The sequence below is a fragment of the Hyperolius riggenbachi genome, chromosome 1 (genome assembly GCF_040937935.1).
Source record: "Hyperolius riggenbachi isolate aHypRig1 chromosome 1, aHypRig1.pri, whole genome shotgun sequence".
NCBI classification, from domain to species: domain Eukaryota; kingdom Metazoa; phylum Chordata; class Amphibia; order Anura; family Hyperoliidae; genus Hyperolius; species Hyperolius riggenbachi.
Window position 1 is genome coordinate 471359793 of NC_090646.1, and position 576716 is coordinate 471936508.

General features: G+C 44.5%; 7 protein-coding genes and 3 long non-coding RNA genes across 23 annotated transcripts in view; 5 read left to right on the forward strand and 5 right to left on the reverse strand.

Annotated features, from left to right (window-relative positions):
* Positions 1–2792: 2792 nt before the first annotated feature.
* Positions 2793–97773, reverse strand: PES1 (pescadillo ribosomal biogenesis factor 1). The gene is made up of 15 exons (XM_068240569.1): positions 97661–97773; positions 95021–95100; positions 83365–83518; positions 80336–80445; positions 78270–78441; positions 50295–50384; positions 40176–40292; positions 37594–37671; positions 37321–37413; positions 22585–22715; positions 22153–22278; positions 19172–19356; positions 17457–17602; positions 17198–17365; positions 2793–3776 (listed from the first exon to the last, which is right to left on the reverse strand). The coding sequence occupies exons 1-15, from the start codon at positions 97682–97684 to the stop codon at positions 3693–3695; spliced, it is 1758 nt and encodes a 585-aa protein (XP_068096670.1). The 5' UTR covers positions 97685–97773; the 3' UTR covers positions 2793–3692.
* Positions 78876–170271, forward strand: LOC137521407 (uncharacterized). Its single transcript, XR_011022118.1, has 2 exons — positions 78876–78984; positions 169816–170271. It is a non-coding gene; the product is annotated as an uncharacterized lncRNA (long non-coding RNA).
* LOC137521385 (uncharacterized) lies at positions 126145–133027 on the forward strand. 2 transcript variants are annotated; one of them, XR_011022116.1, is made up of 3 exons: positions 126145–126742; positions 128462–128577; positions 130661–133027. It is a non-coding gene; the product is annotated as an uncharacterized lncRNA (long non-coding RNA). The 2 variants fall into 2 exon arrangements; XR_011022115.1 differs by having other exon boundaries at positions 126145–128577.
* On the reverse strand, positions 152117–179802 carry PXMP2 (peroxisomal membrane protein 2). Of its 2 annotated transcripts, none has more exons than XM_068240580.1 (5): positions 179635–179802; positions 173211–173327; positions 170031–170193; positions 160806–160925; positions 152117–152738 (listed from the first exon to the last, which is right to left on the reverse strand). In XM_068240580.1, the coding sequence occupies exons 1-5, from the start codon at positions 179751–179753 to the stop codon at positions 152670–152672; spliced, it is 588 nt and encodes a 195-aa protein (XP_068096681.1). In that variant the 5' UTR covers positions 179754–179802; the 3' UTR covers positions 152117–152669. The 2 variants fall into 2 exon arrangements, with proteins under 2 accessions (XP_068096681.1, XP_068096688.1); XM_068240587.1 differs by lacking the exon at positions 160806–160925 and adding an exon at positions 160715–160805 and having other exon boundaries at positions 152656–152738.
* Positions 179803–180180: 378 nt separating this feature from the next.
* POLE (DNA polymerase epsilon, catalytic subunit) lies at positions 180181–298965 on the forward strand. The gene is made up of 49 exons (XM_068240609.1): positions 180181–180288; positions 184624–184759; positions 191841–191921; positions 192057–192101; positions 197344–197436; positions 199407–199561; positions 201544–201685; positions 202187–202267; positions 202389–202496; positions 202640–202750; positions 208178–208263; positions 208347–208466; positions 213799–213931; positions 214821–214934; positions 215048–215260; positions 224726–224833; positions 224913–225041; positions 225145–225247; positions 237045–237191; positions 237299–237444; positions 237993–238141; positions 238329–238421; positions 238985–239129; positions 239216–239373; positions 240866–241061; positions 249866–250080; positions 259358–259460; positions 259582–259662; positions 260705–260827; positions 265150–265362; positions 266955–267167; positions 267248–267391; positions 267666–267806; positions 269258–269411; positions 276130–276236; positions 277251–277427; positions 277514–277737; positions 278442–278662; positions 278781–278982; positions 280807–280980; positions 285133–285258; positions 286113–286245; positions 287871–288072; positions 288197–288331; positions 292738–292931; positions 295557–295757; positions 295849–295974; positions 298533–298622; positions 298712–298965. The coding sequence occupies exons 1-49, from the start codon at positions 180227–180229 to the stop codon at positions 298823–298825; spliced, it is 6867 nt and encodes a 2288-aa protein (XP_068096710.1). The 5' UTR covers positions 180181–180226; the 3' UTR covers positions 298826–298965.
* Positions 269192–302989, reverse strand: LOC137521433 (uncharacterized). The gene is made up of 3 exons (XR_011022122.1): positions 302914–302989; positions 292030–292156; positions 269192–269333 (listed from the first exon to the last, which is right to left on the reverse strand). It is a non-coding gene; the product is annotated as an uncharacterized lncRNA (long non-coding RNA).
* On the forward strand, positions 299824–336418 carry LOC137521416 (telomerase protein component 1-like). Of its 5 annotated transcripts, none has more exons than XM_068240632.1 (15): positions 299824–299963; positions 306675–306839; positions 310175–310359; positions 312489–312813; positions 314890–314996; positions 317557–317791; positions 318454–318562; positions 318766–318902; positions 320164–320367; positions 321351–321563; positions 321871–322071; positions 328868–329089; positions 335205–335300; positions 335384–335472; positions 336230–336418. In XM_068240632.1, the coding sequence occupies exons 1-15, from the start codon at positions 299910–299912 to the stop codon at positions 336348–336350; spliced, it is 2463 nt and encodes an 820-aa protein (XP_068096733.1). In that variant the 5' UTR covers positions 299824–299909; the 3' UTR covers positions 336351–336418. The 5 variants fall into 5 exon arrangements, with proteins under 5 accessions (XP_068096733.1, XP_068096724.1, XP_068096762.1 ...); XM_068240623.1 differs by lacking the exon at positions 299824–299963 and adding an exon at positions 303030–303131; XM_068240643.1 differs by lacking the exon at positions 299824–299963 and adding an exon at positions 303211–303262.
* Positions 336419–389094: 52676 nt separating this feature from the next.
* Positions 389095–536178, reverse strand: P2RX2 (purinergic receptor P2X 2). Of its 7 annotated transcripts, XM_068240691.1 has the most exons (16): positions 536110–536178; positions 534451–534551; positions 521074–521205; positions 513250–513418; positions 490119–490344; positions 489758–489908; positions 489042–489113; positions 479873–479948; positions 477744–477840; positions 427876–427956; positions 425569–425698; positions 418588–418715; positions 409853–409943; positions 397404–397469; positions 393589–393666; positions 389095–389755 (listed from the first exon to the last, which is right to left on the reverse strand). In XM_068240691.1, exons 5-16 carry the CDS (start codon positions 490259–490261, stop codon positions 389555–389557), a joined length of 1314 nt encoding a protein of 437 aa, XP_068096792.1. In that variant the 5' UTR covers positions 490262–490344; positions 513250–513418; positions 521074–521205; positions 534451–534551; positions 536110–536178; the 3' UTR covers positions 389095–389554. The 7 variants fall into 7 exon arrangements, with proteins under 7 accessions (XP_068096792.1, XP_068096783.1, XP_068096799.1 ...); XM_068240682.1 differs by lacking the exon at positions 521074–521205; XM_068240698.1 differs by lacking the exons at positions 513250–513418; positions 521074–521205.
* PLA2G3 (phospholipase A2 group III) lies at positions 523503–536589 on the forward strand. Its single transcript, XM_068240749.1, has 4 exons — positions 523503–523890; positions 525820–525952; positions 534113–534247; positions 534353–536589. The coding sequence occupies exons 1-4, from the start codon at positions 523713–523715 to the stop codon at positions 534828–534830; spliced, it is 924 nt and encodes a 307-aa protein (XP_068096850.1). The 5' UTR covers positions 523503–523712; the 3' UTR covers positions 534831–536589.
* Positions 536590–547052: 10463 nt separating this feature from the next.
* The window catches only part of INPP5J (inositol polyphosphate-5-phosphatase J), a 60297-nt gene continuing 30633 nt past the window's right edge, over positions 547053–576716 (reverse strand). For both annotated transcript variants that reach the window (XM_068240773.1, XM_068240763.1), the window contains exons 5-13: positions 572287–572403; positions 570226–570401; positions 560279–560390; positions 556099–556208; positions 555316–555514; positions 554251–554388; positions 550880–550966; positions 550663–550767; positions 547053–548746 (exon numbers count right to left, since the gene is read on the reverse strand). In XM_068240773.1, the coding sequence (XP_068096874.1) occupies positions 548297–548746; positions 550663–550767; positions 550880–550966; positions 554251–554388; positions 555316–555514; positions 556099–556208; positions 560279–560390; positions 570226–570401; positions 572287–572403 (1494 nt within the window). In that variant the 3' untranslated portion in view covers positions 547053–548296. The remainder of the gene's footprint in view (positions 548747–550662; positions 550768–550879; positions 550967–554250; positions 554389–555315; positions 555515–556098; positions 556209–560278; positions 560391–570225; positions 570402–572286; positions 572404–576716) is intronic.

The following is a 576716-nucleotide window of genomic DNA, read 5'->3' on the forward strand; positions in this document are numbered from 1 at the left end:
TATGTGTTGATCTCAATTTCACCAACACGCTACTAGGATTACCCCAGTAACCTATTTTTCATTATAGTGCCCCAAAAAGTACAGTGGTTGACAAATATAGAAGAATGGACACCTTTATGAAGGTTTTTCCAGCCCCCTCCCACTGACCATGTGAACTTCCCCCATCCTTCTGCAACATTCCTATCCTCTATTGGCCAAGCTTAGCAACTACAGACTATGCAAGTGAGAATGACCAATGAGCCCACATGTTGGAGAAAGTGCAAGGTAAGTATAGTTGAAGCAGTAGGATACCTAAAACAAGCAGGATACGGAGGCTGCCATATCTCTTTCCTTGGAAACAACACAAGTTACCTTGCTGTCCTGCTGTCCTTTGCCTCTTTTCATAGAGCCTAATAAAGAATCGTGCAGATCTGGTGTTTCTGACAGTATTGTCAGATCTGACAAGATTAGCTGTATACTTGTTTCTGGTGTGATGCAGACACTACTGCAGCTAAAAAGATCAGAACGGCTGCCAGGCAACTGACATTGCTTTAAAAAAAAAAAAAAAACAACTAAATATGGCAGCCTTCATGTTTTTGTTGTTTCAGGTTTCTTTTCAATTGTTTAAAAAGATTTAAAGAGACACTGAAGGCACTTAAAAAACGGCTTTTTACCTTTAATTTATGTTAGGCATGTTTGCCCCTGTTAGAACGCCGCTATCCTGTGGCAGAACGAGTATTTTTTACCCACCAAATCCCCTGTGCAAAATCCACAACTTTCTAGGTCGTGGATTTTGCTGCCCAGGGAGGCAGAGCTACAGCAGAAATCTGTGCGTCAATCAGCGCTGATCACCACCTCTCCCCAGCCTGTCTCAGTGAAAGAAGACAGAGGGGCGGGGAGAGGCGGCAATCCGTGCTGATGGACATGAGTAGAGGCAGAGTTGAAGCCAAAAGCTCTGCCTCTCACAATAGCGCTCCCCGCAATGTGCCCCAGGGGATTTGGGGGTAAAAAAAAAACCCTCGTTCTGTCGCGGGATAGTGGCGTTTTAAAAGGGGAAAACATGCCTAACATAAATAAAAGGTAAAAAGCCGTTTTTAAATTGCCTTCAGAGTCTCTTTAAAGGACTTACGAGGCCAGACAGTCAAAAATAGATCAGTACCGGTCAAGCCTTTTATTCCATAGAGGACGCCATCCTCTCCCCGTGTTTTGCCATTATAATCCTTGTACTGGCCCCAGGTCGGGTACCGACCCCACCATACGGGTCGTCTTATCACTCCCCTCCTAAGATGGCTGCCGAGCTGAGCTGCGGCTGCGCAGGTCTCAGCCCTCCTCCAGGAGGAGGCGGGGAGCAAGTACGTGGCTGGAGGAGGGCGGAGAGCTGTTTGCAGGTTTTGAAAAGTACAATAATTTTGACATGGTTGGAACAATAGTCTGGAATTCCAGGACACTATTTCGATCTGTAAATACCAGGCTGTACATAAACAGCATTATTTTATAAACTGGCTAACACCTCCTATAATTATAGGAGTCATTTGTTATATGGGTTCTCTAAATTTGAGCCCGTAAGGGTGCATCTGTCTTGGTAATAATTTGTGTATGCTTTACACCAGGGGTCTCAAACTCAATTTACCTGGGGGGCCGCTGGAGGCAAAGTCAGATTGAGGCTGGGCCGCATAAGGAATTTCACAATCACGGCGCATCGCCGCCTCTGCCCGCCCCTCTCACTCTTCCTTCTCAGAGAGGGGCGGGGAGAGGCGGCGATCCGTGCGGCGATTGAAGTCAGGAGGGGCAGAGCTGGAGCTGAAAGCTCTGCCCCTTCCAGGAAATGCCGGCAGATTGCCCCCCCCGGGCGATTTTGGGGCTCTGCAGCCCTCGTTTAGCGGCGGGGACACGGCGGATTACTTGGGAGCACTGAAGCGAATTATAAGGAAGCTTTTGCCGGCGAGGGCAACAAAATATTGTATCAAGGGCTGCAAATGGCCCGCGGGCCGCGAGTTTGAGACCCCTGCTTTACACTCAGTCTTGTTTTGAAAAACATTTCTGTATATTGAAAAAGGTGTAGGCAGCGCTTCCAAATACAGAAAGCTGCACCTGAATTGATTAAGCTGCAGAGTAGTGCAGAGCTCCAATGGACCATATTACACAACATGCATTCAAACAGGTACAGCAATGGAGGGCGTTAGCTTCAGCAAATACTATGTGCACAAATCATTTCCTACTAGACTTCCCCCCGGCGTTGACGTGCCCCCTTTTCTGTATATTACCTACCAATTTATGATTGGCGCTTACAAAATAAATGTAGGCTAGTATATTCCTATTCGCAAGACTCGGCACCAAAACAGCCCTATGTATCAGCATGATTCACATCACTGACCTAATGTGCAAATGTGAATGCGGCAGTCACACACAGCAACAAGTGAAATTCGGGATGGAGGAAGGGGAATGAGAAAGGTGTGGGTCCAGGAGCTAGCAGCCCCTGCATAGATGGTATGCAAGTACAGACTATTGGTAAACAGGAAACAGGTTCTCTTTAGGGTGGCAAAATTCAGTTACACATTCTTGCTAAATGGCAAAATGAGAGCTCAATTAAAAGAATATAATTAGTATCACACAAGCAGCCATTTTCCAATTAATATATTGCAAAGAAGTAGGCAGAACAAGCATGGTTATTGGAGAAACTGTGGGAAGAAAACAAAGCTGTTGGGTAAGGAAAGAGCATTTAGGAAAGAGCATTTTTTAGACAAAACTGGATTTCTGGAAACTGGTTAGATTTCTCAGGTTTTAATCAGTTACAAACACTCGTACAGCCAAAGTGAAAAAATTTCACCGTTTATTAAAATTACAGATGCAGGCATGAAAACATTGCACCTATTTTCTGCTTAGGATAGACTGGTGGCTGGGCTGACGCTTTTGGAATAGACTGGTGGCTGGGCTGACGCTTTTGGAATAGACTGGTGGCTGGGCTGACGCTTTTGGAATAGACTGGTGGCTGGGCTGACGCTTTTGGAATAGACTGGTGGCTGGGCTGACGCTTTTGGAATAGACTGGTGGCTGGGCTGACGCTTTTGGAATAGACTGGTGGCTGGGCTGACGCTTTTGGAATAGACTGGTGGCTGGGCTGACGCTTTTGGAATAGACTGGTGGCTGGGCTGACGCTTTTGGAATAGACTGGTGGCTGGGCTGACGCTTTTGGAATAGACTGGTGGCTGGGCTGACGCTTTTGGAATAGACTGGTGGCTGGGCTGACGCTTTTGGAATAGACTGGTGGCTGGGCTGACGCTTTTGGAATAGACTGGTGGCTGGGCTGACGCTTTTGGAATAGACTGGTGGCTGGGCTGACTCTTTTGGAATAGACTGGTGGCTGGGCTGACTCTTTTGGAATAGACTGGTGGCTGGGCTGAGGCTTTTGGAATAGACTGGTGGCTGGGCTGAGGCTTTTTGAGTATATTACAGATCAGGTAAGAAACGGTCAGTCATGTATTTGTTATATGTCCAAGAACCTTAATGTTTGAAGCACGTAGTCCATATGCAGTGGTTTCAAACAGGACACTGCCTTCCCGTGACCATTCAACACAATCTTCAGTGGAGATTTATGTGACACATGGATAAAAGGCCAAAGAAGATGCAGACAGACCTTGGTTGCCAAACAAGAGGCAACACTAGATAGTTTTTCAGCAAAGGTTTTAAATTATGGCGATTTGTTTAGGTGATAATCACTTCTTTTTTGTCTTCTTGCCCTTGCGTTCAGCTTTTTCAGCTTCGTCGTGAGCTTTCCTCTTCATTGCCAGCTTGTTAGCCTGTGAGAGAGATCACATTAGTCAGCAAAGTGTTCCTGATCTTTAATACTTCATATTGTTGTTACATAATATTGCTTTGGAGATAAACCATCACTTTTTAGGAAGACAAAGAGCTGCTACATGGTATAGTGTTGCTATAGTCTTGGAATAACTTAAAGGAATACTGTAAGGGTCGGGGGAAAATGAGTTGAACTTACCCGGGCCTTCTAATGGTCCCCTGCAGACATCCTGTGCCCGCACAGCCACTCACCAATGTTCCAGCCCTGCCTCCGGTTCACTTCTGGAATTTCAGACTTTAAAGTCTGAAAACCACTGTACCTGCGTTGCCGTGTCCTCGCTCCCACTGATGTCACCAGGATCATACTGGGCCTGCACAGTACGCTCCTGGTGACATCAGCGGGAGCAAGGACACGGCAATGCAGGCGCAGTGGTTTTCAGACTTTAAAGTCTGAAATTTCAGAAGTGAACCGGAGGCGGGGCTGGAACATTGGTGAGTGGCTGCGCGGGCACAGGATGTCTGCAGGGGACCATTAGAAGCCCCGGGTAAGTTCAACTTATTTTCCCCAGATCCCCCTACAGTATTCCTTTAAAGCCATGCTAAAGATGATCACATAACAGGCTACAGTTCGGTAAGGCTGCTACAACTCCTGCCAAATATATGAATTTGCCCCTTGTGGTTGCCTGTTATGTCATAACCTGGCCCCCACTCCTGTGCAGTGGCCAAGCAGCTAACAGGTGGATGGAATTCGTCCCATAGCAGAATTCTCATCTGACTATGAAGACTCACTAGTATTCATATGAGCCCCTCAAGTGACAGCAACTTGTGCTGGTGAGCTGCTAAGGATACCATAGTATGCAGCTTTATCATCCGTTAGTAAGAAAATGTAAGGAAAACACATTTAACCACTTGAGGACCGCAGTGTTAAACCCCCCTAAAGACCAAGCCATTTTTCATTAAATTGGCTAAGGCCAAGCTGCAGGGCCACATGACAGCACACAAGTGATCCCCCCCCCCCCTTTTCTCCCCACCAACAGAGCTCTCTGTTGGTGGGGTCTGCTCCCCTTTCCAGAAGTTTGTTTGTTCATTTTTGTTTATGTGTGTTTTTTAAATAAATTTTTTTAAGCCATTATACACCCCCTCTCCCTCCCTCCCCCCGCCAGCCAATCTCCGTGATCAGCTGTCATAGGCTTCACCTCTGTGCCTCTGGAGGGGACAGCCATGTTAAACGGCTGTTCCCAGTACAGTGCTGCTGTAGATCGCAGCACTGCACAGGTAATTAGACATTTAACAGTCTCCCGATCACTGCTCAGAGACTGAAGGCGGAGCTCCGATCACCAAAAAAAACTGAAATCACCTTCACCGCCTACTGCTTCGCAGCCAGAAGTGAAACGGTGCGCACACAAAAAAAGGCGTTCTAGTAAAATACTGCCAAAATCTATTTGGCTTAAACATCAAAAGGTATATCTGGCAGAAAACTAATACACCCCCACTCCACATGCACAGTAGACCCCAGTGCTCCCACCACCAGGAGAATAACCCACAACTGCCACAGAATTCCCCTGGGGGTGGGAGCAATGGGGTCCGTCTGCGCTGCCCCACTTGGTGTTGCATGTGGAGTGGGGGTCCAAGGTGGTGGCAGAGCCCGGGGCCCTCGCCTCTCATTTGCTCCATGTGAAGTAAATCTTGTTTGCTTAAATATCCTCAGCGCGCCCAGCTGGGCTGCAGCTCTCTTAAAGGGAACCAGAGACGAAGCATCTCATGTATTTTACCATATATATCAATGGGAACATGACAGTAAACACCTACTCTGCTCTCTGCTTCATTCTTCTCTGCTAAATCTGCTTGTAATCAGCCCTGATAAGAATCCCCGACTGAGCATTCAGTCTGGCTTTCACCGGAATGATTATAGCTGAGTCAGTCTTCTGTGATGTCTTTTCAAGCCCAAGTCTGCCCCCTTGTGGCTCTGGTTTCCTGCTATTTATCCTTGAAGCAGCAAAGCAGAGCCACAAGAGGGCAGGCTTGGGCTTGAAAAGACATCACAGAAGACTGACTCCGCTATAATAATTCCTGGAAAAGCTAGACTGAATGCTCAGGTGGGGATTCTTATCAAGTCTGATAACAGGCAGATTTAGCGGAGAAGAATGAAACAGAGAGCAGGGTAGGTGTTTACTGTCATGTTCCCATTGATATATATGGTAAAATACATGAGGGTGCTTCGTCTCTGGTTCTCTTTAAGCTGCTCCAGACCTTGTCTCAGATTTCTACATCTTTAAACGTACTTGTGCTGAAACTGAACCCAAAATACAGAGGAATCCCACCCACCACAACGAAGGCTACAACTACAACCAACCAGAACAATTGGATTACTTTGGATGGCAGAGATTTAAACTGGACTGAAATCCTCCATGAGCCTACCATTGCTGAACACACCAAGCCTACTAATAGCTGACCTGAAACTAGACCTTCAACCTCTCTGTGATTGCCCTCTCTCCACCATGTGAGTAATCCTTTATCCATTATCCAAGGCATATGCACCAAGTGACTATTTTCCACATTTATTTTATCATTCATCAACTAACTCTAATGCTGGGCATACACGGAGCGTTTGCTCCTTATCAATCGAGCCGCTGATGGCTCGATTGATAATATCCGACAGGTCCGATGACCCGCCGGATAGATTCCCCACTCGACCTCCGCGGGCGGACAATAGCGGGGAATCGAGCGGAAGATAAAGAATGCCCGCGGGGACAAGCGGGGATCGATACAGGCGCCAGCGGAGACGCGCTGGGATCGAGCCAGCGGCTCGATCCAGCGCATAATTGCATCCGTGTATGCCCAGCATAAAACAAGGAACTTTACTTAAAATAAATCTATGATCTGACTCTGTGTAGGAAGAAAGCATTTTGCACAGATCCTCTGATCTCAGCATGATTCCAAAAGTAAAAGCTAACTAAACAAGTCTGTTGTCTCGAATGTCAACATACAAATACTCATCAAAGGATCTTCTCTCTGCCTGCCCTCCCAAGAAACAATTACAAATTAACACCTCACTAGCTCTCCTCTTATGGCTCATACACACGGGGCACAACTGTCGCTACAAACACGTGGCACGCGCATGTCTGAGCGACAGTTGCCCCGTGTGTATAAGGCTCGCACCCCGAACTGTCGCCGGAGACAGCAGCTGCCGTGCGATTGAAAAGTTCAATCGCCGGCAACCTACGTCTCCGCAACTGTCGATAGTCCGCCACGCGTACTGCGTGTGTATGTGCGGACTAGCAACAGCTACCCACAGCCAGAAGGGAGCTTCCGACGGGGGTACAAGACTTTTGGCGACAGCTTCCTGTCTCTGCCTGTCGTGTAGACAGCTGTCGCTCAGGCGGAGCTGTCGCCGAGCTGTTGCGCATACATCTCCTGTGTGCTAGCAACAGCAACAATGGTAGCCCATGTGTATGAGGCTTTAAAATCCTTTGGGATACTCAGGAAAAGCAGGAGGGGGCGGAGAGGCAGTGGGTCTGAAAACACCAGGGAAGAAAAACCAGGCAAAGGGTAACAGCTTTGACAATGAAGTCTAAACAACATAGCTGTCCCCAAGAAAGCTCCATCACAGCCACACTTTGCAATGCCAGATCAATAAATAATAAAACAGCAACTATACATGACCTAATACAGCTCTCTAACAAGACCGTTTTGACGGAGACCTGGCTTGGGGAAACATGCAGTCCCCACTCTTAAAGCGGCTGTACCGGTAAATTTTGCAGTCTTGCACTGTGAGAGGCAAGACCACAAGGGAGGGGGGTTGCCATATGCTTCAGATCCTCTTTGAACATAAGGTCCCGGACCATAGGCCCCAATGAATCCTTTGAATGCTTGGCTGCCTAACTCTTAGATGAGAAAAATATCAACATATTGTTCATATACCGCACCCCAGGTAATGGCTCAGCCTTTCTTAAAGGATACCCAAAGTGACATGTGGGTAGAGCAGTTCTTTGTTGAAGTGCGTGTTACCGTGAGAGCATCCCCAGGCACACGTGCCTGCAAGAGCCGGCCAGCCGCTCAGCCAGGGCTGGGCCGAGGCAGAGGCGGAGAGAGACTCAAGCCTCAGGGCTCCGTGTAGGAGGGGGCGCACAACTCACTCAGCTATCATTCCCCTATTGAGATTGAAGCAGAAATAAGAAAAGGGAATACATAACAGTGACTGCAAGACTGCAAGCAAGATAACTAGACATTAAGGTGTTGGGGACCCTGGGGTCCCTCTTAGTCCAATAGCAATCATTGTGTGATGGCTCGGGTGGGAGGGACGGGGGCGCACTTTGGTGTCTCAGCCTTGGGTGCTGGAGGATCTTGTCCCGGCTCTGCACTCAGCTGTGACAAAGATAGCCAGAGCAGATCGGAGCTCACACAAGATTTGTTGCTGGGAAGGGGGGGGTTAATGAACTTAGCACAACTGATTTTACTTCAAGGGAACAGAGAGGGAAACCTTGCTGCTCTTTATGGCACTTATTGCTCAAGGTTGTCAGAGCAAATGTTAACTAGAGCTAGGTGAAACTAGTAGCCCCCTTGCGAATGCTGGGTTTGTACTAATTAACCATGGCACTGACCAGCCCTGCAAGTGTGTTCCCTGCTAGGTAAACAAAATCACAGGACATAGTCTCACAGATCTGCCTTTGCAAGAAGTTTTGCATCTGCTCTGCCTTTGTGATTCAAGTTCAGATCACCTCACTTGACCTGCAGGTAGCCACAAAATCTATCCGGAAGCCATGATCTTTAAAATGTTTGTTTTTATTATAGTGTATATAAACCACGCTCCTGTTTCTATGTGTCACAAACTATGGGTAAAAATTGAAGTGCCGGTGGTTAAAGGCAACTGAGCTCGTGTAGCCCTCCATCCCTGTGATGGTCCCCATCCTGCCACCCTGTCTGCAGCCAGCCGCACTTCAAAGGACCCGCGTCTGAACTTCGCTCCTGGCAGCAATGCATGCTGGAAGCTTTATGCAGTAATTATTATTATTTATATAGCGTTGACATCTTCCGCATCGCTGTACAGAGTATATTGTTTTGTCACTGTCCCTCACAGGGGCTCACAATCTAATCCCTACCATAGTATGTATGTGGATGTATAGTGTAGTGTATGTATCATAGGCTAGGGCCAATTTTCAGGGGGAATCCAATTAACTTATCTGTATGTTTTTGGGATGTGGGAGGAAACCAGTGTGCCCGGAGAAAACCCATAGGGAGAACAATTAACTTCTTGCAGATGTTGACCTGGCTGGGATAGAACCCGGGCACCCAGCGTTGCAAGGCAAGAGCGCTAATCACTACCCCATCGTGCTGCCCATAATGCATGCTGGGAGCTGGTGTTTGTAGATGTCCTGCCTGGGAGATGTACATACTACAGCTCCGTGCATGTATTGCAGACGGGAGCAAGCTTCAGACGTGGGTCCTTTGAAGTGCGGCCAGCTGCGGACAAGATGGCGACCATCACAGGGATGGGGTGGCTACATGAGGAGCCCTCAGTAGGTAGCCAATTGTGCCCTTCCTAAACCACCCTCTGACATCTTTAGCTGCAGCACTTTACAGAGTACATAGTCATGGACTGTCCTCAGAGGACCACAGAATAATCCCTACCATAGTCATATGTCCTACCATATTTGTATTATTATTATTATTATTTATTTATATAGTTTAGATATCTTCTGCAGCACATTACAGAGTATATTGTCATGTCACTGACTGTCCTCAGAGGAGCTCACAGTATATTTCCTGTCATAGCGTAATGTTCTACCATATTACATTGTCTGTGCTCAGAGGAGCTCACAATCTAATCTTACCATAGTCTAATGTCCTACCATATTATGTATTTATATTGCACTGACATCTCCTGCAGCACTTTACAGAGTACAGTCATGTCACTGACTGTTCTCAGTGAAGCTCACAATCTAATCCCTACTATAGTCATAGTCTAAAGTCCTACCATATTATTATGTACTAGTGACCTAAGCCCATTTAAAAACGGGCCCAAGGTCTGTCACGCGCGTCCCATCCTGCGTCCTGTCCCCAACGGCTGTGTCAGAGCAGGACATGGGCAATAGCGCAAAAGCACTGACACAGGGACATGGGACGCCGGGACACTTGTACATTATTCGGTAGGATTTGTATAGCACTGACATATTTTGCAGCATTTAACGGAGTATATAGTCATGCCACGCACTGGCGTAATAGGGGAAGCAGCCCCTGGGGCCCGCTCATGGTTGTTTTGGGGGGGGGGGGGGGGCAGGAGGGGTTGCAGCATGAGGGGAGAGCTTAGTAGCACGTCGCTCTCCCCACCGACATGCTACCAAGCTCTCCCCTCATGCTGCAACCCCTCCTGCTCCCCTAAAACGGGCATGAGCGGGCCCCAGGGTGTGTGTGTGTGTGGGGGGGGCCCGCCTGCCCAAATTCTTGCAGGGGGGCCCGGGGACTTCTAGTTACGCCCCTGATGCCAGGCACTATTTCTGCCATTAATCTAAAGTCCAAATGCAATCACCAGAGAGGGGGATGCTAGAGTCAACAAGACTATAAAGAAGCATTGCCCCTGTAACAGTCAAAGTAGCTACCTACAAAATATCAACAACAACAAACAACATTTGTAAAGCGCTTTTCTCTGGTAGGACTCAAAGCGTGTAAAACGCTCCAAACGATCTGCACCATCCAATTGATATCTTTATTATAGCTCAGTTAAAACATAGTAAACAAGTTTAAAAGTCCATCTGTGGGTCTGTGCAAAGTGATGACGCACAGGCGTTTCGGGCCATAGCAGATCCTTTTTCAAATCATGACTGGCCCACAATTGATCCAGAGGTGATTATAGCACATCCTGGCTTTACCATTGGTGCAGTGGCATTCACAACTACAGGAGTCAAAGCGTGTAAGCATGGCTCAGACCAATAATTGGTTTATTGGTTGATCCATATCAAATGGATTACAGTACCTGATCTGTAAATGCTGGCTCCCCACCTCTCCCCTTCTCTGTGACAGGACCAGGACCCACAGGGAAATGTCTGTGTTTCTGCAGGGATTGCCACTGTTTACACATACCACAGCTAATGAACCTTCACACTTGGGGAAGGACAGACTTCTGTGACACAGACCTGCAAGAATGGGCTGTGTATACCCAATTGATCCTTTCTTTGTAATGTGAGATACAAGATGGCATCACTTTGCCATGGAGACTGTCCCCCCCTCCTGCACAGACAAGATTACAGGCACATGAGGAGGATCATGGGAAGAGCAGGGGAATCATCATATGTCGCTACCCCTGCTTCTAGGAAAAAACATGGCAGCCCCCTGCTCTGCTGCTGAGCATAGTAATAGATGCAGTTATAAGAGAAAAGGTGACAGTCTACTGCTCTGGACTTTCAATCAATATTTGGAAATATACTATCCTTTTACACTTATTTTTTATAAATACACTTTTTATATGCTCAGTTCCCTTTAAGGAAATCTCTGAACTCTTATCCTGCCTAACAGTGGAACACCCTAGATGGATCATACTGGGAGACTTTAATGTATGGGTGGATGATCACGACTCACACCTAGGAAGTGAACTACTTCTCACAATGAGCGAACTGGGCTTCTCCCAGGCTGTCAACCTCCTTACCCACACGAAAGGGCACACCCTAGATCCTATATTCCATTCCGGACTTTTAATATCACACACGGAAATAAACCCAGTGGTATGGTCAGACCACCACACCATCCACTTCTCTCTGACAGCACCAGCGATAAAACACAGAGGGAAAGAACTCATAAAATACCGCTCTTTGAAAGATGTCTCACCCCAGCACATTCAGAACATCCTCAACTTCGACGGACTAACCAATCAATGCGCAGACCCAGACTCGATGGTCCTGATGTAAAACCATGCTGAGTCATCTGCTTTTGACGCCCTTGCTCCAGTTCGCATTTAACGGTCTACACCACTTCACCATGCACAGTGGTTTCATAGCGCATTAAAGGACCTAAAGAAAAAAGTGCGCAGACTAGAAAGAAAATGGCGAAAGTCTCATAATTCAAAAGATCCTCGTCTCCCACCTGGGAAGCTACCAAAATGCGATCACTAAGAAAAAATCCTCCTACCTATTACAGATCGCAAAGGCTGCAAACAGGCCAGCCAAATTAATCAGCACAGTTGATAGCCTCTGTAATCCATCCGGTCAAAATCCTACTATACAGGATCTTCTCAAAAAATTAGCATATTGTGATACAGTTCATTATTTTCTGTAATGTACTGATAAACATTAGACTTTCATATATTTTCGATTCAAATACACACAACTGAAGTAGTTCAAGCCTTTTATTGTTTTAATATTGATGATTTTGGCATACAGTTCATGAAAACCCAAATTTCCTATCTCAAAATATTAGCATATTTCATCCGACCAATAAAAGAAAAGTGTTTTTAAAACAAAAAAAGTCAACCTTCAAATAATTAAGTTCATTTATGCACTCAATACTTGGTCGGGAATCCTTTAGCAGAAATGACTGCTTCAATGCGGCGTGGCATGGAGGCAATCAGCCTGTGGCACTGCTCAGGTGTTATGGAGGCCCAGGATGCTTCGATAGCGGCCTTAAGCTCATCCAGAGTGTTGGGTCTTGCGACTCTCAACCTTCTCTTCACAATATCCCACAGATTCTCTATGGGGTTTAGGTCAGGAGAGTTGGCAGGCCAATTGAGCACAGTAATACCATGGTCAGTAAACCATTTACCAGTGGTTTTAGCACTGTGAGCAGGTGCCAGGTCGTGCTGAAAAATCTTCATCTCCATAAAGCTTTTCAGCAGATGGAAGCATGAACCCACTTTTGAACCAGAAACAGCGGCAGAATCGCCTGAGCCGGGCTACAGAGAAGCAGCACTGGACTGTTGCTCAGTGGTCCAAAGTACTTTTTTCGGATGAAAGCAACTTTTATATGTCATTGGGAAATCAAGGTGCCAGAGTCTGGAGGAAGACTGGGGAGAGGGAAATGCCCAAATGCCTGAAGTCCAGTGTCAAGTACCCACAGTCAGTGATGGTCTGGGGTGCCATGTCAGCTGCTGGTGTTGGTCCACTGTGTTTTATCAAGGGCAGAGTCAATGTAGCTAGCTATCAGGAGATTTTCGAGCACGTCATGCTTCCATTTGCTGAAAAGCTTTATGGAGATGAAGATTACATTTTTCAGCACGACCTGACACCTGCTCACAGTGCCAAAACCACTGGTAAATGGTTTACTGACCATGGTATTACTGTGCTCAATTGGCCTGCCAACTCTCCTGACCTGAACCCCATAGAGAATCTGTGGGATATTGTGAAGAGAAAGTTGAGAGACGCAAGACCCAACACTCTGGATGAGCTTAAGGCCACTATCGAAGCATCCTGGGCCTCCATAACACCTGAGCAGTGCCACAGGCTGATTGCCTCCATGCCACGCCGCATTGAAGCAGTCATTTCTGCAAAAGGATTCTCGACCAAGTATTGAGTGCATAACTGAACATAATTATTTGAAGGTTGACTTTTTTTGTTTTAAAAACACTTTTCTTTTATTGGTCGGATGAAATATGCTAATTTTTTGAGATAGGAAATTTGGGTTTTCATGAGCTGTATGCCAAAATCATCAATAAGAAAAACAATAAAAGGCTTGAACTACTTCAGTTGTGTGTATTTGAATCGAAAATATATGAAAGTCTAATGTTTATCAGTACATTACAGAAAATAATGAACTTTATCACAATATGCTAATTTTTTGAGAAGATCCTGTAAATACCTCAAAGGAGCTATGTGAGAAATTTGCTTGCTACTTTTCTGACAGTATCCTCTATTCGGTCTCTCATTCAGTCCACAGCACCTAAGACTTATTCAACTCCTGTTAATAGTTGCAAGAACAACCTAACACCCTGGACTGACTTCAAAAGCATTAGTGAAGAAGAGATCTCATACATCCTACGTCGCCTCCGCCAGACAACCTGTGACCTGGACCCACTAAGCATATGCTGAAATGCCCTGACCCGTTTGGCCCAGCATTTCACAAAAAAGTACCGTATCTTTCGGACTATAAGACGCTCCTGACCATAAGACGCACCTAGGTTTGGAGGACAAAATCCAGGGGGAAAAAAATAAATATATCTATCTATCTATATCTCTATCTCTCTATATCTATATCTATCTCTCTATATCTATATCTATCTCTATCTCTCTATCTATCTACTAAACCTGGTGCACCCATGGTGAAGTGGCATCTTGTGGATGCCACTTCTCCCTGTGTCCTCCTTGTGTCCCCCCATGTTTCTACCTCTGTCCCCCGTGGGTCCTCTATGTCCTTTTGTGTCCCCCCGTGTCCTCTTCTGCATGGGCATAGTGCAGGGAGTCCCCGACATTGCGGCGGGTTGGAGGTTCGTACTGGCAGGCATTCACAAATCAGAAACTCCCTGAATTTGGATTATAAGACGCAGTGACTTTTTTTCCACCACTTTTGGGGGAGAAAAAGTGAGTCTTATAGTCCAAAAAATACAGTAAATTGCTCCCTGCAAGCAGGGAGGTTTCCTACCTCTCTAAAGGGGCCCATACACCTAACGGGGGACAGAGGGAAATGCTCCATCCTAATCCTGCTGGATCTCTCAGCAGCTTTTGATAGAGTTGACCACGAAATCCTGCTCAACAGACTGCAGGAGTACAGTTGCATCAATGGATCAGTCCTCCTCCAGTGGTTCAGATCATTCCTGACTGAGAGAACACAGAGAGTATCCCTAGGACCCATCATGTCCAACCCCGCACCTCTAAAATTTGGAGTGCCACAAGGATCAATCCTATCGCCTCTGTGGTTTGCAATCTACATGTTACCACTCGGTACAATTATCCAACAACATGGGCTGACGTACCACTGCCATGCCGATGACACGCAGCAATACCTGTCTTTCAAGCCTGGTGGAACAGGCGCTACTCCAAAAATAAATTCTTGCTTGGCTGAGCTACAGGCGTGGATGAATGATAACTGGTTAAAACTGAATGCTGACAAAACTGAGGTCGTTGTTGTCCAAAGCCAGCGCTCGCCATCAAAACAGTTCTATCCTAAATCAACACCAATTCGGATAGGGAATTCAGACATTAAAAGCTCCAACCTTGTGCGCAGCCTTGGTGTGCTACTCGATGGCGTATTGAGTTTCAGATAGATATATATATATATATATATATATATATATATATATATATATATATATATATATATGTGTGTATGCGTGTGTGTGTATGCATGTGTGTGTATGCATGCATGTATGCATGCGTGCGTGCATATGTATATGTGTGTATATGTATATGTGTGTGTGTGTATGTGTGTGTGTGTGTGTATATATATATGTGTGTGTGTATGCGTGTGTGTGTATGTATATATATATATGTGTGTGTGTGTATGTATATATATATGTGTGTGTGTGTATGTATATGTGTGTGTGTGTGTGTGTGTGTGTGTGTGTGTGTGTGTGTGTGTGTGTGTGTGTGTGTGTGTATGTATATATATATATATATATATATATATATATATATATATGTATGTGTGTGTGTGTGTGTGTGTGCGTGTATGTATATATATATATATGTGTGTGTGTGTGTGCGCGTGTATGTATATATATATATATACGTGCGTGCGTGCGTGCGTGTGTATATACATACATATATACTCACACATACATACATACATACACATTCAAACACACTGTACTTACAAACTATTCACACACTACATACACACTGTAAATACCCACCCAGCACACAAACATCCTGTACATGAAATCTATACACACACACTGCATATACCCACAAAAACATGCACAAATACTCACACACTACTGGAGACCCATCATGCACAATTAGATGAAAGGGGATCCACAGCCTGGAGCCCTGCACAGCAGGTAAACTTATTTTTGGTGGAGAGGGTCTGGATCTACGTAGTGACACCTCCCCATCCACACTCAGTCCTGGCTCGGGGCTCAGAAGGCTGACGTCAAAGAAAGCCACTGGTGCTGCCTGGGAGAGAGAGAGTCTGCCTACTGGCTGTTGCAGGCTCTGTAAAGATTCTGATGAATGCATTCATAGCCAGCAGCTGCCCCTGCCAGCTACATACACATAAGCTCAGAAAGGCAGACTGAGCAATGGGGGCAGCTGCGGACTTGCACAGCATGCGAGCAGCTATCAGATATGGATGGGGACAGGTGCAGACCAGTCAACCTGTCACCCAGCCACAGCAACATCAGGATCTTTAAATTGCATCCTGCTTCTCCCCATCAGCCCTAGCAAGTCTGCGCTCCATTCAAACCATGCTTGGAGGCAGAGATTCAGCATGGCCACATTGTCATTGAGGTGACAGGGTAAAGGGGCGGAGCGGCTTGACACTATGCATACCCTGGCCACTGCGCTGCAGGGAGGGGGAGCAGAGAGCGGTGGTGTCATAGCAACAGACGCTGCTGCTTCGGTGTACAACGATGGGCACTATGTGCCCTGAGGTTCAGGGCGCAGTGGGCAGAGATCCGGAGCACGTGCACCAACGACGCACCTGGTAGGAAGAATAAGTGGCTGGATAAGGGACCTGACATAAGAGACATGGGTTCAAATCCTGGCACTTCCTGTTCTTTAAGCGAGCACCTATTCAGTAGGAGTTCCTGGCCAAGACTCCCTAACACTGCTATTGCCTACTGAGTGCATTCTAGTGGCTGCATCACACGCGCTTTGAGTCCGACAGGAAAAAAGCACAATACAAATATCAGATTTATTATTTAGAAAGTTCACCTAACAAGACAAAGAACCGAAACAGACGCCGCAGTGGCTGAAGAAAAAGGTGAATGTCCTATGCTTTTGCCTTGACACAGGAACCTGAAGTGAGAGATATATGGTGGCTACCATATTTATTTCCTATTAAACAATACTAGTTGCCAGGCAGCCCTGATGATTACTTTTGGCTGCAGTAGTATCTTATACACACACACCCCTGCAACAAGCATGTGGCTGATCCAGTCAGACTTCAGTCAGAGGACCTGCTCTGCAGGCTTGTTCATGGCTAAAAAACACTTTTAGTAAGGCTCGCTAAAACGTACAAACATTATGTTTCGTACATGTCACATGGTTCTTTGCCATGATCACCTTTGCTAAGAATCTAGCATGTGTTTAGCAGCCCTGATGTGTCGGTAAGAGATCCGTATAGCTGGATCAACTCATCAGAACACACAGTTCTCGTCCTCAATCTCTCTTGGCCTGTGCCGCTCCGTCGTGTACTGTGCCTCCAGGCTAGTGACATGTCTGTACAGCCCTTGGCCTTAACTGTTGTCCACGGCATTGAGGCCTGATCCCTGCAGGCAACAGTCTTCATATGTATGACAAGACTTCTATTTTGCACTATTATGGAATGCTAGACACCAGCTTACCTCTCTGACTTTACGTTTTTTGCCAAACATGATCTTGTTGTAAAGATATTTTTCCTTTTTCTTCATCATCATGATGGCGAGACGTTTTTCCTCGCTCTTCTCACGCTCCGCTGCACGTGCTTTGTCCTCTACCTTTAAGGTCCCTGCCGTCACCTTTACATTTAACTTCTGAGGAAGTCAAGGAAAAAAAAAAACACTCTGTAGATAATGTAAAACTAAAAGATTTTTTTTGTAGAAGTTTTAAACAGGGTTACATTACCTTCCCCTTAAACTGCTTATCTTCTCGTTCTCTCAACTTGGTATCACTCTCTTCATCCTCTTCCTCCTCTACTTCCTCCTCCTCCTCTTCATCATCTTCCTCTTCTGAATCTTCATCCTCATCTTCCTCCTCCTCTTCTTCCTCACCTGGTGGTGAAAAATGATTAGAGTACAGACATCACTCAGATGATTTCAGGCATAACAAAGCTTTGTCAGTCCACTAGGAATTTTGAAAAAGGACAGTAATCTCAAATTGAACTAAACTGCACACTTAACTCCTGCACTCTATTTGGAGACCATCTAGAAACTCAACTCCCATCTTGTGGCAATAGTAATGAGCTGCACAGGGCAAAAGGATTTGTTAATATATTACTTTTTTATATGTTATAATGCTCAATTAGGGCATATAACGATATAAAAAAAAAATCCCATACATTTAACCACTCTGTGAGCACCTAACACCGATGGGCGACCGCAGAGTGACTCCCCCAGGACCGCCTAATCCCGATTGGTGTCAGGTCCTGGAGGCGGAGATTAGCAGGGAACGCGCATGTTCCCTGCTTGTAAATAGAGCGGGGACCAGTGATCAGCCTGCCAGCCGCAATCGGAGCTGGCAGGCTGTAAAAAAAAAAAAAAAAAGGAAACAAACATTTGTACAGCGCTACAATCTAGTGCAATGCTGTACTGGGAACAGCACTGTCACTTGGCTGCCCCCCTGGTTGGCTCACAATCTAATCCCTCCTAGGCTGATGCCTATAAGAGGATATTATATGTATTGATTGTAGTGTAGGGCCAATTTAGAGGGGGGGGGGGGGGGATTAAAAACAAAAAACATGCTCTTTATTTTTTAATAATAATAAAAAAACACATGGCAAGCAGCAATCAGAGACCACCAACAGAAAGCTCTGTTGATTCAAATGTAAAAGAGAAACAAGACACTGGCACTAAATGCAGCAAGGATGGATTCTACCACACTGGGCTTACCTGCAGCATGCTCCAGTAGAAGGCCACAAATTCCAATCAGAGAAAAGGAGAGATGGGCACAGCTGCTTAAAATACCCTTTATTGTGGCTGGGTAGACACAAAAAGTTACAGCAGTGGGGGAAAGACAAAGTCTGATAGCTGTTTCGCAGGGACTAGCCCTGTTTCATCAGTGACTGTCTTTCCCCCACTGCTGTAACTTTTTGTGTCTACACAGCCACAATAAAGGGTATTTTAAGCAGCTGTGCCCATCTCTCCTTTCCTCTGATGAGAAAGCTCTGTTGGTGGGAAGAAAAGGGGATAAGATTCATTTGGGTGCTAAGTTCTATAACTGCGCAATAAACAGTTAAAACTGCACAGTACGTAATTGTAAAAAAAATCACCTGGTTACCAGGGGGGTGTAAGCATGTGGTCCTAGAGTGGTTAAAAAAATGTCTTATTCAAAGTCCAGTATAATAAACGTGTGTGATTAACTTTCATATATTTTCTATGTAGAAGTCAACTGCAGGTTTAACAATGCAGTTTTCTAAACTGGAATAAAAAATATGTATCATTTTTTCAATAGTTTGGAAGGGCTGAAAAGGATTTTCTTTGTGCACCAAAAGAGGATGTATTACCCTTACTTCTTCTCTTGCAACACCTATCATCAAGAATAAAAATGAGAAACTTCTCCCTATACAAGGCACTGAACAAAAACTAGTCATAAGTTTGAACACAAAAAGGTTATAAAGTTACCAAGTGTCTCTCCTCTTTGCAGTGCCAGTAGCCTCTGCTTCTCTGGTGGGATGTAATCGCCTTCCTTTTCTACCACAAATGGTGAGAGATGGGGAGGTAGCAGCACTCCTGGAAAGTAATCTTCAACTGGCAACAGAATGCGTGCATTTACACAGTCAAACACCCACTGCGGCTGAACGTAATACCTGCAGAAAACATGGAACAAGGTTTTGTCAAGGTTTTCCTCTACAAAACCAGTACACAACACATTTTTGGGGGAGTTCTCATAAAAGTATTTTCTTGTTGAAGTCACTTGGGGAAATCGCAGACCCATATTGAACGAATCGCTTAATTTGGAAGCGGCAGCTCTCCTCACGCATCTATACTACCGTAGGCTATGGGACACCGAGGTGTTTCAGTGCAATGGCAATGACGAAGATTCGTAAGCATACCATAGCAGTTGGAAGGTTACTCATAGGTTTAGCAGGATAAGAGTTGGTGTGCGTTCAGTGTAACGGTAGTAGGAGGGTTAGTAAGAACAGATGGGAGAGTGACTTGAGCTTTTACTGTGTGTGTGTGTGTGTGTGTGTGTGTGTGTGTGTGTGTGTGTGTGTGTGTGTGTGTGTGTGTGTGTGTGTGTGTGTGTGTGTGTGTGTGTGTGTGTGTGTGTGTGTGTGTGTGTGTGTGTGTGTGTGTGTGTGTGTGTGTGTGTGTGTGTGTGTGTGTGTGTGTGTGTGTGTGTGTGTGTGTGTGTGTGTGTGTGTGTGTGTGTGTGTGTGTGTATGTATACAGGTGCCTTACCACCTGGGAAGATATGTTCTGGGGGTCTCGCGCCCCCCTGCACACTTGGGCAGAACCAACAATAGCCAATCACATTTCACCCATTCATGTCAATGGAAAAAAATTTAAAGGACTGCCATTCGCACAGTAATAAAGCCAGAGTCCCCAAACTTAGCACAGTTGGTCACTTGGTGAGCGATTTGAAAAATTCAGTTAAGTCAATTCATTTTCAATGGAAAAAAAATGTAAACTGCAGCCATTCTTATTCGCAGGGTTCTCAAACTTGGCACAGTGGGTTACTGGGATTAATATTCATGAAAGTGGGTGGAGCCTACAACAATCAAAATTCTCCTATAGATTGTCAAGGGTAATATTTCAATTGCTCCCATTCTTACGCTGTAAAATTAGAGGCCTCAAACCTGGTACAGAGGGTCATTGAGTGACTAGTTCAAATTCAGAAAAGGAGGCGGAACCAGACACAGCCAGATTTGTTTAATTGATTTCAATGGGAAAATTTCAACTGCTTCTATTCTCAATGCCAAAGCAAGCAAATCTCACTAACTTTGTCATTGAGTGACTGTGTTAATGTTAGAAAAAGTGGCCGGACCCAACAAAAACCCAGTAGTCACTAAAATACATTCAATTCTATCAGTACCCACCTGCCATTGGGTACAGAAATAGAACTGGCCCCTTTAAAATGTTTTGATATTTTTTTCATTGCTGCTTGAGATAAAGATGCAAACAAAAAATTATTTTCCAGCTGTGTCTACTCAATGCAGCTCTTAACAGCCAAGTGAAGGATACAGTATAAGATTAGATTGAATATATTTATTAAATCTTTATAAATAAGCGATACAGTCATTGGGTATTGTACATAGTTCTCTTAGGAGGTAATTTACTCAGAGAAATATAAAGTGAATAGCAATGTCTTGACATCTATTTCACCATATCATTAGTATCCAACCTCTTACAAGCAGAAATAAATCACAGGGCAGTTCTGTCTCTCAGGTATTGATGAGGGGAAAAAGCTTACAGAAATTACCTTTATAAAAAGGTGTCCAATAATAATTCAATCTTAACCACTTCACCACTGAGGGGTTTTACCCCCTGACCACCAGAGCAATTTTCACCTTTCAGCGCTCCTTCCATTCATCTATAACTTTATTACTTATCCCTATGAAATGAACTATATCTTGTTTTTTTTCGCCACCAATTAGGCTTTCTTTAGGTGGGACATTATGCCAAGAATTATTTTATTCTAAACGTGTTTTAATGGGGAAATAGGAAAAAATGTGGGAAAAAATTATTATTTTTCAGTTTTCGGCCATTATAGTTTTTAAATAAAGCATGCTACTGTAATTAAAACCCATGAAATGTATTAACCCATTTGTCCCGGTTATAAAACCATTTAAATTATGTCCCTATCACAATGTTTGGCGACAATATTTTATTTGGAAATAAAGGTGCATTTTTTTCAGTTTTGCATCCATCCCTAATTACAAGCCCGCAGTTTATAAAGCAACAGTGTTATACCCTCTTGACATAAATATTTAAAAAGTTCAGTCCCTAAGGAAACTATTTATGTTTTTTTTTTATTGTATTTTTTTTTTTTAATTACAAAAAAAAATAAAAAAATTGGGGAGTGTGGGAGGTAATGAGTTAATTTATTGTGTAAATGTAATGTTTGTATATGTAAAATGCTGTTAGGGTGTAGTTTACTATTTGGCCACAAGATGGCCACAGAGTGTTTGTTTACATGCGACCTGTAAGCGTCCGGAAGGACGCTTACAGGAAGCAGTAGGAGGCTGGGAGACTTACAATGATCTCGCTGTTTCTGAAAGAAGCAGCAGATCATTGCGGGGGCTAGATCAACGAACGGGAATGGATTTTCCCGTTCATTGATCTCCGGGCGAGCGAGCGGCGGCGCGCACGAGCGGTGGGAGCGCGGACAGCGGCGGTAGCGCGGAAGGTACGGATTTCTCCGTCCGTGGTTTTTTAGGGGGGAAAAAAGGGACGGAGAAATTCGTACCGCCAGGGGTAAAGTGGTTAATTGTACAATCTTACCACTGCTATATAATATGAGGGACTACCCAAAAAAATATCAATTCAGTATATTCAGTCAGTTTTGCCTTCCTCTACATAGATTTGGTCATACTTTATAATAAATGGTCACCTTCAAATGTGTCACACAAGACTACACCGCAGCAGCCACACAGTGTTACCTGTTGATGATCTGAGTCTGCAGGTTTGGCCGGTCCACGATATGATGGGTGATGGTGGCATCAGAGCTGTCATACGTTGCTCCAATACAGAGTGTGCTGTCCCATGACACTTCTCCCCCAAAGCTCCTGTCGGGACACAGCAAAATAATATGAGCCATACGTTCCTCTTACATATATGTGGCAGAAATAAGATAAGCAACAATACATGTATAATTGTATGCCAACTCCTCACCATTAATACCATTTCATTTGTGAGCCAAGTCTAGAATTTAGCGATTAAATGAGGCTTACTAATGACTATAATTTTTTTTTTTTAATTACGAGTAAATTAAAGACAGCAGGTAACTGTCCGCAGATATTGACCACATTAGGATCTTCGCAACAGTCACTGATATAAATTCACAGTTAATGGTCAGATATTTTTTGCCTTACCTAATTACAAAGGCAAGTGCCTCTCTGGGTACCTCCCGATTCAAGAAGAATTTAAGTCCGACAAATAATGACTTGTGCTTCTCCTCCTCCTGCTGCTTCTTTCTCTGTTCCTCCTCAAGGCTGGCATTCTCCTGCACCAATCAAAGTTTAAAATAAAACAAATCATATAACCAGTAGATGCAACATTTCAAGCAACCTGATCATCTTCCACTGCAGACTGGCTTATCTCACACAACAGAGATTATGGTAATCCCCACCCTGTCCAGCAGTTAAACTATGTACACATAATTAGAGATTTTCTTTACCTAAAGCAATTGTTCATGATCACTTCAGGTGACAATCTAGCATGCCTACAGGTGTACCTTTATGCTGGCGACCTCCTTTCCAGCAAAGTAAGTAAATCCTCCACCATCTACTACTTTAACCCCCTACCCCTCTCCACAGACAAATTGTACTACTTTGGCTGTGAGATGATCAGTCAATCAGACTCTCATGGGTAAATAGTCCCCAAAGAGATCACAGGTGAGTTTCTGGCAGTACATATCAACTTTAGGAAACACACCTCTTGATGTACCAGACAGTTCGGCATGTACTAACTGGAAAACTCGGTAGTCAACGAAAAAATCAGGTAAAGGAATGTAAAAAAGGTTTGACAGTAAAAGGCGTGTGCGCCTGCAGACAAGACAGAAACTTACACCAATGGGTGTGTGCCGGCAGACACAAAGGAAGCAGACACTTATACCTATGGGCCAACAGAAGTCACTACAAAGAGTAGCTAAAAAATCTTTCACTCGGTTCACTTACATAAATTCATAACTTGTAACAAGCATGAGTCTTAGATTTGAAAGTAAAAGTTTATACAAAAAATATGAATAGCAGAGAGGGAAAAAAATCAAGGTGTTGGGAAATGATAGGCACGTATTGTTAAAGGCGCACTTTGGCGAAAAAAATTGTAAAATTTAAAATATGTGCAAACAAATAAGAAGTATGTTTTTTTCCCCAGAGTAAAATGAGCCATAAATTACTTTTCTCTTATGTTGCTGTCACTTACAGTAGGTAGTAGAAATTTGACAGACGCGACAGGTTTTGGACTAGTCCATTTCTTCATGGGGGGATTCTCAGGGATTTATTTATTTTCAAAAGCACTTAGCGAATGGCAGTTGCTCTGTCCAACTGCCAAAAAAACTGTAGCGAGCAGGGAGGCTGGCCAGCATCATTGTTTAAATCCTTTTTAGGGAATATCCTTATAAAGAATAAAAGCCTTGCTGAGAATCCCCCGTGAAGAGATGGACTAGTCCAAAACCTGTCGCTTCTGTCAGAACTGAACTGTATAGAGAAATGGAGGGGGCCATTACACAACAGGGAACTTTGTAATGGAGGGAGGTGGTCACTGGACATTGAGGTTGGCCCGCAACTTGATCCCAGATCAATTCCGGCCCTCTTTTTATTTGGGTTTGACACCCGTGCTCTAAAGTCATGTAAACACTACCAACTGGTGTTACCTGTCTCCTAATCATTTGGGCCACATCGCTGGGCCAGCCTGCACACAGACGTGTTGCTATGCGGGGAACAATGATTAGCATGAACAATTGGATCGGTGTTGCTGTGGATGAGTATATGAGCCGGGTGAGCAGCTGCCGTACACACCCCTGATTATCAGCAATGACCGCCTCAGCCGACTTAAAGGGAAGGTTCAGGGACAGTTGGTAAAAAATAAAAATCCGAATCCACTTACCTGGGGCTTCCTCCAGCCCGTGGCAGGCAGGAGGTGCCCTCGGCGCCGCTCCGCAGGCTCCCGGTGGTCTCCGGTGGCCGACCTGGCCAGGCCTCTTCTGCGCTCCATTGTGCGTTCCACGCCGGCGCGCTGACGTCATCGGACGTCCTCCGGGCTGTACTGCGCAGGCTCAGTAGTTCTGAGCCTGCGCAGTACAGCCCGGAGGACGTCCGATGACATCAGCGCGCCGGCGTGGAACGCACAATGGAGCGCAGAAGAGGCCCGACCTGGCCGCTGGCCTGGCCAGGTCGGCCACCGGAGACCACCGGGAGCCTGCGGAGCGGCGCCGAGGGCACCTCCTGCCTGCCACGGGCTGGAGGAAGCCCCAGGTAAGTGGATTCGGATTTTTATTTTTTACCAACTGTCCCTGAACCTTCCCTTTAAGTAAGGTGTGTACGGGCCTAAAAGGATACATCTGGCGATTAAAGAAAAAAAAAATCAGATTTACTTACCTGGAGCTTCCTCCGGCCCCTGGAAACCTGTGTGTCCCTCACTGCAGCTGCGCATGCGCAGAAGTCGCTGACCTGCCCAAGTTGACGGCTGATACGGAGGTGACCCCGGGAGACTGCCTGAGAACGGAGCTGGGGCGAGGGACACTACTTCCAGGGGCTGGAGGAAGCCGCAGATAAGTCAATCCGTTTTGTTTTTCTAATTCCCAGATGTATCCTTTAAAAGGGTACCTATATATACATCGATTTTCCTGTTCGATTTCCAGTTGATTTAATTACTCTGGTTGACTCTGCCAGAAATCTATTTACTCAACATGTCTGAACAATCTAATCTTTATCGATTTTGACTTAATTATGACCTAAAATTTAAACCATTAATCGGACAAGACAGAAATTTTCCGCTGATCAAGGGCACAGTGCGGAAGGAGCAGTGGTTGAATGATGGGTCATAGCAGCACTGCATCGACCATTGTAACGCTAAAGTAAGATTGGTTTTAAATGGATTCCCTGCTGAATTCCAATGACCAGTGATGAACTGCCTCTGGTACTAAGAATACATATCAATCGAATCAAATTCTGATTATATCTAGGAAACAAATATGCGTGTACGGCAAGTTGGAATTCTTGAGCTAGATTGGTGTTCTGGAATCTTATCTGCACTCTCTACATATACTCCTACCCAGGGCTAGTTTTGGATTATGATCAAAGAAATTTCTCCACACACCTTCCATAGAGTAAAAACAGTCCTTTTTATTAAATCATCTTAGAAAAATAGCAAAAATGGCATGCAAGCTGACGCGTTTTTGACCCTACCGGGTCCTTAGTCGTAGCTAATGTGATACATCACAAGGGATCTTAAATACCTGGAGGCTACACCCTCTAACCACACCTGCACAAGTGACTAACATGTTTAAAGGGGAATACCCCTTGTGGGAGAGGAGTGGGCTCCAGCATATTGTACAAAAACATACATACATTAAAATTACCATGATAATAGTGGGGCTAACCTACAATTTCTTAATTAACTTAACCCCCAGAACAGGGGGGGGGGGGGGGGAGGTACAAATGAGCAAAATGCAAACATAGTATCTTTAATATTTAGAGAACAAAAATAAATATAGATTTGGATAAATTTGAAAAGATCAGAAAGACTAGTTATAAACTATAACAAGTACCAGAGAGACCTGTCCTTGGACATCACACCAGAGCCCCTGATGGCGTTCACACAAACAGATTCACATCCCATCTGTAATTCAGCCCCCTGGGCTCCCTAGTGCCCAAATTAAAGATCCATCTCACTTAATGTTCCAATAATTTTTTCTCAAAATCACCTCCCCTGCTATCCAAATGGACCCTCTCCAACCCCTGAAAAGAAAAAGGAGTTAAATCACCACCGTGACACGAACGAAAATGTCTGGTCACAGAGAGGTTCAAGCAATTGACGTTTGCAGCCCCACAATCATGCTCCGCAATCCTGGCCCTTAGCGCTCTCGTAGTGCATCCAACATATTGCTTTCTACATGCATTACAATGAATAAAGTACACCACCCCCTTTATACCGCAGTTAATATATTGTTTGAGACTAAAAGTCTTTCTATTACGAAAGGACACAGCGGTATTACCAGTGGCTTGCACCTTACAATATCTGCACGTTCTCACTCCACACTTGTAGGATCCCTGATACCTCAGCCATGTTGCCCCCTGTCCAGGACTTGGGTCCTCATATAGACTGGGGGACAGTACATCCCCCAGTGTGGGTGCTCGTTTGCTAACAAACCAACAATTGCCTTCCACTTTTGGTGCCATCTCTGGATCCGCGAATAGAATGGGTAAATGGGTTGTTAGAATCTTCACCACAGAGGAATGCTCCATGCTAAACGCTGTAGAAAATGTAATGGCATTGCCACCAACACCACCTCCTGTCCACACTCTATTGGCCAGAAGTGCAGGCCTTCCCTTGGCCAACACCTTAGCTTTGGACCTCTCAACATATTTCTGGGGATACCCCCGCTGAGAGAGTCTCACCTCGGTTTTCCAAATTTCATTGTTCAACCGATCTGGATTAGAACAATTTCTTACTATTCTTGTGATCTCCCCAATGGGGATACCACGAATAGTATGATTGGGATGGCAACTGCTGGCCAACAGGGTAGAATTCCCATTGCAAGACTTACGGTGGGTGGTGGTGGTAACTACCACATGAGCCCTCTAGTTGGAAGATCCAAAAACACCATAGAAGTGGGATGTATGGAAGAAGTGAAATGGAGATTGATATTATGGTTTAGATAAGAAACAAACTGGTCAAACTCTGCAGTATGGCCTGTCCAGATTAACACCAAATCATCGATATAGCGACTGTACCAACGTATATGCTTTGAAAACATATTCTCAGCCAGTGTATCACTCCGGCCAGAAGCCTCATCTCCCGAGAAGACAGATGCAGCTGAAGATTGCCGATCGCCCAAAATGCCCGAAGCATCTGACGCCTCGAGAGAACTGAACAACACCTGTCTACCACCCACAAGCTGGCGGGGATGTTGACGTTTCAAAATTGGTCTCGGGGTACGACTAGATCTAGTAGACCACCTCCCCGACTCAAACCGTTTCGGTCTTATAGTCCTCAAGATCTCTCTGGTACTTGATTTTCTTAATTTCCATAATTGATTGCTCCAACTTGACCAGGCTCTCCCTTGTTCGTTTGGTAAGCTCATCATAAAGCTCAGTGGACTCAAAATTCTGAATACTAGACTTGATGTCTGAGATTTTCAACTCAATGTCCAACAATTTTTGTTCCTCATAGCTAATGATAAGTCTCATAAGACTAATTGAGTTTTGGATTATATGTAACTGCTATTCTATGGCTACGTCCTAAGTTTAATTATTTATAACATAAGTTGTTTGAGGTTTAGGATTCATGCATAGTGGAATTTTTTAAAGTGGACCTGAACTCTTGAATAGGACACAAAGAAAACAGAGAGAAATGTAATTTGATCTCTCAGTTGCGTCAGCGCAGACATTTGGCAGTTCTCGGCAGACGCAGTTAATATGATGTTAACACTTTGCTTGCTTCCATGAAAGCAGGAAGCAGACACACTGTAGGAGCTCTGTAAGCTGTAACAAATAAATGTTTCCCTTTAAAGATTATACTGTTGCTTAACTTGAAGTTGAAGAGCAGGCATGAAGTTCTGAGTTTAAAGGGATACTTAAGTGATTTAAAAAATTCCAGTTTTACTTACTTGGGGCTTCTACTGGCCCCCTGAAGTCGCACGGTGCCCACGCCAGTAGTCCACAATCTTTCGTTCCCCCGCTGCAACTCAGTTTTGTTTTCGGCGACTGAGCATGTTGCCGGCCACTGTGCCTGCGTGGCTCTGGCTGTGCACGTCCTCATGCGCGCTCCCGTCAGCGGAAGCATCTTGTGCAGGACGAGAAAATCTCTACTGTGCCTGGGCAGGAAGCAAATAAGGACATGCGCAGCCAGGGCTGCACAGGTGCAGTGGCCAACTTTCAATGTGCAATCATTAAGTGACATGGGCTGCAGTGCACAGTTTTGTCTACATCCTCAGCAAACTGCCCTGCGAAGACTGAGATTATTATAAAAGTATACCCAGTACCATTCAATACTTGTGCATATATCTTATGTTTGCTGTTTTATTTGCTCTTACCAGTTACCACTGTTGCCATATGAGGTTTAAAAAAAAGTATAACTTCTTATCTACTATATGTGACATTTGTGCTAAGTCACCTCTAATGTCATGCAACCAATTAAGACAAATATATGACCTTCTAAACATGGACTTCTGCTTTTTAAAAAGTTAAGCCATGCTTTTCCTACTTTTTCCCAAGCAAATACTCGATGTGCACCTGAGATCTACAGATCATAAAGAGCCAACTCTCTCCCTGACGTGCGATAAAGTGCATTCCTAGTCACAGCTGGATTTACTGAGATGTAAGGTATGAACTCTTTGTGCAGAAATCGCTTTCTTTCTTATACACAAGTTGTGGAATCGTGATAGGAGGAAAAAGTCCCAAATTAACTTGCTTATGTTGGCCACAGGTGCACTAGGTTTTCCTTAAATGTGTGGATTGTGAGTTTGTGTCTAGCATACATCTAGCTGGAGAACTGCTATAGCTACCACATGTTCTTTTGTGATTTTCAGAAGTGACTGTATACAGTGTTCTCAGTAACGCTGGGAACACACAATGCAATTTCCCATCTGATCTAAGGGTAATCTGACAGAAGTTATATCATGTGTACAGGTCCAAACTCCTTATCGATAAAGGGATCGATTTGAATTAACTTTGCAAAATCGTTCCCTTCATCGTTCAGAAATAGATTAGGCAGGTCAGAAATAATCGTCCGTTTCACAATGATCGGACCAGAAGTGGGGAGGGGGGTGGGGACAGTGTAAAGAGTAAGGAGGTTGGTAAAACTTCAAGTAGCCCATTTCATGTAAACAAAATTGGTAAGTGTGGTGGTAAAAATATAAAGTGCATGGTAACCAATGATAGGAGCCTTGCAAATAAAATAGACGAACTAGAGTCTGATTGACAAAGGCTATGACATTGTGGGAATAACCGAGACCTGGATGGATGAAAGCCATGACTGGATAGCTAATTTAGAGGGATACAATGTGTTTAGGAAGGATAGAACAGGGAAAAAAGGTGGAGGGGTTTGTCGCTTTGTTAAGAATTCTTTTTCAGCTGTCCTGAACGAGGAGATGGAGGAAGATTGTGAAGATGTGGAGTCCGTTTGGGTAAATATTCATGGTGGAAATAAAGGTTGCCAATTGCTTATTGGGGTATGCTACAGGCCACCAGATATTCTTGAAGCTGCAGAACTGCAGTTACTATAGCAGATTGAAAAAGCTGCAAGTAAAAATGAGGTCATAGTTATGGGTGACTTCAACTTTCCAGACATAGACTGGGGTAGTGGGGCTACCCATTCTGGTAAAAGCAGCAGATTTCTGGCATCACTACAGGACAATTACTTGACTCAAATGGTAACTGAACCAACTAGGGGGAATGCGTTACTGGATCTGATCATTTCTAATAGACCAGATAATGTATCAAATGTGCAGGTTCAAGAACATTTGGGAAATAGTGATCACAACATAACGTTTGATCTGGTGACTGATAGGCCACGGGGCAGCGGGACCACTAAAACTATGAATTTTAGAAAAGCAAAGTTCGATCAACTCAGGCAGGCACGAAGCCTGGTGAACTGGTATAATCTACTACAAGGGGAAGACACTGAGGGAAATGGCATGCTTTTAAACTTATTCTCAATCAATATTGTAGTATGCATATCCCATATGGAAACAAAATGTCTAGGAATAAAAAAAAAAAAAAAGGCCTCTATGGATGAATAGAAAGGTTAGAGATAAAATGAAGAGGAAAAAGAATGCCTATAAGGTCCCAAAACAAGAGGGGACCAAGACTGCATTAAGCAATTATAAGGAGTGCAATAAAAATCATAAAAAAAAATTAGGCTGGCAAAGACTGAAGCTGAAAATCAAATCGCTAGGGATATTAAATCTAACCCAAAAAAGTTTTACAAGTACATCATCTCTAAAAAAAAGAAAGGTTGACTGTATTGGACTCCTAAAGGATGAGGGTGGGAACTCAATGGTGGATGACCAAGGTAAGGTTATTAAATGCTTTCTTTGCTTCTGTCTTCACAAGGGAAACATCACTGTTGCAAATTACAGAGGCAGAAGAGTCTTAATGTTCTCCTAAAGCCGCATCTACACACGTAGATGCGGCGGCGATGCTCCTTATCAAGCGGCTCGATTGATGAGATCCGACAGGACGGATCTCCGCACCGCCGATCCCCTGCTCGCTCCCCGCGGGGGGACAATGGCAGGGAATCGAGCGGAATATAAGCGGCGCCGGCGGGGACGAGCGGGGAATCGAATCCGGCGCACGCGCGGCGAGCGAGGACACGGAAGAGGCGATCCGGCGGCTAATTGAGCCGCCGGATCGCCGCCTCATCTACCCGTGTAGATGAGGCTTAACCTCCCTGGCGGTTTATTTATTTTGCCAGGGAGGCTGCAATGTGGTTTTTTTTTTAATAAAAAAAAAAATATTTCATGCAGCCAACTGAAAGTTGGCTGCATGAAAGCCCACTAGAGGGCGCTCCTGATCCGTACTTTCGATCGCCTCCGGCAATCGAAAGTAACAAGATAGGCCGCAATGAGCGGCCTATCTTGTTTCGCTTTCCTCGTCGCCATGGCGACGAGCGGAGTGACGTCATGGACGTCAGTCGACGTCCTGACGTCAGAGCCGCCCGATCCAGCCCCTAGCGCCGGCCGGAACTGTTTGTTCCGGCTGCGCTGGGCTCGGGCGGCTGGGGGGACCCTCTTTCGCCGCTGCACGCGGCGGATCGCCACGGAGCGGCGGCGATCGGGCAGCACACGCGGCTGGCAAAGTGCCAGCTGCGTGTGCTGCTTTTTTCAGAACTGAAATCGGCCCAGCAGGGCCTGAGCGGCGACCTCCGGCGGCATACCCCGAGCTCAGCTCGGGATTACCGCCAAGGAGGTTAAGGGAATTAAGTTCAGTTATAGGTAAACCCCTTTATCTTATCTTTTGTGACTCTCTTTCAACTGGCAGAGTCCCAGTGGATTGGCGTAGAGCCCACGATTTTCCATTATATAAGAAGGGCAAAAAATCAGATCCACGAAATTATAGACCTGTAAGTTTAACATCAGTTGTATGCAAACAATTTGAGAGGTTACTAAGAGATACTATACATGACTTCTTGGTAGAAAATAATCTTATTTCTCAGCATCAACATGGGTTTACTAAAGACAGGTCCTGTTTGACTAACATGCTCAGCTTTTATGAGGTAGTGAACGCTAATGTGGATATTGGGAATGCTGTAGATGTGATATACCTGGACTTTGCACTTTCGACACTGTTCTCCACAAAAGTCTGGTGCAAAAGTTGAGGATGCAAGGACTGGGGAAGAGTCTGTGTGCATGGATAGGGAACTGGCTAATGGACAGAAAACAAAGAGTTGTGGTCAATGGATCATACTCAAAATGGGAGATCGTTAGCAGTGGGGTCCCACAGGGGTCTGTACTGGGTCCAGCACTCTTCAATTTATTTATTAATGACCTAGTTGATGCAGTAGTGAGCAATGTTGCTATTTTTGCAACTGCTGCAGCTAAAGCAAACAACATTTTGGGATGCATTAAAAGGGAAATAAAAACTTGAGATGCTAGCATAATATTGCCCCTGTTTAAAGTGACCCTAAAGTCAGGAATAAAAAAATGAGTTTTAAGCAGCCCATACACTCAGCCGATTTTCTGGCCGACCGATCGATCGCGATCGATCGATCGATCGATCGCAAATCGGTTGGCCAATCGACCGATCGACGGCCGATTTCGATCGATTTCGATGGATTTCCATCGAACTAGCAGGGTGGAAAATTTAGGTCGATCTGATGTGATTGCTTATCAGTTTGCATTGGCCTTAATGGAAATCTGATGGCAAAAAAATGCCATCAGATCGAATTTCAACAGATTTCAAACTGAAATCTATTGGAATTCTATCCTGGTAAAAAATGTTCTAAAAACGCATCAGATAGATCATCAGATGCATTTCTTATCTGTCTGCTGCCAATCTGACGAGTGTATGGGCACCTTAACTCACCTGGGGCTTCCCTCAGCCCCCTGAAGCTGATCGGTGCCCACGCTGACTCCATCCCTGGACCGGCTGGCGGCGGCTATTGCAGCACAGGGAGGCCGCAATAGCAGCATAGGGGGCGCTATTCTGGCTGGGAACGCGAAGAATCACTGGCGTTCCCAGCCTGTCGGCCGGTGACGGCGAAACCGGAAGTCGCCGCCGGCCGGTCCAGGGACATCTGATGGAGTCAGCGTGGGCACCGATCAGCTTCAGGGGGCTGAGGGAAGCCCCAGGTGAGTTAAACTCAGTTTTTATTCCTGACTTTAACTCTCTAGTAAGGCCACATCTGGAATATGGAATTCAGTTCTGGGCACCACATTACAGGAAAGATATTGCAGTCTTAGAGCAGGTGCAGAGACGAGCAACAAAATTGATACGTGGGATGGAAGGTCTCACTTATTAAGAAAGGTTAGCTAAACTGGGTTTATTTAGTCTAGAAAAAAAGACGCCTTAGAGGGGATCTAATTAACATGTATAAATACATCAGAGGGCAATATAAAAGCTTAGCGGATGAGCTTTTTGTCCCTAGGCCTTCTCAAAGGACTAGAGGACATGATCTGCGCATGGAGGAAAAAATGTTTTAGCCATTTATTTAGGAAAGGGTTCTTTACAGTAAGAGTGATTAAGATGTGGAATGCATTGCCACAGGAAGTAGTTATGGCAAACTCTATACCTGCATTTAAAGGGGGCTTAGATGCTTTCCTTGCGTTGAAAGACATCTATGGCTACAATTACTAGGTAATGCCTAATGATGTTGATGCAGGGATTTTATCTGATTGCCATCTGGAGTCGGGAAGGAATTTTTTTCCCCTTTTTGGGGCTAATTGGACCACGCCTTGTAAGGGTTTTTTCACCTTCCTCTGGATCAACAGGGATATGTGAGGGAGTAGGCTGGTGTTGGTGTTGTACTTTGTTCTCTGGTTGAACTTGTTGGGCGCATGTATTTTTTCAACCCAAATAACTATGTAACTGTGTAAGTTGCACCGTGTGTTCACAGCATAACATGATCTGTGAAGGTTACAAAGGGAGGATTATGGCAGCTAGTATTCACTGGCTAGATAGTAAAAAGCCTGAGGATTTAACTACTTGCTGCATGCCATGCAGTATATTCACGGCCCTGCAAAATTGACCGGATGCACCAGGGCCGCTCCCATTCGCCCGCGCACCGCCGTTACCGCCGCTTAGAGGTGGAGTTGATAAATGGGACCGCAAGTCCTGGATTCAATGAATACCAGTGTCTACGAGACGCCGGTATTTATTGTATCTTTCTGTTGTCACACTGCTATGCATTACTTCCGATTCACGTGCATATGTAGGTGAATCGGAAATGACTGAGGACATCTTGTGGCCAAATAGTATATTGCACCAAATTTAATTTTTGCTTAAAGAGGAGCTGTTAGGTATAAGGTCTCAGAGAAAATAAACACATATATCAGTAGCTAAAGATTGGCTGTACTTACATTACATATGCATTTCACTGTCCACGTTTGTACTTCACTGAATTTTTATATAGTATATGCAGAGATTGATGCTCCTGACAGCTCATGGCAGGTTCCATGTTTTTCTGTCAAATGTGTCGTCATGTCCTGCCTGCTTCCTGATCACAGAAAAGCTCGTACTGAATAACACAGTGTGCAGTGAATATTAATGAGCCATGTGGCTAGGAACAATAGCTCACTCCTGCAGTGTACTCTGCCCGGAGATTTATCAGTGCTACTCGCTGGACTGATTACAAGCTGCTGTAACGTCTCATTAGCAGCCGAGGGGAGGGCCCCAGAATGCTTTGCAGTATAGTATGCGGCTTGCGTCCTCTTAGGTCTAACAGCTTTTCTGATAAGCACACATCAAAGGTAAGAGAGATTTTTATCTTCACTAATGCCTTTTTGGCTTTCTTCTAAACTGTTTAACACAGGAGAATAGAGGTTTAAATTAGCTTCTGCAGCCTGACAGTTACTCTTTAACAAAAATCCCCACACTGACTGTTAAAATTAACTATTTCCCTCCCACACCCTCCCATAGTACCCAAACTTTTTTTTATTTATTTATAAAGAGGGGGGGGGGGGGGGGTTACATAAAAAATATATATAAGTAGTTACCTTAGGGATTGAACTTTTTAAAAATTTATGTCAAGGCGGTATATTACTATTAATTTTTAATTTATGGGCTTGTAAGAAGTGATGGATGCAAAACTGAAAAAAATGCACCTTTATTTCCAAATAAAATATTGGCGCCATACATCGTACTAGGGAAATGTTTTAACCGTTGCAATAACCGGGACAAACAGGCAAATAAAATGTGTAGGTTTTATCCACAGTAGAATGTTTTATTTTAACACTATAATGGCCAAAAATGCATTCAGGATAGAATTATTCTTGGCATACTGTAACTCCCAAAGAAAGCCTAATTGGTGGCGAGAAAAACAAGATATAGATCATTACGCTGTGATCAGTAGTAATTAAGTTATTGACGAAAGAAAGGGAGGAGCGCTGACAGGTGAAAATTGCTTTGGTCCACAAAGGGGAAAAACCCTCAGTCATCAAGTGGTTAAAGGACACCTGACATGAAAGGGATATGGCGCCTGCAATATTTATTTCCTTTTAAAGAATACCAGCTTCCTGGATGTCCTGCTGATCATCTGGCTTTCATACTCTTAGCCATAGACCGTGAACAAGCAGATGTTCCTGACTGAAGTCTGACTTGAATCAAGCTGCATGCTTGATTCAGGTGTGTGATTCAGACATTACTGCAGCCAAAAAGATCAGCAGGCAACTGGTGTTTAAAAGGGTATAAATATGGCAGCCTCCATACCATTTTATTGCTATCAATGGAAAAAAAAAATTTCAGCAATCTACCTTATAAAGACTCACAACCTCTTTCAAACTTCTGCAATTAACAAAACAAAACAAAAAAAAATGTACATTTATCAAAGACTCCATTGTGTTTGGGAACCCTAAATATCACATGCTTCTTCACTGACTGTAAGAAGCATAATATATTATTCAGGAAACCCAATTTTATGTACCGTAAATGATCCTGGGTCCAGCATAAGAAACAGTTCCTGTAGCTATACATTGCTGTATGTTGATAGGTAACCCCTCCCCCTCAGTGTTGTTTAGCCTAAGCCATTTAGTTATGCAGCCTTCTGTCCCAGTGCACTCTGGGGAACCATGTGTTTCTGCTCATTTCAAACACAACATAAATACATTTTGCAGTGAGGCACCTTGGCAGCAATAGATGTCGCCACACATGTTAAATTTAAAGTAAACAGAACAACATACCTGACGCTTTCTCCAGCCTTATCGCTCCTGCGCCGTACTCCTCCTCATTTGTCTGCTATTGGTCCCAGAAAATCCTCCGCTCTGGGGCCAACTGCGCACGCGCTCCCGTCATTTGGAGCATCTGTGCCTGCACAGGTGCAGAGTGCTACCGGCAATGGGAGCGAGCTTAGCTGGACTAGACCAGCACCGACTGGACCATTTACCGGGACAGGTTGCGGACAAGTGACGAGGCAGAGGATGACGGCATGGGAGCGTAAAGCCTGGAGGGGGCTGGAGGAAGCCCCAGGTATGTTTTTTTTTTATTATTATTATTAAGTCCCCATCTCAGGTACACTTTAAGAATGTAATTAAGAAAGAAGAAGGATTTCACAATGGGCACACATTTGACAATACATTTTAAAGTAATATAAAATATAAGAAATGTTAATGATAACTACTGTCCGCTACCATTGTAAGCTAACTGATACACAAAACTTTTGACTTTCATATTGGTGTGCTATCCTACTCAGACTTTTCTATATGGCATTTGGTAGCACGGCTGACCACCTTGGTTATGCACCCATGAACCTTGTGAAAGGTGTGCCACTTTGATCCATTCACCTGCAAGTTACATTCAATGCTGTTTCTCTTTAAAGTAGACCTGAACTCTTGCACAGGACATAAAGAAAACAGATAAATGCACCCTGTATGTATTTAGAGAGTTTAGCCTGTCTAATTCCCCCCTCATTTGTGTCTAATCACAAGTTGTAATTTGATCTCTCCCCTGTCACATGAATGCCATGGCAGATAAGCTCATTTAAAAGCACACAATGTTAATATGTCTGCTTCCATGAATCAGGAAGTAAGAACACTGGAGATTTGTTTTAGGATTTGTTTCAGCTGTAACACAGAAATGTTTTGTTTTTTTTAAAGAGACTCTGAAGCCACTATAAAAATCAGTTTTTACCTTTTATTTCGTTTAAGGATCATTGGCAGACCTAAATCGCCGCTATCCCGCGGCAGAACGAGGGTTTTCTCACCCTCAAATCCTAGGGCAAAAATCCACGATTTTCTGGTTGTGGATTTTGCTGCACAGGGAGGCAGAGCTTTGAGCTGCAGCTCTGCCTCCATTCGCATCAGGAAGACTGAGAGGGGCGGGCAGAGGCGGCAATCAGCAGGGATTGATGCGACGAGAGGCAGAGCTACAGCCCTAAGCTTTGCCTCAATCAGGAAGCGCTCCCCGCAATGTGCCCCGGGATTTGGCGGTGATAGAACCCTCATTCTGCCGCGGGATAGCAGCATTTTAGGTCTGGCAATGATCCTTAAATGAAATAAAAGGTCATTATGCTGCTGTATATCTTTTAGAGCAGAGAGGACGTTCTAAGTTCAGGTCTGCTTTTACCGAAAGCATTGCTCGCCCATTCCATTACCCCTCAGTCTGTCATCTACCCTCCCATTCACTTTTTACATTTCTTCTGGCTATCTTTTTTCCGTTTTTTTGTTGTTGTTGTTATATAAGAAAAGCTGGTGACCGTTTCATACGTTAACTGCCAAACAATATCTTACTTACTGAATCTGCAGGGAATTCATCAACCTCTGCTTCCGGGTCTTCAGGCTCAGATGGGATCACTCGGGACAGGCTGGCACTGAGAGCTGCCAATTTCTGAAACAGGGAGCAGAATCAATGGAGCATACGGACTGCCAAGCAGCCTTCAGAAACAATGAGATATATATAGCAGGAGAGGAAAATTACAAAGTACAACCATAGAAATAAGTGCAAAGAGAGAAGAATACGTTCAGCTAGATTGCCAGCTTCATGGTAATACTAGTTCCAGAAACATACCTCCATGTAGGCCTCAGACTCCAGAGCGTATCTGTCTTCATCATCCATCTTCAGCTCTGCCTCTGAACGAGAATCCAGCTGATGGATAAAATAATAGATTACAATGTTAATATAAAGATGGGAAATGTACAGTAACTAAGCCACAAACACAAAATACAACAACACCAAGAACTGAATGAGTTCTCATGTAAGGTCAGTTTGCATTTCAAGTTCTTCCACCTGTAACAAATGTTTTCACATCTATTCTCTGGCATACAACACACTAAACATCAAAACCTATATAATTAGACCACAGGTAAAAAAAAAACAAAAAAAAAACATGTAAATTGTTGGTTCAAAGCAGGTGCTGTGGCAGTTTCCAATCTTGTGTGTAGGTAGGTGTGTAGGTGTGTGTGTAGGTGTGTGTGTGTGTAGGTGTGTGTGTGTGTAGGTGTGTGTGTGTGTAGGTGTGTGTGTGTGTAGGTGTGTGTGTGTGTAGGTGTGTGTGTGTGTAGGTGTAGGTGTGTGTGTAGGTGTGTGTGTGTGTGTAGGTGTGTGTGTGTGTAGGTGTGTGTGTGTGTGTAGGTGTAGGTGTAGGTGTGTGTGTGTAGGTGTAGGTGTGTGTGTGTGTGTGTGTGTGTGTGTGTGTGTGTGTGTGTGTGTGTGTGTGTGTGTGTGTGTGTGTTTACGTAGAGGGACATTTACTGAAGAATTTACTGATGCAGAAGAAGAAAAAAGTATATAAAAGTGTTTAATTCAGATAAGTGCCTTTAATTCAAAATTCATTCCTCCACATACAATCTATCAGCAACATAAAATAAGTGCCACAAAAAAAGGATAAGTCGGCCAAAACATCTTATTTACAGTACAATTCTTCTAAAACTTTAGTGGGTAAAACAGTGAAAATGTTTGTTTTTTAATTCTTTTCACATATTCACACTACGAAATCTCAATTAGGTGTCAGAAGTAGTAATTAAAGGGGCACTGTGGCGAAACATTGTAAAACTTAAAATATGTAAAAACATAGTCAAATAAGAAGTACGGTTTTTCCAGAGTAAAATGAGCCATAAATTACTTTTCTGCTATGTTGCTGTCACTTACAGCAGGTAATAGAAATCTGACACAAGTGACAGGTTTTGAACTAATCTGTCTCTTCATAGGGGATTTTCAGCAAGGCTTTTATTCTTTATGAAGATATTCCCTAAAAAGGATTTAAACATTGATGCTGGCCAGCTTTCCCTGCTCGCTACACAGTTTTTTGGCAGTTGGACAGAGCAACTGCCATTCACCAAGTGCGTTGAAAATAAATAAATCCCTGAGAATCCCCTATGAAGAGATGGGCTAGTCCAAAACCTGTTGCTTCTGTCAGATTTCTACTACCTACTGTAAATGACAGCAACATAGGAGAAAAGTAATTTATGGCTCATTTTACTCTGGAAAAATGTACTTATTTGTATAGGTTTGCACATATTTAAAATTTTTAAATTTTTCGCCATAGTGCCCCTTTAAGCGAATAGAGACCCAAAAGGAAGCTGGCTAGCATGTGAAAACTACTTTTGTCCCTAAAGTGATGACAACCTCTTTAACCCCCTTGCCAGTCCAATTCCCACGGCAAGGGGGCAGCGCAGCACTTTTTTTTTTTTTTAATCACGTAGCGAGCCCAGGGCTCGCTACATGATAGCCGCTGAGCAGCGGCATCCCCCCACCCACTCCTATCGCCTCCGGCAATCAGAGTAAGCAGGAAATCCCGTTCAGAACGGGATTTCCTGCTGGGCTTCCCCGGTCGCCATGGCGACGGGGCGGGATGACGTCACGGACGTCGGGACGTCAGAGGGAATCCCGATCCACCCCTCAGCGCTGCCTGGCCATGATTGGCCAAGGGGTCTGGATTGCGGCATGGCGGGTAGCGGCGAATCGGCGGCGAGCGTAGTATGCACGCAGCTAGCAAAGCAATAAAAAAAAATTATGCAAATCGGCCCAGCTGGGCCTGAGAAATCCTGCTGAGCTCGGGATAACCGGCAAGGTGGTTAAAGAGACTTTGAAGCGAGATTAAAAATCGCATTTTACCTTATATTCAACATGGGCATGTTTGCCCCTGCTAAAACGCCGCTATCCCGCGGCAGGATGAGGGGTCTGTACCCCCAAATCCCCCCCCCCCCCCGCAAGATCCACGACTTTCTTGGTCGTGGATTTTGCTGCTCATGGAGGCAGAGCTATGAGCCGCAGCTCTACCTCCATGCGCCTCTTTCAGCCGGCGGATCTCCACCTCTTCCCGCCCCTCTCAGTGAATGAAGACTGAAAGGGGCGGGGAGAGGTGGAGATACGTGCTGATAGACGCGCTGAGAGGCAGGGCTACAGCCATTAGCTCTGCCTGAACAGGAAGCACTCCCCGGGCACCACGGAGGGAATTTGGGGGTAAAGACCCCTCGTTCTGCCGCGGGATAGCGGTATTTTAGCAGGGGCAAACATGCCCATGTTGAATATAAGGTAAAGAGCGATTTTTAATCTCGCTTCAGAGTCTCTTTAAGAGAAAAGGTTAATAGATAATTTAAGAAAAAAACGCTCATCAAAAATGAGACACAAACTTGTCAGAGATCCCTTACCTTGGGAGGATACTGCAGGTTGAGTGTTTGGTAGAGGCGAAAGTTGACAAATCCCAGGAGAGTGGTATAAAATTCTGTGAATGTTGCCATAACTCTGTAGTCCACATCTGTGGGGTGCTGCAAACAGGGCAACATAGCAGTATTATTGGTAGGATTAAAAAGAAGCATTTGGTTTATGACAGCATGGTTTGAATCAGGCTTTCTCAACATTTTTATCCTGGAGGAACCCTGAAAATATTTTTTGGATCTCAAGGAACCCCTGACATGGTCTGTAAAAGCTGATGTAGCTGTTTATGCCACTTCCCACTGCTGATCGCCGCCTCTCCCCGCCCCTCTCAGTCTTCCTGATGCGAATGGAGGCAGAGCTGCAGCTCAAAGCTCTGCCTCCCTGTGCAGCAAAATACAATGCCCTTTATTACAAATTCTAGTGCTTTTTATGAATGTTCTCATTATTATTCTGACCCCCACAATTTAGTGCTTCTTTTAACAGTACCCCCTATTATAGAGTGCTCTATCATACTTCTCCTAACCCCCACGATGGGAAAAAATGCCAAGGAACCCCTGCAGAGTACTCAAGGAACCCCGAGGTTCCAGGAAACCCTGGTTGAAAAAGCCTGGTCTGAATGGATCATCACCAACTGGCCACATTGGTGAATGCCAAACACCAGAAATGCTGGTTTGAGGTTTACAGCAAGAAGGAAGCCCTACTAAGTGCCACTGTATGATGATCAGCAGTTGAGCCATCACATATTCCAATCACTGGGTCTAAGTGGCTTCTCTATTTTACTATTGTTCTCTTTATTAAATATGTTTTTGATTTCATAACTTAAAGAGAACCTGCACTGAGTAAAAATATTTAAAATAAACACATGAGGTAACTTCAAATGAACATTACATAGTTACCTTGCCATCAGTTCCTCTCAGAAGCCCACCATTTTCTTCTGACAATAATCCCTTAAAGTTCTGACAATATTTTGTCAGATCTGAAATATATCAGTTGCTGTCAGTAAAATATCAGTTGCTGTCAGTTATAGCTGAGAGGAAAACTGATGTACCAGGTAATGTCTATGTTTCCCTATGGCTCAAGTGGGCGATGTTACAGTTTAACTGTGTGCTGACCAGGAAGCTGTTATGGATAATGGCCATTTTCAAAATGGAGGACAGAAAATTCCCTTGATCACAGTGAACAAACAGGGCGCGGGACAGGAGAAAGACACTGAGGACTAGACTACATGAAAGGTAAGTATGACTTGTGTATGCTTATTTTGACTTTTAATGTTCAGTTCAGGTTTTCTTTAAGCTGGCCATACACTTGATTTCCACCTAAGGTTCCAAAGTTATTGATTCGTTTGTGAAAAGAATCTGTTCAGAATGAATCAATTCCTAACACACACGTAGTGCTGGGCTCACAGGATCAGCAGGAGAGTCGGGCAACTGGTATTATTTTAAAGGAAAAATCCATATTCTCAGTTTAGGTTACCTTTAAGGTGCTCATACATGTATCAAATTTTCCCATTCAATTCCCTGCAGATTGGATTTATTTGCTGGGAATTGATTCCCCAAAATGTCAGATCGACATTGAGAAAGACAGATTTTTCCTTTAAAATAATACCAGTTGCCTGACCCTCCTGCTGATCCTGTGTCTCTAATGCTGGGCATACACGGCGCGATAGTTCTTATCAACCGAGCCGCTGATGGCTCGATTGATAATATCAGACGTGTCCGATCACCGCGACGGATCGATACTGCGCTCCAACAATATAGAAAACGAAGCGCTGATAAGGAAGCGCCCGCGGGGACGAGCGGGAATCGATCTGCACGGACAAGCGGCGAGCCGCTGGCTCAATTCCGGCGCATTATCTCACCGTGTACGCCCAGCATTATACTTTTAGCCACATCCCCTCAACAAGCATGCAGATCAGGTGTTCTGAAGTCAGACTGGATTAGCTGCATGCTTGTTTCAGGTGTGTGATTTAGCCACTACTGCAGCCAAAGAGATCAGCAGGACTGACAAGCAACTGGTATGGTTTAAAAGGAAACATCCATATCCCTCTCAGTTAAGGGTCCCTTTAACACAGGAAAACACAACATGAATCCAAGAGCATATACTTTTACAGGTTAACTGGTATTCCTGGCGAGTATCTCTAATTTTCTTCAAAACGCATAATAAAATCATGGCATTGTGCCCATTCCATCAGTCTTCTGGCTGCACGGTTGGGAAGAATGGTGGATTCTGAGCCACAGATTGGAAGGATCCATCCATGACTGCATCTCAGCACCACTTATAAATGATCTTGCAATAGGAATGTTTTATACAGTGACAAAGTGAAAACAGAGAAAGCTGAAATAAAAGTACTAATAGATCAATATGCTTAATTTTTCTTTTAGTTGTCTGCAAAAATGCAAATACAACAGTCAAATAAAACTCCTCAGAATCAGCACATCCATTCATCTATATGTAGAAAATACAACTTTTTCAGACTGACTTGAAGTGAGCAGGGAAACCTTCTATAAAGGTTATAGCAGGTAGCATTCATCTTTATTTTACACATACAGTGATGTGAAAAACTATTTGCCCCCTTCCTGATTTCGTATTCTTTTGCATGTTTGTCACACTTAAATGTTTCTGCTCATCAAAAACCGTTAACTATTAGTCAAAGATAACATAATTGAACACAAAATGCAGTTTTAAATGATGGTTTTTATTATTTAGTGAGAAAAAAAAACTCCAAATCTACATGGCCCTGTGTGAAAAAGTGATTGCCTCCGTTGTTAAAAAATAACTTAAAGAGAAACTCCGACCAAGAATTGAACTTTATCCCAATCAGTAGCTGATACCCACTTTTACATGAAAAATATAATGATTTTCACAAACCGACCATCAGGGGGCGCTGTATGACTGATTTTGTGCTGAAACCCCTCCCACAAGAGGCTCTGGTACCGTACGGTACTCTGGGCAAACTGCCACAATGTAACAATGACACATACAGGAAATGGCTGTTTATAGCTGTCTGTTAAAGCCAGAACAGCTACATAATCTGCCCACAGTAACAATGTCACCATGTAATACATGTCAGAATGTGAATCTGGGAGAGGAAAGATTTTACAATGAGCAAACTCTGACTAAATCATGTATACATAATTATTGTAAAAATTAAGCACTTTTTTTATTAAATTATTTTCACTGGAGTTCCTCTTTAACTGTGGTTTATCACACCTGAGTTCAATTTCTGTAGTCACCCCCAGGCCTGATTACTGCCACACCTGTTTCAATCAATAAATCACTTAAATAAGAGCTATCTGACACAGAGAAGTAGACCAAAAGCACCTCAAAAGCTAGACATCATGCCAAGATCCAAAGAAATTCAGGAACAAATGAGAACAAAAGTAATTGAGATCTATCAGTCTGGTAAAGGTTATAAAGCCATTTCTAAAGCTTTGGGACTCCAGCGAACCACAGTGAGAGCCATTATCCACAAATGGCAAAAACATGGAACAGTGATGAACCTTCCCAGGAGTGGCCGGCCAACCAAAATTACCCCAAGAGCGCAGAGAAAACTCATCCGAGAGGCCACAAAAGACCCCAGGACAACATCTAAAGAACTGCAGGCCTCACTTGCCTCAATTAAGGTCTGTGTTCACGACTCCACCATAAGAAAGACTGGGCAAAAACGGCCTGCATGGTAGATATCCAAGGCGCAAACCACTTTTAAGCAAAAAGAACATTAAGGCTCGTCTCAATTTTGCTAAAAAACATCTCAATGATTGCCAAGACTTTTGGGAAAATACCTTGTGGGCCGACGAGACAAATGTTGAACTTTTTGGAAGGTGCGTGTCCTGTTACATCTGGCGTAGAAGTAAGTAACACAGCATTTCAGCAAAAGAACATCATACCAACAGTAAAATATGGTGGTGGTAGTGTGATGGTCTGGGGTTGTTTTGCTGCTTCAGGACCTGGAAGGCTTGCTGTGATAGATGGAACCATGAATTCTACTGTCTACCAAAAAATCCTGAAGGAGAATGTCCGACCATCTGTTCGTCAACTCAAGCTGAAGTGATCTTGTGCGCTGCAGCAGGACAATGACCCAAAACACACCAGCAAATCCACCTCTGAATGGCTGAAGAAAAACAAAATGAAGACTTTGGAGTGGCCTAGTCAAAGTCCTGACCGGAATCCTATTGAGATGTTGTGGCATGACCTTAAAAAGGCGGTTCATGCTAGAAAACCCTCAAATAAAGCTGAATTACAACAATTCTGCAAACATGAGTGGGCCAAAATTCCTCCAGAGCGCTGTAAAAGACTAGTTGCAAGTTATCGCAAACGCTTGATTGCAGTTATTGCTGCCAAGGGTGGCCCAACCAGTTATTAGGTTCAGGGGGCAATTTCTTTTTCACACAGGGCCATGTAGGTTTTGAGTTTTTTTTCTCACTGAATAATACAAACCATCATTTAAAACTGCATTTTGTGTTCAATTATGTTATCTTTTACTAATAGTTGGTTTTTGATGAGCAGAAACATTTAAGTGTGACAAACATGCAAAAGAATAAGAAATCAGGAAGGGGGCAAATAGTTTTTCACATCACTGTATTTAATTTTTTCACTTTTATAATGCATAATTTATTTAAAAATAATGTTCTTTTAGATGCAAAGAAAAGTTGTAGCAAATACAGTTCCGGGGTTGCACATGGCCTGAGTTACATACAATCCGCCAATAAGAACAGCACGCCCATTTTTGTGGTGTCACTTCCGTGCCGAAGGAAACTATGGGAAGCGCAGAGAGCTGGTCGGAGCAGCGTGGGACCTTTACGGGGATAAGTAAACTAAAAGTGGCCATGCACTTATAGATTTGTAACAGATTCGACCATCAGATAGATTTCTGGCAGATGCCTGTCAAGTACAATCTGACAGGAATCTATCTGATGTGTGCCACACACTAGAAACAGATTTCAGAATGAAATCTATTGGAAATCGATCTAAATGCATTATTGGACCATTAGATCCAATGCAACTCTATGGGCCATGGATCTTTCATCCTGTCAGATAGATCAAATCAACCCAAATCGATCAAAATTGGCCACAAATCGATCGAATGGGGAATTTGATAGAATCGATTTCTGATCAATCGATTCTATAGAATTGATCGATGGCTGAAATCGACCAGTGTATGGGCCCCTTTAGAGGGGGACAATGGTGGTACAATGGAGGGGGGGGGCAGTGGGGACACAAATGGAGGTCACTTGTGGCTGGAGGAGTCACAGATGGGAACACTGGTGGTGCACAGGGAGGCACAAGAGGACAAAGGAGGACACTGGAGGCACAGGGGCAGAGGGACACAGTGCCTCCATACAAATTCAACTCAAGCACACACCTACAAGTCCACATCTCTTTTTTTAACCGGGATTACCTGTGCAGTAAATCTACACTTGATTAAAAAAAAACTTGGTGCACATTAAAGCAAATATGAAGCAAAAAATAAAATAAAAGGCTTTGGATCCCATAGAGCCTTCCCAGTCCTCTGTCTGTGCCCTCAGTTCACCGCTATCCCCCATTGAAACTCCACAGTTCATTGGGGATGACAGCAGAAGGCCGAGCACAGAGGACTGGGAAGGCTCTATGGGGTCCAGAACCTTTCCTCTCTGTAGGTATCTTAAAAAAAAATTTAAGTTTCGCTTTAGTTTAACTTTAAAGATGAAAAGGGTAGGATTGGCCACCTGTACAGCGTCATGGAAGATGTTGGCGCTATATAGATCAATACTAATAAATGAGATGCTAATAATCCTCGCTTGTATGCAAATTGCTTTGGACCAATCAAAATTAGCAGGAAGTACATTTAATTGGCCCAGGTGCATAAAGTTTGCTTAAATCTGCATGCAAACATGTAAATCTCAGCAATTCACTGACCCTCTCTAGTCACCTGCTACAAAACCCCACTATTTTCTTCCCTTTCTCTGCACTGACGTAGTAGTAGAGTATTGTACCATGTCAGCCATCAGTAGAGGCAAAACTTTTTGCTTCTCTGCTAACAAGACATTTGTACTTCTACTTAGGGAAAGGAAATTACTTCTTAAAATACACAAGGAAATGTAATGTTTATATGCATCTAGAATGGTTTACAGCCAAGGAAGAGGAAATATACAACTAATGTGGAAGCTAAACAGTAAAATCAAGCTACAAATATAGTACTTTAAAGAAGCATCAGATGATCACTGTATAATACTCCATAAACTAGAACAGATAGGTACGAAAAAGGTTTATGGGGAGAAAGAAGACAGGAGAACATAGGTCACTGACAAATCTGCTTAAAGAAAACTGGTAGGGAAAAAACTGCCCCTGGGGGGGTCCTTACCTCAGGAGGGGGGAAGCCTCTAGATCCTTATGAGGTTTCCCGTCCTTTTCAGCAGCCCCCAACCAGCGCTTGCTCCCCCACAGAAATGACCACCACAATACTGTGCGCCTCCCACAGGCATAATAGCTGCTTGCTGCTCGGGCTAAAGCAGAAATAGCCAAGCTCAATAAGGTCTGCTCTACTGCGCAGACACGAGTTGACCCAATCAGCTTTAGCTACTGCACGAGGTGCACACTTTGGGGAACCTGGCGGTAGAAGCTGTAGTAGTGTGCCTGCGCAAATCGCCAAAAATCTAATCGGTGGTCTGTCTTGGGGGGGGGGGGGGGGGGGGGGGAGGAAGCACTGGATAGAGGGAAGCCTCATTGGGATCCAGAGTCTTCCCCCTCCCAAGGTAAGCACTTTTTTTCACTACATATATATAATATATTATCGATTTCTAGTTGTATTCATCAAGGTTTTTCCGTATTCGGTGTGAATTCGATAAAATATCGATAACAATGCGGTAACCATTCGGTAACGTGTCGATATTTCCATTTTACAGCGGTAATTTAACATAAGGCCATAAGATTCCCATGGAATTGTGGGTAAAAGGCAGTCCTTTGAACACTACGTAGCAATATTTTGAATAGGGCTTAACACCTAGACCAGGACTCTGGAAGTGGCTTGGGACAATCCCACAATTTTGACAGCTGTGGCTTGATAGGAGCCTTTTCTAAAAAAAAAATATAGTGCAGCTTTCAAATTAGTTAACCCTGGCACTGCCTGTGTTCTCTTACATGATTCAAGAGAAATGCCGATGTCCTGGTCTAGCAAATAAATCCATTTTCTTGCAAATTGATATGGTTCTAGACCTTATTCTTGCCCTTCTGCACCTTTAAATCACTCTTAGCTGATACATAACCACTTCAAATGGCTCCATCTTCTCTGTCAGCAATGATCTGACAGGAATAACGACAGAGCAGTGAAGGAAATAACTAATCCTAAATGTAACGCTAAACCACGCCCACATTCATTTTCATGAATTGCTCTTTATTTCGTTTTAACGCATCATTACCGAATGCTCGCTAACAGCTGTAGATAAATGTGATGAATCCTGAAATCAACTTAACGAATTCGGTATTTTACCGAACTGTCGGTAACCAATTTGATAAGTCTTGATGAATCGAGGCCATGATCCTGTAGATTGCACTAGGGAAAGGAGGAACCTGCCAGAGGCTTACAATCTAAATAATCTAAATCTAAATAAGCCCAATTTATGTAACCTTTCCTTAGACCTTCCATCCCTTCGATTTTGTCACTTGTCTCTGCACCTGCTCCAATATCTCTCTTGTAAAGCTGTTCCCGGAACGGTGTTCCATATTCCAGATGCATCCTTATGTTAGGTACACACCATACAATTTTCCTTCAGATTTACATGCCAGATCAACAGAAAATTGGATGGTGTGTACCTAGCATTACAGGAGAGCTAAACAGGCAGTATTATGCTAACATCACACGTTTTTGTTTCCCTTTTGGTGCATCCCAAAATTGTATTTGCTTTAGCTGCAACTGCTTGGCATGGAATAAGATTATTTAACTTGTTATCAACCAGTACTCTGAAGTACCTGTCCAAGAGAGACTTCTAATCTGCAGCTGGTAGATTGATAAAAACCTAGGAATTTGCATTTATTGTATAGTTAAAATATTGCCTTGACCCTTTAATTGGTTAAAAACAGGTGCTCAGATTGGGAACTCTTTCCGCTGTCCTAAAGCTTTTTCCGAAGACATAACAGCTTTTTACATACCTTAGATTAAACTCAGCCAGGGTGGCCAATAACATGGCTTTGCAGACACTTTAGTATATGTACACCTGATCCCCCTCAGCATGCAATCCAAATTCGGATCCATCTGAATGAGTGCAGGATGAGGGCACCAATCTTAGCACTCACCCCAACCAATTTGTGACACTCCTGTAACGATTGCGGAATAGTTTTCGTGGTCAGCGCACAAGATGCGTACTGACACAACGAAAACCCTCCACAAGCGTATGAAGGGGGGAACCCAGCTTTGGTGCAAGCACCAGTAGAGGGCAATTCCCACCGGCAGATGGCGCTGTGGAGTGCAGACGAGTACAACCGCTGCACGGCCACAGATGCCAAAGGGGGATTGTACAGATCAAGACAATGCGGGGCTGAACAGCCCTTAAAGAGAAAGAGCACAGGTACAGGATGAATGTGTGTTCACCAATCTAGTCGCGACCCTGCGACGGTGAACACACATCAGCAGAAACAAAAGTAGGAACGCAATCGTGAGAGAGGCGATTGCCAGAGGTGACACAAGGTTTAAGCAAGACAGGGCACGAGAGTAGCAAAGGCACAGCAAACGACAATGAGAAGTAACGAAAATAACAAACGCTAACTAAACGCAAACACCGCACTCATTCGCAACAGCGAACGCGTTTACAGCACGGTCTCCGCGTGTTAAGCACAACAGAGACAAGCACGCCTAATTAACCACCGACAGGCAAACCCGAAACAAAGAACGCGAGCGCTTGCTTAGCGGTTTCCTCACCGAGCCTACAGCAAGCGTTCGTATCAGACAAGACAGACAAACGGAAAACAGGAATACGAGAGGAAAAAACCACTGCTCTTTCCGTCAGAGCGAGTGCGATCTAAGCTCAGGAACAAGAAAACAGATCAGAAGGATCCACAGCGCTAGCGCAAGGCTAGTGCGATCAAGACAAGACAGAACAGAAGGATCCACAGCACTAGCGCAAGGTTAGTGCGATCCAGACAAGACAGAACAGAAGGATCCACAGCACTACCGCTAGAGGCTAGTGCGATCCAGGAAGACAGAACAGAAGGATCCACTGCCACTACCGCTAGAGGCTAGTGCGATCCAAGCAAGACCGATCAGAAGGGGCTACCAGTAACAACCGCTGTTCCGGTTAGCACCCAGACAAACAGAACGATTTCCTGTCGACCACCGCTGGGACAGGACAATCGCAACAGACAGACAAAACAAATATACAATCTAACTGCACTAGGGAAACTGCCTAGTGCAGTCCCAGGAATTACTCTAAGATAACTTTGACAAGATATAGCATGGCTGACACTCTAGGAGTGTTTCAACAAACCCTGAAGGAATGACCAGCAAAGGACTCTGGGAAACATAGCTTCTTATACTGCCAGCCCTCAAAGGTGACAGCTGGGCAATTTGCATGTATGCAAATCCCTCAGAAAAGCAACTCCGAAAGTTGCAAGATGAAGCCTGGTCTCCTTTCCAGAGACCTGCATCCCTCAAACATAAGGAATGGTCATACAGCTGTCTGCCTGTGCAGCCAGCTGAGCGGATCCTTACAACTCCATGGTTAAATCGCTCTGCTGGACCCCCAGAATGCATCGCTACCATGTAGACTAGCTACAACGACTCTGTACAGCCTTGGCCCCACACACTGTAGGCCCAGGGATTGAGCCTCAATCCCTGCCAGCCCATAGTCTAGCTGGTGAGCAGAGATACTCCACGGGATGCAAATAATTGTCTTGCATGCAAATTTCACACTAATTGAAAATGGGCCAAATGCAATTCCTGACATCTTTGACTGCCCAATCCCAAGCTAAATGCAATTTGCATGTAATAAATTTTCACACTATACACAAAATTGTACCATTTTCTTCAACGGATGAACAGATGTGTCAATGGATGCAATGTTATCCATTTCCTCCATCGCAGCAGCGGAACGTAGACCTCTTCGAGCATATCACACACATAAAAACGTCAATAATACACTTACATCATGTGAAAATGCATATGGGGTAATCCACGTTACAGTCTGTCCCATTACATCTGCTTGGTAGTAAATTCCTTTGATGGACAGGAAAACCTAGCAAGAGAATTAATACACTATAAGAAACAAGGAAAAATTACTATGCGAAAAAGTACCATCCATACAGTAATTGGTTGGTTCGCTGGCATATTTGACTTGCAGTTTTAGGGTCCTAAGAGCCACTAAGGACATTATCTGCATAAGGGTTATACATTCTCCTAAGTCTGCACACACAGGAAAGATATGAAGCATTCCACATAATATAGGTCAGCATATGCAAATACTCCAAATAATAAATTGGCTATCAAAAAATACATTACCGTACCTGAAAAACATCCTGCAAGCACATTAGTACCTGAAAAACTAGTTCATGCAAGCACATCAGATTGGCAGTAAAAAAAAAAGAGTTAGAAACTACTGCAGAGTTTGAGAGCCTAGCTAATCAGTTAAAATCCATTAATACTGCCCTTAGTTTGTTGGAAGCTTACAGTAGAATAGGTAACATTCTGAAGTCCAGATGCAGGAAAAGTGGAATGAAATATGGGAATATGAATCATTCTTGTGCTTTAATTGAAACCAAACCAAATTACCAACAGAAATACACAAGACCCTACCACCTAGTGGACAACACACGTGATTTCCCATTAGGTTGTACACTGCTGTGTGATGAGAAAGGCATGTACCAAAACTTGTTCACAACTCACATGAATGGACTTAAACTATTTTATAAATAAAGTTGAAAACTAAACCCACTTAAAGAGACTCTGAAGCGAGTCTAAATTCACTATTTTAACATGCAGCAATGCAAAGAACTATAACCCCAGCTAAAACGCCGCTATCCCGCTGCAAAACGAGGAGTTAATACTCCACAAATCCCCCCCCCCCCCCTTCCTTGGTCGTGGATTTTGCTCTTCCTGGAGGCAGAGCTATGAGCTGTAGCTCTGCCTCCATGCGCGTCAATCGCCGCGCGGATCTCCGCCTCTCCCCGCCCCTCACTGTGAAGGAAGACAGAGGGGTGGGGAGAGGCGGCGATCAGCAGGGATTGACACACAGAGGCAGAGCTACAGGGCTTAGCTCTGCCTCTTCAGGAAGCGCTCCCCAGGCACCACGGAGGGGATTTCGGGGTATTAACCCCTCGTTTTGCTACGGGATAGCGGCGTTTTAGCTGGAGTTATAGTTCTTTACATGGCTGCATGTTAAAAAAGTAAATGTAGACTCGCTTCAGAGTCTCTAACTGCCCGGCGATTAACGCACACCTGAGCTAAAATAAACGAATGAGATAAGTAATTGTATGTCTTACGAATGGTAAATAGAACATTAGTAACATACAATTCGGATGCATTTTTAAAGGGAACCTTAACTGAGAGTGATATGGATGTTTCCTGTAAACAATACCAGTTGCCTGGCAGTCCAGCTGATCTTTGTGACTGCAATAGTGGCTGAATCACACCCTGAAACAAGCATGCAGCTAATCCAGTCTGACTTCAGTCAGAGCACCTGATCTGCATGCTTGTTCAGGGGCTGTGGCTAAAAGTATTAGAGACACAGGATCAGCAGGCGATTCAGGCAACTGGTATTATTTTAAAAGGAAAGATCCATATCCTTCTCCGTTTAGGTTCCCTTTAAGCATGAATTCAAAACAGCAGCCATGACAGCTGATGTAAAATCTGCATCATTAAGCTGCAAAACAAACATTAAAAAATGGCACTTTTAAGTTTTAGTACTAAAATGCCATCAGCATTCTGTTCTCAACCAGATAAAGGTGTTTCACTTATGTTTATTTTTCAATATAGGGGTTGAATTTGTCAGGCGGGAAATTGCATTGCGTCTACCATCATGTTTATTCAGCTCCAATAAAGAGTAATGATGGCCTTTTGAACTTTTTATCTGTTCAGTGCTCTCAGAAGTGTTTATGTAAGCTGTGATATGCTTGTGAATGCTATGTATGCCTCTGCAATCAGTCCATTGCAGGTCTTGTTTGCAGCTTACATAACAGAGAGCTCGGGACAGATTAAAAAAAAAAAGTTCAAAAGGCCATCATTACTCTAGGCTGTGTTTATATAATTGAAAAGACATGTTAAACAATATGTCTTCTTAAATATTTCTGCTGAAATCTTTATAATACTACAAAGATACTGTACATTTGGAATAAACTAAATCTGTGTACTGCTTCTCACATTTTATCTCAACATAAACATGAAGTTTATGCCTACTAGGGCAACAACCAGATAAGGTGCAGGAAGTCTTCTCTGGTGTTTGTGGCACTCAACATTTTTTGACATGTTCTTGTGTGTGGCTGCGGGCTTTTTTACTATACTCCTTTTTTTACTATTTCTGGTACAGCAAGGGCAACTGTAATGCCTAGTACACAGCATACAATTTTCTGTAAGATTTTCTGTTATGCTGGGAATACACGGTACATTTTTGGTAAGAATCGTTCCGACAGATGCCTTCGATGATAAAATTCCGACATGTTCGATGTTCCGCTCGATTCTTTTCCGCACCATTTCTCATAGAAGTGAATGGAAAAAAAGAAGAAAAACGAGTGGAAGATAAGAGAATCGAGCAGAAAATCGAATGGCTAATAGATCTTGCGCCAAACCGAACGCACAAAACGTAAACATGTATTCCCAGCATTATGCTGGGGATACACGGTACGTTTCTGTACCGTGCATCAAGCAGCTGATCCGGCCAGCTGATAATATTCAGCTGGTCCGATCACACTGCTCGACCCCCGCCCGCTCGATTCCCGCCTGCGGACAATGGCAGGGAATCGAGCGGCTGATAAGGAGCGCCGGCGGTGACGAGCGGTAATCGATCCGCGTGCACACTGGGACACGGCGGGAGTAGTTACGCAAGCCTCCAGTGGAAGCCGGAAGTCCGGCGAAACCGATAGGGGACGCATGTGCTGCGTCCTGGCCTCCACCCGCCTCCCTTGGGGTTCTCCCTTGCCTCTCCGCTCTGGCCTGGACACTTCCATCTGGCCACATGTAGCAGGAACCAGCCAGCCATCTCACAGCAGGACACCAATGGAGCACGTAAGCTAGCCCCACGGGCAGAGACTGTTGCTACACATCTGCTCTTATACCAACATGTGTTTTGCCTGCTTACTGCTCTATCAGCTGGTACCATTTTTCTCTGCATGAGGCTAATTAATATTGAAGCACTCAATGCTATTAATCTCTGCTGTTCATTAAGCCTTGCTTATGCAGAAGCTGGACATATCATGCCTGCTGGACATATCATGCCTGCTGGACTGTCTATACTGCAATGTGCTGTGCTTCACAATTTAAAATGTGCCATGTGTCTTGCCTGGAATGATCGTGAATACATGCTTCTCCAGTGTACTCTGTTCAGCCTATCAAGACAATGGTTTGAGGAACTCACTGGGATCCTTTTTTTGCTTCATTTGAATCACTTTGCTGTGTATAACAGGCCTGTTGCAATACAATATTGAGGACCTCTCACTTGCTGGCTGCAGCCGTCAGTCTCTTTTACAAGCATTTACTGTGATCTTTATGGAACTTTTTGGGCTATGCTCATTGGTGTAATAGGTCCCTCAGATCTATTGACTTGCTGAAGTATATGGATTGCTGCATTATACGGATTAGCGGAGATTTGGGAGGCTTGTTTGGGGTTCCCTTGTTCTGGGGGGGTCTGGGAGGGGGTGCGGGGTAGGCACATTTTTATTGGCTACTTTTTAGGATGTGTGATACAATTTTTTGATTAATAAAATAAACTGTTTTTGTATTGATTATCTTATGTGATTTGTGCTCAACCGGGTCATACCTGCTTTTCTACCCATCTCGCCTTTTTTTGATAGTTTGTTTATAATGATTGAAGTCCTCTACAGCAGTGCTCTTTCTCCAGCACCTTTCTGCCACCCTGGAGCGCCTTTTCAGCTGTTTGATTAGTTCAGTGAGCCAGGGCTGCCGGTTAGTTTGGCGGGGGCAGGTGGTGGTGAGCAGAGCAGCAGAATTCATGGCAGAGGAGACTACACTAAATAAGTAACTGGATGCTGCCTCAGGGTCAGTGTAGGAAGACAAGAGTACTTAGAGGTTGCAAGGCCTCAGTCAGGGAATTCACTTCAGATCCAGGTTGCGGTAATTCCTGAACGTGACTGTATGGTGTAGTGTTTGAGGAGTTGACGGTAGAGAATAATTGATTGAGAAGGTAAGAAGGTTGTGGTCCGAGAGGGGAAGCGGAGTGTTATGGAAGCTCGAAATAGAACAGAGGCGGGTAAAGACAAGGTCAAGAGTGTGGCCGTCTTTGTGGGTGGAAGTGGAGGACCATTGGGCGAGGTCAAACGAGGAGGTGAGAGAGCAGTTTTGTGGCAGTAGGGCAATTAGTATCGATGGGTATATTTGTTATAATTTAAGTAGGCCTCAGTTATTTGGACTGAGTTAGTCAAAAAGGCTTGGGGAGCAGACCTGCCCTTTAAGGGGATTTTCTCTTAGAGAGAAAATCTTCAGTTCTGTCAGAACTAGAACATACCAAGAAGCTGTTCTATGGACAAGGCCACAGGTCTCCCTGACCTGTGCATGTACACCACTAGAACAATAAACATCAGCCATATGTACTAAATACCAGAATTCTTGTATGTATGTCAAAAGCCGCATTGAATATTAATCGAGTAGGTGTGTATGATGACACCACGAGTGGGTCCACCAATAGTCTGATCTAGGGGATGGCGAAGATGATGTCATATTTAACTCTTTTCTAGTCGGTATTAAAGCCCGAGTGAGCGATGGGAGCTCACTCTGCTTCTTACTTTCACACTAGCTCTCAATGCTGACTGGAACCTCTAAGTAGTTTTCATTCTATATGTAATCTGATATAATGTATGCTGTACATAGGTAGTCTAGTGTAACGTAGGTTAGAAAGAAGGTACCTGATTGACTTCAGCAGGAAGTTTAATCAAGAAGCTTGTAACGCAACATGAAGATTGGCGTGGCTAGGATATGATGAACTGTATCTATCTGTATTTCTGTTTCCTGAATAAATAAACGTGAATATTGAAGAAGCCTGAGAAGGTCTATCTCCTGCTTGCTGTGTTGAGAGTCAAGTTATCTCACAGTCCGTGAGACACAACTATAAGAAGTTGCTGGTGCCAGAAAAAGGTGATTAGAACAGTTTATAACAATATTAAAATCTCCAATGATGATAGAGGGTATATCAGTGGAGAGGAACTGGAGAAGCCATGCTGAAAAGTGATTAATGAAAGTAGAGGCACAACCGGGCAGGCAGTAGATAACAGCAAAGGATGAGAGAGAGAGTGCGGGCAGTGGTGTGAGTGGTTTAAAGGAACAGTGTTCAGAGAGGAGGATCCCCACCCGCCTCCATGTTTGTGGCCAGGTCTAGGGGCATGACTAAATTTTAGACCACCATATAATAGAGCAGCTGGAGACACCGTGTCTGATGGAGTTAGCCAGTGAGCCCCAGGAAGGTGAAAGTGTTGGAGATAAACATGTCATGAATGAAGGCCTGTTTATTACAAATGGAGCGGGAGTTCCATTGAGCCCCAGATATAGGGAGGGTAGAGCTGGGAAGAAGGGGGATGTCAACAAGGTTGTAGGTGTTCTGGGAGGGGAGGTGGTGAGGTTTGTTATTGGTGGAATGAGTTGTAGTCTGGAGGTCTAGGAGTGGGCCCTGGGTTTGGTGATATGTCCCAAGAAGCCAGGAGGAGTAGGCAGAGCAGAGAGATGTGAGGGTGGGACTTGTGTGTATGCAAGTTAGGTTTAGTGAGCGCAGAGGAGGGGTAGTGTGAGCAGAGAAATAGGAATAGTTTGTGGCTAGAGAGAAGTAGAGACGATAGCAGAGAGGGAGCAATGTGTATGGTGTTGCTGACAGTGGGAGCATGAAGGGACATGTGAGTTTTCAGGAACTGAAGGCAAAAAGAAGTGGTTGAGACATTTTAAACATTCTGAAGTGGTCTATAGGGAGATCGATAGCTGACAGCAGGAGGGTGGAGTGTGTTTAGATACAGGAATTGCAGAAACAAGCAAGCATATGGTGAAACAGATAAAAAAAAGGTAAGTAGCAAACCATGTGACTGAAGTGGAGAGTATCCTGCCAGTTCCCTCTGTTCCCTTCTGGATAAATTTTGGTCTAATTCAGGTCTTTTGCTGTGCACTTTAAATTATGCACTTAAGACCACGTCATACCTGACTTAGAAACTAGATTAAATAGACAGCAGAAGGGATGGAGATGTGTGCTGGAATGAGGATCAGGTGTAAATGGACAGGCATGGGCTGTGGGAGGCTGGGTCAGTCTACAGACATGCAAATTATGACTAATGAATTAAGCACACATTGCAGCATAAGGCCTGGCACCAGGAAATAGTCACAATTATGTATGCGTACCATAAAGTTAAAAGCAATGCAGGTAAAAGTTGAACACAAGCGAGAATTGTTTGATTGCAGAGAGAAATTGCATGAAGACAGATATGAAATCAGATGCAAATGCAGATCATATGCGTATCATAAAGTTAAAAGCAATGCAGGTAAAAGTGTAACACAAGCGAGAATTGTTTGATTGCAGAGAGTGTAGGATAGATATTTACTTCATGTATAGACCCAAGCATTTTTTTCAATCTTTTTTTCATAATTTGTCATGATTTTTGAAATGTTACAATCAGAAAATGTATTGCAATTCTTGAATGGAAAATATATTTAAACAACAAAAACTGTATGGTGTGTGGCCACTTTTGGGATGTGAAAGTTTAAAGTGGACCTGAACTACACAGCACAGAAGCAAACCATAGAAATGCACCCTGTAGGTATTTAGAGAGTTTAGCCTGTCCGGTTCCCCCTCAGCTGTGACTAAGCACAAGTTGTAATTTGATCCCTCAACTGCCTGCCACGGCAGAGAAGTAATTGGTAAACACAGGATGTTAATGTCGGCTTTCATGAAAGTAGGAAGCAGAAACACTGCAGAGGTATTGCAGGACTTGTGACAGCTGTAAGGCTAGGTCCACACTTGTCTGCTTGCACATCGGATCAGTTTCTCTAATGATTTGTTTCTCCCCATTTTGGCATTTTTGCAGCATACGTTTCCAGTCCGTGGAAACGTATGCCCAGTCCTGGCTGAGTGAAGAAGGCCGCTATTTTTAACATTGGTATCCGTGGCTCAGGTTTTGGTCCGGGCCCAAAAAACGGAGCCACAGATACGTTTTAAACTACAAGTGTGAATCTACTCTAACAAATAAATATTTTTCTTAATAGGTTATAATGCGTATCTTATAGAGCAGAAAGGAAGTTCTGAGTTCAGGTTGTTTTAAAAGGTATATGTTAGCAAGTTAAATGGAGGCAGAGGAAAGAGGGAAGGGGCTCGGTTCCCACTTGGTGCCGGACCACATGCAGCCAGCGGAAGTGGACAGTGTAGAGTCCTCTCCGATGGTCCGCCGTTGTCCAGCTGGAGCTTGGGATGGATGCTTTTCCCTTTGGCTATATAGGGGAATTGCTCCGCCTGCCCGGATCTGCTGCAGCGTGACAAGTGTGAACGGCTCCTATTTATAAAATGACGATGAGTGGAGAACCGCAAAAAATGTCCATTCTCCGCTCTAGTGGGAAGGGAACCTAACATGAAAAGGGGAGATTGGGTTTCAGCCATCAGGAAAAGGAATTGAAGGGACTGGTTAAAGGACAACTGAAGTGAGAAGAATATGGAGACAGGCATATTTATTTCTGTATAACCATTTCAGGACCACAGTGCTAAACCCCCCTAAAGACCAGGCTATTTTGTTTAAAATAGGCCACTGCAGCTATAACGCCAAGCTGCAGGGCCGCAGAACTCAGTACACTGGTGATTCCTCCCCACCAACAGAGCTCTCTGTTGGTGCGGTCTGATCGCCCCCCCCCCCCCCCCCCCCCCCCCCTAGTGTTTATTTTATTTTTTTTTTATAATTATTTGTCATGATTTTATTAATATTTTTTACTGTTTATTTTTTTCAAACCCCTCCCTCCAGCCAGCCAATCCTGGCGATCAGCTGTCATAGGCTTTTGCCTATGAGAGCCGGTCGCTCTCTAGTGACTCAGGGGGAAAGCCTTGTCACACGGCTGTCCCCAGTACAGCGCTGCTGCAGATCGCAGCGCTGTACTTAGTAAAAAGACAGCAGTTTTGCCGTCTAACAGTCTCACGAGCGGAGATCGCCGTTTGGAGACTGAAGCCGGGGCGGAGCTCTGCCTCCCAAGCAAAAGATGCGATCTCCTGCAGTAGCCAGCCCCAGGACTTCATGCCAATTGGCGTGATGCGGTCTTGAGGTAGTTAAACAATACCAGTTGCCTGGTAGCCCTGCTGATCTATTTGGCTGTAGTAGTGTCTGAATCACACCAGAAACAAGCATGCAGCTAATCTTGTCAGATCTGACAATAATGTCAGAAACCTCTGATCTGCTGCATGCTTGTTCAGGGTGTATGGTTAAACGTATTAAGAGGCAGAGAGTCAGCAGGGTTGCCAGGCAACTGGTATTGCTTACAGGGAAATAATTATGGCAGCCTCCATATGCCTCTTGCTTCTGTTGTCCTTTAAGCACTTCAGGATTCTCGGTGCGTATATGTACGCCCCTGAATCCTGAAGTGTATTCCATACGAGCGGCCGTTCCATGTCAGTTCACGAAGGGTGTCTCCGTGAACACCCTGCGAGCCGATCGGCGGCTCGCAGGGTAAATGTAAACACACGGGGAAGATCTTCCCCGGTGTTTACATGTATACGGCGCTGCTGCGCAGCAGCGCCGTTGAGGAGATCGGCGATCCCCGGCCTCTGATTGGCCGGGGATCGCCGGCATCTGATAGGCTAAAGCCTATCCCATCAGGCGCAGGACGGAACTCCGTCCTGCGCCGCTCACAGGGGGAGGGAGAGGGAGGGAAGGAGGCCAGGAAGCGCTGTGGAGGGGGGCTTTGAAGAGCCCCCACAAGCGCAAGCAGCCGGCGGCGATCAGACCCCCCCCCAGCAGGACATCCCCCTAGTGGGGAAAAAAGGGGGGGGGGGAAGTCTGATCGGCCTGGCTGCTATCTGATCGGTGCTGCGGGCTTGAGAGCCCACGCAGCACCGATCAGCAAAAAATAGCGTGTTACAGAAGTGGTTAAACCACCCTGGAGTTCTATTGTTTGCGCCAGGGTGGATGCGCAGCACTATTTTTTTTTTTTTTTTTTAAATCATGTAGCTATCCTAGTGCTGATTGGCCGCGGCGGGTAGCGGCGCATCGGCGGTGACGATCGTCCCCAACACGCAGCAAGCAAATTGCTTGCTGCGTGTTTAAAAAAAAAAAATTATGAAAATCGGCCCAGCGGGGCCTGAGCGGTGCCCTCCGGTGGTCATGGACGAGTTGAGCTCGTCCATACCGCCAAAGAGGTTAAAGAGAACCCGAGGTGTGTTTGAAGAATATGATCTGCATACAGAGGCTTGATCTGCCTATACAGCCCAGCCTCTGTTGGTTTTCCAAACCCCGCTAATGTCCCCCTGCACTCTGCAATCAGACATAGATCACAGCCGCGCTGTGCGTCCTGTGTTTACATCTGTAGTGTCATTCTTGGCTGCTCCCCCGCCTCCTGCAGAGCTCCGGCCCCTGTCCCTTTCCCTTCCCTCTAATCAGCGGGGAGGGAAGGGAGGCAGGCGGGGACCGGAGTTCTGCAAGAGGCGGGGAGAGCAGCAGACTGACACTATAGAGAAAAACACAGCTGTGTGTCGACAGCACGGCTGTGATTTATGAGGGATTGCAGAGTGCAGGGGGACCTTAGGGGGGTTTGGGATACCAACAGAGGCTGGGCTGTATAGGCAGATCCAGCCTCTATGCAGATCACATTCTTCAAACCCACCTCGGGTTCTCTTTAAGTTATCAATGAGGAAGATATGCAAAAGTCACGTATTGGCAGTTACATTGCACTGGCACTAAATCCACATATACGATGAAGGAGAGGCCCATATAAATGTCATAGCTTACATGGAACGCTGCTTTTAGCAAACAACAATTCTAAGTACAGTTTTCTTTGCACAATCATTCAATAGATGAAGCTCTGGCCAAGATGCAAGTCCAAAAAATTCGAAACACAATAGCAATCTGTAGATGTTACAGATGAGATCTGATTTAACTATTGGTATAAACAATGTGTATTTGAGAAGAACTTTTCATGTGTATAAAGTAACTAGAGCAACAAACCGATAGAAACAAAAGATGGAGCGAAACCGCACAACAAATCAACCGAAAATAAAAATGAATTAAACAGACCTTTCAACACTTTTTTTTTAAACGTGTTTGTGATGATCCGCTCGGCTGCCTGCGCAGGCAGGCAGCTTTTTGACCACTGTTCAGGTCTGCATTCTGCAGGTCTCTGGAAGAGAGACCTTTTGTCAATTTTGCAGCTTGCTGCTGCTGGGGAATTTGCATACGTTGGTCATGCAAATTTCCTAGCCACATCCTCTGGAGGTTTGTACTATAAATACCATGTGATATCACAGACCTGCGTTGGTCATAAGGGTTTGTCCTGTGAAACACTCCTGGAGTGTCAGCCTTGCTTATTGTTTGAAGATTAGCCTAGAGTAATTCCTGGGACTGCACTAGGCAGGTTCGCTAGTGCAGTTAGGATTGCATATCTGTTTTGTTTGTCAGTTGCAATTGTCTTGTCCCAGCGGTGGTCGACAGGAAGTCGTTCTGATCTTTGTTCTTGGAGTATAGATGGAGCAGCGGTTGCTACCAGCTATTTCATCTAATCTGTCTTGCCTGGATCGCACTCGCTCTGGCGGAAAGAGCAGTGAATCGTATCTATCACTTATTCCTGTTTTCGTGTATCTGTCTTGTCTGCTACAAACGCTTGCTGGAGGCTCGGTGAGGTAACCGTTAAGCAAGCGCTCGCGTCCTCTGTTTCATGTTTGTCTGTCGGTGGTTAGTTAGGCGTGCTTGTCTCTGTTGTGCTTATCAAGCGGAGACCGCGCAGAAAACGCGTTCGCTGTTGTGAATGAGTGCGGTGTTCGCGTTTAGTTAGCGGTTGTTATTTTCCTTATCTCCTCATTGTATGATTTGCTGTGCCTTTGCTACTCTCGTGCTCTGCCTTGCTGTAGTCTTGTGTCACCTCTGGCAATCGCCTCTCTCGCGATTGCGTTCCTACTTCATATCTGCTGTTGTATGTGCACCGTCGCGGGTTGATGACTAGATTGGGGCACATACATACATTCTGTCCCTGTGCTCATTCTCTTTCGCAGTAGCTTCTCTTGCGATTGTGTTCTCACTTGGTTTCTTCTGTTGTGTGTCCACCGTCGCAGGTTGGCGGCTAGATTGGTGGACATACATACATTCCTCATCTGTGCTTATTCGGTCTTGTGTCGCTGTTAGCAATCGCCATCTCTGGCGATTGCCTTCTCACTTTATCTTCCTGGTTGTGTGTTCATTGTCGCAGGGTGGCGACTAGATTGGTGGACGCACATTTCCTCTGTCGCTTTGATCTCTCTCTTTCAGGGCTATCTTTCCCTGCGTTTCTTCCCTTCGTGCAATTCCTGTCTGGCGTCTGTGGCAGGGCAGAGGAGCTGTTCCTCTGCACTCCACAGCTCCACCTGCCGACAGGAATTTCCCTCTACAGGTGCATTGAACCTTTTGCTGGGTTCCCTCAAATTATACGCTTGTGGAGGATTTCCGCAGTGTCAGCGCACGTCTTGTGCGCTGATCACGGAGAGAATTCCACAATCGTTACAGTGTTTTTATTAAATTTCAAAAACATATTATTCCACATTTGACCATAATATTTCAGGTAACTGTTAAAGGGAAGGTTCAGGCAGCGCTTAAAAAAAATAAATATCCAAATCCACTTACCCGGGGCTTCCTCCAGCCCGTGGCAGCCAGGCTGTGCCCTCGGCGCCGCTCCACAGGCTCCCGGTGGTCTCCGGTGGCGAGCCCGACCTGGCCAGGCCGGCTGCCAGGTCGGGCTTCTTCTGCGCTCCACAATGCGTGTCATGACAGGCGCAGAACTCCGGAGGACGTCAGATGATGTCAGCGCGCACCAATGACACGCATTGTGGAGCGCAGAAGAAGCCCGACCTGGCAGCCGGCCTGGCTAGTTCGGGCTCGCCACCGGAGACCACCGGGAGCCTGCGGAGCGGCGCCGAGGGCACAGCCTGGCTGCCACGGGCTGGAGGAAGCCCCAGGTAAGTGGGTTTGGATATTTATTTATTTTTTAAGCGCTGCCTGAACCTTCCCTTTAACAGTGCAACAGAGTCCAGCATAAGGCCTCTTGCACACTGCACGCGATTCGGATTCAGATTCCGCTTTTTAATCAGTTTTTACATCAGATTCAGATTCTGATTTGCAGTTTGCTGGCCTAAAAGGTTTCCACTTCTTAAAAAATTTCTTGGTGCCTTTTTCTTTGTGGAGGCTAGCATCCAGTTTTTCCAATGACATTAAATGTCTTAGCTCCTCCTGTAGTTCCCAGACGGTCGGACAGGTGTGAGAAATCCATCTATTGTATATTACTTTTCTAGCTGCTATAAATATAACATGTAATAGTGTAGAGAGTTTAACCGCATCATTCTCTTTTGCAATAGAATTGAATAATAAGATCATAGGATCTCTTGGTATTTTAGTTTTACCAATTTTATTAGCATAACCCAAGACCTTGTCCCAATAATTTTGTAATACTGGGCAATTCCAGATGCAATGAAACATATCAGCCTGGCTTAATTTACATTTTGGACAATAATCTATATATCCTCGTCTAGGAGACTGAAATCTAATATTAAATGCATATTTAGCATGAAAGATCATTAGTAAATGTGACTCTCTCCACTTCTCACTGACAATTGCCTGTCTGACACAATTATTACCATCCAATATTCTCTGCTCTAGATCTGGAATCGTGAGGAATTTGCTCCATTTTGACATATTTCTTATGGCCAACTTTTGTGCCCCTAAACTTGATAATTCTTTTTGTATGGCTGATAATGATTTTTTTCCTCCCTCTGGTCTCAGAAATTTGTCAAAAGGGTGGATGCGAACTATAGTGGATATTTCCCTCAGTTGAGCCCCCACGAAAGATTTAACTTGCCCATAAGCTAAAAAGTCTGACTTTGGGATATCATATTGCGGAGTCACTTCATTAAATGTTAACCATTTATGCGTTCTTAAAGAGACACTGAAGCGAAAAAAATATATGATATAATGAATTGGTTGTGTACTATGAATAATTACTAGAAGATTAGCAGCAAAGAAAATATTCTCATATTTTTATTTTCAGGTAGTGTTTTTTCTAACATTGCATCATTCTATAATATGTGCAGATTACACAACACTCAGCATTCAAAATGATTCTTTCAGAGCAGTCTGTGAACTAATGACCTCTCCTCTGTCAGAGAAAAAGGAATTTGTTTAGTAACAGTTGAGATAATAAAAGTCAGATAACAGCCCTCTCCACAACTTTGAAAGTGGTAGAGCTTAGGGGCTTTTTTCCATAGAGATAACAACTGGAGTTACTTAACTCTTCCTGCACTGGAAACAATTAGACTGATGTATCTGATCTTAAGCCTCATCTACATGGGTAGATGAGGCTGCGATCCGGCGGCTCGATTAGCCGCTGGATCGCCTCTTCCGCGTGCCCGCCGCGTCCCTGCCGCATTCGATTCCCTGCTCGTGCCCGCTCGTCCCCGCTTATCTTCCGCTCGATTCCCTGCCATCGTTCCCTCGCGGGGAGCGAGCAGGGAATCGGCGGTGCGGAGATCCGTCCTGTCGGATCTTATCCATCGAGCCGCATCAGCGGCTCAATTGATAAGGAGCATCGCGGCCGCATCTACACGAGTAGAACTTCTGCGTCCCACGCCGGCGCTCTGACGTCATCGGACGTCCTCCGGGCTCTACTGCGCTTGCGCAGAACTACTGCGCATGCGCAGTAGAGCACGGAGGACGTCCGGTGACATCAGAGCGCCTGCGGAGCGGCGGCGAGGGCACCTCCTGCCTGCCACGGGCTGGAGGAAGCCCCAGGTAAGTGGAATTTGATTTTTATTTTTTACCCACCCTCCCTGAACCTTCCCTTTAAGCGTGTGGTAACCGGTTCATTTGAAAAAATATAGTCTATTCGCGACAGAGATCCATGTGCCGCCGAATAAAATGAAAATTCCTGATCATATGGGTGTAGATAACGCCAGGTGTCTGTCAGCTGCAGAGTGACACAAAAACGTGCCAAATTTGTATTTTTGGTACCCTCTTGTCAGGAAATATTCCCTGAGCTACCAGACCTGTCTTCACTTAATTGCATAACATTCCAATCTCCTCCTACTATCAGCGGTTGTGAGGAGTATTTGGACAGCTGCCATTGAAGACCCTCTAAGAATTTGTTATTTTCTGTATTTGGCCCATATACATTATATAGCACCAGCGATTAGCGTAATGACTCCCGCCTTTCTTTCTACAGCTGGTGAAGCAAAGAATGAGGTCACCCAACTTTTCTGCAAAAATGTAAATTCCTCTGCTTTTAGGTGCGTTTCCTGTAACATGGCGATATTCCCCTTTAGTTTTTTTAAATGGCGTAAGACCCGCGATCGTTTATTTGGTGAATGTAAACCTTTTACGGTCCATGTTACTATTTTAAGAGTCATGTTACTCCTCTTGTATGGTTTAATGGCAGATGACTGAGCATTTCAATAGCACATGGAACCTGCTATAGCTATGTGTACAGATAAAAACAGCACAAAATATAATTGCAACCTAAATGATTCCCGATCAGAGTGGCCCCTCCCCCATTTGCCCCCCATCCCATGGCTAGACCAATTGTTGGGCTGGGGGAGCCTACTAAGGGTCCCAAGGATGATCCATATTAGCCCCATGGTCCAGTCTCTTACCCGCTCGGACTTCACTTCTTCCCTACATAGATCAGACTCCACCTCCATCTTTCTTCAAAGAAAGGTCTCCGTTTGGCCAGTGCATGTCCAAAGTATGAACTTGAACTTTTTAAAGAAGTAAAACTATAGCAACCTCTGAACCGTGAACAGAAAAAATAGAAAGGGATCCTTCCAACATAGTCAGGTTCCATTTTAGATTAATCGTTCGTGGCCGTTTAGCCTCACCTTAGGTATCCGGGCCTCGCGGGCTAGTTGGGCTACTTTCATGGTGCTTAGGGCTGCCTTCAATGCCCGGTCATTGAAGGAATCTCTCGGCGCCTTCAGGGCATTTGTAGATGAAGATCTCCCCGTTTTTGCAGGTTATGTGCAGCGTGGCAGGGTATAAGAGAGCAAACCCGATATTTTTAGTCACCAGCTCTGAGCACACGTAGTTGAAAGCTTGGCATCTTTTCGTAATGGCTAATGGAGTAGTCGTTAAACAGCATTATTTTCCGGTCCTCATGCATCAGTGCTTCTTTGCGGGCTTTGAACGCCATGAGCAGCTTCTGTTTATCTTTGTAGTCCAAATAGCGTTACATGACCATACGTGGTGGCCTTTTATCCCCCTCTCTCTGTGCGGGGCCTACTCGGTGCGCTCTTTCCGCTTTGCATGGGCCTGGTATCCCCAGCAATTTCAGGCAAGGTTAGTTCACAAAAGACATCAATATCTGCCATCTGAACGGTCTCTGCAGGGCCCACTATGCGTAGATTGTTACGGCGTGATCTGTTCTCGAGATCCTCTAGCCGGTCATAGAATGCTGCATCATGCCTGCGTGATTCATCTAGTTGTATATTTGCGTCTTCCAGATCAGCTTCTGCCCGCTGTAGACGTCGCTCGGCCTCCTTTAATCTACTGCTGTGCTCCTGTAGTTGCTTGTTAATATGCCCCATAGACTTCCTCACTGCTCCCTCTACTATGGATTGTAAATCCGGTGCGATTAGCTTCCCAACCTCTCTAGCCAGAGCCGTGAGATCTGTTCCCCTCATACCTCTGAAGCTCTCCTCTTCCACACTGTCTGTCTCCCATGTGCGTGTTGGAGAAGGCTGGTCTTGCCGTTGAGGGGCCGAGCAGGGTTTGCCCGCCGCCATCTTGGCTGCTCTTGCTCCCTGCGTGCCGCCCGGGTGAGGTAACTGTCCATCCGATTTCTCCCTGGCTTGAGGATGCCTGTCTGTACCTGGTCAGCGGTTTCGCCGGGTTTATTTGAGGCTGCAATGTGCGATTTTGGGTGGCTGGCAGGGAGCGCCTGTTCACCGCCGTCCGACCATGTAGGCGCCGGAAACGGAAGTCCTTTCAGCACTTCTAAAGAAAGTGAGCAGTGTGGGATTCTGATTTCATTCGGTTTTCAGTCTGACTGTGATTTATGTATTTTTTTAGTCGATTAAAAGCATAAAGGAAAGCTTAAAAAGCTCCTAAACACAATTATGGAGTACTCCTAATTACTGGTGTATATGAATCGAGGGACACCTGAGATGATATTACCCACCACAGGAGACACTTGGCATATTTTCAAACAAATGAAAGCAACTTATCAATACTGTAGTGTAATCATCAGAAATAGCTACTATAAGGACAAGCTTAAAAAACTGAGTATTCCTAGAATGTTGCTAAGGCTATACCATGCAGTCAGTCAATGAAGTTACCATTTATCTATTTTCTCAGTCATGGTAAATTATCTGTACGTTTATAGCAAAGATAAAGGTTTTATATATCAAGAGTTGGGATGTAATCATTTAGAGCCAGCTGCACTGACAACACCCCCCTCCCCCCAAACAAAACAAAACATACAAAAAACAAAACAAAAAAAAACTGAAGATGAAGTTTGAAAAATTACAGCCCCACATAAAAAGCTTCAAGACTGCTCACAGTGTAAGCATAAAATATGAAAGACTGGTTAATTTCCTCTGTGAGCCTTTTGCAGTTAAATCACTAGTTCAGAGCACAGAACTCTATACTTTGGGATTTGGGTGGTCACCAGTAACCATGGCTTAAAGAGACACTGGAGCAAAAAAACAATTATGATATGATTTGTATGTGTAGTACAGTAAAGAAACAAAACAGAGCCGAAACATAAGTCTAATATTGTTTCCAGCACAGGAAGCGTTAAACTCCAGTTATCTATGCAAAAGGGCCACTGAGCTGCACGACTTTCAAAGTCGCAGAGAGCTCTGTCTTCTGAAGCTAATTTTCTCAAGTGTCACTGTATTGTTTTTTTTTTCCTGCAGGAGGACAGTTCAGAAGTTCACTAGCCTGCTCTGTAAAATCATTTAGAATGCTGAGTAGTGTGTAAACTGCAAATATTAGAGAATTATGCAAGGTTATAAAATAAAAAACTATATAACTGAAAATAAAAATGAGAATATTTTCTTTGCTACCGATGTTCTAGTAATTATCCGTACTACACAACCAATCCATTATATTATAATTTTTTTCGCTTCAGTGTCTCTTTAAGGGCTGGTTTACAGTCATTGTGCTGCGTCAGAGCACCAGTTGCTACCTGATATGGAGCTAAAACAAGGCAATGGCAATGCATCCATTGCAGTGCACAATGAACTGCTGCATGCATTTTCATTGCACAGTGGGTCCATTGCCATTACACTGGGAAAGGCACAGACTTTGCCTGCCAATGGATGCCCTAGCAGGGCGCATTCACTGTAAACTGAAAACAAAAAAGACATACTGAAGCCTTGAACACACACTAGATTAAACTCTGCAGACGCAGGCTTTAGGGGGCTGACCCAGAGCAGAATTTAGCATGTGTACAGCTGCCCCAATAAACTGTAGTGATGAACAAAGGCATTGTTCACCTCCTTATCTCACCCCTCAAGCAGTCGTCCCTCCTTCCCACCCCATAGCAACCGTACGTATTGCTTGTTAGTAGCCTAGCGATGCATCTGCAGAGTATAGATCCCTACAGGCAACAGCTATTGCGAGAGTTTAAAAGGAACCTAAACTGAGAAGGACATGGACATTTCCTTTGAAAATATTACCAGTTGCCTGACCCTCCTGCTGATCCTGTGTCTCTAATACTTTTAGTGGCCTTTAACAAGCATGCAGATCAGGTGCTCTGACTGAAGTCAGACTGGATTAGCTGCATGCTTGTTTTAGGTGTGTGATTCAGCCACTACTGCAGACAGAGATCAGCAGGACTGCCAAGCAACTGGTACTGTTTAAAAGATAACATCCATATCCCTCTCAGTTAAGGTGCTTTACTCATAAATAACATTTTCTAAATATTGCACACTGAAACCTTGTTCTGCAGAACTCCTTTAATGTAAAATCTAAGAACAGCATTTAGATCTGCATTAAAGAGACACTGAAGCGAAAAAAAAATGATATAATGAATTGGATGTGTACTATGAATAATTACTAGAAGATTAGCGGCAAAGAAAATATTCTCATATTTTTATTTTCAAGTATATCGTGTTTTTTCTAACATTGCATCATTCTCTAATATGTGCAGATTACACAACACTCAGCATTCAAAATGATTCTTTCAGAGCAGTCTGAACTAATGACCTCTCCTCTGGCAGAGGAAAAGAAAACAGTTGAGATAATAAAAGTCAGATAACAGCCCTCTCCACAACTTTGAAAGTCTGTACAGCTTAATGGCTTTTTTGCATAGAGATAACAACTGGAGTGTAACGATTGTGGAATTCTCTCCGTGATCAGCGCACAAGACGTGCGCTGACACTGCGGAAATCCTCCACAAGCGTATAATTTGAGGGAACCCAGCAAAAGGTGCAATACACCTGTAGAGGGAAATTCCTGTCGACAGGTGGAGCTGTGGAGTGCAGAGGAACAGCTCCTCTGCCCTGCCACAGACGCCAGACAGGAATTGTACGAAGGGACGAAACGCAGGGCAAGATAGCCCTGAAAGAGAGAGATCAAAGCGACAGAGGGTATGTGTGTCCACCAATCTAGTCGCCACCCTGCGACGAACACACAACCATGAAGATAAAGTGAGAAGGCAATCGCCAGAGATGGCGATTGCTAACAGCGACACAAGACCGAATAAGCACAGATGAGGAATGTATGTCCACCAATCTAGCCGCCAACCTGCGACGGTGGACACACAGAGGAAACCAAGTGAGAATGCAATCGCAAGAGAAGCGATTGCGAAAGAGAATGAGCACAGGGATAGAATGTATGTATGTGCCCCAATCTAGTCGCCAACCCGCGACGGTGCACACACAACAGCAGCTATGAAGCAGGAACGCAATCGCGAGAGAGGCGATTGCCAGAGGTGACACAAGGCTACAGCAAGGCAGAGCACGAGAGTAGCAAAGGCACAGCAAATCATAAAATGAGAAGATAAGGAAAATAACAAACGCTAACTAAACGCGAACACCGCACTCATTCGCAACAGTGCACGCGTTTATGCGCGGTCTCCGCGTGTTAAGCACAACTGAGACAAGCACGCCTAACTAACAACCGACAGACAAACATGAAACAGAGGACGCGAGCGATTGCTTAACGGTTACCTCACCGAGCCTCCAGCAAGCGTTCGTAGCAGACAAGACAGATACACGAAAACAGGAATAAGTGAGAGATACGATCCACTGCTCTTTCCGCCAGAGCGAGTGCGATCCAAGTATAGAAACAGAGCGAGCTGGATCCACTGCTCTTTCCGCCAGAGCAAGTGCGATCCAAGTACAGCAAGAGAGATGGAGATCAGATGGATCCACAGCACTAGCGCAAGGCGAGTGCGATCCAGACAAGACAGATCAGATGAGATAGCTGGTAGCAACCGCTGCTCCAGCTATACTCCATGAACAAAGATCAGAACGACTTCCTGTCGACCACCGCTGGGACAGGACAACCGCAACAGACAAACAAAACAGATATGCAATTCTAACTGCACTAGGGAACCTGCCTAGTGCAGTCCCAGGAATTACTCTAGGCTAATCTTCAAACAATACGCAAGGCTGACACTCCAGGAGTGTTTCACAGGACTAACCCTTATGACCAGCACAGGTCTGTGATATCACATGGTATATATTGAGCAAGCCTACAAAGGATGTGGCTAGGCAATCTGCATGACAAACGTATGCAAATTCCTCAGCAGCAAGCTGCAAAACTGACAAAAGGTCTCTCTTCCAGAGACCTGCAGAATGCAGACCTGAACAGTGGTCAAAAAGCTGCCTGCCTGCGCAGGCAGCCGAGCGGATTCTCACATGGAGTTTAACTCTTCCTGTACTAAAAACAATTAGACTGATGTGTCTGATCTTAAGGTTTTATTTCTTAGCTGTACTACACACACAAATCATAATATCATATTTTTTTTTTTTCGCTTCAGTGTCTCTTTAATAGAGAAACACAATCTTTAGTGAAAACAACTCAATTTTAAAAGCCTATTGTACTATGAAATGTATTCAGGATCCAGAGGTAATCTGCTAATGTCAATACAATATAGTGGAAACAGTTTAAAAAAGTGGTAAACAATGGTTATAATAGTAACTTAGTAGTAAATTGTGCTTCTGTGTGCTTAGTATTGGCAAAAAGGTCATTATAGTGCATGTCTCTCCACAGTATTCCATCAGTGCCACCTAGTGTCTAAAGTGCTCAACTGCTTATGTAATACGTTTTCAATCACCTTTGTATTCCATCCACGCCACCTAGTGCTTAAAATGTACAATTGCGTATGTAAAATATTTCAAAATCTTGTACTAAGCACCTATACATTGCTTTGCTGGCCAACAAGAGAGGCTCCAAAAAAGCATGTTATTACTTAGTATTCCGGATACTATAATGCACAGCTGATTAAAATGAAGCAGATTTAATTGTCGCTACCGTGACTCCCTGCATAGACAAGTTTGTTGGTAATAAACAACCATTCATTCTAAATTGTCTTAACCATATGTCGGTGCTGCTCAAGCCTTTTCAGATTTTTTAATGATTAACCTCCCTGGTGGTGCATTTCTGTCTGGAATTATGAGTCAAAAGTGGTACATTGTTTTTTAAGTCATAACACACCAAAATATGCCAGAATAAAAGCCTGGTAGACTTTCTGCATATGAATAAAAGACGAACACAAATTTGTTGAACTAAATGTATGCAGAGACTTAAATTGTGAAACTGTACAAAAAGCCAGGCTGAGAGTAGTGAAAATCCAGGCAGATATTAGTGCAGGCAGAAGAATTAATGTATATATTTATTACACAATACACTCACCTAAAGGATTATTGGGAACACCATACTAATGCGGTGTTTGACCCCCCCTTCGCCTTCTGAACTGCCTTAATTCTGCGTGGCATTGATTCAACAAGGTGCTGAAGGCATTCTTTAGAAATGTTGGCCCATATTAATAGGATAGCATCTTGCAGTTGGAGATTTGTGCGATGCACAACCAGGGCACGAAGCTCCTGTTCCATTACATCCCAAAATGGTCTATTGAGTTGAGATCTGGTGAGTGTGGGGGCCATTTTAGTACAGTGAACGCATTGTCATGTTCAAGAAACCAATTTAAAATTATTTGAGCTTTGTGACATGGTGCATTACCCTGCTGGAAGTAGCCAGGTGGTGGTCATGAAGGGATGGACATGGTCAGAAACAATGCTCAGGTAGCCCGTGGCATTTAAACGATGCCCAATTGGCAGTAAGGGGCCTAAAGTGTGCCAAGAACAGGGGCAAACCCAGGATTTTCAAGGGAGGATTCCTGAAAGGTCTCCTTCAGCCACACACAATACAGTATAATAATATAGTAGGACATTATGCAATTTCCCATCCGACTGACGGGATCTGACATTTCCTGCTCCCAATCGACAACGGGATCGATCAGGAGCAGTTTGGATACAGATAATAATGAGGACAGACAACATTGCTAATGAAGGGGATTGTGAAGCATTCACACAGCAGGGGCACAGGGCTGTGCTCATACCTAATTCTGTTAAGTTCCCCAAGGGGGCAGTGCTGTGAGCTGCAGGATACCTGCTGATATTCTGGTGTCTCAACTTGTGCCTGTCCCCAGACACTGCAGCAACCCTGGTCTGAGGGGGGATTCTGGGCAGCTGTAATCCCCCCTGCGTTTGCTTATTAAAGAAAACATCCCCCACACCATTACACCATTGACTATCGAGACTCATCAGACCAGGCAACATTTTTACAGTCTTCAAATGACCAATTTTGGTGAGCTTGTGCAAATTGTAGCCTCTTTTTCCTATTTGTAGTGGAGATGAGTGGTACCCGGTGGGGTCTTCTGCTGTTGTAGCCCATCCGCCTCAAGGTTGTGCGTGTTGTGGCTTCACAAATACCTCGGTTGCAACGAGTGATTATTTCAGTCAACGTTTCTCTTCTATCAGCTTGAATCAATCGGCCCATTCTCCTCTGACCTCTAGCATCGACAAGGCATTTTCGCCCACAGGACTGCAGCATACAGTTTTTCCCTTTTCACACCATTCTTTATAAACCCTAGAAATGGTTGTGCATGAAAATCCCAGTAACTGAACAGATTGTGAAATACTCAAACCAGCCCATCTGGCACCAACAACCATTCCACGCTCATAATTGCTTATAGCACCTTTTTTCCATCCTGACATTCAGTTTGGAGTTCAGGAGATTGTCTTGACCAGGATCACACCCCTAAATGCATTGAAGCAACTGCCATGTGATTGGTTGATTAGATAATTGCATTAATGAGAAATTGAGCAGGTGTTCCTAATAATCCTTTAGGCGAGTGTACATACGGCTCACTTCTCCCCCAAAAGTCCAGGCTTTAAAAATAAGTCCCCCCCCCCCCACCACCGACGTCACGCCACCACCACCGCTCTGATTGGGTCCCCGGAATAAGAGTGGGTATGTGGAGATCCCAGCGGCCAGAATAGGCTGCAGATAGCCGGGGACAGAAGCTGGAGTGCTGCTGCGCAGCGCCGATCACGCGCGGGACTCCCATTTTTTTTCTGTTTTGAATTCCCTTACCCCGACCAGAGCTCGGGCTTACCGCTGGGGAGGTTAAACATATATATTTACATTTACATTTGCAGCAAGCTAAGGGTTTTTTTTTTTTTTTTTAAAAGGACAGCACATTAGGGCTCAGCCACACTATAAGCGCTTTTCTGAGCGATTGTAATTGATAAGCGTTTTCTGAGTGCTTTTTAAAAATCGCTCCCATTCCCTTTTAATTAAAAATCGCAGTAAAAAGCGACACGATCGCGGAAGTGTGCGCTGTTTGTGTATCTCTCCAGCAACCGCTAGAGAGATACGTAGAAGGCGCACTTCTCTTGCGTAGACTGGAGCCTACTGACGTAAGTGAAGGGACCCGGTTCCCGAAGCTGTGTGCAGCGGAGGACGGCGGCGTGGGAGTGATCTGAGCGGATGGGGTGGGAGGAAGCCCCAGGTATGTATAAATTTTTTTACTATTTTCAGCTCTGAGTCCCTGAGTGGAGTGTGTTCATCTCAGTCAAAAGTGGAATCTCTCTTTAAACTGACTGCGAGCTTTAAAAAGGAATCTGAAGTTAAAATAAACTTGATATAATGATGTTAGGATCCCTCCTGTCGGCTGCAACCAAGCAGTTTTGATTTCTCTGCCTGCATTTGGTTGCTTGGTTTTGATTGCATTTGCAATGAGAGTCATTGCTATTTGCAATCACTCTGCAGTTCAGATTAGCTCAGGATGTTGTCATGAATCCGCCTATGGCTTGCTGTAATTGAACTGCAGCCAGACAGCTGTGGATTTCTTACATGCAAGTGGTTGCATAATCTGGCATGCATTGGTCATGAGAATCCTGCCCCTTTCAGGAAATGCCGGCGGATTGCCCGCCGGGCGATTTGGGGGCTCCGCAGCCCTCGTTGAGCGGCGGGGATGCGGCGGATTACTTGGGAGCACTGAAGCTAACTATAAGGAAGCTTTTGCCAGCGAGGGCCACAAAATATTGTATCGAGGGCCGCAAATGGCCCGCGAGTTTGAGACCCCTGCACTATCCAATATCACCCAGCTGCATAGTCTTGTTTGTTCTGGTGGTACTCTGGCTTTCTTAGCCTCAGCTCCTATACCTTGCGTCTCCAAGGCCTGGGTGTAACCAAAGTCGGGCAGGTGTTATTTCCTCACCTCCCGTTCAAGCAGGGATGTGCCACATAGGTTGAAGAAGGTGGTGATAGATTGGGGTAAAGTGGCTGAAAATAAGCAGGAGATCTGCCAGGCACTACAAATGATTTTTGTGTAGTACAGCTAAACGCTGATTCACACAGCAACAGCTTTTTAAGTGCTGGTGATTTTAACAGCTCTTGCCAATGCAATGCTATGGGGAATTTTTACAAAATCACATTGCTCCAGTGAGGACACACACATAGAATCACATTAGCAAGATCTTTTAAAATAACAAACCACTTCAGACACTACCTATTCAATTAAAACATAAAGATGTTATTCGACTGGAATCAGCTTTTCCAAAGTTTTTATGGAAGTCAGGGAAACCCAGAATAGCTTTAATAAAACTAAAAGCAACCATTTCACATTTAGGACTCAATTTCCCGGACATTCGTTCATATAACCTTTCAGCATTATTTAGACATATTAGAGATTGGATGGGTGATACCTCTTTTTATACACCTACAAAATTGGAAAATGAGATATTGATCCCATTTTCATTCTTAGGAACACTCCACACGTCTCAGTGTCAATTGCCTCAACGGATTAAGAATAATGTTTTGATAAGAGACACACTTATAACATGGAGGGAAGTTAGAAAACATTCTGATCTTTCTGCCTATCTCTCTCCCTTAGAGAACAACTGACACCCATGCTAACCTAAAAATAAAAAACACAAATATAAGTAGATAAATACTACTTCTACTTACATAACAGATGTATTGTGCTATCCATGTAACGAATCCTGTGAATTTTACAAAGGGAAAAGCAGAAAATCCTATTCTAAGCAGTGGCCATTTTGCCAAGCTAATGCTGACATCATAGCCTCCCTGACTCTTGTTTTCCTCCCTCCCTCCTCTTGCTCTTTGCGTATTAATTAGCTGCCCTCCTCCCAGAGTCTTCAGACACTCCCACTGAGGTGTATACTAGCAACTTCACTGTCTTTTTGTTTACACATCCAATCACTGACTCACCTCAGCCTTGCTTGTAAACACAAGTAATCAGAGGGAGTTTCTGATAAGCAGCAAGGCAGGGAAATAAATGGAGGAGGAGATATATATATATATATATATATATACACACACATATACATATATAGATTTACATAGATAGATACATAGAGAGAGAGAGAGAGAGAGAGAGAGAGAGAGAGAGAGAGAGAGAGAGAGAGGTGTGTGTGTGTGTGTGTTTGGCATTAGGGCCAGTGCTCCTAAAGTATGTCATAACTCCAAACCATAAAAGCAGAAAAAGTTTTGCAAGTTTTGAATGCAGGATTAGCATCTTTATCACTTAATACACTCAGACCAGTTGCTGTTGAAATTAGATTTTTATGGTGACAATACCGCTTTAACGCCTCTTAAAGGAAACCCTGGATTCCCACCTGGTGACATGCATGGGGCCTATGAACAGTGGGCAAATATGGGAATCCACTCAGTGGGGGACTTTCTGTATCAAGAAGGCAGGGTGCTCGCCTGGGAAAAAGCTCTCTCATCCAAAGAAATACTCACAAATCACGCCTTTTACTTTACTCAATTGAGAAGTTATATAACGGCGAAATCTGGAGGCACGGGGGTGATTAAATCACATGTAGGTTTCAGCAATTTGATAGGCAATCTAAAATACAAACAGTACCAATCATGGATTTATACCCAACTTAGAGAAACTCAACCTAAAAAGAAAAACTACTTCCAACAACTTTATAAATGGGCAGAATTGATGGAGATCCCTAAAGATATGTTAGATCTCGGTTAGCAGTTAGGTCAGCTATGGTGGGAGAAGATTGGAGGGAAATGTACCTTAAAACTGTATTTAGGGCTTATATTCCCATTAAAGGTCCATATCGCCATAATGGATTAGACTTGTCAGCCTTATGCCCTAAATGTGGCACCCTTCACCTAATTTGAACCACATGTTGTGGCAATTAAGAGATGCATTAGCTTTTTCCCAGGAGATCTCTCGGAAAGCAAGGACAGTAGAGCCTGTTTTCTTTTTGTTCCATACTATGGATAGATCGTCTAGTGACATGGCTCCCCCAATCACAAAATGGGAACACTTTCTTTTGGCAGCCAAAAAGGCTGTTATGAAGAAATGGCTAGAACCCACAGCACCTTCTTTAGGGGATTTAAGATCAATTCTTACCCATATCCTTCACTTTGAGAGGTTGTGAATGGAAATGATAAAACCAAAAATAATTCCGAAGTTTTTCAAGACTTGGCAGCCATTTATTGAGCACTCATTTACGAGAAATCAAATAGTCACTTTAATGAAAACTTTTGAAGATACTTCATGGTACTTGAAAGGCAAAATTGGGGGATACCTGGGTCGTCTGGAGATATAATCAGAGAGAGGAGTATAATTAACATACTCCACACATTAAATAAGACTTCTTTTATCTGGGGTGAGGGATCAAGGGGAGGAGAGAGCGGAACTTTATTTTATTTTACTTTTTTTTGCTATGGTTTACTATTATATACTATGTTTTAGGTCATGTGTTTTTGGCCCTGGTCTACGTCATGATGGATAGTTAAATTAGATTATGACAGCAAGGAAATATCTTCTAGACCGGTTATGATGCCCCATCCTATTGGGGGACCTGTCTATATTCGGATAATATTCTATGTGTTGTAATTATTCTTCTGTAAAATGATACATTCTTTGCAACTATATGAATATGTCTTGTACATCTGATAAGGATACCTATAATGTAATCTGCATATTAGTTACTTTGACTGTTGCAATTCAGTTGCTTTGATACCTTTACTGGGCTTCTGTATCTCCCTTGCTGTTCTAAATAAAGAGAAGTAAAAAAAAAAAAAAAAAAAAACACAAACCACTGAGAAAGGCTATCGTAGCGTGAATCAGCCCTAAGAAATAAAACATTAGTAGCACAGATAGGAGTCTCATATTGTTTAAGTACAGGAAGAGTGAAAGGGCAACTGAAGTGAGAAGAGTATGGAGGCTGCCATGTTTATTTCATTTTAAACAATAGCAGTTGCCTGGCAGCCCTGCTGGTCTGTATGGCTGCAGAAGTGTCTGAATAACACCAGAAACAAGCATGCAGATAATCTGTCAGATCTGACAATGTCAGAAACACCTGATCTGCTGCATGCTTGTTCAGGGTCTATGGCTGAAAGTATTAGAGGCAGAGAGTCAGCAGGGCTACCAGGCAACTGGTATTGTTTAAAAGTAAATAAACATGGCAGCCTCCCTATACCTCTCTCTTCAGTTGTCCTTTAAGAAACTTCACTTCTCTGAGCTCTGCTATAGTCCTGTTTTCTGAAGCACTTAGCTCAACCTGCCTCATCGTTTCTTGTTTGATCCAGGTTTTACTGCAGGAAAGTTCAAAGGGTCATTAGCTCTGCTTCATAGTATAAAATACAAGGTAGGTTTCTAAACTGCAAATGACAGTGCAATGCAATATATATATATATATATATATATATATATATATATATATATATATATATATATATATATATATATATATATATATATATATATATATATATATATATATACATACATATACATACACACACATACATACACATACATACATACATACACACATATACATACATACAAGAAAATATGAGACTTTTCTTTGCTACTAATGTTCTATGAACTGGCTGTACTACACATACAATCTATCATAAGTTTTTTTTTTTCCCCCACTTTTAGTGTCACTTTCCGAACCACATTAGCCCATCACTAGTTTAACACCTGCAGACCACATGCACAGTAATGTTTGTAAAATTCTCGCAACATGTAAATCTTTACTGATCCAGAAAGGAAAAGTAATCTCGCGATTTAGAAAATAATCTGCTCAGCACAGAGGTTCATAGTAAAGAACAAAACTATGTATTGCTGCATGTGGTATATTTGAAGCACTCAGCTGCAAACACATATCTAAACTGCAGAGTTGTAATGCAAAATTACTTATATAACAGTGACCATGTGTAAATGACCCTTGCAATACAAAACAGCTCTGCTGGCCAAAACTCACCTTGCGCAGCGAGCGAGAGGTAATGACATAATTCATGAATTCTACAGAAAGCCTACGGCACAGCTGTATGGTCTGAACATGGCATTTTCCAGTCCTCCGGAAGGTGGAGAAGAGAAAGCTCATGGAGAGAGCATCGTCTACATCTCTTAGAGCATCAATAAAGGTTGGATACCTTGAAGACAAAACGGTAGATGGCATTAATGCATTCCAAATTCTAATTCCGGATCTTAAGACATTTTATTCTTGGTTTGCAGCTATAAATTTCCCATACACAGCAGATTATTATTATTTAGCATTTATATAGAGCCGACATATTGCGCAGCGCTGTAGAGTATATTGTCACTTATCACTAACTGTTCCACATAGGGGTTCACAATCTAGTCCTTACCATAGTCATGTTTATGTATGTATCTTGTAGTGCATGTATCATAGTCTAGAGGAAATTTAGGGAGAAGCCAATTAACTTATCTGTATGTTTTTGGGATGTGGGAGTAGCAAAAAAGTTTCTGTACCGTGTTAGCCAACACTGGCTCCAGCCTGCTGATCACCTGACACCTAACGGATAAACAGTAACCAGCACAACTGTCATCTTCGTGTTTACCATTTATCTGCATCAGTGTTTTACTTCAGCTTACATCTGGAAATATGCCTGAAGACTGAAGAAGTGGACTAGATCCCAGAAAGCTTGCATCATTTAACTATTAGCCATTAAAAGGTATTATTTTTTTACAATATGTTGTTTTTTTTCTACCTATAGAATATGGGATGTGGGAGGAAACTAGAGTGTCCGGAGAAAACCCACAAAGACACAGGGAGAACATACAAACGCCATGTAAGGCCAGTGCACACCAAAAACCTTGAGCAGATCTGCAAAACGCTAGAGGTTTTTGAAGCAGATTTCAGAGCGATTCTAGGGATGTTTAGAGCGGTTTCTAAACATGCCTACTGTTTTTTGGAGCGTTTTTTGTGTAGCAGATTACAAATATTGTTACAGTAAAAGCTGTTACTGAACAGCTTCTGTAACAAAAACGCCTGGAAAACCGCTTTGATCTAGCGTTTTCAGAGCGGTTTTCCACTTTCCTATAATTTAACATTGAGGCAGGAACGCCTCAGAAATCTAAAAAATGCTGCAGTCCTAGAGTTTGCGTTTGTGGAAAAAAACTAACCGCTCTGGTGTGCACCATCCCATTCACTTTCATTAGCCAAGCGGTTTTCCCCCTGCAAGCGTTTAAAAAAAAAAAAAACGCTCCAGAACCGCTCTGGTGTGCATCAGCCCGTAGATTTTGTCCCGGCTGTGATTCAAACCCAGCACAGAGACCCAGCACTGCAAGGCAAGAGTGCTAAATACTGTGTGCTTCCTGGCAACCAACAATACAGTGGTGAACTGCACCCCCAAAGCATTTTCACAGCCTGCTTTTAAACACACACAGTCTTTACAAACTCCATGCAGAAAGTGCCCTGGCTGAGATTGCTAGCACTGCAAGGCAAGAGTGCTATATACTACACAACCGTGTTGTCCATCTAGAGGCAAGTTTGTGACCCTTCATGGATTCGTGGAGATTTAAACGTTGCTCATTATAAATAATATTGGGTATTTAAAGCCTTGTCCCCACTTGTGCATTGCTGATCACGTTTACAGCTAAACACAGTGTATGCAACACGCAAGGACACCAGAAACACATAGACTGCACTGTCTGATGTTTCCATCCATGCGTTGTGATTCAGTACAGTATCACAACACATGGTTGCATGCAACTTTGTCTGAGAGCAATGCAAGTGCCTTGTATGTTACATGCAACGCACAGCCACCTGCGAAGCAAACCAGGCACAAGTGGGGTCAAAGCTTTAGGAGCTGAGCCTGGAGATTTACACAACACAGTGCAATTTTATACCATAAGCAATCTTTAATCTTATGTCAAGTGTCATGAAACATACAAGGATTGGATACTCCTCCTGCACATTGAACAGAAACTATATTCAGTATACACCACAGCGAAAAACCTGTAATGCAAACCACTTAATTTAATTCCCAAATATTTGATTTAGAGCTGAAGAAAATAACTTACCGCTCTTTTATGATATGATCCAGTTTATATGCAGGCTTGTTCTCTCGAATTCTGTCTACTGCATCCCATTCCTGTTTCCCATAAGCTTTACGAAGACGGCGTACAAATACCTTTAAAAAATAGTTTAACTGTTACTAACATGCCATGTAATGCGCATCATCTGAATAGACAGTGAATTTTGAGAATTGTACCAGTATACACTTTGTTTCTGCACTGTGCTTCAGCATGTATTAGCAGACGCTCAGAGCATATATCGGTGGTAGGGAATTTTGATGCCATGTGACTTGTCTGGAAGCAGATCAATTTGGTGGGCACCAGCTTCAACTTTTTATAGCCAGACAATGGAGCCGGAGCCAGTGATTAGGAGGGTTAAGATTAGGGGTTAGGCTAGGTTTACAACTAGGGATCAGAAAGGTGAAAACGGGGTGGGGTGGGGGATTACCTATAGACCTGGCTAGCTATTCTGGGGACACCTATAGACCTGGCTAGCTATTCTGGGGACACCTAAAGACCTGGCTAGCTATTCTGGGGACACCTAAAGACCTGGCTAGCTATTCTGGGGACACCTATAGACCTGGCTAGCTATTCTGGGGACACCTATAGACCTGGCTAGCTATTCTGGGGACACCTATAGACCTGGCTATTTATACTGGGGACACCTATAGACCTGGCTATTTATACTGGGGACACCTATAGACCTGGCTATTTATACTGGGGACACCTATAGACCTGGCTATTTATACTGGGGACACCTATAGACCTGGCTATTTATACTGGGGACACCTATAGACCTGGCTATCTAAACTGGGGAAACCTATAGACCTGGCTATCTAAACTGGGGAAACCTATAGACCTGGCTATCTAAACTGGGGAAACCTATAGACCTGGCTATCTAAACTGGGGAAACCTATAGACCTGGCTATCTAAACTGGGGAAACCTATAGACCTGGCTACTTATACTGGAGATACCTATAGACCTGGCTATCTATACTGGGGGCACATTTTTTGGGAGAACTGCTGCCACATTATCTGTATCTTTGGGGAACCACTGTTGTCAGATTAAGTATTTTGGGGAGCCGCTGCCAGATTATGTGTATGTTTGGGGAATCGCTGCTGCCAGATTACATCTATTTTTAGGGAACCACTAATGATGGGAAATTGCATCTAATGCAATTTCCCATCAGATAGATAGGTCGTAATTTCCAACAGATCCGATAGACTTTCTGCTCATTTTTCGGATCGATTTTATCACTTCTATGCAAATCGTTCAGAAAAATGATCGGAAATCAGATTGGACCTGTCGGGAATTATCTATTTGCCCCATCTATCGGATGGGAAATTGCATGGTGCGTACCAGGCTTTAGATTTAGATGTCAGGGAGAGACTAATGCTGGGCATACACGGCATTTTTTTTTCTTATCGAGCTGCTGATGGCTCGATTGATAATTTCCGACAGGTCCGATCAGCAAGGCGCTCGATTCCCCGCTCGATATCCGTGGGCGGACAATGCGGCTCGATCCGGCACATAAATTTAACCGTGTATGTCAAGCATTATGCTAGGTTTAGATTATCAGCTAGTCATCAGTTATCTTCTACTCAGAATTAGTGCTAGAGTGGCCTATAATTCCACATGGCAATACAGAACAAAGTCTTTGTTACAACAACTAGTAAATGTGGGTGCCACCAGTGAAATATTCCCCAGAGTTCGGGGAACACTGTCAATATCACATTTGTTCAAACACATCATACAGTGAAAGAACCCCATTTACTACTTAACCTTTAATTGACAATTCTCACAGTTCGAGTCACTGTCCACAGTCACAGATTTTCACACTAACCACTCGCTAGAGTCATAGAAGTCAAAGATAAATACCAACAACTAGCTAGATAAATACCAACAACTAGCTGGAGGTGGCGAGAATGGGAAAACAAAACAAAAAAAAACAAAAAAAAGGACCAACAGACATCATGAGACCAATACGAATACCTTAGAAATTAAAAAGTATACCTGAGACAGGGGGATATCAAAAATTAATACATACCTGGGGCTTTCTGCAGCTCCCTCTGGCCAGATCGCTCCCATGCCGCCATCCTTCAGCCGAGGCCAGTCGGCACAGGCGCAGTCAGGCTGTTCGCATTCCCTCGTCTCACTCCCGTGGCTGGCAGCGTTCTGAGTCTGCACAGTACTTTCACGCAGGCGCAGAACGCTCCCTGCCACGGAAGCGCTCACAGCCAGCCTACGCAGTATGCCCTGGACCAGAGGACTTCAGGGGGCAATTTACGGAAGTTTCAGGCAGCGGAGGATGGTGGCGTGGGAGTGATCTGGCCGGAGGAAGCCCCAGATACGTATACATTTTTTTATATCGCCCCCGTCTCTGCTTTCCTCTAAGGTTTTTAACATGATACAACTATTAAGACTATACTTATGTTATAGGGAGAAGGGGGTTTGTGTGAAAACTTAAGAACGTTGACAGGGGCTTTAAATATTCAAGAAGCAAACCTTATAATTCTCTGAATTGCTATTTCTAACCCAGGACTAAACAGACAGTTTACTGGACAGGGTACAAGGATCTTTCAGAACCCCTTGCACTACAGGATTCTTTGGCATGTATTGAAAAATCACTGCAGCAAAGTAGAAGTACCCAGCCGCACTCCTCTGATCGCAACTGAGGTGCAACGGTCTAGCCACGCAGGTGTATAATGTAAAACTTTCCATATAATACAATTCATGTTCAACAAGGACCAGTAGATAGGCGTCAGATACCCACAGTCCATAAAATGCCTGCTGGCCACCTTGTATAGCAAGTCCGTGAGGGAGCAGAGTCCAAAGTCCACAATCCGCATGTGTCTCAAATCATGGCGACAAAGACACTGGCCTAATGCTGTTTCGGGCATTTGCCCGTCTACAAGCCAATAAATGTGCACTCCATGTGCTGATCTTTCTGGAATATTGAAAATCACTGCACACAAACTATATGGATAATTTTTATACATTTTTAGAAAAAGTACTACACATTTCTCATACTCACCTTATATTCTCTGAATTTTGTTACAATTGGTTCATGCAGCAGAAACTTGATGTCCTTCAAGAGATAGAATGTACGAGGGGCTGTAGATCCTTTGTTGACTTTTTTCTTATGTTTGGGCTCATGAGGATAGATGCCCTTTAGAATACAGAGCCGCCTAAGGAAAGGATAAAAAAAAAAAAAAAAAAAAAAAAAAAAAAAAAAAATCAAATGCAGCAGCTCTCTTCACAACAGTGAAAGGGCAACAGCAAACTTTGTATTCAATGCAAAAAAAAAAAAAAAAAAGGATTCAAGGCTGACTAATTCCAAAACTGAACAAGCACAAATTTGAAAGCAATCATGTTGATTGGTGTATCGTAAATTGTAGTAATAATTCATAATTCCAGTATTTGTATAGCGCTTTTCTTTTGTCAGACTCTAAAAAACTTGCAAGGCAAGCAATCGCTGGACTTAAATGGAAATTCAGCTCAACTCTCTTACACATTAAAGACAGACTTATACTGACTCTTTATAAACATATCTTTAAATTTTTATTAATATGTTACATATTTTCTTGTAATAATATGTTGTGTACTATACAGTAGGTACTGGCACATAAACCAAAATTTTACCCAATTATTTTCTTTATTTGGGTTGATGCAGCATGCTGAGCAGACCACAAAAATGTGGCATGCCTAATCTCAAGCCTCTGTTAGTCCTTTATGACAAAACAGCTGAGCCAGCCAGCATTGGGCCCTGCCAACTGGACAACACCACATAGTCCATGACATTTGGGGCTTTTCGAGAGGGCAGAAAGTTTTCCTGCAAAACCCCCCATCTATGTCCATGTCAAAACAACGTGCTCATTTCCACCCAATGTTCCACACTTGTGGGGATAAAGTTACAGTGGAATCTGGAAGCCCATTTAAGGCTCATACACACATCAGACCATAGTCTTTGGAAAATGAAAGATCACAGACCAATTTTACCCCCTTCCATGTAGTAGGAGAGCCATACCTACACAGTCTATTCTATGGAGCTCAACTCCCCATCAGACAGAAATCTTTGCAAGATGCTGCACACAAAGATGCTGTGTAGACATTCAAAAGATCAGTATCTGCAAAAGATCTGTTCCTGCAAAAGATCCGTTCCTGCAAAATGCATTCATAGTCTATCTGCAGATCATCATACACACCTTGTTTAACAGACATTCATCTGCAGATCAGATCCACCAGGATAGATTTTCAGATCTGCAGAGGATTGTCTGATCTGCAGATGAATGTCAGTTAAACAAGGTGTGTATGATGATCTGCAGATCTCATAGACTACGAATGCAATTTGCAGGAACGGATCTTTGGCAGGAAAAGATATTTTGCAGATACTGATCTTTTGTGTCTGTACAGCATCTGTGTGTGCAGCATCTTGCAAAGATTTTTTTTCTGATGGGGAGTTCAGCTCCATAGAAAAGACTGTGAAGGTATGGCTCTCATACTACATGGAAGGGGGTAAAATTGGTCTGTGATCTTTCATTTTCAAAAGACTATGGTCTGATGTGTGTATGTGGCCTTAGAGTGGATCCGAGACAAACTTTTGCTGCCTTAATTTTTCTGCCCCTTACATATAGTGTATTGGGTATTCCTCCCCCAAAATGCTTTTTTAAATTTTATTTATTACCTAATTGCATGTAAATGAATGTATCCACGCCCCCAACTCCTCCAGCGCCTAGGCATTCTGAGTCCCATGCTGCAAGTGCATGGGAGCTCAGCCTGGGAAGGAGGAGGTTTTTGCTGAAGCATGCTCGAAATTTCAGAGGCATGGGGACGGCGAGGGGAGGAGAGGGGAGTGGAGTTTTCACAGGCTGAGGGGTGGAGATGCAGAGCAGCTTGGCTGTGTAATAATGACAAGCAGAATATGGCTGCTCTCATTCTTTCACAGGAAGAAATAATCATGTACTGTTAGATTCACTGTGTAAACCAGCTAAACTTTAGATAAGATATATACAGTGGGTTGCAAAAGTCTTCATCCCCCTTGAAGTTTTTCACATTTTGTCACATTACTGCCACAAACATGAATTCCACGTGAAAGACCAATACAAAATAGTGTACACGTAAGTAGAACGAAAATCATACATGATTCCAAATATTTTTAAAAAATAAATAACTTCAAAGTAGGGTGTGCATAATTATTATGCCCCCTGAGTCAATACTTTGTAGAACCACCTTTTGCTGCAATTACAGCTGCCAGTCTTTTAGGGTATGTCTCTACCAGCTTTGTACATCTAGAGACTGAAATCCTTGTCCATTCTTCTTTTATCCTCCATGAATACACCTGGCTTTATTGAATAGTTTTATAAATTATCACGTTGCAATATATATATATATATATATATATATATATATATATATATATATATATATATATATATATATATATATATATATAATTATATGTGGGATTGATTCTTCAATTGTATACTGAGAACTTATGGTTATCCTCTGATGTATTTTTATTTGTATGAAATATTAGGAGTGTGAGGACATTCTGAAATTTTGTTGACTATTTCTTATAATATCATTATTATTGACATTATGGTTACCGCTGCTATCACCCTGTGGTGATTTTTATCATTGTTTTTATTATGGTAGTTTTTTCATTAATAAAGATTTTTGTAATTTGATTATAATTGGAGTGGTCTGGTGCTGTTTATTGGGTACTTTTCTCTATCTTGTGAATACATTCTTCTTTGCAAAACAGCTCCAGCTCAGTCAGATTAGATAGACAGCGTTTGTGAACAGCAGTTTTCAGATCTTGCCACAGATTCTCGATTGGATTTAGATCTGGACTTTGACTGGGCCATTCTAACACATGGATATGTTTGGTTTTAAACCATTCCATTGTTGCCCTGGCTTTATGTTTAGGGTCGTTGTCCTGCTGGCCTGGAAGGTGAACCTCCACCCCAGTCTCAAGTCTTTTGCAGACTCCAAGAGGTTTTCTGCCAAGATTGCCCTGTATTTGGCTTCATCCATCTTCCCAATCAACTCTGACCAGCTTCCCTGTCCCTGCTGAAGAGAAGCACCCCCAGAGCATAATGCTGCCACCACCATATTTGACAGTGGGGATGGTGTGTTCAGAGTGATGTGCAGTGTTAGCTTTCCGCCACACATAGCGTTTTGCATTTTGGCCAAAAAGTTCAATTTTGGTCTCATCTGACCAGAGCACCTTCTTCCACATGTTTGCTGTGTCCCCCACATGGCTTGTGGCAAACTGCAAACGGGACTTCTTATGCTTTTCTGTTAACAATGGCTTTCTTCTTGCCACTCTTCCATAAAGGCCAACTTTGTGCAGTGCATGACTATAGTTGTCCTATGGATAGATTCCCCCACCTGAGCTGTAGATCTCTGCAGCTTGTCCAGAGTCACCATGGGCCTCTTGACTGCATTTCTAATCAGCGCTCTCCTTGTTCGGCCTGTGGGTTTAGGTGGATGGCTTTGTCTTGGTAGGTTTACGGTTGTGCCATACTCCTTCCATTTCTGAATGATCGCTTGAACAGTGCTCCGTGGAAGTTCAAGGCTTTGGAAATCTTTCTGTAGCCTAAGCCTGCTTTAAATTTCTCAATAACTTTAACCCTGACCTGTCTGGTGTGTTCTTTGGACTTCATGGTGTTGTTGCTTCCAATATTCTCTTAGACAACCTCTGAGGCTGTCACAGAGCAGCTGTATTTGTACTGACATTAGATTACACACCGGTGCACTCTATTTAGTCATTAGCACTCATCAGGCAATGTCTATGGGCAACTGACTGCACTCAGACCAAAGGGGTCTGAATAATTACGCACACCTCACTTTGCAGTTATTTAAAAAAAAAAAAAATGAAATAAAAAAAATGTTTGGAATCATGTATGATTTTCGTTCCACTTCTCACGTGTACACCACTTTGTATTGGTTTTTCTTTTTTTCAAACAATTTTTATTGATAACAAAGTAGGGCATCCAACCTACAATCACATTGCATCATGATCAAACATTGAGCATAGTACAAAATGCAATATACATCTCATAGACCTTCTTATTAGAGTCTTAGTCTGGCTGTTTGCTTGTTCGAAACAGAAACAAAGAAAGGAAAAAAACATATCGAATGATGCATTGCAGAACTCATAAAGAGTAACATTTTCTTCATAATGCATGTGAGCGGAGAAGATATTATAAGGAGGTCATTGATGCCAGGTTCATATCTTATATCTGGAGTCAAAAAGTTCAAGACAGGTAGGTAGATAGGTAGATGGGGTTGCCAGTTATATGAAACATAACACTTTATAGCCTTATACACAGAAAGGGAGAAAATAACAGGAGTCACTTTCTAAAATGGTGGTTAAGTAGGAGATGTGTAAGTCCCAGGAGGATCCATACTAGTGTTGACGGGAGGAGTAGGCCGTATAGGTGAGGGCATAACAATGGATTGATAGGTATCACTTTCCTGGAAAGCAAACCACTGTGTCCACATGATAAAGAATTTCTCTGAGTTCTCCTCTTTGGAGTGCATCAGCTCCTCCATTTTGGCAATATATTCGATTTTCTGGAACCAGAGGGAGAGTGAGGGTGGATCAGGATCTTTCCATTTCAGAGGGATACATGCTTTAGCGGCGTTTAATAAATGTTTAACCAAGGATTTTTTGTAAGATCGGAGACTTTCTTTAGATAAATGTAAAAGAAACACTTCTGGTTTCCAATCAAGACATTCAGAGGCAATTTCCTTGATGAGGGCATGTATCTGTCTCCAAAATGGAATGATTTTCCGACATTGCCACCAAATGTGAAGCAGATCACCTTTTAGTTCACCACATCTCCAACGGAGATCTGATATTGAGGGGAAGAACCGGTGTAAAAGAGCTGGTGTCCTATACCAATGGGATAGTAGTTTGAAATTCGTTTCCTGTATTAATACACTACGGGAGCTTTTATGTGTCATGATACATACTTTCTCCCAGTCCTCATCCTTAATCGTAATCTGTAACCTAGTCTCCCATTCATCTTTAAAAAGTACAGTTTGTCCATGGGATAAGTCTAGGAGTAGACGGTACATTTCTGAAACTACATGAGTAAGCTGTGATTGGTGAACGATTATTTGTTCAAAGTCTGTCAAATTCCTGTTTAGAATAGATGATTTACTCAGGGAGAGGAGAAAACTTTTGAGTTGCAGATATTGCCAAAATGGGGGACGCCGTGAGGAGTCTTGAGATAGTGTATCATACCCTATCACTCTATTATTAACCCACAAATCCTTTATCAAGAGATCCTGTAGGTTTTGGATATTATGGAGGAAATTCGAATCATTCCCCGGTGGAAAAGCTTTCCTAAACCTTATGGAGGAAAGAGGGCCAGTCACAGAGGAAAGATTAGTTTCTTTACAACACCTTCCAAACCCAGAGAGGGGTGTGTTTTGAGATCAAGATAATAGGAAGCTGATCTGTCTAGATCTGAGTTCCAGGGTAACCAAGAGATGTCATATGTAAAGAATTGTTTCTCCATTGTCACCCAGTCCTTGTTAGCTTCATTACAATGCCAGTCAATTATTCTAGTCAAGTGAATTGCTTGGTAATATCTCCAAAAATCTGGAAGACCTGCTCCCCCACTATTTTTGGGGTATGTCAGCTTAGTTCTTTTGAGCCGAGGAGGTTTACTTCCCCATATGAACTTGGATACAAGGCCCTGGAGGGAAAGGAACCATTTTTTGGGAATGTAGATTGGTAAAGTAGCTAGGTAGTAGAGTACCCGAGGAAGTATGGTCATTTTAATACTGGCCATTCGGCCAAACCAGGAGAGGGGTTTATCCACCCAATGTTCCAGGGTGTGTTTCGTAGAACGTATGAGTTTCTCAAAGTTTAGTCGGAATACCTCTGAAAATTTGGAGGGGATCTGAATTCCCAAATATGTAAAGCTCTCTGATGCCCATTTAAAGGGGAAATTTTGCTGGCAAAGGGAGTAGACATTCTGAGGAAGGGTGATGTCCAGTCCAAAAGACTTAGTAAAGTAAATTTTTAAGTTTGAGATGACCGCAAAGTCTGCAAACTATCAATAGATTAGGTAGTGAGATTAAGGGTTGAGTGATGAAAAATATATCATCAGCAAAAGCTGCAGTCTTATATTCTTTTCTCCCAATGAGTACTCCATGAATGGAAGGATTGGCTCTTATTGCATTTAAAAAAGGCTCTAGAGAAAGAATAAAAATGAGGGGGGACAGGGGACATCCCTGCCTTGTCCCATTTTTAAGACTGAATCTCTCTGAGAGGGTACAATTGACTTTGACCTGGGCAGAGGGATCACTATATAATAGAACAATCCAACTTCGCATGTTTAAGCCCAGGCCCAGATCAGCTAAAAGGCTAGAAATGTAGTCCCATGATACACGGTCAAAGGCCTTCTCAGCGTCGGTGGAGAGAAACATCCCCTCCATCCGACGCCGAGAAAGCCAATGTTGGACATTTAAGACTTTAATAGTGTTGTCCCTTGCTTCGCGCCCAGGGACAAAACCAACCTGGTCTACTGTAATCAAGGATGGTATATGAGGAAGTAATCTGTTGGCCAGTATTTTTGCAAACAACTTGATGTCAATGTCTAGCAGAGATATTGGCCTGTAACTTTCACATGCTAAAGGATCCTTTCCCTCTTTGGGTATTACCGTGATATGGGCAGCTAAAAGTTCTGGGGAATGCTTCTTATCCTTGGTAATGTTATTAAAAGTGCCAATAAAGTGGGGAGCTAGGATTCCTTGGAAGGTCTTGTAATATTGTGTCGTGAATCCATCTGGACCCGGGCTTTTCCCTGTAGCTGTTTGCTTCAGGGCGATTAAGAATTCGTCAGTTGTCAGCTGGTCTTCTAACAGTCTGATGTCTTCTGACTCCAATTTATGCAGTCCAAACTTAGTCAGGAATTGACGTATTTTCTCCTGCCTAACTATGTGAGAGATGGGGGATGGCAGGTTATATAGATTAGAGAAGAATTCTGCAAATCTTTGGGCCATCTCAGATAATTTATAGGTCTTGGTCTGGTCTTTTTTTCTTAATGAGTGGACTTGTAGTTCAGTCTTTCTATTTCTCAGAAGCCTGGCAAGTAGTCTGCCAGGTTTGTTTCCTTCCTGATAGAGAGTCTTTTTCCCCATCAGGAACATATGTTGGGCTCTATGGTACAATAATTTTAAGAGGTGTTCTCTTGCTTTCTTCAGTTCCTCCAAGTCAGTAAAAAGCATGGTCTGTTTGTGTTTTTCCTCTAAGGTTTTAATCTTTCCCATCTGAAGGTTGATCCCCTCTTCCCTTTCCTTTTTGAGTCTAGCCCCCATCTTTACCAGGACCCCTCTAATGACTGGTTTGGGGCTTCCCATACCATCATTGGATTACTATCCTCTGTTGCGTTTTCCTCAAAATACTTTAAGATAGTGTCTTTGATCTTAGATCTCCTAGCTTCGTCCGAGAGCAAAAATGGGTTCAGCCTCCAGAGCCATTGTGTATGTGGAGAGAGGCCCCATCGCAATCTAGTATGTACTGGGGCATGGTCAGATAGTGTTTGCAGTCCGATTTCAGCGTCAAGAAGTCTCTCTAAATCCCTTTGCATGATCATTATATAATCAATACTAGTGTATTTGCGGTGTAGATTTGAAAAATATGTGTAATCTTTCCCCGAGGGGTTTAACAGTCTCCAGGAATCAAGTAGTTGAAGGGATCGAAGACGCCCTTTAATTCTCTTGAGGGTTTGGAAGGGTAAAGAGGAAGTACCATTTGATGAGTCTAAAAATGGTTCTAACGGGACATTAAGGTCTCCGCCTAGAATCAATCTGCCTTCCATAAATCCCTTTAGTAAGAAAAAGGTCTGATCCAGAAAACAGCACTGTCGCGTGTTGGGGGCATAGATATTTACAATTGTGACTAATTCACCCAGGATTTTCCCCTTTAAAAAAAGGAATCTTCCTTCCTCATCTTTCAGTGTGTCTAAAAGTTCAAAAATTAATCTCTTATGTAATAATATCGACACTCCCTTGGTTTTCCCAGATGAGTTAGTAGAGTGGTATATCTGAGTATAAGCCTTATGTTTGAAGGATGGGATTTTATCACGTACAAAGTGTGTCTCCTGGATCAGGGCCTATATCTGTGTGGAATCTATGTAATTCATTCAGGAGCGAAGTCCTTTTTTCTGGAATGTTAAGTCCTTTAATGTTATATGATGTTACTTTGAGGATCATTTCTGGTCCACGTACTGACATCTTGTGCTTCTTCTGGCAACCCCGATCTAATCTATGTTATCAAAAAGTTCCTAAAAGGTAAAACTGCGTCAAATTGAGACACAATCAGAAAGGAGAAAATATACCGGGCTTCCTATTATATGTTAGGAATGCCGTAGAGTTTGTGGGATAAGAGTTGGGGAGAAGAGATAATACGTTTGAAAACAATATGAACCTTATGCTATAGTTAGACAGGAGTCTGGATGGTATAAAGATTCTCTCCCCTGGTGGGAACTGTGGGCACCACACAACAAAAATGGATGCAAGGAGGAGCTATTGGTTTACCTAGTAAGGGATAAACAGTATATTTCGTACGTCTACCAAAAAGAGGAAAAGAGTAATAAAAAGGAGAAGAAAAATCCCAAAACTAGAAATAGCTCAAAACCAAATTCCAAGAGCTCCTCCTCCACCTCTAATAAATTCTTAACAAAAGGAAAAACAGCTTCTATGACTCCCCTTAACTTAAGAGTATTAACTTATTGCCCTTATGTAGACGAACAGAGAGCCATATGAGGAGACCCGCTTCCTTTTCCCATATGATCATTACATTTTCCAATTTGAAGTATCAAAAGTTATTATTAGGTAAATTTATCTAAAACCAAGAGAACAGAAGGTGGATAGTTGAGAATAGTTATCTCTCTCATTTGCCTAGTCACAAAAAGAATTCTTCTAGTTGCTACTGAACATTCTCATAGTTGATTTATATCATGTAACTGGGGTTATTACTGGCACTAAGTATGAAGAGAAAGGAAGAAGGTAACTCACAGTAGGTCTCACCTCAAGTACAATAATGCGTCTTCAGTAAAGTAACATATGTTATTAGCTACCTGCCTTATCCTGATCAAGCACCAGCGAAAAGGGGGGGGGGGGGAGGGGGGAAAGAGGGGGGGGGTAGGGAAAGAGGGTGGGTAGGTGGGGGTAGGTATGAGGGAAGGGGAGGGAGAAGGGAACCGGCTATATTCAAAGGTTATCTATGGTCTCAAAATCTGTAAGGAAAAGGGTTAATCCACATAAGCATCGTTTTAGGAGAGCAGGAAGTATTACTAATAAAGTCTCATAGTCCTATAAGAAAAGGGTATTAGTCAACATAAGCATTGATCAGAGAAAGCATAAAAGATCAATAGCAATCTGAAAGAGATAATGATAATATAGATCAAGACACGGCTGGCAGTAGTAAAAGATAAGTTATCTATGATACTTCCAGTATCCAATCAAAAATATAGCTACAAGCGCTTCGTAGCTTAAAGGGGAACTGAAGAGAGAGGTATATGGAGGCTGTCATGTTTATTTCCTTTTAGACAATACCAGTTGCCTGGCAGCCCTGCTGATCCTCTGCCTCTAATACTATTAGCCATAGCCCCTGAACAAGCATGCAGCAGATCAGGTGTTTCAGTGGTTCAGACTTATAGTCTGATCTGACAAGACTAGCTGCATGCTTGTTTCTGGTTTTAATCAGATACTACTGCAGAGAAATAGACCAGCAGGGCTGCCAGGCAACTGGTATTGATTAAAAGGAAATACACATGACAGCCTCCATATACCTCTCTCTTCAGTTCCCCTTTAAGTCAAACTAAGAGATAGGTGAACCAGTAAACTGTGAGGCCTCCCAGCATAAAAAAAAGAACCAAGGGATAAGGCACCGTAAACCTGCAACTTTAACGAGTAGCATTCGAACGTTTCTGTAGTAAGGTTAGTCACCCGTGTCATCAGAGGAAGCCTCCCTGCTTCTTCGTCTGGGGGACCGATCTCTCCGTTGAGAAGTGACCGCTTTGTAGCGATTGTCCTTACGGTCAGGGGTGTTGCGCCTGCGACGCGGAGGCAAGTTAGGCCACAGACCGTTAACCGGGTGATTGCTCCTGCGTAGTACATGCGGTGAAGAACTACCGGTAGTCTGAATTCTCCATAGAACTCTGGCACATCGATGTATGTCATTTGAAAAGTGTCATAGAAGCGTTGCAGGTCTTCCGGATATTGTAACAAGGCCGCAGTGCTGTCTCGGGTCGCAAGTAACCCAAATGGGAACCGCCATTTATAAGTAATCCCCAGTTTACGGCGTTCTGTTAGCACGGGTTTAAGCGCACGTCTGTTCTTCAAAGTTATTAAGGAAAGGTCCTGGAAAAGCTTGATTTCGGTGTCAATAAACATAATAGCCTCCTGATCTCTTGCCTTGTGCATTATATTTTCTTTGAGGGAGAAGTTTGTGACGCAGCAAATAATGTCTCTCGGCGTCTCCGAGGTAGCTCCTCGTGGCTTGAGAGCACGATGTGCTCTATCAAGTTCAATCGGGGTGTCTATAGGGCGCTCCAGTAAGCTATTAAAGATAGATAGCAGGGCTGAGTTAATATCAGCAGCCTGGACCGATTCAGGGACCCCTTTTAGACGAATATTATTCCGTCTTCCTCTATTATCAAGGTCCTCAAGGTGTCTGTTAACCTCTATTAGGTAAAGATTATGTGTTACTGAGGCTTGCTGTAATTCTTCAATGGCCGCATCCCTATTATCCCCAGCTTTCTCTACATCGTCTATGCGCTTTACCAGGCTTTGCAGATCCTCTCTAAAGTCCTGTAAAGCTCCCACCATGCTGCTTTTAATATCAGAGGCCAGCGAAGTCATGTCTAACATTGTGGGGAGCTGCTTCATGTAAGAGAACATCTCCTAGGCACTCACCGGAGTATCTTGAGATGTTTTGCCCGCTTGAGTGGGGTCTGCGGCCTGTGCTGAGGATTGGGCCGGCGCCATCTTAGATGGATCACGAGTCGTGTCCTCCGGCTTCTGATTGCGGAACATAGCGGGGATACTGCGACCAGGTTGTGAGTTTGAGTCGCCCTGGGATCCCTGGACGTGTCCAGACTTATTTCCTTTAGTTGCCATTGGAAGGGGAGTCTGTTCGGCAAGGCGGAAGAGGAGTCTCTATCGGAGCTCTGTCCTCAGGCAGCCATCTTGATCGCGCGGTAGTCACGCCCCTCTGTATTGGTTTTTCACGTGGAATTCCAATAAAATTGATTCATGTTTGTGGCAGTAATGTGACAAAATGTGGAAAACTTCAAGGGGGCCGAATACTTTTGTAAGCCACTGTAGACAAGGTACTTGCTATAGTTAGTTTTTAATCTCGTATCTGCTAAAAAAAAAAAGTGTGCTTCTGGATATCTGATGCCCCACCTACCCAGAGGTTTGAAATAAACGTAATGCTGGGCATACAAGGCGCGATAGTTGTTATCAATCGAGCCGCGGATGGCTCGATTGATAATATTCAACCTGTCCGATCCCCACGGCGGATCGATTCCGCGCTCGATCCCCGCGGGCGGACAATGGAAGAAACAATGTATGCCCAGCATAAGAATGCCTCAGCACCCCTTACCCATTCCTTACCCTTACCCAACACTTTGTCCTAAAGGACATGCAGTGTCACAAACCTGAAATCTGGTAAGCTCAACTGAAGCTTCTTTCGCGCTTTATTCCTTGTGATGTAGTTAGTAGCAGCACCACGCTCATACTGCAACAAAGAGAAGCAATGCATTAGCACAAATCACATGACTATAGAAAGTATTTTTTTCATCAAATTATTTTACTAATATTAGAATGGAGATCTATAAAAACAGCATATAGACTGCATGAACGTCTATGAGCAAAGAGACAAAGCTTCCTAAGGTAAGCACAGAGGTATGTCCATGCTGGATCCACATACCTCTGTGTGTTGTCTGTTCTCCTCATTCCCCCGGTCTCTGTAATTAGGGCTGGTGCACACTACAAGGGCTTTTCTAAGCGCTTGTGATTTTAAAAGCTCTTGCTAATGTAATCCTATGTGTGTGTTCTCACTGGAGCGATGTAATTTTGTAAAAATTCCCACAAAGTCTTACATTAGCAACAGCTTTTCAAATCACTAGCTTAAAAAGCTCTTGCAATGTGAACCAGCCCTCACTCAAAAATTTGACTTTTGGCTTAACTCCAGTTTTCATACAGGAAGATAAAGGCTTGAAGTAAAGTTCCCACCTATAAACCTCTCATTCCCTTGTCTTCTCTGCCCACCAAGGGGAGGGAACATCACCGCAAGGCTGCCTCTTCCTGGCTGAAAATTATACTTTAGCTATCTTTTCAAGGATTGATTATGGGAACCAGTGGGTAACGTAAGCGATGTCACACATTGGCTGTAGTGAGTACAATGCTCTTTGCCAGATCCATCCGCCGAGCTGATCACTGGTCAAGCAATCAGGAGACACTGGGGCTCCTGTAAACATGCTAGATTCTTGGTAGAGGTGATTGGTATCAGCCTCCTAAGGTGAGTTTTATCTAGCACAGGGCTCTTGGGCAAACTTTCGCGGCACGGGCCGTATGCTGTGGATCGTATTCCTTAGCTTCCTCTCCTCCCGATCCCTCCCTGCATCACATGTCACGCCATTAGGACGTGCCAGCATATAATATGCTGGTACATCCTGATGGCATGTCATGTGATGCATGGTTGCCAAGGAGACACAACGCTGGAATCAGCATTAAGATGAGCTTTGGAGAGGAGGGTAATGAGAAGAATCCAGACACCTGTTGGCTGGCCGTAGTTGCAGCGCACGGATGCAGCCCACTGTAGTTTGTCCAGCGCTGATTTAGCATGTGAACGAAGCTTAAAGGGCACCTTGTGTCAAAATATAAACCTCAGTAGAAGTAAGCCTCTGGATAACCTGGATGCTTACTCCACCCCCCTCCACTTCACCATTAACTGCTGGTTACCCAAGGTAACCCAAGGCTCCCATGTAAGAACGAGGGCAGAAGCACTGTGCAGGCACAGGAAGCATCTTGCCTGTGCAGTAGCATGGAGTAAATCACACTGGGCTTTATCCAGGCGAGCTCCTTGCGTCTACGCACTGACAGGAGCATGTGAACGTCCGGAGGCTCCAGCTGTGGTCAGGAGGTGTATGTGGGAAGAACCTTTGGATAATCTTGTGCTTCCCTCTAACAATGTAAGTATTTACATTTCTTTCCCATTAAAAACAAAAGTTTGCTTTCCTAAAACAGAAAAAATTTGCGATAATTCAGGTTGGAGTGAGCTCGAGATGTCTCCCAGGCACCACTGCTGAATATATGCAAATTAACCATTGTAACCAACATCTTAGTAAGGGGGCTTTTAGGACCATTGTAGTCCCTTACACACCCCAATGAGTTCTGGGTCACCATGAGCTTGCTGGTTAGTCTTTCCCATTAAAGGGATACTGTAGGGGGGGGGGGTCGGGGGGGAAAATGAGCTGAACTTACCCGGGGCTTCTAATGGTCCCCCGCAGACATTCTGTGTTGGCGCAGCCACTCCCCAATGCTCCGGCCCCGCCTCCGGTTCACTTCTGGAATTTCTGACTTTAAAGTCAGAAAACCACTGCGCCTGCGTTGCTGTGTCCTCGCTCCCGCTGATGTCACCAGGAGTGTACTGCGCAGACACAGACCATACTGGGCCTGCTCTGTGCGCTCTTGATGACATCAGCGGGATCGAGGACACGGCAACGCAGGCGCAGTGTTTTTCTGACTTTAAAGTCAGAAATTCCAGAAGTGAACCGGAGGCGGGGCCGGAGCATCGGTGAGCGGCTGCGCGGGCACAGGATGTCTGCGGGGGACCATTAGAAGCCCCGGGTAAGTTCAGCTCATTTTCCCCCGACCCCCTACAGTCTCCCTTTAATGTTACATGTTTACACTATGGAATTGTATCCACTACCTTTCAGATAAAGAAATTATGCTAATTGCTCCCAGTTCAATGCAGAAGCAGAGAATAAAACACAAAACACGTTACCAGACTGATCAAGACTACTAAACTATTTTTATCCAAACTACACTTTAAGCTTGTGCTATTTGCATTTAAACTTCTCCAGAAGTAACCAAACTTTCCGACATTAGCAATCATGTGCTCACAGAAATGTTACTGTTTCTACTTCCCACGTGTGACTACCAATCTCTCCAGTGACAGTGTGCAGGCCGTGTAATGTATAGCAGCACAACCATAATACGCTCATCTATCATAGCTAGATTTGTAACTACTGCTATTAAATAGTACATAATCAGATCAAGTGCGTCTCAAATACCTTCTTTTTCTCCAAGCCACCCATCGCGTCCTCTTGATTACGGCCGTCCGGAAGACACGTGTAAACTGCACACTACAACAAGGACCCCGCAGCTGCTCTACGCAATGCCTATTGAAAATTCAAAGCAGGCATATGGATAGTCAGCGATGGAGGGGCTTTCCTCACTTGTATGACGTCTAGAGTTGCTATAGCGAGTAGGAACAGTTCTAGAGTTTAGAAGTCTTCGATACCAATATATGTTGGACCGGAAGTCCATCTCCAGGCACATAAATAAGTCTTCGCGAGTCCGCGACAGTGTAGTAATTAGAGTTCCCATTTGTTTCTGTAGTGAAAGGCACTCTGGGATTTCATGTTTTGTTTTACTGAATATAATGGTACAAATGTGTTCTTGACTTGAGGCTTCTTGCAGATCGCAATTCTGATTTTGTGATTTTCACCAAATGCTACCAACACAAGGAGAAAAACGCAGAAACAATGCAGCATTCAGCAGGGGCGTTCCTAGGGTCCTTGGAGATGGGGGGGGGGGGGGGGGGGAACCTGTGGGCACTAGGCGGGGGGAAGGGGGGGGGGTGTATGCAGCGCGCACATCGGGAAAAATAGGCATGGCCATGCAGTGAGTGGGCATGGTCATGGGTGGGGCCAAATGTACATGAACTTAGCAGCGACGGGCCTGCCCATCAACCTATTGGATGGAGCCCCCTGTCAGATAATTTACAATCAGTATAGGCATAAAAGATCAAAGATGTATACGCACATACAATTTTCATTGGTCAATCACCTACCAATTTTACCACCCCCATGCAGTAAGTGGGCCAACAGACAATGCATTTGATGAACAGAGCTAAATTGGCTAATCAAAATTGTATGTGTGTACTAGGCTTTACAGCTACTGTACATACTGAAAGTAGCAGGGATCAGAATACAATACAGCTGGTTTAAAATCAGTAAAGGCACAGAGTAACACCTTATACTGTACACACTGGAGGTAGATCAGCACGCAGTGCAGGCACTAGAGAACAGCTTATACTGTACATACTGTAGGCAGCAGAGATCAGCACACTGAAACTAGCGCGCCCAAAAATATGAGGGTTACGTTGTGCCATGTGCTACGCGCGCCCGACGAAAAATGGGTGTGGCCATGGACCAGAATGTGGGTGTGGTCACGGGTGGAGACAAATTTACATGAACCTAGCAATGGTGGGACATTAGATTAGGACAGTGGTGGCGAACCTTTTGGAGGCCAAGTGCCCAAACTGCAACCCAAAAGTCACTTATCTATCGCAAAGTGGCAACAGCAATTTAACCACTTCCATACCATGAAATTGTGTGCTGATCTGTGCTGAGTGGGCTCTCCAGCCCACAGCACAGATCAGCTAGCAGCCAGGGCGATCAGACTTCCCCCCTTTTTTCCCCACTAGGGGGATGTCCTGCTGGGGGGGGGTCTGATCGCCGCCGGCTGCTTGCGCTTGCGGGGGGGGGCTCTTCAAAGCCCCCCTCCGCAGCGCTTCCTGGCCTCCTTCCCCTTCCCTCCCACTCCCTGTGAGCGGCGCAGGACGGATTTCCGTCCTGCACATGATGGGATAGGCTTTAGCCTATCAGATGCCGGCGATCCCCGGCCAATCAGAGGCCGGGGATCGCCGATCTCCTCTACGGCGCTGCTGCGCAGCAGCGCCGTATACATGTAAACACCGGGGAAGATCTTCCCCGTGTGTTTACATTTACCCTGCGAGCCGCCGATCGGCCCGCAGGGTGTTCACGGAGACACCCTCCGTGAACTGACATGGATGGTATACACTTCAGGATTCAGGGGCGTATATATACGCACCGAGAATCCGGAAGTGGTTAAACTAAATACTGTACAAACGTTTTAAAGAGAATCTGTATTGTTAAAATCGCACAAGAGTAAACATACCAGTGTGTTAGGGGACATCTCCTATTCCCCTCTGTCACAATTTTGCCGCTTCCTGCTGTATTAAAAGTAGTCAAAAACAGTTTTAAAAGGTTTGTTTATAAACAAACAAAATGGCCACCAAAACCGGAAGTAGGTTGATGTACAGTATGTCCACACATAAAAAATACATCCATACACAAGCAGGCTGTATACAGCCTTCCTTTTGAATCTCAAGAGATCATTTGTGTGTTTACCTTCCCCCTGCAGCTATCATCCACTGAACAGTGACAGGCTGATTGTTTCTTCCTGCAGATAGCTCCGCGATGTCTGTAATTCCTCATGTGACAGCCAAGCTCCTTTCACAGCAAAACCGAGGACGATTTATCCAGCTTACTGTGATGAAACGCGGAAAAGCCGCTGTCTCTCAAAGTGAGGCGGCAGTTTCCGCGTCCAGCAGGGCATCACAACGCGGAAAAACTGCCGCATGCCGCTTAGGCAGAGCGGCGGAATCCGCATTGAAAACGGCGGAATCCGCATTGGAAGCGGCCCCCACACGCGGTGCTCAAGATACATTGCAAGACAGTACTGGTGTGGCTGGGACTGATAGTCCACCAAGATTCAGACTTACAAGCGCGCGAGCACAGAGGCAGAGTTTAAATAGCAGTTAGAAGGGAGTCGTCTGACCAGCTGGGTCAGCTGAGAAATTCCACTGCTCCCATTGGACCAGCAATTAGGGAGGTCCTGGAAAGGTCCTAGAGTATATATACTGCTGGTTGTTCACTTGCTCTTTGTCTGGCATGCGATCACACATGTGGGAGCACCCAGATCCGTAAGTGTGCCGGGACCAGCTGGAGCTGTAATCCTACACTTAGCTAGATTCTGTTGATAGCTAAAGTACTAGTTTGATTGTGATTATCTGTTATGACTTCCTGCTTGCCTGACAATCCTCCTGAACTCTGATCTTGTACCTCGATATTTCTGATACTCTGTTGCCGAACCCCGGCTCGTCCTTAGACTCTGCTTCTGCCTCCTGATCTAGTACCTCGATATTTCTGATACCCTGTTGCCGAACTCTGCCTGTACCTAGACTCTGCCTCTGCCTTATGATCTTGTACTTTGTCTGTCCGTGTGTGTACGACCTGGCTTGTCCGACCTCGAGAACCGACCTTACGCTTGGAGGCGGTTCCTCGTCCTGTCAGTGACATCTCCTCCTGAGTGTCACTCTCAGACTATCCTTCCTACTGTCAGTCTGACTCCTCCCGTCTTGGAGAGCTCAGGTCTGCGGAAGGAATCTGTGCAGTACTCCTTGCTGCACTGAGGCCTAGTCCTCTAAGTGTTACTGTTACACCAAACACCACACTCTACTCAGGTGAACAGAGGTTAGCGAGTATATTGGATTATCGGTGAGACTGCAGATCACTTATAATCTGGTATACGTCTGTATTCCCCGTGATACTGCAGATCACCGGTAATCAGACCTCTCTGTGCTTCACCGTTCGTTACAGAACGCCAGACCAATAAACTGATGGACGCACGCGCTGACCCTCTGACCGTGCTTGCCACTATGGTGGATACTATCCATCAAGCACTGGGCCAGCACAAAGCTTTGATTGATGCCCTAACAGGCTCTGTGCAAACCCTTCAGACGTCAGTTGATTCGGTGCGATCCCCTCCTAGTGATGACATACGTATGCCCGTACCTGATAAGTTTTCCGGCCACAAGTCTGACTTCCGGAATTTTAGGAGTAGAGTGTTGTCGTACTTCGAATTGAGACCCCGATCCTTGGGGACTGAGACCCAACGGGTCATTTTTATTAAAACATTGTTAACCGGTGACTCCCAGACCTGGGCATACAATCTGCCTCCCACCGATACTGCTCTGACCTCGGTAGAGGAATTTTTTAAGACTATGGCCGTGATATACGACGACCCTGACCTTGCGGCAACCTCTGAGCGGAAGCTCAAACTTTTGTGGCAAGGCAGAGGGTCGGTCGAGGATTACGCGGCAGAGTTTCGTAGGTGGTCTATTACCGCCAGATTTGACAACTTTGCTCTGATGGACTATTTCTTGTCTGGGTTGTCGGAGGAGGTCTCAGATTTGATGTTAACCTTACCCGAGTCCAAGACAGTCGATGAGGCCATATCATCGGCCATCCGAGTCGATCGTCGACTTCGCCATCAGAGGCAGGCTAGGGGCAGTCACCGTGTCAGGGTGACTTCATATGCGGTACCTTCTGCTGCATCCTCAGTTACGGCATCCCCGCCTGTTTCACCCTCTCCGGCCTTGCCTCCACCCGAGCCAATGCAAATTGGTCGATCAAAACTGACCCAGGTGGAGCGGAGGCGGAGAATGACAGAACGTCTGTGCCTGTACTGTGCAGAGGCAGGACATAGGGTGCGAAATTGCCCTAACAAGTCGGGAAACGAGTTTGCCTAGGAGTAGTGGGGGGTGACACCCTAGGCACACAATTTTCACCCCTTAAAGAGAAAAAATTGCTTCTCCCCTGTACGATTACATGGGAGAATAAGTCAGTAGCCACTGAAGCGTTTGTCGATTCAGGCTCAGCGGCTAATTTTATAAACCTTGAATTTGCTCAGGAATTGGGTATTCCCCTCATTCCAGTGAGTCCCCCCATTCAGGTCACGGCAGTGGACGATTCCCCTCTGCAACGGGAGCGCCCACTGTCACAGACCCCGGAGGTAAAAGTCGCCATAGGGGTACTGCATGGGGAACAGTTACGGTTTTATGTGTTACGTATGTCCACCTCCACTATTATCCTAGGCATGCCATGGTTGCAAACTCATTCACCTCAAATAGACTGGGCCACGGGTCAGTTAACTACCTGGTCACCTCATTGTTTCCGACGGTGCTTGGGAAAGTTGACATTGGGGCAAACCAGTGTTCAGGTGGGAGGTGTGCCAGATCAGTACTCTGAATTTTCTGATGTATTCTGTCCCAAGGCAGCTGACAAACTACCCCACATCGCCCTTTCGACTGTCCCATCGATCTCCGTTCAGGTTGTGTACCTCCCCGGGGACATTTGTACAATTTGTCGGGGCCCGAGAAATTGGCCATGCAGGATTATATCCGTGAGAATTTGGCCAAGGGCTTCATTCGGCCGTCCCGGTCACCCGCTGGGGCAGGTTTCTTTTTTGTTAAGAAAAAAGATGGGGGCTTACTGCCATGTATCGATTATCGGGGGCTTAATAAAATCACTGTGAAGAATCGCTACCCGCTGCCATTAATAGATGACCTATTCACACAGGTCACGGAGGCTAGGATATTCTCGAAACTAGATTTACGAGGGGCATACAACCTGGTGCGCATCAGAGAAGGCGACGAATGGAAAACGGCCTTCAATACTCCGGACGGGCATTACGAGTACCTGGTAATGCCCTTTGGGTTATGTAATGCCCCGGCCGTTTTCCAGGAACTCATTAATGAGGTCTTTAGGGAGGTGTTGGGGAAGTTCGTTTTAGTTTACCTTGACGACATCCTTATCTTTTCTAACAACCTCTCTGATCACAGAACTCATGTCAGATGGGTTTTGAACAAACTGAGGCAGAATTTGTTATATGCTAAACTGGAAAAGCGCATTTTTGAGGTCACGTCAGTGGCTTTTCTGGGATATATAATCTCCACCTCGGGCCTATCTATGGACCCTGCCAAGGTCTCTGCGGTCTTGGAGTGGCCGCAGCCGGTGGGGTTAAAGTCCTTACAACGCTTCTTGGGTTTTGCAAACTACTATAGAAGGTTTATTAAGGGATACTCCACAGTAATTGCACCCCTTACCAGTCTTACAGAAAAAGGGGCAGACACCACTCTTTGGCCTCCCGAGGCCTTACAGGCATTCGCTACTTTAAAGGGGTTGTTCTGCTCAGCGCCCATATTGAGGCACGTGGACACTTCTCTCCCGTTCATAGTTGAGGTAGACGCCTCAGAGATTGGAGTGGGGGCTGTGCTGCCTCAACGTTCAGGTCTTCAGGGGAGATTACACCCGTGTGCCTATTTTTCACGAAGGTTCTCTCCGGCAGAGAGAAACTACGATATAGGCAACAGGGAGCTCCTAGCCATCAAACTAGCCTTCGAAGAGTGGCGTCATTGGCTGGAAGGAGCGGAGCACACGATCACGGTTTATACCGACCACAAGAATCTCGAGTACATCGAGGGGGCTAAAAGGTTAAGCCCTCGGCAGGCTCGATGGTCGTTATTTTTTTCGAGGTTCACATTCTTAATTACGTACACTCCAGGTAGTAAGAATACCAAGGCGGATGCACTCTCTAGGTGTTTCGAGCCAGAGACAGCACAGCCCTCTGTTCCTGAGACCATTGTTCCACGAAAGTTGGTGTTAGCCGCTACCGAGACTTGGAAGGACTGGAGGGAAACTTTGGGTCCTTTCCAGCAGGATGTCCCGGAAGGGAAACCTGAGGGGGTTTTGTTTATCCCGTTGCCCTTCCGTCTCCAGATCTTGGAGATGGTCCACTCACACAAGAATGCGGGACATCCTGGGGCGTCTAGAACGCAGGATTTAGTGGCCAGGTGTGCGTGGTGGCCTTCCCTACCAGCTGACTGCAAAGAGTTTGTCAGGGAATGTGCGGTGTGCGCAAAAAGCAAGCCCTCCCGGCTGGCATCTGTAGGTACTCTGCAGCCTTTGCCCACCCCGAGCGAACCATGGACCCACTTGTCCATGGATTTTGTGGGGGAGCTTCCTAGGTCGGAGGGCATGTCGGTCATCTGGGTGGTAGTCGACCGCTTTAGTAAAATGGCCCATTTCGTGCCCTTGAAAGGACTCCCCTCGGCCCAGGAATTGGCCGACCTATTCATCACCCATATCTTCCGGCTGCATGGCATTCCGGAAGACATAGTATCCGATCGGGGAGTCCAGTTTGTCTCAAAATTTTAGAGGGCATTCTGTCACCAAATGGGCATGGGACTGTCATTTTCTTCGGGCTACCACCCACAGACAAATGGCCAAACGGAGAGGGTCAACCAATCATTAAAGCAATTTTTAAGATGTTACGTTGCTGAAGCGCAGAGTGATTGGGTCAAATTTTTACCGTACGCAGAATTTGCGCACAATAACTTAAAGAGTTCTTCCTCGGGTTTCTGTCCATTTCAGATAGTGACCGGGAGATTACCTAAATTCTCTCCGTTACCGATTGCGTCCAACCCATTCCCAGCCTTGGAGGCCTGGCAGAGGTCATTTAGGGACATGTGGTGGACCATAAAAGATAATCTAGTGAAAGCATTTCAGAGTCAGAAAGGTCAAGCGGACAAGAGACGCTCTTTAGAGTGGAGGTTTCAACCAGGAGACTTGGTCTGGGTGTCCACCCGCCACTTGACCTTGAGACAGCCCTCAGCCAAGTTGGGGCCCAGATTCGTGGGCCCATTCCGGGTAGCAAAGAAAATCAACAATGTCACATATGCCATTGATCTCCCTACGAGCATGCGTGGCGTTAGGTCCTTCCATGTATCCCTACTGAAACCTGCAGTTCATGTGGGTCTCAATCCTCCTCCTCCGGTAATAATTGATGATCGACCGGAATATGAAGTCGAGAAGATTTTAGATTCTCGGGTAGTACAAAATTCTACGCAGTATCTGGTACATTGGAAAGGGTATGGCATTGAAGAGAGGCAATGGGTACCTGGGAACCGCATGCATGCGGATGAGTTAGTGAGGGAATTTCATGTCTTACACCCCGAGAAACCTGGTAGGAGTTGTCCGGAGTCCACTCCTCGGGGGGGGGTACTGTGATGAAACGCGGAAAAGCCGCTGTCTCTCAAAGTGAGGCGGCTGTTTCCGCGTCCAGCAGGGCATCACAACGCGGAAAAACCGCCGCATGCCGCTTAGGCAGAGCGGCGGAATCCGCATTGGGAACGGCGGAATCCGCATTGAAAACGGCGGAATCCGCATTGGAAGCGGCCCCCACACGCGGTGCTCAAGATACATTGCAAGACAGTACTGGTGTGGCTGGGACTGATAGTCCACCAAGATTCAGACTTACACGCGCGCGAGCACAGAGGCAGAGTTTAAATAGCAGTTAGAAGGGAGTCGGCTGACCAGCTGGGTCAGCTGACAAATTCCACTGCTCCCATTGGACCAGCAATTAGGGAGGTCCTGGAAAGGTCCTAGAGTATATATACTGCTGGTTGTTCACTTGCTCTTTGTCTGGCGTGCGATCACACATGTGGGAGCACCCAGATCCGTAGTCAGATCCGGGACCAGCTGGAGCTGTAATCCTACACTTAGCTAGATTCTGTTGATAGCTAAAGTACTAGTTTGATTGTGATTATCTGTTATGACTTCCTGCTTGCCTGACAATCCTCCTGAACTCTGATCTTGTACCTCGATATTTCTGATACTCTGTTGCCGAACCCCTGCTCGTCCTTAGACTCTGCTTCTGCCTCCTGATCTAGTACCTCGATATTTCTGATACCCTGTTGCCGAACTCTGCCTGTACCTAGACTCCGCCTCTGCCTTATGATCTTGTACTTTGTCTGTCCGTGTGTGTACGACCTGGCTTGTCCGACCTCGAGAACCGACCTTACGCTTGGAGGCGGTTCCTCGTCCTGTCAGTGACATCTCCTCCTGAGTGTCACTCTCAGACTATCCTTCCTACTGTCAGTCTGACTCCTCCCGTCTTGGAGAGCTCAGGTCTGCAGAAGGAATCTGTGCAGTACTCCTTGCTGCACTGAGGCCTAGTCCTCTAAGTGTTACTGTTACACCAAACACCACACTCTACTCAGGTGAACAGAGGTTAGCGAGTATATTGGATTATCAGTGAGACTGCAGATCACTTATAATCTGGTATACGTCTGTATTCCCCGTGATACTGCAGATCACCGGTAATCAGACCTCTCTGTGCTTCACCGATCGTTACACTTGTAAGGCAGGCAGCTCTCTTCTCTCACTGACAAGAGAGCAGAGACAGCTGCCTAATCTAAATAACACACACGGGAGTGTGCATAGAGGGGGCCTGGAGGGGGGGGGGGGGCGTGCATAACAGATCAACAACACTGAAGAGTTGGCAGCCTTCCAGACACGGCGACAAATCCGATAGGGGAAATATAAGTTGATTTATTACAGAGAGGGTGACAGAAAGTGCTGCAGTAAGCCAGAGCACAATAGAATAGGTTTAGGAACTTGTAGGAAAGTAGAAAAAAGGATGACATTTTTGTTACAGAGTCTCTTTAAAGTGTAACTGTCAGGCATACCATCAAAAATCTATTTTTTATTTTTATCTGGTGAACAAGTAATAGGGATGCTAAACAGGCAATCCAAAAGTTAAAATCTCTATTACTTTACTTGTTGATGAATGATCATTCCCCAGTTTACCTGACTTATTTGGTACACACAAAATTTGGTACGCAAAAGGAAGTTACAGGGCATGCTGGGTTGTCATCTTTTGCTTCTCTACTTCTACTTCTCTACTAGAGAAGCAAAAAAGGACAACCCAGCATGCCCTGCAACTTCCTTTTTGTGTACCAAATTTTGTGTGTGCCAAGCCAAATAAGAGTCAGATAAACTGGGGAATGATCATTCATCAACAAGAAAAGTAATAGTGATTTTAACTTTTGGATTGCCTGGCTAGCATCCTTATTACTTGTTTACCAGATAAAAATAAATCGTTTTCTGATTTTATGCCCGACAGTTACACTTTAACTCATACATGAACGTTATGGAAACACCAAGTTGAAAATAAACTGTGAAGATAAACAATTTCATCCATCCTATTCCTGGAAAAATGTATTCATTTTTTTTAGAACCTCACAATTTTATTTTCTGTTTTAAAAAGCTAAAAAAAAGTAGGTTTAATGCTATTGGCCTCAATTCACTAAGATCATGCTGGAGATAAGGCAAGTGTAAACTTGCCACCGCACAGTGAGAGAGTTATCTTATCTCTTCATTCCTTACGTTACCTCCTCTGTAGTTAAATTACCTCCTCTGTAGTTAAGTTACCTCCTCTGTAGTTATTTTCACATGCAGTTAATTAACAGCCTGTCTAGAATTCTGGAGTTATTTTAAGGATTGAAGAGTTAACTTAAAGACAGAAGAGTTAACTTTAGGTTTTCCTGAGGTAAAATGTTTCCTGAATGCTACATGCCGCATCACCATGGTGATAACTATAGAAATGTTATTAAAGATAGGAGATAAGCTTAGTGAATTGAGGCCAATCTCATATGATGATGATTCAGCTTTTCCCATAGTCTCGCAGTTAGCAATCATGTGACCCCCAACAAGACAAATTCAGCAATCATGAGGCCCCCAACATGACAAATTTAGCAATCGTGAGGCCCCCAACAAGACAAATTCAGCAATCTTGAGGCCTCCAACAAATCATGAGGCCCCCAACAAGACAAATTCAGAAATCATGAGGCCCCCAACAAGACAAATTCAGCAGTCATGAGGCACCCAACAAGACAAATTCAGCAGTCATGAGGCCCCCAACAAGACAAATTTAGTAGTCATGAGGCACATAAATAGACAGCATTTCACATAAATAGGCAGAATGCCTCCTTAATATGGTAGACACCTTTCACCTGGCTTCTGCATTCTCCTCTACTGGCTGCTGTGCCTGGCAATACTGTTTTTGGCTGGATTGGGGATGATGTGTGGGCTTAAAGACCTGGCAGTGATGCTGTGGCCGGGTTGGCTGGCGGTGATGCTGTGGCCGATGCTGTGGCTGGCGGTGATGCTGTGACCTGGCTGGCGGTAATGCTAGGCTGTGCTTGGCTGGTTGAAGTAAATGCTGGCCTGACTGGTGGTGATGCTGTGGCCTTTTTGACAGAGATTATGGGCTGGTTGGCTGGTGGTGACGCTGGGCTGGCTGGCCTGGATAGTTTAGGTAGTGACAGGTGCCCCCTAGTTAAGGTAGCGCCAGGAGTCCCCCAGTTTAGGTAGTGACAGGAGCCCCCCAGCTCATTTAGTGATAGGAGCCCCCCAGTGTATGTAGTGACAGGTGCCCCCCAGTTCAGGTAGTGACAGGGATCCCCCAGTGTATGTAGTGACAGGGGCCCCCAGTTTATGTAGTGAGTGACAGGGACCCCCAGGTTAGTTAGTGAGTGACAGGCGCCCCCCATTACCTTGACAGCAAGCGTCAGACCCAGCCAGGGGCGTAACTAGGAATCGCCGCCTCTCCTGCAGAAATTCTGAGCCCCCTCCCCCTGGCCCACTCACGGCCGTTTTGGGGGGCTGGAGGGGTCGCATCATGAGGGGAGAGCTTGGTAGCACGTCGGTGGGGAGGGGGGACGGTCTCCCCTTCCTCACCTCGGGCTCTCCTCTCTGTGCTCCCCTCCAGCATTGAATAGTGGGTATGCAGGTGGCGGGGCATCGGCAGATACATACCTTCCTTGCGTTCCACGGATGTTCCTCTCTCTAGCTTCTGACACGACTTCCTGTATAAACAGGAAGTAGCGTCAGACACTAGAGGGAGAAACATCCGCGCTGGAACGCAAGGAAGGTATGTATCTGCCACTGCCCCGCAGTGCCACAGAGGGAAGCGGGCAGGAGCTCAGGTGAAACTGAAAAAGAAAGGGCTGCGGTCACCCATTCCATCCATCCTCCTTGCCAACGTCCGCTCCCTTCCAAATAAGCTAGATGAAATTCAGTTACTGAGCCACAAGCCCTCGATCGAAAAGAGCACCCCTGTTCTGTGCTTTACAGAGACGTGGCTAAATGTCAGCATCCCGGATGATTCTCTGCACCTGCCAGGCTTCAACCTCCTTCGTGCGGACAGAGACCCCACCTCATCTGGTAAAAAGAGGGGTGGAGGGGTCTGCTTCTATATCAGCTTCAAGTGGTGTCGAGACTTGACCATCCTGACCAAAAGCTGCTCTCCAGACATTGAAGTCCTCCTAATCAACTGCAGACCATACTACCCACCGAGGGAATTTGCCTCTTTCGTACTCGCCGGGGTCTACATCCCCCCCGACGCAGACGTCACGTGTGCCACACGTACCCTAAGTGACATCATCGCGAAATGGGAAACGACCCTGCCAGACTCCCTCTTCATCATCATGGGGGACTTTAACCAAGCCAACCTCCACTCAGAGATGCCATGCTACGTTCAGCACATCACATGCCCAACCAGGAACCAGAACACTCTGGATCATTGCTATACCATCCTCAGGGGCGCTTACAAGGCTGTCTCTCGAGCAGCCCTCGGCAACTCGGACCATTGCCTCATCCAACTGATTCCTACCTACAAAAGGCGACTTGAGAACTCAAAACCAGCCCTTAAAGAGAACCTGTACTGAGTAAAAATATTTAAAATAAACACATGAGGTAACTTCAAATGAACATTACAGAGTTACCTTGCCATCAGTTCCTCTCAGAAGCTCACCATTTTCTTCTGACAATAATCCCATCCAGTTCTGACAATATTTTGTCAGATCTGAAATTTATCAGTTGCTGTCAGTAAAATATCAGTTGCTGTCAGTTATAGCTGAGAGGAAAACGGATGTACCAGGTAATGTTCATGTTTCCCTATGGCTCAAGTGGGCGATGTTACAGTTTAACTGTGTGCTGACCAGAAAGCGGTTATGGGGTAATGGCTATTTTCAAAATGGAGGACCGAAAATTCCCTTGATCATAGTGAACAAATAGGACGCGGGACAGGAGAAAGACACTGAGGAGTAGACTACATGGAAGGTAAGTATGACTTGTGTATGCTTATTTTGACTTTTATTTTCAGTACAGGTTTTCTTTAAGTCAACCAAGAAATGGACGACGGAAGCAAAGCTAAAACTACAGGCCTGCTTTGACTGCACTGACTGGTAAGCCCTTGCCCCTCCGAACGGCGACCTGGATGAATGGGCAGATAGCGTCACATCTTATATCAATTTCTGCGAGGACATGTGCATCCCGTCAAGGTCCTACAGGGTGTACCCCAACAATAAACCCTGGTTCAACAACAAGCTTCGCCTGCTACGAAGAGCCAAGGAGGGAGCCCACAAGAGTGGCAACCTTGAGGAGTTCAGTAAGGCCAAAAACACCCTCAACAAAGAACTGAGAGCGGAAAAAAGAAGGTTCTCGGATAAACTGCGGCTGAGTCTCTGCTCAAACAACTCGCGCGAAGTCTGGAAAGGTCTCAAGGTGGCCACAAACTTCAAGACCCCCCCTCACCACATGACTCCCAGCGCTAAGCTAGCGGAAGATCTGAATGGGTTTTACTGTAGATTTGAAGACTCCAAAGAAGATGTACCCCACGACCAGGTGCCACCGGTCATGACCTCCCAGGTCCATACTAGCCCAGGCCCCCCAGCCGCACTGATGGTTTCAGAGGCCGAGGTTCTGAGATACCTCAAGCTACTCAATCCTCGGAAAGCTTCGGGCCCAGACGGTGTGTCAAACCTCTGCCTAAAAACCTGTGCAGACCAACTGGCCCCAGTCCTCACTTCTCTGTTCTCACAATCCATAAAGGAACACAGGGTTCCCTCTTGCCTAAAAATCTCCACAATCATCCCCATCCCAAAGAAATCAGGCGCCACTGACCTAAATAATTTCAGACCGGTCGCACTAACTTCAAACATCATGAAGGTCTTCGAGAGGCTGGTCCTTTCCCACAAGAAACACACCACCAAGGAGTTGATGGATCCCTATCAGTTCGCCTACAGGGCCAACAGGTCCGTGGAGGATGCCATCAATATCAGCCTGGAGCACGTTCTGAGCCACCTAGACAGACCAAACACCTATGTCAGGATCCTCCTCTTGGACTTCAGCTCCGCCTTCAATACTATCAGCCCCGACATCCTCTCGGACAGGCTAGCTCTCCTCAATGTGCATCCCAGCCTCTGTCGCTGGCTGAAGGACTTTCTCTCAAACAGGACTCAGACAGTCAAGCTGGGCACCTTCTCCTCGCAGATGCGAGTCACCAACACGGGTGCCCCCCAGGGCTGCGTCCTGTCCCCCATGCTGTTCTCGCTGTACACAAACTTCTGCATCTCAACAAACAGCTCGGTCCAGGTCATCAAGTTTGCAGATGATACCACCATCCTTGGTCTTATAGAAGGGAGCGATGAACGAGCCTATCGCCAACAGATTGCGGATATCTGCAACTGGTGCAAGGCAAACAAGCTTGTACTGAACACAGCTAAAACCGCAGAACTGATCATTGATTTCAGAAAAGGCCGTTCCGAACTCCCCCCGGTCCTCATTGAAGGCACTGAGGTGGCCACGGTCCCGCACGCACGTTTCCTAGGCACCACCATATCCAGCAATCTAAGGTGGGAGGCAAACGTCACAATGGTACAGAAGAAAGCGCAACAACGGTTGTTTTTCCTACGACAGCTGAAAAAGTTTGGAATGTCACAAGACATTATGACCTGCTTCTACACTGCTGCCATTGAGTCAATAATTGGCTCTTCCATCATCGTGTGGTATGCAGGGGCCTCTGTGAGCGACAGGTACAGGCTACAAAGAGTCATAAAGTCTGCCGAAAGGATCATCGGTACTCCCCTCCCACCACTCAACTTTCTCTACTCGTCCAGACTACGCTCAAGGGCCGCTAGGATAGCAAGTGACCCCACCCACCCTGGCAACCGCTATTTCAGTCTCCTCCCCTTATGCCGCCGCTACAGGTCCTTACCCACCAGGACCACTAGACACAGAAACACCTTCTTTCCACAAGCCATCGACCTCCTCAACGGTCCCCCCCAAGCGCACTCCCTAGCTCCAGCGCTTACAACCGGGAAGTAGCCCGCCCATGGTACATCCCCTTAACTATCCTAGAGCTATTCAACTATGCTACTGCCCTCCTGTACTAATACTGTATAATTGTATATCTGTTTATGGTAAATGTATATCTGTATTACTTGTCTTGTGTATGACTCGAGCCTGCCTGTGCCAACCCCTGCACTTGGCCAATAAACTTGATTCTGATTCTGAGCCTGCATACCCACTATTCAATGCTGGAGGGGAGCGCAGAGCCCGAGGTGAGGGAGGGGGGGGACCGTCCCCCCTCCACTCTGACGTGCCACCAAGCTTTCCCCTCATGCTGCGACCCCTCCAGATCCTAGCGGCGGGGCACCCCTGTAAATAGATTGCCCCCACCCCAGGGCATGTTGGGGGCACGGGCCCCCCTAAAATAGGGCTAGCGACGCCCATGCATGGGACAAAGGTCCCAAGAAGTGGTGGGTTCTGTGGTGACAAAAATGGCCCCTGTGCTTTCTTCATCCAGTGTCACCAGTCAACATCACCACCAGTCAACTACAGAGGTGTTTGGTGGCCAGGTGGAGGGTCCAGAAAGTCACTTATGGGTTCCAGTTCTTTTGTTGAACTGGGCATTTTGTATGATGAGGCAGCTGATCCAACGTGGTTGCCATCTGGTGTGTTAGCTACTAGCAGGCGTGAGCAGCTTGTACAGAGCAGACGGTTTGCCAACAGCCTGAAAGTGCTTTGCAGTCTGTCAGTACGCGCCACCAGTCCAATGCTGAGCATCGAGATGCTAGAACAGGTCGCACCACTGCTGGACGTGCACGCACGTCCCCTGCATGGAATTATTTTACTGTTCTGGAAGAGGATGAATCCAGGGCAGTCTGTTCTGTGTGCTGTAAATCGGTGAGCAGAGGCAAATCGGGCACTGGGTTCGGCACTTCAGGGCTGATAAGCCATCTGCACAACCACCACAGACGGGAGTTTGAATATGTAAAAGATGGGTGGAGGAAAAGCAGCAGCAACAAGCCCCTCCACTTTTTTTTTCTACTTGTGCTGTCCCTATGCAACCTGCTCAGTCCCATTACACTTCAAATCCCTCTGCATGTCACTCTGGAAGAGGGCTCCAGACCTTAGCAAGCACCTCGTCATCACCCTTGTTGGTTTCCACTGAATCACCAGTGTTCCAGCGTCAGGTCTCTGTGCCAGAAATGTTGCAGAGGAAGCAATAAATATAAATAATGCGCTCCTGGCAAGGCTGTTGGGCCAACAGCTGCTGCCTTACCAGTTTGTGGACTGTGCCCCCTTCTGCTGATGAACAGTGTTGCTCCACAATGGCGGATCCCCAGCCGCAATTATTTTGCCAGGAATGCTATCCCTGCCCTTCACCAGCACATTGTGGAGTGTGTCGGCCGGTCTATGGATCACGCTGTCGGTGGCAAGGTGCACTTCACTATGGATGGCTGGAGCAGCAGGCAAGGGCAGGGAAAGTACCTTACTTTTACCGCCCATTGGGTCACCCTACATGGTGCTGCTGAGAAGGGTGCAAGATCTGGAGCATCTCAGCTGGTTTGTCCTGCCACATGGGTTAAAGGAGAGGCCTGTTCCACTTCCCTCTGCTACCTGTTCTGTCCAAGGCCAGTCTGCCATTGCTGAGCCTCCCAGCAAGTGGTCCCACTCCTACACTAGTCTGCAGCACCATTAATGCCAAGCAGTGCTGAAAATGGAATAAATGGACGAATACAGGCAAACCGGATCTGTAATCCTTGCAGCCTTACACGATCAGATTCGGCAGTGGCTGACCCCCCGAAAACTGGAAACAGGTGTGGTGGTGTCTGATAATGGTGCCAACATGCTGGCTGCCATTTCGGAAGGTGGCTATACCCACTTACCTTGCTTGGCCCACGTTAGTGTTGGGCGAACAGTGTTCGCCACTGTTCGGGTTCTGCAGAACATCACCCTGTTCGGGTGATGTTCGAGCTCGGCCGAACACCTGATGGTGTTCGGCCAAACTGTTCGGCCATATGGCCGAACTAAGAGCGCATGGCCGAACGTTACCAGAACGTTCGGCCAGCGCTGTGATTGGCCGAACGGGTCACGTAGTTCGGACCCGAACGCGCTCTGATTGGCCGAACGGGTCACGTGGTTCGGGTAAATAAATACCCGATCCACGTCATTTCTCCGCCATTTGTCTGTGGGTTTAGCTTTGGGTAGGCAGGCAGGGTAGTTCTCTCTCCAGCCAGGCTAGCCAGGGTCCCCCGGTCATTGTGTCGCTGCTGGGAATAGTAGTACACCGCTCACCCACACTATATAGCATTGTGTTTACTGCCACTCTGTGTGTCTGCTGGGAACAGTAGTACACCGCTCACCCTGTATAGCATTGTGCTCTGTGTCGCTGCTGGGAATAGTAGTACACCGCTCACCCACACTATATAGCATTGTGTTTACTGCCACTCTGTGTGTCTGCTGGGAACAGTAGTACACCGCTCACCCTGTATAGCATTGTGCTCTGTGTCGCTGCTGGGAATAGTAGTACACCGCTCACCCACACTATATAGCATTGTGATTACTGCCACTCTGTGTGTCTGCTGGGAACAGTAGTACACCGCTCACCCACCACTGTATAGCATTGTACTCTGTGTCACTGCTGGGAACAGTAGTACACCGCTCAGCCACACTATATAGCATTGTGTTTACTGCCACTCTGTGTCTCTGCTGGGAACAGTAGTACACCGTTCACCCACCACTGTATAGCATTGTGCTCTGTGTCGCTGCTGGAAACAGTAGTACACCGCTCAGCCACCACTGTATAGCATTGTGTTTACTGCCACTCTGTGTCTCTGCTGGGAACAGTAGTACACCGCTCACCCACCACTGTATAGCATTGTGCTCTGTGTCGCTGCTGGGACCAGTAGTACACCGCTCAGCCACCACTGTATAGCATTGTGTTTACTGCCACTCTGTGTCTCTGCTGGGAACAGTAGTACACCGCTCACCCACCACTGTATAGCATTGTGTTTACTGCCACTCTGTGTCTCTGCTGGGAACAGTAGTACACCGCTCACCCACCACTGTATAGCATTGTGCTCTGTGTCGCTGCTGGGAATAGTAGTACACAGCTCACCCACACTATATAGCATTGTGTTTACTGCCACTCTGTGTCTCTGCTGGGAACAGTAGTACACCGCTCATCCACCACTGTAAAGCATTGTACTCTGTGTCGCTGCTGGGAACAGTAGTACACCGCTCAGCCACACTATATAGCATTGTGTTTACTGCCACTCTGTGTCTCTGCTGGGAACAGTAGTACACCGCTCACCCACCACTGTATAGCATTGTGCTCTGTGACGCTGCTGGGAACAGTAGTACACCGCTCAGCCACCACTGTATAGCATTGTGTTTACTGCCACTCTGTGTCTCTGCTGGGAACAGTAGTACACCGCTCACCCACCACTGTATAGCATTGTGCTCTGTGTCGCTGCTGGGAACAGTAGTACACCGCTCAGCCACCACTGTATAGCATTGTGTTTACTGCCACTCTGTGTCTCTGCTGGGAACAGTAGTACACCGCTCAGCCACACTATATAGCATTGTGTTTACTGCCACTCTGTGTCTCTGCTGGGAACAGTAGTACACCGCTCACCCACCACTGTATAGCATTGTGCTCTGTGACGCTGCTGGGAACAGTAGTACACCGCTCAGCCACCACTGTATAGCATTGTGTTTACTGCCACTCTGTGTCTCTGCTGGGAACAGTAGTACACCGCTCACCCACCACTGTATAGCATTGTGCTCTGTGTCGCTGCTGGGAACAGTAGTACACCGCTCAGCCACCACTGTATAGCATTGTGTTTACTGCCACTCTGTGTCTCTGCTGGGAACAGTAGTACACCGCTCAGCCACACTATATAGCATTGTGTTTACTGCCACTCTGTGTCTCTGCTGGGAACAGTAGTACACCGCTCACCCACCACTGTATAGCATTGTGCTCTGTGACGCTGCTGGGAACAGTAGTACACCGCTCAGCCACCACTGTATAGCATTGTGTTTACTGCCACTCTGTGTCTCTGCTGGGAACAGTAGTACACCGCTCACCCACCACTGTATAGCATTGTGCTCTGTGTCGCTGCTGGGAACAGTAGTACACCGCTCAGCCACCACTGTATAGCATTGTGTTTACTGCCACTCTGTGTCTCTGCTGGGAACAGTAGTACACCGCTCACCCACCACTGTATAGCATTGTGCTCTGTGTCGCTGCTGGGAATAGTAGTACACCGCTCACCCACCACTGTATAGCATTGTGCTCTGTGTCGCTGCTGGGAATAGTAGTACACCGCTCACCCGCCACTGTATAGCATTTCTGTACTGCCACTGTACTGCTGCCAGTCAGCGTGTACTTTAAGGATAAGTGAAATGAAGAAGAAATCCTGTGAAAGAGGGAGGGGCAAGGGAAGAGGTGTTTCCCCTGACGGTTCACATACAGGCCACAGTGGAGCACCGAAGAAAACCCACTCAATACCGCCCATGTTGTCCAGGAAATCAACCCTCACAAATCCAAAAGAACAGGACCAGATAATTAATTGGATGACCTCTCAAGCGTCCAGCAGTGGGTTAAGCAGCACCAGCACATCACGCACGAGGTCCGAGTCCTCAGCCAGTTACAAGGAGCCAGTGGGCACAAAGCTGACACAACCGGCAGCAACACCACGCACACAACTGCCAAATAACCAGTCCGAAGAATTTCCTCAGGACACAATTAGGTATTCGCAGGAGCTATTCCCAGCCCAACAAACTTCCACCTTTCAAAGGTCAATGGAACAGCCAGAAATTTTGTGCCCGGATTCACAACCATTGACTGTGGGAAATGCACCGCGCACTGAAATGCAAGGCGAGTCCGAGGAGGACTTTGCAACCCAAATCCCAGAGCAAGTTGGGCAGGAGGGGTTTCAATTGCAGGAGGTCGGCCGAGAAGATCTTGAAGACGACGTTGGAGTGTGCTGCGCAGAGGTTGTTGTGGGGAGCTCTACTCCACGGCGGCGGCCCACAATCACATATGACGAGTTTGAGGAGATGGAAGAGGAGGAGGGTATGGACAATGTTGACAGAGACCCAGATTTTGTATGTGAAGGAGAACATCGCCGTCGTAGCAGCACAGATGAGTCTGTTGAAGAACCCACTGCTGCACGAGTTCGCCTTGTGCCACAAGGTAGGCAGCGCGAAATTTCAGGCACCACAAGCGTGGAAGTTCAAGTGAGACGCAAAAGAGGCACAAACAGAAATCGCCAGCAAGGCAGGTGCTCCAAAGTCTGGCCTTTCTTTGAAGACTGCAGTGAGGATGGTACCATGGTGATTTGCAAGGTGTGCAAGACCCGCCTGAGCAGGGGGAAACATATTAACAACCTCTCCACCACCAGCATGACCCGCCACATGGTATCCAAACATCCCACTCTGTGGCCGCCAGGACAGGGTACCAGCAACACTGCCTCCCTTGGGGTCACCAGACTCACCACCAGACCCTCCTCAGCAGCAGCAGTAGCCCAGCCATTGCGTGGTTCACAACAACATTCACAAACATCAGACGACGCTGACACTGTCACTTTCCGGAATAGTGCTCTTGAGGTCTCCCAGTCATCAAACACAACAACCAACAGCCGTTCAGTGTGCAGCCCTACGGTTCAGTTGTCTGTCTCGGAGATGCTTGAGCGCAAGAGGAAATTGCCAGCAAATGACTCCCAGGCCGTGGCACTAACAGCCAGCATAGCCAAGCTTCTGGCCTGCGAAATGCTGCCATATCGAGTGGTGGAGACAAACAGCTTCAAGGGCATGATGTCAGTGGCCATCCCATGTTACATGGTTCCCAGCCGCTACCACTTTGCGCGCTCTGCAGTGCCTGAGTTGCATGAGCACGTGGTCAGCAAAATAACCCGAAGCTTGAAGAATGCCGTTACCTGCAAGGTTCACCTCACCACTGACACCTGGACGAGTGCGTTCGGCCAGGGTCGATACATCTCCCTTACCGCGCACTGGGTGAACCTTGTGGAGCCTGGCAGCGATTCCTCACCTGCTACGGCGCGGGTGTTGCCCACGCCGCAAACAGCTGCACCGCCGTCCCTCCCACTGGATAACAACAACAGCACCTACCTCTCTGACTCCTTCTCCTCCAACGCATCTCAAAGCTGTACCTCATCCGGAAACGCTAACCCAGCAGCAGTAGGATCGTGGAAGCAGTGCAGCACAGCTGTTAGCATGCGTCAGCAAGCGTTGCTGAAGCTGATCTGCCTTGGGGATAAGCAGCACACAGGGGAGGAAATTTGGAGGGGAATAAAGGAACAGACGAATTTGTGGCTGGCACCGCTGGACCTGAAACCGGGCATGGTTGTGTGTGATAATGGGAGTAATCTCATTCGCGCTTTAAGGTTGGCTAAGCTGACACACATCCCTTGCCTGGCGCACGTGATGAACCTAGTAGTTCAGCGGTTCCTGAGGACATACCCAGGCGTGGCCGATCTTCTGTTAAAGGGGCGACGAGTGGCCAAACATTGTAGAAATTCCAGTACTGCTTCGGGGGCACTCGCCAAGATGCAGGAGCGCTTCAATCTCCCCCACCATCGCTTGCTGTGTGATGTCCCTACGCGCTGGAATTCTACGCTGCACATGCTAGCCCGCTTTTGCTAGCAGAAGAGTGTAGTGGTCCAGTACATGACGACGCAGTACCGAGGCGCATCCGGACAGCTGCCAAGCTTCTGTGGATCCGATTGGGCCAACATGTTGGACCTCTGCCAAGTCCTCCAAAATTTTGAGCAATGCACGTTGCTTGTGAGCAGTGACAACTCTTCAGTCAGCATTACCATACCACTGCTGTGTTTACTGAAGAAGTCAATGTTGAAAATCAAGGAAACAGCTGTCATGATGCAACTGGGGGAATCTAAAGGAGAAAACGATCAGCGTGATGGTACCAACATCAGGCCATCCGCCTCAGGAAACGCTGGCCCCAGCAGCTATGACGAAGAAGAGGAGGAGGAACAGCTGGAGTTGGAGCAGGAATTTCATGCCACCACTGACGAGGGCCAGAGCGGTGCACGTTGGACTTCCACAATTCAGCGCGAATGGTCAGCAGAAGCAGACCAGGAAGAAGGTGACGACTATGATGCATCACTACAACTATCACAACGCTCACAAGAGGATGATGAGGATTCTGGCAGGACTCTGGCACACATGGCTCAATTCATGCTAGACTGCATTGAACGCGACCCACGCATTGTGCGCATTCTGGACAACACCAATTACTGGGTTTATACCCTTCTGGATCCACGGTACAAACACAATGTTCCAAAACTGCTTGAAGAAAGAGTCAGACAGGTCAAAATGGAAGAATACCAGCAGGCCCTTGTGGAGACTTTAGAGAGGAGATTGACATCCTCCCCCTCCTCTAGCCAGTTGTACGCCGACAGACTGACTTCCGCAAACCCAGGACGACCAGGAGGGCAGCAAACAACACAAGCCGCAGCTAGTGCCCAAAAGGGAATGGTATCGGCAGTGTCCTTGGAGTGGGAAAATTTTCTGACACCCATGCAGCAGCCCACAGAACAGCAAGCGTGCAGATCCACCTCCAACACCGATCGCCTGGAGAAGATGGTCAAGGACTACATGTCAGATGGCGTAGCTGTGCTGAACAATCCATCTGCACCCTTCAACTATTGGGTATCGAAGCTAGACACCTGGCACGAACTGGCAATGTACGCAATAGAGGTGCTGGCTTGCCCGGCAGCCAGCGTTATGTCGGAACGCTGTTTCAGTGCTGCCGGAGGCATCGTCACAGATCGGCGTATCCGCCTCTCCACAGAAAATGCAGACCGTCTGACTCAAATTAAAATGAATCAATCCTGGATTGGAAACGACTATGCAACACTCCTGGACCCCAACCAAGTAACATGAACAATGACCATCTGTGATGGGTTAGCGTTTCCGGTCCCTGTTTATTGAACCTCTTATCTGTATTACATTTATGACTGCATGGCGGCAAAAAGCATGCTATCTGCACGCTTCTTGTCCTCATGCAAGGCCTGGGTTGCTGTGTCTGAAAGCGTGGCCTTCTCCTCCTGCGCCTCCTCCTGTTCCATCACGTGTGCTGCTGCTGGGTTAGCGTTGCCGGTCCCTGTTTATGGAACCTCTTATCTTTATTACATTTATGACTGCATGGCAGTAAAAAGCATGCTATCCGCACGCTTCTTGTCCTCATGCAAGGCCTGGGTTGTTGTGTCTGAAAGCGTGACCTTCTCCTCCTGCGCCTCCTCCTGTTCCATCACGTGTGCTGCTGCTGGGTTAGCGTTGCCGGTCCCTGTTTATGAAACCTCTTATCTTTATTACATTTATGACTGCATGGCAGTAAAAAGCATGCTATCCGCACGCTTCTTGTCCTCATGCAAGGCCTGGGTTGTTGTGTCTCAAAGCGTGGCCTTCTCCTCCTGCGCCTCCTCCTGTTCCATCACGTGTGCTGCTGCTGGGTTAGCGTTGCCGGTCCCTGTTTATGGAACCTCTTATCTTTATTGCATTTATGACTGCATGGCGGCAAAATGCATGCTATCCGCACGCTTCTTGTCCTCATGCAAGGCCTGGGTTGTTGTGTCTCAAAGCGTGGCCTTCTCCTCCTGCGCCTCCTCCTGTTCCATCACGTGTGCTGCTGCTGGGTTAGAGTTTCCGGTCCCTGTTTATTGAACCTCTTATCTGTATTACATTTATGACTGCATGGCAGCAAAAAGCATGCTATCCGCACGCTTCTTGTCCTCATGCAAGGCCTGGGTTGTTGTGTCTCAAAGCGTGGCCTTCTCCTCCTGCGCCTACTCCTGTTCCATCACGTGTGCTGCTGCTGGGTTAGCGTTGCCGGTCCCTGTTTATGGAACCTCTTATATGTATTACATTTATGACTGCATGGCGGCAAAAAGCATGTTACCTGTGCAAAGAAAACAGACATTTCCCGCATTTAAAAGACAGTTTTCCCTTTGAAACTTTAAAATCGATTTTCTCAAAAACCATAAGCTCTTTTTGCTACATTTATTTTCCTCTTGTACCCACTCCCAAGGTGCACATACCCTGTAAATTTGGGGTATGTAGCATGTAAGGAGGCTTTACAAAGCACGAAAGTTCGGGTCCCCATTGACTTCCATTATGTTCGGAGTTCGGCGCGAACACCCGAACATCGCGGCCATGTTCGGCGAACGTTCGCGAACCCGAACATCCAGGTGTTCGCCTAACACTAGCCCACGTCTTCAACCTTGTAGTCCAGAAGTTTTTACTGACTTTTGAGGGGTTGAAGGACACTGTGGCCTCAGCACAAAAAGTGTCAGCCCACATCCGTCGCTCCGCAACTGCCACCGCGGCCTTGAAACTGCTGCAGCGCCGCCATAGCCTGCTGCAGCACAGGCTTATTTCTGATTGTCTGACGCAGTGGAACTCCACCCTCCACATGCTGGAGAGGTTGTGGGAGCAGCGCATGGCGGTCAGGCTATACCTGTCTGAGACATCTTCCACCAGAACAGGGCCACTGGACTACATTACTGGGGACCAGTGGCAGCTGATTGGACAGGTGTGCAAAGTGTTGGAGCCATTTGAGCAGGCAACAAAAGTGGTCAGTGAGGAGCACTGCAGCATATCAGAAGTGCTCCCTCTTGTCTTCATGCTGGACAAGGCTCTTGACAAACTGCTCGAACAGGGGGAGGAAGCCCTACTGAACAGTGGGGGAGTGAGATAGCATGCTCAAGTCCGGGATGAGGAGGCAGAGATTGTGGATGCAGAAGAGCCCATAGTCCGGGGGTGGGATTCTGATGATGAGCTGGAGCTTGATGACAGTTCTGACAGCCAGGAAGAGGTGATGAATGATACACATCTCTTCCCTGTGGCTGTGCATATGCTCCAGTGCCTCCGTAAGGACCCCCGGATTAAAAGATTGAAATCAAGGCTCGACATGTGGGTGGCCACCATCTTAGATCCCCGGTGCAAGGGGAAAATACGCCAGTTCATACCCCCATCCCAAGGAAACGACAGGATGAGCCAGATCCGGGATGCCCTTCTTCGTTGGGTAGAAGATGCGTTTCCTGCACCTGTATCCCGGGCCCAAGCTACCAAGCCTTATCACACTCAGCAAAGATCTAGTGGTCCCACTCCCAGTAGAAGCACCAATAGCCAATCTGTGAACCTGCTGAGTATGCTGAAGGAATTTTACCAGCCAATGCCAGATACTCCTAGCAGCAGCACCACCATCGAAGAAAGTGGTCAGCGACCAGCGGCTGGCCCGTATGGTGAATGATTACTTGGGGTCTGGCAGTGCTCCAGACAATATGGAGAGTAATGATGACCCCATGGAGTACTGGACAAAACAACTGGATACCCGGACTGAACTCGCTCAGTATGCACTGGAGGTTCTTGCATGCCACGCCGTCAGTGTTCTTTCTGAGCGAGTATTTAGCGCTGCAGGTGGGGTGGTCACCAACCAACAGACCCGTCTGTCCACAGACAATGTGGACATACTAACGTTCATAAAGATGAACGAGTCAAGGCTCAATGACAATTACAAGGCCCCTCTTGTCACAGACGGCAAGGCCGGTCTGCGGGTGAGGTCAATCGATCAGAGTCAGAAATCCTCTCACACTGTCATTTTTCTCATCACGAAGCGTAACCCGACTTCACAATTTGATGAACTGACTCGCGGAGGGAGCGTTCTGACGCCAAAGGATTCACCACACACATACAATTCAAAGATCTGCCACCAAGTGGGTTACACCGCCCGCTAATGTAATCATGCTAATACTTCGAGACGCTCTGTTAACCCTTTGCAGTATGCAGGAACCTGGGTCAAATCTTTATATCTGGGCCGGGTTCTCGCATACGGGTTATACAAGTACACTTCTATTAAACACAGGGTAGCGGTTTCAGGAGAATAGGTAGGATTGTGTATATTCAGAACAGATTGTAACCATAACGATTTTTAAAACGTTTTTATAACTAAGTTGCATTACATACATTTACACAGATGAACACCTAGACACAAAGCTTAAAATAAAAGGGATAAAATCAGAAAGTTCTTACTGTAGTTATGGCTGATCAGTCCATTTGGAGAATGAAGAAAACAAAGTCCAGTTAAAGTAGGCATTAATGTTAAGAGTCCTTGAATCACAGCATGAGTTCAGTCCTTCTTGAACACATGCTCCAAGCTCTTCTTTAGCACATGAAATGAGGAAGGACAGAGGCGGGCTCTGCTGGCCCCATATTTATACAATCTTAGAATTGGGGCTGGGTTACCTTCAAACTAGGTGGAGGGAAGGCGGGGTTATCTCCTGGCAGCAAGGTTGCCACCCCCAGACGCAGAGCAAGAAAATGTAACCTTTATTAATAATCAGTGTGACTCCTCCCCAGAGTGGTGCATCGCAAATCCGAGGCTATATTTATAAGCGGCCTGCGACCCTGTATCAGATGAGGCTACACATGCCTATTCTATCGCATTCGCTCTACGCAGGTTGCATAAAGCAGCTTCCTGACTGACCCCTGACAGTTGGGAAACTTTAATTCGGATGAATGATAGAACTGCTTTATGGGTATCAGAATATGTATTTTTTGTCTTTCCGAGACAAGCCTATTTTGAAATACAAATATATTAAAGTTTCCTTTGTCTGAGTGTAAGGTTTTGGAGGGAGCTCTTATCTGGCCAGTTCGATCTGGCTTTTGGGAGAGAGGGCTGTGGCAGATAGAGGTCCTCCCCGGGAGGTCGGACTACGTGTGAAATTCTTTGCTGACCTAAGCAGGACATGGGGGGGGGGGGGGGGGGGAAGTTACTGTACTCTGCAATGCTCTCAGAGAGAAAGGAAAGACATTTGTGTCATGATCGCTGCTGCAGCAGGTATTGCTGGAAGTAGTAGTGCTGCAGCTCAGGCAGTTCTGATCTCTTTCCATGCAAGCTGCATAGCTTTGTCTGCCTTTCCCTGCTGTCAGCTTGTGACTGATTATCATTCACCTGTGTGGGAATCTGCATGTCTGCTCCCATTGGATGACCTCAGTATAAAGATCTGCTTCCTGCAGGACTCAGTTTAAGCCTGTCTTGCTGTTGCTTCAGCCCCCGATCGTGTTTCTTGTTCTAAAGATACTTTGCTGGTCTTTGCATCATATATTGGTTCATTGCCAATATATATGCATACCAGCACGTTTATTATTTTCCTTGTATTCGTGTTACGTTGATACATCAGTGTCGCTGATGTATACGTACACGAACTGTTTATATCCTGTGTGCAGTTAGTCAGCTTTCCAGCAAGTTTTTGTTAGGTTGCGCGTATCCTGATCACCCGTGCTGAGTTAGTTACCCTGCTCCTGGTTCTGTTTGTGGATTGCGTTCATTTCTGCGAAGAGATAACGAATCCTTCTGAATCCTGTTCCCTGTATTGCTCCAGTCTTAGTCAGTGTTCCTGCTTATGTCATATATCGGTTTATTGCCGATATATACATATGTTAGTCAGACGTTACAAATAGTTTCATTGATAGCTGTAATTGTAATACGCTAGGAAAACATACTTATTGTATATCTGTCTGTGTTACGTTCATCTATCTTGATCCTGCTATTTCCTGACGATCCTGTCCTGTCTTTGTGAGGCACGCCATCGCTGCAACGCATTGGCTGCCTCATTCCAGTCTGTCTTGTTGTGGACGCTTGCTGTCACTAAGTAGCGGCTAGCTAGCAAGCGTTCATTCTGTCTACCTGTCCTGATCTCCTCAGTTCTGGTTTATGCGCTCAGCGCTACTTTGCGCTGAGACGTTATAGCGAAAGCATTGTTTGTGGCTGTCGGATCTGCACCGGCTCTGTGCGCCACAATCTCCTTTTGGAGTCAGTCCTCCCCTCCACTATACTAGGGATAGCCTGTTTCCTTGTGCTAGTGTGTGTACCTCCTCCACGTCAGCTCATGCGTTGCATGCTGACTGTGGAGAATACACCACCAAGCCTACATCCATGGCTACAATTACTAGGTAATGCCAATGATGTTGATCCAGGGATTTTATCTGATTGCCATCTGGAGTCGGGAAGGAATTTTTACCTTGTAAGGGTTTTTTCGCCTTCCTCTGGATCAACAGGGATATGTGAGGGAGCAGGGTGGAGTTGTACTTTGTACTGGTTGAACTCGATGGACGTATGTCTTTTTTCAACCAATGTAACTATGTAACTATGTAACTATGTAACTATGTAAGCCTCACATTATGAAAACCCCATTACCAATCCCCATTGTGGGGGGGATTCCCAGAAAGTATGACACTGTTAATTATGGTTCCTGTTCCTTTAAGAAATTTGAAGAACTTAGCTCTGAAACAGAAAATGAGTTTTTCTCTGAATGTGCCAGGTTCCTGGCCAATCCTGATCTCCAAGCGACTCCTGTTTCAACCTGGGCACTCCAGCTAGTTTATATTTTGTTTAAAGGGCAATTGTTTCAGTGGGCATTTGATGTTCTCAATCATTCCGATTTGAATGAGAGACCGCTGGAATTTCTAGCGTTTGTGATCTATAACTGGTTGCGCATAGATCCATTGCCTTTTCCTCTAAATAAACTCCTGGCAGCAGGCCAATCAGCTGCTCCTTCAATTGTTTGCAAAAATGATCAGCAAGCAGAGAGTGTTTCTGATAATTTTCCTGCAGCTTTGAATAAATCACCAAAGGCAGCAGGGTCTAAGGCAAAACGCAAACGTTCTAAGAAACGTGTCCGATCTGCAGAGTCGTTATCCTTAGCGACTGAGACCTATAATGAGATTCTGCCATTAACAGATAATGAAATGCAATTGTCTTTCAGGGGAGTTAAATGGACTTATTAAACTACTAATGAACTTTCATCACTGGCTAGGGAAAATAAAGATTTTTGTTTAAAAGAATTATCTGAGTATGATTATGAGGAGATATTACAGAGTATTTGTGATACAAGTCTGAAGAGTCTGTGTGAATGACTGGCTGTTAGGTAAGAAACACATTAGCAAGCTAGTCAGTAGGTAGAGAGGACATATTTTGCATCTTTTAGTAGTGATGGACCATTCTCCATAGAAAATCATTGGCAAGAACACAAGGTTACTGCAAGTTATAAAAACATACGGCTGTGCGCTGCGGTCACGCAGTGGGCATGAGGGATGAATCATACTTCCAAGTTGTGGATAGGCTGATGGTCGACTATACCCTCTGCAAACAAGTACTGAGCATGCGTGGCACGTGATATGGTTATATAACATTGTGTTGCAATAAGCGCGTAACCCTGAATTAACTGTTTCAGGGAATGCGCAACTTAACTAGAACTAGTTACGTTTATGAAAATATTGACTATAAGTCATCCAACCGTAGTGAAGCTCATGCCTGTGCATCCCCAGGATGCAATAGGGAAAATGGGTGGAGCTATGAGTATAAGAAAGAGAGATTTCCCTTGCTCTGATGGGACTCTCCACTACTGACGAGTTGTGTGATGTTGTGTATGCGCTGCCTCCTGACGATCGCTGGTCCCCCGATACGGAGTGATGATGCAATATCCGGTAATGTATTGATTCTTTACTCTATTACTTATCCATGATTCACTGCTATACCTGTAAATAATGTAAATAATTGAATAAATATCCTAATACAGTGTGAAGTCGTAAGCTATGTATTTACCTAGTCTGTGTGCTAGTGTGAGTCGAGTGTGAGGCCTTAGCAACGCCAAAAACATAGCATTACATAAATGGCGACGAGGATGACTTTTGACCTCTGAAATATATTGCCTATGATTCTGTGGGTCTCTGGGTGTAATTTTGCAAAATTTGGCATTTTGCCAGTTAGTGGGGCAATTAATCTAAATCTTTGTAAAATTGCCCCTGTATGGTATATTGACTTGATACTTGGTATATATATATTTTAGGACAGATTACAGGTGTGGGCAAAGTTTGGAGTCGATAGCTCCTCCCACTTAGTTTCAAGTCAAGATATCTTTTGAATTAAGCAAAATTTATCTGTGGGAAGTTTGACCATTGGTGTCTAGAAGTTGAGGGGCACCTCTGGTCAAAACCACGCCCAGTTGGCAGTGTGCCAAAAGTAAGGCAATATGTTTAAGAAAAAGGCCAAATGCCCAAAAGAACCTGCGGAGATCCCCGGCTGGACCGAGTCTCCGTATAATATTATAGAAGTGGAATTAGCTAGCCATGGGTTGGCAGAATCGTGGGATAAGCAGTTGAAAGAATCAGAACCGGTTGATTTAGTTCAAGTACTTGAGAAACTCCCTGCCAAGGTAGGTGATGCAGTTACCCCAGCTAGAAGTAGCTGGGTGTTGGCCTCTGTATATCGTGGTGTGCACAAGCGATTGCAGAAGGCGTTCCAGGATCAAGAAAAGGCGGAACAGGCTCAACTTAAGGTTGAGGGACGCTGCCTGATGCTGGAATATAGTGGTTCCCTGTTAAAGCGGGTGATGTTGTTGCTCTCTCTAGATGTAGATAAAACTCTAGGGGGGGTTCCCCGTTAAAGCGGGTGATGTTGTTGCTCTCTCTAGATGTAGATAAGACTCTAGGGGGGGTTCCCCGTTGAAGCGGGTGATGTTGTTGCTCTCTCTAGATGTAGATAAGACTCTAGAGGGGGGCCCTGTTAAGGCGGGGCATGATGTCGCTCTCGGGCGGCATAGTGGAATGTTGTTGACAGCTTATAGAAAGCTTCAACAAAGATTGTGTAAGTTGAAAGAATCAGAATCCCTCAATGTTGTTACTTTACTTGAGGGTATTCCTGTTGGGAAAAGGGTAGTCCTGTTAGAAAAAGGAACTAGAGTAGGATGACAGAGTGATAGTTGCACAAGTGTCATCACAGGCAGCTGCAGATAAATACCAACATGTAACAGAATCTGCAGCTGGTAAAATAAATGTACTGGAGGAAGTAGCTGGGGAAGAGGCTCCTGTGATGACACATTTTGGATTGTTATCAGTGGAGCAGGGAGCTTCTGTAAATAAAAGGAAGCCAAACTCTGCCACTGATCATTGCACAAGAAATAGGACAATGTGCATTGAACTGGAATTGGAAGTGTTTAGCACAAATGTATTTTGTTCCATTTGAAAAGATTAGGAATAGCTGGGAACTTTCTTTAGGTTGTTACTGCTGTTTTTGTCCCTCTTAAGGAAAACCCCATATTTTTAATGATAAAATATGGATGGGAAAAAGGGGCAGAGAGTAACCTGACAGTGAATCTCAGCTTTTACTACTACGGTTTTTAATACAGTCTGTGTCTTTGTTGGTAGATTTCGGAGTATAATCTTGGAGTGCTGGGTTTAAACTTGTAAAGCAAATTCCTTAAAGTGACAGTATCTGACTGCACTGGCAGAGTTGAAATGGTAATATAATCTGGACAAGACAGGTGGGTTAACATTGTTGTTTCTAGTGAATGTTTTATATGGTGAATCCGTTATAGCGAGTCCTGATTAATCATGTATTCATATGTCTGGTTTTTGTTTAATTGAATGCATAGAGGAATGTTTTAAAAAAAATGCATTTGTGCACGGGCGGTGAGGGCTCCTAAGGAATGTGTGCGAGCCAGTGAGTGCTTGAGATGCTGCTCTCCTCAGCTGGGGGTGCTTGGCAAGCATTATTTTTTCATTCAGGAGTACATGCTGTAAAAAAAAAATATTGACCTTTAACTCTTACTTCATGGGACATGCATCTTGTTTGATAAAATAAATGGTTAAAGAGGTGAGAAATAGTAAAGCAACTTTCTTGTGTGCGTTGTGTGTTTGGTGCAGCACTGTGTGTTGTGCTGGGTTTTGCTAGAACTTCCAAATCCCTGCAAATGCTCACTTTTTATTTACAGGGTTAAATGTGATTATGATGTCACGGGGACATCTGCCAGCAAATTTTTCCCTTGGTTTCTAGCTATAATTGTGCAGGAGTGAAATTGTTTACCTGTTGAGCTAAGAAAGCTAGATTAGATGAGACTGTGTGAAAGAAATAGAATTGTGAAGTCTATTATGGCAATGTAGCATGAAAATATTGCGTAATTAGACCGAAAAACCTTTTTATATAATATGCCTGTGTCTCGCGTCTATTCAGAGTTTTGTTTTGGTTTTTTTTGCACTGCACATGTGCAGGGAGGGGCGCAGAAACACTGGGGAAAAGTTGAGGGGGGATAGGGCCAGAGGCGGCCGGCGTGTGCGCAACGGTGTATGAGGGCACGCGCGTGGCGGGTGCATGTACACAGCGGGCACATGCATGCGCAGCGAAAGGCCTAGCTTTTTTTTTTTAAACGGGCCAAGGTCATTAGTTACTAAATGAGATTTGTTTGTCTTGCAGAGAAATGCCTGGTTTCTCTAGGGTTGAATGTTGTACTGACTAGCTGAATGGCATGAAGTGGCAGAATGTGTTGATAATGAAGTGTGAATTGAGTTGTTTCTAATGAATTGTATGAAGTTTGCTTTGAGACCTTACTGATATAGAGTGTATTATATGTTCAAGAATACCTCTGTTAAAGATGCTAGAATGTATGCATATGCTAGTTTAGAATAATACAAACAAACTGTGAATATAACAGATTTTTGTTTATACCAGAAACTAGCTGGTGGGGCGGTTAAAGTAGAAACGATTTCTTATTGAAAAATGCATAAGGGTAGCTCCATATAGGGGAAAACCTGTATCAGCTGGGTTGGATTTGCATGCTTTAGAAGTTGTTATCATTAACCCCTCACAGGTTACAACCATTCCCACAGGTATAGGATGTAAAATACCTGACTAACATTATGGGCAAATAGCTACTCAATCCAGTTTTGCTCAGAAAGGAGTTATAGGGATAGGAGGAATAATTGACTCCGACTATCAAGAATAAATTAAAGTGATCATGATTAACCTGGGAAATAGTGAGTTAATTATTGGAAAAGGAGAGAGGATGGGTTAAAGTTTTTAGGGGAGGACACTGTGTATACACAGGCCAAAGAGTTGTATAGCCCAGGTTCTCCTGAGGGCCCTTTTACACTTAATGCGTTGGTATGCATTAGTACGCATACAATTTTGTTGTTTGTTTTTGTTTTTCTTGTTTTTTGTTGTTTTTTCCCCAATGGCGATGCATTGTGAATAGACTTCAATGTTTTTTCAGTGTATAGTGTGAAAGAGGCCATAGGGGGACACAGATGCTGGACTGTACATCAGTTGTTATTTTGATTACAGTTAACAGCAGCTGATTAAGTGTAAAGGGACCCTAATTCCTTTATTTGTAGAGAGGAAAGCCATCAGTAAAGGGTGATGAATATTTTGGTTCTACTAATACAGTAAATGTTGGAGCTAAAATGTGGGTCAGAATCCCCAAGGACCGCCTCCTCCAGCAGATGTGATTGCAGTAAGCAAGGACCGAACTCTGCTGGTAATGAGGCCAGAACAGGAAAAGTGGGAATATATCCCACAGGAAAAATGTTATTTGCAAGAATAAGTCACACTTGTTTGGGTTTTTTTTGCAGATTGATCTCCATGTCTATGGCATTGTCCTTGGAATCCTTGGTATCGTGTGGTTGGAAAGCTGTGGCGTTAATGCATGGACTTCAGGTATTCGAGTAACCGATACAGGCGATCCACAGTGACTTTCGTGTGGGGAAATAAAACCAAGGGTTGTCTACAGAGAAACTTTACCTGTAATGCTAGGCAAGCATGTGACGTTCTCAATGCTACTTTCAATGGAACATGTCTCGGTGGGGCCTACTTTGATATTTGTGGATATGATGGATGCTAAAGTGGACCCTGGGCATATAAAGAGACTACCTTCCACTTGTGCAAAGGTGGGGCAACATGCCTAAAGGACTGTGATTCATGCACGTTTCCAGCTGCCATAAACTGTTCTAAACCACACTAAATATGGAGAGAGTGGTATGACACTTTGTTAGGAGGATATGGGACATTGACTGGAACTCTTAATAGTCTTGATATTGAAACATTAGCAAATAAATTGCATAACGCTGGAAGTAAAATAAATGATGTCTTAACTTTACAAGCTAAATAGATGCCAACTATATGGGCGCCATTTAAAATTACAAGCTAAAATAGATGATGATTTGCTTGACTTAATTAACGCAAGTGCCTCTGTTATGTATGAAACAGATGTTGATATAACTAGAATTGGTAAACTGGACTATCTGTTCCATGCAAACCTTACAACATCAACAACAGAAAGGGTTATTTCAAACTATGTTGTTGACTGGATGTGAGGAGGTTTGGAGGACCGTGTTCAGTTCCATGATAAGAACTGATCACTGGATAGATATCAAAGCACCTAAAGTGATGTGCAATGATACACTTTGCATGGGACAATTAACACTTTACAATGTTACTAAAAGTAGTATAATATGTAAGTATGTTATTTTGCCATTATTAATTGGGCCAGAAGGTGATCAGCACTTCTGGGTACCTACGTTTTATGGACAGGTTATTGATGACAGCAACAGAACACATGATTTGACTTTTTGTGATAATACTTTAAACAGTAAAATATGTAAGTTACAGTCTACTGTATATGAACCTTGTTTGTTACAGAACACTGTAAACAAATGTGGGTGGACCATAATGCCTATAACATACCGCCGGATGGTGGAAATAACACCTCAAGTGGTATGTATAGTGACAGATCGTCAGGTGGTCCCTAAAATGAGGGTGCCTTTTGCAGGATGCATACACAATATCACTGTATTCCAATGGGAAAATGAAACTTTTATGTTGATGCCCGATATAGCGTTAACTACAAAGGTTTCCTGGCAAGGCCAAGGTTTGGAAGTTCCCAATTGGGATCTAAACCTGACTAAACTAAAGCGGATTGTTGAAAAATCTAACGGAAGTGAAAAAGTGCTATTAAAAAGTTGAATAGAAGTATAATCGTACACCAGCTCAGTACTACCGTGATTGCAAACAAAATTGTTAAAGTGGGCTCTGCCATAGCAGATGCCACCTCTCACCACTGGTGGGATGTATTTATGGGTTATTCGCCATCAGCAGAAACAATGATGAAGTGGATAGTTCATCCTATTTTTGATTGTAATGATTGTTATAGTTATCCTATCCAGATGGAACTGGTATGTGGCATATGGGATCTGTTGTAAGGGAAAAAAGTTGTCATGGTTAATGGTCATCACTAAGGACCGAATGTGATACAAGTCTGAAGAGTCTGTGTGAATGACTGGCTGTTAGGTAAGAAACACATTAGCAAGCTAGTCAGTAGGTAGAGAGGACATATTTTGCATCTTTTAGTAGTGATGGACCATTCTCCATAGAAAATCATTGGCAAGAACACAAGGTTACTGCAAGTTATAAAAACATACGGCTGTGCGCTGCGGTCACGCAGTGGGCATGAGGGATGAATCATACTTCCAAGTTGTGGATAGGCTGATGGTCGACTATACCCTCTGCAAACAAGTACTGAGCATGCGTGGCACGTGATATGGTTATATAACATTGTGTTGCAATAAGCGCGTAACCCTGAATTAACTGTTTCAGGGAATGCGCAACTTAACTAGAACTAGTTACGTTTATGAAAATATTGACTATAAGTCATCCAACCGTAGTGAAGCTCATGCCTGTGCATCCCCAGGATGCAATAGGGAAAATGGGTGGAGCTATGAGTATAAGAAAGAGAGATTTCCCTTGCTCTGATGGGACTCTCCACTACTGACGAGTTGTGTGATGTTGTGTATGCGCTGCCTCCTGACGATCGCTGGTCCCCCGATACGGAGTGATGATGCAATATCCGGTAATGTATTGATTCTTTACTCTATTACTTATCCATGATTCACTGCTATACCTGTAAATAATGTAAATAATTGAATAAATATCCTAATACAGTGTGAAGTCGTAAGCTATGTATTTACCTAGTCTGTGTGCTAGTGTGAGTCGAGTGTGAGGCCTTAGCAACGCCAAAAACATAGCATTACAGTATTGAACAAATCAACTTATTTGTGAAGCAAGGAAAGTTTGCATACACTACAGTTCAACACTTGCTACAGGTATTGGAGATTCTTAAGAATAAGGAATCTGCCAATCACCTGCTAATTAACCCAATATATGTCCCTGCCACAATCATATCTGCAAACTGTGATCAGCCTGAATGTTTAGCTAAGTATGCATGGGATCCCCCATTCAAGAAGGGAGAGATGGAAGCCCTGGTCTGTGAATGGAAGAATGATTCAAGTTCATTTTGTCAATTTTACAGTGCAAAAAGTGAATTAGTATTGAATGCATGCATTAAGTCTGCCTATAACCTAATAAAAACTGGTGTGTGTGGGTATGACTTTGTGGCTCCATTGATCGATGTGTGGAAAATGATTTTGGACAATTTTTATGCGATTCAATCAGTTGATACCAGGGAAGACACACTGTCAATTGGAGACTGTCCCACTTCTCCAGTTACTGAGTCCCTGCCATGTCTTGTGAATGTTCCTGTAACTCCACCCTGTACCATGGATAACTCAGTGTTACTTCCCAGTAAAACAGAAGCCACTGATACTTTCTTAACTTTGCCCTGCACAAATTTCTCAGCAGAGAATCCAGAGGTCCTGTTGACTTCTGAGTCCAGCCTAGCCAGTACTCATGAGTCTTTGTTCAGTGAAACAGACACCAGAAAAATCTTGCCTGTCTCTGCAAACACTTTTGCAGAAATTACCTGTGTTGATAAAGTTCAACTCCTGTCTGATCCAGCAGATGCCAATAGATGCACTACATCAGTTTCCGAGTCCCAGCAATCCTGTCCAGAAACCTCAGAACCCCAGCATCTGAATTTTCCAATTTTACAATTGAATGGTGATTCAGATGCGCAAACATTGTGTTTTGATCTTCCTGTTTCTACACCTCACTCTAGTTTTGTGAATAACTCAGAGCGTCTGCTATGTGAATCCGAAATCGCAGAATTATTACCGTGTTCAGAAAATGTTCCAGTAAATTTGCCCTGTACCATGAATTGTGCAGTAGATCTCTCCAATGAAACTCAGGTCACAGAATCATTATGCTGTCCAGCAGGTGCTTCCATGGTTTTGCCCTGCAATATGGACTGTTCAGTGATCCTGTCCAGTGAAGCTGTGGTCGCAGAGTCTTATGCTTCACCCAGTATTTTGGATACTTCAAACCCTCTAGCAGAGGAGTCTGAGGCACTGGTTACCTCAGTTGGTGTTGCAGTAATATTCACTTGTCTAGCAGCTGTTTTGGAATTACAGTCTGCTCTAATAAAACTTGATGAATTTCTGCCCAGCGAAGCAGAAGCCATTGAAATATTGTCCTCGTCAGCAAGTGTGCTAGATACCTTGCCCTGTACACAGTCTGATTTAACCAATGTTGTTGAGTCCCTCTCCAGTGTTGTAACAGCAGAGGAACTCCAGCCCTGTCCTCTGAATGTTTCAGAAGTCTTGCCCTGTAACATGGATAATTCTGATTCTCTGGTCAAAATAATAGAAATCTCAGAATTTCAGTCCGGTCTGATGAGTGTTCCTGAAACCCAGCCCTGTATCCTGAAAGATTCTGGTTCTCTGGCCGCTGTGGCAGAGGTTCCAGAGTCCCCTTCCTGTCCAGGGAATTCCTCAGTTTTGCCTAGTCCAGTGGGGGCTGCTGCAATACTGACTTGTTCTGCAGCCCCTCATGAGCTCCAATCCAGTGTATTAGATGAGTCTCTGTCCAGCCCAGAGGTAGTTGTGGAGTCCCTATCTGGTTCAGTGCATACATCAGAAGTTTTGTCCTGTCTTGTTAGTGCCCCTGAATCTGATTTGTTACTGACTTTGCTGGAATCAGCGACATCTAAGTCTGATCCTGCATTCTTGTGTGAAAGTCCAGTAGTTGCGAAGTCTAGTCATGATGATTTTTTTTTGCCCGGTCCTGGTTTTGGTCCTGTCTTGGCTGACCCTGAGGCTCACAGTTCCTTGACGTGCCCAGAGGTTTCTCTTGTGCCAGTGTGCCCAGATGTTCTTTGTGTGCCAGAATGCCCAAGTGTGTCTAAGGTGTTAGCCTGCTCTGATGCTTCCTTAGTGGGAACATGTTTTGATGTTGCCAGTCTGCCTGCATGCCCAGAGATGGTTCTGGTCCCTGAAAGCCCTGATCTTGATGTTTGTCCTTGTGGCCCTGACTCGGGAATTGCCCTAGGTTCCATAGGGGTTCTTGATGGTTCTCCATGTGAGCCTAAGGGGCGTTCTGACCTATGGGGATCTCTTTGGAGCTTCAAGGTGTTCTGGGAAATCTCTGAGGAAACTTGTCCTGGTGCCTTGGACTGGTTCAACAGTGGGTTTTGTATTGGTAAAGACAGTCCCGGTGGGCATTGCAAAGGCTTTGGCGTTTTTGAACGGTTCCTGGAAGGCGGTGGGTATCGCTCAGGGAGTTTCGGAGGGCTTTCTTCTGGAAATCATGGTTCTGATGGGTGTCACACTGGGGCTTGTAGTGCTGATGGGCATGGTTCTGTGGGTTCTGGTTCTGATGGGTCCAGTCTTGTGGGGACTGATTCTGAAATTTGGTCTTGCCGGGCTCTCCCGGTCATCATGAATTATCAGTCAGACTGTTTTGTTGGGAATTTTAGTTTTGAAAAGCGTCTGGAATCCGCTTTTATGGGCGGGGGTACTGTCATGATCGCTGCTGCAGCAGGTATTGCTGGAAGTAGTAGTGCTGCAGCTCAGGCAGTTCTGATCTCTTTCCATGCAAGCTGCATAGCTTTGTCTGCCTTTCCCTGCTGTCAGCTTGTGACTGATTATCATTCACCTGTGTGGGAATCTGCATGTCTGCTCCCATTGGATGACCTCAGTATAAAGATCTGCTTCCTGCAGGACTCCTCGGGTTTTCATAGCTTCAGTTTAAGCCTGTCTTGCTGTTGCTTCAGCCCCCGATCGTGTTTCTTGTTCTAAAGATACTTTGCTGGTCTTTGCATCATATATTGGTTCATTGCCAATATATATGCATACCAGCACGTTTATTATTTTCCTTGTATTCGTGTTACGTTGATACATCAGTGTCGCTGATGTATACGTACACGAACTGTTTATATCCTGTGTGCAGTTAGTCAGCTTTCCAGCACGTTTTGGTAGGTTGCGCGTATCGTGATCACCCGTGCTGAGTTAGTTACCCTGCTCCTGGTTCTGTTTGTGGATTGCGTTCATCTCTGCGAAGAGATAACGAATCCTTCTGAATCCTGTTCTGTTACCGTTTGTGGATTGCGTTCATCTCTGCAAAGAGATAGCGAATCCTTCTGAGTCCTGTTCCCTGTATTGCTCCAGTCTTAGTCAGTGTTCCTGCTTATGTCATATATCGGTTCATTGCCGATATATACATATGTTAGTCAGACGTTACAAATAGTTTCATTGATAGCTGTAATTGTAATACGCTAGGAAAACATACTTATTGTATATTTGTCTGTGTTACGTTCATCTATCTTGATCCTGCTATTTCCTGACGATCCTGTCCTGTCTTTGTGAGGCACGCCATCGCTGCAACGCATTGGCTGCCTCATTCCAGTCTGTCTTGTTGTGGACGCTTGCTGTCACTAAGTAGCGGCTAGCTAGCAAGCGTTCATTCTGTCTACCTGTCCTGATCTCCTCAGTTCTGGTTTATGCGCTCAGCGCTACTTTGCGCTGAGACGTTATAGCGAAAGCATTGTTTGTGGCTGTCGGATCTGCACCGGCTCTGTGCGCCACAATCTCCTTTGGGAGTCAGTCCTCCCCTCCACTATACTAGGGATAGCCTGTTTCCTTGTGCTAGTGTGTGTACCTCCTCCACGTCAGCTCATGCGTTGCATGCTGACTGTGGAGAATACACCACCAAGCCTCACAATTTGGTTGTACATTTACATAGGACTGACAGTAATGGTGCTGGACCATATGAAAATCGCTGGCGATTACGCACGACTTTCCATAATGTTCACCACACCTCTCACTGATTCATAAGATAATGAGTCCAATATAATATTAAGATGACTACAATAATTGGCCTAGAACAACTCCTGCTGCTTCTCAAAAAGTTTTTATGACTGCCGTGGAACCGCCTCTAGGTTCCATGGCCTACAACTTCTCCTGCTGCTCCTAAAAATTTTTTAATGACTGCTGTGAAACCACCTCTAGGTTCCATGGCCTACAACTTCTCCTGCTGCTCCAAAAAAAAATGACTGCCGTGGAACCACCTCTAGGTCCCATTGTCTATGACAACTCCTGCTGCTCAAAAAAAATAAATAAAAAAAAAAGACCGGTGGAACAGCGACTAGGTCCCATGGCCTACGATGTTTCAAAAGCGAGGTTTCAAATGAGATTACTGAAATTGTACCGCTGGAACGCAGAATTTCGCGAAATACCGCCGGAATATAACGGTTACGGAATTTCGTTCTGATGGAATTCCGGATTTCCGTGGAATCGGAAATCGCCCTTTCCGATCATCCCTAATTATGACCACCTAAACCCCCATCTCCTATCCCTCTCCATAATTTACTCCCGATGGCTCCGAAGTCAGACATTGCATGGTGCAATCGCCAAAGCATCCTTAGTTGCACCGGAAGAAGACTGAAGGACTGGCAGTGGTTGCTATGGAAACAAGGAGGCTCATGGGACAGAAGACATGCTGTCAGTCTATCTGCTACTTCCGGGTTTGCAGTCAGCTTTTTCTCTGCTGGGCACAGTGTAGTGCCTGCATGTATCCTATCGGCCACCAGATGGATCCAGGATGGATGGAAGCATTCAAGGACCAATGACAATGGCCTCAATTCACTAAGATCATGCTGGAGATAATAAGGCAAGAGAAAACTTACCTCCACATAAGAGAGAGTTATCTTATCTCTTCATTCCTTAAGTTACCTCCTCTGTAGTTAATTTACCTCCTCTGTAGTTATTTTACCTCCTCTGTAGTTATTTTACCTCCTCTGTAGTTATTTTCACACGCAGTTAATAAAGCCTGTCTTTAACTCTGGAGTTATTTTAAGGATTGAAGAGTTAACTTAAAGACAGAAGAGTTAACTTTAGGCTTGCCTGAGGTAAAATGTTTCCTGAATACTTCATGCCTTATCACCATGGTAACAACTCTAGAAGAGTTATTAAAGACAGGAGATAAGCTTTGTGAATTGAGGCCAATGTGTGTTCAGACTTTTTAACCCCCTCTCTTCTGGGGTGGAGATTGTAATGAGAGATGGGCAGATTCTGCCATCTGATCCAGTTCCTCCCCTCTCAATAGAGGAAGAAAGAGATATGTAATACTTCTGTGGCAATACATCAGACAGTGATGATCATAACAATTATGGATTCCTCAGGTTCTCTGGTGTTCATGGAAACCAAACACTAATAAGTTAGTATTTTTCATATCTCAGAAATTAATAACTCGGGATTAGAACAACCCATGATTTGGATTTTCATCTCTAAACATCTATTTTCCTTTGAATACCTCACTCTCTGAGTGGTAACACATTGGCATAAACAGAAATAAAAAATATAAAAAAAACTGTAAAAAAAAAACAAAAAAAACTATAGTAAATCCATATCTGAGGTGACCTGAGGTTCAGTCCCCCTCTCCACTCCTTTTTTGTTTTACTGGCTTTTTAGATGTTGCCAGGAGGGAGAGCTTTACAGCTCCCTGGTCTGCAACCCTTATGAGCTTTTCTGTGAAAATTCTGTTAAGGATCTAAGAATATGTGTCTGTAGGTTAGTGATGGGCTCACGAGAAGTTACGAGTAGTTATATACTCGAATTCGTGATTCAAATGAGGCTTAATTGCCTCAGCTGTACGGCTGGGAGAGAGGGGATTACTTACCCATAAGTCCGTCGTCTTCTATGCGTACCAAACTTCCTGCACGCATCCTATGGGACGCGTTGCAAGACTCACTACTGCACTTCCTCCTACCGGCTTGGAGGAAGTGCGCGGTATTGAGTCTTGCAACGCGTCCCATAGGCCACGTGCAAGACGTTTGAGACACAGAAGACGGCGGACTTTTGGGTAATTAACCCTCCCCATCTCCCATGCACACAGCTGAGGCAATTAAGCCTCATTTGAAACACGAATTTGAGTAGGTAACTGCTCATGAGCCCATCACTACTGTAGGTCTGCTAGGAAGAGGCACTTTTATTGCACGTCTGATAACAGGACAGTTCCTGTAGAAAGCTCTGAAATATCATTCCTGAATCCTGACAGAAACACTTCCTTTCTAAGCAAAACTCAGACTAGGGCCCTCCCCCCCCCCCCCCCCCGATCCATGCTCCATGCAGTTCCGCCGGGTCCCCGCAGTGTGATAGCCCCCCGTGCCGCTCTCGACCCCACAGACGGGGTCGGGCTCCCCTTCCTCTCCTAAGATGGCCGCCGGAGCTGGCTCGAGGGGGGGGAGGCCCTAGAGCTGCTCAGCCGCACTAACGTGTATGCAGACTGCGCAGCCGCGGCCAGCTCCGGCGGCCATCTTAGGAGAGGAAGGGGAGCCCGACCCCGTCTGTGGGGTCGGGAGCGGCACGGGGGGCTCTTTAACCCCTTGTCCCCCATGCAGGCTGGGATAGCCAGAATGCGGAGCACCGGCCGCGTGGGGCTCCGCACCCTGACTATACCAGCCCGCATGGTCCATGGATTGGGGGGTCTCAAAAGGGGAGGGGCATCCAAGCTTTCCCCTCCCCCTCCGAGCCCTTGTCCAATCCAAGGACAAGGGGCTCTTCTCCACCTCCGATGGGCGGTGGAGGTGGAGGCCGCGATTTCCTGGGTGGGGGGGGTTCATGGTGGAATCTGGGAGTCCCCTTTAAAAAGGGGTCCCCCAGATGCCCACCCCCCCTCCCAGGAGAAATGAGTATAGAGGTACTTGTACCCCTTACCCATTTCCTTTAAGAGTTAAAAGTAAATAAACACACAAACACATAGAAAAAGTATTTTAATTGAACAAAAAACATAACCACGAAAAAAGTCCTTTAATATTCTTAATTAACCATTAATACTTACCTGTCCCTTTAAATAAATGATCCCACGCAATATCCTCGGAAATGTTCTATCAGTTACAATGTAACAAAGTTATTACAATGTAACAACTTTGTTACATTGTAACTACGCCGCACCCGACGTCACTCGCCGCTCACCCGCTGCACGGACCCGACAGAGCTCTGAGCTATATAGCTCAGAGCTCTCTAAGCATCTTTGTATTTGAGCTCCAAGGAGCCCCATTGGTCCTTAGTAGACCAATGGGGTTCCTTCTGATTTGAAGGAACCCCATTGGTCTGCTAAGGACCAATGGGGCTCCTTGGAGCCAAAATACAAAGATGCTTCTCAGAGCTCTGAGCTATATAGCTCAGAGCTCTGTCGGGTCCGTGCAGGACGCTAAGTCCCCGCCGGCTCCGCTGCCCTCCCCGCCTCTCCCACATGTCACCCACATGTGGGTGACATGTGGGTGACAGATGTGGGCGGGGTGGACAGCGGGAGCCGGCGGGGACTTAGCGTCCTGCAAGGACGCGTAAGTGTATGCGGCGGGTGAGCGGCGAGTGACGTCGGGTGCGGCGTAGTTACAATGTAACAAAGTTGTTACATTGTAATAACTTTGTTACATTGTAACTGATAGAACATTTCCGAGGATATTTTTCGAGGGATCATTTATTTAAAGGGACAGGTAAGTATTAATGGTTAATTAAGAATATTAAAGGACTTTTTTCGTGGTTATGTTTTTTGTTCAATTAAAATACTTTTTCTATGTGTTTGTGTGTTTATTTACTTTTAACTCTTAAAGGAAATGGGTAAGGGGTACAAGTACCTCTATACTCATTTCTCCTGGGAGGGGGGGTGGGCATCTGGGGGACCCCTTTTTAAAGGGGACTCCCAGATTCCACCATGAACCCCCCACCCAGGAAATCGCGGCCTCCACCTCCACCGCCCATCGGAGGTGGAGAAGAGCCCCTTGTCCTTGGATTGGACAAGGGCTCGGAGGGGGAGGGGAAAGCTTGGCTGCCCCTCCCCTTCCGAGACCCCCCAATCCATGGACCATGCGGGCTGGTATAGTCAGGGTACGGAGCCCCACGCGGCCGGTGCTCCGCATTCTGGCTATCCCAGCCTGCATGGGGGACAAGGGGTTAAAGAGGTCTGGAAGGGGGGACCCCACGTCGTTTTTTTTTTATATTTCCCACACTCAGAACGAAGTAAGTAAAACTCTTCCCACTTGGGGGAATCTACGAAAATAATACACTATTGTTACCTGTGCAAAAAAAACTGACATTTTCCGCATTTAAAAGACATTTTTGTCCTTGAAACTTAAAAATCGATTTTCTCAAAAACTATAAGGTCTTTTTGAAAAAAATTTTTTCCTCTTATTCCCACTGATCCCCTTAATATACCCTAGGAATTTGGTGTTCCTAAACTTTAACCAGGCTTTGCTATTAACCGTTAAAGTCGGCGGGTTTTTAAATGTATACATTTTTACTTTGAAACTTTAACATCGATTTTCTCAAAAACTATAAGGTCTTTTTGAAAAAAAATTTGTTCCTCTTATTCCTCCTGATCTCCTTAATATATTCTCCAAATTTGAGGCTCTTAGCATTTAAGGGGGCTTTGCTATTAACCCTTAAAGTCGGCGGCTTTTTTATATTATACGGAGCGTTACGGTTTAACGCGAAATTACGATAGCGTTTAATGCGAAATTACGGCATGAACAAATAACCATTGTAATGCGAAAATTACGCGAAAATTACGCTTACGCGAAATTTCGCGAAATCCTTCTTCATTACGATTATGTACTTACGGCCATAATCGTAATTACACTAATTACGCGAAATTTCGCGAAATCGTAATTAGGTCATTACGCTCATCTCTAGGCACAGCTGTTGCCTCTCGCAGCCGAATCCCTCTAGCCGTGCTATGCACGGCTATGGAATTCGGACAGCTACGGACGAAATTATGCTGCAGGGTCTCAGATTTTTCCTCGGCCACAAATTCGGATGGCTCTCATAGACTTCTATAGGCTGCTGAAATCCATCCGAATTCGTGGGCGGGGAATCGGCCTGGATTCGCAGCAGTGGAAACCCGGCCTAAGACATCACAATTTCAGAATCATCTTGTGAATAATTACCCTGACTTTTATTCTGTGTATCCTTGCTAAAGCTACTTAGTCCTGATCTTTTGCCACCTTTAAAAGTTAATGGGTATGAAGTCAGTCACTTAGCTGCTATGCAGAACAGAAAAAGCATCCACTAATTACATAGAAGGGACCAGAGCCAGAAGAACAGTCTTAGGAACCAGCTTTTAATGCATTCAACTTGATATCAAGGGCTTCATTCACAAAAGGGTGCTAACTTACTTAGCACGCCTAAAAGCCCCTTAGCACGCCTAAAACCCTTTAGCACGCGCAAAGTTTAGCGCTGCACAGTGCGTGCAAAACTGCGCACCGGGTGCGACTAGAGCATCACACCAGGTGCCCCTAAAACGTCGCACAAGGTGCGCCCGAACTGGCACACGGTGCAATGTTTCGGACACACCCGGAGCAACGTTTTAGCGGCACCCGATGTGACGTTTCGCACTCAGCGCTAAACTTTACGCGCGATCAATAAAAACTTTCTATGTGATAACTGCTTAGCACCCTAGTCAGCACTCCCAAAGCTTTTAGGCGTGCTAACTGAGTTAGCACCCTTTTGTGAATTGAGCCTCAAGACTTTATCAAAACCATTCTGAAAAGCCCATCCATGCTGGCATCCAGAAGCTCGTGGTCATTAAGTAAACTCAGCTCAATCCCAGGTTCAATGGTTAAAACTTGCTGCAGTGGCACATGTGGTGTGTGGGCATGTGCTTAACTTCATTTACCAGTGCAGTTTTTTGGGCACAAGTTTGAGCCTTTTATCATGTACTCCCCAGTTTTGCCTAAACAGCCTGATTAAACCTGACTTTTTATTGAGCCAAGTGCAGTCTGCTTCATCTTATTTCCATGGTCCTGACCTACTCGTGCCAACTCTTGCTTGCCTAAAGGTCCCCATACATCAGATCTCTTTCTGATCTGAGAGAGATCTGTTGCCTGCTCATACACATACTGACCAATTCCTGAGAGATTTCAGCATGAAATCTTTTGGGAATCGGCCTTGCGACTTATCTGTTGCCTCCCTCTGATGTAAATGTGCCCACTGCACATGCATTTATTACTTTACCTGTCTGCTCTCTCCAGCCATGGTCCCCATTCATCTTTTCCATTGTGGGCGGGCTTCCATGGCACGCCTGCTTTAAGGATGAACTTCAGCCTAAACAAACATACTGTCATTAAGTTATATTAATCATGTTAATTAAAATAGATAGATAATACATCTCTTAGCCACCCTGTTTTAAAAGAACAGGCAAATGTTTGTGATTTCATGAGGGCAGCCATCTTTTTGGCTGAAAGGTGACAGGGCGCATGAGACAGTTCCAACTGTCGTGTCCTGATCACCCCTCCCAGTTGCTAGGCAATGAGAACAACAACTTCAGAAATCCAATCATGCTTTGCACAGTATCAGGGGAAAAGTTTTCTTTGATGGGGCGGAGCTTAGCTTCTGTGCAGCCAAAAATGAGGCTTGGATAAGAAAAAGTTCTGATGCTGTGAAAATGTTAAAGAAACACCAAACCTTTTTAGTGCTGCCGAGTAGATTTTTAGTCTGGAGGTTCACTTTAAGGAAGACCAGCGACAATGCGGACAAACATGTGAACCACCACGGGGGACAGGTTAATTATTAAATGCACAGACAGGGGGTACAGTCAGATTAGGGGAAATTGCTGCAAAAAAAATTCAGCAGGACTGTCAGGCAACTGGTAGTGTTTTGAAACAAGGGTCACACTTGGCAAAAATCTCAAAGAAGAAACGCACATAATGCTTGCCAATGCACAATGGCAGTGCACTGGGAGCATTGTACGGTTTTCTGTAGCAGGGGAATATAAAGCTGACACTGTTGGTTTATCACACAACGCGTACTACTCCCCTTTGCTGACAGTCAGCTGTTCTCAGCTGGGTGCCAGCAAAGAATGAGATTAGGCCTATGGCCTCAATTCACTAAGCTTATCTCCTGTCTTTAATAACTCTTCTAGAGTTGTTACCATGGTGATAAGGCATGTAGTATTCAGGAAACATTTTACCTCAGGCAAGCCTAAAGTTAACTCTTCTGTCTTTAAATTAACTCTCCAAACCTTAAAATAACTCCAGAGTTAAAGACAGGCTGTTAATTAACTGCGTGTGAAAATAACTACAGAGGAGGTAAATTAACTACAGGAGAGGTAAATTAACTACAGGAGAGGTAACTTAAGGAATGAAGAGGTAAGATAACTCTCTCACGTGTGGAGGCAAGTTTTCTCTTGCTTTATTATCTCTAGCATGATCTTAGTGAATTGAGCCCTATGTCTTGTGACAACAAGATTTGTACACACTCCAGGTGGAGAGAAGGTATGACTAACTACTGATGCTGCAGGAGACTGCTGAAAGGCAAATCTTCCAGTGCACAAATATTCAGACTTTTGCCTCAGGGCCCTTTTAAAACTGTAGTGCATCACTACATACCCCAAATACCATATCCAGTTGCAGAAACAAAAGCACTTAACGTGGTGTGTCATGGGGTGGCTGGTCTCTGCATGGTAACACAGTGCAGGCAATGCATTACCAGCCAACTTCTGCGAATATTGATTGTAAGCTCACAACTAAGCAGAACTCTCTCACCCTTTTGTGTCTTGGTATTTGTTACACCTTTATTCATATTAATTTTTTCACTATAATGACCAATTCTGTATTTTGTACCAATTCTGTATTTTGTATATTGGTGAATACCAGTATCTGTATTATTTTGTACCCCATATTTGTTTCTTACTTTGTACAGCACCACAGAATATGTTGGCTCTTTATAAATCAATAATTAATAAAATATTCCGGACGTGAGACATACTTTCAATGGAAAGTATGCGTCACTGTTTCTTTTCATCTGCGGTGCAATCGTACAAAAATCCCAATGCACCAAGTGTAAAAGGACCCTTAAAAGTACCCCTGAATTGGGGGGGGGGGGGGTTGGGGGTTGTGGCACACATACTTAATGAAGCCCATAGTTGGCTAGATTATGACCTACTGAATCTTTTGATGCTGCTAGTTGTCCTCTGGGTCCCTCCAGTTCCCAATCTTCTCACCCCAACCTGGGATTAATTCAATACTATAAAGTACAACTGTAGTGAGATGTATATGGAGGCTGCCATATTTATTTCCTTTTAACCACTTGAGGACCGCAGTGCTAAACCCCCCAAAGACCAGGCCATATTTGTTAAATGGGCCACTGCAGCTTTAAGGCCTAGCTGCAAGGCCGCACAACTCAGCACACAAGTATTCCCCCCCCCCCTCCCTTTTCTCCCCACCAACAGAGCTCTCTGGCAGTGGGGTCTGATCACTCCAAGGTTTTTTTTTTCTGAAAATATTTGTGTGTTTATTTTTCTAATACATTTCTCTTTTTTTTTTCCTCCCTAAACCCACCCTTCTTCCCCCTGCCAGCCAATCACTGTAATCAGCGGTCATAGGCTTCAGCCTATGACAGCCAATCACCCCCGAGCCTCTGGAGCGGACAGCCATGTCACACGGCTGTCCCCAGTACAGAGCTGCCTTAGATCGCAGCGCTGTACAGCCTAATTAGACGGTGGTTATGCCGTCTAACAGCCTCAGAGCGGCTGGGAGACTTAGCTCCGCCTACCAAGCGGAGATGCGCATGCAATCTCCTGCAAAAACCAGCACCAGGACTTGATGCCAATTGGCATTAGGCGGTCCTGGGGCTGCCGCCGCTGTCATGACGCGGTCTTTAGGTAGTTAATACCAGTCGCCTTGCAGCTCTACTGGTCTACTTGGCTGCAGTATTATCTGGACCACACCAAAAACAAGCATGCAGCTAGTCTTGTCAGATCTGACAATGTCAGAAACACCTGATCTTCTGCATGCTTGCTCAGGGTCTATGGCTAAAAGTATTAAGGTAGAGGATCAGTAGGTCAGCCAGGCAACTAGTATTGCCTAAAAAGGAAATAAATATGGCAGCCTCCATATACCTCTCACTTAAGTTGTCTTTTAATATATTTTTTTGCTTAGATTACACTCAAAATGAATCAACTTTTGTCACAATATATTTCAGCAGTGTGCCGCTTATTTTATGCACACAAAGCCATGAGTGCATAGCCATCTCAGCACCAGCAAGAATATTTTTTTTTGTTTTTAATAATGCTTGGTAGAGTCACACATTTTGATGAATGCCCTTGGTGGTTCAATGGGTAGCACCCCTGGCCTGCAGTACTAGAGCCCCAGGTGTGAATCTTGGTTAGGACACTGTAGTGTTTGTGTCCTCCCTTTGTGTGGGTTTCCTCTGAGAGCTCCAGTTTTTTTTTTTTTTAATTTCCTTTCACATTCCACAAAAATACTGTTCCCCCCTCCCATAAACTAAGAAAGTCAAATAAACTTTGATTAGAAATTACACAATGCTATTTAAAATTCAAACAGTTAAATCTATTAAAATGACAAAACATTACACAGTCTTTAGCGTTCTAGATTAATACATTTGGCAAATTGGTTGTGGCATAATTATACAGAATAGATTAGAGGTTTCTAACTTTTTTTTTTTGCAAACATATCGCAACACTGGGTTGCCAGTGGTCAGTTGCATAACACACATTATAAAGAGTGTGAACTGCAATGGAGACTGGACATAGATGTTAATACAAAGCCTGAACGCGAGTGAGTTAAAATACCGGTTCCAATGCAGCACTGTGAACAGGCCCATAAAAATGTATGGGTAGTGAGTTGACATGCAGGATTATTCTGCAACGCAACTGAGCACTGTGAACCTCGCCTGACAGCTTATACATTTCAATTTTCAGCACACGGAAAGACTCTAGTAATCAGTGTATGCAACGGCCACTTGCTACACGCGATACGGAGGTACAGTATATATGTGCCTGCTGGGTAGAGCTATGTAGTTCTAGAAAGTGGTTCATTGTCACCAAGTTGAGGCACTTAAAGGGAACCTGAGGTGAGAGTGATATGGATGCTGCCATATTTATTTCCTTGTAGACAATCCAGTTTCCTGGCAGTCCTGATGATCTGGCATACGAAGTACCCGAGTCAAAACCCTGGAACTAGCATATGGCTAATCCAGTAAAACCTGAATCAGCTAAGTCAGAGTACCTGATCTGCACATGCTTGCTCAGGGTCTATGGCTGAAAGTATTAGACACAGGATCAAGAGGACTGCCAGGCAACTGGTATTGTTTAAAAGGGAATAAACATGGCAGCCTCCATCTCCCTCTTGCCTCAGGTTCCCTTTAACCCAGTAATAATATTTTCAATGAATTATTAAGGACCATGGACACAAGTCCATAAAAACAAAAATCTGACAACTGTTTAAGGTGCCCACTAATGATCCAATCTTTTTTCATCCAAATCTATCTAATATATCTGGTAAACTGAGTGAATATATTGAATGGATAATTTAGGCAGTAACCTGATATTACATAGCAATGGTAAGATTGGATGAAAGATTGGATTGTTAGTGGCCACCATTAGTTAACTCACAGTCCATTCAGCTAGTGCTGAAGAAGTAGAGGTATGGAACTGAAAAGGGGACAGATTGTTCAGTCCATAGCTTGATTGTAGCAGGAGTGGAATCTAGTCTTTATGTGGAGAGTTAAGTGAATTTTGGCAGATCCCATCACTAAGTTTCAACATTTAGACTGACAGTGTTGTCCAGCACATTAGAACTTGCAACACCCCATATGTAGAACCTATGGCAGTGAAGTGGTTGGTCATCCTGAATGCTGCTGTAAAAGAGCTTACAGGAAGTAAAGACAGAATAGTACACAAACTGTATTTAATCATTCTGTATAGAATTGGAATTTGGATGAATTTTTTTTTTAAATATAGATTTGCATGGTGTTTAGTTTAAAGGTCCGTACACACGCCAGACTGCAGGCAACGATGGGTTCGTCGTCACCTCCCGCTGGGTGGGCGTTCCAGCGACAGTCCGGCGTATGTACAGTCTGTCTGCAGACTGTTACGGCTGTTTCTGAGCGATCTGTCGGGCGGATCGCTCAGAAACAGCCGTATCAGTCTGCAGACAGACTGTACACACGCCAGACTGTCGCTGGAACGCCCACCCAGCGGGAGGGGACGACGGACCCGTCGTTGCCTGCAGTCCGGCGTGTGTACAGACCTTTAACATCCTCAAACTGTAGTGCAGCAGATTTCTTAAACTGTTTAATTGCTGGTCTCTATCAAAAACAAAAGTCTCAGTAAAATGAGTCCAGCTGTCTAGTTATTCTAGGAGGCACAATATCTTCGATGAGAGTTAAATGTACACAAAAGGACATGCAAGGTTTCACAATGGCTTAGCTTTATGTGAAGAGAGATACAAACTCATTTGGCACCAAGTGTTTATGAGCTTGGATTGACAAGGTTTTGCTGAGCTGGAGAGCACTTAAAGGATATCCGAAGTGACATGTGACATGATGACACTAATAAGAAATTCCAACTATAAAACACTTTCCTAGCAGAAAATGGCTTCTGAGAGCAAGAAAGAGATAAAAAGGGGAATTTCTTATCAGTGAGGCTTACACTGTAGTCACGTCAGGACTGAGTCAGCAACTTACATACCTGATATTTAACTCTTTCAGGCAGAGAAAGAAAAAAGGAACATAGCCTAGTTATTTGTGTGTCTGGCACTATGCATACACATGTCTATCTCATCAGGTCACTTCGGGTATCCTTTAACTATACAAGTAAAGCTGAAACATGGCCTTGATTTATTAAAGTAGTGTGGAAATTGTATACATACCTTGCCTTGGTCAAATCAGATCACAAAACGGTTGCTGATGGGAATTAGTGGTTGTGCAACTGCAGCTATATAAAATCCATATGTACTAGATTTATTAAGAAAAAAAATGTTGCTAAAAGACACGCAAGTGACATAATCTGCAAATGTATTAATCCTTAAAGGAATACTGTGTGTGTGTGTGTGTGTGTGTGTGTGTGTGTGTGTGTGTGTGTGTGTGTGTGTGTGTGTGTGTGTGTGTGTGTGTGTGTGTGTGTGTGTGTGTGTGTGTGTGTGTGTGTGTGTGTGGGGGGGGGGGGGGGGGGGGGTCAGGGGAAAATGAGTTGCACTTACCCAGGGCTTCTAATGGTCCCCTGCAGACATCTTGTGCCCGCGCAGCCACTCACCGATGCTCCGGTCCCGCCTCCGGTTCACTTCTGGAATTTCAGACTTTAAAGTCTGAAAAGCACTGCACCTGCGTTGCCGTGTCCTCGCTCCTGCTGATGTCACCAGGAGCGTACTGTGCAGGCCCCGTATGGTCTGTACCTGCACAGTACGCTCCTGGTGACATCAGAGGGAGCGAGAACACGGAAACGCAGGTGCAGTGGTTTTCAGACTTTAAAGTCTGAAATTCCAGAAGTGAACCGGAGGCGGGGCCGGAGCATCGGTGAGTGGCTGCGCAGGCACAAGAAATCTGCGGGGGACCATTAGAAGCCCCAGGTAAGTTCAACTCATTTTCCCCTGACCCCCCTACAGTATTCCTTTAAAAGATACTTCCACTAAAACTAACATTTTAGTATTTACTCAAATAACATTTGAAAGCATTCCCACACATTATGTGTATGTAAAAACCTTTATTTACACTATGAGAGCAGGAAAAGCTTGCTTATCTCTGGTCATCAGCAAATGTAATCATTGCTGGCTGAAGTTCTGAGGAATGTCTCTTCACTCTGCTCCCCTCCTTTTCTGCTGAAGTGACTCAGCTATTTTCAGGGCAATGTACTTTTTCAGCAGAAAGTGCCTCTTCAGCAGAGGAGAAGACATATTCCTCAGAGACCTTCAGCCGGCAAAGATTACATTTGCCTTTGCCAATGACTAGAGATAAGCAAGCATCTCCTGCTATATTGCAGGTTTTTACAGAGAATGTGTTTATGTAACAGAGTAGTAACTGAAATTTTAGTTTTGGAAGTATAATACCGTTTTAAAGGAATACTGTAGAGGGGTCGGGGGAAAATGAGTTGAAGTTACCCGGGGCTTTTAATGGTCCCCTGCAGACATCCTGTGCCTACGCAGCCACTCACCGATGCTCCGGCCCCGCCTCCGGTTCACTTCTGGAATTTCAATCTTTATAGTCTAAAAACCACTGCACCTGCGTTGCCGTGTCCTCGCTCCCGCTGATGTCACCAGGAGCGTACTGCACAGGCACAGACCATACTGGGCCTGCGCAGTACGCTCCTGGTGACATTAGTGGGAGTGAGGACACGGCAATGCAGGTGCAGTGGTTTTCAGACTATAAAGATTGAAATTCCAGAAGTGAACCGGAGGCGGGGCCGGAGCATCGGTGAGTGGCTGCGTAGGCACATGAAGTCTGCAGGGGACCATTAAAAGCCCCGGGTAAGTTCAACTCATTTTCCCCTGACCCCCCCAACAGTATTCCTTTTAAGGTATCCTCATTAAAGAGACTCCGTAACAAAAATTGCATCCTGTTTTTTATCATCCTACAAGTTCCAAAAGCTATTCTAATGTGTTCTGGCTTACTGCAGCACGTTCTACTATCACCATCTCTGTAATAAATCAACTTATCTCTCTCTTGTCAGACTTGTCAGCCTGTGTCTGGAAGGCTGCCAAGTTCTTCAGTGTTGTGGTTCTGTGATGCATCTCCCCCATCCAGGCCCCTCTCTGCACACTGCCTGTGTATTATTTAGATTAGAGCAGCTTCTCTCTTCTCTCATCTTTTTTACAAGCTGGATAAATCCTCCTCTGAGCTGGCTGGGCTTTCACATACTGAGGAATTACATACAGGCAGATCTGTCTGCACTCTGCAGGAAGAAACAGCCTGACACTTCAGTGGGTGATAGCTGCAGGGGGAAAGAAACACACAAATGATCTCTTGAGATTCAAAAGGAAGGCTGTATACAGCCTGCTTGTGTATGGATGTATTTTCTATGTGTGGACATACAGTACATCAACCTACTTCCTGTTTTGGTGGCCATTTTGTTTGTTTATAAACAAACTTTTTAAAACTGTTTTTAACCACTTTTAATGCGGTGAGGAGCGGCAAAATTGTGACAGAGGGTAATAGGAGAGCTCCCCTAACGCACTGGTATGATTACTTTTGTGCGATTTTAACAATACAGATTCTCTTTAAAGTCTGATGTGTTTACGGTTAGGCCCGGTTCACATTGGCGGTCGCCGTCCGGAATCGCCGTGCCGGAGCCGGACCGCATGCGGAACGGACGGAACGGACGCATGGCATAGCAATGAAAGTCCATGCGTCCGTTCACATGCGTCCGTTTCGTCCGGACCGGAGCCGGACCGGATCCGGACTCCGGCGTAAGACCCAACATGCGCTATTTTTTGGTCCGGCTCCTCCGGCTGACGTATCCGGAGCGGAGCCGGACTGTTGCATCCGGCCAATAGAAACCAATGAGAAACGGAGAGCGCACAACACACTGGCTATAAAAACCGGACGTTCTACCCCACTTCCTATGCGTATTGTAGCGGCGATTTTGGATGGGGACACATGGGCAAGCATTTTGGAGTGGAGCAGCAGTGACTTTAAACGTGCTGGAGATGTTGGCAGTATGTCGGAGGTGGAGGTGAGTTCTAAACAGCGGAGGGCCTGATTCCACAGGTCCACCTTCTGCTAACCTCCCAGACCCCAACATTTTTATTTTATTTCTACTCTCTTTTGCCAAACGGATCCGGATCGCATCCTGATGTACACCTGATGCAAACTGACCGGATCCGGATCAGAACCGTACGGTTCTGATCCGGATCCGGTCAGGTCATCCGGTCCGTTTGGCAGAGAACCGCAAGTGTGAACCGGGCCTTAGGGTTACAAATTCTTACAACCTATCAGACAATTTCTTATACTTCCACACCAGATCAGTAAATATTGTAAACTATTTTGTTCAGTGATTTTCAGCTTGGAGAAGCCTAGTAAAATCAAGCCCTGTTGCCTAAGGATTTAGGAGGTGTAAAAATCCGAGGCACGTCAGCAGACATTTCCTTTTTATCAGCAGGATTTTCCCTCACACTATTACAGGTTTCTATATTATTGACACAATGAGGTACTACTAGGAAATTATTACGGTGTACACAATGAGGCAGCATTTAAAGTCAATTCCACTCATGACTGGTATCTCAGTCTAATTCCTTCTATTTCTTGATGCGGCCAGTAATGAGATGAGATACCTCCACCAAACTTCCCAGTTCTGTCCCATCGCGTGGCACTGCAAGGATGGTATCATACTGCCCCGGGGAGTGTCATTCAAAAGCAGAAGGATACGCTAATTTGTTTTGCAGAACTGGTTCAGTGCAACCTTGTCACAGGAGGTGAAGAGAAACTATAGCAGAGAAAACTAGCCTTTGAGAATTTCATCATGAAATATAGAAAACCACCAAGTCATTCAGTTCTAAATTTAAAGTCAATCCTAAGGTTTTAAGCTTGGTTTGGGTTAGCCTTCAAAGCTGGTACAGAAGTTTAGTAATATCAGGTGCTGCCATTGTGCGTTCAAAATCTTCAGGCGTGAAGTCGTATTTGCGGATCATTTCCTGATTGTAGACAAGTATGTATACCAGAAGAAGGCCACCAGATTGGCAAATAATACTCGAAACTGGAAAGATTGTTAAAAGGAGAACCAATGTTAAATAGAAATAGGTAGCCCAGCATATATGCAAGTTAACAATGTGAATATGGCTCTTTAGCCAGCGTTCATAAGAGTGCTAGTAAGAACCTTATCACCTGATCAAGGATCTGTCTCATATGGACGGGCACAATAGCCTCTACTGGGTTCAAAATTTAACCACTTGAGGCCAGAGCCTTTTTCTCCATTCAGACCACTGCAGCTTTCACGGTTTATTGCTCGGTCATACAACCTACCACCTAAATGAATTTTACCTCCTTTTCTTGTCACTAATACAGCTTTCTTTTGGTGCTATTTGATTGCTGCTGCGAGTTTTACTTTTTATTATATTCATCAAAAAAGACATGAATTTTGTCAAAAAAAATGACTTTTTTAGCTTTCTGTGCTGACATTTTTCAAATAAAGTAAAATTTCCTATACATTTGAGCGCGAAAGTTATTCTGCTACATGTCTTTGATTAAAAAAAAACCATTCAGTGTATATTTATTGGATTGGGTAAAAGTTATAGCGTTTACAAACTATGGTGCCAAAAGTGAATTTTCCTATTTTCAAGCATCTCTGACTATTCTGACCCCCTGTCATGATTCATGAGGTGCTAAAATTCCAGGATAGTATAAATACCCCCCAAATGACCCCATTTTGGAAAGAAGACATCCCAAAGTATTCACTGAGAGGCATGGTGAGTTCATAGAAGATTTTATTTTTTGTCACAAGTAAGCGGAAAATGACACTTTTAGACAAAAAAAAAAAAAAGTTTCCATTTCTTCTAACTTGCGACAAAAAAAAATGAAATCTGCCACGGACTCACTATGCTCCTCTCTGAATACCTTGAAGTGTCTTCTTTCCAAAATGGGGTCATTTGTGGGGTGTGTTCACTGTCCTGGCATTTTGGGGGGTGCCTAATTGTAAGCACCCCTGTAAAGCCGAAAGATGCTCATTGAACTTTGGGCCCCTTAGCGCAGTTAGGCTGCAAAAAAGTGCCACACATGTGGTATTGCCGTACTCAGGAGAAGTAGTGTAATGTGTTTTGGGGTGTATTTTTACACATACCCATGCTGGGTGGGAGAAATATCTCCGTAAATGACAATTTTTTGATTTTTTTTTTTTTTTTTACACACAATTGTCTATTTACAGAGATATTTCTCCCACTCAGCATGGGTATGTGTACAAATACACCCCAAAACACATTATACTACTTCTTCTGAGTACGGCGATACCACATGTGTGGCACTTTTTTGCACCCTAACTGCGCTAAGGGGCCCAAAGTCCAATGAGTACCTTTAGGATTTCACAGGTCATTTTGCGACATTTGGTTTCAAGACTACTCCTCACGGTTTAGGGCCCCTAAAATGCCAGGGCAGTAAATGACCCCATTTTAGAAAGAAGACACCCCAAGGTATTCCGTTAGGAGTATGGTGAGTTCATAGAAGATTTTATTTTTTGTCACAAGTTAGCGGAAAATGACACTTTGTGAAAAAACACAATTAAAATCAATTTCCGCTAAGTGTCATTTTCCGCTAACTTGTGACAAAAAATAAAATCTTCTATGAACTCACCATACTCCTAACGGAATACCTTGGGGTGTCTTCTTTCTAAAATGGGGTCATTTGTGGGGTTCCTATACTGCCCTGGCATTTTAGGGGCCCTAAACCGTGAGGAGTAGTCTTGAAACCAAATGTCACAAAATGACCTGTGAAATCCTAAAGGTACTCATTGGACTTTGGGCCCCTTAGCGCACTCAGGGTGCAAAACAAATGCCACACATGTGGTACCGCCGTACTCAGGAGAAGTAGTATAATGTGTTTTGTGGTGTATTTTTACACATACCCATGCTGAGTGGGAGAAATATCTCTGTAAATGACAATTGTTTGATATTTTTTTTTACACACAATTGTCCATTTACAGAGAGATTTCTCCCACCCAGCATGGGTATGTATAAAAATACACCCCAAAACACATTATACTACTTCTCCTGAGTACGGTGATACCACATGTGTGACACTTTTTTGCACCCTAACTGCGCTAAGGGGCCCAAAGTCCAATGAGTACCTTTAGGATTTCAAGGGTCATTTTGCGGCATTTGGTTTCCAGACTACTCCTCACGGTTTAGGGCCCCTAAAATGCCAGGGCAGTATAGGAACCCTACAAGTGACCCCATTTTAGAAAGAAGACACCCCAAGGTATTCTGTTAGGAGTATGGTGAGTTCATAGAAGATTTTTTTTTTTGTTACAAGTTAGCGGAAAATGACACTTTGTGAAAAAAAAATTACAAATCAATTTCCGCTAACTTGTGACAAAAAATAAAATCTTCTATGAACTCATCATACACCTAACAGAATACCTTGGGGTGTCTTCTTTCTAAAATGGGGTCACTTGTGGGGTTCCTATACTGCCCTGGCATTTTAGGGGCCCTAAACCGTGAGGAGTAGTCTGGGAACCAAATGCCGCAAAATGACCCTTGAAATCCTAAAGGTACTCATTGGACTTTGGGCCCCTTAGCGCAGTTAGGGTGCAAAAAAGTGTCACACATGTGGTATCACCGTACTCAGGAGAAGTAGTATAATGTGTTTTGGGGTGTATTTTTACATATAACCATGCTGGGTGGGAGAAATATCTCTGTAAATGACACATTTTTGATTTTTTTTAAACACAATTGTCCATTTACCGAGAGATTTCTCCCACCCAGCATGGGTATGTGTAAAAATACACCACAAAACACATTATACTACTTCTCCTGAGTACGGCGATACCACATGTGTGACACTTTTTTGCAGCCTAGGTGCGCTAAGGGGCCCAACGTCCTATTCACAGGTCATTTTGAGGCATTTGTTTTCTAGACTACTCCTCATGGTTTAGGGCCCCTACAATGCCAGGGCAGTATAGGAACCCCACAAGTGACCCCATTTTAGAAAGAAGACACCCCAAGGTAATCAGTTAGGTGTATGGTGAGTTCATAGAAGATTTTATTTTTTGTCACAAGTTAGTGAAAAATGACACTTTGTGAAAAAAACAATAAAAATTGATTTCCGCTAACTGTTAACAAAAAAAATAAAATCTTCTATGAACTCGTCATACACCTAACAGAATACCTTGGGGTGTCTTTTTTCTAAAATGGGGTCACTTGTGGGGTTCCTATACTGCCCTGGTATTTTACGGGCCCAAAACCGCGAGTAGTCGGGAAACCAAATTTCTCAAAATGACTGTTCAGGGGTATAAGCATCTGCAAATTTTGATGACAGGTGGTCTATGAAGGGGCAAATTTTGTGGAACCGGTCATAATCAGGGTGGCCTCTTAGATGACAGGTTGTATTGGGCCTGATCTGATGGATAGGAGTGCTAGGGGGGTGACAGGAGGTGATTGATGGGTGTCTCAGGGGGTGGTTAGAGGGGAAAATAGATACAATCAATGCACTGGGGAGGTGATCGGGAAGGGGGTCTGAGGGTTTGGCCGAGTGATCAAGAGCCCACACGGGGCAAATTAGGGCCTGATCTGATGGGTAGGTGTGCTAGGGGGTGACAGGTGGTGACAGGAGGTGATTGATGGGTGTCTCAAGGTGTGATTAGAGGGGGGAAATAGATGCAAGCAATGCACTGGCGAGGTGATCAGGGCTGGGGTCTAAGGGCGTTGTGAGGGGGTTCGCGGGTGATTGGGTGCCCCAGGGGCAGATTAGGGTCTAATCTGATGGATATCAGTGACAGGGGGTGATTGATGGGTAATTAGTTGGTGTTTAGAGGAGAGAACAGAAGTAAACACTGCACTTGGGAGGTGATCTGACATCGGATCTGCGGGCGATCTATTGGTGTGGGTGGGTGATCAGATTGCCCGCAAGGGGCAGGTTAGGGGCTGATTGATGGGTGGCAGTGACAGGGGGTGATTGATGGGTGGCAGTGACAGGGGGTAACTGATGGGTGATTGATAGGTGATTGACAGGTGATCAGTGGGTTATTACAGGGAAGAAGAGATGTAAATATTGCACTGGCGAATTGATAAGGGGGTGTCTGAGGGCAATCTGAGCGTGTAGGCGGGTGATTGGGTGCCCACAAGGGGCAGATTAGGGTCTGATCTGATGGGTAACAGTGACAGGTGGTGATAGGGGGTAATTGATGGGTGATTGATGGGTAATTAGTGGGTGTTTAGAGGAGAGAATAGATGTAAACACTGCACTTGGGAGGTGATCTGACGTCGGATCTGCGGGCGATCTATTGGTGTGGGTGGGTGATCAGATTGCCCGCAAGGGGCAGGTTAGGGGCTGATTGATGGGTGGCAGTGACAGGGGGTGATTGATGGGTGATTGACAGGTGATCAGGGGGGATAGATGCATACAGTACACGGGGGGGGGGTTGTTCAGGAGGGAGCAGGGGGCGGTTTAGGGTTAAAAAAAAAAAATAGCGTTTTTAGATAGTGACAGGGAGTGATTGATGGGTGATTAGGGGGGTGATTGGGTGCAAACAGGGGTCTGGGGGGTGGGCAGGGGGGGTCTGAGGGGTGCTATGGGCGATCAGGGGGCAGGGGGGGGAGAAATCAGTGTGCTTGGTGCAGACTAGGGTGGCTGCAGCCTGCCCTGGTGGTCCCTCGGACACTGGGACCACCAGGGCAGGAGGCAGCAAGTATAATAGGCTTTGTATACATTACAAAGCCTATTATACTGTTTACATGCGGCGATCCGGGTGCTAGTAACCCGCCGGCGCTTCCGAACGGCCGGCGGGTTACAGCGTGAGGGGGGCGGAGCCAGTCGCCGGCGGCTGATCGCGTCACTAATGACACGATCGCCGCATAACCACGCCTGCCGCCGCCTCCGCCGATGGGCGTATTGCGGTCGTTTGGGCCCAGTCTTTGCCGCCGCCCATCGGCTGGGGGCGGTCGGCAAGTGGTTAAAAACATGGATAAAGCTATTCTGCCACATTTTTATGACTCCATGACTTATGGACAACTACTATTAACACAAGACACTTTTCAACCTTTTTCCCTAGTCTGTCCTAACTTTGTCACTCAGAATGAAAAGTGCTATTCCACATAAGCGACTAGGCACCAGTTTTCCAGTGATTTTCCCACTGTGGCACAATATTCTATGAGACCATCAAGGAGTGCACACAAGTGGTTGATAGCAGCATTTATGGACTCCAAGTTACCAAGCTGTTAAAAATGGTCACAAGCAAAGTCATAAAAGGGGCACTATGGTGAAAGGATTATGTACAATAATCAATTTCCAAGTGTCTATACATGCGCACCCCCAAACCCCCTCCCCCCCACCCGTGATTGGTTGTGGCACTAACTGGATGGCGTGCAGTGAGCGTGACATCCAGAGAAATGGCACTCTTGCTCCTGCCCGCACAGTGTAGCACGTGCTACCAGCTAGTTTTTTTTAAATTATGTGTAGTGTATGCGATCATCATGAAACAACATTTAGAAATACAATTTAAACATGATTTTTATTTACCTATTTTTATACCCTCCTTTCTATCCTGTTTTGAAACTGCCCACAGACCTGCAGCACAGTTTATGCTCGAAGACGTGTGCAGTAAAGAGCACTTAGAATGGACGCACGAAGCTGCGGCTCAGCCTGTTAGTGTTTTGTGAGGGACATGAATATGCTATGTTGTTGTAAGAGCAGGGATGCTAGCTGAAGAAAAATACCCACTGGCTGAGGTACCCATGTGGAAGTCACTGGACTAGACCTACTCTGCTTCCACAGCCTCATAGAGAGTTCTTTAGCATAACATCAAACTTGGAGAAGGACTTAGGAGTACTCATTGACAACAAGTTAAATAATCGTACTCAATGCCAAGCAGCTGCAGCTAAAGCTAACAAAATTTGGGGATGCATTAAAAGGGAAATAAAAACTTGAGATGCTAGCATAATATTGCCCCTGTTTAACTCTCTAGTAAGGCCACATCTGGAATATGGAATTCAGTTCTGGGCACCACATTACAAAAAAGATATTGCAGTTTTAGAGCAGGTACAGAGACGAGCAACAAAATTGATACGTGGGATGGAAGGTCTCACTTATCAAGAAAAGGTTAGATAAACTGGGTTTATTTAGTCTAGAGAAAAGACGCCTTAGAGGGGATCTAATTAACATGTATAAATACATCAGAGGGCAATATAATAGCTTGGCAGATGAGCTTTTTGTCCCTAGGCCTTCTCAAAGGACTAGAGGACATGATCTGCGCATGGAGGAAAAACGTTTTAGCCATTTATTTAGGTAAGGGTTCTTTACAGTAAGAGTGATTAAGATGTGGAATGCATTGCCACAGGAAGTCGTTACGGCAAACTCTATACCTGCATTTAAAGGGGGCTTAGATGCTTTCCTTGCGTTGAAAGACATCCATGGCTACAATTACTAGGTAATGCCTAATGATGTTGATCCAGGGATTTTATCTGATTGCCATCTGGAGTCGGGAAGGAATTTTTCCCTTTAGGGGCTAATTGGACCATGCCTTGTAAGGGTTTTTTCGCCTTCCTCTAGATCAACAGGGATATGTGAGGGAGCAGGCTGGTGTTGTACTTTATACTGGTTGAACTCGATGGACGGATGTCTTTTTTCTAACAAAATAACTATGTAACTATAAAGGTGCCCATACACTCGTCAGATTAGCAGCAGATCATCAGATGGATTTCTTATCTGATGTGTTTTTAGAACATTTTTTACTAGAACAGAATTCCAATAGATTTCAGTTTGAAATCGATTGAAATTCGATCTGATGGCATTTTTTTGCCATCAGATTTCCATTAGGGCCAATGCAAAATGATAAGCAATCTCATCAGATCGACCTAGATTTTCCACCCTGCCAGTTCAATGGAAATTCATCGAAATCGGCCGATCGGTCGATTGGCCAACCGATTTGCAAGCGATCGATCGATCGGCCAGAAAATCGGCTGAGTGTATGGGCCCCTTTAGGATGGCTGCATTTAGACCCCCACCAACACTCCTTCCCCCACCCCCCCGTTTAGAGAATAGACTATGCCGCAGGTCCAAGCCAGAGCCAGACAGAAATGAGGGAACGGAGATAAGGTTATTACAGATAAAAAGAAGAAAAAAAAAAAAAGTTCTAAAAACAGTATTTTTCTTTGCTTGAAAACAATTAAGGCATTTATGTACATTAGACATATGTAAAATAAAAAATCATTTTGTCATAGCGCCCCTTTAAAGGGGAACTGAAGAGAGAGGTATATGGAGGCTGTCATGTTTATTTCCTTTTAATCAATACCAGTTGCCTGGCAGCCCTGCTGGTCTATTTCTCTGCAGTAGTATCTGATTAAAACCAGAAACAAGCATGCAGCTAGTCTTGTCAGATCAGACTTATAAGTCTGAACCACTGAAACACCTGATCTGCTGCATGCTTGTTCAGGGGCTATGGCTAATAGTATTAGAGGCAGAGGATCAGCAGGGCTGCCAGGCAACTGGTATTGTCTAAAAGGAAATAAACATGACAGCCTCCATATACCTCTCTCTTCAGTTCCCCTTTAAAGGGAACCCAAGGTGGCAATGATATGGAGGTTGATATATATTTTAAGTTAGCGGTAGTCAGGCTCGGGAGGGAAATCCGCAGCTCAGAGAGGTAGTCCCATGCCTGAGTAAGTTATATGCAGGAGCTGCTGCAGATCTCTCTTTAGTAGTTTGTTTGTTTTTAGGGTCTAAAAGCTTGTGGAAAAAAAATTGCATGGCTTTTCAGGCATGGGATCTCATTTATTATACTGGGGGGCACAAACTGGCAAAACCTCCTGAGTGGCGTAACGCTCAGGAGGTTAAAACACAATAATTCGGCTTACAGCAACTGCTGGAAGCCGAATTATTTCATTTCACACCATCCGTTGCGGCCTGGAGGGGGAATAGTATTTAACACGGCCGGGAACGTGTGCAGCAGCAGGATCAGCCATATACCGGCTGTATCCTGCGCCCAAGTCTCTAGCGCCGATTCCTCTCATATGCCCATAGTATTCTCACCTCCAATTCACTTTTGCATCTTTTCAAGGAAATAATTGTTTGGCAGTTCTGTGGTGGAATGATTGATGGCCATCCAGCAGATGCTTCTTACCTGCACAGGAACATAGGTCACGTTAATAAACTGAAAAGGTGTCCAGACTTTCCAGTTCATTTTCAGGGCTGTCCAGTAACTGGCTTTCAGTTTCTTATTTAGTGCATTCAGGTCTCTGCCCTAAAGGACATAATAAAAATATTAGCATCACTATGTACACATAGCTATAGCACCCGTCATGACTAAATTGTTATGGCAAAAATGTGCATTGATTCTTGTGACCAGAGATGGCGCTCCAAGCTCATCTTTCATTAACTTGTTATATGAATATTTGACACTAGGGGCATTTCGATTATGTTCTTATTAATTATAGCCCACAGTGAATAATTCAATGATGTAATATAATTCCCTGTTCTACGGAAGCTGATTTTAATTGGATCACTGGTTATTATTTAGTATACAGTAACTGTTTTTCCCATAATCAAGATAGATCCAATATTATCTGAAAATTATAGTGGCATATTTAAAATTGCAATGGATATTTCTTTATAAAATTATATTAGAGTTTTATATATATATATATATATATATATATATATAGATCTCCATCCATTAATATGATTGTGTATAACAGGTAAATGTATGTTTTTTTTTTACATAACATTCTGAAGACATTTGTTCATAGAATTTGGATACTAATATACCTAAAATGAAACCTACAAAAAACGGGCTTATACAGATTCTTATTGAAACCTGTTTGTTTGTAATATATACAAGAGGTCTAAGTCTTTAGGACACATAACTAGCCTAGTATAGCATGTCTAGTTATAAAGGAACAGAGGTAATATATAAAGCCATAACATTTTCGATATCCCTCATTCTTAATTGATATGCAAATATATACAGTGGCTTGCAAAAGTATTCAGCCCCCTTGAAGTTTTCCACATTTTGTCACATTACTGCCACAAACATGAATCAATTTTATTGGAATTACACGTGAAAGACCAATACAAAGTGGTGTACACGTGAGAAGTGGAACGAAAATCATACATGATTCCAAACATTTTTTTTTACAAATCAATAACTGCAAAGTGGGGTGTGCATAATTATTCAGCCCCCTTTGGTCTGAGTGCAGTCAGTTGCCCATATACATTGCCTGATGAGTGCTAATGACTAAATAGAATGCACCTGTGTGTAATCTAATGTCAGTACAAATACAGCTGCTCTGTGATGGCCTCAGAGGTTGTCTAAGAGAATATTGGGAGCAACAACACCATGAAGTCCAAAGAACACACCAGACAGGTCAGGGATAAAGTTATTGAGAAATTTAAAGCAGGCTTAGGTTACAAAAAGATTTCCAAAGCCTTGAACATCCCATGGAGCACTTTTCAAGCGCTCATTCAGAAATGGAAGGAGTATGGCACAACCGTAAACCTACCAAGACAAGGCCGTCCACCTAAACTCACAGGTCGAACAAGGAGAGTGCTGATCAGAAATGCAGTCAAGAGGCCTATGGTGATTCTGCACTAGCTGCAGAGATCTACAGCTCAGGTGGGGAGCTCTGTCCATAGGACAACTATTAGTCATGCACTGCACAAAGTTGGCCTTTATGCAGTGGCGTAGCTAAGGAGCAGTGGGCCCGGATGCAAGTTTTACAATGGGGCCCCCCAAGCACTTTATACATAACAATTGATACGGCGCACCAAAACCTGCCAATGGCAACTACAGTGTCAGAGGTGCAAGAAGGGGATGGGGAACAGCTTGTTAATGATTATCACTATTCAAAGTATCTATAGAAGTGATTATTATGAGCACAGGACCCATAGAGAGCTAATACTGTAATTGAGGCAGGGCCCTTCGGGGCCCCTCTGGCCCAAGGGCCCCGATGCGGTCGCTACCTCTGCAACCCCTATTGCTACGCCCCTGCCTTTATGGAAGAGTGGCAAGAAGAAAGCCATTGTTAACAGAAAAGCAGAAGAAGTCCCATTTGCAGTTTGCCACAAGCCATGTGGGGGACACAGCAAACATGTAGAAGAAGGTGCTCTGGTCAGATGAGACCAAAATGGAACTTTTTGGCCAAAATGCAAAACGCTATGGCTATCATTCATAAAAGCAGTGCGGTAAAAAAAAAATCTGAGCGGGAAAATACCACATTCGGTAGTTTATACTGCTGTGTGCTCATTCATAAAAATGTTTACAGTTGCGATACAAGTTCGGTATTTTCCCCTGACTAGGCAGGCGGTAGGCTGGCGGTATGTTTGTGTAACATGAGAAGCTGCCTGAGTTGATACATTTTCTCCTCCAGAGACAGCGTTACTATAGAAGAGGCAGCCCCAGCATCCCTTTACACGTGCATTTTTTAAAAACAGCCTCTCCTTGCCCTGAATCTGTCGGAATCTGTCTATTAGTCTTTCTAAACAATCTATTTAATTGCCACAACTTAGAGGAAGTTCAAAACATTTTTACACATGCAGGCTTTCTGATGTGAAATATATCTGAAAACAGGTACCCAAGGGGTTCATAAAACACAGCCTTTGTATTCCAATGCCTTTTTTTGCTCTGCTCTCACTGCAGTTGCTGCCTGGGAGGTCTGTCTACCGTATATACTCGCAAGCAAGCCGAATTTTTGACCCCCCAAAAGTGGGCCAAAAGTTGGGGGGGGGGGGGGGGGGTCGGCTTGCTTGTTTGCGAGTCTCGTGTGTCGTAGGCCGCCCCTCCCCACCCCCCGCCCCTGCTATTAGCTTACTGTGCGGCTTCCAATAGTCCCCTCTCCGTCTCCCGCATGTAAATAGCTCACAGCAGCTCGCTCCACGGCGGCTGCTGTGTGATTGCAGGAAGCTGTAGGCAGAGCCTTTTCCATAGTAATGGCGATACACATCGCCGTTACAGGAAACCGCTCTGCCTACAGCTTCCTGCCATCACACAGCAGCCGCCGTGGAGCGAGCTGCTGTGAGCTATTTACATGCGGGAGACGGAGAGGGGACTATTGGAAGCCGCACAGTAAGCTAATAGCAGCGGCGGCCGCAGGGGGGGGGGGGTTGTTTGGGTGAGCACTATACCGAGCATGATACTATCTATACATGGGCACTAAACTAGCTATACCGAGCACTATGCTAGCTATACTTGGGCACTATACTAGCTATACTGAGCACTATGCTAGCTATACTTGGGCACTATACTAGCTATACTGAGCACTATACTAGCTATACCTGGCACTATACTGAGCACTATACTAGCTATACTGAGCACTATACTAGCTATACTGAGCACTATACTAGCTATACTGAGCACTATACTAGCTATACTGAGCACTATACTAGCTATACCTGGCACTATACTGAGCACTATACTAGCTATACTGGGCACTATACTAGCTATACTTGGGCACTATACTAGCTATACTGAGCACTACAGGGAGTGCAGAATTATTAGGCAAGTTGTATTTTTGAGGGAAAATTTTATTATTGAACAACAACCATGTTCTCAATGAACCCAAAAAACTCATTAATATCGAAGCTGAATATCTTTGAAAGTAGTTTTTAGTTTGTTTTTAGTTTTAGCTATTTTAGTGTGATATCTGTGTGTGCAGGTGTCTATTACTGTGCATAATTATTAGGCAACTTAACAAAAAACAAATATATACCCATTTCAATTATTTATTTTTACCAGTGAAACCAATATAACATCTCAACATTCACAAATATACATTTCTGACATTCAAAAACAAAACAAAAACAAATCAGTGACCAATATAGTTACCTTTCTTTGCAAGGACACTCAAAAGCCTGCCATCCATGGATTCTTCAGTGTTTGATCTGTTCACCATCAACATTGCGTGCAGCAGCAACCACAGCCTCCCAGACACTGTTCAGAGAGGTGTACTTTTTTCCCTCCTTGTAAATCTCACATTTTATGATGGACCACATGTTCTCAATGGGGTTCAGATCAGGTGAACGAGGAGGCCATGTCATTCGTTTTTCTTCTTTTATACCCTTTCTTGCCAGCCACGCTGTGGAGTACTTGGACGCGTGTGATGGAGCATTGTCCTGCATGAAAATCATGTTTTTCTTGAAGGATGCAGACTTCTTCCTGTACCACTGCTTGAAGAAGGTGTCTTCCAGAAACTAGAAGTAGGACTGGGAGTTAAGCTCAACTCCATCCTCAACCCGAAAAGGCCCCACAAGCTCATCTTTGATGATACCAGCCCAAACCAGTACTCCACCTCCACCTTGCTGGCGTCTGAGTCGGACTAGAGCTCTCTGCCCTTTACCAATCCAGCCACGGGCCCATCCATCTGGCCCATCAAGACTCACTCTCATTTCATCAGTCCATAAAACCTTAGAAAAATCAGTCTTGAGATGTTTCTTGGCCCAGTCTTGCCATTTCAGCTTGTGTGTCTTGTTCAGTGGTGGTCGTCTTTCAGCCTTTCTTACCTTGGCCATGTCTCTGAGTATTGCACACCTTGTGCTTTTGGGCACTCCAGTGATGTTGCAGCTCTGAAATATGGCCAAACTGGTGGCAAGTGGCATCTTGGCAGCTGCACGCTTGACTTTTCTCAGTTCATGGGCAGTTATTTTGTGCCTTGGTTTTTCCACACGCTTCTTGCGACCCTGTTGACTATTTTGAATGAAACGCTTGATTGTTCGATGATCACGCTTCAGAAGCTTTGCAATTTTAAGAGTGCTACATCCCTCTGCAAGATATCTCACTATTTTTTACTTTTCTGAGCCTGTCAAGTCCTTCTTTTGACCCATTTTGCCAAAGGAAAGGAAGTTGCCTAATAATTATGCACACCTGATATAGGGTGTTGATGTCATTAGACCGCACCCCTTCTCATTACAGAGATGCACATCACCTAATATGCTTCATTGGTAGTAGGCTTTCGAGCCTATACCGCTTGGAGTAAGACAACATGCATAAGGAGGATGATGTGGTCAAAATACTAATTTGCCTAATAATTCTGCACTCCCTGTATACCAGCTATACTTGGGCACTTCACTAGCTATACTTGGGCACTTCACTAGCTATACTTGGGCACTTCACTAGCTATACCCGGGCACTTCACTAGCTATACCCGGGCACTTCACTAGCTATACCCGGGCACTTCACTAGCTATACCGGGCACTTCACTAGCTATACCGGGCACTTCACTAGCTATACCGGGACACACTGGGGGGGGGGGGGGGAGAAATCACACGGCCAGCATTTCCTACCCCCGGCTTATATGAGGGTCAATAATTTTTTCCCGGAAAGAAAAAAGTTGGGGGGGGGGGGGTCGGCTTATATGCGGGTCGGCTTGCTTGCGAGTATATACGGTAATTAGCTTAGCTGTTCTCTGCATGGTTATCCCTACTTCAAAGGGAGCGGTAATCTCCATGCTGACACCGCTTGCTCTAATCTTTATGAATTGACATATGGTGACATTTGTTAACAATCACCGCACGACGGTAATTTATCGCTCTGCTCAGGAATGTCAGCTTTTCATGCGGAAACAGCCTTTATGAATAAACACTTTGCTAATTGCTCGGTAAATTCAGCCGTTTTCAGCATTTCCGCATGCGGGAATGCTTTATGAATGATAGCCTATGGGTGGTGGAAAACTAACACTGCACATCACTCAGAATGCACCATCTCCATTGTCAAATATGGTGGTGGCAGCATCATGCTCTGGGGGTGCTTCTCTTCAGTAGGGACAGGGAAGCTGGTCAGAGTTGATGGGAAGATGGATGGAGCCAAATACAGGACAATCTTGGAAGAAAACCTCTTGGAGTCTGCAAAAGACTTGAGACTGGGGCGGAGGTTCACCTTCCAGCAGGACAACGACCCTAAACATAAAGCCAGGGCAACAATGGAATGGTTTAAAACTAAACATATTCATGTGTTAGAATGGCCCAGTCAAAGTCCAGATCTAAATTCAATCGAGATCTGTGGCAAGATCTGAAAACTGCTGTTCACAAACTGTCTATCTAATCTGACTGAGCTGGAGCTGTTTTGCAAAGAAGAATGGGCAAGGATTTCAGTCTCTAGATGTGCAAAGCTGGTAGAGACATACCCTAAAAGACTGGCAGCTGTAACTGCAGCAAAAGGTGGTTCTACAAAGTATTGACTCAGGGGGCTGAATAATTATGCACACCCCATTTGCAGTTATTTGTAAAAAAAATGTTTGGAATCATGTATGATTTTGTTCCACTTCTCACGTGTACACCACTTTGTATTGGTCTTTCACGTGTAATTCCAATAAAATTGATTCATGTTTGTGGCAGTAATGTGACAAAATGTGGAAAACTTCAAGGGGGCCAAATTCTTTTGCTTGCATACATACATACATACATACATACATACATACATACATACATACACACACAGACAGTCTTTTCCAATTTGTACCTTGTACCTAGATTCAGGGATGCATGTGTCACGTGTTTAGCTGTGTCTACACCTTGTTTGCTATGCTACCAAGTGTCTTGGTCTAAAACAATAGTTAATCTCTAAAATATACAAGCCTTAAAGGGGAACTGAAGTAAGAGGTATACGGAGGCTGCCATATTTATTTCCTTTTAATCAATACCAGTTGCCTGGCAGCCCTGCTGATCTATTTCTCTGCAGTAGTATCTGAATAACACCAGAAACAAGCATGCAGCTAGTCTTGTCAGATCTGACTTTAAAGTCTGAAACACCTGATCTGCTGCATGCTTTTTCAGGGTCTATGGCTAATAGTATTAGAGGCAGAGGATCAGCAGGGCTGCCAGGCAACTGGTATTGCTTAAAAGGAAATAAACATGGCAGCCTCCATATATCTCTCTTCAGTTCCCCTTTAAGCCCCATCTACACGATACGATTCTTTGTACGATCCGATTAAATCAGACATGCCCAATCAGGATTTGATTCAATTCGATTTGCCATTGTTTCCTAATGGGAAATTGAATTAAATCCCGATCGGACAGGTCGGGATTTACAGTAACTGGATTGTAAATAGTATGAAAAGAGAAGAACCGAGAGCCAGATATAGTGTAGTAGGTTATGGTATTGGGTTAAATGAAAAAGAGTACAAACGATATACTCACAAACCAGGGTTACCTCCAGGCAACCACTATATAGGCAGGTGAGGAGATTAGCCTGTCCTCACTCAGGATTAAGAAGTCGCTCTCTGTAGATAGGAAGAAGATGGGGTATCCCCCTCCACCAAGGGTGGATATTAAGTATAACGTAACGAGAACAGAGGCGCCAAAAGAGTAAAAGCAGTAGTTAAAAGGTTAAAAAATGCTTAGGAGGCAGTGGTGGACTTACCTCCTGCAAGCAGACACAACAAGCTGTGTATTCAGAACAAAATACATTTATTTTGTTCTGAATTATTTTTTATTATTATTATTATTATTTAGTATTTATATAGCGCCGACATATTACGCAGCGCTGTACAGTGTATATATATATATATATATATCTTGTCACTAACTGTCCCTCAAAGGAGCTCACAATCTAATCCCTACCATTGCCATATGTCTATATTATGTAGTGTAAGTACAGTGGTCTAGGGCCAATTTTTTTAGGGGGAGCCAATTAACTTATCCGTATGTTTTTGGAATGTGGGAGGAAACCGGAGTGCCCGGAGGAAACCCACGCAGACACGGAGAGAACATACAAACTCTTTGCAGATCGTGCCCTGGCTGGGATTCGAACCAGGGACCCAGCGCTGCAAGGCGAGAGAGCTAACCACTACGCCACCGTGCTGCCCACTACAGCTTGTTGTGTCTGCTTGCAGGAGGTAAGTCCACCACTGCCTCCTAAGCATTTTTTAACCTTTTAACTACTGCTTTTACTCTTTTGGCGCCTCTGTTCTCGTTATGGATTGTAAATAGAATCGTAATCGAATCGCACAAAGATTGGGCTGTAGGCATTGTATACAGAGGTTGATCTACCCAGCACATATATCTGCCTCTGAGACGTCTCTGTTCATGGTTTCTCAATCTTCTGTTGATTGGCAAAGCAAGGTAACTGCGTTAAATATTAGGCAGATTGTGGTCTCCAAGTCAGTAGACTAGGTGTTGTGAAACTTTCCTGGGGTGAAATGCCTGATTCATTACATTTCTATATTACATAGGCTATTCACTTCTTAATAAAAAGGAAAATCATATACATTATTAATCAATACAGCTACATAAAACCATAATAATTATACATCAAAAGTCTTTGTCTTCTGTACCTAAAGAAAGGAAAATATTAGGCTTATTTTTATTTAATCATACACAATTTGATTAATCTCTAAATTGCCATATTGGAAATCCTGACAGCAACAGGCTCCCATCTGCATTTTGATTGGGAGAGGCGGCAAGTTGCAGATTGGGCTATGCCTCCCCTGCCCTCCCAAAAGACTGAAGGGTAAGGGGGCCTCTGACCTAAGAAATTTTAGAGAACAGTAGTTATCACACAACCACTGCTGAGCACACAACAAATACGTTTTTTCGTGGGATTTTTACAGTGTTACAGTATAGTTAGGAGGAAAAAAGACATCCAGACAAAATGCAAGTTTGACTGGACAGCAGCTTCAAATTAACATAGTGGGGCCCGGATCCAATTCACTTTTTTTTTTCCAAATTTTTTCTCCTAGGTGATATTTTTACATCTTACAAATAAAATATCTTTAAAAACTTAACTGGTTTGAAACAACATGTAGTTAAAACTATGCCACACTTGTGGCTGCCTAAGCCTAACTTGGTGTTTTAACGCTGCCCTAAAGACAACGGAGGTTCGTAACTTGGTCAGGAGCAGTTTTCATTGACATCAAAATGAAAAAAAGAGAGACGGCACACTAATGGCTGCAAATAACTTGCTGTGTATTAGCGAAAAAGACACTACATGTTACGGAGGACTAACCTCCTTCATCAGGTGTTAGTAGTAGAGGACGACCTGGAGGTCGTCCTGCGCACCATCGGGAATGGAGGCCAGCAGAGCTGCAGCAAATGACATAGCGGCTGCCAGGGACTGGAGGAAGCCCTGCGTAAATAGTACTATGGGTAGCAGAAGTTGCTTGAGGACTCCTTTAACAGTATTTTTTTCCACTTTTCAATTGCAGAGTACTGAAAAATTATTTTAAAAAAGAAGATGAAAAATTATCTCCTAGAAGAAAACGGAGGAGAAAAAGTGAATTGGATCCAGCCCAGTATAGTTCTTTTTCACCACTGCATTGAAGCAAATAGCATCAGCAACTAAATAGCTATATATTAGGACATGCGCATTATGAATGCAGTAGTCTGAACAGGCTCTTACAACAAAAGCAGCAGCACTCACTTCTAGAATGTTCATCACAAAGAAAAAGAGGAGCAGAAAAGCTGGAGCAATTATTAACCGCTCTAACAGGAGCCGCCGCAGTCCCGCCATTGGCAAAGAAGAAGGGACTCCCTTTTCCAGGAATAGGTAGAAGTAGTGTGACAGAGGACCTGTAAAAAAGAATCTGAGAGACGCACATCAATTTGAAAATGAGTAGGATACAGAATAAATTGTAAACAAATAATCTGGTACAGCAAAACAAGTGCAACAAAAGACAATGGCCTCGATTCATAGAGCTGTGTGCGGTGAATGTAAAATGCTCGTTAAATCACAGCATTCGGTATTTTAGACTTTGCTATGCTGATGCATAAAAATGTTCAGAGGTGTAATTGAAGTGTGGTAATTTACCACTTCAATAGAGAAATCTCCATGCAGTGAGGGCATTACAATGCATCCCGACAGCCCTTTAGAAGTGCATACTGTGCTATACTGTTTGTTATACTGCCTCTGCTCGGCTCTGAATCTGCCTATTAGTCTCTCTTAACATTTTATTTAATTGCCACAGCTTAAATGAACTTTTAGGAGACATTACACATGCCCTGCTTTGAAGATAAGCAACTAGTGCATGCGCACTTTGCCAGACTGGCTCAAGTACCTGGACTCATAGCAGAAGATCCAGGTGGTGGAGGTGGATAGCGAGGGACTGATTAGCCTGAAGGGGACTGGAGGAAGCCCCAGGTATATATAAAACTTTAATTTCATCTCTCAGGTTTCCTTTGTTACACAGTAGTACTATACTCTACATATGCACTCTCCACAGAGCTGCAGGGAATCCACTGAGAATGCTGTGCACATTGAACACAGAGGTGTTGTCTGTCACCCATAAACCTGGTTCAGATTGTGCATGAAGAATGTGTAATAGAGGAAGAATCTCCTTATTCCTCTGCAGAGTACCTGCACATCATTCTTACATGTACCCACAGTTACATTGCCTAGAGCCTGATAGATGTTTTTGTTTTTTGTTTTTCCGGCCTGTACCTTTTACAAATACTCTTACCAAGGACTAGTTTTAGTCTAAAGGGAATAAATATGGCAGTCTACATATCCTTCTCACTTCAGTTGTCTTTTAAAATTCCTAAGCGTTGGCAGTTAAGAGACGAATTTCATGTTACATACTTTCAATCAACAAGATTGTAATATGCAAATTAAAGGAGTCGAAGTCGGTGGAATCCTAAACTGAGGAGTCAGAGGATTTTTGTACCGACTCCACAGCCCTGGTGTGAATTGTTAAATAAGTGTTGCCTTCAAAAGTGACTGTCAATATTATGCAACAGTTTAAGATTAAAATTATCCAATAGTAACACAACATGACTGCAAAAACATATCTAGGTTCAAAGCATTCAAGCATTTTCATGTTAAACCTCGTGTTAAAGAGGGATTGTCAGCCACAAAATCAAATTCCATTTACCCACTGCTCTGTAATTATTATACATCCTGCAGCCTTACCCTGCATCGCAAACACTCCAATCTACTCAGAAATATTTCTGCTGTAATAAATCTTATCTCAGTCAGCCTGGCCACTGCTGACAGAGGGAAGCTTGTCATCTCCCCGCCCACATTCCTTCTTTTCACTTATTGGCTGAGGGCAGTTCAGTTAGCTGTTGATCTATGCTGTGCTCACATGTGTTTACAAAGCAAGCTAGCTATGACAGTGCAGTTTCTAGGAGAAAAAAAAAGTAAGGGAGGAAATTACATCAGGATTGGCTTCAGTCAGAGGGAATTTAAAATGTCAAATGCCAGGAACAGAATTCTCTTTATTTACTATAGAAGATTCACTGAAATTAAAATGTGGGACATTACAATACACATGTTATGTAAGTAGTACAAGTAGTTATCTACTTATATGTGTGTTTTTTCCCTGGGATAATATGGCTGTCCCTGCGGCTTTAAGAATTAAAGTAACATTAGACATTTGGAATATGCTACCAAATTGTGAGCTCTGAGCTGGCCATCTTCATGTAGCATTTCAACTTACTGAAAGTGTGAAAAAGCATGCATGAAATCAGTAACATTTCCTACATTCTTAACACATTGATTTTAAATGGCAGTACAAAGTAGCAGTACAAAGTAACAGCTAACATGAAGTACGATCTGAGGTCAGACAAGATGACCGCTTATCTTTCTGGTTCTGGTCTGGCTTAACATTAATTTTCAACCACAGACGACTATGTGGAATCTCTTGGCATTAAAATGAAATACTGTATTGGCCATTTGTGGTGCCTTATGGGAGCTGGACAACAGTATTGAAAGGGTTAAGGTCCATTTGACCAACCAAGAAGGGCTTTTTTTTTTCTTAAACCACAAATGATGCTGAGGAAAGACCAATGTTATTTTTGGCTTTTAATGCTTGCCTATTCATATGTGCCACATGTCTATGGAAATGGCCCAATTACGAATGGACTGTTTCTATCCCTTATTGCATCATCCCATTGATAGCTTGTTGTACCATGCAATTATTGGCAGGCAGTGGACTGTTAATGGCCTTTCCTTGGCATACCTGTTTTATGACAATGGGTGCTACAAGAATGGCAATGGTTTATTAGGAGCAAATACTAACCATATCTCATCCATTCTATATAGTATGAGCTTTAAAGGGCATTAATTGCTCATCTCTGCACTCACACTGGTTGGCTAAGGCGAAAAAGCTAAGACATGCAAACTTCAGAGGTTCTATTGCTCTGTGCACATGTATGTAGCTAACATATGTAGTCTCTTTTGAAGACAAGCCAAAATATTTTCAAACGACAGTTAATCCAGTTTACATTTTTTTCATCCTGGCATGCAGTAGCTTCATGAAACCATGCCAGAGTTATACAGGTTACGTGTATTTGCTTTAACCATACAAAGCAAAGTAAAACTAAGTCCACTCGCTCTCAAAATAACCTGCAAGCTAGCATGATGTTGTAATTTATGCAGGGAGGAAGAGTCAGTTAATTCCTACTCCATATTAAAAAAAAAAAAAAAATCCAAGGAGGCAATATTTCCTTTCATTCAAGTAGTAACCTGCAACACTAAACATCCTATCAGAATTTGGGCAATTACAAATCAACTGCAATGAGTTGATTGGTTTTGTTCAAGTAATGCATATTTACCAATATATTACCTCCAGATCAGTGCTTTACATTTCAATAGCTTGCTCACCCATATGCAGCAAAGCGAAGAGGCGCGGCAAGGTCAACATTTCCTCCTGAAGAGTTAGATTTGCGCCTTCGCTCGATGGTCTGTGACAGCAGGTTTCCCAAAGCAGACAGAATTGCGCTACACAAGTAACAAATACATATCAGTCAACTTGCACTGTAAAATAAAAATCAGATTTTGTGTTTCAAGGTTGATCAAAATTCACAAAAAAACAATAGAGAAAATATTTAAACAAATATTTTCAGGAAAACCAAAGGAAGCATTTTGCCTCTATTACCACCGACTCAGAAATAAACACCCTTGTGCTAATTTCCAGGTTCGGATTGCTTTTTATCAGCTGTTAGTCCAGGGTCACACTCGAGAAAACCCACAGTGTTTTGGCTGCATACGGAAAAAGCATGCAGAATCGCATGTAATGCTAGTCTATGGTGGTGCTGCGTTTTACAGATGCATATGCGATTTCGCATAACATTCAAAAGGATATACAACATGCACTTTTCATTGAAATCAATGGCTGTTGTAAAATGCACCCCAAAGACATGCAAAAACTTTTGCGGGGAATCATCTGTGATTCCCGCAGACTTAAATGACAACTGAAGAGAGAGGTATATGGAGGCTGCCATGTTTATTTCCTTTCAAGCAATACCAGTTGCCTGGCAGCCCTGCTGACCCTCTGCCTCTAATACTCTCAGCCATAGACCCTGAACAAGCATGCAGCAGATGAGGTGTTTATGACATTATTGTTTCTGGTGTTATTCAGACACTACTGTAGCCATACAGACCAGCAGGGCTGCCAGGCAACTGGTATTGTTTAGAAGTAAATAAACATGGCAGCCTCCATAGTCTTCTAACTTCAGTTGTCCTTTAAGTGTGATCCCTCCCTTACCTGCTCGTAAAGTAAGGAAATAGTGGATTTAAAAGTGGCTGAATAGGGTACTGGTTAAGGGCTCTGTCTCTGACACAGAATACCTGGGTTCAAATCTCGGCTCTTCCTGCTCAATAAGACAGCATCATCATCCATAAGGATATCTTGGGAAAGACTCCCTAACACAGCTACTGCCTTGAGAGCTCTGTTGGACTAAGTGAAATTGTTCTCAACCTGCACCTCCTGAACCTCTCCACACTGCTGTACCCAAGGCTAGCACCTTTCCTGCCTCTGAAATGTTCCAAACCTGGGTCTTTGTACCTCCAAATGGGCACATAATGATACAAAATAGTTACTGAGTCGACAATAAGAGCAGTTCTTGGGTTGGTCAAGAGGTAACACTTGTTATGATCATTCTGCTGATAACACTCCTTGCATACACAGAAATCATATCACAGCCATGGTCCTGATGTAGATTTTAAACTAAACAATACTCAAGAGAACACTTTTATTACTTTTTATGTGATAATCTGCAAAACTGAGCTTTGAATAACTGTGTTACGCAAGACAGATTAAACAATGGGTCTATAAAGAGCCAGCTATTAGTGGTGTAATGCACGAACGTGATCAAGGTAAATTGCCATATTTTGTTTTGGGACCACTCTGAAGCTAAAATGCTCTATGAAATGGAATGGAATAAAAATGATGATGAACTAAGACTTTATAGTCTCACTCAACCTCCACATTTTTAATGCAGTTGATGATGAAGTCAAATATTCCCACCGCTGTAACACAATGCTGTTGGCAGTGGCGACTGCTAATTGATGGCTGTTATTCTTGTTGGCACAGTGGCGCCTGCTAGCCAGTGTCTGTTACTGCTGTTGGCACATTGGTGGCTGCTAACCAGTGGCAATTACTGCTGCTAGAATAGTGGTGCTTGCTAATGAGTGACTGCTACTGACATAGTGCTGGCTGATAATCACTGGCTACTGCTGCTATACATGTGCAGAGAGGTGCTTCTCTCTGCACTTCAGGAAAATGTCTGCCAAAGTAAGCAGCACCATTTCTATATAAAGGGCATGGACTTCACTCACCATGCACTCTGCAGTTGTACTCTCCTGGATCTGGACTCCTGTGGCCATTTTCCGTAATGCTATAGTAGTAACTGCAGGACTACAGAAGTTGGCCGGCAGAGTCCGTGTTCGTGGCATGAGGAAGGTGAAGCTTATTCTATTTCACACAACATAATCCTCAGTGTAAAGAAAATAATAGCCATCACTTATTTAAAATGCATACCTGTGTATTGCTATACCATTGTTATAAACAGTATACAGTTGTTTTGTGTAACGGTACACTGTCACACTGTGTTTTGTTGATATTTCCACTCAATTTGAGGTGGTGTTTGATATATACTTTCTCTTTTGCTTCAATTAAAAAAAAAAAAAAAAAGATTTTAATAAAAAAAAACAAAAAAAACCAAAACACAAACCTGTACTAGTGCTTTAATTTTAAGTATGCTTTAATGTCTTATAATGAAACTGATTAATTATTAAACTTCCATTATCTTTAACCTCATTTTAAAATGCAAGCATGTGAAGTCCAGTGTTTACATCCCAAACGGACCCTTGGCTAGCTTGTACTCTGCCCTCAGTAGCTGCAGTGTGTTCTGAACTTCAGGTTAGGTTAATGATCTGCACATAATCACCGAGTGCAGAGGGATACTTTACAGTTACAAACAGTGGGATGATTTACATTTTTTTTTTTTTTTACAAGCACCTATACACACACATTGCAGATAAATATTAGCACAGACCCAAATAACCAGAATTTACTAAACATACTGGGAAATTGCATACCAGTATAAAATGGGGTGCTAGTCTACTTTACGGAGCTCAGCGGGAAACCTTATAGGAAACAGTTTTCCAACCACAGCACCCTCTGCAGCATGAAGGGTTATGATTGGCCAAATAGTGTTAGTGTAGGCATATTTTACTACAACCTATCTGAAACCTAGCGGTTTGAGTAAGGTGCTGTCTACCCAATCACATTAGTGGAGTTTCCCTATGAGGTTTCCTGCTGGGTTCCCTAAACTACTGCCTAAAATAATGGTTAATAATGCAGCACTGTACTACACTTTAAAGCCCAGACAAGAATTATATTAAGTGGATCCTTCTGTTCACCTAACTGCCAACTGGAGGCACATCTGGCTATGTGGAGGGGAACTGCAAACTAAGAGCACAACTGGCTTTGAGGGTGGGGCTGCCCACAGTAGGCACATCTGGCTATGGGGAGGATGGCTGCCTAATACCATGAGGACATCTTGCTATGGGGATGGGGGCTCTCTAATACCGTGGGGTGCAGTTCTCAAAGATTCCAGTATCTAGGAGTCAAGCTTTTTTTTTGCCACCATTTAACATAAATGGTATCACTGACTTTTTATAAGGTGGTGAGCTTGAATCTATTATTTCTGAACTGTTAGTAATGGCATTGGGCACAAGTGTGTGGTTATTCTTGAATTAAATTTCAATGTAAAGCACTCACTGAGGGAAAAAAAATTGAAAGCAGCATTTTTTATTTTTTTTTTGCAAATTCCATTTGTCCCATAGTATAAATGAGCCAGTGGGATTCAGCTGTAGTGCATATGCGTTAACAAAACACTTGCACTCCTAAAGAACATCGCCGCTACAGGGAGATGCTCTTGTAACTATTTGTGTCAGCAAGAAACAGAGTTCTGATTATTAGGTGATCTGCAGAATCACCTATAATGCAGGTATATCAGACAGCTGATGTGACAACAATAGCAAGTATAGTGATTGGTGCAACAGTAGTACTGATAGGTTTAGCTATACCTCACCAGAGGAGCTGGTGGGTACTAACAGTACAGTGCCCCTCACCAGAGTCAAGGGCCCTCTGATAAGAGTAGAGTGGTCAGACTAATCGGGTTGGCAACAGACAGATGCAGTACAAAATCAGAAGGCAGAGACAAGAAGGTTTAACAGGCAGAGTCGGCAGCAAGATCAGATGGGCAGAGGTACAGAATCACTGAGCAGAAGAGTAGTCAGAACGAGCCAGAGTCATGCACAGATAATAACACAGTAATGAATAATCTTTATAGCTATCAAACAATTCCTATCTTGTGTGAAATCCCCGGTTTCCTCCTGGATCAAAGCACACCGGAACTAAGGTCTGAGCGCTAACACCAAGTATTCGCAACAGCAGACAAGTTGCGAGTGATTCAGCTTGGCTTATGAAGAAGAGGAGACCCCCTCCGTCACGCCTACTCCTCTCAGCCAATGAGGAGCGGCGAGTGTCTCCTCCGACGTCAGCTGACCGGCCGGTCAGCTGACGTGCCTCCTCCCCTCATAAAGGTCCTCAACAAGGAGGAAAGCTGGCACATCCAAAATCAATCTTTATTAGTTTCATGTAAAAATATGGCCAACGTTTCGGAGCCGCGTAGGGCCCCTTTGTCAAGGCAATATTTGCTCTGAGGCAAAGATCTGTTTGTTGCTGCAAAAAATTCTACATAGGAATTCGGGAGTCTGGCTCCTCTAAAACACTTGCTATCAGCGATGTGTATCTGTCTGGGGCAGCAGCTGCCCCAGACAGATACACATCGCTGATAGCGAGTGTTTTAGAGGCGCCAGACTCCCGAATTCCTATGTAGAATTTTTTGCAGCAACAAACAGATCTTTGCCTCAGAGCAAATATTGCCTTGACAAAGGGGCCCTGCGCGGCTCCGAAACGTTGGCCATATTTTTACATGAAACTAATAGATTGATTTTGGATGTGCCAGCTTTCCTCCTTGTTGAATACTGCATAGAGGGCGTCATCCCTCTTTTTAGCTGTTGCACTCCCCTTAAAGACTATGGGTTTGATCGATTAGTGAGTGCGAGACAATACTTCCAATGACTCATAAAGGTACTGTCTGAGTGCACGCGATAAGGCGACTTTATGCGCAGCTGACAAACCCGTCCTCGGCGTGCTAGACGCCCGAGGCACGGATAGATTGCTAGGCAGAGAGTTGGAGGCAGCTGCGGTGGTAGCGCTGTTCACCGCAACTGCTTCTCCAACGTTTGTTACAGCTCTCCTGCTTCCTGACTACTCAGCAGCCGCGAGATGCGCTGCTGTGAGAATATGATGCACGCACGGAGGAGAGGGGTGGCGGGGACTGTGGAGGAAGCGGCTGCTAGCTTATAAGGTAATGGGAGCAGGCAGCTGCAGGGTGGAGGGTAGAGCACGCACTGGGGCAACTATGCTAACTATACAGGATATACAGAAAATAGGTGCCAAGTGAATGCCCGATCGACGTTTAACTGGTTGGACATGCTGCAAAAATGTCAGGCCGTTGGGTTTGGTCAGGTGGGGGGCAGTAACGGCGAGCGATATCAGGACAAGAGATGAAACCATGACGCTGTCCCCCCTAATGTGCGCTTCCTCCCCCCCCCCCCCCCGTGTCCAGTGCACTATACATTACTTGTCCGCATCCGCCGATGGTTTCGGGATCCAGCCTTTATCCATACACTTGCTGGCATCCACATAGGTGTGTATGTGATGTCACACATGCCCTCTTTATTCCGGAAACCACGTGGGGCACGTCGGGGGAGGCCGGAGGCAGAGGCAAACAGGGACAGATAATGTATAGTGCACTGGGCAAATTGCACATTGGGGGGGGGGGGGGGGAGCGTTGGACCAGCACAGCAGCAGATGTGGTGTCACAAGACCAATTCCAGATCAATTTCAACATGAAATTGATCAGGAATTGGCCTGTGGTGTATGGGCAGGAAGATTTGATCAGAGAGAGAGATCTGTCTCTTTGTTGATCTGCCCATAAATTGTCTGTATAGGCACCTTTTTACAATAAACATCAGTATAGACCAGTGTTTCTCAAACCTGTCCTCGTGACTTGCTAACAGTGCATGTTTTGCAGGCAACCTCACCTATACCCAGGTGGGGTAATTAGTGTCTCAGCTACATGGAATCCACCTAGCTGAGACACCACATCTGCTGCTGTGCTAGACATCAAACAACATCATCATTCAGTAATCTTCTGGTTTGTGTTTGGCTCAGCCTTCCCCTGGTCTGCATACAACAGAAAAGGCTGATATAGCTAAGCAGCTTGTCTGCACAGAGCGCTTTCCGAATACAGACAGAATACCCAGATGGCTCATGGCAACCCAGAGCCACTAGAAAAGCATATAAGGCTAAAAGAGACCAAAAACCCCTCCTACTAAAAAACAAAACAAACAAAAAAAACAAAACACAGTGGTTAGCCATAAAGACAAAACAGCTGCCAACAATAGCTTTGGGTGAATTATTCCACCTCACTATGCACCTTTGGAAGTGCAACATTTTAGCAACTTACACTATAAAAAACTGATAACCATCTAACAGCACAGTTATCGGACAATACACTCTTGGTATAAAACCACAAGACTCAGCATGTCTTATTGGGGGTTATCATTAATCCAGGTTATGGTATTTCCAAAACATCCTTGTGTCTAGTGGAGCTGACAGGCATTGCATGCTTCACTTGCAGGGAGCAGCCCTTATTGTTCAGGTTACCTGGTGAGCGCCTTGGTGAGCACAGGTCGGCTGTGCAGAAGCCTCAGGTAGGCCAGCAGCAGCACTATGTGCAGCGGCCCATTACTGGGCTCCGAGACAGGTTTAGACAGCACAGGCATCTCTAGCAATCACTGCAGCGTACACCTGCTGCAACTACTGTAGCGAAAGAGGAGGAGACCGCACAGAACTCGGCTCCTCCCACACTGGCCGTGCCCCTGACACGCCCATTATTCTTCAGCCTGTTTATTTTTGGGACTGCTTAGATGCGCTAAACTCGCTGTTACATGCTTTAATTGTAACGAATGTGTTACTAATATAACTTTAAGTTGTCAATTGACATTTGCATACCAGGACTTAACTTTGAAGACTGAGACAGGACCATACTGTAATTGGTTGGAGTTATTAGCTGGGAAGTCGCTCTAAACATCGCGATAAGCAGCTGTATAGGGGCAGAGACTCTCTCTCTATTGGTTGGCTGCATGGTGTACAGCTCAGTGGAAGTGATTGGCGGGTGTCAGGGGGCGGGCGGAGTGGAGTTAGGGAGAAGTGCTGGCGGGAGTTCGGTGGCGCGGGAAGAGGACAGAGTATAAGGATGGTGCTGCAGAACAGCGGGAAGCTGCGAGCCGAGTCCCGGGGGGACGGTGACAACCAGCAGTACGTACACTTAGCAGGCTGTAGCCGGGACACTCTATAATGTCTATGCATGTGTCCGTCCTCTCTGCTTATAGTTGTGTTTGTACAGGGATATAGTCGTCATGGCCTGGGCTAGCTCACTGCACGTATATCTAATTTGTATCAGTTATGGTGACCATACATGGTACTTTTTTTTTTCATCCAATCTTACCATTTCTATGTAATATAAGGGAACTGCCTAAATTATCATCTCAATATATTCACTTAATTTACCCTTCTACTACATAGAAATGGTATGATTGGATGAAAAAATGTGTACCGTGTATGGCCACCATTAGTGTGACCTGCCAGATGTGTAGTGGCATCCATAGTGTTTGGGCGTCCTAAAAACAAGACACTCCGGTCCAGATCAGTGGCATTGTTAAGAACCTGTGGGCCCCAGTGCAAGTTTTGCATTGGGGCCCCCCCATACATAATTGATATGGCACACCAAAACCAATCAAGGGCAACCACAGTGTCAGAGGTGTAATGCTGGGGATACACGGTACAGAAAGATGCACAGTACGTTTCTGTACCGTGTATCGACCAGCTGATCCGGCCAGCTGATAATTTTCAGCTGGCCCGACCCATGCCCGCTCGACCCGTGCCCGCTCAATTCCCGCCGGCGGACAATGGCGGGGAATCGAGCGGTGATAAGGAAGAGCCGGCGGGGACGAGCAGCAATCGATTTGCGGGGATGCGGCTGGGGTCGATCAGGCGGTTAATCGGCTGCTGGATCGACTCGTGTATTCCCAGCATAAGAAGTGGATCGGGAACACTGTTAATGACCACTACCATTCAAGCATCTATAGAAGTTAGAAGTATCAACGCAGGACAAATAATGAGCTAATACTGTGGTTTAGGATGGGCCCCAAGACGTACTGGCTTGAGCTAGGATTTAAACCCTGGTCAAAGGCTCAAACCATATATCAAATATAACAAGCCTAAGGGCTGGTTCAGACGGACGCTTGCAGAGCGTTTACAGCCAGCGTTCAGGGCTTGGTGTTAAACGCTCCCATTCAAGTGAATGGGAGCGTTTGTACCAAGCTTTCAAGCGCGTTTACACAAACGCGGCGTTTGGGTCCCGATTTTCCCTGGCGTTCAAGGAGCCCCTGGAAGCTACATGTAGCTTCCAGGGGAGGTTAACCGCGACGGCTAATGTCCCCCTAGGGGAAGAAAAAACGCGACCGCATCCAAACGCACACGAACGCTGCTGAACGCGACGCCAGCAAACGCAACGCCTCCAAACGTCCGTCTGAACCAGCCCTTACTTGTACACTATCCAGCTGACAAAACTCTGCAATACATCAACTACTTCAACAACAAATATGATACAATTGTGGAAAGGGGTCTTTCCACAAATTTAAGAGAGCTTTTAACCCAGGATTAAACTTCATGTTAATCGGTAGCTGATAACCCCCTTTCTCACGAGAAATCTTTACCTTTTGTCAAGATCTCAGGAACATCTGCATGGCTGATACTATGCAGAAACCCCTCCCACAGTCATGTCAGGGCCATGGCCTTGACAGTTTGTGGTCTGTAAACCTCATTGTATTGTTGGAAATAATGTCAGCTTCCAACTGGCAAGCTAGCAGTATCTCCCTCTGTGCATAGAGCTCTCAGTAAACAAACATTCCACAGAGGTCACCTGGCAGGACTTAAGATGTCACCACCTGTAATACATTTCAGAATGTAAATTGGGGAAAGGAAAGGTTTAACAATGGGCAAAAACTCAATGCATTTATACATATAGTAAAAAAAAAATATTCTTTTTCATTCTTATTTTCACTACAGTTACTCTTTAACGTCCAAATTCGATGTTGTCCTACTTTTTGTTGCGTTCCCTGTAAAAACAGTATTGCAACAGAGGGTAAAAGTGTTTTCATGTTCTTTTCAAGATATTTATGGATAATTTTTATTAGATCCGGTTTCTGACGTATTCTTATATATTCAGTGATGTTCTTGTTCAATAAAACGAGTTTAAAACAAAAAAAGTGGTTTCATGTAATGCATGAGGTGACATACAGTGAAGTATACAGTACAAAGTATGCTTTGCTACAACTGTTTAAGGACAACTGAAGTGAGAAGAACATTTAGACTGCCATATTTATTTCTTTTAAACAGTACCAGTTGCCTGGCAGCCCTGCTGGTCCATTTGACTGCAGTAGTATCTGAATCACACCAGAAACAAGCATGCAACTAATCTTGTCAGATCTGACAATGCCAGAAACACCTGATATGCTGCATGCTTGTTCAGGGTCTATGACTAATTATTAGAGGCAGAGGATCAGCAGGATAGCCAGGCAACTAGTATTGCTTAAAAGGAAATAAATATGGCAGCCTCCATATCCCTCTCACCAGGGCTGTGGAGCTGGTACAAAAATCATCTGACTCCTCAGTTTATGACCGACCACCGACTCCAGGTACCCAAAATTGCTCTGACTCCTCGACTTAGACTCCACAGTCCTGCCTCTGACTTCAGTTGTTCTTTGAAGCGGACCTGAACAGAACAGGATAGAAGGAAAACAGAGAGAAATACACCTTGTATGTATTTAGAGAAAAGAGCCCGTCTAATTCCCCCTCAGCTGTGACTAATCGCAACTAATTTGATCTCTCAGCTGTGTCAGCTCAGGAATCTCCTCCTGCCACAGCAGAACAGCTAATTTGTAAACACAGGATGTTAACAATATGCCTGCTTCCATGAAAGCAGGAGGTAGACACACTGCCAATTATTACAGGATTTGCATGGGCTGTAACAAAGAAATGTTTTTCATTCGGGGTAGAAACACGGTAGGCAGAAACGCTAACGTTACAGAAAACGCACATATTGCAAGTCAATGGTCCGCATGGAAAAACGCATAGGTTTACGTTCTGCAATGTGCATTTTTTTTTTAAACGCAGGACTTGCTGCATATTTTTCCAAAGCGCATCGAAAACTTACATAATGAATGTCAATGGTGATGCAGAGGTATTGCGCTTTAGTGCTTTTTTTTTTTTTAAGTTTGATGTATTTCTGCTTCCTGTTGACGTCCTAGTGATTAGCATAAAATGCATATCAAAAACGCATATGCGATTTATATATGCGAACCGCAAATGCATTAAAACACAAGAAAAACACATGCTGCTCCTACCCTAAGGGCTCTTTCACACCAAGACGTTGCGTTAGATGCGTCTCAAAATGTGCCCCTAACGCAACGCATGTGAGCTTTGAAGTTGGACGTTACATTGGGCACTGTGAACAGCCCATTGATTTATCATTGCTGTGAGTTGGGCTGCGATACAGGCTGCTGTAACGTGGGACTTTAACGTCCCACTGTGAAAGCAGCCTAAAGGTTATTATGCTGTTGCGTATCTTTTAGAGCAGAGAGGAAGTTCTGAGTTAAGGTGTGCTTTAATGCGCATCGCTCTGCATGCATCGCGTTATGCCGACGGGTCCCTTGCACCACACTGCAAACCCGCTAATTAGAATGTAACATTACTTAATTAGAAGCCAGAGTGCATCTCTTGAATTACCTGGTACCCTTTTCGCTGCACTCAACACCACTTCCTCATCCTCAGAGGTGCAAGGTCAAGAAATTTTGTCTTCATAATGTTTATAGTTACTAGTTGAGAAAAACAAGTTTTATACTTACCTTGGCACCCACATTGGTATTGGAAAGCCTTTGGATGTTCCCAGGTCCTTCTATATGCCACTGTTCTGGCATTGAGTCTCTCTTTATCTTCTGGCCATGAGTGTGTCCTTAGACAAACATAACTGCACTGGGCAAGCACGTGTATGGTCTGTGTAATCCCAGTAGAGGGAAGCACTCGTGCGTGGATGGACCCAGAGCTGGATCAGTGGCAGGAAGAAGGACCCAAAAATCATAACCGAGCAAAGCAGCGCTGAGAAATTTGGGCGATTAATGTGCCACCATAGGCTTGTAATGAAGTAAGGCTATAGCAGTGTTAAGACAGTAATTTGGGCACCGTCAAGACGGAGCCCAAATTACTTTAAAAACAACTTAATTCGTCCACCAGCAATGGCTGTCAGCCAAATTACGTCTCTCCCCCAGAGTTAATGGCAGCCCAGAGGGGGAATGGTAATAACGCAGTCAGGACTTTTGCAGGAGCAGGGTGAACTGTTTTTTTGCTTTTTTTTTTTTTTTTCCTCCTCCAGTCTCTTTGGGGCTTTTCAGCTTTTTCAGCCGTTTGTCAGCTTTTATTTTTTTCTCCAGTCTCTTCAGGCTTATTGTGAGAATTCTAAACAGTGGTAAAGAAATGAGTGATATTTTAATACATTTTCTAACATTTATGTGCATTTTGTTTGTTTTCTTTTAGAGAAGATGCTTCAGCTAGCTCAGCTGCCAAGAGACTTGAACGCAGTCAGTGGACAGATAAGATTGATACTCAGTATGGCTTTGAAAGGATTCGAGAGCCTGGAGAAAAAACAGGCTGGTTACTCAACATGCACCCTGTAAGTGAATCCCATTCAAAGTATTAATCTACCGTATATACTCAAGCATAATCCGACCCCCCCCCCCCCCCAGCTTTTCCCTAAAAATAAAAAAAGTGGGAAAAATTATTGACCCGTGTATAAGCCGAGGATAGGAAATGCTCCAGCTACTGACCCAACTGAGTGCCCCCTCCCCCCACCATAGCCACAACTGAGCAGTGGGGGGCACAGTGGTGATAGCTGTGTGGGCTTTGTGCCATGCTGCCCCCCTCCGTGGCAGAGTGCATGCTAATTGCCCCCCCTTCTGAGTGCCCCTCCCTCCACTACCATAGGCACAATACAGAGCAGTAGGGGTACAGTGGTGTTACTGTACGAGCTTTGTGCCGTGCTGCCCCCTCCATGGCAGAGTGCATGCTAACTGGCCCCCTCTGAGTGCCACCTCCCCCCACCATAGCCACAACAGAGCAGTGGGGGCACAGTGGCGATAGCTGTGTGTCCGTACTGCCCCCTCTTCCTGACTGAGTGCATGCTAATTTGCATAGTAAGGAGAGGACTATTGCGCTGCTCTCACCTCCTGTCCGGGCCTCTTTCCACTTCTCCAGTAGTCTCTGCTTCAGCTCTTTTATCCCCTTATGCCGCTTGTTCTTGCTGTCAGCAGCATGGAGCTCCGGTCTCTTCAGGGCAGTGTGCAGCCAGGGACGCTCATAGTCTCATTGCTATGATGCCATCTAGTGACGCCTCCCACAATGTGCTGCTTGCATCATAGCAATGAGACTATGGGCGTTCTTGGCTGTGCACTGTGTCCCGACGAGACTGGAGCTCCGTGCTGCTGACAGTGAGAACGAGCGGCATAAGGGGATGGAAGAGCTGCGGCAGAGAAACTACTAAAGAAGCAGAAAGAGGCCTGGACAGGAGGTGAGAGCAGCGCATTAGGCCTCACCTTACTATGCAAATTAGCATGCGCTCAGTCAGGAAGAGGGGGCAGCACGGGCGCACAGCTGTTCCCGCTGTCCCCACACGGCTCCGCTATGCCTATGGGGGGGAGGTGGCGGAGGGAAGGGGCACTCAGAGGGAGGGTCACAGTGATTTGGTACTAGAGTATAAGCCGAGACCCCCACTTTTGGGTACTTTTTTGGGCCCAAAATCTCGGCTTATACTCGAGTATATACGGTACTTGCCAAAAGTGGCAAATAATGGTTATAACTGAAGAAAATATAATTAGCTTTGTAATGGCCTATACTGCCACTTCATATGTATGTTTGTATATCAGTACTGTAGTACAGTAAAACATATATACACACAGTCAGGTGGGATTAAGAATTATCTGAGGGCACTCTGTCTGAGAATGGGGCCTTGCTGTGAGGCCATGTTCACAGTGACCATTGCCATGCGTTCCCTGTGACAGCAGGAACGCTACTCAGTGGATCGGAAAAGTTGCGCCACACATTACCTGCATGTTGTGTTACATAAAGTGAAGCATACAGTCAAATAAAAGTATGCTTCCCCATAATCTGTAATGCACACGTTTTGCATTACCATGCCACACTACATTACACCACAGTGCACCCGCCGTACTTAATGTCCCATAGGTGGTGCATTGCAGTGCGATAAGCAGTGTTACAAAAATGCCATTACAACACACCACTGTGAACGTGGCCTCATACTGTCGGGTACTGCAGTTGCAATTAGTGGGGCAATGAGGTGAATTTACTAAAGGCTGGAGAAGAGACGTTATTTAGCAAACTTGCACTGACGTTTTAAATGTTGTCAGGAGGCAAACATTTGCAACCTTCACATGGGTCATATTGGAACATGGTGAGTTTTATTTTTTACACAATAAAAATGAGTAAATCTAATGCAATAATTTTTTTCAGCAACCCTACTATGTTCTAGTCCAGGGATGTCAAACCGGTCTTGCGAGGGCCGAGGTCCTCACACATTTTTGACACAGCTCAAATGAATTGCTGGGTCTAAATCAGGATAGGTGTGGTTCATCAGGTAGAACACATTCCTCTCTTTCTCAGTCCATCCTAAACACTGGCATGGATCTGGCCCTCCAGGCCTGGAGTTCAACACCTGTGTTCTAGTCAGACACAAGGGTTGTAAACTTTTGAACTGTTCAGTTCAAGTTAAAGTGGTCTAACACCCAGCATTTCAACTTTGCTTTAAAAGATTGCTTACAGCTTATAAACTATTATGCCAGATTTTTTTTTAGCAGAAATTCACTGAATGGATTAAACATGACATTTTAGTGCTGCATTTAGCTAGAAATGCTCCTCCTGCTTGCTTGTTTAGTTACAAATGTATCTATCTACAATGTAACAAACAAACACTGCTCTGAGAGAACAAAGAGGGCTTCCCCAGCAGGCTTTTCAAAGGTCGATTTGTATACCAAATAAAGATACATTTCTAACTACAGATAAGAACTGATGCGGATTCCTAGTTAAATCCAACACTAAAATGTCATGTTTAACCCATTCAGTGAATTTCTGCTTAAAAAAAATCTGGCATAATAGTTTGTAAGCTGTAAGCAATCTTTTAAAGCAAAGTTGTAATGCTGGGTGTTAAACCGCTTTAATTAGACCACTTTGGTTCTAGAACAATAGAAAACAAATTCCTTGACTTCATATTTGTGTTGCAGTAGCATACACACACCCATAATGAAATCCTCTTGTAATAAACCCTGAACTACCTGGACAAACTATATATAAAAAATTGTAATGCATTTTCTGCATGTGACTATAATTGCAGGTATTTCACTCACCTTTTAGTAGTCCTCATGATAATTTGACAGGACACATCAGGTTTGCAATTTTTTGTAAACTAATAGCAGATCGTTTATAATAGCATCCAGTAGAGGCTTTCTCTTATTAGTCTAAATGGCCAATTTTACTATTCCCATGTACAGTCCTGGCCAAAAGTTTTGAGACTGTCAAAAATATTGGAAATTAGAAAAGTTGGTGCTTACGTTTTTATAATAGCAATTTGTATATACTCCAGAATGTTATGAAGAGTGTTCAGATGACTTACATAGTCCTTCTTTTCCATGAAAATTAACTGAATCCCCAAAAAAACCCCTTTCCACTGCATTTCATTGCTGTCATTAAAGGACCTGCTGAGATCATTTCAGTAATCGTCTTGTTAACTCAAGTGAGAGTGTTGACAAGCACAAGGCTGGAGATCATTATGTCAGGCTGATTGGGTTAGAATGGCAGACTTGACATGTTAAAAGGTGGGTGATGCTTGAAATCATTGATCTTTCATTGTTAATCATGGTGACCAGCAAAGAAACGCATGCAGCCATCATGAATATAAATGGCTTCACAGGCAAGGATATTGTGGCTACTAAGATTGCACCTAAATCAGCAATTTAAGAACTTCAAGGAAAGAGGTTCAATTCTTGTTAAGAAGGTTTCAGGGCGTCCAAGAAAGTCCAGCAAGCGCCAGGATCGTTCAGGATTCAGCTGCGGGATTGGATTGCAACCAGTGCAGTCGTTGCTCAGGAATGGCAACAGGCAGGTGTGAGCGCATCTGCACGCACAGTGAGGCGAAGACTTTTGGAAGATGGCCTGGTGTCAAGAAGGGCAGCAAAGAAGCCACTTCTCTCCCAAAAAACATCAGGGACAGATTGATCTTCTGCAGAAAGTGTGGTGAATGGATTGCTGAGGACTGGGGCAAAGTCATATTCTCAGATGAAGCACCTTTCCGATTGTTTGGGGCATCTGGAAAAAGGCTTGTCAGGAGAAGAAAAGGTGAGCACTACCATCAATTTTTGGCAAAATTGTGAGCGAGCCCATTTCCCTGGATGAGAAGCAACCCCACACGTGTGGGGTTGCTTCTCATCCAGGGAAATGGGCTCGCTCACAATTTTGCCAAAAAACACAGCCATGAATAAAGAATGGTACCAAAACACCCTCCAACAGCAACTTCTTCCAACAACAGTTTGGTGAAGAACAATGCATTTTCCAGCACGATGGAGCACCGTGTCATAAGGCAAAAGTGATAACTAAGTGGCTCGGGGACCAAAACGTTAAAAGTTTGGGCCTGTGGCCTGGAAACTCCCCAGATCTTAATCCCATTGTGAACTTGTGGTCATTCCTCAAGAGGCGGGCGGACAAACAAAAACCAACTAATTCTGAGAAACTCAAAAGCCTCGTCTACACGAGGCGATCCGGTGCCTCGATTAGCCGCCGGATCGCCTCTTCCGCATCCCCGCTCGCCCGCGTCGGATTCTATTCCCCGCTCGTCCCCCGCCGGCACCGCTTATCTTCTGCTCAATTTCCTGCCATTGTCCCCTCGCGGGGAACAAGCAGGGAATCGGCGGTAGCAAGATCCGACCTGTCGGATCTTATCAATCGAGCCGCATCAGCGGCTCGATTGATAAGTGTCATCGGCAAGTGTAGACGTAGCTTTAGAAGTGATTATGAAAGAATGGGTTACTATCAGTCAGGAGTTGCCCCAGAAGTTGATTGAGAGCATGCCCAGTCGAATTGCAGAGGTCCTGAAAAAGAAGGGTCAACACTGCAAATACTGACTTGTCAATAAAAGCCTTTGAAACGTATGAAGTGCTTATAATTGTATTTCAGTACATCACATAAACAACTGAAACAAAGATCTAAAAGCAGTTTAGCAGCAAACTTTGTGAAAACTAATATTTTTGACAGTCTCTCAAAACTTTTGGCCAGGACTGTACTATGCTGGTCCACAGATTGTGCATACTATAAAAAGTTTGGGCTCTATTCACAACAAGCACGAGCAGCACGGTGGCGTAGTGGGTAGCACTCTCGCCTTGCAATGCTGGGTCCCCAGTTCGAATCCCAGCCAGGTCAACATCTGCAAGGAGTTTGTATGTTCTCCCCGTGTCTGTGTGGGTTTCCTCCGGGTACTCCGTTTTCCTCCCACAAACATACAGATAAGTTAATTGTCTTCCCCCTAAATTGGCCCTAGACTATGATACATACACTACACAATACATAGACATAGGACTATGGTAGGGATTAGATTGTGAGCTCCTCAGAGGGACAGTTAAGTGACAAGACAATATACTCTGTACATCGCTGCGGAAGATGTCGGTGCTATATAAATACTAAATAATAATAATAATAATAAGCAGTTTGGTAAAAAGCATTTTGAACGGTAAAATACCTCCTGCGGTATTGTGCACTTTTTTTTTTTCCAAATTCACAAAAGTTCTCCCCCATGAGGCAGAAGTTTGGTAATTTACGGAACAAACATGCCTCAATTCACTAAGCCCTGCACGGTAAGTGTCACTTACCAACCTTCTAGCAGGGCAACAGGCAGGTAGCTGTGTGTGTGACTCAGAGGTTTTCCGGACTGTGCATACGGTTATCCCTTTAGATGTGCTGCAGCCACCAGGGGTAGCGCTTCTGTGTGCTATAATACAATTATGCACATCTAAAGGGATGCCAGCAGAATTGTCAGCTTCTTTTGCTTTGATACACTGAAAGGCCCACCAGCATCCCTGTTGCATCCGATCACAGTGAGAAGCAGGCTGTGTGGCTCTTCCTATTGGCTGCCTGGCTCTCCCCAAAGGCTGTCTGTCAAATTCACCGCACAGAGACAGCACGGGGAGAGCGAGTTATCGGCTGCTGTGAGCTAGAGAAAATTACTTTACACTTTTGGCCAGTAAATGACATGTGGAAATCTTTGTGATTTGACATTTCTTGACATCTCCCGAGGTAATTACTGTACAAGTCGGTAATTTACCCCACTAGTCGGGAACTGTGATTTTCTGTGCAGTGATGGGTTTAGTGAATTGTAACTTGGGCAGGTGATCTGTAAAGTCAGCTGTTTTTGGCTTTAGCGAATGTGAATAGAGCCCATAGTGTAGATAAGCTCTCATACTACATGGAAGTAGTAACCTTTGCTAAAAATTGCTTAAAATTGGATGTTTGTACACACCCTTATGAAAGTGGTGCTCAACTTAAATAATGTTTACATAGTGGCAATGCGATTACCTCTTTGTAGATCATTCTGTGGTAAACGAACTAGGCTTCAATTTAGCAGAATGGAGAAGAGTGGTGTGAAGTAACCTGTGTCTGCAACAGAACTGGCTGTACTGTTTAACAGATACATTTTATTGATTTTCGTTTACTAAAGGCATTTATTGATTTTATGCATGGTACACTTAATCCCAACACCTTCCCTCCCTTTTCATCACCTTTCCTGAGCCGTCCATCTTTCCACCCACCTTTCAGATACTTCAAAGTTCTATACCATTCTCCTTTAAATACTCTAACTAAGGACCACAGATATTTTTACTAATTTTTGCAGGTAGTTTAGCAGGTTGGCAAATAACAGAAGGGAGGCTCTTAATGGTTCTAGTCCTGAGTTTACACTGTAGGGGACTGTTGCTGTATCCATTTTAGAATTATATCTATAGCACAGTGTTCTCCCCAGGCTGTTTTAGCCCGGTGCTGCACCCGGCTAGTTTTGGTGAGCACATGGCTGTCATCAGCTCACCTCCTCCTATGCTTTAAGCAGAGTTGCACACAGAAGCACCAGCCCTGATTCTCTCATCACGCCCCACCCGGCTGTAAAAAAAAAATTCTGGGGAGAACACTGTAGCATAAAGTCATGGCATCCCCATCAGAAGTATCTCACTCCTCTGAGCAACCACCTCCTCAGCAACTCTCCAAAACGGCGTGATCTGTGGGTCCATGGGTGTAGGTTAAAAAAAAAAAAAGAGTGCTTTTTCAGGGATAATTTCTACCCTCTGCCAGTACACCAGCTCTGGTAGGTGCACGCACACACACACACACACACACACACACACACACACACACACACACACACACACACACACACACACACACACACACACACACACACACACACACACACACACACACACACACACACACACACACTACTACACCTACCTCTAATATACACTTATTAGTGTTGGCCTGATGCAAACCAACTGGATTTCCTGAAGTGAGTCACACAAATCTCCCTATTTCCTTCCAGTATCACTGTACATCCCTAATGACAATCACTTGCCTAATCATTTACAGTGAAGTGTATTCTGAACTTGGCAACCATCTTTAATTCTTCTTCTGACTCTAACTGTTCTATTCAGACAGAAATACTGGATGAGGATAAACGTCTAGTAAGTGCTGTGGACTACTACTTCATTCAAGAAGATGGAAGCAGATTTAAGGTGATCTCTCAAATACTACTGAAACTGCACTTTTCAACCAAAGTATTGCTGTAAATAAACACCTTCTGTCCATTTTTTTGTGTGTTCTGGTTGATAGCTGTGAAAAAGTTCTAAATCCATATTGCTTTCTTGCAGGTTGCCTTGCCATACAAACCTTATTTCTATGTGGCCACAAAGAAGGTAAACCAGATTCAGTCTAGTGTTGTGGAACCTAAAGCCATATTGTTTTGTTATTGCTGATTGGACTCAGGGTCATGGGGTTTATTTATTAGTGATCAGGATAACACACCCTCTAAAATGAGGCTAATGAGCCAGGAGTATAACTACAAACTATTCGACTCCCAGCAAAACGTTAATGAGGCCCTCCTATTTCCCTTGGTCACCATCACAGCCTGGGGGCACAGCTCTGGTTGCAGGAGCTGCTCCCCTATGGTTGGGCACATAAAATGAGCTGTCCTAAAGTATACACTTTCTCACAGCTTTTCCAACTCCTGTGTGAACTGTGTAATGAGCTTATGTGAGAGGAAAAATGCATATATATCGTGATCTTAAATTCAGAATAACTGAATTAAGAGCCCAGAAGGATTCCTGTCTGGTAGGGTACTCAGTTGTCTCTTCTCTCCACATTTAAGGATAAAGCACAGAAGAAGGGAAAAAAACCTAAATTGTCCTGTTTCAATTCACGCCTACAGTCTTTATGAGGAAAATGTTCATGCTGGTTTACATCTCTCAATTAAGTTGTTTTTATTTGTTTGTTTTTTGAAAGCTATTTTTCAAGTGAATACAAAAACCTGTCAGTTGACATAAATGATGTTCTCCTCTTCCCTGTAAACATCTATGGTGGTAGGTCTTACAATGTCTGTCTCTGATTCTGCTAACTGCTGCTGGCTGCCATGTAGAGATAATTCAAACTGATGGCTGGCACTCTACAATTTTCTACAACTGTTATGTTAATTTAATTTATTCTACAGAAATGGAGAATATGTGAAGAAAACTGTAATCTGTTTGATCAAGTGACTGATTTGCATGCGCCTAACTCAGTGTAAAGGTGGCCATACATGTTTTTTGCCCAATGTGGCAAATAGATCGATTCCTCTCTAACCTGATCAGAGAGGGATCGGTTACCCCCCCCCCCCCCATACATGGCAAACATATTTTTCAGGAGGTGCAATTTTTCACTGTTCAATACTGTGCAATGCTATGGGCCGTTGATCTACAGCCGATCCCTGAAGCGTCTGACCAAAATTTTCCTTACTATCCAATCTTACTGTATTCTCAACCGATTTTTGTATTTCAAAGATTTTATTGGGATTTTTATTTTTTTGTTAAGAACAATGCAGTGAAAAAAATCCAACAGAGCCATAACAAAGATTTGAAATTTAAACTGTATTCACAGCATTCAAAGGCGTCAAAAAGTAAACAAACTATCAATGTGAAACTGTGATCAACTGGGGTAGTGCATGTTTATAATCACTTTAAATATGCCCCAGAGGACTATACCTAACTTTTCTGGGGCATGCTTTAAGGTGGGAAAGGGAAAAGGTCCTACCAAGCTAGGGACCAGTAAGGAATGTGACTCTGAATGTCCATCGTCCAGCGATAGACAGACAACCTAGAAGAGGAAGGCTCACTACTGTTGGCCCAACAGGTGAATTAGGAGAAAAAGAGGAAAGAAGGAGAAGAAAGGATAAGATAAGAGAGAGAAAGTGGGGAGGAGGGGGGGTATCCCGCCCCATCTCATCCCATCCCATCTCTTCTCATCTCACAGCCTTGTAATCAGGGAATTCTCTATTGAAGAATGTTCGAGCTGAATCCAAGGATCCCAAATCCTTTCAAACTGCTTATGGGTGTCCAGGATACTAGTTAAATTTTCGTTAAAGAGTTTATCTTGGATTTTACTTCGTTAATGTTGATAGAGGGTTTCTTCCAGTTTCGCGCTATAGTCATGGTTGCCGCTGAGAAGATCATAGAAGCCATTTGTTTTGTGACTTGGTCAATGACTATTCTCTTGTGCAGGAGTGCCTGTCATGGATCTCTAAAAAAATTTTGTGGAATAGGGAGGAAAGCAGTTTGTACACTTGACACCAGAATCTGGTGAGACGGGAGCAGGTCCACCAAGTATGTAGCAAATCGCCTGGTGCTCTACAACCACGGAAGCAAAAGGGGTTGGCAGAGGGAAACGCCTTGGCTCTTGCTCGGACTAAGTACCAGGGGGTCATGATCTTGTAAGCTACCTCCACTGTGTGTAAGTTACATGAACAGCTGTAGATCCTACTCCAAATGTCTATCCAGTCTTTCCTGTTTTTAGAACAAGAAAGATCTGTTTCCCATCTGGAAGCTTGTGCGTATGAAACAGGATGCTCTGGCCGTGTGAGAAAGGTGTAGACCGTGGTAATTAGCCCCTCAGTGTTAGGGCAGTGGAGGCAAATGCTTTTGTATGCTTTAACTTTGAGGAAGGTTTTTTTTCCGAATTAGGGACGTTCTCCACGGTTTTATTTGTGAGTAGTGGTAGAATTCTTTTGGGGGATCCTGAAATTTCTCCTGTAGTTCGGGCCAAGTGTAAAGTCCTCTAGAGGTGAGGAAATGTGTCACCGTAAGAAGGCCTTTGTCTCCCCACCAAGAAAATGCTGCTGGGTTATCGTTGCCTGGGGGAAATGGGGTTATTGATAACGGTCAGCAAGGGTATATGAGTAGATTGTAGGTAGGCTGAGTATCGAATTGAGTTCCAAACCTGAATGCTATGAAGCATGGGAGGACTGAGAGAGGAGGGCCTCATCTTAAAGAGACACTGAAGCGAAAAAAAAAATATGATATAATGAATTGGTTGTGTACTATGAATAATTACTAGAAGATTAGCAGCAAAGAAAATATTCTCATACTTTTATTTTCAGGTATATAGTGTTTTTTCTAACATTGCATTATTCTATAATTTGTGCAGAATACACAACACTCAGCATTCAAAATGAGTCTTTCAGAGCAGTCTGTGAAGTAATGAACTCTCCTCTGGCAGAGGAAAAGTAAACAGTTCAATTACAGTTGAGATAATAAAAGTTAGATAACAGCCCTCTCCACGACTAACTTAGTCGGAGAGCTTAATGGCTTGTTTGCATAGAGATAACAACTGGAGTTTCTCAACTCTTCCTGTACTGGAAACAATTAGACTGATGTATCTGATCTTAATGTTTTATTTTTAAGCTGTACTACACATACAAATCATAATATCATAATTTTTTTTTCGCTTCAGTGTCTCTTTAAGTGGTAGCCAAGGAAGAGTGCTAGGTAACTTGGGGGCACAGTCAGGCATCTCAAGTAAGACCCAGAGAAGGGTTTCCAGAGTTTAAAATAAATGGGTTAGCTGGGCGATAGTCACCGCTTGGAAGTATGAGCAGATCTGAGGGACCCCCAGGCCTCCATCAAATGTATGAGCGAATAAGGTTGATTTGTGGACCCTAGGGCATTTACGACACCAGATAAGTGACAGTATTTTGCTTTGAAAAATATGTAAATAATGATTGGGCACATTAACTGGATGGTTGCAGAAGTAGTAAAGCAGTTTGGGTAGGAAAGACATTTTAATAAAATAAATTCTACCTAGCCAGGACAATGGGACCATCTGTCAGAGCTGAAAGGGATTTTAGCAACTGAGGGTAGTTGACTGCAAAAAGGGAAGCGTAATTGGGATTTAGAGTAATACCCAGGTAGGGTAGGGACTGGACCAACTTAAAGGAGCAAGATTCCTTAAAGAGAGCCCGAAGTGGGCTCAAAAAATGACAAAAAAAGTAGGCTACCTGATCTGCAGGGCTGAGCGGATCAGGTAGCTGCAAAAACCGCCGCTCCCGTGGGCTGCATTGGCCCACTTACACTTTGGTGACCTATAGGTCACGATGCTGCGCTGAGGGACTGTGGGCCATATGCAATTCACTTTTTCACCTAGGAGATAATTTTTCATCTTCTATTTAAAATAACTTTCCAGCACTTTTCAACTAAAAAAGTACCAAAAAGTAGGTGAAAAGGTACTATCAAAATTATTTTGAGAATTTTAGTGCTTTCTGGTGGCTTAAAAGGCATTTTATTGACGAGTTTAAAATTATCAACTTGGAGAAAACTAAAGAGAAAAAGTGAATTGCATATGGGCCTGTGTGTCTCTCATAGCATCAGGGCCGGACTTGTACTCTTTACTGCCCAAGGCCTCTGTCACCAGACGCTCTCCTTCAGTATAGGTAGCCAGATGACCCCTTCCCTCTAGTATAGTTAACTTGATGACCCCCCTCCAGTATAGGTAGTTAGATGACCTCTTCCCCCCCCCCCCCCCTTCCTTACCCTCCAGTGGAAAGATGACTCCCTTAATCCCTCCTTTTTTCACTTCCCCCTTTCAGTATAGGTAGCCCGCTTGCCTTCACACCACAGCAGCCAGCAGTGTGACTCATTTCTCAGCTCGCCTCCAGTGCAGTAACTTCCACTTCCCCTCTGTCTCCAATGCTGCCCAAGTCCATACCCGCCCGCTACAATGCAAATGTGCACCGAGAGCATGGTGGCCACTGCACAGGCCGCTGGCAGCAGAGTACCATGGTCAGGCGCTCACCTGATTTCCCTGCATTGCAAGCTTGCAAATGCTGCATAAGTTTTTAGCCTGTGCTTTGGTGCCTTTGCTCCTATGGTACCCTAGGGCATGGCCTAAATCCGGGCCATGCATAGCATGCAGGGGAGCGGCAGGAGGCACAGCCAGGGGAGAGAGCTGCCCAATGGCAGCTCAGGAAACCCTGCAGGAACGCCCCTAGCGAGCGTTTTGAACAGGGAATTTCTCTCCCCTGTGTTTACCTCCGAGTTAGCGGCAAATCTTGTCGCTAAACTCGGGTGGGGGAGGGGGGGCTATATCGCAGCAGTGGGAGGGCACAGAGCCATGTCATTAGACAGAGGACATGCCTCCGTGTCGAATCTGCCCCCCATCCCCCCCCCCCCCCCCCCGAAGATCTACCTCTGGTTCTCTTTAGCTGTACAGAAAGTTGCAAAGTTAAGGAGATGCCTAAACCTCTAGACTTTGCTATATTAATATTCAATCTAGAGATGTGGGCAAAGTGCTCAAAAGTTAATCTCAATCGATTTTTGCTGAGAATTTATCAAAATAACGATTGACGCGGCTTGCTGCGTGGCAGATGAGATCAAATCTGCTAGTAAAAATCAATACGTGACCATTTCTGTCTTCTGCCTCCTGTGTAGGATCGAATTTTTGGTGAAATCGGTCACATTCTTCTTCATAGCTTCTATTGTTTCTATCTATAAATTGATCATTTCTAACATCAAACGACCTTGAGATTATTGGGTTTACCAGGAAGGAGGTTAGCATATTCTATTCTCACTTGACAGGATTTGCCTCAAGCATTTTCACACTGCCGTTCATACTAACTTTATTTTACTCTGTTAGGGTTGTGAGAGGGAAGTTTCTTCATTTCTGTCTAAGAAGTTCCAGGGAAAGTTGGCAAAAATGGAAACCATTGCCAAGGAAGATCTGGATCTGGTTCGTAAAATATTTCTATTCCTTATTCTTCTTTTTAAATAAAGCACACCTATGCATTTAAAAATAAAATGAAGGCATCAGCTTGTGTTTGTTTGTGGACTTTGTTACAGTTGCACATAAAGCAAATCATGTGTTTTTGCTGAAATCCATTATTATTGCCTTATAAAGTGCCAACATATTCCGTAGCGCCAAGAAACAAACATTGAGTACAAACTAATACAGACAATGGTTTATACCAATATACCAAATACAGAATTGGCACAAAATACAGAACTGGTAATTACAGTGACCAAAGTAACAGTGCAAGACACAAAATGAGTTATAAATTCCAAGACACAAAAGGGTGAGAGAGCCCTGACCTTGCGATCTTACAATGTAAAGGAATGGGGGGAACGAGGTGGGTTAGTATGCAGTATTCATGCAGGCAGTATGTGTTTAGGTTATCTAGTAGGAGTACAACTTAGCCAGAGAGGTCAAAGGGGGAATGGCCTAAGTTGGTGTGCACTTAAAGCGGAACTGAAAACATATTTTAAAAAAATAAGAGTTTTACTTACCTGGGTCTTCTGCCAGCCCCCCTGCAGCCGACCTATTGCCACGCAGCCACTCGCCGATGCTCTGGTCTCACGTCGCGGCTCTCTTTCACGTCACGCAGTTCAGGGGAAATGCACCTGTGCGCCCCTGGCCGTGCACCTCCTGGTTCACGTACCTGTAGCCGGACGCGTACTGTGCAGGCGCAGTAGAGATTTTCTCGTAAGGCGCCTGCGCAGAGCGCTCCTGGCTTCAGAAACGTGTACTAGAATATGCGTGGCCAGGGTGCAATGGAGATCGACTTAGAAGTCGACCTCCATTACGGGGGAAAAAGTGAGCCGCAGCAGAACAGTGGATTGGTCCAGGACTGCGAGGGGACAGGTTGGCTGCTGGGCACTGGCAGAAGCACCAGGTAAGTGAAACTCCTTTATTTTTTTTATTTTTTTTTTAAATCAGTTTTCAGTTCTGCTTTAATGGCTTATGGCTTTATGACCCACACGGCATGTCCAGTAATCCTGATGTCAGCTTTGCCAATCCTCCACCCCCCCATCTCCATCCTAACAGCCTGATGCTAGCTTCCTCCAGTCACACACCCGACAGGGGTCGAAATGTCCTCATCTCTCCCCATGGAAAGGGGAGGGGTTAAGTTGTCAACGTCTGTTTCTAGGTAGTTCCATACACAGTAGTTCTTGAAAGTTTGTGAACCCTTTAACATTTTCCATCGATGTTCCCCCGAAAAAAACTGACTTTCAGATCAGTCCTGAAAACCTAGTTGAGGCTTCTTTTACACTGTAAATCACAATTTACAATTTTCAATGGATGCTGGCAAGATGGGACAAAAATGCAGCATGCAGGACTGCATCAAAAATCTGAATCACATCAAAATTGGAATCTGAATTGCATGCTAGGCCTGAACGATTTTAGGAAAAAAATTGAATTGAGCGATTTCTGTCTGAAATTGCGATTTCGATTCGATGCACTGTTTCCTTCCAATCAAGCTTTGATCCCCCTCTTTGCCTAGTTGTTCCCTCCTCTGTCTCTCTTTGTGCCCCCTTTGCCTCTTTATGCCTCCTCTGGGTCTCTCTCTTGCCCCCTTTGTGTCTGTGCCCGCTCTTTCTCTCTGTGTACCTCTGTGCCTCCTCTGTCCCCCAAGCTGCATCAGTTCTGGACATAGCTTCTAATGCATGGAATACTTCCTGTATGTCATGTGACATACAGGAACCCGGAGTTTTGCCAAGCACACTTCTTCAAACTTCCCTCATGTGAAAATGACGTGATCGCGATAATTGCCGCTTTGACGATTCCGAAATTGTAATCTTGGTGATCACGATTTCGATTTAAATTCGATTTATCTTTCAGGCCTATTGCATGCAGTGTAAAAGAGCCCTGAACATGTTTCATAACATGGGGATGCTGACCTTAGATGTTTACTGTCTTTGCAGCCAAATCACCTGGTAGGATTGAAAAGAAACTATATCAAGTTATCATTTCATTCTGTTGATGATCTGATAAAAGTCAGAAAAGATATCTCGCCTGCTGTGAGGAAGAACAAAGAGCGGGATAATGCCAGTGACACATACACGTCTATGCTGTCCAGGTAAATGCATGATTATTCTGTCTGCCACAAATTTCTCTGATTCTTATAGCACACAAGAAATATGGATAATGGGGTATTTTTTTCCCCCACCCTCCCTTTCGTGTGTGTGCGTGCGTGCGTGTGTGTGTGCGTGCGTGTGTGTGCGTGCGTGCGTGTGCGCCTTCTGGTAGAACCCTGCACTCAGATTGTACATATTGGTATGGACATTGAACTTTTATTTGTCAAGCACCTATAGCCAGTTTAACATGTACAGATGTCTTCTATAGCCATTGCGGATTGAACACCTAGCGAGGTTTGGCAGCATGGATGGAGCAGAGTGCAGATATGCAATGCATACTCCTCTGTCAGGTTGCTGCTGTTGGATCAAGGATCCTAATGCCAAATTGAAGCCAAGAAGGGCAGCCCTTCCTGACTTGAATAAAAAATGGGCATTATTGCTTTCCATACAGCCAGGCTGAAATCAAATAGCCTATAAGCAATTGTATTCATAATATTGTTAAACTTTTATGCACAGATTTACTGTGTATGAGTGTCCTTTATCTTTTTCTGTCTGACCAGCATTTTTTTTCTTTCTTTTAACCTCCTTTTGGGCTGAGTCACACAAATACATTTCTAAACTTACATCTAATGCCTGGTACACACAATGCAATTTCCCATCAGATCGATGGGTTGAAACAACTTTTTCAGACAGGTCTGATCTGATTTCTGATCGATTTTTCGATCACTATACTAATTCGAACAGAAATCAGATCGGACCTGTCGGAAATGATCAATTTGACCGGTTGATCTGATGGGAAATTGCAAGGTGTTTATCAGGCATAAGTGTCTTTTCAAGTCTGATTGCTTCTCATGATATGAGTCTGATAGATTCTCAGTATCTGTTCCTGAAATTTAGTCAATAAATTAAGCTGGAATGAACAGCTAGTAATAGTGAAGATGGATGGATAAAACTCAGATCACTCTTGCTTCAGTTTACTAGTAGCAGTAGCATTTTATGGCATTTAATCTGATGAAGGCTTTTTCTTTTAAGTTGGCCAATAAATGTATCATCCTAATTCAAAACTTCTTGCTTCAGTTAACCTTAAAGGGAAGGACCAGGCTCAAAAAAACAAAACAAAATTCACTTACCTGGGGCTTCCTCCAGCCCCTGGCAGCCGTCCTGTGCTTTTGCCGCAGCTCCGGTGGCACCCGGTCTTCTACGCTGCAGAAGCCGACCTTGCCGGGTCCGCTTTTTCTGCACTCCACCGCGCGGGTCACATAGTCCGGCCGACGTTATCTGCATTTTACTGCGCAGGCACAGTAGTTCTGCGCCTGCGGAGTACAATCCTGATGACGTCAGCCGGAACACGTGACCCACACCGTGGAACGCAGAAGCAGCCTACCCGGAACCCGACCTGGCAAGGTCCGCTTCTGCAGCGGAGAAGACCGGGAGCTGCGGCGAGGCCACAGGACAGCTGCCAGGGGCTGGAGGAAGCCCTAGGTAAGTGGATTTTTTAGATTTTTTTTTTTTTTTTTTTTTTTTTTTTTTTTGGAGCCTGGATGTATCCTTTAAGATCATGTTGGGGATGAGTAACAGGAAATCTTACTAGTAGTATTTTTGTGCTGTGCTTAAATTTTAATAGTTAGGATGGGGGAGGCGGAGATCTGTAAATCAGAAGTAGACAAAATTTGCAAACCACCCATACACTTCAAGAAGTCAGAGTATTATTTCACTTGTTTAAGCATTTGTATTTTATAATGTGCTCTATTATGTTGGCAGTTTTTTTTTTCTTTTTATATCTTTTCTGTAATGTACTGTCTTTGTATGCAGGGTGAGACAGGGACAACCACTGTAAGCAGGTTTTTACTTGTTTTACTTGAAACTTCATGTTTTTAGTTATTTTATATAGCACCTGCCCATTCTCTCTCTCTCTCTCTCTCTCTCTCTCTCTCTCTTACTCTCTCTCTCTCTCTCTCTCTCTCTCTCTCTCGTTCCTTTACAGTGCTTTGACTGGCAACAATTTGGCACCTGAGGAGGAAGGGCCATCGAAGAAGATATCTGATCAGATGGAGAACATAATTGATATGCGGGAATATGATGTCCCATACCATGTGCGCCTTTCAATTGATCTGAAAATTCATGTGGTAAGAAAGCAGCTACCAAATACCATATGTTTGATCTGCTAATTACCAAATGCCAGTGGTATACAGCTGGGCAGCGTCATCTTCAAGTTGTCAACATTATTACAGCATGCCCTCCTTTTTAACTACAGTGCCTACAGTGTTCCCCCTGTTGTGGGTCAGGCATTTTTAGTAGCAAGCTCTACGAATAGCAGCCAGAGAGCCAGCTGTATTTTGTTTATTACAATTGGTCACCCAGCTGCTGGGGTCTATACAGACTTCTTCTAACTTTGTCTTGCCATCTTTTTGTAGGGTAGACATTGCTCTTGTACCTCATGGTGTGTCAGCTTGTGAACATGCTTGCAAAGACCAAGTGGCAGCTGGGCCTTTTAGGCATTTTCTGAAAAGGCACAATGCAGTGTGTAATTAGACCCCAGTTTATTACCAAGATTTACATGATCCTATTCTGCAGCTTATGCTGTATATCACAGTATCTATTGTATCCGTTCACTTTCTTTTCTCCAGGCTCATTGGTACAATATACGGTATCGTGGAAGCACAGCACCTCCTGAGATCACAAGGCGGGATGATCTTGTAGAAAGACCGGTACGTTTTTGTGAGCGATATAGTTCTTTATTCCCTTCCCCTGCTCCCCTAAAGTAAAAGATTTGCATGGAAAAAATTGCATGTTTTAGGAATCCCATAATATATTTGTGTCTTATTTTAGGATCCCGTAGTCATGGCATTTGACATTGAAACCACAAAGCTACCTCTCAAGTTTCCTGATGCTGAAAGTGATCAGATTATGATGATCTCCTATATGATTGATGGGCAGGTGTGTCTTAATTGAGTTTACTTTGCCGTGGTTATGGACTAGGGCAATAAGTATTTTTACTCCCTTACCCCCACCCCCTACACTAGAAACTATAACATGTAAATATAGTTGGTATTTTAACAGCTTTTTATACTCTTATCTAGGGGTATCTAATAACAAACAGGGAGATTGTATCTGAAGATATCGAAGACTTTGAATTCACACCAAAACCAGAATATGAGGGTCCATTCTGTATCTTCAATGAGCCTGATGAGGTAGCTTTCTTCTGTTAAGTTTTTTTTTTTTGTTTTTTTTGTTTTTTTTTTCTTCCAGATAAATGTACGTAATGTGCATATATGAAATAGGTGATCAAACTGTAGAGCATTGTAAACTCAACTAAGCATCAGTTGGCCTAAAGGGCTATTACATGGATTCTCAGCCTCTGTCATACCAGCTAACCGGAGACTGTGGAGTCAGTACAAAAATCATCCGACTCAGTCTCCTCAGTTTATGAAACCACCGACTCCGAGGACCCAAAATTGCTCTGACTCCTTAGTCTAATATTTACAAAGGCTATGGATTTGGTTCAAAAATCATCTGACTAAAGCTGAGTACACACGTACGATAACGATCGTTCAAAAACGAACGATAACGACAATTGGGCCGATAATCGTGCGCTCCAAATTTTCCAACGATCGTTTTTTGGGACGATAACGACCGTTATCGTTCAATCCAACTGATCCAACCCGGCGGATTTTTTCGAAAGATAATCGTTCAATCGTTGCAGTGTGTACAGAGATCATCCGATAACGCATGTTCTTATTGCCTGTCATAACGTCACTTCCGTTTGCGCACGCATTTTTTAATCGTTCGTCGTTCAGTACTTTATACTTATATCGTTCACGTGTGTACACAATCGTTCATTACGAACGATCTTTTACGTCTAATTTGAATATCATGTAAACGTCACGAATCGTTCGTAACGAACGATCTTTATCGTACGTCTATACGAACCCTTAGTCTCCTCAGTTTATTGAAACCGCCGACTCCAGGTACCCAAAATTGCTCTACAGCCCTGCCAGCTAAATGTATTTGTAGTTTTGCAAATACTGTATCCCTAATGAAACAACTCGAGTCTTAAACCAGAATACTTTGTATAAAATGGTAGTAGCAGTAGGGTATTGTACCGTGTTAGCCATCAGTAAAAGCAAGAAGTTTTAAATCAGGATGATACCATTTATTGGCTAACTAAAAATAAATAAAATAAGCAAGCTTTCGGCCTTGCAGCCTTCGTCTGGCTTATATCCTGTTAGTTTGCAAACTGGTGGTACAGACAGCTTATATACATGCAACATCAAAAGGGAAAACAGATATTTTTTTCAAGCATAAATACATGTCATTAAGATGCCTTAATTCACACAGACCATCGACCTGGGGTTAGAGGTTGTAAGCCAAGATAAGAATCCTTGTTTAAGCTGGCCATACACTGGCCCGATTTGCCGCCATTTCGACAGCAGATTCGATCACTGGGATCGAATCTGCTGCCAATCGTTCGCGCTACACGCCGAATTTCGATCTATTTCGTCCGATCCCGTCGATCGCTCCGTGCGGAAAATTACCGTCGATCGCCCGCGGGTGGGGAGCGCGTCGCTAGCGGCGTTCGATTGACCGACGCAATAGAGCGGCAATACATTACCTGCTCCGCCGGCGCGACTACCCCCGGTCAACGTTGCTCCGTGTCCGCGCTGGTCTCCGGCATGCTTCAGTTCCTCCTGCCCGGCAGGAAGTTTAAACAGTAGAGGGCGCTCTGCTGTTTAAACTTCCTGCCGGGCAGGAAGAAGCAAAGCATGCCGGACCTGGAGACCAGAGCGCAGACAGAGCAGCGGTGACCGGGAGGACTCGCGCCGGCGGAGCAGGTAATGTATGAGGGCATGCGGGCGGGGGGAGCGGCGGCGGCAGCAGCACCACCACCACCTCAACAGATTGTGAATGGTTTCAGGCTGAAATCGGTTCACAATCTGTTTGCAGTAAAGGTAGCCATACGATCCCTCTCTGATCAGATTCGATCAGAGAGGGATCTATCTGTTGGTCGAATCTGATGGCAAATCGGCCAGTGTATGGCTACCTTTACTCCCTGCTCACATACCTGGGAGTTGGACTGACACAGAGGTATCGTAAATTCTTAGTTCACAAGTTCAGCTATAATGGCTGAGAAAAGTTCAAATGTCATCAGTCTCATACCAATATAGAAAGTTGTTGTCCTTATTCAAACCCTTCTGCACAGCTTTGAACCAATTTATAAATTTTGTTTCTGCTATTAATTGATCATTTGACGTTTTGAAGCCACCCTTTAGGGCAGTGACACGAAGATCATCCATGCTGTGTCCGTTGGACCGAAAGTGTGTAGCAACTGGGAGCCCAGATTTGGTATCTTTAATAGTGTGCCTGTGTCCATTCATACGTTTGCGCAGAGTTTGTCCAGTTTCTCCCACGTACATAACATTGGGGCATTTAGCACACATGATCAGATACACCAGATTGGTGGAACCACAGGAAAATGTACCTTGTAATCTGTACTCCTGTTGTGAACCTGGTATCGTTACCCTGTCAGTGGAGTAAATGTGTCCGCAGGTCCCACATATTTTTTGTCGGCAGGGTCATGTTCCGTTTTGTTGAGGGCCTATTCAAAGAACTCCTGACAATCATCTGTTTTAGATTGTGTGGTTGCCGATATGACAAGAGTGGAGGTTTAGGGAATATCGTTCTCAGTCTGTGATCCTTGTGTAAAAGGGGATGTAGTTCCTTAGCAATCCTCCTTAAGATTTCCAGGTGTGGGTTGTAGGTGACAACCAAAGGGACACGTTCCTCTTTCTGGTTTTGCTTATATTTCAGGAGTTCAGTCCTGGGGATGTTGCTGGCTTTCCTGATTTGGGCCTCAGCCATAGGAGGACTGTAACCTTGTAACATTCCCCATGATGATGGTATTGCGGCCTGCCGTAAATATCTTCAGGGTCAGGGCATACCTGTAAAGCCTATTGCTGGACTGATCAAATTCATTCTCACTCATAATTATTTCACTTTTGGACAGGACCTCTATTTACAGCAGATGGGCGTGGCTATGGGTTCGCGATTCGCACCACAGTTTGCAAATCTCTTCATGGCCAAAATCGAAGAGGAATACCTCAATGCATGTGGCATAAAACCCTTGGCCTACTTCCGCTTCATTGATGATATTTTAATCATCCGGTCCGCAAGTGAGGATGATCTTCTCCAGTTCCACAGGAACTTCAATGCCTTCCATCCTACAATCAAATTGAAACTTACCTACTCTCACACAGAGATTAACTTTCTGGACACCACCATATACATCAGGGGTAACAACATACAAACCTCTGTGTATCGCAAACCTACAGACCGTCCCACATACCTAAGATATGACAGTTTTCATCCTAAGCACATTAAGAACTCTATAATTTACAGCCAAGCAATAAGGTACAACCGGATTTGTTCTGACAGGATGGACAGAGACAAGCACCTGGATCGCCTTAAGAACACTTTCATTAAACAAGGTTACAGTCCTCCCATGGCTGAGGCCCAAATCAGGAAAGCCAGCAACATCCCCAGGACTGAACTCCTGAAATATAAGCAAAACCAGAAAGAGGAACGTGTCCCTTTGGTTGTCACCTACAACCCACACCTGGAAATCTTAAGGAGGATTGCTAAGGAACTACATCCCATATTACACAAGGATCACAGACTGAGAACGATATTCCCTAAACCTCCACTCTTGTCATATCGGCAACAACACAATCTAAAACAGATGATTGTCAGGAGTTCTTTGAATAGGCCTCAACAAGACGGAACATCACCCTGCCGACAAAAAATATGTGGGACCTGCGGACACATTTACTCCACTGACAGGGTAACGATACCAGGTTCACAACAGGAGTATAGAGTACAAGGTACATTTTCCTGTGGTTCCACCAATCTGGTGTATCTGATCATGTGTGCTAAATGCCCCAATGTTATGTACGTGGGAGAAACTGGACAAACTCTGCGCAAACGTATGAATGGACACAGGCACACTATTAAAGATACCAAATCTGGGCTCCCAGTTGCTACACACTTTCGGTCCAACGGACACAGCATGGATGATCTTCGTGTCACTGCCCTAAAGGGTGGCTTCAAAACGTCAAATGATCAATTAATAGCAGAAACAAAATTTATAAATTGGTTCAAAGCTGTGCAGAAGGGTTTGAATAAGGACAACAACTTTCTATATTGGTATGAGACTGATGACATTTGAACTTTTCTCAGCCATTATAGCTGAACTTGTGAACTAAGAATTTACGATACCTCTGTGTCAGTCCAACTCCCAGGTATGTGAGCAGGGAGTAAACAAGGATTCTTATCTTGGCTTACAACCTCTAACCCCAGGTCGATGGTCTGTGTGAATTAAGGCATCTTAATGACATATGCTTGAAAAAAATATCTGTTTTCCCTTTTGATGTTGAATGTATATAAGCTGTCTGTACCACCAGTTTGCAAACTAACAGGATATAAGCCAGACGAAGGCTGCAAGGCCGAAAGCTTGCTTATTTTATTTATTTTTAGTTAGCCAATAAATGGTATCATCCTGATTTAAAACTTCTTGCTTTGTATAAAATGTGTTCTTGTAGTTGTATACAAATAATATTCAACAATTACATAAAATGGACTTATAATCCACATTCAAATGAAAAAGTATGTAACATAGGTCAGATATACTGTATATGTGTACTCTGCTTTTTTGAATCTAAACTTGTGCACAGATATTTGGCATACATTGGATATTCCCGTGAGCCTGTCCTCCTGCTGTAGATGCACTTGTCATTGACTTCTAGATCTACCCCCACACCCAATATTGAGTGCATGAGTTGCACTTACAATTCACTTATGTAAAACTATATCTATAATGTGTCCAGGTGAATAAACATGTGTATCTTGAATGGCCAAGTCAGACTGACAAGTAATATAACAAGAAAGCAGGTTTAGAGTAGTTTAAGGTATTTGTTGGTTTTGGCTTGCTAGATGGCCACTGCATTTCCTTTCATTAATTTGTTTCACAGAATATTCCTGTGTACCACAATGTTCTTTTTGCATAAAGGTACATAGTAATGTAGGACCCTGCACTGAAAACAGGCCTGGCAGTGACATTTTACCTGGTTGTTTTGTGTGTGTTCTCTGAGAGTAGAAAAAAGTTTGGCTCATTAATGATACAGACTAACCAGCAAGCTTATGATGAAACACACCCATAAAACTGTCAAACTTTACATATGCTGAAACTGGGTGTCGATACCTGTCTAATCTTGCATGACTGGAAATGAACTGAGTAGTAGAAATAGTAGTAGAAATTGAAGTATAAACTTGCCCTACCGTATCACTTTATCTTTGTTGTTAACATACAGTAAATATGATCTAGAGCTTACTTAACCTGCTACTTCTGCTCTGTATCGCTCGACTATAAAGCTGTGTGCCCATCGATAGTTTGCCCCTCCTCCTCCTGACTACTCAATTTCAAGGAAAAACTACCACTATACTGACTTCTGAAGGACATAATCTTCAGGGTCACATGACCCCATTGTTTCTGATCTTAACTTGATAAACCATACTGATTCAGAGAACACTGAAATTTAGATTTTAATAGGTCTAATCTCTTCCAGGCACATCTGATACAGCGCTGGTTTGAGCACATTCAGGAAACAAAGCCAAGTATAATTGTAACTTACAATGGAGACTTCTTTGACTGGTAAATCTGCTTTTTTCTTTCCGTTTTGTATCTTGAGTGCAGTTTCTTTTTCTTCAGTGGCTGTGTGTTGTACTTTCTTACAGGCCTTTTGTGGAAACTCGAGCTACAGTTCATGGGATGAGCATGCATCAAGAGACAGGATTCCAGAAAGATAATCAGGGGGAGTACAAGTCCCCATCATGTATCCACATGGATTGTCTAAGGTATAGCAAATCCTGACTCAGATTTTACATTTTTATTAGGAGAGTCTTTAACCACTTCAGCCTACAGTGTTGTTCATTTTATGCATCTGAGCAACTATCACCTCCCATTCATTCGCCAATAACTTCATCACTACTTATCACACTGAAATAATCTATGTCTTGTTTTTCCGCCACCATTTAGGCTTTCTTTGGGTGGTACAGTTTGCTAAGAATTATTTTTATCCTAAATCCATTTTAACAGAAAGTTTAAGAAATAAATGAAAACCATGTATTTTATTTGCCCATTTGTCCCGGTTATTACACCTTTTAAATTATGTCCCTATCACAATTTATGGCGCGATATTTAATTTGGAAATAAAGGTACATTTTTACAATTTGCGTCCATCACTATTTACAAGCTTATAATTTAAAAAAATATATAGTGGTATACTCTCTTGACATGCATATTCAAAAAGTTCAGACCCTTAGGTTTATTTATGTTTGTTTTTTTAATTCTAATTTTTTTATTATTTTTTTAAATAAAAAATTTATTAGGGTATTTTTTTGGTGTGGGAGGTAAACAGTTAATTTTAAATGTAATACATTTTTTATTAAATGATTATATGTGGGTGTAGTTTTACTATTTGGCCACAAGATGGCCACAGTCAAAAAGTCCTGGAAGCGAACGATCTCGCTTCCAGGAAGAAATAGGAGGGCGAGAAACTCTTTTTTTTTTTTTTTTTTTTAATGTAGAAAGACCGCAGCATCTGATGAGGCCGTCCGGTTTTTCTGCCGGGGATATAGATCAATGAATGGGAACTATATTGCCATTCATTGATCTAGGGGCTCATGGCAAGCAGCGGGATCGCGCGTCGCCGCAGCAGCAGCACAGTCTATCTGGACGGATATATGGTTAATAAGCCGCTTAACCTCCCGGGCGTTATTATTTCCAGATTTAGGGTCTAACAGCCGTGCAATTTTTTTTCTTCCACGAGATTTTAGACCCTAAAAACAAGAAAAAATAAACACCTACCACAGAGAGCGCTGAGCAGCTCCTGCATGTAGCTCACTCAGGCATGCGATTACCTCGCTGAGCTGCAGATCTCCGTCCCGAGCCTGACTAAAGGTGGCCACACACCATACAATTTTTTAAATATCTGTTCAATTTAAGAATTGCAATCAATTTTTCTGACTGATTGTAACATTTCAAAAATATGACCAATGTACCACACACCTATGTTCAATTTTTCCCCATTTATGATAAAAAATGATTGGAAACTCTGACAAAATTGCTAGGGTGTGTATAATTAATAAATTGACAATCTAACACACACCATACAATCTTTAGAAAGATTGAAGAAAAATATCTGGCATTCCGGATCGATAAAAATCGAAGAAAACGGGAAATCCGATCGGATTTTTCAGTTGAATGGAAAAAAAAAGCTTTCCATTTTTTCGGGAGATACGATCGTTTTTATCGAATTTCCGTAAAATTGGATCATTTTATTGTATCGTGTGTGGCCACCTTCAGGATTGCCCCTAAGGAGGTAAAAGTGGGATTAAACTGTGACATAAAAAAAGTGTTTTCCTACAATTTGTTACCCAGATAGTTTGCTTTTGTCTGTTTACAAATTACAAGTTCCCAAAGTACTGGTTATCTGTTCTGAAAGCTGCCATTGTAATTTATTGCATAGCTGCTGTATTTATATATTACAGTGTAATGTATCCAGAAAGAATTTGTCTTGTTTCACTGCCTGCTTGTGTTGAGCAGAAGCACTGCCAGGAATGTTTACTAATAGTGAGTGATAAGTAAATCTAAACAAGATAATGTAATCCTTTTCTCAACTTCGGGTATAAGTTTCCGCTTCGGATCTAAGCTTCCCACTGTATAAGAAATTGCTGTGTTTAACTATTTGAATTGTGTTCTGCTACTATTTTTTTCTGGTAGTAGGTTTTATGCTATAAAGAATCTTTTAGTGCAAAGAAATGCTGAGTTACCTACCACTTTGAAGTAAACTTACCCAAGGCAAAGCTTACCTAGGGTATGCACAGAGGTATATTCAAGCTGGATCCATATTACCTATCAGTGTTGTACAGTCCTCTCCTTGTTCCTTAAAGGGCAACTGTAGTGAGAGGAATATGGAGGCTGTCATATTTATTTCCTTTTAAACAATACTAGTTGCCTGGCAGTCCTGCTGATCTATTTGGTTGCAGTAGTGTCTGAATTACACCAGAAAAAAAACATGCAGCTAATCTTTTTCAAATCTGACCATAATGACTGCATATGCTTGTTCAGGGTCTATGGCTAAAAGTATTAGAGGCAGAGGATCAGCAGGATAGCCAGGCAACTGGTATTGCTTAACCTCCCTGGCGGTAAGCCCATGCTGAGCACGGGCTATGCCGCGCTGGAGGATTTCTTAGGCCCTGCTGGGCCGATTTGCATAATTTTTTTTTTTTTTTTTTGTACACGCAGCCTGGCCTATAAGTGCCATGCAGCGCTGAGGGGTGGATCGGGACTCCCGATGACATCACGGCGTCGGTGACGTCCATGACGATCGTCGGCATGGCAACGGGGGAAGCCAAACAGGAAATCCCGTTCTGAAAGGGATTTCCTGTTTGCGCTGCCCCCTGGTGGTTTTAATAGACCGCCAGGGTGGTTAAAGGAGTTATCGGCCAAAAATAAAAAAAATTAGCATTACTCACCTTGGGCTTTCTCCAACCCCTTGCTGCCGACTGTCCCACGCCGACCTCTCCGCCGCCGTCCCGGGCTCGCCGCATGGTGCAGAGGCCGGCCGCGGGGTCGGCCTTACTGCGCTTGCGCGAACCGCTGCTGTCAATCATCGCCACGTGGTCCGTGGCGCTCTCTAGTTCTGCGCCTGCGCAATGTGCTGCGGATCATGTGGCGATGATTGACAGCGGCAATTCGCACAGGCGCAGTAAGGCCGACCCCGCGGTGGGCAGAGAGGTTGGCGTGGGACAGTCCGCAGCAAGGGGCTGGAAAAAGCCCAAGGTGAGTAATGCTAATTTTTTTTATTTTTGGCCGATAACTCCTTTAAAGGAAATAAATATCTTTGTTGTCCTTTAACCTCCTTAGCGGTAACCCCGAGTTGGACACGGGGTAACCCGCCAGAGGGGGTACCCCCTCAGGCCCCGCTGGGCCGATTTGCATCATTTCTTTTTTCAAACACGCAGCTAGCACTTTGCTAGCTGCGTGTTTGTTGCGATCGCCGCCGATGCGCCGCTACCCGCCGCGATACTACCCCCCCGCATACCCCTTGCGCAGCCCGGCCAATTGCCGCCAGGCTGCACTATGGGGTGGATCGGGATTCCCTGTGACGTCACGACGTCGATGACGGCACTCCGTTCGTCGCCGTGGCAACGGGGGAAGCCCTCAAGGAAATCCTGTTCAGAACGGGATTTCCTTATGGGCAAGCGGCGCCGGCGGCGATCTGAAGGTACGTGGGGACGCCGCAGGGAGGGGGGAAGTGTGTAGCTAGCGCTAGGCTAGCTTCATGCTAAAAAAAAAAGAAAAGGTGAGAAAAACCATCCTGCGGCCGCGCAGCCGCATGATTCATAACGCCAGGGAGGTTAAGGAGAGTTAGTGGGGAAGCGGAGGGTGAGAGGAGGGAACATCGCTCAAGCCTGCCTCATTACTGTCTGAAAAGTAGACTTTAGCCAAAAGTCAACATTTTCAAGGAGTGACTATGAGGATCGGGGAGAACGAGAAGAGGAACGAATGCACTGTGGTACAGTAAAACCCCCATTATCCTTCACAGGAATTGGCTGTTGCTGGGTAAGGGTAGTTTCTGCTTGCTTGAGGGTCAATGTTAAAAATAGGCCTAGCTAAAAAATAGTACCATATCCCACGCTGCATACTTGCCATAACTCTGTATTTATGTTGAACTAGAATAAAAACAAATTGAGACAAAGGTTAGACTAAGGGCCCGTTTCCACTACTGTGGCAAGAGTTCGATGGGAAAATCGTGGCAACGAATCCGCATGCCGTTGGTGTTTCTATACGGATTTTCAGGTGGAATTGCTCGCGGTTTGCGCAACGCGATTTTAACCATGTCAATGCCAGCATGCATTGACATGGGTTTTTAAGCGAAAACGCACGCGGAAACGCCGGGAAAACCGCAAGACTAAAATGCTTGCGGTTTTCCTATTTAGTTACATTACCGACGATTCGCGTGCGGTGTGCGAATTCTGATGGGTCTGTCGTGCAGATTTTTTTCTGCCCAACAAACCGCACAGAATCCCGCACAAGTGGAAACGGGCCCATCCACTTCTATTGCTTGTGCGAATCTGCATGCATAAAACGCATGCAGATTCGCTGTAGTGGAAACGAGCCCTTAAAGAGAAACTCCGACCAAGAATTTAACTTTATCCCAATCAGTAGCTGATACCCTCTTTTACATGAGAAATCTATTCCTTTTCACAAACAGACCATCCCCCTTTCACCACAATGTCAGCTCTGTATGGCTGATATTGTGGTGAAACCCCTCCCACAAGAAATTCTGAGTATGTACTCCTGGCAGTTTCCTGTCTGTGAACCTTGCTGCATTGTGGGAAAGAGCTGTTTACAGCTGTTTTCAACTGCCAAAAAAGCATGCAGCAGCTACATCACCTGCCAACAGTAAAAATGTCACCATGTAATAAATGTCAGAATGTAAATCAGGGATTTAAAAGATTTTACAATGGGCAAACACTGACTAAATCATTTATACGTAATTATTGTAAAAATGAAGCACTTTTTTATTACATTATTTTCACTGGAGTTCCTCTTTAATGTAACAAACATTTATTACTGTAAAAGGAAGTGTCAAAGTAGATATATACACCCCGCAAGGCCAGGATTTTTTTTTCTGATTGCTTGAGAATTCTTTTTAACTGAGTTCCGAATAGCGGGGATTTTGCTGTATGTGGATCCAGCATGATCATACCTCTGGGCTTACCATAGGTAGCACTGTCTCTGGTCAGGTGTCCTTTTAAACCAAGAAAATTTTCCCCTCTCTAATGCATACTTTATACAATGTCTTCTAATTATTTTTGTCATGAAGGATCAAGGACGAGAGGCATTATTCTGTTATCAGTTTACCTTTTACTCATTTTGTTCTGGAATATCTTCAGTAATACAATAGCAGAAATGTAGAATAAAGTCAGGCATAGTTTTGTGCTTTTAACACGTTGGGCACAGTTTTACTGTAGCGGTACTACCTTGTTTTTCTGTAGCAGTGACGGTTAGTGTTGCTGATAATGTTTTATACAACCACACTGTACAACACAGAGCGGACATTATTCAGAAGGGGAAATCATTTTGTGGCTTTTTTATTTAAAATATTTGTCCTCATAGGTGGGTGAAAAGAGACAGTTACCTGCCGGTTGGAAGTCATAATCTAAAGGCAGCTGCCAAAGCAAAGTTGGGCTATGATCCAGTTGAACTGGACCCAGAGGAGATGTGTCGAATGGCAACAGAGGAGCCACAGGTATTTTTATTTATTTATTTATTTTTTTATGCGTACTAAGTGAAATTTGTCCCAGTAATGCGCTATTGTTTGTGTAAAAAGCTATAACTACCCTTTTAAAAAGGCACTATAACCCTGGATTGAACTTTATCCCAATGATTAGCTGATACCTCTTTCTCATGAGAAATCTTTTTTTTTTTTTCTTTTTTTTTTTTTTTTTCTTGAATAGATCATGATGGGGGTCAGTGTGGCTAAAATAGTGGTGAAACCCCTCCCACAGTGTGATGTCAGGACCTAGGTTCTGACAGTTTCCGGTCTGTGAACCTTGTTGTATTGTGGGAAATAACAGCTGTTTCCAACTGCCAAGAAAGCAGTGTCTCCCTCTGTGCATCTGTATAGCTTAAAAAAAAAAACAAAAAAAAAAAAAACCTTTTAGCTTATCACGGTATTAATGGGTGTGGTTATAAACAATAGCAGTTGGTGCTGTCTATTTTTTTTGTATTGCCTAAGGGCCTGTTTCCACTACACGCAGATTGGATGCAGAATGGATGCAGAAAAACTGACTCCAATGAAAGCCTATGGGCCTGTTTCCACTTAACGTGATTTTTCTGATGCAGATTTTCCCAGAGGCATTCATTGGAGTCAGTTTTTCTGCATCCAATCTGCATCAAATCTGCGTGTAGTGGAAAAAGGCCCTAACAGTTGTAAAGATGATGATGTGCAGGCAGATTGTGGATTGAACAATATGAATAGATTGCATGGTGAATATCAATAATTTCTTGATCTCCTGTCTTTTAACTTCTCGCTTTTCAATGTATTGATTTATTTATTTTTTACCCTTTTTCCATATTGAGATAGCTGTCTGATTAAGTAACTTTAAAACTAACTGAAATTATTCTTATTTTTTTAGGTGTTGGCTACATACTCTGTATCCGATGCTGTTGCCACATATTACATGTACATGAAATATGTCCATCCATTTATCTTTGCTTTATGTACCATTATTCCAATGGAGCCTGATGAGGTTTGTGCTTGCATCTGTGTCCATTTTACTGTGTGGTCTTTATGTAACAAGACTATGCACTGGGTGCTAAGCATTAGGAAAACAGAGCAAGACTTTGATATCTTTTCCCACAGGTGCTGAGGAAGGGTTCCGGAACCCTCTGTGAAGCATTGCTGATGGTGCAGGCTTACCATGCCAACATTATCTTCCCTAACAAACAAGAGTCTGTATTCAATAAGCTGACCAGTGACGGCCATGTTTTAGACTCTGAAACCTACGTGGGTGGCCATGTGGAGGCTCTTGAGTCTGGAGTATTCCGCAGTGACATTCCATGTCGATTTAAAATGGTAAATACATCCTTTATTTATGCATGGGTGTTGCCTGCCATAACAAAATATACAAACCTAGAGTTCATTAGATAGGCGTGTTCTTGGTTTTTTAACTTAACCTGTTGCCTCCAAAAACTGAAAACTCCACTTCAGGTTTGTGTTCTGTTGATGCATATTATGTGGAACAGGTCAATGGGTGGGGGAGTGTGGAGGAGAGGAAGCTGTAGGGGAAGGCTTGATAAAGGGAAGCTGAAGGGTTGAGTGTAGGCCTGCTATATCTGGGGACAGCAGTCACAACTGTATCACAGGACTGGTCAACCTAAGCTTGGTTTGCACGTTCTAAAGGAAAAAAATAAAATCTAGTATAAAAAAAAAAAATTAAGGTTACTGTTGTGGAAAATGTACAAATCGGTTGTTTACAAAAATGTCCACAAGATGGCACTGCAGATCTACTGAACACCTTCACACACCCACAAAAGAGTGTACCACCATCCCCTGCTTACAACTGTCAATAAGTATCAAATGCAATGATTAGTCCACTAATGCAAATTACTTCTTTAATTCAAAAGGACAACATTCATAATTACAAGCCCACTTCATAAACCTGGAAAATAATTTATACAGATTTATTATTCCATTGACTTTTCCTATAAATCCATCTATATGCCCTCTAGCTCCACACCAGTCAGTCATAAACCCCACACCATTTCATTTTAAAATGCCTCTTCTCCTTGAACTTGGTCACACTTCAATCCTACTGTCTTCAAAAGTGTATTCCAGGTTCTCTATTCTTGGGTAGGAAATTCTCTCAATATGCCACACAGTTTATCAGCTGGCAGGGTAAACTGCCAAAGTTCTCGGGATTCAGTACAATTGATTTTAACCCTTTCTGGACCAGCACCCTCTGCCCCCTTAAGGACCAGAGGGTGCTGGTCCAGCAAACTGTCGCAAGTTACCGTCGCTCCGTCCCCGCCGCAGGCTGCTCTCTCTGCCGTCGCTATGACGGCAGAGCGCTGTGCGCCGGTCAGGAGCAGCTTTCATTGGCTCCTGACCCTGTCACTCCATGTAAGCCAATGGGAACGGCTTACATGAATGACAGGGCCAGGAGCCAATGAAAACGGCTCCTGCCCGGCTCACAGTGCTCTGCCGTCAGAGGCGGCAGGGCATCACATTGCGGCGGGGGCAGAGTGGACCGAGCGAGCGGGGACACGCAGTCAATGGGACGTAGAGCTTACGTCGGGTCAGGACCGTAGCGCCCCCTGCCCGCCGTAGATTTCTACTCGCTCGGTCCGCAGGTAGTTAAAATGACACTTTTATATACAAACACACTGCACAAAAGTCAACAAATGAATATAAGCACTCTTAAATTGCACCACCCGTGCCAGTGAGAATATAGTGCCACTCTTGGTAAAATGCCAAATGTCACAGACCGCTAGGCCGGTCTGCGGGTGGGTCAGTCGATCAGCGTCAGAAATCCTCTCACACGGTCATTTGTTCATCACGAAGGGTAACCCGCGTTCGCAATTTGATGAACTGACTCGCGAAGGGAGCGTGCTGATACCAACCGACTCACCACACACATATACAATTCAAAGATCTGCCACCAAGCGAGTTACACAGCCTGCTACTGTAATTATACTAGGATTTGGAGAACGCTCTATTAACCCTTAGCAGTATGCAGGAACCTGGGTCAGATCTGACTATCTGAGCCGGATTCACGCATACGGGTTATAAAGGCACACTTCTATTAAACACAGGGTAGCGAGTTCAGGAGAATAGGTACGATTGTGTATGTTCAGCAACAGGTCATAACCGCTAAACGATTTTTAAACGTTTAATAACACAAATGCATTACATACAGTTATATACACCTATTAACATATAAAACACAGAGCTTAAAAATAAAAAGGAATAAAATCAGAAAATTCTTACTTAGTTAGCTGAGCAGTCCATTTGAAGAATGAAGAAAATAGTCCAGTTTAAAGGTAGGCATTCAGGTTAAAAGTCCTTTGTACACAACATGCGCCCGGTTCTCTGTGAGCACATGTCTAGACTTCCCTGCTCGATGGAAATTGAAGAACTGAGGCGGAGTTCCTCGCAAACACTTTTTACTGACCTCAGTTTTGGGGCGGTCACTACCTGGAGAGTAGGTGTGTTTGAGGCAGGGTTACCTCCTGGCAGTCAGGTTGCCACCCACAGACTCGGAGCAAGGAATGTACCAATTATTAATAATTTGTGTAATTCCGCCCCAGATTGGTGCATCGCAAATCCGAGACCATATTCATAAGCAGCATGTTGCTCTGTATTAAATGAGGCTATACACGCCTAGTGTGTCGCACTCGCTCTACGCAGGCCGGATAAAGTGGTTTCTATATGGATCCCTGATAGCTAGAGAATGATAATTCATGTGAATTATAGACCTGTTTCCTAGGTATCAGGAAATGTAATTTTGGTCTTGCTGTGCCAAACCTATTTTGAATTATTAATACATTAATGATTCCTTTGTTTGAGCCTCTGAGTTTGGAGGGAATTTTTTTATCTTACTGGTTGGATCTAGTTTCCTTGGGGAAGGCTGTGCCAGCAACTGGCCCAGCGGGAGGTCCTGCTAGGTGTGACATTCTTTCCTGACCTGACACAGGATGTGGGGGAGGCTACTGTACTCCTGCAATGCTCTCAGAAGAAGAGCAAAGAAAGGTATTTGTTATCCTACCCAGGGCTGACAGTGACTGTGCACGACCATGCGAAAATCGATGGCGATTTTGCGCACAACTTTCCGTAATATTCGTCACACCAAAGTCTTCCCCTTTAAATGTAATGCTCATCAGATCATCACCACCTCGAGTTTTAACAAGCAAGGAAAGTCCAGGTTAGCACACCATTGGAAGATTCAAAATTTCTTCAATTTATTGCTTCATAAGCACATAGATATGACAATTGTTTCGGGGCCAACAACGGATCCCCTTCTTCAGATAGTGCAAACAAACAATACACCCATTGTGCACATTAGATATATACTCTATGAGGTGGAGAGCCACCTACGACAATCAAAGCAATAGCCCCTCCCATCATTTCTGCTTCAGATGTAAACAAACAATGCTGCACATCTCAATGCATACAATCAACAGGTGTCATAGCAATGTAGCACCAATGTCAAAAAGGTTATCAATATTTACACCGGCTTCACATGGTCAATATTCCAATTTCCTGCAATATTGTTGCTAGGTGGTTGAAGCCAGAGTAACGCTTACTTACCCCCATGTGTCAATCACTGTCTATCAGGGTGGGAATCCATTCCCATTCAAACCTGATAGGTTCCTGCTTCGCGCCACGGCCGCTGCAGCCGTTACCGAGCGCTTTGCATATTCTCCGTAAGGGAATGCATCACTTCCGCACTGTGTGATGCTCCCATGACGCAGCTTCCACATCGGGTGTTGCCATGGCCGCCACTACGCGTCCCAGACGCAATGCGCCGTCTCCATGGCAACCCAGAGGTCGGCCTATCCCGCGCGCCATGGACGTCACCACGGACGTCACTAGAGGGAAATCCCAGCCCATCCCACAGCGCGAACTCCGTCACACTGTGGGTATGGGCCTGGGAGTCACCGGCCAATCATGGCTCTCTATTGCATGCCAATGCTCCGGGTGCATCGCTGAGGTCACCATGGCAACCAACAGCGTGCACCCCGCAAGCATAGGCTGCTACCTTCGCGCACTAGGAAGGCATGGGGATGCCCTAAAGTATAATTGACACAAAGGGGAAAAGCGCCACTCCATGGCTCCACAGATATACACATTCAAACCATTAAACAGCGCATAGGCTCTGGTGAATTAAACCTTACTGACATACAATTCTGGTCGGCGCCAGACATACATCACTGCAGAAATTAAAGAGGGGGAAGAAGACAGAGAAAAAACGCAGTAAAAAAGGGGGGGGGGGGGAAGGATTAAGGCAAAAGGGCTGGGGGTGGGGTAGGATAGAGGGGGTAGGGGAAAGCGGGAAACGGGGGGGGGGGGGGGGGGGAAGAGGGAAAAGGAGAAAAGGAAACAAAGAGAAGTCAAAAGAAGATTGCCAATAACAAGTGACAACAATCCCAAAAATGCTGTGACATGATTATTGCAGCAAGGGAAATCCCCCTTAATACTCTGTGAGGTGAGACAGTCCCAGCATCGCTCCCACCATGAGTCAGTCATATAGGCAATATCTCATTGACCGGATAGGTCACATCAAGTTAAATTAGAATATACCTAAATTATCTCTCACTCAGGTAACAGTTCAATGAATTGTATTGGTTAAGTCCTCTCGGAGAGACCGTATCTAAAGTATGTATCCAATACGCTTCCCTCTGCAAGAGTAGTTTATCCCGGTCCCCACCTCTTCGAGGTTTTTTAACACAGTCAATGACCAGCCCTTTCAGATCACTAGCACAGTGTCCCATATTGGCAAAGTGAACTGCCACTGGTTTAGTGACGTCCAGGGTTTTACCTTTCTTGAGTGCATCAAGGGCCAAACGGATATCACTCCTATGATGCTGAAACCGCACTTTGAAGGCATTTGTAGTTTTCCCCACGTATGCCAGTCCACAAGGACACCGCAACATATATGTACAGTATTCTGTGTTACAATTATAGTAATCCCTGAGATAGTGTTTCCTCCCGTTCCTAGGATCAGAAAAGTATTTGCCAGTGATCAATGAATTACATACATTGCATTTGTAACATTTATAACAGCCCTTTCTGTCTGAAAACGTAAAGGTAGATCTTTCATATTTATGCACTGGATCAGCCTGTACTAAAATCTCCCGCAGGCTTTTACTAGCCCTGTATGAAAATAGGGGGGATTCATGCAAAATTGGATTCAAGGTTACATCAGATTGTAATATGGCTAGGTTTTTACCCACCGATTTTTTGATCACAGTGGCCATCGGGTTGTAGTCATGGACAAATGCTAAGTTATTTTTAGCTGGTTTATCCTCCTTCCCCTCCATAATTTCTTTGGCCCGACAAAGAGCCTCAGTCAGTGTGCCCTCAGGGTATCCTCTTTCGAGAAACCGTTCTTTCATAACCTCTAATTCCCTGGAGGTTTCATCTTTTTCATTGCAAATCCTAAGTACCCTCAGGAATTGTGATATTGGAAGGCTACTGATTAAATGTTTTGGATGGGCACTATCATAATGCAGGAGGGTGTTCCGGTCTGTCGGTTTCTCCTGCATTATGATAGTGCCCATCCAAAACATTTAATCAGTAGCCTTCCAATATCACAATTCCTGAGGGTACTTAGGATTTGCAATGAAAAAGATGAAACCTCCAGGGAATTAGAGGTTATGAAAGAACGGTTTCTCGAAAGAGGATACCCTGAGGGCACACTGACTGAGGCTCTTTGTCGGGCCAAAGAAATTATGGAGGGGAAGGAGGATAAACCAGCTAAAAATAACTTAGCATTTGTCCATGACTACAACCCGATGGCCACTGTGATCAAAAAATCGGTGGGTAAAAACCTAGCCATATTACAATCTGATGTAACCTTGAATCCAATTTTGCATGAATCCCCCCTATTTTCATACAGGGCTAGTCAAAGCCTGCGGGAGATTTTAGTACAGGCTGATCCAGTGCATAAATATGAAAGATCTACCTTTACGTTTTCAGACAGAAAGGGCTGTTATAAATGTTACAAATGCAATGTATGTAATTCATTGATCACTGGCAAATACTTTTCTGATCCTAGGAACGGGAGGAAACACTATCTCAGGGATTACTATAATTGTAACACAGAATACTGTACATATATGTTGCGGTGTCCTTGTGGACTGGCATACGTGGGGAAAACTACAAATGCCTTCAAAGTGCGGTTTCAGCATCATAGGAGTGATATCCGTTTGGCCCTTGATGCACTCAAGAAAGGTAAAACCCTGGACGTCACTAAACCAGTGGCAGTTCACTTTGCCAATATGGGACACTGTGCTAGTGATCTGAAAGGGCTGGTCATTGACTGTGTTAAAAAACCTCGAAGAGGTGGGGACCGGGATAAACTACTCTTGCAGAGGGAAGCGTATTGGATACATACTTTAGATACGGTCTCTCCGAGAGGACTTAACCAATACAATTCATTGAACTGTTACCTGAGTGAGAGATAATTTAGGTATATTCTAATTTAACTTGATGTGACCTATCCGGTCAATGAGATATTGCCTATATGACTGACTCATGGTGGGAGCGATGCTGGGACTGTCTCACCTCACAGAGTATTAAGGGGGATTTCCCTTGCTGCAATAATCATGTCACAGCATTTTTGGGATTGTTGTCACTTGTTATTGGCAATCTTCTTTTGACTTCTCTTTGTTTCCTTTTCTCCTTTTCCCTCTTTCTTTTCCCTCTTCCCCCCCCCCCCCCCCCCCCCCGTTTCCCGCTTTCCCCTACCCCCTCTATCCTACCCCACCCCCAGCCCTTTTGCCTTAATCCTTTCCCCCCCCCCCCCCTTTTTTACTGCGTTTTTTCTCTGTCTTCTTCCCCCTCTTTAATTTCTGCAGTGATGTATGTCTGGCGCCGACCAGAATTGTATGTCAGTAAGGTTTAATTCACCAGAGCCTATGCGCTGTTTAATGGTTTGAATGTGTATATCTGTGGAGCCATGGAGTGGCGCTTTTCCCCTTTGTGTCAATTATACTTTAGGGCATCCCCATGCCTTCCTAGTGCGCGAAGGTAGCAGCCTATGCTTGCGGGGTGCACGCTGTTGGTTGCCATGGTGACCTCAGCGATGCACCCGGAGCATTGGCATGCAATAGAGAGCCATGATTGGCCGGTGACTCCCAGGCCCATACCCACAGTGTGACGGAGTTCGCGCTGTGGGATGGGCTGGGATTTCCCTCTAGTGACGTCCGTGGTGACGTCCATGGCGCGCGGGATAGGCCGACCTCTGGGTTGCCATGGAGACGGCGCATTGCGTCTGGGACGCGTAGTGGCGGCCATGGCAACACCCGATGTGGAAGCTGCGTCATGGGAGCATCACACAGTGCGGAAGTGATGCATTCCCTTACGGAGAATATGCAAAGCGCTCGGTAACGGCTGCAGCGGCCGTGGCGCGAAGCAGGAACCTATCAGGTTTGAATGGGAATGGATTCCCACCCTGATAGACAGTGATTGACACATGGGGGTAAGTAAGCGTTACTCTGGCTTCAACCACCTAGCAACAATATTGCAGGAAATTGGAATATTGACCATGTGAAGCCGGTGTAAATATTGATAACCTTTTTGACATTGGTGCTACATTGCTATGACACCTGTTGATTGTATGCATTGAGATGTGCAGCATTGTTTGTTTACATCTGAAGCAGAAATGATGGGAGGGGCTATTGCTTTGATTGTCGTAGGTGGCTCTCCACCTCATAGAGTATATATCTAATGTGCACAATGGGTGTATTGTTTGTTTGCACTATCTGAAGAAGGGGATCCGTTGTTGGCCCCGAAACAATTGTCATATCTATGTGCTTATGAAGCAATAAATTGAAGAAATTTTGAATCTTCCAATGGTGTGCTAACCTGGACTTTCCTTGCTTGTTATGACTTTGGATGTTTGGGCTCAGCATCTACAGGTTACAGCACCCACACCAGGGCAAGGTGTGCCACCTCTACACTTCGATTGTATCACCTCGAGTTTTAGGTGGGCCATGCGCTTATAAGAAATCAAGGATCATCTCCTCTGTATCTCACGTGCACGTTTCTGCAATAAGTAAAACTTCCCACATAGGTTAATACTGTTTTAAGAAAATCTCCTGCTGCCACCACAATGCCCTCTGAAGTAAGTGCAGGTGATGACTCACAAAATGAATCCATGTCCCACTCCCCTACACAGTGACTGCTCACCAGATAGAAGCCACCTATAGCTGCAGATGTACCATAAGCTTTTTGGTGAAGTCACCGGGGTACATTGCCCTTGCATGTCTCTGTGGTTCTCTCCTCTGCATTTCTTACCTCGTTACAGGGTCTCTGGCCAATAGCTCACTGGCGGGTCCAGTATGCAGCTCTACACACTACGGGGCTATAGGCTGGGTACTATATTATGCAGTGTCACATTAAAGTTGTACATGCCTAATAACCTATTATGGGCACTAGAACACAGGTTGAGTTATACAGACATTCAGTGGTATGATAAATCGCGGTGGCGCACTGGTTAGCAGTTTCACCTTGCAGCACTGGGTCCCCGGTTCAAATCCCAGCCAGGGCACTACCTGCAGTGACTTTGTATGTTCTTCCCGTGTCTGCATAGGTTTCCTCTGGGCACTCCGGTTTCCTCCACTTCCTCCCCAAAAAATTCAGATAAGTTTATTGGCTTCCCCTTAAAAAAATTGACCCTAATCTACTATACATACATACACTGCACGATACATACATTGACATATGACCATGGTAGGGATTAGATTGTGAGCTCCTCTGAGGGACAGTTAAGCAATTCAAGGTCGGCTGGCACACCAGTTCAAAGTTCCAAGCAGTTTTATTGTATGCACAACATGACAATTGTTTCGGGGCCACGGAGGGTCCCCTTCATCAGATAAAGTGCAGACCTGCACTTTATCTGATGAAGGGGACCCTCCGTGGCCCCAAAACAATTGTCATGTTGTGCATACAATAAAACTGTTTGGAACTTTGAACTGGTGTGCCAGCCGACCTTGAATTGCTTGTATTGGACTGATGCCGCTTCTGCATCAAGGCTGAGCACCCGACTACAGAAACACGGCAAGGTGTGCCTATCCAAAACCTGACATTGCTGAGGGACAGTTAAGTGACAAGACTATATGCTCTGTACAGCGCTGTGGAAGATGTCAGCGCTATAATAAATAATGATCATAATAAAAAATGCAATTATTGGTTTATGAAGTGGTGTTTTAATTATGAATTTTTAGGCTGTAGAATTTAAAAAGTCATTTGTATTGAGAAATTTGTAGAATGAAAAATTTGATACCCAAGGAATGGTGTTTCTATATTGTTATAGCGGATCCGAGATGAAAAACTAACTATAACAAGTAACTTGACTAATCTAATAATAATCTAAAGTTTAGTTTACACAGCAAATCTAGCTGCAAACACCTTCAACAGAATATGATTATTTCTTCCTGTGATAGAATGACAGCGGCCATGTTCTGTTTGTAAACATTACACACAGGCAAGTTGATCTGCATCTCCAGCCCTCAGCCTGTGAAAACCTAATTCCCCCTCCTCCCTCCCCCCCTCTGCCTCTAAAATCTGTGGCTAGTAAAACCTCCTCCTGCCCAGACTAAGCTCCCATAAGCCATTGCTACTGTCAGAAAATGCCAAGGCACTCTGCAAAGCTGTGGGTGAGGCTTGTTTAGTTTATAAGGAATTAGAGTATTAAAATAAAGTATTTGGCTTCAGTAATGCCCTATAAACTATATGAAAGGAACACAATTATGCAATGAGTAAAAGTTTATCTCGGATCCACTTTAACATATCAGTTTTTCGTCTCTCCTGAAGAATCCAGCTGCATTTGACTTCCTGCTTCAGCGGGTGGAGCTGACACTGCGGCATGCTATTGAAGAGGAAGAGAAAGTTCCTCTTGAGGAGGTCACCAATTTCCAGGAGGTATGTTTTTTACTTATGCGCAGTAATTCATTTGTTTCCTTTATTCTCTAGCTTAGATTATTTTGTTATATATATTTAGATCTGCGATGAAATAAAAAAGAAGCTTACCTCTCTGAAGGAGGTGCCCAATAGAATAGAATGCCCTCTTATCTACCATCTGGATGTGGGAGCCATGTATCCAAACATCATCCTGACCAATCGTCTGCAGGTTGGGAGAAACACAATTGTTTCATGCTTTTTATATAGAGCGAACTCTTCAAGGCTATTTTGTTTTCTTTGAGCTTGAAGCAGAATTGTTTCCATTTTTACAGCCTTCTGCTATGGTGGATGAAGTGACTTGTGCAGCTTGTGATTTCAACAAGCCAGGAGCTACATGTCAGCGTCAGATGACATGGCAGTGGAGAGGAGAGTTTAGTAAGTGATCTGTCTGTCTTGAATTTTCATTGTGTCCATTTAAATAATAACTTGGTGCAGCTGGTAGCCTTCTCCAAGCCCACCTTCTGCAGCCTGCCAGCTGTTGAACCTTCCCTCTACTTTTTCTGTATACTGGATTTCAGTTGTATCATAGGTGCCCTAGGTCTCCTGCACAACTGCATGTAAACTCTTAATTGGTGTTCTTACGAAGACATTTCCTCAGCCAAGTACCACACTACTCCATAAAGCCCTGGTACCCGGTATACACTACTGATTCAGTGGAGCACTCTTTGGATTTCACTGCAATGTATAATGGCAGTTTGCTTGATGTTCCTGTCTAAGCAGGGATGAGGGGGCAGGTGGGCTTTGGAAACATGCTAATAGAAGCACTGTGCAGGAACCAACTGCAGAAGTTGAGTCCCAGAATATCTCTTATACTCCTGAACACCAATATATTTTCAGCAGGAGAGACCTGGTCTCATTCCCCTTTAGGAGTTAGACATGAAGAGAGAAATTAAGCCCACAATATCATACTGTAGTAGGACATGATGGGACTGTATTAACCCCACCTCCTTACATGGTTTTGAACCTTACACTGCCCCAACTTCCCATTTCCGGAAGCATAACCTTAATAAAAACCTTTATTAATAGCATATTTCAAATGATGTCATGTGCATTTTGAACAAAGCTCACAACACTACAACTTTTGAATGCTTCCCTGTTGCTGCTTTTCTATAGCTAAGTTGTGCTGCCTAGTTTTTGCCTGTGTGAGAGAGAAGAGTCTGCTGGTGATGTTGGCACTATGCATGTAATGGGGAAAATTCATGGCTTTGTTTTTTCAGCTGTGTATTGTCATCTCGGCTTGTCTTTTAATTAAATCGGCAAGTTACAGCAGAGCAATTTCTTGTGTCTGTACAGGGGAGGCATCAGTTGTCCTAAAGGTATTTAGTGCAAACTTGAAGAGGCCTTAAAGTGAACCAGAGACAAAGCACCCTCCTGTATTTTACCATATACTGTATATCAGTGTGAACATTAGAGAGAACACCTATTCGGGTCTCGGTTTTATTTTTCACTGCTCAGCCTGCTTCTAATCAGCCCTGATAAAATCTCCGGCAGAGCATTCAGTCTGGCTTTGCTCAGGAATCATTATGGCAGAGCCAGAAGGTGGCAGGCTTGGGCTTGAAAAGACATCAGAGAAGACACTCAGCTATAATGATTCCTGAGCAAAGCCAGACTGAATGCTCAGCCGGGGATTTTATCAGGGCTGATTAGAAGCAGGCTGAGCAGTGAAATATTAAACAGAGAGCAGGGTGGGTGTTTTCTCTAATGTTCCCACTGATATATATGGCAAAATACATGAGGGTGCTTCGTCTCTGGTTCACTTTAAAACCAAATTACACTTCCTCACACAGTCTTGACTCATAATGTACCCTTACATGTATTTGGTCTGTGATCTTATTAGAATACCTTACAGAAACTTGGTTCCACTTTAAACCAAGTTTCTGTAAGGTATTCTAATAAGATCATTTTTTAATGGTATTTCAGTAAAGTCACTATTAACATGGGCGCCATATTGGTGTGGTTGGTTGGTTGGTTATTTTTTTTGTTTGCTTTTTATTTAGAAAAGCTGATTTATTTGAAATTCTGATGTACATATCACTACAATAAAGGTACCTCACAGGCAACCAGGAACAGTCCATGTAAGAAGGAATAGGGGTGAACAGCAGCTGCCTTGCAGGGTGAAGGCCCTGCTGGATTCTGTAAACAGATATTTCAGATTTCAGCCTGTTTTATGTGTGTGTGTATGTATACCTGTGTACCTCTTCTGGGAGTAAGTCACTCAGTATTTAAATTGGGGTGCTAAGGGAATTTATCTCCTCTCCCTGTATTCCTCTCTGTTATGCTATCGTCTAATAATTAGCTACTAAGAAAAACAAAAATGTAAAGCTATGTACAGAGGCTGGCTTGAACCCTGTGTGGGCAGATGATGAAGACCGCCTCATGTAAGAATCTTGAGTGAAACAACCGGGTGTACAGCAGCCGCTCAATACAGGGAGTGCAGAATTATTAGGCAAATGAGTATTTTGACCACATCATCCTCTTTATGCACGTTGTCTTACTCCAAGCTGTATAGGCTCGAAAGCATACTCCCAATTAAGCATATTAGGTGATGTGCATCTCTGTAATGAGAAGAGGTGTGGTCTAATGACATCAACACCCTATATCAGGTGTGCATAATTATTAGGCAACTTCCTTTCCTTTGGCAAAATGGGTCAAAAGAAGGACTTGACAGGCTCAGAAAAGTCAAAAATAGTGAGATATCTTGCAGAGGGATGCAGCACTCTTAAAATTGCAAAGCTTCTGAAGTGTGATCATCAATCAAGCGTTTCATTCAAAATAGTCAACAGGGTCGCAAGAAGCATGTGGAAAAACCAAGGCGCAAAATAACTGCCCATGAACTGAGAAAAGTCAAGCGTGCAGCTGCCAAGATGCCACTTGCCACCAGTTTGGCAATATTTCAGAGCTGCAACATCACTGGAGTGCCCAAAAGCACAAGGTGTGCAATACTCAGAGACATGGCCAAGGTAAGAGGCTGAAAGACGACCACCACTGAACAAGACACACAAGCTGAAACGTCAAGACTGGGCCAAGAAATATCTCAAGACTGATTTTTCTAAGGTTTTATGGACTGATGAAATGAGAGTGAGTCTTGATGGGCCAGATGGATGCGCCCGTGGCTGGATTGGTAAAGGGCAGAGAGCTCCAGTCCGACTCAGACGCCAGCAAGATGGAGGTGGAGTACTGGTTTGGGCTGGTATCATCAAAGATGAGATTGTGGGGCCTTTTCGGGTTGAGGATGGAGTCAAGCTCAACTCCCAGTCCTACTGCCAGTTTCTGGAAGACACCTTCTTCAAGCAGTGGTATAGGAAGAAGTCTGCATCCTTCAAGAAAAACATGATTTTAATGCAGGACAATTCTCCATCACACCCGTCCAAGTACTCCACAGCGTGGCTGGCAAGAAAGGGTATAAAAGAAGAAAAACGAATGACATGGCCTCCTCGTTCACCTGATCTGAACCCCATTGAGAACCTGTTGTCAATCATAAAATGTGAGATTTACAAGGAGGGAAAACAGTACACCTCTCTGAACAGTGTCTGGGAGGCTGTGGTTGCTGCTGCACGCAATGTTGATGGTGAACAGAGCAAAACACTGACAGAATCCATGGATGGCAGGCTTTTGAGTGTCCTTGCAAAGAAAGGTGGCTATATTGGTCACTGATTTGTTTTTGTTTTGTTTTTTGAATGTCAGAAATGTATATTTGTGAATGTTGAGATATTGGTTTCACTGGTAAAAATAAATAATTGAAATGGGTATATATTTGTTTTTTGTTAAGTTGCCTAATAATTATACACAGTAATAGTCACCTGCACACACAGATATCTCCCTAAAATAGCTAAAACTAAAAACAAACTAAAAACAACTTTCAAAAATATTCAGCTTTGATATTAATGAGTTTTTTGGGTTCATTGAGAACATGGTTGTTGTTCAATATTAAAATTATTCCTCAAAACTTGCCTAATAATTCTGCACTCCCTGTATCTTCCTAAGATCTGGTTTGCTGGATCTTTGGTGATCCCGGATACCCATGCAAGCAACAGATCGTTCCCCAGACCCTGACGGCAACAGCAATCCTGTTGTGTGTTTGAGGCTTTTAACCCATTCATTAACCTCTATATATGGGGCTAAAGGAACAGTAGCAAACTGCTTCTTTCCTGTTCTGTACAGGATTTATTAACTAACGGCTTTATGGGGCTGAAGGAAGAGCAGCAAATGGCTTTCCTGTTCTGTACAGACTTCTGTTTACCTATAAATATGTTGTCTACTACTGCTCAGCTGACAAGACTGGAAGTTAGCTAAGGATACTGAATTTGAAAAAAGAAAGAAAATGTTCAGCCATGCATATTTAAGTGCTGTTTTTCTTATTATGCCTCTACATAATTGACTATAAATTTGTGATTGTGGCCCTTTAATTGAGAGATTCACTAACAAGATACACCTCTCAATTAAATGGCATGTTTGTGACTAGTTTTAAAAGGTTAACTGAATTAAATGAGTTTCAATCAAAACCAAAAAACCAAAGTGTCTACTTGTGCTTGTATACATTTTAATATTAGTCTCCAAAATGTATAACAAAACATGATTCACACCATATTAAAATCCCTAAAACCAATCTGGACCACGTTTGCTAGGATTAATTTTCACCCACTGTCCCCATGACGGTATATTACCAGATTGATCACCCAGCCGCAGCCTATGCAAATCAATCGGTTAACCGATCATATCTGGACATCTGTGGGCCCTCCACCCGGCGCACACCATGAGGCCTCCTCACTCACACACAATCCGACAGTGCACTGTCACCTAGAAGCTTCATACTGGGATCACTGGACTAGTTATATTCATCTTCCCCTTGTGTAATCTAGGAAAACTTCTTGGATCTTATATGGGGGTACAGCTAAATCATATACCTCTACCATCCACAGTATTCCTGTATTCCGTGTGTATGTTATAGCCCATTATGTCCATAGTTCCCAAAGGATGTGTGTCTCCAGATTTCCATCTATCTCATAGGCTCCAAGCATATACAAACTCTGTGTGTCTGCTGCTGCTGTTGTTTACTCACGACCTTGCTGCCATCAGATACATCGTCTTGAGGGAGCTATTCGCTCAGGGCTCGTTCCAGTCCTTTAGCCCGACACTGTGTGTCACCTCCTCGCGCTAATCCAGCTGGCTGCTCCGGTCTTTCTTTCAGTGAACTTGCAGCGGCGCATGGTGCAGCCCGGCGTCCCGGGATGGTGAGCGCTAGCGTGGTCCACCTCACCCCGCCCACTGACGCGTTTCGCCCGCCCACGGGGCTTTCTCAAAGTGCGTGGGGTTGGCCATTGCTGCAGCGTGATCTCCTTTTAGCATCATCAGTCTCCGCTCCCAGCTCCTCCCAGGTTGCGAGCCTCCATCTTTGTTACTGTCAGTCTGAGGGCAAGATATAGCTAACCTCTTTTCTTTTTTCAACTTCTTCCACACACAACTCACTTTTGGCTAAAACACCATATTAAATTGAGTCCTTTCTTCCTTCACTCTTCACTGTACCCCCATTGCTATTTTAGAAAATATACCATATTCAGATCGGAATTCAAGCCTTCAGGGATTCGAGTACCCAGACGGTAGATCCAGGTTGCCTCAATTTTGTACAGTTCATTTTCGATATCTCCTCCCCTATGTGACACCTTCTGTTTTATTATTCCCTTAAAACGCAACAAGGTTGGATCTCCATTGTGGTAACGTGCAAAATGTGTCCCCAGCGGACTATCCTTCTCCGCCTTTTCAATATTTTTTACATGTTCTCCTATTCGTGTACCCAACCGTCGTTTCGTTTTTCCTATGTACAATAAATTGCACGGACATCTGATACAATACACGACTCTTTCCGAATTACAATTTATATTGTCCCTAATTTCAAAGGTCCTAGTGCCTTTTGCATTCATAAACGTTTTCGTTCTCTCCACTAGGCCACACACATTGCAATCTCCACAACTAAACATTCCAAACTTTTGTGGGAACTTATTTAACCATGTCTCCTTTTTTTTACTCACAAACTCCGATCTTACCAATTTGTTCTTTAAATTGGGTGCTTTTCTGGCCGTCATATAGGGTCTTTCCCCCACCAAATTTCTTATCCTCCTATCCAATAACAGAACACCCCAGTGTTTCTGCAATACCTTTTGTAATGGGTACCAATGAGCCCCATAGGCTGTGATAAATCTGATAGGGTTTTTTCCATCTGGACCAACCCCCATTTTTTTTTACGGGGAGATCGACCCTTTCTCAAATCCTCTCCTCTCTTTTTGTCTCCATCATTCTTGGATACTCCTGTTCCACCAGTTCATCTGGATAACCTCTCTCCCTTAATCTTGTACTTAGTTCCTGCCCTTCCCTCACAAAATCCTCATCCCGGGTACAGTTTCTTCTGTGCCTATAAAACTGTCCTCTAGGGACAGCTCTTTTTTGTGACTCCAAATGGAAACTCGAATAATGCAACATTGTATTCCCTGCTGTGGGCTTTCTATAGGTGGAAGTTATTAACCTCTCTCCTTCCTTCTGAATTTTTAAGTCTAGGAATGAGAGCTCCCTCTCATTCCACTCATGAGTGAATTTCAAATTCCTCTCATTTTCTTTCAATCTCTCCATAAAACAGTTCAATTGTTCCCTGGTTCCTCGCCAGACCAGGAGCACGTCATCAATGAACCTCAGCCAGAGGCGTACATGCCTCTGGAAGAGGTCCATGGGGTACACATCCTGCCTTTCCCACAGCCCCAGATGGAGACAAGCGTAGGCTGGTGACGTGTTGGCTGTCCTGGAGGGGGTCCCTGTAAATGGAGAGGATTTGATTGTAAGTGTGGACGTTGAGGGCCTTTATACTTCTATTCCCCACGAAGTGGGACTGGCTGCGACGTCCTTCTTCCTCCGTGAGCATTACCCGGAGTCGGGACTGCATAATGAGTTTTTAATTGAAGCTCTGCAGTTGATCTTGGAGTATAATTGCTTCAGTTTTGATGGCCGATTTTACCGCCAGATCAGGGGCACGTCGATGGGGGCATCCTGTGCCCCAGCCTACGCTTGTCTCCATCTGGGGCTGTGGAAAAGGCAGGATGTGTACCCCATGGACCTCTATACATATACATACATATATGCTTTTATCAAACCTAGTTTCAAAGTGACCTAAACTTGGTCTGCAATTCTGCAGAACGCTGGGATTTAAAATCTGTCTACCAAGTGTCCAAATCTCCATCTGTTAAAAGAAGTCCAGTAGAAAAATCTTGGAGCATTTTGTTGCAAAAGATCTGCTTCCAAAGAAGATCGGCACACCAGGTTATGACTATAGGGTACCTGAAGTGATATGTAGCATGAGACAAATGTCTATGTGCTGTTAAAAGCCCGCCTAGAAAACTGCTGTTGCTTTGCTTATTTTTTTTTTTTTTTTTTTTTTTTTTTTTTTTTTTTACTGTCCATAGTGGTTAAAGTGGGAATTAAACTAAGGCTTGAACCATTCCAATCAGTAGGTGATATCCCGTTTCCCATGAGAGATCTTAACCTTTTCTTGAATAGATCATCAGGGGGGCCTCTTTGGCTGATATTGTGATGAAACCCCTCGCACAATGTGATATCTTGTCCATTGTCCTGAAAGTTTGCGCTCTGTTAACCACATCGCATTGTGGGAAATAACTTTTTTCAACTGCCAGAGAACCAGTATCTTCCTCTGTGCATAGAACGCTCAGTAATGAACATTCTGTACAGATTACCTGGCAGGACTAAATATGTCACAGCCAGAGATAAATGTCAGCATGTAAATCGGGGAGAGGAGAGCTTTTACAATGGGCAAACACTGACTAAATATATAAATTAATATTGTAAAAAAACAAGCTATTTTATTATGCCATTTTTACTACGGGTCCTCTTTAAAGGGACTCCGAGCAGTGCAGAAACTATGGAAAGATGCATATCATTTTAAAGCTCTCTTTCTCCTCTTTCCAATGATATATAAACCGCCGCCCTACGCCTTTTAGTTTTCGCTATTTTCGCGATTGAAATTGCCGCGGCCATGATTTCAATTGCGAAAATAAAGAAAACTAAAAGGCGTAAGGCGACGATTTAGGTGTCGCCAGAAAGAGGAGAAAGAGAGCTTTAAAATGATATCCATCTTTCCATAGTTACATGTATTACACAGGACGACACTTTCCCCAGTGTCAGCAGCTCCAATCAGCAGAAAAAGTCGCCCTGTGTAATACAATGTAACTATGGAAAGATGGATATCATTTTAAAGCTCTCTTTCTCCTCTTTCTGGCGACACCTAAATCGTCGCCCTACGCCTTTTAGTTTTCTCTATTTTCACGATTGAAATTGCGGCCGCGGCAATTTCAATGGCGAAAATAGCGAAAACTAAAAGGCGTAGGGCGGCGGTTTATATAGCATTGGAAAGAGGAGAAAGAGAGCTTTAAAATGATATGCATCTTTCAATAGTTTCTGCACTGCTCGGAGTCCCTTTAAGAAACCAGGGCTGTAAATTACACTTTTTCACACTCCTTACAAGTATTATCACAGATCTCAGTTTTTGAGACTTCTTTGTTTTTCCATTATCCTGCATGAATATTTTCAGTCCCTGCATGTACCTTTTTCCACAGAAGCACTTGAAGAATAACTTGTGTAAATGGCAAAGGGCATTCCACCGATCATTGTTAATTTTGTTTTGGTAAATTTTATAATAAGACATAAATGGATCAGTACTATCAGCGGGTGTTGTTTTCCCAGATGTAAGAACCTAATTGGCAATTTTATTAAGCTTGTAATTGGTCATAACACTGCCACGATCTTTCTACAAATGAAAATTTTAGTTTAGGATTTACTTTTGGCTTCCTTAGCAGAAGCAATTAGCAGTGTCTGGAGGCTGGTGACGTAAATCTCTATCAAATAAACAGGCTATTAGAGACTTGGATTTCAGATGATTATCGCATTATGACCGTATCCATGCTCTGCCTTTTCCATGTTAATGTTTTATATCTGTTCTGGAACATCCTAATGCTGGGAATACACGGTAAGATTTCAAACCATTTAGATGGCTCGATAATTTCCGACATGTCCGATCTCACGCCTGATCGTTTCTGCGCTCGATTCTGTATGGGGAACAATGGGAAATGATAAGAAAAACGAATGGAAGATAAGCGAATCGTGCGCTAAATTGAGCGGGGAATCGATCGGGCGGGATAATTGAGCTTCAAAAACGACAACTGCCATGTGGTTTTAGAAAGATCTTTTCTGTGTATAAAGTGAAAAAACAACACACATACAAATGGGAGCACTCCTCTGTTCAGATCTGTAGATCAGAGGGTAGGGAGACAAGAGAGCGCTCCGTAGTGCATTAAATGGGGTTTGCTATTTAGGCAAAAATTAAAATCATAACACTCACATTTGGTGATATCTGTTTCTGTGCCTCTAGCCCGTCTGGTGGGTCGCCTCGTACCATGTACAGCCTGGCCAGGGCTAATGGTGTAGCTGGAGTAAAGGAGGATGTCCTTCCAGGGCGAGCAGTGCACAGACCTCTGGTACATGGTACGAGGCGACCCACCGGACGGGCTAGAGGCACAGAAACAGATATTATCACCAAATGAGTGTTATGATTTTAATTTTTGCCTAAATAGCAAACCCCATTTAATGCACTACGGAGTGCTCTCTTGTCTCCCTACCCTCTTGTCTCTTACAGTTGCTGGCACCAACCAGTTTAAGAGGGCAGCACCGTATGCATTTTTAAAGGGCCAGTGCTATTTTGTTTGAGCGCAAGTTCTTTCTTCTCCAGATCTGTAGATCACAAGGGATTTTGCAAACAGTATTTCCAATTTTATTAGTGTGGTTGTATCAGCAATGACTGCCACATGCTTAGCTCAGCCTTCCTGTCAGTACAGTGGGTATTACTGTGTCAGTTTTCTGATTAGTGCATGTGAATCTCCTCTGCAGTCCTAAATCATCCCGGACAGTTAATTATACATGCAGACATGTACTAGACATGTGGTGGTGCAAGGGGGTGCTCAATCACCGCCTAGAATTGTCCAAGCACCCCCAAAGCACCCCCTGGTGTGAACTGACTTCAGGCGTCTAAGAGACGCCGAGTCAGTTCACAGCGGCAGCCCCGAAGCAGCAGAGCAGGGCTACGGTAAGATGGCCGCCCGAAGCCCTGCTCTGCAGACTTGAAGTCTGCAGAGCAGGGCTTCGGGCAGCCATTTTCCCATAGCCCTGCTCGCCGGGTAATGCAGGCTGCAGGCAGGAAGTCGCGTGAAGGAAGAGGATCGTGGGAGCTGCGCGCCACAAGGAGGTCGGGACAGGAGGAGGTCGGGACAGGAGGTCTTCTGACTGTAGGTGAGTAAATGGGTTTTTCTTTTCTTTTTCAGGTGGTGCTGCTGATTGTGGTCAGAACTGCTGAGGATTGTGCATATTGTGGTCAGATCTGCTGAGGATTGTGCAAATTGTGGTCAGATCTGCTGAGGATTATGCATATTGGGGTCAGATCTGCTGAGGATTGTGCATATTGGGGTCATATCTGCTGAGGATTGTGCATATTGTGGTCATATCTGCTAACGATTGTGCATATTGGGGTCCTATCTGATAACGATTGTGCATATTGTGGTCATATCTGATAACGATTTTGTGCATATTGGGGTTAGTGAACGTGTTTTTTGTTCAAATCTGCTCACATTACGTGTGTCTTTTTGAATAAACCTGCACAATTATGTGAATTTTCTGGGGAAAGGGTCACCAAAACTTGGGCCCTCTGTCTTTGCGTTGAACTTTTAAAGGGAACCCGAGGTGAGAATATTATTGAGGCTGCCATATTTATCTCCTTTTAAGCAATACCAGCTGCCTGGCTGCCGTGTTGGTCCTCTGCCTTTAATTCTTTCAACCATAGACCCTGAACAAGCATGCAGCAGGTCAGGGGTTTCTGACAATATTGTCAGAACTGACAAGATTAGCTGCATGCTTGTTTCTGGTGTAATTCAGTTCACTACTGCAGCCAAATAGATCAGCAGGGCTGGCAGGCAACTAGAATTGTTTAAAAGGAAATAAATATGGCACCCTCCATATCACTCTCACCCTGGGTTCACGTTAAATTACAGTTAGCCCCGCCCTCATCCGGTCATGACCACGCCCATTTTTTGCCGCGGCGCTCCCATTTTTTGCCGGCGCAGGTCATCGGCTACCCCGAAAATTGGTCCAGCACCTGCATAGCACCCTCTAAAAAAAATTCCTGGAGCCGCCACTGGGTAGACATGTATGCCCTCCACTGCCATAACTTACCCTATTGCCACATCTACTTAAAAGTCGTTGTTGGCTTATCCATTGTTTCGGTGCTTGTTTAAGCTGTCCACTAATGATGTAATCTTTTTTGCCCAATCTTACCATGTACGGTAATATGAGGGACTACCTAAAACATTCATTCAAACTCAGTTTACCCTTCTACTACATTGAATTGGTAAGACTGCACCATAATATTGTATCATTAGTGGGCACCTAATTAGAGCAACTTGACCTTGTGAGTACAGCAAAGGCCCTGTTATCCGGAACTCGGGCAACAGGAATTCTCAACTAACTGGCATGCCTGATGGATAGCTGGGACTGTTTTTTGAAGGGTTTTGGGCGGGTTTGGATGCACTAAAACAGTTTCCGGGCATCCGGCATACTCCGTGCACGTAAGCCAGTGTGTCATCTGACCTGAGAAGGGTCAGGTGACACGCCGGCTTATGTGCATGGAAAAAGCCGGAAAGCTGCTAGGAGCTGCAGGGAGACGAGATGTCTCTGGATGCTTGGTGAGTATTTAGGGGGGAGGTTTATGCTTTTTTGGCCAGTTGCTCAAGCAACTAGCAAGCATGTGTATCCAGCATCAGGCGATCCCGCAGGTGCTGGATACTGGGGACTCGGCTGTACTTGGATGCTATATATATATATATATATATATATATATATATATATAGAGAGAGAGAGAGAGAGAGAGAGAGAGAGAGAGAGAGAGAGACACGAGAGAAGTTTTTCTCATGTTTTATATATCAATTCAGGGGTCCTTTCAACATTATTCAGTACCTGTATATTCACTCATGTAAAATATATATTTTTTAAAGCAGTGCAGTGACTCAGCCAAGATGTACAGCTGTTGTATGAATTAGGTGCAATGTGGGATATTCATTGCTCTGTCTTACAGTGCCAGCTAGTCGCAGTGAGTACCATCGCATACAGCAGCAGCTGGAATCTGAGAAATTCCCCCCACTGTTCCCCGGAAACCCTCCTAGAGCGTTCCATGTGCTGACGAGAGAGGAGCAGGCCAAGTATGAGAAGAAACGCCTGGCAGGTCAGTTAAGCTTCAGACCTCTTACTTTTAGCATGGACAACTGAATATGCATCATTGTATTTATCCTGCAAGTTACTTGAATTATTCACTTAGTGGATTTTTACCAGACTACTGCAGAAAAGCCTACAAGAAGATTCATGTCACCAGACTGGAGGACCGTGTCACCACCATCTGCCAGCGTGAGAATTCCTTCTATGTTGATACTGTACGAGCTTTCAGAGACCGAAGATATGAGTTTAAGGGACTGCACAAGGTGGGTATGATTAATGATTTGCCTTCAGGTGATATTTTAAAGACCAACTCCTGACACAAAGATTTTCCTATATCTGCATAGGCAGGCAGGTCTTGTTTTTAAAGATGAACTGTAACCAAGGATTGAACTTCATCCCAATTAGTAGCTGATACCCCCTTTCCCATGAGAAATCTTTACCTTTTCTCAAATAAATCATCAAGCAGTTTCATTAATTGTTATTTACACTACAGTTCCTCTTTAAGCTCTTAAATTCGATAACAAATCACTTCTAAATACATGGTCAAGAGCTTATTCACCTGTCCTTTCTCCTAGCAAAGCATTCCAGAGCTGCAGAGTGCAATCTTGTCAACTAGTTTAATCTGTGTTCAGCCCCATGCCATCTGTATAGAATGACTACTCCAAGCAGCATGCATTTCACATTTTTATTCATTTTAGAAACCAATGCATTGTTTGTTACAACTCCTGCATAGCAAATTGCCACCTCTGACCTGAGTAAAATTGAGTAAAATTGTACTGTTCCGTGTAATCTCTTCTCATGTCCTATGAAGGTGTGGAAGAAGAAACTGTCTGCTGCGTGTGAGAGTGGAGATGCTGCAGAAGTGAAGCGCTGCAAGAACATGGAGATTCTGTATGAATCTCTACAGCTGGCTCACAAGTGTATCTTAAATTCTTTCTATGGATATGTTATGCGCAAGGGGTAAGTTCAGCCTGACATCCCACTTCATACTGCATGCCCTTGTCTTGGGGTTGAATGCATGCACACATTTATGATTGTTCTGTATTATATATATTTTGTGCCTGGCAAAAAAAAAAAAAAGGTTTCAGAAATAGATTCAGCAGTTCTGCAAGAAATGTGTGTGACTTGCCATCTATTACTTCCACAGTGCTCGGTGGTACTCTATGGAAATGGCTGGCATTGTGTGCTACACTGGTGCTAATATCATCACGCAAGCTCGAGAGCTGGTTGAACAGATAGGGTGAGTTTGGATCATCTTATTTATATATTATTATTTCTTAATTCTGTTCATATGAAATAGTTTCCCCAGTAAGGTTTGCATCATGTATGTTGTGTGAGGAACATGCCAAGCTGACTGCCCTTTTCTGTGTATACATCTCATAATAAAGTGTAACTTATTAATTCATTGACCTCTATTGTGGAAATTGACAAATTCTTATGACTCAGTAAACTTTATTTCCCTATGCCATGGAAAATTTATGCCATCCAATAGAGATCACTAGTTTCACCGTTAACGTGACCTGTGTAGCTTTTTTCTTCATTTAAAAAAAAAAAACCTCCCCAATGCATGCATGGAGATGTTTTCCAGGAGATGCTAGTACAGCGCTGTCAATTGCTCAGGAAATTGGATTGTTAATGGGCACCTAAGGGGTCCTTACACACTATACTTGTTGCATCACATGCTAGAAGTTTGATGTGAGGCATTCAGTACACTGAAAGTGATCCTTGTTGAATTTGGGGTGGTGTTAATGTTCTGACAATTTTGAAATTGCTCATGTTGTAATTCTTCTGCTATTCATTCAGGAGGCCTCTAGAGCTCGATACGGATGGAATCTGGTGTGTTCTCCCAAACAGCTTCCCTGAGAATTTTGTCATCCGATCAACCAATGCCAAAAAGCCGAAAGTGACCATATCCTATCCCGGAGCAATGCTCAATATCTTGGTGAAGGTGGGATAATTTTTTTCTTTTTGATACAATTTTAAAAGTGCTCAGGACTGATTTGCATAAATATACGTTGCTGTCTTCTTTTCCAGGAAGGATTTACAAACCATCAGTATCAGGAACTAGTTGACCCAGCTACTCTTACTTACATTACTCGCTCTGAAAACAGCATTTTCTTTGAGGTTGATGGGCCATATCTAGCTATGATTCTTCCAGCATCAAAAGAAGAGGGGAAGAAACTAAAGAAGAGGTACTGAATAGAAGCATTGCCTTATTGGTAGTGAGGAAGGTTCCCCAATTAAAAACGCTATTTTGTTAAAAATATATTTTCTGGCCCGGGGGTTCTTTGTGGGCAAAACGCAAGGCCTATATTACCGTGCTTCAGGAAAGTGAGTGGCTGAGTGTAAATAATTTTGCTAAGCTCTTGTAGGCCTGACTTACCGTATATCCAGAACTAAAGTGTAAATTAAAGAGGAACTGTAACCGAGGATTGAACTTCATCCAAATCAGAGGCTGAGACCACCTTTTCCCATGGGAAATCTTTTTACATTTTCTCAAATAGAAGTTCAGGGGGGTCTGTATGGCTGATATTGTAGTGAAACCCCTCCTACAGTGGCATGTCAGGACCTAGGTCCTGACAGTTTCCGGTCTGTGAGCCTTGTTGCATTGTGGGAAATTACAGCTTTTTCCAACTTCTAAGCAAGCAGTATCACCCTCTGAATATGTATATAAAAAACAAACAAAAACATTTTAGCCTATTGCATTGTTAGAGGGTGTGGTTATAGTTAATGGCAGTTGGTATTGTCTGTCGTTTTTCTTTTATTCATCTTTTTTTAATCATTTTTCAGTATGTTGAATAATTTGTTACTACAGTAACAATCCCTCAGAGGGACAAAGGCCTGTAAATACTTGCAACTTTCGATCACTTTTCTTTTTCCAAGTACTGTATCTTTAAAGGACAACTGCAGTGAGAGGTATATGGAGGTTGCCATGTTTATTTTCTTTTAAACAATACCGGTTGCCTGGCTACCTTGCTGGTCCATTTTGCTTCAGTAGAGTCTGAATGACACCAGAAACAAGCATGCGCTAATCTTGTCAGATCTGACAATATCATAAACACCTCATATGCTGTTCAGGGTCTATGGCTAAAAGTATTAGAGATCAGAAGGATAGCCAGGTAACTGGTATTATTTAAAAGGAAAAAAATATGGCAGCCTCCATATCCCTCTCATTACAGTGGTCCTTTAAGTGTCCCGCGGTGTCCAATGACAGCTTGTTGGCAACTGGGCATGGCTTTAAAGCAATCTTAATCACTGTGGTGGCAACTTCCACAGAACATGCAGAGAGGGTCAAACAGCATGTTTTGTACTAGGAAAAGGCCACCCTGAAGCTGTAAAGAATTATTCCTAGTACGGGCCTTTAAGGCTTTTTCGGGGGGTTAGAGGGGGGGGGGGGGGGGGAGAACCATTCTAAGAAAGAACCATTCGGCCTGGCAAAATGGTTTTGGTGTGTGAGATGAAACTGTTGGAGACATGAGTATAAAACACAAACTCCATGCAGACGGTGTAATGGCCAACCTTACACTCAGAACTACTAGTTTATAGCAAAAATAATTTACACGGTTTTCCTGGATTGAATCTTACACATATGTTTGTGTTACACAGCTGTCCTTTACTTACTAAGCACACCCTTCGGATTTTTGTATGTGTGACTAACAAATGACCGTTTTTGCTTTTCGATAGATATGCTGTATTTAATGAAGATGGCTCACTTGCTGAACTGAAAGGGTTTGAGGTGAAGCGTCGAGGTGAGCTTCAGCTGATCAAGATCTTCCAGTCCTCTGTGTTTGAGGCTTTCCTGAAGGGCAGTACATTAGAAGAGGTTTATGCATCAGTAGCTAAAGTTGCAGATTACTGGCTGGATGTTCTCTACAGCAAGGTGAGTGACATGAGATATAGCTATTGAGAAGTGTTGAAGCTTTTAATACTTCAGATGTTTCAGCATGCTGCAAAAAACCTTGACTATAAAAAGTGTGCTTTTTTGTGTAGATTCTCAATTCATAGGGTTATGGGTCATGGCAGGTGCTTAAAATGGCTAAAGCTATTAAATGTACTATGTAGTACATTTTTTAAAAAGGAAATGAAATGTCAATTTAGAAGACATCTCTTAAAATGGACAGTTTATTGCTCGAGGAAGCCCTGTCTCATTCAAAGGATGTTGTATTAAAGAAAGCTGCTCCTCCCTTTGTAGGGTGTCTCGGCATAATGTACTGACCAGGTATCCCTTAGGGATTCCTCACACTACGCAATTTCGTGTACGCGTTCCTGACATACGACATGCCCATCACGCTGGGTTGTAGTGCAGATGTTGGCCGCAACACAATAGAACCCGACGGAAAACCATGTTCGATAAAATGTTCCCAGCTGTGTTACAGCGCAATGTGCTGGAATGCACAGCTGTACTGTGATTGGTATCATAAAAGTCAGTGCTTTCATGTTACCATGGGGATCGCACACTGTGCGGTGCATACTATGTCATGATGGCGCAGGACATAGTGTGAATGAGCCCATAGTGTCTCCTGGGGATCGATGCCAAGCAGCTTTTGTGGGTCAGTTCTTGGTGTACTTTTTCACTTTTTTTCCTCTTTCTGACAGACCTTACAGTTGCCGCATGTCTGGCTAGTTGTTGCTTATTAGCATTTGTTGCTGCCCCTTTCTTTCCAGCTACTGTGGACTGCTAGATCTGAAGGATCAGCTAAGGAAAGCTCCTGCTGCTTTGAAAGTGTTATTATTACCCTTAGCACATTTTTTTCTCAAATACACATGTTTTTCTAGTCTTTATATTGCCACTTTTCTGGACTTCTTTCTGACAGCCATATAAAACTTCCCTTTACAGTTCTCTCCTTAGAACAGGTTCCTGCTCTACTAATACCAGCCAGCCTCCAAGCTAACACCTCGCACTCTAGAACTTGAGTTTCAAGCTGAGGCAATTTTGGTTTGTCCATTGCAAAGGGAGCTCAATCATGCATAACTCCTTCTCCAGGGAGTGACAAATTGTACCACAAGCACACTTTTTAATGAATGGCTTGTGCTGTTATACAGGGGAGAGAGGTACATCCTACCACCATACGACAATGGCTGCGTAACACATACACAAACAAGGGTAACTATGTTCATCCTGCCAGGACCTAAGGGAAAAGCAGGTGCTGAGGCATGTGGTCACTATTATGCAAACAATCATTAACACTCTGCATTTAAAAAAAACATGCTCACATCAGGCTGAAACACTGACATCAACAAAAGCAAATGAGTCCTCAAAATGGAGACTCATTTCCAAAAAAAAGGCTGCTGTATCTCAGTTTGTTGTGCAGTTTAGTTCCTAGGCAAGATATGGAGGAACTGCAAGATTCTGTGACTTCTGAAAATCCAAAATGCTCCTTTTCTGGAAGAGCTTATAAAGTAGTCCTTTACTCCAGAGGAGAACTTCTCAGACTCCTAATCTCTTTTCGTTATTACTGGTACTGCGCTGTATCCCCTCTTCACCTGTACTCTTAACAATCTCAGTACTATTGTAAGTTTAGCGGGTTTTTCTCCTTTTTTGGCATTTCACAACCAGTTTTCTTGATGTAGAAGTGTGTGGAGCTGACAGCCCTACACATTTTTCAAATTCTACAATTTTTTGACTGGTTACCAATGTTTAATAGAAGCAGCCATGGAAGCCATTTTTAGACTCACATGAATTCCTTAGCCATTCTATACAGTCGACTTCAGCATGCAAGACTGCTTTGAGAAGTTGCCAGTTTTCTCTTTGTGGTGTTTGCTTTTCTATAGGCTTTATTTCTTCACTGTTTTGCTGCAAACTCTACAGTTTAGAAATGATTTTCCCTATCTTTAAACTACATGAAAACAGAGAATATGATTGTATGCATAAGACCACATGTTTTTTTTTGTTTTTTTTTTAACAGTTAAGTATGAAGACAAAAAATCTACTACTTATCGGAAAAGTTAAATTCTTTTTCAACTCACCTATGCATAAAGATTGGCAAAATTGCAGTTGTGATTTTACATTACTATTTTAAGGCAATTGTTATGTTATTCTAGTTCTACTGAATGAGAATTGCAATGCAATCGCCAGGAAAATGTGATGGGCAGAAATTGCAAACATACTGCAATTGCTTTAAGAGAGATGGAACAGCACCTTGGCAATCCTCTGTGGGTGTGCGGGAACCAACCCCTTGTACCAACACGGTGAAGATCTGTCTTGTTTGAAGATAATGGACCGAACCACATCCAAGCATAATGCTACTACGCAGCATTTTATGGATCTTCAATAAAGCTGATTTATACTTGGATGTGGTGCGGACCATTATCTTCACATACCGCAATTGCTGCAGTGTGAGTGATCCCATAGGATCACATATAGTTTAAGCTCTTGTGCAGAAGAGCTTTGCTGATTGCCAAAGATAAGAAAAGTGTGCATCGCGGCCATGAAAGCGGCTCTTGGGTGTGAATGAGACCCAACTCTGTTTGGTAGGCCTAGCATAAAGTACTGTCTTACACTTACTTCAATACCGCTTTATATGTAAGCTTAAAAATGTATATTTTTTTTGTTTGTGTATACAGCTATAACAATAAAAAAAACAGAAGTAAGGGAGCACATGTCCAAGAAGAGAAAGCAGCGTGCCACGATCTCACCCCAGTGCCTCCTGGGGAGCACGGCCCATCAAAACAAAAAAGACCGGCACCGTTGTCTGTAGTTATAGCTCTTTATTATCAATCAGTGGCAGCAGTGACAGACTGCTTTTTCGGTTAAAAAACTTTAAAGCGGTGCCGGTCTTTTTTTTTTTTTTTTTTTTTTTTGATACAGCTATAACAATAACTGCAGTAAGCTTTGCACGTTGGTATTAAAGCAGCATTATAGCTGCCCGGTAATATATATTTTTTTTAATTTGTTGTAATATCTTTTTATATGCAAAGTTATTAGTCTATATCAGGGGTGTCAAACTGGTCGTTCAAGGGCCGAGGTCCTCACACATTTTTTATACAGCTCGAATTAATTGATTGGTCTGAATCAGGAAAGGTGTGGTCCATCAGGAAGAACACATTCCTCTCTCTCTCAGTCCATCCTAAACACTGGCATGGATCTGGCCCTCTAGGCCTGGAGTTTGACACGTGGTCTATATGTATAGTGATATTGGGAACAAAATGCAATTTTTTATCTAATTGAATTAAAGAGTGTTTAGTTCTTTAATGCAAAAGCTTTTTCTCTCCTCATCCTCCAGGATGGCTGCATAACATGAGAGATAGCCTAGCTCCTCCCCCAAAGGAAACACCCCTGATACAAACTTTTGCATAAGAAGCCCCTGCCTACACACACACCTCAGTTTTGCTGTGTTTCCCTCCTTGGAAACATCCGGATACGAACGTTCGTGGACTCCTCTCTCCCTGGATGCCTGCATGTGAGCTAGCGTTGCTTGCGCTGGCGACAAGCGGAGGCGTACTGTCGGTCGCTTGCGCCTGCTCCTCCTTTTGGGATTGGAGGGGCGGGTCGGGATCCGTGGGAGCGGTGGTCTGCCGCTCGTTTAGGGAGGTGGTGGCAGAGGAGTGTCCTGCGTGTCAGGACGACACCCGGAAGTACAAAACAAGCTACTTCCGGGTCAGGTCATCGGGTCATGTGACTTCCGCTTTTTAAGTGGGAAGGCGGCGGCGTCTCAGCGCCATTTGAGTCCAGCCACAGGACTGTCCGGGGGAGCATGGAGCAGGCAGAAGGCTCCTCCGTGGAAGGCCGCAAAACCTCCAGTGACACAGCAGAGAAGGTAGGCTGTTTGTCGGCGGTGGTATCGCTGTCGGTAGACAGTGACACTGGTGTAATGTTAGCCTGAAGGGGCTGTGTGGGATTATTACTCCAGGTGTTACCTACTGACATGCGTCTATGTGTCCAGCCATGGCTTCCTAGTGGTTTCTAGTGGCTGGAAACACAAGGGGAAAAAATAATGGGATGCTGTAGCAAAGGGGCAGGCTGGAGACTAAAAGAAATGTTTTGTTTCTCTAGGCATTGCCGGTACAGCCAGCTACAAAGCATAGAGAAAAATCCAGGAGATGCTCTAAGTGTGATGCAAAACTTTCAGCCTCCTGGTCGAAATCAGTATGCCAAAATTGTATTGCAAAGGATAAGCCTGATCCATCGATTGTGATGCTAAGTTTCATGGAGTCAATGCAGAAAGAATTTACTTCAACTTTTCAGGCCTTGCGCTCAGTAATGACAAACCCAGTGCCACCGCAACTGCCCCCTGTGTCGGCCCATGTAGAGTTTCCTGTACCCGCTTCGAGTCAGGAGTCTCGATCGCAGAGAGGGGCAGGGGCTGCGGCCCAGGAGGTTCAGGGTTATGTTGTTTCTACTTCAGCGGAAGACTCGGTTGAGGAGATTGAATCTAGAGCAGATTCAGGATCAGATTCCATTGCAAAGGATATGAAATCAGCAAAGTACCTATTTAGTGCAGAGGAAACGTCAGAGCTTTTGAGAGCAGTCTATGATGCGGAGCAAATTCCTGACCAGGTCACGATCTCCTCTGCACAGGACGATATTTATATGGGATTACAGGGTAGTGAAGGTAAGACTTTCCCCATTCACCCAGCAATTAAGAAGATAGTTACAGACCAGTGGATTGATCCAGAAAAGAGGTTATACATACCAAAGTCATTTAAACGCAGATTTCCTTTTAAGGAGGAAGATATAGCCTTATGGGCAAAGTGTCCAAAGTTGGACGCGGCACTCTCACAGTATTCTAAGGATACGGATCTATCCTTTGAGGATTCGGGGGCACTGAGAGACCCCATGGACCGTAAGGCGGAGACTATGCTCAAAAGGGCCTGGGAGGCCATGGCATTTGCATTTAAACCAGCAATGGCTTCCATTTGCATTGCAAGAAATTTAATTAAATGGTTGTCGGGTCTAAGAGACCATTTAGTAGCAGGTACGCCACAGGCGGAGATCCTGGAGTCCTTCCCAGTCTTAGCCCGATCCGTCGCGTTCCTAGCGGATGCGGCAACGGAATTCTTAAGATCTACTGCCAGAGTTGCTGCCCTCATAAATACAGCCAGAAGAGCAGTATGGCTAAACACTTGGGAAGGAGATGTAAGCTCAAAACAAAAGCTGTGTGCCATGAGATTTGAGGGTGACCTTTTATTCGGCAAGGATCTGGACAGTATTTTGGAGAGGTCATCAGGGAAAGGTAAAAAATTCCCTAATAAGAGGGGCAAGCCACTTCCACGAAGGTCCTTTCGTGGGAAAAAGCCTTTCTTTAACAAAAATCAGAGACCACAACCCCAGAAGAAAAGATGGGTCTATACAGGTGAAAAAGGTAAATCCTCTTTCATGTTCAATAAGCCCCCTCCCTCTGGGGCAAGACAGGAAAAATGACGAGATACAGGTGGGGGGAAGGTTACTCCACTTCGTCAATCAGTGGGGTCTCATTACCCAGAACCTGTTAATATTAGATCTTCTAAAGACAGGTTACAAAATATTATTCGCCTCCCCCCCTCCAAAAAACGTTGTTCTTACAGGGACCCCAAGAGAGCCGGAAAGAGCCAGAGCTCTGAAAGAATCAGTTCTCACCTTATTGAAGCAGGATGTGATTTGCAGCGTGCCAGAAGAGCAGTTTTACCAGGGTTACTACTCCAGGGTATTTCTAATCAAAAAACCCTCGGGGAAATATCGCATGATTTTAAATTTAAAGAATCTAAACCCGTTCATTCAGGTGGAGAAGTTCAGAATGGAGAGTATATTTACCATTCAGGCCTTGATCCCCAAGGACGCGTTTATGGTAACTCTCGACTTAAGAGATGCTTACCTTCACGTGCCCATCAATCCAGCTTACCAAAGTTATTTAAGATTTGCAGTAGCTCTGGGAGACAAAATATACCATTTACAATATCGGGCACTCCCGTTTGGTATAGCAACTGCACCGAGAATTTTTACAAAGATCATAGCAGAGGTGATGGCACAGTTACACCGTCTGCAGATCCGAATCATTCCATACTTGGACGACCTGTTGATTCTGGCAGATTCAAAAGAAAAGTTATTGGCCGATTTGCACCTGACATGTCAGGTATTGTCAGACCTGGGTTGGCTATTAAACATAGAAAAATCAATGCTGAATCCCAGTCAGACAGTGCGGTATCTGGGGTTCAGGGTAGATTCGGTTCAGGAAATGACTTTTCTGCCAGCAGAGAAACAGGAAAAAATAAGACAGAGGGCATATTCTTTCAGAATAAAAAGCAGGGTATCGTTAAGAGACGCAACTTCCTTGTTGGGCCTTATGACCTCGACCATACCGGGAGTGGTATGGGCACAAGCACATACGAGAACATTACAGGAATGGTTCCTGCAACATTGGAAGCAGGGAAGAGTGCATCTCGACAAGAGGTTCACCCTATCGCAAGTAGTCAAGGACTCCCTATTGTGGTGGGAGGACCAGAGCAATCTCAATCAGGGCAGGATGTGGCATCCTCCTTCTACCATCCGAATATTCACAGATGCCAGTCTGTGGGGATGGGGAGCGCACTCAGATCTATGGCACGCTCAGGGAGTCTGGAGTCAGGGCATGTGCAGGGAATCTTCGAATTTCAGGGAGCTCATGGCGGTAAAGCTGGCCTTGGCCCAATTAGCCCCCCACATAAAAGAGACACACGTTGTAATTCTCTCGGACAACATTGTGACAGTCTCTTACATTCGGAAACAAGGGGGAACCAGGGTAAAGAGGCTCAGAGACTTGGCCTTGGAGATTGCAGCTTGGGCAGAGCACAATCTAAAATCTCTAACTTCAGTTCATATAAAGGGCTCTCTAAATTTTTTGGCAGACCAATTAAGCCGACCCAAGTTGCTGGAAACAGAATGGGCATTAAACTCGGAGGTGTTCCACCAGATAGTACAAATGTGGGGGAGCCCGAGTGTGGACCTCTTTGCGTCCCCCAACAATGCAAAGACAGAGTTTTTCTTTTCCCTAGATCCAGCGTGTCCCATGGAAAGGCTGGATGCTCTAGCATTGCCATGGCCCAGGACTCTCCTTTATGCCTTCCCCCCGTTTTCACTGATTTCTCGTTCAATCTGGAAGATAAAGAAAGAGAAGGCCAGAGTTATATTCGTAGCGCCCTTTTGGCCACGAAGGATATGGTTCCCAGATTTGTGTATCCTGGCAGCACAGGGTCCTTGGTTTCTACCTCACAGGAAGGATTTGTTAATACAACAGGGAAGATTCCATCAGAGTCCAGAGAAGTTTTCCCTGGCAGCCTGGCTCTTGAATGGAGGGCGTTAAAGAAAAGGGGTTTTTCGAACAGAGTGATATCCACGATGGTTTCATGTAGAAAGATTACTACGAGAAAGATTTACTGTAAATTTTGGAAAGTTTATTGTTCCTGGAAAATGAGAAAAAATTTAGTAGGGAACGATATTGCTACGATTTTGGAATTCTTACAGGATGGAGTGGATTTAGGTCTATCACCTAGTACATTAAGGGTTCAGGTTTCGGCCCTTTCCTTATTTTTGAATATTAAGATTGCCAGAGATTCGGCTATCATTGATTTCTTAAAGGCGGTATCTAGGGCTAGACCGATACCGACAAAATTTGTTCCCCCATGGGACCTAAATTTGGTCTTAAGGGCTTTAGCAAGAGATCCTTATGAACCCCTGAGTAAGGCTTCTCTAAAGGCTCTGACGTTAAAAACTACTTTTTTAGTCTCTGTCACATCAGCTAGGAGGGTTGGTGACATTCAAAATTTATCAATAAAGGATCCGTATATGCAGATATTTCCAGATAGGATCATATTCAGGACAGATCCAGCATACTTACCTAAAGTTAGTTCACGCTATCATAGGTCTCAAGAGATTATTATACCTTCCTTTTGTGATCCACCAAAGAATGATAGAGAAACAGAATGGCACAGTTTAGACGTCAGGAGAGCGGTAATACAATATCTTGACAGGACAAGATCTTTTAGGAGATCAAATCATTTATTTGTTTCCTTTTCAAACACAAAGAAGGGTTTAGCGGTGTCGAAGGACACGATTGCCAGATGGCTCAGAGAGGTAATAGCTTCAGCCTATGTGCAGGAAGGACAGAGTGTGCCTAAGGGCATCAAGGCTCATTCGGTTAGATCACTTTCGACCTCGTGGGCTGAAAGGTCTGGTGCATCACTAGAGCAAATTTGTAAAGCGGCAATATGGAAGGACCAACACACATTTGTCAAGCATTACAGAGTGGACCTACTATCCAGCCAGGATTTGTCATTTGGTAGAAAAGTTCTTCAGAACATCATCCCTCCCTAAGGTAATTTATTTCTCGCTGGTCTCTCATGTTATGCAGCCATCCTGGAGGATGAGGAGAGAACTCTGGGTAGAACTTACCGGTAGCGGTATTTCTACGAATCCTCCAGGATGGCTACCTTAGTTCCCACCCGATGATGGTCTATTGTGGCCGGATTCAGGGGAATTAAGGTAGCGGCTGTTCGGAAGGTGATACTCTGCAATAACTGAGGTGTGTGTGTAGGCAGGGGCTTCTTATGCAAAAGTTTGTATCAGGGGTGTTTCCTTTGGGGGAGGAGCTAGGCTATCTCTCATGTTATGCAGCCATCCTGGAGGATTCGTAGAAATACCGCTACCGGTAAGTTCTACCCAGAGTTACTTCTTGTTTTATGTAACTTTGCAGCACATGATGTGTTGAGATGCATTATCATTTTTGCTCTTAGGCTGCCAACATGCCGGACTCTGAGTTGTTTGAGCTCATTTCAGAAAATCGCTCTATGTCTAGACGGTTGGAGGATTATGGAGAGCAAAAATCCACCTCTATCAGCACTGCTAAACGTCTAGCTGAGTTTTTAGGTGACCAGATGGTGAAGGATGCTGGACTCAGTTGTCGTTATGTTATATCCCGCAAACCTGAGGGGTCTCCTGTTACTGAAAGGTGAGACATTTAATGCTTGTCTGTAACTGGTGGCTGGGCTGCTTCAGTAATGATTTTGGCATTCCTTACAATAGTCCTGATTTTGACAGTGCTCAAGTGCTTGGCTATGGTGACATGGTGGATGGCTGGATAATGTACTGGTTAAGGGCTCTGCCTCTGACACAGATGATCTGGGTTCCAATCTCGGCTCTTCCTTTTCAGTAAGCCTGGACCTATTCAGTATGAGACCTTGGGCAAGACTCTCTAACACTGCTACTGCCTACTAAGCGTGCCCTAGTGGCCTCCAATTCACCACGAGAAAAGTGCGATATAAATGTTCTGTGTCTGTGTGTCTTATCACTCACCTTGCAGAGTTCCTGCCCCCAGCTTGATTCCCCCAGACAGATTACTGTTTGAATGGAGTTTGAGTGTTGCATTGCATGAGTTTATTTTTTAAGGTTTTTAAATCTTTGGTTTTTAATGTTTAAGAATGGCAAGGTTTGATATTTTGTACAAGTTTATCGTTAATTATATGTACATTTGGGGCAATCTTCCAAATTCAATTAATGGCCTGGAAATGCTCATAAGATTTGCATAAATGAGGTGATCTCTGCTAATGTATGTGTTTGTTGTTTGCTTGGCTTTAAACCGGGCATCCTGGTTTCTCACACAAACCTCCCTCCCCAAAATTGTCTCTAGATTATGGTAGCGCATTGTGAGCTCCTCTTCAGAGATAATTATATGATTTGTCCTGTAAAATAACAGAAAAAGGGAACAAACGTGACCAAAACACTGATAATGGTGCTATAATATGCAATTTCTGCAAAATACTGGCCCTGTCCAAAAATGTAAGCAATAAAAATCACTTAAAGAGAATCTGTATTGTTAAAATCGCACAAAAGTAAACATACCAGTGCGTTAGGGGACATCTCCTATTACCCTCTGTCACAATTTCGCTGCTCCCCGCCGCATTAAAAGTGGTTAAAAACAGTTTTTAAAAGTTTGTTTATAAACAAACAAAATGGCCACCAAAACAGGAAGTAGGTTGATGTACAGTATGTCCACACATAGAAAATACATTCATACACAAGCAGGCTGTATACACCCTTCCTTTTGAATCTCAAGAGATAGTTTATTTCCCCCTGCAGTTATCTTCCACTGAAGTGTCAGGCTGTTTCTTCCTGCAGAGTGCAGACAGCTCTGCCTGTATGTAATTCCTCAGTATGTGAAAGCCCAGCCAGCTCAGCGGAGGATTTATCCAGCTTGTAAAAGATAAGAGAGAAGCTGCCCTAATCTAAATAATACACAGGCAGTGTGCAGAGAGGGGCCTGGAGGGGGGAGATGCATCACAGAACCACAACACTGAAGAACTTGGCAGCCTTCCAGACACAGGCTGACAAGTCTGACAAGAGAGAGATAAGTTGATTTATTACAAAGATGGTGATAGTAGAACGTGCTGCAGTAAGCCAGAACACATTAGAATAGCTTTTGGAACTTGTAGGATGATAAAAAAACAGGATGTAATTTTTGTTACGGAGTCTCTTTAACTGAAGTTAGTTAACCTGAAGTGAAAATAACCTTATGACATAATTAATTGTATGTGTTGTCCAGTTGCTTTACTCCTTCAGATTATGAAGCTTAATTTAATTTTGCCTGTCCATTATTATATGAAGATTAATGGGAAACTTCAAGAAAAGTGTTATAAGCTGTTAGTCTCCCCTCCTAAGCGTTTATTCATAATCTGAAAATGAAAGCATTATGTTGAGGTCAACCACGGTTTCACAGGATGTTAAAGGGATTTATATTGAATCATGCAATATGTTAGACATTCTTCCATTTATGCATACCTAATGCATCCACTCGTTACCATCTACCAACACAGAGAAGAGCGGTTACTATAGGAATGCTAGATATGCTGTCTACATCTGTCCTTTTCTATTCAGGTCCACTACATTCTTACACAGACATTTCACAGCTTAAAGTGAACCCGAGACGAAAATAAACTGATGAGATATACAATTAAATCTATTCTCCTACTACTAGAAATGACTTTTCTAGATACCTCATAGTTTTATGTATAAACATTTGCAAAGTAAATTTAAAGGAACACTATCAATACCCAAGTGTTCTAAAATGACAATTTACAAATGTCTAAGTAGCAGTGTAAACATTTTCCTACTTTGCAAGTTAAATATCAGAGGCAAAAGCTTTAATTTGAGTGTAGGATTTAGCTATATTGGGACAAATCAATTACAGAAGGGGTATCTGCTTCAATGCACAGCCAGAGTTGCATATCGGACTACAGAGTATTCTTCTCTGAAAGCAAAAAAAGTATGAAAAGCTGCGGTGTCACAGACGATTACAAATGTTTATAACAAGTTCCATTTTCTCTGCTCTCTTCAGACACTTCAGTTAGAGACACAAGACACAGCAGCTGCAGCTGTTGAGAGCTTTCTCTCACACACAGGGTTAACAGATGAAGTGTGAGGGGAATTCCCCCTCCCCTCATGGTTCATTCTGCTGTCAGGTTTGGCGTCAGTAAAGTGTGAAAGTATTTTGATAACCGTAAACAAAGAGGTTGCCAGTGAAATGTATACACCAGTACTTAGCAGCATTTTCCAAAAAAATCCTATCTCAATTGAAAAATGGTAATCGATAGTGTTCCTTTAAAGGGGAACTGAAGAGAGAGGTATATGGAGGCTGTCATGTTTATTTCCTTTTAAGCAATACCAGTTGCCTGGCAGCCCTGCTGATCCTCTGCCTCTAAAACTATTAGCCATAGCCCCTGAACAAGCATGCAGCAGATCAGGTGTTTCAGTGGTTCAGACTTATAAGTCTGATCTGACAAGACTAGCTGCATGCTTGTTTCTGGTTTTGATCAGATACTACTGCAGAGAAATAGACCAGCAGGGCTGCCAGGCAACTGGTATTGATTAAAAGGAAATAAACATGACAGCCTCCATATACCTCTCTCTTCAGTTCCCCTTTAATGTTTTAAGGTCTATGCTCAATTGCAGTGTCTGAGGCATCCTAGAGCGATAATATATGAACTATTAACCTTTTTATCTATATCTTCCAGTCAGAAGCCCAGCTATCTGCTTAGGAAAGTGTTTCATAGCTGTAATTTGTTATCAGTGAGGAAGGCTATAGCCCAACTTAGTCCGGACTGAAGAAAATCTGTCAGTTCCATAGCTAGATATTCATTCCTTCAGGCAGGGAAAAAAAAGAAAAGGAGCTCTGCATAGGCGCCGTGTGTTCCTGCCACTGTATACACACGTCTATCTCATCATGTCCCATGTCGTCTTGGGTACACTTTAAAGAACCTATCCTGCATTTCACACACTTACCTTAGCATCAGGCGTAAGAAATGTGCTTTTGTTTTACATCCTCTTGATTCTACCACTTATAACAGGGGAATAAGGGCTTATTTAATACGACTGTACAGCCTAAAGTATTATTACTGTAGTTTCAAAGACCTAGAGCAATTGTTTCCGCCCGGTCTTCTCAGTGACTCAAAGAGTACTGGTAAGATTGAAGAGGCAGTTCAGCAATTTCAATTGTCTGGTCTTATTTTAGTCCTTCGAGATGTAATCTTAATTAAAAAATCCAGGAAGATTGAATTGATTTGTTTAGACTGTGTGGTGTTCTATGCCAATTTACAGTCTCTGTAGAAATTATAAAGATTCCAGAATTCAAAACCACATCATCAGGAAAACCTCCAGTGTCTAGGTTATGCAAGTGTAAAAACATGTGGCATATGTGAAAGGAAACCAGAGCTGCTACTTACTAAACGTTTTATACATACATGGGTCTTCCTCCAGCCCTATCCACATGGATCGCTTCCATGCCGCTGTCTGCAGCTTCGGTGTCGGGTCCCGTCACTTCAGCCATTCGGGGCCAGTGTATGCAGGAGAAGTGCACCCTCTACTTATATCTCTAGTGGCTGCTGGAGAGATACGCAAAGAGTGTACTTCTCTTAAAGTAGTCATCAGGTTAAAATTTAAAAAAAAAAAAACTTTATTCACCTGGGGCTTTCTCCAGTCGTATATACTGTCCAGATAGGATTCTTGTATTCACCGTCTTACCAGGCATGCTTATCTGTTAGCCTGTTTAATATATCTACCTGTTCTTTGAATATATTTTTTGAGTGATGTTTGGCATCCTTATGTCAGTACCTCCCGAGTGTCTTTTGTTCATTTTTAAGTGTTTTTAATATTTTTTGTTACTGGTGTACCTATGAAAGTTTTTCATGTATTTAAGCTTTATCTGGCTATCTGCGGAAGGTTTATTATGGTCCTCATGCAAATGATCTTTTCTCTTTGGATACATCTGTGTAGTTCACGTTTGCTGGGGCACTTATTATGATGGTGTACTTTAGACTAGGCTTTTTTTGTTCACGTCGATTTGATCTATCAGGATGGAAAATCTAGGTTGATCTGCTGCTGGCAGAAGATTGATGGCCCATAGAGTTGCATTGGATCTAATGGTCCAATAATGCATTTAGATCGATTTCCAATAGATTCCATTCTGAAATCTATTGGAAATCTGTTCCTAGTGTGTGGCACACATCAGATTCCTGTCAGATTGGACTTGACAGGCATCGAATCTGCTGCAAATCTATAAGTGTATGGCCACCTTTACGTCAGACTGGCCCCGACTGACAGAAGTGACGCGACCCAGTACCGTAGCAGCAGACAGCGGAGGATGGCGGCATGGGAGCGATACGTGCGGATGGGGCTGGAAGAAGCCTCAGGTAGGTACACTTTAACAGTGTTCTCCCCAGAAATTTTTTTCAGCCGGGTGGTATGAAAAAGTAGCCGGGTGGGGAAGTAAGGGCCCTTTTCCACTAGGAAGCGCAATCGCGCTGCGATCACACAACCTACAATTTCCACTATATGTGATTGCGCTATATAGCTGCCGGGAATGGTTCACAAACGATCACAATCGCCCGACGATTGCCATTCTGAAAAAAATGAGTTTACCATTTATTTTTAACACTTTCAGACACAGAAAGAAAAAAAAAGGAACACAGCATAGTTATTTGTGTGTTTGGCATGGTACATACATATTTCAATCTCCTATATTATAACATGTCACCTCGGGTAGCTTTTAAGGTAAAGCTATAATGAAACTACCTCTTAAATTTACTTATCGATCAGAGGGTACACACTGGGTGTAAACACAGTGTGATGAGAGTTCTGTTTTAAAACAAATTTTCAAACAAAGTAGGTGAGGAGGGGAAATGCATTGCATGCCCCACAGGAACAGTGGCAGCTCCCAGCATCCCTGTACAAACACCAAATATTCCCACATAGGATGAGGTGATATGACACACTGACATTTTCTGTGACAAAAAAAAAATGTGACTGTGCTGCAAATTCCAACAATGCTAGGGACAAAAACCAATCACCCACAGCAGAACTATAAAATCCAACAGATTCTGTAACTGTCCTAAGAAAAGCAGCGACTGCATTTCAATAAAGTAGGAAGATAATTACAAGAGCTCAGAAATCTTCACAAACACTCAGAAGTATACTTTAAAAAAATGTCAGCAAATTCTCGATAACTGCAGAAATCGTCAGAGATGAGTACTGTAGTGCTACGCTGAAAGCTAATGCAGAAAGCAGCACTGCACTTTGTATAAAGCCGTTTACAAATTCACCAGAGGTTCCAACTCGGTAAAAAAAAAAAGAGATTCCAGTTCAACAGGAGCAAAGAGCCAAGTACACATGACAAGCAGTGTCTCTAATCCTGCATCCTCTTATCGAGCTACATTCCTCACCCACCGTCTGTTCCCACTTTCCTCTCCACTCTCAGTCTCAACTGCGTCTCTGCCTCCGGCTCACTTCAGGCATGCCTCAGAGCTCTTCGTCTTCCTCCCCCGTCAGTTTTAGACTCTGACAGTTTCCGGGGGCGGGCGTCTCCTCCGAGCAGCAGGCAGGCATCTCTGGTCTCAGGACGGATCTAATCTCTTTGCTGCTCGGACGCTCTTTGCAGCTTGGACGCTGGCTGATTATACCACATGGGTGGCCAAATTTTACCCGGGCGGCCGCGGATCTTACCCGGGCGGTGCGCCCTGCTAATATGCTCTGGGGAGAACACTGCTTTAATATTCGTGTTTTTTCCTGATTGTTGTAAGCAATACACATTGGGCCAGATCTCATACCTCCCAACTTTTGAATGGCTCAAAACGGGACACTTAAGCCACACCCCTTGGCCACACCCCCAACCCCTAGCTACGTCCACCCCACGGGAAATTTTTTTATTTTTTTTAAAAAAATATTGTTTTACTCCCAAAGGGGAGGCGCTGTGAGGGTGCCGGTGGGTGGGTAGGAGGTTGAGGGTGGCCGTGGGTGGGCAGAGAGAGGGGGAAAAAAGCCGATCGAGGCACCAGCCCGAAATGCGGCATGGATAGCCGCCGCCGCCATTAACCTTCTCCTTCCCTCCCTCCCTCCTAATATGCCCCCCAGTGTGTGTCCCCTTCCCCCCGCAGTGTAAAATGGGCAGCGAGCGGGCAGTAACTCTTACCATTGCCGTACCGGGATCCCATCTGGTCTTCTTGCTTCCTGTGACGTCACAGGAAGCGAGAAGACCAGATGGGATCCCGGTACGGCAATGGTAAGAGTTACTGCCCGCTCGCTGCCCATTTTACACTGCGGGGGGAAGGGGACACACACTGGGGGGCATATTAGGAGGGAGGGAGGGAAAGAGAAGGTTAATGGCGGCGGCTATCCATGCCGCATATCGGGCTAGTGCCTCGATCGGCTTTTTTCCCCCTCACTCCCCAGCGGGCGGGACCAGGGGGGGGCAGCGCGGGACAGCGGGACGGCCCCCCAAAATCGGGACCGTCCCGCCGAAACGGGGTGGTTGGGGGCCCTGAGATCTATCAAGAGTGTCTGAGACAAAACGCTGGTAGGCTTGTAGAACTCCGTGCAGACCTGTCTCAGGCACCTTAGGAAGCCACTAGATGGTGCTGTTTCCTTCCTAAACTGTTCTAAGAGAGGAGGAGCTAGAACAGTGTCTCAGACAAAGGAACACAACAGTGTATGACTTGTTTGTTTATCCATCTGGGACATGAGCATCCCAGGCTGTAATTACTCTCCTAAACTTTAGTTCTCAAATAATCCCCATGTCTGCTCTGTCTTTTACACACTTTTTTTTAACAGCAGTCAATTCTCCACACACTCATCTGCAATTCCCCTGACTTTTCTTAAACAAATAAACATCACCAGGGTGAAGGGGAGTTCACCTCAGTAACAAATGAGTGTGGGTAGATGGCAGTAAACCAAAAAGGAAGCTATGAGGTGTCAGCATAAACCTGCTCTGCGGGGTTAAGTGATATTAGCCACTTCTTATTCAGGGACAGTTCTGCGGCCATTATTAATCTAAGGAAAACTCTCAGAACTGCCTCAGTTTCCCTTCACTCAAGTAAGCATTGGGAAGCTTCTTCCAAACGTGCAGAACACTCCGCCCTGCTGGTAAGGACAGTTTAAAGAGAACACGAGGCGGGATTCTAACAATGAGATCCCCATACAGAGGCTGGGTCTGCTTATAGAGCCCAGTCTCTGTTGCTATTTAGATTCCCCCTAACTTCCCCCTGCGCTCAGCGAGACCCGATAATTCACAGCCGCGCTGCCGACACTGAGCGTGTCAGCAGCGGCTGTGTTTACCTTTGTAATGCCAGTCTCCGCTCTCCCCCGCCTCCTGCATCGCTCCGGTCCCCGCCCACGTCCCTTCCCTCCACGCTGATTGGAGGGAAGGGTCGCGGGCGGAGACTGGAGCTCTGCAGGAGGCGAAGGAGAACGGAGACTTGCGTTACAAAGTAAACACAGCCGCACAGTGCGGCTGTGAATTATGAGATCTCACTGAGCGCAGGGGGAAGTTGGGGGGAATCTAAATAGCAACAGAGGCTGGGCTCTATAAGCAGACCCAGCCTCTGTATGGGGATTTCATTGTTAGAACCTCGCCTCAGGTTCTCTTTAAGAAGAAAAAACTGTCGGTAATGCTTTGATAAATCTGGCCCATTGTTTCCCTCCCCCTCCTTTCCTTTCTCTTGGGATCCCTCCTTAGGTTCAGATCCATTTTCTACCTTGTGTTTAGGCATTCTCTGTCATAGACCACACTAATTGTATACGTTTATTTATTCAACCTGTACTTGAATTGTCTACCTCTGTGTAAAGGGGCCACTAAGTCTGTTGACCACACTACTGTTGGTCGCCCAATAAATTAGATTGTTTAATTGCTTGATAGAAATAAGATTAATGTATGGGTACCTTTTTAAAGAGTTCAGTTTAAATCAAGTGCTGGCTCTCTCCTTTACGAGTCAGATTAGCTTTTAAACCAGTAAGAAAGTTTCCCTGGTTGTCTCTCTGCTCCCCATTTCTTTCCCGTCTCCAAAGTCCACTTTAGTTTTTGCAGGGAGATGATACTCTAAGGCCAGAAACCCACTAGGAGCGATTTTCTGAGCGATTTGTGATCTGAAAACTCTTGCTAATGTAATGCTATGGGTGTGATCCCACTTGAGCGATTTGATTTTATAAAAATCTCCCATAGCATTGCATTAGCAAGAGTTTTTTTAAATCGCTAGCGATTAGAAATCGCTCCTAGTGGGTTTCTGGCCTAAAGCTGTCTTCCAGATTTATTGTAAAATGAATACCTTACAACAGAAAGTGTCTCTCTACCTCCTGGTGGCAGAACCTTGTTGTCCAATTATCTATGCAGATAATTTAAATCCCCACCACCCCCATCACCTATCCACACACACTACTGCTTTATTCATATCAATCTCTTCTTGATCATGAGGATAATGAGCAACTGCCCAGTAATGTTACACTGTGTGTGTTGATGCCCAGAAGCTGAGCTTTCAAGAAGTGTGTTCTCAGGTTCTGGAGTACTGCCCCATTTATGAATGCATGCTTCTAAGAAATGTGACATTGCGCTTGTTTGACTCTTGTGGCGACTATCCTGTTGATTTATTAAAGCGGGTGTAAACGTGCAAACATTCTTTTGAAGTATCTAACAGATGGTAAAAGCTTACTACACTTCACCTGGATCATTTATAAATGATAGGCTGCCCTGCATGTATTAAGAATGTTTTCTTTCTGTGCATACCACACATGACTGTGGTAGCAGAAACTGTTAATCTGCCTATAATTGTTGCAATGGTTGACCCAGGGGACTGCTGTTAGTTATTGCTGCCTAATCCTAATAGACACTTTTATGAATCTGTTACATAGTTATGGTCTCTACTGTTCTTAGTAAGTCAATTCCTTTGTGCGTTTATTCCTCCCTTTTCTAGAGCTATCCCACTTGCAATCTTCCAAGCAGAGATTGGAGTGAAGAGACATTACCTGCGCAAATGGCTGAAAAATCCATCCATGCAAGACTTGGATATTCGTTCGGTTGGTATTTTAAGTGCTGTTTTTTTTTTTTTTTTTGTTTGTTTTTTTCTTCCTCTCTGAAATCCCATTTATGAGGTTCTCAATTGTATGTTTTTTTCCCCCCATACTTCTAAATTTCCAGATCCTGGATTGGGATTACTATATTGAACGACTGGGCAGCGCCATTCAGAAGATCATTACCATTCCTGCCGCATTACAACAGGTGTGACAGATAAGTAGTGTCACGTCAGACTTGTTAAAAGAAATCATATTTGTAGTATTGTCTTGCACACACTACAAACCCCTTTGTCGTTAAGTGGAGTGCAACAGCTGGAAAAGAGAGAAGACCCCCTTTATGCAGTATTTAATAGAAGAGTTGGCACATCCAAAGTAAATCTTTATTGGCTCCATGTAAAAGCATTTGGTCATAGTTTCGGAGCCACGTAGAGCCCCTTTATCAAGGCAATGTTTGCTCTGAGGCAAAAATCTGTGTGCTGCTGTACAGAAATTTCTGCATAGGAAGTGGGAGTAAAGTATTGACAGTCGCAAACAGCGTTGTGTATTCATCTGGAATCAGCAGCCTGATCCCAGACGAATACACATCGCTGTGTGCGATTGTCTAGAGGAGCCAGACTCCCACTTCCTCTACAGGAATTTCTGCACCGCAGCGTGCAGATTTTTTCCTCTGAGCAAACATTGCCTTGATAGAGGGGCTCTGAAACGTTGGCCATATGCTTTTACATGGAACCAATAAAGATGAATTTTGAATGTACCAGCTCTGTCTTCTGTTATTAAAATAAATCAATGCAAAAAAATGTTGTTGCTGTCTTTGTTAAATAACCTAACACTTTCTTGATGATCCTCTTCAATACATAGATGAAAAATGTTCATTCTTAAAATCTGCCTTAAAATAAGCATACATTAAGAAAAAAAAAGTCCATCTGGCCTAATGTACATTACACCAACAAATACAGTATAATCTGCACTATTTGGTACAGCAGTTTGCCTGCTATTATTGATAGGAGTGCAACCAATTTATATTGCATAAGAATAAGCACACAGAAGTTTTTCTACTGGGAATTGGTGCTTAAAAATTCCCAAAAGTGTCATGAAAGGTAGAGTAGTGTGGCCTCCCTTTAATATCTGATCTTCTTCTTCTTTGCATTGTATCTTGGTATTTGAAGCAGTTATGTAAAAAAATAAAATGCCCACAAGAATCACTGCTAAAGCATTGCTCACTGACTCAATTCATTGTGTTGGGATAGGTAAAGAATCCTGTTCCCCGTGTTCGACACCCAGACTGGCTGCATAAGAAGTTGCTTGAGAAGAATGATGTCTACAAGCAGAAAAGAATTAACGAGTTGTTCGTCAGTGAAGGCAAGAAACAGGTGAGAATAGGTTCTGTGTATTAAAATTGTGTGTGCTTCTTCAGCTTTTGCTCAGTCAGTTTGGTGCGCAAGTTCTTAAATTGAACCTCCGGAGTAAAAATATACTCGGCAGATCTGAAAAAGCTTGGAGTGTCTTAAACAGTTTCACAGCATCAGAACTTTGTTTTTCTTACCAAAGCATCATTTTTAAATGCATTTTTAGCTAAGCTCCACCCATCAAAGAAAACTGCCCAGGCTTTTTTTCCCTGATGCTGTGCCAAGCATGATGGGATTTCCTATGTTGTTGTTCACGTTGCCTAGCAACTGGGAGGGGTGATCAGCACACAGGATAGTTGGAATTGTGTATCATGCTCCCTGTCACCTCCTTTCAACCAAAAAGATGGCTGCCCTCATGAAATCAAACATTTGCCTGTTCTTTTAAAACAGGGTGAGTAAGAGATTATATTACCCATCTATTTTAATTAACATTACTAATGTAACTTAATGACAGTATGTTTGTTTAGGCTGGAGTTCCTCTTTGTGTATTTATTTGTGGTCTACGGACCCTTACATGTATTCTCTATAGGTGCTTTAATTGATAAGCACATTAAAGCCATAAAATAAGGTTCAGGTTCTTTTTGTTGTTGTTTTTTTTGTAGTGCTATTAGTGTGGAATTTTCAGTTACCAAATGCACAGCTTTGTGATTTGCACATTATTATTATCTGGCTGGGTTTGCAAATGTTTCCCTGTGTAAAAGTCAGATGCAGCTTTGTTAGGGCTTGTTCACACTGCAGGCGTTTTCGTCTTTTTTCGCCCGCCTGCGGTTTTCAAAACGCCCCCCCGACCGTGTGGCCAATGAATGTCTATGAGAAGGTTCATATCAGCGTGGGTCATGCGCAGTGCGGCTAGGAAAGCGGTGTGTGTTCCATTTTCGGGGAGATTCCGCCTCAATGGAAGGTATAGGAAAATCGGCGCACACGTACAAAAAAAAGTGCATTAAGGCGATTGCGCTCGTGTTGTTAAGAATAAGTACATTGTATTTATTCTTTTCTGGGTCAAAGAGTTCACTTCCTGACTTGTGTCAAGGAGTGAATTACAAAATCGCTCAGAAAAAACGCTTAGACAACCGTTAAGCACAAAAACGAATCGCCCACCCAAGCCCCGGGAATTGGGGGAAAAAAGACTCCTAAAAAAAAAAACACGGACGAACACGCGAACCGAACGCAATGTGAACAAGGCCTCAGACTGAATAGCAGGTCGCTCTTTCCAAACTCTTCCCCCTGTCTTAACCACCGACAGGTGGTAGTCGGAAGGGGGGGGGCAACCAGTCTTTTTCTATTAGCATACGGCTGACCCTGCCCACATCCTCTGTTCTTCACAGGATGGATGGAATGTTTAGGTGATGCTGGAAAAAGGAGGAACACCGCTCACCACAGCGCCACATCGACCAGTAGCAGGACCATGGGCAGCCAGTGCATGTTTAGGTGATGGCTCTGCTGACAGCGCTATACTTTGTGCACAGATCTCTGGGTCATGTGACTTACTTTTTCAAAGAGAATTTCTTTGGAACAGCTGCATCAAGTATGAAAATTGTGTGAATAATGGCATAGTTCCCTATTCACCTTTTATGAACAATGAAAAATGTGGGAGGGGGAATTGGTGCTTTAAAGGAGTACCTAAGGTTAAAGAGCATCTGTATTGTTAAAATCGCACAAAAGTAAACATACCAGTGCGTTAGGGGACATCTCCTATTCCCCTCTGTCACAATTTCGCCGCTCCCCGCCTCATTAAAAGTAGTCAAAAACCGTTTTAAAAAGTTGGTTTATAAACAACCAAAATGGCCACCAAAACAGGAAGTAGGTTGATGTACAGTATCTCCACACATAGAAAATACATTCATACTCAAGCAGGCTGTATACAGCTTTCCTTTTGAATCTCAAGAGATAATTTGTGTGTTTCTTTCCCCCTGCAGCTCTCATCCACTGAAGAGTTACAGGCTGATTGTTTCTTCCTGCAGACAGCTCTGCCCGTTTCTGTAATTCCTCAGTATGTGACTCCTTTCACAACAGAGGATTTATCCAGCTTGTAAAAGATAAGAGAGCAGAGAAAAGCTGGCTAATGTAAATAACACAGACACATGGGAGTGTGCATAGAGGGGCCTTGAGGGGGGCGTGCATAGCAGATCAACACTGAAGAGTTGGCAGACTTCCAGACACAGGGCGACAAGTCCGACAGGGGAAACATAAGCTGATTTATTACAGAGACAGTGATAGTAGAAAGTGCTGCAGTAAGCCAGAGCACATTACAATAGGTTTAGGAATTTGTAGGATGGTAGAAAACAGGATGACATTTTTGTTACAGAGTCTCTTTAAAGAAGGCAGAGCCTACACGCTACATGCAGATTCTGGATGCAGAAAACTGACTCCAATGAATGCCTATGGGAAATCTGCATCAGAAAAATCACGTTTAGTGGAAACAAGCCCATAGGCTTTCATTGGAGTCAGTTGTTCTGCATCCAGAATATGCGTGTAGTGGAAACAGGCCCTAAGACAAAGCCTGTCTTGTTTACCTTGGGTACTCTTTATTCTAATGACATGTTCTAATGTTAGGTGGTGCTATTCTGCATGAAAATATTTTATTGTTTACGCATGCATTAATCAGATAGTGGACTTGAATTTAGAATCCCCTCTGGCATTATTTCATTGGCTAAAAGGAAGGTGAACTATGCTCTATAGAGGGCCATGTGGATGGATAGTCATTAATATTTAGTCATTTACTGGCAGTATTTGTTTTGCCCTCAAATCTGCTTTAGCAATGCAATCCTTAAGTGTTATGTATGGGTTGTGTGGTATTTAAGTAGAAATTGTAACAATAAACCTACTTCCACTCATAATTCTGATCCACGGAACCTACTGATAAGAGCAATCCTAATGTGCTCATTATTTCCACATTACTTTGCAATAACTTGGTCTCTGCTAATGTTTTCCTACACCACCCCTTTAGACTAGGAGAAAATGCATAAATTAACCCACAGAGTGCTGATTTATAATGATAGAATATAGAAATAGAGACTAGAGACCTGGAGGCGGGGCCCACTGAGGGAAATAACTGTACTACTGTGGCCCAGTCAGACCCTGGTGACAGAAGTGACAATTAGTTTGACACCCACATAACTGCTGAATTTGGTCCTCTTTGTTATATCCATGTAAAGTGGATCTATAGTGAAACTTTGATTTAGTAGAGGTTATCATGGTCATTTGGTCCTTAGTGACCTTCCTCTGTGACCTAGAATGAGTTTCCTAACCGGTGCTTTGATTAGTCTGTCTGAAGAAGTTCTTTTGGCGGGGGTGTTTTGGGGAGGTGCTTTTGACAGGAACTTGTTTTCTCAAACAATGGTTATAGTTTAAATGTTTTACATTTTAAAGTGGACCCAAATTAAAGAATACAAGATTTCAGAAATATAATCTATTTTCTAAATTACAGTATAATAAAAAATAGCAGCCTTTTTTCAGCTGCATGATGACAAATATAAAATATTTTACATTTATTGGAGGAACCCCTCCCTGCCTTTCATATTGCCGGGACAGAACCCAGCAAACTGGGGGCGTATAAGGTGTCCGGCAAAGGAGGAATTGCTAATGGCTGCCACCTGTATAACCCTAGTTATGGAAAAAGAGAGGTGAAAAGCATGCACTGAAATGCTCATAGGCTTGAAGGAGTGTTTATCTTTGTATGTGTCAGAGTGGTGTAACTAAATATTTTGAAATACAAATTTTTGGTTTGGGTCCGCTTTAATTATTTAGGATTGACACAGAAGTGATTTCTCTTTAGTGTATTTGTCCCCTTGCATGTTAAAGGACATCCCAGGTGAAAATAAACTGATGAGAAAAACAGTTACATCTGTCCTACTTCTCTTATAAACGACTTTTTTTTTAGTTTTACCACGGTTTTATTTTATATTTAAATCTAGTTTTTAAGTTTTTACTGTTTCTTTGTCTCTGCTCAATGACACCTTCATTGAAGTATGCCAGAGCTCAAATATATGAATTATTGATCCTGTTCATCTCTTTCCTGCTCTCAGAAACCATTTACTGACAGGAAGGTGTTTTATGGCTGTAGTTCCTTATCAGTGAGGTTTATACTATAGTTTGACCCAGTCTGACCCGGTCCTGACCTGGACAGAAACTGTCAAGTGCATATCTGATTTTTAACTTTTTCAGGCAGAAAAAGGAACACAGCATAGTCATATGTGTGCTTGGTGCTGTAAATACACGTCTATCTCATCATGTCATATGTCACCTTGGTTGTCCTTTTAAGTACGTGTTCTTATAATTTTCTTAAGGTCACGGCTCAGGTGCAAGCATCGGACTCTTCTCAGGCACCAGATATTGAAGATTTTGGTGTAGCTAAACGTCTTCAACCTACCATTCCTATAAGTACAAAGCGGAAACGTAATAATGCAAATGAAGAGAGCCAAGGAGACTCCCAGGATGTGGCACTTACACAGTCTTGGAGGGAAGTGCTAGGTCCACCTCCTCCCCTGGGTAACACAAAAGTGAGTTGTTTTATTTCTGCATGAAATTATTACTAGAATGTTACCTATAGTTCATTGCCCTGCACACAGGTGGTTGGACAGTAGGTGGTTGTTCTGCGGTTCAATTCATCCAGGGCTGTGGAGTCGGTACAAAAATCCACCGACTCCGACTCCTCATTTTAGGATTCCACCGACTTCGACTCCGACTCCTCTAATTTGCATATTACAATCTTGTTGATTGAAAGTATGTAACATGAAATTCGTCTCTTAATTGCCAACGCTTAGGAATTTTAAGACAACTGAAGTGAGAAGGATATGGAGACTGTCTTATTTATTCCCTTTAGTCATAGACTAAAACTAGTCCTTGGTAAGAGCACTTGTAAAAGGTACAGGCCGGAACAAAGAACATCTATCAGGCCCTAGGCAATGGGACTGTGGGTACATGTAAGAGTGATGTGCGGGGGAATAAGGAGATTCTTCCTCTATTACACATTCTTCATGCACAATCTGAACCAGGTTTATGGGTGATAGACAACATCTCTGTGTTCAATGTGCACAACATTCTCAGTGGATTCCCTGCAGCTCTGTGGGGAGTGCATATGTAGAGTATAGTACTACTGTGTAACAAAGTAAACCTGAGACAGATGAAATTAAAGTTTTATACATACCTGGGGCTTCATCCAGCCCCCTTCAGACTAATCAGTCCCTCGCTGTCCTCGTCCACCATCTGGATCTTCTGCTATAAGTCCAGGTACTTGAGCCAGTCTGTCGTAGTGCGCATGCACACACTCCGCCGCCGGGAATGTACTACACCTGCGCAGCACTGTTGCGCAAGTGCAGAACGCTCCTGGCTGTGGAAGCGGCATGCGGCCAGACTGCGCTAACTGGCTGAATTACCAGGACTCGTAGCAGAAGATCCAGGTGGTGGAGGTGGACAGCGAGGGATTGATTAGCCTGAATGGGGCTGGAAGAAACCCCAGGTATGTACAAAACTTTTATTTTCATCCTTCTCAGGTTACATTTAATTCGTAGTCACCAAACCAAATTTTAACAACATATCAAATTATTTCATTTCATGAGCAAAGCGAGTGCGTACATTTGCATAAATCAGAATTAACACATGAATTATTTCCATCTCGTTGACCATCTCTATTAGTGACACGGCTACACATCAGGCTTTATACTTACAGCATAGATGTTGTTTCGTATATATGAGATTCCTGTGTACACATCATATACACAGTCACAATCAGATGTGTATATCTGACTTTAAAAATACGGGGACTGCTTTATTGAAGCAGCACAAGTAACTAATTTTGATTGGTTTATTTCATTTTTGTGGACTAAGCACAGCTATTACTGTATGTATAAATTATTTATGATGACTATTATCTGAGAAATAGAACCTTTTATCATGTTTTCTATTTTAATTACAGTTTAAATTCATTAGGAGTCGGAGTCAGTGCATTTTTTCCCGACTCCGACTCCAGGCAACCAAAATTGCCCCGACTCCAACCTCTGACTCCACAGCCCTGAATTCATCAAGTATAATCTTTGTTGGGTTTCTTCTGTGCTCCTTATGCCTGCATCTTGGGTTGTGTTATCCTCTGTAGGAAGAGAGACTTCTCTGGTTGCGTTACCACAAGAAGAAGTGGGAGTTGCAGGCACGTCAGCGCAAAGAACGTCAGAAGAAACGACGTTTAGAGGCTGGAGATGTAGCTCCCGGAGCAGGAGGCATAGTCCGGGAAACCCAAGCATCTGGGTTGGGAAGCTTCCTGCGTAGAACGGCCCGCAGCATCCTAGACATGCCCTGGCAAGTTGTGCAGGTTCGCATTAACATTTCCTCACTTTATTTTTTAGTTTATGCTATAGAGATGAGAGATTTACATTCTGTTCTGTTCTAAAGATTGGAGAAAGCAGCCAACCAGGCGTCTTCCGCTTGTGGGCTGTGATTGGCAGCGATCTGCACTGCATCAAGATCAACATACCACGTGTTTTCTATGTCAACCAGCGTGTACCCAAGACAGAGGAGGGAGCAGTGTATAGAAAGGTGACGTCCCAATTCTTCATTTTATACTGACTTGGAATGTAATGGAAGTCCTAAGCTTAAGTAGTAATAAATGGGCAAAAATCGAGGACATTTCAGAGGGGGATCGCAAATGATAATAATGATGCCCCTTTTTCATGATTGCCTTTTAGAGGCAGCTGAATAATAGTCATTAGCTGTGTCAAATATTAAGTAGCCTAGTAGTTGATGTAAATCATGGTGAGGTCACACATTCTGTGTATTTGTTCTGAAATGGTCTTTGTTTCTGATACTACAGGTGAACAGGATCCTACCTCGCTCCAATCCTGTGTATCATCTGTATGAATATTCTGTGCCTGAGGATATGTACCTTGAACACATCAATGAAATCAATGCAGATCTGTCTGCTCCAGATATTGAGGGAGTGTATGAGACCCAGGTAGTAGCTTAATATATTTCTGCTTTCATGAGTCAGCTCCTCAATTGTAACCTGTATCAGTAATCTGTAAGTCAACAGTACTGTGTAGCATACTTATAGTTATATCCAAGGTACATGTACAAACATGTAACTTGGGTGTAAATATACCGTATGTCGGGTCCCCAACCACTGGGCCGCGGCCCACTGCTGGTCCGTTGGCGGTTTCCAGCTGGGCCGCGGCGGGTCTATCATCTCCCCCATCTGTAAGGAGGGAAGCGAGCAGGGCAGTGGTTCCCATGGTAACGGCGATGCATATCGCCGCTACAGGAAGCCGCTGCCCTGTCTCCTTCCCTCCTTACAGCAGCCGCAAGACTCGCTGCTGACTGGTGTAATAGGAGATGCTGCGAAGAGGAGAGCGGCGCCTGGGGCAATCTAATAGAACAAGCGGCCGCAGCTCATAAGGTAACATGAGCGGCGGGAGGGGGGCACTACCTACCCATACTAGGGTGCAATACTGGGCACTATACTAGCTATACTGGAGCAACTACCTACCCATACTGGGCACTATACTAGCCATACTGGGCACTACCTACCCATACTGGGCATTATACTAGCTATACTGGGCACTATACTAGCTATACTGGGGCACTACCTACCCATACTGGGACTATACTAGTTATACTGGTCACTATGCTAGCTATACAGGGGCACTATGCTAGCCATACTGGGGTAACTATGGTTGCGCACCCAATACACCCCCCCCCCCCCCCCCCCCCCGAAAATGGTCCCCGGGCCAGAAAAGGTTGGGGACCCCTGTCGTACGTAGATATTCTTCACTGTACTGTTGACTAGATTTTCAGATGTACATGAATTAGAAATCTGTATACATTAGTTACAAAAATGTATCTGTATTGGATGTTACTGTTTAACATTCATATTGTAAAGAGCCACTACTTCCCATGCTGCTATGCAGAATAAGGGATAAACATGAATGGGGAAGCCAGGTAGTACAAATAACTTATGTGGTGTCCACACCGCATGACAAACAGGTAGTGCCCTAGACATTTTGTAGTGGAACGCTTTAGGAAAAACAATGGTAAGGCTGCATATCAGGCAGCCTTACCACCACAGCAACAGTGTTGGTGTTCGAATTCGGCATAGCCCATTCAGAACACCCAAATACTCCCAAATGCCACTGTTCAGCACCAAACAAGCAGACGGTGTCAGGAGGTGTCAAGTCTTGTTTCAGGATCCTGCTAGTTCTCAGGAAAATCTGTCAATTACAGCAGGAAGCACTGCACTGGTGGCAAAAAATAAAAACATCCTTATCTCATTATTTACAGCAATCTAGTAGAGGATCACTTTAACAGCTTACTGAAAGTATCATTTGGTGCAGTTACCTTTAGATCTTAATCTGAATAGGTTATTCTTTAATATGTTCCTTTTGGTTTTGAACCATTTCTCTGCATTAGGTCCCCTTGCTGCTGCGGTCGGTGATCCAGCTGGGCTGTGTATGCATGGTGAACAAGCAGATGGCTCGTAGCTATTCTGCAAGAGAAACAGACACGTTTGACTTGGATGTCTTAGAAATGAAGTCATTGGCTCAGTACAACTACCTGGAGCCAGGTATACAATTAAAAAAAAAAGTTACTCCATTTTTAGTAAGGGCCCATTTCCACTTATGCAGAAACCACCGCGATTCTGCAGAGTTTCCCTGCAGGCAAATCATGCGGGGAAGCTCTGCCATAGGGGACTATGGTGCCGCCGGCCGAATCGCTTGCCGGAACCCCACCGCAGAATTCGCTCGGGAGGCAGCGAATCCCATAGCCGTGCATGGCACGGCTGATGGGATTACCCTGTGATCCCGCACACCCGCTCAGTGCCGGCGCGCGTCTCGGTAGACGCGCGCCGCACAAGTGGAAGCGAGCCCTAATACTTCTTAATTTTATTTAAAGGATACAAGAGCCCAAATGAATATGAGAAACGGAGGGATCAGGCATGTATGGTGAGCTGTCCTGATGCTCACCGCTACCCCGTTCTCCATTCTCTCCCCTCTGCTGCCTGTAATTGCCCTCCGACACCCTCTTCCGGCCAGGTCTTGCATTTGTGCACTGGGCCCGGCTGTACGCGTTCTAAAGTATGCAACAGTGTCCGGGACCACCCTGCACACGGCCGTGGTTGCATACTTTAAAACGCATGTAGCCAGGCCAGCGCAGGCGCACTGATACCCAGCCAGCCAGAAGAAGGTGCCAGAGGGCAATTACAGGCAGTGGAGGAGGCAGAGTGGAGAACCAGAGCTGGGGAGTCTAAACAATTTTGGGTACCTGGAGTCAGAGTTGGTGGTTTCATAAACTTAAGAGTCGGATGATTTTTGTACCGACTTCACCCCCCGGTTTCTCCTATTCATTTTGGCTCTAGTATCCTTTAAAGTACGTAAAAGGGAAAGAGGCGCCCTGATATAATAAAAGCATCTAAAATCAGCTTAAAATCGAAAAGTGATATGAGGTAGCTTACCTCAATGACGAAACCTCTGTAGTTAATACAAGGGATTTTTATTAGCACAGGCAACGCGTTTCGCGGGTCTCAGCCCGCTTCATCAGGCCAGTAAAAGTGCCTACAATAGCAACAAGAACTCCTCAATATATTTGTACATGTATATCAAACATAATAGTAAAAAATGTTCTACCAAGATCATAAACATTGCATCATATCATATTGATCAAATTTTTAGATGCGTTTTTGTACATACATAATGTTTTTTTATAAATTATTATTATGTAAGAAAGAGTAATACTGGTGATAATCGTTAGCAGTAAAGATACTAATCGCAATAAAGGAGGAAAACTTAATGGGCCTGATTCACAAAGCGGCGCAAACCGTCCAGCACGGGCGCGCCAAAACAGCCAGCACGTGAAGCGCCGCCCGCGGACCGCCGCCCGCGCAAAACGCCACGACCCGCGCGATCGCGGACCCCCGCGAATCGCGGCAAACCACGCACGCAAAAGCCCGCAACCACACGAACCACGGCACCCCGCGCGCGCAAAAGCCCGCGAACGGCACCCCACACGCCAACCGCCCAGCACACCCACGCCAAACAGCCCGCACCGCCCCGCGAACCAGGGAGTAAATTCAATAATAATTATAATAATAATAGTAGTCGCTGCTTTATAAAAATAAATAATAAGTATCAACATTGTTGGTAATATTAAGAATCCATAGTAAAAGTATATCGCTCATAAAATCATAATATAAATTTGTATAAACACAAATAACAATTAGGACTTGGCCAGCTATTGAATATAAATATACATAAAGTCAAACTAAGGTGGTATCTCACAGCTACATAAGCTATTCGATCACAGCACTAGTTGCTCTTTAAAAAATAGACTGGTCACAAATAGGCTAAAAGAAAAGACACAGTATTTCATTGTGCTAAGTTTGAGTATGGTGGGTGAACAGCAGGGGGAGCGTTAGGTGGTCTGAAGGAATGAGGGTCAGAGCACTTACCAAATAGAAAAGATCATCTAGCATAGGGAGCCTCTGTAGGGGGCTCTGCAGAGCTGTCTTAAATAACTTCTGTAATGTCTGAACAGCATGCTTGCTGAAAAAGGGGCGGCACCGGAAGTTATTGATGACATCACACAAAGGGCCGCCCACCGGAAGTACTGGCGGCACCATTTTGGTTCTGGGCGATGTATAGGGAAAGGCTATTGAATGCCAGCACTTTGCTTATTTAATAGAGAACATCCAGATGCTGGGGGAAAAAAGTTTTAGTAAATGGACACTAGATGGCAGCAGTGTTAACAATTCTTCAGTATAGATAGTGCTGGAGATTTGTGCTTGTTATAAAAGCTTCTTTAAACATAGGTGATTGTTGGTAATAGGTGGCTTATAGTGAATTCTCAAGGTTGGTCTGAACTTCACTATCTCAATTGGAACCAATTTTACTAATTACATTATATTAATAATACTAAAATAGTGAATAATAATTATTATGCTAAATTATTACAAAATGCTAGAAGTGCATATTGTTGGTATCAGGTGGGGTATCATAATTTGCTCATAAATTTATTAAGAAGTGTGCATGAATCATTTGTGAAATCACACAAGACTCATATGAAATCACCCATTCATTCCACTGCAGCACCACCCATGTTATTTACCTCATCACTTGCCCCTGTAAAAAACAGTACGTTGGACGTACCACTCAGCAAATAAGAGCCAGACTCGGCCAACATAGAAGGAACATCACCAAAGCATATACCAAACACAGTCTCTCAAGGCACTTCGCGGAGTGCCACAACTCGGATCCAAAAACACTATTCTTCATGCCCATAGAACAGATACCCGACAATCCCTCCTGCTCCGATCGAATAGCTCGGTTGCGGGCAAGAGAGATGTTCTGGATCTTCAGATTGAGAACCCTCAAACCAGAGGGTTTAAATGAATGTTTAGAGCACAATTTCTAACTCAGAGGTCCAGCTCACTATACGTATCCCCATAAGATATACTATCTACCAACTCTGTCCATACATAATTTCCCCCTGGACCAGATACTTACACTTCCTAGTTTCCAACTGTCTCCTCCACCTCTCCAGTTCCTTTTCCCCAATAGTAATGCTTATGAGCTAGTAGCTATCAAATGACAAGCACAACACGCACTATGCACATATGACGGCATTATAATGATGTCTTTGAAACATATTTATTAATTATTATATATTTTATTCATTTATTTATGTATTCTTTTTTTTTTTTTTTTTTTAATCATTTTTCATAACTAAAAATATTATTTCATGCACACTTCTTAATAAATTTATGAGCAAATTATGATACCCCACCTGATACCAACAATATGCACTTCTAGCATTTTGTAATAATTTAGCATAATAATTATTATTCACTATTTTAGTATTATTAATATAATGTAATTAGTAAAATTGGTTCCAATTGAGATAGTGAAGTTCAGACCAACCTTGAGAATTCACTATAAGCCACCTATTACCAACAATCGCCTATGTTTAAAGAAGCTTTTATAACAAGCACAAATCTCCAGCACTATCTATACTGAAGAATTGTTAACACTGCTGCCATCTAGTGTCCATTTACTAAAACTTTTTTCCCCCAGCATCTGGATGTTCTCTATTAAATAAGCAAAGTGCTGGCATTCAATAGCCTTTCCCTATACATCGCCCAGAACCAAAATGGTGCCGCCAGTACTTCCGGTGGGCGGCCCTTTGTGTGATGTCATCAATAACTTCCGGTGCCGCCCCTTTTTCAGCAAGCATGCTGTTCAGACATTACAGAAGTTATTTAAGACAGCTCTGCAGAGCCCCCTACAGAGGCTCCCTATGCTAGATGATCTTTTCTATTTGGTAAGTGCTCTGACCCTCATTCCTTCAGACCACCTAACGCTCCCCCTGCTGTTCACCCACCATACTCAAACTTAGCACAATGAAATACTGTGTCTTTTCTTTTAGCCTATTTGTGACCAGTCTATTTTTTAAAGAGCAACTAGTGCTGTGATCGAATAGCTTATGTAGCTGTGAGATACCACCTTAGTTTGACTTTATGTATATTTATATTCAATAGCTGGCCAAGTCCTAATTGTTATTTGTGTTTATACAAATTTATATTATGATTTTATGAGCGATATACTTTTACTATGGATTCTTAATATTACCAACAATGTTGATACTTATTATTTATTTTTATAAAGCAGCGACTACTATTATTATTATAATTATTATTGAATTTACTCCCTGGTTCGCGGGGCGGTGCGGGCTGTTTGGCGTGGGTGTGCTGGGCGGTTGGCGTGTGGGGTGCCGTTCGCGGGCTTTTGCGCGCGCGGGGTGCCGTGGTTCGTGTGGTTGCGGGCTTTTGCGTGCGCGGTTTGCCGCGATTCGCGGGGGTCCGCGATCGCGCGGGTCGTGGCGTTTTGCGCGGGCGGCGGTCCGCGGGCGGCGCTTCACGTGCTGGCTGTTTTGGCGCGCCCGTGCTGGACGGTTTGCGCCGCTTTGTGAATCAGGCCCATTAAGTTTTCCTCCTTTATTGCGATTAGTATCTTTACTGCTAACGATTATCACCAGTATTACTCTTTCTTACATAATAATAATTTATAAAAAAACATTATGTATGTACAAAAACGCATCTAAAAATTTGATCAATATGATATGATGCAATGTTTATGATCTTGGTAGAACATTTTTTACTATTATGTTTGATATACATGTACAAATATATTGAGGAGTTCTTGTTGCTATTGTAGGCACTTTTACTGGCCTGATGAAGCGGGCTGAGACCCGCGAAACGCGTTGCCTGTGCTAATAAAAATCCCTTGTATTAACTACAGAGGTTTCGTCATTGAGGTAAGCTACCTCATATCACTTTTCGATTTTAAGCTGATTTTAGATGCTTTTATTATATCAGGGCGCCTCTTTCCCTTTTACGTGCTAAGTATACCCCCGAACACATCCTGTCCGAGGGGAGGTGGCAGACCACCAGTGGAGTCCCCACAGTGGACTCTGTCCCCTTTTTTCCACTAAGAGAGCGACCATCCTTCCGGTTCTGGCTAGGACCACCCCGAGTGGAGTCGGGTTTATTGTCTCCACCTGCTTCCTGTGGTTGGTTGCCCCAAGCAACCTCCCTTTGTGAGTAGTGCTTTTAATTTATTTTCTTTTATTGTGGTCATTGACATATTGCACTACTGGGCTCCCGTTTTTTGTCTCCTGTGACTTTTTCTACAGGGTGTTCATCCACCCCTACTACAAAATTATCCTTTAAAGTGGTTTTAAACTCTGACAAAATATTCAATAAAAATGTGTTTTCCTACTTTTTATAACCCATACAATTATCATATTTGCTTTTGTGCACAAGTAGTAGTATTCGTTTAGAAATTATAAGTTCCCAAAGTTCAGTTTTCTTTGAAAGCTGCTGGTGCATTTTATTCATAACTGTTGTATTTCTATTGTAAATGCACCCAGTAATGATTTCTGAGCAGTGTTTCAGTTCAGGACTCATTAGCAGAAGTTTCTGTGTAGTCAGAGAATGTTTACTTAATTGTATCAAGTGAAGAATGTAAACACAAGATAAGGTTATCATCAGGAGAAATGTCACTCCTGTGATTTAACCCTTTGAATGCTGTTTTACTTTAAAAAAAATTAAATATATATAATATATATATATATATATATATATATATATATATATATATATATATATATATATATATATATATATATATATATATATATATATATATATATATATATATATATATATATATATATATATTGTTAGTATATTATTTACTGTAAGTAATCTTTTTAGAGCAAAGAAGAAATACTGGGTTTTATTCCACTTTAAGGAGACATTTCCATTTTGTTAATAATCACAGTGCTTTATTTAGTTCTGTTTACATTACAAGGGTTCATTACATTGTTTCTGCTTAATTAATTTGTTTTTATGTGCATATGAAACACACTTTTTCCATAGTGCATCTAACAGGAACATTGATTGTGGAGGGAAGGGCAGTCGCCAAGGGTGATCACAATGTGTATGAGAGAAATAGCCGCTGGGAGACTTCGGCGCAGGATACAGCCGATATACGGCTTACCCTGCTCCTGCACAAGTCCTGGCGGCTTTAATTACTATTCCCCCTCTAGGTCCACGTGGATGGGTAGGGAATGAAGTAATTAAGCTTCCAGCTATTGCTGGCAGCCGAATTACAGTGCTTTAAAAGGAACTTCAGCTCTGTCTTCTGACAGCGTTGAAGTTACTCACTGTACACCACTATAGCCTTAATTCCTATTACGGTCTATGGTGACGCCGTCTGCTCCCAGATCTCCTGCTCTATAATCCACGTGCTCTGATCACAACACCCAACTTTAGTACAGTGCCCTGGGGTACAATGTCTCCTGTCGGCATCTGCCAGCTCTTTGATTGGACTGTTCCTAAAACTTCAACAGGATGTGCTCCAACATAAAGAAAGCCTAGGTATACATGGAGAGAATAGAAGGAAAGGGCACTGACCTGCCATATAAGCTTCTTTATTGGGATAGTAATCATCATGAGCACCAACACCGTTAGGATGACCAGTGGGATGCCCATGTAGGTGGGTGTCATGCCGATGGCATTACTATCCTAATAAAGCAGCTCACTTGACACAGGTTGCATTAAATATATGATCAGCTGTCATGGAACAAGATGGAAGCACTTTTGCTTGTATGGCTCAGTCTCTGTCTTTATTACAGATGCCTTTAGTGGTGTATTTCAGTTCTTCTTTTTGCCATGTGTATAGTAATGCTCATAAGTTCTTTCTCCCCATTTTTTTTTTTTATCGCAGGAAGCATCCGGCATGTGTATTTATACCATAATTCTCAGGGACACAAGGCGCTGTTTGGATTATTTATACCATCTCAGCGGAAGGCTGCAGTGTTTGTAGTGGACACAGTAAGATTTTTCCAAAATTTCTTTTCCCTAAAAATGTCTGAACGATGCTATTTATGTCCTTATTTAACATCATATTTCAGTGCTGGAAGATGCAATCACTCAATGTATTGAAGCAGTGGTACTTCATTACTTTTAAATAGAGCACTGAGGACTATGTTCGTTCCTCTCGAGGCCGGTTGTACATATATTTTTTGCATTGCGGTGGGGATGTAATGCTCCTACCTCATCCCACCACAACGCAAAAAAACAACAATACTAGGACCTTGCGGCAGTATTCACCGACTGGGTCATATGCATAGTGCTGCCCCACGTTCAGTGACATACTCCCTACTAGGCAGGAAATACGTCACTGGGATTTCTTTCGGTCAGTGCACCACTCTACGTTGTTTACACTTACTGCGTCGACCATAAACTTCCATTACCCCAAGCACCGTTAAGTGCGGTGCTTGCTGTAACACACTGGAGGCTGAGCACCGGGATTGGGGCGGATTGGATACTTCCAGCACAACACAATGCAATGGCGTAAATGTGAATGGCCTCTTTCACTTGCATTGCCATGGTGTCACCTTGCAGTAAAACAGGGTGATGCACTGCACACTTGCAATGTACGTGTAAAAGGGGCCTGAAGGAAACCTAAACTGAGAGGAAAGGAGCCTTGCTCACTCAACTTTAACAATTGTGAATTGCATGGCTGTTGAGCAAATCCTCTGCTTATTTCTTCTGAATCACTGGCCAAGAATGAGTATGCTGCTCTGACACTTCCGGCTGTATGCAGAGTGTTCCTCACAAACGGCCCAAGCCAAAATGGTATTTAGGCAGCTGTTTGTTTTTTTCGTAAAGAAAATGAAGATAGCTACATTCATATTCCACTCAGTTCATATTTACAGTAAGAAGCGCTGTTTATCAGGCGGTGTGGCATGTTGGATGTTCCAAGTAACAGCTGTAGCTGTAGTTTTGTCAGTCTATCAAGTGGCACTAAAGGGTAAAATTAATTTAATGTTTTCCTGTATTTAGGTGCGTAGTAACCAAATGCCAAACCTCAGCAATATGTATTCCAGTGAGCACAGTGCGATGCAAGAGAAAGTAGATGCTGAACTTCTGCCTCCAGAAAAGCATGTGTTTGAAGTTCGAGCTGAAACTGACCTAAAAACAGTCTACAGAGCTATCCAGAGGTTACTTTTAAGCTACAAGGTGAGTTTGACATTACCTAACTGTCCAGACTTTTTTTTAAAGAAACTACAGTAGCCAATGTTGACTTATTGATTCCCTTTTATTAGGATGAAAGACGTGGCCCAACCTTGATTGCCGTGCAGTCTAACTGGCCATCAAGAAGATTGACTAGTGGAATGCCTGTTCTGGAGGAGTTCCCTCTTGTTCCTGTACGTGTCACAGATGACATCAACTACAGTGTCCTGGACTGGCAACGCCATGGTGCCCGGCGAATGATCCGTCACTATCTTAATTTGGACAGCTGTCTATCACAGGCTTTTGAGATGGCCAGGTATGCTACAAGAGCTATATAACCAGTGCTATATAACCAGATTTACAGACAGTATTCTGCCTTATCAGTATAGATCAGGCATGTCCTATGTCCGTCCCGAGGGTCCAAATGCAACCCACCAAGCCATTTATGGTGGCCCCCAAAGCACTCTACAGTTGATTCCATGTGGCCTGCAGGCTGAAGCTGCAGTGCTGCATGTTGGAGCCAGAAGCAGTAACAGCCACTGATTAGCAGCTGCCACTGTGCCAGTAGCGTTAATAGCCACAGATTAGCAGTTTCTACTGTGCCAGCAGCAGCAGCCACTGATTAGCAGCTGCCACTGTGCTAACTGCACACAGTATATGAGTTATTTCCCACAAAATTGATTTATGTGACAAAACATCACAGGCATAGTGTACCCAACGCCAATCGGCAAAATTGTGTTTAATTTAGCTTTTTATTGCCCTTGGCCTAAAGTTAGGATACCCCTGGCATAGACCTATTCCTTCCCTTTCAGTTGGTTTCATTATAAATTACATTTAAACATATAGAACTTCACAATATTAGATCAGTTTAATTATTTTGAGGTTAACCATTTATATCTTTTATTACATTTGTAATGTTTTTAATTTTGTTGCGTAGAAATACAAATCTATAAACTATTTTACTTTCCTGTGATTGTGTTGTGCATATTTTGATAGGAATTTGTTTTACCCCAATCCCAGGTATTATCACCTTCCTGTGGGTAATCTGCCTGATGATGTCTCCACATTTGGTTCAGACCTGTTTTTCGCAAGACATCTTAAACGGCACAACCACCTGTTGTGGCTTTCACCAAGCTCCCGACCTGACCTTGGAGGCAAAGAGGCAGATGACAACCGACTAGTTATGGAGTTTGATGAAAGGGCATCTGTGGAGATCAACAACCCTGGCTGTTACAGCACTGGTATGGATGAATTTAAATTGTAACACTGTCACCCTTGTCTTTTGCCGGCCTTCGTAGAATTAATGTTCATGAATTGTTAGTAATTTTCTATTTGTCTTCATTACTGTAATTGTTTCAGTGTGTGTGGAACTGGACATTCAGAGCCTGGCCGTTAACAGCATCCTGCAGTCACATCACATTAATGACCTGGAAGGTGCTGGCAGCATTGGCATAAGCTTTGATGTACTTCAGCAGGCGTCTCTTGAAGATATGGTTTCTGGGAACCAGGCCAATACTGTAGCAAGTTACGATGAAACAGCTTTGTGCTCAAACACCTTCAGGTATTGGTTTTTGTTTTTTGTTTTTTTTTAACATTGATTTTTATTGAAAAATTTGAAATTACAATTAATAAAGGTTTTGAGTGTTGCCGTTATTCATTTAGGCCCAGTGCTCACCAAAACCGCTAGCAGATCCACAAAACTAGCGTTTTTTAGTGCGGATTTCAGAGATTTGGCCCAGTGCACACCGAGCGGATTTGGATGCGATCCGCCGGCCGCATCCACCTGTAAATCCGCTTGGCTAATGTATTTCAATGGGCTGGTGCACACCGGCGGTTTGAGGTTTTTAGCAAACGTGCAGCAGGAGGCACGTTTGCAGTTTGCTACAAACCTCAAACCGCCAGTGTGCACCAGCTTATTGAAATACATTAGCCAAGCGGATTTACAGTACAGGCGGATGCGGCCGGCAGATCGCATCCAAATCCGCTCGGTGTGCACTGGGCCTTATATACTTTTTCTGTAATAGTGTGATTAGAACATTGCACTAGTAACCTAATTCACTGTCTGTCAGGCTCACAATTCTTACTGTTTTTGGTTTATGGGGACCACACAAGTATGGTTATATAGTATTGTAAGGCGAGCATGGTACCCTTGCACTAAGCAATAGCGATGATCAAAGAGATGCAAATACTTCAGAGTTTATGCAAATGTATGCAGCTTGAAATTTGACCAATCAGTTTAAACCGGGGTGGGACTTAATTGGTCCAATTTCAAGCTGCATACATTTGCATAAACCTTTACATAAATTTGCATAAACTCTGAAGTATTTGCATACCATTGATCATCCCTACTAAGCAACTAGCCATAGTGCTGACCTTGAGTGGTCTGTAAAAGAGCTGCAAATGCCGCTGTGCATCTGCAGTATAGCTAATATTTGAGAAGCTGGTACTTCGTTTTTGTGATAAACCCCCACATATTTAATATGGAACTACAAGCAATGAGACTTTTAAAATGTCTTTCATTGGAAGTCGTAGAAAAATCAAGAAAGTATTAGAACTGCCATAAAGAAAAGTTGCTTCTCTCTGTCTTAGCTTTTTGTTTACAGGAGGTAGACACAGTTAAAGTGGTATAAAACCCTGACATAATAATCCATAAAAACATGTTTCCCTCCTTTTTATATGCCATACAGTTATCATATTTGCTTTTGTGCATAAGTATTATTCATTTAAAAATTATACGTTCCCAAAGTACACTTTTTTTTGCCCTGGGAGCTGAATTTGCATATTATTTATAACTGCTTTATTTATCTTCTAACTTAAGATGAAATGCTTTCTGATTGTCTGACTTTGTTCATCAGAGCCTGCCGTGTCAGAGAAGTGTTTATTTACATTCCTCATTTGATACAATTAAATACAAAATAACATTATCTAAGTTCGGATGCATCCAGCTTTGCTGGCATTGAACTTCTAAGTCCTGTGTGTAACCCTTTGAATGCTGTTCTAGTAAAAAAAAAAATGCTGGTTGCATATAATATGCTGTAAATAATCTATTAGAGAAAAGAGGAGATGCTGGGTTTCATTCCCCTTTAAACCATCTGATTATCCCCCCGCCCCATTGTCTGTCTTGTCTGATGAGATTTTCTACCCCAGTTTTGTAGTCTTTACATGATCAGTAGCTATCTTGGCTGCCGGTGTATTGCCACCTTTCTAATTCCTCTCTTTATTACCTTTTTATCTTGTGCTTGTTTCCTTCTCTTCTCGTTTTTTATCTTGTGGATGGAGCTTATGTCTGAATTCTTGTTCTGTAACTAACGCATTGCAAATACTTTTGCTATGTCTGCTGGAGTTTCTCATGTCTGTTTCAAATGTTTTTTCCTTTTCCTTGTAGGATTCTGAAGAGCATGGTAGTAGGATGGGTAAAAGAGATTACCCAGTATCACAATGTTTATGCAGACAACCAAGTTATGCACTTCTATAGATGGCTGCGTACTCCATCCTCTCTGCTATATGACCCTGCCCTTCATCGAACTCTACACAACATGATGAAAAAACTGTTCCTTCAGTATGTAACTATCATAACTATTTGATGCACCAGTGCTGTTAGCTAAGTGCTTAGCTGCGATTTTGCAAAGCGATTTTCAGAGCTGTTTTTTTCTTTTTCCATTTTGTTCATTTTTTCCCCTCTGTTTAATGTATCTTACAAAGTTGTTCCTTTTTTACTTTATTTTGCATTAGTGCACAACCTTATAAAAATCTCTCTTGGCAATATAGCTGCTGAGTGGTAAATAAGTGGCACCACCACTTTACCAAAAACATTAAATAGTGTTCATGCTTACACCAATGCATACATTATAATCAATATTAGCTATTTTAGTTGCATTAACAAGGCAATAAAAAATGCGATAATTGTCAGATTCATGTCTATGCTATAATGTTATAAATGCTATAAATGCTATATGCTATAAAAGTTGGGGGGTCGGCTTGTATGCGAGTCTTCCCTGGTGGTCTAGTGGTCGGGTGGTCCGCGCCCTCCCCCCGCGGCCGCCGCTGCTATTACCAGCTTAGGCAGCGGCCGCTTCCTAATCCGCGTTCCCCTTCTCATGTTGCAGAGTGTATCACAGCAGCGCGCCCGGAGCTGCTGCTTTGACGATGCAGGGGGAGCGCTATACTGGGGCACTACCTACCTATAATGGGCACTATACTAGCTATACTGGGCACTATACTGGGCACTATCCTGGCTATACTGGGCACTATCCTGGCTATACTGGGCACTATCCTGGCTATACTGGGCACTATCCTGGCTATACTGGGCACTATACTGGCTATACTGGGCACTATACTGGCTATACTAGGCACTATACTGGCTACTATACTAGCCATACTGGGCACTATACTGGCTACTATACTAGCCATACTGGGGTACTATACTAGCTAAACTGGGCACTATACTAGCTAAACTGGGTACTATACTAGCTAAACTGGGCACTATACTAGCTATACTGGGCACTTTACTAGCTATACTGGACACTACCTACCTATACTGGGCACTATACTGGCTATACTGGGCACTATACTGGCTATACTGAGGCACTACCTACCCATACTGGGCACTATACTAGCTATACTGGGACACACTGGGGGGCTGCACCAATCCAGCATTTCCTACCCCCGGCTTATATGGGGGTCAATCATTTTTCCCTGTTTTTTCAGGGAAAAGTTGGTGGGTCGGATTATATGCGAGTATATATGGTATTTTATAGGATCAAAATAGTAAATAACTGCTAACATAAATGAATGAAAATCGGCTATCCTAGCTTCTAAGACCGAAAGAAGCTAAGACTTGACATATTTTTTTTCTGTGTGTTTTTTTCTCTTCCTAACCTGCATCTCTTGGTTGTCCTCTAGATATTTAGAGTAACTATCCTATGGATTCTTAATTTAACATTGTAAATGCCACATAGGGCGGAAAAAGGCATGTGCACATAGCTAGAGAAACCCAGAATTCTACTATTTGTGTAACACATTCTCTGGTTTCAAGATTAGCTGGAGTAATACAAGGGCCTGACTCCATCTGATGATTTAGAATCTGCTAAGCAAATGCCATAGCACTAGCGATCAGTGTCAGGAGATGCACTAGAGAAGCAGAGGTCAAAAAGATAAATGTCTTGTTCTCCAAAGAACCATCCGAATTGTGCTCCCAACTGCAGTGCCATAACACCAACTGCAGAGTCATCAACAAAACCTGAATAGCACTGGAAGAACATATAACAAAGGCAGGGCCGGCGCTACCATAGAGGCAGAGGAGGCAGATGCCCCAGAGCTTGTAGGGGCCCCCAGTGGCTACAAGAGGAAAAAAAATTTTTCAAATCGGCCTTATAGTTTTTGAGAAAATCGATTTTAAAGTTTCAAAGGTAAAAAAATACACATTTAAAAACCTGCCGACTTTAATGGTTGATAGAAAATCCTCCTTAAATGCTAGAAACCCTAAATTTGCAGGATATGTTAAGGAGATCATTAGGAATAAGAGGAAAAAACAATTTCTCAAAAAGACCTTATAGTTTTTGATAAAATCGATTTTAAAGTTTCGAAGGAAAAAAGTATACTTTTAAATGTGGTAAATGTCACTTTTAGTAGCAAACCTAACGGTAGTGTAATTTTACATGCATCAAACGAAAGCGCAATAAATTTCCTGACGGGGTTTCCAGGGGGTCTATATGCAGCCGCAGCGCTTTGGCCAGGGATCGCTATACAGCTGCAATATGGCTGTATGAAGATCCCTGGCATTTTTTTCTATTATCCCAAAAAAAATTTATGTTTAGAGTGTGGGAATTTTTTTATTTTTTTTTTTTAATTATGTGGGGTCCCCCTCCTGAAACTTTTTAACCCCTTGTCCCCCATGCAGGCTGGGATAGCCAGAATGTGGAGCTCCGACCGATTGGGACTTCACACCCTGACTATACCAGCTGCAAAAAAGGTCCCCTAATGCCGATTTTTGTTCCGGGGTATATGTTGGGGGGGCCCCCAGGTTTATTTTGCCCTGGGGCCCCAATGTTGCTTAAACCGGCCCTGAACAAAGGGAGAGACTGTAACACTAGTGCAAAGTTGTTGCAGGTCCTGAGAGCAGATAACTGCCATCTTCAAGAGTATGAGAATCTGGAAAAATGCCAGGTCCAGAAGACAGAAACTAGAGAGGATGTGGAAAGTGAAGGCAAAAGTGGGACTATGGAGCTCTCGGAGCTGTGATTCCTAAGTATGCAGAATGGCTTCAAAAGATCCCAGGATCATAAGAGTTACAGTATGTGCTCAGAATAGTGCAGTGCTAGATTAGCTATGGCAGGAATAGGTTATAGATAAAAAGAACCCCCAGCATGCAATTCTTTGGCACGACTACTAAAGGGCCAGTGCTCCTTACCTATGTGATAACTCCAAATCATAACAGCAGAAAAAGTTTTGAATGCAGGATTAGCATCTTTATCACTTAATACACTCAGACCAGTGGCTGTTGAAATTTGATTTTTATGGTGACGATACCGCTTTAAAGGGACACTTAAGTCGAACAAAAAAAATGAGTTTTACTCACCTAGGGCTTCCAATAGCCCCCTGCAGCTGTCCGGTGCCCTCGCCGTCTCCCTCTGATCCTCCTGGCCCCGCCGGCAGCCACTTCCTGTTTCGGTGACACAGGAGCTGACAGGCTGGGGACGCGAGTGATTCTTCGCGTTCCCAGACACATTAGCACCCTCTATGCTGCTATATGGTATATGATATATGCTATAGCAGCATAGATGGTGCTAATGTGTCTGGGAACGTGAAGAATCACTCGCATCCCCAGCCTGTCAGCTCCTGTCACCGAAACAGGAAGTGGCTGCCGGCGGGGCCAGGAGGATCGGAGGGAGACGGTGAGGGCACCGGACAGCTGTAGGGGGCTATTGGAAGCCCCAGGTGAGTAAAACTCATTTTTTTTGTTTGACTTAAGTGTCCCTTTAAGGGAAAATATTCAGTACTTATTGGTATGTATTAGCCCATGGACGACAGATTTGGCACAAACAGCTGATCTGGCCAGCAGCGCTCACTACCCTCTCCTTTGCCTAAGGGCCCATTCACACTAGGGCGATTAGTGGGTGATTCCAGCTAATCGCAGAAGCGCTATCGCTTTTTAAAATTCTAGCACAATTGTAACCATATGGCTGTGATCTCACTGCCGCGATTGCCGCTGTGCGCGGGCGTTTCGTGATTAACGGCAGTCACAAAACATGTTGCCTGCAGCATCTTCTCACGATTCTGGAGCGATCGTGATACAGTGCTTATAAAAGCGCTGATCATGATTGTCGGGAATCGCGAGAGTGTACAGTGATTTTAGCACGCTAATCGCAGTAAAATAACCCACGCAAAATGGTAGCGATACGCGCTACCGTCTTGCCATTTTCAAGTGTGAATGGGCCCTAACACTGTCCTCTCCCCTGCCGGACACTAAACTCTAATTTCTCTTATGCCTAACACTAAATTCTCATCCCCTATGCCTGTCAGTCAGTTGGATCAGCTGTTAATGCCAAATCCACCGTAGATGAGCTAACACGTAAGTATTGAATGTTATTCAGCTTTGTATAGGCAGGGCTTCTCTCCCAAATATACTTGTTACAATTTTTGTTTCTTTATAAAGAAGTTCTGTTTTATCTTGAAGAAAACTACAAGTTTTATTTTTTTATTTTTTTTAAAGATTGGTAGCTGAATTTAAGCGACTGGGCTCTTCTGTAATTTATGCCAATTTCAATCGCATTATCCTGTGCACTAAGAAACGTCGGGTAGAAGATGCCATCGGCTATGTTGAGTACATTACCAACAGGTAAATTTACGACTTAAATTTGTGATACTTCAATTTTAATATACGATTTAATATAACAAAGCAGTCATGTATGTTACAAACAGTGGAAACTGTTCAAAGGATTAATTGACAGGGTAACTTAAGTACCAATGATGCATAGTTAAAAAGACAGATAGTTTAGTTATACCAAAACTAAGAGGATCGCTATATTGAGATCGGAGAGAGTTGTGCCGTTCATGGCTAGCAATCTGGGGCTAAAGAAACCGGAGTACTAGCCTAAGGGTGCATACACAAATCCAATTATGATTGGTCAAAGACTGACCAATTTTACAACTTCCATGTAGTATGACGTTCGTTCACCTACATAATCTGTTCATAGTATTCAAAATCAGTTGTCCCTCATACTACGTGGAGGTGGGTAATATTGGTCAGTAATTGGCCAATCAAAATGGGATGTGTGTATGCACACTGACTGAATCCAAGTCAGCTGTATCTTTTCAAACTTTTCTGACGTTCTTTGCCAAACTTTCTTTATACCAGTTTTTCCAGCCCAAGGTCTCATTTATAAGAGCCAGATGTTAGATGGCAATTTATACAGTAACAGCTTCCTGCCATGGAAGAGGGTTCTCACGAGTGCAGTGCTGCTATGTTCCTCTCTAGGCTTGCGATTTCAGATAACCTGTCAAGTAAGTCTAGAATACAATAGTAATGTAGTTTGGGGCATCTCAATAATCTGTATCAAGTCTTCTGAATCCTTGAGGCAGTGAGCACAGGCAAAGTCTGGCCACAGCATTTTATAAAACTAGTGATGTCCTGGGGGAAGTCCTCAAATTTAGATGTTTTAGCTCAATAATTTAACCTTATTTTTATTACAGTATTCACTCCAGAGAGCTCTTTCATTCCCTCACCATCTCATTTTCACGTTGCTGGGAGTTTCTGCTGTGGATGGACCCTGCCAATTATGGAGGCATCAAAGGCAAACTTCCTGCTAGCGTGCACTATGGAGAGGTAAGGAACGCAATGCCTGAACTAGACTGAAAAGTGAATTGAGCAAATTCTTAAAGCAAATGCATTTTATTAGTGTAAATTATAATTTGCATTGAAAGATGAATTGGGAAAATTCTTAAAGCAATTGTGGTTTATTAGTGTAAATCAGGGGTCTCAAACTCGCGGCCCGCGGGCCATTTGCGGCCCTCGATACAATATTTTGTGGCCCTCGCCTGCAAAAGCTTCCTTATAGTTCGCTTCAGTGCTCCCAAGTAATCCGCCGCATCCCCGCCGCTAAACGAGGGCTGCAGAGCCCCCAAATCGCCCGGGGGGCAATCCGCCGGCATTTCCTGGAAGGGGCAGAGCTTTCAGCTTCAGCTCCGCCCCTCCTGACGTCAATCGCCGCACGGATCGCTGCCTCTCCCCGCCCCTCTCTGTGAAGGAAGAGTGAGAGGGGCGGGCAGAGGCGGCGATGCACTGCGATTGTGAAATTCCTTATGCGGCCCAGCCTCATCCTGACTTTGCCTCCTGCGGCCCCCCAGGTAAATTGAGTTTGAGACCCCTGGTGTAAATTATAGTGGTCTTTGGAACCAAATTTTTCAAACTAGATTGTGTAGCTCTGTCTGCGTACAAATATGTACCTAGCCATTTAGACCTCTATTGCCTGTGGAGATTTCTTTTAGAAGATGGACTGAAAATCCTACTTTCTTATGTAGACAAATGGTTCCTTCTATAGTGAAGGAATGCTATGAAATGTAGTTGAGCATGCATGATTCCAACTACTGAGGGTAACATGGCCACACATGATTTGACCTTTCTACCAGTAGAGAACAGAGGAAGCAGCCTATTTGGCAGTATCAAGTGTATATGGTCAAGGAAACTGGAATTCTGCTCACTACTTTGGTTATATACACAGTTTATATACACCTTTCCTGAATTATTAGGATTTTCCCGATTTAATTTTTTGGGGGAATTTCGCAAAAATATTTTAGGTAGCTTTGATGAAGTTAAATGATACATGTAAATATGTACAAATGTATGTTTCTTCCAGAGTATAATGCACTATAAACAGTGGCTGGATAGTGTAATGGTTAAGGGCTCTGCCTCTGATACAGGCGACCTGGGTTCAAATCTCGGCTCTGCCTGTTCAGTAAGCCAGCACCTATTCAGTAGGAGACCTTGGGCAAGTCTTCCTAACACTACGACTGCCTATAGAGCCCGTCCTTGTGGCTGCAGCTCTGGCGCTTTGAGTCCGCCAGGAGAACAGCGAGATATAAATGTTCTGTTTTTGTTTTGTATGTATTAATGACTTCCCCCTATTTTGATGTCATTTACAGTAGTTAGTAGAAATCTGATGGGACTGACAGGTTTTTGACTAGTCCATCTCCTCACTGGGGATCCTCAGTATTTAATTTATTCTTTACAAACACACTCCCTGGAGAGGATCTATACAAAGATGCAAGCCGGCCTACCCTACCGGTTTGCACACTATTCTGGCAGTCGGACCAAGCAGTGCGGTTTACTAAGTGCTTTTGAAAATAAAGAAAACCCTTAGAATTCCCCATGAGGTGACTTTTCGTGATAGTGGTCTGTAAAGCTTTTTGTATTTTTTCTTTTATTATACTTTATTATTTTTATTGATTTAGGATGAAGAGAAAAAGAAGAAGAAGAAATCACAGGATGATGAAGAGGGCAGTGAGGAGGAGGATGAAGAAGAACCTGAAGTGACCTCAGATAATGAAGAATCAGAAGACCAGGTTGAGGAAAGCTTGGAGAATAACTGGAATATTGTGCAATATCTGCCCCAGGCAGCCTCATGTCAGAGTTACTTCTTGATGATTGTCTCAGGTAATTGGTGCTTTCTGTGTATGTGAAATAGAGTTAGTTAAATTCAGATGTTTCAAGTTAAAGAACCTTGCATGAAACCCCCAAAGCTTTTATCTCCATAACTTGGGATGTTTGATTTTTGCAGCTTATATTGTAGCTGTCTACCATAGCATGAGGGAAGAGATGAGACGTAATGCTCCTGGCAGCACTCCTATCAAACGCAGGCAGAACAGCCAGGTGGTGTCTCAAGAGGCAGTTGGAGAAAGTGGAGCCATGCCAGGTAAGGGCGCACATAATGCTAGCCAGTGTTTCTCAATATGGGCAGACTATTTTGGACGTTGAGCACCACAAGCTGATGCTGATCCAGGACAAATTAGCTTATTTACAATGGTTTTCTGTGACTTTATGATGCACGTACCACCCGTCAACTTTTTTCTGTGGCAGTTTAGAAACTGGTACATAAATCGGAGATGGTGTGAGGCATGTCTTATTTCAGCACAGCGCTTTTTCTGGATGGTGTGCAGGGAGACCTATTAAACTGACAACATTGCAATGCTAAATACCTCAGCAGGTTTGTGGAGTCTGCACAAAAATCACCTGATTCAAACTCATCAGTTTATGAAACCTCCGCCTCCAACAATAGGCACCCAAAATGTACTCAGACCTCTCAACTCCGACTCTACAGCCCTGTACCTCAGTGTTCTTGCTTTGTGTTACTTGGAGAGATAAGTAAATCTTGTCCAGAATGTCCACTCAGATGAGTGAGTACACTTTTGTATACCGCTTCTCACAAAAGTGAGTACACCTCTCACATTTTTGTAAATATTTAATTATATCTTCTCATGGGACAACACTGAAGTTATGACACTTTGATACAATGCCAAGTAGTCAGTGTACAGCTTGTAGAACAATGTAACTTTGTTGTCCTATCAAAACTCAACACACAGCCATTAATGTCTAAACCATAGGCAACAAAAGTAAGTACACCCCTTGGCACAGAATAGAATGAAAAATGCGAAAACTTTTTTTTTTTTTTTTAATTTGTCATTATTTGACTTAAACACATGGCTTGCTGGACTGCATGGCCAAACCCTTTCTAATTAACAATACTGTATTTTATGAAGAATGTTCACATATCTCATCATGCCAACAATGATTGAGAATATTATGACCTTGATTGCTTAACCTCTTCCGGATTCTGCAGAAGCTTATCCACGCCCCTGCAGTAGATAAGCGTCTGCAGTATGTTTGTTTACTGTCACCGCCACGATCGCCGTACTTCTCCCGTCCGAAATTGCCGCTGTCCTGTACCTCTGTGATCGGGGAATGCTTCCATCCCCGATCACTGAGTCTGCGATGACTCACAGTGTTCATTAACAAAAATCCCCCCCAGAAACAAAATGTAAACATTTCGTTAGGTGTTAGATTTACGGAACAAAGAACTCCATACCGCCATCTTGTGGCCAAAAAGTAAAAATACATCCAAAAACAGTCTAACACGCTAAACCATAGGGTAATTAAATAGTTTTTGTATACATTTTTAACCTCTTCCTCCCCACCCCATAGTTACCAAAATAACACTTGTAAAAAAAAAAAAAAAAATACACCATTAAAAAAAAATTATATATATATATATATATATATATATATATATATATATATATATATATATATATATATATATATATATATATATATTATATATATATATTTACCTTAGGGAATTTAATATGTATGTCATTACTGTGGATTTTGTAATTAAAGTCTTAGAATAAATATTATAATATAAAAAACACTAAACGGAAAAATAGACACCTTTTATTTCCAAATAAAATATTATCGCCATACTTTGTACTAGGGACACAATTTAAACGTTGTAATAAACAGGACAAATGAGCAAATAAAATGTGTCTGTTTCATCATCAATAGCACGTTTTATTTTTAAACTACAATGGCTGAAAGCTGAGAATGGTGTTTTTTTTTTTTTTCATTTTTTTCTACCTCTTCCTTGCAAAATACATATAAATAAAATAATGGTTAGCAAAAAGTACTGTCCAGAGAAAGCCTAGTTTGTCCTGCAAAAAATAATATATAGATCATGTCAGTGTGATGAGTAGCAATAAAGTTATTGGCGAATGAAATTGCTCTGGTCCTGAAGGCGAAAAAACCTGTGATCCTGAAGTGGTTAAAATCTGGTGAATTGTTCATATACATCTATTTTTAAAACCCTCTGTTAACCACTTCACATCCAGACCTTGTTTCCAGTTTTGAAATTTTAGCTATGTCCCTATTTCATCAGCAATAACTTTATCCATACTTAAAACAAATAAATGAAATATATAGATTTTTTTCGAGACAAGCTAGGCTTTCATTGTATGACATTTTTTTTTACCTTTTTAATTGGAAAATGAGGAAAGAAATAGAAAAAAAAACACATTTCTCAGTTTCACTTTTTCCAGTTTAAAAATAAAAAGCATTACTGTAGATAAAAAAACACACATTTTGTTTGTGTATGGCTATTTCTACCATTTATCACAAAACTTAATTATGTTCCTGTCTCAATTTATGGTGAAGATATTTGATTCTGAAATATAAACTGAGAAAATAAAGGCAATTTTAATACTAAAAATCAATCTTATTGGCTCATGGAACATATATCCCCTTTCACCAATTAGTGCTGCAGAAGATAGTGCTAGAGGAGTGCACAGGAGCAATGCCCAACCGTGCACAGCGGTGCTTCATCTACAAGACGTATATCTATGTCCTCGTAGCTTAGATGAAGTCTCAGAGGACCTAGATAAACTGTAGTGGTGGTTAACCACCTTAGCGGTATGGACGAGCTCAGCTCGTCCATTACCGCCAGAGGGTGCCGCTCAGGCCCTGCTGGGCCAATTTTGATAAAATAAAAAGCAGCACACGCAGCCGGCACTTTGCCAGCCGCGTGTGCTACCTGATCGCCGCCGCCGATCCCCCCAGCCGCCCGAGCCCTGCGCAGCCGGAACAAATAGTTCCGACCAGCGCTAAGGGCTGGATCGGAGGCGGCTGACGTCAGGACGTCGGCTGACGTCCATGACGTCACTCCGCTTGTCGCCATGGCGACGAGGAAAGCCAAACAAGGAAGGCTGCTCATTGCAGCCTTCCTTGTTACTTCTGATTGCCGGAGGCGATCAGAAGAACGCATTCGGAGCGCCCTCTAGTGGGCTTTCATGCAGCCAACTTTCAGTTGGCTGCATGAAATAGTTTTTTTTTTAATTAAAAAAAAAACCCTCCCGCAGCCGCCCTGGCGATCTCAATAGAACGCCAGGGTGGTTAACCTCTTGCCGACCGCGTCACGCCGATGGGCGTGGCCGCGGCGGCAGCCCCAGGACTGCCTAACGCAGATTGGCGTAAAGTCCTGGGGCCAGCTAAAACAGGAGATTGCGCGCAGGATGCACGCGCATCTCCTGCTTGTGGGGCGGAGTTCCGCCCCGCCTTCAGTCTCCGAGCGGCTATTGCCGCTTGGGAGACTGTTAGACGGCGCGATCGCCGTCTATTTCGGTGTACAGCGCTGCGATCGGCAGCAGCGCTGTACTGGGGACACTGGAGAGCGATCGGCTCTCATAGGCAGAAGCCTATGACAGCCGATCGCCACAATTGGCTGGCTGTGGGGAAGGAGGGAGGGAGGGAATCTGTTAAAGGAACATACTTTTTTTTTTTTATAAAATCAGGAACAAAAATATTTGTAAAAAAAAAAAATAAACAATCTGGGGGCGTTCAGACCCCACCAACAGAGAGCTCTGTTGGTGGGGGGGAAAGGGGGGGGGGAATCACTTTTGTGCTGTGTTGTGCGGCCCTGCAGCTTAGCCTTAAAGCTGCAGTGGCACAGTTTACTTAAAATTGCCTGGTCACTAGGGGGGTTTAGCACTGCAGTCCTCAAGAGGTTAATATATTACGTTATGGAAGGTGCCATTGTTGGCTTATTTTTAAAATGCTACTTACCTGGCTGTTGTGATGATGCTTTTTTTCCAACACCTCCAGAGTCACTCACCCAGAGCATGTATGCGCTCCTTCTATTCCAGAATTCAACTTATCATTAGGGCACACCTGAAAAATGCCAATCCTAAAACTAGAAAAAATAAAATGTACATACTTAGATTTCTTAGTACTAACAGTGATCATTTGAAGACCGAATTGAGAAAGGCCCTGGAAGCTTGTAAGGGCTGGTTTACACTACAAGAGCTTCTCTGAGCGCTTTGTGATTTTAAATGCTCTTGCTAATGTTATCCTATGTGTGTGTTCACACTGGAGCGATGTGATTTTGTAAAAATCACCCCTAGCATTGCATGAGCTTTTAAATTCACTAGCGCTTAGAAAGCTCTTGCAGTGTGAACCAGGCCTAGGTCTGAGAGTATCTGCTTTTTATTGAGGGGCTTGTCCAGATGAGGTGTGATGTAGGATGCTGAAATTCAGCTTTACATTTCCAAAATCAAACAAAAACTAAAATAGTGCCATGATCCTTATATCTGCCACTGGAATTAGATGTGACCCTCAACCTTCTAATGACTTATTTAGCTATTGTCTGTGTGGCATTAGTATTTCCAGTCATGAAAAATGTTTTATGGTTTATTTACTACATTTTATAGTGTCTTTACTGTTAATGTACTTGCCTATGTTACAAGATTAATGGTCATTATCTGCCCTCCGTAGGTCTGATCACCTTTTCACAAGACTATGTAGCAAACGAGCTGACACAAAACTTCTTCACAATCACACAAAAGATACAGAAGAAGGTGACGGGGACTCGCCATGTTACTGAGCCCTCTGAAATGTTCCCCATTTTACCTGGATCCTATTTACCTCTCAATAACCCTGCACTGGAGTTTATAAAATATGTTTGTGAGGTGAGGCAAGAGTACCATAAGATGTGGCTTGTAATTTTCCCATGCATCTAGGGATACTTGAGTTGATGCTCTCAACAGGAGAGAGGGGGGGGTGTATGTGGCCATTCATTAATAAAGCGGTAAATACTATGATAATGCAGAGAAACCATGTTTTAGTGCAGTGGCTCTCAAACTTTTCCAGTTGAGGGCACACTTGGCTATTTTGACCTTTTTTTGAGGCACCCCTGTGGGCTGTCTTATCTACCGCCGACCAAATTTAACATCATCATTTTTCACAGATGACCAGCAGATTTGATAACGATGACCCCAAACAATTGGTGCATGTTTGGGCACACACACACATACTCACTCTCTCACACACTCACTCTCTCACACGCTCACTCTCTCACACGCTCACTCTCTCACACGCTCACTCTCTCACACACTCACTCTCTCACACACTAAAACAGCATAGCTCCCAACGGTCCCAAATGATATGAATATATACTCTGTACAGTACTTCAGAAGATGTCAGTATTAAATACAGGCAGGGATTATTGTAAGCTTCTCTGAGGGCAGTCGGTGACAACACTAAAGGTGGGCATATGCCGGCAGTTGGCCATCAGAGTTTACCAACATATAGATTCCTCTCTGATCAGAGTAGGACCTAGTTCTGCCACTCACCGCTAATGGATTTTTAATAGAATTCACCTTGAGATCTATGGAACCACTGCCGACTGCCAGCCCTCCCAGGGAAAATTGACGAGGGTTTGGGGCCTGGGCACCCCCATAAATACTTGCTGCAGTCAGTGTGCTTATGATAATGGGAGTGTGTGTCTCTAACACACACACTACCCCCCACGCCTCACACACCCCCACCATGCTGTTTTTAGAAGCTCACCATTCTGAACCCCCACCCCCCAATGTGTTCACTAGTGACTCTTTTGACTATATTTGCCCCCCCCCCCCCCCCTTATGTTCACCTTTCTGAATAAAACCCATGTCCCACAATAAGTTTATTAGGAGCCCGCCTTCTGATCAAATCCACCCCCCCGCCCATGTTTTTTTTTAGCAGCTCAAGCTCAACCTTTTGAATGACATTCCATCTGACTCCTTCAGGTAGAGAATGGATTGTTACTTTCTCTCACGTTGTGGTTGCCAAACAAGTGGTGGCTCGGCTCCAAAGGATGTGCTGCACCTGCTCCACTAGAGTGCACTGACAAGGCAAGGGACCAATCAGCGCGCGGCTATGGGAATGGTGGCACACACCAATTGGAATGGAACTGGCCTGGTGGTGCGGACCAATCAGAGCGGATCTGCTGTGCTGCCCCGAGTCATGAGCACAGCAAGAAGTTGAGAAAACAGGACAGCAAGGATTAAAAAAATAAAAATAACGCACACAGGGAAGGATGACATGGCTGCCATTTTGAAAAACACTGTTCTAGTGTATATACTTGTGCATTTTAGGTTTGCTCTCCATGTAGACAATTTTTTGAGTTTTATAGAGACACTGAAGCGAAAAAAAAATTATAATATGATTTGTATGTGTAGTACAGCTAAGAAATAAAACATTAAGATCAGATACATCAGTCTAATTGTTTCCAGTACAGGGAGAGTTAAGAAACTCCAGTTGTTATCTCTATGCAAACAAGCCATTAACTCTCCGACTAAGGGTGCGTACAGACATGCGACTATAGCCGTTTAAAACGATCGTTACCGACGGCATTGCCCGACGATCGTTCGTAAAAAGTGGACGAACGATCATTAAAACGACCAACGAGATATGTCGTTGGTAAAGAACGATCCATTCTGCCAGATCTTTTCCAACGACCATCGTTCAAAAAGTAATGTCTGTACAACGATCGGTCGTTGATCGTTCGTTCTCAAAGCTTTGCACATGCTCAAACAGTTCTTTTTGACACTTGTGTTTGAAATTAGTTTATACATCATGTTGCGCACGCAACGCTCGTTCCAAGATCGTTCGTACACGAACGATGTTCAAAGTAGCCTTTCTTCAAACGATCATCGGCCGATACCTCCTTTAACATCGTTCGTCGTTCAGAACGAATGATCGTTATCGTATGTCTGTACGTACCCTTAGTCTTAGTAGTGGAGAGGGCTGTTATCTGACTTTTATTATCTCAACTGTAAGTGAACTGTTTACTTTTTCTCTGCTAGAGGAGAGGTCATTACTTCAGACTGCTCTGAAAGAATCATTTTGAATGCAGAGTGTTGTGTAATCTGCACATATTATAGAATGCTGCAATGTTAGAAAAAACACTATATACCTGAAAATAAAAGTATGAGAATATTTTCTTTGCTGCTAATCTTCTAGTAATTATTCATAGTACACAACCAATTCACTATATCATATTTTTTTTTTCGCTTCAGTGTCTCTTTAAATATAGCCTAGGTAAAGGTTAAAAAAAAAAAAAAAAAAAAAAAAAAAATTTGGGTTGAGGGAAAAAATAACTATTCAGGTTATAGTAAAGAAACTAAGCTATGATGCCACACAGCCTTTTTAAAACAGAATGTAGTGTATGTGCTTTTCATCTCTTCAATGACAAATCTAATAGGGAGACTTCTTTTTAAACTGAGAGACCGCACGTACATTGTAAATATGCCTTTTGTATGTGATTTCTGCAGGTGCTGTCTCTGGATTCCAATATAACCAACCAAGTGAATAAGCTGAAGAGAGATCTTCTGCGGCTAATTGATGTAGGGGAATTCTCAGAGGATGCACAGTTCCGAGATCCCTGCCGTTCCTACATCCTTCCCGAAATCATATGCAGGAGCTGTAACTTCTGCCGTGACCTTGACTTGTGCAAAGATCCTTTACTCAGTCAGGTTTGTCCAGTAAACAGGAATTTGCCTTTGTAGATTTTTTTTTTTTTTACTGTTTTGGAACTGTTATATTTATATTTGTTGTTCATCATAGGATGGGTCTGTGCTGCCGCAGTGGGTCTGTTCAAACTGCCAGGCTGAGTACGACTCTGACAACATTGAGATGTCCCTAGTGGAAGCTCTTCAGAAAAAAATGATGGCATTTATGCTGCAGGATTTGGTAAGGTTTAGAATTGCCTTTTAGTTCATTTTCCCAAGCTCCTTTTCAGTTCTTAATGTAATCCCTTTATAGTAATCCCCAAGGTATCTGGCCAAGTAATTCACATCATCAAAAGTATATTATATCAGAATTGTTCATACATTGTATATTCATACGGGTGCATGGTCGGGACATGGAAACTGAGTTTACAATAACCAGAGGTTTATTATATCAGTGCTTACTAGAAACCGATTCTACTGTATAACCTGTATTGGAGAGCTGTGCAGGCTGCCATCTTGTCTTAAAAACTACTAATTTCTGTGTTGCAATGTTTATCATTTGGTGGTGATTTTGAGTCACTTAGCTGTAACACTGAACATGAAAATAATTGCGCCTAGTTTAAAAAAAAAGTTAAAAAAAAAAAATGCCAGAAGACTAACTAGAAAATTAGCATGGTCATGAAGATGGCAGCCTGCACATCTCTGTTGGCATCTGCCTTCACCTGGATTCATACTACTTTCAGTTTTGGCTGGGTATTACATCATGCATATTAAAAAAAAAATATTACCAGTTTGTCCAGCTTATTTTTATATTTTTATTTTGTCACTTGTCTTTGAACAATCACAAAATAAGCCTTATCTGGCCCTGTAAAGTTGGTCTTTTGACCTGAGTTTGAATAAAAAATAAAAAAGATTTTAACTTGGGGCTTCTTCCAGCTATCTGGACTCGTACTGTGCCCACAATGTCCTCCTGATCCCCTCCTTCCAGCAGCTGTGACCACCGCAAAGCTGGCCTGTCTCTGCCAGTCGGCAGCTACTGCGCTTGTGCAGCCCCGATCCTCCCGCACCCTGATCGTGCTCCAGCCTCTGTGGGCATTGTGCGCATGCGCAGTACGTGGAAACTGCTACTGCACTTGTGCAGAACGCTCCCAGTGGCGGGAGCGCGACCAGGGTGCTTGGGGCTGCTCATGCGCAGCCAGCTTTGCAAGGGTTGCCGCTGCTGGCCAGCAGGGATCAGTGGGATGTTGTGGGCACAGTAAGCGTCCAGGGGGCTGGATGAAGCCCCATGTAAGTTATTTTTTTTTATTTTATTTTTTCACTCACTACCCTTTAAGTTCCTGTTGTATTACAAAGTAAAGTTCTTGGGTTTATCTATTGTTTATTTCAGGTCTGTTAGTGAAGCTGTCTGTCTGTCAGTATCTCCGATTCCAACGCACAACAGACAGACTTAAAAATAGGCTATTCAGGTTTTGCTGCCGAAAAACTTCCAAGGATGAACAAAAAATGTATACATTTCAAACATCCCTTTTCAGTACCCAGTTTGTATGATTCTCATTTAAGCATGCATTCTTAGTCACCAGATTTATGTTTGGGAATATAAAAACCGTTCAGTGTAGATTTTTTTTTGTTTTTTTTGTTTACCTTACATTCTCATTCAGAATGTTTAAAGGGAACCTAAAGTGACAGTAAGGTACCCAGTTTAACTTACCTGTGCCTCCTTCCAGCCCCCTGTAGTCATCCTGGCCCCTTGCAGTCGTTCCACTCTTCTCTTCTACAACTGAGCCAGTCCCTGGCTACTGCACATGCCTCCTTGATTGCGCTCCTGTGGCCGGGAGTGAACACTGCATGGTCAGTTGCAATTTTTACAAACTGCACAACAGTAAAACGCTCCTGACCATGAGAGCATTATTGAGCCAGTGCGCAGCCCAGGGCCGCACATGCAGCTTTTGGAGGGCACAGCTGCTGAATAGAGAGAAGTGGAACAGGAGCCTGGGAGAAGCCCCAAGTAAGTTAAACTGGGCACCTTACTGTCACTTTAAGCATAATCAAAGAGATCTGCACACTCCACTGCTAATTAGCAAATGTTGATGGTGGCAAATTTGAATCAATGGGGGGAGGGGTGTAATGTGTTTTACAGCATTTATAAGACTGAGGGAGGGGGTCACTGATTTATTGTTGCCGTGTTGTGTATGCCTTGACAAAGGGAACCCGCCGTGGCTCCGAAACGTTCGTTAGTTACTGAATGGACATTGGCACTTGAATAAACTTATCTACAGTGGAGTGTGCGGATCTCTTGGATTATGCTTGAACTTTTAAACTGGTCCAGCACCCTATAATTTTGTATGGCATGCTACTCCCAGTACATATTTTGTTGCTGTCACTTTTGGTTTTCTTTAATCCTGTTACAACTTGAAATGATGTGCATCTGTTTGACCATCTGTACCCACCACCTAGGGTTTTTTTTTTCTTGCTATCTGCAGTGCAAATGTCTGTCTTTGCTGGTTCATACACTGAGAAGTAGAGGTACACTGTACACTAAGACCTGTAGTTTACGCACTGGAACAAAAATGCACGCTTACGTTTGTCAGACTCTCTGCCATAAGTACAAGTACAGTACCTTTCACCTACCTAGGTGTCAAAATCGCTTATTGTAGGCAACCCTAGATGTTAACAAACCCCTATTTCAAGTATGAGTTTGCATGCATTTCAACAGCTTTCTGGAGTGTTTTGTCTGTTTTGATAAATTACTGTAGTCTTATTTTCTGATGTGTGTACATCGGGTTCCCTTTTTACTGCCAGGTGTGCTTGAAGTGTAAAGGAGTGAAAGAAGCAAACATGACTGTGTACTGCATTTGTGCTGGTGACTTCAGCTCCACCATCCCAATCAAGGTAAGTGTCAGTGCATAGATCTGTTTTCATGGCATTGCTTTATACATACGTAGTAGCCTAGCTCTCACCATGCTATTTCTTCTCTTCAGGCCCTCATGGAACAGGTGGATGCCTTCCGGAATATTGCTCAACATTACCAAATGCAGCATCTCCTGGAGACCATTAACTGGCTTATGCAACAGAATTCCCTCCTAACAAAGTGATTCCATACAGAGTTGTGGCATTGCAGGGCACCCCACTCTTTTTAGAGGGGCCCTGGTCAGTATCTGACCCTTTTCTATTATGTTTATGTGTGTAAATTGTAATGTTGTTAATTATAATAAATGTTGTTTAATGATGCTGATTTGGTTTCTTATCTATTTATTGTGTGATATAAGTGCACAGCATCTTGGTAAACTTGCAGTAATTTGCTTGTTGTAACAGCACAACTTTCTTAACAGCTTCACCTTAGCATTTCACATCATCGTGTGTTAACTTCTTATATAATGTACCGTATAGCATAATACAATATTTATCATTTATGTAGGAAGAAAAAGCAAAATGATAATTCCTTTACTTTGATCTATTGAATAAACATGTATTGCCATTTAGAGTGAAGATCAGGCATGAGAAGGCTTGATTGCACCCTAAGCCCTTTTTCTACAGAAGGTTGAAGTGCGTGTTTGTCAGGCAGTTCAGTCAGCTGGCCCACCAGAACCTTCCAGCTGCAATTTTATGCAGTTCATTTGCAATTTCATTCAGCAAAATGGCAGCATTTGTAACACCACACATGTATCATTGTTTGACACGCGGAAGGAAAAAAGCAACATGTAGCGTATGACGGGGCAATCGCCATACTCATATGTAACTCCATATGGGAGGGGCAACTTTTGAATGCCCATGCCAATTGCTAGCAACCTCCTGGCCAGTGCAGGGAAGCACCTGACAGGAGGTGAATTCACGGACTTAAAGAGAACCTGAACTGAAAATTAAAAGTCAAAATACCCATACACAAGTCATACTTACTTCCCGTGTAGTCTACTCCTCAGTGTCTTTCTCTTGTCCTGCGTCCTATTTGTTCACTGTGATCAAGGGAATTTTCCGTCCTCCATTTTGAAAATGGCCATTACCCATAACAGCTTACTGGTCAGCACACAGTTAAACTGTAACATCGCCCACTTGAGCCATAGGGAAACATGGACATTACCTGGTACATCAGTTTTCCTCTCAGCTATAACTGACAGCAACTGATATTTTACTGACAGCAACTGATATATTTCAGATCTGACAAAATATTGTCAGAACTGGATGGGATTATTGTCAGAAGAAAATGGTGAGCTTCTGAGAGGAACTGATGGCAAGGTAACAATGCAATGTTCATTTGAAGTTACCTCATGTGTTTATTTTAAATATTTTTACTCAGTACAGGTTCTCTTTAAACCTCCTGTGGAAAGGGACCTATAAGTGAGAGGAACATGGAATGGTGTCAATTGCTGGCTTCTCACTTGTCCACCATGCTGATCTTCTTCCTTCAATTTAGCTGACTTTGCTCTACTGATGAAATACATGTTGTTGTTGTGTGATTTAAACTACTGGGGCCAATGAAATGGCAATGGCAGTAGCCATTTTCCTCCGCAGGTTTCCTTTCCCAAATGGTGACCCCAAACATGTGCGGGGAAATGAGATAATTGGTGGTTTTTTCTTTTCATTTTTTTGTTCTTCCCCCTCAAACTGATCAGACAATCCAAGTGAAAGCCCAACAATGTGTATAGACTTCATTACATCGCTCATTGCGTTGGGGCTCAAAGATCGCGTAATGGTTTGCTAATATAATAGCCAAGTAAACAATATTTATTGGTAAAATTAGTAAGCTATTTACACACACTAAAGTGACCTATAGGTTCTGACAGAAAAAAAGTCATACACAATCTATGCAAATATGTACATTTAGTACATCTGACAAGGCATTATTCAGAGCCAATATCCATAAGGATTTAAGATCGCACCATCTACTAATTTCCACTGGGACAAGACCACAGAGCTCAGTTGATTTGGTCACTAAAAAAATCTGAGACCCTCGCTTGCCGTTCTGACATTGCTAATATAATTGTTATGCCCCACCTTTCAGAGATTTTATTTCATCATAGGGTGGCAGTATAGACTATTTTTTTCTGAGCCTGACATTCAATGCAAGTATAGTAGCATAGCTAAGGAGCTGTGGGCCCTGATGCAAGCTTTACATTGCCCCCCCCCAGCACTCTATACATAACAATTGATATGGCACAGCAAAACCTGCCAATGGCAAACTACAGTGTCAGAGGTGCAAGAAGGGAATGAGGAGCAGTGTGTTAATGATCACCACTAGTCAAAGTATCTATAGAAGTGATTATTATGAGCACAGGACCAATAGAGAGCTAATACAGCAGTTGAGGGAGGGCCCCTCTGGCTCAAGGGCCCCGATGCAGTCGCTACCTCTGCACCCCTATTGCTATGCCCTGTGAAACAAATCCAAATAGGGCCGTGAACTGAGAAGGTGATTCCTATACTTTTGACTTTTTGAATCTGGTCTTGCTGGGCTAGAAACAGGTCAATTCTTGAATACGTGTAGTGTACTACAGATAAGAAAGAGTAGACTTCTTATATCAGAATTATTAACTCTCCAGACATCCCAAAAGTTTTAGAGCAGGGGTGCGCGCACCTTTTCAGCTTGCAAGCTACTTTAAAAATTGCTGAGTCCAGGAGTTCTACCAACTTTTCAAATCCTGAAAATTCTGGTACATTACTATATAAGTCCTATATAGTAATATACCAACATTCTAAATGCTAAGTTTAGCATATGAAATGTTTGTAGACCTCTTGGACACACACACATCCAGGGCCGGATTTATGTTTTCCGTCCAAGGCCCACCATAACAAGCTGCCCCCTGACCAACAGTATCCCTAGCTTTATTTCTGGAATTATTCATAATCGGGTCAAGGGTCATATTAAAAAAAAACCCACAACCACAATGCTGCACCTGGCGAGGAGTCTTGGCCTGCCCAGAAGAGACTGGATAAACCCTGCTTCACCTGAATTAGGGGCATAGATATTGGCCACCGTCAACCAATCTCCATTAACCTTACAGGTTAGTATAATAAAGCGACCCTCACTATTACAAAATATCTTTTCTATTGGATTTAATCTAAAGCTGATAATAGCCACCTCACCCTTCTCATCTGGTATGAATTAACTATGCATTTTTTGATATTTCTTGGATGTTTTTGGAGGGCTAAATCCAACTTTGAAATGTGTCTCTTAGATAAATTTTATTTTTAATTAAGATAGCTAAAATCCTGTCCCACTTGACACCAGAATTGGCTCCTTTAACATTAAAGGACATTAATTTAGGAGTGTTCATCATAGTAATAATTTGTAATTAACGACCATGTGGGCAGAAGGACTAAAATCAGTATATGCCAGGAGGGACAAAGGGAGAAGGAGAGGGAGAAGAAACAAGGAATGAGTGAATCATGGCTGGTTCACGGGCGTAACAATAGCCCCTGTAAGAAATTCAGGCGCAGGGGGGCCCATGGGTGGGGGTTGGGGGCCTGCCCAGGGCCGTTTTATAGGGGCAGGACGGGGGGAGCTGTGGTCACACAGCGGCAGGGAGGGGTGTGCTACTCCCTCACCTTGGGCCCCTCCTTCAGCGCTCCTGGCTTTTTGAGGTGGCTACGTGGCAGCAAAACTTGACGGGATGCGGCTGCAAACTACTCAGCAGGCGGTCGTGTTCTACTGGTAGATCGCGATCGACCTATTGGGCACCCTTGCTGTAGTATATACACTTTAGTTAGTGCTCTAGCAGAGCATTTTAGGTTGACTTGCCCCTCTTTGTTAAAAACAAAAAACTTGCCCCTCTACATTGCATGTATAATATACAGTTCTAAATACAAGGCTTTTTATGAAAAATGTATTACACTTTGGGAGCAACTTCAACTTTTTAACTACTTAAAGGGAAACTGAAATGAAAAGAATTCAGGGGTTACCATCTTCCACGCCTTATAAACCATGCCAGTCACCTTGAGTTGTTTTTGAGTCACACATGCAACGAGCGAGCCGCTTCTCACTCGTGGACCAGGACAGTTTTGCTTTTTGCAAAATTGTTCTATGCCATTCTTACCAACTGCGTTCTGGCCACTGAAAAAATCCACAGCAGAAAGGAACCATTCTGTGGTAAATGAGTTAGTGCAAAATACATGGTAAGCACTCTTCATATGCAGTTGGTACTGATTCCATGCAATCAGTGACATTGAAATATAGCGAAAGCATACTTACAACTATCTAGGCATCATAATGCAATCCTCAACATTGCTTCTCCTATAAGCTTGTGTGTGGACAGACTTGTGTTTGAGCTCTGCTTATGGGTGTCAGATATCCTGTGTCAGCATCATGTGCTGCCATGGTAACTCAGGGCAATGCAACTGAGCTGTGACATGGGTGTCGTGGTGACTAGATTGTCTGGAAAGGGAAATGAGGGGCACAAGACTGTCAAGGTAACACTTTGAACTTGCACCTTAGATTTGCTCTTGGTAGTAATTCGGTAATTTGGTCATAGGCATGGGTGGGGGCAGGCTGTGACTTGTGACCCATTACACTTTCAATGCATACTGTGGCTTTTGTTACTGTTAGTATACCGTTTGCTGAAAACTCCATTGCTGTCTAGACAAAGAATTGCACCAAGCATCTGGTCTGAGAACCTGTATGACCAGTTACGGCTGTTACCATTTCTTTTACTTTTTACAGCACCCAGTCCACATGGATTCACAAGTGAAATAAGAGTCTTGAATTGGTTCTAATGCAGTTTGAATATCTTCTCCGGCCTAGCTGTCCTAAAAGGGTCTTCTCCCATGAAGAGCATTTACACTCTAGTTCCCGACAGTTGAATCGGACATAGAAGAGTCCCGTTTATATAATAGTGAAGAGTAATAAGAGAACATTCAAAAAGTTACTTCTCTACAGGATCTGTGTATTTGTTTCTGTTGCCTTATGTACCCAGGACAGAACAGAAACGCACAATATATGCATGGAATACTGGTCAGATCTGATCTGCAGGTTTGGGCATTGGTAGGGGGTTATTCAGTGGAGTAAGGCGTTCAGAAAATGTTAGAGCTGCAGAATGTAATGAATAGCTGTGCAATACATGCGCACAGAATGTTGTTTGTAGAGCAATATTTTAAAACCAATAGCCATTGAGGAGAGGGTAAAATCTGCAATCCATCGCTTGAAATTCGTGCAGTTCTCCCCAGTGAGAAAGCAAAAAAATGTATTAAATTCAGAATATGTAGTAATTATATATCAAAAGGATTTTTCTTCCCAAAAGTTGTTTGGTCATTTTTACTTCCAAAATCTAGATCCATCCAGTCCCAGATCTGGACCAGGGCATCATTGAGCTCCTGGACAGTCTGAGGTGCAACCTGGTGGCATCAGACTGAGACATAATGTCTGAGAGGTGTTTTATTGGCTTTAGATCAGGCAAGCATGGAGCAGTGCTTTTCAGCGCAGGTAGATTTGGGCGCAGCCGGCGCCTCCATAGACTACAATAGGAATCATTCCTATTGCAGCGCTCAGTGAGTAATGTCGGTTCCGCCAGAAGACGGAGTCGAGGTTGCTTAAAAAAACACAATAATTCGGCCTCCAGCAATTGCTGGAAGCCAAATTATATCATTACCCCACTATCCATGGTGGCCTGGAGGGGGAATAGTAATTAAAACGGCCCGGACTTGTGCAAAAGCAGGATCAGCCATATACTGGCTGTATCCTACGCCCAAGTCTATCGGCGCCGATTTCAAATGTACTCAGCAAGCATGGGGAAGGGGGGCGGGGGAGTAAGTCAATGGGATCAGTTCCTACATCCGCCAGAAACTGCCTGCATGCTCTCTTCACGTAAGGTCAGGCAATGCCAAGCACCAGGAGGAACCCAGGTCCCACTGCACTAAATATAGGGTCAGTAATAGGACCAATAATTTAATCCTAATAGCAGTCAAGGTGCTGCTGTCCTTAAATCCTTAGAAGGCAGGGACAGACATAAAGAGGAAGTGGGTGGCTTACCAAGTATACAGTGACATTGAAGGCACAGAGAACCCCCCTCCTGGTCCATGGCCTCATGCTCTTCAGACAGAGGTAGTGACTTCTTGCTCTGCACATCTCTCCAGTGCATCAGATTGGCACTTCTTTTAGATGTAGCACCTCCCTCCTGTAATTGGATGGCCACTAGCAGCCCCAGCATTAGCTAGTGTAAAGCTGGTGCTGCTGCTGCTATTGTCCAAACTCGGCTGAGACTTGTGGGACACTCTTCACACAATTTTTGTGACGAGTAATATGAAGCACCTAACAAGTGAGCATGAACCTGTTGACCAGAGTGGCTGCTGAGAAGGCAAACAGTGCAATGTTTAGCCCTAAGAGAGAAAAGCACTCATCCCTCACATTAACCCTTCGCTGAAGGAGAATCCAAACTGGGTTTTTAAAACTACAGTATGAAAGAGTATGTTGCCATGCAGCTTATGGCACCATATACACATAAATGTTAATGGCCTATACATCACATGCCTATTACACTGTAATAACAATATCACTAATTTTAGCATTAAGTGTATAACTACTCAGCAATTCTGCTAATAGTTTAAATGCATGGACCCCTCACCCACAATAAAGAACATGAAACATCTTTGTATTGTGGCTCCTGTATAGCTTTTGTTCTGATCTAGAGCAGTCAAAACATCAGCAAAGACCAACTTCCTTAGAAGTATTGGTGGGAGAAGGGCAAATGGAGCAGGGCCATATTTACTGTTGAGTGCCTTTGTATTGGGTGGTAGCTGCAACATCCAATAACAGTAACATCTTGTAAACGTTTTCCCTCACTCTGCAACTTCTGGACATTTGTACGGAAATACAGTGGCAGAAAGGTGTGATGTGGGTATGTCTGTTGCTCTGTAGATGTACTACAATTTGTAGATCCCAAACAAGGGGTATGTGGTAGCATGTCCTAATACATTCTCTCTGAGTGAATCTACAATAAAGCTTTACAAGAGGTGCCCAGATAACAATGTTTAAAGTACACTTACTACAGTGGTTGAATGTATTTATTTGGAATTGCATTGGTACTTTGGTTACGTGCCAATAAAATTACAAATTAAACTTTCTTTGAGAGGTAAATGTAATACTTACCTTTTACTTTAAATATTATGTGGGTGCCCCTTGTATACCTTTACTGTAAATCCAAGTATTTAAAACTTTGCAGTTACTTCCTTCTTGCCTCCCTTTTTCGTCCACCGCTACTGACCCCAACTTGCAAATTGGAGATTGACCAGGGGACCTAAAGACCTGAGTTGAGAAAGATTTTCTCCACAAGAGAAAAATGCACTTTTAGTTGGGCAACCACCCAGTCGGAGTAGTGTGGATTTCAATATCTCCCAAAAGATTGCAACACTTATTACTACACTTAGAAAGCTCCTGCTTCCCCTGTTTTGCCCCTCTCTTCTCTATTTATCTGAGCATGGCATTAACAGCTACAGATAGTGCTCAGTCACATACAGCCCTGACTTGCAGCTATACAATACACATGTAGCAATACTGAAAATATTATGAAGCCTTACATTTATAACAGTGGTCTACTTCTAAACAACAAAAGCACCAACATCACTGTATCTGAATCTACATAATACATGTACAAGCAGTCCAATAATTACAAACAACTTACAAACTGGACAGTCGCTGCAGCTGGAACAGGTGAGATTTGTATTCATGGGCACTGGGGAAGGGGGGGCACATTAACATTTGGGGGAACTGCGGCGGAGGCAGCGTCGTAAGGCCGATCCTCGAGATTTCATGCTGAAATCGATCGAGAATCGACCTGCGGTATATGGGCAGCCAACAGATCCCTCTCTGATCAGAGAGAGATCTGTCTCTTGGACGATCTGCCCACACATTCCTAGATGCTATGGGCACCTTTGTGCTCCCACACAGTATGAAGCTGTCTGGTTTTAAAGGTTACTTTTAAAAATGTATACTGACTTTAACTTTATTCTTCCTGTTGCTAGAGTTCAGCTACAGACATAGCACAGATGTGGAAAACAATAAGCGGCTTACCATCCACTGAAAAGCCCTTGAATCCCCCACTGGCTTCAGGATGGGTCACAGTACGAGTATTTGTGTCGTCAACATTTGATGATTTTCATTCAGAGAGAGAAGTGCTGGTAAAACAGGTAAAAGTATAAAATCATTTCTTTTCTACTAAAATAAATAATAATGTTCTGTAACCCTCCTAACATCATCTCAAGTGCACCTTAATACATGTATATCTTTTAGATGTGCTCTATAATTGTGTGTAAACATTGAAACATTCTTGGATGTTTTTAATTGACTGCAAATAGTTATTCAGGTTTGTCTTTAATCATTAATCTGCCCCAGGGGTCTCCACAGCGGAGGGGCAGAGGAGCGGTGGCCCTTGTGAGACTAAGAAAAAAGGGCCTGAGGTCAGCCATCCCCTCAGTACTTCTGGCCAACATCTGCTCCCTTCCCAACAAGCTGGATTAACTTTGTCTCCTCAGTGATAAGGGGTAGATTAGTAACAATACTCTGGTCCTCTGCCTCACTGAAACATGGCAGCATGATGGCATTCCGGACAACACCCTCCATTTCCCAGGCTTCAGCCTCATCCGGTGGAATATGACACCACTCTCTGGGAAAAGGAAAGGCTGAGGCGTTTACTTTTACATCAGCTTCTCATGGTGCCCCAACACATCCATCCATCCATACTGGCAGGAATGTGCTCCCCTGAAATTTAACTCCTACTCGTCAACTGAGTTTACCTCCTACATCCTTGCAGGTGTGTACATCCCTCCTCATGCTGACATTAAACTTTCCCTGTATGTCCTGAGCGACACAATCATGCAGTGGGAGATGTCCCTTCCTGACTCCCTGTACATAATAATGGGCGACTTCAACAGAGCTTAGCTAACCTCTGCCAAGAGCTGCCACATTTCCACCAGCATGTCGACTTTCCCACCAGAGACTTGAACACCTTCGACCATTGTTATAAAGTATTCAAGGACGCCTACAAGGTGGTTCCTCCGACCACTGCATTATCCATTTGATCCCCACCTACCTGAAATCAGCAAAACCAGTCCTAATGTCCACCAAAGTGTTTTGATTGCACAGACTGAAAGGAAAGAAGCTCCATATCTGGAAGAGTTGGTGGACAGCGTCACTTCTTACATCAGCTTCTGTGAAGACTCTTGTATACCAACCAAGTACTTCAAAGTCTACACTTAATATTAAACCGTGGATCTCCAACAAGCCACAACTGTGTAGGTGCAAAGAAGCTGCTCACAATCCCGTAACCCAGGAGGATTTCAGAAACTCTATAAACACCCTTAACTACGAACTGAGAGCTGCCAAGAAGGAGTACGACAAGATGAGACATAACCACTGCTCGAACGACCCAACAGCAGTCTGGAAAGAGCTTAAGACTGCTACCAACTACAAGCCTTCCCCCCAGTATGCAACGCCAAGCATTGAGATAGCCGAGGAACGTAGTGACTTCTACTGTAGGTTAGAAGGCCAGGTTCTGATGGAAATTATCCAAGACTGAGCTTTCCCCCTCTGGAAGTGTGCAAGGCTGCTGATCTGCACCACCTGTGAACTCTAAATGCCAGGAAAGCCTAAGGCCTTGACAGCATTTCGCCAGCCTGTCTGAGAACAAGCTCATGGCAGTTGGCCCCTGTCCTCATTCCCATCTACACCAAGTCCCTCACTGAAGGCAAGGTCCCAATGTGCTTCAAGAAGTCCATCATTATACCTGTCCCCAAAAAGCAAGGTGTCTCCAACCTCGTCAACTTTACTTCCATTATCATGAAGACCTTTAAAAGAGTAGTCTTGTCTTTTCTTAAGCAATCTACAACGGTCCTCCTCTACCCATTACAGTTTGCGTACAGAGCAAACAGGTCCACTGACAGCACTATCAACATCTGGTTGGAGCATGTTACTGACTACCTGGATAGACCACATATGTATGCTAGGTTTATTCTTCTGGACTTAAGCTTGGCCTTCAATACCATCTGTCTGCGCATAATATGCGACAATCTTGTGGAACTCAATGTTCATCCCACCCTCCGTCTATGGATCATGGACTTCCTCACACATAGCTCTCAAGTTGTTAACCTGGGCAACCTCTCCTCTTGACCAAGAGTCACCAGCACTGGTCCCCCACAAAGCTGTGTCTTGTCACCGGTCCTGTTTTCCCTCTACACCAATAACTGCACATCCGTGGCAAGCTCTGTCAAAATCATCAAATTTACTGACCACACCCCCATCATTGGACGTGTAACCGAAAATGACAAACCGGCCTACCGTCAGGAGGTTGATAGTTTGCCATTGGTGTAAAGACTGGTGGTCCTCCACACAGCTAATACTGTTGAGATGATTATCGATTTTAGGAAGAACTCTGCCATTCCATCTCCGATCCACATTGACGGCACTGAAGTTGAAAGAGTGCCCAGTATCTGCCTTCTGGGCACTACCATCTCTAAATGCCTGAGCTGGAAGGCTAACACTTTGTGCCTTTGCCCAAAAGAAAGCTCAGCAAAAACTATTCTTTTTCCGCCAACTTAACAAATTTGGTATGGCTTAGGAACTTTTGAGGTCACTTTACTCCGCCACCATTGAATCTGTCCTCTGCTAATCCATCTTGATCTGTTTTGCCGACTCCTACGTGAGTGATAGATACAAACTTTAGAGGGTCATAAGATCAGCGGAGAGAATCATCAGGGAACCCCTTCCCCAACTTGACATCCTCCACAACACCAGACTGTGGTCCAGAACAATGAAAATTGCCAATGACCCCTCCCACCCTGGCTTCCACTTTTTCAGTTGTCTCCCATGAGGCTGGAGGCTACGGGTCATCAGAACCCTCAAGGCACAGAAACTCATCTTTTCCAACAGCTATCATACTTTTGAACTCTCTCCATGCCCACCTCCCTCACGTGATCACCCCCACTCCCTTTCCACCTTAGACTACTTTCTGCTTGTTGTTGTTTCATGGATACTTATGTTAAACGTTTTGCAGTTATTTATGTACTGTCTCACCTTCTACTTTAAGTCTTGTATGTACCATAACCAATTCTGGGTATGACCCAGTCGAATAAAACTGATTCTGATTAATCATTTTTTTAAATCTCAAAACTTCCTAAATGAGTAATGGATTGACTATGACAAGTTCAAGTATCCCCCTTAACCCAATCCAAGTACCCTCTGGGGTACACCTACCATGTGTTGACGACCTATGGTATAGTCTCAATGCTGTTACAAATAGTACATTTTAGGGAAATTCTGTTATACAAAGCAGTGCAAAGTGCAAGGACAGCATGTAGATATCACTGCCTCATAGTACTTCTACAAATATCATCTGTTCTTCAGCTGACTACGGTTAGCTGAAATCCTACTTGTTTGTTTGTGTTACTGTATCATCATTAGTCCAGTAAAATTAGACTCATCAGTGTTATCTGTTTGCATGATTTTCTCATTGCATATGGTATCGTAGGTAATCCCAGAGCTCAGAGAATGGTGTGAAGCCCGAAGTATGTGCCTTGTTGAATGTGACTTAAGATGGGGGATTCCTAAGGATACACCTTCAGGCACCATTTTTGCAACATGTCTGGGTGAATTGGATCGATGCCACCAGGATACATTTGGAATGCCACTTATGGTGGTCCTCTTAGGTGAACGGTAAATACTTTGACATATTAAAAGCTTTTTTTAGTCTCTTAGACAAGATATGTTTCCCAGCAGATTCCACGCAGGAGCAAAAATTGGATAGGAATGAAAAATACATCTGGTATCTAGACTGCAGTTGTGTAGAGAATTAGTGCAGCTACCACTTTAACTCTGGGCATTTGTCCACCCTGAACCTGACTTTGACCATAATGGCTGTATTTTAAAGGATACCTGAACTGAAATGTGACATAATGAGATAGACATGTGTATGTACAGTGCCAAGCACACAAATAACTATGCTGTGTTCCTTTTTTTTCTTTCTCTGCCTGAAAGAGTTAAATATCAGGCATGCAAGTGGCTGACTCAGTCCTGACTCAGACAGGAAGTGACTACAGTGTGACCCTCACTGATAAGAAATTCCAACTATAAAACACTTTCCTAGCAGAAAATAGCTTCTGAGAGCAAGAAAGAGGTAAAAAAGGGGAATGTCTTATCAGTGAGGGTCACACTGTAGTCACTTCCTGTCTGAGTCAGGACTGAGTCAGCCACTTACATACCTGATATTTAACTCTTTCAGGCCGAGAAAGAAAAAAAGGAACACAGCATAGTTATTTGTGTGCTAGGCACTGTACATACACATGTCTATCTCATTATGTCACATTTCAGTTTGGGTATCCTTTAAGTAAGCATCAAAATACAGAAATAGTTTTCTTGTAATTTAGGGTCAATTTTTATTTTCAGTTGTTTTAATGAATATAAAAATAGTAATGTCCAACGCTATATACACTTTGCAATCCCCTAAAAGTGCAGCAAGTTGCCTACCAGATCTCTATGGTCTACAAACAAGTTCTTGAGCAGTATTTCATATAATTTGTGTTACTTTTGTATTTAAATGATCACTTTTAGATAAAATGCGCATATAAAATCAGTATCACAGGACCCTCCAGCGTCTCAACAGCTCCTTCGGCCACGTCCTACTAGTTTCGTCCAAATGAGCCCCTGATGAGTAATTTGGATGAAACTAGTAGGGCGTCGCCGAAGGAGCTGTTGAGACGCTGGAGGGTCCTGTGATACTGATTTTATATGTGCATTTTATCTACGTGAATGTAAGTGCACTACTTTTTATGAGACATACAATAAAACGGAATTATGCTATGGTCGACTGTGTTTGAGTCCTAGGAAAGATCTATCTGCCAAAGAACTAGATTTGGTTGTCACAACACGTTGTATTGCTGGTCTGTTGCGGGTCGGCCCGTGCATCTGGTGAGCGCCCTGTGTATCTGTGTGGTGGAGGCACGTTGGGTGACACAGTTGGTTTAAGGGTGCACTGGGTGGATCATTGACCAAACGGTATTATACTATTGCTGCTGTGTTTGCTGTTTTTGTGCATGGCGGAATCCTGAGAAATTTTGAAAAGTGGAGGAAGAAAGTTTGCTGGCAAGGCCAAAAACGTTATCTGCTGATCTGAGAGGATTGGCCCATCTATTTGGTGAGCGTATAGTGTTACCATTTTACTATTGATGCAAGGCTATGGAGATTACGCAGTGAAGTGGAGCTAATTGGAAGAAGCATTTATATGAAGCATTTATATTTATATTTACATCTTTTTATGGACTTTTAATTTTTATTTTAAGGTGGACGTTTTTTAATGGAATTTACCAACAATGCATGTATAAGGAAAAATCTGCTCTGTTTTTCTATAATATTCATATTGGTATGTCACCCTCCCCCTCCGAAGTAATGTTTAGCCTAGACTATGATGTCCTAAAGCCTTCTCCTCCGACTACTCTCTGGGAGAACAGGTGTTGTTTCTGCTCACTTCAGAACACAATAAACATTCCGCAAAGATTCACCTTGCCAACGGTAAGGATGTTGCCTCCTGTGAAAAAGTTAAGAATGTAAATCAGGGAGAGGAAAAAATTTAAAAAGGGCAATTTGTAAATATATTTTGTGAAATAAAAGCAATTTTAATCATTGTTACATTCAGTAAAGTTCCTCTTTAAGCTGTGTTTGCCTTGCATGTCCTACAGTTCATTGGAAATTTCATGACTTATTGATATCCTTACATGTCGCTTAACTGCATTGTGAAGACACTAGTGACACTGTCATGACCAAACTCCTGTGTATCTTCTTTTTTTCAGGGCTGGCTGGATTCCACAAGCAGCTGAGGTACCTCCAGAAATTGTTGAAGAATACAACTGGATCGACGGCATGTCTGTAACAGGAACAGAGATTCTACACGGTGCTTACAGGAGCTGCAATCCTAATGCTGCCTTTTGTCTGAGGGATCCATCCCTTCTGTCCCAGCTACCGTCAGAGCATCTTTCACGTTACCGAGACAAAGGTCATCATGCTTTATTCATACAGACTCTCAAGGAGAAAGTATGCGTCCGCTTTCCTGAAGAACAGATTCTGAAGTATAACTGCCAAGTACTGGGCACTGATTCCACCACTGGAATAGAGAAGGTAGCATAAAAACCTTCCATTAGTTAGTTATTCATTCAGATTTGCAGTTGTAGTAATTGTAAAATGCATTTGCTGCCCTTCTCCCCAACCTGTGGTCTGGGGTCTTCAGTATGCCCTCCAGACTGTTTAACCCATGAGGAAGATTAAATCCATCATCTATTAGAAATCTGCATACTACAGCACACTCCTACTGTATTCACAGTGGTCGCCCTGTTTAGTGACTTGCAGGTGTAGTGTAATTGTATAGCATACAGGTCTCCTTTCTTATCCAGATAAACATTGTGTCTAAATGTATTCAAGTTATGTTACATACTGTAAATCTAAGAATAAAAAATAGATTTACTTAGATGGTGGCACTCACCAACTTCCCTCAGTGTTCTTGAAATGGTGATGGTCTGCTTAGGAATAACTACATTGACTTATTTCTGTTATCACTAAAGAATGGGGGAGCTGGGGACAGGTACACATACTACTAATATTTTCTTACTACAAATGACTGGACAAAGATTTGCAAGAATTATCAACTAATGGTCTTTCCAGAGGATCTGCAGATTTTAGTTTTTTTTTTGCTTCACTCAGCTGGTACTGTTATCTGTTGATACCATGACTAAATAACCTTTTTAGAGTCATAATATATTTTCCTGTCAAAACACAGGAACTCAATATCAGTAATTAATTAAAATGGTTCTTGCAGGAATCTTGTCCATAATTAGGTCAGGAACAGTAAGTAACAGTTCTAAACACAATGCATGACCCTCTGGTGATGCCAGGGACTGCACTTGAGGCCTTCTATATGTACCATATATTATGTATAAATAATGAATGTAGATTGAAGGAACCGAACAGAAATATACAACTTATGAATGGAATTGTTTGTTTTCTATTTAGGTTGCTTGCCTTGGCATAGTTTTGATAATTAGCTAACAAATGACCATATATACATACACACAAGCACAGTATGTTCTGTAGTCTAGAGTTCCATATCAGTCATAGTTAGGGAACATTAAAGTGAGCCTGACGGAGACCTGAGAGGAGTCACATGACTAGCCGAGTAGAAACTGGAAACATTGAGGTGTAATGTTCTTTGATCACCTCAGAGTGTTGAATTGAGCCATATTCCAAATGGTTAGTTATTCCAATATGGTTAGTTGAATAACTTATGTACAGATATTAAAGATGCCTTATGATATTCTACATTTACTGTATGTAGTAAGAAAGAACATCATACATAATACAGGGCTGTCTGTGTTTTGAAACAATTGTGCTCACTACACCTAATGGTAATTGCCAAATAGCCAATCTGACAGGTGCTCTTATTTCTAGTGCAGTCTAATAAGAGAATGTAACAGAATTGGCACTCCATATAATAAATGTATTGTTCAAAGAAATATAACCGTGATTGTCATGTCTAGGAGAACTCATGGAGAAGCTTGTGATTTGTTTGATCAGCTGATAGATTTGCAAAGATCTTATTTGCTGTGATCATATCGTGCTTTAGTACATTGATCATGACTAGCAAATCAGAGACTTGCATATCTATCACCAGACCAAAGTGATCACATGCTTCTTCATGAGTTCTCCTAGACATGACCATCACTATCTAAAATTTCTTTGGAAAATACTTATACTATGTGGAGTGCCAACTCTACTGACACTTTCTGATTCTTTATTTTGGTGAATGACTTGGCAGGTTTAATTCAGTCTTCATTCATTCATTCAGGGGCGTAGCAATAGGGGTTGCAGAGGTAGCGACCGCATCGGGGCCCTTGGGCCATAGGGGCCCCGAGGGGCCCCCCTTTTAAGCAAAATATTCGCTCTTTATTGGCCCTGTGTTGATAATAATCACTTCTATAGATGCTTAAAATAGTAGCAATCATTAACAACCTGCTTCCCATCCCCTACTTGCACCTCTGACACTGTGGAAATCCTTGGCAGGTTTTGTTGCGCCGTATCAATTGTTATGTATAGAGTGCTTGGGGGGGGCCATGTAAAACTTGCACCGGGGCCCATAGCTCCTTAGCTACGCCACTGCATTCATTAACATGGACGCATAAGTTTATATGTCTTTATTTATAGGTGAAACTGGGTTTTTCTGATGCGTTTTCATCCTGGATCTTGCAATTTCTAAAGTGCAGAATCCTTCAGACTTTTCCAGACCGTACGAAAACTGTGACACTTTCCTGGTAAGTAGGATACAGTGTTCATGATTACCTGTTGTTAGGAATTTGCCAAATGTATTATGACTAAAGTTGTGATCTCCACCTTTCTCTACCAAAATACTTTAAGTCTGCTTTATAACGAAAAAGTACTCTCAAAATTATTCAGAGTATTTCCCTACTTGCTGGTGGGTTTAAGGGCCTTTTATTGATAAAGTGTGAAAATATCACCTAAGAGAAAACTTGAATTGAAAAAAGCACTGCTGAAGGTGTCTGTGCCATATAAATACTAAATAATAATAAGGGCCAAATAGCGTTGACCCTGCAGAATAAAACAGACCGTTGAGGCAGAGGTAGGAGCACTACAGGAAGTGTTGGTGTGTAGATTATAATTGTGCACGGCAAGCATAAAAATGCTGATCTTTTATCATTTATGTCCTTCCATCCAGACATTTTGTGGAGATATCTGATATGACTAGAAAAGGTGCTCAGGTGTGTATTTATGTAACTAGAAAACAGTATGTAGCGTAAACGTTTGTTAAGACGACTCTTAAGGGTTGATGTACTAAAACAGATGTTCAATGGGTAAAAAGCAATATCTACAGAATTTTTCTTTTAGTTTCAAAAAGATAAGATATTTATTGAAATAATAAACACATCCAGAACAGCAAGATATCAATATGCATTAGTACAAAGATTTCAGAACAGGTAGCTCTGAACAAGTCAGAGCCTCAATCAGATTTAACCAGATGAGGTCTAACAAACATTATATAAAAATAACATCAAAATTATGTAGCCAACCAAGCTCAACTTTTTTTTAGTATTCATAAAGGATAAAAAAAATATCAGAAAAGAACATATTGGAGGGACTATATAAAGTCATAAAGTGTCAAGAAAGGTTATACACTAAATTATATCAAAAGACATTCACATGGAAAAATATTAGATTTAATGGGTTCCAAAGAATTAGAAATTTTCTTAGTAAAGCACCCCTTTAGAAACCCTCCTTTAGAAAACCTCCACATGTAGGAATGGGGTTTTAGTCTGTGAAGCAAAGTTAAAGGGAACCTAAACTGAGAAGGATATGGCTTTTTCCTTTCAAAATAATATCAGTTGCCTGACTCTCCTGTTGATCCTGTGCGTCTAATACTTTTAGCCACAGCCCCTGAACAAGCATGCAGATCAGCTGCTCTGCCTGAAGTCAGACTGGATTAGCTGCATGCTTGTTTCAGGTGTGCGATTCAGCCACTACTGCACCTAAAGAGATCAGCAGGGATGCCAGACAACTGGTATTGTTTAAAAGGAAAAATCCAAATCCCTCTCAGTTTAGGTTCCCTTTAAGCACAGATCCTGTAAGGCAGGGCTTTTCAACCTGTGGTACGCGTACCACCAGTGGTACTTTGCTGTTGGCCAGGTGGTACACCTCAGGTTTGCCTGCCACTTGTCCTGGTCCCATCTTGCCTCCACAAAGTTTAGCTCCCTCACGCTCGCTCCTCACTGTGCTGCCCTGTGGCATGCTTCAGACCTCAGATCAGTGGTGAAGAGACAGCCAGGCGAATGGTGCATAGTGCCAGTCGGGTTACTGCTGATCTGAAGTCTGAACTATTCTGCAGGGCAGCACAGCGAGGACCTCGGGGGCTTAAGGGGCTTCCCCATTCCTCCACAGTAGAGGGGATCCAGTGATAGGACACCCAAAGATCTCATTGTCAGCATACCCGCTTGGATTCCGGTGGAAACAGCCAAGCATGATTGGGTGCGCTCTACTGCGCAGGCACACGGGTGGTACTTGTACATTTTCAGGTGATAAAAGTGGTACAATTTGTGAAAAGATTGAAAAGCCCTGCTGTAAGGTACTGGTGAGCGACAGATGCATCCTATTCCTCAGCAGGGCCGGATTTACTACTCAGAGGCCTGTAGGCACAGGCGTTCTAGCGCCCTAAGCTCTGCCCCCGAACACAGGCCACACACCCAAGTAAAAATGTTTTGAACTCTAATTCCTGCCTTATGTCACTAACTGTCCGTAGAATCTTACACTCTAATCACTGGCTCATATCATCCATAGTGACATGAGAGAAGGATTAAGGTGTAAGTGCTTGAGGTCAGTGATATGAGGCAGGGATTAGACTATAAGCTTCTGAGGTCAGTGATCTGAGGAGGGCCGCCTCTCCCACATAAGGCCCTTGTACACACGTGCCTACAGTGCCTTATGGAAAATCCAGCCCTGCCCCTCAGGGAGCCAGGCCATTGAGGATGCAGGTAAGTCTTGCCTTGAGAAGGAAAATAACAGATCGGTTTTGATAAGATGTTTTATGTTTCCCCAGCTAATGGCAGTTCGGGTTCAGAAAGACATAGATATGGTTACTATTTGTGTGTGTGTGTGTGTGTGTGTGTGTGTGTGTGTGTGTGTGTGTGTGTGTGTGTGTGTGTGTGTGTGTGTGTGTGTGTGTGTGTGTGTGTGTGTGTGTGTGTGTGTGTGTGTGTGTGTGTGTGTGTGTGTGTGTGTAGATGTATGTGTAGATGTATGTGTGTATATATATATATATATAAATATATATATATATATATATATATTACTGTACTTTTCTAGGGAGCAAGCAGAGGTGGAACAGCACCAATTATTTCTGTACCAGAAACATCAGCTCTTCCTGGGCAGAGAATTGGAGGTACAGAGGATCCTAGATTTCCTGCATATGGATGAAGCTAATACTCAGGATCCAAGCACAAATTCTACAGGCGGGAATAGCTCTCTGTTTCAAGTTATATCAGAGCCTGGCATGGGGAAATCTTCTCTACTAGCCTCCAGTATAAGCAGAACATTACAGGTGAGATAATAGGTCTATGCGCAATATCACAATTCAGATGGTGTCTCTTTGTTAAGAGAGTGGAAGGCCGACATCTTTATTCTGTTAGAGATCACCAGTTCAGGTACTGCTATGCTTTTGACATCAGTAGTGTTTCAAGCTTATCTGTAATGCGCATGCTGCCAATGAAGGCGGCTGAGATGGCCATAACAAGTGCCTCAGCCGATACACCAGTGTGTGTACAGTAGCCCCCGACCACTGCCCTGCAAGAGAATCAATTTGCCCGAGTGGCGGACGATACTTTTGTGCTGCTGCTTGCCTGCCGTGTGATGTAACGTCTGTGCTGCTCTGTCATCCCTCTGCCCCCCACATTGCAACAGAATGCGTTGTCAGCTGTACAGCTGACTCCGTGTCTGTACAGCGTTTACCCAGGGATGTCACCTGAGGCATCGGGTACCGATCCCAGGCAAGTGACATCAATCCACCATGTGTACAGGCCTTTACATCAGAATAAGTAATCTGTTTAATCAATCTTTTAGGGCCAATACCTCATTAAAATATTTGAGACAAAGACAAAATTTGTAACAAAGACTTCTGACTCTATATCCCGTTCAAAATGGAATTTCTTTAACATCTGGTATGCCTTTTTGGTCTACTGTAAACTTTTTTTTTCATTTACACAGGATCCCAACAACAGAGTATTTTACCATTTTGTTGGCTGCTGTCCATCTTCTGTGCAACTGTCCAACATAGTGAAGCGTCTGTGCTGCCACCTAATGCCAGATGGACCAGGTACATTTTACCATAACTACTTTCAGGAGACAAAGTAACCATCTGTCCTAGGAAGTACCGATCATAAACATCTGAATGGGAAATGCTTCCACTTCACAAGCCGAATAAATACCTCTATTCTTCACTCTCTGAATATACTTGCCTAGTTATAAGGAGTCACCAGTATTGTATGGTTTAGTAACGGCCAATTCTGATTCTTTCAGAGCGTGAAGATATACTTGTAAAGATCAGCAACTCCTGGAATATAGAAGAGCTGAAAGACATCCTGGAGCACACTTTTCAAGCAACTTCCAGGGTGGCAAATAAGACATCATATATATTTATTGATGCTGTAAACCAGGTGACATATTTGTATTACTGTAGTGCTTATTCACAGATTATTTAACACCGGAAACCTGCTGTATTTCATATTTACTTATTTAAAACAAAAATACACAAATGTTATTATTGTAGTATAGCTGGATACATTTCCTTTAGACGTGAACATTATCAAAGGCTATTATTTATGTTTTGGAGAGTTGCTGGTTGATTGAAATACCCATTCGAAAAATCAGTTTATTTCATACAGCACAACAGTTGTAACATGATATTGTCAGACTTAGTGGATGCTAAATTGGATAAAATAATGATTTGGGAGATCTAGCTGTAAGATAGTGTCTACTGCATTATTATGATGTTAGAGGGAGTGGAGATATTAACTAATGCAGGGACACCTCATCACTAGAGCATCTGGACTTCTGCTACCTGAAACAATCATTTATTTCTATCATATTCCTTCATCAATAATGTTACACTCCCTCTCTACTCTACACTGCACACCACAAGCCACCCCAACAAGTCCCCACTGCAGGTACCCCTTGCTAATAACTGAAAGCCTATAATTTGGCACCAACCCTCAGAACATGTCATGGACCTGGACCTACTTGATCTGCCTGACTGATAAGCCAGCTTCCTGTATGAGGAAGGGAGACACAGGTAATGTACACCTCTGCCTCTGACAGCTTTTCAGACATAACTTATTACTGGATTTGTGCAATATCAGAAATGGGGTTAAATAACATTCCTGAACTAAAGCTTTAGGAGACTGACAGGTGATTAAGTCATTGTCTTACAATACTGTTTTGCAAAATGTTATCTGATGGAAACAAGATTGACTACTGTAGAAAAGTATTTCACAAGTTATTCAAAGTATATTCATATATTCGCCCCTTTATTAAGCTGTCTTTTCCAGTACTCCATGGTGTGGTTCAGAATATCTCAAGTTCTCTTTGACATATGTACATTTATTGCAAGTAACTTTGTTTATAAGTGGTTTCCAAATAATCCCTAATTTACTTCAATTTCTCCCACCTCCCACCAAAAAGATGGTAATTATTATTATTTTGGAAACTGTTAAAAGGAATTTGGGATGAGATGATGCTACATTGTGGAGATAACTGGCAAACAGCAGCATTCATAAATGGGTACATGCAACAATAATGTTAAGAAACACTGCCATACTGCATACATGAAAATGGCCATTGCTATGTACAGTATTCCCATGAACCTATAGAATACCAACAGTCATCTAAAATATATTTTAACTTGTTCTCTTTTTCTAGTTGTCTCACCCATCCGATGTGTCTCATCTCCTGTCTTGGCTGGACACTCCAGGATTTCTACCCCAATATTATAAATGTGTCATTAGCTGTGTGTCATCATCCGATCTCCACAGTGATCCCTCTCCTTACTGCTTGTATCTGGGCCTACTTCCTTCAGACATTGCGCAAAGCCTTGTGGTCATATATCTCTCTCGCTATAGAAAGGTAAATTCAGAAGTTCACTGTGTTCATTTTAAAAATAGGTAGCTAAGTAATTTAGTACAAATCTGCAATATATAAAGATAACGTTAAAAGAAAAAAGAAGTGTTAGAGAAATCAAGAGGTTGATTTATTAAGCAGAAGGATTGCAGTCTCTGGCTGGAATGTGACCTCATCCTGCTCAGGCAGCAGTTTGCAGTGAGCTCTGGATTCTCTGCACATCTGCCATATCAGCTTCATTGAAATTCATAAGGAATGGCATACATTTTATCGTCAATCATCACACTGCCTTGACTACTGGCCATCAGCATCATTCATTGAAATAATGGCCTGTGTCTTTGCAGTGTGATGCCTGCTGAACACATTTAAAAAAAAAACTTATGCACAAAAAGGAATAAAAAGCATAACCGATGTTTCAAAGTGTTTCAGATAGCCAAATCAAGAATATATGTCCATGTTCACAAGTTCTTACAAGGCTTACTAACACTTTAGGGCCATTTCCACTAGCCACCGCCTGTCCTACGAGTAGCGCACTTAACACTTCCCTGTTGAGCGAGTACACAGCCGAATCCCGGAAGCCGTGCCATGTACGGCTATGGGATTTGCTGCCACTCGCACAAAAAAATGCTGCAATGTCGTCCGAATCAATATGGTAAGCGATTCGGACGGCAGCAGCATTATGCCCTATGGCTGATTTTCCCTGCGCGATTTGTCTGCGGGGAAATTGCGGATTCGGCTTGATTTCCGGCCTGGAAACGGGCCCTTAAAGAGACTCTGTACTTTAAAAAAAAAAACACTCTGGTGGATACTTACCTCAGGAGGGGGAAGCCTCAGGGTCCCAATGAGGCTTCCCCGTCCCCAGCAGCTGCAGGCAATGTAGCGTTTTTTTAAATGCAGATCCTGATTCCTCTTTAGGGTGCATCATATGGGCATCTTCAAGTGTGCATTTCAGTACAGTTATGTTTGTTTTTTCTTTCTGCCCAATGCAGAAATTGAGTCCCGAACAACTTGATCAGCTTGTTCAGAAATCCTCCTCAACGAATCCTCTGTGGTTGTCCCTTGCCTGTGAGGAGCTGCGTGTTTTTGGTGTGTTTGAGATGCTCACCAGGAAAATAATGGGTTTACCCGACTCAGTGCAAGGTCTTCTGGGGAGTATAATCGAGAGATTGGTGCAGGAAGACCAAAGTAGTGGTGTAAAAAAGGTGGGTATTTCATTTCTTATTCCTTTTTACTTTGGTGTTAACTACCCATCCAGCATTAACTCCCATACGCAATATAATACAGTTTCTTCTACAAAGACAGGATGATTTAGAATCTGTTAAGGCACCTGCTCCTGTCAGCTTTGTTCTGGGGTAGTTATATTGTCTCTAAAAAATTAGATTAATAAACAGAATGAATAAATGAAAATGCAAAGAAAAATTGCTCAAAATGGTTTGATGTGATGTTTTTATTTACAAAACCATACTCCATACACTGTAGTTGTAATAATGTGTGTTTTATCTTACACAGCTGCTTTGCCTGGTGCACTGCTGTCAGGAGGGTCTGCCGGAGAAGGACCTGCAAGGGGCTTTGGCTTTGCTGAATGGTGAAGCAGAGATATCCAGCATGCACTGGGCCTCTCTGCGGAGAAGTCTGAGGAGCCTTCTTCGAGTAGGACGAGACTTCCGAGGGAGAGACACCCTCAGTTTCTTTCACAGCAGTGTAGGCCAGGTAAGTCGCAGCTTGCAATGGGGGATTCATGATATAAATGAAGCTTGAAATTCTCTGCAACCTTGGACCATTTTTCCATTTACTGTTTGCGCATTTTACGCTACAGAAACATTTATTTTTCGTGTTTCCTGGTATTTATGCCGAGGAGAAAGATAGGAATAAGGGAATAACATTTTAAAATTAGAATTTTGCAACTGAAGAGAAAAAAAGATGAACCACTTGCCGACCGCCCACAGCCCATGGGCGGCGGCAAAGTGAATCCCCTAAGGACCGCAATACGCGGTGCGTCCTTTTCCTTAGCCGGGGGAGCGATCGCGTCATTGATGACGCGCGCTTCCCCCGGCAACTGGCTCCGCCCACCCGCCGTAACATCCCGCCGGCCATACGGAAGCGCCGGCGGGATGTTAACCCCGCGATCGCCGCTACAAAGTGTATAATACACTTTGTAATGTATACAAAGTGTATTATACAGGCTGCTTCCTGCCCTGGTGGTCCCAGTGTCGGAGGGACCACCAGGGCAGGCTGCAGCCACCCTAGTCTGCACCCAAACACACTGATCCTGCCCCCCCGCCCACTGATCGCCCACAGCACCCCTCAGACCCCCCCCCCCTGCCCACCCCCCAGACCCCTGTTTGCACCCAATCACCCCCCTAATAACCCATCAATCACTCCCTGTCACTATCTGTCAACGCTATTTTTTTTTATCTACCCCCCTGCCCCCTGCCCCCTCCTGATCACCCCCCCACCCCTCAGATTCTCCCCAGGACCCCCCCCCCCCCCCCAGACCCCCTCCCCCCCTGTGTACTGTATGCATCTATCCCCCCTGATAACCTGTCAATCACCTGTCAATCACCCATCAATCACCCATCAATCACCCATCAATCACCCCCTGTCACTGCCACCCAACAATCAGCCCCTAACCTGCCCCTTGCGGGCAATCTGATCACCCACCCACACCAATAGATCGCCCGCAGATCCGACATCAGATCACCTCCCAAATCCATTGTTTACATCTATTCTCTCCTCTAAACACCCACTAATTACCCATCAATCACCCCCTATCACCACCTGTCACTTTTACCTATCAGATCAGACCCTAATCTGCCCCTTGCGGGCACCCAATCACCCGCCAACACGCTCAGATTGCCCTCTGACCCCCCCTTAGCAATTCGCCAGTGCATTAATTACATCTGTTCTTCCCTGTAATAACCCACTGATCACCTGTCAATCACCTGCCAATCATCTATCACCCATCAATCACCCCCTGTCACCCCCTGTCACTGCCACCCATCAATCAGCCCCTAACCTGCCCCTTGCGGGCAATTTGATCACCCACCCACACCAATAGATCGCCCGCAGATCCGACATCAGATCACCTCCCAAATCCATTGTTTACATCTATTCTCTCCTCTAAACACCCACTAATTACCCATCAATCACCCCCTATCACCACCTGTCACTGTTACCTATCAGATCCTAATCTGCCCCTTGCGGGCACCCAATCACCCGCCCACACGCTCAGATTGCCCTCAGACCCCCCCTCCCCCCCTTATCAATTCGCCAGTGCATTAATTACATCTGTTCTTCCCTGTAATAACCCACTGATCACCTGTCAATCACCTGCCAATCACCTATCACCCATCAATCACCCCCTGTCACCCCCTGTCACTGCCACCCATCAATCAGCCCCTAACCTGCCCCTTGCGGGCAATTTGATCACCCACCCACACCAATAGATCGCCCGCAGATCCGACATCAGATCACCTCCCAAATCCATTGTTTACATCTATTCTCTCCTCTAAACACCCACTAATTACCCATCAATCACCCCCTATCACCACCTGTCACTTTTACCTATCAGATCAGACCCTAATCTGCCCCTTGCGGGCACCCAATCACCCGCCAACACGCTCAGATTGCCCTCTGACCCCCCCTTAGCAATTCGCCAGTGCATTAATTACATCTGTTCTTCCCTGTAATAACCCACTGATCACCTGTCAATCACCTGCCAATCACCTATCACCCATCAATCACCCCCTGTCACCCCCTGTCACTGCCACCCATCAATCAGCCCCTAACCTGCCCCTTGCGGGTAATCTGATCACCCACCCACACCATCCGATCGCCTGCAGACCCGCAGTCAGATCACCTCCCAAGTGCATTGCATCTGTTCTCTCCTCTAAACACCCACTAATTACCCATCAATCACCCCCGTCACTGCTACCCATCAGATTAGACCCCCATCTGCCCCTAGGGCACCCAATCACCCGCCCACACCCTCAGACCCCAGCCCTGATCACCTCGCCATTGCATTACATGCATCTATTCCCCCCACTAATCACACCTTGAGACACCCATCAATCACCTCCTGTCACTACCTGTCACCCCCTAGCACACCTACCCATCAGATCAGGCCCTAATTTGCCCCGTGTGGGCTCCTGATCACTCGGCCAAACCCTCAGATCCCCCTCAGACCCCCTTCCGATCACCTCCTCAGTGCATTGAGTTCATCTATTTTCCCCTCTAATCACCCCCTGAGACACCCATCAATCACCTCCTGTCACCCCCCTAGCACTCCTATCCATCAGATCAGGCCCAATACAACCTGTCATCTAAAAGGCCACCCTGCTTATGACCGGTTCCACAAAATTCGGCCCCTCATAGACCACCTGTCATCAAAATTTGCAGATGCTTATACCCCTGAACAGTCATTTTGAGACATTTGGTTTCCAGACTACTCACGGTTTTGGGCCCGTAAAATGCCAGGGCGGTAAAGAAACCCCACAAGTGACCCCATTTTAGAAAAAAGACACCCCAAGGTATTCTGTTAGGTGTATGACGAGTTCATAGAAGATTTTATTTTTTGTCAAAAGTTAGCGGAAATTGATTTTTATTGGGTTTTTTTCACAAAGTGTCATTTTTCACTAACTTGTGACTAAAAATAAAATCTTCGATGACCTCGCCATACACCTAATGGAATACCTTGGGGTGTCTTCTTTCTAAAATGGGGTCACTTGTGGGGTTCCTATACTGCCCTGGCATTTTAGGGGCCCTAAACCGTGAGGAGTAGTCTAGAAAACAAATGCCTCAAAATGACCTGTGAATAGGACGTTGGGCCCCTTAGCGCACCTAGGCTGCAAAAAAAGTGTCACACGTGGTATCGCCGTACTCAGGAGAAGTAGTATAATGTGTTTTGGGGTGTATTTTTACACATACCCATGCTGGGTGGGAGAAATCTCTCTGTAAATGGACAATTGTGTGTAAAAAAAAATCAAACAATTGTCATGTACAGAGATATTTCTACCACCCAGCATGGGTATGTGTAAAAATACACCACAAAACACATTATACTACTTCTCCTAAATACGGCGGTACCACATGTGTGGCACTTTTTTACACCCTAAGTACGCTAAGGGGCCCAAAGTCCAATGAGTACCTTTAGGATTTCACAGGTCATTTTGCGACATTTGGTTTCAAGACTACTTCTCACGGTTTAGGGCCCCTAAAATGCCAGGGCAGTATAGGAACCCCACAAATGACCCCATTCTAGAAAGGAGACACCCAAAGGTATTCCGTTAGGAGTATGGTGAGTTCATAGAAGATTTTATTTTTTGTCACAAGTTAGCGGAATATGACACTTTGTGAAGAAAAACAATTCAAATCAATTTCCGCTAACTTGTGGCAAAAAATAAAATCTTCTATGAACTCACCATACTCCTAACGGAATACCTTGGGGTGTCTTTTTTGTAAAATGGGGTCATTAGTGGGGTTCCTATACTGCCCTGGCATTTTAGGGGCCCTAAACCGTGAGGAGTAGTCTTGAAACAAAAATGACCCGTGAAATCCTAAAGGTACTCATTGGACTTTGGGCCCTTTAGCGCAGTTAGGGTGCAAAAAAGTGCCACACATGTGGTATTGCCGTACTCGGGAGAAGTAGTATAATGTGTTTTGGGGTGTATTTTTACACATACCCATGCTGGGTGGGAGAAATACCTCTGTAAATGACAATCTTTTGATTTTTTTACACACAATTGTCCATTTACAGAGTTATTCCTCCCACCCAGCATGGGTATGTGTAAAAATACACCCCAAAACACATTGTACTACTTCTCCCGAGTACGGCGATACCACATGTGTGGCACTTTTTTGCACCCTAAATGCGCTAAAGGGCCCAAAGTCCAATGAGTACCTTTAAGATTTCACAGGTCATTTTGCGGAATTTGATTTCCAGACTACTCCTCATGGTTTAGGGCCCCTAAAATGCCAGGGCAGTATAGGAACCCCACAAATGACCCCATTTTAGAAAGAAGACACCCAAAGGTATTTCGTTAGGAGTATGGTGAGTTCATAGAAGTTTTTATTTTTTTGTCACAAGTTAGCGGAAATTGATTTTAATTGTTTTTTTTCACAAAGTGTCATTTTCCGCTAACTTTTGACAAAAAATAAAATCTTCTATGAACTCACCATACTCCTAACGGAATACCTTGGGGTGTCTTCTTTCTAAAATGGGGTCATTTGTGGGGTTCCTATAATGCCCTGGCATTTTAGGGGCCCTAAACCATGAGGAGTCTCCTTGAAACCAAATGTCGCAAAATGACCTGTGAAATCCTAAAGGTACTCATTGGACTTTGGGCCCTTTAGCGCAGTTAGGGTGCAAAAAAGTGCCACACGTGGTATCGCCGTACTCAGGAGAAGTAGTATAATGTGTTTTGTGGTGTATTTTTACACATACCCATGCTGGGTGGGAGAAATAACTCTGTAAATGGACAATTGTGTGTAAAAAAAAATGAAAACATTGTCATTTACAGAGATATTTCTCCCACCCAGCATGGGTATGTGTAAAAATACACCCCAAAACACATTATAGTACTTCTACTGAGTATGGCAATACAACATGTGTGGCACTTTTTTGCAGCCTAACTGCGCTAAGGGGTCCAAAGTCCAATGAGCACCTTTAGGCTTTACAGGGGTGCTTACAATTTAGCACCCCCAAAATGTCAGGACAGTAAACACACCCCACAAATGACCCCATTTTGGAAAGTAGACACTTCAAGGTATTCAGAGAGGGGCATGGTGAGTCCGTGGCAGATTTCATTTTTTTTTGTCGCAAGTTAGCAGAAATGGAAACTTTTTTAATTTAATTTTTTTTTCTCACAAAGTGTCATTTTCCGCTTACTTGTGACAAAAAATAATATCTTCTATGAACTCACTATGCCTCTCAGTGAATACTTTGGGATGTCTTCTTTCCAAAATGGGGTCATTTGGGGGGTATTTATACTATCCTGGAATTCTAGCCCCTCATGAAACATGACAGGGGGTCAGAAAAGTCATAGATGCTTGAAAATGGGAAAATTCACTTTTTGCACCATAGTTTGTAAACGCTATAACTTTACCCAAACCAATAAATATACACTGAATGGGTTTTTTTTTAATCAAAAACATGTTTGTCCACATTTTTCGCGCTGCATGTATACAGAAATTTTACTTTATTTGAAAAATGTCAGCACAGAAAGTTAAAAAAATCATTTTTTTGCCAAAATTCATGTCTTTTTTGATGAATATAATAAAAAGTAAAAATCGCAGGAGCAATCAAATAGCACCAAAAGAAAGCTTTATTAGTGACAAGAAAAGGAGCCAAAATTCATTTAGGTGGTAGGTTGTATGAGCGAGCAATAAACCGTGAAAGCTGCAGTGGTCTGAATGGGGAAAAAGTGCCTGGTCCTTAAAGAGTAACTGTCAGGCTGCAGAAGCTAATTTAAACCTCTATTCTCCTGTGTTAAACAGTTTAGAAGGAAGCCAAAAAGCCATTAGTGAAGATAAAAATCTCAGTTACCTTTGATGTGTGCTTATCAGCAAGGCTGTTATAGACCCATAAGGACGCAAGCCGCATACTAAACTGCAAAGCATTCTGGGGCCCTCCCCTCGGCTGCTAATGAGACGTTACAGCAGCTTGTAATCAGTCCAGCGCGTAGCACTGATAAATCTCCGGGCAGAGTACACTGCAGGAGTCAGCTTTTGTTCCTAGCCACATGGCTCATTAATATTCACTGCACACTGTGTTGTTCAAGTACGAGCTTATCTGTGATCAGGAAGCAGTCAGGACATGACGACACATTTGACAGAAAAACATGGAGCCTGCCATGAGCTGTCAGGAGCATCTATCTCTGCATATACTATATACAAATTCTGTGAAATCCAAACGTGGACAGTGAAATGCATATGTAATGTAAGTACAGCCAATCTTTAGCTACTGATATATGTGTTTATTTTCTCTGAGACCTTATACCTAACAGCTCCTCTTTAAGGGGTAGAAAGACTGTGGTCCTCAAGTGGTTAATGACATTTCTTCTACTGCATTCTCTAACAGACTATCCACTGATAGCTTGGAATATCTCATTGTTCAGAGAGTATGACGTCAGCCATTGCTAACCTTGTTATGAAAATGTTAATTGCCTGTCATGGTGGTCCTCTAGCTTTTATATTTTTTGGAACACACACCTGGAACTAGTATTGGGCCTTCAGTCTGCCTCCAATGACTGCATGCTTGTTGCAGTTCTTTGATACAAACTACAAAGAGTATGGCATCCCAGCACTTATCATTAGACTGTTTTCAGCAATGACTGTCTTTGTATAATAACTTTATTTGTGTATTTTTTATAATATCTTTCAATTAGAAGGTATTTAGCAAGAAAAACAGAAAGACAACCTGTGGCAAGAGGTTTTTTGGTCTTTGGCATTATAAAATATACTTACAATTATTCTCCTAGTACTCCATTATTTTTGTCCCTGGTTGTAGGCAGTGGAACAATGTTTACTCAGTCCTGACAACTACCGGGAGTTGTACCTCCTAAGCCTGGCTGACTACTATGAGTACAAGTGTACAGATGATGACACCGTGGTGAACCAGCTGCCCCGCCTCCTACAGGAAGCCAGACTAAATGGACGTCTGGTTCAGTTCCTGAGAAAGGACAGACGCGCATGCACTATCCAAGCTCACACTCGAGCTCGGTATTTAAAGGTAACTATATATCACAATGGTACCACCTAATTTACTGATTTATTTTTTTGCTTAGTTGAATCTTTTGTCAGGTTTGTATTATTGTGTGCTTCTCGTTTGTGTAGATTTCTTATCTATTCTGGTTCCTGTGACAGTTGGTACGAGGACATATAGTGAGGAGTATTCCAAAGTTAGCTGCAGTTGGGACACATCTTCCAGCAACTGCTGTCAAATGTTGTTGTTTTTTGTGCAGTGGGAAAAATTAACTTCCTTTCACATATGTTTTGGACAAACAGTAATAAAAAGTGACAGGCTCTAAAACAGACTTCCCCAAACTTTTTCAGTCAAGGGCTGGGCCAACATACTTCAAACTGCTGGGGGGGGGGGGGGGGGGCAGAACATACATTAAAGACATACCACTCCTTGGGCTTAAACCTATGTATGTTTATCTGTCAATAAATCACTGGAAGCAGAAGTATTGGTGCCCAGCGCTGTCCTTTCTACTACTAAATACATAAAATGATGTTGAAAAACATTACATTGAATCTAGGTATTGATTCCCCCCAGGGGCATCGCTAGCCCTATTTTGGGGGGGCACGTGCCCCCAATCTGTCCTGGGGTGCCACGGATCTCCGCCCGGCCGCCCCCTCTGGCAGCGGCTCCCTCCAGCCGCCGCCGCCGCGTCACTCAGACCTCAGGATCAGGCGGCGAGCCTGCGACCAATCGTGCGGGTGCTAGGACCCAGCGCCCGCACTGATATGCGGAAGTGACATCACTTCCGCATATCGAGCGGGTGCGTCCGGCGCCCGCTCTTACTGGTCGGGTCGCCGCTGATCCTGAGGTCTGCTACGAGGTAAGGGGGGTGGGGGGAGCGGCGGCGGCGGTGGCTGGAGGGGGGGCCTCCCTGGCACTCACTCACTCCCTAAAGGGGCTCCCTGGCACTCACTCCCTAAAGGGGCTCCCCCTGGCACTCACTCACTCCCTAAAGGGGCTCCCTGGCACTCACTCACTCCCTAGTGGCTGGATAGTGTAATGGTTAAGGGCTCTGCCTCTGACACGGGAGACCTGGGTTCGAATCTCGGCTCTGCCTGTTCAGTAAACCTGCACCTATTCAGTAGGAGACCTTGGGCAAGTCTCCCTAACACTGCTACTGCCTATAGAGCGCGTCCTAGTGGCTGCAGCTCTGGCGCTTTGAGTCCGCCAGGAGAAAAGCGCGATATAAATGTTCTGTGTTTGTTTGTTTGTTAAAGGAGCTCCCTGGCACTCACTCACTCCCTAAAGGGGCTCCCTAGCACTCACTCCCTATAGGGGCTCCCTGGCACTCACTCCCTAAAGGGGCTCCCTGGCACTCACTCACTCCCTAAAGGGGCTCCCTGTCACTCCCTAAAGGGGCTCCCTGTCACTCACTCACTCCCTAAAGGGGCTCCCTGGCACCCACTCACTCCCTAAAGGGGCTCCCTGTCACTCCCTAAAGGGGCTCCCTGTCACTCACTCACTCCCTAAAGGGGCTCCCTGGCACTCACTCACTCACTCCCTAAAGGGGCTCCCTGGCACTCACTCCCTAAAGGGGCTCCCTGGCATCACTCACTCCCTAAAGGGGCTCCCTGGCACTCACTCACTCCCTAAAGGGGCTCCCTGGCACTCACTCACTCCCTAAAGGAGCTCCCTGGCACTCACTCGCTCCCGAAAGGGGCTCCCTGGCACTCACTCGCTCCCGAAAGGGGCTCCCTGGCACTCACTCGCTCCCTAAAGGGGCTCCCTGGCACTCACTCACTACCTAAAGGGCCTCCCTGTCACTCACTCACTGCCTGAAGGGGCTCCCTGGCACTCACTCACTGCCTGAAGGGGCTCCCTGGCACTCACTCACTGCCTGAAGGGGCTCCCTGGCACTCACTCACTGCCTGAAGGGGCTCCCTGGCACTCACTCACTGCCTGAAGGGGCTCCCTGGCACTCACTCACTGCCTGAAGGGGCTCCCTGGCACTCACTCACTGCCTAAAGGGGCTCCCTGGCACTCACTCACTGCCTAAAGGGGCTCCCTGGCACTCACTCACTGCCTAAAGGGGCTCCCTGGCACTCACTCACTGCCTAAAGGGGCTTCCTGGCACTCACTCACTGCCTGAAGGGGCTCCCTGGCACTCACTCACTACCTAAAGGGGCTCCCTGGCACTCACTCACTACCTAAAGGGGCTCCCTGGCACTCACTCACTACCTAAAGGGGCTCCCTGTCACTCACTATCGGGGTCCCTGTCACTCACTAGCTAACCTGGGCGTCCCTGTCACTCACTACCTAACTTGGGGGGCTACCATATTAAGGGGGCTTTCTGCCTATTTATGAGAAATGCTGTCTATTTATGTGCCTCATGACTGCTGAATTTGTCTTGTTGGGAGCCTTATGATTTGTTGGGGGCCTCAAGATTGCTGAATTTGTCTTGTTGGGGGCCTCATGATTTGTTGGGGGCCTCATGATTGCTGAATTTGTCTTGTTGGGGGCCTCATGATTTGTTGGAGGCCTCATGATTGCTGAATTTGTCTTGTTGGGGGCCTCATGATTTGTTGGGGGCCTCATGATTGCTGAATTTGTCTTGTTGGGGGTCACATGATTGCTAACTGTGAGACTATGGGAAAAGCTGAATCCTTATCATATGAGACAATAGCATTAAAGAGAAACTCCAACCAAGAATTGAACTTTTTCCCAATCAGTAGCTGATACCCCATTTTACATGAGAAAGACAATGATTTTCACAAACAGACCATCAGGGGGCGCTGTGTGACTGATTTTGTGCTGAAACCCCTCCCACAAGAGGCTCTGAATACCGCGGTACTGCTGGCAAACTGCCACAATGTAACAATGTTCAGAGACAGGAAATAGCTGTTATTAGCTGTCTGTAACAGACAGAGCAGCTAGAAACAGCTAAATAACCTGCCCACAGTAACAATGTCACCATGTAATAAATGTCAGAATGTGAATCTGGGAGAGGAAAGATTTTACAATGAGCAAACACTGACTAAATCATTTATACATAATTATGGTAAAAAATGAAGCACTTTTTTTACTACATTATTTTCACTGGAGTTCCTCTTTAAACCTACTTTTTTAGCTTTTTAAAACAGAAAATAAAACTGGGAGGTTCTAAAAAATTGAATACATTTTTCAGGAGTAGGATGGATGAAATTGTTTATCTTCACAGTTTATTTTCAACTTGGATTTTCCATAATGTTCATGTATGAGTTAAAACGTTTGTACAGTATTTCGTTTAAATTGCGGTTGCCACTTTGCGATAGATAAGTGACTTTTGGATTGCAGTTTGGGCACTCGGCCTCCAAAAGGTTCGCCACCACTGTCATAATCTAATGTCCCACCATTGCTAGGTTCATGTAAATTTGTCTCCACCCGGCCGTTACCACACCTATATTCTGGTCCATGGCCCACCCATTTTTCGGTGCGGCACGATAAGCACGCCGCACAATGTGATCCTCATATTTTTGGCACGCTAGCTGCAGTGTGCTGAATTCTGCTGCCTACAGTATGTACAGTATACGCTGTTCTCTAGTGCCTGCACTGTGTGCTGATTTACCTCCAGTGTGTACAGTGTAAGGTGTTACTCTGTGCCTTTACTGATTGTAAACCAGCTATATTGTATGCTGATCCCTGCTACTTTCAGTATGTACAGTATTAGCTGTAAAGCCTGGTACACACATACAATTTTGATTACCCAATTTTAGCTCTGTTCATAAAATTCATTGTCTGTTGGCCCACTTACTGCATGGGGGTGGTAAAATTGGGGGTCAGTGATTGACCAATCAAAATTGTATGTGCGTATACATCTTTGATCTATGCCTATACTGATTGTAAATTATCCAAACAAAGGACAGGGGGCTCCATCCAATATTTCGATGGGCAGGCCCATTATCTGTAGCTTACACCGCTGCTAAGTTCATGTACATTTGGCCCCACCCATGGCCACGCCCACTCACTGCATGACCACGCCCATTTTTGCTGCGGCGCATATACCTCCCCGCCTGGTGCCCACAGGTGCCCCCAATCTCCAAGGACCCTAGAAACGCCCCTGATTCCCCCCAATCATGTCCAGAGGAGAACTCCCAGCAGCAGCCATGCAGCACCCAAAGAACGTCTTTGTGCACCAGACAGTAAAGCATATCCAGGTGACAACCTGCCGTCCAATTGGACTACAGTGTCACCTGATGCAGAATTGTATTGGAAGCCAGCAAATGACTGCTCGCTGGCTTCTGTCATTCGCTGGCTTCTGTATGGATGGGTGATGTCAGCACTTCTATTCTATATGCGGGGCGCCGACATTTAAAGAGAACCTGAACTGAAAATAAAAAGACAAAGTAACCATACACAGGTCATACTTAACTCCTTTGTAGTCTACTTCTCAATCTCTTTCTCCTCTCCTGCGTTCCCATTTGTCTGCTGTGATTAATGGAATTCTCCATCCTCCTTTTTAACCAGTTCACCCCCAAGGGTTTTTATCCTAATGGACCAGAGCAATTTTCAGTTGTCAGCGCTCCTCCCTTTTATTCCCTAATAACTTTATTACTACTTATCACAAGAAAATGATCTATACCTCATTTTTTTCGCCACCAATTAGGCTTTCTGTGGATAGTACATTTTGCTAAGAATTTTTTTTATTCTAAATGCATTTTAATGAGAAAAACAGAAAAAAAAGAAAAAAAATCATTATTTCTCAGTGTTCAGCCATTATAGTTTTAAAATTAAACATTCTCCTGTGGATAAAACAAACACGTTTTATTTGCCCAGTGGTCCCGATAAATAAACCGTTTAAATTATGTCCCTATCACAATGTATGGCGACAGTATAATATTTTTAAATATAAGTGGTTATTTTTCTTTTTGTTCTGGCCATAATTACAAGCCCCTATGTAATAAATTAAAATTCATTTTCCCCCATAAAATATAGAATAAAAAAAGCTGAGTCCCTAAGGCAACTATTTATTTATTTTTTTTAAGCTGATTTTTTTTTTTACAAGTGTTTTTTTTTTGGGGGGGGGAGGGTTGGAAGTGTAATTTTATGAATGATGTGTATATAGTTGAAAATGTATGTATTTTGTAGGTGTAATATACTTTTTGGCCACAAGATGGCGCTAGTGAACACTCATAGGACGTGTTCACTTTTTTTTTTTTTTTTTTGCACTTTATTAAACTGTTACATTTCCTGTTTATGTGAATGGACGTAGCCGCTGTTCGCGGTCACGTCCATTCACTCCAGGCACTGCGATTGGGTAGAGGACCGTTCGGTCTTCTTCCCCAATCACCCAGCACGGGATCCCGACGATAATGGCGGCGGTAGCGGCGCGCACACGGCGGTAGCAGCGGCGGGAATGCGCGACGTATTAAAACGTCATGTTGCCGTTAATAGCGGTAAGCATGACGTTTTAATACGATAGGATGTCGGTAATTGGTTAAAAATGGCCATTACCCCATAACAGCTTCCTGGTCAGCACACTGTTCAACTGTAATATCACCCACTTGAGCCGTAGGGAAACATGGACATTACCTTGCACATTCAGTTGTAACTGACAGCTGCTGATATATAACTGACATCAATTGGTATATTTCAGTTCTGACAAAATATTGTCAGAACTGGAAGAGATCACTGTAAGAAGCAAATGGTGAGCTTCTGAGAGGAACTGAAGGCGAGGTAAGTATGTAATATTCATTTGCAACTACACTACAGACCAAAAGTTTTGACAAACCTTCTCATTCTCAAATTTATAACTTATAGATGTGGCCCACTGCACCTTTAATGGGAACCTGAAGCAAGTCAAATGATTTGAAATAAACACGACGTACTGTACGTCATGTATTTATTTCAAATAATTTGACCTTCTTCAGGTTCCCTTTAAAGGTGCAGTGGGCCACATCTATAAGTTATACATTTTGTGTTTGGGGGGGCAGTGAAAAAAACTCGGAGGACTGCATTTGGCCCGCGGGCCGTAGTTTGAGGACACTGCTCTATAAATTGCCAGGAAAAACTAAAAGAAAAAATAAATCTGGGTTGGAGTCCACTTTAAAAATAACCATACCATATATGAAAGAATAGCTCCCTTTGCATTGCCCTGACATAATGGTTCTGTACTTCCTCTCGGTAGGCTTTGCGCTGCTCTCATGTCTGCAGAGATGGCTTCCCCAGATCCGCAGCTATGATATGTGGGATGTGCTCAATGAGGACTGGAGCATTTGGTCAGGTTAGTGAAAATCTTGCATTACCCAGATGTAATCTTAGTGAATACTCACTATAAATACAATAAGCACATATCTCATCTTACAGTTGTTTCTCAATAAGCAAAGTTGCGTATTATGTGGAACGCACACCAGCAATATGGGGAAAGAAGCCTTCTTATGTTCTCAGCATAACAGGTAGGTACTTCCTTTACTTCAATCTAAATAATTAGCATTGTTCACTAAAGAAACAAACTGTGTGCTAAAAAGCAGAATTTAATGATAGCCAGTTGCAGTGGAGTAGTTACAATTCATGCCCCCTACCCCCCACCCCCACCCCCAATGTTCACACCCCTTCCCTTGCCTCCCCTTGGTGCCCTTCATGGCCTTGGGGACCATCTCACAAGGGTCAGAAAACAAGTGTGGCCAAAATGACCTTCTCATTCATAACAAATATAGCCACAAAAACTCCCGATCGGGAGTCCCTGTATCGGAGGAAGGGAAGGTGAGTAGTTGGGGACCCGCCCCAGCTCTGGGACCCCGGCAATTGCGGGTGGTGCACCCCTCTAGTTACGCCCTTGTAATCTACCTTTTATGAGAGGCTCGCATTAGTAGCTGGTCCTGATAGATTATCAGCAGATTCAAAACTTTCCATCTCACAGAATTTATTGATAAACTTCCTGCAAGTTTGAGGGCATAACCAATAAGGACAGGATTAGGAGCAGTGTCAAATCGGTGTGTTATCCATGGCAGGTTGATTGGTAGATTTGTATTGCACCAAGCAGTGTAAGACCTAGACCGTGCATAGCTATGGGTAGAATCAATTCAACTTGGTAAATTGAAATTGGATTGGCTGCATCAGACTACAGCAACTTGCAACTGATGTGTACTGCTTTCTTTTTCTTTAATCAACTCCTACTTTCCGGTCTCAGCACAATATGTCTTCTTGTTGCAGGCTTGGCAGAAGCGAATGTTTGGTATGCAAATCACCCATCCTGGGGGTGCCCCCGCCATCTCCAGCCTTGCTATGCCACATGTGTGGATTCTTGGAAAACTGTGTTGCCTTACACATATAACACAATCCACGTCTTCATTTACCACAGCAACAATTATTATTTATGATCATAAAATACCTACTACTTCATTCTTTGTTGCCATTTAATTATTTGGGGGGAAAAAGCAGATTTTGCTATAATTCAGAATGAAAGGGTTTGAGACAGTGGGGCTGATTTCCCAATGTTAGAGAACATAAGTGATCCAAATCAAAAATCTAAACTGGATTTCTAAAACAGTGCCTGCCATTAGATTGCATTACAGTAGATTGCAAAATGTAGCAACCCATGCCTGGATCATATCAGAACACAGTGGTGACTGCTGAAATATTAGTCTGCTCTGAGTTGTATTTTTGTAGTGTAATGTAAACACTCACACTTGGAATCCAAGACAGCCTGTATTTATTTATAAAATATATTCATTGTTGGTGGATGCAGTTTTAAAAATCTTTTTACTAACCTTTCAGTAACCTTGCTATATTCTGATATGAACCAGGGAAGAGATGCAATTTTGTTACTTCAATCATGTTTATTGAGTTTTTCAAAAGAAAAGGGGAAAACAACATACTGTATAGTGCATCATGCGCATTACAACATGTAAAATATAGCATTTTAACCACTTTACCCCCCGCGGTACGAATTTCTCCGTCCCTTTTTCCCCCCCTAAAAAACCAAGGGACGGAGAAATCCGTACCTCCCGCGCTACAGCCGCTTGTGCGCGCGCTCCCGCTCGCCCGGAGCTCAATGAACGGGAAAATCCATTCCCGTTCGTTGATCTAAGCCCCCGCAATGATCTGCTGCTTCTATGAGAAACAGTGCGATCATTGTGATTTTCCCAGCCTCGTAGTGCTTCCTGTAAGCGTCCTTCTTAACGCTTACAGGTCGCATGAACACAAGCTCACTGTGGCCAAATAGTAAAACTACACCCTAAAGCATTTTACATGTACAAATACATAGAGATGTAGCGAACGGTTCCCGAACCGTTCGCTGGCGAACATCTCTGAAAGCATGGGGCTTTTACTACTTCCGGGTCGCTCTGACCCGGAGTAGTACGCCTGCGCTGCCCGGCAAAGCGCGTCCTAGATCGCGCTCCTGTTGCCGGGCACTCTCTGCGCATGTGCGTGACGTCATGAACGACGTCACGCACATGCGCAGAGAGTGCCCGGCAACAGGAGCGCGATCTAGGACGCGCTTTGCCGGGCAGCGCAGGCGTACTACTCCGGGTCAGAGCGACCCGGAAGTAGTAAAAGCCCCAGAGATGTTCGCCGAGCGAACAGTTCGCAACATCTCTACAAATACATTAGTTTTACACAATAAATTAACTCATTACCTCCCACACTCCCCAATTTTTATTTTTTTTTGTAATTAAAAAAAAAATACAATAAAAAAAACCCATAAATAGTTACCTTAGGGACTGAACTTTTTAAATATTTATGTCAAGAGGGTATAACACTGTTGCTTTATAAACTACGGGCTTGTAATTAGGGATGGATGCAAAACTGAAAAAAAATGCATCTTTATTTCCAAATAAAATATTGGCGCCAAACATTGTGATAGGGACATAATTTAACCACTTAAGGACTGCAGTCATAAAACCCCTTAAGGACCAGAGCCTTTTTTTCCATTCAGACCACTGCAGCTTTAACGGTTTATTGCTCGGTCATACAACCTACCACCTAAATTAATTTTACCTCCTTTTCTTGTCCCTAATACAGCTTTCTTTTGGTGCTATTTGATTGCTGCTGTGATTCTTAATTTTTATTATATTTATCAAAAAAGACATGAATTTTGTCAAACAAATGATTTTTTTTTAACTTTCTGTGATAAAATTTGTCAAATAAAGTAAAATTTCTGTATACATTTTTGTCCAAATTTATTGTGCTACATGTCTTTGATAAAAAAAAAAAACATTCAGTGTATATTTATTGGTTTGGGTAAAAGTTATAGCGTTTACAAACTGGTGCAAAAAGTGATTTTTCCTATTTTGAAGCATCTTTGACTTTTCTGAGCACCTGTCAGGTTTCATGGGGTGCTAAAATTCCAGGATAGTATAGATACCCCCCAAATGACCCCATTTTAGAAAGAAGACATCCCAAAGTATTCACTAAGAGGCATGGTGAGTTCATAGAAGATTTTATTTTTTGTCACAAGTTAGCGGAAAATGACACTTTGTGACAAAAATAAAAATTAAAAAAAGTTTCCATTACTGCTAACTTGTGACAAAAAAAAATGAAATCTGCCACGGACTCACCATGCCCCTCTCTGAATACTTTGGGATGTCTACTTTCCATTTGTGGGGTGTGTTTACTGTCCTGGCATTTTGGGGGTGCTAAATTGTAAGCACCCCTGTAAAGCCTAAAGGTAGTCATAGGACTTAGGGCCCCTTAGCGCACCTAGGCTGCAAAAAGTGTCACTTGTGGTATCGCCGTACTCAGGAGAAATAGTATAATGTGTTTTGGGGTGTATTTTTACACATACCCATGCTGGGTGGGAGAAATATCTCTGTAAATGAGATTTTTTTTTGATTTTTTGTGACAAAAAAATAAAATCTTCTATGAACTCACCATACTCCTAACAGAATACCTTGGGGTGTCTTCTTTCTTAAATGGGGTCATTTGTGGGGTTCCTATACTGCCCTGGCATTTTAGGGGCCCTAATCCGTGAGGAGTAGTCTTGAAACCAAATGTCTCAAAATGACCTGTGAAATCCTAAATGTACCCATTGGACGTTGGGCCCCTTAGCGCACCTAGGCTGCAAAAAAAGTGTCACACATGTGGTATCGCCATACTCAGGAGAAATAGTATAATGTGTTTTGGGGTGTATTTTTACACATACCCATGCTAGGTGGGAAAAATATCTCTGTAAATGGACAATTGTGTGTAAAAAAATTAAAAAAAATGTCATTTACAGAGATATTTCTCCCACCCAACATGGGTATGTATAAAAATACACCTCAAAACACATTATACTACTTCTCCTGAGTACGGCAATACCACATGTGTGACACTTTTTTTTTTTGCAGCCTAGGTGCGCTAAGGGGCCCAACGTCCTATTCACAGGTCATTTTCAGGCATTTGGTTTCTAGACTACTCCTCACGGTTTAGGCCCCCTAAAATTCCAGGGCAGTATAGGAACCCCACAAGTGACCCCATTTTAGAAAGAAGACACCCAAGGTATTCCGTTAGGTGTATGGTGAGTTCATAGAAGATTTTATTTTTTTGTCACAAGTTAGTGGAAAATGACACTTTGTGAAAAAAAAAATAATAAAAATCAATTTCTGCTATCTTTTGACAAAAAATAAAATCTTCTATGAACTCATCATACACCTAACAGAATACCTTGGGGAGTCTTCTTTCTAAAATGGGGTCACTTGTGGGGTTCCTATACGACCCTGGCATTTTAGGGGCCCAAAACCGTGAGGAGTAGTCTAGAAACCAAATGCCTCAAAATGACTGTTCAGGGGTATAAGCATCTTCAAATTTTGATGACAGGTGGTTTATGAGGGGCCGAATTTTGTGGAACCAGTCATAAGCAGGGTGGCCTCTTAGATGACAGGTTGTATTGGCACTGAAGTGCAGGAAGCGCAGGATGTTCTCAAATCGTGACCTGAACATGGCAGCAGAGAACATGGGCATGTGATGTATTGGGTGGTAGACCAATAAGACAGCAATACATTCTCTTTGACTAGACCCACGCTAAGGAGAAGGCCCAAAAAAATGTTGTGTTCGGAATCTTGGAGTGGCTTCCACCGTTTAGATCCTGTTCTAAATCACCTTGCTTCGACACCATCAACTTCTTATAGTTGCGTCTCACAGACTGTGAGATAACTTGACTCTCAACACAGCAAGCAGGAGATAGACTTTTCTCAGGCTTCTTCAATGTTTACGGAGTTTATTCAGAAAACAGAAATACAGATAGATACAGTTCATCATATCCTAGCCTCGCCAATCTTCATGTTGCGTTACAAGCTTCTTGATTAGACTTCCTGCTGAAGTCAATCAGGTACCTTCTTTCTAACCTAAGTTACACTAGACTACCTATGTACAGCATACATTATATCAGATTACAGAAAGAAATGAACATACTTAGAGGTCCCAGTCAGCATTGCGAGCTAGTGTGCAAGTAAGATGCAGAGTGAGCTCCCATAGCTCACTCAAGCTTTAATACCGACTAGGAAAGAGTTAAATATGACATCATCTTCGCCATCCCCTAGATCAGACTATTGGTGGACCCACTCGTGGTGTCATCATACACACCTACTCGATTAATATTCAATGAGGCATTTGACATACATACAGGAATGTGGATATTTACAAAACATGGCTGATGTTTATTGTTCTAGTGGCGTACATGCCCCGGTCAGGGAGACCCGTGGCCTTGTCCATAGAACAGCTTCTTGGTATGTTCTAGTTCTGCTGACAGAACTGCAGATTTTCTCTCTAAGAGAAAATCCCCTTAAAGGGCGGGTCTGCTCCTCAAGCCTTTTTGACTAACTCAGTCCAAATAACTGAGGCCTACTTAAATTATAACAATCCCCCCTAAAAAGGCTTGATCCGCAGATCCCAACTTCTGAACCTAACCGTACCTGGTTTCTTTCCTTTATGTTTCACTTTTCGATGTTCGTGCTCACACAACTTCTCTGCTCTCGGCGGTTATCCCTGGAAGAGAGAGCAAGACCTCTTGGTCTTCCTGTAACCAGGCTCTCTGGGGAGGCCCTACTTCTAAGTCCCTCTATACTACATGCTCAGCATTTGCGTCACTTGCGTATCACTCACAACCTTACATGACCACTGAAAAGTGAAACTCGTTTGTTTGTTACTCAATGGAGCAGTGCCAGGTGCCTTCTAAAAGAGCGCCTTTATACAATCAGCTCCATCACCGGTACTACTAAACCTGTACCCGTAACCCTGTATATCCCTTAATTTAAAAATATTGGTTCATGAGATTGTTTATGAGGCACCAATCTCTTGACCAGTTTAATTTGTTTTACGTAATTTTAACACACAACCTCATCTGGATAATGATGCCTAAAGTTGTCATCCCCATCCAGACGACCAGTGGGTGTAGGAAGAACTTTTGAACTGCAGAGGCCCAGTCCGAGTGTCCCTGGAACATCACCGGAAACCTTTTCCACCAGGTCAGACTGGAACTCACCTGCTTGTTTTTGTGTTCTACCTCGTTAAGATCACCTGGATCATGGTGAAATCTTACCTCTAACTTAGTGTACTGTCTGTTTAACCGTTGTATCAAAGTGTGGTCGTCTTGGATCAACCCCTGTTCCCCTCTGTCCCATGTCGTGTTCTCTTTTAGGACGGGAACTACCCGTGAAACTTTGACCTTAAGAGTTCTCTTAACAATTTGAGAAATAACGTCATCAAACCTGGATGACTGGATCCATATGGGATCTCCGCTCACCCAATATGTTCCCCTTGACAGATCCCCTTATTGGAACAATTATGAAAATGTACCTTGAATGTGTCCTTAGACATGATGCTAAAAAAACAAACCTTTCCTTCAGCCACCGGAACTATCGGTTTGGCTTCAGGGTGGATCTTTTGAATGGTAGCCTCGCATTCTGCGTTATTGAGCCTGCAGGCTTCTTCACTAAATTTTACTTGCCCCGGCAAACACAGGTACCTCTGGGAGAATTGCCCGCATGAGGACAACTCTACTCGTTTCACCTCCCCGTCTAGCACCAAAAAAGATTGACCTCTCCGGTCATGGTGTAAGACGTGTGGAGGTGGGAACTAAGGAAGTGGCGGTGCCTAAAGGAATGTTGCACCATTTCCATTTGTTCACCCAAACATCTTGAAGCTTCCATGCAAAAGATCCTTCTCCAGAAAAATCGATATACCTCCCCTTGTCCAATCTCAGTTGGACAGGATCTTTAAGCATCTCCCTGACAAAATATGTCCCCAACTGTCCTGATTGGACCTCTTCCCCCCTTATGTCCTGAGGCACACTATGTACCAGAGGTTGAGAAGACTGTACTCTCTGCAATCTTTCAATTAAGAGTACCTCTTCACTTACCCAACTAGCATGAGGATAAGCGGCTGCGTATGGACTGTGTAATATCGTCCCCTGTTGTGACCCGTGTAATGTGAATGGGGTTCCCTGTGTTGGCTTTCCCTCCCCCGGGATCGCTCTCCCTACCCCCTTTGTCACCTGGAAATGTGGCTCGTTCTCGATTTTTACTTCTTGTTTCGAGAACCACCACCCCTCGGCTTTCCAGCCTTTACGTGTGTATAGTTGTTTCAGAGGCACTCTCTGTTGGTAGTTCCAGAGTGTGATGTTGTCCCCTGCGTCTCTTTGGTAGGAGAATTGACGCCTCCTGCTCGTTCCTCTCCAATCTGGAACCATCTCACTCTGGATAACCAAGACAAGGTACCCCTGAATCACACACTCCACCTTTTGCATGTCCCCATTGTACTGCAATGTACCTTTTAACAAAACTTTGGATCGGTGCATCGATTCTGGGAGTGTGGCATTCAATAGCAGATTTACCCTGCCATTCAATTCATACTGCCCGCACACCTGACCCTTCAGACCTGTCACCCACCTTGTGCCCTGAAATTTGTTTTCTCCTGGCACAAGTGCTCTTTTCCTCCGTCCCTGCATGGTCTATCTGTGCCAAGCGGAGGGAGGTGTGAAAGGATTAGTACCTTTGTCATCAAACATTAACATGCTTGGGCCTTGCATTCTCATTAACCCCTTATTATACATGAGAATGTCCTCTCTTCGTTCTCCTAGGACGAAATGGCAACCTAGGATCACCATCAGCACGGTACTCTTCATTATAAAAGCACCACCTTGGGAAAGAAAAACATTAGCAATTTGCACTATGCTTTGCTCAGTCAGTTTTTTTAGTCGTTTTCCGATGTCAGGAATCTCGTGTTTTAGTCTCTTTCCAATTTCAGGAATCTCGTGTTTTAGTCTCTTTCCAATTTCAGGAATCTCGTGTTTTAGTCTCTTTCCAATTTCAGGAATCTCGTGTTTTAGTCTCTTTCCAATTTCAGGAATCTCGCTGTTCTCCAACCTCAGATTGGCATCTGGAACCTTTCGCTTATCTGACTGACATCTCCATCTTTGCTGCCAGCACTGCAGCTGTCTCGAGTCCATATTGCCAAACTCCTGAAATCGAAATACAAACAAATCAATTCTTATTAATGATTTGGGATTCGCCCTGCGGCTTGTACTCTGTACACTTTAAATTGATCAATATATACCGTAATTGATCTTGTTGCTTTATGGTTCTCATGAACTCTGTTTACTCTTTTTGGTAGATTGGAGTTAAACCTCTCTCCCCTACCTAAGTACTATCCAAAGTACTTACCCGTGTAAAATATGCTCCTGCGGACTTCACCTTTGGAAACTCTCACCTCATTGCAAGCTCCCTCCACATCCCCCCCATCTGTCCATGCGCGGCCGTCGCATGCACAGATTACGGATGCCACACCTGTTGTTGCTTTGCAGGTGAGCCTGCAATGCTCTTACTCATTATTGCATTTACTTATCTAGAACCTCATTGCGATACCAGCTCTGCTAGAAGTTCTGTGTGTTGTGCTACACTTGATAGGAGCTGGAAAAAAACATATTTGACCAATCAGTGGACGGAAAAAAATGCACAAAAAAAACAGCCCCAGCCCAGCATAGACCTCTTAATCAAACTCTGGACCTGTCCACGACAAAAACTGGGAAAAAAAAACGTTACCGCTCTGCAGCAGCGGCGACGGACACCTGGATTGGTCAACTCCCCTTTTTTCCAACTCCGGCACCCCCCTGATGCACTGTCCCCCCTTTTCTCTATTGGGAACTCATGCTGCATCACCCATTAAGGTGCCCCACTTACAGGAATAATCCCATAAGCAACTCAGTACAGACCCTTTCCTGATCTGCGCTGTTCCTCGTCTCCCTGCACCTAGCTGGGAAACATTTCCTATCCGTGACCATGCTAATCTTACAGTAATAGCTTGGTGCACGTATTCTGGCATTCCTTTCCATGGACCCAGGGAAAAGCTCTGGGGAAATACTTTGGGATCCGAGATATTCAGTAGAATGTCTCTGTATTTCTACCCCCCTCCCTTTCAGCTGCTCTGCCCGGAGCCGCGAGCACAGCCTGACGTGACGTGGATCCCCCAGCCCCTCCTCCCCCCTGCCATGACGTGTGGGAGCCATGACTCTTGGGGGCGGGCCCTCTCCACTGCCGCCATTTTGAGTCCTGGACTGCCAGCTAAGATGGCTGCTCCCATAGCAACCTCTTAATCCTATAACATTAGGAGAAAAAACAAACTCAAACAGAACAAACATTTTATACATAGTTACACACAGCATCGATACATTTTACCGAGAGTCAGCCTTCCGCTACCTACACTCTCTGGGATGCTCGCCAAAACTTGAGACACACCACGTCACAGCTGCCATTCTAAATACTATACATTGTAGTATCACCCAGGGACATGGAAAGCTTTCTCTCTTAACAGCCATCTGCTTAACACAGACATAGCTCAGACCCACTAGAGCGTGCTGTGAACTGTAAACTACTTTAACTGTTACCATCCCAGCTAGAACCTTCTTCTGAGACGAACATTTATCAGCCGGAACTGACCCAAACAACATTAAACATATGCAGACATTTAAAAGCATTGTAGCAGCTCTGACTGGAACGATAGAAGCTTGCAGAACATCTCACAAACAGAAAGAACGCGCCAGAGTACAGTCGCACTTTACCCATTATCTCAGCTGTAACTTACAGTAAATAACTTACTTTTACAGCGACCCAGAGGCATGGCGGTACATTCCTGTCTCCCCAGCTCCCCGAAGAAAAAAAACATCCTTCTAAACCTCACGGCTCACAACTGTCTCACACTCCCTCTTCTGTCTACACGTCTCCCCTCCTCTCTTCCCCTTCTCTCACCCTTCCCTCTCCCCCCCATCCACTACTAACAGACTGAAACACTGTTGGTTTCCCCCCCACATCTGGCATCCTTCCCAGTCTCTGGACAGGGAGAGAAAAACAAAAACAAAAACCAGAGAAAAAAAACAGAACGAAAGGAGAAGAAAAAAAAAATGAAGCACGCAGCCTCCACGCTGCAATTAACACAGAATGTACATAATAACAACACCATTGTTATAACACCAAATACCACACAGATAACGCCATATAACAACGTAAATCATACATGCCTGATCTGCGGACTCTTCGCAATTCATCAGCTTTCCGCAACTTCTCCGCGAAACTGAGTGGACCCCGGAACTTTCTGAGCGTATTATCTCCGTCCCCACACTGGACTGGCTCAGTGGATCGATATCTCCCGCAGCAAGTTGCAAGCTGGCCCCGGAGTGTCCCGTTGCGATCGAATTTGGGCTTAACTGCCGTGCACATGCAGTTAAAGTGTAACGTCCAAGAGTTTCATCGCTGATTCCTCGAATTGCAGCCCGTGTGCTCGGCTCACGCACACTCTCCACACCAGCTTATCCGCTTGATAAGCTTTACAGTCCGCGTCTATTCCGCTTGTTTTGCTGTGGAATATCTTGAAAACTTCGGCCCCTGGCCCCGTCTGCCTGTTTTGCTAGGCAGCGAAGGGTTTAATCGGCACCATTGTTAGATCCTGTTCTAAATTACCTTGCTTCGACACCATCAACTTCTTATAGTTGCGTCTCACAGACTGTGAGATAACTTTGACTCTCAACACAGCAAGCAGGAGATAGACTTTTCTCAGGCTTCTTCAATGTTTACGGAGTTTATTCAGAAAACAGAAATACAGATAGATACAGTTCATCATATCCTAGCCACGCCAATCTTCATGTTGCGTTACAAGCTTCTTGATTAGACTTCCTGCTGAAGTCAATCAGGTACCTTCTTTCTAACCTAAGTTACACTAGACTACCTATGTACAGCATACATTATATCAGATTACAGAAAGGAATGAACATACTTAGAGGTCCCAGTCAGCATTGCGAGCTAGTGTGCAAGTAAGAAGCAGAGTGAGCTCCCATAGCTCACTCAAGCTTTAATACCGACTAGGAAAGAGTTAAATATGACATCATCTTCGCCATCCCCTAGATCATACTATTGGTGGACCCACTCGTGGTGTCATCATACACACCTACTCGATTAATATTCAATGAGGCATTTGACATACATACAGGAATGTGGATATTTACAAAACATGGCTGATGTTTATTGTTCTAGTGGCGTACATGCCCCGGTCAGGGAGACCCGTGGCCTTGTCCATAGAACAGCTTCTTGGTATGTTCTAGTTCTGCTGACAGAACTGCAGATTTTCTCTCTAAGAGAAAATCCCCTTAAAGGGCGGGTCTGCTCCTCAAGCCTTTTTGACTAACTCAGTCCAAATAACTGAGGCCTACTTAAATTATAACACCACCGAAAAGGCTGGGCATAGTAGCTTCTTGGATTGGCGGTTGCGTATTGTGTGGCATAACGGTTGGTCTTGCCACAATTAAGTCGTACCAGCAGTGATCAGAGAAAAAAAATTCTGTCACTGCGGTGGGGCGGGTGAGGGTTTGGCCGGGTGATCAGAAGCCCGCAGGGGGGCAGATTAGGGCCTGATCTGATGGATAGGAGTGCTAGGGAGTGACAGGTGGTGACAGGAGATGATTGATGGGTGTCTCAGTGGATGATCAGAGGGGAGAATAGATGTACTGCCGGAGGTGATCGGAATGGGGTCTGAGGGGGATCTGAGGGTTTGGCCGAGTGATCAGGAGCCCACACGAGGCAAATTAGGGCCTGATTTGATGGGTAGGTGTGCTAGGGGGTGACAGGAGGTGATTGATGGGTGTCTCAGGGTGTGAATAGAGGGGGGAATAGATGCAAGCAATGCACTGGGGAGGTGTTTGGGGGTATCTGAGGGCGATCTGAGGGTGTGGCCCGGTCATTGGGTGCCCGCAAGGAGCAGATTAGAGTCTAATCTGATGGGTATGATGGGTAGCAGTGACAGGTGGTGAAAGGGGGTGATTGATGGGTGATTAGAGGGGAGAACAGATGTAAATAATGCACTGGGGAGGTGATCAGAGGGGTCTGGGGTCAATCTCAGGGTGTGGGCGGGTGATTGGGTGCCCACAAGGGGCATATTCGGGTCTGATCTGATGGGTAGCAGTGACAGGGGGTGACGGGGTGATTGATAGTAGTGTTGGGCGAACACCTAGATGTTCGGGTTCGCCGAACATCGCCGCGATGTTCGGGTGTTCGCGCCGAACCCTGAACATAATGGAAGTCAATGAAGACCCGAACTTTCGTGCTTTGTAAAGCTTCCTTACATGCTACATACCCCAAATTTGCAGGGTATGTGCACCTTGGGAGTGGGTACAAGAGGAAAAGAAATATTTGAAAAAGAGCTTATAGTTTTTGAGAAAATTGATTGTAAAGTTTCAAAGGAAAAACTGTCTTTTAAATGTGGAAAATGTCATGTTTCTTTGCACAGGTAACATGCTTTTTGTCGCCATGCAGTCATAAATGTAATACAGAGAAGAGGTTCCAGGAAAAGGGACCGGTAACGCTAACCCAGCACCAGCAGCAGCACACGTGATGGAACAGGAGGAGGCGCAGGAGGAGAAGGCCACGCTTTTTGAGACGCAACCCAGGCCTTGCATGAGGACAAAAAGCGTGCGGATATAGCAATGCTTTTTGCCGCCATGCAGTCATAAATGTAATAAAGATGAGAGGTTCCATAAACAGGGACCGGAAACGCTAACCCAGCAGCAGCAGACGTGATGGAACAGGAGGAGGCGCAGGAGGAGAAGGCCACGCTTTGAGACACAACAACCCAGGCCTTGCATGAGGACAAAAAGCGTGCGGATAGCATGCTTTTTACCGCCATGCAGTCATAAATGTAATAAAGATGAGAGGTTCCATAAACAGGGACCGGCAACGCTAACCCAGCAGCAGCAGCAGCACACGTGATGGAACAGGAGGAGGCGCAGGAGGAGAAGGCCACGCTTTGAGACACAACAACCCAGGCCTTGCATGAGGACAAGAAGCGTGCGGATAGCATGCTTTTTACCGCCGTGCAGTCATAAATGTAATAAAGATGAGAGGTTCCATAAACAGGGACCGGCAACGCTAACCCAGCAGCAGCAGACGTGATGGAACAGGAGGAGGCGCAGGAGGAGAAGGCCACGCTTTGAGACACAACAACCCAGGCCTTGCATGAGGACAAAAAGCGTGCGGATATAGCAATGCTTTTTGCCGCCATGCAGTCATAAATGTAATAAAGATGAGAGGTTCCATAAGCGGACCGGAAACGCTAACCCAGCAGCAGCAGACGTGATGGAACAGGAGGAGGCGCAGGAGGAGAAGGCCACACTTTGAGACACAACAACCCAGGCCTTGCATGAGGACAAGAAGCGTGCGGATAGCATGCTTTTTACCGCCGTGCAGTCATAAATGTAATAAAGATGAGAGGTTCCATAAACAGGGACCGGCAACGCTAACCCAGCAGCAGCAGACGTGATGGAACAGGAGGAGGCGCAGGAGGAGAAGGCCACGCTTTGAGACACAACAACCCAGGCCTTGCAGGAGGACAAGAAGCGTGCAGATAGCATGCTTTTTACCGCCATGCAGTCATAAATGTAATAAAGATGAGAGGTTCCATAAACAGGGACCGGCAACGCTAACCCATCACAGATGGTCATTGTTCATGTTACTTGGTTGGGGTCCGGGAGTGTTGCATAGTCGTTTCCAATCCAGGATTGATTCATTTTAATTTGAGTCAGACGGTCTGCATTTTCTGTGGAGAGGCGGATACGCCGATCTGTGACGATGCCTCCGGCAGCACTGAAACAGCGTTCCGACATAACGCTGGCTGCCGGGCAAGCCAGCACCTCTATTGCGTACATTGCCAGTTCGTGCCAGGTGTCTAGCTTCGATACCCAATAGTTGAAGGATGCAGATGGATTGTTCAACACAGCTACGCCATCTGACATGTAGTCCTTGGCCATCTTCTCCAGACGATCGGTGTTGGAGGTGGATCTGCACGCTTGTTGTTCTGTGGGCTGCTGCTGCATGGGTGTCAGAAAATTTTCCCACTCCAAGGACACTGCCGATACCATTCCCTTTTGGGCACTAGCTGCGGCTTGTGTTGTTTGCTGCCCTCCTGGTCGTCCTGGGTTTGCGGAAGTCAGTCTGTCGGCGTACAACTGGCTAGAGGAGGGGGAGGATGTCAATCTCCTCTCTAAAGTCTCCACAAGGGCCTGCTGGTATTCTTCCATTTTGACCTGTCTGAATCTTTCTTCAAGCAGTTTTGGAACATTGTGTTTGTAAAGTGGATCCAGAAGGGTATAAACCCAGTAATTGGTGTTGTCCAGAATGCGCACAATGCGTGGGTCGCGTTCAATGCAGTCTAGCATGAATTGAGCCATGTGTGCCAGAGTCCTGCCAGAATCCTCATCATCCTCTTGTGAGCGTTGTGATAGTTGTTGTGATGCATCATAGTCGTCACCTTCTTCCTGGTCTGCTTCTGCTGACCATTCGCGCTGAATTGTGGAAGTCCAACGTGCACCGCTCTGGCCCTCGTCAGTGGTGGCAGGAAATTCCTGCTCCAACTCCAGCTGTTCCTCCTCCTCTTCTTCGTCATAGCTGCTGGGGCCAGCGTTTCCTGAGGCGGATGGCCTGATGTTGGTACCATCACGCTGATCGTTTTCTCCTTCAGATTCCCCCAGTTGCATCATGACAGCTGTTTCCTTGATTTTCAACATTGACCTCTTCAGTAAACACAGCAGTGGTATGGTAATGCTGACTGAAGAGTTGTCACTGCTCACAAGCAACGTGGATTGCTCAAAATTTTGGAGGACTTGGCAGAGGTCCAACATGTTGGCCCAATCGGATCCACAGAAGCTTGGCAGCTGTCCGGATGCACCTCGGTACTGCGCCGTCATGTACTGGACCACTGCACTCTTCTGCTCGCAAAAGCGGGCTAGCATGTGCACCGTAGAATTCCAGCGCGTAGGGACATCACACAGCAAGCGATGGTGGGGGAGATTGAAGCGCTCCTGCATCTTGGCGAGTGCCCCCGAAGCAGTACTGGAATTTCTACAATGTTTGGCCACTCGTCGCACCTTCAACAGAAGATCGGCCACGCCTGGGTATGTCCTCAGGAACCGCTGAACTACTAGGTTCATCACGTGCGCCAGGCAAGGGATGTGTGTCAGCTTAGCCAACCTTAATGCGCGAATGAGATTACTCCCATTATCACACACAACCATGCCCGGTTTCAGGTCCAGCGGTGCCAGCCACAAATCCGTCTGTTCCTTTATTCCCCTCCAAATTTCCTCCCCTGTGTGCTGCTTATCCCCAAGGCAGATCAGCTTCAGCAACGCTTGCTGACGCATGCCAACAGCTGTGCTGCACTGCTACCACGATCCTACTGCTGCTGGGTTAGCGTTTCCGGATGAGGTACAGCTTTGAGATGCGTTGGAGGAGGAGTCAGAGAGGTGTTATAAACTGTTCTTATCACCTTGCTTCGACACCATTAACTTCTTACAGTTGCGTCTCACAGACTGTGAGATCTCTTGACTCTCCACACAGCAAACAGGAGATAGACTTTCTCAGGCTTCTTCAATGTTTATGTTATTTATTCAAGTAACAGAAAGACAGATAGATACAGTCATCATATCCTAGCCATGCCAATCTTCATGTTGCGTTACAAGCTCTTGATTAGACTTCCTGCTGAAGTCAATTAGGCACTTCTTTCTAACCTACGTTCCACTAAACTACCTATGTACAGCATACATTATATCAGATTACAGAAAGGAAGAACATGCTTAGAGGTCCCAGTCAGCCTTGCTAGCTAGTGCGAAAGTAAAGAGCAGAGTGCCCTCTCCATCGCTCACTCCGGGTTTAATACAGACTAGGAAAGAGTTAAATATGACATCATCTTCGCCACCCCCTAGATCAGACTATTGGTGGACCCACTCGTGGTGTCATCATACACACCTACTTGATTAATAATCAATGAGGCATTTGACCTATATGCAGGAATGTGGATGTTTACAAAACATGGCTGATGTTTATTGTTCTATGCCCAGGTCAGGGAGACCTGCGGCCTTGTTCAGAGAACAGCTTCTTGGTATGTTCTAGTTCTGCTGACAGAACTGCAGATTTTCTCTCTAATAGAAAATCCCCTTAAAGGGCAGGTCTGCTCATCAAGCCTTTTTGACTAACTCAGTCCAAATAACTGAGGCCTACTTAAATTATAACAATCCCCCCTAAAAAGGCTTGACCTGCAGATCCCAACTTCTCAACCCACCCGTACCTGGTTTCTTTTCTTTATGTTTCACTTTTCGATGTTCGTGCTCACACACCTTCTCTGCTCTCGGTGGTTACCCCTTGAAGAGAGAGAGCACGACCTCTTGGTCTTCCGGTAACCAGGCTCTCTGGGGAGACCCTACTTCTAAATCCCTCTATACCACATGCTCAGCATTTGCGTCACTTACGTATCACTCACAAACTTGCATGACCACAGAAAAGTGAAACTCGTTTGTTTGTTACACAATGGAGCAGTGCCAGGTGCCTTCTAAAAGAGCGCCTTTATACAATCAGCTCCATCACAGGTACTACTAAACCTATACCCGTAACCCTGTATATCCCTTAATTTGAAAATATCGGTTCATGAGATTGTTTGAGGCACCAATCTCTGGACCAGGTTAATTTGTTTTACGTAATTTTAACACGCAACCTCACCTGGATAATGATGCCTAAAGTTGTCATCCCCATCCAGTCGACCAGTGGGTGTAGAAAGAACTTTGGAACTGCAGAGGCCCAGTCCGAGTGTCCCTGGAAAATCACTGGAAACCTTTTCCACCAGGTCAGACTGGAACTCACCTGCTTATTTGTGTGTTCTACCTCGTTAAGATCACCTGGATCATGGTGAAATCTTACCTCTAACTTAGTGTACTGTTTGTTTAACCTTTGTAACAAAATGTGGTCGTCTTGGATCAAAACCTGTTCCCCTTCGTCCCATGTCATGTTCTCTTTCAGGATGGGAACTACCCGTGAAACTTTGCACTTTAGAGTTCTCTTAACACTTTGAGAAATAACGTCACCCAACCTGGATGACTGGATCCATATGGGATCTCCGCTCACCCAATATGTTCCCCTTGGAAACTCCCCCTTATCGGAACAATTATGAGAATATACCTTGAATGTATCCTTAGACACTATGTTAAAAAAACAAACCTTTCCTTCAGCCACCGGAACTATCGGTTGGGCTTCAGGGTGGATCTTTTGAATAGTAGCCTCGCATTCTGCGTTATTGAGCCTGCAGGCTTCTTCACTAAATTTTACTTGCCCCGGCCAACGCAGGTACTTCTGCAAGAATTGCCCGCATGAGGACAACTCTACTTGCTTCACCTCCCCGTCTAGCACCAAAAAAGGTTGACCTCTCAGGTCCTGGTGTGAGACACGGGTTGAGGTGGGAACTAAGGAAGTGGCGGTGCCTAAAGGAATGTTGCACTATTTCCCTTTGTTCACCCAAACATCTCGAAGCTGCCATGCAAAAGATCCTTCTCCAGAAAAATCGCTATACCTCCCCTTGTCCAATCTCAGTTGGACAGGATCTTTAAGCATCTCCCTGACAAAATATGCCCCCAACTGTCCTGATTGGACCTCTTCCCCCCTTACGTCCTGAGGCACAATATGTACCTGAGGTCGGGAAGACTGTACTTTCTGCAATCTTTCAATTAAGAGTACCTCTTCACTTACCCAACTAGCATGAGGATAAGTGGCTGCATATGGACTGTGTAATATCGTCCCCTGTGGTGACCCGTGTGGTGTGAATGGGGTTCCCTGTGTTGGCTTTCCCTCCCCCGGGACCGCTCTCCCCACCCTCTTTGTCACCTGGAAATGTGGCTTGATCTCGATTTTTACTTCTTGTTTCGAGAACCACCAACCCTCGGCTTTCCAGCCTTTACGTGTGTATAGTTGGTTCAGAGGCGCTCTCTGTTGGTAGTTCCAGAGTGTGATGTTGTCCTCCGCGTCTCTCCGGCAGGAGAATTGACGCCTCCTGCTCGTTCCTCTCCAATCTGGAACCATCTCACTCTGCATAACCAAGACAAGGTACCCCTGAATCACACACTCCACCTTTTGCATGTACCCATTGTACTGCAATGTACCTTTTAACAAACCTTTGGATCGGTGCGTCGATTCTGGGAGTGTGGTATTCAATAGCAGATTTACACTGCCATTCAATTCCCACTGCCCGCACACCTGACCCTTCAGACCTTTCACCCACATTGTGCCCTGAAATTTGTTTTCTCCTGGCACAAGTGCTCTTTTCCTCCGTCCCTGCATGGTCCATCTGTGCCAAGCGGAGGGAGGTGTGAAAGGATTAGTACCTTTGTCACCAAACATTAACATGCTTGGGCCTTGCATTCTCATTAACCCCTTATTATACATGAGAATGTCCTCTCTTCGTTCTCCTAGGACGGAATGGCAACCTAGGATCACCATCAGCACGGTACTCTTCATTATAAAAGCACCACCTTGGGAAAGAAAAACATTAGCAATTGGCACTATGCTTTGCTCAGTCAGTTTTTTTTAGACGTTTTCCGATCTCAGGAACCTCGGTTTTTAGTCTCTTTCCAATTTCAGGAAGCTCGTGTTTTAGTCTCTTTCCAATTTCAGGAATCTCGTGTTTTAGTCTCTTTCCAATTTCAGGAATCTCGTGTTTCTCCAAGCTTAGATTGGCATCTGGAACCTTTCGCTTATCCGACTGACATCTCCATCTTTGCTGCCAGCACTGCACCTGTCTCAATTCCATATTGTCCAACTCCTGAAATCAAAATACAAACAAATCAATTCTTATTAATGATTTGGGATTCGCCCTGCAGCTTGTACTCTGTACACTTTAAATTGATCAATATATATCGTAATTGATCTCGTTGCTTTATGGTTCTCATGAACTCTGTTTACTCTTATTGGTAGATTGGAGTTAAACTTCACCCCCCTACCTCAGTACTATCCTCAGTACTTACCTATTTAAAATATGCTCCCGCGGACTTCACCTTTGGAAGCTCTCACCTCATTGCAGCTCACTCCACATCCCCCCCTATCTGTCCATGCGCGGCCGTCGCATGCACAGATTACGGATGCCACACCTGTTGCTGCTTTGCAGGTGAGCCTGCAATGCTCTTACTCATTTTCGCATTAACTTATCTAGAACTTCATCGCGATACCAGCTCTGCTAGAAGTTCTGTGTGTTGTACCCTCTGATCAATGTTTGCCGTGCCACTACCTAAACTACAAAAAAAATGGCTGCCTCCCTGTAGGAAGGAGCACTTTGCACTTAAACTACACAGGGTGCAGGGCTAAGCATACCAGCGTCACATGCCTGTATGCAGATCCCTGAATGCCCACGTGGTAGGTAGTCATATGGCAAACACCGTACTGATACACTGTCACTCTGTAAACGGCAATTCTATCATCTGTATAATTGCCCCATGAACTGCTGTCAGTTCTTGTTCTTTGTGCTACAATTGATAGGAGCTGGAAAAAACATATTTGACCAATCAGTGGACGAAAAAAAACGCACACAAAAACAGCCCCAGCCCAGCATAGACCTCTTAGTCAAGCTCTGGCCCTGTCCACGACAAAAAAACGGAAAAAAACGTTCCCGTTCTGCAGCAGCGGCGACGGAAACCCGGATTGGTCAACTGCCTTTTTTCCAACTCCGGCACCCCCTTGCTGCACTGTTGGGAACTCATGCAACACCCATCAAGGTGCCCCACTTACAGGAATAATCCCATAAGCAACTCAGTACAGACCCTTTCGTGATCTGCGCTTTTCCTTGTCTCCCTGCACCTAGCTGGGAAACATTTCCTATCCGTGACCATGCTAGTCTTACAGTAATAGCTTGGCGCACGTATTCTGGCATTCCTTTCCCTGGACTCAGGCCCTGGGGAAATATTTTGAAATCCGAGACACACAGTAGAATGTCTCTGTATTTCTACCCCCCTTCCTTTCAGCTGCTCTGCCCGGAGCCGCGAGCACAGCCTGACGGGACGTGGATCCCCCAGCCCCTCCTCCCCCCTGCCATGACGTGTGGGAGTCATGACTCTTGGGGGCGGGCCCTCTCCACTGCCGCCATTTTGAGTCCTGGACTGCCAGCTAAGATGGCTGCTCCCATAGCAGCCTCTCGATCCTATAAACTTTAGGAGAGAAAACAAACTCACACAGAACATACATTTTTTATGCATAGTTACACACAGCATCGATACATTTTACCGAGAGTCAGCCTTCCGCTACCTATACTCTCTGGGATGCTTGCCAAACTTGAGACAAACCGCGTCACAGCTGCAATGCTAAATATTTTACATCGTAGCATCACCCAGGGACGTAGAAAACTCTCTCTCCTCACAAATCATCTGCAGCATATCTCCGCCATAACTCAGAACTACTCAAGCGCGCAGCGTAACTCTAAACCATATTAACAGCTAGTACTTCTGAGATGAACATTTATCAGTCTGACATGACTAAACAGCATTAAACCTATGCATACATTTAGAACTTTTAGCGGCCCTGACTGGAACTAGATAAGCTCGCACCTCTCACTACACTTTTCCACTACGCTCCTCTCTATCCCCTCTCCCTCCCATCCAGTACTAACAGACTGGACACTGCTGGCTTATCTCCTGCGGCGGGGGACCCCCCCCCCCACCCACTTCTGGCCCGTTTCCCAGATCTTCTCTGTGAGATGAGAGCGAAAGGCAGACAAAAAGAGGGAACAAGAGGAGAAAGAGAGAGAAACAAAAAAAAAACCCAATCAACATCTGACCAGCAAAAAAAACATGCCTGAGACAAATGTAGAGATAACCACTCTATAAGCTGTAACAAACATTACCGAAACATTAAAACTCATACTATGTACGCTCTAGCAACACAGGAACATTGAATCCTAAAAAAATCAAAGCACATAACCTCTGAAAACAGCACTACGTATTTACAACGGGGCTGCTCTTATCCTCACCCCTCCCACCACGCACGGGAGAGATGAGAAACCCGCAGCCTCCATACTGCAATTAACACAGACTATACATCTTAACACATTATCCTCTCCTTGTTATAACACCAAATACAACACAGATAACGCCATATAACAACGTAAATCATACATGCCTGAGCCGCAGATTCTTCGCAATTCATCAGCATTCCGCAACGGTTCTCCCACGAAACTGAATGGACACCGGAATTTTCTGTGGGGGCTCTCCCTGCCCCCCCAGCGGATCCACCTCTTGCAGCACGTTGCCAGCTGGCCACAGAGTATTCCGTCCGATCCATATTGAGACTGGTAACTGCAGTGCACAATGCAGTCACAGTGTAACGTCCAAGAGTTTCGCCGCTGATTTTCTCGAATTGCTGCCGTGTGCTTGGCTCCCGCACACTCTCCACACCACTTATCAGTATCTGCTTGATAAGCTTTACAGTCCGCGTCCGTCTATTCCGCTTGTTTTGCTGTGGAATATCTTGAAACTTCTTCTTCGGCCCCGGCCCCTTTAATCAGGGTTTAAATCGGCACCATTGTTATAAACTGTTCTTATCACCTTGCTTCGACACCATTAACTTCTTACAGTTGCGTCTCACAGACTGTGAGATCACTTGACTCTCCACACAGCAAACAGGAGATAGACTTTCTCAGGCTTCTTCAATGTTTACATTATTTATTCAAGTAACAGAAAGACAGATAGATACAGTCATCATATCCTAGCCATGCCAATCTTCATGTTGCGTTACAAGCTCTTGATTAGACTTCCTGCTGAAGTCAATTAGGCACTTCTTGCTAACCTACGTTCCACTAAACTACCTATGTGCAGCATACATTATATCAGATTACAGAAAGGAAGAACATGCTTAGAGGTCCCAGTCAGCCTTGCTAGCTAGTGCAAAAGTAAAGAGCAGAGTGCCCTCTCCATCGCTCACTCCGGGTTTAATACCGACTAGGAAAGAGTTAAATATGACATCATCTTCGCCACCCCCTAGATCAGACTATTGGTGGACCCACTCGTGGTGTCATCATACACACCTACTTGATTAATAATCAATGAGGCATTTGACCTATATGCAGGAATGTGGATGTTTACAAAACATGGCTGATGTTTATTGTTCTATGCCCAGGTCAGGGAGACCTGCGGCCTTGTTCAGAGAACAGCTTCTTGGTATGTTCTAGTTCTGCTGACAGAACTGCAGATTTTCTCTCTAATAGAAAATCCCCTTAAAGGGCAGGTCTGCTCATCAAGCCTTTTTGACTAACTCAGTCCAAATAACTGAGGCCTACTTAAATTATAACAAGAGGTAGGTGCTGCTGTTGTTATCCAGTGGGAGGGACGGCGGTGCAGCTGTTTGCGGCGTGGGCAACACCCACGCCGTAGCAGGTGAGGAATCGCTGCCAGGCTCCACAAGGTTCACCCAGTGCGCGGTAAGGGAGATGTATCGACCCTGGCCGAACGCACTCGTCCAGGTGTCAGTGGTGAGGTGAACCTTGCAGGCAACGGCATTCTTCAACCTTCGGGTTATTTTGCTGACCACGTGCTCATGCAACTCAGGCACTGCAGAGCGCGCAAAGTGGTAGCGGCTGGGAACCACGTAACGTGGGATGGCCACTGACATCATGCCCTTGAAGCTGTTTGTCTCCATCACTCGATATGGCAGCATTTCGCAGGCCAGAAGCTTGGCTATGAGGGCTGTTACTGCCACGGCCCGGGGGTTATTTGCTGGCAATTTCCTCATGCGCTCAAACATCTCCAAGACAGAAAACTGAACCGTAGGGCTGCACACTGAACGGCTGTTGGTTGTTGTGTTTGATGAACACTGGGAGACCTCAAGAGCACTACTCCGGAAAGTGACAGTGTCAGCGTCGTCTGATGTTTGTGAATGTTGTGAACCACGCAATGGCTGGGCTACTGCTGCTGCTGAGGCAGGTCTGGTGGTGAGTCTGGTGACCCCAAGGGAGGCAGTGTTGCTGGTACCCTGTCCTGCCGCGTTTGCCCACAGAGTGGGATGTTTGGATAGCATGTGGCGGCTCATGCTGGTGGTGGAGAGGTTGTTAATACTTTTCCCCCTGCTCAGGCGGGTCTTGCACACCTTGCAAATCGCCATAGTACTATCCTCAGTGCAGTCTTCAAAGAAAGCCCAGACTTTGGAGCACCTGCCTTGCTGGCGATTTCTGTTTGCGCCTATTTTGCCTCTCACTTGAACTTCCACGCTTGTGGTGCCTGAAATTGCGCGCCGCCTACCTTGTGGCACAAGGCGAACTCGTGCAGCAGTGGGTTCTTCAACAGACTCATCTGTGCTGCTGCTACGACGGCGATGTTCTCGTTCACAAACAAAATCTGGGTCTATGTCCACATTGTCCATACCCTCCTCTTCCATCTCCTGAAACTCGTCATATGTCATTGTGGGGGGCCGCCGTCGTGGAGTAGAGCTCCCCAGAACAACCTCTGCGCAGCTCACTCCAACGTCGTCTTCCAGATCTTGTCGGCCGACCTCCTGCAATTGCAACCCCTCCTGCCCAACTTGCTCTGGGATTTGGGTTTCCGAGTCCTCCTCGGACTCGCCTTGTATTTCAGTGCGCGGTGCATTTCCCACAGTTAATGGTTGTGAATCCGGGCACAACATTTCTGGCTGTTCCTCCATTGACCTTTGAAAGGTGGAAGTTTGTTGGGCTGGGAATAGCTCCTGCGAATACCCCATTGTGTCCTGAGGTAATTCATCGGACTGGTTATCTGGCAGTTGTGTGCGTGGTGTCGCTGCCGGTTGTGTCAGCTTTGTGCCCACTGGCTCCTTGTAACTGGCTGAGGACTCGGACCTCGTGCGTGATGTGCTGGTGCTGCTTAACCCACTGCTGGACGCTTGAGAGGTCATCCAAGTAATTATCTGGTCCTGTTCTTTTGGATTTGTGAGGGTTGTTGTCCTGGACAACATGGGCGGTATTGAGTGGGTTTTCTTGGGTGCTCCCCTGTGGCCTGTACGTGAACCGTCAGGGGAAACACCTCTTCCCTTGCCCCTCCCTCTTTCACCGGATTTCTTCCTCATTTCACTTATCCTTAAAGTACACGCTGACTGGCAGCAGTACAGTGGCAGTACAGAAATGCTATACAGTGGTGGGTGAGCGGTGTACCACTATTCCCAGCAGCGACACAGAGCACAATGCTATACAGTGGTGGGTGAGCGGTGTACCACTATTCCCAGCAGCGACACAGAGCACAATGCTATACAGTGGCGGGTGAGCGGTGTAGTACTTTTCCCAGCAGACACAGAGTGGCAGTAAACACAATGCTATATAGTGTGGCTGAGCGAGGTACACAGAGTGGCAGTAAACACAATGCTATATAGTGTGGCTGAGCGAGCGGTGTACTACTATTCCCAGAAGACACAGAGTGGCAGTAAACAGAATGCTATATAGTGTGGCTGAGCGAGCGGTGTAGTACTGTTCCCAGCAGACACAAAGTGGCAGTAAACACAATGCTATATAGTGTGGCTGAGCGAGCGGTGTACTACTATTCCCAGCAGACACAAAGTGGCAGTAAACAGAATGCTGTATAGTGTGGCTGAGCGAGGTACACAGAGTGGCAGTAAACAGAATGCTATATAGTGTGGCTGAGCGAGCGGTGTACTACTATTCCCAGCAGACACAGAGTGGCAGTAAACACAATGCTATATAGTGTGGCTGAGCGAGGTACACAGAGTGGCAGTAAACAGAATGCTATATAGTGTGGCTGAGCGAGCGGTGTACTACTATTCCCAGCAGACACAGAGTGGCAGTAAACAGAATGCTATATAGTGTGGCTGAGCGAGATACACAGAGTGGCAGTAAACAGAATGCTATATAGTGTGGCTGAGCGAGCAGTGTACTATTATTCCCAGCAGACACAGAGTGGCAGTAAACAGAATGCTATATAGTGTGGCTGAGCGAGGTACACAGAGTGGCAGTAAACAGAATGCTATATAGTGTGGCTGAGCGAGCGGTGTACTACTATTCCCAGCAGACACAGAGTGGCAGTAAACAGAATGCTATATAGTGTGGCTGAGCGAGGTACACAGAGTGTCAGTAAACACAATGCTATATAGTGTGGCTGAGCGAGCGGTGTACTACTATTCCTAGCAGACACAGAGTGGCAGTAAACAGAATGCTATATAGTGTGGCTGAGCGAGCAGTGTACTATTATTCCCAGCAGACACAGAGTGGCAGTAAACAGAATGCTATATAGTGTGGCTGAGCGAGGTACACAGAGTGGCAGTAAACAGAATGCTATATAGTGTGGCTGAGCGAGCGGTGTACTACTATTCCCAGCAGACACAGAGTGGCAGTAAACAGAATGCTATATAGTGTGGCTGAGCGAGGTACACAGAGTGGCAGTAAACACAATGCTATATAGTGTGGCTGAGCGAGCGGTGTACTACTATTCCCAGCAGCAACACAATGACTGGGGGGACCCTGGCTAGCGTGGCTGGAGCGCGAACTACCCTGCCTGCCTACCCAAAGCTAAACCCACAGACAAATGGCGGAGATATGACGTGGTTCGGGTATTTATTTACCCGAACCACGTGACAGTTTGGCCAATCAGAGCGCGTTCGGGTCCGAACCATGTGACCCGTTCGGCCAATCACAGCGCTAGCCGAACGTTCGGGGAACGTTCGGCCATGCGCTCTTAGTTCGGCCATGTGGCCGAACGGTTTGGCCGAACACCATCAGGTGTTCGGCCGAACTCAAACATCACCCGAACAGGGTGATGTTCTGCAGAACCCGAACAGTGGCGAACACTGTTCGCCCAACACTAATTGATAGGTGATCAGTAGGTGATTACAAGTGAGAATATATGCAAGCAATGCACTGTCAAGTTGATCAGAGCGGGTCTGGTAGGCTATCTGTGGGCGGGTGATTGGGTGCCCGCAAGAGGTAGATTAGGGTCTGATCTGATGGGTAGCAGTTACAGGTGGTGACAGGGGGTGACGGGGTGATTGATAGGTGATCAGTAGGTGATTACAAGGGAGAATATATGCAAGCAATGCACTGGCGAGTTGATCAGAGCGGGTCTGGGGGGCTATCTGAGGGTGTGGGCGGGTGATTGGGTGCCCGCAAGGGGCAGATTAGGGTCTAATCTGATGGGTAGCAGTGACCGGTGGTGACGGGGTGATTGATAGGTGATCAGTTGGTGAATACAAGGGAGAATATATGAAAGCAATGCACTGGCGAGTTGATCAGAGCGGGGTCTGGGGGGCTATCTGAGGGTGTGGGCGGTTGATTGGGTGCCTGCAAGGGGCAGATTAGGGTCTAATCTGATGGGCAGCAGTGACGGGTGGTGACAGGGGGTGACGGGGTGATTGATAGGTGATCAGTTGGTGAATACAAGGGAGAATATATGAAAGCAATGCACTGGCGAGTTGATCAGAGCGGGTCTGGGGGGCTATCTGAGGGTGTGGGCGGGTGATTGGTTGCCCGCAAGGGGCAGATTAGGGTCTGATCTGATGGGTAGCAGTGACAGGGGGTGACGGGGTGATTGATAGGTGATCAGTAGGTGATTACAAGCGAGAATATATGCAAGCAATGCACTGGCGAGTTGATCAGAGGGGGTCTGGGGGGCTATTTGAGGGTGTGGCGGTTGATTGGGTGCCCGCAAGGGGCAGATTAGGGTCTGATCTGATGGGTAACAGTGACAGATGGTGATAGGGTGTGATTGATGGGTAATTAGTGGGTGTTTAGAGGAGAGAACAGATGTAAACAGTTGAACTGACGGCTGTTTTGCGGGCGATCTGAGGGTGTGGGTGGGTGATCAGACGCCCGCAAGGGGCAGGTTAGGGTCTGATCTGATGTGTAGCAGTGACAGAGGGTGATTGACAGGTGATTATAGGGGAGGATAGATGTATACAGTACACAGGGGGGGAGGGGGTCTGGGGAGGATCTGAGGGTGTGGGGGGGTGATCAGGAGCCTCCAGGGGGCAGTTAAGGGCTTAATCTAAAAAATAGCGTTGACAGATAGTGACAGGGAGTGATTGATGGGTGATTAGGGGGGTGATTGGGTGCAAACAGGTGTCTGAGGGGGTGGGCGGGGGGGGGGGGTCTGAGGGGTGCTGTGGGCGATCAGAGGGCAGGGGGGGCAGATCAGTGTGTTTGGGTGCAGACTAGGGTGGCTGCAGCCTGCCCTGGTGGTCCCTCGATCACTGGGACCACCAGGGCAGGAGGCAGCCTGTATAATACGCTTTGCATACATTACAAAGCGTATTATACGCTTTCATTGCGGCAGATCGGGGGTTAACAACCCGCCGGCGCTTCCGAATGGCTGGCGGGTGGGCGGAGCCTATTGCCGGCGGATGCGCGTGCATCACTGCGCATGATCCCCGGCCCGGAAGAGACCCAGGACCCGACGCCAATGTGCGTTACGTGGTCCTGGGCATGCCACTTGCCGCCGCTAATATACAGTGGGCGGTCGGCAAGTGGTTAAACGGTTTTATAACTGGGACAAATGGGCAAATACATTTCATGGGTTTTAATTACAGTAGCATGCATTATTTAAAAACTATAATGGCCGAAAACTGAAAAATAATTTTTTTTCCCTTATTTTTTCCTATTTTCCCATTAAAACACATTTAGAATAAAATAATTCTTGGCATAATGTCCCACCTAAAGAAAGCCTAATTGGTGGCGAAAAAAACAAGATATAGTTCATGTCATTGCGATAAGTAATAATAAAGTTATAGACGAATGAATGGAAGGAGCGCTGAAAGGTGAAAATTGCTCTGGTGTTCAAGGGGTAAAACCCCTTAGTGGTGAAGTGGTTAAAGTGAGTCTGAAGTGTTATTGAAATTTAAAAAAAACAGATACTTACCTAAGGAGAGGGAAGGCTCTGTGTCCTATAGAGCCTTCCTGTTCCTCCTACGTTCCCCCCGATCCAGCACTGGATCCCAGTGTTAGCATCGCGGACCGATGGGTCAGAGACTGCTGATGGGTTGGAGACTGCTCACTTCTGCCGCTGCAGACGGCTTTGGGAGCCCGAGTGCTCCCGAAGACGGGCCGCTCCGTACTACGTATGCGCGAAACCTCTCTCTCTCTCTCTCTCTCTCTCTCTCTCTCTCTCTCTCTCTCTCTCTCCTCCCTCTCTCCCTCTCTCCCTCTCTCCCTCTCTCCCTCTCGCACGCGCGTTTTTCTAAAGTAAAATTTGATTTCTTTGGAAATGTACTGTTATTAGTAACATTTACCACTAGAGGGCAGTATTATAGTGACAGAAAACTCTTGCGAAGTTTTGCCAGAATGGTAGGACACGTGGGATTTATAGCACTTCTCAGACCTGCAGCTCGCAGACTCCTGATGAGTCACACTAAAAAATATCAATACTAACTACGTTATTACCTTACTCAAAGCATTTCCAGTATACCTTCACGTTTACTGCATCTCCAGATTCTAGATGAAATGTACGAGTCTTACTGCTACTGAAGATGTGCAGCTTGTACTGCTGATGGCCTAAATTATGGTAGTGGGGCCCTCTCGCATATGGAGCTTGACTCTTAACTGCTGCAGAGGTATGCTTCCCATTCTCAACAGCCTTAAAGCGGATCCGAGATGAAAAACTAGCTATAGCAAGTAACTTGTCTATATATTTTATCTAAAGTTTACATGGTTTACACAGTAAATCTAGCCGCAAACAGATTCAATGGTATATGCTGAACTTTCTTCCTGAGATCAAATGAGAGCAGCCATATTCTGCTTGTCATCATTACACAGCCAAGCTGCTCTGCATCTCCACCCCTCAGCCTGTGAAAACTCCACTCCCCTCTCCTCACCCTTGCTTCTGAAATCTCAGCAGCTCCCGGCTGGTAACGCCTTCTCCTCCTTTGGGGAAAGGCCTCTTCCTCCCCAGACTGAGCTCCCTTGAGCACTTGCTACATGGGACTCAGAATGCCTAGGCACTGGAGAAGCTGTGGGTGCAGCTTGTTTCGTTTATAAGGAATTAGAGCATTAAACAAAAAAGTATTTGGCTTGAGGAATGCCCTATAAAATATATGTAAAGGGCACAATTAGGAAATGTGTAAAAGTTTATCTCAGATCTACTTTAACCATGTCATATACAGTATACCTCATATCTTATATACCCTCCATATAACCACCTTATCGGTGATAAATCACTATGACCAGTGAGAGGGGAAGCTTTGGCAAGCGACCAATCAGGCAGGGGTGCTGGCACCAGACCGGCCAATTACAGCTGCCGGCTGCTCCTTTTGCTAACTGGTGCCAGTGGTCTAATTGGCAGGACCACAGAACCTTCATTGGGCCAATTACAGCACAGTCAGTAGCAGTGACATCAGATAGGTCACTGCGACTGATCATCTGATGTCACTGCCACTGATCAAGTGCTGTGATTGGCCCAATGAAGGTTCTGTGGTCCCACTTGTGATACCATCGGCACCAGTTAGCAAAATGAGGGTTGCTTGCCAAAGCTTTCCTTCTGTCTGGTCATGGTGATGGTGATCTTTCACCCGTGATGGGGTTTTATCCATAGGCGTAACAATATGGGATGCAGCCCATGCGCCCGCGGGGGGGGCCCGCTCGTGGCCGTTTTGGGGGGCTGGAGGGATCGCACCATGAGGGGAAAGCTATGGCCACACTCGGCGGGGAGGGGGGAAGGTCCCCCCCCCCTCCCTCACCTCGGGCTTTCCCCTCTGTGCTTCCCCTCCAGCTTCAATAGTTACATAAGTGCAGCGGAGCGGCGGGCAAACATACCTTCCGTGCGTCCCAGCGCGGACACTTCTCGCTCTAGTGACTGACGCGACTTCCTGTATAAATACAGGAAGTCGCGTCAGTCACTAGAGCGAGAAGCGCCCGGACGCACGGAAGGTATGTTTGCCTGCCGCTGCCCGCCGCTCCGCTGCACTTATGTAACTATTGAAGCTGGAGGGGAAGCACAGAGGGGAAAGCCCGAGGTGAGGGAGGGGGGGGGGGTCCGCCGAGTGTGGCCATAGCTTTCCCCTCCATGGTGCGACCCCTCCAGCCCCCCAAAACGGCCACGAGCAGGCCCCAAGGGGGGGGGGGGCTCGCTCAGAATTTCTGCAGGGAGGCCCGGGGGCTCTTAGTTAAGCCCCTGGTTTTATCGTAGCATTCTGTCATAGGTAAAGGTGGCAGGTGCCTCCAGTCAAATGAGAATGGGGATTCAGGCATGAATGAGGAGGGTAGTGTGTGTGCCAGGAAGGTGGGCTGGAGAGCTGAGAGAAGGCAGGCACCAGGCAGCCCAAACTGTTTGTCTAAACGCTACCACCTAGATTTTGCCACCTGAATTGATGTGCAGCAAGCTGTGTTACAAAGCGGCCATTACAAAGGCGTTACAAGGCACCACTGTCTGTGAATGTTTCCCATTGCTTCTAGTGGCTGCAACACTTGTACCTGCAAGTTTCTTATAGAAACACTGCTGAATGCTGAATAACTGTGTTTTATATTCTCCTTAAAAACAATTTGGACCTGAAATAAAGCAAACCTGAGACGAAAAAATAAAAGTAATTATACTTACCACCTCCGTTGGGCGGCCAGGTACAGTTGTCCAGTCGCAATCTACTGTACATGCGGGGCTGACCCGCGCTTGCACCCCTGTCGCGCTCCCATGGCTGGTAGCATTCTGCGTCTACACAGTAGTACTGTGCAGGCGTAGAACATTCCTGGCCACGGGAATGCGATGGGAGCATGTGTAGCCGGGGCAGGCTTGTGCAGTAGATCATGACTGAGGCTGACAGGAGGATTTACTGGGCCGGCCAGTGGCCCGAGAGGACAGCAAGGGGGCACATGGTCTGCAGGGGAATGTAGAAAGCCCCATGCTTTTATTTGTTTGTCTCAGATACACTTTAATGTGAGAGGGTTTTTTTCTCAACAAAGTGGAATTTCCTTTTCAATTAGAGAAACTTCAGAGAGAAGCTTAATAAATAATTGATAAAATCAGCACTAAGAAACACATGATGTAATTTTTCAGAAAACATGGCAGCACCCATCCTGACTGTTCTAAATCTTTTGCACAGTAAATTTAGGTGTAGCTGTTCATCAACCACCTCCCTCCCTTTCTCATAATATTAAGGCCCATTTTCCACAGGAGGTTGAAGTGCATGCTAGATGTTCAGTCTCAACAAGTGGAAAACGAAAAACAAAATCGAGAGCCCCCAATAGTGTATTATTGATGTTGGTGGATAAATTGTAGCAGCAAATTGAAATATACTCACAAGTGTGGGTTGCCAAAGTTCAGGAAACCACTATATGCACATGAGGGGATATTAGACCTGTCCCCACTCAGGCTAAGAAGTCGCTCTCCGTAGAAGGAAACAAGGGTGTGCACACCCATCCACCAAGGGGATCACAATAGTGTACAGAAGTAACAGAGGCGCCAACAGGATAAAATATCATAAATTTAAAACAAAATAAGATAGGGGTAAAGGTGGACTTACTTCCCCAGGACAAACACAACAATTCTAAATGATCAAAAGTTTTACCGGTAATTCGAACCCGATCACACACACACAAAAAAAAAATATGTAATGCGTTTCACGGGTCTCAAGCATGCTTCCTCAGGCAAAAATACAACAGGAGTGAGTAACTTAGAGATATAACGGAATCCGCCTCTCTATCACCGGTGCTGAACACCACTAGGTGCCCAGCTGGAGCAGGGGAGAAGCTGACAGGCCGTGAATTCACCTCTTTAAAGGAAACCTGAGATTTAACACATGAAAGCTGGCTCCCTTGCTGTCCTCTGGGCCACCTCCATCCTGCACTGGCTGTCTCTGTAAATCCTTTAGTTGCCATGAACAGCCCATGTGCGGCTCGTATGGGAGCATGATGGGGGCGCACGTGTGGCCTGGGCTGCAGATGTGTTGTACTCCCTGACTGGCAGCAGTTGAAGGATTTAACCGGAAGGCCAGTGGACCATCAAAGCGGCCTAGGAGGACGGCAAGAGAGCCAATGGCCTGAATGTGGCTGAAAGAAGCCCTAGGTAGTGTATGTATATATTCTTTCACCTGTGTAGTCTCAGGTACACTTTAAGGCTTAGTTCACATTGCAAATTGCAAACGCTAAGCACTTAGAGATTGTGATTTTGAAATGTGCTTTTTAAAGGAATGTGCATTTTTGCACTTTCCTTTAAGAAAAAATGGTACAAGAAGCACAATTTCGATTTTTTTAAGAAATCCAAACGCTGCTTTCAGTACACCCTCATAGAGTGACACTGCACTACCACTTTGCTGCACTGTTGATCGGCAAAGGGTGTGAACCAGCACTTAGATTCCCGAAAAGGGGCCTTACTAACATTACTTATGCAACAATGTATTTGTACATATAAATGCTCTAACACAAATAAACACAAATTGATGATGTAACTAAATAATCATAAAGGCAAGGCATGCATGGAATGTATATGCTGTCCCTGTGTTTTGGTGGAATTCATTTAGAGCCTAGATTCTCAGCATGTGGTATGCATACCCCAGGGGATACTTCTGATGGGTTCAGGGGGGATTTGGACTTGGTAAAGTTCATATCACATAAGAAATGTTGTGTTTTAGAAAATAATACATTCTTATATGTAAGCCGTTCTGAAACTCTGAATAGGCAGTGCAGATATTAAACCAATAAGGAATACTTGGAAATCATTTCTACACAGTTCAGATGTACTATTAATACATGTATATGCATAAAGCGGGTTCAGTACTAGAGGGGTACCTGAGAAAATCCTGCCTAGAACAGATAGATGGTAAGCACAGGCTTTTATAAGGGGAACATATCAACGTAATGTTGGGAAACAATGATTTAGGGTTTCTCAACATTATTATAACACTTACCACTTTACTAATTACGGAGTAGCTCTTGATGCATATATATTTCTTAGGTGCACTACAACATAATGGGGCATAAATCATTTACCAACATTTCTTTGTGCCTTTTATTCACTTTTACCATAATACTTATTTATATTTATTTGTATATATTTTTATTGTCACAAAACTTACGACGGGCACTATCTGCACAGAGTTTGTATGTCCTCCCCGTGTCTGCGTGGGTTTCCTCTGGGCATTCTGGTTCCCTCCCACATCCCCAAAAACACTGCACTACCACTTTGCTGCACTGTTGATCGGCAAAGGGTGTGAACCAGCACTTAGATTCCCGAAAAGGGGCCTTGCTAACATTACTTATGCAACAATGTATTTGTACATATAAATGCTCTAACACAAATAAACACAAATTGATGATGTAACTAAATAATTATAAAGGCCAGGCATGCATGGGATTTATATGCTGTCCCTGTGTTTTAGTGGAATTCATTTGTTAGGTGCACTCCATAATGGTAAATAAAGCATTTACCAACATTTCTTTGTGCCTTTTATTCACTTTTACCATAATACTTATGTATATTTATTTGTATATATTTTTATTGTCACAAAACTTACGACGGGCACTATCTGCACAGAGTTTGTATGTTCTCCCCGTGTCTGCGTGGGTTTCCTCTGGGCATTCTGGTTCCCTCCCACATCCCCAAAAACATACAGATCATTGGCTTCCCCTAAATTGGCCCTAGATTTTGATACATAAACTACGTGATACATACATAGACATATGACTATGGTAGGGATTAGATTGTGACAACACTATATACTCTGTACACCACTTCGGAAGATGTCAGCTCTATATAAATACTAAATAATAATATTAGATTGATTATGTACCCCCTGGGGCCTACTAAAGTAGCCACATATAGTTTTAGTCATTTACTTATGACTACAAACTGACACGTGAATTTAGTTTTCATCTGCTCTGGAAGGAGGTGGATTGGCTGCCAGGGTCAAAACCTGCTAGCTTCACTTGAAACCAGCACTTTGCATTAATAACATCCATACAAGAGAGATCTGGATAGTGGAAAATAGAGAGAGGCTACAGACTGAGATACAAGATAGAATGATCAGTTCAATACCCCAGCTCTATTACATGCACACTAATCAGCAGTCAGATGTAAGTGCACCTGATATGGAATGTTACATCAAATGCTTGTGAAACAGTAGTACAATTGGATTATGGCAGATTAAAGTAATCAAACAGAGATAAAGCACGGGCACGGGACACAGTGAAATGGAAAAAATGATCTGCTTAGATGAAAATTAGAATGAATATGTGAGATAGCAAGCTGCAGCAAGACTTGGGAAGAGCTGACAGATCCTAGACAGGAGCTCCAGCAAGTGGTCATATCATTTTATATGCAGTGAAGTATGTTAATGCACACTGCTGACATTAAAAACCGCAGAACCTCTCTCATATAGGATATGTAAAATACACCTTATAGTAGAGAGCTTTAAACGCTGACATCTTGACCTCTTTCCAGTGGTGTAGCTATTAAATTGTCTTACTTCGAATAAGTCTAAGCATGCTGGTTCTGGTTCCACTTTTCTTTAATTGTTCTTTGTTTTAAGCTTGATGGCTAATTTAGACCCCCCTTTTTTAGTGTAGCTTCAGTGCCATGGCCCTAGTGCAAATTTTATATTAACATGTTGCTTAATATTACTTTTGGCGCCTAATTTTAAAAGGTATTAATCCGTTTTATAGCTCTGCTTAGCTGCAGCTGTATGCCTAGCCATACAGACGTAAGACCCCTGCACTGTCTGGCTTCCTTTTCAGAACGTGCCACTTCCTGTAAAATATAGGTCTACAGAAGACTATGCTAGGATAGTGAGCTTTCACCCATAATGTGTGCACAAAACTGAATATGGATAAGAAGCTGTGAATTTATGCAAATGAAGGGCTGGTTCAGACTGTCGGCTGCTGGCGATTGTCCCAGGCGTATAACTTTTAGTGATGCACCGTGTCGTAATTGAGGCGAATGGAAGCGGTCATCTCACATCGTTTATTCTCTATTGCCGTTGTTTAGGCAGGTGCCTCATTCAATGGGTGGTGGCAGAAAGGCAGAAACCACCAGGAGCCATCTGTGTGAATTGGCCCTAAAGGAACAAATGTGCAAACTATTTCTATGCACCTCCCAGATCCCTGCCACTGCCACCTTCCTTTGCCACCAACCTCAGCCACTTTTTCTACTGTAAAGCACATAGTGTAATCCACTGGTACATCGACATCAGGAACTGTATTCCAGTAAGCTGATGCCTTGCCTCTATAGGACCTCCACACCCACCATCTCCATTAACTTAATGGACAGAAGTCTTTCTTCAACCAAACTATGAGCAACTAAAGGAAGAAGCAGGACACCACTGTCTGGGTGCAAACTGTTTATTTATAAGGCAGTAGAGTACATGTTACGGACCTACTGGTCCCTCATCAAGTGCACATTTTTCAAAACACTACAGCATTTAAATAGGTTCATTATTTCCAAGAAATGCAGTTACACAATCTATTACATTTTTTTCAGTTTAGCACTATTGTCTTAATATTAAAGGGGCATTACCACAGGCTGCCCCATAAAATGAAGACAAAAACATTGAATACTTACCTCCATAGTGGGAAGCATCTGGATAATGCAGAGGCTTCCTGGATCATATAACAAAAACCAACAAATTGCCGATACACAATCAATGGGGATAGCAGTGGTCCCACTGGTCCCTGTATTCAGAGCAGCAGGGACACTGCAATTCGAATAATAAGTTTGCACATTTGTTTTTTAAGCTGCACAATTTGCCAGTCACCACCCATCTTGTAAATTTTCAGTTATATGCACAAGACATGGACACTTGCTTGTATTAATCCTTATAATTCCCAGGAAGTAGGTGGTGAGGAACTGCAATAAAATGGATTTTTAAAGTAGAAAATTCAGTGCCAAAAGTAACACTTATACTTTACATTAAAGAATACTATATGTGTGCTTTCAGAATTTAACAACTTTCAACTTTGAGTTTAGTTGAGCTTCAATGATGGTTTGTTCCTGTTTACTTCTGGTCCTCGGAAAAGCTGCAAACATGAATTCCATAAAATATGAGTTGATGCTTTTATAGAGAACCTGAAGTGAGATGAATACAGAGGCTGTCATCTTCATTGGCTTATAAACACTGCCAGTTGCCTGACTTCACTGATGTCACTGGCCCAGAATGAGTATGCAGATCAGGTGCTTTGCATGACAGCCAGGGAACTGGCATTGTTCCTAAAAGAACCAGTAATTCCCTGAATCTTTAACGATTCTTACTGCCGCAAATGCCCCTGCCGCATGCACTGGTGCGCCTTACTCGCACACACACACACACACACGCTCCCCCTGTCATTACACAGGCATTTGTAATATGCACATACAGCACTGTGTCTATCCAGGCTGTGCATATTATAACTGTATGTGATATATACTGTAGATGAAGATGGCAGCCTCCATATTCCTCTAGCTTGAGGTTCCCTTTAAGAAGATTGGAAGTTGTTTCTATTTACTTTGATTTGATGACCACAAATTGTCCACTAAACATTACAGCAGACAATTTCCAAATGCCCAGTCCTGCAAACATTGAAGGTGAACATCCATCTGAACCTTGCCACTTGTTGTAATCAAGTTGCGTCAACTTGATGCTTAACACGAAGCACTGGTTTTAGATGTCTGTCTGAGCATTGCCTAAATCTGGTTTAAAAAAGTCTATTAAACATGAAAATGCTAGTGTGTGAGAAACCAGTACTTTTATCAAAACATCTTAAGAAGGTAAAAAAACAAAAACAAATGCTGGATTTGAGATAAAATGAGAATAGCAGAAAAGTTTAGATTTGGGTTAAACACAACTTCACTGCAAAAAACAGTCATTTGATTTGGTTTGGACAGAACCAAATGACATGAAAACTTCCAAAATTCCACAGGCTATCCTATAATAGCCTGGCCCACCAATCACCAAAATGGAACAAACACTGGATTCTGGGAATCATGTTGGTGGTGTGGCAGGTGTCTTACTAGATGCCTTGATCATCTAGGTTATGCCCAGCCCAGACCCGATAAAAAAGAGCAACCATGCAATCTAAGGGCTGGTGCACACTAGAAGAGCTTTTCTACGTGCTTTGTGATTTTAAAAGCTCTTGCTAATATTATCCTATTTGTGTATTCTTACTTGAGCAATGTGATTTTGTAAAAAAAAAAACACAGCAATGCATTAGCAAGATATTTTAAAATCTCTAGCGTTCAAAAAGATCTTGTAGTGTGCTCCAGCCCTGAGAAGTTTTTCACTCTAGTAGTCGAGCCAAAATAATTGTGCAAAGCGCAGTACGTATATGTCAGAAGTTCCTGTCAAATTGCTATGTTCTCCCTGACCCTGAGCACAGTAATTATATTGCCCTATATCAAAGATGTCAAACCGGTCCTTTGAGGGCCGAGGTCCTCACATATTTTTGACTCAGCTTAAATTAATTGATGGGTCTGAATCAGGCAAGGTGTGGTCCATCAGGTAGAACACATTTCTCTCTTTCTCAGTCTATCCTAAACACTGGCATGGATCAGGCCTGGAGTTCGACACCTGTGCCCTATATAGTGAATACACCTCCATAGCTCTTCAAGAATAATTTAAAGAGGAACAAGATTGTAAATATATAAGGGCGAAAGAGCCCTTATTGTAAAGCTCTCTGTTAGAGCTGCAAGGATCAAGTGTCAGCAGCAGTAACTCCTCACTCATTAAAGTCTAAAACTCCGCTCCCCCCCCCCCCCCCCCCCTAGACATTTGCGGCAATTATTATCTGAAGTATTCTGAAGCTGTGTCCACCCGCCAGTGGTGTTGCCTCGGCCCACCCCCAGCTCAGCAGTTGCCTATTAGGCCGTGACTGCCAACCTTAGGCGGGGCAAGGTGACAAAGGTGGAGTTGGACACAGCTTCAGGAAACAAAAACAATTGCTGCCATGGTGGTTTTGCCAATGAAGGGGGCAGAGTTTCAGACCCCTTAGGATTTATGGGCAGAGTTTTTGCCATTGACATCCACTGATCCTGGCAATGTTAACAGAGAGCCTTCCATTACAGGCTTTTTTTTTAATCTTATTCCTCTTTAACCTGTTGGGGATCGCCCAAAGTAACAACTACACCGCACTTGAGGCTGCTTAAGCTTAATGCGCCATAGATTTAACTACAGAGGCTCCCATACATGGCACACAATTGCACATCCCCTCAGCTGTCAATGACAGCGCAGCTCCACACCACGGTCAGGAACCAACTTATTTGGCTCCTGACCCTGTGATCAGCCGATCACAAAGCAAAAAATGTCAAAAAAGGCTTAGGTCCATAAGAGGCCTGAGCCGCAATGTCCTAAAGTAGTTGAAGTGTAAAGTGTCGGAGGGATTTAAAAAATGCATACATACCTGGGGCTTCCTCTAGCCCCCTCCGGTCTGATCGCTCCCTTGCCACCATCCTCCGCTGCCTGCAGCCTCCGAAACTGGCCCTGGTAAGTCGTCAAGTCAGAGCCAGTCGGTGCAGGTGCCATCTGGCTGTGTGCACTCCCCCATCGCGCTCCTGTAGCCGGGAGAATTATGCGCCTGTGCAGTACTACTGGAGCAGATGGGGGAGCGCGCACAGCCCAACTGCGCCTGCATAGTATGCCCCGAATCGGGGCAAGATGCAGAGACTGCAGGCAGTGGAGGATGCCGGCAAGGGTGCGATCAGGCCAGAGGGGGCTGGAGGAAGCCCCAGGTATGTTTACATTTTTTATCTCCCTCGTCTCAGGTTTACTTTAAGTACTTTGCGTTCAATACTTTAGTCACTCAATCCATCCAGTTTAAAAGGGCCAATATCTGTGATATCTTTTTGTGTCTGCCAAAACAAGTTAACAAGTTAGTTACATTGTTCTCTTGCATCAAATGGAACAGTGCTGCATTGCAGACAAAATTAACTGTATGCAGTAATGTGTTCTTAGAATGCCTTGCTGTAAAGTACTCCTGAAGAGGGGCACATCTTTATAGTGCATGGTTGAACCTAGAGTCGTGAATGCGTAGTATGGATCCACTCGTCTTTGGAAGCACTCAGGGAGGCGAGCCAGGTTGTCCGCCATTTCCACCTTGCCTCCTGCAGATGGGTACAGGACAGTGTGTTCACATTTTCATTAACCGGTTTAATGACGATGGTAAGAATAATGCAAGACAAAGCCTAGAAAAAAAGGTTTATTGTAGGCAAGTATGCAACTTTTAATAGGATATGACTGAGGACCCTTAAAGAGACACTGAAGTGAAAAAAAAAAATATGATATAATAAATTGGTTGTTGTATATAGTTTTTTTTATAACATTGCATCATTCTCTAATATTAGCAGTTTACACACTACTCAGCATTCTAAATGATTTTACAGAGCAGGCAAGTGAACTTTTGACCTGTCCTCTGCAGAAGAAAAAACAATACAGTGACTAACAGTTGAGATAACAAGCTTCAGAAGACCGAGTTCAATGGCTCTTTTGCATGGATAACAATTGGAGTTTCTTAACTCTTCATATACTGGAAACAATATTAGACTTATGACTCTACTAGCGGTACTACACATACAAATCATATCACAATTTTTTTTTCGCTTCAGTGTCTCTTTAAAGAGACTCTGTAATAAAAAAAATCCCCTGGGGGTACTTACCTCGGGAGGGGGAAGCCTCAGGGTCCCAATGAGGCTTCCCCATCCCTGTAGCTGCAGGCAATCCAGCGCTGGCTCCCCTGAAGCATCCCGCAATCCAGGCTCGACAAGCCTGACAAGGCTTGATATATTTACCTTCCCTGGCTCCAGCGGGGGCGCTGTTGCGGCTCTCAACACGGAGAAAGGCGGAAATAGCCGATCTCTGTCGGGTCTGCTCTACTACGCAGGAGACTTGCACCTGCGCAGTAGAGCGGACCGACAGCGATCGGCTATTTCCGCCTATCTCCGAGCGGAGAGCCGATACTGCGCCTGAGCTGGAGTCGGGAAGGTACATATTTACATCCCCGCTATTTGGAGGGGCACAGCGAGACCGCCGCGGGACACAGAAGGACGGGGGAAGCCACAATAGGATCCGGAGGCTTCCCCCACCCAAGGTGAGTACCCCCCAGGGGAACATTTTTTAGTTACAGGTTTTCTTTAAGGTGTCAGTAATGCATCAGCCATTTTGTGGAGGTCTTTGTACCAATTGTACATTGATTTTATATTGTTTTTTTTCTTTCAATAATGTAAAATTTCACGCAAGCAGGGTGCTGAGTGGATGTTGTTGTTACATCATAGTTTAAGGAGTGGCATCCTGTCTGTACTTATCTGGAGAATGTCCTGCATGACTCAAAAAAAAGCTAAAAAGCATTTTTAAACAAAATAGGTTGAAATTCGTTGACAGCGGAAGTGGAGAGAGCAGAAAACACCAATATGAATAATTCAATGTATTTGCATTATTAAAAAGAGACCACTCTGAGGCTTTTTAAGCTCTTTGTGGAAAATACAATTACCTTTTAAATCACAAAATAACAATTTGACAGCTTGCAAAACTTAAGTGATAAATAATACTATGCAGGAAATTTGCAGACTCATGTATGGAAGTGCTGCCTGCCCCTTTCTAACCAGGACAGTAGACACATGAAGTGTTTTGGCACGCTCCATATCAGGGGAGGACTGGGACCTTTTGGCCTGGGGGGGAAAACACAAACTAGAGGCCCGTTTTCACGGCAGCCCCAGCCCAAATGACATCACACACGTGCTACATGTCGGTAGTCACGTGGGAAATACAGCAAGGACACTCGAGGGACAGCGTGACAGGTAAAGTATGAATGCACTGGCTCCGGGGGGCACATAATACATTTTGAGTTACAACGGTTAGGGTTTCTATCACTTACACAAGTCCTGCAAGCAGCCCTTATGGAGTCTAGGGACTGTCTGTAAGCAGCCCTTCTGGAGTCTAGGGACTGTCGAAAACTTTTCAACCTAGACAATATCTTATGTAGCTGTGCACATGCAGTTAACAATGGTGAGAGACCAGACAGATTTTTTTTCCCACGGACCCTGCAGGCAAGTCTCTGCTCTGTATCATGCTGTGTATACTTACTAGCTTGCCCGTCCTGCAATTGCTCTGTAATTGGGCATTTATTTCCCTCATTCAGCCTTGTGTTTCACATTGCCTTATACAAAAACCTGAATTCACCAGGCACAGTGCCAGCCCTAAATCACTAAATGAGAGGCAGCCTGGGGGGAAATCTCCCCCCGTCCCCCCTGGCCAGTCCTCCCCTGCTCCATATACAGTATGTATCAGCCATTTCACATTGGCGGTTCCTGTCTGTCTGTACAGTCTGAGAGGGATTCACAAGCACATATGTAGTACAACAGGAGGAACCGTAATGACATATAGTAGAATGCAGTAAGTTATTAAGAATACCCACTTTTACATTAAATATTCTGGTTTCAGCATCAGAAACACTTCCTATAGCTGTATGTTGGTATGTATCCCCACCCTCCCACTGAGGCTGTTTATTATGTAAAATTCTCCCCACCAAAGCATTCTGGGAGATACTGCCTTTAACCCCCTTGGCGGTACGCAGTTTCCGACGCTGCGTCTGCCAGGAGGTTATTTTCCCCCCAATTTTTTTATGAATGCTTTAGCTAGCATTTCGCTAGCTAAGCGTGTGTATTAGGTTACTCTGGTCCCCCCATGCCCGCCAATCGCCGCCGGCTATACATACCTCGCCACGATCCCACACAAAGCGCAGTTTCCTGATCGGCTTCCGGCATTGCCATGGCGACGATCGGAGATGACGTCATGACATCAGCCGCAATCCCGATCGCCGTCATCGCAAAGCCTAGAGCCGATTGGGCGGCTGCCCCATGCGTGGGAACGCTGGGGGTACGTATGCCGGCGGCTATTACGGGCGATCGCGGGGGACCAGAGCAACTTTGTGCATACGCTTACCTAGCGAACCGCTAGCTAAAGCGTATTGCACCATTTTTATTTTTAAAGTCCTGGGGCCATGTGATCCTCCTCGGCGGCTACCCCGTATGTAGCACGGGGTTACCGCTAAGGAGGTTAAAGGACAACTGAGGTGACGTGACACGATGAGATAGACGTGTATGTACAGTGCCAAGCACACAAATAACTAGGCTGTGTCCCTTTTTTTCTTTCTCTGCCTAAAAGAGGTATGGAAGTGACAGTTTCTGTCCGGGTCGGGACTGGGTCAGACTATAGCATAACCCTCACTGATAAGTAATTACAGCAATAAAATACTTTCCTGACAGTAAATGGCTTCTGAGAGCAGGAAAGAGATAAATGTGGTCCATAATTCATAGATTTTAGCTCTGGCATACTTCAATTTAGGTGTCATTGAGCAGAGATAATGAAACAGTAAAAACTTAAAAACGAATTTCAAATATAAAATAAAACTGTAGTATATCTAAAAAAAGTCATTTTAAGGAGAAGGAGTGTAGATACAATTGTTTTTGTCATCAATTTATTTTCACCTCGGATGTCCTTTAAAACTCTCAGTAAACGAACATTTTGCAGAGATCACCTGTCAGTACTAAAGATGTTGTACCTGAGATAATTGTCAGAAAGTAAATTGGTGTGGAAAGATTTTACAATAGGCAAACACTGACTAAATAATTTATACAATAATATTGTAAAAAATATGCAATATTATTACCATATGTTATATTGACTACTGTTCCAGGGTCCTGTACTGAATCCTTGCCCTGCTCTTCCCACACAGTTATGGATATTGCTAAATAGCAGACCTTCTTCACACACTCATTATTTGGACACTACAATATGGATTGTTATTTCTCCCCCATGGCAGAGGAATTGTGAATGTTTGCTAAAGTCATTAAAGGGATACTGTAGGGGCCTCAGGAAATTGAGTTGAACTTACCCGTGGCTTCTAGTGGTTGCCCGCAGACCTCCTGTGCACGCGCAGCCACTCACCGATGCTCCGGCCCCGCCTCCAGTTCACTTCTGGAATTTCAGACTTTAAAGTCTGAAAACCACTGCGCCTGCGTTGCTGTGTCCTCGCTCCTGCTGATGTCACCAGGAGCGTACTGTGCAGGCACAGACCATACTGGGACTGAGCAATACACTCCTGGTGACATCAGCGGGAGCGAGGACACAGCAACGCAGGCGCAGTGGTTTTCAGACTTTAACCTCCTTGACGGTGTGGATGAGTATATCCGTCCATTACCGCCGGAGGTCGCCGCTCAGGCCCTGCTGGGCCGATTTTTATGAAATAAAAAGCAGCACACGCAGCCGGCACTTTGCCAGCCGCGTGTGCTGCCTGATCACCGTGGGCAGTGGCGAAAGAGGGTCCCCCCAGCCGCCCGAGCCCTGCGCAGCCGGAACAAATAGTTCCGGCCAGCGCTAAGGGCTGGATCGGAGGCGGCTGACGTCAGGACGTCGGCTGACGTCAGGACGTCGGCTGACGTCCATGACGTCACTCCGCTCGTCGCTATGGCGACGATATAAGCAAAACAAGGAAGGCTGCTCATTATTATTATTATTATTATTTATTGTATCTATAAAGCGCCAACATATTACGCAGCGCTGCACAATAGATAAATGGGTTAACATACAGGTAGAACATACGGAAACTCACAACAAAACAAGATCATGCAAATGATTTGATAACAATACAGTGTCATAGTTCAAGATAGAGACTGTTCGAGTCTACAAGAAGGGTGGTTGTGAGTAAGATTGCATAATCAAGATGGATACATTAGGGAGGAGGGCCCTGCCAGAGGCTTACAATCTAAAGGGTGGGGTGGAGACAATAGGTGCGTCTTTTGAGAGGGGGTCTAACAGAACATATTATGATACTGGTGTAGGGGGGTATGCGAGCGTGAAGAGGTGAGTCTTGAGAGCTTGTTTGAAGGTATTAAAGGTGGGGGCGAGTCTGACGGCTGGTGGGAGAGAGTTCCAGAGAGTAGGGGCAGCCCTGGTGAAGTCCTGCAATCGTGCGTGTGACTGAGTTATGCGTGGTGCGACTAGGCGCAGGTCATTGGAGGATCGGAGGGGGCGGGCTGGTATGTGCCTGTGGACCAGATCAGAGATGTAGGTCGGGCAGGTCTTGTGCACTGATTTGTAGGCCAAGCACAGGATTTTGAAATTGATCCTAAAGCTGATGGGGAGCCAGTGTAGTGCTTTACAGAGCGGAGTTGTAGAGGCACTGCGGTGAGAAGAATGTATCAGTCTGGCTGCCGCATTCATTACCAATTTAAGTGGGTCAGTACGGTTAGAGGGGAGGCCAGATAAAAGAGAATTGCAGTAGTCTAGGCGGGAGATGACAAGGGCATGGATAAGGAGTTTAGTGGTGTCAAGTGACAGGTAGGAGCGGATCTTGGAGATGTTGCGGAGGTGGAAGTTGCAGGATCTGACAATACCTTGGATGTGGGCTGTAAAGGAAAGTTCAGAGTCCAGAGTAACGCCTAGACAGCGGGCTTGGGAGGTAGGGTGGATAGTAGTATTTTCAATAGTGACGTGCAGATCTGGGAGGGGTGCAGCTGTGCGGGGTGGGAATATTAGAAGCTCAGTCTTGTCCAAATTAAGCTTCAGGTACCTGGCAGCCATCCAGGAGGAAATGGATGTGAGGCAGGCAGAGACTTTGTCCATGGTAGAGGAGGAGAGATCTGGGGTGTGGAGATATATCTGGGTGTCGTCGGCATACAGGTGATAATTGAAACCCATGGAGGAGATGATTTTACCAATTGAGGCAGTATAGAGTGAGAACAGGAGTGGTCCTAGGACGGAACCTTGAGGAACACCAACTGAGAGGGGTGTAGGAGCGGATGAGGAGCCATTGAAAAATGTTGTGAAGGAGCGGTTGGAGAGGTAGGAGGAGATCCAGGCTAAGGCTAGGTCCTGAATGCCCATCAGCTGCAGGGAGTGGAGGAGGAGGGAGTGGTCGACAGTGTCAAATGCCGAGGAGAGGTCCAGGAGGAGCAGGATGGAGTATTTACCTTCGGCTTTGGCAAGGGCAAGGTCGTTTACCACTTTGGTGAGGGCTGTTTCTGTAGAATGGGCTGTGCGAAAACCAGACTGCAGGGGATTGAGAAGGGAGTTGGAGTTAAGGAAGTTGGTCAGGCGTTGTAGGGCCAGGCGTTCAAGAATTTTTGAGGCAAAAGGGAGGAGAGAGATTGGGCGGTAGTTGGATGGCAGAGCAGGGTCAAGTGAAGATTTCTTTAGCAGGGGAAGCACAGTGGCCTGTTTGAATATGGAGGGGAAGATGCCGGTGGAGAAGGAGAGGTTGAACAGATGGGTGAGGACAGGGGCCAGATCAGAAAAATGTGGGCGCAGAGAATCAGATGGGACCGGATCTAGGGGGCAGGAAGTGGCAGGTGAAGTTGCCAGCAGCTGGTTGACTTCCTCCACCCTGACAGGATTGAAGGAGGTAAGGGAGGAGAAAGAGGCAGGAGTCGGATGTGGTGGGGAGGCGGGGGCGATAGAGTGGAGGAGAGAAATATCCCTCCGGATTGTTGTAATTTTGTTGATAAAGTAGTTTGATAGGTCAGTGGCTGAGAGGGTGGAGGTTGGGGGGGGAGGTGTGGGGTTAAGTAGGGCATTGAAGGTGGCAAAAAGATGACGTGGGTTGGAGGCTTGGGTAGCGATCAAGTGAGTGAAGTATATCTGTTTACTATCAGCGAGGGCAGTATGGTACGTCTGCAACTTGGTCTTGTATCCCAGGAAATCATTGTTGTGGCGGGATTTCCTCCATTTGCGTTCTGCAGCTCGTGTCTCATTTTGTATTTTTTTTGTGAGGGCAGTGTGCCAAGGTTGGGGGTTGGGGCGACTGTTGGTACGAAAGGTCAGGGGAGCCGCATGGTCTAAGGCTGCGGAGAGGTTACTGTTGTATTGAGCTGCTGCTTCGTTGGGGCAGGTTAGGCTGGGGAGGGAGGAGGAGAGAGAGTGGAGGGGTGTGGCTAGTACATTGGGGTCAAGGTTGCGTAGATCTCTCTGCCAACGTCCAGTTTGGGGAGGGAGACAGGGGGTGCTGGATGGAGTGAGGGTGAAGGTGATGAGGTGGTGGTCGGAGATGGGGAATGGTGTAATGTCCAGGTTGGTAAGTGCGATGGCTTTGGAGAAAATTAGGTCCAAAGTATTACCAGCACTGTGGGTTGTGGCATTAGTATGCTGAGTGAGGCCAAGGGAGTTGGTGAGTGAGAGAAGCTGAGTGGCAGCAGAGGTGGTAGGCTCATCAATTGGAATGTTAAAATCAGCCTTCCTTGTTTATTCTGGGCGCCGGAGGCGATCGAAAGAACGCCTCCGGAGCGCCATCTAGTGGCCTTTCATGCAGCCAACTTTCAGTTGGCTGCATGAAATAGTTTTTTTTTTTATAAAAAAAAAACCCCTCCCGCAGCCTCCCTGGCGATTTTAATAGAACGCCAGGGATGTTAAAGAGAACCTGTACTGAGTAAAATATTTAAAATAAACACATGAGGTAACTTCAAATGAACATTACATAGTTACCTTGCCCTCAGTTCCTCTCAGAAGCTCACCATTTTCTTCTGACAATGATCCCTTCCAGTTCTGACAATATTTTGTCAGATCTGAAATATATCAGTTGCTGACAGTAAAATATCAGTTGCTGTCAGTTATAGCTGAGAGGAAAACTGATGTACCAGGTAATGTCCATGTTTCCCTATGGCTCAAGTGGGCGATGTTACAGTTTAACTGTGTGCTGACTAGAAAGCTGTTATGGGTAATGGCCATTTTCAAAATGGAGGACAGAAAATTCCCTTGATCACAGTGAACAAACAGGACGCGGGACAGGAGAAAGACATTGAGGAGTAGACCAGTGTTTCTCAACATTTTCTTGGTGTGTACCCCTTTTAAATCCCTGTACTCACCAAGTACCCCCTAACATAGTAAACCTTATCACAAGTACCCCTTGACAAATATATATTTAATCGTAGTACATTACAATTGGCTCTAAACAATTTCTAAGCATTTTCTGTTGCTTTTAACTAGCTAAATCACTAATTTGGTGTTCGTCAGTGGCGTAGCTAAGGAGCTGTGGGCCCCGATGCACGTTTTATATTGGGGCCCCCCAAGCACTCTATACATAACAATTGATACAGCGCACCAAAACCTGCCAAAGGCAAATACAGTGTCAGAGGTGCAAGAAGGGGGTGGGGAACAATTTGTTAATTATTACCACTATTCAAAGCATCTATAGAAGTGATTATTATGAGCACAGGACCAATAGAGAGCTAATACTGTGTTTGAGGGATGAGCCCCCCGGGGCCCCTCTGGCCCAAGGGCCCCGATGCGGTTGCAACCTCTGCAACCCCTATTGCTACGCCCCTGGTGTTCTTTAAATAAGCTTTATCATATTCTAAAACTCTGAATTTGTTTTTCTTGGTTAAGTATATCAAGCCCGAGTACCCCCTGGAACCATCAGAAGTACCCCCTGGGGTACTCGTACCACACGTTGAGAACCTAGGGAGTAGACTACATGGAAGGTAAGTATGACTTGTGTATGCTTATTTTGACTTTTAATCTTCAGTTCAGGTTTTCTTTAAAGTCTGAATTTCCAGAAGTGAACCGGAGGCGGGGCTAAAGCATCAGTGAGTGGCTGTGCGTGGACAGGATGTCTGTGGGGGACCATTAGAAGTTCAACTCATTTTCCCCCGACCCCCCTACAGTGTCCATTTAAGTCCACTCCTTTTACCACAACTGACTCATGAATTCCAAAGCAGCCACGCTTGCACATACTGTCAGCAACCTCTTGTCATATGATCCTAAATTGCCCCATCTCCTGGCTAGAGCTTCAGTCTTTACCTTTACCCACTGCCAATGCTGTATGCAAAGTCATGCAGGCTGAAATTGGACTAATCAAATCCAAGTCGGAATTTGATTAGCCCATTTTCAAGCTAAATAATACATTTGCATGCACTTTTCCCTAGTCCTGCATCAACTCTTAATTAGTCATTGACCTTCCATAATGTCCAGTCTACCACCCGCAGATTAGCCTATAGACTTAGCAATGTTTGCAGAAACAGGGCAATTGGCCAAAAGAGTGGTTTATGTGGCAGTAACTCAAGGTTCTACATTTTGTCCATTTTGATATTACAAAAAGTAAAAGATGCCAACCAAATGCTCGGCTGAAAACAAATCTGGCCTGGTGTAATAGTTTTGTGATAACGATGATTCACTGGGCACGACAGTTGAAGGTTGAGGCATCAAAATACTTGAGAAAACAGGATCCTTAAAGAGAAACTCCAGTGAAAATAATGTAATAAAAAAGTGCTTCATTTTTGCAATAATTATGTATAAATGATTTAGTCAGTGTTTGCTCATTGTAAAATCTTTAAAATTCCTGATTTATAGTCTGACATTGATCACATGGTAACATTTTTACTGCTGGCAAGTGATGTAGCTGCTGCTAGCTGTTTTGGCAGTTGGAGACAGCTGTAAACAGCTATTTCCCACAATGCAACAGGGTTCACAGACAGGAAACTGCCAAGAGAACGTACTCAGAATTTCTTTGTGGGAGGGGTTTCACCACAATATTAGCCATACAGCGCCCCCTGATGGTCTGTTTGTGAAAAGGAATAGATTTCTCATGTAAAAGGGGGTATCAGATACTGATTGGGATAAAGTTCAATTCTTGGTCGGAGTTTCTCTTTAAGGCAAGGCTAGATTTATATTTTTTTCCGCCCCTAGGCCAAGTATGTTGGGGCTCTCTTCTATGTGCAGCAGCATCCCCCCCATTCCATGTGCAGTCCCCCCCCCCCCCTTTCCGTGTGAAACATCCATGTGCTGCAGCCCCTCTCTTTCATGAACAGCTCCCTTGGGCATTAGTTTCTCTTTTTTATATGCTGCTACTCATTTGCAGCTTTCGCTTTTATGTAGCAGCCCCTCTTTCACATCCAGGTTCTTCCTTGGGCTACAGCCACCCAAGGCCCGAGCGTTTTGTGGCCCTTCCAGAAACCCAGGCCTGAACTAATAAGGTGAGTATATGCTTGTTTGTTTTGAATGAGTTTAGGATTTAGTTAAGATAGATCACACATCTGGGCATGTAAGCCAAGTATATCTTCTATAAAAAAAAAATGTAGGTTAAAGGTTGCACAAATATAACTTTTATTTAAGAAAAACACATACATTGTTTGGTTGTTGTATGTTGTACACAGACATGAGATAATTTTCAGATCGATCATAAGACAGCGGCACACATCCCAGAGCTGCAACCCAAGTCTATGGCCTGCATCTACGTCATTTGTCTGACGAAGGCAACACTACCACTACTAGATATTGATTAATGTATGTACTGGTTACGTGTAAAGAAGACTCTACAAGTAAGTAATTGCTACTGCTTTTATTTTATAAACGTATAGACCCTTTTTATTCCCTTTGCGATAATGGTTGTTTAACAGTTCAGATAACCATTTTACTATTTCCGTGTACCTGTATATACTGATTACAGTTCATTAAGTGGACTTGCTGTATTTTAGGATTTACTCACAGTACATCTACTGAACTATTACAAGTTCACAAACCTCACAACCTAGAGGAATATTTCTCTAAAATTCCACCACAAGCAGTTCCAGTGGGAATGTTGGTGTATAAAATGACGTAGACCAGAGTATCATTACTGAAACATAAAGTGCAGCAATATAGAAAGTTCATTATAACAGTCTTGCTTGTACCATTTGCCCTCACAGTCCTGAAAGCCTTCTCTGGTACAGTAAAATTCCTATACGTGTAACCTATGTTAGGTAGAAAGTAGATAAACACAGATGCCAACAAATATAAAATGAATGAAAAAACGATTTAAAAGGAATATAATGGTGGACTTACTTCCACGTAAAAGAGGTAGACTGGGTTTCCATTAGTGGGATTACAGTCCATTTTCCCACATGCAAGTTTGAAGGCAGTATTACAGGCCATTGAAATCAATGGGCTGCTTCTAAACTTGAGTGTGGGGAAAAAATCCTGCTGCATTTTTTCAGACATCTCATCCATAGTTGTGAATTGGCACGGCTGTTGGGTTCGTAAGCAATTTCGCATCAGCATGGGTGCCGTGTCCGATCCAGAAATGGATGCAGCACCTTAGTGGAAATGTAGTGTATTTTTTAAAAACTTTGTTGAAGCCAATACTCAACCTGTGTATCGTTATCAATAACGATTTCTCAATAAAGTTTTCTAAAAGTACACTAACCGTGTCTTCTATCTGGAGGTTAGTACACTCTTTTCTCCCTTTGAAATAGTTTTTAAAACTTTTTGTCACCCTGTTCATCTCATTTATCTATTGAACATTGTCCACCCTTATGGGAGGATTGTCACCCCTTTTTCTGGGTCACAACCCAAGTAGGGTAGGGTTGATGCTCCCCCAACTGCTCTTACAGAGGTTGCCTTCGGGCCTTTTTCCACTACCCTGAGATTTGCGATTTGATTCTGATCACAAATCGCAAGGTACATTAAACTAATGGAAACTGCAGCAGCAATTTCCATTACTACGATCCAATTGTGATGCGATTTTGGTCAAAACGCAATCGTCGTCCTGCCGCGTTTTGGATGCGATTGAGCTGTACTATACTGTGTATAGTAGCTCAATCGCAATCGCATGGTGGAAAGTGAAACGTGATTGCGATCGCATTTCATAGTGGAAAAGAGCCCTTAGTTTGTGAGTATATCTCCATGTACACCCATGTTTGTGAGTATATCTCCAGTCTAGCATTTTGCCAAACTTCTGTTATTGGCCTAAACATATTTTGAACTCTTGGTCTCACTTATTGCCTCTATGCAGGGTAGAGGTGATTTCAGGAACTTGATCTTACGTTAAGGGAAATTTTTGCAAGAGATGAATGACGTGATACACATTTTTACTGGTCTGCACAAGTTCTGCATGTGCAACATGCCCATATCCATCACCACCTTTTGGTTTATGCCATTAGCACTAATTTAAGACCAAAAAAGGTAAAATACATGTTTATGAATATGTATAAAATGTACATTTGTTCCAGAATAAACCGAGCTACAAATTACTTTTCTCCTATGTTGCTGTCACTTACAGTAATAAGTAAAACTCTGAAAGATCTGACAGATTTTGGATTAGCCCATCTTCTCACAGCGATTCTCAGGGTTTTCTTTGTTTTCAAAAACTATTATTGAATGGCAGTTGCTCACTCCAACTGGCAAAATAATGTGCAGGTGATTTGGGAAACCGGCTGGCATCTTTTTATACATCCTTTCCAGGGTGTTTTCTGTAAAGAATAAAGGAAATACTGAGAACCCCCTCCATGAGGAGATGGACTAATCCAAATTCTGTCAGATCTGTCATGATTTTAAATGCTTACTTTGAGTGACAGCCACATAGGAAAAAAAGTAATTTATAGCTCTTTTTACTCTGGAACAAATGTACATCGTGTATGTGTATTCTACATTTTACATTTTTTTTCACAATAGGGGTCCTTTAAATATTCAGTTTAAATATGTCAGCCTCTGTATCCCTCTCAGTTCAGGTGTGCTTTAAAAGAACAATGAGTAATCTCAATGGGGTAGATTCACTAAAGGTATCGCACACAAGCAGCACAGGTTAATAATAGCGAGCGCACGCTATGCATGATCCTGTCAGCGTAGCGTGCACGATCCTTGTATGTACCGGGCGTTGTGACTGTAGCGCGACCATGATAAGTATCGTGGTCGTGCTACCATCCCATCATGCCGCACATACAAGGATCGCGCATAAGTGAAGAGCGCACACTATGCCGACAGGAATGTACGCTATTATCAACCCGCACTGCTTGTGCACAATATCTTTAGTGAATCAACCACTATATCACAAATATAACATAACACTACCAGCCTGATGACACCGCAGGTATTCAGCCTTGAGCAAAGGAGAGAGCAACTGCGGTGGGAGGGGGGAAATGGTTCAGAAAAGTTTACATGTAATTGTTTGATATATATAACTGATCAGAATTGCATAAAACAAGTTTATTTTCCAGTTACCTTTTTTTAATCTAAAACATTAGAGAAAACCCTTACCCTGCTCTCTGTTTATCCTCACTGCTAAAAGTGTCTTATCAACTGTGATAAGAATCCCAGACTGAGCAGTCAGTCTGGCTTTGCAGGGAATAATTATAGCTGAGTCATTATAGCAGAGCCACAAGGGGGCAGGCTTGGGGTTGAAAAGACACCAGAGAAGACAGACTCAGCTATAATCTTTCCGTAGCAAAGCTAGACTGAGTGCTCAGTCGGGGATTTTTATCAGAGGTGTTAACAGTCAGATTAATTAGAGAACAATGAAACAAAGAGCAGATTCGGTGTTTACTGTCATGTTCCCACTGATTTATAAGGTAAAATACAAGAGGGTGCTTCATCTCTGGTTCTCTTTAAGTGGAGATGGGTTAGCTGTCTCTCTAAACAGTCACACTCCAAATATAAGAAGGGAGGAAAACCCAACATTCTACCTAAAGGCACAAAATGTAACACTGTAAGTGTAGACAGAGCTCCTCCCTAGTTTGCCCGCACTTACAGTGTTCTTGATACTTCTAACAGACCTGAGGAAGTCTGCAAATAGCTAAAATAGCCCACAAAACATGTTCTCGTGATTGAATTTCTGGACCTTATTTTGGCCTGCTGTTCATTAGAAGGTAAGTCTGCCACTTATCCTCCTTTTTAAACAGTATTGTATGTTTTTACTACTCTTTGCTGCCTCTTACTACAGACGTATACATCCATAGCATATGCAAAATTTACTGTAAGTTCACACTATTAAATAAAGTGCTCAACATCAGCTTAACAAACTGTAAATGTTAAGGCTAGAAAGTGGGTAAATATAAACAGTAGAGTAAAAAATAAACCAATACATTGTCATTTTTTTAACAGAATGCTCTGTGTGATTCCTTTTCTGTCTAATCCAGGCCCATGAGATAATACATCCAGTGCATACGGAAAAGATGTGCCACGTGATATACCTCTCTGCACCAAGTCCCTTTATTATGTGCTACATACAGTATACTTGACATCTAACACTCAGATATATAGACACAGGTTTATTCAGGGAAAGCCTTACCTGGCTAAATTGGACTCACCTACCATGGTACTATGAGACATACCTAGATGCCAAATCTGGCACCAGAACATATATATATTCATACAGATATTTCAATGTTCAGAAAAAACTGCAACAGTTTCTACTGTATTAACACCATTGGTTAATAAGATATGTAACGGTCAGAACCCTTGTGCCTGTGATGTACAAGAGTGCATGATTTTCATTCTGCCTGCTGAACTTAGTTGATCATATACACACACACACACACTCACACACTCACACACTCACACACTCACACACTCACACACAATCACACAGTCCTATATACAGTATCTGTAGTTATGACTAGTTATGACTTTGGTTGGGCATTCATTATGCGCACTCTAATACCACAAGACTCTTCATAACTGATTTATGGACACTTCTCAGCACTTATTAGGTCTCCAGATAATACTGCTTCAAGGCACCCGTACGTACCAGGCTTTTATTCTCCAAGTAAGATGAGGAGAAAGTGGGTGGAGGAGGGAACTCAGCAGATGAGGAGGTAATGGATGGTAAATCTGAGACCACACTGCCTGATCTTTATAATAATTACTGTTAAATCTTATTATCTACTAAGACAAATCATTACTTATCACTTCCGTGCTCATAGATCCCCAGAGAGATGTGGAGTCCAGTACTTACAATGAGAACAGAGCCGATGATTTGTAAATGGTTGCTTGGCAGAAGAGAGATAAATCAGAAGAATAGGATGGAGGAGCATAAAAGAATATCAGACGAGGTAAAACAAAGGTTTGTTAACAGTATGAGGAATTCATGCACTAAGCAAAATTAAACCCTGCTTAGAAAGATTAAAAATAAATGTTTTATAAGAAATGTATAAACATGATCAGAACCGGAGAAAAGAAACAAGTCTGCATTGTAATTAGTGTAGAAATCACTCAGGAATCTTTTTTTTATCCTTTGCAGACAGTACAAACAATTCCCCACCATGAATTTTGTACATAAATCCTCCTCCCCATGGCGCCATAGCAATGTCTCTTTAATGCTGGTGGTCTACTGTCATATCCTGGTCCTCTTCTACTGCTGTGCCATAATACAGAGCATTGCAGCATCCTCACTCTTCATACTCTGCCCTCTTGTATCCTCATGTCCAGGTTCAGCCTCCACAGAGTATTTATCTTTTCTCACTGATCCCTCCCCTGTCCACCTCAGGCCTAAGGAGCTTCTTCAGCCGTTTTCTCTGACATGTACATGGGGTGATCCAAATAACTGAATTTTCCTGAGTCCCGTGTGCATGATTTCCATGGAGAAAATGTTGGCCTTCAGTTCCAGAGGCTCCAGGGGGGAAATGGGAATATATCAGCTTCCTGGAGGGTGTTCTGTTTTCCCATTACATACCTGGTGCTGGCCTTCTTCCTCTGTAACACTGTCCTTTCTAGGGCTGCTGTCCTTATATGGTGGGTCATGGTTAGTACAAAGAGATTCAGAGGTAGCTGGGGAGTCTTGCGGAGAGCTGACTGTTGTGATGGTTGCAGTGTGAGTCTCCTCCAGCTTCCAGACCTGCAATACAATGAGCATTCAACAGATAACTGCAAAACATTACTGCTAGCTTTGTACTAAAAGCGTATAAAACATGATCACGTAGTATTATGCAACAAGAATTCTTTGGACACCAGAGGTTACTGGTCAAGAGTGTCCGAGATAAAATATTGGTAGGTTTTTAGAAATCCTAAGGCCCCCTTTACACTTAATCAGTTGGTATGCGTTAGTGTGCGTTAGTATGCTTTAGTGCGCGTTGGTACACGTTTTTTCCATAGCAATGCATTGGGAAGATGATTTCAGTTAAAACGCGTTAAGTGTGAAAGGTGCCATAGGAAAACATGGGAAAATCAGTGTTTTCTTTCCGTTTTAACTGAGAGCAACTGATTAAGTGTAAAAGGACCCTAAAGCTGTCCAGAGCTGTCTCCGGCATCTTAAGAAATCACTAGATAGTTCAGTTTCCTTTTTTAAACTGTTCTAAAATAGGAGGGGTTAGGAAGGTTTCTCAGACAGTGCAGTGTGTGAAGGAAATTGCTGTTGCTGAGGCCACCAATAAATCTGCTGTATTGATACTGGCAGGCTCTGAGTAAGGAATTCAGCAGGGGGAGGAGCACTTCACAAATTATGCCTAGGCTACACTGCACAATCTGTAGAAGTGCTGTTAAACATTTCTTAATCTGCGGCAGTTTAGGGATGGATTTGCACTTTTCTTAACTAGTGCAGTTCTATAAATTTATGCTAAACTGCCGCTATTAAGTAGGATTTAAAAAGTTTCACTTTTGCAATTGTGTACTGGCAAATGCCCACCTTCAACGCATTATTGAATTAGACATACAGGAGGACCGTACCCGATAACTACTGATAGTTACTACCACAGGTGCTCACCCCAACAGAACACACTGTTTGGCACTGTTGGCAGATAACTGAACATTATGTTTATATGGGGAAAAACTGTCAAAATTAATCAAGAATTATAATTTAAGACGATCATTATTGCAAATCTGTATGACAGAGTAGAAGAAAAAAAGAATACAAATTTTAGAAGCTTGAAGTAAGCCAGCACCTATTCAGTAGGAGACCTTAGGCAAGTATCCCTAACACTGCTACTGCCTATAGAGCGCGTCCTTGTGGCTGCAGCTCTGGCGCTTTGAGTCCACCAGGAGAAAAGCGCGATATAAATGTTGTTTGTTTGTTTGAAACTATTGCATTTACCTATGTAGAAGGGAGAAATAGACCACACAGAGCAATATCGTATTATGTTATCCAGCTGGAATGTTCTGGCTGGCATTTAACAAGCATTGTATTCCTGTGGTGCAAAGCAATGTGGCATACACAGCCAGTGTAGTGAGATCTGTAAATTGGGAACACCAAGCAAGCCCTAATTAAGGCAAATCTGTGAGGAAGCCTCTACCAACCAGATACTACTTCAGTAGAGGGAAGTAGATTTATATCTCACAGGAAAAGTTTTTATAAGTTATTTGAAGATCAATTCTCCCTAATCCCGTTCCACATGACCGGGGATGGTGACTGTTGGGCAATTAAAGCAGCTTAGTAAGGCCTCTTTCAGATGGGAGCCTGAAGGAGGTGAATTCACTGCCTGTCAGCTGCTCCTGTGCACCGATCAGGTGCTTGCTAGCCTTCAGCACAGCGGTGGAGTGGTGCCTACATTCTGTGTCACATCTGAGTGTAGCCACAGCCGTGCTAGGACATGTCACATTTTTGCAACTGGGTAATGCCACTGCATGTCAAATGATGACGCATAAAAGGTTACAAACCCTGCCATGCAGCTGCATGAAATTGTAGCCTTAAAGGGGCACTATAGCAAAAATTTGGCTACTGGGATAATCCCGGTAGCCTGTACCTAATATTAGGAGCATCAGATGCTAAGTATTTTTAAATGTCTGCTTGAAAAGGTATAGGCAGCATATGTAGAGATCCTCCCTCTCTTCCCCCTCTGCTGACTGGTAATAGCTGATTGCTCCTCTCATCTCTCCTTGCTGAAGACATTGGAATGCAGGCTGCAGGTCAGTGAGTGCTGTGGAAGATCGTAGATAAACAAATAAGCAAGATAAATGATTTGGTTCCTTCTGTATCCAGTGCTATGATCTTCCCCAGCACTCCCTGACCCTGAGCAGTCTACATATCCTATACAGCTTAAAGGACAACTGTAGCGAGAGGTATATAGAGGCTGCCATATGTATTCCCCCTTAAGCAATACCAGTTGCCTGGCAGCCCTGCTGATCTATGTGGATGCAGTAGTGTCTGAATAACACCAGAAACAAGCACGCAGCTAATCTTGTCAGTTCCGACATTAATGTCAGAAACACCTGATCTGCTGCATGCTTGTTCAGGATCTATGGCTAAAAGTATAGAGACAGAGGAGCAGCAGGACAGCCAGGCAACTGCTATTGTACAAAAGGAGAAAAAAACATGGCAGCCTCCCTACAGTTGTCCTTTAACCGCCTCCCGACCGCGTCACGCTGATGGGCGTGGCCGTGGCGGCAGCCCTAGGACCAGCTAACGCCGATTGGCGTAAAGTCCTGGGGAAGCGGTTTGCAGGAGATTGCGCGCGCATCTCCTGCCTGGTGGGTGGAGCAGAGCTCCGCCTTCAGTCTCGAAGACTGTTACACGGCGAAATCGCCGTGCATTTACATGTACAGCGCTGCGATCAGCAGCAGCGCTGTACTGGGGACAGCAGTGTGACACGGCTATCCCCCTGGGGGACAAGAGAGGGGGTTACGATCAGACCTCACCAACAGAGAGCTCTGTTGGTGGGGAGAAAAGGGGGGGGGAATCACTTGTGTGCAGAGTTGTACGGCCCTGCAGCTTGGCCTTAAAGCTGCAGTGGCCAATTAAGCTTAAATTAGCCTGGTCACTAGGGGGGTTTAACACCATGGTCCTCAAGAGGTTAAAGGACCACTATTGTGGGGAAAAAAAAGTAAAATGTACAATACACACACACAATGTACATTTGTTCCAGAGTAAAAGACCGCTCGGAAGACTGTTACACGGCGAAACCGCCGTGTATTTACATGTACAGCGCTGCGATCAGCGCTGTACTGGGTCGACCGTGTGACACGGCTGTCCCCCTGGGGCACATGAGAGCGATCGGCTCTCATAGGCAGAAGCCAATGACAGCGGATCGCCATTATTGGCTGGCTGGGGGGTGGGAGGAATGAAATTAAAAAAAAGAGAGCTCTGTTGGTGGGGGCAAAAGAGGGGGGGGGGGGAAATCACTCGTGTACTGTGTTGTGCGGCACTGCAGCTCGGCCTTAAAGTTGCAGTGGCCATTTTAACAATAAAAGGCCTGGTCCTTAGGGGGGGGGGTTAATCACTGCAGTCTTCAAGAGGTTAAGCACGGAGAAAGCAGAGGATAAATCAGTTGTCAAAATACTGAGAGGGGGAGTACGCCACTTAGCTTGAATAACGATGGGCAGGATCTCTGCAGAATGCTGTCTATAACCTTTCAAGCCCACATAAAATAAGGGCTTAGTATCTGATGCTCTTATTAGGTACATGCTTCCAGGTTACCATAGTTCCCTGATTTTGGTCATAGTGCCCCTTTAAGTTGCTTGTGGTCCGACACGCGTGCAGTTCAGCCTCCTGTGTGAAAAAGCTTTAAGACAGTTGAAAGGAGGCACAATATAAGACTCATGCCAGAGTTTCACTCTATATGCATAAGTAAAAGGGCTATTTCAAACAAATGATATGAAAGAAGACATGGAGCTATCATAAGATGGAAACGTAAATGTTTCCACAGCCTTGATTGACTTTACAGTATTTAGGTTCATTTAGATCACCCTGGCACCATATTTTTATAAATAGTCCTATTTTGCATAATGTTAGCTGCTTACCTTGTCATATTTCCGTAGGCTGTACATGTGGTCTTTATTCATGAAAGTCAGCAATATCCAGTCACAGAAGACAGACCCCTAAGAAAGGTGAAGCCATTCAATGAATACTGAAAACTATGAAGGTTATATATTGGTGATTCATTCATGAATGACTGAAAAATCACAAAACTATGCACCATAGTTCATAAGGCAGCAACAAAAATGTGTTTTAAAATCCTAATTCTACTAATAAGGTTTGGTAATGGAAGCAGCCAGTTAATATCTAGTTAAGTCAGAGATATCATATGTACTATTGGAAAAAAGCAGTCTGATGACTACACACAGAGCCTCATCTATCCTGGTGTGGCTAATGTTTTGGAAGTCTATTGGAGGCAGAGCAGAGGTAAAGTCTAACTGTAAAACACTCGTTACACGCAACAACTTCTAATCGATTCCCCCCAGATTTGATCATCTACCAGAAATGTACAGCATATAGAGAAACCATTGTAATTATGCAAAACAACTCATTCTGTAAAGAAAAAGCCCGAAGTTGCAATGCAAACCAGGGCTGTGATAAAATGAAAGTCAAGGTTTGCATATTCAGCCACAACATATTTTGCCATTTATATTTCAGCTCTTGAGTGCACCCCCAGAAAGCAGCAAAGCAAAAATCCTCTCCAAAATGCTTAAAGGGAACCTGAGCAGTAGCTAAAAATGGAATTCTAAACTTACCTGGGGCCTCCTCCAGTCCCCCGATGCCCGTAAGGTCCCTCGGCATTCTCTGGGTCACCTCTGTGCTCCCACTGGCAGCTCCATAAGGTTTGCCCAGAGTTGTGCGTAACTGCGCATGCGTACCTGGATGGATCACGTGCCTGTAGCCCTGAGCGATCTGCGGAGTGTGGTTCCATCTCTTGAGAACTGCACAGAACGCTCACTACCGTAAAGACCGGGGGGGGGGGGGGGGCGCAGAGAAAGCCCCAGGTAAGTGTAGAATTCCATTTTTAGCCTCTGCACACAGATTTTGAATCGATTTCAGCATGAAATTAATTCACAACCTGTGGAGCTGCCGCCTGCCTCACCGTCCCAATGATATTACCTGTCCGCCGGCGCGAGTCCCCAGGTTCGTGCAGTCTCTCACTTCTTCCGGTGTCCTCCTCCGTTTTCCCCTTCGTGTCCCGCCCTTTGACAAGCGCAAGTTAAAACAGTAGAGGGCGCTCTACTGTTTGAACTTTGCCTTCTCACAGGATGGGACAGGAAGTGAAGAGAAGACGCTGTATCGAATGCTGCTAACTATGCGCTCCCGACCCGCTGGCGATCGAGCAAAATTGTCCGCCTGGACAGTTCGACTGAATAGATCGATTTTGGATGGAAATCGGTCAATCGGTCAACATCTGTGTTAACGATTTCACAGCAGATTCGATCACAGTTATCGAATCTGTTGTATTTCTATGGGAAATCGACGTAGTGTATGGGTACTTTAACCCACATTGGCAGCGGCAGAGAGGCTCTGTCTCAGCGCTGAGCGCAAGCTCCCGTCACTGTAGCACTGTAACAGCAGGGCACAGCGAACAAACTGCCAGTGGTTGATCAGTGCTGGCAGGCTGTGTTTTTTATTTATTAACACATAAACATTTACATATCGCTGACATCTTGCACAACACTATACAGAATATATTGTCTTGTCACTAACTGTCCCTCTGATGGGCTCACAATTTTATCCCTGCCATGGTCATACATCTTTATGTGTAGTGTATGTACCATAGTCTAGGGCATATTTAGGGGGGAGGGGGGGCAATTAAAAAAATTTTTTTTTACAAAAATGTCAGTATATTTTTATTAATAAAAAAACTAATAATAGCAGCAGCAATCAAAAAGCACCAGAAGAAAGCTCTATTTGTGAGAAGAAAAGGAGGTAAAATTTATTTGGGTGCTAAGTTGTATGACCGAGCAATAAACTGTTAAAGGTGTGAAGTGGCGAATTGTAAATGCCCAAATGTGATTGGCCAATTTTACCTATCCCATGTAGTATGAGAGCTTACCTACACAATCTGTTCATGGTATTCAAAATCTGCTAGCCCTCATGATACATGGAGGTGGTAAAATTGGCCGAACAAAATTGGATTTATCTCAGGCAATAGCTTATGCTCTCCTTATAGTTTGGTACACACATGAGATAAGTCTTTGCAACATGAAAGATCAAAGACCAATTTACCAACTCCATGTAGTATGAGGGCCAACAGATTTTGAATTCTAAAGCTGGGTACACACGAGATAAATCTTTGAAAAGTGAAAGATCAAACATAAATCTGCATATAGTTGTGTAAAAAAGTTCACAAAAGACAGCGAAAGAGCCAGACCAAAGATATTTATCTCAGGTCCATCCCGTTGGATCTGCTCTGCAGATGACTGTATGAGATGAGATCTCCAGATGTCATAGACAAAGCATTTTTCAGGAACTGATCTTTTGCATGTGTACATTAGAAAGATTCGATTTGACAAAGACAAATTTATGTCTAATCTAATCTGATTACAGACAAATTTGTCTCTTGTCGAAGCTGCCCAAATACTACAGGCCGATTCTCCTTCGATTTTAGCATGAAATCTTCAGGGAATCGGCTGAGCCCTCCACGTCCGCACCGCCACTGCCCCTCAATGTATAAATGTGGCCCCCCAGTATGTGCATTTATGCATCACCTGTCCTGTAGCAGCCTCCGCGCAGTGACCGTCCATGCCGGGTAACAGCCGCGTACACGCTAGCGGCACATAGCATCTGACGTCAGACGCTATGCGCTGCTACCGTGTATGAGTGTATGCGGAATCCAGCTAGATGTGGAGGCTGACAGGGGTTTCATCGTTTCGTTGCTTGTTCCAAAACCGGCCGCCGTACTGCCGTGCACCCGACCAACCAACTTCAGCCCGAAAACTTGCAGCATGCGTGAGCGACCATGCGACCAAATTGGTCGCTTTGTCGGTTGGGCATGCACTTGGCGGGACCAATTTTCATCCTATTCGATTATAATAATCGAATTGGATGGTCATTCGGCCGCCAAGTCACCTGATATATGGCCAGCTTAACAAATCTGTGTGACAAATAAATTCCTTAGTTTGCAAAGATTTTTATCTGATGGGTACTCAACTTAATAGAATAGACTGTGTAGGGTGCTCTTATACTACATGGAAGGGGGTAAAATTGGCCGTTGATCTTTCACTTTCCAAATACTTTTACCTCATGTGCGTACCTAGCTTCAAGGTGAAAAATAAGTAAGTTTTGTGAACGAACGCCAACGAGCTGTAATAATAAAGCCTGGTACACTCTCAATTATGATTGGCCAATCACTGACCAATTTTACCATCTCCACATTGTATGAGGGCCTAATAAGATTACTTTCCATTACTGTTTCTAAAGCTATGTACACACGCTAGATTAAATGTTATGTGCAGCCCCCTCCCCCAGTCGAGTCAATGGGCCTGTTTCCATGAGGCCAAAAATCTGAGCGGTATGCTGTGCAGAAAAAAGCCATCAGAATTCGCACACTGCAAGGCTAGTGGAAATTTGCGTATGTTTTCGTGTAAAATTAATGTAAAAGCACACAGGCACTGACATGATTTTCACGTTAAAATTTGCATACAAATACGTACAAATTTGCATCCACATGCAAATTTGTTTACGCGTTTTCCGCTACGGAATCGCACCCCGCTAGTGGAAACAGCATAATACTTTTCTTCTCACTTCAGTTGCCCTTTAAAGCAGACACATGCAATAGTTCCCTCTCTCTAGTGATTCACTAAATAATGTAATGGATGAAAATAATTTATGTTAAATGGTTCATACTTACAACACCGATAGATGTCAGGGCAGTGGCCAGGTTAATAATTGTAGGAATAAGACTAAACTTTCCAGCCTGTGTAAAAATATTCATGTGTTATATTACTTTATTTGTGATTCCCTTCAGCAAATAATACACATACATACTATACAGTCCTGGCCAAACGTTTTGAGACTGTCAAAAATATTAGTTTTCACAAAGTTTGCTGCTAAACTGCTTTTAGATCTTTGTTTCAGTTGTTTATGTGATGTACTGAAATATAATTATAAGCACTTCATATGTTTCAAAGGCTTTTATTGACAATTACATGAGATTTATGCTAAGAGTCAGTATTTGCAGTGTTGGCCCTTCTTTTTCAGGACCTCTGGAATTCAACTGGGCATGTTCTCAATCAACTTCTGGGCAAAATCCTGACTGATAGCAACCCATTCTTTCATAATCACTTCTTTGAGTTTCTCAGAATTATGTTGGTTTTTGGTTGTCCACCCACCTCTTTAGGAATGACCACAAGTTCTCCATGGGCTTAAGATCTGGGGAGTTTCCAGGCCATGGACCCAAAATTTCAACGTTTTGGTCCCCGGGCCACTTAGTTATGTCTTTTGCCTTATGACACGGTGCTCCATCGGGCTGGAAAATGCATTGTTCTTCACCAAACTGTTGTTGGATTGTTGGAAGAAGTTGCTGTTGGAGGGTGTTTTGGTACCATTCTTTATTCATGGCTGTGTTTTTTGGCAAAATTGTGAGTGAGCCCACTCCCTAGGATGAGAAGCAACCCCACACATGAATGGTGGCAGGTGTTAGCGCATCTGCGCGCACAGTGAGCGAATACTTTTGGAAGACGGCCTGGTGTCAAGAAGGGCAGCAAAGAATCCACTTCTCTTCCAAAAAAAACACCAGGGGAAAATTGATCTTCTGCAGAAAGTATGGTGAATGGACTGCTGAGGACTGGGGCAAAGTCATATTCTCCGATGAAGCCTATTTCTGATTGGGGCATCTGGGAAAAGGCTTGTCAGGAGAAGAAAAGGTGAGCGCTACCATCAGTCCTGTGTCATGCCAACATTAAAGCATCCTGAGACCATTCATGTGTGGGGTTGCTTCTCATCCAATCCAACAACAGTTTGGTGAAGAACAATGCATTTTACAGCCCGATGGAGCACCGCATCATAAGGCAAAAGAGATAACTGAGTGGCTCGGAGACCAAAACCTTGAAATTTTGGGTCCTGGGTCTGGAAACTCTCCAGATCTTAATCCCATTGAGAACGTGTGGTCATTCCTCAAGAGGCAGGTGGACAAACAAAGAACAACTAATTCTGAGAAACTCAAAGAAGTTATTATGAAAGAATGGGTTGCTATTAGTCAGGATTTGACCCAGAAGTGGATTGAGAGAATGCCCAGTCGAATTGCAGAGGTCCTGAAAAAGAAGGGCCAACACTGCAAATACTGACTTTTAGCATAAATCTCATGTAATTGTCAATAAAAGCCTTTGAAGCATATGAAGTGCTTATAATTATATTTCAGTACATCACATAAACAACTGAAACAAAGATCTAAAAGCAGTTTGGCAGCAAATTTTGTGAAAACGAATATTTTTGACAGTCTCAAAACTTTTGGCCAAGACTGTAGATTATCAACTTTTAATTTAATAATTGTAAAACATATTGAAGAAATTCATATTCTCTGTATCATAAAACAACTTAAAGGGTAACTGAACTGAGTAAAATTATTTAAAATAAACACATAATGTACCTGCAAATAAATATTACATGCTTCATTTTCCATCAGTTCCTCTCACAAGCTCACCATTTTCTTCTATCAACAAATCCTTTCAGTTCCAACTAGAACTAGTCATATTTGTCTCTCCGGAAGCTCAAAGCCTTAGGCCACATTCACAGTGCAACGTTGTATTGTGTTCTTTGTATAACAGGAACGCAACGGACATGGGCGTCCACAGAAAATTTTCCAGGGGTGGGGGCAAAAATGGGGGGGGTCAGAGTCATGCGGTGCCGCGCCAAAAAATGGGCATGGCCATAAATCACGATGTGGGTGTGGTCAAAGGTGGAGCCAAATTTACATGAACTTAGCAATGGTGGGACATTAGACTAGAGCTATGGTAGAGATTAGATTGCGAGTGCCTCCGACACAGGTGCCCCCCCCAGTTTAGGTAGTGACAGGGAAACTTAAGCCATGCCCCCTGTGTGGCGTTAAGCCACACCCCAGGTTTTGCAGGAGGGTGTCAGTGGGTGGGAGAGGGTGACAATGGGCAGGAGGGGGGTGCCAGTGGGTAGGAGGAGGGTTCCCATGTGTGGGGAGGGCAGTAGAAAGGCAGAGAGAGAGACTGCAGAGAGACACAGCTGAGAGGGAGAGTGACAGCTGAAAGGCAGAGAGAGAGCAGAAAGGCAGAGAGGGACAGCGGGGAGGCAGAGAGAGAGAGAGCAAGAGACAGCAGAAAGAGAGAGAGACAGCAGAAAGACAGAGAGAGAGAGAGAGAGAGAGACAGCAGAAAGAGAGAGAGAGGGAGATAAAGAGTGCAAGCAGAAAGGCAGAGAGAGAGCGAGAGAGAGAGAGAGAGAGAGAGCAGAAAGGCAGACAGAGAGAGAGAGCAAGCAAGCAGAAAGGCAGAAAGAGAGAGACACAGCAGAAAGACAGAGAGAGAGACAGCAAAAAGGCAGAGATAGAGATAGAGAGTGCAAGCAGAAAGGCAGAGAGAGAGAGAGCAGAAAGGCAGAGAGAGAGACAGCAGAAGAGAGAGAGACAGCAGAAAGGCAGAGAGAAACAGCAGAAAGACAGGGAGAGAGAGAGAGACAGCAGAAAGGCAGAGAGAGAGAGAGAGAGCAGAAAGGCAGAGAGAGAGAGAGAGCAGAAAGGCAGAGAGAGAGCGAGACAGCAGAAAGGTAGAGAGGGAGACAGCAGAAATGCAGAGAGAGAGAGAGGGCACAGAAAGAGAGAGACAGCAGAAAGGCAGAGAGAGAGAGAGAGAGCAGAAAGGCAGAGAGAAAGAGAGAGAGAGACAGCCAGCAGAGAGAGAGAGTTGGGAGGCAGAGAGACAGCAGAAAGGCAGGGAGAGAAAGAGTGACAGCAGAAAGAGACATCAGAAAGGCAGAGAGAGTATAGTTGCCCCAGTATAGCCTCCAGTATAGCTAGTATAGTTGCCCCCAGTGTAGCTAGTATAGTTGCCCCCAGTGTAGGTAGTGTACAGTAGTTGCCCCCAGTATAACTAGTATAGTTGCCCCCAGTGTAGGTAGTATAGTCACTCCCAGTATAGCTAGCATAGTTGCCCCGTATTAGTATAGTTGCCCCCAGTGTAGGTAGTATAGTCGCCCCTAGTATAGCATAGTCGCAGTTTGAAAGGAGGGACCGTGGCAGGGAGGGGGGCCAGACCTCCCCACCTCCCTCACCTGGGCCCCCTCCTTCTGGTGCTTCCCCCTCCAAATTAGCAGCGGCAAACAGAATCGATCATCAGTGGGCGGAGAGGAACTGCCCACCTTCTCCGCCGCTCACTGTGCTTCCGCTAATCAGGAAGCACAGATCGGTGGAGAAGGCGATGACCAGTGTCACGTGACGATGGCGCTGCATACCATCACCTGGAATGCAGGAAAAAGGTGAGTAATTCCTCTCTGCCCGCTGATGCCCGCTTCTGTTTGCCGCTGCTAATTTGGAGGTGGGAAGCGCCAGTAGGAGGAGACCCAGGTGAGAGAGGTGGGGGGTCTGGTCCCCCTCCCTGCCGCTGTCCCCGCTGCCCCTCCTTTTGTGTTGCTTCCTCCTCCTGCGGGTTCGGGTGGCTAGGGGGGGCAGCAGCTGGCCGGGAGGGGGAGGGGGGGCGCATGCCCCCATTTTGCCCAATGTGTGGAGGCCAGAGTTGGGCCGAAACGGTTCGCCTGCGAACGGTTCCATGCGAACTTCAGTGGTTCGCGTTCGCGTCCCGCAGGCGAACCTTTGCGGAAGTTCGGTTCGCCCCATAATGCACATGGAGGGTCAACTTTGACCCTCTACATCACAGTCAGCAGGCCCAGTGTAGCCAATTAGGCTACACTAGCCCCTGGAGCCCCACCCCCCCTTATATAAGGCAGGCAGCGGCGGCCATTACGGCCACTCGTGTGCCTGCATTAGTCAGAGTAGGGCGAGCTGCTGCAGACTGTCTCTCAGGGAAAGATTAGTTAGGCTTAGCTTGTTCCTGTCTGGCTGCATACCTGTTCTGTGAACCCACCACTGCATACCTGTGCTGTAAATCCACCACTGCATACCTGTGCTGTGAACCCACCACTGCATACCTGTTCTGTTCAGTGGACCCGCCACTGTATACCTGTTCATTGAACCCACCACTGCATACCTGTGCTGTGAACCCACCACTGCATACCTGTGCTGTGAACCCACCACTGCATACCTGTGCTGTGAACCCACCACTGCATACCTGTTCTGTTCAGTGGACCCGCCACTGCATACCTGTTCTGTTTAGTGAACCGCCACTGCATACCTGTTCTGTTCAGTGGACCCGCCACTGCATACCTGTTCATTGAACCCACCACTGCATACCTGTGCTGTGAACCCACCACTGCATACCTGTGCTGTGAACCCACCACTGCATACCTGTGCTGTGAACCCACCACTGCATACCTGTTCTGTTCAGTGGACCCGCCACTGCATACCTGTTCTGTTTAGTGAACCCGCCACTGCATACCTGTTCTGTTCAGTGGACCCGCCACTGCATACCTGTTCTGTTTAGTGAACCGCCACTGTATACCTGTTCTGTTTAGTGAACCCGCCACTGCATACCTGTTCTGTTCAGTGAACCCACCGCATCAGTGCGCATACCTGTGCAGTTAAGTGAACCCGCCACTGCATACCTGTTCTGTTCAGTGGACCCGCCACTGCATACCTGTTCTGTTTAGTGAACCGCCACTGTATACCTGTTCTGTTTAGTGAACCCGCCACTGCATACCTGTTCTGTTCAGTGGACCCACCGCATCAGTGCGCATACCTGTGCAGTTAAGTGAACCCGCCACTGCATACCTGTTCTGTTCAGTGGACCCGCCACTGCATACCTGTTCTGTTTAGTGAACCGCCACTGCATACCTGTTCTGTTCAGTGGACCCGCCACTGCATACCTGTTCTGTTTAGTGAACCGCCACTGTATACCTGTTCTGTTTAGTGAACCCGCCACTGCATACCTGTTCTGTTCAGTGAACCCACCGCATCAGTGCGCATACCTGTGCAGTTAAGTGAACCCGCCACTGCATACCTGTTCTGTTTAGTGAACCGCCACTGTATACCTGTTCTGTTTAGTGAACCCGCCACTGCATACCTGTTCTGTTCAGTGAACCCACCGCATCAGTGCGCATACCTGTGCAGTTAAGTGAACCCGCCACTGCATACCTGTTCTGTTCAGTGGACCCGCCACTGCATACCTGTTCTGTTTAGTGAACCGCCACTGTATACCTGTTCTGTTTAGTGAACCCGCCACTGCATACCTGTTCTGTTCAGTGGACCCGCCACTGCATACCTGTTCTGTTTAGTGAACCCGCCACTGCATACCTGTTCTGTTCAGTGGACCCGCCACTGCATACCTGTTCTGTTTAGTGAACCCACCACTGCATACGTGTTCTGTTCAGTGGACCCGCCACTGCATACCTGTTCTGTTTAGTGAACCCGCCACTGCATACCTGTTCTGTTCAGTGGACCCGCCACTGCATACCTGTTCTGTTTAGTGAACCGCCACTGTATACCTGTTCTGTTTAGTGAACCCGCCACTGCATACCTGTTCTGTTCAGTGGACCCGCCACTGCATACCTGTTCTGTTTAGTGAACCCGCCACTGCATACCTGTTCTGTTCAGTGGACCCGCCACTGCATACCTGTTCTGTTTAGTGAACCCACCACTGCATACGTGTTCTGTTCAGTGGACCCGCCACTGCATACCTGTTCTGTTTAGTGAACCCGCCACTGCATACCTGTTCTGTTCAGTGGACCCGCCACTGCATACCTGTTCTGTTTAGTGAACCGCCACTGTATACCTGTTCTGTTTAGTGAACCCGCCACTGCATACCTGTTCTGTTCAGTGAACCCACCGCATCAGTGCGCATACCTGTGCAGTTAAGTGAACCCGCCACTGCATACCTGTTCTGTTCAGTGGACCCGCCACTGCATACCTGTTCTGTTTAGTGAACCGCCACTGTATACCTGTTCTGTTTAGTGAACCCGCCACTGCATACCTGTTCTGTTCAGTGGACCCGCCACTGCATACCTGTTCTGTGAACCCGCCACTGTATACCTGTTCTGTTCAGTGAACCCACCGCATCAGTGTGCATACCTGTGCAGTTAAGTGAACCCACCTACCTACGTGAGTGCACGCAGTGTGATATACCACTCCGTGCATACCCGATATGGACAAAACAGGTAGAGGAAGAGGTAGTGGCAGAGCCAGAGGAAGGCCACCCGGCAGGTCTGCGCGAGGTCGTGTAAATGTAATTTCGTGTGGACCTGGCCCACAGTACAGTGCTCGGAAGAAGGCACGTCCCATCACCTCCCAAGATTGTCAGGACGTGGTTGAGTATTTAGCGACACAGAACACCTCATCTTGCTCAGCCACCAGCGCTACTACTAGCACCACTTCCGCTGCATTTGACACTTCGCAAGAATTATTTAGTGGTGAAATCACTGATGCACAGCCATTGTTGTTACAGCCAGATGAATTTTCACCAGCTCATATGTCTGAGTTACGCGGCAACATTATGGATGTAACGTGTAAGGAGGATGAAGGACCTACTGATGTTGGTGCATGTTTGGATTTGTCTGAGGCAAGCGAAGCTGGGCAGGATGATTACGATGATGACGATGATAGGGATCCTCTGTATGTACCCAATAGAGGAGATGAAGAGGGGGACAGTTCAGAGGGGGAGTCAGAGAGTAGGAGGAGGAGAGAAGTTGCTGAAAGAAGCTGGGGCAGCTCTTCGTCAGAAACAGCTGGTGGCAGTGTCCGGCACCATGTATTGCCACCTATGTACAGCCAGCCAACTTGCCCTTCAGCATCAGCTGCTGAGGTCCCCATAGTGCCCACATCCCAGGGTGGCTCAGCGGTGTGGAAATTTTTTCATGTGTGTGCCTCAGATCGGAGCAAAGCCATCTGTTCGCTCTGCCAACAAAAATTGAGCCGTGGAAAGGCCAACACTCACGTAGGGACAAGTGCCTTACGAAGGCACCTGGAGAAAAGGCACAAACAGCAATGGGATGGCCACCTGAGCAAAAGCAGCAGCAGCACACAAAAGCAAAGCCACCCTCCTTCTCCTCTTCCTCCTCCATCAGGTGCATTATCTGCTTCTGCCGCTTTCTCCCTTCCACCTTCACAGGCACCCTCCTCCACTCCGCCTCTGCCCTTGAGCGGTTCCTGCTCCTCTGCCCACAGCAGCAGTCAGGTGTCCGTGAAGGAAATGTTTGAGCGGAAGAAGCCAATTTCGGCCAGTCACCCCCTTGCCCGGCGTCTGACAGCTGGCGTGGCGGAACTGTTAGCTCGGCAGCTGTTACCATACCGGCTGGTGGACTCTGAGGCCTTCCGTAAATTTGTGGCCATCGGAACACCGCAGTGGAAGATGCCAGGCCGCACTTATTTTTCGAGAAAGGCCATACCCCAACTGCACCGTGAAGTTGAGAGGCAAGTGGTGTCATCTCTTGCGAAGAGCGTTGGGTCAAGGGTACACCTGACCACGGATGGCTGGTCTGCCAAGCACGGGCAGGGCCGCTACATTACCTACACAGCCCATTGGGTGAACCTGGTGGTGAACGATGGCAAGCAGGGCGCAGCGGACCAAATTGTGACACCTCCACGGCTTGCAGGCAGGCCTCCTGCCACCTCCTCTCCTCCTGCTACATGCTCTTCGCTGTCCTCCTCCTCCTTGGCTGAGTGGCAGTTCTCCTCTCCAGCTACACAGCCCCAGCTCCGCAGGGCCTATGCTGCATGCCAGGTACGACGCTGTCACGCCATCTTAGACATGGCTTGTCTCAAAGTGGAGAGTCACACTGGAGCAGCTCTCCTGGCTGCTCTTAAGAAACAGGTGGATGAGTGGCTGACCCCGCACCACCTGGAGATAGGCAACGTGGTGTGCGACAACGGCAGCAATCTGCTTGCCGCTTTGCATATGGGGAAGCTGACACACATACCCTGCATGGCACATGTCATGAATCTAGTGGTTCAAAGATTTGTGGCAAAGTACCCTGGCTTAGCGAATGTCCTGAAGCAGGCCAGGAAGTTCTGTGGGCATTTGAGGCGGTCTTACACAGCCATGGCACGCTTTGCGGAAATTCAGCGCAAAAACAACATGCCGGTGAGACGCCTCATTTGCGATAGCCCGACTCGCTGGAACTCGACCCTGCTCATGTTCTCCCGCCTGCTAGAACAGAAGAAAGCCGTGACCCACTACCTCTACAACTACAGTAGAATGAAACAGTCTGGGAAGATGGGGATGTTCTGGCCCGACAACTGGACACTGATGGAGAATGCATGCAGGCTCATGCGGCCGTTTGAGGAGGTGACCAACCTGGTGAGCCGCAGTGAGGGCACCATCAGCGACTTAATTCCCTACGCTTACTTCTTGGAGCGTGCTGTGCGTAGAGTGGCGGATGAAGCTGTGAATGAGCGTGACCAGGAACCGTTACGGCAGGAACAGGCATGGGACCAATTTTCATCAGACCCAGCTGTTTCCTCAACACCTGCGGCAGCACAGAGGGGGGAGGAGGAGGAAGAAGAGAAGTCGTGTGCAGAAGACGAATCAGACTCAGAGGATGATGAGCAAGGTGTTTCTTTGGGGGAGGAGGAGGAGGAGGAGGAGGGGACAGCGGCAGGAGAACAACCTCAGCAGGCATCGCAAGGGGCTTGTGCTGCTCAACCTTCCCGTGGTATTGTTCGCGGCTGGGGGGAGGAGGTTGACTTACCTGACGTCACTGAGGAAGAGCAAGAGGAGATGGAGGGTACTGGATCCGACTTTGTGCAGATGTCGTCTTTTATGCTGTCCTGCCTGTTGAGGGACCCCCGTATAAAAAACCTCAAGGGGAATGAGCTGTACTGGGTGGCCACACTACTAGACCCTCGGTACAGGCACAAAGTGGCGGACCTGTTACCAACTCACCGGAAGGTGGAAAGGATGCAGCACATGCAGAACCAGCTGTCAACTATGCTTTACAATGCCTTTAAGGGTGATGTGACGGCACAACGCCAGCAAGGTACCACTGCCACTAATCCTCCTCCCGTGTCCACGCAGTCAAAGACAGGACGCTCCAGCGATCTCATGGTGATGTCGGACATGCGGACGTTCTTTAGTCCAACGCCTCGCCGTAGCCCTTCCGGATCCACCCTCCACCAACGCCTGGAACAGCAGGTAGCCGACTACCTGGCCTTAAGTGTGGATGTAGACACTGCTGTGAACAGCGATGAGGAACCCTTGAACTACTGGGTGCGCAGGCTTGACCTGTGGCCAGAGCTGTCCCAATTTGCCATCCAACTTCTCTCCTGCCCTGCCGCAAGCGTCCTCTCAGAAAGGACCTTCAGCGCAGCTGGAGGCATTGTCACAGAGAAGAGAAGTCGCCTAAGTCACAAAAGTGTTAAGTACCTCACCTTTATCAAAATGAATGAGGCATGGATCCCGGAGGGCTGCTGCCCGCCCCAAGACTAAGTCAGTCCCCGCACATACAGCATCTCTGCCTGCACGCCGTGTGACTGGCTGCCTGGCCTGCCCCAAGAAGACTAAGTCGCTCCCAGTCCCTCCACACAGCATGTCTGCCTGCAGGCCGCTTGACTACCTTCTCCGCCACCACCAACAGGGTCCGGGACTCCAGGCGGATTGCTGAATTTTTTAGGCCGCTGCTAGCAGCGGCCGCTGTAATAATTTTTCGGGTGCGTGTACATGACTGCCTAATTTTTCTGGCTGCACTGCGGGCAGCTGCAACAACAAAAGAAAAGGCATGTACATGCGCCCATTCCCCTTCGTGATCATTACCTTGCCGTGGTGAAGGGGCTTGCGTATCACAATGGAGCAATGACCGGCGCCTAGATGAGTGTCTCGGGGGGCACACCCACGATAATAAGGTCGTTGCCTCATTGTGGTCAGACCAAATTTGATCAGCTGGACAGTCACTGTTCTGTCATTCAGCTACATCAGCCAGGTGACCATATGGGTTGTAAAGCCACCAAAACCTGCACTCTCGCCATGGTGCGCACCAGTAAAGCACGGCCGTCACTACACAAACAGCTGTTTGCGGTGCGTTACACGATGAGTTTGGTGTGTCAGTGTGAAGCAGTACCTTAATTACACTACCTGATTGATGTATACACATGCAAGATGTTTTAAAGCACTTTAGGCCTGTCATTTAGCATTCAATGTGATTTCTGCCCTTAAAACGCTGCTTTGCGTCAAATCCAGATTTTTCCCGGGGACTTTTGGCATGTATCCCACTCCGCCATCCCCCCCTCCAGGTGTTAGACCCCTTGAAACATCTTTTCCATCACTTTTGTGGCCAGCATAATTATTTTTTTTTTTCAAAGTTCGCATCCCCATTGAAGTCTATTGCGGTTCGCGAACTTTAACGCGAACCGAACCTTTCGTGAAAGTTCGCGAACCCGGTTCGCGAACCGAAAATCGGAGGTTCGGCCCAACTCTAGTGGAGGCCCATGGCAATGGAACAAAAAAGTTGTACCACACGTTATGGCTGTGATGCATCACATACAATGAAGCATAAAGTCAATAAAAAGTATGCTTCACGTCTACTGTTAACACGAATGTTTACCAGTAAAGCCCTACATGCAGTGTATTACCATACTGCAATGCACCCACCGCACTGTGAACGTCGCATAGGTGATGCATTGCACTTCAGTAAGCCACATTATACAATGGACCACTGTAAACTGGGTTTTAGGGCCCTTTTCCTGTGTATCAGTTGCTGTTAAATAATAACTGAAAGGACAACTGATGTGCAAAGTAATGTCCATGTTTCCCTATGGTTCAAGTGGGTGATGTTACAGGTTAACGGAATGCTGACCTGGAAGCTGTTGTGAGGTCATGCCCATTTTTTAAATGGAGGATGAGAAATCCATCAATCACAGTGATCAAACAGGATTCAGGAAAGAAGAAACAGATTGATGAGAAGACTATGCAGGAGGTATTTCAACTTCAGTTCAGGTTTGCTTTAAGGTTTTTTTGGCTTCCTCTTGATCAACTAGGATATATGAGAGTTCAAGACAGCGATCCTTTTTTCTTTTTTTCTGTCTGAACTTGATGGACAGATTTTTTTTTTCAACTAACCCCAGTATGTAACTTAGGTATATATGAGAAAATAAATGATGGCTTCTCTTGTTCTTTAAAGCAAACCTGAACTGAAAATAAACTTGAAAGATAACTACATGTATGTGTAGTACTAATGCTAAATAGAACATTGGTACTATAGAACAGTCTCATATTTTTATTTCCAGTTTCATGTCTGAAATTTTCAGATGTGATGGAAAATGTGCTGTAATCAGCTACAAAGCAAACAAAAGTAATGAACGTTTGAGTTTTTCAGCACTGAAATGTTATCAGGAGTATTTTCTCAGTCACATAAAAATGTTTTGCCTTCTATTTTCTTTTTAGGATACCGGGCTATATTCCACTTGCTGTTCATCTGGCTCTAGGTTTTTACAGCTTGAAATACACAAAAAATAGGAAGGGATGTCAGACAATTTTCTTTTATGAGTAATGGCGTAATCCTTTAGTCATCTTTACTAACTGTGAAAATGTTAGTAGGGCGAACTTAAACTTTAAACACAGCACCAGAAGCAACCAATCAGAATTCCTCTTGTACTGACTATGACTATATTGTACTGATTGGTTATCATGTCTAAAGTTTTCTTCTTGTACTGCTAAAATACTGTGCAGCTAATTTATCAAGGCCGGTACAAAGAAAACCAGAGCAAACCTTCAGCAGTTGCTCAGAATCCCTGATTCTGACAACAGCAGGAACCTGATTGGTTGCTCTGGGCAATTCTGATAATTTTGGTCCAGTTTTGCTTGATCTGCATTTTAATTTTGCCTCCAGGCATGTAACAGGTTCCCATAGCAGATGATTCATATACTGTGATTACAACTTAGTTTTATGGCAACACTAACAAGATTAGAGATTATCCTACCTAATAATACACAAGTGTCCCTGCGTCCCATGTCCGTGTGTCAGTGCTTTTGTGCTATTGCCCATGTCCTGCACTGACACAGCAGTGGGGACAGGAGGCGGGCTGGCCGGCTGAGCGGGCAGGCGTGTGTGTGTGTGTGTGTGTGTGTGTGCGTGCGTGCGTGCGTGCGTGCGTGCGCATGGCGACAGACCTAGAGCCTGTTTTTAAATGAGCTTAGGTCACTAGTAATTCATAATACAATGATCTGCAAATGGAGGGTGTACACAAGATAACATTGCAAAGATCCTTCAGCATAAGTAAATGTAGGGTATCGTTACCTGTCCATGCACAATGACATCAATACGGATCCCATACACTTTGATTAGTATGCGGGCTTCTGTATCATTTATGTTGTAATACTTGGCAAACCTAGGTCATGCAGAAGAGTGGTAAACGTTAACGTTCTGAGCAAAGTATATAAATAAAACAAATGTTAATGTATCATTTAAAGTACATTTTGCAGTAAATTTAGTTTTATTAAAAAAACAACATATGTGATAAGAAGGGACTTAAATGTATAACTGGAAACACAACTAAGGTCGCATTCAGAGTGCCACGTTGCGGAGCTGTGTCATAAAGTCTTATAACGCAGCTTACCGCACTGCAATGCTAATCCTACGGGCTGTTCACAGTGCGACATTATCGTCGCGTTGAAAATGTTGTGTTGTGGTAACTCACTTACAGTGCGTTACATCTAAACGCAGACACGTTGCGACTTTAATGTCGCATTCAACAGCAACGTTCCACTTTGAATATGCCCTAAATCTGAACTATAGGCAAACTACTAAGTGCACAGATGAAATTCATTATTTACAAAATATCCCCCACCAAAAAAAGATGTAATTCTGTCTAGCCAGTCCTGCGATCCAGACAGCCTAGCCAGAACACATAGCCAGCAGCCCCACTGCACTACACTCTAGAACAGTGTTCCCCAACCCTGTCCTCAAGGCAGCGCAGTCCCACCCATGACGCAGAGTGATGCATTAGTGTCTGTCTGCATGGGGCAAAGGAGCTGCATTACACTCGCCTGTCTCCCACCCTACCTGCGGCCGCCGATCGTATTACCTTATTGGCGGCCGCTTCCTCTAAAGTCCCCATTCTGTTTCATGCCGCCTTCCGTTGCCGCTACACTGCAGACCTCATATCAGACCGACCCGCCTCACCCTGTGACAGAACAGCGGCTCCCATAGCAACGCGTATACAGGAAGTAATTACTTCTACTCTCTGACATGAGGTCTGCACTGTAGCGGAGGCATGAAAGAGAAAGGGGACTTTAGAGGAAGCGGCCGGCAGCCGTTCGAGTAGGTAATATGGCGGCCGTGGAGGGTGGTTAGCAGGCACTGGGGGCAACTATACTACCTATATTGGGGCAACTATACTGGCTACCTATACTACTGGGGCAACTATACTACCTGTACTGGGGGCAACTATACTATCTGTACTGCAGGCAACTATACTATCTGTACTGGGGCAACTATAATGCCTGGGGGCAAATATACTAGCTACCTATACTACTGGTGGCAACTATACTACCTATACTGGGGAAACTATACTAGCTACCTATACTACTGTACAAAATAGTAAAGGCCAAACCCCCTTGCAAACAATGCATTCCTGCTACAATTGTGCTGAAACCATATCAAAATGATGTGGTTCCCATTGGTCAGCCAGGATGACATATTTACTAACATGATTTCATGTGATCCACCCAATAGGAGACAGGTGCTTGCTCAAACAGGATATTGCTTCATGACACAACATATACCATCTATATCACTCAGTAAACTGACACCGTTTATAAATGCTCAACCCCTTCCAGCACTTGACACAACAACCATTAGTATAAGAGTCCAGTGGCCAAGACTCATTGGTAAAAATATCGGCTTTGGTTCTGGGTTTTGAGCCTCATGCTACATTCAGACTCACTCTAATACTCTCTCCCTCCTGTATCAGGTAGTGGAGGTGAGGTGTGACCCGGGAAGTGATGAGAGGAGGGTACAGCTAGGTTCCTGGGGAGTGCAGGAAGGAGTCACATGACCATGAATGTAAAGTAAAAAGTAATGGCATTATTTTTTTTACAGATTAAAATTACCATTCCTGTACTTTGTAAGATGTTAGTTTGCAAAAATGTTTTATAAAACCTGGATAATGACCCTGAATAATGACCAAATACTGAGGACCAATTATTGAGACTGTTAAGCTATAAAATAATTTCTAAATAATGTGTAAATAATGCCAAATTGCAATTTTGCTAATATCATTTACAGAGCATCAAATTAACCCTTGTGTGAGCCGTCAGCAGGCAACCTTTGCATCTCTTCAATAACACACTTAAAGCAGAACTGGAGAGAAGGAGAAAACAGAGAAATCCACCCGGAGTCCTCCCAGCGGGTGTTTATAGAGAACAGTCTGTGTAACTCTCCCTTCTCAGCAAGTAAGGAGATAGTGTAATTTGACCTCTCAGCTCTCTGCCCACTCTGGCAAGTTGAGAGCTAATATGTAAACATAGGAGTTTAACCCTTTCTTTGCTCCCAGCAATCCAGGAAGTAACCACACTGCAGCATCTCTAAATGAGCTCCATAAGCTGTAAAAATGATGTTTTTAAAGGTTACTATGCAGTTGCTTATCTTTTACAGGAGGGAGGAAGTTCTGAGTTTAGGTTCACTTTAAAGGAAACCTGAATATGAGAGGGTTATGGAAGCTGACATATTTGTTTCCTTTTAAACAATACCAGTTGTATGGCCGCCCTGCTGATCATTCTGACATCAGTAGTGTCTGAATCACACAACTGAAACAAGCATATGTAAATCTTGCCAGATTTCTGTCAAAAACCACGTATCTGCATACCTGTTCATGGTCTACGGCTAAAAGTATTAGAGGCAGATGATCAACAAGACAGCCAGGCAACTGGTATTGTTTAATATATGGCAGCCTCTATATGCCTCTCACTTCAGGTTTCCTTTAAAGCCTATCTTCACTGCTATGTTCAACAAAGACTATAGTGAAAATCTCTCCTCCAGACCTGGCAGCAAGGCGTATCTAGAGGGGTGCAGGCATGGCTCATGCCATGGGCGCCACAGCAACATGGGCATCACGTCTCCTCCTGTGATGTGCCGCCATGCCAGCCCCTTTGTCTCCCCATCACTCAGATCAGATTAACCACTTGCCGACCGCGCACTCATAACGCGCGTCGGCAAAGTGGCAGCTGCAGGACCAGTGACGCAGTTCTGCGTCGCCGGCTGCAGGCTAATTAATCAGGAAGCAGCCGCTCTCGCGAGCGGCTGCTTCCTGTCAATTCACGGCGGGGGGCTCCGTGAATAGCCTGCGGGCCACCGATCGCGGCTCGAAGACTAAATGTAAACACAAGCGGAAATAATCCGCTTTGTTTACATTTGTACAACGCTGCTAACAGTAGCAGCGTTGTACCAGATCAGCGATCCCCGGCCAATCAGCGGCCGGGGATCGCTGTCACATGACAGGCAGGAGCCTGTTAGAGGCTGCACAGGACAGATCCGTTCCTGTGCAGCCTCTGATCTCCGGGGAAGGGAGGTAGGAGAGGTAGGGGGGAATGTCGCCGCGGAGGGGGGCTTTGAGGTGCCCCCCCCCGCAAACCTCAGGCAGGCAGGAGCGATCAGACCCCCCCCCCCCCCCCCTGCACATCATCTCCATAGGGGGGAAAAAGGGGGGGGCGATCTGGTCGCTCTGCCTGCTACCTGATCTGTGCTGGGGGCTGCAGAGCCCACCCAGCACAGATCACAGAATACAGCTCTGGTCCTTAAGGGGGGGTAAAGCGTGGGTCCTCAAGTGGTTAATTCTGTTATATGGGGAACATGGCTACTTCATTTATGTATGTAGAGCTCACTTGGCTTAGTGTTAGAAAAGAGGACAGAGAGGGAATAAGAAGAAAAAAGTAACTTCAGCAATATCCCGAGCTGAAAAACACAGGCAACCATAACATGTACACAAGAAAAGATGCTGTTTTTAGAAGGGAAGAGGGCTCTGATTTCAGTGTTTGCCATACGCTCTTTATTACCCAAATACTCCCCTGCCCAGCAGCTCATCTTAATTGCCCAAGTTCCTAGAAATGATGTCACACTGGAACTGGCCAGGTTTCAGCTAGTTACACAGTGGAAGGCAGCAAAGCGATATAGGGATAATGTGGGGGATCTTGGGATTTGACAATGGGATTGTGGGGGGAAGGGGAAGAGAGTTGGGACAGCATAGTGATCCTAGACAAGCACTCAGAGGTGTTTCAGCTCCATACACTTACCAGCTGAGTGGGGTCATGTGATCTCAAAGATGAACACTCTTGCAGGTGAGTATAGGAGTGATCCTGGCAAAGCAGGTTGTTTCTACTAGGTGCCCCATAGCAGTAATGTAATACTGCACGGGGCATATAAGGGTAATTCAGGGCTCTGGTGGTTATCGGACACCGAATTACATCTTCCTCCGAGTTGCGGAAAGTTGGAATAGTAGTTAACACCGCCAGAGTTTTGCGGAGACAAGGAGAGCTATCATTCGGCTCACCCTGTGCCCAACTCACTGGCGATGTATATATGTACGCGGTCCTGGAGGATGCGCGTGCTGTGTTAGGTTAGTTGGGAGGAGGGGGGTGTGGGGCTAATTAGAAGAAAATGATTCCTGGAATGACAATAATAACTGCTGGCATCATCATATTTGCATTTCATATTGTATATTTTGTTTCTGCCTGTACATACTCTTTAATCTGCTTTGGAGTTTCTTGTGTTTATATACGAGCAAAGGCAAATAGATACAATTGTACCCAGCTATGGGTGGATCTTTTCTCAGAGGCTGTAAAGATTGTCCCCTTGTGTTGTGGTAGTGAACCGTGTAAACTGAGGTTTATTTGAAAAGAATATATCCATGTGATTTTATTTACAGCAAATACAGAGGCTTTTATAGAGTGACAGCGCCTACAATGTAACTATTTACCCTTGATCTGCATGTGAGCACAAGAGATCTTGAATTGTATTTTTCCCAGTGGCGTACCTTGGTAATTCAGCGCTCACAGCACACCCTGAAACTGCGCCCCCCCCCCCCATCAGAGCCCCCGCTGTAATAACAGCATCCCTTCTCACCACTGTAATAACAGCATCCCTTCTCAATCGAATAAAAATATTTTCGATGTTCACGCTATTCAATCGTTTTAGTTGATTGAATAGGAAAATCGAACGTTTTAATTGTACTGTGTATGGGCACCATTAAACTTTGTCCCATTGCCCAACTCTGCCCACTATGCCTCTTTTTTTTTTTTACTAGTCTTTAAAATCTATCTGCTATTTAAGTGAAGCTCCACTCTGACTTGAGTCAAGTAGTCCATTGTGGTGGTGGAGTGGCAGATTGATATGTATTACATCACCCTATGTTCTTCTTGCAGTCCCAACTAGGTAAGTTGGACGGGGGGGGGCGGTAATCAGTGCTGGTGCCATGGTGGACAAGGATATTTTTTTTGCCAGCACCACCAAACACCAGTTACATAGTTATTTTGGTTGAAAAAAGACATACGTCCATCGAGTTCAGCCAGGTTTGTCCAGTTCTTCGGTGACATTCTGTTAATTAGGGAACACAGTGTCTAATAATGTTTTTTTGGGGGTGGACGCTGCCTAATTATGTAATTTTGGGGGATACCCTTTGTATTAAGGGGCATCCTGCCTAATTATGATATTTGCAGAGACACCCTGTCTAATTATATGGTTTGGTATTATTGACTTGCTGCCTAGAATTGGCAGAACAGAAAATCATTTTTAGTTGTATTTTATATCATTTCGGCCAAAAAGGACTGGATAATACTTGTGACATGGTGTGTGGGTACTGAGGGGAGCACTAAAGGAGGGCATGGGGGGAGAAAGTTCCTGGCACTAAAAGGCAATTAGGGGGAAGAGAGAGGGTAATATTTTGTAGGTCATTAATATCTGTCTAAACCCTGTATTTATTTTTTACCAAACAACGCTTGTTTACTAAATAACTACAGTATGTATATTTAGGTCTCCTTGATTGCACATGTGACACAGCGTACTGTACGGGTACAGAAAGGGCTCTTTCTTTCACGCTATAGCGTTGCGAACATGCTAACAAAAATGCCTTTTTCATGCTGGTATGCTTTTCTTTGCGTGTGTATTTTGTTTCCTATTAATAGTTATAACTATAACTAATTATTTTCCTATTCATAGTTATGAATAGGAAAAGAATGCACATGCCAAAAAGCGCATACTGATAAACTCAATACAAGCTAGATCACACTTGAGTGGATGCAAAACAGGCATGATAACAGGCCCTTTTGCATCCACTTGCACATCTGTGCTGTCTGCTCCGTGTCCGCCCATCTGCTTTGATCGTGCTCGCTACTCGCGTGTCCCACTGCTGACCACTGACACTCTGTCCCTTGGTACACAGCCCAGAAGCTGGTAGGGGCATGGGGTTCCCCATAGGAGACAATACACAAATTCTCCCTAGCAACAGGGAGAATTTTCATTAGTCCACCATGAACCAATGACAATTCTCCCTGTTGCTGAGGATTCCCATTTGTCTTTTGCAGCCCAGTGGAGATCCCAGTGCTTCTGTCCAGCACTGATCTGTGTCCCGGGACCGAGGGGAGGAGTTGGCAGCATCGGAACCGAGGTAACACGTGAGTATTTACGTCACAGCAGCGATCAAAGCGAGCTAAGTGAAGTAGAAAGTCACTCAGGAGAGTCCAGTGCCCTTGGGCTTCACTGATCAAACATCAACTTCCTCAAAGATGGTTTGGTCTATATTTCCTGCAGTGCTGGATAAGGTTTGTCCATTTAAGGGCTGGTGCACACCTAAAAGCGATAGCGTAATCGCAAACGTTCATCGCTTTTAGAAGTGATATTTCTAAGCGATTCTAGGCATTTGCTTAGTGATTTTCTACTTATGCCTACAGATGTGTGGAGCTTTTTGGTGTATTTTTTTTGTACAGTAGAGCTGGAACTGAACAGCTTTTATTAAAAAATGCTTGGAAAATCGCTCTGTTCTAGCACTTTTTAGAGCATTTTCCACTTTTCTATACTGAACATTGAGGCACAGAACTGCTGCAGGACCCGCGTTTGCATTTGGGAAAAACATCACAATGCTCTGGTGTGATCCATCCCATTCAAATAAATTAGCCAAGCCATTTTCAAAGCGCTAGCATTTCGAAAAGTGCTCAGAAGCACTCTAGGTGTGCACCAGCCCTAAGTGTCATTATCGTACTTGTAAATTGGTGGGCTTTCCCTCTCATAATTCCCATTTTGTGATCCTGTACTATAGCAGATTTGTATGTTGTTCTTCCTTTTGCTCAAAATATAAAATTATATAAACTGGCTGGAGTTCCAGATCCAAAGCCAGACCACTGGTTGACAGGAAGCCAAATTCAAGATCTACTGAATGGTGCACACAACAGGATCATTATTGAATCAGCCAGACAGTTATTAGTGATACAGATCTTTAATATATAGGTCTGTATCACATAATATATTGACCTTCCTATATTGCTGTATAGGAAGCTGCACTCTGTCTTCATAATTACTCCCTGGCCTGCTGTTTTCCTCTCTAGTGAATTCATGTAGTCATATTAACAACCTTATACAGAGGAAATACTGAAAATGACCCCACGTGCTGTAACACCAGTATGTTATAGCTGATGATCAGCATTCCCTGTTCGGTTGGATGGCAGACGCAGCATCATGATGGATATGTCTCTTGCATTCTGCTTCTGCCTTGACGGACATCTCAAGGTGTGTACACATGCACAATGTTGTAATTGTTGCTCGATCCTTAGGGTGACAGTGTGGGGAATGACTGAACACTGTACAAACAAGCTGTTGGCTATATAATGAGCTGTTCAGTGAAGAAGGGAAGAGAGACAAAGGAGTGGTGCGTGTGCGGCTTCTGGCAGACAGAGTAAGGAGGAGAACAATACGCCTATTCATCAGTGTTGTGTAGAAATCTGGCATACTGGATCACTAAACAACATCAGGTGGCAGACGCCAGGGCCAGGTGGAAGCAGAGGCTGGCAAGGCACCAGCCTCTGGGCGCAGAGCCTAAGTCCTGAGTTACAATGTTTGTGCTTGCTGATAAGAATTCAGGCTAATTTTTTAATGCATAGTGTGTGGAATTTATCATAACTTACAATGCACTAAGTTTTTGTACATTGCGCATGAACCATTTTTGCATTATTTTATTTTCTAGCTGGCTAGGCTTGAAATGTTGACATCCTGTGCTATTGGCAGGTACTGCTTAAGCTGTCCAAACTACCCCCCACCTCCATCCAATCATTGCCTGAAGAAGATTTGTTAGTCTTCTCCTGTGAAAAGAGATGATTCCGACCATGGCAGGAAGCAGGATAACTTGGAAGTGTTCAGGTTATGGTTATGTGCAAAGGAGGAAACTCCCACTCTGCCAGCAGCTCTAAACACCTTGTGCACAAAACTTTGTGTCATGTGACTGAGTTTTCCAAAGGGGATTTCTCTAGTACAGCTGCATCCAATATGAACACTATGGCTCTGATTCACAAAGCGGTGATAACTCAGTTATCACGCCTAAAAGACTTTAGGCGTGATAAGCCGTGCAAAGCTGAGTTATCACCGATTTGTGCTGCTCTTCGCGCGAAGCTCCCGCGCGCAAAGTTTTGCGCGCGTAGCGCACCACGCTGCGCGCGCAAAGTCCCATAGGGCTCAATGGACGCTGCACGCGAAGCATGGTACAAAAACTTTGCGTGCGGGAGATCGCGCGAGTTTCTTCTTATCACGCCTAAACTGAGTTTAGGCGTGATAAAGGGCCTTTTACAGGCGTGCAAACACTTTGCACCGCTTTGTGAATCAAGCCCTATGTGAGTACTTGCATAGGCACCGTTATTAACAATAAAAAAAATCTAGGAGGGTGAACTAGAGCTTTGTTCTCTGTGGATTAAAAAGACCAGCACATGTACTGCATATTTATATTACATATATAAGTCTGCTGAGGGATTTTAGTTTTTGCCCTGAGATACACTGACCTGTAGTTGTATCCAGTGGAGATATTATTCTGCAAGTCAAGGCGTCGGAAAGAATATTGTGGACGGCACTTTGAATGATGTAAATCCAAGTTGCAGTTCCAGTTAATGATCACTCCAATTATCCCTCCCTATAATTGTAGACAAATATATTACATACCATGTACAAAAAATATGAACTTTAAAGTTTATCTGAAGTAATAAAAACCACAAAAGTTAAGGTGCCTATACAATTACTCGATTTCCCGCTGATAGAGACAGCACATTCTATCACTGTGATCGAATCTGCTGTGAAATTGATTATGCAAACGTGGACCGATCGACGCATTTCCATCCGAAATTGATCGACTCCGTCAATCTGTCCAGGTGGAAAATTTTGCTCGATCGCCGGTGGGTCAGGAGCGTGTCGTTAGCGGCGGCGATAGCCGACACACCAATAATCTCACCTATTCCGCTGGCACAAGTCCCCGTGTCCCCACTGTCCCTTTCTCCGGCTGGCCTTCATCATCTTCACTTACCTTCCTGTCCCGTCCTGTGACCAGCAGAAGTTCAAACAGTAGAAGGTGCTCTACTGATTGAATTTCCTCTTCTTACAGGACGGGACAGGAAGTGAAGATGAAGAAGGCCAGCCAGAGAAAGGGACAGCAGGGACCTGGGGACTTGAGCCGGCGGACAGGTAATGTATTTCTGCTGGCGGGGGGGGGGAGCAGGGGTGGAGAGGCAGGACGGCAGCTCCACAGATATTCAAAATCTGTTTGCAGAGTATGGGTAGCCATTAGATCTCTCTCTGATCAGATTCAGTCAGAGAGGGATCGATCTGGTGGCAATCGACCAGTGTATGGCTGCCTTTAGATATTTACGTCAAGCTTGCTGTTTCAGCGCTGGGACCCTCTGAACCTATTCAACAAGGGCTGGTGGAATAGGCTCGCGTGGCTGCGCTCCCATCCATGTACAAGTGGATGCACTGTTCAGGCGCAATGACAGCCCGTGCTTTCACAGCAGCACAGCTGCTCATGCATGACTTGTTTCTCCATGCTACTGTGCAGGCTGTTATTGTGCCATTGCTGCGCAGCCATGATTGTACATGCATGGGAGCATGGCTTTGAAAAAGAAGAGGGTCCCAGCAGGCAGTGGGGGGCTCAAGAAGAATTGGAGATCATCCAGAGGCTTCCCTCTAGAGAGGTTACTAAATTTTGTGTGTGTGCGTGTTTGTTGGGGGGGGGGGGGGGGGAGGACGTTGCCACAGATAAGAGGTGCCTGAAGTGCATTGCTAAAACAGTTAGATGATTACTTCAGTAGTAGGAAGCCTCTGGATAGTCCAGAGGTAGAGATGGCTCGAACCTCCGATTTTCAGTTTGCGAACCTCGAAAGCGAACCTCCGCAAAAAGTTTTGGTTCGTGCGAACTTCCACGAACCGCAATAGACTTCAATGGGGAGGCGAACTTTGAAAATTAGAAACATTTATGCTGGCCACAAAAGTGATGGAAAAGATGTTTCAAGGGGTCTAACATCTGAGTTTTTGCATGGCGGAGTGGAATACACGCCAAAAGTCCCGGGGAAAATCTGGATTTGACGCAAAGCAGCGCTTTAAGGCCAGAAATCACATGGCATGCTAAATTGCAGGCCTAAAGTGCTTTAAAACATTTTGCATGTGTATACATCAATCAGGGAGTGTAATTAGTGTACTGCTTCTTCACACTGACAGACCAAACTCTGTGTAACGCACTGCACACAGCAGTTTGTGTAGTGACGGCCGTGCTGGGCTGGTGCGCACCATGACAAGAGTGCAGGTGATGGCGGCTTTCCAGCCAATATGGTCTCCAGGCTGAGGTAGCTCAATGACAGAACAGTGACCATCCAGCTGATCAAATTTGGTCTGTCCACAATGAAGCAACAACCTTATTATCTTGGGTGTGCCCCCCCCCCCCCCCCCCCCCCCGAGACACTCATATAGCCGGCGGTCATTGCTTCATTGTGATACGCAAGCCCCTTCACTGTGGCAAGGTAACGATCACGAAGGGGAATTGACACATGTACATGCCTTTTGTTTTGTTGTTGCAGCTGCAGTGCAGCCATAAAAAATTAGGCAGGCATGTACACGCACCAGAAAAATTATTATAGCGGCCGCTGCTAGCAGCGGCCTTAAAAATTCAGGAATCCGCCTGGAATCCTGGACCCTGTTGGTGGTGGCGGAGAAGGCAGTCAAGCGGCCTGCAGGCAGAGATGATGTGTGGGGACTGACTTAGTCTTTGGGCAGACCTGACCGTGCTTTGCAGACCACGTGGTCAGATGGACCCTTGACCCAACACTGTGTGCCAGAGATGACACCACTTGCCTTTCAACATCACAGTACAGTTTGGGTATCAGCTTTTTTGAGAAATAATTGCGGCCTGGTATCTTCCACTGCGGTGTGTGGCTTTGCTTTTTTGTGCTGCTTTTCCTCAGGTGGTCATCCCATTGCAGTTTGTGCTTTGTCATCATGTGCCTTCATAAGGAAGTTGTCCCTACGCAGGTCTTAGTCTTTCCTCGGCTCAATTTTTGGTGACAGAGTACAAATGGCATTGCTCTCATCTGAGGCAGACACACACAAAAATTTCCACACTGCTGAGCGCTGGGGTGATGGCACTTTGGTGGTGGCGGCCAACTGAGTGTTAAGTGGGGTGCCAGAATCGGAGCAGGAGGAGGAAGATATGTCACGCTTCCGTGCGGAAGCTGAGGAAGATGAGGTGTTCTGTGTTAAATAGTCAACTACGTCCTGACAATCTTGTTGGTTGATGGCACGCGCCTTCTGAACACTGTACTTTTGGTCCAGAGCCGCACAAAGTCATGACAGCACGACCTCGAACAGACCTGCCGGATTGCCTGCCTCTGCCTGTTTTGCCCATATTGGGGGGGGAGGTGGGGGGATGAAGAGAAAGGTATTCACTGACTTGACTAATACAATGTGCAGTCACACAGGTGCAGTGAAGAGGTATGCAGTGACTGGTATCAATACAATGTGCAGCTGTCACACACACAGGTATCGTGAACAGGTGCAGTGACTGGTGGTACATAGCACTGCGTGCGCTCACATAGGTAGGTAGGTGCACTGAACAGGTGGGTATGCAGTGATTGGTATTACAAATGTGCAGCTGTCATACACACAGGTACCGTGAACAGGTGCAGTGACACTGCGTGCGCTCACGTGAATAGGTAGGTGCGCTGAACAGGTGGGTATGCAGTGATTGGTATTACAAACGTGCAGCTGTCACACACACACACACACACACAAGTACCGTCAACAGGTGCAGTGACACTGCGTGTGCTCACGAAGGTAGGTAGGTAGGTGCACTGAACAGGTGGGTATGCAGTGATTGGTATTACAAATGTGCAGCTGTCACACACAGAGGTACCATGAACAGTTGCAGTGACTGGTATATAACACTGCTTGTGGTCACGTTGGTAGGTAGGTAGGTGCACTGAACAGGTGGGTATGCAGTGATTGGTATTACAAATGTGCAGCTGTCACACACACAGGTACAGTGAACAGGTGCAGTGACGCTGTGTGCACTCACGTAGGTAGGTAGGTGCACTGAAAAGGTGGGTATGCAGTGATTGGTATTACAAATGTGCAGCTGTCACATACACAGGCAGTCACTGAATGTGCTGGGCTTGGCAGTGGCACAGTAGGAATTACCAAGGGGCCAAGGTCCCACCAGCAGCTGTGTCTGACTGACAGGGCTGTATATGCAACACAAGTGTCTGTGATAATAATTCACAAGAACAACATTAGCTCTCAAAAGAGCTGTTGAGGATGAGGAGTGCTTTTTTTAGCAATAAGATCAGCAAGAAGGAGCAACCTAACAAGCCTAACACAAGAGCCTAACTAAGCTTTCCCTATGTCAGCAGCCAGGTTCTCTCCCTTCTTTAATTACTGCAGCCACACGAGTGAGTGAAATGGCTGACGCTGCCTGCATTTTATAAGGAGGGGGGCTCCAGGAGGGAGTGTAGCCTGATTGGCTACCCTGTGTCTGCTGACTGTGATGTAAAGGATCAAAGTTGAACCTAATGATGTAGTATAGGGGGTGGGTCGAACTCGCATATAGTTTGCTGTTCACCGCAAACGCAAACCACTGAAGTTCGCAAGCCTTCTCTATCCAGAGGCTTCCTGGATCCTCCTACAGCCCACTGTTTGTATAGAGTGACATGTTCACTCTATATTTATTTGACACACCAAATCAATTATCTGGCCACGAGCGCCGATGTGGACAAGTGCATTCGAACAAGGCTTGCGCATGCCCAACACAATGAAGCGTGTGCGCACGGAGGAGAAAAGCAGTGTACATGTGGCTTTGTTCTATTGGGCATATGTGGAGCTTACTCGTGTACAGGGAAGGCAAAGGGATCCCCAGAGCCTGTAGGGGCCCCCAAGGTGTGTGTTCCCTCCTCCTCCAGCTATGTTGACCATGTACATTCCTGCAGGGAACAAGGAAGAGAGGCACCACAGGGAGAAGTCCAGAGTGTAGAGCAGGGCTGCGGAGTCGGAGTCAAGGAGTTGGAGCAGTTTTGGGTACCTGGAGTTGGTGGTTTCATAAACTGAGGAGTTGGAGTTGGATGATTTTTGTACCATCTCCACAGCCCTGGTGTAGAGCATGGTGCTGCCTCCTGTGTCTGGATTAGGTAAGACCCCAATGTGTGTACACTCTGGATTTGTAAGGGAAAACAGGAGGGGAATAATGGGGTCCCCAACAATGCTTTTGGAGACATATGATGGACATGTAATGATTTTGTGTGGCTGGGAATGTGGTGAGATGGCTCCTGTGAGTCGGCTCGGAGGCTGCGCGGGGGTGGAGGTGTAGGAGGTGGGATTTCTAAGGGGTTTGCTCTTGCCCCGGGGCCCTATTGTAGCTAGAACCGGCCCTGCTCGTGCATGTCCTGGCTGGATTGCGATTGATCAAGGCTGAGAGCGTGGACAGAATATTAGGAGGGACAGTGTACTGGTATGGTGGGCTCTACAAGGGTCCAGGAAGCCTTGGTTCCATCCAGAGGCTTATAACTACTCATGTAAGTGTCCAACTTTTCCGACCTACCCACTTTAGGTGTGTTTTTAACAAGTCTGTTGAAAAATTAAAAATAGTTTCCAGACTAGTTATATTGCAAGAAACACTGTATGTCAGACACTATTATACCTCCTTACCTTGTGCAAATTTGTGAATTCAAACATAACCTAATGAAGTGATTTGCTGACATGAAATGCCAGCAATAGAAAGGCAAGCTTAGTAAATGGTGGAACTAGCTTTCTTTAAAATTAAGAAATGCTGTTTTCATCTTCTGGGACACAAACATGTTTTCAGTATAAAGTGCCTTACTTGTTCTCTGGATATATCATGACTAGAAACCAGACATGCTGGTGAAAACAGCCCTAATCCTGCTTTGAATTATTCATGCAAAAAGATAGAAATTCTGTACACCAATGGGTGCCAATCAGTATGCTGCCATGGTTGTAAAGAAGTGTAATCTGAGCATCTGCCAACTGCAGAAATTACAGTTGTAAATTAAAATGCATAGACATTTTACAAGTTCCAGGTTATATTGCTTTAGACAGACTTTTTTTTTTTTTTACTGACTCTCCAGTTTTTTTGGCTTATCTCCAGTTTTCCATGTCACATCAATGCAGTGGCGTGGCAATAGGGGATGCAGCCCCTGCGGGGGCAGAGCTTCAAGGGGGCACCAACTACTACTTTACTATGTCTGATAAAGGGGTTTATTCTTCACATTGGGTGTTTTTGTGAAGATTATGATGCCCACACTTGTTTTATAGCGGTTGCAAGATGGAGAAGATGAGCCCCCAGACTGTGAGGACCACCAAGAAAAAGGATGTAAACTTTGGGGGGGAAGAACCATTAAAGGTTGGCAGGGGGCCCCCCTGATTTGTCGTTATGCCACTGCGTCAAGGTGATTAAGGCAAATGGATAAAGGACCTCTTTCTTAAAGGAAACCCGAAGTGACATGTGACATCATGAGATAGACATGTGTATGTACAGTGCCTAGCACACCAATGACTATGCTGTGTTCATTTTTTTCTTTCTCTGTCTGAAAGAGTTAAATATCAGGTATGTAAGTGGCTGACTCAGTCCTGACTCAGACAGGAAGTGACTACACAGTGTCCCTCACTGATAAGAAATTCCAACTATAAAACACTTTCCTTGCAGAAAATGGCTTCTGAGAGCAAGAAAGAGATAAAAAGGTGAATTTCTTATCAGTGAGGGTCAGACTGTAGTCACTTCCTGTCTGAGTCAGGACTGAGTCAGCCACTTACAGTACATACCTGATATTTAACTCTTTCAGGCAGAGAAAGAAAAAAAGGAACACAGCATAGGTATTTGTGTGCTAGGCACTGTATATACCCATATCTATCTCATCATGTCAGATGTCACTTCGGGTAGCCTTTAAAAAAAAAAAAAAAACATTTAAAGTACATACAGTATAAGATGTACATCTGTCCCAGAGTAAAACTTACTACAAACATTGTTTCCAACACATTTACTAGAAAGTTATAGCAGCTATTCACTGAAACTCTGCCTCTTTGAGGGATAGTAAGTGACAAGACAATATACTCTGTACATGCTGCGTATTATGTTGGCGCTATATAAATACTAAAAGAAATAAAACAAAAGATAAATACTTAACATTTCTTCAGTTGCATTGTGGCTTGTTGTAGCAATGGCAAGTTATATACATTTTCAGACTACAGTGGGTTCCCCTTTAAACTACCCCTGCTAGTTCAGTATGGCACTGCTCGTTCAGTATGATGTCTACTTGAAAGTCAATGGGCGAGTCAGATTGCAGTGGGAATAGAGTCTGTTTCTGGCGAAAGCCTTACATGAAACTGTGTCCCTATATGCAACAGAATAAAAATGACCCAGCGTATAGGATTTGTTTTGTCTTTTATGTTTTTATTGGATTTTGTGTATCACAGAAGAGTTCCATGAGGAGGCATCTTACCTTAAATGCTATTTCTGTGAAGTTAACGCCAGCCTCACTTACAATAAAACCCACCGTGAATATAGGGCAGGAAGGGGATCTAATGGGGTGGTAAGTGCAATTCAGCGCATTGTCCCCTTCGATGTTACCCCTGCAGGACAGAAGAGAACCTTAGTAACAAACACAGAATGGACGGGTTGTCAGCACAATGACAGAATAATCCATGAATAAACATAACAGATCATATTATTGAACTTGTACATATACACTAAGGCCCAGTGCACACCGAGCGGTTTTTGGAGCGATCCGCCGGCCGCATCCGCCTATAAAAACGCTTGGCTAATGTATTGCAATGGGATGGTGCACACCGGCGGTTTGAGGTTTTTGCCAAGCCGCAAACGCGCCTCCTGCTGTGCGTTTGCGGTTTGCTAGAAAACCTCAAACCGCCGGTGTGCACCACACATTGAAATACAATAGCCAAGCGTTTTCACTGGCTGATGCGGCTGGTGGATCGCATACAAAATCCGCTTGGTGTGCACCCGGCCAAATATCTGCTCTCTGCTCCCAAAACCGCTAGCGTTTTGACGATCTGCTAGCGGTTTTGGTGTGCACTGGGCCTAAGGCTGTCCAACTCCAGTCCTCAAGAGCCGAGGCAAGGTCCTAACACATTTTTTGGCACAGCTAAAATTGATTGATGGAACTGAATCAGGAAAAGTTTGGTTCATCTGGTGGAGCATGTTCCTCAGTCCATCCTAAACCCTGGCATGGATCTGGCCCTCAAGAACTGCATTTGGACAACCCTGATATAAATGGTTTATGAATCAACTTTCTTTATGCAGACATTTACAAATTGGGTTTGTGCTCCTTTTGGAGCCTTCTAGATATTGATAAAAAATGAATTGCTGGGGTTTAATTTATTACATGTGTCCATCTACCAGTTGATGTTCCTTCAACAACTTATCAATTGTAGTCAATCTATGGAGTGGAACTGTGACTGTCTCTAGGGGTCATTTTCATCAAACTGACTGGAGTTCCACCAGCAGAATAACAATCGTATACAGATGAAAACAGAAGAAAAAGAAGAAAGGCATATTTATGTTTAATAACATAGATATTACTGTATTTTTATTATTTATTTCAAATACATTTTTATAAGTTTATTTATGGGTAGGGCGCCCCTTTTCTCTATGTACATGAAAGGGTGCAGACATCTGGGAGTACCCTTATTATTCAAGTTGGCTCCAAGATTCCACAATAACTATAACCCCAGGGTTTACCCCCATATAACAAGGGTGTCCTGAAGAGGGGCAATTCTTTGTCACTGTGTCACCTTCCTTTTTTGGATGGTACCCCCAATCTACACGTGGGACAAGGAGTTCATAATCCTTAGGACAGTGTGGCTTACATCCTTTTTTTTGATAATATATTTTAATTAAATAAACAAAATTGCAGGAATGTTTAACAAAATTGTACCCAACAAAAATTCCTTTGAACATGTAAGCATTCCTGCATGTTGTGACTGTATTGGCACAGCAACCTCACCTGCTGATTAGCAGGCAAGCTCCACCACCAACTGAGAGTCAGGTAGTAAGTTCCTGTGTCCTGAGAACGCCTGTGCTTTTTATGCTAACACCTTGTGAATCTAATAGTGAATCACCCTCTCCAATTCACTTTGTTGATGAGATCTGGACAGTAAGTTATTCACAATTTACTTCACAGCGTTTTTTCTAAATTGCAGCATAAATGATAGTTGCCAAATATCACAGTACATACCATATGACTACCAATGAAATGTTGGGCCTGAATTACTATCTTTAGAGATCTACAAACATCTGTAGTGGATTTAAGTCACGCAGCAAACCTGGAGTGGACAAATACAAATATCTGCCTGATAGCAAGTATGTAGGATCTGTCACCTTCACTTGGATCATATTAGATCACTGTGAGGGTTGCTGAGAGATTTGTAAATAAGTGGTTTTTAGATTGTCATTTCATGCTGCATCCACAGCAACAGCCTTTATATTTCTAATAATTTCACAATAACCAGAGTTTAAAGAAGGTCTCACTGTGAACACATACATTAGACTGCGATCACACAAGTGTTACTGTAGTAACCTTTTAGCAACCTTGTGTTTCAGTAGGATTCAGGCAAAGGGATGCATTTTTCCCCATCTTATGACAAATACATTTGACTTTGACTTGACTAATGATATCATTATTGGACATACTCAGATTTATCCTAAGTTAGCAAATAAGGCCCATGTTATGTAACAAGGATGTGTACAGTTGGAAATAGAAACTTGAGAATTATCTATTAAGTGGTCTTACTTGGAGAATCCAAACTGTGGGAAATGGATGTTGTTCTTTATTAAGATGGTGAAGTTTGCGACAAATTCCTCCAGAGACTCACTATAAGAAAAACAAACAGAAACATATAAAATGAATGGCTGTATCTTCCACAGCAAGCAGCACTGCACTAATGGTTTAGATGTTTTCTATTATAGTAAGCTTGTAATTTGAAAGACCTGGACACTGAAATTGCTGACCTCTTTCTGACACTGTGTGTGTTACATAATGCAAGTGTTACAATGTCTGTGAGCTGTAAACCTGTATTCCCATACTGGGGTTGTAACAAAGTGAATTATTCTAACTTGCTCCATGCAGGCTTTAAATTAATACATGTTATAATGTGTGCAGTGCACATTGCAGTTTACACACATTATAACGTGTGTGTCATGCAACCTGCACAATGTGAATCCAGACTAACAAGGGGCTACTGAGCCCTGGTGAGCACTGGTGTTCCCTTTCCTATTCTGATTCAGAAGCAAAGCCTCATTCCCTGCCATTTGTTCTTCTGCATCATTAGATGCCTTCAACCACCCTGATATGCCCCTCACATGCCACCACCTGGCACTGTGGTAGTTTCATATCTTACCTTCTGCCCTAGTACTGAGGGCAGTCAGCTGCCAGGTGAGGAGGGTAAATTATTGGGACTTGCTGGGGCTTAAGAGAGACCATCACTGACAGCCATGGATGGTCAATGACATGCAAATAAATTCTGAGTTGATGCAGGGGAATAGAAATTCTGTGATGGACCAATTAAATCCTCTCAACTTAATTTGATTGGTCCATTTTCAAGCTGCATGCATTTGCAAACTTCACATAATCCTGCATCAACTTGGAATTATTTGCATCTCATTGACCATCCCTAGTGACAGCAGCTACTAATGTGTTTAACCACTTCAGCCTTCAGTCGTTTTCACTTTATGCATCCGAGCAATGTTCACCTCCCATTCATTAGCCTATAACTTTATCACTACTTATCACTATGAACTGATCTATATCTTGTTTTTTTCGCCACCAATTAGGCTTTCTTTGGATGGTACATTTTGCTAAGAGCCACTTTAATGTAAATGCATTTTAACAGGAAGAATAAAAAAAAAACGAAAAAAATTCATTATTTCTCAGTTTTCAGCCATTATAGTTTTAAGATAATACATGCCTCCATAATTAAAACTCACGTATTGTATTTGCCCATATGTCCCGGTTATTACACCGTTAAAATTATGTCCCTATCACAATGTATGGCGACAATATTTTATTTGGAAATAAAGGTACATTTTTTCCGTTTTGCATCTATCACAATTTACAAGTTTAAAATAAAAAAAAAATATGGAAATATTTCATATTTACATTGATATTTCAAATGTTAATATGATGGAAAATGAACGAGTGTGGTTTCAAATATAAGACAATATATTTTTCTTATAAAATCGTTATGGTATGTATGACTAGAAGTGTGTCGGGGTCATGATTAGGGGTGTGGCAGGGTCATGGCTTAAAGAGACACTGAAGTGAAAAAAAAATGATGATATAATGATTTGTATGTGTAGTACAGCTAAGAAATAAAAAATTAGGAGCAGAGAGATAAGTCTAATATTGTTTCAGGTACAGGAAGAGTTGAGAAACTCCATTTGTTATTTATGCAAAGAAGCCATTGAGCTCCACGACTTTCAAAGTCGCAGAGAGCTCTGTCTTCTGAAGCTTATTATCTCAAGTGTCTGGCACAGTATTGTTTTGTTTTTTTTCCTGCAGAGAACAATTCAAAAGTTCACTAGAGAAATATTCACAAGAATATTTTCTTTGCTACGAATGTTCTAGTTATTATACGTACTATACAACCAATTCATTATATCATTTTTTTTTTCACTTCAGTGTCTCTTTAAGTGTCCCTCTTTCTTATCTCAAAAAGTTGGGAGGTATGGGGTTGCCAGATAACACTTGCACGTGCCCCTTGGATGAACCTGAATGGTACTTAGAAAGACAGTTTACAGTATACTTCCATAGCCTTTTGTAGGCCCAGTAGGACTTAGCACAAGGAATTTACCAAAGCAAACATTCTGATACCAAGATGCATTCTCCTGTAAGCCCAGAAATCCTTGTTTAGGCTTGTCTATGGAACAAAAAGTCTTGGCATGGCTGTATTTAGATTCACTAGAATTACATAAGCCAGATGTAGTTATTTTTTACTATTTTGCACTGGACAGTTATTAATGTATATAGAATAGTAATAATAAAAGGTGTGCTCACCACAGAATCATAAACCAGGTTAACACACCCCAGTTCAGCCTACAGCTTTATGTGAATGTGCAGAGCACCTGGAAATTACCCAGTTCCTGAGGTATAAACCCAGTTTGAAAGCTCAGATTTTTAGATCTTCTTTTTTTTCTTTTTTTTTCTTTTTTTAATAGAGTAAGCTTGCATGGACAGGGACCTCTCCCTAATGTTTCATGTATTTTATCATGTGACTATCTACACAGGTGATGTCTCAATCAACACATCAACTATGTGTTTATTTCTCAACCAGGTTAGTCGCGCCAGACGTCCATACACAGGCAATCCAAATTGAATGACCTTAAAAATAAAAACACAGCAAGACTAAGCGCAACATCACGGTGATACGTGATTATGTGTTTATTTCTAATTTTGTCACTGGTTGTCCTTAGAACTTCTCATGTAACTATACTCCCCACTATTTGTTTTGTACTGTGTACAGTGCTATGAAAGATGTTCGCACTATATAAACAATTAAAGGAATAATAATATCTTTGTTGCTGATATGAAAAAAACACAGTGAACACATTAAGGTAATTTACAAGGAAAACCTGGATACAAGGAAGCAAATACTGGTTTATGCATATAAACTAGGGATGGGACGAATCCACAATTTTTTCGAATCCGAATCCGAAAAGGTTCTCGAATATCTCGAACCTTTCGAATCCCGAATCTAACGAATCCTGCACATAAGAATTGTGCGATCCGTGGTATAGTTGCCCGCAGTATAGGTAGCGAGGTAAAGGTGCCTTCAGTATAGCTAGCTAGGTATGGGTGCCTTCAATATTGGTAGCTTTCAGTATAGGTAGCAAGGTATAGGGGCCTGCAGTATAGGTAGCAAGGTATATGGGCCTTCAGTATAGGTAGCAGGGTATATAGGCCTTCAGTATAGGTAGCAGGGTATATGGGCCTTCAGTATAGGTAGCAGGGTATATGGGCCTTCAGTATAGGTAGCAGGGTATATGGGCCTTCAGTATAGGTAGCAGGGTATATGGGCCTTCAGTATAGGTAGCAGGGTATATGGGCCTTCAGTATAGGTAGCAGGGTATATAGAGGCCTTAATTATAGGTAGGTATGTAGGTAGGTATAGGGGCCTTTAGGTAGGTAAAGGAACCTTCAGTATAGGTAGCAGGGTATAGGGCCTTAAGTATAGGTAGGTATGTAGGTAGGTATAGGGGCCTTTAGGTAGGTAGGTATAGTGGCCTGTAGGTAGGTAGGTATAGTGGCCAGTAGGTAGGTAGGTATAGTGTCCTGTAGGTAGGTAGGTAGTTAAAGGGACCTTCAGTATGTAGGTATAGGGGCCTTTAGGTAGGTAGGTAGGTATAGGGGCCTTTAGGTAGGTAGGTACGTATAGGGGGCCTTTAGGTAGGTAGGTACGTATAGGGGGCCTTTAGGTAGGTATAGTGGCCTGTAGGTAGGTAGGTATAGTGGCCGGTAGGTAGGTATAGTGTCCTGTAGGTAGGTAGGTAGGTAGTTAAAGGGACCTTCAGTATAGGTAGCAGGGTATAGGGCCTTAAGTATAGGTAGATATGTAGGTAGGTATAGGGGCCTTTAGGTAGGTATAGGGGCCTTTAGGTAGGTAGGTAGGTAGGTACATATAGGGGGCCTTTAGGTAGGTATAGGGGCCTGTAGGTAGGTAGGGATAGTGGTAGGTAGGTACGTATCCTTTAGGTAGGTATAGGGGCCTGTAGGTAGGTAGGTATAGTGGCGGGTAGGTAGGTAGGTACGTATAGGGGGCCTTTAGGTAGGTATAGAGGTAGGTATAGAGGGAGGTATAGAGGTAGGTAGGTAGGAGTAGGTGTCGCTCCCCCCCCCCCCCCCCCCCCCGTGCCTCCTCCGCTCACCCCCACGGCCTCCTCCATCCCCCGTGCCTGCATAAGTATCAACTCACCTGTCCAGTGGAGCGCAGAGCGGCAGACCTCCTCGTTACTTCTCGGTTCCCTCTAGTGGCCGGACCGGCTTTTACTGATGACGTCATTGTAAAAGCCGTCACTAGAGGGAACCAGGAAGTGAGCGAGAGGTCTGCCGCTCTGCGCTCCACTGGACAGGTGAGTTGATACAATGTATGCGGGCGGGCGGAGGAGACGCGGGGGGGGGGCTCGGAGGAGGACGAGGACGAGTGCGAGCGGCGGATGCGCGGCGATGCAGCGTCGGGATTCGGCGGATTCGCAAAGTGGAAAATGGCGTCGGGATTCGAATCCACGAATTTCGAATATTTCCCAATATTCGAGGGATTCGTGGATTCGCCGGATTCGTCGTCCCATCCCTAATATAAACATCCTGTATGTATAGTATGAGCTACAAGAGGGCACTAAAACTGGGGGCACTATAAGACGACATATTGCATTGCATATAGTGAAGCATACAGACAATGAAAAGTATGCTTCAATGTACCTGTTAATGCACACGGAACCATACTGCAAGCCATTGTACAGAATTGCACCTGCCACACTGTGAACGTTGCTATAGGTGGTGCATTGCCATGTGGAAACAAGCCAAGTTACAAAGCAGCCATTTTGCCACTCTGCAATGCGCCACTGTGAACCCTGCCTTAGGCCCGGTGCACACCAAAAACCGCAAGCAGATCCGCAAAACGCTAGCGTTTTTAGCTGCGTTTTTTCTTATTTTATACAATACAATAACATTTCTATAGCGCTTTTCTCCCATAGGACTGAAGCGTTTGAAGCGTTTTGCGGTTTTGTGCTACGGTTTTTGGTACAGCAGATTACAGATATTGTTACAGTAAAGCTGTTACTGAACAGCTTCTGTAACAAAAACGCCTGCAAAACCGCTCTGATGTAGCATTTTTCAGAGCGGTTTGCGGTTTTCCTATACTTTACAATGAGGCAGAAACGCCTCCGCAATCAAAAATCTGCAGCAGCTGGGAGTATGCGTTTCTGCAAAACGCCTCCCGCTCCGGTGTGCACCACCCCATTGAAATACATTACCCTAGCGTTTCCACATCCGCAATCGGATCTGAAAACGCTGCCGAACCGCTTTGGTGTGCACTAGGCCTTTAAGTCAATTTAAACAGTGTCCAGACAGCTACTGTTTACAAGTAAAAAAAGTAAAACAAACTGGCAATAGTACTGGTCAGCAAACAGGTTATGATGATGATGGTCCAGAATGGGATGACATGACTATATCTGAATAAGTGTTGATTTATCGTTCAAGAATTAATGTAGATTGTATAGTAAAATAGGACATCCCCAGAAAATAAGCCTTAATGAATCTTTTGGAGCAAAATGTAATATAAGATCCTGTAATATTTTCAGGGAGGCACAGTATTCCAAAATCACTAAGCAATCTCCTTGCATGACATTAAGAGTTACGTTGAATGATATTCCAACATTAGTGTCAATAGGAACAAAGAATCCACATATCCAACAATATACAGGCAGTTCCCTACTTACAAACGACTCTAGTTACAATGTTTCAGAGATACACACAAAGTTATCTTCATGTACAAAGCATACATAAAGGGGCCCATACACTGGTCGATTTCAGCCATTGATCGATGGATCGATTATATAGAATTGATCGATCGATCGATCAGAAATCGATTTTTCAAATTCCCAAAACGATCGATTTGCAGTCGATTTGATCGATCGGACAGGATGGAAAATCTAGGTCGATTTGCTGCTGGCAGCAGATTGATGGCCCATAGAGTTGCATTGGTGGTTCCAGAAATGAAGGCAGAGCGGCCATGCACATCCCATATAAAACTTGGCTTTATTCAAAAAATTTTAAAAGGCATACATTACGTCACATCAGACAAATGGAGAGAGGTGTACAAGCAGTACAGGGAGGTCTACAGCCGTTTCGCGCCGTCTGTGCTGTGGCGCATCATCAGGACTACCCACCCCCTCAAAAGTTACCCCTTAAATAGGTTCTTACCACAAACAGACTCGTATAGCCAGTTCCCTCCTCCAGTCATGGCCGCATCGCCGGCAAAGTGTATGGAACGCACGCCAGCGGTGAAGTGTGGATTACTTCCTCTATGCGAAACGCATGTCCGGGAACGTCGTTTGCGTCACATCCGGTCGACGCTACGTAAAAACATAGGTGTAACACGCTGCGCTCCACTTCAAAACATGAAAAAACATTTAGCCGCGTCGCATCCCTAAACCAAGATGCTCTATATTGCCATCTTGTGGCCAAAAAGAAGTATAGCGATCTACAAGCTCACTATAGCAATGCAGCCAGCTGGAGAGAGGGTACTAAACAATTAAGCATACATTCCTTATTCCATTAGACTATAGAGCATATATTAACCTTGCTTCGAATGGCCCAAATCTCAATAGGGGGGAGGAAATTGGAGATTAATTCTCTCTAATATTATTACATTAATATCTAAATTCCAATTGGTATTTAGGCTTAAATGAGAAGAACAATCTTTCAGTATTCATTTAATGTGATTGATGCTTGTTTATAGTAACATCTATTTTTTAGATAGAAGTTTTTAATAATGTAACTAAGTTGTACCCTCTTTTAATAATTTGTTTTCTCCCTATTCTTCTTACAGATTCTTTTGGCCTTGCTTTGCTGGCCCTTCCCTCTAGGGGGTGGTGAGTAATAATATACATAAAATACTAATTGGAATTTAGATATTAATGTATTAATATTAGAGAGAATCTCCAATTTCCTCCCCCCTATTGAGATTTGGGCCATTTGAAGCAAGGTTAATATATGCTCTATAGTCTAATGGAATAAGGAATGTATGCTTAATTGTTTAGTACCCTCTCTCCAGCTGGCTGCATTGCTATAGTGAGCTTGTAGATCGCTATACTTCTTTTTGGCCACAAGATGGCAATATAGATGGTCTAGGGATGCGACGCGGCTAAATGTTTTTTCATGTTTTGAAGTGGAGCGCAGCGTGTTACACCTATGTTTTTACGTAGCGTCGACCGGATGTGACGCAAACGACGTTCCCGGACATGCGTTTCGCATAGAGGAAGTAATCCACACTTCACCGCTGGCGTGCGTTCCATACACTTTGCCGGCGATGCGGCCATGACTGGAGGAGGGAACTGGCTATACGAGTCTGTTTGTGGTAAGAACCTATTTAAGGGGTAACTTTTGAGGGGGTGGGTAGTCCTGATGATGCGCCACAGCACAGACGGCGCGAAACGGCTGTAGACCTCCCTGTACTGCTTGTACACCTCTCTCCATTTGTCTGATGTGACGTAATGTATGCCTTTTAAAATTTTTTGAATAAAGCCAAGTTTTATATGGGATGTGCATGGCCGCTCTGCCTTCATTTCTGGAATTACCCTCTCATTGGCAAGATTGCACTCCCAGTACGGAATAGCCCTACCTGTGCATGGTATACTTTTTCTTTTTTGAATTATAGAGTTGCATTGGTTGCATTGGATCTAATGGTCCAATAATGCATTTAGATGAATTTCCAATAGATTTCATTCTGAAATCTGTTGGAAATCTGTTTCTAGTAAGAGGCACACATCAGATAGATTCCTGTCAGATTCGACTTGACAGGCATCTGCCAGAAATCTATCTGATGGTCGAATCTGCACCAAATCTATAAGTGTATGGCCACCTTTACTGATTTTTACTACATATCTTTGTTGTTAAGTGTTACAGTATTTTATAAACTGTTATAAGTAGTCCAAAATGCTTTAGGCCCCGTTCAGACTGCAGAACGCGGACCGCAACACATGTGGACCGCAACGCATACGAGCGCACGCCATCCGCGTTCGTATGCGTTGCGTGGCTGATCCCATCACTGAAAAGTGAATGGGACAGCCATGCGTTTTTACAAAAAATGCATGCAGCATGCGTTCCCGGACCGCACAGGTCCGGGAACGCATGCAGTGTGAACATCAGACATTGCACTCTATGCAATGTCTGATGTCGTGCGTGTCGGCCACCTGCACGCGTTTCCAAAACGCAGCTGGAAACGCGTGCAGTGTGAACGGGGCCTAAAAAGCACATTGAAAACAACCAAAAACATAGTTTATACTGTATGTCCAAATCCAGAGCTGCCCAAAAGTAAATCATTTATCCACGTTCATGTTTAACATCAACTTAAAATCTCACAGATCAGAACCTGTTTTAAGCTAGAGGCCGTCTGTAATGTACTTATTCATTAGAGATGGACAATGAAAAAACAGCCTGTGTTTTTAAGTCTATAAAAAGTCCTTTCTTGTCATCAGAATTATACATATATGGCATCTAAATGTAATACTACCACATTAATAATAGATGGAAACACTACAACAAATCGTAATGACTGTAGACTTAAAGGGAACCTTAACTGAGAGAGGTATGGATGTTTCCTTTTAAATAATACCAGTTGCTTGTCAGTCCTGCTGATCTCTTTGAATGAAGTAGTGGCTGAATCACACACCTGAAACAAGCATGCAGCTAATCCAGTCTGACTTCAGTCAGAGCACATGATCTGCATGCTTGTTGAGGGGCTGTGGCTAAAAGCATTAGACGCACGGATAAGCAGGAGAGTCAGGCAACTGGTATTATTTTAAAAGGAAAAATCCATACCCTTCTCAGTTTAGGTTCCCTTTAAAGGACAACTAGTGCGAAAAAAAGGAGGCATTTAATATCTGACAGAACCGACAGGTTTTGGGCCAGTCCATCTCCTCATGGGGGATTCTCTGGGTTTTCTTTGTTTTTAACAGCATTTACTGAACAGCAGTTTACAGAGACTTCAACCAGTACTGCAAAGTACTTAAAGATGCATGCCTTTCTGTAGCTTGTGCTCTCCTCTTTTACTCTTTCATTTGATGCCTGAATCACTATTCTACACCAAATAGTTTTTGTTCGATTTCAATTTAAAAATTGCGGCTGCCATCTTCGCTATGTTATAACTTCCAGGTCACCCCTGTCTTCTCTGTTAGAGAAGTGCATCACTGAATGAAGCAGGAAGAGGAAGTGACACGCATGGCCATTGCAAGAGGCTCCTCCAGACTGGTCATATCACAACTTTGTTGGAAGTCGTCTGGCCCAATGCATTTTATAGCAGCAATACCAGGGGAGTTTGGATAAAACAAGTGGCTGGTAAGTGTGCTGACACACTCAATGGTTCGTGGGTATGCTTAAAGGCATACCCATGAGAGGTGCTCGGAGTCCCTTTAACTGCCAACATAGTAAGATACCAGTCAGCCTCCCTCAATCACTTGCACACTATTTTGTCAGTTAGACTTTGCAACTGCTGTTCAGGAAATGCTGTTGAAAACAAAGAAAACCCTGAGAAGCCCCCATGAGGAGATGGACTGGCCCAAAACCTGTCAGTTCTGTCAGATTTTAAGTGCCTACTTTTTTCACGATAGTGGTCCTTTAACATAGGGCTTTATTCACAAAAAACTTCTCATAAATGACTTACCGTATATACTCGACTATAAGTTGAGAAATTTAGGACTGACTCAAAGTATAAAAGTGGGGGGGGGGTCGTCTTATACTCGGGTCCATCCTAAATTTCTCACCCTATAGACGGGATTGGAGGAAGGGGGGCTGCCACAGTGTTGTGTAACGACCGATCCCCCCTCCATTGTGGCCAGCGTTGTGTTAACTATCAACTATCCCCCCTCCATTGTGGGCAAAATTGTAGAGTAAAACGTCACCCACAGCACCGCCGTCCACTCCCCCCGCGAGCTGCAGCGACCAGCGTACCTTCCCTTGTGTAATTATATGCACAATGAGCCAGTGTAATGAGAGATCTGGAAGCCTCCCTTAATGAATTTAGTGCCGGGCACAGCATCGTGTCACTTGCTCTCTCACTCACGCTGGTCTGCCTGTGTTAGCATTGCTCCGGCTCCCGAAGTCACGTAAGCCGGAGCTACGCTAACACAGGCAGACCAGCATGAGAGAAAGAGTGGGTGACAGGACGCTACAACCGGCGCAAAACTCCTGAATGGAGGCTTTCGGATCTCTCATTACACTTGCTCATTATGCATATAATTACTTAAGGGAAGGTATGCTGGCTGCTTTTGCTCACGGGGTAGGTGGGAGGCGGTGCTGAAGGTGTTGTTTTACTCTACTGGCCACAATAGAGGGGGAAAGTTAATACAACGCTGGCCACAATGGAGTGGGAGGGTGGTAATTAAACAACACTGGCCACAATGGGGCTGGGGTGGCATATTTACATAACACTGGCCACAATAGAGAGGGGAGGGGGATGTTTAATTCACAATACTGGCCACAATGAAAGGGGGCGGGGGGGATTGGCTGCACTGACAGTGGACCTGAATTCTTGCACAAGAACAGAAGGAAAACATAGAGAAATGCACCCTGAATGTATTTAGAGAGTTTAGCCTGTTTAATAACCCCTCATTTGTGTCTATTCACAAGTTGTCATTTGATCTTTCCCCGTGTCACCTGACTGTCATGGCAGAGATGGCAGATAAGCACATTTGAAAGCACAGGAGGTTCACACCATATCTGCTTCCATAAATCAGGAAAACAGTGCAGAGAGGACGTTCTGAGTTCAGGTCTGCTTGAAAAGGGGAAACAGCTACTTGGGGACATGGTTTGGCCACAATGATAAGTGAAGCAGGGGGATACAGGGGCCTGGAGGAGTTTATGGCTGTACTTGGGTGCCAGGAGGGGTTGATGGCTATAATACTTTATGCAGTGCAGCCATTAACCTCTCCTAGTCCCCAAGTGCAGCCATTAACTTTGCTGGATAGACTTATACTTAAAAATTCCTGCTTAAGAGGGTCAAAGATTGGGGTCAACTTATACACAAGGTCAACTTATATTCGAGTATATACGGTATTTATCACCTATTTGTTAAAAAAAAACAAAACCTTTCATCACATTTCCAAGCAAAATAATCACTCAATTTAAGTTGTTCCTGATTAATTTCTTTTCAATATTACACTTCTTAACTTAATTACATTATATTTTTGCTCTTTGGGAGTTCAAAAATGTAACATACATAATGTGAAAACAGAGTAAAACAGGTGAAAAAGCTCTGTGAATCATGCCCAATAAGTTCAATGTTATTTCCCGCCAGCGGTATATACAGTACACCATGCAGTACCAAACATTCGTATGCACAAAATGAAAAAGTCAGGAGTCAGGCAAACATGCACGGCATGAGCAATAGTTGGTGTAAATCAATAAAAGATTCATGTCTTCTCTTTGGCTTATAACAATCTCTGGCGCCCAGGCTAAAAATACAAAATACGTTCCCGGATGTACAGATATGGGAGGATGTTACATACAGCATTTCCAGGATCGCATTATTAACACGCATTCTGGGAATGACAGATTTGCTTCCTGAATGTGATGATGAGTTGTTTGGGGAAATGCTGCTTAAGTCATGTCATCAGAGAGCACTTCTCTCTCATCACTGTAATGGCTTTATTGCTTCCTTACTGATAAATAATGATTATTTAACTATTAAAGCAACAAGTCTGATATACCCTTGGGTTTATGGCACAAATAAAGTACCGTATTTTTTGCCGTATAAGACGTTCTGGAATATAAGACACACCTAGGTTTAGAGGGCAAAAACCAGGGAAAAAAATATAAACTAAACCTGGTGCGCCCATATTTTAGGAGCGTCTTGTACATGACCTCCCCCAAATGTGTCCCCCATGTGTCCTCCTATGTCACCATGTCTCCGCCATGTGTCGGGCCGGGGGGTAGATTGCCACAATGGGCACACAGGCAGGGAATCCCCGATGAGGGCGGGTCGGTGGTTCGTAACAGCGGACTTCGTAAGTCGGGATTCCCTGCCTTGGCCGTATAAGACGCAGGGACTTTTTTCCCCATTTTTGAGGGAGAAAAAGTGCGTCTTATACGGCGAAAAATATGGTAATTGCTTTACAAATAGTCCCCTATACATACTAAGGGATATTTGTGGTAATGTCTGGTCCAGCAAACCTGCACTGGAGTCCTTTACAAGTTGCCTATCAGGGCCTGAGCACACTAATGCGCTTCTGTCCAATTTTCAGAAATGCATCAATGTTGGAGATTGAAAAAGTGGACAGAAACGCGTTAGTGTGCTCAGACTATTGAGTCACATCAGATCATTGTGAGAAATGCTAAAAGATCACTTAAATAGCAATGATGGGCCTGCAGTTAAATTCAGCATTTATTTGTAATAAATATGGGAGTTTTATTGCTATTGCACTAGCCTTCAAGCGATCCTCATATAAATCAGATATTAACCAGATGAAGGTTCCATATGTTTGCCTCCTAATAGCAGTTTTTTTTTTAAAGATTCCAGTCCAGATCACACAGGGGTTTCTGCTCTCTAATAATTATATTAGTGAATGAGTAAGTCAAAGTCACCCACACTGGAGGGTACTTAGAAAATACAGGGCTTTTTAACCTTCCTGGCGGTTTAATTTTTCTGCCAAACAGGCAGAAATCCTTTTTTTTTATTTTTTTTTTGTGTTTCAGGTAAAGCTGCCAGAGTGGTAGCTACATGAAACACCACTAGAGGGTGCATGTGTCCCTCTAGTGCGATCGTCGCCAGCATCAATAGCAAACAGGGGAACGCGTATATAACGTGCTCCCCTGTTTGGCTTCTCCTGTCGCCATGGCGACGATCGGAATGATGTCATGGACGTCAGCCGACGTCCTGACGTCAGACGCCTCAGATCCAGCCCATAGCGCTGCCTGGAACTCATTGGTCCGGGCAGCGCAGGGCTCTGGCGAGGGGGGGGCCTCTTACGCCACTGCGTGTGGGCGATCGCCGCAGAGCGGCGGCGATCAAGTTGTACGCGCGGCTAGCAAAGTGCTAGCTGCGCGTACAGCACTTTAAATGGGCCAAATCGCCCCACCAGGGGCTGAGATATCTTCCTGCGAGGAATAGCCCGAGCTCAGCTCGGGCTTACCACCAGGAAGGTTAAAGGAGTTTGTACTTAAGATTGAGAAAAATGGATCTAGGCAGCATTATAAGCTTTCTACAGGCAAAATATCACCTGCAAAGTATACTTTTCTGTTACCTGGTACATTTTTTTGCAGCAGGTATAGCCCTTTTACAGCCATATAGTGTAAAAAGTGCAAAATAATACAGTACAAAGTATAGGAGAGGTGATAGTCCTGAAGATTAATGAGGGGTGTACACACTTTTAAGGTGTGACTGTTTTGGGGTTGATATTGATAACCTTTTTTATCATCTGATCAGTGATAGGCAAGTAATCTTAGTTGCCACTTTAAATATGTAAAGAAGTGTTGTGTTGGATGGAATATTTTAATGACCTTGCAATTGTACAAATGAGACTGTTCCAGTGCTGGTGGTCATTCATTATAAAATCTGATTGTACAGCATAGTGCGTAGAGCATTGTGTGGGAATGGTTGGGATCTTGAGGATATTGTCATAAGGTCATTAACTAATGGTAGGTAAGTATTTACATTTTTTTAAGTCCCTAGCCTTGGAAAAGGGCGCGTTACAGGAGAGGGAGGCTTCGCCACCTCCCCTCTGTAGAGTACCCCCCAATCTCATGGACCATGTGGGCTGATGTTCAGGGGGTGAAGATCCACCCTGGTGGGATGCAAATTCCTTGGGAATACAAATTTGCATAGGGAACAAGAGGTTAACAGCCCTTGGGAGGGGGATACTAAGCTGTCTTTTTAATTGCTAATATGTGTACTTTTCACTTTAATGTTTAAACATTTAACCAATTCATTCAGGAATTTGTTTTTTTCTACAGCTTAAAGGCTGGGGAAGCAAAGAAGCCCAAAACCAATGCAAATTGATGCTGCATGGGGTATTAACTAAATCAAATCAATCAACATTTTTGCTCTGAGAATCTTCCTTGTTCAGTTTTGGATATAGCTGGCCTAAATGGTGCATGTGAGTCATGACAAAAGACAAACATGTGTATGTAGAATCTTAAATAGAACTAGTCTGTGTTCCTTTCTTCTCTTTTCTCACTGTAAAGGGGTTAAATGCTAGGGCATTAAATGAGTGCTTCTGTGTAGTTATGCCCTAACTCATCAGGGCTCTCAAATTCATGTGTAGATGAAGAAAAACATCTGCGACCACAGAACACAAATTAAAAAGTCAGTAGTCCATGATGTGTTTGTATAAGAGCTGAATAAACATTATAATTCAACTAAGGCAGTCAAGTTAGATTTTTAAGCCTTTAAAGGGATACTGTAGGGGGGTCGGGGAAAATGAGTTGAAGTTACCAGGGGCTTCTAATGGTCTCTAAAAGTATCCTGTGCCTGCGCAGCCACTCCCCAATGCTCTGGCCCCGCCTCTGGTTTATTTTGGAATTTCAGACTTTAAAGTCTGAAAACCACTCAGCCTGGGTGGCAATGCCCTCACTCCCGCTGATGGCACCAGGAGCATACTGTGCAGGCCCAGTATGGTCTGTGTCTGCGCAGTACGCTCCTGGTGTCATCAGGGGAAGCGAGGACACAGCAACGCAGGCGCAGTGGTTTTCAGACTTCAAAGTCTGAAATTCCAGAAGTGAACCAGAGGCGGGGCCAGAGAATTGGGGAGTGGCTGCACGGGCACAGGATGTCTGTGGGGGACCATTAGAAGCCCCTGGTAACTTCAACTCATTTTCCCCTGACCCCCCTACAGTATCCCTTTAAAGCAAAATAAGACTAGAGGGGCGTACACACGCACTACCACCGGCAACGACGGGTCCGCCGGACCCTCCGGCAGGGCGGGTCTTCCAGCGACAGTAGTACGTGTGTACAATCTGTCAGGCAGACTGATAAGGCTGTTTCTGAACGATCCGCTTATCAGTCCGCTGACAGTGCGTACACACGTGCTACTGTCGGCTAAACATCCGCCCGGCGGACCCGTCGTTGCCGGCGGTAGTGCGTGTGTACGCACCTTAGGATTCCAGAAAACTCCTATTTAAGATTACGACTAAAGAGACAATTGTTTATCTCATTAGTATTTTCAATTCAGGTTTTGTGGAACAGCGCTGGAACGATGGGAAAGATCAAGGACCGGGAAGACTATGCAATCCAGAGCCTTTCCTCTCCATAGGTAAGTATCTAACTATCAGAAGTGTCACTAGGATCCTAAGAGATCCAGGGCACTTTTAGGCAATCCAGCCGGAAAAGGGGTGTGGCCATGCACTATAATGGGGTGTGGTCTCGGGTGGAGTCAAATTTACATGAACTTAACAGCAGTCTAAGTAGGCCTGCCCAAATGTTGGATGAAGCCCCCCTCTCCATTAATACAAAAAAAAAATGCAGTGTATCACATAAATAGGCAGTGTCAGTCAAACAAACCTAGGCAGAGTTACCTGGCTTCTGTGCTGGCTGTTCTGGACTTCTGCTGCACGGGCTGGCCTGCTGCCAGGATATCTGAAAGTTCCCCCATATCATTCCCTGACCTTCTAGTGGTCCTCTTCCCATGCTACCACTGGCCTCCCATTGAGGGACCACAACTCCCAGCATGCCCCCATAGAAGAACCACAGCTCCCTGCATGCCCCATAAAGGCATCACAGCACGCCATGGCACCACAGCACACAGCATGCCCCCATAGAGGAACCAGAGCACCCAGCATACCCCTGACTGATGCACTACAGCTCCCTGTATGCCCACCATTGAGGCACCATTGCTGACTCTGCCTGGGGGACATAAGGCGCACCCCAGAACAGATCCGGGGCTCGTGCCACTGATCTTTATGGTTAGCAATGCCCCTACTATTATTTTTTTGTTTGGAGCCAGAGGCAAGTATTTTGCATTGCGACACAACCCAGCACTGAGGCAGGTAAATATAATGCTCCACTGCGCTGCTCTGCAGAAGATGAGTGCAGAACATGGGAACGATATGGCGAAGAGGAGCAGGCCACCTAGCCCTAGGGACTCCTCCATGGTTGTGGGGGTCATGGGGCAATTGTTACGTTCCTGCTTATTTTATAGCTAAATGTTAAATCTATGATTGAAACTTTGAATGTTTTAGGTACATGAGGGTAAAATTTTAATGTCATCCAACACCCATACACACGAGTTATTGCACTTGTTACCTGTTCCCTGCACTCAGATGTGATTTTCTTAGGCACAAAGGAGTTTATTTGGTTATCAGTGACAGTTACAATACAGTCTGACTGTGTTCAAGGGCAAAGAAACCGTCTGTTTAGAGCCCTAGATTCTTAACCCTTAAAGGGAACCTGAACTGAGTAAAAATATTTAAAATAAACACATGACGTAGCTGCAAATGAATATTACATACTAATCTCACCATCAGTTCCTCTCAGAAGCTCACCGTTTTCTTCTTACAGTGATCCCTTCCAGTTCTGACAATATTTTGTCAGAACAAAAATATACCAGTTGCTGTCAGTTATATATCCGCTGCTGTCAGTTACAACTGAATGTGCAAGGTAATGTCCATGTTTCCCTATGGCTCAAGTGGGCGGTATAACAGTTTAACAGTGTGCTGACCAGGAAGATTTTATGGGGTAATGGCCATTTTCAAAATGGAGGATGGAGAATTCCATTGATCACAGTGGACAAGCAGGAGGCAGGAGAAGAGAAAGAGATTGATGAGCAGACTACATGGGAGGTAAGTATGACCTGTGCATGTTTATTTGTACTTTTTATTCTCAGTTCAGGTTCTCTTTAGCAAAGAACAACGTTAACAACGTTTAAAAAGCGAACAGAATACAACCTTATCTTAAGCAGAGGAGCACCTAGGGAATTTGACACCCAGTGCTGATTACTTACAGACAACCCCCCCCCCCCAAGAAAAAAAAAACACAATTGTTTTGATGGGAGGGTTGACAGGTTGGGGCGCCGGGCATATCGCTGCAATTTTTGGGGGATTTTTGGGGAAAAGGAGTCATCAGGATGTGGTTGGAGCTAACCGTTATGAAACTCTGTGCTCTATACAGTGCTGCAGAAGATGTCAGTGCTATATAAATACACAATAATAATATGGTAGGACATTAAGCTATGACTATGGTAGGATTAGATTGTGAGCTCCTCACACTCTAGTAAAGTTAAGTAGAAGTGCACTTTTATGTGGCTGTTTAGGGTACAAATATCCCTTGTTAGGATATAGGGTGGGGGTGTATGGAAGTTAAGGTTTATAAGGGGTTGGGGGGGGGGGGGGGGCCTCTCTCGTGGTCTCGGTCTGTATGCTATGATACATTGAAAAGCACGGCTATCCAATATTCATAGAAATACTAGACTATGGCAGCCACACCTGACTGTAAGATCCTCTCATGGAATGTAAGGGGCCTGAACGATAAATTTAAATGAGCTTTGGTGTTTAATTACATCAAAAAATATCACCCAGGCATATGTATACTACAAGAAACTCATCTCATGGGGAGTAGAGTTCTGGCCATGAAAAAACTGTGGGTGGGCAGTTGCTACCATGCTACTTATTTAACATATGCTAGGGGTGTGAGTATTCTCGTTCGCAGGTCACTTCTATTCCAGCTCCTCAAACTCAAACTGGACTCCAGAGGAGATATGTTGCAATGCACGCCTTATTGAACATACAAGACACATTGCTTATTGGTATCTATCTACCTCCTCCTGCTTCGACCGATTTACTCACTGAATTAATAACTATCACAGCTGAATGGGCTCCGAGTAAAACTATTCTACTAGGAAACTTTAATATGGTCTTATGCCCAGAAGACCGCCAGAAGCCTAATATGCGAGAACCCAAACATTGATTGCACTGGATAGGAAGTATGGGATTCACTGATATATGGGGGTGGAAGCATCCGCATGTCCCTGGCTATACATGTCACTCATCTACACATAGGACTCTTTCGAGGATTGACATGGTTCTGGCCTCCAACTCCTCCCTTCCAGTAATACAAGCAATTTACCGTCTCCCATGGGCCCTTTCTGACCACGCCCCACTTCTGACATCCCTGGGCCTCCGACAATGTCAATCCCATAGACCTTGGAGGCTTTAGGGATTTTGGATTAAGGATCTCGAAATTCAAGAGCCCATATCGGCCACTATTACCCATTTCTGGGACTGCAATCAGAAAACTGCCCCCCCCAGAGAGTTGTATGGGATGCCTTTAAAGCTTTTATAAGAGGGGAATATATGTCCCAGATTGAAAAAGTGATTGCCCCCCTTTATTAAAAAATAACTTAACTGTGGTTTATCACACCTGAGTTCAATTTCTGTAGTCACCCCCAGGCCTGATTTACTGCCACAGACCAAAAGCACCTCAAAAGCTAGACATCATGCCAAAATCCAAAGAAATTCAGGAACAAATGAGAACAAAAGTAATTGAGATCTATCAGTCTGGTAAAGGTTATAAAGCCATTTCTAAAGCTTTGGGACTCCAGCGAACCACAGTGAGAGCCATTATCCACAAATGGCAAAAACATGGAACACTTCCCAGGAATGACCGGCCCGACCAAAATTACCCCAAGAGAAAACTCATCCGAGAGGCCACAAAAGCCCCCAGGACAACATCTAAAGAACTGCAGGCTTCACTTGCCTCAATTAAGGTCAGTGTTCACGACTCCACCATAAGAAAGAGACTGGGCAAAAACGGCCTGCATGGCAGATATCCACTTTTAAGCAAAAAGAAAATTAAGGCTCGTCTCAATTTTGCTAAAACACATCTCAATGATTGCCAAGACTTTTGGGAAAATACCTTGTGGACCGACGAGACAAAAGTTGAACTTTTTGGAAGGTGCGTGTCCCGTTACATCTGGCGTAGAAGTAACACAGCATTTCAGCAAAAGAACATCATACCAACAGTAAAATATGGTGGTGGTAGTGTGATGGTCTGGGGTTGTTTTGCTGCTTCAGGACCTGGAAGGCTTGCTGTGATAGATGGAACCATGAATTCTACTGTCTACCAAAAAATCCTGAAGGAGAATGTCCGGCCATCTGTTGGTCAACTCAAGCTGAAGCGATCTTGGGTGCTGCAGCAGGACAATGACCCAAAACACACCAGCAAATCCACCTCTAAATGGCTGAAGAAAAACAAAATGAAGACTTTGGAGTGGCCTAGTCAAAGTCCTGACCTGAATCCTATTGAGATGTTGTGGTATGATCTTAAAAAGGCGGTTCATGCTAGAAAACCCTCAAATAAAGCTGAATTACAACAATTCTGCAAAGATGAGTGGGCCAAAATTCCTCCAGAGCGCTGTAAAAGACTCATTGCAAGTTATTGCAAACGCTTGATTGCAGTTATTGCTGCTAAGGGTGGCCCAACCAGTTATTAGGTTCCGGGGGCAATTTCTTTTTCACACAGGCCCATGTAGGTTTTGAGGTTTTTTTCTCACTAAATAATAAAAACCATCATTTAAAACTGCATTTTGTGTTCAATTATGTTATCTTTGACTAATAGTTAACGGTTTTTGATGAGCAGAAACATTTAAGTGTGACAAACATGCAAAAGAATAAGAAATCAGGAAGGGGGCAAATAGTTTTTCACACCACTGTATAATACTCGATGGACAGCTGGCTACTTATGATGCACTTAAAGCAGAATTCTCCCTTTCTAATAAAATGTTTCTTAGATTCCTCCAAGTACGCCACGCTGCTCAATCCCAGTTCCCAAGACCAATTATACTGAAATCAGACCCTCTTGTATCTCTTCTCCTCAAAAAACATATTGAATCCCCCCTTTCAACAATTGATGCGAACCTGCAGGAGAGTTCCGGCTATACGTAGGATCGACTCTATCAAACTTGGAAAATTGATGTGCCTGGTTTGGAGGAGCTGGAGTGGAGAGACCTGCTTGAGGCTTCAGGAGAATACCTAATTTCTATAAAAGATAGACTCATACAACTTACATTTATTCATAGAACATACTACACACCTGTTAGACTGGCTAGGATGTACTCCGGTAGAACCGCGGAATGTGCCCGTTGTAAATATCACACTGCTGATTTTATTCACATGGTCTGGAAGTGTCCCGAAATCCATACATTTTTGGAGCAAATTAACGTAGTACTTCAGAAAATATTCAAATGCCATATAGACCTTGACTCTAAGACACACCTGTTGGGGATATCACATTGTCCAGAAGACTTGTACTCCTCTGGGATATGCTTTGCTATTTTGCTAGAAAAACGATAATTCTGCATTGGATCCAGGCACGTCCCCGGACAAGTGCAGACTTGATTACCACAGTTAATGCATCTCTGTCTCTATATAAACTTACTTACATTCAACAGAACTGTCCCCTTAAATTTGATAACATTTCGATACCTTGGCTGGAATATATTAAAAATTAAGGAATAAGCAGCACGAGACAGATTAGTCGCTCTTAAATTTTTACATAGAAGTTATCTATCACTGCAAAGGTTACAAAAATTTGATCCTACTATGTCTGAGGTATGTGGCAGATGTCAGCAACCTGGTGCCAATTTTTTTCATATGGTCTGGCTTTGCCCACACATTTGCTCATATTGGCACCAGATACATGCAGAAATCCAACAGGTATTTGGCATTGCATTTGAACTAACACCAGAACATATGCTGCTAGGTAATCTGTCAGATGAACTACTATCCACACATAAGATGGCTTCTTTCAGATCACTTATTGCCTACGCTCGGAAATTAATAGCCATTAAGTGGAAGCAGCCCTCTAGCCCCACAAAGAAAGACTGGATAGCATATGTTCACAAAGAATTAGTACTGATCCAGAAAGTTTACCAAAAACGCAAATGTTCCAAAAAATTAAAAGTATGGTCTAACTGGATTTCACGTTTTAAACTGATATTTGAGGATTGAGTAGAGTAGGTTACATTATCCCTAATATTTAAACTCTTCATGGGGAGACGCGGCTGAGTCAGGACTACAATGTATATGATATGTATTTTATACTACATAACCTTGCGTTTGACATTACGTTGAGCTCAAGACCATTATGTACACGTCTGTTATTACTGAAAACGAGAACTCTTGTACTTACTACTAAATATGGACAGAATATCTCAACTGTATAGTTGTTCACTGTATTGTTGTAGTGTCGGCTATTTAGCAGGCACTAATGTTGTTGTTGTATTAAAAAAAAAACTTTTTCAATAAAAAATATTCTTTCAAAAGAAAAGTAAGGAATAGATTATAACTCAAACTTGACTAATTGAGGTGCAACTACGACCTAGTTTCTCTTAGATGGTTGGTGGGGTGCTGAGTGAGACCAAGGGAGAGGAAAGGGGAGGGCTGTGGGGTGGTATAGGGACATACTGGCGGCCTAACCGCACTTTTAATAAACTGTATGTTTACTGTTAAGATATGTACTGTATATGGTCGTCATGTACATGTATTGTGTTTTTTATGCAAAACAGAAAACAATAAAACTTATCTGTTAGATTGTGAGCTCCTCTGAGGACAGTCAGAAAATAGGGACATACAAAAGAGGGAGATGCATGGGGGGGGGGGGGGGGGGATAAAGCGGTAGAGGCACAAAACAGAGTGCCTGGTGAGAGTGGAGAAATGGCAGGAAGACCTCTCACTAGGACTGCAGGCATCACCAGTGCTGTTTGGCAGGGACATGCTGTTAAAAGGAGACAGTGAAATCTGAAAAGAGGAAAGGGTCATGGGGGAAGACATCAGGTGGGAGGGGGAGGCTGGGATAAGATTACCTGCAATCAAGCCAATCTAAATTGCATGGAGCTTGCTTCTCTGCTCACTACAGAGTTCAGCTGTCAGCACCTTATCACTGGCTTCTGCAACAGCAGTATTACAGAAGCCAGTGCATATAGCTAGTAATGACAGGCAACTTCTGAAACACTAAACACATCCTGCCACCTCTCCCTGCTAATGTCCCAGCTGCAGCTCAGCAACCATTCTCTCTACTCACCCTGCTGCTCTGCACATTCACTCATAGTAGGCTGTGTGTAGAGAGCAAGGAAACAGATTGCCCACGGGACAAGAAGGGGTGCTACATCTAGTGCAGGAAGTAGTACAGTCCCATGCACTGCCTGCTGCTATTTTCCTGAATGTTGCCCGAACTATGAAAAAAGGTCCCAGGTGGAAAAACAGTGACTGGGCACCACAGCAGCACCCCTAGCCATGGCAGCACCCAGCGCTGTGAGCACCTGCAGCCCTATGGTAGGTACGCTACTGGTCTTAAGTAGGCTTGGGGCTATACACACACGTTTATCTCATTATGTTACATGTCACTGCAGTCACCAGATACACACTGAACACACTAAGAACAGGTATCAGCAAAGTTTAGGGACTGAGCCATGACGTATTCAGCTAGGAAGCCAATCATAAAATTCACATCATACCACAGCTGGTCCTCTGTGCTGTGAGGCCTGCTACAATATGAACAATGACATCAATTCACTAACATCTACCTAGTGATAATAAGGAATGGGAAAACGTATATCAAAAATGCAATCAGTGTTTTGAGGCAGGGAACACACATGACTGTTTTTCGTGCGCGTTTTCTGCACAGAAAAACTAAGAACTCATGTTTATCAATGGGCTAGTTCACACTTAATATTTTGTTCACACGCAGAAAAAAAACTGACATTATGATTCTGCACATTTTGTCAGTTTTCTCTATCAATTAATCAGCTGCTGTGAAAAAACGAGCACGTTTTCCTGCATAGAAACACACTTGGTGTGCAGAAAAAGTATGCAGAAAAACACACGCAGAAAACTGAAAGTCAAGTGTGTTCCCTGCCTAAGTGTTATTTCACTAAAGAACCTTACTTTATTAACACTCTGTTAACATTTTTCACAGTGAACAACCACTTACCAGCAGCCGCCACTATGTCAGCAGCAGGAACCGCCACTCACCAGCAGCTGCCACTATGCCAGCAGCAGAAACAGCCCCTCTCCAGCAGCCGCCACTATGCCAGCAGCAGGAACAGCCACTCACCAGCAGCCGCCACTATGCCAGCAGCAGGAACAGCCACTCGCCAGCAGTCGCCACTATGCCAGCAGCAGGAACAGCCCCTCACCAGCAGCCACCACTATGCCAGCAGCAGGAACAGCCACTCACCTGCAGCCACCACTATGCCAGCAGCAAGAACAGCCACTCACCAGGGGCCCCAACCGTCCCGATTTCGTCGGGACTGTCACGGGTTGGGGGAGGGGTCCCGCTGTCCCGGGATACCCCCCCTTGTGTCCCGGCAGGCAGCAGAGGTGAAGAAAGGATCGAGGCGCCAGCCGGCGGATGCGGTGTGTGGGATGCGGGTCTGGTATAAGATTGTCCCTCCCTCCCTTCCTCCGCATGTGGCTCCCAGTGTCCCCCTGTATGCAGAGATAACAGCGCAGCGGAGCGGGCAGTCTTTACCATTCTGCCTCGCGTACCGGGCATCTGGTCTTCTCCGCTTCCTGCTTCCTGTGACGTCACAGGAAGTAGATTGAAGCAAGATAGATGCCCGGGATGCGAGAATGAATGGTAAGACTGCCCGCTCCGCTGCGCTGTTATCTCTGCATACAGGGGGACACAGGGAGCCACATGAGGAGGAAGGGAGGGAGGGACAATCTCATACCAGACCCGCATCCCACACACCGCATCCGCCGGCTGGCGCCTCGATCCTCTTTTTCCCCTCCACACCCATGGGCACCCTCACCCTTCTCTCCAACATTTTTGTAATAAATGATCATTTATTCATTTATGCAGATTTATATATAGATATATATATATATATATATATATATATATATATATATATATAATGATTGACTAGGGGTGTGCCAGGGGGTGTGGTTGGGGGTGTGGCTTAAGTGTCCCGGTTTCTCATCTCAAAAAGTTGGGAGGTATGCCACTCACCACTAGCCGCCACTATGCCAGCAGCAGCAACAACCACTCACCAGCAGCCACCACAATTCCAGCAGCAGGAACAGCCACTCACCAGCAGCCGCCACTATGCCAGCAGCAGGAACAGCCACTCGCCAGCAGCTGCCACTATGCCAGCAGCAGGAACAGCCACTCACCAGCAGCCGCCACTATGCCAGCAGCAGGAACAGCCACTAGCCGCCACTATGCCAGCAGCAGCAACAACCACTGACCAGCAGCCACCACAATGGCAGCAGCAGGAACAATCACTCACAAGCAGCTGCCACTATGCTAACAGCAGGAACAACCACTCACCAACAGCCGCCACTATGCCAGCAGCAGGAACAGCCACTCAGCACTGGCCGCCACTATGCCAGCAGCAGCAACAACCACTCACCAGTAGCCACCACAATGCCAGCAGCAGGAAAAGCCACTCACCAGTAGCTGCCACTGTGGCGAACATTACAGAAAGTCGTGCGCAATCGCCAACGATTTTCGTATGGTCCTGCACAATTACTGTCAGTCCTGTGTAGAATAACACAAATACCTTTCTTTTGCTCTTCTTACTTCTTACTGAGAGCCCCTCACCCCCACATCCTGTGTCAGGTCAGGAAATAATTTCACACGTGGCTAACCCCCCTGGGCAGAGCCATTTGGCTACACAGCTCATTTCCCCCAAGCCAGCTCAAACTGGCTGAGATAAAAGTTCCCTCCAAGCTCATAGACTCAAACAAAGAGAACTTTAATTTATTAATAATTCAAAATAGGTTTGGCACAGCAAGACAAAAATTACATTTCCTGATACCTAGAAAACAGTTCTATCATTCACCTGCATTACAATTTTCTAGCTATCAGGAATCAGTAGAGAAACCACTTTATCCGGCCTGCGTAGAGCGAATGCAATAGAATAGGCATGTATAGCCTCGTTTAATACAGGGTCACAGGCCGCTTGTGAATATAGTCTCTGGATTTGCGATGCGGCAATCTGGGGAGGAGTCACACAGATTATTAATAATTGGTACATTTCTTGCTCTGAGTCTGGAGGTGGCAACCTTGCTGCCAGGAGATAACCCTGCCTTAAACACACCTACTTTCCCGGTAGTGACAGCCCCAAAACACAGGTCCTATAAAAGTGGGGCGGGACCAAACCTCCCCAGTTCTCCAAATTCCATCGACCAGGAAAGTCCAGGCATGCGTTCCAAGGAGAACCGACGCATGCTGTGTTCAAGGACTCTTAACATGAATGCCTACGTTTAAACTGGACTCTGTTTCTTCATTCTTCAAATGGACTATCAGCCATAACTAAGTAAGAATTTTCTGATTTTATTCCTTTTTATTTTTAAGCTCTGTGTGTATATGGTAATTGGTGTATATAACTGTATGTAATGCATTTTTGTTATTAATCGTTTTAAAAATCGTTTAGCGGTTATGACCTGTTGCTGAACATACACAATCGTACCTATTCTCCTGAACTCGCTACCCTGTGTTTAATAGAAGTATACATTTATAACCCGTATGCGTGAATCCGGTTCAGATAGTCCGATCTGACCCAGATTCCTGCATACCGCAAAGGGTTAACAGAGCGGTCTCGAAATCCTAGTATAATTACAGTAGCGGGCTGTGTAACTCGCTTGGTGGCAGATCTTTGAATTGTATGTGTGAGGTGAATCCGTTGGCATCTGAACGCTCCCTCCGCGAGTCGGTTCATCAAATTGCGAACTCGGGTTACCCTTCGTGATGAACAAAATGACCGTGTGAGAGGATTTCTGACGCTGATCGATTGACCTCATCCGCAGACCGGCCTTGCGGTCTGTGACATTGGTCGGCAGCTTATTGGGATTTGTGTATGTTCAGAACATTAACAGCAACGTTATTTGATTAACCTGCCAGAACAGATCAAAAATCTGTGGACGATAACCGGTGCATTACCATTTATATAGACTAAACGTGTAGCACAGAGTTCCCCCCCCCCCCCCCCAATCTCTTTTGCTATCCTATCTTTTATTTGGCAAAAATGGCTGCAGCAAGATACAAGAAAATGTCAGTGGCAGACCTAGTAAACTTGTGTGAGGAAAAAGGCATTGTGACTTATAGAAAAAAGCGTGCGTTGCGACTGGATACCCAGCCGGAGCAGATGCTGGGAGAGCACACTCCTGGATCAGACGGTGCTGTAACTGGGGCAGAGGGAAGTGAGCGGTTGGAACACAGTAACCCACTTCCAGACCCAGAGGAAAATGGGACTGTGTCTGAACCGATCGCTTTAAAGAGAAGCTCCAACCAAGAATTGAACTTTATCCCAATCAGTAGCTGATACCCCTTTTTACATGAGAAATAGAATGATTTTCACAAACAGACCATCAGGGGGCGCTGTGTGACTAATTTTGTGCTGAAACCCCTCCTACAAGAGGCTCTGAATACCGCGGTACTCCTGGCAAACTGCCACAATGTAACAATGTTCACAGACAGGAAATGGCTGTTTACAGCTGTCTAACAGCTAGAAACAGCTAAATAACCTGCCCACAGTAACAATGTCACCATGTAATACATGTCAGAATGTGAATCTGGGAGAGGAAAGATTTTACAATGAGCAAACACTGACTAAATCATTTATACATAATTATTGTAAAAATGAAGCACTTTTTTTATTACATTATTTTCACTGGAGTTCCTCTTTAAATGCTGAGGAGCATGACGGCCGGCAGGAGCCCGCCCATGCCAACCGTTCCTGTGTTCCTGAGGCTGGAATGCAGCATGCTTTACAAAGACTGGCGGATACAAATCCTGAGCTGTACATGCAGATTGTCAGAGAAAATGCTGACCGTGCAGAACACCAGGCGGAAAGGGAAGCTTCAGAACGAGAAGCGGACCGGGCAGAGCACCAGTGGCTTGCGGAGAAAGAAGCGGAAAGAGAGGAGAGGGCAGCCGCACGCAGAAATGACCTTGAAATGGCAAACCTGCGAGCACAAGGCCAAAATCCCTCGCAAAGTGCTCTGGAACCCCGGCCCACAGCAGGCCCGTTTGGGACTCCCAAGTTTAAATTCCCAGAAATGGAGAAGGGAACCGACCCGGACACTTACTTACACTCCTTTGAAAAGACTTGTCGACAGCATCATCTGCCCCAGGAGCAGTGGGCAAGATATCTGACACCCAACTTGCGGGACAAAGCGCTTGAGGCGTTTGTTGACTTACCCGCTGACAAGGACAATGATTATGCTGCCATAAAAGCTGCAATTATTGCCAAATACCAGTTCACCCCAGAGGTCTATCGCAAAAAGTTTCGCTCCCTGCAGAAAGGCCACACCGACTCTTACACCGACCTGGAGAGTCGCCTGCTGACAGTGTTAAGGCAGTGGTCGTGGGGCCTCAAAAAAGACTCTGACCAAGGTCTAGAGGACCTCATCATGTAGGAGCAGTTGCTGAACTGCTGCACTCCAGATGTCCGGCAGTTTGTCTTAGAGCGGAAGCCTGACTCCGCCAAAGCTGCCGCAGAACTTGCAGACACTTTTGTGGCCACCCGTGTGCAGGACAGCCGCAAACCTCCAGCCCAGAGCTGTAAAGGGGGGAGACCTATGCAACCCAGCTCTCCTCCCCCTGCTAACCGTGGGAATCGGGTCCCGTAGCCACAGAGGCCGGATGCTGCACCTGCTACTCATCCGCCTGATGCCACATATGTTCCGAAGTGTTACCCCTGTGGACAGCGAGGATACCTCAAGTCTGCCTGCCTCGAGGTGAGGACGCCGTCTCCAGAGCCTAGCGCAGAATTGGCTAGTGCATCCTCTACTGCACACGGCTACCTCGTCATGGGAGCAGCAAATCCTTGACTTTCCGGAAATCATCAAGTCGTGGAAGTTAACGACCAGATCGCTGTTGGTTTCCGCAACACAAGCTTACCTTACAAGCTTACCTTGGTCTGCTCTCATCTTGTAGCCAGGGAGAATTTCCTGCCTAATGAGCGTGTTACCCTTGTGGGAGTTGGTGGCACACACGCACGTATCGCCAAAGCTTGTTTTTTTCTCAATTGGGGAAGGGGGGGCGCCAGACAAGAGTTGTGGGGGTGACAGATGACATCCCAGTGTCTGTGCTGTTGGGCACCGATCTTGGCACCCTACGATCCTTTTATGAACCTGTGATCAACACCCCGGATTGCCAGTCTGGACCCACTCAGGTACTGTACAAGCTTGGGGTGGGACAGAGGGAGTCAGCCAGGGTAATGGTACCTAGCTCTCCTAGGGAAGGAGGCAAGGAAGAGGTACCTGTTTCTAATGGACAGCTGTCTAATCACGGTTTGTCTGATTCTAAACCTGTCACTGTTGTTCCAGATACCTGTGTACATGATGTGAAAAATGAACGTAACTGTGATGTTAATGTTGTACCAGATGTTGCTAAAAGCTTTCATGCTGAATCTCACAGTGCTAAAAATGATGTATGTTTAAATGTGACAGTCTCTAATCTAAGAGGTAACAGTCTTGTTTTGCCTGGGTCACATCCTTGCAGGGCAGCGGAAGCAGTCCAGGTGTCAGAGCAGGCAGCTGGGGGCCTAGACCTCCTCTCCTACTATGACAGCCAGAGTGCTCCACCATTGCCTGTTACCAAACAGCTGGTGGAGACAGGCAGTGCCTTCCCTGTCTCGCCCTTGCATATCTTCCCCTTGCAGAAGCAACCCAGTGCAAAACTGCTCAGAGGTCCACCCTCTATCCTTCCTGGAGAAGGGGCAAGCCTCGCCACCCAGGTGAAGGCTAATTCGTATTTTAAAATGTGCTCTAATGTCCACCTAGGTTTTGCTGACCAAAATGTTGTGCCAAGGTGTAGTCAGTTAGAGCAGGGGTATGCCACACTGCTTCCAGATTCGCAGGCTGACACCCGAGAGTCAGGAAGTGACCCGGATGTCAGCCAACGACTCTCTCCCTTACAGGAAGCGCTACGCAAACCCAGCTAGGCCTTTAGAGGTAAGCCTGTTGGTGTGCATCGCACCGTCCGCAAAGCGGACACTGGGGCACACCGGACCATGAGGCCTTATGCTTCTGGTGAGTTGTCTAAAGGGCAGTCAGAACCCGTTTAGTAGCTAAGCGGCGCATAGAGCAGGTCTGGCAGACCTACTCTGGGCGGCCGACTGGTAGGGGAGAGATGTGGCGAACATTACGGAAAGTCGTGCGCAATCGCCAACGATTTTCGTATGGTCCTGCACAATTACTGTCAGTCCTGTGTAGAATAACACAAATACCTTTCTTTTGCTCTTCTTACTGAGAGCAACAGCCCCTCACCCCCACCTCCTGTGTCAGGTCAGGAAAGAATTTCACACGTGGCTAACCCCCCTGGGCAGAGCCATTTGGCTACACAGCTCATCTCCCCCAAGCCAACTCAAACTGGCTGAGATAAAAGTTCCCTCCAAGCTCATAGACTCAAACAAAGAGAACTTTAATTTATTAATAATTCAAAATAGGTTTGGCACAGCAAGACAAAAATTACATTTCCTGATACCTAGAAAACAGTTCTATCATTCACCTGAATTACAATTTTCTAGCTATCAGGAATCAGTAGAGAAACCACTTTATCTGGCCTGCGTAGAGCGAATGCAATAGAATAGGCATGTATAGCCTCATTTAATACAGGGTCGCAGGCCACTTATGAATATAGTCTCGGGTTTGCGATGCGCCAATCTGGGGCGGAGTCACACAGATTATTAATAATTGGTACATTTCTTGCTCTGAGTCTGGAGGTGGCAATGTTGCTGCCAGGAGATAACCCTGCCTTAAACACACCTACTTTCCCGGTAGTGACAGTCCCAAAACTCAGGTCCTATAAAAGTGGGGCGGGACCAAACCTCCCCAGTTCTCCAAATTCCATCGACCAGGAAAGTCCAGGCATGCGTTCCAAGGAGAACCGACGCATGCTGTGTTCAAGGACTCTTAACATAAATGCCTACGTTTAAACTGGACTCTGTTTCTTCATTCTTCAAATGGACTATCAGCCATAACTAAGTAAGAATTTTCTGATTTTATTCCTTTTTATTTTTAAGCTCTGTGTGTACAGGATCTTCTCAAAAAATTAGCATATTGTGATAAAGTTCATTATTTTCTGTAATGTACTGATAAACATTAGACTTTCATATATTTTAGATTCAAATACACACAACTGAAGTAGTTCAAGCCTTTTATTGTTTTAATATTGATGATTTTGGCATACAGCTCATGAAAACCCAAATTTCCTATCTCAAAAAATTAGCATATTTCATCCGACCAATAAAAGAAAAGTGTTTTTAAAACAAAAAAAGTCAACTTTCAAATAATTATGTTCAATTATGCACTCAATACTTGGTCGGGAATCCTTTTGCAGAAATGACTGTTTCAATGCAGCGTGGCATGGAGGCAATCAGCCTGTGGCACTGCTCAGGTGTTATGGAGGCCCAGGATGCTTCGATAGCAGCCTTAAGCTCATCCAGAGTGTTGGGTCTTGCGTCTCTCAACTTTCTCTTCACAATATCCCACAGATTCTCTATGGGGTTCAGGTCAGGAGAGTTGGCAGGCCAATTGAGCACAGTAATACCATGGTCAGTGAACCATTTACCAGTGGTTTTGGCACTGTGAGCAATTGCCAGGTCATGCTGAAAAATGAAATCTTCATCTCCATAACACTTTTCAGCAGATGGAAGCATGATCCCACTTTTGAACCATAAACAGTGGCAGAAGCGCCTGACCTGGGCTACAGAGAAGCAGCACTGGACTGTTGCTCAGTGGTCCAAAGTACTTTTTTCGGATGAAAGCAACTTTTACATGTCATTTCGAAATCAAGGTGCCAGAGTCTGGAGGAAGACTGTGGAGAGGGAAATGCCAAAATGCCTGAAGTCCAGTGTCAAATACCCACAGTCAGTGATGGTCTGGGGTGCCATGTCAGCTGCTGGTGTTGGTCCACTGTGTTTTATCAAGGGCAGGGTCAATGCAGCTAGCTATCAGGAGATTTTGGAGCACTTCATGCTTCCATCTGCTGAAAACCTTTATGGAGATGAAGATTTCATTTTTCAGCATGACCTGGCACCTGCTCACAGTGCCAAAACCACTGGTAAATGGTTTACTGACCATGGTATTACTGTGCTCAATTGGCCTGCCAACTCTCCTGACCTGAACCCCATAGAGAATCTGTGGGATATTGTGAAGAGAAAGTTAAGAGACGCAAGACCCAACACCCTGGATGAGCTTAAGGCCGCTATCGAAGCATCCTGGACCTCCATAACACCTGAGCAGTGCCACAGGCTGATTGCCTCCATGCCACGCCGCATTGAAGCAGTCATTTCTGCAAAAGGATTCCCGACCAAGTATTGAGTGCATAACTGAACATAATTATTTGAAGGTTGACTTTTTTTGTTTTAAAAACACTTTTCTTTTATTGGTCGGATGAAATATGCTAATTTTTTGAGATAGGAAATTTGGGTTTTCATGAGCTGTATGCCAAAATCATCAATATTAAAACAATAAAAGGTTTGAACTACTTCAGTTGTGTGTATTTGAATCTAAAATATATGAAAGTCTAATGTTTATCCGTACGTTACAGAAAATAATGAACTTTATCACAATATGCTAATTTTTTTAGAAGATCCTGTATATGTTAATTGGTGTATATAACTGTATGTAATGCATTTTTGTTATTAAACGTTTTAAAAATCGTTTAGCGGTTATGACCTGTTGCTGAACATACACAATCGTACCTATTCTCCTGAACTCGCTACCCTGTGTTTAATAGAAGTATACATTTATAACCCGTATGCGTGAATCCGGTTCAGATAGTCCGATCTGAACCAGATTCCTGCATACCGCAAAGGGTTAACTCGTTCTCGAAGTCCTAGTATAATTACAGTAGCGGGCTATGTAACTCGCTTGGTGGCAGATCTTTGAATTGTATGTGTGAGGTGAATCCGTTGGCATCCGAACGCTCCCAGTTCATTAAATTGCAAACTCGGGTTACCCTTCGTGATGAACAAAATGACCGTGTGAGGATTTCTGACGCTGATCGATTGACCCCATTTGCAGACCGGCCTTGCGGTCTGTGACAGCCACTATGCCAGCAGCAGGAACAGCCACTCACCAGCAGCCGCCACTATGCTAACGGCAGGAACAACCACTCACCAGCAGCATCCACTATGCCAGCAGCAGAAACAGCCACTTACCAGCAGCTGCCACTGTGCCAGCAGCAGGAACAGCCACTCACCAGCAGCCACCACTATGCCAGCAGCAGGAACAGCCACTCACCAGCAGCCACCACTATGCTAACAGCATGAACAGCCACTCACCAACAGCCACCACTATGCCAGCAGCAGGAACAACCACTCACCACCAGCTGCCACTATGCCAGCAGCAGAAACAGCCACTCACCAGCAGCCACCACTATGCTAACAGCAGGAACAACCACTCACCAGCAGCCACCACTATGCCAGCAGCAAAAACAGCCACTCACCAGCAGCTGCCACTATGCTAGCAGCAGGAACAGCCACTCACCAGCAGCTGCCATTGTTCCAGCAGCAGTACCGCCTCCCCAGCAGCCACCCCTATGCCAGCAGCAGGAACAGCCACTCACCAGCAGCCGCCACTTATGCCAGCAGCAGCAACAGCCACTTACCAGCAGCCACCACTATACTAGCAGCAGGAACAGCCACTCACCAGCAACCGCCAATATGCCAGCAGCAGGAACAGCCACTCACCAGCAGCCACCACAATGCCAGCAGCAGGAACAGCCACTTACCAGCAGCCGCCACTGTACCAGCAGCAGGAACAGCCACTCACCAGCAGCCACCACAATGCCAGCAGCAGGAACAGCCACTCACCAGCAGCCACCACTATGCTAACAACAGGAACAGCCACTCAGCAGCAGCCACCACTATGCCAGCAACAGGAACAGCCACTCACCAGCAGCTGCCACTACGCCAGCAGCAGGAATTTCCACTCACCAGCAGCCACCACTATGCTAACAGCAGGAACAACCACTCACCAGCAGCCCCCACTATGCCAGCAGCAGGAACAGCAACTAAGCAGCAGCTGCCACTATGCCAGCAGGAGTACCGCCACTCACCAGCAGCCACCACTATACTGCTAGCAGCAGCAACAGCCACTCACCAGCAGCAGCCACTATGCCAAAAGCAGGAACAGCCACTCACCAGCAGCCACCACTATGTCAGCAGCAGGAACAGCCACTCACCAGCAGCCGCCACTATGCCAGCAGCAGAAACAGCCACTTACCAGCAGCCGCCACTGTGCCAGCAGCAGGAACAGCCACTTACCAGCAGCCACCACTATGCTAGCAGCAGGAACAGCCACTCACCAGCAACCGCCAATATGCCAGCAGCAGGAACAGCCACTCACCAGCAGCCACCACTATACCAGCAGCAGGAACAACCACTCACCAGCAACCGCCACTATGCCAGCAGCAGGAACAGCCACTCAAAAGCAGCCGCCCGCCACTATTCCAGCAGCAGGAACAGCCACTCACCAGCAGCCACCACAATGCCAACAGCAGGAACGGCCACTCACCAGCAGCCACCAGTATGCTAACAGCAGGAACAGCCACTCACCAGCAGCCACCACTATGCCAGCAGCAGGAACAGCCACTTACCAGCAGCCGCCACTGTACCAGCAGCAGGAACAGCCACTCACCAGCAGCCACCACAATGCCAGCAGCAGGAACAGCCACTCACCAGCAGCCACCAGTATGCTAACAGCAGGAACAGCCACTCACCAGCAGCCACCACTATGCCAGCAGCAGGAACAGCCACTTACCAGCAGCCGCCACTGTACCAGCAACAGGAACAGCCACTCACCAGCAGCTGCCACTATGCCAGCAGCAGGAATAGCCACTCACCAGCAGCCACCACTATGCTAACAGCAGGAACAACCACTCACCAGCAGCCACCACTATGCCAGCAGCAGGAACAGCAACTAACCAGCAGCTGCCACTATGCCAGCAGCAATACCGCCACTCACCAGCAGCCACCACTATACTGCTAGCAGCAGCAACAGCCACTCACCAGCAGCAGCCACTATGCTAACAGCAGGAACAGCCACTCACCAGCAGCCGTTACTATGCCAGCAGCAGAAACAGCCACTTATCAGCAGCTGCCACTGTGCCAGAGGCAGGAACAGCCACTCACCAGCAGCCACCACTATGCTAGCAGCAGGAACAGCCACTCACCAGCAGCCACCACTATGCTAACAGCATGAACAGCCACTCACCAGCAGCCACCACTATGCCAGCAGCAGGAACAGCCACTCACCACCAGCTGCCACTATGCCAGCAGCAGAAACAGCCACTCACCAGCAGCCACCACTATGCTAACAGCAGGAACAACCACTCACCAGCAGCCACCACTATGCCAGCAGAAACAACAGCCACTCACCAGCAGCTGCCACTGTGCCAGCAGCAGTATCGCCTCCCCAGCAGCCGCCCCTATGCCAGCAGCAGGAACAGCCACTCACCAGCAGCCGCCACTTATGCCAGCAGCAGCAACAGCCACTTACCAGCAGCCACCACTATGCTAGGAGCAGGAACAGCCACTCACCAGCAACCGCCAATATGCCAGCAGCATGAACAGCCACTCACCAGCAGCCACCACTATGCCAGCAGCAGGAACAACCACTCACCAGCAACCGCCACTATGCCAGCAGCAGGAAAAGCCACTCAAAAGCAGCCGCCCGCCACTATTCCAGCAGCAGGAACAGCCACTCACCAGTAGCCACCACAATGCCAGCAGCTGGAACAGCCACTCATCAGCAGCCACCAGTATGCTAACAGCAGGAACAGCCACTCACCAGCAGCCACCACTATGCCAGCAGCAGGAACAGCCACTTACCAGCAGCCGCCACTGTACCAGCAGCAGGAACAGCCACTCACCAGCAGCCACCACTATGCTAACAACAGGAACAGCCACTCAGCAGCAGCCACCACTATGCCAGCATCAGGAACAGCCACTCACCAGCAGCTGCCACTATGCCAGCAGCAGGGAAAGCCACTCACCAGCAGCCACCACTATGCCAGCAGCAGGAACAGCAACTAACCAGCAGCTGCCACTATGCCAGCAGAAGTACCGCCACTCACCAGCAGCCACCACTATACTGCTAGCAGCAGCAACAGCCACTCACCAGCAGCTGCCACTGTGCCACCAGCAGTACCACAACTCACCAGTAGCCGCCACTATGCCAGCAGCAGGAACAGCCACTCACCAGCAGCTACCACTATGCCAGCAGCAGTACCGCCACTCACCAGTAGCTGCCACTATGCTAGCAGCAGGAACAGCCACTCCCAGCAGCTGCCAGTGTGCCAGCAGCAGTACCGCCACTCACCAGCCACCACTATGCTAGCAGGAGGAACAGCCACTCACCAGCAGCTGCCACCATGCCAGCAGCAGTACCGCCACTTACCAGCAGCCCCCACTATGCTAGCAGCAGGAACAGCCACTCACCAGCAACTGCCACCATGCCAGCAGCAGTACCGCCACTTACCAGCAGCCCCCACTATGCTAGCAGCAGGAACAGCCACTCACCAGCAGCTGCCACTGTGCCAGCAGCAGTACCGCCACTCACCAGTAGCCGCCACTATGCCAGCAGCAGGAACAGCCACTCACCAGCAGCCACCACTATGCCAGCAGCAGGAACAACCACTCACCAGCAACCGCCACTATGCCAGCAGCAGGAACAGCCACTCAAAAGCAGCCGCCCGCCACTATTCCAGCAGCAGGAACAGCCACTCACCAGCAGCCACCACAATGCCAGCAGCTGGAACAGCCACTCATCAGCAGCCACCAGTATGCTAACAGCAGGAACAGCCACTCACCAGCAGCCACCACTATGCCAGCAGCAGGAACAGCCACTTACCAGCAGCCGCCACTGTACCAGCAGCAGGAATAGCCACTCACCAGCAGCCACCACTATGCTAACAACAGGAACAGCCACTCAGCAGCAGCCACCACTATGCCAGCAACAGGAACAGCCACTCACCAGCAGCTGCCACTATGCCAGCAGCAGGAATAGCCACTCACCAGCAGCCACCACTATGCCAGCAGCAGGAACAGCAACTAACCAGCAGCTGCCACTATGCCAGCAGAAGTACCGCCACTCACCAGCAGCCACCACTATACTGCTAGCAGCAGCAACAGCCAGTCACCAGCAGCTGCCACTGTGCCACCAGCAGTACCACCACTCACCAGTAGCCGCCACTATGCCAGCAGCAGGAACAGCCACTCACCAGCAGCTACCACTATGCCAGCAGCAGTACCGCCACTCACCAGTAGCTGCCACTCTGCTAGCAGCAGGAACAGCCACTCACCAGCAGCTGCCACCATGCCAGCAGCAGTACCGCCACTTACCAGCAGCCCCCACTATGCTAGCAGCAGGAACAGCCACTCACCAGCAACTGCCACTATGCCAGCAGCAGTTCCACCACCCACCAGCAGCCACCACTATACAGCTAGCAGCAGGAACAGCCACTCACCAGCAGCTGCCACTGTGCCAGCAACAGTACCGCCACTCACCAGTAGCCGACACTATGCCAGCAGCAGGAACAGCCACTCACCAGCAGCTGCCTCTGTGCCAGCAGCAGTACTGCCACTCACCAGCAGCCACCACTATGCTAGCAGCAGGAACAGCCACTCACCAGCAGCTTCCACTATGACAGCAGTAGCAGTAGTCACTGCCGTGCCAGCAGCAGTATACCTGCATACTGAAGGGAACATGCACATGGTATATGGTTTATTACCTGTGGAAATGTTTTGTTTGACAAAATGTTGTAGGCATTGTGTACCGAGGGGAAATCAGCAAAAATTGTGTTTAATTTTGCTAGGTTGGCCCCCCAGCAATCTCAAGAACGGCGACATGGCCGTTGGCCTAAAAACTAATCTCTTTTCATGGTAGGCAAGTGATCAAACAATACATCCAGGGGTCGAGTGGTGCGTGGACGCGGGCGGACGGCGTCCACTTACTATTTCCAGATAGTGGACGCCGTCCACCCTGCCATGTTCGGAGGGGAGCAGCGCTGTGGAAGGAGAGCTGTGAGCAGCGGTGGAGAAGGGGGGCCATCTCCCCCCCTTCCCTCACCTTGGGGCTCACTATCCCTTGCTCTCCCCTCCAGAAGTAACGTGCGGGCACCCGGCAGCGGGTGGGACTTACCTCCCCTCAGATCTGCGTGCCGCTGCTCTGGTCTGGACCAGACCAGACTAGCGGCAGTGGAGTGCTCGCGCCGGAAAGAGGAGAGGTAAGTCCCGCCCGCTGCCGGCTGCCCGCACGTTACTTCTGGAGGGGAGAGCGAGGGATGGAGAGCCCCAAGGTGAGGGAAGAGGGGGGGGGGGAGATGGCCCCCTTCTCCACCGCTGCTCACAGCTCTCTTTCCACTGCGCTGCTCCCCACATGCTGGGGGGACACCTGACTATCTATTCTGGGGACATATACCTCTGGCTACATATACTGGGCACATATACTCCCTGACTACATATACTGGGGACATATACCTCTGGCTACATATACTGGGCACATATACCCCCTGACTACATATACTGGGCACATATACCCCTGCCTACATATACTGGGCACATATACCCCTGACTACATATACTGGGCACATATACCCCTGCCTACATATGCTGGGCACATATACCCCCTGACTACATATACTGGGGGCATGTACTTCTGGCTACATATACTGGGCACATATACCCCCTGACTACATATACTGGGCACATATACCCCCTGGCTACATATACTGGGCACATATACCCCTGGCTACATATACTGGGCACATATACCCATGGCTACATATATACTGGGCACATATACCCCCTGACTACATATACTGGGCACATATACCCCCTGACTACATATACTGGGCACATATACCCCTGGCTACATATACTGGGCACATATACCCCTGGCTACATATACTGGGCACATATACCCTGGCTACATATACTGGGTACATATACCCCCTGACTACATATACTGGGTGTCACAAGAGCCCTAGTGGTCGGAACGCAATTTGCCTTCCAATCGGTTTCAGCACACAGATCATGCAAACTGTGGTCGCAATCGGTGCATGGAAATTGACCGAATTTGGGCAGCACCAACTGACTGACTGTTCCTGCAAATAAAATGATTAAAACACGCTGTATTCTGTCTAGATATCAACAATAGTAGCGACTCTTCAGAGACCTGAGTTCAGTTTCTGTGTATGGCTGTATAGCAGGTGTAGCAGAACAGTAAACGACTTTGATAAAGTCTTTATTTACGTGCAATATAAATAATTAATATATACAGAAAATCGTTAAAATCAACAATTATAGAGACATCAATAACACAGTATGAAAAGAAAAGGATAAAATACTTAGGTTCATGGAAGATGTCCTTTTGGTGGGAAAATCATAAAGTCCTTGGTTTCAATTTCAGCAAAATTCTTTGTTTCAGATCAGAGCAAAGTTCAGACAAGATGGCCGCCAACCATGTGTCCTCTGGCTGGCAGCAGACAGGCTCTCATACAGATGGAATTTGGAGGACTGAGGGAGGAGTCCCTCGCAAACACTTTTGACTGACCCTCATCTTTGGGTGGAGTCTCAGGTTCAGCCCAGGGGCTGGACAGGGGCGGTTAATCTCCTTGGTGGGTTTCCCATGCCCACCAAATATGACATTTGTCATATCTCGGCTTACGCTTTCCGCACACACATGACCATCACATATTCATATACCTCAGAATATGCCAGTTCATATGATACCAAACTTGCTCAGGGTAGAGGATTCAGTTCCTGAGAAGTTTAATAACTGGGTTGTAGGGGTCCCGGGCCCCTCTCGTCTGGTATCAAGAGATTCAGCATGACCCTACGGATTCAATGATACTGTTCTCATAACTACCCTATTTACGGTATTCTGTAAATAGGCAAACAATTATATAATACCTGCATCTGCCCTTGCGGTGCCCGTCAGTCTGTGGGAAGCAGGTTTGGAATAGCCTCCTGCTGTGAGTAGCTTCCTTGCTCTCCCTGTATGAAAAGGGCTCACCAAATGGTGGACAAATGACATCTGCCTGAGGTAATTAAAAATAAACATTCTCCCTAGACACAGGCCTGACCCAAGCTAATTAACACATCAAAAGACATCCTCCATCTAAGTACTGCTAGCTCTCTGCTGAGGAAAGAGGGAGCCCAGATTGACTGCAGATGCTCCTACACAACCAATCTAGATTCTAGCACGTCAATGGCAATCGGTGCAAAAAAACGATTGCGATTGCGTTCTCGTTTCTCACGGCTGTTTCGTAACACTGGGCACATATACCCCTGACTACATATACTGGGCACATATACCTCTGACTACATATATACTGGGCACTTATACCCCCTGACTACATATACTGGGCACATATACACCTGCCTACATATACTGGGCCTGGGCACATATACCCCTGCCTACATATACTGGGACATTTACCCCTAACAACATATACAGGGACATATACCCCTGACTACATATACTAGCACATATATACCCCTGACTACATAGACAAGACAAGACAAGACAAATAACATTTATATTGCGCTTTTCTCCTTGCGGACTCAAAGCGCCAGAGCAGAGCAGCAGCCACTAGGGCGCGCTCTATTGGCAGTAGCAGTGTAAGGGAGACTTGCCAAAGGTCTCCTACTGAATTAGTGCTGGCTTACTGAACAGGCAGAGCCGAGATTCGAACCCTGGTCTCCTGTGTCAGAGGCAGAGCCCTTAACCATTACACCATCAGCCAACTGCATACTGGGACATATACCCCTGCTGGGCACATATACTGGGCACATATACCCCTGACTACATATACTGGGCACATATACCTCTGGCTACATATACTGGGCACATATACCCCTAACTACATATACTGGGACATATACCCCTGACTACATATACTGGCACATATATACCCCTGACTACATATACTGGGACATATACCCCTGGCTACATATACTGGGACATATACCCCTGGCTACATATACTGGGACATATACCCCTGGCTACATATACTGGGACATATACCCCTGGCTACATATACTGAGCACATATACCCCTGGCTACATATACTGGCACATATACCCCTGGCTATATATACTGGGCACATATACCCCTGGCTACATATACTGGGCACATATACCCCTGGCTACATATACTGGGCACATATACCCCTGGCTACATATACTGGGCACATATACCCCTGGCTACATATACCCCTGGCTACATATACTGGGGACATATACCCCTGGCTACATATACTAGGCACATTAACCTCTGGCTACATATACTGGGGACTACTATACTCATGGCTACTTATCCTGGGGAAACCTATAGACCTGGCTACCTATGCTGGGGGTACCTATTTTGGGGGAACTGCTGTTATGTATTTTGGGGAACAGCTGCCAGATTATGTGTATGTTAGGGGAACGGCTGCTGCCAGATTACGTGTATTTTGGGAAACAGCTGCCAGATTATGTGTATGTTAGGGGAACGGCTGCTGCCAGATTACGCGTATTTTAGGCAACTGCTTCAAGATTGTGTATGTTTGGGGGACCACTGCTGCCAGATTATATGTATTTTGGGTGTTACGTGTATTTTGGGTGATCCGCTGCCAGGTTTTGCGTATTTTGGGGAACTGCTTCCAAATTATGTGTATGTTGGGGAAACTGCTGCTGCCACATTATCTATTTTGGGGGAACCACTGCCATATTATCTGTATTTTGGAGGAACTTCTACCAGATTATGTGTCTTTTTGGTGAAATGCTGTCAGATTACATCTATTTTGGGGGGATACACTACGGCAGAGCTCAAACTTCCCCGGCAGACCTTTTACATCACTGCTAAGGCAGGGGCCCCAACCGCCCCGATTTCGTCAGGACGTCCCGATATTGGGGGGCCGACCCGCTGTCCCGCGCTGCCCCCCTCCTGGTCCCGGCCACTGGGGAGAGAGGGGGAAAAAACCGATCGAGGCACCAGCCCGGGATGCGTATCCGCCATTAAACTAATATGTAAATCTTATCACTGCCTCTCCGTGCGTTCCGGGATCCCATCTGGTCTTCTCGGCTTCTGGCTTCCTGTAATGTCACAGGAAGCCTAGAAGAGCCAGATGACATCCCGGTGCGGAGAGGCAGTGGTAAGATTTTCAGCCCGCTCCGCTGCCCATTTTACTTTGCGGGGGGAAGGGGACACTGGGGGACATATTAGGAGGGAGGGAGAAGCTTAACGGCGGCGGCGGCCATCCATACCACATCCCGGGCTGGTGCCTCGATCGTTTTTTCCTCCTCACTCTGCCCACCCACGGCCACCCTCACCCTCCTCCCTTTTCGGGAGTTATTTATTAAGTTTAATTAATAATTATTTAAAAATAATAATTTTAAAAATATGGGTGGGCGTGGCTAGGGGGTTGGGGGTGTGGCCAGGGGTGTGGTCTAAGTGTCCCGGTTTTTAACACTAAAATGTTGGGAGTTATGGCTAAGGTCATGTATATTTGGCCCCACCCATGACCACGCCCACATTATGATTGACCACGCCCATTTTTGGCGCAAGGTGTCCCTACACAACGCATCTGTGTTGTACAATAAATCAGGCAACAGGGACACATTTATAACAGTTCAAGAGCAGGTTATTGTATCGCCTGCATTTCAATTTGGGCAATCTGCCACAGACCCACTGGTTTCAAAGGACATCACCAGACTTCAAGGCAAGGATTTTCCTTAAACATCCCTACTCCCCCGCCCCTTACACACACGCACGAACGCACTCACGCACGCACGCACACACTACCACTGTTCAAAATGTCCAAAAAATCTCTAATACTGGAATGTTAAAGTGTACCAGAGCTGTAAATATAAGAAGAGATATTAATATTCCAGTATCCCGATATTTTTTGTTTACTCTTTTTCTGTTCACATTTTTGCTTTGCTCTACTGACCTACCTGGCTTTTGACCTCTGGCCTGGATTAAAACCACCCCCTGGCTTTGACCTCTGGCATGGATTAAAACCACCCCTTAGCTTTGACCTCTGGCATGGATTAAAACCACCCCCTGGCTTTGACCTCTGGCATGGATTACGATAATATTTGTTGTCTTGACTTAAAAACAGATCCATTTGAGATGGCCTAGAAAACTGAACAGGGAGTCTGAACTTGGCACTTTTTTTCTGGAGAGCAGATCCCCACAGAGGCAATGAAAGTCAATGTAAAAACGTATCAACCTTTCACACACACAACTTTACACTCAACTAGTATGCCAAATCGGATTGCCTAAACTTGCTGCTCCTTTCCTCAATGTCATCTTTGCGGACTTCCTGTGTATCAAGCAGGCCTATAAACATGACTGCCAAGTGCCAAGTGGAAGACTTGATATTGACTGTGCAGGAGCAGCCAGAGTTCTGTGTGGTGTGCAATGTTTTGTTCAGAAAATGCAGTGCCAAAACCCACTCAAGTACATTATCCAGGCCTTATAAGGTTAAAGTATTGCTTGGTACACACAACCACTCCCACTTCCCTTCCTATTGGACCAAACAAAGCACAATATCATAGTAAAAACACCCATTTAAAAGTACACGTTTTTAAGTTTTAAATGGACTGGAAACGTGCTACAAGTGGCAAAAAATGGTGAAAAAATTGATCCATTTTCTAAAATACTGATCTAATTACTAATTTAACCACTTGCCGACCGCTCACTGTACATTGGCGGCGGCAAAGTGGCAGCCTTAGGACCACGTAACGTAGATTGGCGTCATGTAGAAGCTTTCCAGAGGCGCCAATAGAATAAAAGTCACTTAAACGAGCTTAAAACCGATGGGGCAGTGGTGGGCCTATCCCATCCATGCAGACAAAGCAAACAAAGGAAGGACTGTGGCATCAACAGTCAAACAACAATTTATTTATACTCCACAGTAAAAATAGGCAACACGTTTCACGGGCTCAATCCCGCTTCATCAGGCCAATCAAAAAGGAGCATACAGCTGAAAACAAAGTGTAAGAGGACATAGTGTAAGGCAGGTTTTGTGAGTATCACTCATGTTCACAAACAATTCAATGTCAAAACATAACTATATGAACATCAAAACATATTCAGAGGTACTTATTATGCAACACTCTTAAATCATGCAATTCTATGCAAAGTGATTTTATGCAGAACATTTTCATGTAGAAAACTCGGTATTTAGCCTATTAGCTCTACTGGCCACTGTATTCCTTTTGCTTTTCATGCAACAGTTATGAATAGAGATACATTTGATCAGGTGAATAAATGCGTGTAAATTAATATGTTCCTTAATGGGATCAAGTGGTATATAATAATAAATGGGAGCTACCTGTTGATTCAGTATTGGGTCTAAATTTAAAGAAAGACGGGGGAGGGCAAACGTGTCACCAAGAGAGGTAAAAACGTATTTGTAGCTAAAAGGACAAAGAGTAAAAATATAGAGTAAAAATATGGAGTAAAAATACAGAACAAAAATATAAAGTAAAAAATATATATATACACATATTATTATCTATAGAATATAGGGCAAACATATGTATCATTACCAGGGTGAGGACGAGGTCAATCAAAGTATAATAGTACTAGAAATGGTAGTGATAATGATCTCTGTTAAACAATAAAACAATAGAACAATAAGACAGTCAAACAACAGACCAGCGTTGCCTGAACACTGGCTTACCTTATCAGCATCAAAACCACACTGAGCGCCTCTGTAATCACATAGAATGCTCCAGTGTCTTAAGAAGGGGGAGTGTAAGCTTTTCCACCAATCAGCAACTGCCATGTGGAACGTATGATGTCATTGCTGTGGGGCGGAGTAGAGATGGAAAAGTACCAAGTGTGAAAACTTACACACTGGCGTGATGGCTGCTGCCTATAGCGGCTAGATAGTGTAATGGTCAAGGGCTCTGCCTCCGACACAGGCGACCCAGGTTCAAATCCCGGCACAGCAAGCCAGCACCCAATTTAGTTTTTGGACATCAGTAATAATGAGGTAAACAAACATTTTGGAGTGTGAGGGAGATAACGTGGTAATAAAAAGTTTATAAAAAATATGTGTAAATAATAATAATAATAATAATAATAATAATAATAAAAATGTGTATATATATATATATATATATATATATATATATATATATATATATAAAATAAAAAAAATAATAATAATACAATAATAACAAATAAATAAATACATTTAAAATTAATAACAATAATAATAATAATAATAATGATAATAATAATAAAAAGAGAGCGACATTTAAAAACTATAGCGGCTATATGTGGATCCAACATTCAGTAAACCTATTCCAGTACTTCATTCAGTCCTTCTGGAATAAGGGTTTTGAGTACTTGTATCCAATACATTTCTCTTTTTTTGATTTTCATGGGCGTTGGGTGAAGTCTCACCAATAGAGTCAATCAAGGTTATGGAGAAGGAGTCTGGGTTACTGTGGTGGTGTGAATGAAAATGCCTGGAGACACTGTGGAAGGGAAATTTATTTAAGATGTTTCTCTTGTACTCCTCCTGTTACGTGCCATTTGTGTTGTCCTGCCCACATACTGGAGACGACAGGCACAGGTTATGACGTAAATGATATATTTTGATAGGCAAGTGTTGTTCTGTTTGATGGAATATTGAATACCTGTGGCTGTGGAATGAAACACTGGGGTATTGGTAACAAACTGGCATGCAGAACATCTGGGGCTTCTACAAGGGTGAGAGCCTGGTTCGATCGGGGACATGGTAAGAGTGGGAGCTGGAGGTGGTGTATGGAGACGACTGGGGGCTAGGAGATTCCGGAGATTGGGAGCTCTCCTATAAGTGATTGCTGGTTTGGATGGTAAAATTATTTTAAGATAGGGGTCTTGTAGAAGGATTTCCCATCTATTATGAAGAATCTTTTTAATGTTTTGATGTTCTTTGTTGTATCTTGTGATAAACCGTGGTGGTGGGTCTGATGTGGTCGGAGAGGAGGACAGTGGAGCTAGGTTCATAGATTTTGCTCTCCGACTGGCGTCTCTAATCAGTTTTCTAGGATATTTACGAGCTGTGAATGTTTTGGTCAGTAATTTAGATTGTTCCTCATAGTCAATATTTTCAGTACAGTTGCGGTAAATACGTTTAAACTGACAATATGGGGTATTGAGTGTCCACGGCCGGTGATGATAACTGTTAAAGTGGATGTAGTTATTGGAATCGACTGTTTTAAAAAAAGTTTTGGTTTTAATGGTATTAGACTCGATGAAGATGGTCAAGTCTAGAAAGTCAATGGTTGTGGAGTGATGATGTGACGTAAATTCTAGTCCGGCTGAGTTTCTGTTGAGAAGTTGGATGAAAATGGGGATAAGGGATGTGTCGCCTTTCCAAATGAAGATTAAATCATCTATGTAGCGCTTGTAAAATACAATATTATTGATGAATAATGGATTGTGTTGTAGAAGTTGATTTTCCAATAGGCCCATTGTAAGGTTAGCATAAGATGGTGCAAATGAGCTGCCCATTGCAGTACCACTAATCTGATGATAAAATTGGTTATGGAAAGAAAAAACTTTATTTTCCAGAATGAATTCAGTGCAATGCAATAAGAATTGTTGTTGAATAACGGGCATGGATGGAATCGTGGAAAGGAAGAATTGAATAGCTGAAAGTCCAAATTGGTGTGGGATGTTGGTATAGAGAGAGGATATGTCACAGGTGAGCCAGTGAAAATCAGGGGACCAATTTATGTCGGACAGGAGCTGTATGAGATGTTGAGAATCTCTAAGATAGGAGGGTAGATTTCGGACCAGGGGCTGTAGGTGTTGGTCTAGAAAACGTGATAAATTGCTGCTCATGGAATCTATCCCTGCTATTATCGGCCTACCAGGTGGTTTTTGGAGATTCTTATGTATTTTGGGTAAGTAATAAAAAAATGGAGTTTTAGGCTGTAAATTTATATTTATATATATATACTTATATATAAGTAGATAAGTAGTATATTTATATATATGTAGATTGGCGTCAGGTCCTGTGACACTGTGTTGCCGGGGAACGCGCGCTGGGATGCGCGCATCCGCCGGCAATAGGCTCCGCTCACCCGCGACGACAACCCGCCGGCCGATCGGAAGCGCCGACGGGTTGTTAATCCCATGATCGCCGCAAACAAAGTGTATAAGACACTTTGTAATGTATACAAAGTGTATTATACAGGCTGCCTCCTGCCCTGGTGGTCCCAGTGTCCGAGGGACCACCAGGGCAGGCTGCAGCCACCCTTGTCTGCACCAAACACACTGATCCTGCCCCCCCCCTTCCCTCTGATCACCCACAGCACCCCTCAGACCCCCCCCCCCGCCCATCCCCCAGACCACTGTTTGCACCCAATCACCCCCCTAATCACCCATCAATCACCCCCTGTCACTATCTGTCAACGCTATTTTTTTATTTATTCCCTAAACTGCCCCCTGGGGACTCCTGATCACCCCCCACCCCTCAGATTCTCCCCAGACCCCCCCCCCCCCGTGTACTGTATGCATCTATCCCCCCTGTAATAACCCACTGATCACCTGTCAATCACCTGTCAATCACCCATCAATCACCCCCTGTCACTGCCACCCATCAATCAGCCCCTAACCTGCCCCTTGCGGGCAATCTGATCACCCACCCACACTATCAGATCGCCCGCAAACCCGCCATCAGATCACCTCCCAAGTGCATTGTTTACATCTGTTCTCTCCTCTAAACACCCACTAATTACCCATCAATCACCCCCTATCACCACCTGTCACTGTTACCCATCAGATTAGACCCTAATCTGCCCCTTGCGGGCACCCAATCAACCGCTCACACGCTCAGATTGCCCTCAGACGTCCCCCCCCCCCTTATCAATTCGCCAGTGCATTATTTACATCTGTTCTTCCCTGTAATAACCCACTGATCACCTGTCAATCACCCATTAATCACCCCCTGTCACCCCCTGTCACTGCCACCCATCAATCAGCCCCTAACCTGCCCCAAGGTATTCCCCAAGGTATTCCGTTAGGGGTATGGTGAGTTCATAGAAGATTTTATTTTTTTGTCACAAGTTAGCGGAAATTGATTTTAATAGTTTTTTTTTCACAAAGTGTCAATTTCCGCTAACTTGTGACAAAAAAAAATCTTCTATGAACTCACCATACTCCTAACAGAATACCTTGTGGTGTTGTCTTTCTAAAATGGGGTCACTTGTGGGGTTCCTAAACTGCCCTGGCATTTTAGGGGCCCTAAACCGTGAGGCATAGTCTTGAAACCAAATGTCTCAAAACGACCTGTGAAATCCTAAAGGTACTCAATGGACTTTGGGCCCCTTAGCGCAATTAGGGTGCAAAAAAGTGCCACACATGTGGTATCGCTGTACTCAAGAGAAGTAGTATAATGTGTTTTGGGGTGTATTTTTACACATACCCATGCTGGGTGGGAGAAATATCTCTGTAAATGAACAATTGTGTGTAAAAAAAATCAAAACATTGTCATTTACAGAGATATTTCTCCCACCCAGCATGGGTATGTGTAAAAATACACCCCAAAACACATTATACTACTTCTCCTGAGTACGGCAATACCACATGTGTGGCACTATTTTGCAGCCTAACTGCGCTAAGGGGCCCAAAGTCCAATGAGCACCTTTAGGCTTAACAGGGGTGCTTATAATTTAGCACCCCCCCCAAAATGCCAGGACAGTAAACACACCCCACAAATGACCCCATTTTGGAAAGTAGACACTTCAAGGTACTCAGAGAGGGTCATGGTGAGTCCGTGGCAGATTTCATTTTTTGTTGTCACAAGTTAGCAGAAATGGAAACTTTTTTTTTTTTGTCTCAAAGTGTCATTTTCCGCTAACTTGTGACAAAAATAAAATCTTCTATGAACTCACCATGCCTCTCAGTGAATACTTTGGGATGTCTTATTTCCAAAATGGGGTCATTTGGGGGGTATTTATACTATCCTGGAATTTTAGCACCTCGTGAAAGATGACAGGTGGTCAGAAAAGTCGGAGATGCTTCAAAATGGGAAAATTCACTTTTTGCACCATAGTTTGTAAACGCTATAACTTTTACCTAAACCAATAAATATACACTGAATGTTTTTTTTTTTTATCAAAGACATGTAGCACAATAAATTTGGACAAAAATGTATACAGAAATTTTACTTTATTTGACAAATTTTATCACAGAAAGTTAAAGTTAAAAAAATATTTTTTTTCACAAAATTCATGTCTTTTTTGATGAATATAATAAAAACTAAAAATCGCAGCCGCAATCAAATAGCACCAAAAGAAATCTGTATTACTGACAAGAAAAGGAGGTAAAATTCATTTAGATGGTAGGTTGTATGATCGAACAAAAAAACGGTAAACCTGCAGTGGTCTGAATGGAAAAAAAGGCTCTGGTTCTTAAGGGGTTTTATGACTGCAGTCCTTAAGTGGTTAAAATGGATATGTTGTGATCCGCTGAAAGTGTGAACCGGCCCTAACGGTGCCCATTAACTGTACAATTATTTCACCAAATGCGATCTTTCAATTCGATTTTTACGATCGAATTGTATAGAAAATTTTCCAATTATGAAGGCAATTGATAGTTAGGTCGATTGCTTTTTAGGAGAAAAATCAATCCGAAAGTTGGAAAATATGATCACATTTGAAGAAAGAATTGTTCAGTAAATGTGAACATTCGATAATTGCCTTCAGATTACTTACGATCATTCAAATATAATTGAAAGATCGCATATAGTGAAAAATTGTACCATTAATGGACAAGTTAAGACAGAATGACTTTATTACTTTTGGTGAAAAAAAAAATGTCCTTGAAAAAGCCATTGGTGCTACTTGTAGTTAATAGGCTGCTGTGTGCAGCAAACTTTATTTTCACAAAATCATATGCTGGATACTTAGTGACAATATGCATAAACATGGCATGATAAAATTATGATTTGCACAGGCCATACATCCGTGACATCCACCATCACGTCACTTGAGCATCCACTTATCCTGGAATGTGACATATGCTTTGCTTGCAAAACATAATTTTGGATTGCCATGTCTATGCATATCATCCCTATCTATGTATCCAGTACAGAGTCAGGACAAGGTCCTCTTGCACCCAAGGCTGAGACACCAAAGTTCGCCCCTCCATCCCTCCCACCCCAGCCGCACACACTGATTGCTATTAGACTAAGAGGCGCCCCAGCCCCCCTAACACCATAATCTCTAGTTATCTGGCTTGCAGTCACTGTTATGTATCCCCTTTTCTTATTTCTCTCTGCTTCAAACACAATAGAGGAATGATAGCTGAGTGAGTTGTGTGCCCCCTCCTACACTGCGCCCTGAGGCTGGAGCCTCTCTCGCCTATGCTTCGGCCTGGCCCTGATCCAGTATATTATTTTGTGTAAATACACATTGCACTTTTCAGTGCCAGACACACTCCTTTCAATTTTAAACTTTTTACTTTTCCAGCTTGTAACTGGTGAAGACATTTTGGGCTTGATTCACAAAGCGGTGCTAACTGTTTAGCACGGGTGTGCTAAACAGTTAGCACGTGAAGTGCCGTTCGTGGACTTTTGCGCATGCAAAGTGCCGCGATTCACGCGATTGTTGCAAATAGCGCGCGCAAATGTCCGCAATCGCACGAATCGCGGCACTTTGCAAACGCGCTAAAGTCCGTGAACGGCACTTCACGTGCTAACTGTTTAGCACACCCGTGCTAAACAGTTAGCACCGCTTTGTGAATCAAGCTCTTTGTGTTTTTGTCTGTGAAAGAACTTCCAAAATACCCCCAGCTCTTTTTTTTTTTTTAGATACACTCAAAACTACACTATGAGGATTTTTTTTTGCATATTTAGAACTTATATTTATAGTAAGTATGACCTACAGTATAGTTTCTTGTTTGTACAAATGTCTTGTTAACTTTGCACTGGAATAGTGTCTGACCTGGTTACAGTTTCATCTTCCAATGGACACCATGCATGAATCTCACAGGTCTTCATTGATCCACGTGTAGAATTTACACAGCGCCCTGTCTGTATGCCTGCAGGGGGACAAAACAACAGAAATAAAGAGATTGGTGAGATCACTTTTGTTACCGGGAGGAATCAAACTTGTGTGTTTGGGAACCGCAGATGATTCCTCTGCAATTTCTTTAACACACATTTATGCCTTTTTGGGTGCTTGTGACTTCAGTGAGGAATGGGAAAGTAGTGCAGGTTGCATCTTTTTTTTTTTATGTGCCTTCCCAGTGCGGCAAATTGCTGCAGAACTGCGATCCCTCCCTAACTGTGTTGATTTAACTACCCCCCCCCCTCCCCCATCACTCTTCTAGCTAAGCACCTCAATATCATCTCCATTAGCTTTTCAATCAAGACAAGTTTACTCACCTCCCTAGGACTGGAGGGTGACTGCTTTAATCATTGACAGGAATTTTCTACATTGTCAACTCTGACAGGAATGGGACTACACTTTGGCTATGCAGTGCCTGGTCCTGTCATCATAAATTCTAAGCTGAAATGTACACTGATTGGTTCATGGACATGCTGTGGCAGCAACAAGGAAAGGTGGAGAGGAAGCCTAAAAAAATATGTTTTACCCATATACCACCATTAGGTTATGTCCTAAATTTAGCTGGAGGTTGAAGCCGTGATCTCTATATGTACAGTAAATATCTAAGGGGACCTCCATAGTTGGCTTGCTGCTCTAATATGTTATGTGGGGGCACACTACATTATTACCTTATTTTGGAGCAATGCTACACTATTACATTGGTTACATGCTGCATCATTGTGCATACTGTATTTTTATTTTATTTGGAGGACATGGTTTGGAGATCATGTTATTTTGGCATATCTAGTCTTTTACTGGTGTCTGTCACTACAGCTACTGATGCCTTTCATTGGAAGTCTGTCACTGGGATCTGCAAGGATGCTGCCTGTCAGTAGCAGCTGCCCATCAGTGGCATATACTTGCAGTAGTCTCTGCCTGGGAGTGGTATTTGCCTGTGACTAGGGTTCTAACTAGCCTTTACTGCTTCTTACTCACATAAGTCTTTTGCTGCTTCTTACTAACATCGTAACAATCAGCAGCATGCATGTTTATGTACAGAAAAAACTGTTACTGTTTTCAAGTACCTTTCAATGAACCCCCCTTGTTACAAATGGCAACAAATACAATAGTACCATGTCCAGCGTGATATCTGCCATTTATAATATGCATAAAAAGGCCACTGCTGTTTTGATTTGTACAAAGAATAATGTGCTATGTAGAGTTTGTTAATCCTGATTATTCACTATTCTATAGTGGTTTAACATAAGTGGATGTAGTTTTCTAATCTCATCATTACTACTTAGTTGCAAGACCAGATTGCAGTGTTTTTAGACTGTAACAACATTGCCCCTAATGATGTCTGGATGCAGTTTGTGGTTAACTAATTGTTTTCCAATATAATTCAGCTAATAACTTTAAGTGGTTGTTAATTTATTGATTTCAGCTGTTTTTAGGGGTCTTTTTTTAGAATATTTTAAGTATTTCTCAGCCATCATAAAAGGTAGCAAGCTTCATCAGTTTTCCTTAGATAAGATTTTGGCCGGTTAAGGTTCTGCAAGTATTTACTGTTATAACATCTTTTTTTTAAGGTATTCCTCATATTCAAGGCCAGATTTGTAATTTTTCTGCCCCTATGTCAACTTTCTTGTGGCTGCCCTGTTGTGAGCAGCAGCCACTGACCTCTCATTCTATGTGTTGTAGCTCTCTCTTTCACATCTAGTTGTCATGTACAGCTCCATTGGGTAGCAGCTTCCCTCTTTCATGCATTATGTCCCCATTCTCATTTGTTGCCTCCCTTTCAGATTTGCAGACTCCTCATCCATATGCAGTAACCACTCTTCTGTGTCCAGCTGGCTTCTTGGGTGACAGCTGCCCAAGGCCTGGGCCTGTGTGTCCTATCCAGGAATCCAGCTCTATTCATATTCACAAACTTGGTTGATATCCCCGACATAAGGCCTGGTTAGTCATCCTTTCTCACATGGATTTAGGAATAAAATTTGATCACTGCAGCTCCCATCACTTACCATGGCCAAGCACTTGCATCTCTCCGTCTTTGCAGTCATCAGCGCTGATACATCTGGCATCAATGACAGACTTACTCTGAAATATATATTAAATTAACAAAGAACTGCACTTAAGAATGAGAGAAAAACAAGATATAGAGTTACAAGCTCATCTACAGTCAGTTATCTTATGTTCTGGTAGTCACACATATATGAACATTCAGAAATGCCTGTGAAACAGTGTATTTTTCCTAGTTTTCTATAGAAGGTGGATAGTCAGAGCCTCTATTAGGTTTTTTAGCTATCTGGGTCCAGGTGGGGGACGTTTCCTATAATGTTCTGGTCTCAATGAGAGGATTACCAAGAACAGGAATTGAACTGCAACCTCATGCTGACATACATAAAAAGTTTTAGTAGAGTGGAAAAACTGTAAAATATTTATAATACTTTTACTGCTGTCTATTTATCACTTCCTGCTTGAGTAGCAGGATCACACAAAGAACAGGAAGTGGTAAGAAATATTCTTAACAGGTGTGCAGACACATATGAAAACTCTTCCTGTCTTTCAAATCTACGGTATATTCAAAACAGATATAAAAGATATAAGAAGAATAATACCCCCCCCTAACCCCCAGCCCTGGCGCACTACCCATACTCGCATCCTCCAGAGGAAAACACGGGCCACTGAACGGAAATGGAGAAAAACTAGACTTAACCAGGATTTCCTACAGTACAAGACCAACCTGCTGCAGTTCCACACTGCCCTTGCTCATGCGAAGCAGGAATACTTTACCAAGCTCATCGGAGCACAAGCTTCCAACCCCCGGCGTCTTTTTGCCACCTTCAACTCCCTGCTTAAACCCACCCCCCCCACCCTCCGTTTCCTCCCTCTCTGCCACAGATTTAGCCACCCACTTCACCCACAAAATTGTCTCCATCCGCCAGGAAATATCCAATCTCCAATCTTCACCTCCCACCCCCTCCCAACCAGCTCCTCCTCCACCCTATCCTCCCCTCACATCCTTCACTCCTACTACCACGAGAAAGTCAACCACCTACTGCAGACTTCCCATACCACTACTTCCCCCCTTGACCCCATCCCTTCTGATTTACTCCAGCCTCACTTCACGGAATTGGCCCCAGTCCTCACTACCCTGTTCAACCTCTCCCTATCCACAGGCACCTTCCCCTCAGACTTCAAGCAGGCCACTGTACTACCCCTGCTTAAGAAACCCTCACTCAACCCCTCACTACCCTCCAACTACCGTCCTATCTCCCTCCTCCCCTTTGCCTCAAAAGTCCTTGAGCGTCTGGTTCACAAACGCCTGACCCAGTACCTCAATGCCAACTCACTGCTAGACCCACTCCAATCTGGATTTCGGCCTGCCCACTCAACCGAAACTGCTCTCACCAAAGTGGTGAACGACCTTGCCTTAGCTAAAGCTGAAGGTAAATACTCCATTCTCCTCCTCCTTGACCTGTCAGAAGCTTTTGACACAGTAGATCATTCCCTACTCCTCCAGTCAGGGCCGGCCCTAGACTATTTGCCGCCTGAGGCAAAAAAAAAATTTCCGCCGCAACCCCCCCCCCCCCCCCCGGTGGGGGGCGCGCTCTGGGGGGGCCGCCGAGCTGGAGGGGTAGCTGGCAGGACGGGGGTATTGGGCCTAGCGGCGGGGAGGGGGTCGTACCCCCCCCTCCCTCGCCTGGGTCCCCCGTGCTCCGCTACCCTCCAGCCTTAAATACAAGCAGCCGCTATGTGTAAGAGGCACGGGCGGGTAGCAGCAACGCTGCAGGAAGTGACATCAGTGGAGCGCACGCTTGGAACGAGGAAGAGGTGAGTAATCCCCGCCCGTGCCTCTTACACATAGCGGCTGCTTGTATTTAAGGCTGGAGGGGAGCGGAGCACGGGGGACCCAGGCGAGGGAGGGGGGGTCCCACCCCCCTCCCCGCCGCTAGGCCCAATACCCCCGTCCTGCCAGCTACCCCTCCAGCTCGGCGGCCGGCTGCCCGCACCCACGGACGGGCGGGTGCCGCCCCTGGAATTTTGCCGCCTGAGGCAAAAGTTTCACCCCGCCTCATGAGCGGGCCGGCCCTGCCTCCAGTCCCTCCAGTCCTTGGGCATTCATGATCTCGCCCTGTCCTGGCTTTCATCCTACCTCTCCAACCGCTCCTTTACGACCGCCTTCAATGAGTCCTCGTCCACCCCCAACCACCTCTCGGTGGGAGTCCCCCAAGGTTCGGTCCTTGGCCCCCTGCTGTTCACCCTATACACATCCTCCATTGGCAAGGTTATCTCCTCCATGGGTTTTAACTATCATCTGTATGCAGATGACACCCAGATCTACCTCCACACCCCTGACATATCCACCACGACCATGGACAAGGTCTCCTCCTGCCTATCAGCCATCTCCTCCTGGATGTCCGCTAGGTTCCTGAAACTAAATCTAGACAAAACGGAATTTATGATCTTCCCACCCCGGCCATCCATGAACCTCCCAGATGTGCATGTCACTGTTAACCACACTACCATTCGCCCTACCTCTCAAGCCCGCTGTCTGGGTGTCACCCTTGACTCCGCACTCTTCTTCACTTCCCACATCCAAAACCTCACAAAGTCCTGCAACTTCCACCTTCGTAACATCTGTAAGATTCGCCCTTTCCTGACCTCTGCCACCACCAAACTCCTCATCCATGCCCTCATAATTTCCCGCCTTAACTACTGCAATGCCCTGCTGTCTGGTCTCCCTATGACCCGAACAGCCCCACTGCAGTCCATCATGAATGCGGCAGCCAGAATTATCCACTGCTCCCATCGCTCCACCACGGCAGATCCCCTCCTAGAATCCCTCCACTGGCTTCCTATCCAGTCCAGAATCAGATTCAAGATACTGTGTCTGACCTACAAATCTGTCCACAAAACCTGTCCAACCTACATTTCCGATCTTACTCAGAGGTACACACCTAGACGCTCACTCCGCTCTTCCAATGAACTTCGCCTAACCGCCCCCCGCATCACCCAGTCCCATGCACGCCTCCAGGACTTCTCAAGAGCTGCTCCAACACTATGGAACTCCCTACCTCCACCCATTAGGGCAGCCCCCTCCTTCAACATCTTCAAGAAAGCCCTCAAAACTCACCTTTTCACTCTGGCCTACTACCCCTCACAAGTGCTCTAAACCTACAGCTGAACTCTGGTCCCCTACCATTCGTGTCCTTACCTCTCCCTCTAGATTGTAAGCCTTTGGGCAGGGTCCTCCTCCTTTTGTGTCCTACCTGATCTTGCACCTCCATTACTGTGAACCCATGCTATGCATCTGAGTGAACCTAACTTGCCTAATCTCCATGCTCCATCCAGTGACTGACTAAGCATTACCTGGTACTCATACTGTGCTGTGTGATCTGGTTTTCTTGTATTCCTGTATTGTCATATTGCTGTATGTCACCCCTAAATATTGTCTGTAACCTAAATTAATGTTCAGCGCTGCGTAATATGTTGGCGCTTTATAAATACAATAAATAAATAAATAAATAAATAATATGTTTAAGGAAGCGTAAAGTGAACTTGAACTCTGTATTATTATTATTTTTTTTTAATAAAAGCTATTTCTGCATTATACTCAAAACAGGATTGTATACCTATCTTTAGTTTGCTTTGGTAATGTCCAATTTTTTAAATATCATATATCAGCAATAGTATCTGTCTTCCAGCACTGATCCCTCTCTCCTGTTTAAGTAGTGTTATTTCAAAGAAGCCTAGAGGTAGAAATTAACTGTTAAGGCTTCTTTCACACTGTGTTCATTGCGTCACATTATCAACTATTATTATTATTATTTATTGTATTTATAATGCGCCAACATATTACGCAGCGCTGGACAATAAATATATACAATGATACAAGGATGACATACATAGGGTTATACACATAGAACAAAGTTATACATACAAATTGTACAAAATACATGATCATGCAATATGGGCTGGTTATGTAGGCCCAGTAATACAAGTACAGGCTGTCATAGGACAGGAGCACATGATCCTGTAGATTACACTAGGGAGTGGAGGACCCTGCCAGAGGCTTACAATCTAAAGGGAGGGGTGGAAACACTAGGGGGGGCTGTTAAATATTCCTTAGAGAGTTACTGTGTGGTAGGAGGTGGGTAGGCCATCATAAAGAGGTGGGTTTTGAGGGCTTGCTTGAATGTGTTTAAAGAGGGAGCAAGTCTGATGGGTGGTGGAAGGGCATTCCAGAGGGTGGGGGCAGCTCTTGAGAAATCCTGCACGCGGGCATGGGAGTGTGAAATGCGTGGGGTGGTGAGGCGAAGGTCGTTGGAGAAACGGAGGGGACGACCTGGTGTATACTTGTGAACAAGCTCCGAGACGTAGGTAGGGCAGCTTTTGTGCACAGATTTATACGCCAGGCATAGAATCTTGAAACTTATCCTGAAACGGATAGGGAGCCAATGCAGGGATTCACAAAGGGGAGATGTGGATGCAGAGCGGTGCGAAGAATGGATGAGTCTTGCAGCCGCGTTCATCACTGATTGAAGGGGGGCAGTGCATTTCAGGGGGAGGCCAGAAAGAAGGGAATTACAGTAATCAAGGCGGGAGATGATGAGGGCATGGATGAGCAGTTTGATCGTGTCCGGGGTTAAGAAGGGGCGGATCTTGGAGATATTACGGAGGTGGAAATTGCAGGCTCTGGTGATGTTTTGGATGTGTGGGATGAAGGAGAGGTCAGAGTCCAAGGTGACACCCAGACAGCGGGCCTAGGAGGTAGGGAAAATGGTTGTGTTGTCGATTGTGAGGTGGAAATCTGGGATGGGTGCAGCAGCATGGGGTGGAAAGATCAGGAGCTCAGTTTTGTCTAGGTTAAGCTTTAGGAACCTAGCTGACATCCAGGAGGAAATTGCTGAGAGACACGAGGAGACCTTGTTTATGGTGGTGGATGAGAGATCGGGGGAATGGAGGTAAATCTGAGTGTCATCTGCATAAAGGTGGTAATTGAAGCCCAGGGAGAAGATAAGCTTGCCAATTGAGGAAGTGTATATGGAGAAAAGAAGGGGGCCTAGAACAGAGCCCTGGGGGACCCCAACTGAGAGGGGGGCAGGGGTTGAGGAGGAGCCATTGAAGGAAGTGGTGAAGGAGCGATTGGATAGGTAGGAGGAGATCCAGGCCAAGGCAAGACCATGGATGCCCATGGACTGTAGTGATTGGAGGAGGAGGGAGTGGTCAACAGTGTCAAATGCTGCAAAGAGGTCAAGGAGGAGCAGGATGGAATAACTGCCTTTGGCCCTGGCAAGGGTAAGGTCGTTGACCACCTTGGCGAGGGCTGTTTCAGTTGAGTGTGCAGGTCGGAATCCAGACTGTAGGGGGTCAAGTAGGGTATTGGTGTTGATGTATTGGGTAATGTGCTGGTGGACTAGGCGTTCAAGGAGTTTAGAAGCATAGGGAAGGAGGGAGATTGGGCGGTAGTTTGAGGGTAGGGATGGGTCAAGTGAGGGTTTTTTCAGCAGGGGAAGTACAGTGGCCTGTTTGAATGCTTTGGGGAAGATGCCTGTGGAAAGGGAGAGATTGAACAAGGAGGTGAGGACTGGGGCCAGGTCAGGGAAGTGGGGACGAAGAGTATTTGCGGGTACCGGATCACAGGGAGAGGATGTGTGTGTGTCGGGGGGGGGGGGGGGGGGAGCCACTAGCAGCAGGCTGACTTCATCAATGGTGGCAGGAGCAAAAGAGGCGAGGGGTGGATGAGACAGGGGAGCAGCTGGGAGGGAAGGCAAGGGGACAACCTGAGAGGCATTGGGAAGGGAGGGATGGAGGAGGGAAATTTCATTGCGTATTGCTGCAATTTTAGTGGTGAAGTGGTTGGCAAAGTCATTGGCTGAGAGGGAGGAGCTGGGAGGGGGAGGAGTGGGGTTGAGGAGGGTATTGAAGGTAGCAAAAAGCTATCAAATTAATTGTGGTTCAGTGCATTGCAGTGCTTTCTGTGCAGATACCATACAGTATGCAGTGCATTTACAGGGCAACGTGTGCATTTACAGTGGCAGCGAGGCATGCTTTAATTGCACTGTATGCCTCACCATATGATAGCACTGCGCATACATATAAAATCGGCGCCGGTAGACTTGGGCGCAGGATACAGCTGGTATATGGCTGCTTCTGCACAAGTCTGGGCCGTGTTCATTACTATTCCCCCTCCAGGCCGCCATGGATGGTAGGGAATGATATAATTCGGCTTCCAGCGATTGCTGGAGGCCGAATTATTGTGTTTTTTAAGCAACCTAAGCTCCGTCTTCTGACGGCGCCGACGTTACTCACTGAGCGCTGCTCAGTTGTGATTCCTATTGTAGCCTATGGTGGCGCCGGCTGCGCCCAAATCTAGCAGCGCCAAAAAGCATTGCTCCGAGCACCGCAACTTTAACACAATTTTCATAGTGTGAAAGGAGCCTAAAGGTGGGTACATACATCAGATAATAGTCTTTGGAAAATGAAAGATCACAGACCAATTTTACCCCCTTCCATGTAGTATGAGAGCCATACCTACACAGTCTATTTTATTGAGCTGAACTCCCCATCAGATAAAAATCTTTGCAAGATGATGTGCACAAAGATGCTGTACACATGCAACAGATCAGTATCTGCAAAAGGTCAGTTCCTGCAAAATGCATTCATAGTCTATGATATCTGCAGATCTCATACACACCTTGTTTAGCAGACATTCATCTGCAGATCAGACAATTATCTGCAGATCCGAAAATCCATCCTAGTGGATCTGATCTGCAGATGAACAGGGCCGGATTTGTACTTTTTACCGCCCAAGGCCAACTATACTGTCTATTTGTTTTTTATATCTGTGTGCCCCAATGAGAATTCTACTTACTTTTCATCATTGGATGTCACAGACAATAACTATTTTAGTAATATGCGTATAGACTATGTTATGTTTTCCTTAAGAACTTTTATGTTATGCTTGCTATCTCGTTAATGATGGAACCATTGTGTCACCATGAGAGGCTGATGTGTACCTGCATGATAGAGTTTACAGGTCTTGCAGGGACGACACAAGCACAGGACAGAGGGTTCAAAGGGTAAATCTGTCCTTGTAGATAGGGATGGCTGCATAGAACAGCTTTACTGCCCCTCACTGAGCCGCCCCTAAATTTCTGGTGCCCTAGGCCATGGCCTATCTGGCCTTGCCAGAAATCCGGCCCTGCAGATGAATGTCCGTTAAACAAGGTGTGTATGAGATCTGCAGATATCATAGACTATGAATGCATTTTGCAGGAACGGAGCTTTTGCAGGAACTGATCTTTTGCAGATACTGATCTTTTGAATGTGTACAGCATCTTTGTGTGCAGCATCTTGCAAAGATTTTTAGGTACTTTTCCGTTAGCCGGGCGCATCCGGCAGGTGGCGCAAATTACATTAATACTTCACGTAACAAAAGTGTTAATGTAACCGATTGTATCGTGTTTGAAGTGGCCGTCTCGCTGCGGCCAAATGTATTGTATTAAGTGAGTTCATGGAATTAAAATGAAGCCGACGGCAATGTAACAGATGAAGCCGCCGGCTTCGGCTCTCGCTCTCCTCCCCCTTGCCCTCTCTCCTATACAATACTGGCAGCCGGCATGGACATGCGTGTACCCCCAGAGTCGTTCGTTGCGGTAGGGACCAGGTTTCCCTGCCGTGATGAACGACTCTGGGGGTACACGCATGTCACCGCCGGCTGCCAGTATTGTATAGGAGAGAGGGCAAGGGGGAGGAGAGTGAGAGCCGAAGCCGGCGGCTTTATCTGTTACATTGCCGCCGGCTTCATTTTAATTCCATGAACTCACTTAATACAATACATTTGGCCGCAGCGAGACGGCCACTTCAAACACGATACAATCGGTTACATTAACACTTTTGTTGCGTGAAGTGTTAATGTAATTAGCGCCACCTGCCGGATACAATCGGTTACATTAACACTTTTGTTACGTGAAGTATTAATGTAATTTGCGCCATCTGCCGGATGCGCTCGGCTAACGGAAAAGTACAGAATTTTATCTGATAGAGAGTTCAGCTCCATAGAATAGACTGTGTAGGTATGGCTTTCATACTCCATGAAAGGGGGTAAAATTGGTCTGTGATCTTATATTTTCCAAAGACTTTTATCTGATGTGGGTACCCACCTTTAGTGTCAGAAACAGAGCATCAGGTGGAAGTAACATTATTCTTAGAATGGGAAGACTAGAGCAATATGGCATCCCCTATGACAATTGCATTCTGCAGCTCTGGCCAGCTAGGTTACATGGCCATGTGCAATGGTAAAACATGGCTCAGATGAGGAAAACAGAACAAACATGAATTCAGGTTCGCTTTAAACCACACCTGAAATGAGAGGACGATGGAAGCTGAAATACTTATTGTCTAATAAACACTGCAAATTACCTGGCTGTCCTGCTGATCATCTGTCTTAAATGCTTTCAGCAGGGGCGTAACTAGAAATCACTGGGCCCCCCTGCGAAACTTTAGATGGGGTCCCTGCGCCCCCGACAGACGAGTGTGCTCCCATTCCCACCTTCTCATTACACTTACTCTGTCCACCTCCCATGGAGCAGAACTGGCTCTGCAGATTCTGACAGCATCACTACAGTACACCGCACTTCAGGAGGGGTAGAGAGGTTGGGGGCAGGGCACTGTACACTAGACCCTGCTACACACTAAATAGGGACTGTCAACAAATATTTGTCAACAAAACTTTGTATTTTTCCTTATCCGTGACTAAGCAGATGCTGTCCTTAGAACAATTGTGCAGAAAGCGTTTTCTCTCTGTGTTCTTAGTTGTAAGTCTCTCAGGATAGGGAAAATAAACTTCTCCCCCATGGGACCCCCTGTGGCTTCTGGGCCCCCCTGCGGCTGCATCCCTTGCAGAGTCTATTGTTGCGCCCCTGGCTTTCAGTTATAGAACCTGAACCAGCATGCAGATCAGGTGCTCTGACTGATTAGATAAGTCTGATTAGATAAGCTGTGTTGTTGTTTCAGGTGTGTGATTCAGACAAAGAGGTCTGCAGGATGCCAGGCTATTGATATTTTGTAAAAGGAAATAAATATGGGAACCATCACATCCCTTCAGGTTCCCTTGAAAAACAGGAACTCAGTTTTCTATTGAGAGATAAAATGCACTTCCAGTACAGAGAACCCGTCTCTCACCTCAGGACACTTCCCCAGTGTCTGCAGTTTGGTGCTTTCTGTCTTGGTTATGATGGTGAAGACACTACCGCCCTAAATAACAAGAGGGGAAATGTGAATAGCATGAATCATACACTCGTTCCTTTTCTTCCTAAGGTGTGCATCTGTTCTGAGTCTCAGTTTCTGCTAGAGAGAAATTATATCAAAGTACAGGTTCCTCAATAGACGGCAATGGTCATACTGGAATATGTGGAACTAGATATGCTTCTGTGAACTCAGTGTTCAACAGTATGCAGAGGGTTAATTTATTATCTATGACCCTCTGGTAAGACACTGTTATGTGAAGAAAAGGGAAAGCTCTGTTAGATGTTCTTGTTTTGCAGCTTATTAACAGACAACAATCTCGTACTTCAAAAATGTTTCTCAAGTAATGCTAATAAGAAATAACACGAAAAAAAATTGGTTCCCCTTGAATGGGATAGGCCAATAAAACTTGCTACAGGAACTGGCACAAATTAACGTGTTAAAACCTGCCATTACCTGACTCATGTGCATAGTGCTCTCTGCTCCATCAGTGATATTGTATTTCTGCCACAATACAAACTCATGGTAGTAAATCATGTGGAATGGCTTTTAATCCATACGAGTAATTTTGATCTGTGGGACTGGCAGCAATCTGTGCATCATTACAGTACATGGCTGTGTGGTGAGAATCAATACCCTATGCCACATCTTACCTCAGGAGGTTTCACATACTCGGCTACATCCCAGATCTTCCTGGCTCCCCTAGGGGCTTTGGACGTGGAAACCCCTTTCACTTTGGTGATGACAGCACTTTCTGGCCCAGTCTCCCGTGCCTGATACCCTTTCTGGACCACAAACACATACCTGCCAATAAATGAGCACAGCTAAGGGTGAGCAGGCAATATTGGGTGACGCACCACTGAAAGTTCATCATGTTGCCAAACATTTTTTCACAGCACTTTAGGATTTAGCAAATATGGTTAGCAGTTGGGAAATGCATTTTTCTGTTATTTGCTGTATTCCTAAAGTTTCTTATCAGGAAATGGTAAAAGATTGCCATGCATTTTTACTTACCAAGCAAAATACAGAATAATCAGAAGCTGTAGCAGTCTGTAGATGGTACCAAGGTGTCGATTCTTCACCACAATCACTTTGGGGGTTTCGTACTCCCATAATTGCCCAAACCATGTCATGGAGCGGGTCCGGCAGCCTGTCATGGGCTAGAGTCCAGTCCACGGGCACAAAGTGGCACGTGGTCCCCCAAATTCCTGTATAGAAAGACCTTTTTTATGGGCTTACACTGGAAGACAAGAAGAGACAGTGTCAAGTCTGCTGAGCTGATCCTTCTGCATTGTTGGATTGCTCCTCCTAATAATGTTTGTAAAGTAATTAGTGCTGATCTAGGCTGGAAGATGGTTAGAGAGTAGAGGGGGAGGCATTGAACAGTTTGTGGCTAGAGCAATGATGCACTCTTGTGGTGAAACTAAAGAATGCAGTTCTCAAACATTAAAGCAAACTTTAAAGGGAACCTTAAAGGAAAATCAACCAAATGATGCTGCCCTATGATATACTTACCCGGGGCTTTCTCCATCCCCTTGCAGCTGACAGATCCCATGCAGCATCTCCGTGCACAGCCGTCGGCCCGGGATCCCTGCTGGTGCAGAGGGCGACCTCAAGGTCGAGACGACCTTCCTCCAGCCCCTTGCAGCCGACAGGTCCCACACTAGTCAGTGCGCCTGCCCCGTTGTCAATCAAGCCCATGTTGTCCGCAGGGGGACTGCGCAGGCGCAGAGCTACTGCGTCTGCGTAGTACCCTGCAGACAACATGGGCTTTAATGACCGCGGTGCTCATACAGGTGCAGTAGAGGAGGTAGGCCTCTGCACCGGCGCAGACTCCCGGGATGGCGGCTGTGAGCAGAGATGCTGCGTGGGACCTGTTGGCTGCAAGGGGCTGGAGGAAGCCCCGGGTAAGTATATCATAGAGCAGCATTATTTGATTGATGCTTCCTTTAACTGAGAGGGATACGGATGTTTCCTTTTTTTTAATGTTTTATTGAATTTTAAACGGGAATAAACATAGAAATATGTAATCTCTACCCCCTCCCCCACTCCCTTCCCACCCATCCGCCCTCTTTCACTCTCTTTTCTCCTTAGGGTACTAGTATATAACCAATGAAACTGTTTTAAGTCCCTTATTTGCAACATCAGAAGAATAGAAGAATAGATCATCAAAGGTCCGGTGAAGTGAGAGGAGTTGCATCTAGCTCTAGACGGCCTAGGGTGCCTTTAAGTTGTTCCTTATAATACCAGGAGGTATATTTGAAGGTATTAACCAGCACTTGTAGGTCTCGGTGAGACATTGTTTGTAATAGGTATGCTTTCCAGCACTTGAAGAAGTGTTTCGTTGATTTTTCCTTATGTGTATAGGCTTCTAATTTATCTAACCGCATAATATGCTTCAATTCCTCCTTCAAGTCCCAAATGGTAGGTGTTGTGGAGTAGATCCATCTATTATAGATTGCTTTACGGGCTGCTAACAAACAAACATGTAAATTGAATAGAGGTGCCAAAAGGATAAAATCAATATTTAAAATATTAAAAAATGCGTAGGAGGCAGTGGTGGACTTTCCTCCTCTAAGCAGACACAACAAGCTGTGTATTCAACAAGGTATATTTATTGGTACACTCCAAGGGTTAATCACAACGCGTTTCGCAGGCCTATACCCGCTTCATCAGGCAGTAAGGGTAGGAGTACACAACAGCAGTATGTCAGGGTTACACCTGGCGCCTTTGGGAGGGTTACACAAAGGCGCCAGGTGTATACCCTGACATACTGCTGTTGTGTACTCCTACCCTTTCTGCCTGATGAAGCGGGTATAGGCCTGCGAAACGCGTTGTGATTAACCCTTGGAGTGTACCAATAAATATACCTTGTTGAATACACAGCTTGTTGTGTCTGCTTAAAGGAGGTAAGTCCACCACTGCCTCCTAAGCATTTTTTAATATTTTAAATATTGATTTTATCCTTTTGACGCCTCTGTTCAATTTACAATACGTTATACATCCACCCTTGGTGGAGGGGGATACCCTTTTTTCTTCACGTCTACAGAGAGCGACTTCTTAATCCTGAGTGAGGACAGGTTAATCTCCTCACCTGCCTATACAGTGGTTGCCTGGAGGTAACCCTGGTTTGTGAGTATATATTTTACTCTTTCTCATCATATCAATTGCCTTGACTTACTACACTATATCGGGCTTTCAGTTCTCTTTTCACACAGATCTGGGATTTGCTTTGGGGTATTGATCGGTTCTGGTGAATGGAACAAGAGTACCATAGGGTCTTTGGTTAACACATATTTGCTTAGTTTGTTGACAAATTTGATAACCTCATCACAATATTTTTGGATATATAAGACCATATGCAATGAATCATATTAGCCTTCTGTAACAAACATTTAGGGCAATGATTTAAATATCCAGGTCGCGGATTACTATAAACTATATTATAAGCATACTTGGCCTGGTATATCATAAGGAAATGTGATTCCCTCCATTTTTCATTTACCATCACTCTCCTAATCGGATTATTCCCCTCTATAATCCTGTTCTCTATGTTAGATACCGAAAAATGTTTATTCCAACCTGGCATGTTAAGTGTCACTTTATCTTGAATATTCACACTTTTTAGGCCCACTTGTATATCTGACAAAGACATTTTTCCTCCTGTAGGTTTTAAAAAGGTATCAAAGGGTATCATGTAAGCTATAGAGGAGATATTGTGTACGTGGGCTCGAGCAAAAGATTGGACTTGGACAAAGTTAGAAAGTCTCGTCTAGGAACAACATATTGCTGCCTTAGTTCCCTGAGGGTGTACCATCTCTTTTCACGCAGATTTAGTAAATTTCCCAGTCTGGTAATCCGCCCACTTACTATAGTTAGTATGTAGTACATTACCCCGGAATAAAGCTCAGTCTCCCCACTAGGGGCATATATTTAGACATTTTCCACGGTAGTTTATATTTTTTTCGTGTTTCTCTCCAAGCTATCATTGTATCCCTATAGATAACATTATGTTTTAAATCGGACCAGTATGTTTTGCCAGCTGTCATGTAAGAGCCCCAGTGAGTCCCAGTGTTCAGCAATACGGTGCTCCAGGAGGTTATTTGAAAACTCTGAGGTTCTAACTATCCAGTCCCGCACATGTCTGAAAAGGCATGAGAGGTTAAATCTTCTGATATCTGAGAAATTAAGACTCCCAATCTCTTTTGGGAGTTGTAAGAGTGACAATTTAATACGAGACCTTTTACCATTCCATATGAATTTTGTAATAGCTTTATTAAGTTCAGACACATCTTTATGTTTTATTAGAAGGGACAGTACCTGCATCGGGTACAATAGGCGGCCAAAGGTGATCATTTTGACTAGAGCTGTCCAACCTATGATTCCCAAAGGCAGGGCCGGATTTACAGCTCAGGACCCTATAGGCACAGAAATTCTGGCGCCCTGAGGCCTGCCCATCAGCACAGACCACACCCCCAAGTCACACCCCCTTTTGTGCAAGGTAACGTAGATATTACTAAAGACAAATAGAGAATATAAATAGCTGTGGCCGCACTCAGATCTGACTCCATGGGGGGGGGGGGGGGTTTGCTCTCTAGCGCCAGTACCAAGCGCTAGCAAGCACGTAGCCGATGCAGAAGAGCAGCTGACAGGCAGCAATTTAACCGCCTGTCAGCTGCAGGTCTGAAAAAGGCCTTATTGGAGGAGGGGTCACCATAAACCAAAGATAATTTCAGCTGAGAAAAATTAAAACCACATGTCACATGCTTCCAGATAAAATAATAAAGTAATCATACGCTTCCAGATAACATAATCAAATAGTTCCATGCCTCCAGATGAAATAATCAAGTAGTCTTCCTGAGGCAGGGTGTTGGCTAACTGGCAGGGTGCTATTTTCCTGGAGCAGGGTGCTGGTTTGCTGGGGCAGGGTGCTGGTTTGCTGTCACAGTGCTTCATCAGGAGGTTGTTGTGGGGCTTGAGCAGGAGGGTGCTGTGGGACTTGAGCAGGAGGTTGCTGTGGGGCTTGAGCAGGAGGGTGCTGTGGGGCTTGAGCAGGAGGGTGCTGTGGGGTGTGAGCAGGAGGTTGCTGTGGTGCTGGAGCAGGAGGGTGCTGTGGGGCTTGAGCAGGAGGGTGCTGTGGGGCGTGAGCAGGAGGGTGCTGTGGTGCTGGAGCAGGAGGGTGCTGTGGGGCTTGAGAAGGAGTGTGCTGTGGGGCTTGAGCAGGAGTGTGCTATGGGGCTTCAGCAGGAGGGTGCTGGGAGGATGCTGTGGGGCTTGAGCAGGAGGGTGCTGGGAGGTTGCTGTGGGGCTTGAGCAGGAGGGTGCTGGGAGGGTGCTGTGGGGCTTGAGCAGGAGGGTGCTGTGGGGCTTGAGCAGGAGGGTGCTATGGGGTTTGAGCAGGAGGGTGCTGGGAGGGTGCTGGGAGGCTTGAGCAGGAAGGTGCTATGGGGCGTGAGCAGGAAGGTGCTATGGGGCTTGATCAGGAGAGTGCTATGGGACTTGAGCAGGAGGGTGCTGTGGGGCTTGAGCAGGAGGGTGCTGTGGGTCTTGAGCAGGAGGGTGCTGGGAGGCTTCAGCAGGAGGGTGCTGGTAGGTTTGAGCAGGAGGGTGCTATGGGGCTTGAGCAGGAGGTTGCTGGGAGGTTGCTGTGGGGCTTGAGCAGGAGGGTGCTATGGGGCTGAAGCAGGAGGGTGCTGGGAGGTTGCTGTGGGGCTTGAGCAGGAGGGTGCTATGGGGCTTGAGCAGGAGGGTGCTGTGGGGCTTGAGCAGGAGGGTGCTATGGGTCTTGAGCAGGAGGGTGCTATGGGACTTGAGCAGGAGGGTGCTGTGGGGCTTGAGCAGGAGGGTGCTATGGAGCTTGAGCAGGAGGGTGCTGGGAGGTTGCTGTGGGGCTTGAGCAGGAGGGTGCTATGGGACTTGAGCAGGAGAGTGCTCTGGGGCTTAAGCAGGAGGGTGCTGGGAGGCTTGAGCAGGAGGGTGCTGGGGGGCTTGAGCAGGAGGGTGCTAGGAGGCTTGAGCAGAAGGGTGCTGGGAGGCTTGAGCAGGAGGGTGCTGTGGGGCTTGAGCAGGAGGGTGCTGGGAGGTTGCTGTGGAGCTTGAGCAGGGGGGTGCTATGGGGCTTGAGCAGGAGGGTGCTGTGGGGCTTGAGCAGGAGGGTGCTGTGGGGCTTGAGCAGGAGGGTGCTGTGGGGCTTGAGCAGGAGGGTGCTGTGGGGCTTGAGCAGGAGGGTGCTGGGAGGCTTGAGCAGGAGGGTGCTGGGAGGCTTGAGCAGGAGGGTGTTGGGAGGCTTGAGCAGGAGGGTGCTGGGAGGCTTGAGCAGGAGGGTGCTGTTTGGCTTGGGCAGGGAGCTCGCTGTGCGCCATTACACAGACCTCAGATCATGGGCGACCAGTCTTCCAATCCGCGCCGCCTCTGCCGCCGGAGCTTTCTCTTCAGTGAAGTATCAGTCCTCCGATCAGTGCGACAGTAGAGACAGAGAAGGGTGCACACTATTCATGCCCGGTGTACTCCTAATGCGGAAGTGACTAATGACGTCATTTCCGCATTAGGAGTACCCCGGGCGCGAGTAGCACGCGTACTTCTATGCCTCCGCTGACCAAATTATCGGAGGTCTCAGGAACAGCCTTATCAGTCTGCCGACAGTGCGTACACACACACTACTGTCTGCTGAAAGTCCGCCAGCGGGAAGGTCAGACGGACCCGTCGTTGGCTTCTGTAGTGCATGTGTACGCACCTTTAGACATACCCCTGCCACACCCCTAATCCCATTCCTGCTAAACCCCTGATCATGCATATCGGAAAGAATTCAGTAGAAAATAATAATTTGTAATTTACATGCAGTAATAAAGTAATTTACATGCAGTGGCTTGAAAAAGTATTTGGCCTCCTTGAAGTTTTGTGCATTTTGTCACATTACTGCCACAAACATGAATTAATTTTATTGGAATTCCACGTGAAAGACCAATACAAAGTGGTGTACATGTGAGAAGTGGATCGAAAATCATACATCATTCCAAACATTTTTTTTTACAAATAAATAACCGCAAAGTGGTGTGTGCGTAATTATTCAGCCCCCTGAGTCAATACTTTGTAGAACCACATTTTGCTGCAATTACAGCTGCCAGTCTTTTAGGGTATGTCTCTACCAGCTTTGCACATCTAGAGACTGAAATCCTTGCCCATTCTTCTTTGCAAAACAGCCCCAGCTCAGTCAGATTTGATGGACAGCGTTTGTGAACAGCAGTTTTCAGATCTTGCCACAGATTCTCAATTGGATTTAGATCTGGACTTTGACTGGGCCATTCTAACACATAGATATGTTTTGTTTTAAACTATTCCATTGTTACCCGGGCTTTATGTTTAGGGTCGTTGTCCTGCTGGAAGGTGAACCTCCGCCCCAGTCTCAAATCTTTTGCAGACTCCAAGAGGTTTTCTTTCAAGATTGCCCTGTATTTGGCTCCATCCATCTTCCCATCAACTCTGACCAGCTTGCCTGTCCCTGCTGAAGAGAAGCACCCCCAGAGCATGATGCTGCCACCACCATATTTTACAGTAGGGAGGGTGTGTTCAGAGTGATGTGCAGTGTTAGTTTTCCGCCACACATAGCGTTTTGCATTTTGGCCAAAAAGTTCCATTTTGGTCTCATCTGACTAGAGCATCTTCTTCCACATGGTTGCTGTGTCTCCCACATGGCTTGTGGCAAACTGCAAACGGGACCTCTTATGCTTTTCTGTTAACAATGGCTCTCTTCTTGCCACTCTTCCATAAAGGCCAACTTTGTGCAGTGCACGACTAATAGTTGTCCTATGGACAGATTCCCCCACCTGAGCTGTAGATCTCTGCAGGTCATCCAGAGTCACCATGGGCCTCTTGACTGCATTTCTGATCAACGCTCTCCTTGTTCGCCCTGTGAGTTTAGGTGGACGGCCTTGTCTTGGTAGGTTTACAGTTGTGCCATACTCCTTCCATTTCTGAATGATCGCTTGCACAGTGCTCAGTGGGATGTTCAAGGCTTTGGAAATCTTTTTGTAGCCTAAGCCTGCTTTAAATTTCTCAATAACTTTATCCCTGACCTGTCTGGTGTGTTCTTTGGACTTCACGGTGTTGTTGCTCCCAATATTCTCTTAGACAACCTCTGAGGCCATCACAGAGCAGCTGTATTTGTACTGACATTAGATTACACGCAGGTGCACTCTATTTAGTCATTAGCACTCATCAGGCAATGTCTCTGGGCAACTGACTGCACTCAGACCAAAGGGGGCTAAATATTTACGCACACCCCACTTTGCAGTTATTTATTTATAAAAAATGTTTGGAATCATGTATGATTTCCGTACCACTTCTCATGTGTACACCACTTTGTATTGGTCTTTCATGTGGAATTCAAATAAAATTGATTCATGTTTGTGGCAGTAATGTGACAAAATGTGGAAAACTTCAAGGGGGCTGAATACTTTTGCAAGCCACTGTACATTTCACGAGTGCCTATCCCTGGCGCTAGTGCCTAATCAGTAAATGACTGCTGTGTTTTCAAGATAGGCTTAAAGTGATCCCGAGCCGAAGCTATTTAGCTGAAGAGAGGGAAGCCTCAGGATCCTACAGAGGCTTCCCTCGATGCTCCGATGTCCCCCATCGCGGAGTGCGGCTCTCCTCCACTTCGGGGCCTCGCTCCTTTTCTGTCACGAGTGTGGCCATGCATAACGCCCTCAGTGATGGAGGACATCAGAGCACCGGGGGAAGCCTCGAAAGCATCCTGAGGCTTCCCTCTCTTTAGCTAAGTATCTTAAAGAGGAACTCCAGTGAAAATAATGTAGTAAAAAAGTGCTTCATTTTTTACCATAATTATGGATAAATGATTTAGTCAGTGTTTGCTCATTGTAAAATATTTCCTCTCCCAAATTCACATTCTGCCATGTATTACATGGTGACATTGTTACTGTGGGCAGGTTATGTAGCTGCTCCTAGCTGTTTTGGCTGTTACAGACAGCTGTAAACAGCCATTTCCTGTCTGTGAACATTGTTACATTGTGGCAGTTTGCCCAGAGTACCGCGGTACCCAGAGCTTCTTGTGGGAGGGGTTTCAGCACAAAATCAGTCATACAGCGCCCCCTGATGGTCTGTTTGTGAAAATCATTATATTTCTCATGTAAAAGGGGGTATCAGCTACTGATTGAGATAAAGTTCAATTCTAGGTTGGAGTTTCTCTTTAAGTTGTACCCGAGCTTCGGCTCAGGTATACCTTAAAGGTACATACAGTTATGAGGTGATAGACTGACTGAAAATCTCATGTCTATAGCCAGGAGCAAGTGCTTACTGCCAGGGAGTTCTTGTGTAAATAATTTTATGTATGTTGTTTTCCTGTAACATGAGCCAGCACTAGAAGTGTCTGTGCCCACCTCCTGCTCTTGTCTCCGTACATAAATGGGTACACACTCAGCCGCAATAAATAATATATTTTGCTCTCACTATGAAAGGAAACCCTCATGTCATGTCTGGGTCCTCACAGGCCTGGGAGCAGTTGCCATTATGTTGCAACTTCCACTGAGAATAAATAAAAACTTCTCCATTATAAATAAGAGCTTGCACAGTTAGAATTATAAGCAGGGCCGGATTTACCATAAGGCACTGTGACGGTTGGCACAGCCAGCACACTTGCGGTGTAATTCAGCGGAGGTTTGTAGGTTCATGGAGGGCAAAGTCTAGGGTGCCAGGACATCTGTGCCTATAGGCTCCTGTGAGGTAAATGCGGGCCTGATTATAAGGGTCTCATATGGTAAAGTTGTTAGCAACAGTAGAGATTTGTCACACAAACTTTAAGTAATGGATATTTTTACTCACAGGTAATAGGGCAGCAGATAGAGATGCTAATAGTTAAATAAGATTTCTTGTGTTTATTTACATGTCACCAGTGGGAGGAGCCTCTCTGTAACACATGTTTTGTATAACCTCTGTCCCCTTTGACACGCAGACACATTTTATGGTAGTCCACGTTAGGTTCATAGTCTGTTATGACTGAACGTCAAAAGGTTCAGTAGGACTAGGAAAAAGAAATCAAAACCTTAGATGTGTAGATATGTAAGGGAACTGAAATATTTAACACTGAAATCTGATTTAAAAGGTTAATTAACTGGAACATGACTATTAAAATGTGATTAATATGTCTAATATTAATAATTGTATAATTAATTGTATCATACAGTACAACAGTTATGGTCCGGCAAGATAAAAATTACTTTTTGACTTTAGTTGGGTTTTAGGCTGTTTATTCATTTTAAAATGACTTTAATAGGGTAGGGCTAATATTCTGAACACTTTAGGGATGTAACCATTTGGAGAGCAGCTCCTGTAAATACGGGGGGGGGGGGGGGGGGGGTAAAAGGGGGTAGCTGTGGGGGGCCATCTACTTACCCTCTCTCCATTTGATACAAAGGTCCATTCTCTCAGTGCTTCATACCACATTATACCTCAGTCCTTTCTGACTATTGTCCGTCATTACACCTCAGTCCTATCAGTGCGTCATATCTCATTATAGCTCAGTCCTTTCTGATCATTGTCCGTCATTACACCCAGGGCCGGCCCTGGACTTTTTGCCGCCTGAGGCAAATTTTGAAAAAATTGTCACACCCCCCCCCCCCCCCCCCCCCCGGTAGCGGGCAGGACGGGGGTATTGGGCCTAGCGGTGGGGAGGGGGGTCGGACCCCCCCCTCCCTCGCCTGGGTCCTCCGATCTGCGCTCCCCTCCAGCTTTAAATAGCGAGTAAGCAGCCGTCCAGCCGACAGTAAGAGGCACGGGCGGGGGATCACTAACCTCTTCCTCGTTCCAACGTGCGCTCCACTGACGTCACTTCCTGCAATGCCGGCCACGTACAATACAGTGGGCGGCGTTGCAGAAAGTGACGTCAGTGGAGCGCACGCTGGAACGAGGAAGAGGTGAGTGATCCCCCACCTCTTACTGTCGGCTGGACGACTGCTTACTCGCTATTTAAAGCTGGAGGGGAGCGCAGATCGGGGGACCCAGGAGAGGGAGGGGGCGTCCGACCCCCCTCCCCACCGCTAGGCCCAATACCCCCGTCCTGCCCGCTACCCCTACAGCTCAGCGGCCGGCCACCCCCGAACCCACGGACGGGCGGATGCCGCCCCTAGAAGTTTGCCGCCTGAGGCAAAAGTTTCACCCCGCCTCATGAGCGGGCCGGCCCTGATTACACCTCAGTCCTATCAGTGCGTCATATCCCATTATAGCTCAGTCCTTTCTGACCATTGTCCGTCATTACACCTCAGTCCTGTCAGTGCTTCATACCACATTATACCTCAGTCCTTTCTGACTATTGTCCATCATTACACCTCAGTCCTATCAGTGCGTCATATCTCATTATAGCTCAGTCCTTTCTGATCATTGTCCGTCATTACACCTCAGTCCTATCAGTGCGTCATATCTCATTATAGCTCAGTCCTTTCTGACCATTGTCCGTCATTACACCTCAGTCCTGTCAGTGCTTCATACCACATTATACCTCAGTCCTTTCTGACCATTGTCCGTCATTACACCTCAGTCCTGTCAGTGCTTCATACCACATTATACCTCAGTCCTTTCTGACCATTGTCCGTCATTACACCTCAGTCCTGTCAGTGCTTCATTCCACATTATACCTCAGTCCTTTCTGACTATTGTCCATCATTACACCTCAGTCCTATCAGTGCGTCATATCTCATTATAGCTCAGTCCTTTCTGACCATTGTCCGTCATTACACCTCAGTCCTGTCAGTGCTTCATACCACATTATACCTCAGTCCTTTCTGACTATTGTCCATCATTACACCTCAGTCCTATCAGTGCGTCATATCTCATTATAGCTCAGTCCTTTCTGACCATTGTCCGTCATTACACCTCAGTCCTGTCAGTGCTTCATACCACATTATACCTCAGTCCTTTCTGACCATTGTCCGTCATTACACCTCAGTCCTGTCAGTGCTTCATACCACACTATACCTCAGTCCTTTCTGACCATTGTCCGTCATTACACCTCAGTCCTGTCAGTGCTTCATACCACATTATACCTCAGTCCTTTCTGACCATTGTCTGTAATTACACCTCAGTCCTGTCAGTGCTTCATACCACATTATACCTCAGTCCTTTCTGACCATTGCCCGTCATTACACCTCAGTCCTGTCAGTGCTTCATATCTCATTATACCTCAGCCTTTCTGACTATTGTCCGTCATTACACCTCAGTCCTCAGTGCAGGGGTGTTTTTAGGCATAGGCATTACAGGCCACTGCCTGGAGAGCCATTGGTCCTTGGGGGTGCCATGTCCCTGATTAAGCCCCGCTCCTGAACTAAGCCTTGCCTCCAAAATGAAGCCACGCCTTGATGGGTGTTGGTACCTACTTCTGTCCCCTTGTGCCTCCTTCTGTCTCCTTGTGCCACCTTCAGTTCCCCTGTGCCACCTCTGCCCCCCTGTTTGTCCCTTTGTCCCCCTGTGCCTCCTGTTGCCTCTCCTTATGCCTCCTTCTGTCTCCACTTGTGCCTCCTGTCTCCTTGTGCCATCTTCATTCCCCCTGTGTCACCTCTGCCCCCCCCCCCCGTGCTTCCAGAGATACAATACAATAATACAATACAATAACATTTGTAAAGCGCTTTTCTCCCATAGGACTCAAAGTGCATAGTTGTGTCTCAGATTAATATAGGGTTGCAGGCTGGGTTGTGTTACAGAGGAGATAGTCAGATGTTCATGAATGCCAGACTAAAGAGGTAGGTTTTCAGTTTAGACTTAAATGCTTCCAGGGATGGAGTTGTCCTGATTGGGTGTGGCAGGGAGTTCCAAAGTGTAGGGGCAGCATGACAAAAGGCTCTGTCTCCAAAGGTTTTGAGGTGGACTCTGGGGGTGACCATGGTGTTACGTCCTTTTGATCTAAGATTGTGGGGGGTGTGATGCAGTTGCAACAAGTCCTTCAGGTATCCAGGGCCCAGATTGTGCAAGGATTTGAATGTCAGTAAGCCAATCTTAAACAGAATTCTCCATTTTATCGGTAGCCAGTGGAGTGAGCTCAGGGTTGGTGTTATGTGACAATGGCGGGGTTGGCTCGTTAACAGTCTTGCGGCGGCATTCTGTACTAATTGCAGGCGGCGTAAGTCTTTCTTATGCAGGCCTGTGTAGAGGGTGTTGCAGTAGTCTAACCTTGATGTGACGAAGGCATGGACTAGGGTTGGAAGATCCTCTGAAGGAATTAGGTGTTTAATCCTTGCAATCTTCCTTAGGTGAAAGAAGGAATGTTTCACAACTGCTGAGATTTGATTCCTGAAGCTTAATTTCCCATCAATCAGTACTCCCAGGCTGCGCACACAGTCTGAGTTTTTCAGGTCTGAGCTCCCTATCCTTAGCGGTGTTGGTTGAGACTGGGGCTGCTTTGCTGTTGAGCCCTGGCCCTCGATAACAAGAACCTCAGTTTTGTCAGCATTAAGTTCTAGCCAATTAATATTCATCCACTCCTGAAGCTCAGCTCAGCATGAGTTTATTTGTGGAGTAGGGTCTGTGATGCCAGGTTTGAATGACAAATATAGCTGGGTGTCATCAGCATAGCAATGATATGTCAGGCCATGTTTTTGTATGATTTCTCCAAGTGGCAGCATGTATATGGTGAAAAGTAAAGGGGATAATATTGCGCCCTGAGGTACACCGTATTTTAGTGGCACACGGTTGGAGAGGAAGGGCCCTAAGGCTACCCTTTGTGTTCTGCCAGCCAGGAAGGAGTTGAACCACTGGAGAACAATGCCATCTATGCCACAGTACTCTTGTAGCCTGTTGAGCAAGATTTCATGATCGACTGTGTCAAAAGCCGCTGAGAGGTCGAGCAAAATGAGGATGGAACATTGACCCTTGTCTCTTGCAATGAGCAGATCATTGCAAATCTGGGTGAGGGCTGTTTTACAGCTGTGATATTTCCTGAAGCCAGATTGAAGAGGGTCAAGGATGTTGTTTCTGGAGAGCCTGGCTTCAAGTTGGAGATAGACAGCCTTTTCAATAACTTTTCCCAGAAAGGAGAGGTTAGAGACAGGTCTGTAGCTGTTTAGAGCATCTGGGTCTAAGGGATGGTTTCTTGAGTAGTGGCCTGACGATTGCTTCTTTCAGAGTAGAGGGAAACCACCCTTCTTGTAAGGAACCGTTGACTATTTTGTGGAATTCCGGTGTAAAAAGTTCAGGGCATTTCAACATGAACTTAGTGGGGCCAGGGTCCAGATCACAGGTAGTCTGGCGAAGGTTTGAGAGGATATCCAAGATGTCTTTTTCAGTGATTACCTTAAAATCAGACCATGGTGGTAGGCTATTTTTGCACCTGTTATATGGCTGTGCATGGGTTTCTTGGGCTGTGAATTGAATGGCAGATCGTATGGAGGAGACTTTGTCTGAGAAGAAGTGGGCAAATTTCTCGCACAGTTCCTGTGAAGGTCTGATGCTGGATTAAAAATGGATTAAAATGAAATGGTGCCCTGGGCAAACAACGACTTTGGGCCCATACTTGATGGCCACCTAGCTTTTTTGGCAATATTTGTTGGGGGTTAGCATAAGTCGGGCCCCTAGACTCTTTTCGGGCCCTTTTCAGGTTGCTTTGTGGATGATCCGGCTCTTTGTGCATCCCTCTGGCCCACTAAGCCTCCTTCTGTCCCCTTTTCTCACTATCTGTTCCCGCCCCACTCCTGCGCTCCCACAGTGCAGTTTGTAAAGGCAGAGTATAGTGCAGCAAAAGCTGTGATCTTACCTTCCTTCTGGAGTCCAGCGCTGTGCCTGTGAAACCATCCTGTCTGTTTTCTGCTCCCTCTAGTGCTGGCTCTACTTATGTAGCGTGTAATCACTCTACATGTGGTAGGAGATGCTGGGCACTAGGGCCAGTGGTGAGCGGACAGGCAGAAGCACAGCACTGGACTCCAGCGGAGAGGTGAGAGCACAGCTTCTGTTGCGCTATACTCTGCATTTACACAGTAAGCTGGGGTAGTGCAGGTAGGGGGAGTGCAATGAAATGCGACATGAGGGTTTTTAATATCGTAGGGACTCCTTGTATTATGCATCCACCCTATACGGCCCATGGTTTATATTCTCTAGTGTGTTGTGGGGAGGTGACACAGGACTTCTTGTCTGGAGTGGCTAGAATCGCCCCTGTCTCAGTGCTTCATACCTCATTATACCTCAGTCCTTCTGACCCTTCATTAAACCTCAGTCTTGTCAGTGCGTCATACCTCATTATACCTCAGTCCTTCTGACCCTTCATTAAACCTCAGTCTTGTCAATGCGTCATACCTCATTATACCTCAGTCCTTTCTGACCCTTCATTACACCTCAGTCCTGTCAGTGCTTCATACCTCATTATACCTCAGTCCTTTCTGACCCTTCATTACACCTCAGTCCTGTCAGTGCTTCATACCTCATTATACCTCAGTCCTTTCTGACCCTTCATTACACCTCAGTCCTGTCAGTGCTTCATACCTCATTATACCTCAGTCCTTTCTGACCCTTCATTACACCTCAGTCTTGTCAGTGCTTCATACCTCATTATACTTCCGTTGTCTTAACTAAAAATACTAATGGTTTATAACTGTATTATCGACCAAAAGAGTATTGTTAATTTAGCAAATTAAACCAGTAAGTTCACATATCCTTTCAATCTACAGGTTATTACTAGCCACAAAATAAAAAAAAACCTGATGCTTGCAAACATTAAATATTGGGTCCCCTTGTTCCTCACCTGATATTCAGATAGGCACCCGGTATAATGAGTTAGAACTATTTACTGAAGAAAACATGCAGAGATAAATCCTACCAACCATCAGGTAATGCAGCTTACATAGAACAGAGAGGAACACAGAATGAATACAGGAAATCACAATACCATAGAGATCATCACAGCAAATTACAGACAGTGACATCTGGTGGTTGCTTTACTATACTGCCGTTTGAGGAATACTGTTGTTAAATCTAGCAGTTTGTTCTTACATTCTATGGCTTTTCTAGTGGAATTTACAGGTAAAGTATAGAACCAATGGCATTTGTATAATATCACTAGTGGAATTATGACTAAACCACCTCTATAAATATGTCTTACTGCTAAAAATCACATATTTGTTATAAGCTTGCCATGTTGTAAAAAATATTTTTCTATTTCAGTTTTCTATCAGCTAACAATGTTCAATCATTTCACCTCAGTAAGCTCAAACAGATTTTTTTTTTACTACAATGGCAACAATATTCTCTGTATTCTGTATGAAATACTTGCACCATGAGACTATCCAGAAACTCCCACCATGTTGCAGGAGTAATCAGTAACTCAGAGCAGAAGTCCTTGTTACTCATTTTAGCATCTGGACTAATTCATTGAAATTGGAGCATTTTCATGAATTAAAGTTTCTGTCTGACACACCGCGGGATGTTTTATATGCTTGCAAAAAAACAAAATAAGCAAGGTAAACTATGCTTGCCATTAATCCTTGCAATACATAGAGGTTATTTGAGAAAAAAACGTGTAATTTTCCTTTATACAAAATACTGTAGAATACGTACTGTGCTGTGACACAGCTACCACTCAGCATTACAGTGCACAGGGCTTCATGGCTAATAATTTGGAAATGTTGCAGTTCTTGATAATGTATAGGCCAGAGGTCATGCTGTAATGGAGACACCATTTACAGAAGACAGAGCAATGAATGTTATAGATATGTGCCTGGGCGTAGGGCCCGCGGTCGCAGGGGTCGCCGTGGCGACCGGGCCCGCCTCCTAAAGAGGCGGGGGAGGGGCCCGGGGGCCTGGACCCCTGAGGTGTTGAAACTGGCTCCCGGAGGCAGAGCAGGATCCTGCAGCGCAGCGGAGCAGCCAGTTTCTCCCGGAGGCAGAGCAGGGCTACGGCAAGATGGCTGCCGAAGCCCTGCACTAGAGACTATTTGTGTCTCCAGTACAGGGCTTCGGGCGCCATCTTGCCGTAGCCCTGCACTCTGCCTGTCAGCGAGGGAGAAACTGGCTGCTCCGCTGCAGAATCGTCGCTGAGGAGCTGCAGGAGGGAGGCTGGTTGCACGTCGGGGAGCTCACGTCAGAGGCTGGCCAGGTGAGTGAATTTTTTATTTGTGCAGGTTTATTTTCTGGTGACTGACTGACTGCCCCCACATAGCGATTATTTTCTGGTGACTGTCCCCACATAACGATTATTTTCTGGTGACTGTCCCCACATAACGATTATTTTCTGGTGACTGCCCCCACATAACGATTATTTTCTGGTGACTGTCCCCACATAACGATTATTTTCTGGTGACTGTCCCCACATAACGATTATTTTCTGGTGACTGCCCCCACATAACGATTATTTTCTGGTGACTGCCCCCACATAACGATTCTTTTCTGGTGACTGTCCCCACATAACGATTCTTTTCTGGTGACTGTCCCCACATAACGATTCTTTTCTGGTGACTGTCCCCACATAACGATTCTTTTCTAGTGACTGCCCCCACATAACGATTATTTTCTGGCGACTGCCCCCACATAACGATTCTTTTCTGGTGACTGTCCCCACATAACGATTATTTTCTGGTGACTGTCCCCACATAACGATTATTTTCTGGTGACTGTCCCCACATAACGATTATTTTCTGGTGACTGCCCCCACACAACGATTATTTTCTGGTGACTGCCCCCACATAACGATTATTTTGTGGTGACTGCCCCCACATAACGATTATTTTGTGGTGACTGCCCCCACATAGCGATTATTATCTGGTGACTGCCCCCACATAACGATTATTTTCTGGTGACTGCCCCCACATAACGATTATTTTCTGGTGACTGCCCCCACATAACGATTATTTTCTGGTGACTGCCCCCACATAGCGATTATTATCTGGTGACTGCCCCCACATAACGATTATTTTCTGGTGACTGCCCCCACATAACGATTATTTTCTGGTGACTGCCCCCACATAACGATTATTTTCTGGTGACTGCCCCCACATAACGATTATTTTCTGGTGACTGTCCCCACATAACGATTATTTTCTGGTGACTGTCCCCACAGAACGATTCTTTTCTGGTGACTGTCCCCACATAACGATTATTTTCTGGTGACTGCCCCCACATAACGATTATTTTCTGGTGACTGTCCCCACATAACGATTCTTTTCTGGTGACTGTCCCCACATAACGATTCTTTTCTGGTGACTGTCCCCACATAACGATTCTTTTCTGGTGGCTGTCCCCACATAACGATTCTTTTCTGGTGACTGTCCCCACATAACGATTCTTTTCTGGTGACTGCCCCCACATAACGATTATTTTCTGGTGACTGCCCCCACATAACGATTCTTTTCTGGTGACTGTCCCCACATAACTATTATTTTCTGGTAACTGTCCCCACATAACGATTATTTTCTGGTGACTGCCCTCACATAACGATTATTTTCTGGTGACTGCCCCCACATAACGATTATTTTCTGGTTACTGTCCCCACAACGATTATTTTCTGGTGACTGCTCCCCACATAACGATTATTTTCTGGTGAGTGCCCCCACATAACGATTATTTTCTGGTGACTGTCCCCACATAACGATTATTTTCTGGTGAATGCCCCCACATTGCGTTTATTTTCTGGTGAATGCCCCCACATTGCGTTTATTTTCTGGTGAATTCCCCCACATAACGATTATTTTCTGGTGACTGCCCCCACATAACGATTATTTTCTGGTGACTGCCCCCACACAACGATTATTTTCTGGTGACTGCCCCCACATAACGATTATTTTGTGGTGACTGCCCCCACATAACGATTATTTTGTGGTGACTGCCCCCACATAGCGATTATTATCTGGTGACTGCCCCCACATAACGATTATTTTCTGGTGACTGCCCCCACATAACGATTATTTTCTGGTGACTGCCCCCACATAACGATTATTTTCTGGTGACTGCCCCCACATAGCGATTATTATCTGGTGACTGCCCCCACATAACGATTATTTTCTGGTGACTGCCCCCATATAACGATTATTTTCTGGTGACTGCCCCCACATAACGATTATTTTCTGGTGACTGTCCCCACATAGCGATTATTTTCTGGTGACTGTCCCCACAGAACGATTCTTTTCTGGTGACTGTCCCCACATAACGATTATTTTCTGGTGACTGCCCCCACATAACGATTATTTTCTGGTGACTGCCCCCACATAACGATTATTTTCTGGTGACTGTCCCCACATAACGATTCTTTTCTGGTGACTGTCCCCACATAACGATTCTTTTCTGGTGACTGTCCCCACATAACGATTCTTTTCTGGTGACTGTCCCCACATAACGATTCTTTTCTGGTGACTGTCCCCACATAACGATTATTTTCTGGTGACTGCCCCCACATAACGATTATTTTCTGGTGACTGTCCCCACATAACGATTCTTTTCTGGTGACTGTCCCCACATAACTATTATTTTCTGGTGACTGTCCCCACATAACGATTATTTTCTGGTGACTGCCCTCACATAACGATTATTTTCTGGTGACTGCCCCCACATAACGATTATTTTCTGGTGACTGCCCCCACATAACGATTATTTTCTGGTTACTGTCCCCACAACGATTATTTTCTGGTGACTGCTCCCCACATAACGATTATTTTCTGGTGAGTGCCCCCACATAACGATTATTTTCTGGTGACTGTCCCCACATAACGATTATTTTCTGGTGAATGCCCCCACATTGCGTTTATTTTCTGGTGAATGCCCCCACATTGCGTTTATTTTCTGGTGAATTCCCCCACATTGCGTTTTTTTTCTGGTGAAAGCTCCCACATTGTGTTTATTTTCTGGTGAAAGCTCCCACATTGCGTTTATTTTCTGGTGAATTCTCCCACATTGCGTTTATTTTCTGGTGAATGCTGCGCACATAACAATTATTTTCTGGTGACTGCTCCCCACATTGCGATTATTTTCTGGTGAATGCTCCCACATTGCGATTATTTTCTGGTGAATGCTGCGCACATAACTATTATTTTCTGGTGATGAATGCTGCGCACATAACAATTTTCTGGTGAATGCTGCGCACATAACAATTATTATCTGGTGAATGCTGCGCATATAACTATTATTTTCTGGTGACTGCTCCCCACATTGCGATTATTTTCTGGTGAATGCTCCCACATTGCGATTATTTTCTGGTGAATGCTGCGCACATAACGATTATTTTCTGGTGATGAATGCTGCGCACATAACAATTTTCTGGTGAATGCTGCGCACATAACAATTATTATCTGGTGAATGCTGCGCACATAACTATTATTTTCTGGTGAATGCTGCGCACATAACGATTTTCTGGTAAATGTTGCGCACATAATAATTATTATCGGGTGAATGCTGTGCACATAATGATTATTTTCCTTCAGACTTGCATCTTGCTACTAATTGCCCTATTTCCTCTGGGTGCTGCGTATGTTTGCAAATTGAACGTGGCACCCATGCTGCTGGAGAGCGGAATTGATATAGCCATGCCATGCACAGCTATGGGGATTTGGATATGTGTGTGCTTCGGGTGTTGCGAGGGGGGGGGGGCTGTTGTTGCCAGGAGGGGGGGGGGCCCACATCCAGATTCCGCATCAGGGCCCAGAGGTTTCTAGCTACGCCACTGGATGTGTTGCAGGACATACAAATCCTATATTACTTGTCACATGTCCCAAAGGGCTCTCAGGGCAGGAGCCAAAGTCCAAGTGAATGCAGCATATGGAATATGATGTCATTTACTGATAAACGTCACTCTCGCAAGTATTTCTAACTTGCCAAGGTTAACTCAGTGGCACGCTTTCATCTTTCTGATCTGTAAACCAAAGAGAACTTTGTACTATCATCTGGTTTACAAACATTTCCTGTAATGTTATCACACTCTCACTTGTATGTGTTAAGGACAGCCAAGAAATGTCCAACCACTTGCTGATCTACAAATAACAGATACAGTTACAGCTGCTAAGAGGATCAGACAATATAAAGCCCACAAAGCCATACTCACAAGTCTAACCATTGCCCCTGACAATGCCTAAAAACCCTCACCCCTCAAGCCTATCCCTAACACCCCCTCCCTGATTCCTAACCTTAAAATACTCCTTTTCTAACGACTAAACCTAACTGCCCAGACTGCAGGACCTGAGGGTAGCATGGGAAGCAGGCCTGGATTTACATCACATGAGCCTATAGGGACAGATGTACTGGCACCCTAGACTTCACCCTCCGTGAACCTACAAACCCCTTCCAAAACGCACTGCAAGTGTGATGGCTGGCCCAGCTGTCACTTCTTCCTTACCTACCTTGCCCAACGTAGGTAGCTACTGGTGCGATTTAATATTAGATAGCCAGAGGTACCCTCAGTATTAACCACTTGAGGACCCACCCTTTACCCCCCCTTAAGGACCAGCGCTGTTTTAGCTGATCTGTGCTGGGTGGGCTGTGCAGCCCCCAGCACAGATCAGGGTGCAGGCAGAGCGACCAGATCGCCCCCCTTTTTTCCCCATTAGGGGGATGATGTGCTGGGGGGGTCTGATCGATCCTGCTTGCTGGGTGTTGCGGGGGGGGGGGGGCACCTCAAAGCCCCCCTCCGCGGCGAGATTCCTCCCCTCCCTCTCCTACCTGTCCACCCCCGGTGAGCAGCGCTGTACAATGTAAACAAAGCGGATTATTTCCGCTTGTGTTTACATTTAGCCTGCGAGCCGCGATCGGCGGCCCGCAGGCTATTCACGGAGCCCCCCGCCGTGAATTGACAGGAAGCAGCCGCTCGCGCGAGCGGCTGCTTCCTGATTAATCAGCCTGCAGCTGGCGACGCAGTACTGCGTCGCTGGTCCTGCAGCTGCCACTTTGCCGACGCACGGTATAAGCGTGCGGTCGGCAAGTGGTTAAAGGAAACCTGTAATTCAATGAAAAAGAAAAAAAAGAGTTGAACTTACCTGGGGCTTCTACTGGCCCCCTGCAAACATCCTGTGCTCGCGTGGGACAAACCAATCCTCTGGTCCCCCGCCGCGGCTCCATTTAGGTTTTGCCGACTTACAAGTCGATGGCCACTGTACCAAGCCCTTGGCCGCACACATCCTCACTCGCACAGCGCAGGCGCAGTACAAGATAACCTAGTACTGCGCCTGCGCAGAACGCTCCCAACGACATGAGTAGGAGCGAGTAGGCGTGCGACCAGGGCCGTACAGGTGCAGTGGCCCACCGACTGCAAAACCACAATGGAGCTGCGGCAGGGAACAGGAGGATCATTTTTTCCCGGCAGGGGCACAGGACGTCTGCAGGGGGCCCATAGGCAAATGCAGGGGGGATTACAGCTGCCCAGAATCCCCCCTCAGACCAGGGCCAGTGCAGTGTCTGGGGACAGGCACAAGTTGAGACACCAGAATATTTGCAGGTATCCTGCAGATCACAGCACCGCCCCCTTTCTTTCCCTGTTACAGTTGACTTTGGATGGAGCAGCAGCGTGTGTACAGAGTATGGAGCAGCTCTGGGGAACTTAACAGAGTCAGGTATGAGCACAGCCCTGTGCCCTGCTGTGTGAACGCTTCACTTTCCCCTTCATTAGCAATGTTCTCTGTCCTCATTATTATCTGTATCCAAACTTCTCCTGATCGATCCCGCTGTCGATCGGGAGCAGAACGGACATTTAGTCAATAATTGTCAGATCCTGTCAGTCAGAAGGGACTGTACCCAGCATCATATTCTACCATACTATTATACTGTATTGTGCGTGGCTGAAAGAGACCTTTCAGGAATCCCCCCCTTGAAAATCCTGAGTTTGCCCCTGGGGCCTGTAAAAGTTCAACACTTTTTTTTTTTTTACTGCATTACAGGTTTCCTTTAAAGAGAACCCGAGGTGGGTTTGAAGAATATTATCTGCATACAGAGGCTGGATCTGCCTATACAGCCCAGCCTCTGTTGCTATCCCAAACCCCCCTAAGATCCCCCTGCACTCTGCAATCCTTCATAAATCACAGCCACGCTGCTGACAAACAGCTTGTCAGAGCTGGCTGTGTTTATCTCTATAGTGTCAGTCTGCTGCTCTCCCCGCCTCCTGCAGAACTCCAGTCCCCGCCTGCATCCCTTCCCTCCCTGCTGAGTGGAGGGAAGGGACGGGGGCAGGGACCGGAGCTATGCAGGAGGTGGGGGAGCAGCTGAGACTGACACTACAGATGTAAACACAGCCTCACAGCACGGCTGTGATTTATGAGGGATTGGAGAGTGCAGGGGGACCTTAGTGGGTTTTGGGATAGCAACAGAGGCTGGGCTGTATAGGCAGATCCAGCCTCTGTATGCAGATAACATTCTTTAAACACACCTCGGGTTTTCTTTAAGTAACTACAGGTGACCTAAAGTATTAGGTAGCTAGAAGTGCCCGCAGTTAAAGGTAAATCTCGTCAGTGGAATGCTGAGAGTTGGGTGAATAACCTATTATTTACACTCTAATCAAACACATGCCTACAGTGCTTTATGGTATATCCAGCACTGGTTGGAGATCCAGAGGCTTACCTCTCCTTAGGTACGTATTTGCTTTTTAATGTCTTGGGTTCTCTTTAAAACAGTTAGAAATTAGTTGATCAAAAATGCAAAGTACTGATACTAGTACTGTAGTAAGTATTAAGTAGTGATTTTGCTTTTGAAAACACCAGCTTATCTCTGTTACTGTTTACACTAAATGTTTTGCAAAAAGGGTGTGTGCATCAATCACTACGTGTACCCTTATATACCTGGCTTAGCAGATGAGGCATAATTAGCTTATTCATGAGGCATAGCTCAAGCAAATCTGCATTCGCTTCCGCATGCTAGGATATGCAGGGTTCTGCCAACTAATTCACCGCAAATTTTTTTCCCTGCAGCGGATTAGTTTGCGCAGCATTTAGCACTTATCCAGGATCGCCACGTGGAGGCCCCCCTAGGATCCCTCTTTGGGCTTATGGCCTCATCTGCTAAGCCAGGTATATAAGGGTTCACTTGGTGATTGATGCACACACCCTTTTTGCAAACTTTTTACACTTAAAACAGAAAACAGCCTCTACACCTAAACTCATTATAAAATCACTTGACGTATAGAGGAAAAACCTAATACCTTCATACCAATAAAGCACTATCTTCTTTATTTTGTAAAGAAAAGAAATGTTACCCATGTTCCACAGTTATGCAACATCCTTTTTTCTAGTTACAAGACAGGCGAGGTGAATGTGAATGTTTTCACCACATCAAAACAGCAATTAGCAAATGCACCAATCAGGCAGAGCGGAGGACCAAAACTGTCAGCCAGGGCTGGCTTGGTAAGCTGGACTTGTTCTTTCCTATGGATAGAGGAAAGGTAAAATGAGCAGTGGACCTTGTGCAGTTGCCTTACCTTATTATTATTATTTATATAGCGCCGAGATCTTCTGCAGCGCTGTACAGTATATAATCTTGTCATTTAACTGTCCCTTAGAGGGGCTCACATTCTAATCCCTACCATAGTAATATGTCTCTGTATGTATCATGTAACATATCTATCGTAGTCTAAGGCCAATTTAAGGGGAAGCCAATTAACTTATCTGTATGTTTTTGGGATGTGGGAAGAAACCAGAGTGCCCATAGGAAACCCACACAGACACAGGGAGAACATATAGACTCTGTTCAGATAGCGCCTTGGCTTAGATACGAACCAGGGGAATTAGCGCTGCAAAGCAAGTGTACTAACCACTATGCCACTGTGTTACCTTAGTGAAAAACAATAAAACAACACAGCTTTAATTCTATTTTCCACTGAACAGGGTTGGCTACAAACAGTTTGGGAGTAGTTGGGTGAAACCACACACATACATTCTGTGGCTGATCCTACTACAGATGATAGGATCTTGTAACAACCATTGCATGTCTGTAGCTAGTGTCCCAAATATTGTCATGTATTTGCTGCTGAACAAGAAGTAATCCCTAGTCAAGCACAATTTAAAGGACACCAGAGGTGAGAACGATATGGAGGCTGCTATATTTATTTACTTTTAAACAATACCAGTTGCTTGACTTGCCTGCTGATTCTCTGTTGCTACTACTTTTAGCCATATACCCTGAACAAGCATGCAGATTAGCTACATACTTGCTTCAGGAGTGAGATTCAGACACTTCTGCAGTCAAACAGATCAGCAGGATGCCAGGCAACTGGTATTGTTTAACCACTTGAGGACCACAGTCTTTCTACCCCTTAAAGAGACACTGAAGCGAGAATAAATCTCGCTTCAGAGCTTATATTCAGCAGGGGCATGTGTGCCCCTGCTAAAACACCGCTATCCCGCGGCTGAACGGGGGTCCCTTACCTCCCAAATCCCCCCCTGCAAAATCAACGACCAACTTGGTCGTAGATTTTGCTGCTGTTGAGGCAGGACTAATGGACGCAGCCCTGCCTCTCAGCGCCGTCTATCAGCGGCGCATCGCCACCTCTCCCCCGCCCCTCTCAGCGAAGGCAGACTGAGAGGGGCGGGGGAGAGGCCGAGATAAGCGCTGATAGATGCGCATGGAGGCAGGGCTGCGGCCATTAGCCCTGCCTCACCAGGAAGAGATCCCCGGGACTCCACAAGGGGATTTGGGAGGTAAGGGACCCCCGTTTAGCCGCGGGATAGCGGCGTTTTAGCAGGAGCACACATGCCCGAGATTTATTCTCGCTTCTGAGTCTCTTTAAGGACCAGAGCATTTTTTCCCATTCAGACCACTGCAGATTTAACGGTTTATTGCTCGGTCATACAACCTACTATCTAAATGAATTTTACCTCCTTTTCTTGTCACTAATACAGCTTTCTTTTGGTGCTATTTGATTGCTGCTGCGATTTTTAGTTTTTAATATATACATCATATTATTATATACATCAAAAAAGACATGAATTTTGTCCTAAAAAATGATTTTTTTAACTTTCTGTGAAAAAATTTGTCAAATAAAGTAAAATTTCTGTATACATTTTTGTCCAAATTTATTGTGCTACATGTCTTTGATAAAAAAAAAACATTCAGTGTATATTTATTGGTTTGGGTAAAAGTTATAGCGTTTACAAACTATGGTGCAAAAAGTGAATTTTCCCATTTTGAAGCATCTCCAACTTTTCTGAGCACCTGTCATGTTTCATGAGGTGCTAAAATTCCAGGATAGTATAAATACCCCCCAAATGACCCCATTTTGGAAAGAAGACATCCCAAAGTATTCACTGAGAGGCATGGTGAGTTCAAAGAAGATTTTATTTTTTGTCACAAGTTAGCGGAAAATGACACTTTGAGGCAAAAAAAAAAAAGTTTCCATTTCTGCTAACTTGTGACAAAAAAAAATGAAATCTGCCACGGACTCACCATGCCCCTCTTTGAATACCTTGAAGTGTCTACTTTCCAAAATGGGGTCATTTGTGGGGTGTGTTTACTGTCCTGGCATTTTGAGGGGTGCTAAATTGTAAGCACCCCTGTAAAGCCTAAAGGTGCTCATTGGACTTTGGGCCTCTTAGCGCAGTTAGGCTGCAAAAAGTGCCACACATGTGGTATTGCCGTACTTAGGAGAAGTAGTATAATGTGTTTTGGGGTGTATTTTTACACATACCCATGCTGGGTGGGAGAAATATCTCTGTAAATTACAATGTTTTGATTTTTTGTACACACAATTGTTCATTTACAACGAGATTTCTCCCACCCAGCATGGGTATGTGTAAAAATATACCCCAAAACACATTATACTACTTCTCCTGAGTACAGCGATACCACATGTGTGGCACATTTTTGCACCTTAACTGCGCTAAGGGGCCCAAAGTCCAATGAGTACCTTTAGGATTTCACAGGTCATTTTGAGACATTTGGTTTCAAGACTACGCCTCACTGTTTAGGGCCCCTAAAATGCCAGGGTAGTTTAGGAACCCCACAAGTGACCCCATTTTAGAAAGACAACACCACAAGGTAATCTGTTAGGAGTATGGTGAGTTCATATAAGATTTTTTTTTTTGTCACAAGTTAGCGGAAATTGACACTTTGTGAAAAAAAAAACAATAAAAATCAATTTCCGCTAACTTGTGACAAAAAAAATAAAATCTTCTATGAACTCACCATACCCCTAATGGAATACCTTGGGGTGTCTTCTTTCTAAAATGGGGTCACTTGTGGGGTTCCTATACTGCCCTGGCATTTTAGGGGCCATAAACCGTGAGGAGTAATCTTGAAACCAGAATTCTCAAAATTACCTGTGAAATCCTAAAGGTACTCATTGGACTTTGGGCCCCTTAGCGCAGTTAGGGTGCAAAAAAGTGCCACACATGTGGTATTGCTGTACTTAGGAGAAGTAGTATAATGTGTTTTGTGGTGTATTTTTACATATACCCATGCTGGGTGGGAGAAATATCTCTGTAAATGACAATTTTCTGTTTTTTTTTTTACACACAATTGTCTATTTACAGAGATATTTCTCCCACACAGCATGGGTATGTGTAAAAATACACCACAAAACACATTATACTACATCTCCTGAGTACGGCGATGTGTGGCACTTTTTTGCACCCTAACTGCGCTAAGGGGTCCAACGTCCTATGAGTACCTTTAGGATTTAACCACTTGAGGACCCACCCTTTACCCCCCCTTAAGGACCAGCGCTGTTTTAGCTGATCTGTGCTGGGTGGGCTCTGCAGCCCCCAGCACAGATCAGGGTGCAGGCAGAGCGACCAGATCGCCCCCCTTTTTTCCCCACTAGGGGGATGATGTGCTGGGGGGGTCTGATCGCTCCTGCCTGCCGGGTGTTGCGGGGGGGGGGGGCACCTCAAAGCCCCCCTCCGCGGCGAAATCCCCCCCCTCCCTCTCCTACCTGGCTCCCCCTGGTGAACCGGGCTGCACAGGACGCTATCCGTCCTGTGCAGCCAGTGACAGGCTGTCCCCTGTCACATGGCGGTGATCCCCGGCCGCTGATTGGCCGGGGATCGCCGATCTGCCTTACGGCGCTGCTGCGCAGCAGCGCCGTACAATGTAAACAAAGCGGATTATTTCCGATTGTGTTTACATTTAGCCTGCGAGCCGCCATCGGTGGCCCGCAGGCTATTCACGGAGCCCCCCGCTGTGAATTGACAGGAAGCAGCCGCTCGCGCGAGCGGCTGCTTCCTGATTAATCAGCCTGCAGCTGGCGACGCAATACTGCGTCGCTGGTCCTGCAGCTGCCACTTTGCCGACGCACGGTATAAGCGTGCGGTCGGCAAGTGGTTAACAGGTCATTTTGAGGCATTTGGTTTCTAGACTACTCCTCACGGTTTAGGGCCCCTAAAATGCCAGGGCAGTATAGGAACCCCACAACAAGTGACCCCATTTTAGAAAGAAGACACCCCAAAGTATTCCGTTAGTAGTATGGTGAGTTCATAGAAGATTTTATTCTTTGTCACAAGTTAGCGGAAATTGATTTTTTTTTTCACAAAGTGTCATTTTCCACATACTTGTGACAAAAAAATTAAAACTTCTATGAACTCACCATACTACTAACAGAATACCTTGGGGTGTCTTCTTTCTAAAATGGGGTCACTTGTGGGGTTCCTACACTGCTCTGGCATTTTAGGGGCCCTAAACCGTGAGGAGTAGTCTAGAAAGCAAATGCCTCAAAATGACCCGTGAATAGGACGTTGGGCCCCTTAGCGCACCTAGGCTGCAAAAAAGTGTCACACATGTGGTATCGCCGTACTCAGGAGAAGTAGTATAATGTGTTTTGGGGTGTATTTTTACACATACCCATGCTAGGTGGGAGAAATATCTCTGTAAATGGACAATTGTGTGTAAAAAATCAATAAATTGTCATTTACAGAGATATTTCTCCCACCCAGCATCTGTATGTGTAAAAATACACCCCAAAACACATTATACTACTTCTCCTGAGTACAGCGATACCACATGTGTGACACTTTTTTGCAGCCTAGGTGCGCTAAGGGGCCCAACTATTCACGGGTCATTTTGAGGCATTTGGTTTCTAGACTACTCACGGTTTAGGGCCCCTAAAATGCCAGTATAGGAACCCCACAAGTGACCCCATTTTAGAAAGAAGACACCCCAAGGTATTCCGTTAGGTGTATGGTGAGTTCATAGAAGATATTACTTTTTATCACAAGTAAGTGGAAATGACACTTTGTGAACAAAACAATAATAATCAATTTCCGCTAACTTTTGACAAAAAATAAAATATTCTATGAACTTGTCATACCCCTAACGGAATACCTTGGGGTGTCTTCTTTCTAAAATGGGGTCACTTGTGGGGTTCCTATACTGCCCTGGCATTTTAGGGGCCCTAAACCGTGAGGAGTAGTCTGGAAACCAAATGCCTCAAAATGACTGTTCAGGGGTATAAGGATCTGCAAATTTTGATGACAGGTGGTCTATGAGGGGGCGAATTTTGTGGAACCGGTCATAAGCAGGGTGGCCTCTTAGATGACAGGTTGTATTGGGCCTGATCTGATGAATAGGAGTGCTAGGGGGGTGACAAGTGGTGATTGATCGGTGTCTCAGGGGGTGATTAGAGGGGAAAATAGATGCAATCAATGCACTGGGGAGGTGATCGGAAGGGGGTCTGAGGGGGATCTGAGGGTTTGGCCGAGTGGCTGAGTGATCAGGAGCCCACACGGGGCAAATTAGGGCCTGATCTGATGGGTAGGTGTGCTAGGGGGTGACAGGTGGTGACAGGAGGTGATTGATGGGTGTCTCAAGGTGTGATTAGAGGGGGGAATAGATGTAAGCAATGCACTGGCGAGGTGATCAGGGCTGGTGTCTGAGGGCGTTCTGAGGGTGTGGGCGGGTGATTGGGTGCCCCAGGGGCAGATAGGGGTCTGATCTGATTGGTAGCGGTGACAGGGGGTGATTGATGGGTGATTGATGGGTGATCAGTAGGTGATTAGATGGCAGAACAGATGTAAACAATGCACTTTGGAGGTGATCTGAGGGTGCGTCTGCGGGCGATCTGATGGTGTGGGTGGGTGATCAGATGCCCATAAGAGGCAGGTTAGGGTCTGATCTGATCTGATGGGTGGCAGTGACAGGGGTGATTGACGGGTGATTGACAGGTGATTACAGGGGAGGATAGATGTATAGAGTACACAGGGGGGGGGGGGTCTGGGGAGGATCTGAGGGTGTGTGTGTGTGTGGGGGGGGTGATCAGGAGCCCCCAGGGGGCAGTGTTAGTGACAGGGGGTGACTGACGGGTGATTGACGGGTGATTGACGGGTGATTACAGGGGAGGATAGATGTATACAGTACACGGGAGGGGGGGTCTGGGGGGGGGTCTGGGGAGGATCTGAGGGTGTGGGGGGTGATCAGTAGCCCCAAGAGGGCAGTGTTAGTGACAGAGGGTGATTGACTGGTGATTGACGGGTGATTGACAGGTGATTAGTGGGGGGAATAGATGTAAACAGTACACGGGGGGGGGGGGGGGAGGTTCTGGGGAGGATGTGAGGGTGTGTGGGGGGGGGGTGATCAGGAGCCCCCAGGGGGCAGTGTTAGTGACAGGGGGTGATTGATGGGTGATTGACAGGTGATTGATGGGTGCTTGACAGGTGATTAGTGGAGAGGTTACATGTAAACGGCACACGGGGGGTCTGGGGAGGATCTGAGGGTGTGGGGGTGATCAGGAGACCCCAGAGGGCAGATTAGGACCTAATAAAAAATATCGCTGACAGATAGTGACAGGGAGTGATTGATGGGTGATTAGGGGGGTGATTGGGTGCAAACAGGGGTCTGGGGGGTGGGCAGGGGGGGTCTGAGGTGTGCTGTGGGCGATCAGAGGGCAGGGGGGGGGGGCAGATCAGTGTGTTTGGGTGCGACTTAGGGTGGCTGCAGCCTGCCCTGGTGGTCCCTCGATCACTGGGACCACCAGGGCAGGAGGCAGCCTGTATAATACACTTTGTATACATTACAAATTGTATTATACACTTTGTATGCGGCGATCGAGCTTTTACATCCCGCCGGCGCTTACTACCGGCCGGATGACGTCGCGGGTGGGCGGAGCCTGTCGCCAGGGGCCGAAAGGAGTCGCCGCCATTCGGCGTATTGCGGTCCTTTCGGCGTCCACTTTGCAGCCGCCCATCAGCTGTGGGCGGTCGGCAAGTGCTTAAAGAGAGTGCGATATGGGTTCAATTTTTTTTTTTTAAAGTAGGCTACCTGATCCACGGGGCTGAGCGGATCAGGTAGCCACAAACACCGCAGCTCCACGTTGCTCCTGTGGGCCGACGCTGGGATGAGAGATTCATTCTCATCCAGCGTGCAGGGAGGCGGGGGAGCGGCAGAGGGCATGGTTAAGGAGAGAGAGCTGTCCAATGGCAGCTCTGGAAATCCTGTAAGAAAGCCTCTCGCCTGTGTTTTCCTCCAAGATGGCGACAAATAATGTCACCAATCTCAGGGGGCTGTAGCGCGGCGGTGGAGGGGCAGATAGCGGTGGCAGGGGGACACAGAGGCATGTCATGAGGCAGAGAACATACCTCTGTGTCTCATCTGCCCATCTCGGGTTCTCTTAAAGGCTTGGTTCACATATAAAAAGGTGTGTAGTCCTGTCCTGTTAGTTTTTGACAGTTGGCATCAGTTTTGTATGTGCTTCTGTGGGTGTGAATTCACACATAGGCCTCAATCCATAAAGCATTACCGCATTCGGTAATGCAGAAAATAGCTGACTTTACCGAGCACTTAGGAATATGTCAATTCATAAATGCTGTTTCCGCATGGAAAGCTGAAATTACCCAGCAGCAAAGTAAATTAGCAACTTGTAAACACCTTAACAAATGTCAGTAAATGTCAATTCATGAAGATTAAAACTTGCGGTAAATGCCCAGAAACATGTGCAAGTGATTACCGGCAGCTCAGGTGTGTCGGAAACTGTGTGGGAGCCGTGACTCACAGAAGCAGAAAGGGATTACCTATGACTGATAGGAGCAGAGGGCCAATAGAAACAGCCTCTGTCTCCTGCAAGTCCCGCTGACTGGATGCTGATTGGATACATCACCTTCTCGGGAGGGTCAAGCTTTTCTACCCCGCAGGCAATGGAGGAGAGAGACCTGTTTGAAGATGCTGAGGAGCAAGTGTGGAAATCACCTTACGCATGGTGTGTTTAATGTTTCTTGGAAGTTCATCTAAACTGTGGCAATAAAGTAAAATGTTAAAAAAGACTAATGGTAGTAATCAATTTTTCTGATTGATTGTAATGTTTTAAAAATCTGACCAATGTACCGCACACATTCAATTTTTTCCTCAGTTATGATAAAAATTATTGGAAACTGTGAGAAAATTGCTTGGGTTTATATATTAATGCATTGACAATGTACCACACGCCACTACATTTTCATAAAAAATGATCAGAAAAATCAAACATTCCCGATCGGCTTTTATCAAATAAAAATGGAAAATCCGATTGGATTTCTTGCTCGAATAAAAAAAAAAGCTTTTGATTTTTGGGAAATCCGATCTTTTTTTATTGAATTGCCGTAAAATCTGATCGTTTTATTGTATTGTGTAGGGTCACCTTAATAGAGACTAATAGACAGATGCAGAGGGAGTAACAAAACGTACATTCTAAAGGGATGTCGGAGATGCCTCTTACTATTGTAATACCCTCACTAATGCCCTCAACTTCTACCACACTTGTGAAAATCTTTATCAGGGGCCGTCCTTAGGTTTCACAGCGCCCTGAGCGAAACCTGATTGTTGTGCCCCCCCTTCATCCTCTTCCCGCGTGCGCGCACACACACGCACACGCACACACACACAGGTTCCCAACCTTTTCTCCTGAGATATCTTCTAGGACAGTGGTTCCCAACCTTTTTGACGTTGTGACACATCACGCCAAATGCTCAGATTTCCGTGACATGTCACATATGTATAATAGAAAAAATACTATTAATAACCACGAATGGATGGAAAGAGTGCATTAACTTGAACACACTTAAAAATGAAGGCTAGAATCTTTCTAGAATGATAGCACAGCACCGATAATTTGCACCACGCATTATAGACTCAGTATAGGTAGGTAGCCAGGTATAGGTGCCCCCTGTATAGGATCTCATGTGTAGGTGCCCTCAATATAGGTTGTCAAGCATAGGTGCACCCAGTATAGAAAGTCAGTTGAAGGTTTCCCCCCCCCCCCCCCATAGGTAGCCAGGCATAGAGGCCTCCAGTATAGGTAGCCAGGTGTTGGTGCCCTCAGTAAAGGGAGCCAGCCATATGTTCCCCCAGTATAGGAAATCAGGTGTAGGTGCCCTCAGTATAGGTAACCAGCTATAGGCGCACCCTTGGAAGACGGCGCCCTGTGCGACCGCTCCAGTCGCTCAGGTCAAAAGCCGGCTATGATTTTTATTAATTAGCAAACAAAAGTCTAAAATGCCAAATACGGTATCTTAATTAGTGATGGGCCGAACCGTTCGCCTGGTGAACCTCTCTGGGCCTCTTACTACTTCCGGGTCGCAATGACCCGGAGTAGTACGCCTGCGCTGCCCGGCGGAGCGCGTCCTAGATCGCGCTCCTGTTGCCGAGCACTCTCTGCACATGAGCGTGACGTTACTCATGACATCACGCACATGCTCAGAGAGTGTCCGGCAACAGGAGCGCGATCTAGGACGCGCTCCGCCGGGCAGCGCAGGTGTACTACTCCGGGTCATTGCGACCCGGAAGTAGTAAGAGGCCCATGGATTTAGAGATGTTCGCCGGCGAACGGTTCGGGAACCGTTCGCCACATCTCTAATCTTAATGACCTGATTTTTTTTTTTTATCGCTCAGCCCTTTATGAATCAAGCCCATAGAATGTGTACATTTTAAAATAATTATGTATAAATGATTTAGTCAGTGTCTGCCCATTGTAAAATCTTTCCTCTCCCTGATTTATATTCTGACATTTATCACATGGTGACATTTTTACTGCTGGCAGGTGATGTCAGTGGAAGGAGATGCTGCTAGCTTTTTTACAGTTGGACCCAGCTGTAAACATCTGTTATTTCTCACAATGCAATGAGGTTCACAGACAGGAAACTGTCAGGACCATGGCCAGGTCGGGTCGGCCACCGGGATCCTGCGGAGCGGCGCCGAGGGCACCTCCTGCCTGCCACGGGCCGGAGGAAGCCCCAGGTAAGTGGATGTGGATTTTTTTTTTTTTTTGTAGCGTCCCTGAACCTTCTCTTTAAAGGGTGAAGAGCAGGAAGTTCATCTGTATACAATAGTCCATGACTCAGCATTAAGGTTTCTCACTGAGGATGAGGAATAATAAAAAGCTGACATAAGAACCCTAGGCTAGGAACATGTAAGAGAGGCAGGAAGAAACATGCTGCTAGTAAAGGATGCTGGAGATAAAAGTGACAGTGTAGTAGTGGGTGTGGCAAAGTGAGCAGAGCATTATCACACATCACCTCATCTATTAACCTACTATAAAAGCAAAAACAACAGCTCTGCTCTCTGATTCATTCAAGTCAGAAGTTATACCTGAATTTTAAAAAGGTGAAAAGGTCTGTAGCTTTATGTAAGCTTATCTGCTCTGTCTGCTGGCTGATCCGAAGCTTCTAGGTGCTGCTAGCATAGCGTGTTGCTGATTCCTCAGACGCTGCAGCTGGCACTGATTTGACTCTGCAGTATAAACTGATTCTAGGCATTTGCTGTGTCATGCAGCTGAATAAAGACATGTGGAGGGGGACCTGTCTGCTTGTAGCCACATTCTACCTGTCTGTCCTTTTTGGAGTGGATGGGGGGATGCACCAATCTCGGCATAAACGGAGCTGGATGATGCCAGGAACACTGTGGTGTGGAGCTGGGAGCACAGCAGAGAACTTCACCAATTTAGGTGAGATTAATACTTGGTAGGCAAAATATATCCATTCCTGCTCTTCTCACCCTGAACTAAGCTGTGAAGGGAACACAAACTTGAATGAAAACGACAGCTTTAGTTACTAGACTTTTATTATATTTGGAAAACAAAAGTTTGCTTTCATAAAACAGAAAGAATTTGCGATAATTCAGGTTGGAGTGAGCTCTACTCCATTGAGCCAAATTAATCCATGCCATGCACTGATGAGGATCAAACAATCCAAAACAGTCTGTATGCATGTTGGATTATTATGGCTCTGTACAAATTAACAAGTTGACACATCATTGCATTCCAGCGGTTCTGGAGGTGTGTTTAGCTTCTAAGGGTACAATGGTTAATTTGCATATATTCAGCAGTGTTGCACTGGGAGACATCTCAAGCTCACTCCAGCCTGAATTTTTGCAAATTCTTTCTGTTTTAAGAAAGCAAACTTTTGTTTTTCTTAGCATTTTAGTAAGGGGGCTTTTAGAACCATTGTAGTCCCTTACACACTCGAATAAGTTCTGGTTCACCATGAGCTTGCTGGTTAGTCTGTACCTATTATTTTTGATCATACAGTATTACATACAGTAGTAGCCATATTTAATCCTGTCTGTTGATCTCTGCAGAATGTTTGTTTACGGAGAGTTCTAAAGCCAGGACAAATAATACCTAGTCTCCCAGAATGCTCTGGGTGCAGGATTCTGCATATCTAATCAGGGAGTACAGGGTTATATAGCAATATGTAGCTATAGGAAGTGCTTCTGATGCAGAAACCAGTAAAATTGCCATAAAAATGGGTATCCTGAATAATGTACTTTTGTTCTGATATATGTCACTACAGTGCCACAGAAGCTGTAATGGATACAGTAGTTGGCTTTGCATCTGTGTCCACATGCTAAATGCTAAAAGGATGACTATGACCTCAATTCACTGAGCTTTATCAAACACTTTGATAATTTACCTCATGGGTAAAAGCTAATTTTGAATTCACTAAGGTGTTATATATTTATTAATGTTTTATTGATAAAACATTCAATAAATCTATAACACCTCAGTGAATTCAAAATTAGATTTTACCTTATGAGGTAAATTATCAAACGTTTGATAAAGTGTTTAATAAAGCTTAGTGAATTAAGGCCTTTATCTACTGACATGTAAAAGGAAAGATAGGACGGGCTTGTCATCACACGTGTATGTAGATGCAGTGGCCCCATAATCATTTTGTTATGACTCATAGTTGAGTTACTGTGCTCTACAGTATAAACATATCCACACAGGGAAAATAGTGCTTATGGATGCCATCAGCATAATATTACATAACAGTGAGATCTGTAGTAAACTTCAGTTATATACTGGTGTAAAAACTCAGTGGATAAATATCCGCAATGCCTCAATGAGTGCGGCTCCAAAAACGTATGGGGAAGTGAAGGACCTGGAAAATACAGTAAATATGGAGCCCTCTATGGTGCATTAAACATTTATTAAATTGTGCATAAAAGAAGAATCACACTTATAAGAAAGTGGAAATTTCAAGCATATCGCACTTTAGTGCTATTGGGATTCCCCTCAGGGCAGTATGCCTATCACTCTCATTCTGCACTGTGGCCAGCAGCGTGGCTATCCATTGGATCAGGACTGGAGTGGTGATGATGGTGGTGGACGGAGCCTGGGATCAACATGCCAGCAGTATCATTACGCGTTTCGGTGTCACTGTTTTCAAAGGCATAGCGATGCCGACACGCGTAATGATGTTGCTGGGCTCTAATGCAGATGTGTGGTCCTCTATGGCTGTACAGTAGTTGTTATTTACATGGATGTTCATTTACATGTCATTAAGCATGGTAAAATCTCAGCATAATAAATATGTTATAGAGTTATACGATAATGTAACCACACACCATTTTGTTGATATTTTATGTGCAGGAGTATTCAGTGGAGTGGATCTCTGCTGCAGGGAACACGACTACTGCTTTCCCCAAATCCAGTCCTTTGAATTCCTGTATGGTATTCGGAATTACAGACTCCACACTGTATCACACTGTGACTGTGACCTCAGGTGAGTGACTTCCATAGTCTCATTAGTAATAATAGCGCAATCTGTGAACATGTAGGAAGCAGGCCACTTCAGTGCATGCTCTTCCCAGCGCTGCATCTGAGCTGGGTGCCGCCATAGACCTAATGTTATCACCTCTCTAGCTGCGCAGTGGGATTCTAAATGTCATTTGAGTGCCAGCAATAGCCGGGCCCCGAATTCTCCCTCCGAATTGCTATGACTCCGAGGGAGAATGGTATTTAACTCTGCCCAGTATTTCAGTGGCAGCTGGGTGAGCAGGGGCGTAGCAAAAGGGGGTGCAGAGGTTGCGACCGCATCGGGGCCCTTGGGCCAGAGGGGCCCCGTAGGGCCCTCCCTGAACTGCAGTATTAGCTCTCTATTGGTCCTGTGCTCATAATAATCACTTCTATAGATACTTTGAATAGTGGTAATCATTAAGAAACTGTTCCCCATCCCCTTCTTGCACCTCTGACACTGTAGTTGCCATTGGCAGGTTTTGGTGCGCCGCATCAATTGTTATGTATAGAGTGCTTGGGGGCCCACAGCTCCTAAGCTACGCCAGGGTGAGCTGTCATTCGTCTCACCATAACTTACCAGACAGCCAAATAAAACGTGCATGAACATGTAATAAGAGTTTGCCTATTTGGAATATGTGTGGTGAGATCCTATGGCAGGACATGGGCAAACGAGGGAATACTTCAGCTCAACTTACCTCAGCTACTCAACATCCACACAGCTCACAAAAGCAATCTCTTATTGCCCCTCAGCAGTCAGCTTCTTTCATGCTCAGTATTTTATTTATATTTGTGGCAAAATGAACCCCAGAAGACAAATAAAAATTTCCAAATTTGGTTAAATATCACAAAATAAATATTGAACAGATTGAAAAATGTTGCTTTTTAACATCCACAATATACGCTGACTCACGGAAGCTCTCATGGAAAACCCTGAGGCCTGGAACCCACTGAAAACCGCAAACGCAAAACGCAACCGCTAGCGTTTTGTCTGAGCGGTTTGCAAGCGGATTCATGCACGTTTTTGGTCGTGTTTTGCAACATTGTATTTTTTTCCCCAGCGGGTGCGTAGCGTTTTGCGTTTTTATCCTGATTGTAACAAAATGAAAAATAATTCACAGGACCAGTGTGCTGAACCGCAAAACGCTAGCAAAACCGCTCAGTTTAGGTTTTACTGAGCGTTTCCGCTAGCGGTTCAATACTCTACATTGAAGCGCTAACGCTCCCAAAATGCTGCATGTCCTGCGTTTGCGTTTCTGAGAAACGCAAACGCTCCTGTGGAAGTTGCCCCATCCATTAACATTAGCCCAGCGTTTTGGCAAACTGCTAGCGTATCGCAGTGCTGCCAAAACGCTGCCAAAAGCGCTCCTGTGGGTTCCAGCCCTGATAGAATATTTATCCATCACTAATAGTTCTGCTGTCTTCTCCAAATTAGACACCTTGGGTTATATGCAATTCTCTTCTTCACCTGAGTTTTCACCTAGGAGATAATTTTTAATCTTCGATTTTAAATAACTTTCCAGCACTTTTCAATTAAAAAAGTACCAAAAAGTGCCGAAAAGTCATTTTAAAAATGAATTGAAACGTCTCCTAGGAGAAAAAGCCAATTGGATCAGGCCCAATGTGTGAGTTATCTCCAAGGAGATAGTTTTCATCTTCTCTTTAAACTAAATCTTTAGCATTTTACAAATGAAAAAGTACCCAAGGGTTGGTGAAAACTACTATCAAATTTATTGTGAGTATTTTCTTTCTTGCCAGTGGCTTAGGGCTCGTTTCCACTAGTGCGGCGTGCGTCTCATAGACGCACGCCGGCACTGAGCGGGTGGGCGGGATCGCAGGCGAATCCCATGAGCCGTGCCATGCACGGCTATGGGAATCGCAGCCTCCGCCACGAATTCTGTAGGGGGTTCCGGCCGAATCGCTACTGCACGCGATTCGGCCGGCGGCGCAGTTATCCCCTATGGCAGAGTTTCCCCGTGCGATTTGCCTGCGGGGAAACTCTGCGGATTCACGGCCGTTTCCGCGAGAGTGGAAACGGGCCCACAAAAAGCATTTTATAACAAGTTGTGAAAATCACCTAGGAGAAAATTCAGGAGAAAAAGTGAGTTGCATATGGGCCCCTGTCTGCAATCACCCCTCCTATGGATAAATTGTATCATGACCTTTCAAATGAATCTGAAGAAACTGGCCTGAGCTCTTTTCCAGTATGACTAAAGTATCGAACAACATTATTATTAAAGAAAAGACTTTTATAAGTGGTACTTGATTCCCAGAAAGATCTCTAAAATATTTTCATCCTTGACTAATCAGTGCTTTCATTGCACCTGTTTTGAAGCTGATATTGACAGGGGCGTAGCAATAGGGGTTGCAGAGGTAGCGACCGCATCGGGGCCCTTGGGCCAGAGGGGCCCCGAAGGGCCTTTCCTCAACTACAGTATTAGCTCTCTAGTGGTCCTGTGCTCATAATAATCACTTCTATGGATACTTTGAATAGTGGTAATAATTAACAAACTGTTCCCCATCCCCTTCTTGCACCTCTGACACTGTAGTTGCCATTGGCAGGTTTTGGTGCGCCGTATCAATTATTAAAAATTATTATGTATAGAGTGCTTAGGGGGCCCCATTGTAAAACTTGCATCGGGGCCCACAGCTCCTTAGCTACGCCACTGGATATTGAACATTGTTGGTGGTCTTTACCAGCTATTCCTAGATTTTGGGATATGCCTGTTTCGATCAGATATCAGTTACTCTTGGTACTTGGGGCTCAGAAACACATAGGTGTAGCCCTTTTTGCAAAAAAAAATGTCCAACACTTACTACGTATCAGGTTACATTTGCTGGCTTAGTTTGTGCAGCCAACAGATGCCTATAGCAAAATTCTGGAAGGGTCCTCTTTCCTCCCCATTGGCCCTACTAGGTAAAATCTGGGGCTTTATCGCATGGAACGCATCTCCTACTCATTACAGTCCAGACTCCACCTGTTCACCCAGGATTGGATCATGGATGAGGTTTCCTCTAGGACAAAATGCTTAGTCATAATGCCTAATGTCACCTGGTTTGCCTTATTATACAGGATCTTCTCAAAAAATTAGCATAATGTGATAAAGTTCATTGTTTTCTGTAATGTACTGATAAACATCAAAAGGATTCCCAACCAAGTATTGAGTGCATAACTGAACATAATTATTTGAAGGTTGACTTTTTTTTGTTTTAAAAACACTTTTCTTTTATTGGTCGGATGAAATATGCTAATTTTTTGAGATAGGAATTTTGGGTTTTCATGAGCTGTATGCCAAAATCATCAATATTAAAACAATAAAAGGCTTGAACTACTTCAGCTGTGTGTATTTGAATCTAAAATATATGAAAGTCTAATGTTTATCAGTACATTACAGAAAATAATGAACTTTATCACAATATGCAAATTTTTTGAGAAGATCCTGTAGTCAGCAGTTTGTTGTTTGCATATTCTTTTTAGTATTGCGTTACTATTAACTGTCCTCTCACATTTGTTTGTCCAGTTTTATCCAGTTATTTGCTTGTTGTAACTTTCTTTGTGCATTGAATTTTTTGCTGATTGTTGTAAGACTGTCACTTTTCTTTTATTTAAAAAAATAAGAAAACTCAAAAATTTGAAAGTAAAAAAAAAAGAAAAATGTTGCTTTCAAGCTGTCCATATACCTCTAAATATTGTCCCGTTCTAGTAGATTGGTATACTTTATCCATTAATAGCCTGGTTTTATATTGGGAGTATTTGTAATATATATATATATATATATATATATATATATATATATATATATATATATATATATAATTTTTTGTAAGAATTATATTTCCACATCATTTATGTGAAACTTTTGAATGAAAGTGCATACAGTAATACCCTTTCTCTAGTTGTTTGGCTAGGGTAACTTTGTGCTTTGGTGGTATGTCTTACGTTTTAGGAGATTTACACCACCCATAAATATAAGATCATGCAAGTGAACATAGCTTGTTTAGCTAGGCCATCATACTAAATGTGGTACAACTGAATAAGACTGTACAATCAAGATTATAGGATCAGGGGCGTAACTAGAAATCACTGGGCCCCCCTGAAAAAATTTGGATGGGCCGCCCCCCCCAATAGGTGCCAAATCGTTACGGGGCAGCGTTTCACTATAAATTAATCGTAAAGTGGGCAGCATTTCACCAGAAAATAATTGTTAAATGGGCAGCATTCACCCAAAAATCGTAACGTGGGCAGCATTCACCAGAAAATCATAACTTGGGCAGCAGTCACCAGAAGATTGTAACATGGGCAGCAGTCACCAGAAAATCGTAACGTGGGCAGCAGTCACCAGAAAATCGTAACGTGGGCAGCAGTCACCAGAAAATCGTAACGTGGGCAGCAGTCACCAGAAAATCGTAACGTGGGCAGCAGTCACCAAAAAATCGTAACGTGGGCAGCAGTCACCAGAAAATCGTAACGTGGGCAGCAGTCACCAGAAAATCGTAACATGGGCTGCAGTCACCAGAAAATCGTAACGTGGGCAGCATTCACAAGAAAATCGTAATGTGGGCAGCAGCCACCAGAAAATCGTAATGTGTGCAGCAGTCACCAGAAAATCGTAATGTGGGCAGCGTTCACCAGAAAATCGTAATGTGGGCAGCGTTCACCAGAAAATCGTAATGTGGGCAGCAGTCACCAGAAAATTGTAATGTGGGCACCGTTCACCAGAAAATCGTAATGTGGGCAGCAGTCACCAGAAAATTGTAATGTGGGCAGCAGTCACCAGAAAATTGTAATGTGGGCACCGTTCACCAGAAAATCGTAATGTGGGCAGCAGTCACCAGAAAATTGTAATGTGGGCAGCAGTCACCAGAAAATTGTAATGTGGGCAGCAGTCACCAGAAAATTGTAATGTGGGCAGCAGTCACCAGAAAATTGTAATGTGGGCACCGTTCACCAGAAAATCGTAATGTGGGCAGCAGTCACCAGAAAATTGTAATGTGGGCAGCAGTCACCAGAAAATTGTAATGTGGGCAGCAGTCACCAGAAAATTGTAATGTGGGCAGCAGTCACCAGAAAATTGTAATGTGGGCACCGTTCACCAGAAAATCGTAATGTGGGCAGCAGTCACCAGAAAATTGTAATGTGGGCAGCAGTCACCAGAAAAAAAATGCACCTGTAAAAAAAAAAAACAAAAAAAAACAATTCACTCACCTGACAGAAGTCTCCTCTCCCGGCCTTTGGCGCGCAGCTCCACTGACTATCCACCTGAAGCAAATATCCCGTAGCAGGGCTACGGGAAGATGGCGCCCGAAGCCCTGTACTGGAGACACAAATAGTCTCCAGTGCAGGCCTTCGGACGCCATCTTTCCGTAGCCCTGCTCTGCCTCCCGGGAGACTGCGGGCTGCGAGGAATGAACTGGCGCAGCGTCTATTAGATGCCGCGGCCAGTTCAACACCTGGCTAGGGAGTCCCACAATTGGGCGGCAGCGCTCCCCATGCATATGGCAGGCGGGCCCCAGAGGGGCCCCGGGCCCTCCTGCGACTGATGGGGTTGCATCCCCTATAGTTACGCCGCTGTACAGGATGTATGACAGTGTAAAGAATGCATGCATGATTCACAGCTTATCACTTGCTGATTGTTTTAATTTTCTTCAGAATGAACCCACAAAAAACTCAAACCAAACATTTACATTATTTACAATCCGCTGAGCGGATCAGTCAAAACCAGCCTTATCAGCCTGACGACAGCCTGTACTCACATGCAAACTGTCGTCAGAACGACCGCCCCGCATTAAAAAATCTGGCAGGTGTACGCACCTTATCTCCTGGTGTCGAACATTTACCACTCTACCTGGTAACTAATGCTAATCAGCCACTGATGTGTAACCTTAATCACCAATTGTTGATTCACCTAAAAATCCCATGGTACCTAACTCTAGGCAGCTCCCCAGTACATAATATGTAGTACATTGTGTTCCAGAAAAAGAAGTAATTTCTTCTGCAAATGATCTGAACCAGCCAATAGACAATCATTAATTCAGTCTGTCACTAAATGATCCGACCTGCTGGCAAATACTGATTAGTTGCATATGACTGATTGTTGCATTGTGACAATAACCGGAAACCTGCTACAAATTGCGTAGATCAGAAGGAAAAGGCACAGCACATCTGTGTATGTTGATTCGACATTCCCCTCCAGTTTATCACCAATGACAATGTCAATCAGAATAATTTATTGGCTGGAAGTTTTGCTTCAAATCTACTTGTGTACCAAGCATTACGTTACCCAACCCACAAAGTGTAACCTTAATTACCCCAGATGCCTAATTATTACCACCTACCTTGTGCTCATTCTCAACCATTTATGGGGCCCATATGCAATTAACTTTTTCTCCTGAGTTTTCTCCTAGGGGATATTTTCACACCATGTTAATAAAATGCTTTTTAAACCATGAGAAAGCTAGAAAATACTCAAAATAATATTGCTAGTATTTTATTTTCATCTGCTTTTTGGTACATTTTCAATTGCAAACTGTTGAAACGTTATTTGAAAAATGAAGTTGAAAAATGATCTCCTAGGAGAAGTATCAGAAAAAAAGTTAAATGCATTTCTACTAAGTTTTCTCCTTACTTTTTATATTCTCTTTCAACTAAGTTTTCAGCACTTTTCCAAAGTAGGTGAAAAAGTGCTATAAAAATTATTTTAGTACTTTTTTATTTGTAGGTCATTTAAAGGGCATTTTATTTTCAAGGTGTGAACATATAACTTAGGACAAAGTTAATTGCATATGGGCTAAGGTGCCTACATGTAGATACTCAACTCTAAACCCCGTCCCAGTCCATAACCTTAAATCCCATGCCCATCCCATTAAGGGCCGTCCAACTCAGCACACAAGTGATTCATCCCCCCCTTTTCTGCCCACAGAGCTTTCTCTTGGTGGCCTCTGATCGCTGCTGGGGTGTTTGGGTTTTTTTGTAAATATTTATGTATTTCGTCATCTAACAGTCCAGTACGCCATCTAACAGAGGCAATCGCTGCTGGGAGACTGATGACAGAGCAGAGCTTCGTCATTTAGGTGGAGATGCGCGCGCGATCTCCTGCAAAACACGCCCCCAGACTGCACGCCAATTGGCGTTAGGTGGTCCTGGGGCTGCCGCCGCGCTCACGCCAGTTGGTGTGAGGCTGTCTTTAAAGTGAACCAGAGACGAAGCACCCTTGTGTATTTTACCATAGAAATCAGTGGGAACATTAGAGAAAACATTTACCATGCTCTCTGTTCCATCCTCACTGCTAAAAGTGTCTGTTATCTAGCTGAGATAAGAATCCCGGACTGAGCATTGATTCTGGCTTTGCTATAATGACTCAGCTATAATGATTCCTGAGCAAAGCCAGCAGGGGGCAGGCTTGGACTTGAAGACAGCAAAGAACACAGTCTCAGCTATAATTATTCTGTAGCAAAGCCAGACCGACTGCTTAGTCGGGATTCTTATCTTAGAGGTGATAACAGGCAAATTAAACAGAGAACAATGTAACAAAGAGCAGATTAGGTGTTTACTGTCATGTTCCCACTGATTTATAAGGTAAAATACATGAGGTTGCTTCATCTCTGGTTCTCTTTAACCAGTTAAAGTCAACCAGAGATGAAACAGATCTCAGATTCTATACTTACCTATACTTAACTGGGGCTTTCTTAAGCCCCCTTGAGGCCGCTCAGTCCCTCGCTGTCTCCCCCCTTTCTTGTTCCCCGCAGCATAGCTCGGTAGCCTGGCCTATTCACGCTTCGGCGCGCATGCGTGTCCTGGCTAGGCGCGCTTCCTCGTCGCACTCCCGCAGCTGGGAGTGATCTGCGATCCCGGGGATGGGTAAGTATGGTACCTGAGATGTCTTTCATCTCAGGTACACTTTAAACATAATCTCTTTGCTAATGTCCTTGTTGGGTTATTCAGATACACAACATTATGGCCAGTGCAACAAGACAGATAGTTTGGCATATACTGTATATTGTGCTGCAGCAATCAAAAGACAGCAGCACAGAAGCTTATCTGTGAGTCAGTCCACCGCCATGCCTTCATGACTGATATATCTGTTTTCTGATCATGGAAAGCTTTACTTGTTCTTATTCTTTATCATTCTTCACATCCTCCTTTTCCTAGGTTCAGGCAATGTCTACAGTCTCAGAATGATACCATATCAACACTGGTAGGCATGATGTTTTTCAACATCCTGGAGATGCCCTGCTTCACACTGAGAGAGGAGGAGCAGTGTGTAGATTGGCACTGGTGGGGAGGGTAAGTGTGTATTAATCACTGCTACCATGTCCTGTCATGTAATATTGTTCTTCTGAGTGGAACTGGAAATCACAATGTTGCCAATTTTTATATTTACTTTGCCAGCTGTAAAAGAAATGGCTCACTACCAAAAGCTGAACTTCAAAAACCACCACCCTTCAACTACAGTAGCGCTGCAGATGGGAATACACCTGCTTCCTTACCTCAGAATGTGAGACCTGTAGCTTCACTGTCCCACAAGAGAAGACTTAAGCCTCTCCCACTAGCCCCATCAGCTATGAATTCTAGTAACGGGAAGAAGAGACTGCCAAAAAAGCAAAAGATGGAAAAAATGAAAGCATTTGTAATGGACCATCAGGGAATCACAGCAGACAGCAGGGATACTGAAGAAACAGAAAAGAAAAGGTTATTCTTTGCTAAACAAACTGTCAAACACAGTTTCCATAACAGAACTCTACGGACCCGTAAGAGTCATAGAAGGAAGGCTGGAGCACAAATGGTCACTGTCCCAGACATGTTCAAGAGAGAAGTGAACTCACTAAAACAAGAAACGACAAGGAAACCACAACAAACAGCTTCCTGATGACAAATGAACACCATATAAAGGCTTTATGGTAGCCATAGTCTTTGTGAAGCGCTTGAACTTGGATAGTATAATAAGATGTCACATGGTGATTAAGCATTGTTTTTGTATAATGTAGTGTTGCTTGTATATAACTCACGGGAAAGCATGTGATCATTATGAACATGTGCCAGATTTGCAAGGCTCTGATTTGCTGTGATCACTTCCTGCTTTAGCCCACACAGGAAACAGAATTGAAGCATGATTCTGACCGTCAAATAAGTGCCGGTGTCATGACTGATCGTGCTGCCATGGAACTGCCTTCCTCACAAAGTAAAACGCATGCTCAGTGGAAACTTTAAACTAATCATCCAAAAATATCTCCACAGCCATGCCCCTAAACTCCCCAAATAGTGAGGGTATGGAGGGGATCCCTCGAACTACCTCTATGCAAAATTGCAGCCCGAAACTGCGCTCGTTCCCAAGATAGAGTAAACAAACCTATCTTGGAAGCCAGCGGGGCTGGGGGGCTGCAGGGAGTGTAGGAGAAGTGGCTGTGGAGATATTGCCCACAGCGTAAGGGCCCTTTTCCACCAGCGCGTTTGCGCTGGCTGAATCGCAAAAACGCAAACCGCTAGCGATTTTACAATCGCTACGGTTTGCTTTTTAACATAGGAATCGCGGTAGGTCATTTCCACTACCGCGATTCGTTTTTTACTTGATCGCGATCGCGCCGCGGAGCGACTTTTGCCGCGATTTTGCTATGTAGTGCATAGCATAGCAAAATCGCGGCCGCGAACGTCGGGGAATCGCCGCTAATTGCGATTCAGCAATCGCTAGCGTTCAGCGTGAACGCTAGCGATTGCTAGTGGAAAAGGGCCCTAATAGAATAGGAAATCTCGCTGCACAGGATCATACTACGCATGCAGGACAGCATACATTTTAGGGCAGCACGATTGGACACAGCACTGGCCTTACAAATCTATCACCCAATCACTCGGATCACGTACTTCTCTATGAGTGCTGCTACACACAAACAACTTTAGTAAAGAGGTGACTACATGAGGCCTAATTGAGATGCTTAGTATGTAGGGATGGTCAATGACATGCAAATAGTTCCAAGTTGAGGCAGGATTATGCAAATTGTGATTGCAAATGTATACAGTTTTAAAATGGACCTATCAAATCCCACCAATATGGAATTCAATTGGTCCATTTTAAAACCACATACAGAATTTGCATGATTCTGCTTAAACTCGGAATTATTATTACTATTAATTAGTATTCATATTGTGCTTACATCTTCCGCAGCACTTTTACAGAGTACATATATCCAAGTCACTCAGGTCCCCTTTACACTTCATCAGTTGCTTTCAGTTATAACTGAAAAAAAAACTGATTTTCAACGAAATGCCCACCCACTATACGCGTTTTAACTGAAATCTTTTTCACAATGCACTGCTATGGAAAAACCGCGTACTACCAACGCACACTTAGGCCTAGTGCACACCAGAGCGGTTCTGCTGTGGTTTGCGATCCGCTTGCGGGTGCGGATCCGCTAGGGTAATGTATTTCAATGGGCTGGTGCACACCAGAGTAGGGATGGTCGGAAATGCCAATTTCCGATTCCGCGGTAAATCCGCATTCCGCCATTGCCAAATACCGATTCCGCTTTCCGCTACTAATTTCCGCATTCCGATGCGGAATTTCTGCCGGAAATCGCGGTAATTCCGCCCGACTTTAACATCGATTTGGTGTTTCTAGGACCTACGGGGGCTTTGCTATTAACCGCTAAAGTTGGCGGATTTTTACTGTAATGTAAATGCAGAAAATAGGCAGATGCAGATTTTCTGCATTTTACATTACAGTAAAAATCCGCCAACTTTAGCGGTTAATAGAAAAGCCCCCATAAGTCCTAGAAACACCAAATTCAGGGTTTATTCAACAGAATCCCCTGAACAAGATGCAAAAAAAAGTTTTCAAAAAGACCTTATAGTTTTTGAGAAAATCGATGTTAAAGTCGGGCGGAATAATCCGCCTAATGCATTTGCATTACCGATTTCCGCATTCCGATGCGGAAATGCAATTTCCGATCGGAATTTCGGAAATTGCATTTCCGCGGAATCCGAATGAGCATCCCTACACCAGAGCGGGAGGCGTTTTGCAGAAACGCATACTCCCGGGCTGCTGCAGATTTTGGATTGCGGATGCATTTCTGCCTCAATGTTAAGTATAGGAAAACCGCAAACCGCTCTGAAAAACGGCACTTCAGAGCGGTTTGCCAGGCGGTTTTTGTTACAGTAGCTGTTCAGTAACAGCTTTACTGTAACAATACATGAAATCTACTACACCAAAAACGCTTCACAAAACTGCAAAATGCTAGCTGAAACGCTACAGAAAAAGAAGAAAAAGCGTTTCAAAATCTGCTAGCATTTTGCGGATCTGCTAGCGGTTTTTGGTGTGCACTAGGCCTAAGGCCTCGTTCACATAATACGCGCTTCCGTGCGGATATGGAAGCGCGTATGTTGTGCTGAAACGCAGGAACGGCAGAAGGGCATAGACTGTCCTTCTACCGTTCACATCTACTGCACTGAGCAGCAGTACGATGCACTGGGAAGCGCTTGCGTACTGCTGTCTGCATTTTGCCCGGAAGTGCAGAGCTGATCCCATCACTGTCATGGATGGGATCAGCAGCGCAGCGGGGCAGATGGCGTGCGATCGGATGCGCTGCATTCGGATCGCATGGCCATCTGCGTTGGTAGATGTGAACGAGGCCTAAGGCCTCGTTTCCACCTGTGCGCTTCTGTCTGCTTTTCAGCAACATGCATCAATCTGTAACATTGATGTGCTGATAAAAAGCGGACAGAAGCGCACTATTGGAAATTAGGAGCCCTAACGCATACCAACGCAATAAGTGTAAAAGGGCCCTTACTGTCCCTCAGAGGGACTCACAATCAATCCCTACTATAGTCAAATATGGGGAAGCCAATTAACCTATCTGTATGTTTTTGGGATGTGTGAGGAAACTGGAGTGCCTGGAGGAAACCCACACAGACACGGGGAGAACAAACAAACTCCATGCAGATAGAGCCCTGGCTGGGATTCAAACACCTAGCACTGCAAGGCGAGAGCACTACCCACTACACCACCATGCCTTTTTTGCATCTCAGTGACTATCCCTATTAGTATTCCTCAGGTCATCAAAGCCCACCCTGATGACAGGGACTCATGCACACAGCAGTGTTCTATTATACTTTATGTAGATATGTTTTATAGCTACTGGTTTATAACATGTATTATGTGCATTATGTGTATGGATTGTAAAAATGTATCATAAGCATACTGTAGATGTTCATGGTCTGATTTAATTGGGGCATCTGACAAGATCTCCAAGGTTCTCCAGTGGAGATATCATAAGCAATAGGACAACTTGGATTGGATTTATTAAGCACTGCCTGCTATTAGGTTATAGAAGTTTCCAGTTTTCCCCTGGGTCATATTAAAGCATAGTGGGGAGAAAATAAGCAGTTGTGAAATTAGTCTTTATCACAGTGAGGACTTTTTCATATTGTCCTGGATTTATTTAAAAACATCTTAGTGTTGTGGATACTGCAGACAATTGGAATCATGGGAACACTTATTCACAAAACTCTTAGCAACCATAGCTACAGCCTGATAGGGCTGGAACCCACAGGAGCGCTTTTGGCAGTGTTTTGGCAGTGCTGCGATACGCTAGCACTTTGCCAAAACGCTGGGCTAATGTTAATGGATGGGCCAACTTCCACAGGAGCGTTTGCGTTTCCCAGAAACGCAAACGCAGGACCTGCAGCATTTTGGGAGCGTTAGCGCTTCAATGTAAAGTATTGAAACGCTAGCGGAAACGCTCAGCAAAACCTAAACTGAGCGGTTTTGCTAGCGTTTTGCGGTTCAACACACTGTAACAAAATGAAAAATAATTCACAGGACCAATCAGGATAAAAACGCAAAACGCTACGCAACTGCTGAGCAAACAAATACAATGTTGCAAAATGCGACCAAAAACGCGCATGAATCTGCTTGCAAACCGCTCAGACAAAACGCTAGCGGTAGCGTTTCGCGTTTGCTGATTTCAGTGGGTTCCAGGCCATATGACCCAGGTGAGAGTTACTCCTGGAGATGCATGGAGATTTCTGGGGATGCCTCAGTATAACAGGCCTCTATGTGTATGTAAATATGTACAGTAAGCTAATAGCTTTATATGTAAATTTGCTCGCTAACAATAAATATAATACATTTTGAGGTATACTGTAATACTGGTATGTGAAAAATATATTTTGTTAAATCATTTAGTAATCCCAAACTAAATTCAAACAAAGAAAGAGGCTCAGCATTTAACAAGGTCAGTATACTAACAATAATAACCATGTCTTACCTTTTTAAAAGGCAATGAGGCAGGTCATCTGCCTCATTGTCCTGCAGCACTGGGGATTTAGACTAGGGTCACACTGGCGGGCCACTGTGTTTTACGTAAAAACAGGATTGCGATGTAAGGGTCACATTGTATATTATACGTGGGTTGCACTGGATACAGTTAAGCACACAGTTCAATGAAAAGTGTGCCTCACTGCATCTGTAAACACTAGGGCAGTTTCCAGGCTATAGTGTTCCTTGAAGGCTCAAGTATGATATTTGCGATGTGCTTTTTTGCAGCCCCCATTAAGGGTTAGCCAGAGGTGGCTCCCAGTATTAGGTATCCAGATGTAGCCCACCCCCTCCATATAGGTAGCCAAGTATAGGCGCCCCCAGTATAGGCAGCTAGGTATAAGTGTCCCCAGGCTGGGATTACAGTGCATGGGGGGGGGGGGGGGAGCAGTGGGTAAACTAACACAGCCATGGGGAGGGGCCCCGACTCCTCCCTACCTCTCCTCGGGCCCCCCTTCTGTGCTCCCCCTCCCATTGCATAGTTTCAGAAGTGGACGCAGGTGACCGGGAACACTTACTCACCTCTTCTGGGCTCCATGTGATAGAGCTCGACGTGCGTGCCGCACCGCTCCAGCACCGCTCACTCTACTTGCAACTGAGATCACTCTTCAAACACTTTCACCACCAACAACACCAAATTCATCTTCCTCAAGGCTGCTGACGTGGTGGCACATTCATAGTACGTTCCTAGTATTTAAAATCTGTTGGCCCTCATACGACATGAAGGTGGCAAAATTGGTCAGTAATTGACTAATCAAAATTGTATACAAAATGTGTACACGGCTTTAGTATGCATGCAGCTGAATGAAGGCTAAAGACTAGTTGGTTTCTGGTACTCAAAGCACCTCATTGTCATATCCGGTCTATCTGCCCCTACCCTGTGGAATTCCTTGTTATCTTAATTAAGGCAGCTCCAACCTTGGGCACATTTAAATCAAAACTGGTCTGAGACAAGCTTATGCACTTTGGGTTCTACAAGAGAAAAGCGCTGTACAAATGTTTTGTTGTTATTTGCAGTTGATGCTGCTAAAATGTTCTTTTCATTCGGTCTGTGGCTTTCTAAGAATTTCCAAAACTGACATCAAGCAAAACTGACAGCAAGTTTATACAGTCTCCTACTTGCAAACAACTCATGTTACAATGTTTCAGAGGTGCAAAGTTGTTTTCATGTACAATAGACCACCCAGACTCCAGAAATCCCCTCCTTGCTGGTCAGGGCATGAGGCTAACTTGTTATTCAAGTTCAACATTCTTACTAATCCCTGACTGCCAGAAGACTCCAATGCCATTAACTGCTAGTTTCCATTAACCACCCTGGCGTTCTGATAAGATCGCCAGGGAGGCTGCGGGAGGGTTTTTTTTAAATTAAAAAAAAACTATTTCATGCAGCCAACTGAAAGTTGGCTGCATGAAAGCCCACTAGAGGGCGCTCCGGAGGCGTTCTTCCGATCGCCTCCGGCGCCCAGAATAAACAAGGAAGGCCGCAATGAGCGGCCTTCCTTGTTTTGCTTACACCGTCGCCATAGCGACGAGCGGAGTGACGTCATGGACGTCAGCCGACGTCCTGACGTCAGACGCCTCCGATCCAGCCCTTAGCGCTGGCCGGAACTTTTTGTTCCGGCTGCGCAGGGCTCAGGCGGCTGGGGGGACCCTCTTTCGCCGCTGCTCGCGGCGAATCGCCGCAGAGCGGCGGCGATCGGGCAGCACACGCGGCTGGCAAAGTGCCGGCTGCGTGTGCTGCACTTTATTTGGCGCAAATCGGCCCAGCAGGGCCTGAGCGGCAGCCTCCGGCGGTGATGGACGAGCTGAGCTCGTCCATACCGCCCAGGTGGTTAAGGCAGGGAGGACTGGGACCTTTTGGCCCGGAGGGAAGACACAAACTAGAGGCCCGGTTTCACGGCAGCCCCAGCCCAAATGACGTCACATGCGCCCCACATGCTATAGTCACACGGTAGTCACATGGTCATGCCAATGCAGAAATACAAGGAATACTCGAGGGACAGCATGACAGGTAAAGTATAAATGCACAGGCACTGTGGGGTACATAATAGATTTCGAGGAAAAAAGCCGGGGTTTTCATTGCGTACATAGTTTATTATTATCGCACTTAAAGAATACATTGGCCCAAGATTTCCCAGCATCTCAGATTGATACATTCAACTACTTTCCACCCAAAATAAGTCAAATTGTTGATTGGGCATGCTTGTGGCGGCACAGATTTTCATCCGAGTGGATAATTATCGAAGCAGTTGGTGGATCGGCCAGCCCTAAATCATTAAAGGAGAGGCAGCCTGCGGGGAAATCTCCCCCCTTCCACCCTGGCCAGTCCTCTCCTGCCATTAAGGCAGGGGTGTTAAACTCAAATTCAAAGTGGGCCGACATTGAACACTGGGACCTAGCCACGGGCCAACCTCAATGTGTACTGGCCCCCTTATAAAGTTCCCTGGTGTCCAAATATTCCCCTCCAACTCCTATACAGTTCCCTGGTGTCTGGTGGTCCTCCTCCCTTCCCTATACAGTAATCTGGTGTCTAGTGGTCCTCACTCCCATACACAGATCCCTGGTGTCTTGTGGCCCCCCACCCTCCCCTATACAGTTCCCTAGTGTTTAGTGCTTCCCCCTACCTCCCCCATATGGCTTTCCTGGTGTTCTAGGGATTTACCTCCAATATAGCTTCTCGGGTGGTCTAGAGTGGGCCAAACATAATGCAAAGTGGGGAAACCCCTTGAGGGCCAAATTAAATGGGTCTGAGGGCCAGATTTGCCCCACGGGCCAGAGTTTGACATGTATGCATTAAGATTTGTACACACATGCAACCTAATGCATGACCAACCACCCAACATGACGAACCACACAATTTGTTGTTTGTACAACCAGTACACACACACACACACACACACACACACACACACACACACACACACACACACACACACACACACACACACACACACACACACACACACACACACACACACACACACACACACACACACACACACACACACACACACACACACACACACACACACACACACACACACACACACACACACACACACACACACACACACTGACCAACTAACCAAGCAACTCATTTAAATACTGTGCATGCATCATATCCGTATTAAAAAAACAAGCCATTCAAAAAAACACTTAGAAACGCTGTGGCCCATGTCCTATTTACTATTCATATGCCGCTTCCTGAGTTTTCTCCAAGGAGAAATGTTTAAAGAGAACCCGAGGCGGGGTTCTGAGAATAAAATCCCCATACAGAGGCTGAGTCTGTCTATAGAGCCGAGCCTCTGTTGCTATATAGTTCGCCCCTAAGCCCCCCTGCGCTTTGCAATACCCCCCTAAACACAGCCGCGCTGCTGACACGCAGCTTGTCAGAGCGTGCTGCGTTTTCCTCTCTCCTGTCAGTCTTGCCGCTCCCCCGCCTCCTGCATCGCTCCGGTCCTCGCCCACGTCCCTTCCCTCGCCGCTGATTGGAGGGAAAGGACGCAGGCGGGACCAGAGCGAGGCGGGGGGAGCGGCGAGAGTGACAGGAGCGAGGTAACCACAGCGCGCACAGCGCGGGTGTGATTTATGGGGTATTGTAGAGTGCAGGGGGCGATCTATATAGCAACAGAGGCTGGGCTCTATAGACAGACCCAGCCTCTGTATGGTGATTTTATTCACAGAACCCCGCCTCGGGTTCTCTTTAAACCTTTTCAATAAAATACCTTTGAGGGCTTAGCCACACTATAAGCACTTTTCTGAGCACTTGTGATTGATTAGCGCTTTTTAAAAATCGCTTCCCTTCACTTTCATGAAAATTGCGCTAAAATCGCTGCGATTTTACGCGCACGCTATCCCAGCGATTTTTACCGCATTTTTAATACAAGTGAATGGGAGCGATTTTTAAAAAGCGTTCAGAAAGTGCTAATCAATCACAAGCACTCAAAAAAGCGCTTACAGTGTGTCAGCCCTTAACCTCCTTAGCGGTAACCCCGTGCTGGACACGGGGTAACCCACCGCGGACGATTCCTCTGGCCCTGCTAGGCCGATTTGCATCATTTTTTTTTCAAACACGCAGCTAGCACTTTGCTAGCTGCGTGTTTGGTCCAAATGCCGATGCGCCGCTACCCGCCGCAATATAGAGCCCCCCCCCCTGCATACCCCTTGCGTAGCCTGGCCAATCGCGCTATGGGGTGGATCGGGACTCCCTGTGACGTCAATGACATCGATGACGTCACTCCGTTCGTCGCCATAGCGACGGGGGAAGCCCTCAAGGAAATCCCGTTCAGAACGGGATTTCCTTATGGGCAAGCGTCGCCGGCAGCAATCGTAAGATACGGGGGGACGCCGCAGGGAGGGGGGAAGCATGTAGCTAGCGCTAGGCTAGCTACATGCTTTAAAAAAAAAAAAAAAAAAGTGAAAAAAAAAAAAAAAAAGTGAAAAAAAAACTCCCGCGGCTGCACGGCCGCGGGAGTTTTTTTTTCACTTTTTTTTTTTTTTCACTTTTTTTTATACCACCAGGGAGGTTAAAGCTCCAGCCTAGCAAGAATTTTTTTTTACCTATTTTTGGTTACTTTTTCAATTCTCCTGGGAGAAAACTCAGGAGGACAATTAATAACATATGGGCCTATGCTTTTTATATGCGCTATAAACAAGGTCAACAAGCTGGAATAATGTTTACCATCAATCCTTGCACTGCATAAAGCTGAAGTAAAAGCATGGAGCTATTCTCATCAGAATTCAATCTTATCAGGATAATATAGTGTATGTGTAACTTCACAGCTGCATGCATTTCATGGGCCACATCAACCTAAGCAGTGACTGCACAGAATGAGCGTGAGAGCCAAGAAGCTAGAGATTGCTTTACAACAACCAGGAAGGGTAGCCAGCATATTTCTGGAATGACAGATCCAGTGTAACAGTCAGCGTGTCTATTTTCATGCTAAGAAGTGTCTTAACATGCAAATCTGTAATGACCCATTAAAGGCTCATACACACATCAGACCATAGTCTTTGGAAAATGAAAGATCACAGACCAATTTTACCCCCTTCCATGTAGTATGAGAGCTATACCTACACAGTCTATTCTATGGAGCTGAACTCCACATCAGACAGAAATCTTTGCAAGATGCTGCACACAAAGATGCTGTAGACATTCAAAAGATCATTATCTGCAAAAGATCTGTTCCTGCAAAAGATCCGTTCCTGCAAAATGCATTAATAGTCTATCATTCATAAAGGAGCTGTCGGTACAGGGAATCAGTGCGGGAAAACACAGCTGCCGGTGTTTTAGACTTCTGGGTGGGCATTCATAAAAAAACATCCAGGTGCGGTGGCAGTGCAGAGATTCCCCGAACTAGGCAGGCGGTAGGCTGGCGGTAGGCAGGCGGAGACACGGAAGCTGCCGAGTTGATACATTTCTCCGTGTTCCGCTCTGCTGCAGCTGCCTGGGAGGTCTGTGTCTCTCCATTCACTTGCATTGGTATCGCCACATCACAGGGAGCGGTACTTCCCGACCTCTCACCGCTTGCGGTGATCTTTATGAATAAACATTTTGCTACATTTGTTCCGATAATCACAGCACAAGGCGGTGATTTATCACTCTGCTCGGTAGTGTCATTTTTTTATGCGGAAAGAGCCTTTATGAATGCTGACTTTGCCGAGTGGTCGGTAAAGTCAGCTGTTTTTAGCATTTCCGCATGCGGAAATGCTTTATGAATGATAGCTACAGTCTATGATATCTGCAGATCATCATACACACCCTGTTTAACAGACATTCATCTGCAGATCAGATCCACCAGGATGGATTTTCAGATCTGCAGATGATTGTCTGATCTGCAGATGAATGTCAGTTAAACAAGGTGTGTATGATGATCTGCAGATCTCATAGACTATGAATGCAATTTGCAGGAACAGAACTTTTGCAGATACTGATCTTTTGTGTCTGTACAGCATCTGTGTGTGCAGCATCTTGCAAAGATTTTTTTCTGATGTGGAGTTCAGCTCCATAGAAAAGACTGTGTAGAGTATGGCTCTCATACTACATGAAGGGTGGTAAGATTGGTCTGTGATCTTTCATTTTCCAAAGACTATAGTCTGTGTGTATGAGCCTTAAAGGAGCACAAACATCGGTGTCCACCTTGGCCTAGGATCCAACATATGTACAGGTGTCCCCTGAACTTCTTTAAAGTGACACCAAAGCAAAAAACAACTTATGATGAATTGTATGTGTAGTACTCATAATTAATAGAACATTAGTAGGAAAGAAAAGAGTCTCATATTTTTATTATCAGTTATATAGCTTTTTTTTATAACACTGCATCATTCTGTCAATATTTGCAATTGCAAACAACACTCTGTATTTTAAACTATGAAACCGAGCAGAGCTAATGACCCTTTTTAACTCCTCTGCAGTAAAACCTTATTTGAAGCTGATTTCACGGTTTCTTTGAAGTATAAGTGTTTTAGAAAATAGGACTGTCTCTGCCCCAGTTTTTTTAACTCTTCCTGTACTGGAAACAATATGAGACTCTTTCCTTTGCTACTAATATTCTATTTCTTAGCTGTACTATACATACAGTTCATTATAAGTTTTTTTTTCTCTTCAGATTCCCATTAAAAATCTGGAACACCGGATTTTTAAACATTAACCCCAAAACGCACTGCTGACTTCCTCAGCCCTCCTGTTGGTAGCCACTCTGTTGTGTGCCACGTTGTCATCCCTCCATCTTTCCCCATAGAAACAGTATGTATTGCTCTGCTACAGCAGAGCAAGCTGTCTGTACAGCACTTTGCCCCCCAACATTTACGTACATATGCACCAATAGTCAAAGTTATTTGGGTTGTTTTTAGGTATAGGCAAACCAGGCACATGCCTGGGGTGACACTTGTAGGAGAGGGCACCACATAATTCTTGATTTCGCGCGAAAATTCAGCAGTGCATGCGAAAATTCGCAATTCCTGGCAAAAACGCTAGCGCGGCCATGATATGAGTTATCACGGTTTTAGTGAATCAAGCCCTATGTGCCTCAGTGTGAGTTTTACATAAGGTCCCCTTAAAGGGACTCAGAGCACCTATCATGGGCATGCCTTTAAGACAGATAGCTTCCAACAAAGTCGTGGTATGACCTCTCTGGAGGAGCCTCTTGCAATGGCCATGCGTGTCACTTCCTCTTCCTGCTTCATTCAGTGATGCACTTCTCTAACAGAGAAGACAGGTGACCCGGAAGTTATAACATAGCCAAGATGGCAGCCGTCATATTTAAAATGAAATCGAACAAAAACTATTTGGTGTAGCACGGCGATTCAGGCATTGATTGAAAGAGGAGAACACAAGCTACAGAAAGGTATGAATCTTTAAGTACTTTGCAGTACTGGTTGGAGTCTTAAAGGCATGCCCATGAGAGGTGCTCGGAGTCCCTTTAAGCACTCTAAACATAGCCATTGAGATAGAGCACTAAAATTTGCTAAAGGCAGCCACAGCATCAGAGAAGTCTAAGCAGAGGAGGGTACCAGTAACAGTTTGGTAATAAATACCACAATCCAAAGCACACATAGAGGGGATCATTACCAGTACAGCACCAACGAAAGGAGGTTGTTAAAAAAAAGACCCTTTGTGGGCCCCTCTGGTCCTGGGGCCCCGGTACAGTTGCAAACTCTGCATCCCTTACTGCTATGCCATTAGTTTTCCACTCAATGCCACTAGGAAGCAAATCAGTTTATGTCGTGTTATACATTAAACAGTGTTAAACAACACTGACATGCATGCTTATTCAGGCAGACAGCAGTCAGACAGCGTTTATTGCAAAACATACTTGAATGACAAACCAAACAGGCTCTATAAATTCTGCTTGTATATTGCACATACACACAACTCACGTTTGACATGACAAAAAGCCCTATCTTCAAACTCGCATTACATTTTAGGCCTTCTAAAGGATCAATATCGAAAAAAATTGCAACATGTAAATTGCATACATATAAAATGTACATTTCTCCTAGAGTAAAATGCACTATACATGATTTTTTTCCTATGTTTCAGTCACTTACAGGAGGTAGCTAAAAGCTGACAGATCCGAGATTGGACTAGTCCATCTCCTTATAGGAGATTCTCATACAAGATATTTATTCTTTACAAAACCACTCCTTGGGAAAGGAGCTACACAAATATGGCAGCCAGCTTCTCTGCTCATTTTCACACTATTCGAGCAGTTTGGCTGAGCAACTGCAGTCCAGTAAGTGCTTCTGTAAATAACTGAGACTCAACCATGAGATGGACTAGTCCAAAATGTTTACTGCCTACTGTAAATGACAGCGGCATGGGAAAAAAGTAATTTATAGAACATTATACTATAGGAGAAATGTATTTCACATTTTACAATTTCCTAGTAATAGTAATCCTTTAAATACACATATAAATTGTGAAATGACTGTGTGTAAAAGTTCAAACAAATATTTCAGTGCAGTTTGAGCAAAGTCCTGCTGAGGTGACACTACAAGTTACATTCATAATTGGGGATATAATTCATCTTGAAATGTAATAAAAAATATCCAGTTACACATCAAACAACATTCTATAAATCCATAACACATTCAATAATAGTATACCATCCTTCATAAAATATGTGATTTATAAAGTTTAAATTAATTCATAGAATTTATTATCCAATTATAAACCTTCTCTTAGTGCAACTCCATTTCACTGTTATCTCATATATCTGCTTCTTTCTATATATATTTTTTAAATATATTCATATAAAAACACCCCAAAGTCACACTCATACTACAGCAGGACTGGAGTCTTCACATACTTCTTTTCTAGGCAACTACTCTGACACCTAGTGGTGATATTTGAGATCTCCTGCAAAGTAGCACAAAGCTTGAATTTACTGTAATATCATAGTGACAAAACACATGCTGAATATGCTACAAACAGATGTCTGCTTTGTTGACTAATTGCAAGATACATGACAAACTTTTTGCCTAGTGCAAATGATTTCTCTAGTTGCTTTCTGTTGGTTTTCAGCTTAACTATGCAAGTCTTTGTTTTGCGTGGCAGCAGAAGGTGCGTCGCTGGTAAGAGAGATAGGCAATGTCCCTTCTGGATTGAAGCCTTGGCCCACAGCTTCTGGTCTTATAGTGGGCACAGAGGTGGTGCTGGACACCTGAGGACTGTGCATTTTTCTATATGGGGGTTCACGTTTAGTCTCCCTAGATCTAGACCTCTGAGGCCTCTCTTGCCTGGGGCTCTTGGCCCCACATGGAGATGGACTGCGACTCTTCTGGCGTGAGGAACCCGGAATGATAAGATCATGCAGACGTGCAAGGGCTGGACTCCGGCTTCTTGGTGAACGAGCATTGGCAGGACTGGGGCTCCGAGATTTGGGTGGTAATAGGACTTGAGTGCTATTATCATCCTCTGAACTGGAGTCTGAGCTGTCAGAGGACTCACTTACTTCGGAACCAGGAAGACTGATCTAGATAGGGAGGGAGGAAGAAAAGAAGCAAAGCGTTATTAATGCAAGACTTGCACTTTTATTATCCTGCTCTATTTGTTAGCCATTTTCAGTTTGTATTTCTTTCCATTCCTTAAAGAGGAACTCCAGTGAAAATAATGTAATAAAAAAGTGCTTCATTTTTTACCATAATTATGTATAAATGATTTAGTCAGTGTTTGCTCATTGTAAAATATTTCCTCTCCCAGATTCACATTCTGACATTTATTACATGGTGACATTGTTACTGTGGGCAGGTTATGTAGCTGTTTCTAGCTGTTCTGGCTGTTACAGACAGCTGTAAACAGCTAATTCCTGTCTGTGAACATTGTTACATTGTGGCAATTTGCCCAGAGTACCAAGGTACTCAGAGCTTCTTGTGGGAGGTGTTTCAGCACAAAATCAGTCACACAGCGCCCCCTGATGGTCTGTTTGTGAAAATCATTATATTTCTCATGTAAATCAGCTACTGATTGGGATAAAGTTCAATTCTTGGTTGGAGTTTCTCTATTGATTTTGCACTTTTTAAACTATGCAGATTTGATTTAAAAAAAGAAACAAACAGCTGATTTACAATACTGATCTTATATTTGCTATGTGCTGACTGAATATTGCCTCTGGTCGCATATACTCTGACTGTAGATGACACATAACTTCTATAGGGCAAATTATATGCCATGATTTTATTCCACACAAAATGTGCTGTTTGTTCCACACAAAACATCTTGTTTGCAATTCAGTTTCTTCAGAGACACAAGTCTCATAATAAAAGATCTGAAAACTGAAAAACTACGGCGCATGTGCTATCCCGGCCCTGCATCTCTTAAATCTCTCCTGTAGCCAATAATATTTTACCCATTTGCAGAGAGATTGAGGAAGCATGTGGCCAAGACAGCTCATGAACCATGGGGCGACAGTGGCAAAATGAAGGAGACCAGGAGGACACCAAGAGACCTCAAATACTACAGGGGGGCTGGAAGAAGCCCCAGGTAAGTAAAAGTCAATTAGGTACTTACTTTTACTTTTGTTAACGTTCTGTTTGATTCCCTAGCCAGATATAACCATTTTTGGAAAGCTGAAAGTCCCAGCTTTCCTTTGCACTGGGTCCTGAGTCAACGTGAGGCCCCATTGCCAAGTAAAGGGGGGTTTGGGGGACGGGTGTTCCCTGCACTTTGCTGCAGAGAGCACAGTGGAATTAAGTCTCTTGCCCATGCCAGTAAGATAGGAGACGAGGGTGCATAGCTGCGCTGCTCCTTCATGTGTAATGAGAGACCCAGGGCACTTGACTTAAGTTTTGAAGACACAGATTTATGCTGTGAAGGAAGAAGAAGACCTACCGGGTGTGCTGATTATCATCACGTCGGGTTAGTCCCGTACTTCTGTAATTGCACTTTCTGCAGCCAAGTTCAGGGGACACCCCTCCTTCAAAACCCCAGAACTTGGGGACTGAGCATCATACCGACTCAGGACCCGGTGCAACAGAAAGCCGGGACTTTCAGCTTTCCAAAAATGGTCATATTTTCCTGGGGGAGCAAACAAACTTTTTTTTAAAGAATAACCTGCCAGACTTTCCAGACGGGATAATACGTAAGTACCGTAATTTTTTTTTCCCCAGCTCAGGTTTTCTTTAAAGGGATCACAAATTTCAAGCTCCGCTGTGTATAGGGCAGGGCCTCAGCCAGGTTGGTCTGTTTCTTAACTCTTTCTTTTCATGTCCTACCAAATGACAGGAACAGACTACAACCTAAAGGCATGTGTTGCCTACAAACTAAAAGAACACAAAATGTCACTGGTAAATTTTGGCACTTTTGTGTCAGTTTTTTAATAACCATAAAAATGTGGTTTACTCTAAACCCAGATATAAAAGAGAATACTGAAAAGAATGTGTGGGTACCTACCTGGAAGGGCTCAGTTACACCTACTAAGGTGCTCATGTTGTTGCTGTAGTAACCAAGCAGATATTCACCGGTGCCTTTGGGAAGAGATTCCTCAATGAACATTACCTAGGTTGCAACACATGTATTTACTTAGACATATACATACATCAAACGCAGTGGACATAGGGTGCTCTGTATTTGACTCGTAGATTTATTTTTAAAAATATTCTATAGGAACCTGGTACTGGTATCTTCCGGGATCCCCTTCATCTTCTGTCTTCACCCAGACATAGGCCACATAATCTTTATGGTGTCGGAATCCAACCTGCAGATAAGGAACATAATTACATATTGAGAAATAAAGACAAAACCCTATAAAGTTCTACAGTGAACAATGTTGCCATCAGCCTCATGGAGATGAATTGCTTCTAAAAGAAAGCATTCATATCTATTCACTGAAACAAAATCCTACCATACAAATCATATATGTGTATGCTGTAGAGATATAGGAATTGTACTGTATATCATTTGTGTTACAGAGGCGCCGAGCTCGCTGATATAATACAGATGCTGTGACTCCTACTGTATTTTGCCTGAGGAAGCGGGATATATGGCCCGTGAAACGCGTTGCATTGTTTTTTGGAGTTCCGAATAAATTGTTGACTGTCTGAATCGCAGTCCTTGCCTGTGTCTGTTTGGAGGGGGTAAGACCACAGCTGCCTCCTCTGTTTAACCAGTTGGTTTTTTAAGTTCATTTAATTACCTTTTATTCTTTTGGCGCCTCTGTATCTTGTACACCTCATTTGTGTTTCAGTTATGGATGTTACCAGTAGGGAATTCTACAGCTGACAATGCTGAGGCTGATTTCAGACTGGCAACCGGCGGTATAGGAACACTGCGGTGCGATGATCGCATCGCACCACAACGCTAAAAATAGCCTTCGGAGATTACTGCGGCAATGCACGGTAATCTCCCTTCTGGCTGCAAGCCAACCAGAAAGTGAGGCTTTCTAGCGCTCACTTCCTGTGTCCGAAATTAGAATTGCGCAGAGGTGTATTGAAAAAATACACTCCAGCGCATGTGCGCAGCAACGAGATTGCCGAAAAATGTAAAAAGCGAAGTCACCATAGACTTGCATGACTTCCAAGTGCTGCACGTCACCACACATGCCAGCCCCTAACGCGCTGCCCACACGGCAAATTCAAAACTTGTGGCGTGTTGCACCACGCAGGTATGCAATGCCCCATAGACCTACATTGGCCTATCATTACCCTGCAGCAAAACACGTTTTAGCAGTGGCACACATGCCCCTGCTAACTATGAGCTCTGAAGCGAGATTTATTCTCGCTTCAGAGTCTCTTTAAGCGCTGGTGCTAATGGGATTTCCTAGGCGGGATTTTTACAAAATAGGATAGCATAACATTAGCAAGAGCTTTTAAATCACAAAGTGCTTAGAAAAGCTTTTGTAGTGTGAACGAGTCCTAAACCTGTGTACATACTTTCAATAACTGTCACATGGAATGATATTTTTTGTGTTCATTTCTGGGAATGATTATTGTACAGATGCAGAGCTCAGTAGCTTGCTCTAGTATAAAGGTGGCCACACATGATACAATAAAATGGTCAAATTTTACGGCAATTCCATAAAAGTGATTGCTTGTACAGAAAAATCATTATTATTATTTTTTTTAACTCAAGTGGGAAATCTAATCTGTTTTTTTCGATAGAAGTGGATCGGTAGAGGTGAATTTTTTAAGTCAATTTTTATGAAAACTGAATGGTGTAAGTTAGATTGGCGATTTCATAATGTACAAACGCAAGCAATTTTCTTAGCGTTTTCAATCTCTTTTTTTCATAATTGGGGAAACATTTGACACACGTGCGGTACATTGGTCAGATTTTTCAAATCTTACAATCAGAAAATAGATTGTAATTCTTGAATTGAATATACTGTACATGTAAACAATTGTATGGTGTGCGGCCACCTTAAAGAGGAACTTCAGCCTAAACAAACATACTGTCATTAAGTTACAGTAGTTAAGTTAATTAAAATAGATAGGTAATATTACCTCTTACCCACCCTGTTTTAAAAGAACAGGCAAATGTTTGATTTCATGAGGGCAGCCATCTTTTTGGTTGAAAGGAGGTGACAGGGAGCATGAGACACAGTTCCGACTGTCCTGTGTCCTGATCACCCCTCCCAGTTGCTAGGCCACATGAATAACAACATAAGAGATCCCATCATGTTTTGCACAGCATTAGGGAAAAAAAGCCCGGGCAGTTTTCTTTGATGGGTGGAGCTTAGCTAAAAATGCAGCTAAAAATGATGCTTTGGTAAGAAAAACAAAGTTCTGATGCTGTGAAACTGTTAAAGAGCAACCGTTAGCTCTAAAATGCCCCCTCAAAAAAACACATATGTAAGTAGATAAATACATGCTCTACTTACATGACAGATGTATCGTAGTGTCCACGTTTTGATTTCTGTTATTTTCGTGTTTATATATTAGAAGGCTCCTGTTGCTGGCAGGGGCCATCTTGTGTCCGGCTAGATCTTCTTCCCCCCCCCCCCCCCCCGCATCCCCCTCCTCCCTGCACTGACTCTGAGCACAGCGGGGAGGAATAAATGCAGCAGCCACACACAGACTTACCTAATAATGGATCCAAGCGCTGTCGTTCCCATCTATTCTCTGCACTAGTGCAGAGTGTAGGATACTGCAGCGCCTGGAACCATTATTCCGGGAGTCTGTGTGTGTGCACCACCTTTATCCTTCCCCAAAGCTCAGTGCGGGGAAAAAGGAGAATGCGGCGGCGGCGGGCGGCAGAACGGCGGGGGGGGGGGGGGCGCGGACATGCCACTGGAGGAGGGGGGCAGAGGACAGTGACAGGAGATAACCTCTGGCCCCCCTCCGTGCGCTCTAACAGCAGCGGCGACCAGGCAGACAAGGGGAGACCAGGCGGCCAATCGCAGTGCAGAGAGATGAGTGACAGAGGCATCAGCCAATCAGGCTGATTCAGCATGCCTGTCACTTCTCTCTGTGGCTTGCGTACACTTTTAGAGCCTGGGGCATGAGGAGAGAAATCTACAAAAGTAAGAATGATTTGAAACTTTTACATTGCCTGGTTAGCATCCTTTCTACTGCTCTATTAGCATGCAGTAGAGAACGTATTGTGTATTTTCTGCCTAACAGTTACTCTTTAAAGAAACACCAAGCCTTTTCAGTTCTGCGGAGTAGATTTTTAGTCCGGAGGTTCACTTTAAGGAGAAGGGGAGCGGACAACAGAGAGGTACCCTACTGCACGGACTACAGCAGAAGAATATTAGGGATCAGTCAATAGTGAGCCACCGTGACTGATCACTTTCAATATCTACAATGGTGTCATTCTAGCCTGAAAATCTAGAGTGTGTATGTGGCTTTAGAATTCAAGACTCCATCCTTCTATTAAGTGTTCATTGAACTACATTAAGCTGGGATCCTGCCAGGGACATCATTTGTCTGCATCATCATTCTGTAAGGTACTGCAAATGTGGGTGTTCCTTCTTGGTTTATGCTTGGGCTGCACTTTAAGTCAGGTGTAAAGTTGTCAAGTGTAAGTTTCACCATTTCTAACCTTATATAGTCCAATCCAGTCCCAAGAACTCTTCATATATATTGGTGACCATCGGTAGGTGACATAGGCATCTCCAGGCTGCAGCCATTCATCATCTACCCAAATATGCACCAGAGGGGCAACACGACAAGCTGAAAACTGTGTTAAAATTAAATACAAACATGTTGTAAAATAACCTTCATCACCTAATCTTTGCAATAGTTCTCTACAATTCAATATAATTATACATGTGAAGACTTAGCTCACTAACGTTAATCCCAGCCACTGATAGTGGTGCAGCTAAACTACTGTGCAGATATTGGGACAATAAGTAGGTATGTGCTTTAAACACTTCATGCCAACTGACAGGATGCCTGATCAAAATGGTTGTGGGAAACTGTAGGAATAGATGTCAATATAATAGAATAGAATAGGAGAAGGCTAGAATAATAAAAAAAAAACAGAAGAACAAAGAAGTACAGGGAAGTAGACAGATGACAATTCCAGAAGAACAAAGAAGTATAGAAAAGAAGATGCTGCCAGAGGACAAAAAAAAGACTACAGATGCAAATAAATAAGTATACAGATGAAGAAATAAGGAAACAGATGTGAAGAAATAAGAATACAGATGAAGAAAGAAGAAAGCAGATGTGAAGACATAATGAAATAGAAGAAAAAATAATGCAAATGAAAGACAAAGAAATTTGTATTTATTAGTTTTGATAATCTATTTATTATGGCCTTTATTCCAAATTAAACTTTGTTTGATCGTTTGGTAAAAAAAGAAAAGGAGAAAGTCAAAATTACCCCTTTACCTATTTAACTGAAAGGGACAAACATGGGTTGATTATTACGGTAATATGCTATTAGTCCCACTAAAAGCCAACACCCACCTTTATTTTGCCTGATACAGGACAGCTACTAAACAGTTTGTGTAAATTTTTGGCACATAATAAAACAAAAAAACACCACAATGTCCCAACTTTTTTGGAATGGGGATTTAATCAGCGATCATTCAAAAAACTCTAAAGGGAAGCATACAGTAGAATATACTTAGAATATGTAAATAAATGGTTGCATGTTAACCTTGAGAGAGAAAATAGCGGACACTGGCTTGTGATCACTCTCTGTATAATGCATATGGCACCCATAGCTGAGCAGAGTCACTGATAGGTCATCGGACACAGAGCTACTCATGTCTGCTTTCTCTGAGGCATTCTGGGAGAATGAGTGTTTCATCTTCCAAAGTATTCGATCTGTCCACGCAGGCTTTCTTTTTTTAGAGCTGAGAAAGAAATATGCATCATAAAAAATTGAAGTAATCCTCTAGATCAGGGGTGTCAAACTCAAATACAAAGTATGCAGAAATGAAACACTGAGACCAAGTCGTGGGCCAATCTCAATGTCTAGTGGCCACCTCTCTCCCTTATAAAGTTTACTGATGTCTAATTGCCCCCCTCCCTCCCCTATACATTTCCTTGGTGTCTAGTGGACCCCTCCCTCCCCTATACAGTTCCCTAGTGTCTAGAGGCACTCCTCCCTCCCCTATACAGTCCCCTGGTGTCTAGTGCCCACCCCCCATACACACCTATACAGTTGCCTGCAAAGCGGATCATCCACAAGGCAATTCTAAGTTAGTGGCCACCTTAAAACAGGCAGGTTATCATTAGCGGTGGGAAAAACTGCTATCTTGTCTAGGGCCCCATTTACTCTTAATCCTTTTCTGGTGTCCAGTGATTCCCCCCCCCCCCCTCCCACCATACAACTCCATGGGCCACATTTGGCCCACGGGACAGAGTTTTCTCTGGATTATGCAATCTTTAAGATGCATGTGTAATTGTTTCTTTATATTGTATTGAATCTTCTTACCTGGTATCATACGTGTTGGTCCCCACATCATATTTGTATGTTGGTGGGAAAGTTAGAGGCCCCTCCATGAAACCAGACAGCACAGGCTCTTCAAATTTTGCTACACTTAGCTATAAAGTAAATACACACATTACCAAGAGGGTGAATTTTAGGTAAGAAACACAAATGATGAATGAAAAATGATGGATACAAGGTAACAGTAAGCTGAATCAGGGGCATAACTAGAGGGGAGCAGCCCCTGTGATCTCAGGGAGGCGCCGAGCTGTGGGAGGTCCCAAATACTAACCTTTCCTTTCTCTGATACAGGGGACTATACTTCACATCAGGTGTCTTGTTTTTCTCTACTCTTTTTATGGGTGCGAAGATCATGATGGCCACACTTGTTTTATGACCCTTGTGAGATGGGCCCCCAGGCCATGAAGGGCATCAAGGGGCGGCAATGGAAGGTATGTGAACACTGGGGTGGGGCAGGGGCGTAACTAGAAATCACTAGGCCCCCCTGCAAAACTTTAGATGGAGCCTCCTTCCACCACCACCACTACCAGAACCAGTGTTATTCAATTGGCTAGTGCATAGATCTTTGTCTTCAAAATGTTGTATGATCCCTTATCAGTGGTTGACCATATGCAGCCATTAGAACAAATGTGCAGAGAGCAGAAAGTTTTATCTCTCCTTTCCCTTAGTTGTCAGTCTCTCAGGATAAGGCCCCCTGTGGCGTCTGGGCCCCCCTGCGGCTGCATCCCTTGCAGGGTCTATTGTTATGCCCCTGGGTGGGGGCATAAAGGTTTCGCTGAGGGGCCCCGTCAATTGTAATTATGGCACTGACACAAATAAAAACTTACTGATGTTGAAAAAGTTTAAAGTATCTGACAGGTTGGTGTGAACACAGAAGTAAGTTTTCACTTAGTATTTAGAAGAGTTACATAATGACAAGGTTCTTAGAGTGTTGCTGAAGTGAAGGACAATTGAAAACAAAAGCTATGAGAAAGTTCCTGTCACAAAGACAATTTTACACACAACTGCCACAAATGATTGAACTCAAGATATGCTACACTGCTAGGTGCATTGGGTCCTGTTAAAGACAAGTGCACTACAAATGTTGTATGCACATTGGAGCTGTTTTAAGTAGGTACTTGTCAGAAAATCATATTAACGCAGAGAAATAATCTCCATCTTGCTTTAAGCTGATTATATATGTGTTAAAATGTTCTGCAGATTATTTGAGTTAATTTCATGATTTTATGATTATAAGCAGAGTTCTTCTTTAATCTGTTAGGGCCCGTTTCCACTAGCGCGAATTCGCATGCAGACAACGCATGCGGATTCGCATAGGCAATACAAGTGGATGGGACTGTTTCCACTTGTCAGTTTTCATTTGCGTTTTTATGTGCAGGATTTTTCTGCACGGTAGACCCTGCAGAATTCGCCTGCGTGTGGAATGCAGGCGAATCGCAGGCAATGTATTTAACAGGGAAATCGCATGCGTTTTTTGCATGCGTTTTTTGCATGCGTTTTTTGCCGCGATTTCGCATTGAAAGTAATGTAAATTGACACAGGCAGTGACATGGTTAAAATCGCATATACCCTGCCTATGCGAAATCGCATGCGAAATCGCGGCAAAAACGCATCCGCATGCGATTTTGTCAGCGGTGATATGCGGAGATTCCGCACCGCACTAGTGGAAACGGGCCCTTAGAGTGTTGGTTAGCGTAACCCTTAATGTCATTTTCTGCAGTAAGTTTTTTGTTCCCTGTACAAGGTTATGTTTATATTAAGATAGTGCTGGAGAAATGTTTTGACTATATTCAGTTCTTGCTGCAATGCAATGCGCTTATGCAAGGCCAAACACATACACACTGCAGAAGCTAGGCCTGTTATATGCTGATATTAATCCTGAATAGAGATCATGTATAGTGATCATAGATTTATTAATTAATGAGTTCATCAATGATAGACTTATATAATAAGGTAAATAAGTTTGCTTTTTATATATTTTAGCATGTATTAAAACAGAGGATTGTTTGTTATGAATACAAAAGTTAAATAATAAGCCATGTGATTAAACAATAAGCCATGTGATTAAACAATAAGCCATGTGATCAAGACAGTACAACTTGTGACCACAGGAGGCATGCAGAAATCCCCATTAATTAATGATGTACCAGAGAACATCCCATATTTTTATTACATAAGATAAGTTGAGAACATACGCATTTATTTTGGTGTCCATCAGATCCACAAAGATGTCAAAGAACACCACTTGGGTCAAATTATCTAATTAAAATGTTATTGATGTAAGTTTGATTAGGAAAGACGTAAATTACTTACGTTAACAAGCCAAGTAGCGACATATACAGTATGTACGCACCTGCTCAGATAACCCGCTAGTTCAAAATGTCACAAAATGTCAGAATGTACCAGCTAAAAATAAGTTTGAGTTTTGTGCGTAACCATTAAATCCCCTAACCGACGCCATCTTAGAAACTTAACAATAAAAAGCTATATTTGTGTGTACCATACACTGTACAATCTCGAGATAACAATTATCGATGAAGGATAAAATCTACAGAAGAAGAATTGCTATATTGATATGGACTTGTTTCACTAAAGGAACTTTGAAAATGTATTTTGGATGATGGACAACAACTAGAGAGATGTATATTCCTGTATACATGCTTTATCTATTTTTTATATCAGTATAATTTTATAAAATTCAACAGATGAGTGTTGCATATTTTTTCCAGAGGTAAACCTGTTAACCTATAAATATTCTGTTTATAGTGAGCTACGCACCCACTACTGACTAATCTTGATTATGACGACTTTTAAGGCTTGCTTTAAGTAGTTTATAATCATTTAAGGCAGATATCGCTAAAATATTTGACAGAACTGATGTTGTTTACTGTAGAGTCTTTCTGTGAATGTGAAGAACCTGGACACGTCAACAGTTTATTACTTAAAAAAAAAGATGTTTTTTGTTGTTTTTATAGTAGCTTATATGCATAGAGGCATGCAGAGATACTTGTGTTACTGCAATGTGAAAGCAAATCTATGCAAATACTGCATGTACAATGGTTATAAGGCAACAGAGTCATCTTTATATCCCTAATTTGTAAACGTATAAAGGTAAATGTGTATTCAAAGCAGGATATATGTTCACACAGATCATTCTAGGATGTTACAGTGCCAATATCAGTACCACCCATACAACCTGCCCGCCGTCCAACATATGGATGCCCTGCTACAATCTCAACAAACCATAACACTGTATGCTCAAACATGTAAAATATAATTAAAGAACCACTATAGCAAAAACAACTAATTCTACTCTAACTAGCATAAATGACTACTGCTGCTGTTTAAAAGACCTCTACAGCAAAAAAAAGTAAACAGTTAAAATCTGACAGAACCAACGGGTTTTAAACTAGTCTATCTCCTCATGGGGGAATCGCAAGGTTTTCTTTGTTTTCAAAAGCATTTCATGATAGGCAGTTGTTAAGTCTAAGGGCTGGAACCCACAAGAGCGGTTTTGTGAGCATTTCTGGAGCGATTCAAAACGCTAGCGTTTTGCCAAAACGCTCAGCTAATGTTAATGGATGGGGCAACTTCCACTGGAGCATTTTGGGAGCGTAAGCGCTTCAATGTAAAGTATATAAACGCTGGCTTAATCGCTCATTAAAACCTGCATGGAGCGATTTTGCTAGCGTTTTAACCTTACCACACACTGTAACAAAATTAAAATTAATTGAAAGGACCAATCAGACTTTAAAATGCTAATCGCTAAACAATCGCTGGCAAATTGATACACTTTGGAAAATCACTTCCTAAAACACTCATAAAACCGCTGAGCGCTGACAAACTGCTCATGCAAAATGCTAGCGCTTGCGATTAGCGATAGCATTTTGCAGTGGGTTACAGGCCTTACTGCCAAAATAGAAAGATACCTGTCATACGTATGAAGAGATGGACTTGTCCAAAACTTGTCAGTTCTGTCAGATTTTAACTGCTTACTTTTTTTTCTTTTTTTTTTTACTAAAGTGGTCCTTTTAAAATCACCACTAGTACTTTATGCTAATTAAAGTGCAAGACTTGCTAAAAAGATTATCTTTCATTTTGCACAGAAAGCTTCAAATTTCAGTTTTTTTTATTTTCATTTTTCTATTTTTTTGCCCCACCTTACCTGATCTTTCTCCCAGAGCAGTGATAGTTTGTTGCCTTGAATGGCAGCCTTTACAAACTGCAAATCTAGATCATCAATACGAAAATTCAGATCTCCAAACCAGAATACTAGGCTGGAAGGAAACACAAATGAACATTATGACTGGAATTAGCAACACTAAAGGCTCATACACACATCAGACTATAGTCTTTGGAAAATGAAAGATCACAGACCAATCTTACCACCCTTCATGTAGTATGAGACGCATACTCTACACAGTCTGTTCTATGGAGCTGAACTCCACATCAGAAAAAAATCTTTGCAAGATGCTGCACACACAGATGCTGTACAGACACAAAAGATCAGTATCTACGAAAGATCTGTTCCTGCCAAAAATCCATTCCTGCAAATTGCAATGATAGTCTATGAGATCTGCAGATCATCATACACACATGATTTAACTGACATTCATCTGCAGATCAAGCAATCATCTGCAGATCTGAAAATCCATCCTGGTGGATCTGATCTGCAGATGAACGTCAGTTAAATCATGTGTGTATGATGATCTGCAGATCTCATAGACTATCATTGCAATTTGCAGGAATGGATTTTTGTCAGGAACAGATCTTTTGCAGATACTGATCTTTTGTGTCTGTACAGCATCTGTGTGTGCAGCATCTTGCAAAGTTTTTTTTCTGATGTGGAGTTCAGTTCCATAGAAAAGACTGTGTAGAGTATGGCTCTCATACTACATGAAGGGTGGTACGATTGGTCTGTGATCTTTCATTTTCAAAAGACTATGGTCTGATGTGTGTATGTGGCCTAAGGAATGACCAATGAGATGCAAATAATTCTGAGTTGATGAAGGGTTTTCTAAATTCTGTATTCAATTTTATGCAGCTTAAGCTGAGTACACACGTACGATAACGATCGTTCAAAAACGAACGATAACGACAATCGGAACGATAATCGTGCGTTCAAAAAGTGTGAACGATCGTTTTTGTGAACGATAACGATCGTTGTCGTTCAATCGGACCGATCCAACCCGGCGGATTTTTTCGAAAGATAATCGTTCAATCGTTGCAGTGTGTACAAAGATCGTCCGATAACGCATGTTCGTATTGCCTGTCATAACGTCACTTCCGTTTGCGCACGCATTTTTTTATCGTTCGTCGTTCAGTACTTTATACTTATATCGTTCACGTGTGTACACAATCGTTCATTACGAACGATCTTTTCAGTCTAATTTGAATATCGTGTAAACGTCACGAATCGTTCGTAACGAACGATCTTTATCGGACGTGTATACGAACCTTTAGAGATGGACCAACGCAATCCCATCCCACCAAGGTGTTACCGAATGCTGTTACTGGTATTTGGCTGCATGTAACTGCTACCAACCGGGACTTGTGGCGAGCAGTTCAGCCATTCGCAGAAAAGAGGCCTTACGTTTGGTTTTGGAAACACATTTTCTCATATTTAAAGAAAAAAATGTTTTAAAGTGTACCTGAGGCGAAGGGGGCTAAAAGTTTTATTCATACCAGGGGCTTCCTCCAGACCCCTCCGCGCATATCGTTCCCGCGCCGCAGTCTAAATCCTCCTATAGGGTCCGTTAGCAGCCTTGTTCTCCATGGGCAGTCGGGCGTACTGTGCATGCACAGCCTGGCTGCGCCCGCCCGTCCTGCTGCGCTAGGAGCGAGACAGAGGAGCGTGCTTGGCCGCACTGCTCTTGCATCGACTTCCCCCGACTGGCCATGGTGAACGGGGCTGCTACCAGACCATCTAGGAGGATTTAGACCGCGGCGAGGGAGCAATCTGCGTGGAGGGGGCTGGAGGAAACCCCAGGTATGAACAAAACTTTTAGTCCCTTTCATCTGAGGTACACTTTGAAGATGAACACTGAGCTTTATTTATTTTGAAGTGCAATTTAGATTTGGCTTCCTTATCCTGATGATTACATTTATTGTTACCTATAGAGAGCTATATAGCCCTGTGCCTTCTTTCATGGAGGCTGTAATCCACACGGGAACTCATAAAGCAGGAAAATACATTTGGGGCTGGTTCTGTTCTTGGCAAGTGTAATAATGCAAAAAGCTCATGCTGAGGGGGTAAAATGTATCAAGCGGTAGAGACCTGCAGCGGGTCGGGTACCCGCAGGTAACCCGAAAATGCGGGTCTGGTTCGGGTACCTGAATTGATTTAAGCTGCGGGTAGCGAGTTGCGGGTGCGGGTAGGGTTGCGGGTCGCGGGTAGTGAAAGCAAGCTAAAAACCTTCTTTAGCTTTGGTTTGTGGATAAAAATAGGTTTTATTAACTTTACAGCTCCCCAATGTTACTTTAAATGTGCACTTTAGAAGAAAATGTAAAAAAAGCGGGTCACGGGTCGGGTAGCGGGCCTGCGGGTCGGGTAGCAGTTCTGCGGGTGCGGGTCGGGTTGCGGGTATCAAATTCACCAGAAAGCGGGTCGCGGGTGCGGGTATGAAAAAGTGGACCCGCGCAGGCCTCTATCAAGCGGTATTACAACACAAACTGCAAATTTACATGTTCAAAATAAAAGAAAATATTACAGTCTAAAATGAGGCACACAGACAGTGCCACATTGCAACTTTTTGCCACCTTTAAAGCCTATGGAGTTTCCGAGGAGCTTAAAGGACACATTATTATCTGTGCAGAAGGCTGGACCCCAGCACACCCATTGCAGTCACTTGTTTGAAGAACAGCATGGGAAGAGGATATCCCATGTTGTCCTTCAAACAAGTGGCTGAAATTGGCTCTTATTCAGGGTGGGATTTACCATAAGGCACATGCCTACAGGCACCTAATGATGGAAGGGCAGCTCACTCCCCTCCCTGAGCGCCTCCCTCCTTCCCTATGCAGAGTCCTGATGAGAGTTTAACCACTTCCCGACCGCCGTATATACAATTAGCGGCCGGGAAGTGGACCCCACAAGGACCGCCGTATAGACAAATGGCGGCGGTCCTTGTAGGGGCATGGGCGGCGCGATCGCGTCGTTCAGAAGCGGCGGCGGGTTACTAGCACCCGGATCGCCGCATACAAAGTGTATAATACACTTTGTAATGTATACAAAGTGTATTATACAGGCTGCCTCCTGCCCTGGTGGTCCCAGTGTCCGAGCCTTGGGTGCAGCCACCCTAGTCTGCACCCAAGCACACTGATTTCCCCCTCCCCTGCCCCCTGATCGCCCACAGCACCCCTCAGACCCCCCCCCCGCCCACCCCCCAGACCACGGTTTGGACCCAATCACCCCCCTAATCACCCATCAATCACTCCCTGTCACTATCTGTCAACGCTATTTTTTTTAAGCCCTAAACTTCCCCCTGCTCCCTCCTGATCACCCCCCCCCCCACCCCTCAGATTCTCCCCAGACCCCCCCCCCCTGTGTACTGTATGCATCTATCCCCCTGATCACCTGTCAATCACCTATCAATCACCCATCAATCACCCCCTGTCACTGCCACCCATCAATCAGCCCCTAACCTGCCCTTTGCGGGCAATCTAATCACCCACACACACCAATAGATTGCCCGCAGATCCGACATCAGATCACCTCCCAAGTGCAGTGTGTACATCTGTTCTCTACCCTAAACACCCACTAATTACCCATCAATCACCCATCAATCACCCCCTATCACCACCTGTCACTGTTACCCATCAGATCAGACCCTAATCTGCCCCTTGCGGGCACCCAATCACCCGCCTAAACGCTCAGATTGCCCTCAGAGGGGGGCCTTATCAATTCGCCAGTGCAATATTTACATCTGTTCTTCCCTGTAATAACCCACTGATCACCTGTCAATCACCTGTCAATCACCCATCAATCACCCATCAATCACCCCCTGTCACTGCCATCCATCAATCACCCCCTGTCACTGCCACCCATCAATCAGCCCCTAACCTGCCGCTTGCGGGCAATCTGATCACCCACCCACACCAATAGATCGCCCGCAGATCCGACATCAGATCACCTCCCAAGTGCAGTGTTTACATCTGTTCTCTACCCTAAACACCCACTAATTACCCATCAATCACCCCCTGTCACTGCTACCTATCAGATTAGACCCCTATCTGCCCCTAGGGCACTCAATCACCCGCCCACACCCTCAGAACGCCCTCAGACCCCAGCCCTGATCACCTCGCCAGTGCATTCCTTGCATCTATGCCCCCCTCTAACCACCCCCTGAGACACCCATCAATCACCTCCTGTCACCCCCCTAGCACTCCTATCCATCAGATCAGGCCCTTATTTGCCCCATGTGGGCTCCTGATCACTCGGCCAAACCCTCAGATCCCCCTCAGACCCCCTTCCGATCACCTCCCCAGTGCATTAATTGCATCTATTTTCCCCTCTAACCACCCCCTGAGACACCCATCAATAACCTCCTGTCACCCCCCTAGCACTCCTATCCATCAGATCAGGCCCAATACAACCTGTCATCTAAAAGGCCACCCTGCTTATGACCGGTTCCACAAAATTCGCCCCCTCATAGACCACCTGTCATCAAAATTTGCAGATGCTTATACCCCTGAACAGTCATTTTGAGACATTTGGTTTCCAGACTACTCACGGTTTTGGGCCCGTAAAATGCCAGGGCGGTATAGGAACCCCACAAGTGACCCAATTTTAGAAAAAAAGACACCCCAAGGTATTCTGTTAGGTGTATGACAAGTTCATAGAAGATTTTATTTCTCGTCAAAAGTTAGCGGAAATTGATTTTTATTGTTTTTTTTTTCACAAAGTGTCATTTTTCACTAACTTGTGACAAAAAATAAAATCTTCTATGAACTCGCCATACACCTAACCGAATATCTTGGGGTGTCTTCTTTCTAAAATGGGGTCACTTGTGGGGTTCCTATACTGCCCTGGCTTTTTAGGGGCCCTAAACCGTGAGAAGTAGTCTTGAAACAAAAATAACCTGTGAAATCCTAAAGGTACTCATTGGACTTTGGGCCCCTTAGCGCAGTTAGGGTGCAAAAAAGTGCCACACATGTGGTATTGTCGTACTCAGGAGAAGTAGTATAATGTGTTTTGGGGTGTATTTTTACACATACTTATGCTGAGTGGGAGAAATCTCTCTGTAAATGGACAATTGTGTGTAAAAAAAAATCAAACAATTGTCATTTACAGAGATATTTTTCCCACCCAGCATGCGTATGTGTAAAAATACACCCCAAAACACATTTTACTACTTCTCCTGAGTACGGCAATACCACATGTGTGGCACTTTTTTGCAGCCTAACTGCGCTAAGGGGCCCAAAGTCCAATGAGCACCTTTAGGCTTTACCGGGGTGCTTACAATTTAGCACCCCCCAAAATGTCAGGACAGTAAACACACCCCACAAATGACCCCATTTTGGAAAGTAGACACTCCAAGGTATTCAGAGAGGAGCATAGTGAGTCCGTGGCAGATTTCATTTTTTTTTTGTCGCAAGTTAGAAGAAATGAAAACTTTTTTTTTTTTTTTGTCACAAAGTGTCATTTTCCGCTTACTTGTGACAAAAAATAATATCTTCTATGAACTCACTATGCCTCTCAGTGAATACTTTGGGATGTCTTCTTTCCAAAATGGGGTCATTTGGGGGGTATTTATACTATCCTGGAATTCTAGCCCCTCATGAAACATGTCAGGTGGTCAGAAAAGTCAGAGATGCTGGAAAATGGGAAAATTCACTTTTTGCACCATAGTTTGTAAACGCTATAACTTTTACCCAAACCAATAAATATAGGCTGAATGGGTTTTTTTTAATCAAAAACATGTTTGTCCACATTTTTCGCGCTGCATGTATACAGAAATTTTACTTTATTTGAAAAATGTCAGCACAGAAAGTTAAAAAAATCATTTTTTTGACAAAATTCATGTCTTTTTTGATGAATATAATAAAAAGTAAAAATCGCAGCAGCAATCAAATAGCACCAAAAGAAAGCTTTATTAGTGACAAGAAAAGGAGCCAAAATTCATTTAGGTGGTAGGTTGTATGAGCGAGCAATAAACTGTGAAACCAATATCACTCCAAACGAGGAATGGAATTGAAGGGAGGGTTGGTTATGTCTGAAATAAGAACTAAGGGGAAAACGCGGGGTGGGAGATGGGGTTTGTTGGGGTATAACACTGTGGGAGGTGATCGTGGGGTGAGGTGTCTGCACTGATGCGGAGATCCCGTTGCCTGCCGTTAGATAGGAGAGGGATGCATGAATATGCATAAGGGGGGAGGGCACTTGTATGGAGATAGGGGAAGAGGCAGGGTACGTTGAGGCATTGAAATAACGTCCTATTCCAGCGTGACTCCATGCCCCTGATGAGTCGAATGACAAAACGCGTAGGGCGGAGCTAATGAGTCACGCAGGACGGAAGGAGGAAGTAATCAGAGCGGGGACTGTAGCGTGCAGCGGAAATCCGACCGCGGCGGTGCTGGCACACATAGAGAAGCGCTTTTGATTGGAAATCTGGACTGGTACGCAGATCTTTTATGCATTTTAGCAATAAATCTTAAAGTTTTTTTACACTATGAGAGTTCCGTTTTATATCTGAAGGTTTTTACTGTTGCTGCCCAGGATGGAGGGCTTATATGCATAAAGTTCAAGAAAGAATCTGGGACATTCTAAACTCCTATTGGGAGGTCAGGATTGTGATCGCAACTTCTTGTGTGGATTGGAATAAACTGTGAAAGCTGCAGTGGTCTGAATGGAAAAAAAGTGCCTGGTCCTTAAGGAGGGTAAAGCCCACGGTCCTCAAGTGGTTAAATGAACGGCAACTCACCCTGTTCTCCGCATTACACTGACAAAAGCTCCCTTCAGTCAGGGGCACCTTAAGCTACTTAATACTGAGCTTCCGCTAGCTACCTAATACTTGGGGACACCTCAAGTTACTTAATATTGAGGGTACATCTGGCTACCTAATACTAAGGGGCACCTGTAGCTACCTGTGTTGGGAAGGGAATTAAAGGAGAAGTGACAGACTTGTGTTGTGGTTCAGTAGGTATTTGTAGGTTCATGGAGCATGAAGTCTATGGTGCCAGGACATCTGTGTCTATAGGCTCCCGTGAGGTAAATCTGGGCCTGCTCTTATTGGTCAACCATTTTTACATTTATCACAAGAAGATATCAGCTTTTCACAACTGGCTCATGCATAGTTGCAAATAACATCCCTCGTCTATAGTGTTCCTGTGTGGTAAACCTTGAGCTTCATTGGCTAGGCAAAGAGACCTGACTGAAGGTCCTGTGTAGCTCCTTACTTATAGAAAGCACAGTTCCTGGAAAAGTAAACCAATGTTGTGATATGAAAGCAATTTATAAATGCAGACTAGGAATGTGATAGGTGTGGGTGATTTGAATGGACAATAATATGTGCATCTCAGACATACTTGGAAAGATGAGGTGAAAACTGGCCCATTCATCCTCTGCACCTCTGATTACATTTCAATGGGATTGCAAAACAGCAGCCAAATCTGTAGTTCTTTCCACAATACTAGTTCATTTCCATAACCCCCTCTATAACTGGTCATTTGCATGCAGCAGCAAGGCTTTTTTTTTTTTTTTTTGCAGAACAACGAATGGAAAATTGAAACTTCTAGAGAGATTGCTTGTAATGCAATGTAAGACTTTTCATTTTTAATAAGTTATTGTATAACTGAATATGAAATGTATCTAAATAATTTAGTATACATGACTTAGGGGAAACTGAAGGGCTGGGTAATCCTTCTGGAAGATACACAGAAATACTATAGTTAAATATGGAGGTGTAACTACAAGTTATAGTGTCCATAACAAATCTATGATTAGGCCCCAACCTTGGGTACACTTGAGCCTACTCCATAAATATGTAAGTAAATTCTTCTTCCCTATAGGCCCTGAGCCTGGGTTTAGTGTAACCATGGGGATCCCTGATTGGTGGAGCAGGCAGTTTAGCTGCTATCAGAATACGAGCATACATTATCATTCTGTATCATCCTAATCCTTTGCTCAACATCGTTTTCTAAAGAAAACTGGACTACTTTAAAGTCAGTCAATGGTGCAAAGTAGTTTTCACTGAAAATAACCTTATTTTTTTAATCATATGCTCAGTTTCTATGGCTCAAGTTTGTTACAAGTTACATGAAAATAAGACATGACCTCCTCACCCCCCCCCCCCCCCGCCCCATCCTTCCCCATAAAATAAGCCTTAGCATGTTTTTCAGGATTTTTGAAGATGCTCTAAATATACTGTATGCCCTCCTCTAAAGGCGACTCCCTCTCCGGGTCGCAGGAGCGATTGGAACCCATATGACCACAGCAACAATAGAAAGCTATTGCAACAAATGGAGGATGAATCTATGGGGTAGGTTTAGGGGCCCTGGGGTGGATAAAGCTTTTGCATCCCCTATTGTAACCCTACTGCCTGTTATAATGGGGGAGGGGGGGCAGTACATTACACTATAGATAGAGAGCACTTGTCATAACTGGTGGGAAGGCGAGACTGTGAGGACTGCTCTAGTCATACTGAGTGAATATGGAATGAGGGTAGTGCTTGTTAAAAGTGGGGGAGGGCAATGGGGGGGCAGCACTGTAATGATGGGGGATGAAGCACTTGTAACTGTATAATCATTCGAGGGAGAGAGGGGATGAATGAAGGACAGTACTTGGGAAGGGGGGATTGTTTATTGTAATTGGTGGGGAGGGAGAGACAAGAGGACAGTGCTTGCCATAATCAGGAAGCAGCAGGGCAACAATTGTTATAAATGGGAGGAGTGAGGGAACAGCACTTATATTGGGGGAAGATGGGGAGGACGCACTTGTTAAAATGGGTGGGAGGTAGGAAGGAGGATGTTATATGTTATCGTGGAGGGTGAAAGATGGAAGAGATCACTTTTCAAAATAGGAGAGGGGTGGACAGATTTTGTTATAATTTTGGGTAAGTGTTGTGGAATTGATTGTTATAATGGGGGTTAATGGAGAAAGTGGAGAAGGAGGTCAGCACTTTTTATGATGGAGGGCAGGGGGAACAAGAAGAGAGCACACATTAAAAAATGGAGTGTGGGATTTGCAAAATATAGCGCTTGTTATATGAGAGGAGAAGGAACAGCACTTCCATTGGGGTAAGGTGGAGGCAGGGGGGAAGCACTTGTTATATAGGGGTATGATGGATGTAAGAGTTGACTACACCTGTCACATAAGGCACATGTAATTTTTGTGTACATGATGGCTGTCGAATGACACTGCTAAGATTTCTTCTATAAAGTCTATTTCAGCATTAGAGTTTCTCTACTGCAGAGATTTTGAGCCATAGCTCAGCCTCCTATTTTTTTAAAAATTAATGTGATAGTGAATTTGCATTCATTTGCACTAATTCACAATGCTTTAATTTTGATCTATCTATCTATCTATCTATCTATCTATCTATCTATCTATCTATCTATCTATCTATCTATATAAAATACCTGGCTGGTTGAGTCCTGTAGTCCCACTTCCTGTTGAGATGACAATTTTACTGGAAAGCAAGCTGTCCTCACGCCTTCCCCTATCTGATCATCACCCATACATGAAGTTGTCAGAGAGAAACTTGGGTCATCAGTCACTCTCTCCCTGTGAACACAGGTCAGCTGACCCCTCCCTTTGCTGACAGGTAAACTCTTTGTGGCCAGCACTGCAGCTACAGCCTAGTCTCATAATGATTAGAATATGCTAAGTTGCAATGCTGGTTCCAAAAGGTTAAAGCAGTACAGGGAGGAGTTGGAGAATGAGAGCTGTTCTCTAGCTATGAACCCTGCCGTCAACTCCATGCTTGCTGGAGGAATCAGTGAGTAACAGTACTGTCTTTTCCTAAGGGTATTTCTCTAAATGGCTGCGCCACATAACATTTTTTATGAGAAATGGCATAATCTTGTATTTAGCTTTCCCAAGAAATATCTGGGAGGGAGCCCTAGAACTTTAATCTAACTCTGGATCTAGTGGAGTGTGTCAGGAAAGGAACATACTCATGGTCCAGCACACCATTTGCCAAGGGCCCCTGGAACTGCTGAAGCTGAAGAATACTCTCAAAATTATCCACGCGCTGATCAGAATTCTCCATGTGAGCTGGCAAATGACAGTTCAAAAAACAAACCATGTGACCAAATAAGGACAACCGAACACTGACTCCGCCTTTGTTTCCCTAAAAAAAAAACAAAGAAGAAGAGGACTATTAAGTCTAGAAATCAATACATTTTACAACTATATGCAAAATTCAGTTTATACGCATTAGTCACCAGCTGGGCAGGTGCAATTATTACTATGAATTTGATTACTTCCAGTGACCACATTATTTTTACCACAGTTTTAAGGGATTTTAATCCTGCTTATTGGATATGTCCTAAACTAAAGCAATGCTGTGAGTGCTGTATTTCAGTCTTAGTATATTTTTCCAAAATTACAGCATCTGCACTGCCATTGTTCATAAGAAATATCTTAAAGTGTACCCAAGGCGACATGTGATGTGATGAGATGAACATGCGTATGTACAGTGCAAAACACATTAATAGCCAGGCTGTTCATCTTTTTTTTTTTTTTTTTTCTTCTGCCTGAAAGAGTTAATTTTCAGCCATGAAAGTGACAGCTTCTCCCTTGAAGTACCTTGTGGAAATATAATAAACATCAATAAGCCATAAAGTTTTCCTGACAGAATACAATTTCTGAGGGCAAGAGAGACATAGAAAAAGGTCAATTGTTCAAGTATTTTAACTCTAGGACACTTAATAGACTGCCATTGAGCAGAGACAATAAAACATTAAATCTACATTGTAAATGTTTAAATATAAAATAAAATAATGGGATATCTAAAACAAAGTAATTTTAGGAGCAGGAGGACAGATTAGGGGTGGACTGGGCAGCACCGTCACCATGGCGACGGCACGCCCTGCCACGCTGATGACGTGGCCGCCTTTTCTAGCATTCAGACAGTATTTAAACTGTGCAGCTCCGATTACACGCCATTCCCTGATGTAGCTTCGGCATAACCGGTAGGAACTAGGCCAGCCCAGCCCACATTCACTTCCTATAGGTAAGCTCTGTGGCGTTCACTGCATACATGCCCTCTGATGTATACAGCTCTTCACATTGCTTCTAGTTCTCTTAATAGGGATCTTTCTGTCATTACACAGGGTTCTATATTTCTCATGCTTCTTTTTTGGGGCGTCACACTGCACAGGTGATTCTACTTTTGTTTTTTGGATCTTATTTTCTCTAGGATCCTTTTGTATTCATATTGATGTACTTTATCTCGCTTTGAGACCTCGACTGATCCTATAATAGCACTTTATTGTATTCAGCATATCTATTTCTCACTGAATCGCTGATTCCTTATTATACTGAGCACTAGCACTTTCTTTGTGGCTTTATACTAATCTGTTAATGTTGTATTTATTCAGAGTGATATTGTTATACCCTAGTTTATATGCATACATTTATATATGTTTGAATAGCGGCTCATTGACCCAATGTCTCACCATATCCCTATTATTATTAACTGATTCAGGGTGGGGCATTTATGTTCAGGGCCATTGCACTGCTGTTTAAACAAATGGCTATAGGACCTAATACTATCTATTGTGGGCATGGTGGCCTCCTTTGTGTGCGTTTTTAAATTATTTTATATTATTCTTATTGGTAAAGACATATTCTATGAGAAAGATGCAGTGTTGATTTTCTATTGGTATACCATATTTATAGTGTGAGGAACTACTTTTTCTTGTTCGGTACATAATTGTTGTGTTGGGTCGGTGACCCTAGTTTCCTCTCATAATTATTTATCAATCCTCTGTTGAGGAACAATTTTCCTGGTTATGTAGACGGGAAATGTTTTGGGCTCAAGTTTAAAAATTATTATACAATATATCATTAGTTTATTTTCACCTTGGGTTCACTTAAGAACAACTGTAGGAAGGAATCTAAATAGGTTTCATTTTAAGAGTTAAGCCATATGCTAACACAGATTGGTGTAATGATATACAGTATATTCTCATGTAAATATATATATACAGTATGTCTATGAATGCAAATACCCAATATCCTCCAAGGCCAGTCCTGGTGCAGTCAGTCTGTACATCTCGTAGATATGGTAGGTGATAGTACTTGGCAAACACCAGCAAGAGACAACCTTGCATTCTAACTGTGCTGACCTAAAAGGCAAACGAGTAATAAGAGCACTGTGAGGACAGCAGACACAAAGAAAGGACTTGTATAAATATTTTACTGTGCATACAACACATTAATAAAACATGACATGTCTTGCACACTGCTTTCTGAAAGTTTTTCACTCCACCTCAGTGTAGGCCTGCTTTGTTTTATTAACACCTGAAATTTAAGTAAACTTTTTTTGTGTGGGAGGCAGTGGGGTTGGGGCAGCACCCTTTGATTTACACGACACAGACAATAGGGAATACAACAGTAAAAAAAAAAAAAAAAAAAAAAAGTTTGTGAATGTGCAAAGGTATTCTTTGGACATCCATACTTTATAGAGCCAACTTTTCCTCTTGTGGTATATCCATGTAGTCACTGGGATTATTTCCCATTCCATGACGCAAAACTGCTCCAACTCCTTCAAGCTAGATGGGTTGCATTAGTGTACAACACTGTTGAGGTTATGCTCTTCTAAGGCCTCTTTTCCAGGAATGGCTGATCTGCTAGGTTTGTCGAGCAGTCCAGCCTCCCGACCACAATCTCCATTCGATTGTAATTATATGCAGCCGAATGACAGCATTTGGTAAAACTGTACATGTCAAATCTGACATGCAGTGGTCTTAGCTAGCAGTGAGAAACCATCTCATGTCATGTCTGAGCACAGCGACCACATGCCATGATCAGATGCAACTCCATGGGGAAGGAGGGGGGGGCCTGTCCAAGGCCTGTGCTGAGCTCTTGCAAGCAACCTACTGATGGATGGGAGCTAGTGACAGGTGGTGGATTCACTGGGTTTATTTAGTCTAGAGAAAAGACGCCTTAGAGGGGATCTAATTAACATGTATAAATACATCAGAGGGCAATATAATACCTTGGCGGATGAGCTTTTTGTCCCTAGGCCTTCTCAAAGGACTAGAGGACATGATCTGCGCATGGAGGAAAAATGTTTTAGCCATTTATTTAGGAAAGGGTTCTTTACAGTAAGAGTGATTAAGATGTGGAATGCATTGCCACAGGAAGTCGTTATGGCAAACTCTATACCTGCATTTAAAGGGGGCTTAGATGCTTTCCTTGCGTTGAAAGACATCCATGGCTACAATTACTAGGTAATGCCTAATGATGTTGATCCAGGGATTTTATCTGATTGCCATCTGGAGTCGGGAAGGAATTTTTCCCTTTAGGGGCTAATTGGACCATGCCTTGTAAGGGTTTTTTCGCCTTCCTCTGGATCAACAGGGATATGTGAGGGAGCAGGCTGGTGTTGTACTTTATACTGGTTGAACTCGATGGACGTATGTCTTTTTTCAACCAAAATAACTATGTAACTATGTAACTGCCTGTCAGCTACTTGGGAAAACGAGGCCTAAGATAATTTGAATGTTTGCCTATAAACCAGTGTTCACCAACCCTGTCCCCAAAGCCTACCAACAGTGCATGTTTTGTGGAAACCCACGGTGCACACCTGTGCTCACACTAATTACCTGTGAATGTTTGTAGTTTCCTGCAAAAAATGTACTGTTGGTAGGCCTTGAGGACCGGACTGGGGAACTCTGCTTTAAACTACTACATTATATGTATTTTATCAATCCCTAGGAGCGCAGTAGTCTATAATTAAGAAGTGAAAAGTTTTACTAGGTACTGTTAGGATGCTTCCCAGATCAAGCTGTCTCTGCAAACTAGATGGGATGGCAAGGAACGAACTGATCAGAGAATCTATCAAGAGGATATCAAGCAGTTACAGGGCTGGAAGGCAAAGAGTGTTCATAATGTGACTGTGGGCCATATGCAATTCACTGCTTCACCTGAGTTTTCCCCTAGGTGACATTTTCAAACTTGTCAATAAAATGCCTTTTAAACCACGAGCAAGAAAACCAATACTCAAAATAATTTTTATAGTACTTTTTCACTTACTTTTTGGTACTTTTTTCATTGCAAAGTGCTAAAAAGTTATTATACATCAAGAATGAAAAAGTATCTCCTAGCAGAAAACTCAAGAGAAAAAGTGAATTGCATATGGGCCTGTGACAACAATATCACAAGTGTTCCACAAATGTGACTTGTATGCACGGTTGCAAGAACCTCAAGAAAGCATACATGTTATATGGCCATCAGTGAGTTGGGCGCAGGGTGAGCCGAATGCCGGCTCACCCTGCTGCCGCTAACCTCCCAGGAGCTAAATACTACTCCCTCTCTGAATTGTAGCAACTCAGAGGTAGATGTAATTCAGGGTCTGGTGATCGCCGAACCCCTAAATTACTCTTATGCACCCCGCACAGCATTGCTAGCATTCTAGTGCTATGGCTGTGCTCAGCTTCATTTTGCATGAAGTTTGCAAGCTGGAATTTTTCCTTCTCGTTGACCACCCCTAGCTGATTGAGCTTTGCCAAAACCCATATTTGAAGATTTTAAGGACACATGGAAAAAGCTTTTATGATGAGACCAAAATTGAACTACTTTGTCTCAACAGCAGGTGGTATTGCCAAAAAGCCAATAAAGCTCACCATCTCAAAATAGCATACTCACAGTACAGCACGGAGGTTGCGGCAACCTGTTATGAGGGTAGATGTCTGTAGCAGGGACAGGTGCACTTGTCAGGAGAGAAAACAGTGGATGGATAAACACTGTCAAATTCCTGAGGAGAACCTGCTGCCCTGTGTGAAAGTTGTGAATGGGAACAGAGCCAGTTCTCTTATGAAGCAAGGTGAAACACTCGCATAAGGAGAAAAGATTACAGGGGCATCATGTTTGTACTGTGTTCAGGTCCAGTCTGCCCATGACGCCACCTGAGTGACGTGCATCAGGCGGCGCCAGGCACCATTCTCCCTACTCCCTCTCCCTCTGCTGCTCATTTACCTTTTGAGCAGTGGCCGCCTCCTTCAGAACAGTCCCGGCGACCCTCGCTACTACTACAATAGACCTCTGATCAGCGCCGCACTGAAGGGAGGAGAGCGTCTCTCATAGCTGTGCATTACAGGAAGTCCTTACTTTGTTACCAGGGGAACCGATCTCCTCCCTTTACTGTGAAAGAAACTATACCAGCTACCTATACTGGCGGCACCTATACCTGGCTACCTATACTGTGGGCACTTATACCTGGCCACCTATCTACCTATACGGAGGGTGATTTTTTGTTTCATCGCACCACAGCTATAACGTGCAGTGCAAATTGTCGGGTGCGGTGCGATCATTCCAACCTCACAAGTTTGCCTCAGGCAGCAAAAAGTCTAGAACCGGTCCTGAATGGGAAGGAGGCGCACCTTACATAACAATGTTCTGAAGAAAAACTGACGAATAGAGATACACTAAACGTAGAACAATGCATCAGGACCCAGGTGGGAACCTTGTTGCATTGTGAGAAATAATGGCTGCTTACAACTGCCAAGCAACCTTTTAGCCAATTGCTTTGTTAGGGGGTGTGGTTATAGATAATGGCAGTTGGTCCAGTCTGTTTTTTTCATGTCTACCAGTAGTAAAGATGATTATTGGTAGGCTGAATGTGGATCAAACATTATAAACAAATGACAAGGTGACTATCAATTATTTCTTGATCTCTCTTCTATTTTTAACTTCTCACTTTGCAATGTATTGATTTATTTTATCTCCTTTTCGCTTAGGGCCCGTTTCCACTGGAGCGGTTTTCGCTCCTAATCCGCAGAGTTTCCCCGCAGGCAAGTCGCGCAGGGAACTCTGCCATAGGAAACTATGGCGCCGCCGGCCGAATCGCTTACCCTAGCAATTCGGCCGACACTGTCCACAGTTTTCGCGCAAGAGGCTGCGAATCCCATAGCCGTACTTGACACGGCTTCTGGGATTCGCCTGCGTTCCCGCAGACTCGGAAGTGCCACCGCGCGTCTCGCAGCAGTGCGCGGTGGCTAGTGGAAACGGGCCCTTAAAGGGATCCTGAGCAGTAACCTAAATTCAAAAATTTCACTTGCCTAGGGCTTCCTTCAGCCCACCGTAGGCTGCGAGGTCCCCCCGGTATCCTCCTGGCTCCTCTCCGTGTCCCGCTGGCGGCTCCCATTACCGGCAACACCGGTCATTGCGGCAGCCGGCGTGACAGGCCTGCGCATGCACGGTTTTCAAACTCTAAACCATGCATGTGACGCCGGCTGGCGTGATGATGTCGAGCGTCAGAATCCAGGAAGATTCGCCCGACACCTGGCTCGAGTGTCGCTGGTAACGGGAGCTGCCGGCGGGACATGGAGAGGAGCCTAGAGAACGCTGGGGGACCTCACGGCCTACGGTGGGCTGGAGGACGCCCAAGGTAAGTGAAATTTTTGAATTTAGGTTACTGCTCATGGTCCCTTTAAGT

Coding starts and splice junctions, on each gene's coding strand:
- PES1 (XM_068240569.1), bottom strand. CDS start 97,684: ATGGGTGGCTTGGAGAAAAAGAAG. Junction 22,716..37,320: donor ATGAATTCCCTGCAGATTCA/GTAAGTAAGATA, acceptor TGATTGGTGCAG/GAGAATGCCAGCCTTGAGGA. Junction 17,366..17,456: donor ATAAGCAGTTTAAGGGGAAG/GTAATGTAACCC, acceptor TGACTTCCTCAG/AAGTTAAATGTAAAGGTGAC.
- PXMP2 (XM_068240580.1), bottom strand. CDS start 179,753: ATGCCTGTGCTGTCTAAACCTGTCTCGGAGCCCAGTAATGGGCCGCTG. Junction 173,328..179,634: donor CTCACCAAGGCGCTCACCAG/GTAACCTGAACA, acceptor TTACTTGTGTAG/CGCAATTCTGTCTGCTTTGG. Junction 170,194..173,210: donor CTTCGCTTTGCTGCATATGG/GTGAGCAAGCTA, acceptor TGCGTCTCTCAG/ATTCTTTTTTACAGGTCCTC.
- POLE (XM_068240609.1), top strand. CDS start 180,227: ATGGTGCTGCAGAACAGCGGGAAGCTGCGAGCCGAGTCCCGGGGGGAC. Junction 225,248..237,044: donor GCAGTGGAGAGGAGAGTTTA/GTAAGTGATCTG, acceptor TCTGTCTTACAG/TGCCAGCTAGTCGCAGTGAG. Junction 288,073..288,196: donor CTTCTTGATGATTGTCTCAG/GTAATTGGTGCT, acceptor TGATTTTTGCAG/CTTATATTGTAGCTGTCTAC.
- LOC137521416 (XM_068240623.1), top strand. CDS start 303,054: ATGCAACTGAGCTGTGACATGGGTGTCGTGGTGACTAGATTGTCTGGA. Junction 321,564..321,870: donor AAAGTAGTGGTGTAAAAAAG/GTGGGTATTTCA, acceptor TATCTTACACAG/CTGCTTTGCCTGGTGCACTG. Junction 335,301..335,383: donor GGACTGGAGCATTTGGTCAG/GTTAGTGAAAAT, acceptor CTCATCTTACAG/TTGTTTCTCAATAAGCAAAG.
- P2RX2 (XM_068240698.1), bottom strand. CDS start 490,261: ATGACAGGCTGCCGGACCCGCTCCATGACATGGTTTGGGCAATTATGG. Junction 427,957..477,743: donor GAAGATGAAACTGTAACCAG/GTCAGACACTAT, acceptor TTTTTCTTATAG/TGAGTCTCTGGAGGAATTTG. Junction 418,716..425,568: donor TCACAGAAATAGCATTTAAG/GTAAGATGCCTC, acceptor CTACAATTATAG/GGAGGGATAATTGGAGTGAT.
- PLA2G3 (XM_068240749.1), top strand. CDS start 523,713: ATGCAGCTGAATAAAGACATGTGGAGGGGGACCTGTCTGCTTGTAGCC. Junction 523,891..525,819: donor AGAGAACTTCACCAATTTAG/GTGAGATTAATA, acceptor TTTTATGTGCAG/GAGTATTCAGTGGAGTGGAT. Junction 525,953..534,112: donor CACTGTGACTGTGACCTCAG/GTGAGTGACTTC, acceptor TCCTTTTCCTAG/GTTCAGGCAATGTCTACAGT.